At 37.9% G+C, this 576,716-nt stretch overlaps 7 protein-coding genes and 2 pseudogenes across 11 annotated transcripts; 5 read left to right on the top strand and 4 right to left on the bottom strand.

The window, feature by feature from the left end:
• Positions 1-79,686: 79,686 nt before the first annotated feature.
• LOC309974956 (signal transducer CD24-like) lies at positions 79,687-80,355 on the bottom strand (the record flags this gene model as incomplete). Its single annotated transcript, XM_082859800.1, has 1 exon — positions 79,687-80,355. One exon carries the CDS (start codon positions 80,353-80,355, stop codon positions 80,119-80,121), a length of 237 nt encoding a protein of 78 aa, XP_082715926.1. The 3' UTR covers positions 79,687-80,118.
• Positions 80,356-96,373: 16,018 nt separating this feature from the next.
• Positions 96,374-112,278, bottom strand: MZT1 (mitotic spindle organizing protein 1). The gene is made up of 3 exons (XM_082859763.1): positions 112,190-112,278; positions 103,276-103,421; positions 96,374-99,264 (listed from the first exon to the last, which is right to left on the bottom strand). The coding sequence occupies exons 1-3, from the start codon at positions 112,254-112,256 to the stop codon at positions 99,241-99,243; spliced, it is 237 nt and encodes a 78-aa protein (XP_082715889.1). The 5' UTR covers positions 112,257-112,278; the 3' UTR covers positions 96,374-99,240.
• A 315-nt stretch (positions 112,279-112,593) lies between these two features.
• On the top strand, positions 112,594-136,256 carry BORA (BORA aurora kinase A activator; the record flags this gene model as incomplete). The annotated part of the gene is made up of 12 exons (XM_082859762.1): positions 112,594-112,665; positions 113,583-113,750; positions 115,449-115,555; positions 118,631-118,676; positions 121,471-121,552; positions 125,673-125,738; positions 126,502-126,558; positions 126,971-127,197; positions 128,106-128,238; positions 130,087-130,697; positions 134,771-134,902; positions 136,191-136,256. Exons 2-12 carry the CDS (start codon positions 113,598-113,600, stop codon positions 136,254-136,256), a joined length of 1,680 nt encoding a protein of 559 aa, XP_082715888.1. The 5' UTR covers positions 112,594-112,665; positions 113,583-113,597.
• A 2,189-nt stretch (positions 136,257-138,445) lies between these two features.
• Positions 138,446-166,690, bottom strand: DIS3 (DIS3 homolog, exosome endoribonuclease and 3'-5' exoribonuclease). 2 transcript variants are annotated; one of them, XM_082859324.1, is made up of 21 exons: positions 166,445-166,690; positions 165,679-165,836; positions 162,887-163,080; positions 162,397-162,470; positions 155,314-155,481; positions 154,397-154,561; positions 153,115-153,228; positions 152,846-152,983; positions 152,118-152,264; positions 151,629-151,745; positions 151,264-151,365; positions 150,248-150,312; positions 150,077-150,161; positions 148,484-148,611; positions 145,553-145,639; positions 143,272-143,428; positions 141,762-141,976; positions 141,485-141,653; positions 141,199-141,357; positions 140,376-140,498; positions 138,446-139,728 (listed from the first exon to the last, which is right to left on the bottom strand). In XM_082859324.1, the coding sequence occupies exons 1-21, from the start codon at positions 166,670-166,672 to the stop codon at positions 139,645-139,647; spliced, it is 2,877 nt and encodes a 958-aa protein (XP_082715450.1). In that variant the 5' UTR covers positions 166,673-166,690; the 3' UTR covers positions 138,446-139,644. The 2 variants fall into 2 exon arrangements, with proteins under 2 accessions (XP_082715450.1, XP_082715451.1); XM_082859325.1 differs by lacking the exons at positions 165,679-165,836; positions 166,445-166,690 and adding an exon at positions 165,458-165,634.
• Positions 166,691-167,065: 375 nt separating this feature from the next.
• On the top strand, positions 167,066-386,384 carry PIBF1 (progesterone immunomodulatory binding factor 1). 2 transcript variants are annotated; one of them, XM_082859326.1, is made up of 18 exons: positions 167,066-167,323; positions 168,352-168,651; positions 183,100-183,200; positions 186,020-186,218; positions 188,919-189,038; positions 211,365-211,498; positions 216,505-216,613; positions 216,885-217,066; positions 218,393-218,518; positions 246,904-247,002; positions 301,386-301,551; positions 306,561-306,711; positions 313,145-313,235; positions 320,442-320,544; positions 351,311-351,441; positions 357,609-357,693; positions 374,396-374,569; positions 386,097-386,384. In XM_082859326.1, exons 2-18 carry the CDS (start codon positions 168,400-168,402, stop codon positions 386,145-386,147), a joined length of 2,274 nt encoding a protein of 757 aa, XP_082715452.1. In that variant the 5' UTR covers positions 167,066-167,323; positions 168,352-168,399; the 3' UTR covers positions 386,148-386,384. The 2 variants fall into 2 exon arrangements, with proteins under 2 accessions (XP_082715452.1, XP_082715453.1); XM_082859327.1 differs by lacking the exons at positions 357,609-357,693; positions 374,396-374,569; positions 386,097-386,384 and adding an exon at positions 353,646-353,802.
• Positions 262,679-265,812, top strand: LOC309974928 (rab GDP dissociation inhibitor beta-like; annotated as a pseudogene). The gene is made up of 3 exons: positions 262,679-262,723; positions 264,114-265,005; positions 265,345-265,812. The product of its transcript is annotated as a rab GDP dissociation inhibitor beta-like (transcript).
• Positions 331,203-342,885, bottom strand: LOC309974929 (small ubiquitin-related modifier 4-like; annotated as a pseudogene). The gene is made up of 3 exons: positions 342,832-342,885; positions 331,335-331,581; positions 331,203-331,265 (listed from the first exon to the last, which is right to left on the bottom strand). The product of its transcript is annotated as a small ubiquitin-related modifier 4-like (transcript).
• A 31,155-nt stretch (positions 386,385-417,539) lies between the features above and the next one.
• KLF5 (KLF transcription factor 5) lies at positions 417,540-435,047 on the top strand. The gene is made up of 4 exons (XM_082859580.1): positions 417,540-418,008; positions 420,372-421,245; positions 422,232-422,291; positions 433,233-435,047. Exons 1-4 carry the CDS (start codon positions 417,757-417,759, stop codon positions 433,409-433,411), a joined length of 1,365 nt encoding a protein of 454 aa, XP_082715706.1. The 5' UTR covers positions 417,540-417,756; the 3' UTR covers positions 433,412-435,047.
• A 12,495-nt stretch (positions 435,048-447,542) lies between these two features.
• On the top strand, positions 447,543-448,341 carry LOC309974671 (peptidyl-prolyl cis-trans isomerase A-like). The gene has a single exon (XM_082859354.1). The coding sequence runs from the start codon at positions 447,579-447,581 to the stop codon at positions 448,071-448,073; it is 495 nt and encodes a 164-aa protein (XP_082715480.1). The 5' UTR covers positions 447,543-447,578; the 3' UTR covers positions 448,074-448,341.
• Positions 448,342-576,716: the final 128,375 nt, after the last annotated feature.

Here is a 576,716-nt window from a genome sequence, read left to right on the forward strand (position 1 = left end):
CAAACACTGTCCCTGAGTTAAATATCTATATTTTGGACCATCTACCTCCTCAGCCTGCTGAGATGCTTCTCACTGTAATAGACAAGCCCCACAGCCTTAAGACCACAGACTCTGCAGCCAGACCCTTGTGCCTTTGAATCCCACCTCTGCTGCTCACCAGCTGTGTGACCTTGGGGAAGTTTATGACCTCTCTGCCCTGTGCCTGGATTTCCTCGTCTATAAAATACAGACAATAATCATATCTATCTCCTAGGGTTGATATGAGAATTAAATGAGTTAATATTTGTTAAGTTCTTGCAAAGAGTCAGGCACACAGAGAATGGCACTGTATTTATTAAATATGCAATATATTTATATTATTAATGAAGAAAATATATTAACACATATTTTAAATATACTTATTAAATAAAGTAAAATGTTCATTCTACCAGCTTCCTTGATTTACATGATAGGAGAACTAAAGGTAAATTCAAACCCTACCTCTTTCTCCAGCTCTATGCTTTTCACCTCCCCCTTTACCCAGCTCATTAGCCTTTTAATCATGATAAGAGAACTTTTTCTTAACAATAAAAGTTAACATTTAGTAACCACTCTACATGTACTAGGTTGCTTACCTCATTCAGTCCTCATAAAAACCAATGAAATGAGTCTTATTATTATCCCCACTTAACAGATGAAGGAATGAAGGCATTGAAAGATAAGTAAATTATCCAGGATAACACAGTTAGGGTGCAACAGAGCCAGGATTAGAACTCAGACAGCATTGAAGTTTGCTTCATATAAAGAAAATGTATCACACCAGAAAAAATTTCCTATTGAACTGACCTCTTATAAAATTAATCATCATTCAAAAATCCCTCTTACCTGTAGTCACTCTATCCCAGCTAATACCCAGACAACCTGCAAATACATGAGAATGAGTGATTGCTGTTTTAAGCCACTGAGTTTGGGCTTAACCTTACTGATAAGGCCTTTGTATGCTTTTGATAAATGGAAACAAAACTCAATTTGAAAATGCTTTAAAACTATGAAACAAAGATACGTTGAAAGCCTGTATGTTTTCTTATACAGTATACACACACACACACACACACACACACACACACACACACACACTCACACAGATTTTAGGCTGATTGTTTAAATACAACATAAATAAAGCCCCTCCTAGAAAAGTAATCCTTTTTCCCAAAACACTAATGTCTATACCCATATTTCAGGTTAACATGCTTTTGTAAACAACAACCAAATAAAATTGCAAATCTTACCAAACATCCAGGATTTCATGAGGTCAAGGAAAATGCTATCCTAAGACTGTTCAGAGCACATGCAAATCCAGTGACAAAGCAACTGGAAAGAGTTAAATCAGTCAACAATCGAAGAAGAGAAATTTCAACAAGTATGATGACACAATGTGTTTCCAAAGAGATGGATTCTAATGTCAAAGAATTAAGGGATGCCTATGCAAACACTGATAAAGTCCTTGAATAACTTTACAAAAATTATTCTTTTACAAAAAGATTTCTTTTATGAGTATACTATGCAAATAAGCCAAGACAGCAACTCTTCCTTCAGGAGACAGAACTGAACCAACAGAACACAAACTGGATTCTGCCAAAAAAACCCAAAACTTGATTCATTTTTTGGTACACCATTCAAAATATAATAAAATCTAAATTTGGTTAAAATATAAGAGTAATTGAACATATTTTTTTATAACTCTTAATTTTATTTTTCAAGATAAAGCCCACTCAAACCTTTTTTTCCTGATCACATTTTGGCCAGTATTTTTAAGTGGATTCACTTCAAGAAGGCTTTTCTCTCCATTACCAATTGTCCTCAGATAAAAGTAAAGAGGACTTCCTCTCCCACATTACTCTATCAAAGAATCTCCAAAAAATAAACATATCTATAATCATAAAAAGATTATAACAAGAGTAATTCTGCTATCTGGTGGCAAAACACATAAACAACCAGCGCGAGTGACAGGATTGTAAGTACCAAAAAAGGGTCTAAATTTTTATTACATTTCCCGAAAAATGATAGATTTTCTAATCTGAACTAAAAACAAAATACTTAAATTTTGCCAAGGAATCATTAACATTAGGAATAAAGAAAAGAAAGGGAAAGGATAGAATATTATTGAGTACTGGGTGTTAGGTACTGTTAGAAACTTAGCATTCAATTTCCAAGAAAATATCACTAAGACCTTCTTTCATTAATAAAGAACAACTCTCCAAAGCGATACAACTGCCACAAAGATAAACTGGTCAATTGCCACTGTGGTGTAAATGCCTTCTCTGACTTAGAATCATACAAAATGAATTTTAGAGCAGGAAGAGATCTTAAACATCACGTAGACTGACAGTTTCATCTTACAGATGAGAAGACAGAATCCAGGAGATTAAGTGACTTGTCTAAGATCACACAACTGGTTAAAGTCAATGCAGGGTCTAGAATCTATCTCTCAACTTGAGGACCAACATTATTTTTCCCTTTCTCTTCACCAATAAATGGTAGCAATTATGAAGGAGAATTTCAACGAAACCCTATTTCACTCCACATGTTTTCCTCATGGAGTCTATTTCCCCCATTTGAAAAGGGGTAGTGGGTTATATCAACAGTGAGTTTAACATCATTTTCTGTACTTAAGCATAACAGAATCTTAAACCAAAATGGGGCTGCAGGGGTTCTTTGGTGTGACTTCCAGCCAAGACAGCCTATGGATTTCATCCTCCACACACTGCCCCATGGCCAGGCACCCTACTGCAGAACGCAGCCTGCACAATAGTTCTGAGAGTGTGGTCACCAGACCCACACAGCATCAACATCAACTGAGACTGCCTTAGAAATGCATATTCTTGAGTCCAATCCCAGACGTACTGGTTCAGAAACTCTGAGAGTGGGACCCAAAACAATGTGTTTAACAAGGCTTCAAGTGTTTCTGACACACACTAAGGTTTGAGGACCACTGATCTACACAACCAAAACAATGGCTACCTTAATAGAATCTGATGTGTTCCACCTGAGAGGCAGGTCTTTATCATGTATAGAAATGCCAACTCATTTGAGAATGTGTTTTGCTACCTAAATTTTGAAGCATTGGCACAAAACTTTCCTGACAGCAATTGTTTCCATTTGCCAGTGGAATCCCGTTCCCAGCTTTATTCAAGATTTGGGGAGTTAAGAACGAAATAATGCCATTTGCAGCAACATGGATGGATCCAGGGATTATCATACTAAATGAAGTAAGTCAGACAGAGAAAGACAAATACCATATGATCTCACTTATACGTGGAATCTAAAATATGATACAAATGAATTTATCTACGAAACAGAAACAGACTCACAGACATAGAGAAGAGACTTTGGTTGTCAAGGGGAAGGGGGTGCTGGGGAGGGTTGGATTGGGAGTTTGGGATTAGCAGATGCAGACTATTATACGTAAAATAGATAAACAGCAGGTCCTACTGTATAGCACAGGGAACTATATTCAATATCCTGTAATAAACCATGATGGAAAAGAATATGAAAAAGAATGTATATGTAGTATAACTGAATCACTTTGTTGTACAGCAGAAATAAACACAAAATTGTAAATCAACTATACTTCAATAAAATAAATCTTTAAAAAAAGCCTTGGGGGGGGGTTGTTTTGTTTTGCCTTATTCCCCAAAGATAATGTGTTCCTATCAAAGCAGAAATGAGAGAGGGGAGGAAGGGTTTTAAGAGCACAGAGACGAGGACAAAGACATTGCCACTTTCTCTTCTCTTCCTTTTCATTTATTTATATATTTTAAAATTTTTGGCTGGGTCTTCGTTGCTGCACGCGGGCTTTCTCTAGTTGTGGAGAGCAGGGGCTACTCTTCATTACGATGCACAGGCTTCTCATTGCGGTGGCTTCTCTTGTGGTGGAGCACAGGCTCTAGGCGCGCGGGCTCAGTAGTTGTGGCACACGGATTTAGTTGCTCCCCGGCAGGTGGGATCTTCCCAGACCAGGGCTCGAACCCATATTCCCCGCATTGGCAGGTGGATTCTTAACCACCGTGCCACCAGGGACGTCCCCTTCCTCTTCCTTTTCTACTTCCTCCACCCACTTCTCCATCTCAGCCTGCTCAGCTACATCCATCTCTTCAACCACTATTGGCCCTTGTCTTATTGGCCCTGTCCCTTCAGCTCCCATAACTGCCACCTCTGTCCCTCTCCCTCCACTGGTTAACTGCCATGACTTCCATTTGACTGCCCAGTCCTTAGGTTCAGAAGATCAAGAAATCTCAGTACTTACAAGACACGTAACGTCTAGTCAGGTCCATCTAATACAGAGGAGAAAAAACTCAGGTCTTGGAAAATTAAGTAAATTATTCACTGCTATACAGCTCTTTCAATTCAATAAATAAGATCATATCTTTTTTCTATTGTGCTTTAGCTTTCTTGCTTGAGTTCAGCGTTTTAGACCCTCAAAAATCAAGTTAAAGTTGGTTTTGTCATTGTATAACAATTCTTCCTCGCTTAGGTGTATCAAAAGTTTTCCTAAGCCTGCCTTTGATCTTTTCAACAGCCATTGGTGAGAATCATCAGAGCTATAAAGTACTTAGTGCGTCCAAGACCTTCCTTGAGATTGTCTTTAGGACATTGATCTTTCAATCCGAATAACAGTATTATCATTCAGTTTGTATTTCAATATCTTTGCAGAGATATTTCTGCCGTCAGCACCTAGTATGTAGCATGGACTGTCCTAGATACTGAGAATACAGCAGCTAAGAGAACAGGACTGGGGGAGGTGGGGAGAACCTTTCTTCATGTAGCTTACATTCTACAGGAAAGCACAAAATAAGTAATAAAATAGTGCATTAGTTAGCTAGTGGGAAGCAGCAGCTTAGCACAGGGAGATCAGCTCGGTGCTTTGTGACCACCTACAGGGGTGGGATAGGGAGGGTGGGAGGGAGGCTTAAGAGGAGGGAGGGTATATGAAGACTTACGTATGCATATGGCTGATTCACTTTGGTGTACAACAGAAACTAACACAGTATTGTGAAGCAATTATACTCCAGTAAAGGTCTATTTAAAAAAAATAAAAAAACAATAGCATATTAGATGACAGAAAATGCTACGGAGAAAAACAAAGCAAGGGTGGGGAATACAAAAAGTTAACAAATGTTACAGTTCTAAGAAGGGTGATCAATAAAGGCTCATTAAGGCAGGAATATTTGAATATCTTAGGAGACTCTCACATGTTTTTTTAAAACATTTGTTTGACGTAACTAACTCTTAGATAGTCTTGTTGAGTTCTAAGAATTACCAAAAACCATTTGTTTTGTGATTACTCAAAAACCATTTGTTTAGCCATACATTCTGGAATTTTCTAGGAGTTAACATCAACCTTATGAATTTTCCCTGTTTTTTTCCCAGAATCAGTAATTTCAGAGATAACCATAAGAAAACACCAAATACTGGCATATATAAAAATAGAAAATGCAAGGCCACGTTGCAACTACACAACTATTTGTTTTCCAATATGGAAAAATATCATGAAAGTTGTTATTTAAAAAACAGGTTTTGGGCTTCCCTGGTGGTGCAGTGGTTGAGAGTCCGCCTGCCGATGCAGGGGACACGGGTTCGTGCCCTGGTCCGGGAAGATCCCACATGCCGCGGAGCAGCTGGGCCCGTGAGCCATGGCCGCTGAGCCTGCGTGTCCGGAGCCTGTGCTCCGCAACGGGAGAGGCCACAACAGTGAGAGGCCCGCGTACCGCAAAAAATAAAAATAAAAAACAGGTTTTTCCCTTCTGCACTTTTATCTACTGAACAAACATATCCATGTTTATTGTTATTATTATTATAGCCAGCTACCCAAGCTCCTAAGAACTCAGCAATAAACTGTGAAGTGGCCACCTGGGTAGATGAGAAAAATTGTGGGAGAAAAAACAGAATGAACCTTTAAAACACCTTTTTGCAGAGAACTGTATTTCACCTTTTTGTCTCAGCCTGAACTAATAAAGACATAATTTATTTATCCTCAAGCACCTCAAGTCAAATATAGAGTCTTCGGGGCCCGGTGAATGTCTTTTTATGCCACTTTACACTTGGTTCACAGAAAAACAATGAGTTCAAGTAATTTGGCCAAGGTTACATGCAATTGAGTTTCTGGCTTTGTCTGTTTTAAAACTGGAAAGCTTAATGGTTTCCCCTTCTTATTGTACTCAGCAGAATTCATTGTCTCTTTCTTCACTTCTCTGCCCAGTTCTTCAGAAAACATTTAAAATCTTTAACTGCTTTGGTCATTTTAGTTCTTCCAAATTGGTCAATTACACAACTGCTTCATGTCCAGTATAATTAGTTACTGTAAAATGTCCAGAAAAAAATGGGACATCGTTAGGAAAAAATGGGGGGACTGGGTAAAACAAAATGAAATGAAAGCAAAATCAAACAAAAGAACTTTATACAGAATAAATAATATCTTTGAATCAGACTTCCCAGGGTCATGCACAAGACCTGATGATTTATTCAGCTTTGTTTGGGCAAGGCATCCAATGATGAGTCAGAAAATTAAGCTATCACCTCTTCTCAATAAGCTATACTAAAGAATTCATAGGCTGCTTATTAAGCTTCAAGCTATACTGGCCTTTGTATAATAGGAAATCTTTATTTTTTGCTTTCTTTCTATTTAGCAAATTTTCAAGATGATTAATTGTCTTACTACAGCAAATTAGAACTCATCTTCTAGAATTTCTTTTCTCCATGCCTGAATTCTCTTTATTTTTTCCTGGGTTTTGGAATCAGTCCTAGATTCAGGTCCTGTGTCTTTCAGTTGTGTTCCGAATGCTGTGTGTGACGTGGGCTTGTTATTTACCTCTCTGAAATTCATTTTATGCTTAAATGGCAACAAATAGTACCAAATTCTTCCAAAGGTTATTTCGAGAACTAGATAAATAATAAATATGATAGTACTCACAGTTATTGTTTAAATCAATGTTCGTTTCATTTCCTCCTCACCAGAAATTTTCCTTGTTCGCTTAAAACAAGATTTCTTATTACAAAAGTTTTACAGGATAATTGTCAAACATCTAGAAAACAGACACAACTAAAATGAAGAAAATTGAAATTATTCCTATTCCTCATAATTAAAGCTAATCAGATTAACATTTTATATATATCTTAATACTCTTTCCTTCTGTAGGTACATAGAATATTTTTTTTAGTTGTAGCACTAACTTAACTCATTATTAAAGTATAACATACATACCAAAAATTGCATAAATTGATGAATTTTCACCAAGTGAACACACCTGATATCACTACTTGCGATGTGCTTTTGGACTTAACGATGCATCAGGACCACAACAGCATAGGAGCCAGGCTCTGAGGCCAGGTTTCCTGAGGTTAAGTTCTGCTCTGCAGTTTCCTGGTGATGTGACCTGGGATGAGCTATTTAACCTTTTAAGGGCAGTTATCTGTTAAATGGGAATAGTTTCTCCAATTACGAAGATTAGATGAGTTAATGTAAATAACTTGCTTAGAACAACATGAGACATATAGCATGTACCCAACAAGGTAAGCTATTATTATTATTCACTATCTGGAGAACCACAGTAATTACACATTCCCTGTGTGCATAAGAGTCATTTTTCTCTTGAAGAATTTGGTTAGCTCTCTAAAAGTCTTTTCTGATTTCCTCATATGCAATTAACCAAATGGAAAGTAATCACCATTCTCACAATAAACTGCATGTTTCCATTTGAGATCAGATTCCCTCAGCTGGTACCAACACTGCAAAACGCCCCCAAACACACCCTAACCTATCTTTCCAAACATAAATCTTTTTATTCCCTTCTATAAACACTCCTATCAGGCAACTCATTCTCCTTTAAACACGTCTCACTCTTTTCTGCCTCTGGCTTTGGGTTTACATCTCCCTGCCCTCTTGAAACGCCTTTTACTATCAAGCTTTCAAAATTTCCCACACTCCTCTGGGAAGAGCTTCATCTCCCTCTGAACTCAATGTCACCCTCACCTGGCAGTCGTCATATACTGTCTTCATCACAACAAAGCAGTTCACAAGTATATATGGCACTTCCCAGCTCACAAAATGCTTTCACAGACAGTCTCTTTTGATCCTCACAGCAATCCAATGAGACAATAAAACTGTGATCATTATCCGCATTTTACCCTGAAAACACAACTAGCCCCTGCCCAGTATGAAAGCTCCTCCAGACCAAAGAGGTCACACTTCTTTTAGTTTTCTTGCCCACAAGACATATTTACTCTAGAATTGATCTACTGACTAAATCATTGTTATCCATAAAAATAGAAAACACTTTTGGGTTTGCTATTGTACATCTCTCTGGCCTAAATACATACAGTTATTATTTATCTAACAGTGTACTGAATGTCTGCCATGTGCCGGCACTGTGCTCCATCTTGGGACCCTTTGCTAGGAATCTGTTTCTCTGTCTGTATTGAGATTATGTGAAAGAGCATTGGGGTACCTGCTGGAACACCTAGGGTCGAGTACTGCTTCCCCTAACATACATATAGGGTTATCGTGTGCGTTTCTGGACCTGAGTTTCCTTATCTACAATATGGAGGTGATAATTGCTGATCTGACCCCCTCATAAGATTATTACGAAGATCAAAGATGATATGCAAGTACTTTGTATGCTTTATGAAAATATGAAAGTATCAATGTTGTGCAATTATTAAGAGATGTTTCTTGCCCTTGCCTTCCCACAGTCCAGTTGAGAAGATAAGAACTATACATAAGATAAATTCTAATATAAAATGACATATGATGCTCAGTAACAGAATGTACAAATGTATGATAACCTAGAGAGAACGTGAAAAATTAACACTGAGCTTTTATTTATTTTTAATAAATTTATTTTATTTATTTTTGGCTGTGTTGGGTCTTCGTTGCTGCACGCAGGCTCTCTCTAGTTGCGGTGAGCAGGGGCTGCTCTTCATTGCAGTGCAGGGGTTTCTCATTGCGGTGGCTTCTCTTGTTGTGGAGTTCAGGCTCTAGGCGCACAAGCTTCAGTAGTTGTGACACACGGGCTTAGTTGCTCTGCGGCACGTGGGATCTTCCTGGACCAGGGCTTGAACCTGTGTCCCCTGCACTGGCAGGCAGATTCTTGACCACTGCACCACCAGGGAAGTCCTACACTGAGCTTTTAAATTCAGAAGATTAAAACATTATTCCAAATCTTAGTTTGTCCTATAATTTATTAATGTGAAAATATTAATTCTTCTTGTGGGAATTGACTTTCCATCAGAAATTGGATTACTCATTTGGGATCTTTAAATGTTTTTAACGCCCTGGATTACTGTGGCAGTACCTTACCCAGGTTCATTTTGTTCTTTTACACCAGTTCCAATGAAATTACAAGAGTTATTGCCCCCTGATTTCTGAGGGAGAAAGAATAGGAGAAAATGTAAGGAAGCTGCTCTTTGATCTCTGTGCACATCAATTACAGGTAATAAATCTCCCTGCAGTTGGAACTAAGACAGGATCTCAAAAGCGCATGGACTTTTCCTATTAGAAAATATAAACCAAATAGTGACCATTTGTTGTTTAGATTTATTTTTGTTAGTAATGTAACTGAAAAAACAGCCCAGCATTGAAGGATGTGTCATTTTTTAATCTCAGCACTTTTAGCTACTGCCAACAACAGATAGAGTATCTTATTGCAATAATTCAAGGATTTCTCTATTAGTTTCTCTAAGCCCTTAAAGCAAATGAAGCTCTTAGGATATAAAACACCTTCTTTCTCTATTTTTTTTCTCAGCTCTCAAGCCTAAATGCATTTCAGGGTAGAATTTTAAATGAACTAGATAAATGAAATTCTATCTAACTGTATTAATTTTTGACACACTTTTTATGATTCTTTTAAAAAGAACATAGAGACAAATTGCAGCCCTGGCTGCCATACAGTCATGATGAATAGCATGCTACAAATAATTTTTTTTTTCAAACTTTTGAAAGAACAATTTAGATGTTTAATCTCTTAGGTGGCTTTACAAACACCCTCCATTGATAATTGACCAAGGAGCTAGGAATGAGGTTTCTTAAACAAAGAAAACGACTCGTATATTAAAGGAAGCATTTTCATACTTTTTCTCCCTGTTGTTTAACCTTTTGTTCCCATCACAAATATCTACCCGTAGTTCTTATCTCTGACCTTGGGGGACTGTATAGTTTTATCGAGACTTCCTTTTAGCTCACAGATGACCTTCAGCGGATGTCATTGAGCTCTGACCCGCCTCAGTGATCGGCTCACACAAAATACATATGCTGAACAGTGCTGGTGTGTGCAGTAGGGGTAAGTGAATTATTTACAAAAATTTGAGTTGACACCTTTTATCAAATGTGGAAAGATGAAGACAAAACAGCTGCTATTGCTGTCGTAAGCAATCTGCTGGTGATTGAATAAAAGTGTCAAGAAAATGGCTGCTTGATGGCCTTTTGTTCTCCCTCATCCAGCTTGATGTTTGTTTGAGCTGTCAGTTAGGAATCACGGCGGTGTGATTTATCAATAGACTGAGTGACCTTCTCTTTCATCTTGAGGTAGAACTAGAAGACAGTGCCCTCTACTGTGAATACACAGCACTTCCTCAGTGTGCCATTCGTCTGAGAGATTAGTTTGCATTTGCTAGAAGCAACTCACCCTTACAACACTTATGGCTTTTTAAATTTTGTCCTGTTTCCATTGCCTCCATACGTTTATTTAAAATTAGAAAAAAAAAATTTTAAAAGCCTTCAAGCATATTTCTATACCTTCCAGCAAACTAATTTAGAAAATCATTATTTCATATTAAAATGCTTCCTCCTTGCTAATTAGACTGCAGAATAAGGAAACATTATGTTTGATAGCAAACTGAATCTTTAAATAGTGTTTGGATTATATTGTTATTAATAACGCATTAGCATTAACTCGAATTATCTTGTAGTCTCTATAAAAAGATGGATTTAGACTTATTTTTCTGTCATACCATCATGGTCTCCTCAGGAAAAGATATTATTATCAATCAGCTTTATGGATTTTTGAGTGGTATGAAACCATAGTGGAACAGGACCTTACAAATGAATATTCCCACTGCCGTTGTGTAGATATATGCATTTTTTTTAAAGTAGGACTTTCTAATTTAATGGAGTCTTTATATATAAAACCCAAATAAGATAAAAGTAAATTATAAGAATAAGGTTATTCTAGCGGTTGTTGAAAAGGAAATCGTGAATCTATTTAAAAGAATTAAAATAGCATTATCTGATTTCCAAAAACACATAATCTTTTAAGATTAATCAGGTCTAATTTGCTACAATAGGCAGCAAGTTTTTTTTCTTTTAAAAACTGTTAGATATACACTATTTCAAATACATTTATTTTCCCCCTAAGGTATTTCATAATACTTTTTTATGTTAACTTCTTATTTTGTATTTTTATGTCAGACATGAAAAATCATTGTGTAAGTAAGTATTATTTTGTTGGCTGAATTACAGACTTAACTCCTTAAAGATACTTTTCCAGGGCTGTCTTTCCTCAACCTCTCTTAGATGTTTTCATCGCACCACAGATTAGAGAAGACCAGGTGAGGTTCAGAAAAAGATGTGCTTCCCCAATTCACAAAATTTCCACTTTGTACTCCGTGCCGTTTCCTCCCTGATTTAATTTTGAATGACCGTTAGGTGGTTACCTCACTCTCACTTAAATTCACAGAAGCACCACAAACAGACCAAGCTTGGGGTTCAGACTTCAATTCCTGGCACGAGCTTTGACTTTTTCCTCTCCATCCTGATATAATACACACCATGACTTGTTCATAAAAGATCTGCAGCAAAGTTGAATAATATGTAAATTTTATGTTGTAATGAATTAGGTCCTAAGATCTTTAAAGGTCAGACACCTGGTATAATATATCACATGCTTTAATATCAACTGCAAAATAACTGTAATAAATTTTTCCAACACCACATCCTCACACACTGTTACCCACAAGGAAGCACCAAAGGAAATGTGTCATTTGTCAAAACATGCAGAAAAACTGGCATGTGTACAAGTCACTTTAAAAGTAATGATCCGATTCGAAATATCTTTCCAAATGAATATTTTGTGGTTGAACAAAGAAAAACACATTAATGATTGACTGAAATCATCTCCTGATATGTAAAAAGAAGAAGGAGGAACAAACAACTAACATTCTAGGATATACGATCAAATCATTTTAATTAGTTACAAGATAAATGTATAATTTATAGGCAAAGAGCCTTATTTGATTATCTTTAAGGAAAAACTCAACAAGCATGGAAATTTAAGTATGGATGAGTGAGTGGTCTATTATAATGATGTATAGCTTTCTGAGTTATAGAAATTTTATAATTGCTATTAAAATTAAAATATTTATTTCTTTTATAATGCTATTTGCAAGCTTCAATTACAAGTCTCTATTATAAGAACATATCTATTAGCAAGGGAAGAAAAAGAGATTTGCTCACGAAAAGAGCAGGCTTTAGAGATATTTTTTTAAAAAGTGCAAACCCACGTAAATATCTGCTCTCATTCTCACCCACCCCATGTCCCTCTACTCAAATAGTGTATTTTATTAACTTAAGTGAAATGCACATATAAGCGGAAATGTTCATCTTTAGAATTTCTAGTGTCTCTGACATGTATTTGTAATGCTATTGAAGGTATGCCCTTAAAAATATACATTGGAAGCAGTTATTTTATATACCACCCACCACCCACCTATTTGACCATGAATTTTCAGGAGGGATTGAGACTGTATTTGAGAAATAATTGAATGGTTTATCAATTTAAATAGGATTCATGTTTTAAACTTGAATATGTTTAAAGACTGTGATCACCTAAACAACCACGCTTATTTTTTTCCAAGCTATTCTAGAATGGTCCTGTTCGTATGTATATATGACATCAGTCAATAGTCAAAAAATGAAGTGGAAATTTTGTCTAGATCATTAAGAGGTACCCTATGAGTAAAAAAAAAAGAATTGAATCCAGTGTAGTTTTAGTATTTGAAAGTTCTGGAAAATTGCCCAAATCCCACCATTTTTAATACATATACATAAAGTTAATCAGAATATTCATAACCTTTATAGCCGTATCTAAAATGGACTTTCTAAGCTGGGAAGGATGACCTCCACGCCCTCACAAGCAGCTGAACACCTGTGTTCCTGCTCCCAACAAATCCAATGTAGAGCTGATTAGACAAACTGAAGGGAGTAAGGAGCTCTAGAATGAAACTTTCTGGGTTTCAATTAATTTGTTCAAGATGGGCAGAGGATGTAAAGAAACAATTTAAAGAAAAGCAATGCACAGTAATCAAAGAAAAGCAATTTACAGTAAAATGACCAAAATAAAATTTTAGACCATTACACATAACATTCATGCAGGTGTTGGAAGAAGTACACGTTCATCCTCTGCTGGTAGAAGTGTAAATTTCTTTAGCTTTCTAGAAAATAATTCCAGATAGTAAGGATTTGGTAAACAATTTGGTAATATGACCCATTCATTCTACAAATGTTTACTGAATGCTTAGTTTGTGCCTGACAGTACACAAAGAGACAAAAATCCCTGTTTTCTTGGAGCTGTATTCTGGTGGGGGTAGATAGACAATAAGCAAGCAAATGATTAAATAACATGTCAGATGTTGGTAAGAGCGATGGAGAAATTGTTTTAATTGGCAGGGAAGGGAGCAGAGGTGTATGGTTGTTTTAAGTAGAATGGTCAAGGGTCGCTTCCATGGAAGAGAGGGTTATGGCAGGTAGGAGCCACAGCCACGGGTGATCTCAGAATCCTACCTAGACCAAGCTCCATGCCATCAGATTGGTTTACTGCCAGTCACAAGGGTGGGGGAAACGCCCACCTAACCACATGCTCTCTGCTGTGGTGACCAAGTGGCAGACCCACCGCCTGAATATCCCTGTACTGGAGAACCCACCCATCTCAGCCAGTGATACCCAGGCCCTTGGGAACCAACTTCAGAGCTGACAAGCAGCTGAGCTCTGGTGCTGGAAAGGGCAGCAGGACAGGACAAAGCCCCTTGCAAGCCTCTGAGCAAGGGGGAGTTGGGGGGACAGCCCACTAAGCCCACTATGACATCCCCATAAGCACTCATCCTGGCTCTCCCCTTCCTGTCCTGGCTCCGAGTTTTCTCTGAAAAAACTCACATTGGCACATTTCATTTATCCTAGGGAATTAAGCAGAAGGCAAAACCAAATATATGCTTAAAGTTCTTCGTCAGTTATTTACAATAGAAATATTCAGTGAAAGGCAGGACTGCAACTTATATTTACAATGATTTAAACATAGATATGCATAGCAGAATTACAGAAAACAAATTCACTAATGTGTCAGGTTATAATTTATAACCTGTTGTAAAGTAGGTTAACAATCTATGGCCCAAGGTGCCAAATCTTACCCAAAGCTTGTTTTCTTTTTAAGTTTTTTGGAACACAGCTGTGCCCATTCATGTAGCTGCCTTTGCAATACGACAGCAGAGCTGAGTGGTCGCCACAGAGACCACATGGCCTACAAACCTAAAATATCAACCACCTGACCCTTGACAGAAACGTTTGCTAGTCCTTGATCTGCAGAGTTCAGTTTTAGATGTTTTAATTTCTTCCTTGTGTCTCTGTATTTCTATCTTCTCTACAGATAAAAATATATGATGGTTATAGTCAGAAAAGAAAGATAAACAAACAATTTTGTTTTTTTCTACAGTCATGGGAATATACCATAAAATGATGGATCGCTATCAACAGATCCATCTTGGTCCTCAGCCATAGCTAAATAGCTTATAATGGGAGCTATACAATCACTATTTATGCCACCATCGTTTGTTGCTCGCACTTACCACATTTCAGGCATTGGCTCTAAGTGCTTTGCAACTATTACCTCCTAATCCTCATAATAATTCTATGAGACAGGAATTATTTTTTCCCCTTTTACAGATGAGGAAACCAAAAAACAAAAGAGTTAAATAATTCATCCAAGCACACATTTGTACACAGGAGACAGGATTCGAATCCAAGCAGTCTACAGCCAAGGTCTGTACTCTAAGTCCTGTACTGTGCTGCCTCCTTGTGACTATTTAATTCTTGTACTATCTTCTTACAAGAAAAATGTACTTTGTTCAGGGTAAAAGTTAGTTGTCTCAAGTTAATACTTGAAGTCCAAAAACTTTTGCAGAGGCTGAAAGGGGAAAGAGGTGGGTGGGAGAGAGGAAAGAAGGAATAGATGTGGGAGGTTGAATTTTCATAGTCCCAACTGGTTTAAAAAAGTGGGTCATGGAAAGGAGTCTGGTGTATTAGTCAAGGTTCTCCAGAGAAAGAGAACCAATAGAATGTGTGTGTTTATATAGAGAGATTTATTTTAAGGAACTGGCTTACAGAAGTGTGGAAACTGGCAAGTCCAAATTCTATGGGGCAGGTCAGCAGGCTGGAGACCCAGGGAAGAGGTAATATTGCCGCTCGAGTCTGAAGTCCATCTGGAGGCAGAATTCCTTCTTTCTTGGAGGACTTCGTTCTTTTTCTCTTAAGGTCTTCAACTGATTGGATGAGGCCCACCCACATTATGGAGGGTAATCTGCTTTACTCAAAGTCTACTGATTTAAATGTTACTCTCATCAAAAAAAATACCTTCACAGCAATATCTAGACTGGTGTTTGACCAAATATCTGGGTACCACGACCAATGCAAGTTGACACATAAAATTAACCATCACATCTGAGTAAATCAGTGAGAAAAAGGGAAAGACTAGAAAGAGGAGCAGAGTAAGGGACACAGTTACAGTATGGAGAGGAGCAGAGACTTCTCTTCCCTCAAGGAGTTTCCAATCTATCAAGAGACAAGCCAATAGAAAAGTCATGGTTGTAGATGGGCTGGTGCTTTGACTCCAAACAAGGATTTGGACCCATCTAAGCATGGGTGGTCAGTGGGTGGACAAGCAGCCTGGGAAAGTGGCTTTAGGGTTTAGCTTGGAGGGGCAGGGAAGCTTGGTCAAGAGGGATTGTGGGTGGGATAGGAGTTGGAAAGTACAGCAAGGAGCTTAATATCTTATCCTACATCCTATGCTGCAGGTAAAAGCAGAAAGACTTGTCTTCATTAGACCTTCTGTGACCCTCAGGACATCAGCCATGCTGCTTTGGTCAACAGGAGGCCATGCGTTGAGAGTGGGGCAGGGCAGCCTGGCTTCAGCTTCCATGTGATGAGGGCTCCAAGGACCCTCTTCACCACTTTCACCCATTCAGGGTTTACAGCTTGAGTAGGTCCAGGGAACAACACTCTGCATCTCCAAGTGGTGTGGTAAGACCACAAGCAAGTATCGAAAGAATTGTGGAGCAACAGATATGGGTGAGGCTGGATGGGAGGTAACTGCATGTAGCAGATGTCAGACAGACCCAGAGAATCTTCAGGATACTGGGGAGGTTGTCCTTGGGTTACCGGAGATTTAGAGTTGAAATAATGCTACTCTTACTTAACGAGGGTTAGTGCCCATAGGCTGAGGAGACTGGTGGCAGTACTGTATGATGCTTGTTTTCATGGATGTAAGCACAATGTGACACAGAGCAGAGAGGCTCAAGAGATCCTTGGAGTTCTGGCTGTTGTGCATAATTACGTGTAACTTGAACATGGAATATATGTGGAGGTGAGGGTCAAGGGGGAGTTACAGCTTCTCTGACTTCAGAGACTTTTTCAGATTGAAACTTCTTCAGATTAAATCATTGAGCCACAATGATTCTTCCTTCCATTTCCTTCCACCCATTACCCCGCCACCCCACTCTCCCTCCCTTCACCACAAATTCATCTTCCTTATTGTGCATCCTCCCTCTGGCAAAAATCTCCGTATTCATTTGGAGACCAATAATTACCAAATTTGTTTGAATGGAAACAAAAGCATAATGTAAGCTCTATCAAGGCAAGAGTTTCGTTTCTGTTGTTCACTATTTTATCCCTGGTGCTTGAAAGAGAGTCAACAGACAAGATATATTGCTAAGAAAAAGAAAGTCAACTCAGTTTCCTTATATTTGGGAGATCATAACAATTTGTGATACCAAAGGGAAGCCCAGGAATAGGTCAGATTGCTTAGCAGCGTGCCTGCCACATAGTTAGTGGTCAGCGAATGTCAGCTGTTATTATTTACATAATGAAAAATAAAAGGGACAAAAATTGATTTTCCAGAAAACAAAATATTAAGTAGCTAGGCATATAGGGTCCAGGTTATGAAAAGCCTCTGTGCCATATTGAGATGTTCAAATTTTATTTAAAGGCAAGGTGAAACTTCAGAGAATTTTAAGCAAAGGAATAAATGGTAGGGGTTCCATTTTAGAGAGACTTCTTTTGTGGCACTGTGAAGACCAAAATGGGATGGAATTTTGAAAAAAGCAGAATAGAAAGCAGGTGAGAGATTGCAAAGGTATCTGGGAGGCAAAATTGGCAGGACTTGTTAAACAATTCAAGAAAAAGAAAAATAAAGGTGAGTAAGAGAAAATGCAGCATGAATACTTTGGGCTCAAGGGAGAATTTCTTGCAAATATGTTTATAATTGGATTACCGAGAAAGATCATACAATCTCCTTTTCTGGGGGTCTTTAAAAATGAGGTGGAGTCATCTGTGTTTGGTAGCTGAAGGCTTGGGCTTGGTTGGAAGTTGGCCCACCCTTTTGATGCTACAATTTCAACAGAAAGCCAAAAAACAGTCACTTCAGTGTATAGAAATAATATATAGTATTTGTAATGTTCTAATCATATGTTTTACCTTCACATCTTCTTGTATTGTTTTTATTTACGTACAGAATTTTTCCCACTCACCTTTAAATATGCTGTCATTCTCTGCCCATGATTTTTTTCCAATCATGTTCTCATTATGTCCCATCACTTTATGACAATGACATTGCTGCCTAGTGACTTCATTACTGTAAAGAAACAATATGAGTTTACAGCTGACAAAAGCATAATTAAAAGCATAAATTATGGCTGCTGTCAGGACAACAGACATTAACACTGAAACTTAGAACATAATACAGAAATAGCTTAGGTTTATGCTACCTGAAATCACTGTGAACCTTGAGTGTTTTCTCTACAAATAATCCACCCAAAAGTTATGACTTTTTTTAAAACAAGGAAACTAGGTGAATCACCATTTATTGCCTCTTTTTCAGGTCTTTTTTTTCTTGATACATGCCGTGCTGTTATTAAAAGGTGTTACGAGACTGTATTAAAGGCTGCTGAAAAAGATATTAGTATAAAGTGGATGTCATAAAAAGCCAAAGAAGTTATGAATATAGGCACTAACAGAAATCTTTAATCTTGAACAGAGTTCAAGGAAACTTAGCCAACATCTAAGAAATATGATGTTCAACTACCATCTGCTAACTAAAATCACAACAGTGTCGGTTCTTTCTTATTCTGAGATGGAGCGGCACCCCTGCTTTCACTTACACATCGTCTTCTGAAACTAGCCTAATGTTGAGGTTCAGAAAACGATCACCCCATTGCCAGTGTGCTTTCAGACTTCAAAGTGGAGACCAAAATTTCAATATAAGCATTCAAGAACACTGCTTAGAGAAGAGAAGCATGGTAGAATTTTAGTCCTGGGAATATTTACCAGACATGCTTTTGCCTGGAATGATAGACCTCATAAATGGAGATCCACAGTGAAAGCCTGTGTACAACTAGAGGGTACTTGGGTACTTTATTTGGGGTGTTGCAGTGGAAATACCTGATTATGTTGAGGTGCTAGAATAGATGAGGTCTAATATCAACTACCACTCAGATTTCAAATCTATAGACACACACACACACCCTGAAAACTTTGGCACTCCAAAATAACAAACAACCTCCCCTAAAAACTTCAATGTTTTCCTTTGTGTGTGTGTGTGTGTGTGTGTGTGTGTGTGTGTGTGTGTATCTATATATCTATATGTATGTAGATATAGGTATAGATACATGTATATATCTATATGATTTTTAGATTCTTGAGTATTTTATTTTATATATCTATATGTATAAATAGGTATATAAATATATAAAATAAAATTATGCACACTGATTCATGAATGCATTTGAGCCTTTATATACACATGATCCTATAGAAATAATAAAATGGTATGTCTTATGACAAAAAAGAATAATAACAATAAATAAGAAGATAGGAGAAAACTTTTGGATATGATGAATAAGTTTATGGTATAGATTGTGCTGATGGCTTCATGGGTATATACTTATCCTCAAACACATCAAGTGTATTTATTAAATATATACAGATTTTTGTATGTCAAAAAAATTTATTTTAGAGAAACAGGTGTTGTTTCATATGCTACATTAGCAAAGGTTTAAGTGAAAATCTCTAATTTTGGTCAAAATATTTTTAAACTAGTATCTGATACAATGAGGGGAGCAATTTAAATTTGTTCAAACCTCCTGAAAAGTAATTTGGCAATGTATTTTACAAGATTAAAAATATGTTCATGCAATTTGATCCAGTAAAATTATTAATAGTAATATCCTAAGGCAAAAATAAAATATAAGAAAAACACATAGATGTGAATATTTTCTTTACAGTATTATTTACAAAATAGAAAAGGAGGCAACTATAGAACTGTATGAAATATTATGCAGCCGTTATAAAATTAATATAAAAACCCAGAAAATAATACAAAGAAAATGTACCTAACAGTGTGAATTCCCAAACGTATTAGAAAATCCTAGTCTTATCTGCTCTCTGGCCTCTGAGAACTGCAAATAGGACAATGCCCCAATGTGGTTATAATATAAGTAAATACCAGCTTATATATTATCAGAAATATTTTCCATTTTTAAAATTTTTATTTGTACATAGTAAACTCTTACATATACCATAATTATTGAAGAGTTTTGCAGACAGGTAGCTAAGAGGATTATTCCTACCATAAACAAAGACATATTTTCCTAATGGTGAATAGCAGATTATTTATCCCTAAAATTCATTATTTCCCCACTAAAGAATCTTCCTTTGTGATAAACAAGTAGATTTCCTTAGGAGTGATTGTCCTGTTTACCAAAATGTGAGGTCTAATTTCTGTTAAAATATTTTTCAATATTTTTAATGAATTTTAATAAAGGTTTATCAGGCACTTGTTATGGTGCAGTACTTTTATTAAATTCTGTGATCCATAAACATTTTTTTGAATGACACATAGTTTAGTTTTTCATTTAGAGGCTATAAAATTGTTCACAAAAGTTATGTTGAAAAAAAAGTGATTGAAAGTACTAAAACACTGTACAGAATATAAAACCCTTTCATAGACTTTTTATGACACATGAAACATGAGTCTTAAAGGTTTAATGTTACTGACTTTTATACAAGCCTTTTTAATTCTTGATTCCAGTTATGGTTCTGCAAATGAACTGTGACATTAAAAGGAATCAGGGTGGAACTGCCGGGGCTAACTTTCTGGATGAGTTCCCACTGACCAGAAGAGTTTCATTCTAGGACCCACCCCGCCCACAGCTGATTAACACTCACTTGCTTTCCAGGAACAGAGGAGGGAGCCTGCTTGACAGTTTCCCTCCTACCTGAATTCAGTATGAATGTTGGGGAGGGCGGTCAGATAACTATTAGTAAACATGAAATGTGAAGGGTGACTATGGCTTCATCCTTGTTTCCTTAATGTCCTACACCATTTACTATAACTGCAGTGTTGCCTTAGCTGATCTACAGAACCAGTATTGCTGTCTGTCCGATTTAAGTCATGGATAGACTTTCAGCAGAAACTCTGTAAACCAGAAGGGAATGGCAGGACATATATAAAGTGATGAAAGGGAAAAACCTACAACCAAGATTACTCTACCCAGGAAGGATCTCATTCAGATTCTATTGAGATATTAAAACCTTCACAGGTAAGCAAAAGTTAAGAGAATTCAGCACCACCAAACCAGCTTTACAACAAATGTTAAAGGAACTTCTCTAGGCAGGAAACACAAGAGAAAGAAAAGACCAATAATAACAAACCCAAAACAATTAGGAAAATGATAATAGGAACATACATATAATTACCTTAAAGGTAAATGGATTAAATATCCAACCAAAAGACATAGACTGGCTGAATGGATACAAAAAAAAAAGACCCGTATATATGCTGTCTATGAGAGACCCACTTCAGACCTAGGAACACATACAGACTGAAAGGGAGGGGATAGAAAAAGATATTCCATGAAAATGGAAATCAAAAAAAAGCTGGAGTACCAATACTCATATCAGACAAAGTAGACTTTAAAATAAAGACTATTACAAGAGACAAAGAAGGACACTACCTAATGATCAAAGGATCAATCCAAGAAGACATAACAATTGTAAACATTTATGCACCTAACATAGAAGCACCTCAATACATAAGGCAAATGCTGACAGCCATAAAAGGGGAAATTGACACTAACAAAATAATAGTAGGGGAATTTAACATCCCACTTTCACCAATGGACAGATCATCCAAAATGAAAATAAATAAGGAAACACAAGCTTTAAATGACATATTAGACAAGATGTACTTAATTGATATTTATAGGACATTCCATCCAAAAACAACAGAATACACTTTCTTCTCAAGTGCTCATGGAACATTCTCCAAGATAGATCATATCTTGGGTCACAAATCAAACCTTGGTAAATTTAAGAAAATTGAAATCATATCAAGTGTCTTTTCTGACCACAACGATATGAGACTAGATATCAATTACAGGAAAAAAATCTGTAAAAAATACAAACATATGGAGGCTAAACAATATGATACTAAATAACCAAGAGATCACTGAAGAAATCAAAGAGGAAATCAATAAAAACCTAGAAACAAATGACAATGAAAACACAACAACCCAAAACCTGTGGGATGCAGCAAAAGAAGTTCTAAGAGGGAAGTTCATAGCAATACAATCTTACCTCAAGAAACAAGAATAATTTCAAATAAACAACCTACACCCAAAAGCAATTAGAGAAAAAGGACAAAAACAACCCAAAGTTAGCAAGAGGAAAAAAATCATAAAGATCAGATCAGAAATAAATGAAAAAGAAATGAAGGAAATGATAGTAAAGATCAATAAAACTAAAAGCAGGTTCTCTGAGAAGATAAGCAAAATTGATAAACCATTAGCCAGACTCATCAAGAAAAATCGGAGAAGACTCAAATCAACAGAATTAGAAATGAAAAAGGAGAAATAACAAGTGACAGTGCAGAAATACAGAGGATCATGAGAGATTACTACAAGCAACCATATGACAAAAAAATGGACAACCTGGAAGAAATAGACAAATTCTTAGAAAAGTATAAACTTCCAAGACTGAAGCAGGAAGAAACAGAAAATATGAACAGATAAATCACAAGCACTGAAATTGATGCTGTGATTAAAAATCTTCCAGCAAACAAAACCCAGGACCAGATGGCTTCACAGGTGAGTTCTATCAAACATTTAGAGAAGAGTTAGCACCCATCCTTCTCAAACTCTTCCAAAATATAGCAGAGAGAGGAACACTCGCAAACTCATTCTACGAGGCCACCATCACCCTGATAGCAAAACCAGACAAAGATGCCACAAAAAAAGAAAACTACAGGCCAATATCACTGATGAATATAGATGCAAAGATTCTCAACAAAATACTAGCAAACAGAATCCAACAGCACAATAAAAGGATCACACACCATGATCAAGTGGGGTTTATCCCAGGAATGCAAGAATTCTTCAATATATGCAAATCAATCAATGTGATACACCATGTTAACAAATTGAAGAATAAAAACCATATGATCATCTCAATTGATGCAGAAAAAGCTTTCGACAAAATTCAACACTGATTTATGATAAAAACTCTCCAGAAAGTGGGCATAGAGGGAATCTACCTCAACATAATAAAGGTCATATATGACAAAACCACAGCCAACATCATTCTCAATGGTGAAAAACTGAAAACATTTCCTCTAAGATCAGGAACAAGATAAGGTTGCCCACTCTCACCATTATTATTCAACATAGTTTTGGAAGTTTAGCCATGGCAATTAGAGAAGAAAAAGAAATAAAAGAAATCCAAATTGGAAAAGAAGTAAAACTGTCACTGTTTGCAGATGACATGATACTATATACAGAGAATCCTAAAGTTGCTACCAGAGAGCTATGAGTGCTAATCAATGAATCTGGTAATGTAGCAGGATACAAAATTAATACACAGAAATCTCTTGCATTCCTATACACTAATGATGAAAAATCTGAAAGTGAAATCAAGAAAACACTCCCATTTACCATTGCAACAAAAAGAATAAAATACCTAGGAATAAACCTACCTAAGGAGACAAAAGACCTGTATGCAGAAAACTATAAGACACTGATGAAAGAAATTAAATATGATACATACAGATGGAGAGATATACCATGTTCTTGGATTGGAAGAATCAATATTGTGAAAATGACTATACTACCCAAAGCAATCCACAGATTCAATGCAATCCCTATCAAACTACCAATGACATTTTTCACAAAACTAGAACAAAAAATTTCACAATTTGTATGGAAACGCAAAAGGCCCCGAATAGCCAAAGAAATCTAGAGAAAGAAAAACGGAGCTGGAGGAATCAGCCTCCCTGACTTCAGACTACAAAGCTACAGTAATCAAGACAGTATGGTACCGGCACAAAAACTGAAATATAGATCAATGGAACAGGATAGAAAGCCCAGAGATAAACCCACACACATATGGTCACCTTATCTTTGATAAAGGAGGCAAGAATATACAAAGGAAAAAAGACAGCTTTTTCAATAAGTGGTGCTGGGAAAACTGAACAGCTACAGGTAAAAGAATGAAATTAGAATACTCCCTAACACCATATACAAAAATAAACTCAAAATGGATTAGAGACCTAAAAGTAAAGCCAGACACTATAAAACTCTTAGAGGAAAACATAGGCAGAACACTCTATGACATAAATCACAGGAAGATCCTTTTAGATCCATCTGCTAGAGAAATGGAAATAAAAACAAAAATAAACAAATGGGACCTAATGAAACTTAAAAGCTCTTGCACAGCAAAGGAAACCATAAACAGGATGAAAAGACAACGTTCAGAATGGGAGAAAATATTTGAAATGACGCAACTGACAAAGGATTAATCTCCAAAATATACAAGGAGCTCATGCAGCTCAATATCAGAAAAACAAACAACCCAATCCAAAAATGGGCAGAAGACCTTAATAGACATTTCTCCAAAGAATACATACAGATTGCCAACAAACACATGAAAGGATGCTCAACATTACTAATTATTAGAGAAATGCAAATCAAAACTACAATGAGATATCATCTCACACCAGTCAGAATCGTCATCATCAAAAAATTTAGAAATAATAAATGCTGGAGAGGGTGTGGAGAAAAGGGAACCCTCTTGCACTCTTGGTGGGAATGTAAATTGATACAGCCACTATGGAGAACAATATGGAGGATCCTTAAAAATCTAAATGTAAAACTACCATATGATGCAGCAATCCCACTACTGGGCAAATACCCTGAGAAAACCATAATTCAACAAGAGACATGTGAGGCAAATCCATAGAGACAGAAGGGAGCCTGGCAGTTTCCTAGGGCTAGGAGTTGAGAGGAAGAGGGTGGGGGTGGTCAGGAGGCAGAGGGATTTTTTTGGGGTAATGAAAATGATCTAAAATTGATCATGGTGATGAATGTACAGCTCTGTGAATATACTAAAGCCACTGAATTATACATTTTAAATGAGGAAAAATAAGGAGACATATACCACAACGTTCATTGCAGTTCCATTTACAATAGCCAGGACATAGAAGCAACTTAAGTGTCCATCGACAGATGAATGGATAAAGAAGATGTGGCACATATATACAATGGAATATTACTCAGCCATAAAAAGAAATGATATTGAGTTATTTGTAGTGAGGTGGATGAACCTACAGTCTGTCATACAGAGTGAAGTAAGTCAGAAAGAGAAAAACAAATACCGTATGCTAACACATATATATCGAATGTAAAAAAAGAAAAGTGGTTCTGAAGAAACTAGGGGCAGGACAGGAATAAAGACGCATATGTAGAGAATGGACTTGAGGACACGGGAAGGGGAAGGGTAAGCTGGGATGAAGTGAGAGAGTGGCATGGACATATATACACTACCAAATGTAAAATAGATAACGAGTGGGAAGCAGCCACATAGCACAGGGAGATCAGTTCAGTGCTTTGTGACCACCTAGAGGGGTGGGATAAGGAGGGTGAGAGGGAGACGCAAGGGGGAGGAGATATGGGGATATATGTATACATATGGCTGATACACTTTGTTGTACAGCAGAAACTAACACAACATTGTAAAGCAATTATACTCCAATAAAGATGTTTTAAAACAGCAGTATTGTAACAAATTCAATAAAGACTTTAAAAAATAAAAAATAAATCATGGATAGAAATTCCCTTTGACTCTACTTTTGAAGAATTTTGAGTCAAGGTGCAGACCTGACTCCAGTACAGAAGACAAATTCACTCTTTTTTGTTAATTTCTAGTATTTGGAGTCAACCATACAAAGTTGCTATTTTGGTAACTTAAACATTGAAACCTTCGAATTCTTATGGCTCATCATAATTTTCCAAGAATGTCCTAAAACTAGTTTAAAAGCCACAGTGGTTGTTTGGGATAAAGAGGAGAACAGAGTAATATCTGATGAATCAGGTCAGTATACGAGGCTAATTTGAGTCATTCAGATTAGACTTCAGAGCGATATGCTCAGCTTAAATTATCTTGAGTAGGGCCTCAACATTGCACATTATTTTGCAAGTGTAGACATTGTTCTTGTTGGTTAATTTCCTGGAGGAAATCAAACAAAATTCCAGTTTCCATTTATTAATACTGTGCTCTGAAAATCACTTACAAAAATGATTGTGTTTATAGAAGAGAATGAAAAAAGTGTACTGCTGAATAGCTATTCCACACATCCTTGTGCTGCATTAAGAATCATCAATGGTACATTCCAAAAGGCTGAAATAAAATACCTGTGCCATATATGATATTCATGATTCATCTGTTTGTTTTAATAAAAAATATCTTCCTTTTTCAAAAGTATTTTAATATGAAAGGGACTAGACATTGGATTTCTCAAAATTAGTCATAACTTAATATCCTGAATGTAACCAAAAGAATGATCAAATATAGTAAAAATGTCTGCTTCGTTGTAACCTTGATGTTTCTAACTCGAAACATGTGATTCTAATTTAACAAAAATTATAAAATAACTTCTTTATACATCTCAGCACTACATATTTTAAACCAAAGTCTCACAAATTTTATAATAATTTTAGTGTACTTTAGAAATTATTGAAAGACATATTTTTGATATATTACTATATAGTGCATTAAAGACATTGCAAATTGTAATTTTTTCTTTAACTTCCATGATTCATGTATTATCCATTTGTAGCTTAGATATTAAGACTGTAAGATATTAAAACTGCATTTTGGCTAGAATATTCTGTGTGAAGACTAATCATTAAGACAGATTTGCTTTTCTCTCATGTATCCTAAATTAATGAACTTTTACTAAATTGCCAGATGATTTCTGTACTTTCTGATCTTTGAAAATTACTTACCTATCTATTACTCTAGAGATGAACAATACAAAATTCAAAATACTTAGCCACTAAAGCCAAGAGCTAACAAGCAAAAATCCTGCCTGACACTCAGGAATCCATGAGAGATTTTTCTGAAGGGAGAGAGGCTTCTGAGGTACATCGATAGAAATCTGAGTAAGCCAGGGGGAGTGGAAAAAGCCATTACAAGTTTTATCAATATTAAAGACATTTTTAGAGCTATCACACATTGCTAATTTAGAAAGGAGAGAGAGTAAGTTAAGGAAGTATAAACAAATCTAACTTTTTGAAAAACAAACTTTCCAAAGAGGTAATATTTTCTAAAAATCATATTTTAATTTTTCAATAGTTATTACATATATTTGTTTTTTAGGACATTTTTATATGTCTCTTGCTTGTTGTGTCACTGGATTTTAAAATTGTAAGCATGATAGAATGAAGCACATGTATTACTTCCACTTGGAGGCACTACAATCAAGTGTGAGACCCCCAAGATATCACTTTAGAAGCCACAGTTGAGATGGCAGAGCCACAGAATAGAAGAACCCTGTATCCTTGGGTCACAACACTGAGAGGAGGCACTCTGGAACACCACCTGGCCTGCTTTGTAATTTGCAAGAGGAAGAACTAAACCTTGTTGTGTTCAGTCACTAATATTTAAGGTTTTATTTGTCACTGCAGCAAAGCCTAGCCTATCTTGAGAGCACTGTGTCTTATAAGCCAGAGAACTCAAAGCCATCCTCAATTTCTCCCTCATATCTCCTCACCACCTCAAATCAGTCCACACATGTATTTAGCCTCTCTAATTACTGTTCTATTACTACTCTAGCAAGTTCTACTCTGTTCTGAGAGCCAAGAATACAAAACTAAGTAAGATAGAAGCTTACATTTTTGTGCACGAGACATAAAAATTGACAAATTATTTGAACCCAGTGAGATTGGGTGCAGTAACAGAAGTTGGTACCGCAGTGGCACAAAACGAGAGCTCTTTCTTACCACGAATCTGATGAGGCTCCCCAGAGCAGAAAATGTTTAAGTGGTTGTCCAAAATGATGACTAAAAAACTCCTCCTCCCCACTGTCCCTGCTTAGCCAAGCCTTATCTTAATCTTAGACTGTTAGAATAGCCTCCTAATTGGTCTCCCTGCCTTCAGCTTTCTCCTACCTTAAACATCAATCCTCCCAAATGCCAGCTAGGTTATCTTTCTAAAGCTCAAAATTAAGCAGGCGGGCTTCCCTGGTGGCGCAGTGGTTGAGAGTCCGCCTGCCGATGCAGGGGACACGGGTTCGTGCCCCGGTCTGGGAAGATCGCACATGCCGTGGAGCGGCTGGGCCCGTGAGCCATAGCCGCTGAGCCTGTGTGTCTGGAGCCTGTGCTCCGCAACGGGAGAGGCCACAACAGTGAGAGGCCCACGTACCGCAAAAAAAAAAAAAAAAAAAAAAAAAAAAATTAAACAGGCCACTCACTTGCTTGAAAGCATTCCACTGCTGACCTTTCCGTCTCATTTCCTACCGCACCTCCCTTTGTGCTCACCACAGAAAACTGATCTTCCCTTGAACACCCCCAACTTTTCACGCCCCGTTGCTGAGTGTCCTTTGCTCCCTCTGACTTGATGGCCAAACCTTTTTCCCTTTCTCTGCTTTGGCAAATTCCTATGATAAAGCACTTCTGGCACAAATCTGGTAGAAAGAACCACGCCTTTTGCTTGTGCTCTGCAAATCTATCACCTATAATAATAATAATAACTAATATTTATTGAGAACTTCCTTTTTGTCAGGCACTTAAGCACTTTCTACATAGATTGCTCCATTCAGTTCTCACAAAAGACCTATGAGGTTGCCTTATTATTGTGTCCCTTTTACAAATGAGGAAACTAAGGCTTGGGTTAGGTAGCCAGCCCACGTTTATATACAGCCAGTAAGGGAAAGAACCAGCATAAGAACCTATCATAGTTGGACAGTTGGATTCCTGACTTGTACACTTCACCACTATGCTTTTTGATTCCCATTCAAGTTAAAAATCCCTTGGTCTGCATCCTGCCTTAACCTCTCACTTCTTTTCCTATTTTTTCCACATATATTCAATAACCCAGCTATTATTAGGCCCACACATACTTAGCATGTTATTCCCTCATCTTGAAAGACTCTTTCTCATTGTATTTGTCCAGTTCACTCCTGCTTGTCTTCACATGTCAGCCTTGGCATCCTCTCTTCTTATGTTACCATGTTGAATGCTTATGCCATACCTTAACCACTGGTTATTCTCTCTCTCTTGATCTCATTCCCAAAGAGCTGTTTGAGAGTCAACATTACTCTTAGCCTCTAACCCCAGAACCTAGCTAAGTGTCTGGCATACAGTAAATGCTCAACAAATGTTTTTGAGAGAATGAATGAATGATGTAGGTTTTGTTCTTCACATGTTACCACTATTAAAATTTGGTCCCCCAAATCATTAACTTTTTATTTTTGAATGAAGGACATTTTGTCCCTTCTTAATAACTTCCTAATGAAAGATTCAATTTGTGAGTTATGTGATCCCATTCATATTATATTTCCTAATTCATTATTTATTTCTCTCATATATGTATGAGCAGATATATATTACAGAAAATTAAAGCTCTGAAGTGAAAGTGAAAGTGATATTTTCTCCTAAACTTTTCATTTCAAAACTTAAATTTTCAGACTTAATCTTAAAATGTGATGTTTCCAATCTTTCCTTTTTCTCTTGCAGTTTCCTAAAGGGTTCAAAAGTCACCTGAGCAAACAATAATAATAATGGTTAAAAAGTATTAAGCTCATAATACGTGACAATCTCTGTTTTCATGTTTTACATAAAGTAGCTCATGTATTCCTCACATCAACCCTCTGAGGTTGATATTAGTATTATCCCCATTTGATGGATGAGGAAACTGAGGGCCTTTGAGATGAAGTAACTTATTTAAGGTCACACAGCTAGTGAAAACAGAACATGAAGACAGCTTTCAAACTCAAAGTCATCTTATATCAGAGTATTTTAAAGGAGATGATATTTTACATATTGATACCTATATTTCCAAACAAATTAATAAGAATGAGAGGAATAAAAGTAGCCTACATTGGGGATATGACAGTATTATTGGGAGATGAGTTCTCACATGTTGCATTAGACCCTAATTGCGTATCCCTATGATACCTTGGCAAAGTGTAGTATTTTTCAATCTGGGTGTGAAAAGCTAGATTTTTAAAGTGATTCCTTTTTTATTCCTGCATCAATATTCATTTTGCTTAAGCCTCTCACTAACTGACAGACTTGATAGTTTGTATAGAGAGGTTCAGGAGGACTAAGACCTCACAATCAATTTCATTATTTTGTTTATCACTTAAATCTACGGCAGTTCACTGATCACACATATACCAGTACTGCCTCTGATCTCATCTTCAACAACCTTATGATCCACCTGGAGAAATAAATGCTAGGATGCGAGACAGAAGAACAGACATACCATAAAAGAGATACAGATAATAGCTAGGTGCAACTGGAAGAGGCAGGCAGTATTCCTACTCAAAGTAGAATTTGAGTTGGAACTTGAAATAGGAGAAGAATTTCAACAAGTGTTGATAAAGTAAATGCCAATCTGGCCAAGGACAAAAGAGTGGAGGAGAGAAACATGAGGCCCAGTGAGGAAACAGAAAGCAGTTCAGATGGGCTGGTGAATGGAGTGTCTGCTGAGGAGGACTGGAAAGCCAGAGGAGATTTTCTTTGAAACCCATTACATAAGGTCTTGAATAATAAGCTAAGGTGTGGAATAGAATTCTTTAGGATTTGAGAAGTCAATGAAGGCTTCAGGAAGAACTTTCTGGCAAAAGTGTCTAATAGAAGGGAGAAGCCTAGCCCAGACATTTTGAGGCTATTGCAATACTCAAATTGATACATAATAAGGACTTAAAAGGAAGAGGGTCAAAGGGACTAATTCAGGAGATCATATGGAAACAGAAGCTATAGGACTTATAACTCATGATATTGTGAGAGAACACTCAAGGTTTCACCTATTGATCTTGGGACTATTGATGGCTTTATTCAAAGTAGGAAACATAACAGCAGAATAAATCTCAAGGAGAAGGATGACGGTCACATGTGGACATGTTTCACTCTATGAGGTAGGGACTGTCCAGGGGAGATGCCAAATGGGTAGGACTGGAGTTTAGAAGAGTTGACACTTGGACATATGTATTTCTCAATCACTCAGAAAGGAGTGCCTTGAAACCATGAGATGTGAACAGATGTCTGAAAGAGAAAAGATGTTTGATAGAATGTGGACATAAAAAAAGGCAAAAAAAAAATGTATGAAGAATAAAGCTAAAGAGTAAGCAGGAAAGAGAAGACCACCCTGGGGAGAGCAGGGTTATGAAAATCAAAAAGATAGAAAGTACAGACAGGAGTGTCAAATGTTGCAAAAATATCTCTGAGAATTACAATTAAGATGAGAATGAAGTGAGGTGTTGACTGATGGGACACAAGGAGAAGACATAATCTGGGACTGTGGTCACCTTAATTATAATTAAAGAAGTAACTGGTGAATTTCAAGAGATTTTCTATTCAACAAAATCAAGTGAGATATTTCATAGCAGAGCCAGTTACCTAGATTCTATCACAGTGTTCTTTCCCATTATACATCCCTGAAAGAAGACAAACATACAAAAATGGGAGAAGATTACATAAAGACTAAGAAATTGGCATGAAGTATTTTTTAAAAAAGAAAAAAATTTGTTTCTTCAGCAAGTATTTATTGAGCAATTAGTGTAGGTAAGACTGTAGATGAAAGAAATTAATATAAAAATTTATTCCTATGTATTTTATTCCCTTTGAAGCCATTGTTAATGGGATTTTCTTGATTTCCTTTTTGGATAGTTCATTTTTAATGCTTAGAAATGCAACTGAGGAGATTGGTTCAAGATGGTGGAATAGAAGGACATGCTCTCACTCCCTCCTGTGAGAACACCAAAATCACAACTAATTGCTGAACAATCATCAACGGGAAGACACTGGAACTCACCAAAAAAGATACCCCACATCCAAACACAAAGGAGAAGCCACAATGAGATGGTAGGAGGGGCACAATAAAATCAAATTCCATAACTGCTGGGTGGGTGACTCACAAACTGGAGAACACTTATACCACAGAAGTCCACCCACTGGAGAGAAGGTTCTGAGCCCCACATCAGGCTTCCCAACTTGGGGGTCCAGCAAAGAGAGGAGGAGATTCCAAGAGAATCAGACTTTGAAGACTAGCGGGATTTGATTGCAGGACTTTGACAGGAATGGGGGAAACAGGACTCCACTCTTGGAGGGTACACACAAAGTAGTGGGCACATTGGGACCCAGGGGAAAGAGCAGTGACCCCATAGGAGACTGAACCAGATCTACTTGCTAGTGTTGGAGGGTATCCTGCAGAGGTGGGGGGTGGCTCTTTCTCACCGTGAGGACAAGGACACTGGAAGCAGAAGTTCAGGGAAGTACTCTTTGGCATGAGTTGTCCAAAGTCACCTATTGCACCACCAAAGAGCCCGGTAGGCTCCAGTGTTTGGTGACCTCAGGCCAAACAACGAACAGGGAGGGAACCCAGCCCCACTCATCAGCAGTCAAGTGGATTAACGTTTTACTGAACTCTGCCCACCACAGCAACAGCCAGCTTTACCCACCACCATTCGCTCCCATCAGGAAACTTGCACAAGTCTTGTAGATAGCCTCATCCACCAGAGGGCAGAGAGCAGAAGCAAGAAGAACTACAATCCTGCAGCCTGTGGAACAAAATCCACATTCACAGAAACATAGACAAGATGAAAAGGCAAAGGACTATGTACCAGATGAAGGAACAAGATAAAACCCCAGAAAAACAACTAAATGAAGTGGAGATAGGAAAACTTCCAGAAAAAGAATTCAGAATAATGATAGTGAAGATGATCCAGGACCTCGGAAAAATAATGGAGGCAAAGATCGCGAAGATGTAAGAAATGTTTAACAAAGACCTAGAAGAATTAAAGAACAAACAAACAGAGATGAACAATACAATAACTGAAATGAAAAATACACTAGAAGGAACCAATAGCAGAATAACTGAGGCAGAAAAAGGGATAAGTGACCTGGAAGACAGAATGGTGGAATTCACTGCTTCAGAACAGAATAAAGAAAAAACAATGAAAAGAAATTAAGGCAGCCTAAGAGACCTCTAGGACGACATTGAAATGCAAAAACATTCATATTATAGGGGTCCCAGAAGGAGAAGAGAGAGAGAAAGGACCAGAGAAAATCTTTGAAGAAATTGTAGTCAAAAACTTCCCTAACATGGGAAAGGAACTACCCACCCAAGTCCAGGAAGCACAGAGAGTCACATACAGGATAAACCAAAGGAGAAACATGCCGAGACATAGTAATCAAGTTGGAAAAAATTAAAGACAAAGAAAAATTATTGAAAGCAGCAAGAGAAAAATGACAAATAACATACAACGGAACTCCCATAAGATTAACAGCTGATTTCTCAGCAGAAACTCTACAAGCCAGAGGGGAGTGGCAAGACATATTTAAAGTGATGAAAGGGAAGAACCTAAAATCAAGATGACTCTACCCAGCAAGGATCTCATTCAGATTCGATGCAGAAATCAAAAGCTTTACAGAAAAGCAAAAGCTAAGAGAATTCAGCACCACCAAATCGGCTCTACAACAACTGCCTAAGGAACTTCTCTAAGTGGGAAACACAAGAGAAGAAAAGGACCTACAAAAACAACCCCAAAACAATTAAGAAAATGGAAATAGGAACATACATATCAAAAATTACCTTAAACGTGAATGGATTAAATGCTCCAACCAAAAGACACAGGCTTGCTGAATGCATACAAAAACAAGACCCATATACATGCTGTCTACAGGAGACCCACTTCAGACCGAGGGACACATAAAGACTGAAAGGGAGGGGATGGAAAAATATATTCCATGCAAATGGAAATCAAAAGAAAGCTGGAGTAGCTATACTCATATCAGATAAAATAGACTTGAAAATAAAGAATGTTAAAAGAGACAAGGAAGGACACTACGTAATGATCAAGGGAACAATCCAAGAAGAAGATATAACAATTATAAATATATATGCAGCCAACATAGTAACACCTCAATACATAAGGCAACTGCTAACTGCTATAAAAGAGGAAATCGACAGTAACACAGTAATAGTGGGGCACTTTAACACCTCACTTACATCAATGGACAGATCATCCAAAATGAAAATAAATAAGGAAACAGAAGCTTTAAATGACACAATAGACCAGAGAGACTTAATTAATATTTATAGGACATTCCATCCAAAAACAGCAGATTACACTTTCTTCTCAAGTATGCATGGAACATTCTCCAGGGTAGATCACATCTTGGGTCACAAATCAAGCCTCAGTAAATTTAAGAAAATTGAAATCATATCAAGCATCTTTTCTGACCACAAAGCTATGAGATTAGAAATGAATCACAGGGGAGAAAACGTAAAAAACACAAACACATGGAGGCTAAAAATACATTGCTAAATAACCAAGAGATCACTGAAAAAATCAAAGAGGAAATCAAAAAATACCTAGAGATAAATGGCAATGAAAATACGACAATCCAAAACCTATAGGATGCAGCAAAAGCAGTTCTTAGAGGGAAGATTATAGCCATACAAGCCTAACTCAACAAACAAAAAAAATCTCAAATAAATAACCCAACCTTACACCTAAAGGAATTAGAGAAAGAAGAACAAACAAAACCCAAAGTTAGCAGAAGGAAAGAAATTATAAAGAGCAGAGCAGAAATAAATGAAGTAGAAACAAAGAAAACAATAGCACAGTTCAATAAAACTAAAAGCTGGTTCTTTGAGAAGATAAAGAAAATTGGTGAACCATTAGCCAGACTCATCAAGAAAAAGAGGGAGAGGACTCAACTCAATAAAGTTAGAAATGAAAAAGGAGACGTTACAACAGACATCGCAGAAATACAAAGCATCCTAAGAGACTACTACAAGCAACTCTATGCCAATAAAATGCATAACCTGGAAGAAATGGACAAATTCTTAAAAAGGTATAACCTTCCAAGACTGAAGCAGGAAGAAACAGAAAATATGAACAGAACAATCACAAGTAATGAAATTGAAACTGTGATTGAAACTGAAATGAAATTGAAACTGTGATTAAAATCTTCCAAAAAACAAAATCCATCACCAGACAGCTTCACAGGTGAATTATATCAAACATTTAGAGAAGAGCTAACACCAATCCTTCACAAACTCTTCCAAAAAACTGCAGAGGAAGGAACACTCCCAAACTCATTCGACAATGCCACCATCACCCTGATACCAAAACCAGACAAAGATACTACAAAAAAAAGAAAATTACAGACTAATATCACTGATGAATATAGGTGCAAAAATCCTCAACAAAATAGTAGCAAACAGAATCCAACAACATATTAAAAGGTTCATACACCATGATCAAGTGAGATTTATCACAGGGATTCAAGGATTCTTCAATATATGCAAATCAAACAATGTGATACACCATATTAACAAAGTGAAGAATATAAACCATATGAACATCTCAATAGATGCAGAAAAAGCTTTTGACGAAATTCAACACCGATTTATGATAAAAAAAAAAACTCTCCAGAAAGTGGGCATACAGCGAACCTACCTCAATATAATAAAGGCCATATACAACAAACCCACAGCAAACATTCTCAGTAGTGAAGAGCTGAAAGCATTTCCTCTAAGATCAGGAACAAGACAAGGATGTCCACTCTCACCACTATTATTCAACCTAGTTTTGGAAGTCCTAGCCAAGGCAATCAGAGAAGAAAAAGAAATAAAGGAATACAAATTGGAAACAAAGAAGTAAAACTGTCACTGTTTGCAGATGACATGATACTATACATAGAGAATCCTAAAAATGCCAGCAGAAAACTACTAGAGCTAATCAATGAATTTGGTAAAGTTGCAAGATACAAAATTAATGCACAGAAATCTCTTGCATTCCTATACACTAATGATGAAACATCTGAAAGAGAAATTAGGGAAACACTCTCATTTACCATTGCAACAAAAAGAATAAAATACCTAGGAATAAAACTACCTAGGGAGACAAAAAACCTGTATGCAGAAAACTATAAGACACTGATGAAAGAAATTAAAGATGATACAAACAGATGGAGAGATACAGCTTGTTCTTGAAGAATCAAGAATCAATATTGTGAAAATGACTATACTACCCAGAGCAGTCTACAGATTTAATGCAATCCCTATCAAATTACTAATGACATTTTTTACAGAACGAAAACAAAAAATCTTAAAATTTGTATGGAGACACAAAAGACCCTGAATAGCCAAAGCAGTCTTGAGGGAAAAAAACGGAGCTGGAGGAATCAGACTCCCTGACCTCAGACTATACTACAAAGCTACAGTCATCAAGACAATATGGTACTGGCACAAAAACAGAAATATAGATCAATGGAACAACATAGAATGCCCAGAGATAAACCCACACACCTATGGTCAACTAGTCTATGACAAAGGAGGCAAGGATATACAATGGAGAAAAGACAGTCTCTTCAATAAGTGGTGTTGGGAAAACTGGACAGCTACATCTAAAAGAATGTAATTAGAACACTCTCTAACACCATACACAAAAATAAACTCAAAATGGGTTAGAGGCCTAAATGTAAGACCAGACATTCTAAAACTCTTAGAGGAAAACATAGGAAGAACACTGTTTGACATAAATCACAGCAAGATCTTTTTTGATCCACCTCTTAGAGTGATGGAAATAAAAACAAAAATAAACAAATGGAACCTAATGAAACTCAAAGCTTTGCACAGCAAGGGAAACCATAAACAAAATGAAAAGACAACCTTCAGAATGTGAGAAAATATTTGCAAATGAATCAAGAGACAAAGGATTAATCTCCAAAATATATAAACAGCTCATGCAGCTCAATATTAAAGAAACAAACAACCCAATCCAAAAATGGGCAGAAGACCTAAATAGACATTTCTCCAAAGAAGATATACAGACTGCCAACAAACACATGAAAGAATGCTCAACATCACTAATCATTAGAGAAATGCAAATCAAAACTACACTGAGATACCATCTCACACCAGTAAGAATGGCCATCATCAAAAAACCTAGAAACAATAAATGCTGGAGAGGGTGTGGAGAAAAGGGAACACTCTTGCACTGTTGATGGGAATGTAAATTGATACAGCCACTGTGGAGAACAGTATGGAGGTTCCTTAAAAAACTAAGAATAGAACTACTATATGACCCAGCAATCCCACTACTGGACATATACCCTGAGAAAGCCATAATTCAGAAATAGTCATGTACCAAAATGTTCATTGCAGCTCTATTTACAATAGCCCAGAGATGGAAACAACCTAAGTGTCCATCATCAGATGAATGGATAAAGAAGATGTGGCACATATATACAATGGACTATTACTCAGCCATAAAAAGAAATGATATTGAGCTATTTGTAATGAGGTGGATAGACTAGAGTCTGTCATACAGAGTGAAGTAAGTCAGAAAGAGAAAGACAAATACCGTATGCTAACACATATATATGGAATTTAAGAAAAAATGTCATGAAGAACCTAGGGTTAAAACAGGAATAAAGACACAGACCTACTAGAGAATGGACTTGAGGATATGGGGAGGGGGAAGGGTAAGCTGTAACAAAGCGAGAGAGAGGCATGGATATATATACACTACGAAACATAAGGTACATAGCTAGTGGGAAGCAGCCACATAGCACAGGGAGATCAGCTCGGTGCTTTGTGACCGCCTGGAGGGGTGGGATAGGGAGGGCAGGACGGAGGGAGACGTAAGAGGGAAGAGATATGGGAACATATGTATATGTATAACTGATTCATTTTGTTGTACAGCAGAAACTAACACAACATTGTAAAGCAATTATACTCCAATAAAGATGTTAAAAAAAATTTTTAAAAAGAAACAAACAACCCAATCCAAGCATGGGCAGAAGACCTAAATAAGCATTTCTCCAAAGAAGACATACTGATGGCCAAGAAGCACATGAAAAGCTGCTCAACATCACTAGTTATTAGAGAAATGCAAATCAAAACTACAATGAGGTCTCACCTCTCACCAGTTAGAATGGGCAACATCAGAAAATCTAGAAACAACAAATGCTGGAGAGGGTGTGGAGAAAAGGGAACCCTCTTGCACTGTTGGTGGGAATGTAAATTCATACAGCCACTATGGAGAACAGCATGGAGGTTCCTTAAAATCTAAAATTAGAACTACCCTACAGCCCAGCAATCCCACTACTGGGCATATACCCTGAGAAAACCATAATTCAAAAAGACACATGCACCCCAATGTTCATTGCAGCACTATTTACAGTAGCCAGGTCTTGGAAGCAACCTAAATGCCCATCGACAGATGAATGGATAAAGATGTTGTGGTACATATATACAATGAAATATTACTCAGCCATATAAAGGAATGAAATTGGGTCATTTGTAGAGATGTGGATGGATCTAGAGACTGTCATACAGAGTGAAGTAAGTCAGAAAGAGAAAAACAAATATCGTATATTGATACATATATGTGGAACCTAGAAAAATGGTTCAGATGAACTGGTTTGCAGGACCAAAATTGAGACACAGATGTAGAGAACAAATGTATGGACACCAAGGGGGGAAAGCGACAGGAGGTGGGGTTGGGGGTGTGATGAATTGGGAGATTGGGATTGACATGTATACACTGATATGTATAAAATGTATAAAATGTATTAAGAACCTGCTATATAAAAAAATAAATAAAATAAAATTAAAAAAAAAGAAATGCAACTGAGTTTTGCATGTTGATCTTGTATCTTGCAGCTTTACCGAATTCTTTTATCAGTTCTAATCATGTTTTTGTGGAGTCTTTAGGGTTTCCTACATATAAGATCATGCCATCTGCAAAAAAGAGATAATTTTACTTATCCATTTCCAATTTGGATGATTTTACTTCTTTTCCTTGCCTACATTGCTCATGCTAAGATATCCAGTACTATGTTAAAATAGAAGTAGCAAGAGTGTGCATTCTTACATTGTTCTGGATTTTAGAGGAACACTTTCAATTTTCACTACTGAGTATGAAATTAGTTGAAGGGCTTTTCATATTGAGCTTTATTATATCAAGGTAAATTTCTTCTATACCTAATTTATTGAGAATTATTATCATGAAAGGTTGTTGAACTTTGTCAAATGCTTTTTCTGCATCAATTAAGATGATCATGTGATTTTTATCCTTTATTCTATTAATGTGGTGTATCACATTGATTTTTGTGTGTTGAACCATCCAAGTATCCCAGGAATAAATCCCACTTCGACACGGTGTATGATCCTTTAATATGCTGTTGAATTCTGTTTGCTAATATTTTGTTAAGGATTTGGCATCTATGTTCATCAGGGATATTGGCCTATAGCTTTCTTTTCTTATGGTGTCTTTGTCTGACTTTTGCCAACGATGTAAAAGACTTGTACACTGCAAACTATAAAACAGTAATGAAAAAAATTTGTAAAGACACAATTAAATGGAAAAACTTCTCATGTTCATGAATTGGAAGAATTAATAATTGTTCAAATGTTCATACTACCCAAAGGAATCTACAGATTCAGTGTAATCTTTATCAAAATCCAATGGCATGTATTATGGAAATAGAAAAAAAAATTCTAAAATTCATATAGAACCACAAAAGATGCTGAATAGCTAAGGCAATTTTGAGCAAGAAGAACAAAGCTGGAGGCATCAAACTTCCTGATTTCAAAATACATTACAGGGAGAGGGGGAAGATGGCGGAGGAGTAGGATGTGGAGATCACCTTCCTCCCCACAGATACATCAGAAATATATCTACACGTGGAACAACTCCTACAGAACACATACTGAACGCTGGCAGAAGGTCTCAGACCTCCCAAAAGGCAAGAAACTCCCCACGTACCTGGGTAGGGTAAAAGAAAACAGAATAAACAGAGACAAAAGAATAGGGACGGGACCTGCACCAGTGAGAGGGAGCTGTGAAGGAGGAAAGGTTTCCACACACTAGAAGCCCCTTCACGGTTGGAGACTGTAGGTGGAGGAGTGGGGAAGCTTCGGAGTCACGGAGGAGAACGCAGCAACAGGGGTGCGGAGAGAAAAGTGGAGAGATTCCCACACAGAGGATCGGTGCCGACCAGCACTCACCAGCCTGAGAGGCTTCTCTGCTCACCCACCGGGGCAGGCAGGGCTGGGAGCTGAGGCTCGGGCTTCGGTCAGAGCGCAGGGAGAGGACTGGGGTTGGCGGAGTGAACACAGCCTGCAGGGGGTTAGTCCGCCAGGGCTAGCCGGGAGGGAGTCCGGGGAAAAGTCTGCACCTGCCGAAGAGGCAAGAGACTTTTTCTTCCCTAATGTTTCCTGGTGCGCAAGGAGAGGGGATTAAGAGCACCGCTTAAAGGAGCTCCAGAGATGGGCGCGAGCAGCTGCTAACAGTGCGGACTCCAGAGACGGGCATGAGACGCTAAGGCTGCCGCTGCTGCCACCAAGAAGCCTGTGTGCGAGCACAGGTCACTCTCCACACCTTCACTCCTGGGAGCCTGTGCAGCCCGCCACGGCCAGGGTCCCAGGATCCAGGGACAACTCCCCCGGGAGAACGCACGGTGCACCTCAGGCTGGTGAAATGTCACACAGGCCTCTGCAGCAGCAGGCTCAGCCCGCAGCCGTACCCCTCCCTCCCCCCGGCCTGAGTGAGCCAGAGCCCCCGAGTCAGCTGCTCCTTTAAACTCGTCCTGTCTGAGCGGAGAACAGATGCTCTCCAGCGACCTACACGCAGAGGCGGGGCCAAATCCAAAGCTGAGCCCCGGGAGCTGTGAGAACAAAGAAGAGAAAGGGAAATCTCTCCCAGCAGCCTCAGGAGCAGCGGATTAAATCTCCACAATCAACTTGATGTACCCTGCATCTGTGGAATACATGAATAGACAACGAATCATCCCAAATTGAGGAGGTGGACTTTGAGAGCAAGATTTATTATTTTTTCCCCTTTTCCTCTTTTTGTGAGTGTGTATGTTTTTGTGTGATATTTTGTCTGTATAGCTTTGCTTTCACCATTTGTCCTAGGGTTCTATCCGTCTGTTTTTTTTTTTATTTATTTATTTTTTTTACTTTGAAAAAAAGTTTTTTTCTTAATAATTATTTTAATAAGTTTATTTTATGTTCCTTTATTTTATTTTATCTTCTTTCTTTCTCTCTTTCTTTCTTTCTTTCTTTCTTTTTCTCTTTTTTCTACTTTTTCTCCCTTTTATTCTGAGCCATGTGGATGAAAGGCTCTTGGTCTGCTCCCACAGCCAGGAGTCAGTGCTGTACCTCTGAGGTGGGAGAGCCAACTTCAGGACACTGGTCCATGAGAGACCTCCCAACTCAACATAATATCAAACGGCAAAAATCTCCCAGAGATCTCCATCTCAACACCAACACCCAGGTTCACTCAACGACCAGCAAGCTACAGTGCTGGACATCCTATGACAAACAACTAGTAAGACAGGAACACAACCCCACCCATTAGCAGAGAGGCTGCCTAAAATCATAATAAGTCCACAGACACCCAAAAACACACCACCAGATGTGGACCTGCCCACCAGAAAGACAAGATCCAGCCCCATCCAACAAAACACAGGCACTAGTCCCCTCCACCAGGAAGCCTACACAACCCACTGAACCGACATTAGCCACTGAGGACACACACCAAAAACAATGGGAACTACGAACCTGCAGACTGCAAGAAGGAGACCCCAAACACAGTAAGATAAGCAAAATGAGAAGACAGAAAAACACACAGCAGATGAAGGAGCAAGATAAAAACCCACCAGACCTAACAAATGAAGAGGAACTAGGCAGTCTACCTGAAAAAGAATTCAGAATAATGATAGTAAACATGATCCAAAATCTTAGAAATAGAATAGAAAAAATGTAAGAAACATTTAACAAGGACCTAGAAGAACTAAATATGAAACAAGCAATGATGAACAACACAATAAATGAAATTAAATATACTCTAGAAGGGTTCAATAGCAGAATAACTGAGGCAGAAGAAAGGATAAGTGACCTGGAAGATAAAACAGTGGAAATAACTACTGCAGAGCAGAATAAAGAAAAAAGAATGAAAAGAACTGAGGACAGTCTCAGAGACCTCTGGGACAACATTTAATGCACCAACATTCGAATTATAGGGGTTCCAGAAGAAGAAGAGAAAAAGAAATGGACTGAGAAAATATTTGAAGAGATTATAGTTGAAAACTTCCCTAATATGGGGAAGGAAATAGTTAATCAAGTCCAGGAAGCACAGAGAGTCCCATACAGGATAAAATCAAGGAGAAACATGCCAAGACACATATTAATCAAACTGTCAAAAATTAAATACAAAGAAATCATATTAAAAGCAGCAAGGGAAAAACAACAAATTACACACAAGGGAATCCCCATAAGGTTAACAGCTGATCTTTCAGCAGAAACTCTGCAAGCCAGAAGGGACTGGCAGGACATATTTAAAGTGGTGAATGAGAAAAACCTGCAACCAAGATTACTCTACCCACCAAGGATGTCATTCAGATTTGATGGGTAAATTAAAACCTTTACAAACAAGCAAAAGCTGAGAGAGTTCAGCACCACCAAACCAGCTTTACAACAAATGCTAAAGGAACTTCTCTACGCAAGAAACACAAGAGAAGGAAAACACCTACAATAATAAACACAAAATAATTAAGAAAATGGGAATAGGAACATACATATTGATAATTCCCTTAAATGTAAATGGATTAAATACTCCCACCAAAAGACATAGACTGGCTGAATGGATACAAAAACAAGACCCATATATATGCTGTCTACAAGAGACCCACTTCAGACCTTGGGACACATACAGACTAAAAGTGAAGGGATGGAAAAAGATATTCCATGTAAAATGAAATCAAAAGAAAGCTGGAGTAGCAATTCTCATATCAGACAAAATAGACTTTAAATTAAAGACTATTAGAAGAGTCAAAGAAGGACACTACACAATGATCAAGGGATTGATCCAAGAAGAAGATAAAACAATTGTAAATATTTATGCACCCAACATAGGAGCACCTCAATACATAAGGCAAATACTAACAGCCATAAAAGGGGAAATTGACAGTAACACATTCATAGTAGGGGACTTTAACACCCCACTTTTGCCAGTGGACAGATCTTCCAAAATGAAAATAAATAAGGAAACACAAGCTTTAAATGATACATTAAACAAGATGGGCTTAATTGATATTTATAGGACATTCCACCGAAAAACAACAGAATACACATTTTTCTCAAGTGCTCATGGAACATTCTCCAGGATAGATCATATCTTGGGTCACAAGTCAAGTCTTGGTAAATTTAAGAAAATTGAAATCATATCAAGTATCTTTTCTGACCACAACGCTATGAGACTAGATATCAATTACAGGAAAAGATCTGTAAACAGTACAAACACATGAAGGCTAAACAATACACTACTTAATAACGAAGTGATCACTGAAGAAATCAAAGAAGAAATCAAAAAATACCTAGAAATAAATGACAATGGAGAAACGATGACCCAAAACCTATGGGATGCAGCAAAAGCAGTTCTAAGAGGGAAGTTTATAGCAATACAATCCTACCTTAAGAAACAGGAAACATCTCAAATAAACAACCTAACCTTGCAACTAAAGCAATTAGTGAAAGAAGAACAAAAAAATACACAAAGTTAGCAGAAGGAAAGAAATCATAAAGATCAAATCAGAAATAAATGAAAGAGAAATGAAGGAAATGATAGCAAATATCAATAAAACTAAAAGCTGGTTCTTTGAGAAGATAAACTAAATTGATAAAACATTAGCCAGACTCATTAAGAAAAAATGGGAGAAGACTCAAATCAATAGAATTAGAAATGAAAACGGAGAAGTAACAGCTGACACTGCAGAAATACAAAAGATCATAAGAGATTACTACAAGCAACTCTATGCCAATAAAATGGACAACCTGGAAGAAATGGACAAATTCTTAGAAATGCACAACCTGCCAAGACTGAATCAGGAAGAAATAGAAAATAAGAACAGACCAATCACAAGCACTGAAATTGTAACTGTGATTAAAAATCTTCCAACAAACAAAAACCCAGGACCAGATGGCTTCACAGGCAAATTCTATCAAACATTTAGAGAAGAGCTAACACCTATCCTTCTCAAAGTCTTCCAAAATATAGCAGAGGGAGGAACACACCCAAACTCATTCTACGAGGCCACCATCACCCTGATACCAAAACCAGACAAGGATATCACAAAGAAAGAAAACTACAGGCCAATATCACTGATGAACATAGATGCAAAAATCCTCAACAAAATACTAGCAAACAGAATCCAACAGCACATTAAAAGGATCATACACGATGATCAAGTGGGGTTTATTCCAGGAATGCAAGGATTCTTCAATATACACAAATCAATCAACATGATACACCATATTAACAAATTGAAGGAGAAAAACCATAGGATCATCTCAATAGATGCAGAGAAAGCTTTTGACAAAATTCAGCACCCATTTTGATAAAATTCCTGCAGAAAGTAGGCATAGAGGGAATTTCCTCAACATAATAAAGGCCATATATGACAAACACACAGCCAACATCATCCTCAATGGTGAAAACCTGAAAGCATTTCCACTAAGATCAGGAATAAGACAAGGTTGCCCACTCTCACCACTCATAGTTTTGGAAGTTTAAGCCACAGCAATCAGAGAAGAAAAGGAAATAAAAGGTATACATAGAGAATCCTAAAGATGCTACCAGAAAACTACTAGAGCTAATCAATGAATTTGGTAAAGTAGCAGGATACAGAATTAATGCACTGAAGTCTCTGGCATTCCTATATACTAATGATGAAAAATCTGAAAGTGAAATCAAGAAAACACTCCCATTTACCATTGCAACAAAAAGAATAAAATATCTAGGAATAAACCTACCTAAGGAGACAAAAGACCTATATGCAGAGAATTATAAGCGACTGATGAAAGAAATTAAAGATGATACAAATAGATGGAGAGATATACCATGTTCTTGGATTGGAAGAATCAACATTGTGAAAATGACTCTACTACCCAAAGCAAACTACAGATGCAATGCAATCCCTATCAAACTACCACTGGCATTTTTCACCGAACTAGGGAAAAAAAATTCACAATTTCTTTGGAAACACATAAGACCCCGAATAGCCAAAGCAATCTTGAGAACAAAAAACGGAGCTTGAGGAATCAGAGTCCCTGACTTCAGACTATACTACAAAGCTACAGTAATCAAGACAGTATGGTACTGGCACAAAAAACTGAAATATAGATCAATGGAACAGGATAGAAAGCCCAGCGATAAACCCAAGCACATATGGTCACCTTATCTTTGATAAAGGAGGGAGGAATGTACAGTGCTGAAAGGACAGCCCCTTCAATAAATGGTGCTGGGAAAACTGGACAGGTACATGTAAAAGTATGAGATTATATCACTCCCTAACACCATACACAAAAATAAGCTCAAAATGGATTAAAGACCTAAATGTAAGGCCAGAAACTATCAAACTCTTAGAGGAAAACATAGGCAGAACACTCTATGACATAAATCACAGCAAGATCCTTTTTGACCCACCTCCTAGAGAAATGGAAATTAAAAAAAAAATAAACAAATGGGACCTAATGAAACTTCAAAGCTTTTGCACAGCAAAGGAAACCATAAACAAGGCCAAAAGACAACCCTCAGAATGGGAGAAAATATTTGCAAATGAAGCAACTAACAAAGGATTAATCTCCAAAATTTACAAGCAGCTCATGCAGCTCAATAACAAAAAACAAACAACCCAATCCAAAAACGGGCAGAAGACCTAAATAGACATTTCTCCATGGAAGATATACAGATTGCCAACAAACACATGAAAGAATGTTCAACATCATTAATCATTAGAGAAATGCAAATCAAAACTACAATGAGATATCATCTCACACCAGTCAGAATGGCCATCATCAAAAAACCTAGAAACAATAAATGCTGGAGAGGGTGTGGAGAAAAGGGAACACTCTTGCACTGCTGATGGGAATGTGAATTGGTACAGCCACTATGGAGAACAGTATGGAGGTTCCTTAAAAAACTACAAATAGAACTACCATATGACCCTGCAATCCCACTACTGGGCATATGCCCTGAGGAAACTATAATTCAGAAATAGTCATGTACCAAAATGTTCATTGCAGCTCTATTTACAATAGCCAGGAGATGGAAACAACCTAAGTGTCCATCATCAGATGAATGGATAAAGAAGATGTGGCACATATATACAATGGAATATTACTCAGCCATAAAAAGAAACGAAATTGAGCTATTTGTAATGAGGTGGATCGACCTAGAGTCTGTCATACAGAGTGAAATAAGTCAGAAAGAGAAAGACAAATACCGTATGCTAACACATATATATGGAATCTAAGAAAAAAAATGTCATGAAGAACCTAGGGGTAAGAAGGGAATAAAGACACAGACCTACTAAAGAATGGACTTGGGGATATGGGGAGGGGGAGGGGTGAGCTGTGATGGGGTGAGAGAGAGGCATGGACATGTATACACTACCAAACGTAAAACAGATAGCTAGTGGGAAGAAGCTGCATAGCACAGGGAGATCAGCTCCGTGCTTTGTGACCACCTAGAGGGGTGGGAGGGAAGGAGATACAAGAGGGAAGAGATATGGGGACATATGTATATGTATAACTGATTCACTTTGTTATAAAGCAGAAACTAACACACCCTTGTAAAGCAATTATACTCCAATAAAGATGTTAAAAAAGAAGATATATAACAAGAGCATTGCCATGCTCATTGTTGCATTATTCACAATAGCCAAGACACATGGAAGCAACCTAAATGTTCATTGTGAATGAATGGATAGAGAAACTATGTTATTTACATATAATGGAATATTAACATGTACATATAATGGAACAATATTATAATGACAGAAGGAAATCTTGTCATTTGCAGAAACACAGATGAATCTGTAGGATATTATCCTAAGTGAATAAGCCAGACACAGGACAAATACTACAAGAGTTCACTTATATGAGGCATCTGAACTAGTCACACTCATAAAAGCAGAGAGTAGAATGGTGGTTACCAAGGGCTGGGGGAGTGGGAGGAGTGGGGAGGTATCTGTCAAAAGGTACAAGTTTTGGAAGGTGAGCAATTTCCAGAGATCTATGTACACCATAGTGCCTGGAGTTAACAATACTGTACTGGATACTTAAAACATTTGCTTAGAAGGTAGATATTAAGTTAACTGTTTTTAACCACAAAAGTAAAGATGGTAGAAAGAAACCATTGGAGGTGATAGATATGTTTATGTCATTGATTGTGGTGATGGTTTCATGCGTGTATACATACCTCCAAACACGTCAAGCTATATTCATTAAATATGTACAGGTTTTTGTATGTCAATCATACCTCAATGAAGTGGGGTTTTTTTTAATTAGAATAAAAAGTGGTCTCTGCCCTTGGGGAACTTATCATGTTATTAAGGAAAGAATGTGTTAAACCAAGCTCATAGATACAGAGAATAGATTGGCAGTTGGTAGAGGCGGGATGGGGGTGAGTAAATGGGGAGGGTGAGTAAATGGGTGAAAGGAGTCAAAACTTACAAACTTCCAGTTATAGAATACATAGTCATGGGGATGTAGTGTCACAGTGTGGTGACAATAGGTAGTAAACTGTGTTGCATACTTGAAAGCTGCTAAGAGAGTAGGAACCTTAGAAGTTCTCATCACAAGAAAAAAAAGTTCTGTAACTATGTGTGGTGACGAATGTTAACTAGGCTTATTGTGGTGATTTTTTTGCAATATATACAATATCAAATCATTATGTTTTACACCTGAAACTAATATAGTGTATGTCAATCATACTTCAGTAAAAACGTATTTATAATTAGAAATGTGAGAGACCTTTAAATAAGATTAAGAAACTTTGAATTGATAGAGAAACTGAATCAAAAAGAAAAGATATTTTTTAAATATTATCATCAAGCAGAATTAAAGAACACATTTGAGATAAAGATGAGAGTAGGCCCCTTAAAAGAGAAAATGGTTACTTAAGCCAGATAAGACACACAAAGGGATTTTAAAGAATGTATATGCTACATTAGCTTGAGTTAACATGTTCTCATATTTTCATCATTAACAGCAAAAATAGTATCATGAGCACTTACTCTTGTGAGAACACTTGATATCTGTGACATAGGAACTAATTAATTAATTGAACATTGAGTTGCATAGAGTCATTAAACCCAAAATATGATTTGGGAATGTTAGGATCTCTTTATTTAAAGTACAATCCTCTGCCAATGATTTAAATACCCTAAAAGGTAGCAATGATGGTTCATATCACACAACTGACCAGCTTTTAGAATGTATCAATTAGTCTCACAGATCCACTGAAGGTAAAATGTAAAAACCGCTAAACTGCTAGGAATCCCTAATGAAAAAAATTTTGGTGATATTAAATTGAGTCAGCAAAAATGCTTCACGTTCTCCAGACTTATTTTGGGAATGGGTGAGCAAATGAATTAAGTGGTGGGTAAATACATCTGGGATACAAAGTAGCAAAGCAGATAAGAATCCATTTTTTATAATTAAAGCTTAGCTAAACTATCATTTGGCCACAATGAAAATTTTGTGTAGAACTATCAATAACAACAAGAGATTTGTAGAGAAAAATTGCCTCGCAGCATTTCTGGAAAAATTAATGCATATCCAATATTGATCTTGATTGGGGCACGTTAAACTTTTCCTCCTTGAGTAAAACATTCTTGAAGAAGTCAATAATATGCCATAATCTCATATGATGCTAATAAAATAACGCAAATGACAATTCATTTTTGTTTAGTTGTCTGTGAGTTAATGGATGGATAAATTTTGTTAAAAGAGGAAGCAAGAATTTGGTGCATAGTAGGCATATTTATAAAACAATTGTGATTGATTTTTTATGGTCACTTTTCTAAGAGAGAAAGTGAAACAATCAATCTCTTGGAATTCTTTCCTGAAAAGTGTTTTTATAGCTGTTGATATGTTATGAATTTCAGAAGACCAAAGCCATGTATATCAGGAAGTTTGTTTTGTTCACTAAGATGTAATGGAGTAAAAAAAAAGTCCAAGGAAGCTAAAAATATGGGAAACAGCGGAATTAGAATGACTTTATATGTAACACTACTAATTTTATTACTCAAAATTCTTGAAATCAGTAACACTGAAGTTGTCTTCTTGTACTCAAGGGACACTAGTAAGGGAAAAGAAGAACTGAGCAGTGAGATAGGCAGCTAAAGTCTTAGATTCAAGGACAAATACAGAGCAAGTAAGAACTATTTTCCATTCAATCCAATTTTGCTGTGTATCCATTATGAGAAGGCAATGAACTAAAGACTTGTGTTTGCACAGTACCTCAATGAAATTTGCAGGGGAAAATACAAACAGTGTATCTTAAGAAAATAAATCTAAGCCTGATTCTCCCTGGTTATTTCCTAGCCATCATTAAAACTCTTAGAAGGGCACTTTAACTCTTTCAAGGCGCTTGTAATCCATTTAGACAAAGGCAGAAAGTTTACAGTAAGAGTTAAGGTACTACTTAAATCCAAAACTTTACAGCCCAGGAGTGCCATGGGCAATGAGAATTCCTCTGAGGCATGCTTTCTTTGGAGAATATATTGTTTGACCACAGTGTGAGTTTGGTCATGATGTATACAGAACTGAAATATTAAACAAAATGGTAACTTAGGTAAACTGTCAGTTATTGAGAAACATTGTTAAAACTAGCTCGACTATGTAACAATAGGGCTTAAAAATAAAAGGAAGGTCCTGCCCCTTCTTGCTTTACTGGTCTCACAGACAAAAGAGAAAATTCATATTAGTAAATTAGTTGTCAAAATTAGAAAATCTTTTCATCATCATATAAAAAGTGTTACTCAAAATGGATCATAGACCTAAATATGAAAACTAAAACTATAAAACTTCCAAAAGAAAATTTAGGAAAAGAAATCGTTGTGACTTTGGGTTAGGTAAAGATTTCTTAGATATGGCACCCAAAGCATGATTTATAGAAGAAAAAATTGATAAATTGGACTTTATCAGAATTAAAATCTTCTGCTCTTTGAAAGACACTGTTAAGTGAAGGAAAAGATAAATCATAGATCTGGAGAAAATATTTGCAAAGTATATATTTGATAAAGACTTGCATATCTAGAATATATAAAGAACTCTTAAAACAATAATAAGAAAACAATTCAATTTTTTAAATGGCATAAGATTTGAACAGACATTTCACCAGAGAAGATATACTGAATGCAAATAAGCTCCTGAAAAGATGCTAAACATTATTGGTCATTACAGAAATGCAAACTAAAGCTACAATGAGATACTACTACATACCTGTTAGAATGAGTAAAATTTAAAAGCTAACCGTACTAAGCATTGACAAGAATATGGGGTAACTGGAATCTCATATACTGTTGATGGGAATGTAAGTTGGTACAGTCACTTTGGAAAACAGTTTGGCAGTTTCTTAAAATGTTAGACACTTGCCATATGATCCAGCCTTTCTACTCCTAGATATTTACCCAAGAGAAATGAAAAGCATATGTCTATACAAAAACTTATACCTGAGTGCTCATAGCAACTTTGTTTGTAATAGTCAAAAATCAAAACTACCCAAAAAGCCCCTCAACAAATGGTTGTATGAAATGGAATACTAATCAGCAAACAAAGGATATACTACTAATACACAGAACAACATAGATGATTCTCAAAATCATTTTGCAGAGTAAAAGAAGCCAGACAAAAACTGTAGTGTGTACAATTCCATTATATCAAACTCTAGAAAATGCAAACTAATATGTAGTGACAGAAGGCAGATCAGTGGGTGCCTGGGACAGGGGTGGGGGGCAGTGCGGGAGTCTGAGAGGGAAGGTGTAAGGAGAAATTACCAAGGAGGATGAGGAAATGTTTGGGCATGACTGGTACATTCAGCATTTTGAGTGTGGTGATGGTTTCATGGGTAAAAAATTTTCACACAGTACCCTTTAAATATTTGTAGTTTTTGTATACCTTAATAAAGTCATTTTTAAAAATGAAGGTGTAATCCTTTTTGGTTTTACTGGAATGTTCTAGGCAAAGGAAAATATAAATAAGTAAAAAAAAAAACATCTTTTCCATATAAACTATGAATTTAGTCTGTTAATGGGTCCTGAGTTCTCGATATCTTACTTTCCAACTTTTGTTGTGGATGGGACATTTCCATTACTGATCCACATCTCCAAGTGAATTATGTCATTGTCGTTTGTGCATCTAGGAACTGTAGCAGGCTAATCTTTGCGATGTGTGAACTACATACCAAGCACACTCCAAATGCTCAACATGTACTATTCCACTTAATTCTCACAATAATACTTTAAGATAGATTATTCTCATTTTTCAACAGAGGAAACTAAGGTTCAGAGGGGTTAAATTGTTCAAGGTCACACAGCCAGTTAGTAGTAGAGTCAGGATTTGAACTTAAACAGTCAGAGACTGGAGTACATGTGCCTCAACATATGCTATATTGCTTCACTGTAGAATAACAATGTATGGTCCTGTGATAATTTATCTGCCACCGGGAAAAAGTGAAGAGGATGTATATTAGCTTCTTAGGGCTGCCATTAACAGAGTATCAAAAATTAGGTAGCTTAATAGCCAAGACATGGAAACAACCTAAATGTCCATTGACAAATGAATGGATAAAGAAGATGTATGTATATATATATATACACACATACACACAATGGAATATTACTCAGCCATTAAAAAGAACGAAATAATGCCATTTGCAGCAACATGGATGGACCTAGAGATTATCATACTAAGCAAAGTAAATCAGAAAGAGAAAAACAGACACCATATGATCTAACTTATATGTGGAATCTAAAATATGACACAAGGGCTTCCCTGGTGGCGCAGTAGTTGAGAGTCCACCTGCCGATGCAGGGGACACGGGTTTGTGCCCCAATCCGGGAAGATCCCACATGTCCCGGAGCGGCTGGGCCCATGAGCCATGGCCGCTGAGCCTGCACATCCGGAGCCTGTGCTCTGCAATGGGAGAGGCCGCAACAGTGAGAGGCCTGCGTACCACACACACACAAAAAAAAGACACAAATGAACATATCTACAAAACAGAAACAGACTCACAAACGTAGAGAACAGACTTGGGGTTGCCAAGGGGGAACGGATACGGGGGTGGGAAGGATTTGGGAGTTTGGGTATAGCAGATGCAAACTGTTATATATAGGATGGATAAACAAGGTCCTACTGTATAGCACAGGGAACTATATTCAATATCCTGTGATAAACCATGATAGAAAAGGATATGAAAAAGAATATATATATGTGTAACACTGAGTCACTTGGCTACCCAGCAGAAATTAACACAACATTGCAAATTCACTCTACTTCAATAAATTTTTTTTAATTACGTAGCCTAAAACAACAGAAATTTATTGTCTCACATTTCTGGATGCTATAAATCCAAAATTAAGGTATTGGTGGGGCCACATTCTCTCTGATGGCTCTAAGGAAGTCCTTCATTGCCTCCTCTGTTTTCTGGTGTTTACCAGCAATCCTTGGTGTTCCTCAGCTTGGAGATGCATTACTCCAGTCGTGAGGATGTCGTCTTGTGTCACTTCACATCATCTTTCCTCTATGCAATGTATCTTTCTGTGTACAAATTCCCTCTTTATATAAGGATACCAGTCATACTGGATAAAGCCCACCCTAATGACCTCATTTTAACTTTATTACCTCTGTAAAGACCCTATTTCCAAATAAGGTCACTTTCTGAGGTACTGGGAGGTTAGGACTTCAACATTCCTACTTGGGGGAAAATAATTCAACCAATAACAGGAGGTGACAGATTGTAGAGCTAAAAGATGTGGGAAAACTGTAAGATTTGCCTTAGAACAATGAGCAAATTCCTTATCTTAAACACTGGTAGAATCTCTTAAAGATCCACAAAACTGTAAGTATGGCCTTGCAATCAGTCAGCTCTATGGGAATTCTTAGGAAAAGAATACATCATGTGCAGGTTTCCTTGCTTAAATCAAAGCCCTAGTTCTCTTTACAATTTTCTGACTTTCACAAGTTATAAATTACTATTTGAATATATATTCTTTTTATTTATTTATTTATTCTATAAATACTAGTTGAGCTCTGTATTACATGTCAGGGATAGTGTCGGCTACTGGGAATCACAGTCTGGAAGAAAGGCAATGTCTTTCAAGTATAATAAGGTGAAAAGGGCTTAATAGAGGTTTACATGGAGTGCTACTAGGTCCAGAAGAAAACAAGTTACTCAGGAAAGGGGGTAATGATCAAGGAAAGCCTGAGATCATTCTTAAAATACAAATAATGTCTTGCCAGACAACAAAAATTAGAAAGAGCATTTCAGGATGTGCAAAACTGAACTCAGAACATCCAAAACAGAACCCCGGTTCTTTTTCAAAATCTGCTCCACCAGGAGCTGTCCCTGTGTCAATCAATAACAACTCCATCTTTCCAGTTGCTCAGAACAGAAAATTTAGAGTCATTCTTTTCTTTCTTTTTTTTTTTTTTTTTTTTTGCGGTAAGCGGCCCTCTCACTGTCGTGGCCTCTCCCATTGCGGAGCACAGGCTCCGAACGTGCAGGTTCAGCGGCCATGGCTCACAGGCCCAGCCGCTCTGCGGCATGTGGGATCTTCCCAAACCGGGGCACGAACCCGCATCCCCTGCATCGGCAGGCGGACTCTCAACCACTGCGCCACCAGGGAAGCCCCTAGAGTCATTCTTGACTCCTCTCGTTCTCTCATATCTCTATCCAGCCCACCAGGAAAGGCTGTTGTCTCTACTTTCCAAATATATCCACAATCTATGGACGTTTCACTACCTCTGCCACCATCGTCTCTCACCTGCAATAGATTCCTACCTGTCCCTAGTCTTGCTGTTTCTAATTTTGCCACCCTCTATGGTCTATTCTCAACACAGCATCCAGCATTATCATTTTAAAATGTAAGTAAGATGACAGTAGTCCTCTGCAATGGCATCCCACTCCATTTACAGTAAAAGCTAAAATCTTACCCTGGTATAAAAGGCCTTCACAACTCAGCTCCTCAATCTCTCTCACTCCCTTTCTCAGCACCGTTCTCTCTCTGACTTCTCACCTCTACTCACTCTTCTCCAGCCTCACTACTCTCCTTGCTGCTCCTAGAACAGGACAGGCAGATTTTCATATTAGGGTTTTTGCACCGGCTGTTCCCTCTGCTGGAACTCTTTTCTTCCAGATCTCCATATGGCTAATTCCCCTGCCTTCTGCAAGTATTACTCAAAGGTGACCTACTTCAAACCCTCGGTATGAAACTGCACCTCACCTTTCCTCCCAAACTACTACCTCACATTCTCAATTCCCCTTATCTTGCTCTAACCTTTCCCCATAATACTTATCGACTTCTAACATACAATACTTATCTATGATGCTCATTCCTAGTTAGTCTTTCTGCACTAGGACGTAAGCTCCATGTTCTCTTAATTGGTGTATCCCTAGATATGGAGCCTATTACATAATAAATGTTCCAAAACAAAATTTTTTTTTGTCCAATGAATGAAAGGCTCATCAAAATGAGAAGAAAAAAAGAAGTCATTCCAATGACTGCAAATAATCAGTGTCAATGGAGCATTAAGAGCACACGGGATAAATGCAGAAGGTAAAATTCGAGTTGTAAAATGTCCTTCCACGCCCTGGAAAGAGTGCCGGCAAGTGGGGAACCACTGACAAGATTTACACGTGGAATTCACATTATTATATTACCATATTAGATCACTCTTGCAATCACTCTTGCACTCTTCTGAATCCGCCATCTCCAATTTTCAATGATCACCAAAATAAAATTTTACAATAGTTTTTTTTTTTAATGTTGTAATAAGCCTGACCCTTCCTGAGTGCAATAGAAGCATAATTGTTAGAACACGGACTCTGGAACAGACTGCCTGAGTTTAAATCCCATTTCAACCAAAAGCTCTAGGATTTAGCAAATTAATCAGCCTCTCTTTGCCCTATCTGTAAAATAAATAAATAAATAATTTAAAAAGGGTTGTGGGGTTTAAAGAGTTTGAATAAATAAGACACAAGATGAAAAGACAACCCTCAGAATGGGAGAAAATTTTTGCAAAGGAAGAAACTGACAAAGGATTAATCTCCAAAATATACAAGAAGCTCATGCAGCTCAATATCAGAAAAACAAACACCTCAATCCAAAAATGGACAGAAGACCTAAAAAGACATTTCGCCAATGAAGATACACAGACTACCAACAAACACATGAAAGAATGCTCAACATCACTAATCATTAGAGAAATGCAAATCAAAACTACGATGAGGTATCATTTCACACCAGTCAGAATGGCCATCATTAAAAAATCTACAAACTGTAAATGCTGTTTGAGACGGTGTGGAGACGGTGTGGAGAAAAGGGAACCCTCTTGCACTGTTGGTGGGGATGAATATTGATAGAGCCACTATGGAGAACAGTATGGAGGTTCCTTAAGAAACTACAAATAGAACTACCACATGACCCAACAATGCCACTACTGGGCCTATACCCAGAGAAAACCATAATTCAAAAAGAATCATGTACCACAATGTTCATTGCAGTTCCATTTACAATAGCCAGGACATGGAAGCAACTTAAGTGTCCATCGACAGATGAATGGATTAAGAAGATGTGGCACATATATACAGTGGAATATTACTCAGCCATAAAAAAGAAACAAAATTGAGTTATTTGTAGTGAGGTGGATGGACCTAGAGTCTGTCATACAGACTGAAGTAAGTCAGAAAGAGAAAAACGAATACCGTATGCTAACACATATTTACGGAATCTAAAAAAAAAAAATGGTCATGAATAACATAGGGGCAGGACAGGAATAAAGACACAGACCTACTAGAGAATGGACTTGAGGACACGGGGAGGGGGAAGGGTAAACTGGGACAAAGTGAGAGAGTGGCATGGACATATATACACTACCAAGTGTAAAATAGATAGCTAGTGAGAAGTAGCCGCACAGCACAGGGAGATTAGCTCGGTGCTTTGTGACCACCTAGAGGGGTGGGATAGGGAGGGTGGGAGGGAAGGAGATGCAAGAGGGAAGAGATATGAGGATATATGTATAAAAATAGCTGATACACTTTGTTATAAAGCAGCAACTAACACACCATTGTAAAGCAATTATATTCCAATAAAGGTGTTAAAAAAATAAAAGAGACTTAGAACAGTGCCTGGACATGGTAAGCACTATGTATGTGTTTTAATACTTTCAATACTAAAAGAAAAAACACACTTCATAGATGCTTTATTAAATTGCAAGCTATTTTTTCATTTTCCTCCAATAGTTTTGCATTTTCTAAATTGAGCAAGACTTTCATACATAAATATTGGTGGTATTTTCATATATTCTAAATTAGTAAAACTTAAAGATGTGATCATTGAAACTAACACTTCAAAGAATGTGTTCTGTTGTGTTTTGACTTTAAATGACTCCTATCTCTGACTTCCACAAATTCCAATCTAGATGAGCAATATTCATTAAAATACCCACCGTTTGTTTTATTATTTATAGTTTAGATGTCTTTCCATTTAAACAAAGAGACAGATTGTCTTCTAGCTGAGACACCTGGAAGGTGCTTGAAGTACAAAGGCCATGATTCAAAAGTCTGCAGTGCAGTCAACAAGCAATTACTTTTGCATGTGATAGGAGACTGTCAGCTTCAAACACAGGACATTCTTTGGGAAGATTAGTCCAAATTACATTTTATTACATTGGCCTACTTGAATAGCCTAAACTTCATATACTTCTTATTCTAATGGAATTCCAACTGGGGCATTAATATATTGTTTATGACATGTTTGGAGTTCTTGTGTTATCAGCATGCATTCATGAGAGAAGCTTCAAACAGTATCAGATAACAGAGCTGGATGTTGGCTCTTGTACAGCATAGGGGATTTTATCATCTTGTTGAACCAGTGGCAGTGATTAAATTAAACTGTCTGAACAAAGCTTTTGCATGTCATACTGTTGAATGGCAAAATGAAAGAGTGACACACTTCAAAGATCAGAGGAAGGGAGACAGGGCTAGAAAAACACAGTTATATAACTGTTTATTTGCAACATTCAGAGACAAAATCAACAGTTAAAAACTGTTTCCATTTTACTTCATCTTTAAACATTTCGGTATCACTTTGTTTGATTTCTAAGCACATTTCCCCATATTCTTTTCCACATAACATACTTAACTTAGAATGCTGACTGAATGATGAGGTTGTTTGGGGAGGTTTTTTTTTGTTGCTGTTCTGTTTCTTTGTGCAAGGATGGTTTTTAATTTGGTTTAATTTCTTATTTTTCTCTTATTATTTCTAAATGAGATATTTTAGGGAAAAAATCCAGGAGACTAAGATGTTTCCATAATTTACGAGCACAATTTTTATTTGGGGAGACAAACACATGGGCTTTTATTTTTCCACTTTAAGAAACAAATGAAAATTTTGAAGGAAAAGTTTAATAGAGTAGAACTAGACTAAAATTATTTTTATAAGCTGAAATATTGTAACATATGAACTCACTGAAGGAGTTTATTAGTAAAAAAGTTTTAAGGATATAAATGTATCTGAGATACAAAGTAAGCTTTATAGGAATCCACATGTTTTCTATCCAATGAAATTTGTAAATCAACAAACTGTTCTGACATTTATTTATAATTATTTTTGTTAGCAAAAAAAAAATGGTTTTGTTAGTCTTAAGAAAATGTTATTTCCTCTTACACAAAATAAAACTGGGAAAAAATCCAGAGAAAGCAAACTGAGCTTTAGTGCTGTTTCCATTACAAAGTCTAATAGTTTTAGATTACTGCTTAGGTTGGTGATTTTCTTTTTATTTAAAGACTCTAAGTCAACTATATGGAAATATTTAAGAAACTTCAGTGTGTCAAGGTAGTTACAGAAGACAGGTGTTAGATGATATTAACCTTTGTAAATACATCAGTTTCTTCCATTTTGATTTACACAATTTCCAGAATTATAAGATAATGTTCATTTTGAAGTAAATGCTCGTTCTTAATAATGCATCTTCACATTTAGTTTTTCATTTTCATTTATCATAAAAGGAGATGGCCTTTGACAGAGATTCAGTGCTCAGTGACATCCACTAACATTTTAAAGTACAAAACACTTTAAATCCAATTCCACTTTAGATACTTAGCGACAGGGAAAAAAATCATAGAAAATATTAAAACAAAGTCAACCTGTCCTTTTAGAATATTCCACTGCAAAAAACCACATGAGTATGCACTCTTTACAAGTGTATTCTTTCTCTAACCCACACCAAATATCCAGGACACGCTGAGTATAGTGAAATATAAGGAAACCAACAGAGGAGAATCAGGATTGTCTACAGATATAAGAAAAGATAAATTTTGACTTAGTTATGTGGTATACTTTTTGAATTGGGTTAGAAACAGTCTCACTTAGAAATCTGTAAAGAAGCAAAACAATTCTTAAATTCATAGATTTCAAAGTCCTGAAATCTCTATGATTATAAACTTGTTCAGAGTTTCATTTATAAATTGTATTTTCAAAGTATGTATTTTTGATTCAAATATAATTAGGAAGAAGTTACTTTGGGCATTTTCTATTACACAGAATGCTAACGTTTATGTTTATTCAAAGTATTTTTTAATTTTCTATTAATTCAAAGCCTTCTATGATCTAAAAAAAGCACAAGTAGAGAATTTAAATAATGTAAGTAACGAGTTATTATATAACCCATATAATACAGTATGTTGATTATCTTCAATAAAAAGTTACTATATAACCTCAATATTTATACCCTAAAAACAAAAAATAAACTTTTCCATTTCTCCCTGCAATTTACAAAAATTATTCATGAATTAAACAATGAAGTAGGGCTTCCCTGGTGGCGCAGTGGTTGAGAGTCCGCCTGACGATGCAGGGGACATGGGTTCATGCCCTGGTCCGGGAAGATCCCACATGCTGCGGAGTGGCTGGACCCGTGAGCCATGGCCACTGAGCCTGCACGTCCGGAGCCTGTGCTCCACAACGGGAGAGGCCACAACAGTGAGAGGACCGCGTACTGCAAAAAAAAAACAAACCAAAACAAACAAACAAAAAATAATGAAGTAAATCTCTGTGAAGTCATAACAGCAGGAAAATGTTCATATATATATTACCTGGTAAAAATACAATAAAAAATTAGAAATGAATAGCAAATTTTATGTAAACACTCTATATGTAGGAAATACTAAAACACTCCCTAAGTAAATCCTGCCTCAAATAAGAAATTATAATGAGAACATCATGAGTCAAAACTCATGAGATATCTTCAAAGCAGATTTTCAAAAGAAAGTCATACTCCTGGACGTTTATATCATCCAAGAAAGAAAAAAAAAAGACCATAAATTAAATGAGCACTCAGCTAAAGAAGTTAGAAGAAAAGCAAAAATACCTTTAAATACATAAAAAGGAATTAATGGACCTCAGTTTAGAAATTAATAAATGAAAGAAAAAAACTTTGGACTTGATAATTTCATCTATAAACTGATATTTGGAAAAGATAAATAGACAATCCCTTAACAAGTCTATTCAAGAAAAAACAAGGAAAAAAGCAGATACAATGTTAAAAATCAGAAAGGATCTATAATTATAGATTAAGTTTTCAAATTATAAGGGAATACTATTAACACAAGACCCAGAAGCCAAAAGAAGGGAAAGAATTGTTAATTTTACTACATAAAAACATTAACCTTTTGTTTGGCAAAAGACATCCTCAACAAATGTATAAGACAGATTACAAAATTACAGTCTGGGAGAAATGTCTGCTATCTATATGAAAGATAAAATAGGTGAAATAAGAATAAACGCATCTCAGGAGAAATAAATATTGTTACAAAGCTCTAAAAACATGACTCCTTTTTGACCTAGCAGTTCTGTTTTCAGTAATTTATCCTGTAAAAAGTGTTTCAAAAGATACAGTCAGATGTCCATTGCAGTTGATTTAAAATATAGAAAAATGAGAAACAACTATGTTGGTTTAAAAAAAAATCACAATACAAACATACAAGGAAATAATATGCAGTCATTAAAAGAGTTCAGAAGCAGATAAATAGAAACATCTCCAAAGCCTATTGTTTAATGAGGACTACGGGGGAAGCAGATTACAGAACAGTATGCAGAGCATAGTCAAAATTATGGTTTTAAAAAAATGAGGTAGGAGAAGGGTTACATATGTGTAAAAAGGCCTGGAAGACTACACACCAATCTAGTAACTATGGTTATCTCTAGGAATTGGCATTATGATTATGCAGGTCCAGTTTCCTTCTGTCTAGATCAGTCTCCCTTTGTTTCCACGACATTGGTTGAAGAGATCCGAGCCATTTGTCGTTTAGAATATCCCTCCTCAAGCAGCCACATAGCACAGGGAGATCAGTTCAGTGCTTTGTGACCACCTAGAGGGGTGGGATAGGGAGGGTGGGAGAGAGATGCAAGAGGGAGGAGATATGGGGATATATGTATATATATAGTTGATTCACTTTGTTATAAAGCAGGAACTAACACACCACTGTAAAGCAATTATACTCCAATAAAGATGTTAAAAAAAAAAAAAAGAATGTCCCACCTCTGTATCATTCAACTTGTTGTTATACAACTGATCCATCTGTCCCCTGTTTTCTGTAACTGGAAGCTAAGGATGAAATCTTGATCAAAAATTTAGATTAGGGCTTCCCTGGTGGTGCAGTGGTTGAGAGTCCGCCTGCCGATGAAGGGGACACGGGTTCGTGCCCCGGTCCGAGAGGATCCCACGTGCCGCGGAGCGGCTGGGCCCGTGAGCCATGGCTGCTGAGCCTGCACGTCCGGAGCCTGTGCTCCGCAACGGGAGAGGCCGCAGCAGTGAGAGGCCCAAGTACAGCAAAAAAAAAAAAAAAAAAAAAAATTTAGAATAGACATTTTTGGCAAAATATAAGCAGTTCACTCTGGGCACTAGGATTACAGTGAAGGTACAGGAGAATATAGTGATATTTACTTTCTGTGATACATATTTCAATATTATTTGGGCTTTTGCAGTAAACAAGTACATGAGCAATTTTTTTTAAAAATAGAGATATTTGCACTGACACAGAAGAGACTCAGTAGTATACCAAACATATATTTAAGGGGAAAAAGCAAGGTACAAAGTAAGATCTTTCTCTTATAAAAAAGAAAGGAGTGTGTGTGTGTGTGTGTGTGTGTGTGTGTGTGTGTGTGTACATACATGTGTCCACATAGACATTTATCAAGAAAGATGTAAAAAAATGTTAACAAAGGTTACTTTTGATGGTGGGATTATTGATTTTCCATAGTGCCTTATTTTACGCTTTTGCTTAATTCCTTTTTCTTCCATAAGTACATAATGGTTTTGTGAAGGGGTGAAATTTGCAATTATTTAATGAAACTAATTATTTTAGATGTTGAAAATAGCAACTTCTAACAATGAGGAAGAAGAAAGACCAAACGGAAGAAGTATACACAAGAACTCAAAAACAGCAATGTTTGAAACAATGGCCTGGTTTTCCAAGGAAATACCAAATTATATTCAACATAAGAGATACTTACTTTCCAAAGCTGTGCATTCCCAGAAAATGAATTCCTAAATATGTCTTCACAAAGCAGGCCATATTTCATAATATCTTCATTGCAATTGTGTTTGGAGACAGCAGCAGCCAGGGCAATATATTTGTTCTACAGAACTCTGCTGAACAAATTATAAATATGACCATATTTCGTTAGAATCATAGCAATAACCATGACCTGTTATAATAATTTAAAATATAAAATTATATTCCAAATAGTAAAAAAAAATAAATAAAAAAGAAAGAAAACGAACAGGAATATGGTGCTTATTAGCTTACAAGAGCCTTGGATGAAGATAAATTAACACATAAATATGTATTAAGTTATAAATTTGACATTTTAACCTTTATTTTGTAATTTTTTGTTATGAAAATTTTCATAAACATCTTTCTATATCAAGGAGAGGTGTTCAAATCATTCTGACTTAAGCAGGTCTTGGCATTGAGACCATTCATGTAAGTAAGTAGGCATTGCAATGGAGTCTTGTAAGTCCTCTTTTAAAATTTGAAGATATGAGGTCTTGGAAAAAATGAATAAGTAAATCTTTTTTTCTTTTTCTTCTTTTCTTGATCCTTCCTACACTTAACAATACTGCAAGCTTAAATAGGAAAGTAAATCTTCAAAAGGAATTCTAATTTTGTAAGAAACAAATTGTATGTGTGGATATGTACACATATAGACATATTTAACTATCACATATAATAGACAAAAAGATAGAATGACAAGCACTTGGTTGTGATATTGATTACCTCTGGGCATTGAAATTGGAAAGTACATTACTTATCTATTACTATAAACAAATTATCTCAAGACACTAGCTGAAAACAACAAACACTTATTATCTCACAGTTTCTGTGGATTAGAAATCATGGAGCATCTGATCTGGGTGATTCTAGCACAGTTTCTCACAGGGTGTAACCAAAGGGTTGCCTGGGTCACCTCAAGGCTCAGCTGGGGAAGGACCCACTGTTGGTTGGCTTCAGAAGCGCCACTTACAAGCTCCCTCATCCCCTGAACTGCTTCAGTTCTTCTTCCTCATCTTCCAGGAACTCTCTTTCCCAGAGGACTCTCCAGAAAGATAGCTAGAATGTCTTCACATTGGGCCTAAACTCTGAGAGTCACAGCTACCAAGCAAGAGAGAGTACATCCAAGAAAGTGCTAGAGAGGATCCAAGATGGAAGCCACAGTATTTTTATAACCCAATCTCAGTGGTGACATCCCGGTATTTCTGCCATTTACTACTCATTAGAATAGAGCCCATACTCAAGAGGAGGGGATTACACATGGACATGAATACCAGAAGGCGTCACTGGGGGCCACCTTGGAGGTTACCTACCACCGAGATAGAGTTTTTACGTTTACACTTCTGTATTGTTTGAAATATTTCGCAACGACTAAATCCAACCTTTATAGTGTTAAAAAAAAAAAGTAGTGATTTTTTTAAAACCCGGAATTAATGTAAGAATAACAGCTAATTTCTACGTTTTAATTCTCATTTCTTAAGGTTTCACATCAGCAAACCATTTTCTGCTTGTCCACTGTTCTTGTTCTTTCTCTAGTTATTTTTTTTGCAAAGTTTTGAACCAATTTCCTAGAGGCAATAAAAGTTTTCAAATTTAAATGATTTTTGTTAGAAAGGAACTACTTCCTGGTAAATGGCACTATGCCATGCTTTAGTTGACATCACAATTTCAACTGATCCATTAAAATTCATCAGAACTGAACCTACCAACTTCTTCTGATGACTCACTTATCTGTCCCCAGGATTGTTGGCTCAGCCTGCAGTTGCACCTTAGAACTTGCCACTTGTGTTGCAAAAACACAAGTGCTGCAGAGACAGTCCAGCACTGAAGGGGAGTGTTGTTGTTGTTTTAATTTCCACACAAGTGTCACTATCTTCTTCAGAGCCAAACATTTCACTAGTTATGCAAGATAACTCGTGTGAAAAGCTGAATTAACTGGTACCACACTTCTGATTTCTTCAAGAGATATGGTAGTAATCTTTAAAGATTGGTACCCCAGGCAGCTACCCAACAAGCTCACCACTTAGCCCATTCTCAGTGTATGAGAGCAGGAAAGTGCAGAGAGACCAGAAAAAATGCAGCAAGCAGAAGTCTGAGATAGTACTCACTATGCATAAGAAACCCTGAGATGGAGAAAAGAGCCAGCCAGCTGATTAATTAGCTGTTGTGAAAGTGAGGCAGAGTGTTGATGCCTCACCAAAATGGTGAACCCTAGAGTAAGACGCAAGATGAACTCATTGCCCAGGGAAGAGCCACTAGGTAGATGGGTCATGGAGTCATCAGGGCTGCTGCTGGATGATCAGGACCACTGCTGGGTCCTAAATGACATTTCAATATCCGTGAGGTTGTTTTCCTCCTTCTCCACATATCTTTACAACAAAAGCCTAAAACCTGGTGTAACTTAAACATGTCTCTATTGCTTACATCTGTAAGAAAGTCAACTTATGCAAAAGTTTTAGATATTGTTAGCTATTGAAAATTATGAATGTATTTTCACTTCAGCTGAGCTTGAGGGAGGTTAGTATTTTCAAATATCAAAAACAAAGACAATTTTTCAAATATAGGACTAAGATAAGCCAGCATTGAATAATGCTTTATGGTTTATAAACCACTTCCATGCTCCCACTGCCATGTAACCTTCACAAAGTAATAATGTAGTCATTATTAACTCCACTTTACAGATGAAGAAACAAGCACAGTTATGTATACCATCATGTATATTGGGGGGAAAATGCAAGTGGTGGGCAACTAGTATTGTATACTTTATACAGGATTTTTAAAAATTCTATGCCAATTGAAATATATCTTATACAAACATTTTGTGTAATTCCCAAATAGTTAGATTGATAATATTTTTAGTAAGAAGTTTCCATTACTCCAGGGCAAATTGAGATGAATGAACATCTAGTAAGTAATGAGTGATATATATGCATAAATCAATTCAGGAGAGACTTCTTAATCATTTTAACTACAGCAAGAAATTTACAATATTATTAGTGATTATTATTAGGGCCATAATAACACATAGACAGAAGTTTTCATCTTTCTGGGAATTTAGAAACATTTAATATCTAATCCTCCCTGTGTCTGTTGGAGGTTACTCTTTTACTTGGTGTTCTTATCAATATAGTATTTTATCAAGATACTATTCTTTAAAATTGTCTTTAATGGCCTTTCTGGAAAGGAGGTTCAGTATGGTGCTTAAGAGCATAGACTCTGATCCTGGGTTCCAGTCCCAACCCAGGCAATTACCTTAGGCAAATTATTTTAACTCTCTGTGTCAGTTTTTTCTTTCATAACACTGGTGTGATTAAAAGAATAGCATATATCCTCGTAAGATTTTCATAAGGATTAAATGACTTAACACTCACAAAACTCTTAGAATAATACTTTGCATATAGTAGTCCCTCAATATTTGTCAGGCATTATTAGTATAGTTATTCTTTACATCTAACTTATGAGGAAGGTTAGCATAAACAGATTTAACTTGAGAGCAGAGCAGTTTTCCAAAAGTTTGTGTACAACTTAGAATGTATTGTTTCAACTAAACAGTATTGCCAGTGGTGAATGGCAGTTCCCCTAACTGGGAAAGAGCTGACACTCTGTTATAGTAACCTCTGGGAAAGAGCTGACACCCAGTTATAGTAACCTCTGCCTTCTGTATCTTTAAGGAATGCAAACTTAGAACGAGGCAGATGAATGTGGGATCATGGAAGGGGTTTACAAACCATAAAACCTTATTCCAGGGAAAACCACAAATGTCCCTTTCGCCAATGATGTGGTTGAGATTGTACAGTTTTTTCAACCCCTGCACTCTCTGAGCCCCTCTAAGTTCTGGGGAGTAAGTTACAAAGTATGGTAAGAATTGTGGGTGTCACCAGACACATCAGGGAACACCAAGGGGTCATGGAGAAGATGGAAGTGCGGGCTGTGAGGGCAACATGTCTCCAACAAAGGATGTGGGAGGACTCTTCCGATGCGTGAAGAAGACTCAAGACCCAAGCCTCCAAGGGTGTCATTTGCAAGGAAAGATTCCAGATTGCCAGTGTAGGAACATATTCAATGATTTTTAGATGTAATTTACTAGACTGTGTGTTGCTAGCATTATAATTTTCAAGACGACAAAAGTAAGTACCAAAAGGTCCATGCAGAATTATTTTCCATTCTGGTTAAAAGGTGGGTCTGGGGCTTCCCTGGTGGCGCAGTGGTTGAGAATCTGCCTGCCAATGCAGGGGACACGGGTTCGAGCCCTGGTCTGGGAAGATCCCACATACCGTGGAGCAACTAGGCCCGTGAGCCACAACTACTGAGCCTGCGCGTCTGGAGCCTGTGCTCCGCAACAAGAGAGGCCGCGATAGTGAGAGGCCCACGCACCGCGATGAGGAGTGGCCCCCACTTGCCGCAACTGGAGAAAGCCTCGCACAGAAACGAAGAGCCGACACAGCCATAAATAAATAAATAAATAAAATTTAAAAAAAAAAAAAGGTGGGTCTGCATGAGTAATGGTGGGAGGAGCATGTTTTCCCTTGGCAACAAGTCTTGAAACAGTGTTATGAATGGAAGCAAAAGGAGGGCAAATCCTATAAGCTTCTAGGTTTGGCACTCTGCCTCTTTACGTCACAAGCTGATGTGTCCTGGGCATAGTACCCATTGGTCATGTTTTTGTCTCCTCCATTTCTCTCTAACTTTTTAAGGAAAGAACCTGGACAGACTAGGACATACAGTGCAGCATGGAAATAAAAAGGGTATAAGCTTTTGCACTTGCTCGTTCCTCTTCCTGGATGGATTTTTCAAATCAAACCTCTATATATATGGCCAACTTGGGCTTCAGGTCTTATTTAGAAATCCCTGGTTCCAGAAAACAACTTTCCAGATCCCTCCAAACTAGACATGTTTCGTCCATTATGACAGTTGCACACTGAATTGGAATGTCTTGTTTGTTAGTCTTTACAAATTTGTAAGTTCCTTGAGAACAGCGAAAGTGTCCTACTCATCTTTTTATCTTCAGTGCCATGTGTCACAACTTTCACATAGGAGGTACTCAATAAATACTGGTTATCTGAGTGAAGGAACAAAAGTGGGGATTTCAGGGAGGTGGAAAGACGAATTCTTCAGTCCCTTTTTGTTTTCCTTGTTTTGTCTTGAGTTGGAACTGAGTGCCCCCAGATCCTTTTCCCCTGTAAAGTGGAGCTAATAGGAGGTCCAGAGAGAAAGCATGCAAGAGACTGGCTGCTAAGGGCCAGTTCTGGTCCAGGCTGTAAAGAGAAGGGATGAAGGGAGCATCGTGGTTTCTATGTTGTCTAGGCAAGTTGACTACAGCAAGAAATCGGAAGTATCAGAGCAAAACCCCTAACTGGGAAAGAGCTGACACCCAGTTATAGTAACCTCTGCCTTCTGTGTCTTTAAGGAATGCAAGCTTAGAACCAGGCAGATGAACAGATATTGATCAAATAGAGGAATGAAGACCCCAACTGTGGGCACTCAAAGCTCACTTCTACAGAGGGCAGATCTGTCCTCTGCTGAAACACTGCTATGTGTGCATTGGCACTAAGAACAGAGAGAGCCTATTTACAGAAAGAAAGCTGGGTGCTCTGGCGAATCCTCTCCTCACCTGCTAACTGGACCATGTGTGAGGCCTGCTTGTGGAAATATGCAAGTTACTCTTCTTATTTTTGCTAAAATAGCTTTAGGTTATCAGCATATTAATGGAAGGAGTTGGTCTCAGAATTAGAGATAAGCAAATACCACTATATTCCACTTATGGAAATCAGAGCTGAGAAGTTAAATGCCACTCAAAGAGACAATTTTCCAGCTCAGTAGAACTAAGGAATTCTTAGCTTTTAAACTCGGTTTTATCGGATGGAAGGAAGTATTACTGGAGAACTGGGAGATTAAATGTCAAGACTAAAGCTATATGTACGGGGCTTCCCTGGTGGCGCAGTGGTTGAGAGTCCGCCTGCTGATGCAGGGGACACGGGTTCGTGCCCCGGTCCGGGAAAATCCCACATGCATTAGAGTGGCTAGGCCCGTGAGCCAGGGCCGCTGAGCCTGCGTGTCCAGAGCCTGTGCTCCGCAACGGGAGAGGCCACAACAGTGAGAGGCCCGCGTACAGCCAAAAAAAAAAAAAAAAAAGCTATATGTACGTGTAATAATCACATCAGCCAAAGTGGAGTGAACCCAGTATACTTTGTTGTCTCCATGATGAAACTGTGCAGTGATCAACCATGTCAACTGTGGTGTGATCTAACTCAGTCTGCTAGAAATAACCCAATCAGCTCTGAGCAATCTAGTGACTTTGGTTATAATTTTAAATTGAGAGTCTCTGGTATTCCTTTAAACCCACATAGAGAAAGAATTTAGTTAAAATGGTCAAATCTTCTCTCAAATATTAAAAATATATATATATTTAGGGACTTCCCTGGCGGTCCACTGGTTAAGACTTCACTTTCCAACGCATGGGGTGTGGGTTTGATCGCTGGTCGCAGAGCTAGGATCCCACAGGCCTCGGGGCCAAAAAACCAAAACATAAAGCAGAAGCAATATTGTGGCAAATTCAATAAAGACTTTAAAAATGGTCCACATCAAAAAATAATTTTTTTAATGTAGGATTTCTGCAAACCACACATGCATTCTAGAAATGACTGATTACTTAAACATATTCATTACGGTTCATGTTTTTTGTTTTAATTACTGACATTTTACTGTGTTATATATTTTTCTTCAAATATACAGATCATGTTTGCCAAATTGCCTAATGAGCAAGATGTTGAGTTTTGGCTACATTTTGTCTATCATTTTACATAGTGGGTTGTACATACTGTTCTCACACACAGCATAACAGTAGAAACAAATGTCCAACAGCAAAACAATAACATGGGTGACCATAATTGTGAACTGACCATTTAGATAAACACAAACTATCCTCTCCCTATACCTTTTTTTTTTTTTTTTTTTTTTTGCGTTACGCGGGCTTCTCACTGTTGTGGCCTCTCCCGTTGTGGAGCACAGGCTCCGGACGCGCAGACCCAGCGGCCATGGCTCACGGGCCCAGCCGCTCCGTGGCATGTGAAATCTTCCCGGACCGGGGCACGAACCCGTGTCCCCTGCATCGGCAGGCAGACTCTCAACCACTGTGCCACCAGGGAAGCCCTATCCAAAATATTTTAAACACAGTGTTAAACCAGAGACTTTTTTAAGGGGGCAGGGGTTTCTGTTTTTAACACACAGGTTAAATCAAGTAACCATTCTCTGAACGTTACAGCTTATTGATGTTTTACTGCAGTGTTTTTTGTTTGTTTGTTTGTTTGTTTGCGGTACGCGGGCCTCTCACTGCTGTGGCCTCTCCCGTTGTGGAACACCGGCTCCGGACCCGCAGGCTCAGCGGCGGCTCACGGGCCCAGCTGCTGCGCGGCATGTGGGATCTTCCCGGCCCAGGGAACGAACCCGTGTCCCCTGCATCGGCAGGCGGACTCTCAACCACTGCGCCACCAGGGAAGCCCCTTAATTTCTTCTCTAGTCCTCATCACCTTGCTTTTGCCACTTTCTTACTTCTCTGTGCACATTCAAAGGAAATTAATAATAAGAGCTAACATTTGTTGAATGCTCTTTTTGTTCTAGAAACTGTGTCATTTTCTTTATAGACTATATTTTTCCCCAGTAACCCTATTATTATCATCTCTATATAAGACATGAGAACACTGGGACTGATTGAGATTAAGCTATTTATTCAACTACAGTTAGAGGGTCTTTAAATTATAGTTCAGCAAATAATCTCTCCCCTTCCCACTCTGTGAAGAGTAGACTGCCCTGTATTTCTGATATTGGACTTGCTGGGTCCATGAAATGTTAACAGACATGATGTGAGCAGAGGTCTTAAATGTGCTTCATGGGTTTGGCTTGCTTCTGGCATTCTGGCCATCTGCCATGGGAAAACATGATCCAGATGGATGCTGCCCTTCAGCCTGGGCCGCATAATGAAATACACAGGGCCTAACCCCTGCTCCAGGAAGCTGTTAATCCTGGAGATATCAAGACATGTAGTGTAAGTCTGAGTTAAACCTGTAGCCTGCGGCCCGGAACCTAGCTGAGCCACTGACTTGCAGACCTGTGAGCCAGAGAATCAGTTGCTGTTTTATGTCACTAAGTTTGAGGGTACTTTGTTGCTATGGACTGAATGTTTGTGTCCCCCACTCCAAATTCATATGTTGAAATCTAATTCTTAATGTGATGTTATTTGGAGGTGAGGCCTTTGGGAGGCAATTAGGTCATGAGGGTGAAGCCCTTGTGAATGCAATTACTGGCCTTATAAGCAGAGACACGAGAGAGATGATCTCCCTCCCTCTGCCATGTGAGGATACAGTAATTAGGCATCTACCTACAGTCCAGAAAAAGGACCTTTACCAGGAGCTGACTTATCTTGTAGTTCTCAGTGCTCAAAACTGTGAGAATTTTGTTATAGCAGCACAAGCTGACTAAGACATTTTTTGTGCAGCATTATTGAGACAATGTAGATGGTAAGTTGTAGAAGTAGGATTCAAATCCATATCTATCAGGTATCAACACAGAAGAACTCACTTCTTACTCAACACTGCCTGTCTGTGAAATGGTTGAATAGGAAATTGAACACAAGATATATGGCTCCAAAGTCTGAGGATTATAGGCTAAAGGATTTAAAAAGGCAACAGGAAGGGAAGCTAAGACAATGAATAAGGAAGCTGTGGGCCTTAAAAGTACTTAGAGGGAGGAGATAATCTATGTGACCCAAGCCCTCTTCCTCCTTGTGTTCAGTCCTCAAACCCACATCTCCTCTTTTACCCTCCTGTCCCAATTCTCACCTCTGGATAGCGCAGAGAAGATAGAGCAAATATGTGTGCCAGTCCAAAGAAAGCAAACTGCTCTAGAAAAATCCTGAAGTGTCTGTTTTACATATATTTTCCTCATCTTTCATTTTAAAAGATTAAAGAATACTTCTGCCCATATTTCCACTGATTGCAAGGATCCAGAAAACCACTTATGAGTCAGTATTTCACAAATGTTCAAATATAAGAGGATTTTTTTTGATAGCAATATCATTTTCTGATGAGATGGAGACACAGAAATTCACAATAGTGGTTTTCATTAAAGAGCATCCTTGGCACTTTTTATGGCAAAAATTATTAGCAGTTGTCTTTTGGCAAATTCCAAGCCATGCAATTATGTTATACCTGTTCATACTCCTCCCATGATTTCAAATATCATTCTTCTTGCTTTCTTCCTTGAAATAATGTGATATTACTGTGAAGGTCTAATTCAATTCCAGAAGTCAGTGAGCCATGGTTTCTCTTTTCTTAATATCAGGGCTTTTAACGTTTTAATTAACTAATTGTTATAAAGCAATTGTATGAAAGAAAATATGGTATTTATAATATTGATATCAACTGGTTTTATAATACTTAAAGCCAATAAGACCGTTAAGAGAGATAAATTAGAAAACCTCCTAGATTTCTTTCACTCCCAAAACCTATGATACTTTAGGTCATTCTTGCCAGAATTGAGGCCCCTCTAGCAATACTTACCACTGAATCCATATTTCAGGTTCACTTGATAAAAGGTAGAACCACTTTAGAGCAAGTATAAGGGAGCCTAGATTTTATTTTACTTTGAGATTCTAAATCTATTAATATTACCCTTGAACCTGAGGTTTATTACAATGCCTCAAATCACGCCCTCCCACCGGTTGAAAATTCTTCTCTAACTCATTGCATTATTTAGGGTTCTCCAGAGAAAAAAACACCTATAGAATGTATGTGTATAAACACGCATACACATTTTACATTGATAACATTTATTTTGTACTCATTTTGAAACTTATTTCAGTTGCATATTCAGCTTATATATAACTTAACAGACACATTACAGTCTTATAGGATATGTGTGTGTGTGTGTGTGTGTGTGTGTGTGTGTGTATACACACACACACAGAAAGAAAGAGAGAGAGAGAGAGAGAGGACAGATTGATTGATTTTAAGTGCTTGGCTCACACGATTGAGGAAGTTGGGAAGTCTGAAATCCTCAGGGCAGGCCAGCAGGCTGGAAATTCCAGCAGGAGTTGATGCTGGAGTCTTGAGTCCAAAGAAAATCTGGAGGTAGAATTCTTTCCCCTTCAGGGGACCTCAGTCTTTTCTCTTAAGACCTTCAACTGATTGATTGGATGAGACTCATTTACATTATGCAGGGTAATCTGCCTTACTCAAAGTCCACTGATTTAAATGTTAATCACATCTAAAAAATACCTTTTCAGCAATATCTAGACTGATGTTTGACCAAATAACTGGATACAATTAACCTGGCTAAGCTGACACATAAAATTAACCATAATACTCATTGATCACCAAAGTGGGATGACGGTACTCCAGAAGCTGCTCTAGAAAATCAAGTGGTGTGTGGGAATAAAAAGTAGAACTTCTTTTTGTATTTATTTTGATCTGAAAAAATTTATCTTTGCCAGTATTTTATGCACAGATTGACAGCAGCACCCCTCTCAGGCCATATGAGAGATGTCACGTGCCATGACTGGCATTTAAGGTGTCCCGAGAGTAGGAGAAGGAGATCTGGGGTATGGAGCATTGACAAGGATCCCTCATAGCACAGGCTACATTCTCAAATTTACCTGAGCCACTGTGGTAGATGGAATAATAGCCACCCGAATATATCCACATCCTTATCCCTAGAACCTGTGAATATGTCACCTTACAACACAAAAGAATTTTGCAGGAGTGAACAAGTTAAGCATCTGAGATGGAGAGTTTATCCTGGCTTACCCAAGTGGGCCCAATGTAATCACAATTCCTTGTAAGAGAGACACAGGAGGAGCCAGAATCAGAGAAAAGGTGATGTGACAACAGAAGCAGAGACTGGGGTGATGCCCTTTGAAGCTGGAGGAAGAGGCTATAAGCCCTAGGAAGACAAGTGGTCTCTAGAAGCTTGAAAGGGCAAGGAAGCAGATTCTCTCCTAGAGTTTTCAGAAGGGATGCAACATTGCCAGTACCTTGATTTTGGTCCAGTGAGACCAGTGTTTTCAGAAACAATGTATCAACAGCAGAAAAGGTGGAAATTTCTTGCTAAATTTCAATGAAAACCTCTGCATCACTTTTGAATGGGATTTTAAAACGTGTATTATGATTTTTAATTACTGCTGCACTTCTGCAAGTATGAGCTGGTATCTTTATAAGTTATTTCAACTCTAGCAGTCATTAAACTATGTATCCAAAAAATCCTTAGAATCAGACCTTCAAATTATTTAATCACAAAGGGGTAAATCGAGATTTGAAAACTGATGTTACATGTTCATTCACATCGAGAGCCCGAGACACCACCAAACCATTGCTGATGACTGTGGCTTGACACCACCACACCAGCCAACTGAAAAAGAGAAAAGAGGAAAAAGTAAACCAACACTCTCAGCACCCCTCCTGTAAGGCCACACATTTGTTGAGACCATCTCCTCTCTCCTTAGGGATTTCTCACTGTTAGCTGGTAATTTAGCTGGTAGTTTGGTGTTTGTTCCTAGAAACCATGTTTCCTCTCTAGCTTCTATAGTTTCTCCAGGGTTGATTGTGGAGGAGAAACCCGGAAACACGGGCTAATTTTCTACCAATGCCTTTAGTGACTTACTCACCTCATCTAGTGCCCTCATATTCCCACCTCTAAACCCTTTACCAGTTTACTTCAATATCCAGAACATCAGCTTGAATTCCTTCGACTTCTCTGCCTTCCATCCCAATATGTTTTCCTTCTTCTGAAACAAGAGGAAGAAAGAAGTGTTCCTTGTCTTTTTGAAGGCTAGCCCTTCCTTCTTTTCCCTTGACCTTGTTCTACCCACCATCCCTTCTCTTTCTTCCAGATCTGTTGTCTCCTTTCCATTGGGTCCTCTACTTTCTCAAGTGCAATTAGGTCCCACTCACTCTTTTTTTTTTTTTAATGTCTGAAACATTTATATTAACATATTTCCATAAAAATAACCCAAAGAAACTTTAGCATAAGTTTTTTTGTTTGTTTGTTTTTCTTTTTTTATATATACATGTTCTTATTAGTCATCAATTTTATACACATCAGTGTATACATGTCAATCCCAATCACCCAATTCAGCACACCACCATCCCCACCCCCCCGTGGTGTTCCCCCCTTGGTGTCCATACATTTGTTCTCTCCATCTGTGTCTCAACTTCTGGCCTGCAAACTGGATCTTCTGTAACATTTTTCTAGGTTCCACATACATGCGTTAATATACGATATTTGTTCTTCTCTTTCTGACTTACTTCACTCTGTATGACACTCTCTAGATCCATCCACATCTCAACAAATGACTCAATTTCGTTCCTTTTTATGTCTGAGTAATATTCCATTGTATATAGGTACCACAACTTCTTTATCCATTCGTCTGTCAATGGGCATTTAGGTTGCTTCCATGACCTGGCTACTGTAAATAGTGCTGCAATGAACATTGGGGTGCATGTGTCTTTTTGAATCAAGGTTTTCTCTGTGTATATGCCAAGTAGTGGGATTGCTAGATCATATGGTAACTCTATTTTTAGGTTTTTAAGGAACCTCCATACTGTTCTCCATAGTGGCTGTATCAATTCACATTCCCACCAGCAGTGCAAGAGTGTTCCCTTTTCTCCACACCCTCTCCAGCATTTATTGTTTGTAGATTTTTTGAAGATGGCTATTCTGACCAGTGTGAGATGATATCTCATTGTAGTTTTGATTTGCATTTCTCTAATGATTAACGATGTTGAGCATTCTTTCATGTATTTGTTAGCAATCTGTATATCTTCTTTGGAGAAATGTCTATTTAGGTCTTCTGCCCATTTTTGGATTGGGTCGTTTGTTTCTTTAATATTGAGCTGCATGAGCTGTTTATATATTTTGGAAATTAATCCTTTGTCCGTTGATTAATTGTGAATATTTTCTCCCATACTGAGGGTTGTCTTTTTGTTCTGTTTATGGTTTCCTTTGCTGTGCAAAAGCTTTTAAGTTTCACTAGGTCCCATTTGTTTATTTTTGTTTTTATTTCCATTACTCTAGGAGGTGGATCAAAAAATATCTTGCTGTGATTTATGTCAAAGAGTGTTCTTCCAATGTTATCCTCTAAGAGTTTTATAATGTCAGGTCTTACATTTAGGTCTCGAGTCCATTTTGAGTTTATTTTTGTGTATGGTGTTAGGGAGTGTTCTAACTTCATTCTTTTACATGTGGCTGTCCAGTTTTCCCAGCACCACTTATTGAAGAGACTGTCTTTTCTCCATTGTATATCTTTGCCTCCTTTGTCATAGATTAGTTGACCATATGTGTGTGGGTTTATCTCTGGGCTTTCTATCTTGTTCCATTGATCTATGTTTCTGTTTTTGTGCCAGCACCATATTGTCTTGATGACTGTAGCTTTGTTGTATAGTCTGAAGTCAGGGACTCTGATTCCTCCAGCTCCGTTTTTTTCCCTCAAGACTGCTTTGGCTATTTGGGGTCTTTTGTGTCTCCATACAAATTTTAAGATTATTTGTTGTAGTTCTGTAAAAAATGCCATTGGTAATTTGATAGAGATTACATTGAATTGATAGATTCTTTTGGGTGGTATAGTCATTTTTTTTTTTTTTTTTTTTTTTTTTGCGGTACGTGGGCCTCTCACTGTTGTGGCCTCTCCCGTTGCGGAGCACAGGCTCCGGATGCGCAGGCTCAGTGGCCATGGCTCACGGGCCCAGCCGCTCCGCGGCATGTGGTATCTTCCCGGACGGGGGCATGAACCCGTGTCCCCTGTATCGGCAGGCGGACTCTCAACCACTGCGCCACCAGGGAAGCCCGGTATAGTCATTTTTAACAATATTGAATTTTCCAATCAAAGAACATGGTATATCTCTCCATGTGTTGATATCATCTTTAATTTCTTTCATCAGTGTCTTATAGTTTTCTGCATACAGGTCTTTTGTCTCCCTAGGTAGGTTTATTCCTAGGTATTTTATTCTTTTTGTTGCAATGGTAAATGGGAGTGTTTCCTTAATTTCTCTTTCAGATGTTTCATCATTAGTGTACAGCAATGCAAGGGATTTCTGTGCATTAATTTTGTATCCTGCAACTTTACCAAATTCATTGATTAACTCTAGTAGTTTTCTGGTGGCATTTTTAGGATTCTCTAAGTATAGTATCATGTCATCTGCAAACAGGGACAGTTTTACTTCTTCTTTTCCAGTTAGGATTCCTTTTATCTCTTTTTCAGTTAGGATTCCTTTTATCTCTGATTGCCGTGGCTAGGACTTCCAAAACTAGGTTGAATAATAGTGGTGAGAGTGGACATCCTCGTCTCATTCCTGATTTTAGAGGAGATGCTTTCAGTTTTTCACCATTGAGAATGATGTTTGCTGTGGGTTTGTTGTATATGACCTTTATTATGTTGAGGTAGGTTCCCTCTATGCCCACTCTCTGGAGAGTCTTTATCATAAATGGGTGTTGTCTCAGTGTCTTTCTCTTTGGGTTTATCCTGTATGGGCCTCGCTGCGCCTCCTGGATTGGGTGGCTATTTCTTTTCCCATGTTAGGGAAATTTTCAACTATAATCTCTTCAAATATTTTCTCTGGTCCTTTCTCTCTCTCTTCTCCTTTGGGACCCCTATAATGCAAATGTTGTTGAGTTTAATGTTGTCTCAGAGATCTCTTAGGCTGTCTTCATGTCTTTTCATTCTTTTTTCTTTATTCTGTTCCAAAGTAGTGAATTCCACCATTCTGTCTTCCAGGCCACTTATTCGTTCTTCTGCCTCAGTTATTCTGCTATTGATTCCTTCTAGTATAGTTTTCATTTCAGTTATTATATTGTTCATCTCTGTTTGTTTGTTCTTTAATTCTTCTAGGTCTTTGTTAAACATTTCTTGCATCTTCTCGATCTTTGCCTCCATTATTTTTCCGAGGTCCTGGATCATCTTCACTATCATTATTCTGAATTCTTTTTCTGGAAGGTTTCCTATCTCCACTTCATTCAGTTGTTTTTCTGGGGTTTTATCTTGTTCCTTCATCTGGTCCATAGCCCTCTGCCTTTTCATCTTGTCTATCTTTCCCCACTCAGTCTTAAATACAAGTCACACCCTTAATTCTGTTACAGCCACAAGCCAACATTTTCTCTTATTCTTTCTTCTGCTGTCAAATTTCAGGAAAGTGATGTCTTCAATTATCTCCACTTTCTCTCTACCCCTTCAATCCTTCACCCTAGTGGAGATGGAAGGTCTTTGATTGTTTCCTAATATAATACAAACCAAAAGCCTCTTTCCATTTCTCCTATGTTCCAGTTGAAGATTTGATACCCGATCCTCATGCGTTCCTTCTTCCTTAACGATACCAGCAAGATTTACTTGATACCTTTTAACCATCTTGGTTTTTTTCTCGTCATCCTTCATGCTCTGAAGCAGGGTCTTAAACTTTAACGTTTATTAGATAAATGTTAACAACTTGTTAAAAATATAGAGTCCTTAATGTTATCTCCTAATTCTGGTTAAGTAAGAATGAATGGGGTCTAGGAAACTGTATTTTCAATAAGCCCTTTCCCACTGTGATCCTCTGGCCTCCACTCCCACTCAGGGGAAATACTCTGTAATCTTACCTATGCCCCTGGCCTCAGCTTGTTTTAGGATGAATCCTAATTCTATATCTCTTGGTTTATATTTTCATTAGAGGTCTGAACTTGCATTTCTAACCAGATGTTAACCTCTCTTTCTCTAATTTCAAAGCAGATACCTTACACTTATGTAGTTTCAGAAACAAACCCATCAGCTCCCCCCCAAATCCACTTCTGCTCCCATCTTCCTTAACTTTACTAACCACCATTTTTCCAATTATGTGGGCTCTGAAACCTCAGAAAACCTCAGTCATTGTCAAGCACTTATTGATCCAAGAGAATGTTTATGATCATCCTCTCCTTGGAGTTCCCAGGTGAGGATGACACCACCTTTCACCTGATCTTGTCAGCATCCAACTGGTCTTTACTCTCCAAACGACCTGACCTGCTGCTGCCAGATTAATCTTCCTTAGGAACAGTTCCATTTCTAGAAAACTTTGCTACCTTTTTCTTTTCAATCAAATTTAATTCAAACACTTTAACTTGCAATCAGCTTCTTCCTCTGAGGCTCTGAAACTCCTGTCCTAAGGTTTCACATGTATATATCCTCCCCCCCGAGTTGCCTAGATGCAGGATGCTAATCCTTGTCAACCGAAGGTGTGGCAATTATTTTTCCTCTGTTTTGTTGCCTGTGGATTTTTATGGTATTTTTGTGTTTGTCTGAAAGTTTGAACTTTTATACCATCAAATTTTTCCCACCTTTACTTTTTCTTAGTTTGCTTCAAGCATTTTTTTTTTGTTCAAGGGTTTTGCTGGTCTCTAGGATGAACTCTATCTTGTTTTATGTTACTCTTGTATCTGTCTTCTCTTAGACTGCAAATTTGTTATCTTCTTTATAGATGTAATGAACATATTAATGAACACTTACTATGAGCTATTATTATCTTTAGCCCCTCACAAATATGAATTCATTTAATCCTCATTTCAACCCTATGAGGTAGGTACTACTATTGGGCCTTTTATACAGACGTGGAAACTTATGTAACTTGTCCTAGGTCACACAACTGTCACATAACAAGGTCACACAGCTAGTAATCCTGGTGGAGCCAGGCTTAGAATCTAGAAGCTTTGACTCCAGAAACTGTGCTTGGAACCACTACCTTATACCGCCTTCTCATATGTGGAAAAATAATAAGTATTCTACAAGTACTTGTTTTGTTTTGTTTGTTTGTTTTTAATTTTTGGCGGAGTTGGGTCTTCTTTTCTGCATCCGGGCTTTCTCTAGTAGTGGTGAGCCGGGACTTCTCTTTGTTATGGTGCTTGGGCTTCTCATTGCGGTGGTTTCTCTTGTTGCAGAGCACAAGGGCTTCAGTAGTTGCAGCACGTGGGCTCAGTAGTTGTGGCACACAGGCTTAGTTGCTCCGCAGCGTGTGGGATCTTCTCGAACTAGGGATCGAACCTGTGTCCCCTGCTTTGGCAGACTGATTCCTAACCACTGTACCACCAGGGAAGTCCTACAAGTACTTGTTGAATGAATGAAATTTAATATATAGGCTGAGTGGGTATTTCTTTTTTTTTTTTTTATTTACAGTTTGTGTTTAATGCAAATCAATTCCATAACAAGAGAAGTTACTATGAATCAAAGCATAAATACACAAACACAATATACAATCCAAAATAGATGTACAGCATTCAGGCATGAAACAAAAGAGAATGTTCATTCACACACACAGTAGCTTGAGATCTGTTGGATATGGTTGTTCCAGTGTAGATTTCTAAAGATGGAAAAAAAATGACTGGTTATCAAGACTACTGTGGCCATATTAGATTTCGGAACATCTAAGCATCAGTGTGCGATCATGCGAACAAAAGACTTTAGGGAGTGTCTATTTTTAAAAAGGTTTCTGTGCATCAAGGCAGTTGTGAAAAGATTTACTTTCCAAAATCAAGCCCATTTTAGGCTTAGGACCAGGTTCTAACTATCTAAAAATATTGAATGATAACATAAAGTGTTCCAAATGTGGCTATTCTGATTCAGTTTAAAAAGAAGTATTTACAGAAAAGAGTACAAAAGTTTTTCTGAATTTAACGTAAGTAAGCTTCCAGTCTTCCCTTGCCAAATATATTTGATTTATAGTTTAGCTCCTTCACATATTTGCCTTTTTAATTTCAAGATTTGTCAATCTTACCTTCAAAACAGATCATTTTTTAAACTGTAAAAAGTATCCGACATATGCAGAAATAAAAAGCATTTTGAATTAGTTGAGATCAATGTAATTCTACTCTTTGTTATCTGTTTAGCTAAATGAATCTACTGCTCTTTTTGAATAAGAATAGTTGATAAATATATAAGCAAAATGTACTCATTATGCTTGGATTTGGGGTAGATTCCAATCCATCATTGCCCTGGTACATATCAATGACTATATAAAAATTCAAATGCAATGTCAAACCCAAACCCCAAGGGAAAGAAAGAGTTCAGTTCCCAAGAGAACAGCAATAGCTTAACATAAAATTTTCTCTAGAGTACATCAGCATTAAATTAGTACTGCTGAAACAACACATTGAAGATTTACAGTAACACCTGGAAGTTCCTTCTAATGAATCACAGAAGCTTTGTTTTACCTCATTGTTTTATGGCCTTATAAATTTAATGAACAAATGAAAACTGAATCTCTGTTCCACATCCCATTCTTTATCTCTAGGTAAGATAAAATCTATTCTCACTTTCAAGGTAGAGTTTTATGTGTCCATACTTCTTAAGCCACATTTAAGGAAATCATCTCTTAACTAATTTTGGATGTTGTCTCTCTTCATCTTGTACAGGAAACTCCAGCAGATTTAATATTGGCATTCGTCATCTAGTCAAACCCTTCACATGCTCTTCAAACCAATCAAATTTGGGATCCTCAACAGTTTCTGTCCATAAAATAAGGTGTGGAACCAGCAGATTCATTCAATGAAGACCTGTTCTTTTTTCCCTTGTCACACTGGATGTCTGGATGCCATCTGAATTGGGTTTAGAGGATGGGAAGTACAGATGTTTCTTGGCCTGAGTCTCTTAACAGTAGAGATGTAGAAGGGAGAGTGAGATCACCAAGAGACCGGCTGTTGACTGCAGAGTACCGGCACTTGCCTTGGTGGTGGCATTCGCTGGATTGGGGGCAGCTGAGGTATGCTGGGAGGAATTACTTGAAGGCGTTACAACAGTTGTTTGATTTGAATAAATCTGCGTAGGTAAGAGCAGTGCCAGAAGCAGCAGCCCCAGTCCAAGCCTGGCCACCATCGCTTTGCCCATGTCCGCTCCGTCGGTGCGCAGCGCGTCTCACTGGATGTGGGGTACGTGAAGGACCGCTGGCTCCGGGCGGGAGCAGGCAAGGTGGGCCTGAGTGGGTATTTCTGGGCTTTGCACAGTCTTTTAGAAGACCTCGTGAAAGCTTGAGTGGTCGTGAAAAATGGTTGAGTAACCATAATATGAAATGCCAAAGGACTCAGAATGAGACTCCAAGTTATGAGGCTTTTAGAGCACCAATCTTCACACACTCAGTTAGCTAAGAGGGAAATCTCGGAGGATGAACAGGAGGGAGCACAAAAAATGTGGAATCCAATGCAATGGGCAGTTTTCCACATCATTATAGCAGTATTTTGTAACAATTTCTTTGGCAACTGACAGCAGGCGTTTAAATCAGCTATTTCCTCCTCAGAATTCCTCTCCAAAGAATAATAATGACCTCTGCAACTCTGAAGGAAATGTAGCCCCTACTCGGATACAATCTTATCTGGGAAATTGCCATGGTATTCATCACAGCTGTCATTGAGTGGAGCCCATTAGAGATGTGCTGAGTGTAGATCTACAGGGTTGTAAGCTCTGAGCTCTCCCACTCCACAATCTCCCCTGGTTTCATCAGGAAAACAAAAACCACTCAGTGTTTTGGGGACAGAGTCTCCTCAGAGCGGGCTCAGCAAGAGAGAGCCATTCATACAGCCCCAAGCCCATAGAAGTTATTCTACGGCTTGGGTTGTAGATTTATAAGGACGTTTGCAGTGATACCATTGGGAAGGGCAGAACACAGAGTTTATAGAGAAAGCCCAGATTTCTATTTCTTTAATTGGAGAGCACGAGGGGAGCTAACGACCTAAAAAGCTGGGCTAGTTGTGGTAGGAGGTTGGCACTGGGACCTTGGACCAGAATTCTTTTTGGTTTGTTTCAATGAAACAGTGAGCTGTTACAGCTCCTTTTGTTTTCATGCAGAGTGTTAGAGCTGAAAGTCTAATGCTGAATGATATATAATTTAAGAAACTGGAGTCCAGATTTCTGTCAAGTGACTGGGCAGAGGCCCACATGCAGGAGGTGGCAGGACCCAGGATGCCTGGATTTGGACCAGTGGGACTTACTAAAATTTGGTTCTGTGAGGGAATACTCCTGAAAATCTAATGTAAGTTTTCTTCATTAATAACTAAGTACCCCAAATCCAATTCCCTTTTATTTTCAAATAAATTTTGTTTTTAACCTACAGTTGCCTTTACGAAGAAACAGACATAAAAATAGTCTTCTACGCAATAGGATTTAGAAACAATTTATTTTAAAATTACAAGAGAGTTCCCTGGTGGCGTTGTGGTTAGGATTCTGGGCTTTCACTGCCGTGGCCTTGGGTTCAATCCCTGATTGGGGAACTGAGATCCTGCAAGCCATGCAGCGTGGTCAAAACAAATTTTTTTTAATTAAAAAATCCAACTGGTCTTTACTCTCCAAACGACCTGACCTGCTGCTGCCAGATTAACTTTCCTTAGGAAAAATTCTGTTTCTGGAAAACTTTGCCACCTCTTTCTTTTCAATCAAATTTAATTCAAACACTTTAACTTGCAATCAGAATCTTCCTCTGAGGCTCTGAAAATCTTTTAAAAATAAAATAAAATTTCATTGTCCTAGAAACTAACTTACTGCACGATGCGAGTTGCTTATTCCCAGAAAGTTGTTTACCCACCTTGACTCAAAACAAAATCTTTGCCCACACACAGCACATCACAGGGTTTTCTAAACTAGAGACTCTAAAACTGGGTATCGCTTACTCTGCACAGATAACATTGCAGATGTTGTTGCTACCTCCACTCCCCTCGTGCCACCAGAAGACCATCCCTAGGTTCCTGAAGATGGTGGGCATTACCAGCATGCCCCAGAGTTTCCCTTTTGCTGTTTTTTTGGTTTGTTTTAATTTTTATTTATTTATTTTATTTTATTTTTTATCTTTGGCTGTGTTGGGTCTCCGTTGCTGTGTGCGGGCTTTCTCTAGTTGCGGTGAGCCGGGGCTACTCTTTGTTGTGGTGTGCAGGCTTCTCATTGTCTTGGCTTCTCTTGTTGCAGAGCACGGGCTCTAGGTGCACGGACTTCAGTAGTTGTGGCTTGCAGGCTCTAGAGCTCAGGCTCAGTAGTTGTGGAGCATGGGCTTAGTTGCTCCATGGCATGTGGGATCTTCCCTGTCCAGGGCTCGAACCCATGTCCCTTGCATTGGCAGGTGGATTTTTAACGACTGTGCCACTAGGGAAGGCCCTCCCTTTTGTTTTTGTTTGGTTGGGGAAGAGGCAGTCAGCAAAGGCTGGGAGAGAGAGCTGGGGTAATTCAACAACACCATGGTAACTGTTATGTAATCTCATCAATTCTTTTATTTCTTCCCATTTGCTCAGCTAACATCTCCCCTCCTCTCTCTATTACTTGCTCTCATTTTGAAAGAAGAAGCCATGTTTCCATCCCCACCCCAGCGCCTGACCGAGAACAAGATGCTCGTGGACCACACCAGTGATTGGACTTCACTCCTTTCCATCACCTCCCATTTTCCTTTCTTGTTTTCTGCTCTTTTTTGACGGTCCAGTCTTCAACTTTTTGAAAGCCAGTTGTAAGGAAAACAGTGGTGAAAACAATGACTGAAATAGGGACAAAAGTTTCTTTGAACTAGTTTGTATTTTATAATATGATATTACATTATCAAATTATGTCTGTGTTTCCCAACACATTCTCTTTTGTGTAACTCACTTATTTTTCCTCTTTGTAGGTCCATAAAATAATTTTCTCTTTGACGGTAAATGAACCAGAGCAAGGGTACAACTGTTTGTGAAGCTATTCTCAAGTGCCTAGTAAAGTGCTCTAATGACAAATACCCCTAAAGAATTATTGTTGATAAATGGTAACATGACACACGAAATCAGGGTAAAAAAATAGAAGCCTTGTTAAAATTATTAGCATAGAAAGAAAACGATATACCATGTTTAACTTTTGAACTGTATTTACATAGCTAACATAGTTTTTATTCTCTTTCTTTGTTAAAAAAAGTATTTTGAATTTATAACCATGAATGTATCATCCATCTTTGTAATAATATTATTATTATCTTCAATATATCATAACTAAGTATAGTTCAGTTGTACACATAATTACATCCATGTGTAACATTTTTAAAGTTTCTGTATAAATTTAAAAGTGTATTTAAATACTACCTTTTATTTTTAAATTTGTATTAAAAGAGAGCATGGCAGTATTCTAAAGTCAATGAAATTCCATCACGTATATATCAATTGAGATGGGTGCATATATAGGTACATATATAAACATAAACTAATTCAAAGTTTTCTCCTTAATTTTAAGCTTAATATGATTAAATTAGTTATTAAATAATCAGTTGTCTTATAATCAGATTCTACTGTTCAAACTAAAATGAAATATACCTCCCTTTATTAAAAAAAAAGTCTGGGGAACTGATTAAAGAGATGACATGGTAATTTCCATTACAAGTGCTTTTTCTGCCATCTAGTGGAAAAATGAAATCTATAAGTATTCGTAATTTACATTTTTAATTCTATAGTCTCAAATTACTTAGCAAGGGCTTATTTGAAATATCAAGAAAAGAAAACAAATAATGTGTTCTCTCCCTGGTTCTGGTTTGATCTGCAGGTGCACCAAATGGGGGTAATCCTGAACATTCCCCATGTTGCCAAAGGGACTACAAACAGAATAATGCAGGGGATGCTTCGGGCTTTCTATAATAATCACAGAGGCCATCGACTCCAAACAAGGTACTAGCACCCACTGTTTTATGTAACGACAGTGATCGTCGTTCACTGTCAAAGTGATGAAAGATGCCTCTTTTCCCTACATCCCTTTTTGTTCCTGTCTCACTGCTCCAATCCTATAAACTGGAGGAGAGGGTTTAGACTAGAGAGATGTTTTGTTGAGCACTGTCTAGATCAATGGCTTTCAAACTTTTTAAACTGCAACTCACACTAAGACGTGTATTTGACATTGTGACCCAGTGTATGTACATAAAACAGAAGACAAATTTCCACAAGTAGTAACCTTTATATAAGTGATCACTACAATATTTCACATTCTGTTCTGCTTTATTCTATTTCACTTTTTGGTATTATTTTAAAACTTTTTAAATTGATTTCATGATCCACTAATAGTCCTGAAGATTGAAAAATCACTGGTAAGAGTTTCCTGAGAAGTCCTAAGTGTTTACCTCCTCTGCTTTAAAAATAAAAACGACAAAAAGTTAAATGAAAAAAGATGATAGAGATTGGTTAATTTGTACAAAGACCTTTGAGATCTTCTCAAAGATATTTTATTTGGTGAATGTTCACTATGATATATCACTAACATCATCCTCTCTGTCGCCAAGAATAGAAGGCTTGGATTCATCTTCATAGCCACCTCTCTCATTGAATCAATCATAAAATTCTGTGGATTCTATCATCACAACATGTCTCATATCTTTGTTACTCTTTTCATCTGGTTTAGACCCTTCCCATTTCTCCCTGGATGGTCACAGAAGCTTCCACACTGCTCTCCCCATCTCCATCTTTCAACCCTCTGGTCCAACCTTCACACAGCTGCCAAGACTTTCTCTCCTCCTCACAGGTCAATGACATCATTCACTGCATCCCGTGACTAATGAAGAACACCCAAGCACCTTAGGGTGGCATTCAAAACCCTAACAAACCCTCAGTGTTTGTTGGCATTTAATAGTTTAGATTACATTATTGCTCTCCCCACTAGATTGTGAACTAGGACTATACCTTTGTCTTTCTTTGAGCATATTATATTTGCCCCAGCAGATGCTTAATATGTGTCTGTAAAAGTCACTGAACAAAAAGCAAAACAAAAGAACCAAAAAAAGAAAGTATCAAAAAAAAGGCACTGAACAAAATTTCCTTTCTGACTTTCAGTTTTCTCTATAGTCCTGTGTACACTCTCCATTCCAGTTGCTATCTTACGAACAATTCCCTGAATTCATGTTTATTAGTTAGTTTTTCTAATTTAATTTTCTTTTTTTAATTGAAGTATAGTTGATGTATAGTATTATGTTATATGTGCACAATATAGTGATTCACAATCTTTAAAGGTTATACTCCATTTATAGTTATTATAAAATATTGGCTATAGTCCCCGTGTTGTACTATATACCTTTGTAGCTTATTTTATACATAATAGTTTGTACCTCTTAACTCCCTACCGCAATATCGCCCCTCCCCCTTCCCTCTCCCCACTGGTAACCAGTAGTTTGTTCTGTATATCTGTAAGTCTACTTTTTTGTAATATTCACTAGTTTGTTGTAATTTTTAGATTCCACATATAAGTGATATCATACAGCATTTGTCTTTCTCTGTCTGACTTCTTTAATTTAGCATAATGTCCTCTAAGTCCATCCATGTTGCTTCAAATGGCAAAATTTCATTCTTTTTTATGACTGCGTATGTAGTATACCACATCTTCTTTTCTTTTTATTGATGTATAGTTGATTTACAATGTTTCAGATGTACAGCAAAGTGATTCTGTTATATATATATATATATATATACATATATATATATGACTGAATATATATATTTTTTCAGATTCTTTTCCATTATAGGTTATTACAAGATATTGAATATAGTTCCCTGTACTATACAGTAGGTCTTTGTTGTTTGCCTATTTTAGATATAGGAGTATGTAACTGTTAATCCCAAATTCCCAATTCATCCCTCCCCACTTTCCCCTTTGGTAACCATATGTTTGTTTTCTATGTCTGTGAGTCTATTTCTGTTTTCTAAGTAAGTTCATTTGTATCATTTTTTTAGATTCCACATATAAGTAATATCATGATATTTATCTTTGTCTGACCTCCTTCACTTAGTATGATAATTTCTACATCCATCCATCTTGCTGCAAATGGCTTTATTTCATTCTTTTTTATGGCTGAGTAGTATTCCATTGTGTATACGTACCACATCTTCTTTATCCATTCATCTGGCAATGGACATTTAGGTTGCTTCCATGTCTTGGTTATTGTAAATAGTGCTGCTATGAACATTAGGGTGCATGTATCTTTTCAACTTAGAGTTTTCAACTTTTCTGGATATATGCCCGGGAGTGGAATTTGCTGGATCATATGGTAACTCTATTTTTAGTTTTTAAGGAACCTCTATACTATTCTCCATAGTGGCCACACCAATTTACATTCCTACCAACAGTGTAGGAGGGTTTCATTTTCTCCACACCCTCTCCAGCATTTATTACTTGTAGACTTTTTGATGTTGTTTATTTTAAAGAATGTGCCTATGCTCAAGTTTTTTCCTGGCTGCCTTACTTTCTGTTCCCTGCCTGTGGAAATCCTTTTCCCCTTTAAATTCCAGGTCAGATGCTATCCCTTGCAAGAAACTCCCTTGGTCCCCAGCAGACTGAATCCCCACAGTGTAATAGTAACTTCAGTATCTATTCAGTGCTTACGCTATTGTGCCCAGTTTAAGATCATGTTTCTCTGTGTCTGTCTCTCTTGATTGTGACCATCTCGAGGGCAGGGAACATGCCTTGTGCATTTTTCTAGCCTTTGGGGCTATTCCAGGTGTTGAATATATGTTCATTTACTTGAACACACTGGTTACATGTATCTTTTTAAATACATAATGATGTATTATCATCTGATAATGATGTTATCAGATGTGTAGGCCAGCCACATCTTAGATGAGCTATTTTAAGTTTAAGTTTCAGAGCAGGTATTTGACCAAGATTTCCAGTTTGAATTATCAGTCCACACTCCAAAAATTTATTTTAGTATTTCTCAAGCACTATATCCTTCTGAAAATACCAGAAAGTAGAAAAGCTATCAACCAACAGCCCATTGGATTGCCCCTTGCCATGTTCCCATAATGATCTGTACTTTCCTCTGTCACTGAACTTCCTCCTTGTACTGCACGATCTGGTTCCATGAGATCCTTGAAGGTAGGGAGTCTCTCATTCATTTGTATACTCAGCAACGAACATACCACCTGCACCTAGAAGATGGTCAATAAATGTTTGTTGAATGAGAGAACGAGAGACACAGAGAATTATAAGGGATAAAAAAGAAGTATTAGATATTATGTCCATCTTCAAGGAGATTATGCACCAGTTAGGAAAATAATTACCTAAATATTCTGACCGTCATGTCCTACACTTAATAGACATTCAGTCCATTTTAATGAATTACTATTAATGAAATGAGAGCCAATTTCTATGTGCAGGAAAAATGCTAAACACTCATCAAGAAGTGCAAGTGCTGTCTCTGTCCTCTAGGAGAGCAAGATCAAGTGTGAGATAATAAAAAATGTTCACAACACATTACTCAGCAGGTTGGTTTCCTGCCAAATGTGTTTTGGAGATATCACTGTAAGCTGTAATGGTTAGATAAGACTTCCCAAAGAAAGAAGATCTTTGTCAAGAACTGTGGAAAGTTTGAGATTTTACGCTATTTACAAGCTGAAAAGTTAGTCTGCCGCATTTTCATAGATGCTGGCAGAGGCCACAAAACTCCTGGCTCCGAAGCAACAGACTCTATTGCTCCGAGAACAGCAGGCAGCAGGAGCTTTGTGTCCACATTGGTCCCCTTTGTCCTCCACAGCCCACGGGGGCAATAAAGGAGGATGCAGCACACTCTGTGGGTTTGCATCACAGCTGAGGGACACTGAGCTAAGGAAACCCCAATCCTCTGAAGAGGTGGCTAGCAAACCTGTCCAATTTTTGTCCTGGAGGGAGACATTACCCTTATTATCCTGGTCAGAAAACAAATCTGTTCTCTCCCAAAGGGAGATCCTGTCTGCGTTCCAAGGCTTTTTGCTGTACAAACATCCTTGACAAAATGGCCCAAAACGAACGCTGTCAAGGCCTTTCCTCAGAAGATAGACAGAAACACAAGAGACCCATGGAGGACGTTTTTTCAACATTTTTAACTTGGTTCTTGAAGGTCGGGTGTGATTTGATCACGTAATAGGAAGAGAACGAGTACTCTAGGAGAAAGAATTTCGTGTGCACATATTTATTTGATGACAGACCTCTCCAAGCCTCAGTTTCTTTACCTCTGTGATTGAAATAATACCTATTTCACAAGGTTGCTGTGAAAAATGACATAAGGTAATGTATGTATGGCATCCAGCCTGGTTTTTTGACACATAGGAGGTGCCAAACTGTTAGTTCTTTTCCCCAGAATGTATAGATTGAGACTCTGTAGACTGCCCTGAGATTAAGAAAGGGAGAAAGAAAAGGCCTTTAGCAGTAAATTTGCAAAAATTTTTATTGAGCATCTACTATGTTTCAGGCACCAGGCTAGACACAGTGCCTGTCCTCTTTTTTTTTTTAAAGAATGTTTTCTGCTGTTGTAGGGTGTGGTATTTTTAATTTAATTTATTATTATTTTAAATTTATTTATTTTTGGCCGTATTGGGTCTTCATTGCTGTGTGCAGCCTTTCTCTAGTTGTGGTGAGCGGGGGCTACTCTTCGTTGCAGTGCGTGGGCTTCTCATTGCAGTGGCTTCTCTTGTTGAGGAGCACGGGCTCTAGGTGCGTGGGCTTCAGTAGTTGTGGCTCGCGGGCTCAATAGTTGTGGCACATGGGATTAGTTGCTCCACGGCATGTGGGTCTTCCCAGACCAGGGCTCGAACCCGTGTCCCCTGCATTGGCAGCCAGATTCTTAATCACTGCACCACCAGGGAAGCCCCCATGCCTGTCCTCTTAAAGCTTACATTCTGCTTCATGGGGAAACTAGAGGAGAATAGAATTATATTGCTTCCATCAACTAAACTTGTTGAAGGTATACTTTCAACAAGGTTTTATGGCAATGCCATCTGACCAGGAAGCCAGGGAATTATTGAGACAGAGATGGAGCATAAAACCTAAAATAAGAACAGAGAAATGTCAGAGTTCAGTGACAGCATACACCAGTCAACAATGGCTTTTCAGGATTATGTTGAAAGAAGGATACTAATAATCACAGAAGGAAGATTTCATGTGAATTTTATCAACAACTACATATGATTGTTAAATCATTAATTTGATAAATATTTATTGAACATTCACTCCATGTTATGTTTTGTAATAGGTGCTAGAATTCCAGGACCAAGAGTAGCAATTCCACTGAGGGTGAGATGGCCCCCAGGAAACAAGGGATTAATTTTTCACAAGCTGGTATCAATGTTCATCTACATATGGATGGAGAGAGAAGTGTGAGAATCTTGGAGATACTATGATAACGTATTTAATGCAAGGATGATTAGATGATTGAATCATTGGACAATCTTAAATTAGAACTTGAATTAGGAGAAAAGGGAGCTGTTAACATTTCTGTCTTTATCTATGGAAAGGGCAAAAAATTATTTGTCATATCATAGACCATATTTATGCCTGAAATATTTATTAGTAATAAAACAATAACTTTTGAGAGAAAAAAGAGTGTTATAAAGACCATCCCTATTTGGGGGTGGAATGGGTCTTGATAACTTAACCACTATGTTAAGCCTGCTTGATGCATTAGAATAGTATATGAAAAATCATCTCCAGTTGGTTTTTCTGGAAGAATAATGTTAACAGTACTTTTTTCCTATCTTGCTTCCAGTGCAATGCAGACTAGATTTCAGTCTGCATTTGTCAAGAAGCTACCCAAGGGGCTAGATTGTGAGAAATGGCACATGATGTTTGACAGCTGAGTGATGGGGGCTAACTAGGAGAAGTGAATTACATTTGAAATGAGAAGCTGAGGACAAGGCTATGCAAGCAAAGCCAGAGGGAGCAGCCCTCCATCTTTAGCTTCTGTTACTCATGGATCATGAGGTGGGCTTCAGCTGATGCTGAGCTGGTCTTCCATTGGATGGCTTCAGGTAGCGTTGTGTCCAGCAGTCAAATGATTCGAAAGACCTTGAAAACTCTCCACCCTCCAATCTCATCCCCTCCCCTACTGCCCTGTGCTTCTAGCTGGCTGCATTCCTTCAAGTGGAATGGTTCTTCTAGGACTTGGCTTTCCCCCGAAAGGGGTGATGCATTATCAGTAAATCCTCGTTTGGATTCCTTTGCTCCGATCTGACTTTGTGAGGAAAAACAAGAAATCTTGGCACAAAATGCTGAAAGGGAGAACAGAAGGGAGCTGAGAAATCCCAGGTGTGAAAGCATCTTCTCTCTTCCACACGTCATTTTCCCTAGGGGCTCCCTTGTTAACCAGATTTACGGCTACATCCCAACATACATTCCAAAACCTGTCCTAACTGATGAAAGTGACAGTGCAGGAGTCATAATAATCCATCACAACGGCTCTCTTCCTTTCTAAGTCATGCTAGTGACTTGCTACCTTGAAAGGTCAAGTCCACAACAGTTTTTCCTAAGACCACAGGGCTCCCAAGGCCTTTGTGCAGTAGCATTTCAATGTAAGAACAGCTCAGGATACAGAGTGCCATTTCTGTGAAATTGAAGCACTTCTGTCTTTGTTCCACACAAAATGCTTTTGTGTCTTTCCTTCTCTCTGAACTTGGCCCTTTACATTTCTATTAGGTAAAGATGGGTAAAAGCAGGAACGGTGTTTATCCAGGGCTAAAATGAAATCTTGCAGATCTCTTTCTCCCAGGCTACCCCTTCTCTCCCCTAATTTTCTATTAGTAGATTTCCAAGGAAGCTCCTGTTTAGCCAGCTATTTTCTCCTATTTTACATGATGATTTTCAGTGTTCAACAGGAGCAAAGATCACTGATATTCCCACTGGGCTTATCAGAAGCAACTGAACAACAAGCTCTTTTATGTTGAAAATAGAGATTAACATTATTCATAATCCTTACTTTTCCCAACACATGCTCATCCTCATGGGCTCCTTTCACTAATTAGCTATGCAAGTCTTTACATTAAAATTTAGCTACATATTAATCTTTTGGTTTTATTGCTAGGATGTCTTGATTTTCCTTGCTATACAAACACAGTATATGCTTACATTTAAAAACGTTTTGTCTATATTTCCAGAAAGAGTATATAAAAGCAGGAGTTTATGAAAACATCAGGTCTGATTCCACTGGTGAGAAAAGATTGTATTTTGAATTTGTGTAATCAGAACCACTGAACCACTCTGTAATACGGAGGAACAAATCTGACTCCATATTAGATCCGTTTCTTTTACTTTAACCTTTGCATTCTATTGCTTTTATTTTTTCTTTTTGCGGTACGCGGGCCTCTCACTGTTGTGGCCTCTCCCGTTGCGGAGCACAGACTCCGGACACGCAGGCTCAGCGGCCACGGCTCACGGGCGCAGCCGCTCTGCGGCATGTGGGATCCTCCGGGACACGAACCCGTGGGGGCACGAACCCGTGTCCCCTACCTCGGCAGCCGAATTCTCAACCACTGCGCCACCAGGGAAACCCTGTAGTCTATTGCTTTTGATTCGAGTTATGAATGTTGCCTGTAGCCTGAAATATACAGGATAGCCCATTTTCAAGGTTCTGACCTTTAAGTGTATAACACTTTTCTATTCATATAGAGTTAAAAAGTTGCAGAACAGAGAATAACATGTGTCTTGTTGCAGGTTTACAGGGACATCATGACCTCAGACCAAGAAGTTTGCAACAAACAGCCACACCCCCTTCGAGTATAAAAGAACCCTAAATTCTACCTCGCGGTAAGATGGTTCTCTAGGACCTTAGTCCACCATCTTCTCAATCTGCTGACTTTTTGAATAAAGTCACTATTCCTTCCCCCAATATCTCATTTCTCGATTTATTGGCCTGACGTGTGGCAAGTAGGACTCGGTAACAGCTCCTGAAATTAGGCTGCTAGATAAGTCCAATGAATGTAAAATATAAAATGAAAATTAATATTTATGAAGCCTCTACTATGTGCCAGGTGGTAAGCTATGGATTTTACATATCTCCACTTAATCTTCGTAACACTGTGAACTATATATTATTATCCTCATCCTACAGATAAAGAAACTGAGGCTTGGATAGGGCATATGGAATCCATGCCTGTCTGACCCCAAAACTTGAGCTTTCTGCTAAACTATATGATTAGAGCCAAAATGAATCTTGGGGATTACCTAGGGTAGTGGCTTTCCAAAATGTAGGATGAGTGTCAAAGGGGGTGGTACATGGGACAGTACATTTCAAATGCAATAAATGCCATAGTGAAGAAGTTCATTTTTTTCAACTCTTTTCATCTTTTTGATAACTCAATTCTGTCTCTAAAACTTGTTCATCTTCTTTTCTATCACAGAAAGAGCCAGTCTCAGTATCACAGCTTCTGAAGACAATACCTAACTAAGATGTAAGTCTATGTTTATTTTTCATTGTAATTATTTTTATAGCTACTTTCTAGCTGGGGAAAATGATGCTGGTTTTCCTTTTTAGTAGTCATGCAAATTTTTATTTTAAAAATCAACATATTTAGATTATTTTAAGCTGGCCTATTTAAAGAAAAATGGTTATAAATAATAGTTCAGTGGTATACACACGTGGTAAAAATCATGAAGACGCCCTAAGAAATCTAGACTTTGGGGGCAAGGCGTTGGAGAGTCTAGGCTAAAACTCATATGAAACAATTGAAGAAGCTCACATGATACAATTGAAGAAATTCAGGAGGCCTAGAGAGATGTAATTAAGTGTCCATGACATAAATTTTACTGAAATGCTAAAACATGATCATTTACTTTTTTTTTTTAAATTGAAGTATAGTTGATTTACAATGTTTCGGGAACAGCAAAGTGGTTCAGTTACATATATATATTTTTTCACATTCGTTTCCATTATAGGTTATTACAAGATATTGAATATAGTTCCCTGTGCTATACAGTTGGTCCTTGTTGGATCACTTACCTTTTAAAACATACAATGATCTCCCCACAAGCAGGTCAGGTTCCACTGCTGTTTTCCTGGCGGGGCCTCAGACATCTCTTGACTACACATACAAACTAGAATGAGAGAAAACAAAAATTCTGTCTCCTTCTGGAGCAGTCACATAGTTTCAGTTTTCTCCAGTGCTAAAAGGTGTGAAACTGAAGTGGGTGGTATGTTAGATTAGTTTGATAGACTGGGACTTTCAGCTTAAGTCAGAAGTAGATATTTTATATTTGTTTTTATAAAATTTACATTATTTAGATATTTCAACATATAGCAATAAGCACATTCAAGTATAAGCTGTAGCTGTTACAGTAAAAAGACCCTTTACTTGTAGGAGAGCAGGTAGACTGTCTAAAAAATTTAACATGTGACATAGTTTTCCAAAATTACCTTTTGAAAGTAAAATTATCAGAACCACCTCTTCAAAGGCTTTTGATGTAACGTTTCAAGTGTGCATCTGGCAATCTACTGCTTTCAGTAGCTAGAGGTGAAAATGTGGACTGCTTCTGATATAACATGCCTGCATTTCCATTCAGCTCCTGGGGACCCACAAGATACCCCGGTATTCTGCTCTATTCTAATGGGCAAAGAAGCATCATCACTTAAGAGGTAGACTTCCTGAGGCTGCTATTTAGGGCTGTCAGATGTACCACCTTTTTTTTTACAACACTTAAAATACCTGGTCTATATGAGCTCAATAGTGAATTTCATAAAACAAGAGATTTTTGTTGTTGTTGTTAAAACTGGGCTCTCCAAGTACAGTACTTCTGAAGAATGAATGGTTTTAACCTGTTATTAAAATGCAATAATATAGATCCACAGAGATGCCACAAGCCCACCAACATCAGCAATAGCATTCTGGTTAGGAAAAGAACCCTGGAGAAGCTAAGCATCTATCATTAGTCTTTTGTTATATTCTCAGCTTCTGCTTCCAGTTTCAGCTACTACAGTTGGGAATCTGATTCCCAGTCTCTTTCAGCCCCTCCCATCTTGCCTCTTCACCCCATGAGATGGTGACATAAAGTGAGTGGTACATGATGTGTGTGGGCTCTAGAGTCAGTTCACCCGGGTTGGAATCCTGGCTCTGCCACTTTCCTGATTAAGCCATTTCTTTACCACTCTGTGCCTCAGTTTAAAGCACCAAACAATGCCTTGCATGGAACAAGTTCTCAATATGTGTTAGTTATTATTTTTCAACTGCATGGTGGATATTGTTTCTTGGGTGCTGAGTTTACCCATGCTTTCAGCTAACACATATTTATTGAGCACTTATTACATGCCAGTTCAACATGCTTGAGACACACCAATGAACAAAACCCCCCAGAATCCCTGCCCTTGTGGAGCTTCTTCAGGTAGAAGGAGACAGACAATAGTCAGTAAATATCACAACTAAGTAAACTGTATTAGAGAGTGATAAATGCTACAAGAAAAAAGAACAGATTTGGGTAAGGGGACTGGGGAGGTAGGCAAGGGTGAGATTTCATATATATGTTCAATATGATATTCCTAAAATGCATTTTTCCAGAAAAATTAGATTCCCTTCTTGATTTCCATTTACTGATAAATCATTCTCTTTGCTACCCAGGTTAAAAACTCAAGTCACTTTAGTTTTTCTATTTTCCCCCTAACGTGCCATTAAATCTCATGCGTTTTTCTTCTTTATTTTTCCTTGAATCTACCGATTTGAACCTTAGGTCTGCGTTACCGTCTTCTGTCACAGCCTCCTAACCAGTCCCTGCTTCTGGTCTCATCCTGCACTGCACTTGCAAAGCAAATTCCATAACAGAGTTTACCCCATCTCTTCCTTTCTCTGATGCCTGTGAAATGAAGGTCGAACTTGTTCAGCGATGTTGATAATCTGGCTTCATCCTGTCTTTTCAACCCTCTCGTACCTCCCCCTAAATATAACTTTCCATTTCAGCCAGAATAATCTACTTCTATGGATCCTCCCTCTGTGCCTACACACCACACTAGGTTCTTTTCTAACACTCTATTGCTTAGTGTTTGCTTTCCCTTTGCACAAGTGTTAGAAATTTCATTAAATATTCCATATGGAATTTTGTATAATTTGACTTTAATTAAAGTATCCCAGGTAACACATCCTCATGAGGGAAGTGGTGTGGACCTGATCTCAGCAAGGTGGACGTGCTGATGGAAGGGCTCACTGTTTTCTGGAGAATTCACAAACATCTAAAACTGTTTTGATGCCTTTACTCAGCTTACTCAAGGACAGATTACCAGCTAACTAGTTTACTGCCAAAAATGTGCAAACAAGATCTACTTTTTCTAGACTGTTTGCCTTCTCCCCTAACATGTAAATCCTGTTCTCTCCTATTATCTCAATGATTTCCCTCTGAGAGCAATTTCTGTAAAAATAACTTCATATCTGCTTTTAGAAATAGACATAGAAACATTTGTTGTTTACATTTAAAAATGTTTCAATGATTCAAGTGATTCAGTCTTTAGAAAAGCAAACCCATCTTCTATTTTTGTTATGTAAAAAACTCCAACCGTTCATTTAATGTAGTTTGTGTAAAAACACCCTTGCCACTGGTGAGTATCAAAGCACTTTTATATTAAGCTGCTTTCTTCTGTGACGTCCTAATCCACAGTGGGCTACCATCTTGATTTCTCAGCAATACCGTCCACTTGAGACTCTTCAGGCTGCTTGCATGTAAGTGATTCAACCGATTTCTATTTTATATAGGTTTCAATACTAGTGAAATACACATTTCTGCCACATAAAATGCAGACTTTCCCAAAGATTCTTTTCAATTTAAATGGTAACCTTCAATTGTGCCAGTCTTCAAAACTACAGGGAGCATGTACCTCGAAAATAAGAAATCTATTATTTCAGAACTATCACCAGCCAAAATTATTCTTATTTCAGATTCAGGTTTCCCAAGTGGCTGGCTGGTCTCTGGGCTATTTTCAGCTGAGTTGTTAAGTAGGACTAAACACAGGGTGCTTCTTCACCAACATGGGGTAAGGCAGCCATCAAGGTTGTGTTACAAGAAAAGCCTATTTCATCTTCCCAATTTGTTTAGCTTTTGCTTACTATCCCGGGTAGACCGACTACAATGGTTTGTTGATAATAGGCACTTTATAAATATTTGTTCCTTTATTAGTTTGTTACAGTTGCCATCACAAACTACAGACTGGGTGGCTTAAACAACAGACATTTATTTTCTCACAGTTCTGGAGGCTGAAGTCCCAGACCAGGTTCCTGGGCAGCTTGTTTTCTTCTGAAGCCCCTTTCCTTGGGTTGTAGATGGCCGTCTTCTTGATGTGTCCTCACATGGTTTCTTCTGGGCGCATGCACCCCCGTTGTGTCTCTCTGTGTGTCCAAATTTCCTGTTCTTGTAAGGGTTGTAGTCAACTTGGATTAGTTCTCACCCTAAAGACCTATTTTTAACTTAATCACCTCTTTAAAGGCCTTACCTCCAAATACGTCACACTCTGAAGTATGGAGGTTAGGGTTTCAATGTACAGATTTGGGGAAACACAATTCACCCCGAAGTTTCCTAACAGAGATCCCAACTGTCACTTAAACCATGTCTAAAAAGATTTTGGCTCTATTGTTGAGGAAGGTGTTAAAGTGAATGTTCTTAATGTCACTGAACTGTACAATTTACAATGGTCAAAATGGAAAAATTTATGTTGTGTATATTGTACTACAATAAAAAATGTGGTTAGTGTGAGAAACTAAACTTTTAATTTTAATTAATTTAAATATAAGTTTAAAAATATATAGCATGTTTGAAACATGTATGTAAATTTCATAATGTCCACTATGTAAAGTTCTTATTTGAAATATAGAAAAATATAATCTCACGTATTTGAAATGCCAACTTTGTTTTCAAGCCTGGGGAAATGTTATAGCTATACGCTTTCATTACCAGGGGAAAAGTACTCCATTTTACCATCTCAAGACTAATTTGAAATTGTAAATTATAAAGCTTACCTTTAAACAGTCTTCAATCACACATAACAAATAAGCATCTAAATATTTACCAAATACCTATAGAAACACAAGTTGAATTCATAGAAGCGTATTTTAAATCAGAAGTACATGCCGATACCACCAAAATGGTTTTATTTTTGACACTGCCAACATGCACAACAATGCATTACTTTGGTTTCCTTAAACATTACTTAAGTACGCATTAGAAATATATGTTTACATTTAAGAAATGTAACACATTAAGAAAGTCTTCTATAAACTTAACTCCTTCTCAATATATTTTCCTGCTTTGTTTCACACATAAATAACATAATCTACAAAGTCATAAATAAAACTATTAACTCTTATGACCTAAAAGTATATACAAATTTTGGAATTTGACAAGAATGTCCTTTTTCTGATTGTATATAAATAACAACATGCAGTATTGGCAATGCTTTTTAATTAAATGAATGACTTACAATCAAAACTTTTATTGTCTCCCAACCAGTTCTCCCTATGATAGACCTTCAGTGCACTTGGTAAAGATGTCATGTATTTAAAAAGTCAAAGTGGTCAAAAGACTAGATTTTTAAAATAGAACAGAAGGTTGCCATTAAATATTATTAAGCCTTATTAAAATCACTTTGGTTTGCCTGAAGAACAAAACATGCTACCAAAGAGTATATGCTTGTACTATCAGTTTTTAAAAAAATTTTGGCTGCACCCCGCACCATGTGGGATCTTAGTTCCCTGACCAGAGATCAAACTTGCACCCCCTACATTGGAAGGTGGAGTCTTAACCACTGGACGGGATTTCCAGGGAAGACCCTATACTATCATTTAAATGGAAGCTAACAAAGTCTTAAAAAATCAGATTAAATTTGTATTAGTCTTGGGAAAAATATTCCACTGAGATTCTGTTATAGGAACAGAATCCATGCTATCCTAAGTTTTCTAAAATTTATTTTGAACCATCACTTCAATTAGTTAAAACTTTCAGGGTAAAAATAATGACACATAAAAATGATCTTAGAAAGGCATATTTAGAATTCCTGATACAGAACCCTTGATTATTTGGTTTTTGTTTAATGACTGGAAACCTTTATTCCTTCAGAAAATAATTAACATTATTTGTTGAGTGACGCCATCTATTTAGTGATTAACTAGATAACCACTCAAGGTATATTAAGTAAGCACTCAAATTATTTTTATGTAACAAAAGTAAAAAAGACTTTTCATGTTGGAATTGTTTCATTATGCCTTATTATTTTTAAGGCCGTGATTTACAGAGTATAAAAATTAGAAAGAAAAATATTTATTTATTAATAAGAATTAATATTCTCTATTAATATTCTCACTAAATTTAAATGATTCAAATGATAAATAATAGTAAACTAAGCACTGTCATTACTTTTAAAATCTAAGTTTCTAAGTTTCATTTTTCAATCAATACAAATATGATCTGCTTCACAATATTAACTGCCAGTCAAACTTTATGTTTTAAAAAACTAAATATTCTTTGTTAAAGAGCAGTTTACAACAAATGTTTTTCCACGCTCTTATAAAAAACAAGATTCTGATATGCATAATGAATCTAAGTCAAAATCCACAACTGGTAGCCGAAATTGTCAACTTCCAGCCTAATACAACATAAATCCATAGTTGTTTTGCATAAACAATTCAAAATTAAAGTTTATAATGGAAATGTCAACAAGTCATAACTACAACATTACTACTGAAGGGTTCCACTATACTTCAACCAGGCACAGCAGATGTGCACATCTGATAGACAGACTGCTTAGAAAATTAAAGCTATCCGAGCTATAAATAAGGAACACATAAATATGAACACAGCAGTGCCAAAGCATTAGAACTGTTAAAAAAAAAAAAAGATGTGGTGTAAACACAACTGATAGTTTTCTCCATAAGCCACTTTCACTGATTTATAAAGCTATGGTTTTATAATTCTTTTAAAAAGGACAATGTTTCCACATTGCTACATGCAGTGATTTCATTGTACATTCTTAACTACAATGCCATCTTCAGTCCTCTTGCAGAGCTTGACATATCTCACCAGGATTTCTTCAGAAAGTCAGCTTGTCATATTTTCAGCAGCCTAGAACAAGAAAGTATGATTCATTATAATAAAACCATGGAAAAAGAGACACCATGGAAATAAATTTGTCAATACTGCACTGTTATTAACAAACAACTCCTCCCCCACATATACCAAAGAACTTTTATCAGGATAATGCATTGGTTTTCACTTTTTGCAGTACATTCTTTGAACTACTTTTTGAACTGATTGCTAGGCTAACAGTAGCATTCAAATTGCATTACATACAAAAATCTCTTCCTATGCTGCTTCCTTATTCTCTTTCAAACTCCAGCATAGGTGAACAAAAATTCTTATAGTTGTGGAAGATGTATATTAAATAAGTCCTCTTCCACTGGAATTTCAGAAATGTACTGATGAAAGGCTATGATACCTTTTATTTTTATCAACAGGGCTATGAGACAACACTAAGCCAGGGAATGTTCCCGGGCTATAGTCCACTGACCCAGTTCTAATCACCATTTTCATCCTTTCTTAAATAGCAGGCTCAGATATTTTTTAGAACTTACTGTAGGTAGAAACTTAAGAGTTATCAACTCTGATGTCAGAGGGTCTGAGTTCAACTCCCAACTCAACCACTTGTAAGTCCTGAGAGAAGTAAGTTAGTCACCATAGCTTCAGGTTCCTTAGCGGTAAACTACTACTAGCTGTAATACACATCCCTGTTGTGATTATAGAGGAAACAATGCAAGGAAAGCCTTTAGTGCACTGAGTTTGGCAAAAGGAAAAGTACTCATAAATATTAGCTATTCTTATTGTATTATTCAGTTATTCTTCTGTCATATGAAAGCAACAGTCGTGAGTTAAAATACAGAAAATCTGAAGTTTTTATAATTATTTAAAATTTTTGATTAAAAAAATCATGTATATCTTACATGTATATCTGACAAAAGGTTTATTTCAAAAATATTTAAAGAAAGACTACCCACAAAGAAAAGGACAGACAACCCAGGAAAATGGGCAAGCTACACGAAAAAATATCTCACAAAAGAAAATGGCCAAAAAACATGTGAAAACGCATTCAATCTCACTGGTACTCAGAGAAATGCCAATAAAATGACAAATTCATAAACACCTACCAGAACAACTAAAATTAAAAAGACTCACAATAATAAGTGTTGGCAAAGATGTGAAGCAAGGGAAATTCATATGCTGCTGGTGGGGATATAAATTCATACAACTACTTTAGTAAAGTCTGACATTACCTCTTCAAGAGAAGATACACATAAGCTATGATCCAGCAATTTTACTTCTAGATACCCACCCAACAGAAATGCTCACATACATGCAACAGGAGACATGGAGAACTAAGCTAACAGCAGCACATTTGTAATGGCTCCCGACTGGAAGCAACCTAATATCCATTCAGAGTAGGAAGGATAAATAAGTTAGAGTATATTTGTACAAAGAAACATGGTTATTACAGTGAAAGGGAATGCACTCCAGCTATACTCAACAGAAATGAACCTCATAAACATAATGTCAAACGAAATAACCCAGTAAAAAAACTGTGCTGGCATTGTTCATAATAGCCAAAAAGTGGGAACAACCCAAATGGCAATCAACTGATGAATGGATAAAATGTGGTATATCCATACAATGGAATATTATTTGACAATAAAAAGAAATAAAGTACTGATACATGCTATGACATGGAGGGATCTTGAAAACATTATGCTAAGTGAGAGAAGCCAGAGACAAAAGGTCACAAGTTATATGAAATGTGTGGAATAGACAAAGCCATAGAGACAAAGTGGATTAATGCTTCCTAGGGGCTGAGAGAAAGGGAGAATGGAGAATGACTGCTAATGGGTGTAAGGTTTCTTTTGGGGGTGATTAAAATGTTCTACAGTTAATTGTGATGGCTGTACAACTCTGTGAATATACTAAAATCTATATAAATTTTACACTTAAAAAAAGAACTGTGCTGCAAGATTCCATTTATATCAAGTTCAAAAATTTTACAAAATGAAACTGGTGTTTAGAGATCCATGCTTAGTCAGTAAAATTGTTAAAAGAAAGTATCTACCATAAAAATCAGGACAGTAGTTACTGAGTGGGTAGTGGGAAAGAGAGGTTAGTGATGGGGGAGCATAAGGGAACTTTTAGGGTGCTGGCAATGAGAATTGTATAGGTATTCTCTTTATGATAAATTTTTGCTCTGTAAATGTGTCTTGTTTACCTTTTTGTGCCAGATTTAATAATGAAAAAGTTTTAAAAAGCACAAAACCAATGACCCAAATTATTGGAACTTATTGAAGAGTAACTTAATCTGAGATGGGTAAGCTACAGGTTTTATATGCCTACATCCTCAAAGGAAAGAAGGGTAGAAAGAAGCCATTTTGTCCTTGGACAAGGTTTAAGAGGGACTGACTTGAAGTTTCAGTATTCATGGTGAGTGAGTGCTACATAAACATGGAAATAAAAATCGTGAGATTTTAAAATCATAGTGTGTGCAAGCAAGAGAGGGAACACAATGCTTTTCCTGTTTCCAGTCTCAGCAATTAAAAGGTGGTGAATGTGGGGCTTCCCTGGTGGCGCAGTGGTTGAGAGTCTGCCTGCCGATGCAGGGGACACGGGTTCGTGCCCCGGTCCGGGAAGATCCCACATGTCACGGAGCAGCTGGGCCCATGAGCCATGGCTGCTGAGCCTGCGCGTGCGGAGCCTGTGCTCTGCAACGGGAGAGGCCACAACAGTGAGAGGTCCGCATAACACAAAAAAAAAAAAAAAAAAAGTAAAAAAAGGTGGTGAATGTGAATTTGAAAAACAGTGGTCCTCTGGGTCCATGTTGGCAGTCCAGCCCACTGGCCTCAGCAGTTCCTGGCCTCTGAGCCACTCTCTCCTCTTTTTTTTTTTTTTGCGGTACACAGGCCTCCATACTTTGGAAATTTCCCCAGCAAACATCCAAGTTATTGCTTACAAGTTTTGTTTTCCTTTCAACAGCAGAACATAATTCAGCCAAGTGCTCTTTATACCGAGGATGGCCTTCCCCTCCAGTGTCCAATAACTAATGTTCCTCATTTCCATCTGAGACCTCACCAGAAGCACCTTTCATGTTCATATTCTAGCAAGATTCTGTTCATAGTGATATATGTATTCTCTGAGATGACTGAAGTTCTTCTCTCTTCTTTCTGAGCTCTCACCAGAATTACCTATAACACCTACAGTCACCTACAACAGTGTCTTCAAGGCAATCTACGCTTTTTCTATCATGCATCTTAAAACTTGCCAATCTCTATCCATTACCCAATTCCAAAGCCACTTCCACATTTTTAGCTATTTCTTACAGCAGCACCCCACTCCCCAGTAGTGAATCTGTATTAGATTTTTAGGGCTGCCGTAACAAAGTACCACCAACTGGGTGGCTTAAAACAACAGAAAAGTATTCTCTCGTAGTTCTGGAGGCAGAAGTCCAAAATCAAGGTGTCAGCACGGCCATTCTCTCTCTGAAGGCTCCAGCAGAGCACCCTTCCTTGCCTCTTAGCTTCTGGTGGCTGCCAACAATCCTTGGCCTTCTTTGGCTTGTAGACGCCATCACTCCAATCTCTGCCTCTGTTATCACCTGGCATTCTCCCCTGTGTCTGTGTCTTCACATGGTGTACGCTTTGTATATATGTGTCCAAATTTCCCTTGTCTTTATAAGAACATTGGTCTTTAATCCATTATGATTTCATCTCAATTTGATTATACCTACAGATACACTGTTTCCAAATAAGGTCATAGTCACAGGTGGTGGACTTAAGCATATCTTTTTGGGGGTAGACACTATTACCCACAATACAAGGAGAATTCTAAACACAACTGGAAACTTCTAAGAAAATGCAACATGGTCCAGATAGCTGCAAATTTTGTGATCTGAACATATGCTACAAAGCTCCTGGCCGTCAGAATTTCTCCTGATGATGATAGATGCTAGCTTAATCATGTTTAGAATCTTTCACATAACTTCATCATTAATCATTTTCTAAACAAAAGCATCTTTACTTAGAGAGTTAATATACAAATCTCTACCTTTAATGCTTCAGCGGCCTTGCGAAGTTCCTTAATAACTGATGATAAAGCTTCTGGGTTAATTCCTTGCTCACAGAGCCGTACACATATAGACAGAGTTTCCATATCTAATCCAGTATTCAAAATTCTTGAAATCTCAAGCAGAACTGTAAAAAGACAGAAAATTTTAAAAACAAAATCTTATAATATTTTAAAACATGCACATTAATACTTCTGTTTTTAATTCATGTAATACTGCATAATACCAGAGAACTAGCATAGCATCCCTAGATTTGGAAACTGGCATGTAATACTGTCTTCCCCTTACCTAGCTCTAGAAACTTAAAAATAAATTTACATCCTCCCTCCACAAAACTGCTTTCTACATCTTGGTTTACATTCTACCACTCATTTAATATCTATCTAAAATTCATATATCATAATCAAGATTATTCTGAACATTTGTCCACTTTTTAGTATTCTTTTACAATGTAATTTAATTAGTCATGTTACATTCCATTTTATGGAAACATTATACATTACTTAACCACTCTGCTATTTTGTTAGATGGTCTCATGTTTCCCCCATTAAAATAATATTGTAATAAGTATCTGCACATAGTAACTTAATTTTATCAGAATAAATTCCTAGAAGTGGAACTGCTCAGTCAGTAAAATACCATTTAGATTCTGATTTGAATTGTATGAAAACACATTATTTTGGGATGAATGAACACGTTAATAATATTAAGCCATTCATTAACTTAAGTCTAAGTCCTTCTGAAAACTTTTACAATATTCATGATGTTCATGATACGGGCCATTCCCACTTTTTCATACCTTACATTCATTTTCATCTCTAGTTCAATTTGAGTCTTTTAAAAAACCTTTATCTTCCATTCCTCTACTTAACTTTTTGAACACATGGAGTACCGTTCTAATGTCTTCATCTGCTAATCCTAACATCTGTGTCAACTGTGGGTCTGTTTCAACAGATTAAAATTTCCTCCTCATCATGGGTCATATTCTTCTGTTTTGTACACCTAATAATTTTTGATTGGATGCCAGACATTGTGAATTTTACATTGGTGGGTGCTGGATATTTCTGTATTTCTATACATATTCTCAAGCTTTGTAATGAGATACGGTTATAAACAGTTTGATCCTTTGGGATCCTCTAAGATTCATTAGTCAGGACCAGAGTCCCATTTAGCATAGGGCTAATTAATACCACACAATGTCTTGTGAATTATGAAGTTTTCCACTCTGGTTGGTAGACACAGGCTCTATTCCCAGTTCTGTGGAGCATAATGTACTGTTCCCTTTAATCCTTTCAAATGGCTCTTTCCCCAGCTTTCTGGGTACTTTCCTTGCACATGTGATCAATGCTATGCTGAATACTTGGGGAGACCCCTCTGCGGATCTCCAGAATTCTCTCTGGGCGCAGGATCTTTCCTCTCAGGTACTCTGTCCTGAAAACTCTACCTGCCTTGGTCTCCCTGGACCCTAAGCTGCTGCTCAACTCAGGGTGCCCCCTGGGTTCTGCCTGAGTTACTCCCCTCCCCCCACTGCACTGTGGCCTGAAAACTCTGAAGGTAGGAAGCTGGGGCAGCTATCTGGCTCACTTTGTTTGTCTCCTGCCTCTCAGGAATCACTGTCCTTCCTTGCCTGATGTCCAGTGTCTTGAAAACCATTGTTCTGCATGTCTTGCCGGGATTCTGTTGGTTGTTTCAGGTAGGAAGGTAAATCCAGTCCCTGTTACTCTATCTTGGCTGGAAGCTGACAGCCCTTTCCGTTTTCATTTCTTCAGTTTTGATATTCCAACATACTTTGCTTTTCAGTTGTATTCAGGCTGTTATTCATGTTATCTGCTGAATTTATTTCAATAACTCTATTTTAAGATTTCTAATTTCCCCCCATAATCACATGTTCTGGTTTCACAGCTAAACGCTTATTTATAACCACTCCTTATTTTGTGGCTGTTGTTTCTGCCTTTACCTACTGGAGGCTATATGTTTTTATCTTTAGCCATTTTTGAGATTTCTGTTTTCTGCTTCACACAGAAACAAGCAGCAAAAGAGAGTGGTTAAGAGTGTGCTCTCCAGAGGCAGACAACCTGGGTTCATTTTCCACTTTCATTACTTACTAGGCAAGATAACTGCTCTGTGCCTTTCTTTCATTATTCTAGAAAATGGGGATAACGATAGTACTTACTTTATAGGACGGCTGTGAGGATTGAAGGACGCACATATGTTTGGCATATGACAGTGCTCAATAAAAGGGTCAGCTGTTACTACTACTTTCTCTCACTTTCCCCTTTTTTTCATTTTCATGTTAGTTGTTTATTTTTGTTTTTCATCTACCTTAGGTGCTCTGTGACTTTTGGTGGAAAGCTCATCTTCCACAGGAGCTTTTTCTTGGACATTCTTGGCTGTTCTTGGATGGGTGGTCTCACACTGGCTTCAGCCCTCTGGAAGCATCCTGACTCCAGACCCACAAGACACATGGATGATGCTTCTCAATCCCTGGCCTGGCAGATGGCACAATTTGGGCCCCCGGCTTCACTCAGGCAGGGCAGCATCCTTCCCCCGGTTTCATTCCCAACCCCCTGCTATGGTTCCCATCTGCTCCGTTCTTTGGGGGGAACCTCTCTCTTTCTAATCAATGGAGACTTCCTTTTCTCGTTTTTGAACATGGTTATGCTGACCATTGTATTTCAATGTTATTTCCTGTCATTTTTATATGCTTGGAGCAGAAAGTTGCAGCAAGTGCTCAATCATCATTGATTTTGATAGTGAATGATCAATTTCCTTAATTTTTTGTTTGGATTGTTTTCATAAATGGATTTCCACCTCACTCATGCATATTCTGAGTGGTTAGTGCCAATACTCTAGGACATTACTTATTTTTATTTTGTAGCCAGCCACCTTAACAAATCTAATGAAGCTTCTAACAGTTTTTCTGTTGATTCTCTTTTGTTTGCTACGCAGATAATCATTTGACCTACAAATAACAGTTTCATGTCCTGTTTGTTTGTTTGTTTGTTTGCAGTACATGGGCCTTTCACTGTTGTGGCCTCTCCCATTGCGGAGCACAGGCTCCGGATGCGCAGGCTCAGCGGCCATGGCTCACAGGCCCAGCCGCTCCGCGGCATGTGGGATCTTCCCGGACCGGGGTACGAACCTGTGTCCCCTACATTGGCAGGCGGACTCTCAACCACTGCGCCACCAGGGAAGCCCTCATGTCCTTTTTGATAGTCTTTTTTCCCCTATCCTGTGCTATTCGCAAATTTTCATATCAATATTTTAAAAAGGTACTGAAAGCAGGTATTTTCAATTTTATTTAAAATGCACGTAACATTAATGTTAAGGATGGTGCTGGTTTCGTGCAGCTACATTTTATCATGTTAAAAATGTACAGTGTTCTTTGGCTAAGACTTTAAAATCAGAAAAAAAAAATTTTGAGTCTTATTGATAACTTTTCATCAAACACTGAAATGACCAGGCAGCTTTTCTCCTCTGACCTTGTGAGGGAATACATTATTATTGACAGACCAGATTCACAGCTGAAGAACACTGAGCTTGGGGAATCCCAACTTTTACAATAAGCCCGCAGCAAGTCTGCTTTTTATCTGGAGGTAGATGTTACTTCATCCCTCATTGCTACTCACTGTCAACACAACCGGAGAAACAGCAGGAGGAGAGTGCAGTCAGGGCCTTGCATTCCCGGCAAACAGAGCTCAGGGCTCATGGAAGACGGCATTCCCTAGAGTGGCACTGCACGACTTCAGAGGCTGGGTTAAAAAGGCAACAGAGCTCTCTCCAGGCTCTCTCGAGACACTCCTCCTTGGAACCAGCCTCCAAGTGTGAAGAAACCCACATGTTCCAGACAGCAACCCCTGCTGAGGGCCCAGCTAACAGGAGCATCAACCAGCAGGTATGTGAGTAAGCTCTGAGATGACTCCAGACTCAGCACTGTCTGATGGCAATGCACAAGACACTCTCGGGGAGAACTACCTAGAGCAGCGGTCCTGAACCTAACCTTTCTGGCACCAGGGGCCGGTTTTGTGGAAGACGATTTTTCCACTGGGGGGTGGGGGGATGGTCAGGCGTTAAAGGAGAGATGGGGAGCAGCAGGTGGAGCTTCACTTGCTCGCCCGCTGCTCCCCTCCTGCTGTGCGGCCCGGTTCCTAACAGGCCACGGACGGGGAGCGGTCCACGGCCCGGGGGTTGGGGACCCCTGATCTAGATGAGCTTGGGCAACACCCAGGACTGTGAGAGAAAAGTAACTGTTGTGGTTTTAGGCCCCCGAGTTTGGGGTGGTTTGTTACAGGGCAACAGACAACTACAACCCACATTCTGACTCTCTTCCAACTGTGTCATCATCTCTCCAGTTCTCTCTCAAATTCTCCTCTCTCTCCAGTTTTCTCCTCACGGTAGACCCTCATCTATAAATGCTATAGTTATTTATATTTTTATAAATATTTTATACTTTATTTATATTTTTATTACTCCTGACTTCATGCCTTTGTTCATGCTTTTCTCTTCCCTGCATACAACTCCACATTGTCTTTCAGGGCCATCTCAGTACTAGTATTTCTTCCGTTAAGCTTTCTTTTAAAAGTCACTTTGATCATTACATCCTAACGTCACATACTGTCTATCATCAGTCAATAAATATTTCTGTAGTGTCTTCTGTATAATTGGTACCTGTATGTATTTTGTGCCTACTATGCTACTGCTGGAAATGTAGTTGTGGACAAAACAGATATGGTCCCAGTTCTCATGGACAGTACAGTCTAAAAGAGCCATACATTAAAACAACAACTGATTCCAGTTATGACAAGTAAAATGACGGAAAAGGACAGCATACTTCCAAAACAAATTACAAGGCATCTTACTTAGCTGTGAAGGACACAACTTAGGAAAGACTTGTCTGAAGAAGTTACAAGTAAGCTTAGACTTCAAGGATGACTAGAAATCAACCTGACTAATGCAGAGGCAGGAGGACGGGCAAAGACTGGGAGCCAAGAAAACAGACTGTGCACGAGGTCTTACGCTGGGGAGACCTTGGTAAATTCACAGATTGAAAGGCTCATGTGAAGGCTGTGTAATTAAGGGGGCTGAATACGTGTAAAATACAAGATGAGGCAGACATGAAAATCCACTAAGGCCCTATTAAAGGTTTGAGAACTTTGGGAGGCTATTAGAAGACATAAAACAGGAGTGTGACAAGATGAGATTTTCATTTTTTAAAGATTTTGGCTGCAAAACATAGAATGGATCCTGGAAGGGGGTAGAACACGTGTGGAGAGGGAGTCCAGCTAAGATATTGCAATTATGGAGAAAAGACTGGTGGGCGGCATGGATGGGAGAGTTTAAGACAAGTGGTCAAATCTAAGATAAGTGAAGAATTGAAAATGATTAGTGAAGAGGCGGAGGAAGGGGAGGTCCCACATGAGCAACGGGATTGATGGTGGAAGCATGGGCTATACGTTTGCTTCACTGACACTGCCCTGTACACCATGGACTCTCTTCACTCCTTTTGCTAGTTTACTATCTGCTACATAAAGTAGAACAGATGGCCTTCCGTATCCATGGGTTCCACACTGCATTCAAGCAACTGTGGATTGAAAATATTTGGGGAAAAATATTCCAGAAAGTTCCCAAAAGCAAACCTTGAATTTGCCATGAATGTGCAGGCAACTGTTTTCATAGCATTCACATTCATTAGGAATTATAAATAACTGAGAGAGGATTTAAAGTATACAAGAGGATGTACGGAGGTTATATTCAAATATTCTTCCATTTTATATGATGGACTTGAGCATCCACAGACTATGGTATTAGGTGGGTGTGTGGGGTCCTGGAACAAATTCCCCTGAAAATACTGAGGAACAATTGTATTACATCGAAGCCTCTAGCAGGGAAGAGGTACATCTGAGTCACAGTTGCCAAAAAACGTAATTACTAGTAGTAAAAAATTAGAGGCATGAGGAAAACTCTAGAACTTTAAGAAAATAAGAATTAGTATGAAGCTATCAACAGAATATCTAAAATTTCAAAACGCTGAAAAGCAAAAGGGGCAATTAAGTACATTGGAGGAGGGAGAAAGGTAATTGAAAGAGTCTGCTATTTTAAAAAGAAAATGCAGGAAGAGAATGTTGAGGATCTAAGAGAGAGTGGAGGCCCTTATGCAATAGACCCTATACTAAATCAGGGCCAGGATCAATCAGCTTCCTTTCAGAGTGATCTGTGCAGATAAATAAAGTCCACCGCTCTCCTGTCTAAAGTACCTTTATCAAACTCCTTTCATTTCACAATAAAATTACAAATATTCATAGCCGAATTCTACAACCCCTGCAAATCATCTGACATCAATTAAAATATTAAATCACTTAGCTGGCTCTAATACTGATGGGAGGCAGGTAGAAGAGGATGAGGAGAAATATACTAGATCTTGAAGGAGGGCAGTCAGACCCAAAAAGTTTTGAACACTTCAGATTGGCTCTCACAGATAGATTTGAATACAGGTGAAACCCCACATTAACAGAATTTCAAATAATAATGGTTTTTGAGTAGGTCAGCCCAGTCCCTTGGGCAATTTAAAGTTCTATGTCTGAGAACAAGAGTGGAGGAAGGTGGGTTTATGAAATGACTGCATTTAGGACTTTTTCAGTTCAGTGTATGGTCAATTATTAATAGCACGTGCACTATGTTTCCCACTGTGCCTCAATCGTTACAGGCAGCATGGAAAATATTTTCATTAACTTTGCAATAATTAAACTTCACATTTTTATGTGAAATGATTGCTTTGGACCCAATTATGGCATGACAGCAGTGATTTTCTGTAAGTCTGGAGTTCCAATGGACACGACAGGATCTAACTGCCACATTTAACAGATGTGAGCCACTGCCAACCTGGGGCCTTTCTTTTTTACCTTCTGGTTTGTGGGCAAACTGCATGTAGAGAAGCAGTGTTCTTTAATTCACATTCTCTCCGTCAATGTTGGTTTAAAAAAAAAAACCTGGTCTTTCTTCACTTTTTCATGTTCTTACACTCTCTATAATCTTCATTTTACACAAAGTTCTCTCAGTGAAAATCTTGATGATGTAACCAATACAAATGATCAGTTCTCATTTCTATAACAGGAGTTCCACCAGAGAGAAAATGAGAGTTTTCTATTCAAATGGAATCCCGTGGCCATATAATTAAGTACCTATGCACAGCTAACATAAGAAAATTGACTAGAAATCTGGCCATACATGCTCCTTCCTGTTCAGAAACCACACTGGCTTCCAAGCAAAGATAAAAGACAATAATGTTGTACACATATAGTTTCTATGTACCTATATCCACTTACAAAATAAAACTAATAAGCTGTGATACATCTAGAAGGATGGGAAAACAGGCTGAATATGATATTAACAAAATTCTATTTTTCATAAAAAGGGCAAAGCAGATACTTGGTAAGTAAAATATTAGACGCAAAGGCTCTAATAATAAAAATAATTCTTTGAAAAGGCTTTTTTCCAGGGCAGAAAAAGCCAGAAGCTTTATCAGAAGTCCCCATAAGGGGACTTCCCTGGTGGTCCAGTGGTTAAGAATCCGTCTTGCAATGCAGGGAACGCAGGTTTGATCCCTGTTTGAGGAACTAACATCCCACATGCTGCACGGCAACTACTGAGCCTGCGCGCTCTGGAGCCCGTGAACCACAGCTAGAGAAACCTGGGCGCTGCAACGAAAGACCGGACACAGCCAAAAATAAATTAATTCAAGTCCATAAGGAGGGGCTCTAAAAGGAAGTGGAGCCTACGGTGGAGACAAAGACACGACATGAAGGCTGACACTGCTTAGTGAGAATTCCATGTTTTGACACAGATAGAGGTCGATGTGTGTATCCCCTGGAAAGTGCAAACACCAATGTTTACCATCTATCAAACACTCATATAGAGGTGGATGCAAATAAAATGGGGACAACGAAAGCGTCTGCAAGTGGGATGACGTCTTATACACAAAAATAACACAAGAAGTATCTTTTAATGGTCACCTTCGAGATGTTTTTACCTGGTTATCTTATTTAAATATTTACAACCTTGGGAGGTAGTAAACGTGTTTTACATAATAAAAAGAAGCGAGCTCAAAGACGTTTAAGTAGCTTGTCCAAGCCCACCACCAGGCGTATAAAGTGGCAGGGCCGGCATAAGAGAGGAGAAAGAGAGAGGATAACTCCAAGACGCTTTTTTTCCCCTACTACTTGCGGGTACGCCTTACCCGCGTGCTCCAACCTCCGAAACGGATAAACACGCCCACAGCCCCCCGGACACCAGCATCACCTGCTCCAAGACGAAACTGGGCAATTTTGATGAAGGGACAATTTGCTCCTCCACCGGGTATTTGAAACGCGTCTGCTTAAGTGCAAGAGACAAAGGCCGTGGCGGTGACCAAACACTCGAGGCCACTGTCCGCAAAGGGACTGCAGTCTGGGGCGCTTTCGAGGCGCCCAGGGCACTGGCTGCGGCGCGGGGTGGCGGGCAGCGCGAGGCCGATACCAAAGGGGGGACGCGGGGACCCTGCGCGGGAGGGGGGCGTGGAATGAGCGCGCTGGAGGAAGGACGCGGGGAGGTGGGCGTACAGCGGGGAGAGGGCGCGGGATGTGCGCGGCGCACGGGGTTTGCCGCGGGAGGGGCGGAGCGCTCGCGGGGCTGACGTGGGTCCGCAACGACATACTCGCGACGAACTACACAGGAGCGAAGAGACGACTCTCAAAGGATGGGGCCATCAGCCCTGCAGCCCTGGCGGGTCCCTTGGGAGGCTCTCCAAAGATGCCGATCTAGGCAAGAGGTGGATCAGAAGTCCTTGTGGGCCCACCCCCGCCCGAGGGCCTGGGCTCTGGGGAACCGAGGCAAGGTAAAGGGGGCGATACGGGCACTCACCGTCCATGGTTTCCCTCACCGCATTCAGATTCGCCGCCGCCGCCCCGGCGCCGCTGCTACTCGCCATGGCGGAGGCCTAGCGGGGGGAGCGAAGGGCCTGACCCGGAAGTGGAGCGCCTTCCTTTCTCCTGGGCAATCACACTGCGCGTCCCCAGCTCACGCCGGGCAGGCTCCGCCCCTGGCTCTCCTCGCCAGCGCGAGGCTGCGTTGATTTGAATTTGGAGCCTGGTTACTCCGGGAGGAATGCGAAGCGGGGAGTTGTCATTCGAATTTACTACGCGGCCTCGATGCGATTGGCTGGTTCGCGGACAGCGGTGAGACGCGATTGGCCAGTCGAGCGCAAGGCTCGTGCTCTGGTTGGCCTAAGCGCGGAAACGGGGAGTTAAAGAGTCTGTGCCTGTCGTGGGAGCTGGACTGGCACCTCGGAAGCGCCCTGGCGTCGCTTTGGGGGGCTTCCTATTTGTACACATCACTAGGTATGTTCTTTGTAGTTCCTGGCCTTTCCTCCTGTCTCGAATTGGAGAGCTCACGTAGCCCGGCTCCGGACCGGCCTGCACGCTCGCCTCGGGATGAGTGGAAGCTGCCAGGGAGTAGGTGCGGAAGAGGGGGCGCCAAGAAAGAGTGATCGAGTAAGATTGGGGATGACACCGGCGTGAGTGTCCTCTTCTGTTCTTCACCCGAGGAGGCCAGCTGCAACGTCAGCCATCCAAGGAGTGGGTTCTTTTTCTCTAGTTGTAGCCCCCCTTGACGGGAAATAATGCAGTCTCGCCTTCTATCCTGGGGGTCTTAGCCTTTCGCTAAGGGTGTTTGAGAAGAGGCAACCCAAAGCGGTTAATTTCCTAGCCCTAATCAGTCATTCTTTGCTGACGGGGGCTAATGTGCAAGAAAGGCACCCGTGCACAGAGAGACCAGAGACTTCCTGGTCTCTTGTTTGCTCGCTATTCATAATTGTTTAGTAACTGCAGTTTGTTAGGGAATTGCTGGGCTATCCGAATTATGTTCAAAGTGTGTAGAGACTTGAGATAATGAATTAAAAACTGTAGGTATAAATTCTTTAGTGGAAAAAGGTTTTGTGCCTATTGGAACATTTAGTTGTCTCGAAGACGGACCTGAACTCATTCACCTTTGGTGGACTGCAGCTTACAAGACACTTAACTTCTCTGAACTTGTTAATTCTCCTGCAAAATTATATCACTAATACTTTCCCTCTCTAGCTTTCCAGGTTATTCAGAGGATCACATTTGTGTAAGCTTATAAAAAAAAACCCAGGAGGCTTAGGTTTTGAGTTAATTCTTTTTGTGAAATGTATGTTTGTTGAATACATTTTAGTTGTCAAAATGAATGTCTAGGGAATTTTGTACTTTTATTATACATACTTCTGATTTCTTTTTAGTTTTCTCTCTGTACTATGGGAGATGTCAGAGAATCAAAAATGCAAATAACACCTGAAACTCCAGGAAGAATTCCTGTTTTAAATCCTTTTGAAAGTCCTGGTGATTACTCTAATCTCCACGAACAAACTGTCTCCAGTCCTTCTGTTTTTAAATCGACAAAATTACCAGTAAGTTATTCTTGACTAGTGTTTCCAAACAACTTTAAATGTAATTATCTTTCTTTACAAGACAAGTGGGAAATTTATCATGGAACATACATATCTGGAATGTTCTTTTTAATTGTAATGTTCATTATAATGTAGTGGTTGGGCTAAAAATAACTTAGCCGGATTTTTTTTTTTTAGTTAGCATTTCTTTTTATTTTATTCAATAGATAGCATGTTAGCTTCCTACAGCTGTGAGTGGTGCTAGTTACTATGGTTGATGATATGTGTACTAATCCATGATAAAGAAGAAACTACGTCATCTAATTATTCTCCGGTATTCAACAAACATTATTTGAGTGCTATTTGTCAGGTACAGTTCTTAGCTATAGAGGTTATACCTTGAACAAGTCAGGGTCATAAAACACAAATTCTCAAAGAGCTTATACTCTCATCCAGGGGTCAGCAAACTTTTTCTGTCAAGGGCCAGATAGTAAATATTTCAGGCTTTGCAACTCATCAGGTTGCTGTTACAACTAGTCACCTCTGCCTTATATTGTAGAAGTGGCCATTGGTAGTATGTAAACAATAAATATGACTGTGTTCCAATAAAGCTTTATTTATGGACAGTGAAATTTGAATTTCATTTAATTTTCACATGTCGTAAATTACTAATATTCTTTTGGATTTTTGTCACCCATTCATTCTTAGCTTGCAGATTGTTTAAAAAGAAGTCAACCTCTAATGGGATAGACACACTAAACTGGCAACTTCAAGAGAATATGTTATGTGCTATAACACAAGGATGATATGGAAGAGAACGTGCTCTTTAGGAGATTAGGGAAGGCTTCATCTCTTTAGCTTATTTTTACTGTTATTGGCTACAGTGGAGAAGTTCTTTTGAAGTCTGATCTTTTAACTTAGTAAATTATCTAGGAAACTGTAAACTGGGTGGCTGTTGATGCTAGCTACACATTCATATCAGCATGAAGCTAGTTATGCACTAGAGGAAAGTTTTACAGTGATACACTTTATATTGAGTCATTATCTGACTTCATGATTTTAAATTGAATAGTATTAGTTAGTCTTAATAAAACTAACAGAATGACTGCAACTTAATCCTCAAAGCAAGAATGCATGACATCTTGGGGTTTTAGGCCTGATTTTTCAAAAATATATTCTGAATTTACAGATTAGGATTTGGATAAGTTTTTTGGTTTATTGGGTAGTTGAATATAGAAAAGCAGCACTGCTTACCACTCATAATTATTTTGAGGATCACCTATTTTATGAGCTTTTGCAGGCACTTCTGTAGTTAGGACTTTGTTTAATTTCAGTTCATTCTTGGTGAAAATAAAGACTTGATAACTCTAAGAGATTTTTAGTTTTACTTGGTCATGTTGCATCACTGATGAGTGTTAATTGTGCAATTTCTATACCTTTAATACGCTGTGATTTTTCTATTATTATGTAATTTAAACAATCACCCAGAGGGAAGACTTGGATATTTTAAAGAGATACAGTCAAGTCAGTTGATTTAGTGTGATTTGGTTACCATTTGCCATTTAATTTAGTAGTAAAGTCAAATTTTAAAATATGAGCTATAAGATATTTTTATATTATAACCATTCACATTAATTTTTGAAGCTGACATTTGAAGTCAGCATTTTGATGAACTATTTTAGTATACTTTTACTCATAAGATCGCTTTCTTTTGTTAAGACTCCAGGGGAATTTAGATGGTCTATTGATCAACTAGCCGTAATAAATCCTGTAGAAATAGACCCAGAAGACATTCATCGTCAAGCTTTCTACTTAAGTCGTTCTCGGTAAGTTTTCCTTTTTCGCACCTAAGTGTAATAACATACTTTCAAGTGAAGAGAGATAGGAAATTCCAAGGTTGAACATTTTTATTTGTAAAGAAATCAGGGAGGAAAAATTATGATACAGATTTATCTTATCTAAATAAACAGTGAGCTCAAAGAACTACATCCAGCAAGACCCCCTTGCTAACAGTTCCAGATCTGGGTAGGAGTCCTTTTCTTTTAGAGACAGTTTCCTCCCTCTGCTACTTATGGGACACCTTTGCTTCCCCAGCACGTGGTAGAAGGAAGGTCATTTTGAAATCTGTATCTTTGTACATGATTATGACTTCTGCCATTGAATTTTTATTTTGTTTTCCTTTTTGGTGATATGGGATAGAGTAAAATGCTGTTTTATTACCACCTACATTTAGGGAAGCTGAAAGTCCCTTTACCAAGTTAAGACACATTGAATGGAAGAGTATCCATTATCAACAGAGAGAGCTTTTCTAGACATCATCCAGCTTTGACACTTGGGGATCTGATTTACATTATCAGCCTAGTAGTCAGAGCAGCCCTAACTAATGTTTTTGTTGATGTGTTGTATAGATTTACAAGTACTAGTGTGTCTTAGACTCCTGTTACTTAATGATGCCTAATGTAGTGAGACCATACACTTCTTTGGGGGAACATGCATACTTTTTGATTACCAACTGCAGTCATCTGTAATTACAAATTACAGATAGCAGTAGTCAGTAATAGTTTGAGGGACTCTTTTGTTGATGTCAGTTTTATAGTTTGATTTTTTTTTTATATTTGAAATAATCAAATCCTGATATGATCAGCTTTTAATTTTTGGTACTAAGGTACATGTGTTATTGGTATAAGATAATGAATAATTCTTTTCCCTTTAACTAGAATTTAATCACACAAAGATGTACACGTATTGAGATGCTCTTGCAAATATTTATCTGGCTTTTCTACCCCTTCCTCTTTTGGCTTGGTAGCTTGATGACCATCCCCTCATAATTAATTAATGCACATCCAAAGTGCTATAGCAAGGGACTAGAATGGGGATAGAGCATGAAAGATTTTAACTTAACACTAGATAATACCTTTGAGAGAATAGGTGAAAAGAATATCTGAAAGCAAATGTGTCACGAATGAGACAAATTTTTTGTTTCACACAAACTGTGTGCTATACTTCGCCTCCTCTCTTCAGTATATTGAACCATGGACCGTCAAGAGAGATGCGTTGAACACTGTGAGGCACTGAAGCAGTACAGGAGGTTCTTCCTGCCCTGTAGTCAACAAAGTTGTGACACAGCATTTCTTTACTTACTAGTAAATCCTGTATTGTTTGAGCAGGTTTGTGAAAAGAACCTTGGTGTATTTCAGTAGATAGACCTGTAACGTAGAAGAGGGGGAAAGACGCTGATTTAATTTAACTTCCTCATGTAATTCAGTGAATGGTTATGGCTTCTACCGAGGATAGTGAGTATACTCTTAAAACATGTTGATTCCTTCTTAGAAATAAGCAAAGGCTTCCAGTGTCTCTTCCTCTCTAACCCAAGTTCCCTATTTCAGTGCTTTCCACCTTTTTCATGCCATGCTACACATAAAAATGAGAACTGCAAATCATCCTGGTGTAAACAAATGAGTCTGTCCATACAGGAGGTGAACAGTCCTGAAAGCTCCTCTCTGCCTTGGCCACCAAGGGTCCGTTCAGGGCATACCTGTAATACTGGACCCTGCATGCATCATGCTGGTCAGGATACCCTGCCCTATATGACTCCTTAGAACCTTCCATGATCAGGCTCTCCAGTATTTGGCCAAACTGATTTTCATTGCTTCTAGCCATCACTTGAACATTTCAGGTTGTTAAAGCCCTCTGATGAAACAGCAGAAAGTTTCTGAATGAGGTATTGCTAGATCAGAGCTTACTAATACTGTACGCTGTTATTGTTATGCCCTGTCATTTTGACCTGTTTATGTCCACAATAAGATGGAGAGAACTGAGTTAGTACTCTCAGAATGGCTGTTCAAGCTGAGATATGTGGATTATCATTGTAGTCTATTTTCTCACAATTCCCTTATTTGAGAGATCCACTTGATTTTAATTTCTAATACACGTACATTATTATAAGCTTTGTTAAGCTGCAAGTTATACATGAAAAAATTTGGAGAGAAAAAAGTGTCTTACCAACTTATTGATGGTAAGCAAGTATTCTTTCTGGGAACAGATTAAAGAAGTGGGCCCTGGGAATTCCCTGGTGGTCCAGTGGTTAGTACTCCGTGCTTTCACTGCTGAGGGCCCAGGTTCAATCCCTGGTCAGGGAACTAAGATCCCACAAACTGCACGGCAGCTTGGCCAAAAAAAAAAAAAAAGAAGTGGTCCTACAAGGCTAACTGCTGAGTCCTTGGCAAGTATATGCCTTGTGCTTGAGACCCGACAATTTATATTAAAACTTACAGCTGATAAATTTGGGGTGCTATAATTGCATAATGTATCAAAGTGGGAAAAAAAGTATTTGTTTGGACAAAGTTTTATATGTTATATTTCAAATTTTATATTGTTGATATTTCATTTCAGAATTAATAATTTTGCCTGTTTATTTAGAACTGTAAGGATGATAGTTTTTTTTCCTTTTATTTCAGAGTAAGAGTTGATTCTAAAATTACGACTATGATAAACTTGCTATAATTGAAGAAAAAGAATTTGGACAATTTTTAGATTTCTTTGGAGTGACATACTTCTTAATTTGTGGTGATTAAAGGGCAAAGTTTATTCAAATTACTTTCTTTACATTGTTAATAGTAATTTAAAAATTGTATCAATGTAAGCCTTTTAAAAGAAAATATTATTCCGTTCCAACTGTGAATGGAAAGGGGGGAGGTAGGCCTAACAGCACAAGGCTGAATGAATATCTAAATACTGTCATTTATGAAATGTGATAAGGTCCCAATTTTTCTTTTAAAATGAGCTTAACATTTGCCAGTTTCCAACGGGGAAAGAAACGATTTCTTTGAAAGGTTATTATTTTAAATGTTCAATCTGCTGAAGTAATGGCATGGTTATTTTTCTTCTTTATCTCTGTATAGAATAGATAAAGATGTGGAAGACAAAAGACAAAAAGCCATTGAAGAGGTAACTTAAAACTGTTACTGATCACGAAGCTAGTTAAGCATCGATTCTGCGTGCACAGCACCTCTAAGAGAGGAAGACTTCCTTCAGATCCTTTCCTGTCCCAACTCCCACACCAGCCTACCCGTCCCCAGTCCCTCTCAGAGCTCCCCTAAGACCAGTGTTTTTGAGCTGTTCCAGCGCCTCTCGTTGTAATGACAGGTTGAGTGCTTTTCTCCCCCAGACTGAATTCTTATTTGGCCATTATTGTGCTTGTTCATCTTTTCATTCTCACGGCCTTCCTTGTGCCTTGGATGAGCACAAACCATTGTTTCAAGTTGGAGTTTATATAGAGCAAGTTGAATATTTTCAAGCCTTGGAAGTCTAGATTGGCCTCAGTAACGGTTTTATCTTTTGTTCTTGTTAGTTCTTCGAATTTTTAAGACATAGAATATATTTCATGAAATATAATGTACTGATAAATAGAAAAAGTATATCCCAAAGGTACGTTGTTTTTTTTTTAATAAAACTAATGAACTTAGTTTTTCACTTCTTGCTTTCTTTGTTTGCTGAACTCTTAGAGTATAAACGATGTCTATCTAGATATTTGCTCAAAAGTCTTCATGTCATGGTAGCATTTTTTGTTTTTCCTTTTTCTCTCACTAGCCCCCTCTATTCCTTAGCTGCACTTGGATCTTCTGCACCCCAAAAGACTTCAGCTATGGCATGTTCAGAGATCCAGTGATGTGCTGGCCCCCATATTTCAGATATAGCCTATTTCTTAGGAAATCGTTTCATATGCTTTACTCCTGACAAATGTTATCTACTTCTTAATCTATCTGATAACTTCAAAATTTTAATTCTAATCCAGTCACTTGATTCCTCCCCAGTTGAATATTCTCAGACTCTTTCCCATTTCCCAACATTTTGGGAAGTATGCTTTCTCTTTTGAATTCTCGACTTAATTTTAAAGGGAAATTCAGGAGAAAACTTAAGAAAATGAATTCAGAGTGAAGATTAGGGCCAATGTAGCAGAAGTTAATGTATCAGCAACAAATTAAATTCATACGTATGCATGTGAAATACAATAGATATATGCACATAATAAAAACAAAAACAAACTGCAAAGAAAAAATATAAATGAAAATGAAGAGCCTTTTGTTCCCTGTCTCACTCCTTAAAAGTAATTACTGTAAAATTTCTTGAGTACACTTTCAGATTCGTGTGATCACATGTGTGATAATAGCGCATGTCCTTTAAATATTTGCACATAAGTAGGATCATCATTTTTATACTGTTTTGCCTCTTACTTTTTTGCTTAATAATTTCTTAGAATTTTTTTTTGATTATCAGCATGTACCAGTTATTAGTAAATAGCATACATAGTATTCCATTGTATGAATGTATCATAGCCTAATCCAGCCCCTATTGACAGATGTGTAGGTTGTGTTCAGTGTTTTTTCTATCACAAGTAATGCTGCAGTGAACACACTTGTACGTATATCTTTGTGAACTTGCTAAGTCAGAGGGTTTGAGTTTTCAGCTTTTGGTAGATTTTGCCATATTGTTTTCCCAAAAGGTTGTACCAATTTATTCTCCCGGCAACATTATGATACTGCCTGTTTTCTCATATCTGCAATATTGGCTATTATCAAACTTCTAATTTGTGCTAATCTTATTACTTTAAAAATTCATCTTGTTATTCGGATTTGTATCTCTTTCATTCTCAGTGAACTTATACTTTGCTTCATGAGTTTGTGGGTCTTTTATATTCCTTTTTTTCTGGGAATTGTCTGTATCATCTCTGTTCCCCCTCCCGCCCTCCTTTTTTCAACATCTTTTCTTCATGTTTTCATAGGTAGTTTAGTCAAGGAAGTTAGTTCTTTGTCATAGGTATAGCAAAATATGAAGAAAATGTTCTGAGTTACCTCCAAAACATGGAGACGGGAGGGGAAAATACTGTATTACGTACTGTATTAGGCTTGATTAATTTTATGTCCAGAATGAAAGAGGAAACACATTTATCCAAATGCTGTATCTCCATTTGAGTGTACTGGCCAGTGGTGTGCTGGTAAATTAACAACAGGCCCTCTGACTGTAGGAGGAGTATGAGTTTTAGTGATTGCTGCTGTCCATAGTGTAAATACTCCAACCACGGCCAATTTCAAGTTAGTGATGTGACATCGCTGAATGGGGAAAGAAATGTAGCAGTACACCATTATATGTAGGCATTCTAACACACAGACACAAAAGACATAATTAACCTCAAGAGCATAGATGTTGGTAAATGTAGTAAAACAATTAGCAAATGATGATTTTGAGTTTTTATTACCTTTATTTTTAATATAGTTTATTTAAGTTTACATAATTTTAATATTGGCTTTGTTTGATAACTGATACACAGAATTCCTGAAATTTTAATTATTAGATCTTGAGAGTCAGGACAAGCCAGCTCCAGCACACTATTGATACCAGCTTACACGTATACATTTATCTCCATTTATTCCTTCCCTCTTCATCCGCCCTTTTGTCAGCCTCCCCCCGTGTCCAAAAAAATTGGGGGAGAAATGAAAAATATTTCCTTTATGATTAATAACCTTAGCTTAATTTGCAAATTTAAGTGGTTGATTTGAAGTATTAACATTTTTCTTTATATATACTTTAAATTTCTTCCATTTTACCTTTGCTCATTTGTGCTTTTAAGTATGAAATTTTAAAATATAACTATAAAGTCAGTATGTAACATGTTTGATGGTTATTTAACACAGCTGCCTTTTCATATTTCATATGCCTAATTTTATGACTTTAATTTTCCTAGTTTTTCACTAAGGATGTCATCGTACCCTCTCCTTGGACTGATCATGAAGGGAAGCAGCTTTCAGAATATGATTCCAGTAAATGTGAGTGTGTTAAAAATTGTCTGAATAAAAATCATAAAAATAAAAAGCAATGAATGTAAAACAACATATAGTGAGTGTCAGTTTATCTGCTTTGGTAGGAAGCTTGCTATAAATTAAATTTCTGGATACCAGAGGATTTAACTATTTAAGAGTTAGGATTCAAAACTTGACTAAAATTTACTAAATTCTTTTTTTTCTTGGCCATTCTATTTTGAATTTAACTTTTTCTTCATAACCATTGTGAATATCAGTTATAATGATGGTTATAGAGGATCTGTAGATGCAGAAATAGTTGGTATTGAATATAGAGCTGAATTGTTAATTTTTGCAGTGATTTTGAAGGTTAATTTTTTTTAATGAAATCCTTAAATTGCTTTTGCTTTTTGCTAATTTCCTGGTTTCTTATAATAGTAGAGGAAGGATGGGCATTTATAGGACCTCTGGGACAGTGTAATACAGCTGATTATCTGCAAAATTAAAAAGGAAGTTGAAGAGCAAGCCAGTAATCTTTCAAGTATTTTTCTACCTCTAGGAAGTGGTTATCTTATATTTGCTCTCACTGCCCTTTGAGCTGTGAGCAATGTTCAAGTATTACTTGTTTATATGCATCCCTCATTTCAGTGGAATTGCCCGCTCTTCTGTATAGCATACATTAATTATGCTCTCAGTATAACAGGGAATATTTGTTCCATTCTTTATCAAAAACACAATACAGAAAAAATGGATTGAGCACTTTTCATGTGTCCAGACAAGTGCTTTCAGTATTCCTTACAACAGCTCATATGAAGTGGGTGCTATTATTGGTCTCATTTTATAAGTGAGAAAATCTAGTTTTAGAAAGGTTAGAGCACTTGTCCCAGGTTACAGATATGATAAGGTGGCAGAACCTGGATTTAAAAGTAAGCATTTCTCAGTTCAGATTCTGAATCGTTGCAAACTAAAGGTGGCATGCAGTAGTGGATGGGGACCTGGGTTGTAGACCTTCTGTATTATAAACCAGAAGGGGTGACCTTGATCAACTTTTTCAATCTCTTTAGGCCTCAGTTTTTCACTTGTAAAATCAAGGGGTTAAACTAGATGGTTGTGTGATAACATGCCTCCCAGCTCTAAAATTCTGTATCCAAGGTGATGTATTCATAGATGGTAGGTTTCTTCCCCCCAGTGTTTTAATGCTGGATTTTTGAACAGGTGAATCAACCTTGTTATGTGATCTTTTTTATAACATCATTTTATATTCGAGGTAACCTGTTTTAGTTAAAGTGAGGCAGATCAGGAAGATGCTAAAAATACTACATACAGCCTCTTTGGTGTGCTCATCAAGCCCGTGATGACAGAGTGCAGTGGTTAATTGGCGGGGGTGGGAGGGGGTGCGCAGGCCTGTGCTGTCTACAGTGGTGTTGGGAGATAGTTCAGTTCTCTGTGGGTCTCGCATTTCTATACATCTCATGAAGAGCGCCACGGACAGGTTTTGATCCAGGCTGTTTTTTCAAGGATGTTTGTATTGTGAACATCCTTGGAAAACAGAGATGGAGTATCCCTCTGGAGCAGAGGGTAGGTTTGTTTGGCTGTCTAGTGCAGTAATGGTAACGTCTCCCTCTGGGGCAGGTTTGCTTGCAGCTTATAAAGAATGGGATTTCCCGTGCTTAGGGTTCCTCAGCTGGGGCACAGACCCTCTGTGTGTGCTGTATCCACCTGGGCTCTTTCATGTCCCTTCCTTGGGACTGAGGGGGCAAAGGGAGCTGACGTGAACATGAAGCTCATGTTGCCTCCTGTGCTGAGAATAATGAAGTCCCTTTGTCTGTGACCCGAAGCCTCCTTTCTTCAGCCAGCATCTATGCAACGTTGACACACTAACCTGTCAGACCCTTTACAGTTCTTGACATATGGTAGCCACTAGCCACATGTGGCTATTTACATTTAAATAAATTAAAAGTGAAATTTTAGTTTCCTGCTCATACATGCACATTTCAGGTGCTCAGTAGCCGCACGTAGTGGTGACCATATTGTCCCACACAGATATGGAACATTTCCATCATCACAGAAAAAGTTCTGGAAAACACTACCTTAGAGTAGAGATTGGCAACCTCTATCTGTAAAGGACCAAATATTAAATATTTTAGGCTTTGCAGACCATACAGTTTCTGTTGCAACCAGTCAACTCTACTGCTTTACCATGAAAGTGTATCCCTGATGATACATAATGAATGAGTGTGGGTGTGTTCCAGTAAAACTTTATTTACAAAAATAGGCAACCAGCCCGATTTGTCTCATGAGCTATCATTTGCTGACCCTCACTCTAGAGTAATGCCGTCTGGGTTTGAGTCATGCCCAGTTTAGCTTAGTAGCTGTGTGAACTACTTAGCTTTCCTGTGCCTCACTCTCCTTCCCTATGAAATGATGAAATGAGATAATACTTCGAAGATCATGTACCTAGCACATGGTAAGTGCTCAGTGTTATTTACCCGAAGAATAACAAAGACAATGGTGAGTCGGGGGAACAATGATTTTGTTTGTACACATTAGCTTATGCTGTCAATTTTTATGCAGCAATTTATGCAGCAAGGTGCTTCAATGACTGTACTACCCATTGCATTTTTATTTATGGGCTTGAAGGAGAATTTCTCTGGGAACTATACATAGGCTGAGGATTTCTGAGTTATAGGCTACATGTTTTCTGATTTGACTGTGCGGCGCCAGGCTGCTCGCCAGAACGACTGTACAGTCTGCACAGCCACCCGCAGTGCCTAGGGTTCCCATATCCCCACATCCCTGCCAGTACGTGGCTTTCACATTTTTGCCTTTCTCATGGGTTGTTTGACATTCTAAATGATGGTTTTAATTTTCATTTCTCATATATTAACAGCCTTTTTATTTCCTCTCTTGTAAAATGCCTATTTCTAATTCCTTCCTATTGGAGTTGTTGTCTCTTTTTTTTTCCTTTGAATTTCTAAGATACCTTGTAGTTACATTTGTAGTTATCTTAGTTCTAAACATTTCACATGTCATCTCCAGTCACATATGTGCTACTTTTGTTTTGATGTCTTTGGTTACCTAGAAATTCTTATTTTGGTGTAATCAAATCCATCCATTTTTCCTCATTTGATTGTGGTCTTAAAGTTATCTATGAAGTCCTTTTAGAGGAAACAACCAAGAAAACACTTGTAATACAGTTGAAAAGTGGTGTGAGAATAATCCTGTCTAGATGGAAGACACAGTTTAAGCTGAGACTTGAGTTAGCCGGACTCGGGGAATAGGGCAGAAAAGTCAGAGAGGAAAGAATATTAGAAATACCTAGAGGTGAGAGAGAGAACCTGTTTGTTTTTTAAGGTATTCAGATAATGTTTGGTTGGAGGACAGCTGTGCTAGAGACAGAGACAAGGTTTTGGAAGGGCTTTATTTACACCATTAAGGTGTTTGGACTCCAGCCTAAAGACCAAGGCCATTACAGGGTTTTCGCAGCAGAGTGCCTTGGTTGCATTTGCCTTCTAGAAGGTCACACTGCCTACAGCAGAGAAGGCATTTGAATCTAGAATTCTATTTTTTCACCCATTTATTTACTACCTGGTGCTTTTTCAAGTTAAGAAGCTTAATATTAGTCATTAACTTCAGATTTTTAAAAAAATTATTTGGACACATATTTTTGACTCCTCTCGGCGAAAAAAAGAAAACTGAGCACGGTTTTATTGATCAAATTTCAGTTTCTTTCAGAATGGCCTGGTGCTTTAATTCCGACAATTTATCTATTTCCATTTTGGAAAAGCATCAAGCAACAGAGGATCTGTTTGAGGACATTGACGTTGACTAACGTGTGTCCCCAACCTTTAAAGGTTGACGTCATGTAGAGCACCGCTGCTTTCCCTAAAAAGTATCTCTTGGTGCCGCCTTACTTGCTGTGGTAATCCTTAAGTCTTATCCTTATGCTTCCTCGAAGTTGACAATCAATCAATCAATAAAAAAACAAACAAACTTAGCAGAAACATGCCAAGTTATATACTTACATATGCAGACATTTATTTTTTAAATGTAAAAGTTTCCACACTTCATTTTTTTACTCTGGAAAAAGTAACCCTAAAGTAAATGAACAGAAAATGTAAGATTTTTCACTTAGAATGTTTTACAGGTATTAACGTCAATAATGAATCTCCAATTGGAAGAAAGCTGACCATACATTCTGAGACAAGCAATGGTGAGTATGAATGTAAATTGGAAAAGAAGTATGTTCCATATTAAGCGACATTTGATGTTAATTTCAGTACATGTGATAACACTTCACTCTGGAATTGAAGCTGTTTACTTTTTATGAATAAGCTATATGAAAGCTGACCTTGAGAAACAGAATAGATATATCCATCCATGTTTGAGAAGTGTCAATAGTGTGTTATTTTGTGATTCAAATCATGTGAATCGAATTTTGGTTTTGGAAGGCATTCTTTTGAAAATTTGTTAATATTGGGAAATCTATCCCCAAATATATATAGGCTGGCTTCTTTTTTTTTTTTTTTTGCGGTATGCGGGCCTCTCACTGTTGTGGCCTCTCCCGTTGTGGAGCACAGGCTCCGGACGCGCAGGCTTAGCGGCCATGGCTCACGGGCCCAGCCGCTCTGTGGCATGTGGGATCTTCCCGGACCGGGGCACGAACCTGTGTCCCCTGCATCGGCAGGCGGACTCTCAACCACTGTGTCACCAGGGAAACCCAGGCTGGCTTCTTTTCTGATACAAGTGCCAGCAGCACAACCAGAAGTTATCTTTTACCATTAACAGGTTTACATCAGTGCTGGAAAGTGTGGGAAACAGGAAGGTGGCATGTTATGGAATGGGATGCGTAAAGTAGATAATTCAGTTTGTCTGGAGCATCATGGGGAGATGGTTGATGGGGAAGCACATGCTAAACTGCATGGGATACACTTGCATTGATTTAACCATGTTTGTGTTTATCTGCTTGCTTCCAGCTGCTTGCCAGACATTGCTGTCTCTTCCTGTGGATTTTAATTTAGAAAAGGTATTAGGTAAGTATTGTATTTGTTTAAACCTTTAATAACTTAAATAAAAGGTTTTGTTTTAATGGCTTTTGTAAGTGGGAATCTGTGGCAATGCCTCCTCTAAAGAAGTGGGGAAGCCTGAAATTTCTCATTTTTCTTTAATATGGCCTGAATTAGCCTTTTTATCATAGTGAACTTAACTATAGACATAAACTATTCATGAACACATCTTATTGGCACTACCCATACTAATAATGAGGCACTAAAAAAAGAAGGAATCGTTTCAGATTTCAAGCAGCACCTGTGCAGTTAAACTTTGCCCTCTTTTTGGAAAACAGTTCAAACATAGAGACTGGTTTTTAAAACATCAGACAACTGAAATATAATTGCTCTTCCAAATGACTAGCTCTGCCTTTTATTCTGTTAATATTAAATATAGGTGACTATTTTAGAGCTGATGAATTTGCAGATCAATCTCCCGGAAACCTCAGTTCTTCATCCCTCAGAAGAAAGCTATTTTTAGATGGCAACGGAAGTATCTCTGACTCCTTACCTCCAGCTTCTCCCAGAAGTCCTCGTAGTGGTGTTCAAGCATCACTTGAGGTTTTTTATTCAATAGATCTATCTCCTGTGCAGTGTAGGAGCCCTGTGCAGACCCCGAGTTCGGTAAGAAGTGGGCCAAGTGGCTGGTTGGTTGGCTATAGGCATCTTGGACCTAGATGCTCCTATTGCTGTCAAGAGGAATGATTGTCTTTTGGGTTTTATATTTCATGCGGATTAGCCTAGTTCACATTTTGTCATTAGGTATAGGAATGCTTTTTGTCAGACTCTCCAATTTTGTATTTAGAGGTAAATGAGTCTCGAGGAATTTCAGGGTAAGGTACTTACTGAATTACGGAAGAGTTTCAGTATAACACAACTAGATTGGTGTTAGTGGACTAACTTAAAATTTTTCATAAACTGCTACTTGGTTTGTGTAAATACGGTGCATTTATATTTTATCTTCTCTAGTATATTCTATTTCAGAATTTTTGGAACAGTCTTCTTAACTATCCTTGTTACAAGATGCCTTGTCTTTTAGCGTGTTTTTTTTTTGTTGTTGTTGTTTTACCTTTTTTTTCTTATTATAGTATAGTTGACTTACAGTGTTTTATTAGTTTCAAGTGTACAGCAAAGCGATTCAGTTATACATCCGTATATATGTTTTTTTCAGATTCTTATCCCTTATAGGTTATTACAAAATACTGAGTAGAGTTCCCTGTGCTATACAGTAGATCCTTGTTGATTATCTATTTTATATGTAGTAGTGTGTATATGTTAATCTCAAACTCCTAATTTATCCCTCCCCACCTTCCCCTTTGGTAACCATAAGTTTTTTTCGTGTGTCTGTGGGCCTGCCTTTTGGTGTCTTGCCTTTTGCCACAAAGCAAAGGTGGCATCTTGCTTTCTGGTGAATAACCAAAGTTATACAACCTAGTTTATGAATGTGTTTCAAAAATAAAGATAAATAGCACTTGGTGTAACAGAGCTAAGGAAGAGAACCGTTTAATTTTATTTATTTATTTTTATCACAGGGGCAGTTTTCTTCTAGCCCTATTCAGGGTAGTGCAAAAAAATACAGTTTGGGAAGCATAACCAGTCCTTCACCTATTTCTTCACCCACTTTCTCACCAATTGCATTTCAAATAGGAAAGACACCACTCTCAGGTATGTCTTGTAATACAACCCCCAATTAAAATTTTATATGGTCAATATTTGTTATTAAAGAGTCTCTTTTTAGCTTGTTCTAACTACAGAGCTCCAAATGACCACTCACCCTTTTAAAATTTAGAAACTTGGATTTTTTTTTTTTTTTTTACAAAAGGAACAATTTACTTTTTTTGTTTTTTTTTTTTTTTACTTTTTTTTTTTAACAAAAGGAACAATTTACTTTCAAAGACTGAAATTCTCAGCAAAGTTCTGCTCTCATGTCAGATACAGGTAATTTGACTAGCAGTATTTATACCAAACATCTTACAAGCAGAATCAAAGAAAGATGGCTGTCGTAGAGATAAGTTGGTTTCGGTATGCCTTCCAGTGTGTAGGTTCAGACTTTGGTAATCAGATATTCATATTGATATTGTGTAAAGATATACTTGTTTGAGTAAAGTTTTTAGGTAGTGTGTGAGAATTTACATATTTTTCTTTGCAATATGTCAGTTTTTCCTTGAAAAAAATTATAGCACTTCTTGAAAATTATTCATAGTTTACAAAACCTATTCATAGTAAATAAAATTGGAAAACTGAAAACTATTTTTGTTAGTCTTCCTTTTATATATGTACATGTGTATGTGTGTATATACCTTCATACATATATGAACACACACACACACACACACACACATAGTTCTATATCCTGCTTTTTTCACAAAGCATTCTATTAGGAGTATTTTCGTAGGTCATTCAAGTCATTTATTATTGTTTGAAACCATGATTTTGAATCACTATATGATATTCCATTTCACAGATGTATCTTTTGTTTTCAATCATTGATAAACATTTAAATTATTTCTTTTTTTTATTGTATGTACAGTGTATTGTACATATTTATTTCTTTAGGTTAAATTCTCAGAAGTGGAATTATTTGGTGAAAGGGGATGACTGTTTTTAAGGCTCTTGAGGAATTTTATCAAATTTTCTTCATAAGAAGTTGTACCAATTGAAATTTTCATCAGTGGTGTGTGAAAAGTCATCTTTTTCCCCATCTAGCAACACTGGTCTTACCATCCTTTTTGATGTTTGTTAATTTGGTACATTACAAAAAGGTCTCTTACTGCTTTAATTTTCTTGTCTTTGGTTATTACAATGTTGAACTTTTTCCAAATGTTTATGGGTCATTTGTTTGGGGGGATTATTAGTTCAGACTTCAGTGTTTTTGTTGAACAAATGGTCTCTCATTGCTTTAATTTCCATATTTTTTATTATTTTTGTGACCAAACACTTCATATGTTCATTTACCATTGGGAGGATTGTTTATATCCTTTTGCCCATTTTTTTAAACTTTTGTTTTTATTAAGCTAACGAAGCTATAAAAATTATTAACTTTTAAGGCATTTTGATCATTTTGTTAACCATTGTTAAGCTCTTTATTGTTGGAAATATTATTTTGCAGTTTTTTGTTTGCCTTTTAATGTTGCTTATAGTATTTTACATAAACAGAAATAGATTATTACATATTTCATTTACCAGGTACAGCTGTTAATTTGCAGCTATCAGCTGGTTTGTTCTATTATCTTGGATGTGAACAACATTGTTATAGTAGCAATATGCTTGAGGATATTTGCCAGAGGAATTATATTTTGAAGAGCCTCACTCTGTTTATGGATACACATTCATTTGTGCTATTATTTTTAACACCAAAATTTCACTTCAGGAAACACCACCACTGTTAGAGAAATCCAGTTTTTCTGGCATGAAACATGATGATGACCATTTAGTAATGGCTTTCCCATGTCCATGTTTTCATGATGTGATTTTTCCTTCCCAATCTTTTTTTTTCCACTCCCAATCTTTTAGAGCAAAGGAAGTTAACTTTCCATTCTCCTGATGCTTCGTCTGGAACAAATTCTAATGGAATTACCAATCCGTGTATCAGAAGTCCTTATATAGATGGCTGCTCACCAATTAAAAATTGGTCTCCTATGAGACTTGAGATGTGTACAGGGGGTGCTAAGTATCGGCCCTCACTGATTCGGGTACCTTTTACTCTCGAGGCTCACAGCGAAGATGAAGGAGACAAGGCAGATGTTCCTTCCACAGACGCCTCCTCCCTAGCCATGGGCACGGCTGGAGTCCACCTGCCGCAGTTGGATGGTGACACTTGTCCACATGGCGCACACTTGGTAGTGACCGCCATGTCTATTACCCAGAACCAGTCCGGTGCTTCTGAGAAAGAATTGGCACTGCTTCAGGATGTGGAAAGTGAGAAGGAGAATAACACTGTGGATATGGTCGATCCCATAGAGATAGCAGATGAGACCACTTGGATTAAGGAGCCCGTTGATAATAGGAGTTTACCCATGACTGACTTTGTGAGTGGGATCGCCTTCAGTATTGAAAACTCTCACATGTGCATGTCACCTCTCGCAGAAAGCAGTGTCATTCCTTGTGAAAGCAGTAACATTCAGGTAAGGTATTTGAATATTCTAGAGTCCTTTCCTTGGTCCCTTGTTCTTCGTCCTTTCTTTTGTAAGATTATAGTGAGAAAGAAAATGGGTTGTATGTGAGACTTAACAGCATTACATATGTATTTTTAATCAGTACTAAGTGATATCAAGAGGGTTAGTTCTTTTAACTTGGACTGATGATGCATATATTTAATATTCACATTCACTGATATTTATTTGGAGTAGGAAAATAAGAGAGCAGAAAAGAAATCAAGCTGCTCTGTTTTTACAAACTGCTAGAATCCGGCAACTTCTCAGGGTTCACCTCTCTTTCCTGTGGAGCTAGTTCCCAAAGAATTCAGTTTTTGGTTAGTGTTTGTATTCTAAAAATACAGTAGTTTTGGTTTTTCCTTTATATAATTTAGGAAAAGCAGTTTAGAGCACTTTTATGTATATTTCTTTTGGACTTTAAAAAAAATGTGATTTGTAACCACCATTTTTCATGTAATCATACATTTCCAATTTTGCAACATCTGGCAACAGGAAAGCATGATTCATTTGACAAATACACTTCACAGCTAGCACTTACTTTCAGAAAGACATTTGTTCCACTAACTGTCATATTCTTTGAGTTGAGAGTTTTGAAAGAACTTTAAACTAGAAAGGCAATTCTACCTGCCGTTTCATAGTAACAATATCTAACACTTATGTAGCTCTTACAATATGTCAGGCATTATTCCAAGTACTTTACACATGTTAATTTGTTTAATCTTCACAACGGTCCTGTGAAATAGGTATACCATCATCCATATTTTACAGATGAGGAAACCGAGAGTCAGAGAGGTTCGGTCAATTGCCTGTATAGCTAGCAAGTGGTGGAGTCAAAAGATTCAAATCCTGGCAGTCTGGATTCCATGTTCTTTAATCCAAGTTTATACTGACCCATAGTAATAGTTAACACTACACAGTCTTCCAATGTGCCAGACACTCTTCTAACCTCTTTATAGATACTAATTCATCTAATTCTCACAACAACTCTATAATGCTTTAGTGCTCTCAGTTTTGACATGCTAAAGTGTAAAACTCATGGAGGGATTTTAAATGATCCCAAATTACATATAATCTTTTGCTCATATTTTATGCCTATGCTGCCTATCCTGACTTCTAGGATTGTTGCTCAAAAAAATACACTAGAATCGCTTTCATATTCCAGCTTCTAAATTTGGTTCCTAAGTAAAGAAGCGCATCCAGTCAAACTTAGCCTTAAAGGTATTGTTAACTTTTTTGCTCTCCTTTTTTCTTACTCCCTCTTTTTTTCAGAGCATCTGTAGCAGCATTATAGAATACTTAGATGGAAATACACATTAATCATCCAGTCCACCTACCCCTTGGAAGCCTGTCTCATTATAAGTTGCCATCACTCCCTGCCTGAGTACCTGCAGGGGTATCCCAGCCCATCTTAGAGGACTTCTCTCACCATTTACAAGCCTCTTCCCTAGCGAGCTGAACTATGGTTCTGTCTGTGGTATCTATCAGTCAGTTTCAGTTTTATCCTTTGGGTCATATCATAATAATGTGTACTGTTTGCAGAACATTTTGTAGTTTAAAAATGTTTTCTATACATTCTTTCCTACCACAGGGGTAGCTCCAAACATTCAAAGACAGTCACATTTTCCCAGGGCCTTTTGACTTGCTTTACTGTGACGGGTTGGCCTCCAAGCATTGTACACAGCTGTATTCCTGGAATATCCCTTCATCATCCTGAGAATTCCCTTAACCTCTCGCATGTTCTGTACCCTGTTCTTCTGTTTCCTGGTTTACTTCTCACTTGACTGGAACACATTTTCTAGTAGCTTTCTGAGAAAGAGTACCTTTTTCAAGATACTGCACGTCTGATCACATGTTCTTTATTCTCTCACATTTGAGTTTGGAAATAATTTTCCTTCAGACTTTGTTTCGTTGATTCTGTTTTCAGTGTTGCTGGTGAGAGATCTGAAACCATTTTAATATTAATCTTTTGCATATGGTCTCTTTTTATCCCTTTCTGGAGTAAAGGATCCTGAAATTTCAGTGATTATTTGGTATGGGTTCCTTTTCATCAGTTGTACTGGGCACTCAGAGGGCCCTTATGATCTGTAAACTCATGCCCTTCACTTCTTGGGTCTTTTCTTGAATAATATCTTAGATTTCTCCTCTCGTTTTCACCATTCTTTGAACTCCTTTTGATTCTCCAATTTAAAAGCTTTTCACAGTTTTTTTTAACTCCCTTTTGTTCTAATTTTTGGGAAATTTGGTCAACTTCATACAATAACCCTTCCATTGAGTTTTTATTTCTGCATCTTAAATTTGTAACTCTTTTGTTTGTTTTGCTTTTGGTGTTAATTTAAAAATCTGTAGAGTGGCTGGCAAAGCATTGCATGGTCTGGCCTTTCCCTTACTCTCCAGCCTCATTTTGATTCCCTTCCTTCTCTGTTTCAGTCACATTGGCTTTCCAGAGTTTGGAATACCATGTTGTCTCCCTTGACGCCTGTGGCGGTTAACGAGATGACCTGTGTTGTCTGGTTGGCACACAGTAGGCACTGACATTAGTAGTGGTCTGGATGGGAGCCAGTGTGGTAAGCCACCATGTTATGTTAGGGGCACCATGATCCTTCTCTTCCTAGAGAGTGGGACAGACTCCCTGTGTACCGTACTCCCTGCACCACAAGGGTTTTGTTCAAATGGAACGTCACGCCCAGGAGTAAACAAATATGCATCCATTCCCGAAAACTGGAAACATTTTTCTTAAGATGATGATAGAATGCACTTTCTAGGCTATTCTTATGTTTGTGTTGGGGGCAAATGTAGTCTTTCCTTCGCTGATCATAATTTGCATAAAAGGGCGTAAGTGCAAGATGACTGCATTGTGGGTTGTGTTGTTTGGTGTTCGTCACTGTGCACGTTAAGTGTGGAGTGTGCAGTGAGTGGACAGGGGCAGTGGGGCCTCAGCTCTTCGTCATCTCATTCCGACACTGTGAAAGTTACCCTTTCTGAACCTTAGCCTCATTTGTGAAGTTAATAGGGTGCTGCAAGGAGAAAATAAGTATATTACATGGAGCGCCATACAGGGCTGGTGCTTTTTTTAGGCCCTCATGAAATAAATATTTGTCATATTTGTACCAAAACTGAAGTTTGCTAGTCCCTTTTTTTCTTTTGCTCTTTTGGGCTGTAACAGTGTGTTGTAGAATGCTGTAATTTTAATTAAAATGAAAAGCTGAGCTAACATCTAGAGCCATTATGTACGTGGTATTATTATGAAGGTAAGATTTTTATTTCAGCGATGGGTATGAGTATAATGTAAGCCACCTTTTAAAAAATGTGTATTGTTTTGAATCCTCTTAAAGGTAGCTTGCCATTTAGGTAAATTTTATTTAGAGATGCAAGTAAGCCATTTAAGACAAGCTTGGTAAATGAGTTGGAAGAAGTTGATTGTAATCTTCATTTTCATCTACTGGGTGTGAGCACAAAGTAACAGGGAAGTATGTTCTTAGTGGTTTGTACACTGACTTTCAAGAAAATTACAGGGACTTCCCTGGTGGTCCAGTGGTTAAGACTCTGCGCTTCCACTGCAGGGGGCGTGGGTTTGATCCCTGGTCAGGGAACTAAGCTCCCATATGCTGCGTGGCGCAGCCAAAAAATAAATAAAATAAAATAAAATAACCTAGAATTTAAAAAAAATAAAGAAAATTACAAGATATGTTTTATTAGAAGGAATTGTAGTAACTACTTTGAAGAACAAGCAATTTTATGTTTATTACTTTTTAAATTCATTCAATATGATCAATATTAAATTGTATTAATACAATATTAAATTGTATCATTCAGTTGTGAATAATAGTATATAGTGATTCATTTAAATATTTTAAAATATTGTCTTTATATATAATTACATAAGCCAAATCTTACATATATATATTTTATATAAATATTTTAAAATAAGTTTACTTATTTAAACATAAAAGTTCCTCAAAATAAATTTTGTGGTCAAGTGAATTACACTTTGCAATGTTACCTGTGGTGGTTTTTTTTCTCTCTCTCCCTCTCATTCCGGTCAGATGGATAGTGGCTATAATACACAGAATTGTGGAAGCAATATCATGGATACGGTTGGAGCAGAAAGTTACTGCAAAGAAAGTGATGCACAAACCTTGGAAGTCGAGAATAAATCTCAAGTTTTTAATATAAAGGTATGGAAAAAACAGAGAAAGCTTGATATGGTTGTAGTTTTTTAAGTATTTACTAAATGTGACTGTTTTCAGCCTATTTTTTTCCCGTTTTGTGTAAAATCTCGTTAATTGCTATCTGTTGATGCCTCATCCTGTCTTCAGTTCATTTAATAGCAGGAGAAAGTGCTTCAAAACTTTATTTTCCTACCTCTTCTGCTATGAGGGAGCATAAGAGAAGAGGTGGGGGAAGGAGAGCTAGCGCTGCTCTGGAAATGGGGCTTGAAATCAGTTCCTTTAAGCGAAAAGGGGAACAGGAGAGGGTGCCCAATAGGAGGGAGGTGGAGGGTTTTGCCTCTAATATTGGCTCAAAGCTAAACTAAAAAAAGCATCTTGATTACTAGAGAGGGAAATAGTACAACTGAGAGATTTTACACATCAGTTACGAGCACTCAAAGGTAAGGGTTCTTTTCTTAAAATCCAAGCCTTTAGAGATAACACATGTGTATCTAAAAAACTGAGTATTTATACAAAAGTATACTGTTGAAGTGAACACTTCCTGAACCTCCAGATAGGATGGATATGTCTGTATATGGTTGGCAAGTTCCACATCCATGGATTCAACCAACCTCAGATCAAAAATATTCAGGGCAAAAAAAACCCCAAAATCCAGAGTTCCAAAAGCAAAACTTGAATTTGCCATGTGCCAGCAACTATTTACATAGAACTTACGTTGTATTTGCAACTATTTACATAGTATTTACACTGTATTGGGTATTATAAGTAATCTAGAGATGATTTAAAATATATGTAAATACTATGGCATTTCATATAAGGGACTTGAGTATCCATGGATTTGGGTATCCTTGGGGGTCCTGGAACCAATCCCCCATGGATACTGAAGGACAACTGTATTCAGATTTGAAGAATCCCATCATAATTTTAGGCACTGATCAGGAGAATTTTTGATTTTTATGTGCCAGTTTATTAATAAACAATAAATATCAAGTGTGCAACTAAACATAACTCTCCAAATGAATATTCAAATTTAATACGGAGGCCACGTTATTTTACCTTTCCTCCGTTTTGTCATGAGGTGGGATTGTAGTTGTCCATTTAAAAGCAAGCAAGCATTAAGATACAGGAAGTACTTTTATGATACAGAATACTGATTTGTAACAAAATGTATCTTCACTGTCCCTTTAGAGTGCATAAGGAAGTTTGCATCTCAGTTTTAAAAACAGTTCACATAGTTGTTGTATCCTTGAATGGTCCTATTTAAACTGAAAATAAGGTATTTTCTTTTTCACAGCAAGACCACTCAATGCAAAGGTGTTGGATGAAAATTGCAAATCGGCCTCAATGCAGCAGCCCGTAGAGCACCTCTCTCAGAACCAAAGCCTCTAACTGGACAGCTCCTCACATATTTTCCATGCATGGGATCCATAATGTGATCGTGATGGGGAAGAAACTGCTTCAACTAACATGCTGAGCTTTTTTTCTTTCCCTCCTTAATGTGAAAAACCAAGGGCTTAATTTAGTGACAACAGAAAAGCTCCTGGAACTTTCAAAGAAGTTACTGAAGTACAAGTTCAGCTTTTAGCAATAAATATTTTTGTACTGACCTTGAGTGATATGTTTGTTTAACAAAAAACTTGAGTGATAACTTTACTCCTGCCCTACAGGGTCACTTTACTGACAGCACTGAATTTAGCAGAAGTTCTGGGAACATGTGGAACTGTGAAGGTGCTATGTTTTATTTTACTTAAAAGTATGTGAATATACAGATGAATTCAAATTTATAACCTTGGTGAAAGAAATAAATGTGAGTTAGAAAGGAAACTTAATCGAAGAAGTAGAAAGGAGGTTAAGCAGGTTTCCAACACTTTTCATACTTGAGCTGTTTGTTCATTTCAGTGTAGAAATTCTTAGTTCCAGTGATAACTGGTCTAAAAAGTGTAGATCTTCATGTGTTATTATTAGTGGGGTTAATGTGGGATGCCCAGAATGTATCTCCATCCCTAGGGTAGGGAACATCCTTTGTATGGAGAGGAGTTAGTTAAGAACACAGGAGAACCAGGAAAAACTGGGTGGGGGGGTTGGGTTTCCCATAGAGTTTTAGGCTTATGAAGCTAGGGTTGGACAGACATGTAACTAAATTTTTAAAATTAAACAAACATATTCATGTTGGGAGTAGAATGGGTATATAATTTGGAGGGAAAATATTCTTTACCTTGGGAGAATGTATACTCATATTTTACAAATTACCTTTTAAAAACTGTCTCATTCAGGAGGGAATAATTCATACGTAGCCCTAGGAAATAAAGACATACTATCATTGTGTCACGTCCTTCCTTACTTTTCTGCAACTTGTAAACTTCCTGCCAACCTGCAAGACTTGTTTCTTGCTACGTACCTGGCTCATCCTCTCCCCTCTGTACACTAAACATTAAAGCCATTAGCCCCTAGGGCCATTGCTAAAGATTAGTGCATTAGGAGGCTGAGTCCTTAACCACAGGCTTTAGAATTAATAGGAGCTTAAAACAATTGTACATAAGAGGAATTCTAGATCCTAAGGGTAGGTGCTTCCCTGGCTGTGTTTTTTTTTAATAGCAAAACTCAAGAAACAACAAAGTTGTGATTGTAACTTGGATTCAAATCCTCCTCTGTCACTTATGACCCAAAATAGGCCATAAACCATCAATCTCCCACGGGTTAAATGGGGATAATAGTCCTTACCAAACAGGGTTTTTTTTTTTTTTTTCGGTATGCAGGCCTCTCACTGTTGTGGCCTCTCCCATTGCGAAGCACAGGCTCTGGACGCGCAGGCTTCGCAGCATGTGGGATCTTCCCGGACCGGGGCACGAACCCGTGTGCCCTGCATCGGCAGGCGGACTCTCAACCACTGCGTCACCAGGGAAGCCCAAACAGTGCTTTTTAAATGAACTATTTCATGTCAGCTGTGTAGCATAAGTAGTGGCATTCAAAGCATTTTAGATTAGCAAGGAGGAGGCTTCAGGGTGAAAATAAGGTTTCTGGTCGTCTTGAACTACTCAACAGGGACTAGAGCCTGAAGCAGGCCTTCTTCATAGCAGAAGAAAACAAACCTGGAAAGACAGATGTGAGGTCAGCATAGCCTTGTTTTACCCAGAAGCCTTCCTTTTCCTCGACTGCAGGTAAACTATGGCCCATGAGCAAAGAATTTTTAAATGGCTGGGGGGAAAGGTGCAGCATGGAAATTGAATTTAGTAGTGTTTTGTTAAACACACGAAAATTAGGAAATTATTTCAATTTCCCTGCCCGTAAACAAGGTCTTGTTGGAACGTAGCCATGCTCGGTTGTTTACATATAGTCCGTGGCTGCTTTCATTCTGTAAGAGCAGAGGAGTGAGTGGAGAGCTATGGTTGTGACAGAAACCACCCGGCTGGCACAGCCTGACTTGTCCGGCCTTCACAGAAAAGGCTTGCCCACCGCTTTAGGCGTTAGTCCCCTCAAGGCTCTCCTCCGAATGAAACAAGTTCTGCCTCAATGTATGGATGTTTTCCTCAGTAACAGGAAATGGGAACAATCATTTTAATTACTGAAGTGCCTGAATGTACACATTGGAACTATTCTCACTTACTACACCTGCTGATGTGTTCGCCAGTCACTTCTCACTGTACTGCAAGCTCCTTCACGGCAGAGATCGTTTACTTGACTGGTGAGGAACCTGGTACAGTGTCGGTACTTCAGAAATTGAATGAGCCAAGTAAAATGTTTTAAGGTAACTCTATCTCGAAATATTCTTGAAGACACCTATTTTATCATTAATAATCTTTGTGGTTGACAAGGAAGTAGGCACGGGCACACCAAGTAGCAGTACTTCAATCTGTTCCCTTTAATGTCCTCATGCAACCCCTCCTTTCCTCCATAATCTGATATATATGCAATTTAAAAGCCATTATTAATTGCCTCCTTATTTTATAAGTAACACGATGTGATGTTTAAAGGGCCATCTCTATTCTTTCTTTGAACCCTAATGCCTTATTTTCGGGGAAATATTTGAGCTGAAGGTCAAGGATGATGATCACACTTATTATCTGGTATTAAAAAAACAACTATTTTTCCAGTTAGATCAAAATATTCTACTTCACCTTCCTTCAACACCCAATTCCCAAACATTAACAGCTGTTCAAGAACCACTAATAAAATGCAGGAGGCTTTTTAACAGTACAGGAACACTTAGTATAAGTCAGGTAAATTAAAGGTGGCAAAGGAGATTAAATGCTGAAGTCCCTGACAGCTCCTGACTTCACTGTCTTGAAATCTAAAAACTGCCATACCACACACTGACAGCTTTCAAGACTCAGAAAGAATAGACTGTTCCTTCTAAAAATGTTATATTTTCTCCATAGGAAAATTACAGTTTTTTTCTATCAATAGTAGATAATCAAATTACTTATGCAAAATTCATCTCCTCTTCAGTGAGCAGATGAGTGCTCCCTTTAAATGATCTTTACAGATCCCTCAAGTTGTTATCCTGTCACTATTTAAGTGATGGTTATTCAATCGAATTTTTCTGCATAAATAGTTCTGTTCAATCCAGAAAGGAAGTAGTATGATGGGACAGACACAGTCAACAGTTCAATAAAAATGCAAATTTTAAAAATTATTAAAATGTGCTTAGAAGTAACAAACTATCACACTTCTTAGGTTTACAAGTGTTCCCTCAAGATTTTTTTTTTTAAGGAAACCGATCTTTGAAGCTTTTTTTTTCTTGACTGTAGCTATTTTTGAAGCTTCTTCTTCTTTGTCTCTGGTTCACTAATGTCCATGTTTGAAGTATCAGTAGGAACGCTTATTCCTGGTATCTAAAGTAACGCAAATGGGAAAAATAGATGAGTAAAAGCGTAAAATAAGGAATAAATCTTTCTCATCTTCCCCTTCCCCACTGACGCTTTTAAGTTCAAAAAGATGCAGGGGTGGTAGTGGGAAGAAGGAGCAGATTTTCCACAGGATGTATGTGTTGGTATGTATTTCACACACAAAGGAACAGTGGTTCAGAATGTAAAAGGCAGACATGATCTCAGCAGGTAGAAGCATGTCACTTGGGAAGGGTGGGTTTAACCAAAACGTTCAATTTATCCTAGCTGTGAGCCACTCTGTCAGGATCAGAGGCCTCAGGTGTGTCGGGGGCAGAGCCAAGGTTAAGAACCAATGTCTTAGGTGGAAACACACTTTAACTTGATCTTCAAAAGTGCGGATTTCAGAAAGAACTAGGCAGATCTCAGAACTCCACTTTTGGCCCCAAGGACCTCAGAAGAAGCCCAGATGCCTGGGTTCCCATGGCCTAAGGAAATCAGTGAGAAAATAGGATTTCCTATGCAGATATTTGTCTTCCACAATACTTACAGGATTCTATCCTTAAACAGGAATAACTTATGACTATATCACTCTCTTTCACAAAATACATACTGTTTATTCCACCACAACATGGATGCTCTAAGTTTGGTCTTACCTGTGGTTCTACCAGGGACATTCGGATTTTCTGATGCTGAAGATTAGATGAGTCTAACATGATTTTCACTTTAACTTTATCAAATATATGAAACACTGTATCTTCTATTTTAAGTGATGGTATCTAAACAAAACACATTTTACTATTTTTAATTGCTTTCTTACACTTGAGGCTTGGTTCTAATTCTTTATAATTTATCTTCCATATTAATTTAAAAGTTTAAATTCTAAAATAACTTCAATATTTATTCAGTATCTAGGTGTTCAACATAACAAAAACCACTAATCTAACAAACTTACATACATATGACCTAATTATGTGCAAACCTCCCCCTTTCATTAATGTGGTCCCAATATATATTCATTAACTGTAGGATTCTCACCCCTTTAATTAGCAAATTGTTGGTGTTATACAGGAGCACAAAGGTAATGTGGGCAGAATTTACTGTTCTGTAGTTCTACTAAGATTAGGGAAGTAGGGAGTGTGTCAGGTAAGAGACACTTGGAATTGGTTGAAAAAATTCCCTTCTTGGAGCTATAAACAGCCATTTATTCCTTTACTTTAATCCATTTGTCCACTAGGGACAAAGCATAATTCAAGTTTTCCTTAGAGGGGAAAACTTTTCATGGTATAAAAGAAAGAAATCAAGAACAAATTTTGTATATGGCAAGAAACACTGAGCTGAGAAATAGTGAGTAAAACGATAAGCTTAGCTAGCATAAAGTTCTGTAGGGTACAAAAATAATTTTACCCTTTATAGGTACCATTTGCAACTGTCCCCCCTCCAAAAAAAGCCAAAATAAAAACATGAGAAATACTGTACCTCATCATCGTAAGTAAGCCGTGGATTTGGTTTGTCCTTTTCTTCAAAAAACACTGTACCTTCTAATCCATACTTTGGAATTAACACCACAAGAGCATTCTTTCTCACAAATAGAATATAAGCTTCTTCACTTACTATTCCTTTGCTTTTGAAAAATAACTGTAAAAAAGCATACAACCTTATCAAGGATTGTCTTAAGATATTTTGAAGTTAACAAAAAAAAAAAATTCTGCAATTAAAAGTGAACGAAACTTCATTTCTAACATTAGTGATAGAAGGCAAATACCTGGGTATGAAAAGCCACAGATGCACGCTGAGCGTACTGTGCCATTTTGTGCCGAAAATTGAGATTTTTACATAATTCTGCAAGCTTGTGTTTGTCTGTCAACTCTGGGTAAGTGCAGTCAGCCCCGACAGCCACAGCCAATAACCGATGAACGATGATGTCTGCGTATCTAGATATATGAAGGAGAAATAAGAATCATGCTATGTTAGCATTAAAATGTCCTTTTAAAATTTGAAATCAACTGTTTTCTATCTCTAATTTCATAAGGAAAAAGTACCTTCGGATGGGTGAAGTAAAATGTGTGTATATTGGGGACGCTAAGCCATAGTGATGAAAATCAGTATCCATTCCAGAGCAGAAGTACACAGCTTGCATCATGCAGCGAGTTGCCAATATTCTTAACAGGGTGTTTAGATATGGGAAGGTAAGTGAATCAGCCCGGTCCAAAGAGTCAGCCAAAGCCTTGGCTGTATCAGTTTTAATTTCCAAATTCTGTGGATAAAAAAGAGGGGAAAACTCATCATATTAAACATTTTAAAATCACTACCAGCATGTCTTCAAAATATAACCAATCAGACTGAACAAATATGGTGGTTTTTGACCACATATTAAGTGTTTATATCTTTTATCCTAAACCTAGGAGGACTAAAAATAAAGTCATAAAAAGTAATGGCTGTTTTTTGCAACATTAAACCTTAAATTTTTCTGAACGCATTTGAAGGTACTACAGTATCAACATTCTTAAGAAATTTCAAGGGGAAGAGAATATTGGGAGCAGTAGTGCTATCTCTCAAAGTCCAATCTGTACTTGCCTTATCTCTGTTGGGGCAGAAAAAAATCAAAGTAGATCTGGATATTTTTCAGCATATCTGGATTTTCTCTGCAGAGTTTCCCTCCATTCAAAGTAGAAGATCAGAGGTAAAATAAAACTGTATTGGTTACTACAGCTCAACGTGCTGATACAGCAATTGGCTGCTTGTTTTACTTTGGGAGATGAGGCAAAAATACTTTTATCTTCCTTCCTCTACCCAGGTCATAGAAAGAAATAGGACAGTAAGAGAAAATTCTCCAATTTACAGTACAATCCTTAGAGCAGAGGAGAAGCTGATTCTGTTCTGATGGATATGATAGGAGCAGGCCCACCATAAAGGTCTGAAAAATCAGAAATCAACGTCATCCTGTTAGAATAATCCCCTGAAATCCAAGCCACAGTCACCCCAAGTGTAGGGATAATCATGCCTAAATAAGTCTACTAACCAGAGGCAGGGAGCATAAGGGGCTGAGGAAACGGGTGCCCTTTCTATGTTTTTCCTTTTTTCCACATATGCAAAAATGGACTTCTTTCTTAGGGACATGACATAAAGAGGACTTAAGTGAGTTGAAGATAAAGAGAAAAAAAAAACTATCTGTTAAGTCTCTAAAGGTAGACAGTTTGGAGGAGGCATGAAATAATACAGGCATAAAAAACATGTGTAAAGGCACAGAGATATGGAAGAGCTTAATATGTTCAGGATATTATAAATAACTTAGTCTGGAATACCTGGCTTTAGTATAGGGCTCTCTTTATTTAAAGACATTAAAGGATTTTATTAAACAAATGATTTCAAGGTGCGAAGAGATGACCACACCCAAGTTAGATGACTTCTTTTTTTAATTGAAAGAACTACGGGCATATTTTTGCATCAGGAGACAAGAAAATTTTTATGGAAATGTAAATATAGATTATTCAGTGCAATGGCTGGATCACTACACAAATACAGATGCTTTTTCAAACTATGTGACCTTACCTTGGATTTAGCTGCCTTAACAAGAATTTCGTAATTTGATGGAGGAGGGGCAGGATGTTTTCGAAGCAGAGCATGCTCAGGAAATTCTTCGTGAATTTTTTTTGCAACAGAGATGTTGGCAAGTAACATAAATTCTTCCACCATGGAATTTGTTTCTCTGCCAATGGCAAAATCGTTAAATAAGGAAAAAGAATGAGACTTCTATATATCGTTCACAGGTTACCTTCTCTACCAAGAGATAATGAAAATTCCTATGTAAACATTCATGTGTGTATGCACATGTGTTTTTTTAAGAACTTAGTATCCCTTTCATTTCTCAGCTACTGTGCTAACGATCTCTTACTAGGCATCTACTCCATGAGTAAATCTCACGCTAGAAGAGACTTTACAAATGGCAATAAAAAACAGAAGCTTTGGGCTTCCCTGGTGGCGCAGTGGTTGAGAGTCCGCCTGCCGGTGCAGGGGACTACGGGTTCGTGCCCCGCACCGGGAAGATCCCACATGCCGCGGAGCGGCTGGGCCCATAAGCCATGGCCGCTGAGCCTGCGCGTCCGGAGCCTGTGCTCCGCAACGGGAGAGGCCACAACAGTGAGAGGCCCGCGTACCGAAAAAAAAAAAAAAAAAACCAGAAGCTTTAGTAACTCTAGTAATATATAAAATCTAAATCATAAGCATTTTCACCTCTTTATACTGAGTACAAAGAGATTTTTATTCAATTATAAGTCCACAGAAATAAAGTTTTCTAAGAATTAAAAGCTATTTAGGTCATATCAATTTTGGCTTTAAAAAAATGAAAACTTTCACTAATAAACTTTCACCCCAAAACGAAGAGATATTTAAAATAGCTATTTTGGGTGCGTATTATGGCCCAGGCATTGTGCTATAAGTGCTATATACATTGCGATATGTGTGTGTGTATACATACACATATACAATACATATACACACATATGTATATATATATATATATATATATATGGATATAGATATTAGTCCTGTTTTGCAGGTGAGAAAACTAAAGATGTGTAACATTATTCTCTTGCTCAAGATTAGAATTATCAGTAGAAACAGGATCTGAGCCCATATAATCTGACTTCAAAGCTCTTAACCAATGTGATATTGTTTTTCATTCTACATAGCCTATGTCCACTTAAAATTTAGTTTAGTAAATGATCTGTGTTGTTTAATAGTGCTTTCTTTCTCCCAAGTTACTGAACATGCATTATTAATCTGTCATTCATGTTTCCATTTTTAACAACATCTTATAACTTCTTGACAAGATTCCTAAAATATATTAATTTTTTTTTTTTAATATTAGGAAGACCTCTAATTGTACCTTTAAAACTATGGGACAATCTCTTAGAAATGTGGTTTTTCTTCTTGGTAAGAAGAAATGGGTGATGTTCTGCTTTGGCAAAACTAGATTCAAGATCTTCCTCAAAAAAGCCCTTGGTATTGGGTTCACTGTTCCTATTAACATTAGACTTATTTGCACAGAAATTCACCCAAAGGTATTTTTAAATTTTAGCTCTAATGCTATAACGCACACACTGGTCCTAACTAACAAACTTGAGAATATTCCCATTTTTAATCCTTGGTCATCTACTAGAAAAGTGTAAATGCATGATTAATTTCAGATCACCTTACATAACAGGCATGGAAAAGAGGCCTAACTCTGATTTAATCCAAAACAACCTTGCTCCCTAAATCTTAGCCCAAATCAATAAAACTGTAACAACAATACCTAACCTCTGACTATTCTTCGCAACACCCTATGAGGTAGGTACCATTACCAATCCTATTTTACTGACAAATAAATCGAGTCATAGAGAGGTCAAATAACTTGACCGGAGTCACTGGCAGAAGTGGGATCCAAATCTAGGCAGTCTGGCTTCAAAGCCCAGTGTTTGGCCACTATTCTACCCTATCACAGTATATTCTCTATTAAATACATAAGAAATTAATGAGGGTAATCTTCCTTTACTTACCATAGCTATTACTAGTCAAGTTCTAATATACCACACATTAAGACAAACCAAACTGGCAGTTTTCCTTTTATAATATTTATCTTATAAATAAGATACATAGGTTTTATATAAAAAAGACTAGAAAGTGAAATCATTTACTTTTCTCTATATTTCATAAGTAAAAAAAACTCTGTAGAAATCATAACCCTACTAAAAATAGATATTTGGGGTACAAATATGTTTTATTAATATATATACTAGATATTACCTTAAAATCAAAATCTTATCTACTACCCATCAAAAAAATTGCATACCTAAGTTCCTTGGTCTGCAGATCTATAGGATCATGAGTTTCACTGTCCATGTGGAATCGAACTTCTGGAGAAGAAAGAGTCAAAGCCCTAAATAAGATAAAGAGGTGAATCAGTCATGTGAGCAGTAACAGATATAATTCTGGAAGTGATTCTTTTAAAAGAGAAAATGATTAGAGCAAGTGCATAACAGTTTTTCTTATGAAAGCTTTATGACCATCTGCTAAGTTTTATGTTCCATTTTCACGGACAGCCTAATATTTTACAGCTCTAAAATGCATTTAAAAAGGGAGGACAGTAGCAACACAACAAAATGAGTCCTTGTGTTTCTCAGGATTTGAATGACTTCTGTACTGAAACTGAGTTTTTACTTAGCTACAAGAGTTTGTAATCAGTTTTATAAATAAAGAAGGTAATCAATAGTATTTTATTTACTATAGGAAACAATGTATTAGGGTGAGGGATGGTGGAGAGAGGCAAAAGGGAAGCTGCCATGGGTAGATCAGTAACATCAGAAGATCCCCAGTTCGAAAGTATCTTCCACATACACTCAACCAAGGAGAGGAGACAAACTACAACTAATGTCACAAACACTAATGGCTATTAATATCTGAGTGCTGTGGGTCAGAGAGTGCACTAGGCTAAGTGCTTTACATGCACAGTTCATTTAATGATTTGGCAAGTTCTCCTTTGAAAAGTAAATTCCCACAAGGCAAGGCAAGTATAATGTTTCTACACACCTTGATGCTATTTTCATCAGGTCAGCTCCAAATCAACCTAAAACTAAGAATTTTAATGAGGCTGGGTAACTTTGGACAATCACAAAGAAGGGAAAAAGATGATTTGGGGCAAGTTAAGTGGGATTCCAAGTCCTTTTTTCCCTTGACTCTTCACCTTTATTAGAAGAACTACAGAAGAAATACTAGAGAGGGAATCCCGACAAATATTCCTTTCTTTCCATGCATAATTTACAATAAGGTTCTAAACCACAATTAATCTGTGTTAATCTATACATCTTGACCTAAAGAGCAAGGTATACTAATCACATTTTGATCACTTTTTCTTCACAGAACATTTAAAACATGACATTTATTCTTTAACATAGACATATGATAAATATAATTTAAGACACAACACATCCTTTAAGAAGATGAAAGACACCAATTTTTTTTTACTGATTCCTTTCTCTATTCATCCTAAGACTGAGAAGACTCGATGATATGTTTTACCAGTAGATGACTATCTATCAATACTTACAAAACTAGAAGTACAGTGTTCAAGTTAACAAAATATCTTTCCTGTCCTAATTAGCGGAAGCTGTTACAGATGCAAATTTACATCTCTTACTTTAAAACTGCCAAAATAAATACAGTTTCAATTTGTTTTATTCACTTTGCTTTTACAACAAACTTTCTTCTGATGCCTGGCATACTGAAAACCTTCAATAAACGAATACTTGATGAAAAATGTGTTGTTTTGTATTACAAAAGAAATCTAACTATACTCCTCTTATTTACATCTTAAGGACAAACTTGAGCAATAATTTCATTGGGTTTTACTACATCCAAATTATCCTTGTATAGTTCCAAGTTTCAGGAGAAAATTCCCAGAAAACTGAAGTGTGAGTAGAGATAGGGTTGGCTCAGCATAAATGCCTAGAACAACACTGTCCAATGGAACTTTCTGCAGGGATGGAAATGTTCTCAATCCACCTTGTCCAACATGGTAGCCACTAGCCAAATGTGGCTACTGAGGACTTGAAATATGGCTAGTGTGACTCAGGAACTGAATTTTTTATTTTATTTTTAATGAATTTTAATTTAAATAGGCACATCTTATGAAAACAGCACAGATCTAGAGTTTGCACTCCCCAACAAAAACACTTTTAGTAACTACTTGTGACCCTACCCTAGATGGGCACAGGAACCCAGAGACCAACATAGGAAAGGCTCAAGAACCTGCTTTACTCTGACAGTTGATGTTTTTCAAGAATCAAATTTTTTCTAACTATTTCAACAAGTTTGGGTACTTGGATACTCCTTAAAACTCCTCTGCAGTTTGGCAAATGCCATGATATAACAGCTAAAAGTTGTAAACCTGCCGCTAGCAATCAGATCTTTGGTAAGACTGCTTCTAGGTAACTCTTAATCATTTAAAAAATAAAGGTGTTGGGGGCTTCCCTGGTGGCACAGTGGTTGAGAATCTGCCTGCCAATGCAGGGGACACGGGTTCGAGCCCTGGTCTGGGAAGATCCCACATGCCGCGGAGCAACTAGACCCGTGAACCACAACTACTGAGCCTGCGCGTCTGGAGCCTGTGCTCCGCAACGAGAGAGGCCGCGACAGTGAGAGGCCTGCGCACCGCGATGAAGAGTGGCCCCCACTCGCCGCAACTAGAGAAAGCCCTTGCACAGAAACAAAGACCCAACACAGCCAAAAATAATAAATAAATACATAAATAAAAATTAAAAAAAAAAAACTTTAAAAAAAAAAATGAAGGTGTTGGATTAAACAACCTCTAAAATCTCTTCCAACTCTAAGTGCAAGAAGGACTTCATCTATATTTATTTTAATATCTGAAAACCAATGTTCAATCTTGAAACTCATTTCTAATTAAAATCAGGAACGATCCAAATAGAACAGTCTTAAGACAATCTTGCCTTCCTAGAATTTCTTCAAGATCTTTAACTCAAACATATCAAGATCTTTGACACAACAGAACTCTTGAACAAACCAGAATCAAGTCCAGAATCAAGCTGCTAATATTTAAAAAGGTATCTAGAAGAAACGGAATGTTTCTACTTAAGAGCCCCTATTCAGCCTATTAAATAATTCATCACTGTCCATGATAAAACACTTTAAAGAGTTCACAAGTTAGCTTAATGCCAGGATAGGTGAATTAAGACAAATCTTAATAACTATTTTTGAAATGTACCCATTTTCAATTCTTCCTTTTTTCAAAATTTTAGCTAGTTTATTTAGTCCACGGAGACTAGTAGTAATACTATCATTCATGGTTGCTGAATCAATTCTCATCTGAGCTTCAGCATATGTAAGGGAAGCCTAAAAAAGAAACCATATGTTAATACAATGCTTATAAAAACTGGCTTACTATGTTCTCATATTTCCACTATATAAAATCCATGATTTCAGAAAACCTAAAATCAATAACAAAAGAAGAGATTCATATCTATAATATTTATACTCCACACCTATGATTTCTGGTTCATTTACTCTTATCTGATGCATTACACAACATAAGCGAACTTATGTTAAAACAAAATAAAATGGTAGAATGGTTAGTAAATAGTTTAAACTATTTACTCATAGTTCAGTTAATGTATAAATACTTAGGTAATGTTAAAATAAAATAAAAGGAAGGTTAGATTCTCTGATAATGACTGTAAAGTGAAATCCTTTCCGGAGAACCAATACTGCCTTACTCACAGCAAATAATTAATAAAATTGTAATAGTCTAGACATTGTGTTTTATAGGAAATCTACTAAATACCCCAAATTAGGTATTTAACCTAAGAATCGGAAAAATCATAGTAGAAAACGTTAATTTCCAATTACAATACAAATAGTACCTCTGTTCCTATTTCCCTCCTTATGTAAAACACCATTTTTTAGCTTTTTTTTTTCTAAGCAGCTTTTTGAGTAAAAATCAGGAATAGTACAAGAGAGTTAGGTGATGCAGACCAGGTCAGATTCTTGGGAGAACCAACTTATCTATTAGGGGATAAGAGTTCCCCAACTAAAAATGTTTTCTGTTATATGCTTACTAATTTTTTTTTCATATAATTTTGTTACACTGACCAAGTCTAGGAGAATTATAAACTCATCCTATTTAAAAATACTAATCTAGGAAAATTTAAATCATTCCCACATTACTATCTGTCAGTTTAACATTGCTTTCTTTCCAATCACTAGCTGATTAGAAAAGAATGATGTCAAAGGGAAAGAAAAAGCCGGCAAACTTGGAAAACAGATCATTGGAAGAAAAGTGGTTTGGCAAACATCAGAGGTAGATTCAGGGCAAAATGAGAACACAAGGGAATCTGGGGAAAAGTATTAAAAAAAGGAGAAGAATGAGAAACATAATCTGGCTCCGTTCTGTGTGAACATCGAGCTCAGGCTAGTCCTACTGGAATTCAACCATGATTTATCACATTATTTCAGTGAGAAAGTGTGAGGAACAAGGAGACGGTGTACATGCCATCTTTTAAAATACTAACCAGTTATAAACTGGGACAACTTCAAACACTGGAGTTCCTGAGTTAGGGCTAAAAGAAACCTACTCGGTTTCCTCAAGTATATAGGCTTGGTAAGTTTCTGAATACAGGAATAAACTCATTTCTAAATAACAGCAAAAATTAAGCAAATAACTGAAAACAACTAGAGTTTGCTGCAACACTGGGGAAAAACTTCTTCTTATTATTAATAAGCCTAACTTTTTCAAAACAATCTAGAACATTGTTAAAAGCACCAAAGATGTTAAACATGAAGTAGTAACCATGAAACCAACCTTTGAATTAATGACACTTTTGGTAAACCTTGTTTTTAAGATTTCTGCATTGTGATTCATTTCCCAAATACATGAAAATGCCAACCTATGAGGAAAAATAGATGGTATCTGTTAATGGGAATCAGTTAAAGAAGTAAATACTATGTTTTTATGAAGAAATGTGATAAGTACCTGTCAACGTTAGATCTTAGGGAACATAAGTTAGAGCTAAGCAACTCTGGAACCATGTCAATCCTCTGGAACAAATAAAATAGAGTTGTGGATTACCGAGCTGTCTCCACATGTTTTTTGAGGTTCTACTCTCAAATATCAATAGCATTGAACTTACAAGGGGAAAAAAAAGGCCTTTGTGAAAAGAAGTGAGAAAATGTGAAATAAAAAGTCTATTTCTAGAAAAGTAGTTACACACAATTTTTACAAAAGGGAAGCAATGAAAGAAAACTGGATTTCATGTCAGTCGGTCTAAGTTTAAGTTCTCTACACTACCCACCTAGCTGTGCTCTGAAACTTTGAAATCTCTGGTCTGTACAATACGTTTGTACCAGATAACAGACACAGGCCCTAATAGCTCTACGACTGGACCTTCCTCCAATACTTCACACAAACTACATGGTGTTTTCAACATTCTAAAAAAAGAGAAACACTAAAATTTTATGGAAAAAAGCTACACAGAAGAACTTTGACAATGAATTTACCACAGACTAAGCTTAACTTTCCCTTCTACTTTCACAATTTTTCTCTGTAAGTTTATGGGAGCATACTTAATGAAGAATAAATGGTAAATTGTGACAGAACAGACTCGACTTAACTATATATAAGAAACAGAAAATATATTAATTACCCACCAATAATAAGTTAAATGCTACACAACAATTTATATCAACTACGTCTACTTGTTATTTGGGTCACTCAATAACAAAACACATTGCAATATTTTCACTGATTTAAGGCCATCTTATTCTATGTATGTCTTTTAGCTAATTCATGTACTATTCCAGACTGTTCAAGAATCCAAAAGTGCCCATGATTTTGACAAACTGCACAATTAACAAAGTAGTATTTCATATTTCACTATATACTGAGGCTGTCCTCTTCTCAGGAAATACCTCAGATGGTTTTATTATTAAGAATAAAACAGATGATGGAAATGATGTATCAAAATTCCACTCTAAATTTAATATATTTACCTTTTCACAAAGATACACAGTTGTTCCCCTTCTAGCTGATTCTTGATCCAATGCATTTCCTGGTCTAATAAAATAGCTAACATCAGCAATATGAACACCAACCTTAAAAAGATAAAAAGGATGTCAACATGCTTAATTGGATAAATGTACTAATGGAGTTCTAATGAGAAGAAATACGGCCAAAAGGAAAAAGGACCTTAGTCACAGTTACCATTTCAATTTTTTACATGCCCATTAGTCTCTGCAGCTACAACTGACTCTACTTGACATAAATAACTCACAAACAAATTCTACAATAGGTCAAAAGAAAATTAACTCAAGACCAGAACTATATTTGGATAGAACGTCATTATAATTATGAATACCTCCAAATTTCCATTTTCAAGTTCTCTACAATGGAGAGCATCATCTATATCAGTACATCCTGGGGGGTCCACACTACAAACACACAGATGTCTCAGGTCTTCTCTGTTTTTCATGTCCTAGAAGATGCCACATTATTAAGAAAGAAAAAACTATTTTGGTGGTACAGATGTAACACAAGCTCTTATGCAATCAACAATATCTATAAATTAAAAAAAAACAGCTTTATTTCTTAATTATAACTGCACATCATGATTTATAACTTGTGAACTCTTCATCTTAGGAAAATTTGACATAAGCTAATGTCTGTCCCCTAGAAAAGTCTTTCAGTAAAGCAAATGATTTCCATGATACCTAAGAGTTCTGTACCAAACTAAATGCAGGGGAGGAGGGAACTACGGTTTCTACATATTTTAAAAAAACACATACAGAAATCAAACAAAATTAGTAGCTTAGATACAGTGATTCACTAAGAATTCTTTTCAACATACCTTCTCAGTGATGCTCCAGGGCATCTTTGGTAGAAGGCTAAGAACAGCCTGTGAGAAAGGCTGATGGGGAACATCATGCTCAAGTAACAAAACTTCCGTTTCAGTCTCTTTGTCTCCGACTTCACCTAAATTTTTTACAAAGTGCCCCTAAAACCAAAAGATACTATTAGAAAGGTGTATTTTACAGCTTTTTGTTTGGCAATTTATATTTTACTATCACATTAAATCCCTGAACATTTACATATCACTTTAGTATTTCTAAATGTTCTCCACACTTCTTAAAAATGACAACTAGGTAAATTAAAGCTAAAAATGACAAAGACTTCTCAAGTGATTTATGGGGGAGACTTCCCAAGGGCCTGGTTCTCATATAAAAAGGTGTCTGTTTATTTTCTATTATTTTTCAAGTTTAAAATGTGCTTCAAATATCCTATCTTCCAAATTTGTTTATTTACAATCTACTTAGGTCTCAAATGCTGTTTTTGTAGTAGCTGTCACCAAAAGTTATTTGTTAGGAAGTCTGAGTAAAAGTCACCAAATGATTCACATTGGAATTTCCTAAAATTAATTTTCAGCTTGGACGTACACTTACCAGGTAACTGTGAAATACTTCTAGATCTCAGTATGTATTTTATACAAAAGCAGATTCTATTTTCAGTAAAAGAAGCAACTTTATTCCCAAAGTTTTAATTAAATATTCTAAAATAAAATGATTAATTCAAGCTTACATTTGGATATCTGGAATTTCTGGGCCAACCATCAATAGCAACAATAATTCTCTGCCCTTCTAATGTAGAGGCCTGTCTGGTTTCTATCCGAATTCTAGGGATTCTCTTATCAGCAGGAGTAAAGAGATGTCTTCTTGACTAGAGAAAATTAGGAAAAAAGATTTTACACATACAAAAAAGGCTGGGGATGGGGGCAAGGTGAGTGAGGGCTGTAAGTTCTATTCAATGTATTTCATTTTCTATTACATAGCAACATGCTCTTTACTCACCTCTTTAATATCAGACTTGGAAAGCATGCCACAATATGGTCTCCAGTTCCTTCTTATTATTCCAACAACTCTACCTGTAGGCTTTAACATTTTTTCACTTACAGCAGTCTTAAGCTGAGATGTAAAAATAAAAGTAAAAATCTTCAGTTATGTTTCCGTAAGGATAATGAGACAATTTCCCTTCAAAATTAGAACACAGGTACTTTCTCAGGCAGTAAATTATGACATAAAACTAAGGAATTTTGATGCTTCAAAATTCTAGGCAAGAGCATGCCAAACAAAACTACAAAAACAGTTCCATAGTAAAGCACTACAAAAAAACAAAAGTAACTGAATAAATATGTCAGAACTGGACTCTGCAGTTTTAATATGAAGATTTACTGACTTGCATACATGTGCGTGCACACACACACACACACATGCACAGGTCTGGTAATTAAAAGACTAGGATTTTAGTACTAGTTTTCAATAATTAGCTGAGTGGCATTCATTAATTCATTAAAAAAGAGATGTACCTTTAAAGGTTCGTCCTTATCCAAAATATAAACCCAAACAAATAATAGTTTTTATTAGAAATAGCAGAAGAACCTTATGGTATTTCACCTCTAACACTCTCTTATGGCCTGGACTCTGCAAAGATAATGTTATAGTAAGACTCCAGAGTAGTGAATATAATTCATATAAAGAGAACTACTACTAATGTTGTGTGAATTCCAACTAATTGTATTATTGTTGTAATTCTAAAATGGGACAATAAATAGGTCATATCAGGTAGACTTTAGGTCAAAAGAAACATCTGAAAGTACTCTCTTCATAATAAATATGGTAATAGAGAAGGAATTATTAAACAGACCCATTTGTAAGGGCCCAGAAGTACATCTCTTATGCTGAGGGAACTTTAACATTACAAAAGGCATTTCAGAAAATTTTAAATTTTTATTTACTTAAACCTCACTAATTCAGCCAGACCGTACACCTGAATGTCAGAATTCAAGTTTCATACTCAAGTCTTTTTGTATTTAAACCTTTGTTTTATTTGAGCAAAAGAAGACATTAATTTAAAAGCAGACTACTTAGAGGAAAAGAAATCAACTATGTGTATGACATATATTATTAAACTGACAGAACTATAATTTTATTCATTATACCTAGCGAATAAAATAAATATTAATAAAATAAATCTGAAAGCAATGAAACTTGTTTAATTTTTTCCAAAGACAATACATTAACAACTTATTCAAAGCTACACAGACAAAAGAATAAAACTTTCTTGGTTTCATACAATGCATTCTCTCTCCTCTTCTTTCTCCATATCATCTTCATTTTGACCTTCGTCAAGTAAAACCACAGAAGATGGTGCTACCCACTGATTCTTCGGAAGAAGCTCCACAGCCACAATATCTTCATGAATAGCTCGGTTTAAATTTTTAAGTCCTTGTAAGATTATCTGTGTGAAACAGCAAATGACACGTGCCCAGATATTTTCAAAGGCAATATAATAATGGGAAGGTTGCCTACAGAAGTTTAGATATATTCTGATGTCTCTATGTTTCTATTTCCCCTCCTTTATATATTTTCTTCCTTTATAGTGGGGCCCTTTACTCTGCCCTCTTAATTTCTCAATAGCAAATAGAAAAAACATGGTCAGAAAATATGGGTTGTGTTCGTGGCTCTACCATAACTCTTACATTAGTACCACAATTTCTTAATCTCTCTAAATCTCAGGGTCCTGATTGGTAAAACAAAAAAGAGAGTACCTACTCTTACAGGCAGAGTTGAAAATATATGAAATGCAGCATTCAAAGCAATGAGATGAGTACCTGCCCAATAGTGAGCACCCCAAAGCAACTGCTATTTGCTTTAAAGTGTGTGAAGCTCTCCAGAGCAATTATACATTATGTAAATAGTATTTCCCACAATAGATCATAATACAGAAAATAAAGGTACCATAGTGGGGTTTTTTATTGATTAGATTTTTATTCTCTTAGAAGTGGGTTAATAGTTCTTTTCCTCAATAAGCAGTTTTTTGAAAAAGTGATTAATTCTACTAGTATCTACGACCTTTCACATAACTTTCTTCAAGCTGATAAATTGGGAGGATAAAGCAAATTTAACTTCTTGTACAAAAATGTTAAACACTTGTGGAAAAAAAAGAACAGAAAACATTTTAGTGTAAAAGGAATTTATGTACACACTTGCCTCTTTATTGTCTTCAGTGTCACCATGAACCCATACTGTAGCTTCTAAGTAATTTTCCCTGCTAGCTCTAAATGTCCCTTGAAGGTATGCACCAGATTTTATGCCTTGTTGTAGCTTACTTAATGGAAGATGCTCTGAAAATACTATTTTTCCACTATCTATTTCATTCTGTGAAATAAACAAACCAAGAGATATAGTTAGTAGTGAGTCTTTTGTATGCTCCATATACAACTATTAACACCATCAGGTATTTTTTAAAACAACCATCACATTATGGTATATACCACTGTATGAATTTGAATGAACATAGCACAGTAAGAAAAAAAAGCTTTCTATTCTTAGAAATACACAAACATTTCCATTTCATTATATTTAGGTGTCACTACAGATGCAGAACACTAAGAAACTCTGTGTACCCCCCTACCCCTACCCAGGCCTCCTGGAATGAAGGTGTGTAGTTAGGTGATCAAGTGAGCGGGTAGGTATGTAAAGGGTAATGGAAAGCCTCAACTGCATGAAAAGACTGTGGTTCCTGAAAGCACAAGAAAAGCTATTTTTATTTGGATTATTTTAAACAGCTACGGGTGTTAGATAGAGGTAGGCTGGCGTCTACTGTAGATCCACCACAACACCTTCCAGGATTCTCTAAGACCTCAACATCCACAATCCTGACTGCTTGGCTCCTTTAGTTTTCTTCATTTCCTAAATTCCCTACCTTCTGAGGAGATCACTTTACACCTTCTTTTTTCCTGCTTAACTCTCCAAGTTCCTTGTCTTCCTTCCTCACTCTCAGATGAAGGACCTCAATCTCCACACTGAGAATCAGAAGCAGTCACTCGAGACCTACTTCACCTCCCTACCACTGAATCTGCTCACCTATGTGAGCATCTCCTCTCCTCTATTCAACAACTTCGTCCTATAATTACCTTCTCTCTCTGGAATCAAATTTCCCCCCTCTCTACTATAACATCCTCACCATCATATAAACTAATATAACCTATTTTTAAAAAATATGGACCTATTAAATACTATGATCCATTAAATAAATTAATGATATGGTCTATTAAAATACATTAATTAACTGATTAATTATTTCCTCATAGCCCCAATCTATCACCAAGTCCTAAAATCAACAAAATATTTGTATCAACAAAATATACCCAATATCTGATCTACTTCTCACCACCTTAACTGCTGCTACCGTGATCCAATTTTCTGTCTTGTCTCCCAGGGGTACTAAAATATCCTCCTAACTGGAGGACCTTGCTTCTAATCTATTCTCCTTAGAGCAGCCAAAATGGATATTACTACTCTCCTGCTCAACAGCTGTCTAGCACTCATGGGCTAAAATTCAGTTTGTTTTCCATGACTCACTACACCCTAAATGATCTGGTCTCCACCTACATTTCTGACTTCATCCCTAACATTTTCTCCCTTGCTCACTCCATCCAGCCACACTTTCAGCTATTTCTTGATCTTGCCAACTTATTCTAACCTCAGAGACTTTGAACTTACTGTTCCTTCTGCATGAAATGCTCTTCCCCTAGTTAATGTTAATACATGGTTAACTCCCTTACATAAAGTAGCTAAAATGTCTCTGTTTCAAAGCAATTTGCTTTGTTAACATCCCTCCTAGCTCAGCTTAGACATTACTTCTATCAGGAAGCCTTGACATCCCAAATCGGGGTTAGATGCCCTTGCTAAGTTCAGTCAATTCTCCTATAATGTTTGTTTTGAAAACACAAATGTGTTCCAATGCAATTGATATATTAAAAAATACCAGGTGACAACATAGGAGCACCTCAATACATGAGGCAAATGATAACATCCATAAAAGAGGAAATCGACAGTAACACAACCATAATAGGTGACTTTAACACCCCACTTTCACCAGTGGACAGATCTTCCAAAATGAAAATAAATAAGGAAACACAAGCTTTGAATGATACATTCAACAAGATGGACTTAATTGATATTTATAGGACATTCCATCCAAAAACAACAAAATACACTTTCTTCTGAAATGTTCATGGATCATTCTCCAGGATAGACCATATCATGGGTCACAACTCAAGCCTTGGTAAACTTAAGAAAATTGAAATCGTATCAAGTATCTTTTCCAACAACAACACTATGAGACTAGATATCAATTACAGGAAAAAATCTGTCAAAACTACAAACACATGGAGGCTAAACAATATGCTACTAAATAACCAAGAGATCACTGAAGAAATCAAAGAGGAAATCAAAAATACCTAGAAACAAATGACAATGAAAACACGACAACCCAAAACCTATGGGATGAGCAAAAGCAATTCTAAGACAGAAGTTTATAGCAATACAATCCTACCTCAAGAAACAAGAAAAATCTCAAATAAAAAACCTTATCTTACACCTAAAGGAATTAGAGGAAAAGAACAAAAACAACCCAAAGTTAGCAGAAGGAAAGAAATCATAAAGATTAGATCAGAAATAAATGAAAAAGAAATGAAGGAAACAGTAGCAAAGATCAATAAAACTAAAAGCTGGTTCTTTGAGAAGATAAACAAAATTGATAAACCATTAGCCAGACTCATCAAGAAAAAAAAGAAGACTCAAATCAATAGAATTAGAAATGAAAAAGGAGAAGCAACAACTGACACTGCAGAAATACAAAGGATCATGAGAGATTACAACAAGTAACTATATGCCAATAAAGTACACAACCTGGAAGAAATGGACAAATTCTTAGAAAAGCACAACCTTCCAAGACTGACCAGGAAATAGAAAACACAAACAGACCAATCACAAGCACTGAAATTGAGACTGTGATTAAAAACCTTCCAACAAACAAAACCCAGGACCAGATGGCTTCACAGGCAAACTCTATCAAACATTTAGAGAAGAGCTAACACCTATCCTTCTCAAACTGTTCCAAAATATAGCAGAGGGAGGAACACTCCCAAACTCATTCTATGAAGCCACCATCACCCTGATACCAAAATCAGACAAAGACGTCACAAAGAAAGAAAACTACAGGCCAATATCACTGGTGAACATAGATGCAAAAATCCTCAACAAAACACTAGCAAACAGAATCCAACAACATATTAAAAGGATCATACACCATGATCAAGTGGGGATTACCCCAGGAATGCAAGGATTCACTGTTGGCAGATGACATGATACTATACTTAGAGAATCCTAAAGATGCTACCAGAAAACTACTAGAGCTAATCAATGAATTTGGTAAAGTAGCTGGATACAAAATTAATGCACAGAAATCTCTTGCATTCCTATACACTAATGATGAAAAATCTGAAAGAGATTTTAAGGAAACACTCCCTTTTACCACTGCAACAAAAAGAATAAAATACCTAGGAATAAACCTACCTAAGGAGACAAAGACCTGTATGCAGAAAACTACAACACACTGATGAAAGAAATTAAAGATGATACAAATAGATGGAGAGATACACCATGTTCTTGGATTGGAAGAGTCAACATTGTGAAAGTGACTATACTACCCAAAGCAATCTACAGATTCAATGCAATCCCTATAAAACTACCAATGGCATTTTTCACAGAACTAGAACAAAAAATTTCACAATTTGTATAGAAACACAAAGGACCACCAAAAGCCAAAGCAATCTTGAGAAAGAAAAACGGAGCTGGAGGAATCAGGTTCCCTGACTTCAGACTATACTACAAAGCTACAGTAATCAAGACAGTATGGTACTGGAACAAAACCAGAAATATAGATCAGTGGAACTGGATAGAAAGCCCAGAGATAAACCCATGCACATGTGTTCACCTTATTTTTTTTATTTTTATTTTTTTTGTGGTACACGGGCCTCTCACTGTTGTGGCCTCTCCCGTTGCGGAGCAGAGGCTCCGGACGCGCAGGCTCAGCGGCCATGGCTCACGGGCCTAGCCGCTCCGTGGCATGTGGGATCTTCCTGGACTGGGGCACGAACCTGTGTCCCCTGCATCGGCAGGCGGACTCTTCAACCACTGCGCCACCAGGGAAGCCCGTGGTCACCTTATTTTTGATTTAGGAGGCAAGAATATACTATGGAGAAAAGACAGCCTCTACAATAAGTGATGTTGGAAAAACTGGACAGCTACATGTAAAAGAATGAAATTAGAACACTCCCTAACACCATACACAAAAATAACCTCAAAATGGATTAAAGACCTAAATGTAAGGCCAGAAACTATCAAACTCTTAGAAGAAAACATAAGCAGAACACTCTATGACATGAATCACAGCAAGATCCTTTTTGACCCACCTCCTAGAGAAATGGAAAGAAAAATAAATAAACGGGACCTAATTAAACTTAAAAGCTTTTGCACAGCAAAGGAAACCGTAAAGAAGACGAAAAGACAACCCTCAGAATGAGAGAAAATATTTGCAAATGAAGCAAGTGACAAAGGATTAATCTCCAAAATTTACAAGCAGCTCAATATCAAAAAAACAAACAATGCAATCCAAACATGGGCAGAAGACCTAAAAAGACATTTCTCCAAAGAAGCTGTACAGATTGCCAATGAACACATGAAAGAATGCTCAACACCAGTAATTATTAGAGAAATGCAAATCAAGACTACAATGAGGTATCACCTCACACCGGTCAGAATGGCCATCATCAAAAAATCTACAAACAATAAATGCTGGAGAGGGTGTGGAGAAAAGGGAACTCTCTTGCACTGTTGATGGGAATGTAAATTGATACAGCCACTATGGAGAACGGTATGGAGGTTCCTTAAGAAACTAAAAATAGAACTCCCATACGACCCAGCAATCCCACTACTGGGCATATACCCTGAGAAAACCATAATTCAAAAAGAGTCATGTACCACAATGTTCACTGCAGCTCTATTTACAATAGCCAGGACATGGAAGCAACCTAAGTGTCCATCGACAGATGAATGGATAAAGAAGATGTGGCACATATATACAATGGAATATTACTCAGCCATAAAAGGAAACGAAATTGAGTTATTTGTAGTGAGGTGGTTGTACCTAGAGTCTGTCATACAGAGTGAAGTAAGTCAGAAAGAAAAACAAATACCGTATGCTAACACATATATATGCAATCTAAAAAAGAAAAAATAGTTATCAAGAACCTAGGGGCAGGACAGGAATAAAGATGCAGATGTAGAGAATGGACTTGAGGACACAGGGAGGGGGAAGGGTAAACTGGGATGAAGTGAGAGAGTAGCAGTGACATATATACACTACCAAATGTAAAATAGATAGTGGGAAGTAGCTGCAGAGCACAGAGAGATCAGCTCAGTGCTCTGTGACCACCTAGAGGGGTGGGCTAGGGAGGGTGAGAGGGAGACGCAAGAGGGAGGAGATATGGGGATATATGTATATGTATTGCTGATTCACTTTGTTATAAAGCAGAAACTAACACACCATTGTTAAGCAATTATACTTCAATAAAGATGTTAAAAAAAAAATACCAGGTGATTGCAGAAAACTGCACCTAGCTGAACCAAGCTGAATCCACACGCGCACACACAAACACAGTCTCAAACATCTATCAGTTACTTCAGATCACTGTGTTTTACGAGCCACAGCACTTCATCTGGTGTAACAACTTTCTGTTCAAATTTAGATAACCCTCTTTTCACCGCTTCATGAAGTTTCTGAGAGTTTCCCTAACCACATTTTCCCTAAGCTCTGTGGGTTTCATTATATAATTTTGCATGGCACAGTGACTTTGAGGAACACACATGTGTTACAATAGAATCAACTGTAATTTCACCATATCCTACACTAACCCTACCACAGTGCATAATCAAATACTGTGAATCACCAATGTTGGATTACTCCTTGTTTCTTCTTCTAGACCAAAACAACTATGTGATAAAGGGAGTGTTCTTTTTGTGATCTCCAGTATGGTAGTCACTAGGCACAAGTAGCTCCTGGTTGCTTGAAAGTTGACTAGTACAACTGAGAAACTGAAGTTTTAACCTGAATTAAATTTAAACAGCCACATGCAACTAGTGGCTACTTATTAGACAGGATAATCCTAAATCTGTATTCTAAAAATCAAGCCCAGCTTTTATTTTCTCACTTCCATTTAGTTTTGTAAAGTAGCTGGTTGAAGACAAGCAGGGATGGAGAAAATGCTGTAAAGACTGGATGTACGTATAATGTTATATTACATAAAACCTATTTTTATATCAATAGTATCTACCATTTACATTTACCATAGCTGTTTGCCAGGCACTGAGATAAGAATTTTATTAACACAACTGTTATCACCTCATTCAACCCTAATAACAACACTATGAAGTCATTATTGCTAAGCACACTTTACATACAAGGAAATATTGGCTCACAAAGTTTAATGGTTCCCTCTCAAGTCCACTATGGCAGTGATCCCTTTTCTCATCCCTCTGCATCTAATCTTGCCCTTGATACAATGCAGCATCTTACAAATCGAAATTGGAGTAGTCTCCCAAATAAGTAACAATTCTGGTCCTTCTCCTCTGTTCCTCCTAGACACACTCTCATCCACCTTTAATGTCTTTTAGCCTGACAATATAAGGTAGGGAACCCAGAATCCTATCTGCTAACTTCTCTTCATAGCAGCCTTTTAGGGAGACCTTTATAAGACAGTTTAAAAATTACTAACAGAATAAATTGTTAAGTCCACACTATCTGGCCCCTTGCCTTCCTGTTCTACCTCTTATGACTCCCTCCCTCCTCCTATGGAATTGATGCTACAACTGTATGCTCTCTCTGCAGTGCCCACCACTTCTTTGTCAAATACCTACTCATCACAAGCCAGCCATGAATTCCTTCATTTATTAATCAAACAGATAGTGCCACCTTGTGCCAGGCCCTACTCGGGTTGCTGAGGATATATCAGTAAAGAGTGCTATTTGAGAAAGTCAAGTCTTTAGGACATTTTGATAAGAAGTCTATTAGAGCCACTCTTGTTTATAACCCAACTCCTATTCCAATTCCAGCTTACCCACTGATATTCCAATTTTTAAATTTGGTAACTATGAGCCTAACATCCGGAAGTGGATACATTAATAATTTCACTTTTCAAAAACAAAATAAGACAAACTCAAACATACCCCTTCTTCAGACAAACAAGCAAGACGATCTATGAGTTCGGGGTTAGCAGTTAGGCTTTTTACATATTCTTCACCTGAAAAATAAGTTTTTTGTTCTTGATAAATTCAAATGTGTTTTTTTTTTCCTCCTTAGATATGTTTTTTTCCCCTTCTTTTGTTTGTGACAGTACATATGTCAATTTTTTTTGGTGGGGGGGAAGCCCTCTGCTGAGGTGGTCACGCCCAAAAGGCAGTGGGTCAAGTATATCTATAAGCTTTCATTGCTAAGCCAATTCCAAGTCTTGATAGGGAAATTAATAGCCACTGGTGGCACAACTCACTTAACTTAGAAATGCTGAGAAATAAAAAAAAACACAAAAATATCACATTAAGTTATATAGGACTACGAAAATACCAAATGGTCAAATGAACATCTGATTATGGGCCTGATGATAGTTTTTATATGCATTTGCAAACATGAACTAACAGTCCGGTCTCCATGGAGACTTACAAGTGAAAGCTGGTATCCCTTCTTCTATGGCTTTCTCTTTGTTTTTCCTGTCATTGGTTATGAAGATAACTCGCAGCTGATTCTCTGCCGACATTTTCTTCAAATGTTCATTGTACCACTTTGCTGCTATTCGAATGGCTCTATCATTCCTGTCATTAGAAGTTTCTCCCTGTAATTGTTCTACATAAGTTTCTCTAAGTGTAATAGAAAGGGAAAAAAAAGAAACAAATGGAAAACAACAGAATCAAGCACATGTAAAAAGTCTTAGGACATAAATGCCTAATAATTACTAAACTTAAAGTCAATGGTACATCTTTTTCTCTTGAATGTATTCACATTTATACCTCAGAGTGGAAACAAATAAGATCCCTCTAGTCACGTTTTTAAGACAACAACTTACTTGGAAAAGAAGAAAATCACATTAATGGAGCAATAAAAAAGACTAAAATAAATTTTTTTCACCAAAAGAAAAATTCAAGATCAGAATTTCTACTTGAGGTTGGGACATTAAAAAAGTAATAGTCTGTTGGAAAAAGACTATACTAAAACTTTGCAGGTCTGATAATGAGATTTCATTCAAACTGTAGATTAACAGGAATTCCTAAAAGCTATTGATTGTATGATTAGATGATCTGTGATGATATGATTAATGTATAGTTATTAAATACATAATGCACATAAATTATCCATGGTAAACCCTGAATAAATGACAAACACCATCTAGGGACTGAAAGACCAGATACAGATATGATTGTATACTCCTTCTCAGTCTATCCACTCTGAGCTATCAAATGTCAGCATACTTATTTCTTTAAATCTGTTCTTGAAAGCTAAATTTAAGTACAATAACAAAATTCAGCACAACAACTTCTACCTACTTCTTAAAAATTATAGGCTCAATTTTAGAATTCTGTACTTATTTATATGGTTTTCAGAATTATTTTATTATTCACCATTAAATAAACCTGATAATGCTTTTAAGCTTATCAAAGACACTCATAAATTTTTGAATTGGTTTTAGCATGACTGAGCAACAACCTGACATGAGATTTGCTCGAGTGTCTTAATTCTTCCTGTCAACCCCAGTATTGCTAAGCTCTATTCACTGCACTTAAGCTAACAAAATTGCTAACCTTGGATTAAAAATCCAATGATCATGCTCCACAGAAACTAGGTCTTTGAGCGCTGAAAAACAGTGAAGTTTCTGTTTCTGGATTTCGAGAGGAGACAGAAATAAGAAGTCTACAGGTGCTTTACTGATGTTCTTTATAACAACAGTATTTAAGTGTGGGATATAAGAATAAAGAAGAGAGGGCTTCCCTGGTGGCACAGTGGTTGAGAGTCCGCCTGCCGATGCAGGGGACACGGGTTCGTGCCCCGGTCTGGGAAGATGCCACATGCCGCGTAACGGCTGGGCCCGTGAGCCATAGCCGCTGAGCCTGCGTGTCCGGAGCCTGTGCTCCGCAACAGGAGCGGCCACAACAGTGAGAGGCCCGCGTACCACACACACAAAAAAAAGAATAAAGAAGAGAAATTTGAGAAATTAAATATTTTTAATTTGCATATTCCAGTGGGATTTCATTATTACATCTACTGTCTAATCTAGCAGTTCTCAGCCAGGGAGTGATTTTCCCCGCCAGGGGACATTTCACAATGTCTGGAGACATTCTAGGTTGTTACAGCTCGGTGGATCGGTGGGGAAGGGGAGGTCTGTTACTGGCATCTAGTGCATATAGGCCAGGGATGCGGCTAAACATCCTACAATTCCTAAGACAGCCTTCCCATAACAAAGAATTATCCAGTCCAATATGTCAATAGTGCCAACATTGAGAAACTCTGATCTAATGAAAGTAAACTAGGGACGTCCCTGGTGGCGCAGTGGTTAAGAATCCGCTTGCCAAGGCTGGGGACACGGGTTCGAGCCCTGGTCCAGGAAGATCCCACATGCCGCAGAGCAGCTAAGCCTGTGTGCCACAACTACTGAGCCTGCGCTCTGGAGCCCACGTGACACAACTACTGAAGCCCTTGTGCCTAGAGCCTGTGCTCCTCAACAAGAGAAGCCACCGCAATGAGAAGCCCGCGCACCACAATGAAGAGTAGCCCCTGCTCACCGCAACTAGAGAAAGCCCGTGCGCAGCAATGAAGACCCAATGCAGCAAAAAATAAATAAATAAAATAACTTTATAAGGAAAAAAAAGTAAGCTAGGACTCATCATAAATTATTTCTGTAACATAAGGAACAGGCAATATCATATTTTCTAAGATCACACATTAAGTTCAAACAAAGGTCTTGAATCTGAAACATAAAGAATTCTATTTCTTAACCTTATTGTCGTCAATATGATCTGTTATAAGGTATTAGTTTAACTGTTAAGAGCCCATTAAGAATATATCTGCTTTATTTTTTAAAGCTTTCCTTCACAAACTCCTATATTTTATTAACCTTTGTTGGTTATTCGCTTAATATGGTATACCAGGAACCTAGGCAAATCTCATCTTCCAAAATCCTATTGCTCGACTCATGCTAAAACCAATTCAAAATGAAAACATTTTGGAAATTAAAGTACCTACCATAGCCGAGGAGCCAGGAGGCTTTGGTTCTGGGTTTGACCCAATCAATGCCTATGTGACCTTAGCAAGGTTTGTAAACTCTGTAAGAACCAAATATTACTCTCAGAAGTATGAAACCTATGGTGTATCTTCTGACGATGTCACAGATTACCGCCAGGAACTCTCCCCCCAGTTTAGCTAATTCTATAGTTTCCTGATAATTGACATAATTTCCCCCCTACCTATGGTGCTCGTTAGTAAATGTATAGAAATGCTTCTCCTGGTTATTAGTCACATCTCGGATTCGTTTATATACCGGAGCACTCCGATTTCTTACTTCTTGGAGAACTGTTTGTAGCACAATGACATTCCTGATGGCAGGGTCCTCAAGGACATCAATCTTTTAAATAAATAAACAAATAAATAAATAAACGAAGAGTTAATTTTTCCTCTGTTCATTCATAAATTGCTTCTGTTGAACGTGAAACTCTGCCGGTTAAAAAAAAACACTAACCGTACATTAAATAAGGAGCTATTTTGCAAAAGAAAACCCTTCAGGTCCATTAAAAAAGTACACATGTAAATAGGCTAATTACAAAACTTTGTAGAATTAACTTCATTAATAAAGTAATACGTTGGCCCACATAGCTTTCGTTCGTAGGCACTTACAAGCTGCCTGGGGGTCGCAGGCTGGAGGCCACAGAAGCCCAGGTCCCCGACCTCCAGACATTAAAATCTAAGGCAGAAGAGACACCAGGAGTTAGAAAATTGACGTATTTAAAATTCCTATAACTCCAAGAACTCAAAAAAAGAAACCCAAAACAAAACAGTACATGGAAAAGAACTTCGGCCTGGGGCGGGGGGCAGGAGGCATAGGTCCTGACGGGGTTTGCCTCTCCCTAAGTACGTGATGTTGCCCAAGACGCTCCTCCTTGGGCATCAGTCTCCCTATCTCCCTTTCTCCCGGTGGCGCCGCTGTGCCCGCGGTTCGCCCGCCTACCGGCGCACCTGGTGGAGCAGCACGTTGGTGTCAGGCAGCAAGTAGTGCGGCTGCGGGCAGAGGCTGCTAACCCGATCCAGGGGCTGCGGCTCGAGGACCGGCCCCTCGTGCGCACTTCCGCACGCCGCGCATCCAGACGCACCGCAGCCTATGTCGTCTCGCAAGTAGTGCTCGCGCACGATCTTCATCACGCCGCCCGCCCGCGTCTTTTTTAAGAAAGTCCTGGACTTGAGCATCTTGGCTCGCGGCTTGGAATCCCGACCTCAACAGTTCTCTTCCGGCGGAAAATGTCAAGCTTGGAGCCCTGTCGCACAACTACACTTTACCCAGAGGTTTGCTGCTTCCCCCTCCAGGATATTAGTAAACCCCTCTCGCGGGGAAACCTCGAGACAGCCGTTGGTTGGCTCTCTGAGGGCTGCGAGGATTGGGCGAAAGCGGGTAGATGGGAGGAGCCCGGAGCCATTTCCGCCCGTGAATTGAGCGGGGCCGCCTCCGGACTCCATCTCCCAGCATGCTTTGCTTCCCGCGCCTGGGTGGACGCGGGAGGGCTGAGTTCCGGTAGCGTGGGCATCTGCCTGCTGCAGCTTCCTCCCTGTGCGGAAATGGTTGTTTTGGTTACGGGTGCCAACGGTCACCGACTTGTGATTTCTTGTTAAGAGACTGCAACCCGAGCTGCTGTCTGGAGACACCTTCACCTCACCTAAAGTAGCAGCGGTGGCGGCTTCTCTAGCCTGCGACGTGGAGTAATTGAAGCGTTCCAGGTAGCTCACGGCTCGCCCCTTCCTTTTGTGCCTGGGACAAGGAATCTTCTGATGCTGCCAAATTCGGGTTTTATTCTTCACGCCGCACGTGTGGGCAGTGCCAGTCCCGGACCCTTTGTATCCCAGGTGATGTTGCCTGTCTTTGATTTCGCCTTTCCTTATCCCTTTCCCTTTAAAAACGAGGGAAGCCGATCCAGTCAGAGTTCTTAGGTTTCCCTTCCACACACCTTTTTTCTAATCGTTCAGTTTAGAAAAACTGATATCTACAAAACCGTAAGTAATTTATTATATCGTGTAGTATTAAAACGAGGGAGTTGCTGAAATTTTTGTGAAAGGGTAAGGAGTTCGAGGAATTTGTCTTTTACTCTTGTTTTCATTTTGCTATCTGCAAGTTTATAAAAAAGTTTTATCTCACTATTTCCCTTTTAAAAAAAACTTAACTGATGCCTCATTGCCTGTAGAATAAATTTCGAACATACTGAAACATTCAAGGTCCTCCACAGTCTTGATTATGTATAAGGGACAACCCTTTTGTGTGTTTGTGTTTGGAGTCACTACTCAGATTCACATGGGCTTGGACCAGGCTGACTACTACTATGTCCCTCTGTTGTTTTACACTTTCATCACTTCTATACCAACCTTAAAATGTGAATGATTTTCCCTTTTTATTACTCCTTTCCAAATCCTTCAAGATTCTAAGTCCTACCTCTGTATAACCTTCCCCTGACCAACTCAGAAGAAACTTCTCTATCTTCATGTGCTGCTTTTATTAGTAGTATTCCTGGGTACTAGCGATTTAGGGCTTTATTGTTTATCTCATACATTTCTTTGTTTACTCCAAGTAAGAGTCCTGCCCCCAGGAACTGGGTTTTCTATTCATAAAAAGTATGGGTTCAAAAAAAAAAAAAAGCATTGTAAAGCAACTATACACCAAGAAAAATTAATTTTAAAAAAAGTATGTTTTAGAATAAGACTTAATGAGTTTGATTTAATATGTTTGATTTGAGCAGTAACTTAACCAATCTGCCCTAGATTTGGGGTCCTCCAGTTTGCCTAATATTTACTTAGGGAACCCTTAGTATCTCTTTGATATACTTTATGCTTTCCATAGAGAATGTTTGAGTACGTTTAAATCAATATTTTTTAATCTACAGAAAATTGAAATAGAATTGGAGAAGAAAAGTGTCCCATAATAATTAAAAATGTCTCAAAAAGTTGCCAAGCCATCAAAAACACTGAACATCTCTAGCTCTCTGGAATCTGAAGATATTAGTCTAGAAACAACAGTTCCTACAGATGATATTTCCTCATCAGAAGAGAGAGACGGTAAAGTCAAAATCACCAAGCAGCTAATTGAACGGAAAGAACTGCTTCATAATATTCAGTTACTGAAAATAGAGCTATCACAGAAAAATATGATGATCGACAATTTGAAGGTTGATTATCTTACAAAGGTAAGATCATGTGTAAATTTGCTATCTGTGTGCTTTATTGTCTTGAAACTGCAGATGTATAAGAATTAAGTTTATGTAATCTGAACTTAAAATGATAAATTTAAAATATCAAGAAAAGAATTATATTTTCTTGCATAGTTTAAAAAAGCTGTTTTTAAAAAGAGAAGGGGGGCTTCCCCGGTGGACAGTGGTTAAGAATCCACCTGCCAATGCAGGGGACACGGGTTCAAGACCTGGTCCGGGAAGATCCCACATACCGCAGAGCAGCTAAGCCTGTGCGCCACAACTACTGAGCCTGTGCTCTAGAGCCCATGAGCCACAACTACTGAAGCCCACGTGCCACAACTACTGAAGCCCGTGTACCTAGAGCCCGCACTCCACAACGAGAAGCCACCGCAACAAGAAGCCCGCGCACCGCAACTAGAGAAAAACCACCCACAGCAGTGAAGACCCAAAGCAAAAATAAAATAAATAAATAAATTTATTAAATACATAAGTAAAATAAAAGGAGAAGGGAAGTGAATAATAGTTCTGTGTACCAAATAAAAAGTCTTGAAAGAAGGGGTGACTTAAAGGTGGGCAGGGATGAATTCCTTTTGTAGGCTCAGTTGTTTTTTTTTTTTCTTTTTTGGCGATACGCGGGCCTCTCACTGTTGTGGCCTCTCCCATTGCGGAGCACAGACTCCGGACGCACAGGCTCAGCGGCCATGGCTCACGGGCCCAGCCGCTCCACGGCATGTGGGATCTTCCCAGACCGGGGCACGAACCCGTGTCCCCTGCATCGGCAGGCGGACTCTCAACCACTGCGCCACCAGGGAAGCCCCTAGGCTCAGTTTTTTTAATGTATTATGTGTGAGGTATATTTTCTCCAGTGTTTTTTTCTGGCCAAGTTTTTTCTGCTTCATTGAGAATTAGCCCTGATGTGACTAGTTGGATAGGGAGAATCAAGATCATTATTACATTACTGAATCTGTTTAGTCCTCTAGCATGGAGATTTGGTTTCTTTATATCTTGCTCTTTGATAGTTACTGTGTCATAGTACCAAGTGTAACAAATTCACTTACCCTATTCTTTAACAAGTGGTATCTGCCAAGTAACAAGGGATGCCCTAGTCCTTGTTTTTCTGCCTTGTGTGTTTATTTACAGTTACGGAGTGTTTTATGTAAGGCCTGGTAAAGTTGTCGCTAGTTATAAAAAATTTACAGTGATTTCAGAAAGACAGGATAAACATTGTAACTCTTACTACTTCTGTCTTCTGAGAAAGTCTTTTCTTTCCAGTAGTAAACCCTCCATCTTTGCTCTTGATCCCACCTCTTCCTATCTCCTCCCCTCCCCATTTTGTTTCAGTTATATTTACCTTCTCTCTTGTTAAGTCAGTCTTGGTTAGTTCTTGCCTATGTATAAGTATCATGCTGCTAGAAAAATTTCTTGACCATGCCTCTCTAGGAAAATGAAATGTCCTAAATCCCAAGGTCTTGATGATGTAAAGAAATCATTTAGGTACATTTAAATATATATATTAGTAGCTAACATTTATTGAGTGCTTATTCTGTTCCAGACCCTGTTCTGTGAGCTTTTTCATGTATTATCTCATTTAAGCCATACAGCTCTTTGAGGTGTAGGAGCTTTTAGGGGGATCTTCTCTGACCTCTCATATTAAATGAATCAATAGCATAAGTTAGACTGATATTTAGTAAGCACACAATAAGTATTAGTCATTGTTGCTGTTATTAACTAAAGTAATATTCTCATTTTTTTCACTCTGCTTATTTTCTGTGCCTTACATCTATGCTCATAGGACTACCTGCCTTGTTTGTTGGGTATTTGTCTCTCTTAATAAAGTGTAAGGATCCTGAGGACAGGGACTTCTTTGTAGTCCCTGTGTATCTCCAGCACTTAGAACTGTCCCTGGCACCTAGTAAGTGCTCAGCTGTTTCTTAACTGAGTGACTTAACCTCATTTTGCTGTTGAAAAAAACAGAACCATAACTGGTTAATAGCTTACCAAGGCCATTCAGATGGAAGTGATGGAGCCAGGTGGGATTAACACCAAGAAGTCTAATGCCTATGCTCCATCCAAGTAAACCTCCTAAGACTTCCTTTTAGGTTCTTTATGAAGTCACCTACCTAGACTAGGTCACTTGGTATTTTATCAGTGTATCCTGTGGTTTCCCATTCTTTTCCCTTAGTCATATTGTTTTTACTCTTCAAATGGACTGCCACAGTGTTACTGGCTCATGTATCTCTATCCTTAAGACCTCCTTCAATGGAAGTCATTGAAGAAGCCTGAGGTAGTATCCCACTTGTTAATCTACCCACTCAGTCAACAAATATTCTATTAAGTGCCAACTGTATACCACATTGAAAATTACATTTTGTTTGGCCACTTTTTAAATTATTTGTTTTCAGCTTGCATTGTGCTTGGTTATAAATAGCTTCTCTCCTTTTTAAAGTGTAACGTTTACATTATTGGCATGGTGGTTTATTCATGAGAGGCTTTCTGGTATAACAGATCAGAGCTGCAGTTCCAGACACACACAGTTTGAGTTTGAATCCCAGCCCTTATAGTTACCTTGAGCAAATTCCTTAAGTTTTTATTCCCTGATTTCCTGTAAAATAAGAATAATCATAGTTTTTACTTCATGGAGTTGTTGGAGGATTAAATTAATCAAGGCACATAAGCTCTTAGATGCCTGGTATATAATAAATAATAGTAGTTATATTTATTCAGCACTGTGTATTATTATTATTGTATCCCATGGTGCTTAGTATAGTTTTTTACTTTTGTGGTTTTCTGGTTGGGCTGAAAATGTAGAAGATTAAGTTAGTCATATTCCTGAGCTTATGACACACAGTCATCATTGATCCTTGCAAGATCACTTCTTATTTTGTACATTTATTCTTTTTATTCCCATAATTCATTTCTCTTCCTCCCTTTCTCTATGTTTGTTTTTTCCTTTTAACATTTATTCTTTAAAAAAAATTATTGAGGTACAGTCAATTTACAGTATTATATAAGTTTCAAGTGTACAACATAGTGATTCACAATTTTTAAAGGTTATACTCAACTTATGGTTGTTATAAACATTTATCTTGAACACGAGTATTTTTCTTATTTTTTACCTTTACATAAATCTGAATTGCATGTTTTGTTTTAGATTTTATTTCTTTTATAGTTTTTCTTTCAACTCAGTGCAGTTTTTAAGATCCTTCATGTTACCACGTGCAAGTCTAGTCCTTTGCTTCCAGCAGCTACACAGTTCAGGTGTGTGTCTACCCATCCGTCCACCCATTCCCGCAGCGATAGGCACCCAGGGTGCCTCTAGCTCCTTGCCACCACATGCAGCATGGCCTTCTTTAGACATTCCTCTTCTGGACCTGGTGTGAACATTTCTTTGACATATATACTAAAGAGTGGAATTTCTGGCTCACAGGGTATATGTCTACTTAATTTAAGTGTACTTCCAAATTGCTCTCCAGAGTAGCTGCCTGCTCTACATTCCTGTGTTTTTTGTCTATGAGCACTAGGGTTGTCCTGCTTAGAGACCCCTTGGGGTAATATATTTGCTGTCAAATATGGGAGGAAGTATTATATGGTAGAAGAATTACTCTTCCTTAATTCATCAAATCCAAGCCACCTGGATTGGAAGACGGACCACTATGTGTATTGCTAGGGTTAAACACTGCCAAGTTAAACTGTTAGTGCTGTAGTTTGTAAGATGCATTCCAGCTTCAGAGATGAAAAATGTGGAAAAGTGTCAGTCTGGGATTGATGAAGAAACAGTATTTTTAGCCACTCATTCATTCTCCAAAGCTTACCAGTACATTGAACATCAGGGATACGAAGATGAAAATGTCACATTCTAGCATTACAAAAATAAATTTCCCGGGGGCTCCCCTGGTGGCGCAGTGGTTGAGAGTCCGCCTGCCGATGCAGGGGACATGGGTTCGTGCCCCGGTCCAGGAAGTTCCCCCGTGCCGCGGAGCGGCTAGGCCCGTGAGCCATGGCCTCTGAGCCTGCGCGTCTGGAGCCTGTGCTCCGCAATGGGAGAGGCCACAACAGTGAGAGGCCCGCACAACGCAAAAAAAAAATAAAAATAAAAAAAAATAAATTTCCCTCCCAAGACTATAGCTCCATGATAATGGTTGGAGTGGGAAGCTGGGAAGTGTAAGTCTTTAACTGGACAGATTGTTGTCTCTAATAAAAACCAGAGTTACCTGAGAAAGAGGGGAAAACTTGATGTTGGGAGACAAGTAACAGTTTTTTCCATTCATCAAGGTCTTTTTTAGTTCGGAAATATGTGAATCTATATAATATAACTTCTCTCCACACCAGTATGGCAAGGGTACAATGCTTATGTTTATTACAGCTTATTACTGGTGGTACAGTTTATTACTAAGAATGTCTCGACCCATGTTGATTTGACAGAAGCAGGTTGGTCCCAGGAAACTTAAAAAGCATGGATTCCCCCTCCCCACTCAGCTGCTTGCTGACTGAGAGCACTGGGAAGGCGAGCCGCTCAGGCCAAACTTCCTAATCTTAGAGGATTGTTAGCTTTGCACTTTTATCCCCACTTATTGCTACCTAAATCGCTTTCCTTATTCCCCTCCTTACTCCTTTCTTCCTCATTCTTCTTGCTTGTCAATTTTTAAATGCCAAAATTTCTCTTGGTTTATTTCTCATTGGAGATCTGTGGGTTCTTTATTGCTTGGAAATGGAGGAGTGAATCTCCCTAGCTTGACCGTCTCTGAGTTGAGGGACTTAATCTAAAAGTCAGTTAAAATTGTAGAAGTTCTAACCCTGGAAAAAACGGAAGTTTCTCCTTGTGGTAACAGTTTTCTTGATTTGCAAAATAGTAATTATGAGGAATGTGGTTATCTTTTGTTGATTTAAGACATTTATTGAGACATGTTGCCAGGAATATAGCAGTAAATATGACAGAGTCCCTTTTTTATGGAGATCACATTCAAGTGAGAGACATGATCAAACAACAATTAAACAAGATAGCTTCAAGATATGTGACGTGACATTGCTCAGCAGTGCGAGTTTTCTGCTTTGGATAGGGAGTCAGCAAACTTTCTCTGTAAAGGCCTGGGCCAGACAGTAAATATTTTATGCTTTGCAGGCCACATATGGTCTATCACATATTCTTCCTTTTTTTTTTTTTTCTTTTAGCAACTTTATAAATGTAAAACCTATTCTTAGCTCATGGATAATCAGGAACAGGACATGGGCTGGATTTGGCCCATCACCATGGTATATTAACCCTTGCTTTAGATTATGTAACAGAGAAGTCATTTGCAGATTTTAGGCGCCTGGAGTGACATGTCCTGATTTTTATTTTCAAAATGTCGGTGAAGTAATAGACTAAGAGCAGATAAGGTAGAAGAGGAAGACAGTATTAGGCTATTGCCTTACGTAAGACTCCTAACTTTTTGGCTTCATCACCTGGAGCCATTTATTGAGAAATAGAAGGCTGGGAGAAAACTGATATAGGAGATAAAGTTTAAGTTCTGTTTTGAATATGTTAAACTTTAAATGTCCACCCATTAGACTCATAAATAGAATTGTCGCTCTGACTTTAGAGGACAATCCATGACCAGGGAGTTTGGGGGGGGGGCGCACACACGTAATATACATCAGCATGTAGGTGCCACTTAAAGCTATGGGATTTGGTGGCATTACGTGGGGAGAGTAGAGGGCCCCAAACCAAGTCAATGAGTAGTCAAATATTAGAAATGGGTTAAAAGAAGAAAATCCAGCAAAGGAACCTGAGAACCTTGAGAGGGTCCAGTGAGTTAAGCAGGAAAACCAGGAGGAGTATCACATAAGGTGAAAGAGGATAGAGTGGTCAGCTCTGCCAAATCATGTTGTCAAGTAAGATAAATACGCAGAAATAACCATTGGACTGGGCATTATGGATGGGATTCATAACTTTAACGAGAATTGTTACTGGAATAGTGTGGGACAAAAACCATATGGAAGTTTTGCTCTGATGATGAGCAGAGAAAATGGTACTGTGGCAGAGGAAGTGGTGGGATCAAGGGAGTGTGGTTTGTTGGGTTTTTTAATGGGAGACAAAAACATGTTTGTTTAATGACAGGAATAGTTCAGTAGAGAAGGAGAATTTGATGACACAAAAGGAATTCACTTGAATGTATTAAGGACTGACTGTTAAATTAATCTGCATATTTTAAAAGGTGAACAAGAACTGCCTGGGTTGAAAGGGAAAGAGTAAAGAATTTTTTAAATAGTCTAAGAGTGAACTCGGGTGCATGGAGGCTTAAGAGGGAGCACAGCATATTGGGGAAATGGCAAGCACTTACTTTTGCTGGAACAGAGTTTGCTTTTAAGCTAGGGATGAGAGACATGGTAGGTAAAGGCCAGATCAAGAAAGATTAGTATAGTATGCCATTAGGTTTGGAATTTATTCTGAAGACAGTGAGGACCCTCTGAAGGATTTAAAACTGGGGAAATAAATTTTTGATAGCATTTTTAAAAGATAAGATGAAGATAGTTTTGGAGATTGGCAAAACTGAAAGCAGGGAAACCAGTTAGGAAACCATTATAATAATCCAGGTGAGAGATGACAGGGGTCTAACTGAAGACTTGTCACTGGGTATTAAAGAGGATGGTATAGTTTTGACAGCTTTTTACGGAATAAGCTCAACAATAAAAACAATGATGTCAGAAGAGGGGGAAGATGGCGGAAGAGTAAGACGCGGAGATCACCTTCCTCCCCACAGATACACCAGAAATACATCTACACATGGAACAACTCCTACAGAACACCTACTGAACGCTGGCAGAAGACCTCAGACCTCCCAAAAGGCAAGAAACTCCCCCATGTACCTGGGTAGGGCAAAAGAAAAAAGAATAAACAGAGACAAAAGAATAAGGACAGGACCTGCACCAGTGACAGGGAGCTGTGAAGGAGGAAAGGTTTCCACACACTAGAAGCCCCTTCGCAGGCGGAGCCTGTGGGTGGCAGAGGGGGGAAGCTTCAGAGCCGCGTAGGAGAGCGCAGCCACAGGGGTGCGTAGGGCAAAGTGGAGAGGTTTCCACACAGAGGATCAGTGCCGACCAGCACTCACCAGCCCGAGAGGCTTGTCTGCTTACCCACTGGGGCAGGCGGGGCTGGGAGCTGAAGCTGGGGCTTTGGTTGGATCACACGGAGAGGACTGGGGTTGGCTGCGTGAACACAGCCTGAAGCGGTTAGTGCACCATGGCTAGCCAGGAGGGAGGCCAGGAAAAAGCCTGGAGCTGCTGGAGAGACAAGAGACTTTTTCTTCCCTTTTTGTTTCCTGGTGCACGAGGAGAGGGGATTAAGAGCGCTGCTTAAAGGAGCTCCAGAGACGGGCACGAGCTGCGGCTAACAACGCGGACACCAGAGATGGACATGAGACACTAAGGCTGCCGCCACGAAGAAGCCTGTGTGCGAGCACAGGTCACTCTCCACACCTCCGTTCTGGGGAGCCTGTGCAGCCCGCCACTGCCAGGGTCCCGGGATCCAGGGACAACTTCCCTGGGAGAATGCATGGCACACCTCAGGCTGCTGCAACGTCACACCGGCCTCTGGTGCCGCAGGCTTGCCCCACACTCTGTACCCCTCCATCCCCCCGGACTGAGTGAGCCGGAGCCCCCGAATCAGTGGCTTCTTTAACCCCGTCCTGTCTGAGCAAAGAACAGATGCCCTCCAACGACCTACATGCAGAGGCAGGGCCAAATCCAAAGCTGAACCCCGGGAGCTGTGAGAACAAAGAAGAGAAAGGGAAATCTCTCCCAGCAGCCTCAGGAGCAGCAGATTAAATCTCCACGATCAACTTGATGTACCCCGCATCTGTGGAATACATGAATAGACAACGAACCATCCCAAATTGAGGAGGTGGACTTTGAGAGTGAGATTTATTATTTTTTCCCCTTTTCCACTTTTTCTGAGTTTGTATGTGTACGCCTCTGTGTGAGATTTTGTCTGTATAGCTTTGCTTTCACCATTTGTCCTAGGGTTCTATCCGTCCATATTTTTTTTCTTTTTTTACGTTAAAAAAAATTTTTTTTAATAATTATTTTTCTATTTTAATAACTTTTTTGTTTTACCTTACTTTATTTTATTTTCTTTTATCCTCTTTCTTTCTTTCTTTCTTTCTTTCTACTTTTTCTCCCTTTTATTCTGAGCCATGTGGATGAAAGGCTCTGGTGCTGTAGCCAGGAGTCAGTGCTGTGCCTCTGAGATGGGAGAGCCAACTTCAGGACACTGGTCCACAAGGGACCTCCCAGCTCCACATAATATCAAATGGCAAAATTTCTCCCAGAGATCTCCATCTCAACACCAACACCCAGGTTCACTCAAGGACCAGCAAGCTACAGTGCTGGACACCCTATGCCAAACAACTAGCAAGACAGGAACACAACCCCGCCCATTAGCAGAGAGGCTGCCTAAAATTATAATAAGTCCACAGACACCCAAAAACACACCACCAGACGTGAACCTGCCCACCAGAAAGAAAAGATCTGGCCGCATCCACCAGAACACAGGCACTAGTCCCCTCCACCAGGAAGCCTACACAACCCACTGAATCAACTTTAGCCACTGGGGACAGACACCAAAAACAATGGGAACTACGAACCTGCAGCCTGTGAAAAGGAGACCCCGAACACAGTAAGATAAGCAAAATGAGAAGACAGAAAAACACACAGCAGATGAAGGAGCAAGATAAAAACCCACCAGACCTAACAAATGAGAGGAAATAGGCAGTCTACCTGAAAAAGAATTCAGAATAATGATAGTAAAGATGATGCAAAATCTTGGAAATAGAATAGAGAAAATGTAAGAAACATTTAACAAGGACCTAGAAGAACTAAATATGAAACAAGCAATGATGAACAACACAATAAATGAACTTAAGAATACTCTAGAAGGGATCAATAGCAGAATAACTGAGGCAGAAGAACGGATAAGTGACCTAGAAGATAAAGTAGTGGAAATAACTACTGCAGAGCAGAATAAAGAGAAAAGACTGAAAAGAACTGAGGACAGTCTCAGAGACCTCTGGGACAACATTAAATGCACCAACATTCGAATTTAGGGGTTCTAGAAGAAAAAGAGAAAATGAAATGGACTGAGAAAATATTTGAAGAGATTATAGTTGAAAACTTCCCTAATATGGGAAAGGAAATAGTTAAGTCCAGGAAGCCCAGAGAGTCCCATACAAGAAAAATCCAAGGAGAAACACGCCAAGACACATATTAATCAAACTGTCAAAAATTAAATACAAAGAAAACATATTAAAAGCAGCAAGGGAAAAACAACAAATTACACACAAGGGAATCCCCATAAGGTTAACAGCTGATCTTTCAGCAGAAACTCTGCAAGCCAGAAGGGACTGGCAGGACATATTTAAAGTGATGAAGGAGCAAAACCTACAACCAAGATTACTCTACCCAAAACGATCTCATTCAGATTTGATGGAGAAATTAAAACCTTTACAGAAAAGCAAAAGCTGAGAGAGTTCAGCACCACCAAACCAGCTTTACAACAAATGCTAAAGGATCTTCTCTAGGCAAGAAACACAAGAGAAGGAAAAGACCTATAATAACAAACCCAAAACAATAAAGAAAATGGGAAGAGGAACATACATATCGATAATTACCTTAAATGTAAATGGATTAAGTGCCCCCACCAAAAGACACAGACTGGCTGAATGGATAGAAAAACAAGACCCATATATATGCTGTCTACAAGAGACCCACTTCAGACCTAAGTGAGGGGATGGAAAAAGATATTCCATGCAAATGGAAACCAAAAGAAAGCTAGAGTAGCAATTCTCATATCAGACAAAATAGACTTTAAAATAAAGACTATTAGAAGAGACAAAGAAAGACACTACATAATAATCAAGGGATCGATCCAAGAAGAAGACATAACAATTGTAAATATTTATGCACCTAACATAGGAGTACCTCGATACATAAGGCACATACTAACAGCCATAAAAGGGGAAATCAACAGTAACACGTTCATAGTAGGAGACTTTAACACCCCACTTTCACCAATGGACAGATCATCCAAAATGAAAATAAATAAGGAAACACAAGCTTTAAATGATACATTAAACAAGATCAACTTAATTGACATAGGACATTCCACCGAAAAACAACAGAATACACATTTTTCTCAAGTGCTTATGGAACATTCTCCAGGATAGATCATATCTTGGGTCACAAATCAAGCCTTGGTAAATTTAAGGAAATTGAAATTGTATCAAGTATCTTTTCCGACCACAACGCTATGAGACTAGATATCAATTACAGGAAAAATCTGTAAAAAATACAAACACATGGAGGCTAAACAATGCACTACTTAATAACGAAGTGATCACTGAAGAAATCAAAGAGGAAATAAAAAACTACCTAGAAACAAATGACAATGGAGACACGACGACCCAAAACCTATGGTATGCAGCAAGAGCAGTTCTAAGAGGGAAATTTATACCAATACAATCCTACCTTAAGAAACAGGAAACACCTCGAATAAACAACCTAACCTTGCACCTAAAGCAATTAGAGAAAGAGGAACAAAAAAACCCCAATGTTAGCAGAAGTAAAGAAATCATAAAGATCAGATCAGAAATAAATGAAAAAGAAATGAAGGAAATGATAGCAAAGTTAAATAAAACTAAAAGCTGGTTCTTTGAGAAGATAAACAAAATTGATAAAACATTAGCCAGACTCATCAAGAAAAACAGGGAGAAGACTCAAATCAATAGAATTACAAATGAAAAAGGAGAAGTAACAACTGACAGTGCAGTAATACAAAAGATCATGAGAGATTACTACAAGCAACTCTATGCCAATAAAATGGACAACCCAGAAGAAATTGACAAATTCTTAGAAATGCACAACCTGCCAAGAATGAATCAGGAAGAAATAGAAAATATGAACAGACCAATCACAAGCACTGAAATTGTAACTGTGATTAAAAATCTTCCAACAAACAAAAGCCCATGACCAGACAGCTTCACAGGCAAATTCCATCAAACATTTAGAGAAGAGCTAACACCTATCCTTCTCAAACTCTTCCAAAATATAGCAGAGGGAGGAGCACTCCGAAATTCATTCTACAAGGCCACTATCGCCCTGATACCAAAACCAGACAAGGATGTCACAAAGAAAGAAAACTACAGGCCAATATCACTGATGAACATAGATGCAAAAATCCTCAACAAAATACTAGCAAACAGAATCCAACAGCACATTAAAAGGATCATACACCATGATCAAGTGGGGTTTATTACAGGAATGCAAGAATTCTTCAGTATACGCAAATCAATCAATGTGATACACCATATTAACAAACTGAAGGAGAAAAAAAATATGGCCATCTCAATCGATGCAGAGAAAGCTTTCGACAAAATTCAACACCCATTTATGATAAACCCCTTGCAGAAAGTAGGCATAGAGGTAACTCTCCTCAACATAATAAAGGCCATATATGACAAACCTACAGCCAACATCGTTCTCAATGGTGAAAAACTGAAACCATTTCAACTAAGATCATGAACAAGACAAGGTTGCCCACTCTCACCACTCTTACTCAACATAGTTTTGGAAGTTTTAGCCACAGCAATCAGAGAAGAAAAGGAAATAAAAGGAATCCAAATCGGAAAAGAAGAAGTAAAGCTGTCACTGTTTGCAGATGACATGATACTATAGATAGAGAATCCTAAAGGTGCTACCAGAAAACTACTAGAGCTAATCAATGAATTTGGTAAAGTAGCAGGATACAAAATTAATGCACAGAAATCTCTTGCATTCCAGTACACTAATGATGAAAAATCTGAAAGTGAAATCAAGAAAACACTCCCATTTACCATTGCAACAAAAAGAATAAAATATCTAGGAATAAACCTACCTAAGGAGACAAAAGACCTGTATGCAGAAAATTATAAGACACTGATGAAAGATGATACAAATAGATGGAGAGATATACCGTGTTCTTGGATTGGAAGAATCAACATTGTGAAAATGACTCTACTACCCAAAGCAATCTACAGATTCAATGCAATCCCTATCAAACTACCACTGGCATTTTTCACAGAACTAGAACAAAAAATTTAACGATTTGTTTGGAAACACAAAAGACCCCGAATAGCCAAAGCAATCTTGAGAATGAAAAACGGAGCTGGAGGAATCAGGCTCCCTGACTTCAGACTATACTACAAAGCTACAGTAATCAAGACAGTATGGTCCTGGGACAAAAACAGAAAGACCGATCAATGGAACAGGATAGAACACCCAGAGATAAATCCACGCACGTATGGTCACCTTATCTTTGATAAAGGAGGCAGGAATGTACAATGGAGAAAGGACAGCCTCTTCAATAAGTGGTGCTGGGAAAACTGGACAGGTACATGTAAAAGTATGAGATTAGATCACTCAAAATTAAGCTCAAAATGGATTAAAGACCTAAATGTAAGGCCATAAACTATCGAACTCTTAGAGGAAAACATAGGCAAAGCACTCTGACATAAATCACAGCAAGATACTTTTTGATCCACCTCCTAGAGAAATGGAAATAACAACAAAAATAAACAAATGGGACCTAAGGAAACTGCAAAGCTTTTGCACAGCAAAGGAAACCATAAACAAGACCAAAAGAGAACCCTCAGAATGGGAGAAAATATTTGCAAATGAAGCAACTGACAAAGGATTAATTTCCAAAATTTACAAGCAGCTCATGCAGCTCAATAACAAAAAAACAAACAACCCAATCCAAAAATGGGCAGAAGACCTAAATAGACATTTCTCCAAAGAAGATATACAGACTGCCAACAAACACATGAAAGAATGCTCAACATCATTAATCATTAGAGAAATGCAAGTCAAAACTACAATGAGATATCATCTCACACCAGTCAGAATGGCCATCATCAAAAAATCTAGAAACAATAAAAGCTGGAGAGGGTGTGGAGAAAAGGGAACACTCTTGCACTGCTGGTGGGAATGTGAATTGGTTCGGCCACTATGGAGAACAGTATGGAGGTTCCTTAAAAAACTACAAATAGAACTACCATATGACCCAGCAATCCCACTACTGGGCATATACCCTGAGAAAACCATAATTGAAAAAGAGTCATGTACCGCAATGTTCATTGCAGCTCTATTTACAATAGCCAGGAGATGGAAACAACCTAAGTGTCCATCATCGGATGAATGGATAAAGAAGATGTGGCACATATATACAATGGAATATTACTCAGCCATAAAAAGACGAAATTGAGCTATTTGTAATGAGGTGGATAGACCTAGAGTCTGTCATACAGAGTGAAGTAAGTCAGAAAGAGAGAGACAAATACCATATGCTAACACATATATATGGAATTTAAGAAAAAAAATGTCATGAAAAACCTAGGGGTGAAACAGGAACAAAGACACAGACTTACTAGAGAATGGACTTGAGGCAATGGGGAGGGGGAAGGGTAAACGGTGACAAAGCGATAAAGAGGCATGGACATATATACACTACCAAACGTAAGGTAGATAGCTAGTGGGAAGCAGCCGCATAGCACAGGGAGATCAGCTTGGTGCTTTGTGACCACCTAGAGGGGTGGGATAAGGAGGGTTGGAGGGAGGGAGACGCAAGAGGGAAGAGATATGGGAACATATGTATATGTATTACTGATTCACTTTGTTATAAAGCGGAAACTAACACACCATTGTAAAGCAATTATACTCCAATAAAGATGGAAAAAAAATAAAAATAAAAATGATGTCAGATAAGAATAAGCAATGGAGGAGATATATCAAATATGCGTGACTCAGATTTTTTTGCTTTGGAGACCAGGGAGATGTAAGGAATATAAGATAAGTGAGGGTGATGACTAGGTTCATTTTGGACATTTATTGCAACACCCATGTAATCAATTGAAGATGTATAGTAGGCAGAGATTATAGATGGATCTGAGGTATATATTCAGGGTCTGGCCAGGAAATAATTAGCTGGGCAAGGCACCAGCATAAAAATTCCAGTTGTCAAAGGGTTTTTCACTTAGATTAGATTAACGGGAAAAAATGATCTTAATGACAGCCTGGCAAAAAAACATTCATAAGGCAGCAGATTCAAAGCATAGTTTTTTTGTTTTTTGTTTGTTTGTTGCGGTACGCGGGCCTCTCACTGTTGAGGCCTCTCCCGTTGTGGAGCGCAGGCTCTGGACGCGCAGGCTCAGCAGCCATGGCTCACGGGCCCAGCTGCTCCGCAGCATGTGGGATCTTCCCAGACTGGGGCACAAACCCATGTCCCCTGCATCGGCAGGCGGACTCTCAACCACTGCGCCACCAGGGAAGCCCCAAAGCATAGTTTAACAACCATTTTTATGAACAAACAGAAGGTTTTATTAAACGATAAATTTGCGAACTGACCGTATAATTTATCTTTTTCTCTTTTTTAAGATTGAAGAATTGGAAGAGAAGCTTAATGATGCACTTCACCAGAAGCAGCTACTAACATTGAGATTAGAAAACCAGTTGACTTTTCAACAAAAGGATGCCAGGTAAAAGTTTTAAAAAGCAGCAATACCGGGCTTCCCTGGTGGTGCAGTGATTGAGAGTCCACCTGCCGATGCAGGGGACACGGGTTTGTGCCTCGGTCCAGGAAAATCCCACATGCCACTGAACGGTAGGCCCGTGAGCCATGGCCGCTGAGCCTGCTCGTCCGGAGCCTGTGCTCCGCGACGGGAGAGGCCACAACAGTGAGAGGCCCACGTACCGCAAATATATAAATAAATAAATAAGTAGCAATACCTGTCTAGCAGTTAGTAATGTCATTACGTATTCATGCATGTGATCGTAAGCTAAAATAGAGAAATCTTCAATCAAAGATGGTAATAATTTTTACATCCAGACTGACAAAAAAAACTACTTGATACGTACACAAAATTCAAAAAGCCAGAATTCAACATTCATTCAACAAATATTGCCAGTGTCAGTGAACCATAAATGACAATGGAAGCTCTCTAAACTCACCACCACTTAACTGGCTGTCTGGATTAAATTTTTCATTTGCTCTGTAGAACATACTGTTATATTCTTATGGCCCATTGAATTCTTCTGGGTTAATGTACCTTTTGTTTGCCTACATACTTCCTCCAGCTCAGTTGTGTGTTTATCCAGAGTCTGTTGTGTTTACTCTCAAATATGCCTATGCCAATCATACTTATTATACTTATATAATCATACTTACACTTAATTAAAATTATATTTTAAAATGAGTACAAAAACATGTCATTTATTTGCAAACTATAATGAATTCTTTGGAAAGATTCAATTAAAGCAAGTGACTAAAAATCATCAAATTAAGTGTAAGCAAGAGGTGTTTAGAGATTAGGGGCAAAAATCAAATCCATAAAAAGTATCCTCAGATTTCCCGAGTGTCTTTTCAAAAGGTCTCCTGCCATTGTAAAGAAATCAGATTTGGAAATCATGAAAAATGATTTACAGAAAAACAAAGCATATCTCCATATTACAAAAAATCTGTACCCTATGTAAAAAATGTTGCCAGTGAATGTTTATGTCTATATTTTAATTAGCTGTAAATGTGTAAAGTAGGTGTCTTTTCCCTTTATAAGATCTTACTCTTTAACTGATATTTTAAAAAATTATCAGACCAATTATCAGCTACTATCTCATTAGATAAGTGGTTCTCAAATTTTAGCATGCATCAGAACCACCTGCCGGGCTGAAAAAAGATTGTTGGGTCCCACCCTCAGATTCTGATTTGAGTTGGGCCCTGAGAATTTGCATTTTTACCAAGTTCCCAGATGATGCTAATGCTGCTACTGGTTTGGGGATAACACTTTGAAAACCACTGCATTGGATAATAGGACTTCTACTCTATTTCTTTAGGCACTGATCAAATTAAATGAGTGGAGAGGGCAGTAGGAGACTATTGCAGTAATTCTCTTGATAGCTGATAGTGGTAAAAAGTGGTTGGATTCTGAATATATTTTGAAGGTAGAGTTGATAGGATGTCCTAATGGATTAGATGTGGGGTTTAGGAGAGAAAGAGGAATCAAGGATTGTACCAACATTTTTGGCCTGAATAAATGAAGGGATGAAATTGCTGTCAACTAAAGATGGTTGGGGGTGGTGGTGGGATGAATTGGGAGATTGGGATTGACATACATACACTAATATGTATAAAATAGATAACTAATAAGAACCTGCTGTATAAAAAATAAATAAATAAAATAAAATTCAAAACTAAAGATGCTGAAACCATAGCGGAATAGGTTTGTGAGAGAAGAGCAGGAGTTCAATTTGGAACATGTTAAGGTAGAGTTGTCGTATTAGAAATCCATGTGGAGGTATATGAGAAGTCTGATCTAGAGATATAAATCTGGGTCATTAGGATATAGATGGTATTTAAGTCACGAGACTGGATGAATTCCCCAAGGGAGTGAACACAGACAGAGGAGGGGACTGAGTACTCCAACACTAAGGCAAACTAGATAATAAGACCGAGAAAGTGCCACCAAGAAAATAGGATAAAAATGAAGAGGAAAAAAATAGGGTGTCTGGGAAGCCAGATGAAGAAAGGAGGGAGAGATCAGATGTCTCAAGTGCTATTGATAGGGATGGAAAGAACTGAGAATTGATCATTAGCAATCTGAATGTTACCAGACCTGATTGGCCTGGGTTTAAGAGGAAAGGCATTGAAGAGAGCACATACAGAATACTTTAGAGAAACAAAAGGGGCAGTGAAAGGGGGTCAAAAATTGTGGGAGCTTGTTTGTTCATTTAAGACAGGACGAATAACAGCATGTTTGTATGTTGATGGGAGTGATACAGTAGGAGGGGGAAAAATCAGAGGGTGCCTTCCTGCTCAAAATTTTTGGGTGGGCAACTAACAATGTGTACTACATGGATTCCTTGAGAAAGGTGTGTGGATTACTGATTTCATTACCTCATTGGTTGAATGAATACATTATGGTGGTTCAGTGTTGCCATCTTAAAGAGGTATACCTTGAAGTACCTGGATAAAGACAAATGAAAATTACTTTAATGAGTAGGGTCCAAAGCAGGTATATAAGATTTACACCTTAAGGAGAAGACATGTATAATTTTATAATTTGAATTTTAAACGTTATTAAGAACATTAATTTTCTATTTAATAATTTATGTGGCTACACATTCAGTAATTAGTGTAGCATTGTCATTTCGTGTTTAACTGGTTAAGTCAGCATTTAGTTGGAGCCAAAAATACTATTAAGCTTCTCATTTCTTAATTTTATGTTACTATAAAAAAGGAACTTTGAGAAAATTAGATCTCAGTGCTTTTTTTAAGCTTGCTATACATTCTCTCCTAATGTAGAAAATATCAAGAACTAATGAAACAAGAAATGGAAACTATTTTATTGAGACAGAAGCAACTAGAAGAGACAAACCTTCAGCTAAGAGAGAAAGCTGGAGATATTCGTCGAAACCTGCGTGACTTTGAGTTGACAGAAGACCAATATATGAACCTAAAAGGTCTTCCAGAAGATCAGCTTTCTATTCCTGAATATGTGTCTGTAAGTGTCTTGTATCATTAAAAAAAAAAAAAAGAATGCATATATTTCCAGACTAAAATTTGCCATTTCTATAGTAGCCATAACTTTTTTTTTTTGCCATAACTTTTGAAGTACCTAATTGATAAATTATTTTATGACTCTGATCTGAAGTGAGTGAATGGTGTTCAGATCACCAAATTTTAAAGGGTCTTGGCCATTGACCTCCAAAGTCAAGCAATAAATAGGGCTCTAAAGTTAATGGCTGGATAATCCATAGAAATGAATTATTTTATCATAAACTGTGGCAGTTTATAATGTTCTCAAATGAAAAATTATAGAGATAACAGATTAGTGTTTGCCAGGGGTTAGGGACATTAAAGAAGAGGGGAGTGGTGTGATTATAAAGGGACAGCATGAGGGCGATCGTTACGGATCTAGGTCAGGATCTCAACTGCAGTGTTGGTTACACAAGTCTGTATGTAGGATTGATCTATGGCAGTGTTCTCAAATCTTTCTGATATCAGCATCCATTTACACTCTAAAAATTATTGAAGACCCCAAAGAGATTTTGCTTATATAGACTATATCTGTTAATATTTACCATATTTGAAATTAAAACTGAGAAATTTTTACAATACAGGAATACACAAGTACACACTTCATTAGCCTTAAGGGCGATGATATCATCACACATCATGTAGCCACCGGCAGACACTTAATGGGCATAAGATTAAGAGTAAAAGAGGCAAAAAATCTTAGTATTACTAGGAAAATAGTTTTGGTCCCATGGATTTCCTGAAATGGTCTCAGAGTGGCAGGGTGGGACCAGGGCTCTCAAGAGCACACATCTCACACAAACTGCAAGTTTGTGATATACAGAGGTCATTTCACCCTAAGAGGCTTGATTTTTTTCATCTGTAAAAGGGTTAATAATAATAACAGTGCCTTTTATTCAATAGCTTGTCATAATCTATGATGAAAAAGAATCTGAAAAAGAATATTTATATGTATAACTGAATCACCTTGCTGTATAGTGGAAACTAACACAGCATTGTAAATCCACTATGCTTCAATTAAAAAAGAATAATAATAACAGCAACTTTCTGTTGAGGTAATTGTGAAGATTACCTATGAATTTGTATGTAAAAAGCTTAACACAGTGCTTAGAACATAGTAAACACATAATAAATATTATCAGTTCTTTTTGCTGTAGTGGTTGCTACTCTTGGTTCTCATTTGGATAAGGCTTCCAGATTAATGATTTCCTACACAACGGAGTACTGTTTTTTGTCCAGCTTTTTATTTAACATAGCTTGAACATAATCGTTTTGCCCAAAGTACTGTCCAAAACCAATTAAATATCTCAAGTGCTGTCATTGAGGCTTTAGCCATTGTAGATGGAAAGTATCCCATTAGTGGCAGGCATACATATTTTTGTTCTCTGATCTGTTAATGTTCCTTGTCTTATCTTTTGTTTTCAGACAGTACCATCCTAACTAGTTAATTATACACAGGTTCATTGTGTCAAGTACTAGCCTTAGGACTTGCCTCTTACCAAATATGGTACTCCTGCAATACAGCAATACATTAAGGAGTTTCAGACTGTATGCCTATACAATAAATAGTCCCTAATTGTCCTCTCCTAATTTGCTGATAGCTTAGTTTTGTAGGAGCTTGTTAGTTGGAACACTTTACTAAGTTAAGGCAGGCAAATTCCCCTGAGAGAATTATGAGTGGGAAGAGAGGTCTGAACTGAATGGAACAGTGACATGAAAATACCTCCTGATTCATCCTGATTATCCCTTCCACAGCGGTGGTAGTAAGTAGATTTCACCAAGAGCCTGGGGTGTAGGCTTTTCCTATATTTAGGCATGGGAGACAGAGCAGTGCACAAACCAGACAAAAATTCCTGTCCTCACAGAGCTTACATTCCAATGGAGCAACACACACAACAAATTAAGATATGTAGAACGTTTGTCCTAAATGCTATGGAGAAAAGAGCAGGAATGAAGAGTGAGGATGCTATTTTAAATCAGCGTAGGGGAGGGAGTTCCCTGGCGGTCGAGTGGTTAGGACTCCGTGCTCTCACTGCCAAGGGACCGGGTTCGATCCCTGGTCGGGGAACTAAGATCCCACAGGTGGCGCGGCCCCCAGAAGAATCTGATTAGGGAAGTCAGGGAGGGTTTTACTGATAGGGTGATGTCTGGTCAGAGACCAGAAGGGAGTGAAAGCATGAGCCGTACATTTATATGTGAGAAGAGCTTTTCCATCAGAGGAAAGAGCAAGAGCAAAACTCTGGAACACTTGATGTGTTGAGGAAATAACAAGTGGATAGTGTGGAGTGAGCAGTAGTGGGAGGTAAGGAGTAAGGAGAACATGGAGGACTGATAGAAGAGAGGAAAGAGAGACCGTGTCACAGGTGGGGAGTTACAGATAATCTGGGCCTTGAGGGGACTTAATTGAACATTAAGACTTAATGAAGTATTAGTGGTCAGGGACAATTAAAGACCGTCTTGTATCATTTTTGTACAAACAAAACTTTATATATAATAAATATAATTTATATAATCTGAATATATAATCTGAAACTCCTTAACACTTTCCTTTATTATCTTAATACTTTTCCTTGTAGTACTGATAATTGAGAGTGCTGTTAATTAGCAAATTTTAATTGTAATTTGGGTCTCGAGACTGCTTATTAATTTGATTTTTTTTTCAAAGATTCGGTTCCATGAACTAGTGAATCCATTAAGAAAGGAAATCTCTGAACTACAAGTGAAAAAGAAAGACCTGGCCGAAGAATTAAGTGAAAACAAGGGTCAACTGAAACAACTGACTGAGGTTTGTATAATTTTGATCCCTGGTGTGAAGAAGCTCCAAGAGGTCCTTAAGATTTGTGATAGGGAATATAAAAATCAGTGAAAGAAAAATGGAACTCGGGGATGCTGACTGCTGTGATTCTTCTTAAGTAGTGGGAAGGAGGTGAGACTGGAAATAGCCATCTTATTTTGGCAGGGTACGTCCATGATATTGGCCGTAATCCCCGGCTGAGTGTTTTGTTGTTGTATCTCATTTCATTCTCAGTTCTTCATTACAGATCTGCCCTGTTGGTGATAAGAAAGGGAGCCCTTGTCCATTTATAAGTCATTTTGCCTCTTCATCCAATACAGTTAGCTCTCCTAATACATATTCAGAGCACATGCACTAATGTTAGCATCCACCCCACTGATGCCTTGTGCTGTGCTAGGTGCTGGCAGCAGTGAGTACAAGAGAGACAGTGCCTGCCCTTCCAGAGTTCAAATTCTAGTAGGTTGGAGTTATACCTTAGATGATATCTTGACACTCATTCTTTGTGTGACCTTGAACAAGTCATTCAATGTTTCCTGCTCTGTCAAATGAAGAAAATAATACTATTTGTCCCATTTACTTCATTGAATTGCTCACAATTCTGTTTCAAAGTAAAAATGTGATTTTTAGCAAGGTTGCCTATAAACTATTTTGTGTCCTATTTCGAGGGCAACTTTTACCAAAGATCTGTTATCCAGAAATAAACAATTATGATTTAATTTATATTTTGATGCTCTGATTTGCTGCACTGTTAGTGCTGGATGGAATCTACTTCAGTCATTATAGAGCCAATATTACAGGCAAATGAAGGCTCAGCTTCCATCTGCTCATAGGAGCATTGAAGTCATCAGGAGTGATGCCAGAGAGGCCGATGTGCTGATGTGAACCCTACCACAGGGGTCTATTATGGTGGTTTTTTTCTGCTGCTAACCTGCCACATTGTGCAGGTAAACTGTTTTGCACATTTAGAAAAATAGCTCTTAACTTTTAAAAAATTTGCATCTAAAGTCAAAATAATAAAGGACAAAGAAGACCTCAATTTGGCTACTAACTAATTTTGCAACCTCGGGCAAATCATTTAATCTCCATTGTCTCTGTAGAATGCCCAGGATGGTGATGGTGGTGGCAGCAGCGGTGGCGGTGTGCCACATGGTTCGTTAGAGACAAGGCAGATAAGTTTTCAGGCTTAGTTCTGCAGCACCTTATGGTACGTCAGTGTCCCTCAGGGACTTCTTATTTTTTAGAGGGAGGACTGGAGGAGCTTTCTATCCTTGTTTCTATCAAACCACCTCTATTTTTTTTTTTTTTTTTTTTTTTGCGGTACGCAGGCCTCTCACTGTTTTGGCCTCTCCTGTTGCGGAGCACAAGCTCCGGATGCGCAGGTTCAGCAGCCATGGCTCACGGGCCCAGCCGCTCCACGGCATGTGGGATCCTCCCGGACCGGGGCACGAACCCGTGTCCCCTGCATCGGCAGGCGGACTCTCAACCACTGCGCCACCAGGGAAGCCCAAACCACCTCTACTTTAATCTCTTTTGACATTTGGGGATTCTAAGAGTACCTTCTCCTGAACAAAGGATTCTTTGGACCCAAAAAAAAGAAGGCTTGGATCTCTAAAATTATCATTAGTATGTGACATATTTTTACTGTGTGGTAAAGCAAGTCTTTCTACTCTCAAGGGTCAGTAATGGCATTGTATCCCAGATTTTAGTTTGTTTCAACCTTCCTAATACCTTTAGTATTTTATTGACATGAAAGCATAGAAAATTAACACTGGTTTCACTCATAGAGTTCCTTAGTGGTTTTAGTGCATGAATACCTCTTGAACACAGAAGCAGTTTTGTTTGTGAGCTTGTGTTAGGGTTCTCCAGAGAAACAAAGCTAACAGGATATGTAAATATATATGGAGAGACGTATATTTTAGGAAATTGGTTCTTGTGATTGTGGAAGCTTGGCGAATCCAAAATCTAATGGGGTAGGCTGGCAGGCTTGGAGATTCAAGGGAGGGTTGCAGTTTGAATCCAAAGGCAGTCTGCTGACAGAATTCGTTCTTGCTCAGGGGAGGTCAGTCTTAGTTCTAGTGAGGCCTCAGCTGATTGGATGAGGCCCACCACGTTATGGAAGGTAAACTGCTTTACTCAGAGTCTACTGATTTAAACGTTAATCTCATCTAAAAAATGCCTTCACAGAAACATGTAAAATAACGTTTGACTGAATATTTGGGTACCGTAGCCTAGCCAAATTGACATAAAAAATTAGCCATCATAGAACCTTTCCATGTGCAAGTTTGCTTCTTAAAGGTTTACCACCTCTCAGCTGAAAATATAATCTTCTGTCTTAAACCTTTTCCTGAACTTAATATAAAGAGGGAACTGAATCACATTCAGGAAAAAAGAAAAGTAATGCCTTATCTCCATAATAAAAGGTCTTAGAAACTCAGAGAATATGATTTAGACATAATAGAATTACTTTTGTATTAAAGCCACCCTTAAAGTTAGATTCTTCTGCTCTGTCAAGGGCCTAGTACAGGTCAACTTGCCCAACACTCAGAAAATATAGACTGAAAAGTTTTAAATGAAAAGTCACCAGCTAGGACCTTTTTATAAGGATATAGTGAGTGAATGTTAATATCTAATATTAAAAGAAATTTTTTTAGCAATATATTGTGGGGGGTTATTTTTTGAAATGATTTGTTAAATTATTTACTGCTCTGGTATCTGGGGAATTCAGAGATACTAGTTTGAGTTTCATCTCTGCAACTCGACGATGGTGTGATGATCTTGGATAAAAAACTTAGTCTTTACTGCCCCTCCCTGCAGTTCCCATCTGTAAAATAGGGATGAGAATATGTAACATCTGCCTCACTCACATGGCCATTATTATGAGAATAAAATTTATTCAATAAATAATTCACTATACCTTGATTATGTGGCAAGCATTGTTCTAGGTGCATGGAATACCTCAGTGAACAAAACAGAGATCTCTGGCCTCATGGAATTTATGTTTTAAAAGGAGTGCAGGGAGCTTCCCTGGTGGCGCAGTGGTTGAGAATCCGCCTGCCAGTGAAGGGGACACAAGTTCGATCCCTGGTCTGGGAAGGTCCCACATGCCGCGGAGCAACTAAGCCCGTGCACCACAACTACTGAGCCTACGTGCCACAACTACTGAAGCCCGTGCGCCTAGAGCCCATGCTCCACAACGAGAAGAAGCCACCGCAATGAGAAGCCCGTGCACCGCGACGAAGAGTAGCCCCCGCTCACCACAACTAGAGAAAGCCTGTGTGCAGCAACAAACACCCAACACAGCCAAAAATAAATAAATAAAATAAATAAATTTATAAAAAAAAAAAAGGAGCGCAGGGAGGGACTTCCCTGGTGGTCCAGTGGCTAAGACTCCATACTCGCAATGCAGGGGGCCCAGGTTCGATCCCTGGTCAGGAAACTAGATCCCACATGCTGCAACGAAGAGCCCACATGCTGCAACTAAAGATCCTGCATGCCACAACTAAGACCCGATGCAGCCAAATAAATATTTTAAAAATAATAAAATTAAATTTTAAAAAAAGGAGTACAGGGGAACAAACAGTAAACATTATATTGGAAAGGAAGCACAAAGTAAAATCTCGAGTTTGCAGATAGCAAAGTTTTTCTGAGTGTTAGAGTACTACGCTAGTAAGGCAAATTGGAGGAAGATCTCAGAAGATTAGCAGACTGATTATAACCTGTGTGTTTTCTTTTATGTAACCTCTCAGTTTATGATCCCCAAATCAGCATATTCAAAATTGGTCACCAACCCTAGAGACTATATTTTTTTTCTATTTTATTATGAAAGTTTTTGAGCATAGGTAACTAGAAAAAATTTTACAATGAACACCAGTATACCCGTCACCTAATTTCTGCCATTAGCATATCACTATACTTATATTAATCACATACCTGTCCATCTATCCATCCACTGGTAATATTTAATTTATGAGAAATTGCCAGACTGTTTTCTTTGTAATGTATCAGTAGTTCCTTTTTATTTTTGGGTAATATTTAATTGTATGGATATATTCATCCTCCAGTTGATGGGCATGTGAGTTATTTCCACTTTGGAGACGTTATAAATGAAGCTGCTACAAACATTTGAACATTGGCTTTTGTGTGGACATACTTTTTTGTTTTTCTTGTGTAAAATTTAATAGTCAGATTTTTCACTTCTAGATTTCCATTTGGTTATTATAGTTTTTATTTCTCTGCTATTTGTGTATTCATTATAAGCACATTTTCCTTTACACCACTGAGAATAGTTAAAATCTCTGCTTTAAAATCCTTGTCTGCTAATTCCAAAATCTGAGTCACCTCAGAGATTGTCTCTATTGATTGTCTTTTCTTTTAAGGATGGGTCACATTTTCCTGTTTCTTCAAAGGTTGAGTAACTTTAAATTGAGAATTTAAATCTGAGTAAATTTAGATCTTAACATTGCAACTGTTAGGTTGTGGAGACTGCATTTTGACAGTGCTGATGCTTTTGTTTTAGCAGGAATTTAACTGGTTTGTACTCAGATAGCATGCTCTGTCTCTTGGGCAGCAGCTCAAATTTCAGTTAGGCTTTTCTGGCCTCAGTAGGACTGCTTGGGTCTGTCCTACACATGTGTTGTTCAGAGGTCAGCCAGAGATCTGGCAGAGATTATCTGCGGAACTCAGAGTACCCCTTTTCTGGCTGTCTCTAGAATTCCCTCCTCACTTTAGAGCAGCTGAGTTGCCCAAAACTCTTGTTTTCTGGTTCTTCAAGCTAGAAAGATGAAGGATATTCTGTTGTACCTTTATCATCCAACTTGGCACATAGTAGGCCTGCCTTCCAGCTAAAAGGCATTTTAAAAAGACAGAGAGAGACCAGGAAATTTACCCAATGCTGTTCCCTTCTTCCTCTCGTAGAAGACATCCCTCCAGAATCTGCCTGATTTTGGTCACTTTCCTGTGCCTTCAGATGGTTGTTTTATATTTCGTCCAGAATTTGAAGTTGTATCTGCAGTAGGGTTGGTCAGATGGGAACTTGGAACCATCACCAGAAGTGGAATCACCTTACAATTTTGTTTTAAACACAGGTGAAGGAAGAGAAAAGCCAGTCTGTGCATGTAAAATATTTAGCTTTGAAATCCTGTTTTCTCTAAAAAGAATCTTAGCTTCATTGGAGAATCTTTTTTCTCAACATGTTTAACTTTGTACTGATATGGGTGATGACTCGTTAGGCATTATGAAGAAAAATATTAAAAGCAAAATAAAATGCATCACTAGACCTTGAACAAAATGTACAGCTTTGAACATTGTAATTTTGGTTGTTTGCACTACTTACCTATTAATGATTATTGAATTCCTGATATAGCCATAAATTTCAGAGTTTGGAAAGTAAGATCTGGTATTTGGGCAGCTGAGTTTACTATCTGAGGACATACAAAGATTAGTATGTGTCAGATGAACACCAACAGCTGGGGAAAATGTGATTGAAGTTCATAGAATCACAAAATCATAAAATCACATAAGGTGAGGATTGACTTGCAAGGGGATAAACTCAGGACAAATACAAGATGGTACTACTATTTTATAGAACAAGTAGTAAATTAATAGGAAACTTAAAAAGAGGAGGCAAGAGCCAACAAATATAAATGCCCCAAAAATGGCAGCATCATGGCAATTCCATGTGGGTTACTAAGAGAAACTAAGATATTTTTTAGTTATGTCTCTGAGTTTTAAAACTGGGAGTTGGGAAAACAAACTTTCCGGTTTACTAAGACTGTTGGATTGAGTTTTGTCTTTTCCAAAAATGAACTGAATTTTTTTTTTTTTTTACCACATGGTGGCAGCATATATCCATTTATTTCTGTAACCGGTTTTGGGCTACTCAAAACATCTTGTCATTTTTGACCTAGAGGCCAAAGTGTTACATTGTTACCTTATTTTCATTTATATTCCTTATTTCATATCCATTGCCTTAAATCAATCAAATACTATGTTTTTTAAATAAAATTTAGTAGATCTATAACTGGGAGATAGAATTTTTAAAAATTGAAACTTTTCTGGCAAAACATGTAGTCTTCAGATTAAAGGTGTCTCAGTTATTGCACTGATTTTCATAATTACACCTAACAAAAGCATTCAGAGATGTTAAAGCCCCACAAGTACACAGTTAATTGTGCCTTTATTCATATAAGCTGCTAGTTCATGGCAGATATGAAGTGAAAAACTGATTTGTTCAATATCTATTACGTGAAATGTAATAAAATGTGATTTTTGACCTTTAAAAAAGAAGTCGCTCTTCCTGAAGTGCCAATTTTAGTAGATTTCTGGAATTTTCTTTCATTATTTTTTTCCACATCTTTAGTTATTTGGAAATAATATTTGGATACTAACCCTGGAAAATAGGGCTCATCTTTTACTTCAAGTTGAGAGGTTTTTTATAAGCATCAGTAACATAGTCTAATTATAGCATATTTTGAGCTGTATTTCATACATGAGCTTGTGTATGGTACTTAGTGTTTTCATAAGTGTTATACGTTTATTTCCTATTTATGAAATCTCTCTGTAACAGGTCAGAATTTTGGTCCAGTACATGTAGCTAAGCTATGTGCAGCTGTTGTGCTATTGTAGAGTTATTTCAGAAGAAAGAAAAGTTTTCAAAAGAAAGAAAAGTTAACAATATTATATAGGGCATTAATGAGTCTGTACTTAGAGCCATTAAGTTTCATGAGGAAATGGTGAAATACTTTTCTCTTATGAGAACTTTGGTAACTAGGAAGCAAGAAGAGTGTTTTGCTTAAGAGAACTTCCTTGTTTAGGAAACATAGTTACATTTATTGAGAAAAATTCTGCAAAATTACCTTGAGCCTCATCTTAAGTATTCATACATGAATAATCCTGTTAATTTTATTTGAATGAAAATGAAGTATTTCATTAATGATACATACTTGTTAGTCGGGTTTTTTAATTTCAGGGCATTATTAACTATTTGTTTTCTGAAGTTTCTTTTTTATCCTGCCCAACTGATGAATTTAAAATTCCTTTATAAGATACATGTTATGATGATACTCATCAGTTGTAATTATTTTTGGGTATCTGACAAATTCATTAGTAAACAATAATAGTTTTGCCTCTCTGTATTACATTTAAGTTGAATAAGCTCTGCTTAAAACTTAGATTCCTGGATACTTTCATAGGTTCTGGTTTTGGTTTGAGACGGATCTAAGAATCTCAATTTTAATAAATAACCTAGGATTCTAATGTGGCAGGTTCATGGACCATGAACACAAATCTCCTTTGTTGTTGTTTACTTATTGAGGTACAAAAACACTTTATATTCTTAATTAAATTTCATATTTTATATATTATAATAATAATTAATAATAATTAATATTTTAATGTATTTATAACATCCACGAATATAATAATTAGAATAACACTAGCTGTAGTATTACTACTTGGAGGTTCTAAAACCCATTTCTTACATATACATCTAAAACCTGTTGCTTCTTTATAAACTTGTATTTTTACAAATTATGTAAATGACTTAAAGATAAAACTTCATGAGGAGGGAACAGTTCATGGGAAAGCTATAATGAAGGCAGTTTAAAATAGGATGTTATCGGGGAGAAGCCTCCTTTAGCTGATTGTTTTATACATGGCTGTAAGAGGAAAAAATTTTTAAAGAGTAATGTGGCCTTTTTTTTCCCCATCTGCCACTGTATTTATAATCTTAAAGAAATCCAGTGACATTGTTAATTTATTTCAGGGACAGATTTTGAGGGGATTATTAGGTCTTGAGATGAAATTTTGAACCTAGGGGCCAGGATGGTATATCATCATATTTTGGGAAGGGAAAACAACTCATGAGGGACCTTACCAAGTACTGTAGCTTCAATCTGGGTACACTATGAACACTTTGTTCTCTTGCTATACACATCTCAATCCAGATTGTACAGACATAATTTGGAGTGTCTAAGAGGGTTTTTTTTAATCATTTTAACTTTATGATTTAATTTCTTTATCGATATAAAAAAGTAATTAATAGCTGTATATGCTGGATCATCTGAATAAATAATTTATACTGGAGTATTATCCCCATGACGTTCATGCCTATGTCTGCATTTAATTTTGTCATGGCATTAGCAGCACAAAAAATAATTTTAAAAACAGCCATCAACTTGATATGTAAAATAGGCATTTCAGCCAAATAATGGCCAGATGTTACCATGGGTCACTGTATGAATAAAGGTTTCACAACTCAAATAGAGAAAAATAGTGTCAAAATTGAGTCATCATACTACTGGGTATAGCCATGCCAAACTCAAACCTCAATAAACTCCCACTTATTGTAACACTTTGAAGTTACATGAGCTAGTCAACGTAAACTACGGAAAGAATAAGCCTTGCTATTGAGGCATATTTGAAAGAGATGACACCCTAAATGCATTTCATTTTTCCTTTTTTTTCAATTCCAATGATCTGCCTCTTCTTAGCCAAGCTCACATTAGGGTTAGGAGGTGGCTAGACCTGACTGAAGTCTGGGGCTTTGGGAAAGCTAATGTTCCAGTTATGTATTGCTGCATAACAAACCACACTAAAAACTTCGTGACTTAATTTTTATCTGTCACAGCTCTGAATATTGATAGGCTCAGCTGGATATTTCTTACCTGTCTGAGGCTGGAGTCATCGGAAGTCTTCATTCACATGTTTGGGGCCAGATCACTCTCCAGCTGGCTTCTCCATGTGACTAGTTTAGGCATCCTTCAACGTGGCAGCCTCAGGACCTAGCAGTTGGTCTCCAGAGTAAGTGTTCAAGCATAAAGAAACCCAGGCCAAAGCTGAAAGTCTTCTTAGGACTTTAAAGTCCCACCAACATCATCATGTTCTCTTAGTCAAGCAGAGCATTAAAAGGAATAGTCTTCAGTCAGGGAATATCTTGCCATATACAAGGGAAGAAATTGATAGAGGCCATCTTAGAAACAGGCTACCATGTTTGGGGTTTTTCTCTCCTGGCCTGAGTGAAAGCCTGGACACAGTATGAGAAAGCCCTAAGCAAGACCAGAACAGATTGTTGACAGAGCTTAACCTGTAAAAATCTGTAGGACTCCCTGCCCCTCCCACTCCAGATAAGGTGGATAAAGTCTCCTTTGCCTCCAGAAGCTGAAAAATAAAGTATTCCACTTAAAGAGACTGCCATATTGACTGTAAAACCACACTCATTTCTATTTATCTATAAGGAATATGCTTAATGCATATTGATAAAGATTGAAAATTAAAGGGATGGACTAACAGTTACGAAAAAAGAACAAGAATGTAATAGTAATATAAGATTAGAACCACAAAACGGTAACAGAAAACAATAATGAAAGGTGATTTTAGAGACATAAACTTCTACGTATCAAGGAACATAGTAATTATAAAGAAAAGGGTTTTAGAAAAACAAGGAGAACTTAATGAAAGTGTAATGATGGGGGGAAAGTTTATAATGTACTTTCTACAGAACTGGATAGACTTAATAGACATAAAAATAAGTCAGGGCTAGAAGAATAGATTCAATCAATAATTTTGATTTAGTTGCTATGTATAGAGCTTAACATTCCTTGACCAGGGAATAACTTTTTTTTTAAATGTCAATGAAGGGAATTCCCTGGCGGTCCCATGGTTAGGACTCTGTGCTTTCACTGCCATGGGCCCTGGTTCAATCCCTGGTTGGTGAACTAAGATCCCACCAGCCGCACAGGGTGGCCAAAAAATAAATAAATGAATAAATAAAATGTCAGTGAAAAGTTGACAGAACTATCATGTATACACTTGACCACATAGTAAAATTAATAAATTTTTAAGTAAAGATTTTGTAGTCCCTATTTTTATCCTAATTTAGTAGTGATAATTAAAAGGTGAGCAGAAAATTTAGAAATTAGGAAACATTTTTTAGATCAAAGAAGAAACAAAAAACAAACAAGAGAAACATATCTTTTAGATCATAGAGGAAGTGAAAACAAGAAAGCAATTAAAATGAGAACATTCTATATCAAAATCTTTTAGACACATTTAAAGCTGGGCCAGAGGAAGACCTATCGCCTTAAAGTGCCTTTATTATTAAAGAGAAAGATGAAAAATAAAGACATTTAGTAGTCATCTTAGGAAAGAAAACAGCACAGTCAAAATAAGGAGTTTGGAATTATTGGACATTAATATTGCATGTGGCTCTGTGAAAAGCTTGAAAACTGAAAAAAATGTCCCAACGAAATATAGATTACTAAAATTAGCAGAAGTGGAGAACTTGAATAGAACGATTACCATAGAGGTATTACAGAGTGAGTAAAGATGTACTGTTGATGAAGTTACCAGGTTCACAGATGGATTACCCTGATAGGTTTACAGTGGATTTCTATAAGCACAGCTGATTCCAGTTAAATAAACTATACGAAACTAGTATTGAAAAAGATGGAAAGCTCTGAGAAGGATAGTACAAAAGCAAAACAAAACAAATCTATCAGCTAATTTTACTTATTGCTAAAGATGCAAAAACTAAATGTTCAAAAATGAATTCTAGCATTGTATCAAAAGAATAATACTTTACGACTAAGTAAAGTATATTCTAGGACAGAAAGGATTATCCATTATATCAGCAAGTTTAAGGTGAATAACCATGTGATTGTATCATTAAATGATAAAGGATGTTAAAATTCAGTGACCATTCCAAATAAAGAGACTTTAAAATATTTACTTAAAAAAAGCCCGCAAAAACTTCATCCTAAATGGCAAAACAGTAAAACCTTTTTCTGTAAAAATCAGGAACCAGACACAGACCGAGTTGCTCATTATTACCTAACATGGTCTTAGAGGGACCTAGCAGATGCACTAAGAAGAAAAAAACTATCCATGTAAAAATTTGAAAGGAGATTAAAATTTTTTTTTCTGTTAGTTTAAAAACCAGCTAAAATTAATGTAGAAATCTGATATTGTGACTGAATGCAGGATAAATGTGTAATTGACCAATAGCATTTCTCTAGGTTTAGAGTAATAACTGCTAGAGATGGACTTGGGGGAAAATACTTAATTCATGGGGAAAGTAATGGACTTATATGAAGAAAATGATTAAATCTTATTGTTGTACCTGGAAGCACTATATCTCAGAAAGGAGACAAAGTCATAAAAATAGCAATTTTTCCACTGTTAATATATTAATTAAATGCAATTATTTATATTCTGAATAAATAATATATAATAAAAGCAGTCATTTATATTATCTATATTATTATTAATATATTAGTATATACTGTCATATACAATAATATATTAATATATGTTATTAATATATGATACATATTAATATATACTAAATATATATTGTTATGTGTGTTCATATGTTAATATTAATATATACTGGTAATATATTGATTAAATGCGGTTATTTATATATTTATATTATAAATAAAATATATAATAAATGCACTTATTTATATTATTTATATTATAAGTTAAATTATAAGTTAAATTATATCCCAATAATTTTGTTATTTTCTATGTTTGATATTTTGGTGGAGGAGAGAAATGCCATACAAGGATTGGGATTGGATAAATGATTTTAGTTTATGTGAATAAAACAAATGTTCTGAAATTGCCAAGAAAAATGTGGGGGGAAGAAACGTGAAAGGTGGGGAAAACTGAGATGCTGGGCCTACCAAGATCCCAGTATATACTTCAAAACTACTGAGGTCAACTAAATGTGATATTGGCAGAGAAACAAACATCAGTAGAACAAAGTATAGAAACAGGTCTAATTATATACCACAATAGTGGTTGTTCAAGTCAGTTGAAAAAGAGTGTTTTTTGTTTGTTTGGTTTGGGGTTTTTTTTAAATTAAATTTATTTATTTATATTTTTGGCTGCGCATGGGCTTTCTCTAGTTGCAGTGAGCGGGGGCTACTCTTCGTTTCGGTGCACGAGTTTCTCATTGCGGTGGCTTCTCCCGTTGCGGAGCACGGGCTCCAGGCACGCAGGCCTCAGTAGTTGTGGCACATGGGTTCAGTAGTTGTGGCTCACGGACTCTAGAGCTCAGGCTCAGTAGTTGTAGCGCACGGGCTTCATTGCTCTGTGGCATGTGGGATCCCCCCGGACCAGGGCTCAAACCAGTGTCCCCTGCATTGGCAGGTGGACTCTTAACCACTGAGCCACCAGGGAAGTCCCAAGAGTGTTTTTTTAGTATAAGGGTCCTAGCACAACTGGATGTTATTCATCCGTTAAAAAAAAAAGTTGGTCCTCACATTCCATACCATATACACATATTAATTCCAGTTGGATTAAAATTTTTAGAAGGAAATCTAGGCCATTACTTCAGTAATCATGCAGATTCTTAACTCAGGGTCCACGAGCCTCCAGGTGGAATGGGGAAAACATTATTTTCATTTCTTACTGAAATTTAGCATTTCCTTCAATTACAGGTAAATACAAAAACCACAGTAGGACTGTCACTGCCGATGACTCTGTCAGCATTAGAATTCAGGTATTTCCATATCACAGTGTAGTTATTGCAGGTATCTTTAGAGAGTATGCTCATCACTACTTCAACTTCAGTGTAGTTGAAGATCCCTCACTGGATCTGATCTTTAGTGCATTAATAAAAAAGGACATGTATAACTTTAAAAAATATTTCAGTAGTTTTATTGCAGTATACAATTAACCCCTGAACAACATGGGGTGCCGACCCTCTGCGCAGTTGAAAAAATCTGCATATAACTTGTAGTCAGCCCTCCCTATCAGCAACTGTGCATCTGTGGATTCAACCAACCATGGATCGTTTACTACTGTAGTATTTATTATTGAAAAACATCTGCATGTAAGTGGACCTGCACGGTTCAAACCTGTTGTTCAAGGGTCAGCTGTAATTTGTTTCCTTTGCCATTCTGTGTATTTTAATTTTTGATTTTAGAGACTTCAGTCTCAGAAGGGGTTCACAAGTATTACCAGATTGCCAGTGGGGTCCATGGCCCAAAGAAGTTTTGAGACTTCCTAATTTAGATGATTATTAGCAGTGCTTCTCAAACTTTAATGTAAATACGAGTCACCTGGGGATCTTGTTAAGATGAAAACTGACACAGTAGTTCTGGGATGGGGCCTGAGACTGTTCACTGTTGGCACACCTCCCAGACTGTATTAGTGCTCCTGGCCTGAGCCAGTTCATGGACTACACTGTGAGTAGCTAAGTTCTGGACTGAGTTGTCCAATATAGTGGCCACGTGTTTACATTTAAATTAATTAAAATTCCGTTCCTCAGTCTTACTAGCCATACAGGTAGTTAGTGACTACTATATTGGATGGTACAGATATAGAACATTTTCACCATTGTGGAAAGTTCTATTGGACAGTGCTGTTCTAGAGGTTGGGGTAATCTTAGCCAAGACAGAGAAACAAAAAGCTTTAAAAGAAAAAGACAAAAAGGAAACCACAGGCAAAGTTTTATATTTAAAGTACCCATTTGGGACAAAAATTGGAATGCAGATGATCAAAAGTTAGTATCAGCACTATTTCTAGCTCTTAGAAATTAACAAGAAATAGACAACCCAATGGAAAAATGGGCAAAGACTATAATAGGCATTTCACAAAAAGTGCAAATCCAAATGTCCAGGTGCTCAAACTAGCTAGCATTTTGGGAAATACAATTAAAGTAACAGTGAGAACTCAGGTTGGCAAAAATGGAAAAGGTCTGATATCTGTGTAGATATAAGGAAAAAGATACAAATGTTACTGATGGAAAAGTGAACTGCCATAGCCTTTTGGAAAGACATCTGACAACATCAGTTAAAATGGAAAATAAGCGTTCTTCAACACAGCAACCCCAGTGCTGGGACTCTGTCCCATAGAGTAAAATACTAGTATGTAACCGTAAATGCCTGTCAACACAACAAGGAAACGTTTGCATAAACCACGTACAGTGTACACCCTGGAATATTGTGCAATCATTGACAAGAATGAATTAGAGCATATCAGTTGATTTAGGATTTACACCAGGTATCCATCCTCCCATTTGTGTTGTGTGTGTTCATGAGTATATGAACATGGAGAAGAATAGGGAAAGATACATGTTACTTAACATGAGTTACCTGGGGATGTGGATGGGAGTCAAAGAGGAAGAGAGGGAAGAAAGAGATAAAAAAATATGAAATTCTTGCTCTTAAACTTACCAGTATGTAATGATAATTCCATTATATATATCTTTTCATTTATAAAACTTATAAAAATTTATAAAATTGTTTGTGTATGTTTAAACTGTTGAAGTATTTTAAATAATTACAGTAATTTACTTGTAAAACAAAAATGACTTTCTTTTGCCATGAATGAGTCACCTGTTGTTGCACCATACATCCTCATTTGCTTCAAGAGCTAAAAAAGGGCTTCCCTGGTGGCGCAGTGGTTGAGAATCCGCCTGCCAATTCAGGGGTCGCGGGTTCGTGCCCCCGTCCGGGAGGATCCCACATGCCGCGGAGCGGCTGGGCCCGTGAGCCATGGCCGCTGAGCCTGCGCGTCCGGAGCCTGTGCTCCGCAACAGGAGAGGCCACGGCAGTGGCCACGGCAGTGAGAGGCCCGCGTACCGCAAAAAAAAGGAGCTAAAAAAAAATTATTTGAACCTGACCGTAAACTGGTGAATCAACTTAATTTTTTATTCTTTCTACCCACACTTATTAATACTTTTAATGCTTATCTAAATCACTTAAAAGGCATGGGAAACCATACCTTTTTGCATTGATATACTTAACTTCTTTGAATTGTAAGGGAGATTTTAAAGATAATTTAGCCACTTGGTCTATTTTAAAATGTTAAGATTTAAATATTTTTGGTTCAGTCATATTTGGGTCAATACCTGTTGAAAGGCCAGTACTTCAAATTTGTTCTTGTAGTTTGCCGAATAAAATGTTGGCTATAAAAGTTGCCTCTCAACAGATCAACATATGGTTTAGCAATGGAGGGTTCTGCTAGATCCATGAGCTAGTTATGAATAATAGTCATACAATGTTTAGTACAATAGTAGGCACATAAAATGAGTTGGTGAATTAGTGTCCTCACTTTGCAGAGGCAGCAGTTAAGATCCAGAGACCTTGGGAATTCCCTGGCGGTCCAGTGGTTAGGGCTTGATGCTTTCACTGTCTTGGGCCCGGGTTCAATCCATGGTTGGGGAACTAAGATCCCACAAGCCACCCAGTGTGGCCAAAAAAAGAGAAGGTCCGGAGACCTTGGCTTGCTGGGGCAGTTAGTAGCAGAGACAGATTTGACCCCATGTCTCTATCTTAATCTGATGTCCACAACGCTTGATGAAAGTTACCTTTCTTCATCTCTCATCTCTTTCTTCATTATTGTTTAAAATTTTTCCTTTTAGAAAAGCTTCAACTTTTATGTTTGAGTTCACATTTATTGAAAAGATATTGAAGATTATCATGTAATATAAAATATTTAAATGTTCATGTTTTCTTTTTAACCCAGAGTAGACTTTCAGTTCTTCAGTTTTGTCTTTTTTTCCTTAAGACCTTAGAAGAAGTCCAGAATTTTTTCTTAAATAATACATTTCTTGAGGATCTTAACAACAAAAAAGTAGTCTCTGGGAGCAAACAGACTGTTGTTTCTTAAAGAAACAGTCTTTAACAATCAAAGATTAATTAGGTTTCTTGTTCTTTTCAGTATTTAGTTGCTTGGAGTAGATTATAGGCAATGTGAAACTTGTAAGAGTTCTGAGGAGTGAATTCTCATTTTCTCAGAATAGCTAATCAAGACATTTCTTCTCATTCACTAAACTGCTATCCAACGTAAACTGCTTCTGATCTGAACCATTGACCATAAGATAAATGACACTATTTCCCATTTCTAATTTTCTTAGCTGCTCTGTCTCTCCCCAGGCAGGAGATCACTTCATTTATTAAAGATTTATTTTGAAACATAGGTTACCACTCTCTTCTCAGTTACATGGTGTGAGAGACAGATGATTTAAATGATGCTTAGAAATTGTATCTAAAGTAATTGCTTTTGGGTTTATACAGCAGCTGTTTAAAATGTGCCTATTGAATCTTTGAATACATTTTTACTTTTTGTAGAAAACATTTAGGTTCGATGTTATTTTGTCAAATTATTTTTTAAATACATATTTAAGGAATAATTGTAGTAATTGTTTTAAAGGAGGGGAGTCCAAATTTAAATATGAATTATGCATGTGCCATATTTGAACCTGTAAAATTTGCAATAAGTTTTTTTAACACTCTGGATTTGAGCAGTAAATAATATTAACTTCCAATCAGTGGTTTTATAGGTTGCATGGAATAGAATCTTTAAAAAACAGAAACTTGAAATTAAGAAAGGAATGAACTATTTATGAGTTCAAGAACCTAAATTCTAGCTCTATCTCTGCTAGTTCTGGAATCCAGAGGTTTATGTGAGTGTGGAAGTGCCACACTTAAGGACAAATCACTTAACCCCCCTAGGCCTTAATGTTCTTGTCATGGAAATAAGAAGTTAGTAATAGATTATCTCCAGTCTATCTTTCATCTCTGAAATTCTGTAACTGTGAAACGCTCAGCTGGTGGTGTTTGGAAATAAGAGCCTTGCAGGGGGATGGGGGAGAGAAGACATCTCATTTTAAATATAAAAGGCCTAATAGTTGATAACTTTGCCAAAACACTGTATAATATAATTTTTTCAGTTTTTATATCAAACAGTAGAGAAATATATAGAGTAAAAAACTGAGTGTCTCTTTATTACCCCCTTCCATCCTGCTCAGCCCTTTCCCCCTTCAGTGTGACCCTTGCATGTCCCCCTTTCCATTCCTAAGACCAGGATCCCTGCAGAACTTCTCCCCAGTTAGCGTTTTCCTGGTTGAAGCCTCTTGTCTTACTTTTTTAAAACGTTTGTGTTGTAAAGAAATTTTAATTGACTTTTCACAAAGTGAACACACCCATTTAACCACCACCCAGACTGAGAAATAGAAGCCCCTTTCAAGCTGCTTTTCTCAAAATCTTTGAGAAAATTCTGCGTATATGTTGCATTGATATCATTGTTTCAACTGAGGTGTTTTATTTGCAGATTTATGATAATATTCTTTAATTTCAGTTGGAAAACTGATGATTTATTAATCCTTAATTTTTAAAGTCACTTTTGCTACATCTTGAGCTGGTTATTTTAAATGCTAGTGCTGTATAGTCCCTTTATATTTCAACATTAGTTGACACCACAAACATTTCCAGCGTTTACTATGTGAGGGTTACTGGCTGTAACCAGAGATAAGGCAGGTCTCCAAGGAGCTTCAGGGTGCGTATCAGGAAAACCGAGGATTACAGACAAGACAAGAAAACTTGCAACTACAATAACAGATTTACTTTTTTCAGGCTAGAGATAGCCTTCTATTATTTCCTCTTATGAATAATTTAGGAGATGGAAAAGATGACATTAACTCTGGCAATCAAAGTCAGTTCCATTCTAGATGTGTAGAAAACTGGCAAACAGTTGAAATCTCAGTGACTTAATTGTCATTATCCCTATGCAGTTTTTTTTCTTTATTCAAAAAGGACATTGAGACTTGCTGTTAACCAAACCTATTTACTTCTTATGTAGAAATTTTCTGTTAGAAATGGCTGGTGATTGGAAATTTTGTGTTCTCTTTCTTTATGTTTGAAAAGATTAAGCTTTTTCCTTCTTTGGTTTCAGTCTATTTAATATCCTCTTTTGCTCCTTCTTTTCCAGAAACATTAATTATATACTTTCTATGTTATAGGCAGAGTACTAGGTACTAGAATTATAGAAAATTTCCTTTAGTTTTTCCTTTGATGTGAGAGGCAAGTAATGGCTGCTCACAGCACATGTGATGTGTTTTCTGATGAGGTAAGAACCAGGTGCTGTGGAAAAATGTAAGACAGACATCTAACTCAGATTTGGGGCTTGGAGTCTTCCCACAGAAGGTATTGCTGAGTTTGGGTCAGGAAGAATACATAGGAGTAATACGAAGTAGTCTTCTCTACCATCTTTAGCCTTAGCCTTAAAGTTCTACACAGTCATGGGTTTGATTCATTTTTTATTTTTTATTTTTTTTCCAAAGCTATGCCTTAATGTATTTTATTTGCTAATAGTAAGTGAAGCAGATTATTTTTTTCAAAATATAAGGGTAATCATTTTATTTAAGGGGAAGTTTTTCAGTTGAAAAGTCTTAGAAGATTTGGTAGGATATGTACATTCCTGTATTGAACTTCTGCTTATACTTGGTCATATAATGTTTATATTTAAAGAATGAATATATATATATATATATATATTCACACCCACACATATATACTATGTTACAGACATATGCATGTACAATATAATAAATACACACATACGCATATCTCCTATGGAATTGCTCTCTGCTCCAGAAGTTTATACCCTGTATATTTCAGGGCAAGGTATTGATGTCCTCTCTAGATCTTAGATTTTGGCACTTCCACACTCACATAAACCCCTACCTTTGAGGGGGCATTCATTTCATCTAGATGCCCTACTCTATAACCTTCTTCATTTGCAGACCACTGGGACTTTGTTTTTTACTCAGTGGAACCCGCGGTCTAGATTTAGTCTTCCTTTCTACCTTAGCTGCTGCCTGGGTTACTTCTTGAGATTCATCCACGACCTTGGCCTTGCACGTCATTGATCTTCTCATTCTGAATGATTACCTCTTCTTTTCTTTAGCACTCAGGTTCATGGCCCACGTTCTGTTCCTTGTCTCCCAGAACTGATTTACTTCTGAAGTTATCAATTCAGGCTGACCACTGAACATACTACTTCCTGTATTTCCACGTTTTTCAATCAACTGCTTTCAACCTATCTTTAGCAGAATTGCCAATCCATATAATTTTCTTTTTATCCATATCTTCCTAAATGTCTTTTCTTCCCTCTTCATCATGTTATCAGTCTTAAACCTTTCTCTTGTCAGTGTTGTCGAATTCCTCCCTGTCTTTTTATCGAACCTGCCTGACAGAATCTCAACTCTTTATTTTTCTACATGAGCGCTACTGGAGAAAATCACAGAGGCAGTAACAAGGCTGTAAGTTTATTGTTACCGACTTCGAACGGGCCCACACAATTGTGCTGTAATTCTATTTTTTCTAGTTCTCTCATTTTTCACAGCAGTTATTTTAGGCATTCACCACTCTCCTCACATCTCCAGCTTTCCACTTTCCTTCTCCCTCTCAGCAAATGACTTGGTATTTCATTGCACAGAGAAAATGGAAATCCTCAGATGAGAACTCCCACAGTTTCTTGCCATAAGCATATTTACATCTGCACTCGTTCGGTTTTGTTTGTTTGTTCTTACTGTTTATAGTGGGAAGAGCCTTTCAAGGAGTGGAAAGTCATATGCCTTTAGAAACCAAGTGATAGTAGAAAATAGGTGAAGCAGTAGGGTAAGGAGTATTCTGTGACTTGTAGGGCATTGATAAGAGCTACCTGAGGACATCCAAATTCAAGTTTTTAACACTGTATCAGCTGGAGAAAAGCCTGCCATGATATGAGCATGGCTGCTGGTCTAAGACAAGTCTTCACAGTGAAGATGGAACCCACACCCTGAGCCTTCTTAGGGGCTTTACTGCTCTGCCCCCCGACCATGCCCATTTTCTCCAGCATCAGTACCTCTTTTGCTGTTCTTTCCCATCGATATTTTAACATGTCCAAGCTTGTTCCATCTTTTGAAACCTTCATTTATCTCTATTTTCTTCTCTAGCTACTTCACTTTCTCCACTCTTAAACTAAGGAGAGAATTGCCTACAGTTCGGGTGTTTGACAAATTTAGATTGGAGTCCTTACCACACTGTTCATGAGCTCTGAGACTTTTATCCTCTCCAAGCCTAGTTTCCTCAACTGTAAAAATGAGGATAATACTTTGCTCCATCATAAAGTTAAGTATTAAGCAAGAGAATGCATGTATCATAACACGAAAAAGGACATATTGTATATTCAGATATATTTGCTTTAGCCCCTGGCAGTCTACTTTCTGTCCCCATCCCTGAAGAGTTAATGGATTTGTTTATGGGTCTCTTCTCAGTAGTAATTAGTACCCCTGACAGTCTTGTCTCCTCAAAGTAGCTCTTCTACGGTTGTCCCTGCCACACACCCCTGGTTCACCCTCTGTTTCTGTGAATACTCCCTCGGGTTCCTAGGGCTCTTTGTCCTTTCCTCACCCTTTAAATGTTTATATTCCTCAGGAGTCTGTCCCAGTCTTTGTGCAATTATTAAGGTCGAGCTATCAATTTGGCTATAATCTCCCTAGGAGCCAAAGCAAAGGAAAAGCATTGTGATGATATTAATTTATAGTTCATGATCATTTACTATGTGCTAAGCATTTTTATAAGCACTTTTCATGTATTACTTGATATAATCTTCACAACAACTCTACAGGGTAGATGACGTAGATGAGGACAATCAAGTGCTGAGATGTAAACCTGCTCGAAGTGTTACTGCAGGTAATTCAGTTCCGGACAGTTGAATTCTGGAGCTTTCCATCCTAACTATAACACTATACACTCTCCCAAAACAGTTACATGATTAGTAGTGTTTAGAAGGGTAAAAGCATTCTTCAGGGGAACTAAAGCATCTTCTGGGACTTAGGTCAGAAATGACGTGTGTGATGATTCTTTGGGGAGATGATAGAGTATCCTCAGCTATGATCCTCTAATAAATACCACATAGTAGCATTTCATTCTCATGGAGAACATCAGTGCAGAAGAACATAGTATGTACCAAAGCAAAGCACAGCCAGTATAGTTTTTCCATTATTACATTTTTCAAACAGCCCTTTGATAGAAATGTGGGAGCTAACATTTCAAAGTCATGTCTAATAGTTTAAAGGGGACAAAAACAGTCTTACTTATCTTTGTATCTACAGTGTCTAGCCCAGGACCTGTCACTTAGAAATAGTTCGGTCAGTATTTGTGGACTGAATCTGACCACACTGAGCTCATCAGCTCCTTAAAAAAGAATGACTTGGGACAGGATGTATTTCCCGTGACAGGTTCTGGGGGTGGAGTTGATGACTGCTTGCAAGATCTGATGAGCTCAAAGTGGGAGAAGAAGTGGGAACTCCGTCTCTGTGTCCTGCTTCTCCTCCCCATTCCCATATTCCTGCATTTCTTCATTGATTTATTGAAAAGTATTTCATTCTTACTCTATACCAAGTCCTGTGTAAAGTGATGGAGATCCAATGGTGAGCAAGACAAAGTCCATGCCCTTGAGATGTTTACACTCTGATGTAAAAAAACGAATTTGATGATACACTAAGATCAATACTCTAAAGGAGTATTGATAGTATTCAGCTATTCAGGCAGTGCGAACAGATTAGAGCAGGGGTCCCCAACCTACGGGCCACGGACCGCTACCAGGCCACGGACCGCTACCGGGCCACGGCTTGTTAGGAACTGGGCCGCACAGCTGGAGGTGAGCAGCACGTGAGCAGGTGAGCAGGCGAAGTTTCATCTGCCACTCGCCATCGCTCCCCATCACTCGCTTTACTGCCTGAACCAACTGCCCCCCCATCCCCCACCCCCGCAGCCCCAATCCATGGAAGAATTGTCTTCCACGAAACTGGTCCCTGCTGCCAAAAAGGTTGGGGACCGCTGGGTTAGAGGAAGTGTAGTGTGTTCAGAGAACCTCAGATCTTTATTAGGGTTGGAGGTGAAGTATGATTATGAGAAATGGCGAAAAACGAGGCTTGTAGTAAGCAGGGCCAGGTGTGCTTTTAAGGTTTTCACTTCTACCCCCTTCCACATCTCTGCAGTCCCTTTCTACCAGTCTGATGAGTACAAGGAAGATCAATGTAGAAATAGGTTCCAAGTGCCACAAAACTCCTTTTTTTCTGAATACCACAACTGAAAATGCATGGTTAATCTCTTCAGTAACTATTTTTCATTGTGAATGTTTGATGTTCATGTGGCTCTTTGTCTCTCGTTGTAAACTCCTCAAGAGCAGGGTCAGTGTTTTATTCATTTCTGTGTCCTTAGCATCTGATAGTAACTCAGTAAATGTTGAAAACATCCTTAACATTAGTAGTCATTTTATGTATTATTCTATTAACCAAAGCATAGTTGACCTATTTTTTCTTTAAAAAACAGAGCTCAAGTTTTAAACAAATGAATTTACAGACTTCTCAGTGAGTTTAAGATTACCTGTCTTTGAGTAGGGAAACATTACTAAATAGAAAAATTGAGGATTTTTTAAAATTACAAAGATATGCACAGCTTAACAGAAGAATTCAGTACAGAATTTGGTCAAGTACGTTTGGTACTTGAAATGCCTTATTATTGTTTTTATTTATAGACTTATGAGGAAGATCGCAGAAACTACTCTGAGCTTCAAATTAGATGTCAACGTTTGGCCTTAGAATTAGCAGACACAAAACAGTTAATTCAGCAAGGAGACTACCGTCAAGAGAACTATGGTAAAGTCAAGAGGTAAGTAGTTAAGATGGCTACAGTTGTTCTCATTTTTAGCATGCATCAGAGTCACTTGAATTCTTACCATCAATGTCGTTAATTCTACTTTGTATCTTATTTTTTTTCTGTCTCCATGGTTTTGCCTTTTCTAGAATGTCATATAGTTGGAATCATACCATATGGAACCTTTGCAGATTGGCTTCTTTGACTTAGAAATATACACTTAAGGTTCCTCCATGTCTTTTCATGGCTTGATAGCTCATTTGAATAATGAATAGTATTCTTTTGAATAATATTCATTGGATAATAATGTGCTATTGAATAATGAATAATATTCCATTGTCAAGATGTACCATAATTTATCCATTCACCTATTGAAGGACATCTTGGTTGCTTCCAAGTTTTGGCAGTTAGGAATAAGGCTGCTATAAATATTCATGTGCCAGTTTTTTGTATGGACATAAATTTTCAACTCCTCTGGGTAAATACCAAGGAGCATGAGCATACTTGTATTGTAAGAATATGTTGAGTTTTGTGAGATACCACCAAACTGTCTGTTCCAAAGTGTCTGTACCATTTTGCATTTCCACCAGCAATGAATGAGAGTTCCCATTGCTCCACTCCCTTGCCAGTATTTGTTATCATTGTTCTGGATTTTGGCCATTCTAATAGGTGTGTAGTCATATCTCGTTGTTTTAATTTGCATTTCCCTGATGACATGATACAGAACATTTTTTCATGTACTTATTTGCCATCTGTATATCTTCTTTGGTGAGGTGTCTGTTAAAGTCTTTGGCTCATTTTTTAATTGGGTTGTTTGTTTTCTTACCGTTGAGTTTTAATAGTTTTTTATACATTTTGGATAATAGTCCTTTATCAGATATGTCTTTGGCAAATATTTTCTTCCAGCCTGTGGCTTGTCTTCTTATTCTCTTGACATATACCTTATGTCTTCTTATTCTCTTGACATATACCTTAGTCTTCATTGCGCAGAAACATGCAGTTTTGGCAGTTTGTTGGATTTAGATTGTATTTTTATGTCAGTTGTTTTTATTTTATTTAGAAGCTGCTTTTGTCTTTTAAAATGTGATGCCTTAGAAGATAGGAACCCAGTGAAATCCTATGTGTGTAAATATTTTTGAAATCTTACTTGATTATTTTTATTTTATGGCATCAATTTAAATAGTTTGCAGTTTTATCTAAAGTTTTTTCAGCTATTCCTTTTTGACAAAAGGCACACATACTTTCAAAAAATAATACTTTCTGAGGATATGTTTCATATTGTGCTGCTGCTAAGGCAAAGAATTTTCTTTTTGCTGGAATGTACTAATGAACCACCACTTTAGCTGTATGTCCCTAGGAAATCTTAACATTCTAAGCCAAAGTTTTGTCATCTCTCAGATGGTGCTAATACAATAACTGCACTATATAAATTAAGAAGATCAAATAAAGTAATATTTATGAAAGTATATATATGTATGCATATATATAGAGAGATGATCCTAATTGTTCACTGCTACATCTACCTGCACCTAAAATAATTCTTGAACTAAAGCAGTCACTCAATGAGTGTTTGTTAATTGAATGGATGCTTTATAAATTGTAAAACACCATAAGTAAATTTGCCAGGATCTGGGGGATATAACATTGGTGCTCCTACTCCCAGCATGACTGACATGCATTATGTATTATTATGTATGCACTGTTATGTCAAAATATAGTGATTGTTGGAGCTTGAAATCCATGACAGCTATACTATTGGGCTTTCAAAGAAAGCTAGATTTCAAAAGAATCATTTCAAAATGAAGTAGGTTGTGATGGTAATATGATACTTTGAGTTGGTGTTTTGATGTCCTGTCTGCTGCTATAAATCTATAGCAATAATAAGTGAAATATGAAAGGAGAAAACTAAAAGGCATAGTCATCAGAATAATCCAGGGTGGCCATGAATGAAGGGTAAACAAACCAAGATGAGTCCTGAGTTGATAATTCTTGCAGGTGAGTGATGAAAGTGGGGGTGGGGAGGTGTCTCACTTTAGCATCTCTCTTTATGTGTGTTTTATTTTCTATAATGAAAACCTAAGAAATAAAAACATAATAGGCATCATCATGTGCTAGAAATGGAACAGAAAAACAACCAAGCAAGAGTGGCTCAAACTGTGAATCCTGTGGTTCACTCAATAGAAAGAATGGATTTTTAAAAAATGGTCTGGTCACAAACATATAAGATAAACTGGGGGAAAAAAAATCACTTTTATGTCCTTGATAAGTTCTCACAAAGGTGCAAAAGAAAACAGATATATGGATGTTAGCTGCATCATTATTAGAAAGAATTCAAATGCTTTTCAACAGCAGCATGGAAAATAGATTGTGATTTATTTTTATAATGTAATTCTACGTAACAATTAAAATCATTAAATTAGATCTGAATGTATATATGGATAAGTCAAACACATAATATTAAATTTTAAAAAGCAAAATGCATGTGCCCATCTTTCTTTCTTTCTTTCTTCCTCACCCTCCCACCCCCAAAGCAAGCAGTTCCTAAACTTTCTGGCATAACAGAAAGTTCTCAGGTTTATTTTGTGACTTCGTTGCCTCAGCCCTTTCTTTAAGGAGTCTTGGTTCCTTTTAGTGGAGAATGCTATTCAGAAATTAAGATTTGGGTCCTGGTCATTGCTACATTGAACGTTATTTCTAGGCCCTTTCAGTAGGCAGAGGCGCAATGAAGAGGCAAGTGAAAGGATGGCTTAACATACTATGGATAAGATCATACTGATATTTCTAATTCCAGTTCAACACCACGATAGCTAGTTTGAAGGGGATCCAACTGGCCAAATAGGTACAACTTGAATATCAAGATGAATATTAACGATAATGAGTTACAATCCATTGAACAGAATAAGAGTCCTTGAGTGTGTGCTAGTAAATAAAGAGGATCTTCACAGTAGAATGCCAACCAATAAATACATATGCTTATTGGAATTACTATTTTGTAACCTCATAATACTGTTTGATTTAGAGTCATCATTGGAAGCTAAAGCCACTGGGTAAAAGTATATTAGAGAGCAGAATGTTAAAATATATCCTATAGCAAATTTGGGTGAATATCTCTTCCTTTCAGATGTCACTGAAAGTGTGTAGAATCAATTATCCAGTTATTTTATAGGACTCAGTAAACTGTGAAGCGTTGTAAAAGAAAAAAATTCCCACAGATTACCTATTAATTGCAAAGGGCAAAAAGATACCTTTATAGTTGAGAACTTCGGCAGATACCACCTTAAGCAAATGATCAAAGTTATTGTCACCAATAATGAGATTAAGTGACATCATCTCAATATATCTTTATTTGATGTATTGAGGACACATTATCACTTCTGTAATATTCCTGCCCAAAATGCTTGATCTAAATCTAGTCATAGAAAAACATCAGACAAATGACAGTTGAGCAACATTCTATAAAGTTGGCCTGTGCGCTACAAAAGGTCAATGTCGTGAAAGACAAAGGAAGGGAGAATTTTAACCACTGGACCACCAGGGAAGTCCCGATGATTATATTCTGATTACATAAGAGAATATCTTTAACCTTTGGATTCACACCAAATTATTTAGGGATAAAAGGACCTAATGTCTGCGTATGACAAATAGTTGAGGGGGAAAAAAATGCACATGTAGAATTGTGTGCGTGTGTGTAGACGTGTATACCTGTATATGCGTATGTATTTTTATATATGTAAATTCACATATGTATATTTATTCACATATATGAACAACAGAGAGGGAGAGAATAAATATGACAAAGTAATATTTAGTAAATATTACAAAGTAAATATGACAAAATATTAACAATTGGTGAGTAAAAGTATGTAAAAAAACATATGATATGGAAATTTATCATTGTATTTAGGGGATGATACTGGAAAAGTGAGAAAATATAGGGAACTTCAGCTTTACTCATAGTGTTCTATCTTTTTAAAATACAGAACAAAACTTTAATGCAAATATAGACAAATGTAACTGTCATCAGCTGTGGATAGCAAGTTCATGAGTATTTTGCTGTATCATGCTTTATAATCTACTTTTTACATTAAAAAATCATAGCAAAAGTCCTTACTTTGTGAGAATAAAAACATTTGTATGTAAAGGCATAAAATACTTAAAGTAATATTACCAAAATATTAATAGTCATCTTTAATTAGTGGGTTTATGGGTGATTGTTATTTTTCAATTTGTGCTTTGCTCAAGTATAATTATAATACTTTGTTAAGCAGAAGAAATCTTAGAAGTCATCTTTCTAAATGAGTTATTGAAAATCTAATGAAAAGAAAAACAGTTCTTAATAACTCTCTCCATGGAAGCACCAGGGGAGTAAATGAAATCAAGTGCAAAGGAACTGATTCTCACTGCAGAGAGCAAGTTAAGAATTAGCAAATCTATTTCTCTGCTCATTTTTTAAGATACCTGTTTGTAGGGTTGGTCCAGTTCTTGGTTTTGCTGTGTTGGGGAAAGAGCTGGTCTGAAAATGGAAATAAGAATCTCTGGATAATCATAAACAATTTGTGAATGAAATAACCACAAGAATGCCTGCCTGTGTATCATCTATGCAATCTGAGTGATGATTTAAGGCCTTTTTAGCCTAACAACTGAAAGCCTAGAGCCATGTTTTAAATTCTTTAAAAGTTTTGGCTTCAAGATTAGACTGAAGATGATTAATGAAAAGATACCAGAGTGTACCTTAGAAAGTTTTATTATTTACTTTGCTGATTAGTGTAGCTTACATATTTATTTTTTGAAGATAATAAATTCATGTTTATGTATCTGAACAAGGTCTTGAACAGAGTCCCTTCTAAATTTGAAAAGCAGATACTTTATCGTTCATGGAATGACACTGAAATATCTCTGTTCAGTTTCCTGAAACATAATTGACGCTTTTAAAATGTTCGTTATAAAAAGAGACATAGAATTTACATATGTGTTTGAGTTTTATTTTAGTAAAAATAAATAAATGTATTTGAATTTTATAGTGAGCGTGATGCACTTGAACAGGAAGTAACTGACTTAAGGAGAAAACATGAAACACTTGAAGCCTCTCACATAATTCAAGCTAAAGAAGGAAGTGAATTATCAAAAGAGGTAAGCTTATAGAGTCACTTGTATTTTATTGTACCGTGATTGTGGACACAGCTCAGGGCAGAATTGTGAGAGGGACATTTTTCTTCCTTTCTGATGTAATCGCTGGAAAGAAGGGATTTTTTAGTAGCTGTGTTTATATGAAAATTTTCATGGTAAGGATTAGCCCTCTTTATATGTTGAACAAAAGCACAAATGAAAGAAAATAACTCAGTAAGCCTTGAAAAGTAAGAGGACATTGCTCTGGACACTGTCTGTCTCTGCGTGTGTGTAGGTAGCCACCTTACAGCATACTGTTACTTTACTGCAAAAAGATAAAGAATATCTCAACCGCCAAAATATGGAGCTTAGTGTTCGCTGTGCCCATGAAGAGGATCGTCTTGAAAGACTTCAAACTCAACTTGAAGAAACCAAAAAGGCTAGAGAAGAGATGTATGAAAAGTACGTAACATCAAGGTAAGATTTACATTATTTTCCATATCAATAGATATAAATTAACACCAGCTTCTTTGAGGGAACTCATGGCTTTGGGGAAGAATAGTGATTTTTTTGTAAGGTCTATAGGATGATATTACAATAATCGTTCATTTTGTTTCCTCATAAGTTACTCATATTCTAATTGATTTTTTTCTTAAGATATTTTGTTTTTTCCAACAACCAAGAGCCTATTTCTTTTAGGTAGCGATATATACACTATGATTATTTTTATTTATTTTTTCTTATGATATAACCTTTTTTTTTCTTTTCGGTACGCAGGCCTCTCACTGTTGTGGCCTCTCCCGTTGCGGAGCACAGGCTTCAGACGCTTAGGCTCAGTGGCCATGGCTCACGGGCCCAGCCGCCCCGCGGCATGTGGGATCTTCCCAGACCGGGGCATGAACCCGTGTCCCCTGCATTGGCAGGCGGACTCTCAACCTCTGCACCACCCGGGAAGCCCGATATAACCTTTTTAATTCCCAGTGACTAAGATCTCTACATAAATGTTTTATGGAAGTATATAAATATCTTTATAGAAGTATATTTTTGAAGAAAATGTAATTGTGTGGAGCCTGACTAAGCTGACCTTTTCTTGACTGTGTGAAACATAAAAGAATAAGGAGAGACAGCATTGAGTACTGGTTTAAGATACAGGCTCTGGAATCAGACTCCTGCATTTCAATCCTGTCTTCTCTCTTCAAGTAGATGAATAAGCTATTCCTTTATACCAATAGCCTTTATAATCCTTGAATTATTTATTCTTAATAACTTTTTTCCCAGCTTGTGGTATTTTTCATCAGTTTGTGCTTCTGCTAATACCCTGTGTAACGCTTTGTGACTTTGCTAAGAGATCACAGTGGCTATGATTGTTGTGCTTAGAAGGAAAGGTTTTGTAAAGAGTACATTCGGGTCATTTTTTTTAAGATTAATTGTCTTCCAGTATGCACCACATCAGATCATTGTTTCTAAATGAATGACCTTCCATAATGCATTAGTTTTCAAGTCTTTTGCCATATGCGTTAAATTAGTAAAATATTTTTGAAGATGAATAATTATTCAACATGAATGAACATTTTCTATAGTAATTAAGCCTTTAGGGTAATATGTTTAAAAGAAAATCTCAGATGGAACTAGTTTGGAATGGTATTTTTAAGAATTTTAAAGCTTTATATCTAAACTGTGTTTTTCAAGTAACATTGTATGTAGAGCATATTTGACATAAGATATTAAAATATTACATGAAGGGCAAAGACCTATTTCTTTTACAAACAAAAAAAAAAGGATATTCCTTTTGACTCTTTGCAGAGACCATTATAAAACAGAATATGAAAATAAACTACGTGATGAACTGGAACAAATCAGATTGAAAACTAATCAAGAAATTGATCAACTTCGAAGTGCCTCCAGGGAAATGTATGAACGGGAAAACAGGTAAAAAAAAAAAAAACCAAGAAGTTTATGTGATATTTTATTGCTCTTTGTTTGAAGCTTATAGGTTTTTTTTTTCTTTTTAAGTATTTATTTATTTATTTATTTATTTATTTATGGCTGTGTTGGGTCTTTGTTTCTGTGCGGCGGCTTTCTCTAGTTGTGGCAAGCGGAGGCCACTCTTCATCGCGGTGTGTGGGCCTCTCACTATCACGGCCTCTCTTGTTGCGGAACACAGGTTCCAGACGCGCATGCTCAGTAATTGTGGCTTATGGGCCCAGCTGCTCTGCGGCACATGGGATCTTCCGAGACCAGGGCTCAAACCTGTGTCCCCTGCATTGGCAGGCAGATTCTTAACCACTGCACCACCAGGGAAGCCCGAAGCTTATAGTTTTATCAAAGTTAAACTTTAGTTCATGACATAATGTCTTTTTTAATACATTAAAGAAAATTTGTCATAAATCTAAGTATAATGGAATATTAAAGTTCTAAGGTCTTTGATAACTAGCTTAGAACAGGGTTTATCAGATGTTAGGCCTGTTTATTTTGGTATTCCTATTATCTTTTTATCACCCTGTTAGCTTTTCCTTTTGCCTTTACCTTAGTTCAGATGAAGGACAGAAATGAAAAGGAAATTAGAGAGTACTAAGAGATACCAGTAGTTCTTCCTATAATATGCCAGTGATTTCTCCAGGAAATTTTTAGAAGCTGGAATTATAATATGAAGTATTGCTTATGCCTCATATAGCTGCTGGTCCTAAAGACATGTTAGATAATCTTTAAGAAGGATCAGTTTTATTCATGCAGTTACTTTTAGAACAGCATATATTAGGTTTTTTAGAGATTGGCAGCATTAAGGGAAAAATAAATGCTACTTATTTCAATAGCAGTTATTTTTATATACCATCATTATGGTTCATATGGCTTTTCAAAATTGATGTTTTAGAGGGAAACATTTTTGAAATGGACTTAATTGTCATACTAGTTTATCAGAACCGACTTGAGTGTATGCTATTATCTTTGTCAACAAGCAAGACTTTAAATCAGACTAAGGTTGATATTAGAGAAGGCTACATTTGAGCTCTAAGAACAATAAATTTACTTATTTAGCAAATATTTATTAAGGTCCACCATGTTCTAGATATATGTCAGATGCCATAGATAACAGTGGTGACCTCTGCCTTTGCAAAGCTGGTAGTCTAATGGAGAAATAGAGAAACCATGATCAAAAGTATGATGATAATGAAGCAAATGGCAAGATACACAGGGTGAGACCACATAGACTCAAGGTATATCTAACTCAGCCCTGGGAGGAATCAGGGAAGATTACGTGGAGGGAGAAGTACCCATGCAACACCTGCATGATGACTAAGAGTAAGACTGTCAGTTATGGGAGGGAAGGGAATTAGGGGAATTAATGCACACCCTGGAGGCAAGACAAAATGAAGTTTTTTGAACAAATAGAATAATTCAGAGTGGTTAGACCATAGACCAAGAGGCAGTGAGTTGTAAGGGATGAAACAGAAGAGGGAAACAGGTCCAAATCATGCATTTGAGCCATTGTCTAAGACCATGAACAATTGAAAGATTTGGGGAATATGCGTGATATGATCTAATTTTATATAAAAAGACCATTCTGTGATGTGGAGGATAGACTGGAAGAGCATGAGGCTATAGACAAAGAGGCCACTTTTAGAGGTTGTTTCCCTTATCAAGACGGGTAGTGAAGATGGAACTGGATTAGTAGCAGTAGAGACGGGGAGAAGTGGGCCAGATTGGAAGAGTGCTCAGGAGATGGAACTAACCTAACTGAACAGTCAGGAGGATTCATTGGCTAGATTGGATTGGGGAGTGAGAAGTTACGGATGTCACCAGGTTCTTGATTGGGCAGCTGCGGGGATAGTGATGCAGTTTTTAAAGCATTAGAAAAAGACACGGCTTTAATTGGGAAACATGACAAATTTAGTTTAGTTTCATTAAGTCTGTGTGACATATGCAAGTAGAAGTTGATTATATAAGGTCTGAATCTCAGGAGAAAGATCTAGATGTGAGCTAGACCTGTGGCATAGGTGATACTACTATTTTGTTTTACAAATAAGTACTTATAGTCCTGTGGCTCAATTCTGTTATGGATTTTATAATAAAGGCTTTTATTGGCCAACTTAATAACCTTAAAATTTATGGGATTGTTTCTATGGTAACATGTGATTACTTCCAAACAATTCACATAACCACATAAACCTTGGTATGTAATCATTTTGAGAATGCACTGATTTTTTAGTTTTTGTTGTTGCCGTTGTTGTTTTACTTTTTAAAGACTCCTTTAAAATGCATCCCCTGGTAACATAAATTGATGTAAACTAGCGCCTGTTCTCTAAGATGATTGGTAGAGGTAGGTTGAGAAACAGTCGACAGAACCATTTCTGGAAGCAGGGAAGCTGAAGACAGGTTTCCTTTCCCCCTGTGTTGTTCTGACTCCATAGCCACGTCAAAGTGGATACCACCTAGTCAGGGAATTCCTGGGACTGGGGCTACTGCCCTAGAAACCCCAGTCAGCCACCAGATCCAGAATGACCCCATGGATATTGAAGCTAGGGTGGATGGTTGCCACCAGGTGGTGCCAAACTGCATCCCAGGCCTAAAGACATTTGAATTGCACAGGACTTCTAGCCAGCTGTATGTAGTATAGACTCACCTTTATCATTGTATTAACCTCACAATAATCCAACCCTGTGTTTTGTGTGGCTGAATCTTTTTTAATCCCAGTTTCTTCATTCTGGCAGGATTTAACTATAGTTGGAGCTTACGTTCCACTGGTCTTTCACAAGGTAAAAATAAATTGCAACTTATTTCTTTTTAAATCTTACAACTTAAAATAATTAAGGAACGGATTTTAGTATTCCTTGTTACGAAACATGAGATTCAGAAAACACAAGTGTACACATTTAGATATCTTTGTGTCTGAGCAAATTAATCATGTGCTTTGGACTTACACGTTTAATTGTGTCAGTTTTATTTTAGCAAAGTATGCTGTTACAATATGAATTAAAATGGATAAAGTACTTACACTGGCATATTGGTACTTAGTCTCCTTGCCTCTTGGCCAATAAACACATTTAGGAGAAAGTTAAATAATAAGATTAGAGAAATATATTTTGCCTTTGGTTTGCTTTCTATACATTGGGGGATATTAAGAGAGTACCTTTTTAAAGACTTAAATATACGATATGACACCATAAAACTCCTAGAAGAGAACATAGGCATAACATTCTCTGACATAAATCATAGCAATGTTTTCTTAGGTCAGTTTCCCAAGTCAGTAGACATAAAAGCAAAACTAAACAAATGGGACCTAATCAAACTTACAAGCTTTTGCACAACAAAGGAAACCATAAACAAAATGAAAAAACAATGTATGGAATGGGAGAAAATATTTGCATGCGATACAAGGCTTCATTTCCAAAATATACACGCAGCGCATACAACTCAATAACAGAAAAGCAAACAACCCAATCAAGAAATTGGCAGAAGACCTAAATAGACATTTCTCCAAAGAAGACATACAGATGGCTAATAGACACATGAAAAGATGCTCAACATTGCTAATTATTAGAGAAATGCAAATCAAAACTTTAGTGAGGTATCACCTCACACCGGTCAGAATGGCCATCATTAAAAAGTCTACAAATAACAAGTGACAGAGAGGGTGTGGAGAAAAAGAAACCCTCCTACACTATTGGTGGGAATGTAAATTGGTGTAGCTACTATGGAAAACAGAATGGAGGTTCCTTAAAAAACTAAAAATGGAGTTGCCATACGATCCAGCAATCCCACTCCTGGGCATATATCTGGAGAAAACTCTAATTCAAAAAGATATATGCACCCAAATGTTCATAGCAACTCTATTTACAATAGCCAAGACATGGAAGCAATCTAAATGCCCATAGACAGATAAATGGATAAAGAAGATGTGGTATATGTATACAGTGAAATACTACTCAGCCATAAAAAAGAATGAAATAATGCCATTTCAACATGGATGACCTAGAGATTATCACACTAAGTGAAGTAAGCCAGAAAGAGAAAGACAGATAACATATGATATCACTTATATGTAGACTCTAAAATATGATACAAATGAACTTATTTACAAAACAGAAGTAGACTCACAAACATAGAAAACAAACTTATGGTTACCAAAGGGGAAAGGGAGTGGGGGAGGGATAAATTGGGAGTTTGGGATTAGCATATACAAACTACTGTTACATAAAATAGATAAACAACAAGGTCCTACTGTATATCACAGGGAACTATATTCAATATCCTGTAATAAACCATAGTGGAAAAGAAAAAAAAAAGATATGTACTCAAGGGTTGAGATTTAATGAAGTAATTTTACTGCTTTAAGAAAAGAGAGAGAGAGTGCCTTTTATTTTCTCCTCTTAGATGTGGAAAAGAAAGATGGAACTCATGCCATGCAATCTTGGTATCTGCCCCTGCAGTCAGTCATACCAGTAGTTTGTGAAGTTAAGGGGTTGAGAGGGAAGAGGAAGAGAAGAGATAAAGACCTAAGAAAAGGCAGAGATAAGCAAAGAAAGAACTTGGGTATTTGGGTACATCCAAAATACTATAGTTGGGATTATAATGTGTATGTATGCTTTGGCTCAGTCTATGAGTTAGGTTTCTTGTCTTTTTCTGTACTTTATATATAGTTGCTTTAAAATGATATTTTGGAGCTGTGGGAAATAATGAGTGAAACTCACTATGGTGGTGAGATTTATTGTATAAAAAACTTCTTACATAGTAGGACCGTCTTGCACATTTGGAAGAAAAGCATTATTCCCTGAACAGGGAGTATATTATGAAAGAGATTTGGAATGAGACTAAACTTAAATCTTGGCTCTGCCACTTACTAGCTGAGTGAATATGTCACTTAATATCGCTGAAGTTTAATTTTCTCTTTTATAAAATGAGCTCATAATACTCTTTCACAGGGTGATCTGTAAGGTCTAAATGAGATAATATGTGTAAAAAGTACAGTATAAATTATAAATCTGTATGTAAATGGTAGTTATTTAGATACCTTTTGCTTATGAGAAATACTTTAAAAAATTATTTTATCCATTGTGTTGACAACTTAAGTAAAATGAGCATTATATGAAAGAAAACTGGTAACGTTATGGAATTGTTTATCGTCACTGAAAGGCACTATTACAAAATATATAATTATTCTTAAGTATTGATCTCCGTGGCATTTAACCACTTTTGTTGAATGAGACAATATAGACAGAGAGTCTGCATGCCATTTGTTTCAGTCCAAATTTTTGCATAAGATGGCAAACTTATTTGTTCCTGATTAATACTGTGAGATAATGAAATAAGAGGAGATAAATTCAGCTGATTGTTTTCTCAGAAAGTAAAACTACCTTTACCTAAGAAAGGCTCATTATTATAAATAGTCTCATTATTATAAACACAGAAAGAGCTAGCCTCATAGTAATGCTGTAAAAAGGGTAAGGATGAGTTTGTTAGAGATATTCATTATACTCTTTATACTGCACAGAATATGGAGATTCAAATTGCTCTACAGTTATTTGAAAGGGGGAAGGCAGTAGGGAAAAGGGATCAAAAATATGTTTTTAAATGTAACAATTAGTATTGCTTTAGTGATTTTATTTTCCCACTGTATGAAGAAAAGCTATCTTGACCACAGTTTATCATCCTCCAAAAGTACTCAAGAAGAAACTTAATGACGTAAACTTAAAATATGCATAGAATCTCAGAGTGATAGTAAACACTTTTGAATCTTGAATCTAAGTTTATTTACAAAGGTTAGTTGAGTATACCTAATGCATTACAATAGGTGAATTGGAACTAGTGTACAGAGGTTCCATTCATGATTTAAGAAATATATGTCCTCATTAGTGCTTAAACAAACTTCTTTCATTCATATCCTACCAGATATCTGTATAATTTTTAAAGTTCTTTTATGAAAAAACTTAAGAATATTCTACTTTATCTTTTCAGCTAGACTATTCTGAAAGTATATGGCTTTACAGATAAAGCCATAACTCAGTATCTTAACTTCTCAAATAATTGTAAATGAAATTTTATTGTTAGCTGTCTTTTATTGTCAACTATATTCTTTATGCCTATAGGTGATTACACATGCGTTCACTTTTTAATTAATAATATTTAAGAATTTCAAGGTGTATAGGGTGTTCCAGGTATGATGCAAGGACAGTTCGGGTTATGCAAAAACTTAGATTTTCCTTCATTGTATCATTCATAGGGTGGTAAGGGAGGCTGGTAAAGGGAAGGGTCAGATTTTAAAATGTCCTGTTGTCAGTTTATGTGGGGAGGTTTTACAGTAAAAGGGTGGCATGATATATTCATTTTTTGTAACCATGGTTGCAGTGTGAGGTGGATTATGGTTGAAAAGGACATGTGGGCAGAAAGATTGGTTGGGAGACAGTTGCAAAGTTTAAGTGAAGATGAGAAGTGGAATAAGAGCTGAATTTAAAGATTATTTAGGTAGTAGAATTGACAAGACCTGGTTATTGACAGGAAGTGGACCAGAATAACTCCATCTCTTCTGCTTTCCTGGTCTCAGAGAGATGGATTGTTAGGCACGGCCATTAACTCAAGGTTGTAGACAAGATTGAGAAAGGAAGATAACACTTAATTCCTGATGTTTTACAGATATGGCATCTCTGATCAAGCCCCAAAGTACTTCTCTAAGATCACATGGTTTATTTGTTTGTCTATTATTCATTAAGAAATTTTAAATTTTATTATTACTTATTTTATTATTATTTATGAGGTAACATTGATTTATAACATTAAATAAGTTTCATGTGTACAGCATTGTATTTCTACTTCTGTATACCCTACAACATGCTCATCACCAAAATTTTATTTTTCACCTGTAATCATACAGTTAATCACCTTTACCCATTTTGCCTTCCCCTTCCCCTTCCCACCACCACTCCGTTCTCTGTATCTACGTGTTGTTTGGTTTGTTCATTATTTTGTTTTTATTTATTTATCAGTTTTTCATATTCCACATATGAGTTAGATCTTACGATATTTGTCTTCCTCCATCTGACATATTTCACTTAGCATAATACCCTCAAGGTCCATCCATGTTGTCACACATGGCAGATTTCATCTTTCTTTATTGCTGAGTAGTATTCCATTGTTTGTGTGTGTGTGTGTGTGTGTGTGCGTGATATATATATATATATATATGCCACACCTTCTTTATCCATTCATCTGTTGATAGGCTTAGATTGTTTCCATATCTTGGCTATTGTAAATAATGCCACAGTGAACATAGGGGTGTGGATATCTTTTCAGATTAGTGTTTTCTTGTTCTTGGACTATATACCCAAAAGTGGGGTAGCTGGATCATATGGTAGTTCTATTCTTAATTTTTTGAGGAATCTCCGTACTGTGTTATAGTGGCTGCACCAATTTACATTCCCACCAGTAGTGTATAAGGGTTCCCTTTTCTCTAGATCCTCTTCAACACATGTTATTTCTTGCCTTTTTGTTAATAGCCATTCTGTCAGGTGAAGGTGATAGCTCACTGTGGTTTTGATTTGCATTTCCTTATTAACTGGTGGGTTTGAACATCTTTTCATGTGCCTGTTGGGCATCTGTTTGTCTTCCTTAAAAAATGTCTGTTAATCTCCTCTGCCCATTTTTTAATCAGGTCGCTTTTGTTGTTGAGCTGTATGGGTTCTTTATGTATTTTGGATATAAACCCCTTATTGCATATATCATTTACAGACATCTTCTCTCATTCATTAGGGTCATTGTTGAGTTATTAATGGTTTCCTTTGCTGTGCAGAAGCTTTTTAATTTGATGTAATTCATTTGTTTCTTTTTGCCTTTGTTTCCCTTGCCTGAGAAGACATATCTAGAAAAATATTGTTAAAATTGATGTCAAAGAGCATACTGGCTATGTTTTTTTCTAAGAGTTTTATGGTTTCGGGTCTTACATTCAAGTCTTTAACCCATTTTGAGTAAATTTTGTGTATGGTGTGGGATAGTTGTCTAGTTTCATGTTTTTGCATGTGGCTGTCCAGTTTTCCCAACACGATTTATTGGAGAGATTATCCTTTCTCCACTGTATGTTCTTTGCTCCTTTGTCGTAAATTAATTGTCCATATGTGTGGGTTTATTTCTGGGCTCTCTATTCTGTTCCATTGATCTATGTCTCTGTTTCTCTGCCAGTACCATGCTGTTTTGATTACTTTTGCTTTGTACTATAGTTTGAAACCAGGGAGTGTGATGCCTGCAGCTTTGTTCCTTTTTCTCACAATTGCTTTGGTTATTCAGGGCATTTTGTGGTTCCATGTAAATTTTAGAAAGTTTTGTTCTATTTCTGTGAAAAGTATCTTGAGATTTTGATAGAGATTACATTGAACCTGTAGATTGCTTTAGATAATAAGGACATTTTGACAATGTTAATTCTTTCAATCCATGAGCACGGAACATTTCTCCATTTATTTGTGTCTTTTTCAATTTCTTTCAACAGTAAGATCACATAGTTTATAACTAGAAAATTTTCTCTACTGTGCCCTAGATACAACTCCCCTCACTTCTCAGGTAAGGCCCTGAGGCAAGAAGGGACCTTAAGGTGATGAAGCTTCTCCAGCAGTTTTCTCTGTTTTCCCCATGGTACTCTTAGAAATATTATAATTTTCTTTATATACAATAAAAAATCTTGGGAAACATTGCCCTAATTATCATTCTCTAAGTGAATACCTTCATATTTTTAATTTAGATTTTCATATTTTAAAAATTTTGTATTGAAGTATAGTTGATTCACAATATTATATTAGTTTCAGGTGTGTAGCATAGTGATTCAGTATTTTTATGGATTATACGCCATTTAAAGTTATTACAAAATCATGACTATAATTCCCTGTGCTGTACAATATGTCCTTATGACTTATTTATTTTACACATAGTAGTTTGTGTCTTTTAATCCCATACTCCTATCTCACCCCTCCCCTAGATTTTCATATTTAGATAACATACTAACAATAGCTACTATTTATTGAGTATACATAAATAGATGTATCACATACGTTATAGAGAGAATTAAATGGGACAGTTTATGAGGTTGTAGGTATTAGTATCCCCATTTTACAAATGTGGAAGCTGAGACCCTGAGAGGCTGTGATTTGTCTATGATCATAGACTTTTTAACTGGTGAAACTAGGTAGCTCTGACTCTGCAGTGTAATGCAGACTCCCATCTTACTGAGCAAGGCTATGAAAATTGACAAAAGATTTCTTATTGAAACTCTAATTTTGGACTTCCCTGGTGGCGCAGTGGTTAGAATCCACCTGCCAATGCAGGGGACACGGGTTTGAGCCCTGGTCCGGGAAGATCCCACGTGCTGCAGAGCAACTAAGCCCGTGTGCCACAACGACTGAGCCTGTGCTCTAGAGCCCGCGAGCCACAACTACTGAGCCTGTGTGCCACAACTACTGAAACCCGCACGCCTAGCGCCCATGCTCTGCAACAAGAGAAGCCACCGCAGTGAGAAGCCTGCGCACTGCAACAAAGAGTAGCCCCCACTCACCACAACTAGAGAAAGCCCGCATGCAGCAACGAAGACCCAACACAGCCAAAAATAAATGAATAAGATAAATAAATTTATTTTTTTTAAAAAAGAAAGAAACTCTAATTTTAGTGGTAATGTTTTTAGAAAAGAAGCTCGGTCTTTTAAGAGAGTTTGCAAACCCTGCTTCACACTTGAGGGCTGAGTGCAGATTATTAGAACTTTATAAAAGCAGTAAAAGCATTCGTAATTTTGAAAATTAGGGAAGAGGCCTTTATTTTTCTATAAAATGGTATAATTTTTTGACAAGGTCTGCCTCTCAGACACTACTCTGCACTTATAACTAGAGCCCATCCCCTCTTGCTATATAAGGACACACTCCAGAAATTCTCCTCTATGTCTCCTATATTGACAGTTTTCCCCTCTCTGCCATGTATAAACATATTATTTCTCCCCTTTTTAAAAAGCCTCTTTTATCTCCACTTCCCCCTCCAGCCACCACCCCGTTTCTTTGCTCCCCTTTGTGACCAGATTCCTGCAGAGTTTATATACTCATTCCTTACCCTCATTTTTAAAATTCCACTACCAAACTTTGACCCCATACCAGTCCAAAAAAGCTGTTCTTATCACAGCCCCCAGAGACCATGTTCCCAGAAAGTCTAGTGGTCAGGTTCTCTTCTTACCTTGCTTGACCACAGCGATATTGAATATAGTTGATCACTCCCTACTCCTGGAAACACACTCTCTTTAATGGCTTCCAGGATCCCACACTTTGACTGTTCCCCTTCCTCACTGGCATCTTAACTGGTCTTTCCTGTCTCCTTGACGTCTTTTGCAGCTGCCTCCGTGACATTTCCACTTGGTTATCTAATAAATGTCTTAAATTTAACATGTCCACATGCAAACTTCTGTCCCTCCAACCTTGCTCAGCCTCAGTCTGACCCAGTGCGATTAAGGACAACTCTAGTCTTCTTGCTCAGGCCAAAAACCTTGAGGTCATCTTCAACATCTTTTTCATATTCCATATGTTATTCATTAGCAGATCCTTTTGATTGTGTCTTCAGAATTTATTGATCTTTTATCATCAATAAATACTACCTTGGTCCAAGTTATCATTATCTCTTTTTTTTTTTTTTTGAGGTTGAGTTTATTTTATTTTATTTTTTTTATTTTTTTTATTTTTTTTTAACATCTTTATTGGAGTATAATTGCTTTACAATGGATTGTTACTTTCAGCTTCACAACAAATTGAATCAGTTATATATATACATATATTCCCATATCTCTTCCCGCTTGCGTCTCCCTCCCTCCCACCCTCCCTATCCCACCCCTCCAGGCGGTCACAAAGCACCGAGCTGATCTCCCTGTGCTATGCGGCTGCTTCCCACTAGCTATCTACCTTACGTTTGGTAGTGTATATATGTCCATGCCTCTTTATCGCTTTGTCACCGTTTACCCTTCCCCCTCCCCATAGCCTCAAGTCCATTCTCTAGTAAGTCTGTGTCTTTGTTCCTGTTTCACCCCTAGGTTTTTCATGACATTTTTTTTTCTTAAATTCCATATATATGTGTTAGCATATGGTATTTGTCTCTCTCTTTCTGACTTACTTCACTCTGTATGACAGACTCTAGGTCTATCCACCTCATTACAAATAGCTCAATTTCGTCTCTTTTTATGGCTGAGTAATATTCCATTGTATATATGTGCCACATCTTCTTTATCCATTCATCCGATGATGGACACTTAGGTTGTTTTCATCTCTGGGCTATTGTAAATAGAGCTGCAATGAACATTTTGGTACATGACTCGTTTTGAATTATGGTTTTCTCAGGGTATATGCCCAGTAGTGGGATTGCTGGGTCATATGGTAGTTCTATTTGTAGCTTCTTAAGGAACCTCCATACTGTTCTCCACAGTGGCTGTATCAATTTACATTCCCACCAACAGTGTAAGAGGGTTCCCTTTTCTCCACACCCTCTCCAGCATTTATTGTTTCTAGATTTTTTGATGATGGCCATTCTGACTGGTGTGAGATGATATCTCATTGTAGTTTTGATTTGCATTTCTCTAATGATTAGTGATGTTGAGCATTCTTTCATGTGTTTGTTGGCACTCTGTATATCTTCTTTGGAGAAATGTCTATTTAGGTCTTCTGCCCATTTTTGGATTGGGTTGTTTGTTTTTTTGTTATTAAGCTGCATGAGCTGCTTATAAATTTTGGAGATTAATCCTTTGTCAGTTGCTTCATTTGCAAATATTTTCTCCCATTCTGAGGGTTGTCTTTTGGTCTTCTTTATGGTTTCCTTTGCTGCGCAAAAGCTTTTAAGTTTCATTAGGTCCCATTTGTTTACTTTTGTTTTTATTTCCATTTCTCTAGGAGGTGGGTCAAAAAGGACCTTGCTGTGATTTATGTCATAGAGTGTTCTGCCTATGTTTTCCTCTAAGAGTTTGATAGTTTCTGGCCTTACATTTAGGTCTTTAATCCATTTTGAGCTTATTTTTGTGTATGGTGTTAGGGAGTGATCTAATCTCATACTTTTACATGTAGCTGTCCAGTTTTCCCAGCACCACTTATTGAAGAGGCTGTCCTTTCTCCACTGTATATTTCTGCCTCCTTTGTCAAAGATAAGGTGACCATAGGTGCGTGGGTTTATCTCTGGGCTTTCTATCCTGTTCCATTGATCTATATTTCTGTTTTTGTGCCAGTACCATACTGTCTTGATTACTGTAGCTTTGTAGTATATTCTGAAGTCAGGAAGCCTGATTCCTCCAGCTCCATTTTTCGTTCTCAAGATTGCTTTGGCTATTCGGGGTCTTTTGTGTTTCCATACAAATTGTGAAAGTTTTTGTTCTAGTTCTGTGAAAAATGCCAGTGGTAGTTTCATAGGGATTGCATTGAATCTGTAGATTGCTTTGGGTAGTAGAGTCATTTTCACAATGTTGATTCTTCCAATCCAAGAACACGGTATATCTCTCCATCTATTTGTATCATCTTTAATTTCTTTCATCAGTGTCTTATAATTTTCTGCATACAGGTCTTTTGTCTCCTTAGGTAGGTTTATTCCTAGGTATTTTATTCTTTTTGTTGCAATGGTAAATGGGAGTGTTTTCTTGATTTCACTTTCAGATTTTTCATCCTTAGTGTATAGGAATGCCAGAGATTTCTGTGCATTAATTTTGTATCCTGCTACTTTACCAAATTCATTGATTAGCTCTAGTAGTTTTCTGGTAGCATCTTTAGGATTCTCTACGTATAGTATCATGTCATCTGCAAACAGTGACAGCTTTACTTCTTCTTTTCCGATTTGGATTCCTTTTATTTCCTTTTCTTCTCTGATTGCTGTGGCTAAAACTTCCAAAACTATGTTGAATAAAAGTGGTGAGAGTGGGCAACTTTGTCTTGATCCTGATCTTAGTGGAAATGCTTTCAGTTTTTCACCATTGAGGACGATGTTGGCTGTGGGTTTGTCATATATGGCCTTTATTATGTTGAGGAAAGTTCCCTCTATGCCTACTTTCTGCAGGGTTTTTATCATAAATTGGTGTTGAATTTTGTCAAAAGCTTTCTCTGCATCTATTGAGATGATCATATGGTTTTTCTCCTTCAATTTGTTAATATGGTGTATCACGTTGATTGATTTGCGTATATTGAAGAATCCTTGCATTCCTGGAATAAACCCCACTTGATCATGGTGTATGATCCGTTTAATGTGCTGTTGGATTCTGTTTGCTAGTATTTTGTTGAGGATCTTTGCATCTATGTTCATCAGTGATATTGGCCTGTAGTTTTCTTTCTTTGTGACATCCTTGTCTGGTTTTGGTATCAGGGTGATGGTGGCCTCGTAGAATGAGTTGGGGAGTGTTCCTCCCTCTGCTATATTTTGGAAGAGTCTGAGAAGGATAGGTGATAGCTCTTCTCTAAATGTTTGATAGAATTCGCCTGTGAAGCCATCTGGTCCTGGGCTTTTGCTTGTTGGAAGATTTTTAATCACAGTTTCAATTTCAGTGCTTGTGATTGGTCTGTTCATATTTTCTATTTCTTCCTGATTCAGTCTTGGCAGGTTGTGCCTTTCTAAGAGTTTGTCCATTTCTTCCAGGTTGTCCATTTTATTGGCATAGAGTTGCTTGTAGTAATCTCTCATGATCTTTTGTATTTCTGCAGTGTCAGTTGTTACTTCTCCTTTTTCATTTCTAATTCTATTGATTTGAGTCTTCTCCCTTTTTTTCTTGATGAGTCTGGCTAATGGTTTATCAATTTTGTTTATCCTTTCAAAGAACCAGCTTTTAGTTTTATTGATCTTTGCTATCGTTTCCTTCATTTCTTTTTCATTTATTTCTGATCTGATTTTTATGATTTCTTTCCTCCTGCTAACTTTGGGGTTTTTTTGTTCTTCTTTCTCTAATTGCTTTAGGTGCAAGGTTAGGTTGTTTATTCGAGATGTTTCCTGTTTCTTAAGGTAAGATTGTATTGCTATAAACTTCCCTCTTAATACTGCTTTTGCTGCATCCCATAGATTTTGAGTCGTCGTGTCTCCATTGTCATTTGTTTCTAGGTATTTTTTGATTTCCTCTTTGATTTCTTCAGTGATCACTTCGTTATTAAGTAGTGTATTGTTTAGCCTCCATGTGTTTGTATTTTTTACAGATCTTCTCCTGTAATTGATATCGAGTCTCATAGCGTTGTGGTCGGAAAAGATACTTGATACAATTTCAATTTTCTTAAATTTACCAAGGCTTGATTTGTGACCCAAGATATGATCTATCCTGGAGAATGTTCCATGAGCACTTGAGAAAAATGTGTATTCTGTTGTTTTTGGATGGAATGTCCTATAAATATCAATTAACTCCATCTCGTTTAATGTATCATTTAAAGCTTGTGTTTCCTTATTTATTTTCATTTTGGATGATCTGTCCATTGGTGAAAGTGGGGTGTTAAAGTCCCCTACTATGAATGTGTTACTGTCGATTTCGCCTTTTATGGTTGTCAGTATTTGCCTTATGTATTGAGGTGCACCTATGTTGGGTGCCTAAATATTTACAATTGTTATATCTTCCTCTTGGATCGATCCCTTGATCATTATGTAGTGTCCTTCTTTGTCTCTTCTAATAGTCTTTGTTTTAAAGTCTATTTTGTCTGATATGAGAATTGCTACTCCAGCTTTCTTTTGGTTTCCATTTGCATGAAATACCTTTTTCCATCCCCTTACTTTCAGTCTGTATGTGTCTCTAGGTCTGAAGTGGGTCTCTTGTAGACAGCAAATATATGGGTCTTGTTTTTGTATCCATCCTGCCAATCTGTGTCTTTTGGTGGGAGCATTTAGTCCATTTACATTTAAGGTAATTATCGATATGTGTGTTCCTATTCCCATTTTCTTAATTGTTTTGGGTTCGTTATTGTAGGTCTTTTCCTTCTTTTGTGTTTCTTGCCTAGAGAAGTTCCTTTAGCAGTGTTGTAGACCTGGTTTGGTGGTGCTGAACTCTCTCAGCTTTTGCTTGTCTGTAAAGGTTTTAATTTCTCCATCAAATCTGAATGAGATCCTTGCTGGGTACAGTAATCTTGGTTGCAGGTTTTTCTCCTTCAACACTTGCAATATGTCCTGCCACTCCCTTCTGGCTTGCAGAGTTTCTGCTGAAAGATCAGCTGTTAACCTTATGGGGATTCCCTTGTGTGTTATTTGTTGTTTTTCCCTTGCTGCTTTTAATATGTTTTCTTTGTATTTAATTTTTGACAGTTTGATTAATATGTGTCTTGGCGTATTTCTACTTGGATTTATCCTGTATGGGACTCTCTGTGCTTCTTGGACTTGATTAACTATTTCCTTTCCCATATTAGGGAAGTTTTCAACTATAATCTCTTCAAATATTTTCTCAGTCCCTTTCTTTTTCTCTTCTTCTTCTGGAACCCCTATAATTCGAATGTTGGTGCGTTTAATGTTGTCCCAGAGGTCTCTGAGACTGTCCTCAGTTCTTTTCATCTTTTTTTCTTTATTCTGCTCTGCAGTAGTTATTTCCACTATTTTATCTTCCAGGTCACTTATCCATTCTTCTGCCTCAGTTATTCTGCTATTGATCCCATCTAGAGTACTTTTAATTTCATTTATTGTGTTGTTCATCGTTGCTTGTTTCATCTTTAGTTCTTCTAGGTCCTTGTTAACTGATTCTTGCATTTTGTCCATTCTATTGTCCATTCTATCTCCAAGATTTCGGATCAACCTTACTATCATTATTCTGAATTCTTTTTCAGGTAGACTGCCTATTTCCTCTTCATTTGTTAGGTCTGGTGGGTTTTTATCTTGCTCCTTCATCTGCTGTGTGTTTTTCTGTCTTTTCATTTTGCTTATCTTACTGTGTTTGGGGTCTTCTTTTTTGCAGCCTGAAGGTTCGTAGTTCCTGTTGTTTTTTGTGTCTGTCCCCAGTGGCTAAGGTTGGTTCAGTGGGTTGTGTAGGCTTCCTGGTGGAGGGTACTAGTGCCTGTGTTCTGGTGGATGAGGCTGGATCTTGTCTTTCTGGTGGGCAGGTCCACGTCTGGTGGTGTGTTTTGGGGTGTCTGTAGACTTATTATGATTTTGGGCAGCCTCTCTGCTAATGGGTGGGGTTGTGTTCCTGTCTTGCTAGTTGTTTGGGATAGGATGTCCGGCACTGTAGCTTGCTGGTCGTTGAGTGAAGCTGGATGCTGGCGTGGAGATGGAGATCTCTCGGAGATTTGTGCTGTTTGATATTATGTGCAGCTGGGAGGCCTCTTGTGGACCAGTGTCCTGAAGTTGGCTCTCCCACCTCAGAGGCACAGCACTGACTCCTGGCTGCAGCACCAAGAGCCTTTCATCCACAGGGCTCCTTAATTTGGGATGATTCGTTGTCTATTCAGGTATTCCACAGATGCAGGGTATATCAAGTTGATTGTGGAGCTTTAATCCGCTGCTTCTGAGGCTGCTGGGAGAGATTTCCCTTTCTCTTCTTTGTTCTCACAGCTCCCAGGGGCTCAGCTTTGGATTTGGCCCCGCCTGTGCGTGTAGGTCGCCGGAGGGCGTCTGTTCTTTGCTCAGACAGGACGGGGTTAAAGGAGCCGGTGATTGGAGGCTCTGGCTCACTCAGGCCGGGGGGTAGGGAGGGTCACGGAGTGTGGGGTGGGCCTGCAGCGGCAGAGGCCGGCGTGACGTTGCAGCCTGAGGCGCACCGTGCGTTCTCCCGGGGGAGTTGTCCCTGGATCCCGGGACCCTGGCAGTGGCGGGCTGCACAGGCTCCTCGGAAGGGCGTGTGGCTAGTGACCTGTGTTCGCATACAGGCCTCCTGGTGGCGGCAGCAGCGGCCTTAGCGTCTCATGTCTGTCTCTGGGCTCCGCACTTTTAGCCGCGGCTCGCGCCCGTCCCTGGAGCTCTCTCAAGCAGCATTCTTAATCCCCTCTCCTCGTGCACCAGAAACCAAAGAGGGACGTAAAAGTCTCTTGCCTCTTCGGCAGGTCCAGACTTTTCCCCGGACTCTCTCCCGGCTAGCCGCGGTGCACTAACGCCCTGCAGGCTGTGTTCACGCCGCCAACCTCAGTCCTCTCCCGGGGCTCCGACAAAAGCCGGAGCCTCAGCTCCCAGTCCCGCCCGCCCCGGCGGGCGAGCAGACAAGCCTCTCGGCTGGTGAGTGCCGGTCGGCCCGATCCTCTGCGCTGGAATCTGTCCGCTTTGCCCTCCGCACCCCTGTTGCTGTGCTCTCCTCCGCGGCTCCCAAGCTCCCCCACTCCGCCTCCCGAAGTCTCCACCCGCGAAGGGGCTTCCTAGTGTGTGGACACTTTTCCTCCTTCACAGCTCTCTCCCGCTGGTGTAGGACCCGTCCCTATCCTTTTGTCTCTGTTTAGTTTTTTCTTTTGCTCTAACCAGGTACATGGGGGTTCCTTGCCTTTTGGGAGGTCTGAGGTCTTCTGCCAGCGTTCAGTAGGTGCTCCGTAGGAGTTGTTCCACGCGTAGATGTATTTCTGGTGTATCTGTGGGGAGGAAGGTGATCTCCGCGTCTTACTCTTCCGCCATCTTCCCGGAAGTCTCTATCATTATCTCTTGATTGATCTTTTATCATCAGTAAATACTACCTTGGTCTAAGTTATCATTATCTCTTGCTCTGATTACAAGAGCCACTTAAGTGGTCCCCCAGCTTCCTTCTGTGTTCCTGTTAAACAGTAGGTCAAATTGGATCACTCCTCTGCTCAGATAAAAAGGCACTCCATCTCACTCTGTCAAAGTTTAAGTGATTAAAATGGCCTGTGATGCTACCTCATCTTACCCTCATTTTACTACTCTGTTCTACATTCCCACCCTCATTTTACTACTCTGTTCTACTCACTCACTCAATCACACTGCCTCCTGTTCCTTTAACAGTGGCGTGTTTCCCACCTCAGGTCTTTTGTATTTACAGTTCCCACAGCTTAACCACCATTTCTGGATACCCTGCAGCCCTGTCTCCTCTCTTTCTCCACATCTTCAGATGTCATCTGCTCTCTCCCATCTTTCTTGACCACCCTGTTTAAAATTGTGAAGGACCCCCACTCCTCCCACACCTACTAGCCCACACCCGTTAGCCCCTTCTCTGCTTCACTTTTCTCCAGAGCACTTAGGACCTACGGACATGCATTTGGTTTCTTTCCTACTAGAATGCAATATCCACGTGAGTACGGATTTTCCTCTGTTGTTCACGGTTGGATTCCCAGGTACCACTGTCTGGTCTGTTGTAAGTGCTCAATAAATATTTGTTGAATGGAAGAATGAATTGCTCCTACTTTTGAGAAATCAGACTGTTGCTTTAGATGAAATGAAAAGCTGCACAAAATTTATAATGAGATGGATTTGATCAGAACCAAGCATGGTGACTGACATTTCTAGTACCTCAATTAACCATCCACCAGAGTCACCTAGTTTCATTTCAATATATTACATTTTATTCCATCAGCTACTTGTTAAACCTCAACACATTAATGGATTTCAAAGTGTTTTGCATTTTGGTGCTTACCTTCTTTTTATAATTAAAAAAATCATTTATCTACTTTTGGCTGAAGTTTTCATATCTATAAAATGAAAAAAAAAATGTGCTTGAGCACCAACTAAAGTAAAAGGATAGGAAAATGTAGCTTCTCCATTTAACAGTAATCTCAAAAAGTTTCCACTCTTAAAATGTGTAACTTCCCCCAAGAAATTGTTACATAAAATTTATACTTTGTTGTTTTTTTCATGTCCTATTCATTCACTTTTCAACTATGTTAAAGGAAAAATTATCAGTCATTGATTATATAATGAAAGATAATCCACTTGGAATTCTTTTATTTCATGCCACCTTTTTTTTTTCTAAATCTTCATTGGAGTATAATTGCTTTACAATGGTGTGTTAGTTTCTGCTTTATAACAAAGTGAATCAGTTATACATGTACATATGTTCCCATATCTCTTCCCTCTTGCATCTCCCTCCCTCCCACCCTCTAGGTGGTCACAAAGCACCGAGCTGATCTCCCTGTGCTATGCAGCTGCTTCCCACTAGCTATCTATTTTACGTTTGGTAGTGTATATGTGTCCATGCCACTCCTTCACTTTGTCACAGCTTACCCTTCCCCCTCCCCATATCCTCAAGTCCATTCTCTAGTCGGTCTGTGTCTTTATTCCCATCTTGCCCCTAGGTTCTTCATGACCTTTTTTTTTTTCTTAGATTCCATATATATCTGTTAGCATACGGTATTTGTTTTTCTCTTTCTGACTTACTTCACTCTGTATGACAGACTCTAGGTCCATCCATCTCACTACAAATAACTCAATTTCATTTCTTTTCATGGCTGAGTAATATTCCATTGTATATATGTGCCACATCTTCTTTATCCAGTCACCTGTTGATGGATACTTAGGTTGCTTCCATGTCCTGGCTATTGTAAATAGAGCTGCAATGAACATTTTGGTACATGACTCTTTTTGAATTATGGTTTTCTCAGGGTACATGCCCAGTAGTGGGATTGCTGGGTTGTATGGTAGTTCTATTTGTAGTTTTTTAAGGAACCTCCATACTGTTCTCCATAGTGGCTGTATCAATTTACATTTCTACCAACAGTGCAAGAGGGTTCCCTTTTCTCCACACCCTCTCCAGCATTTATTGTTTCTAGATTTTTTGATGATGGCCATTCTGACCGGTGTGAGATGTTCTCTCATTGTAGTTTTTTAATTTTTTTAACATCTTTATTGGGGTATAATTGCTTTACAATGGTGTATTACTTTCTGCTTTATAACAAAGTGAATCAGTTATACATATACATATGTTCCCATATCTCTTCCCTCTTGCATCTCCCTCCCTTCCCCCCTCCGTATTCCACCCCTCCAGGCGGTCACAAAGCACCAAGCCGATATCCCTGTGCCATGCGGCTGCTTCCCAGTAGCTATCTACCTTACGTTTGGTAGTGTATATATGTCCATGCCTCTCTCTCGCCGTCACAGCTCACCCTTCCCCCTCCCCATATCCTCAAGTCTGTTCTCCAGTAGGTCTGTGTCTTTATTCCTGTCTTACCCCTAGGTTCTTCATGACATTTTTTTTCTTATATTCCATATATGTGTGTTAGCATATGGTATTTGTCTTTCTCTTTCTGACTTACTTCACTCTGTATGACAGACTCTAGGTCTATCCACCTCATTACAAATAGCTAAATTTCGTTTCTTTTTATGGCTGAGTAATATTCCATTGTATATATGTGCCACATCTTCTTTATCCATTCATCCGATGATGGACACTTAGGTTGTTTCCATCTCCTGGCTATTGTAAATAGAGCTGCAATGAACATTGCGGTACATGACTCTTTTTCAATTATGGTTTTCTCAGGGTATATGCCCAGTAGTGGGATTGCTGGGTCATATGGTAGTTCTATTTGTAGTTTTTTAAGGAACCTCCATACTGTTCTCCATAGTGGCTGAACCAATTCACATTCCCACCAGCAGTGCAAGAGTGTTCCCTTTTCTCCACACCCTCTCCAGCTTTTATTGTTTCTAGATTTTTTGATGATGGCCATTCTGACTGGTGTGAGATGATATCTCATTGTAGTTTTGACTTGCATTTCTCTAATGATTAATGATGTTGAGCATTCTTTCATGTGTTTGTTGGCAGTCTGTATATCTTTTTTGGAGAAATGTCTATTTAGGTCTTCTGCCCATTTTTGGATTGGGTTGTTTGTTTTTTTGTTATTGAGCTGCATGTGCTGCTTGTAAATTTTGGAAATTAATCCTTTGTCAGTTGCTTCATTTGCAAATATTTTCTCCCATTCTGAGGGTTGTCTATTGGTCTTGTTTATGGTTTCCTTTGCTGTGCAAAAGCTTTGAAGTTTCATTAGGTCCCATTTGTTTATTTTTGTTTTTATTTCCATTTCTCTAGGAGGTGGGTCAAAAAGGATCTTGCTGTGATTTATGTCATAGAGTGTTCTGCCTATATTTTCCTCTAACAGTTTGATAGTTTCTGGCCTTACATTTAGGTCTTTAATCCATTTTGAGCTTATTTTTGTGTATGGTGTTAGGGAGTGATCTAATCTCATACTTTTACATGTACCTGTCCAGTTTTCCCAGCACCACTTATTGAAGAGGCTGTCCTTTCTCCACTGTACATTCCTGCCTCCTTTATCAAAGATAAGGTGACCATATGTGCATGGGTTTATCTCTGGGCTTTCTATCCTGTTCCATTGATCTTTCTGTTTTTGTACCGGTACCATACTGTCTTGATTACTGTAGCTTTGTAGTATAGTCTGAAGTCAGGGAGCCTGATTCCTCCAGCTCCGTTTTTCTTTCTCAAGATTGCTTTGGCTATTCGGGGTCTTTTGCATTTCCATACAAATTGTGAAATTTTTTGTTCTAGTTCTGTGAAAAATGCCAGTGATAGTTTTATAGGGATTGCATTAAATCTGTAGATTGCTTTGTGTAGTAGAGTCATTTTCACAATGTTGATTCTTCCAATCCAAGAACATGGTATATCTCTCCATCTATTTGTATCATCTTTAATTTCTTTCATCAGGGTGTTATAATTTTCTGCATACAGGTCTTTTGTCTCCTTAGGTAGGTTTATTCCTAGATATTTTATTCTTTTTGTTGCAATGGTAAATGGGAGTGTTTTCTTGATTTCACTTTCAGATTTTTCATCATTAGTGTATAGGAATGCCAGAGATTTGTGTGCATTAATTTTGTATCCTGCTACTTTACCGGATTCATTGATTAGCTCTAGTAGTTTTCTGGTAGCATCTTTAGGATTCTCTATATATAGTATCATGTCATCTGCAAACAGTGACAGCTTTACTTCTTCTTTTCCGATTTGGATTCCTTTTATTTCCTTTTCTTCTCTGATTGCTGTGTCTAAAACTTCCAAAACTATGTTGAATAATAGTGGTGAGAGTGGGCAACCTGTCTTGTTCCTGATCTTAGTGGAAATGCTTTCAGTTTTTCACCATTGAGGACGATGTTGGCTGTGGGTTTGTCATATATGGCCTTTATTATGTTGAGGAAAGTTCCCTCTATGCCTACTTTCTGCAGGGTTTTTATCATAAATGGGTATTGAATTTTGTTGAAAGCTTTCTCTGCATCGATTGATATGATCATATGGTTTTTCTCCTTCAATTTGTTAATATGGTGTATCATGTTGATTGATTTGCATATATTGAAGAATCCTTGCATTCCTGGGATAAACCCCACTTGATTGTGTTGTATGATCCATCCTTTTAATGTGCTGTTGGATTCTGTTTGCTAGTATTTTGTTGAGGATTTTTGCATCTTTGTTCATTAGTGATATTGGCCTGTAGTTTTCTTTCTTTGTGACATCTTTGTCTGGTTTTGGTATCAGGGTGATGGTGGCCTCGTAGAATGCGTTTGGGAGCATTCCTCCCTCTGCTATGTTTTGGAAGAGTTTGAGAAGGATAGGTGTTAGCTCTTCTCTAAGTGTTTGGTAGAATTCTCCTGTGAAGCCATCTGGTCCTGGGCTTTTGTCATGACATCTTTTTTTTGTTGTTTTTTTGCGGTACGCGGGCCTATCACTGTTGTGGCCTCTCCTGTTGCAGAGCACAGGTCCAGACGCACAGGCTCAGCGGCCACGGCTTACGGGCCCAGCCGCTCCGTGGTATGTGGGATCCTCCCAGACCAGGGCACGAACCCGTGTCCCCTGCATTGGCAGGCGGAGTCTCAACCACTGTGCCACCATGGAAGCCCTGTCATGCCGTCTTAAAATCAAATGCAAATGGACAGTTTTATGTTTTGTCCGGGAGGAAGAATCTGAAGGTAGAAGAGATTAATTCAGATGCTTTTCCTGTATGTAAGGTTGCCATATAAACAGCCTGTGTAAGTCCCTTTTTGTTCCAACTGGAAAAAATATGTTCACTTTTATTGACCAAAAATATTTTTACATGGGGGCAGAAGGAGGAGAATGGGTTGCTTAGTTGTACTTGCTAAGCTCTGCTGACAACCCTGTTTTTTCACTGTTTATCTTTAGTAAATTTCAGGTTCTGAGGCATTTGTGATGCATTGCCAAATTCTGATTTGTTCCTGTTAGAATTTTAAGGGTTCCTGAAGTTTTTCTCATTTTTCTCACATTTTCCTTCCACTTTTCAAGGATCTATTTTGATTTGACTTATTGGTACCATGAAATTGGTCTTCTAGTAGGAAGAAAATATATTCCTTCCTGTACAGAAATCTGATGATATTGTATGTTTTGTACTGGGGTTTTCAGTAAATCCTTTTATTGGAGAAATCATCAAGACCTTAACTCTTTAAGTTTCTTGTTTGAATGTGATAATTTAAGTGATATCTCCCAGTTGTTTTTCCACAAAAGTTCTGGTTTATGCCTATTTCTGTAGCGTGATTATTAATAGCACCCCTTTCACTCTAAGACGTGCCTAAGTTAAAAAATATATTATTTGGACACTAGTGATAATACTACGAAACTCACTTTTCTTTTGCATTTTACGTAGGATTGATAAGGTTTCTTTTCCTTTTTCTGCCATCTTTCCTCTCAATCCACCCCACACACACACATATAGGATAGATGGGGAGAGATCAATGTGTGTTATGGAGATGGAGTTAGTAAGAAACAACATGAAAGAATTATGAAAAACTTTTGGGAATCAAATGTTAGCTTTCTTTTTTTTTTTTTTTTTTTTTTTTTGTGGTACCCGGGCTTCTCACTGTTGTGGCTTCTCCCGTTGTGGAGCACAGGCTCCGGACACGCAGGCTCAGCAGCCATGGCTCACGGGCCTAGCCGCTCCACGGCATGTGGGATCTTCCCGGACCAGGGCACGAACCCGTGTCCCCTGCATCGGCAGGTGGACTCTTCAGCCACTGCGCCACCAGGGAAGCCCAAAATGTTAGCTTTCTAAAAAGCATTTCTAGGGATTAGATATTTGAATTTTTATATTTTAAAACATTTGTTATAATGTTGGCCAACTCCCAGCATCTTTCTCTGTTATGATTACATTTGATTATATACTCGGTTTGGACTTTTAAAAGTTTAGCTCCATTAGCTTGTTCATGCTGTCAATTTTTATAGTTTGTCTTTTGAAGAACATTTGAATTCCTGCTATTTGTTCTGTAATTGTATTTCTGTTACATTTTCTAATGCATTTAATATTTTTAAATGGATAGTTTATTAGTTATATGGCAGTTATGGTTTTATCTGTGACAGGAATCAATCCATCTAGTGTTTTATCAAACCAGTCTGAGTTTCAAAGAGCATGGGCCAGAAAAACAAGTGTATAATATATTCACGATTCTTCCAAGAATTGTTTTTGATTTAACATCTATTTGTGTTAGGAGATAATCATGTAATATAAATCTCATAATGACAGAATTTCCCAAGGAGAAGATTTCTGTGAAACAAGGGGACTCTTCAGAGAGGCAGCCTAGTATGATGGAGAGCATAGACTCTAGCACCATATGGTTTTGGTTCAAATTTGGGCTCCATAGCTTACTTGCCACGTGACTGTTGTAGGCAAATACTTAACTTCTCTGTGTTTCAGTCTTCTTCGTAAAATGGAGATAATGATACAACCTACACTTTTTGCAGTTGTCATGAAGATTAAATGAGTTATTATATGGGCTTCCCTGGTGGTGCAGTGGTTGAGAGTCTGCCTGCTGATGCAGGGGACACGGGTTCGTGCCCCGGTCCGGGAAGATCCCACATGCCGCGGAGCTGCTGGGCCCGTGAGCCATGGCCTCTGAGCCTGCGCGTCCGGAGCCTGTGCTCCTCAACGGGAGAGGCCACAACAGTGAGAGGCCCGTGTACTGCAAAAAAAAAAAAAAAAAAGAGTTATTATGTGTATACTGCCTAGCAAAGTTCCTAGCACAGGGTGAGTACTCTGTGTTTGCTATTACTGTTATTGTCAGGGGAAGAATCGCTCAGTTTCTCTTTCTCAAACTTAATTTGAAACATTAAAAGTCAATTAATAATATTAAAGGAAGTATTTCTAATCTTTATGTTAAAAGGAATTGTGCTGCTTCTTACTGAAGTATGCAGGTTGTGACAGGATGTGGAAGACATGTTACCTGATAAGAACCGTTTACAGGGACTTCCCCAGTGGCACAGTGGCTAAGAATCCGCCTGCCAGCGCAGGGCACACGGGTTCGAGCCCTGGTCCAGGAAAATCCCACATGCTGCGGAGCAACTAAGCTCATGCGCCACAACTACTGAGCCTGAGCTCTAGAACCCGCAAGCCACAGCTACTAAAGCCCACGCACCTAGAGCCCGTGCTCCTCAACAAGAGAAGCTACTGCAATGAGAAGCCCGCACACCTCAACGAAGACCCAACGCAGCCAAAAATAAATGAACAAATAAATACATTTATATAAAAAAAAGAACAGTTTACACGGAAATCTTACCAGCAAGCACCTATGAGAGGATCTACTGGTAGAAACTTCAGCTTCTAGCATTTTCTCCCATTCATTTCAGTTTTTCTCTTTTTGAATTACCTTTATTTATTGGTCCTTCAAGCCCCAACTTACACGTCTTCCCATCATTCAGTCATCTGTTCCTCCAGTTAAAAATAATCAACTCCTCTTCTTTGTGGCCATAGAATTTTGTTCATGCCTAAATATAGCACTAATTATAGTTAACTGGCTGGTGTAGATTGTAGCATGGTGAATGCCCTGGTATCTTCTAATGACACCTCCTTTCATAAGCCCTAATGTTTGTTTATTCTGGGTTTTATTTCTTTCTCTGTTTCTTCCTTTCTTTCTTCCCTCCCTCCCTCCCTTCTTTCTTTCTTTCTTTTTCTTCTTTCTTCCTTTCTTTCCTCCTTTCCCCCTTCCTTCCATCCTTCTTTTCTTTTTCTTTCTCTTCCAGTTTTGAAATACAATTGACACATAGCACTGTATAGTTTCAGGCATCCAGCATAATGATTTGACTTACATACATCATGAAGTGATGACCACAAGAAGTTTAGCAAACATCCATCATCTCACAGAATTACAAAATTAAAGAAATAGAAAAATTTTTGCCTCACAATGAGAACTTTTAAGATTTACTCTCTTAACACCTTTCATATGTAACATACAACAGTGTGCATTGTTTTCATCATGTTGTGCGTGACATCCCTAGTACTTATTTACCTTATAACTGGAAGTGTGTACCTTTTGACCCCCTTCATCCAATTCCCCCTCCCCCCATCCCCATCTCTGGTAACCACAGATCTGATCTTTATTTCTGAGTTTGTTTGTTTCTGAGGTATAATGACCTACAATACTATGTTAGTTCCTGTTCCACAGCATAGTGATTCCATAGTTCTATACATTTCAAAATGATCACCATGGTAAGTCTAATTACCATATTTGCTTTTATTTCTGTTGCCCATTTTTGCAGTAAAGAAAATATATATAGTTAGGGACTGAAGCTTTGCCATCTGCCAGCTAAGCATTCATGATTAATTAGTACTGTAAATGTATCTACTTGGAATTTTGCAACTGAAATAACTTATAGAATAATAAGGCTATAGTATTTGAGAAATGAAAGTTGTGACCAATTTTGGATGGTTTACTGACTAAAATATATAGATCCTCTAGGGATGAAAAATATATAAATGTTTAATATACTTTGAGAATTTCATTCTATCTATAAAATTAAAAATTTCATGTTTCAGTTAATTTGAGAATAGTAGAATATTTCTGAAGGTCTTTGCAGTCAGGATGATATCAGAAAATAATGACTTGCTATTTTGTGATATCTAATTTAAAATGTACCTGCACTTAGATAATAGTGTACAAAAGTTATTTTCTTTTTAATAAGAGTTATCTATATTCCAGTTTTTTTTAATTATTTTATTTCTGGCTCATAAGCTATTTTACTGATGAATCTCTATTGGCTGACATATTCTAAGTTTTAAAATTGTTGTTAGCATCACCATACAAAAGATGACTTTGAGCACTGCCACAGCAAGTATGACCACTAAATATTTCTACCTAATAGTTATTAGATAGATTTACTCAAACTGTGTGGATTTTCATGGCTCCCTACTGACATTCTCCATCAGTAATAAAAACCAAATCTAATATCCGATCCAGTTCTTTATGGGAGATAGGTTGATGTGATGTAAAAAACACTTACATTGGAGTAAGACATAGCTGGGCTCAAATTATGGCTTTAACACTTCGGCTGTGTGACTTGGGCCTAGAGATTTAAGCCCTGTAAACTCCAGTTTATTCAGCTCTAAAGCAGCTTAGAAAGTATAACATCAAGGATTTGTAGGGATTAAGTGAGCACAATCATTTATGTTATATTCCAAATTTATTTATGTTATAACTGTTAGAGAAGAGGATTTTCAAAACAAATTAAGTGACTCTCTGAAAGAAGAGTTACTGTTGGTATTTTTCTTGATTCAAACTTCCACTTTGATTAAAAAAGAAACAGGATTTGATCTTTGAGGGCCCATATCTGTCTGTATCACTCCTAATTACTCACTATTGTTACCTTCCACCTTTTGGACATTCCCCTTAACTGTCACTCAATGTATCGTTCTGTCAATTTCAGTTCCTGCTGTCATCAGCACTGTAAGTGGATGACTCATAGTCTGACCTCATACTTCCTTGAGCCCTGCATGAGTATTGACCTTCATCTCAGCTCTTTCATATAGCTACTCTAATGTCACACCTTGCATCTTATGAACTAAAATTCCAGGGCTGAAGACACTACTCTGCCTCTGAATCACTGTTCTCTGACAGCAATCTCTAGTTTTCCATCTTGCCTGTACAACCACTTCCACTTAATCTGTTAGTTATCTTATCAGGACTTCAGGTCCTTTGTCCCTTACTTTCTCCTAATCTCAGTCCTTTTGTGTTCCCTTCTCTTTCCTTCCTCTCCATGTGAGACCCAGGGTCTATCAGTTTAGCTGTTCTCCTGCTTTTGTCCCAAACTTCATTTCCATTTGGATTCCTGTGATCTCTATATCCCTCATTATAACATTTTATATTGCATTTATTAACTTCTCAAAACCTCAGCTCTCTTGTGGATAATATGTTGGTAATTATACCTACCTCATTAGATTATGGTAAGAATTAAATGAGTTGCTATAAATACAGACTGTTTACCCTACCTTCCCTTCGACCCTTGTGGAGAATAATTGTGGAGAAAGGTAATATGACATTTAGAGAGTAGACCATGTTTGTACTGCTGTGTGCTGCTAGAGAAACTCACCAAGCCAGGCACATTTGTATAATATACACTGTGGGACACCAACCCTTAGGGTGTCCCTGAGATTATCAGTTAGTCCAATTCCAAGCAAGCCCATTTATGAGTCTTTAAAAGATGGATACTTGTGTAGTCGGAATAACTGAAGTGTACATTTACACTTTAGAAACCTCCGAGAAGCAAGGGATAATGCTGTGGCTGAAAAGGACCGAGCAGTGATGGCTGAAAAGAATGCTCTAGAAAAACATGATCAGCTCTTAGACAGGTAAGCATCCTGAAAATAGAAATGTTAAGACTCTTCGATTTTTGTTCCTGTTACTCTTTCTTTTAGAATATATTTTTTTAATAGAAGTTTAATTTTCATTTTAGTTGAAGTGTAATTTACATGTGATAATTTACATATGTAATAATTGCATATATTGAAACAAGATAGAGAGAGTTTCCTTATACCCCTTTGGTCAGTCTGAACTACCACCCATCAAGAGGCAAACACTTTGTGATTTCTCTCACCATAGCTTAGCTTGTTCTTCATGGACTAAAAATAAATGGAATTGTACAGTATGTACCCTTTTGTGTCTAGCTTCTTTCACTCAACATTATATGTTTTCATCCATTTTATGTTGTATCAGAAGTTCATTTCTTACTGTTGCTGGGCATAAATATACCACGGTTTGTTTATTCATTCACTTGTCAATGGACGTTTAGTTTGTTTTCAGTTTGGCGCTATCATGAATAAAGCTGCTATGAAAATTTTTATACAAGTCTTTTTGTGGGTATATGTTTCTGTTTCTCTTGGATAAATACCTAGGAGTGGAACTGCTAATCATCGAGTAGATGAATGTTTTACTTTAAAAGAACCTGCCAGACAACTCCAAGGTGATTGTACCATTGTATACTCCCCAGTTTATTTTTCAAAAACCTATATTTTCTGGTTCATGTCTGTTGGAGGGAGGGGAAGAGAGAGAGTAATTTGTCTTTAATTAATCAATAGAAAATATATTTAATAACCTAGTTAAAAGGAAAATCACTGATGAGTATTAAAGTAAATATCGTTACCTCATCAAACAATGTATTTTAGTGGTTCAACTACATGCAGAGTAAACAGAGTGGTTACCTTTTTTTTTTAACTTTTTATTTTGAAATACTTTCAGACAGAAAAGTTGCTAAAATAGTACAGAAAAGTTTTCATGTACCTTTCACATACTGGTAAACTTTGAAAATAAACTTTGAAGATAATCTCAGTGGGTCTTTTAATTGTTAAATGAAGATTAATTTGTGGTTTAAGCAATACATGGAACTAATAATTCAAGCAAGTTTTCACGTAATTAAACTATTGCTAATCCTCTAGAATGTCAAAATCTTTTAGAATGGTCCAAATGGTTATACTTCTGAATTCACATCAACCTTATAAACTTGACTCATGGTGAAATTCTAATAAATGTAATAATGAAGAAATCTTTTCTATAATGTGAAAGTATGTCTAATTCTAAAGATCTTAATATAAAATTAAACATTTATAAACCAGCTGCTTTTATTAGCGTGCTGTTGCACCCTATCTTAAAATTATCTTTTATTATGTATAATCCTTCTGTTTATAAATCTATATCATGTCCACTAAAGATTTACTTAGCTCCTTGTTGTTGTTTTTGAATGTGATATATTTAGTAATGGCTCTAGAATAATATTTATGGACCAACTAACAAGCTTTAAAAGAAAGAGTAAGTAAACCAGAACTTATATTCACGCAAAATTTCATAACTTGCTAACTTGGTATGTGGTTGTGAGTTTGGAGAGAGAAGAATAGTAAATGTGGCCTTAAAATTGGCTGCTTATACTAAGCTCTGTAATGTCCTACACTCTGAATCTAAAATCCTTCTCATCCTACTTGTTCACACACTAGCAACTGGGTATTTATCCTGAAAGCCATGTGATACTTTAATATCTTCTGAATTACAGAGAATTCAATCATTTAATGTTTGTAAAGCACATTAGAACAGTGTCTTGCACATAGTAGTTCTACAGAAATTATTGGTATTATAGAAAAATTTGCTGAGTTAATTCTGCTTTAACTAATGGAATTTTTGCTCTTAATTCCTTGAAGTGGTAGTAAAACTTGTCTTATTTGGAGCCTAATTTTCATCCAACCTTAAAAAATTAGGACAGTTTTAAAATCAGGACAAAGAAGGAAAAAAAAGAAAATGTTTCTAGACACACTAGAAATAACCTATGAGCAGCAAATAGTGTTAGTGCTCAGAACTTTAAAGCACATTATAGGACCAAGGATTTATTGAAAAAGTGAGAATAATGTCTGGAATCTAAAACTCAAAATAAGCTTGGACTTTAATAAAATGCCTAAAACAGCTAAATGTACTTATCTGTTTTTTGAGCTACAATATTAAAGTAAAGGGGAAAATCCCCATGCTTAGGGTTATAATGTTGCTAGATGATTTCAAAAAAGTAAGATTCTAGATATCCCCACAATTTAATTTTTCCTTAATTACTCTATAAACTTATTACAATTCATGTCAATAATTTCAAAAGACTTTTAGTGAAACTTGACCAACTGACTCTAAGATTCTTTTTCAGAATTGCTGTGGCTATGCTTGTGCCTACTCTTGTACGTTTACTCTTCCACATGAATTTTTATAGTTATATTTTTCATGTTAATACCTTTCATCCGTCCAGAGTTCATTTGGGGGTATGGTGTAGATAGAGAACAAATTTTATTTTATCTTGCTCACTATTAAGTTAACTGTACATTTAATGGCATCCAAATAAAAATACCAGCAAGATTTTTTTCTGCTTAATCTACACTCTAACTTTCTCTTGTGTTGGGTGGTATGGGAGTAGCACAGGCCTTTTGGGATCCTGGAAAGGGTAAGTGAGTTAGGGATGTATTTGGATTAAGTGGTTTGCAGTCACTTCTGTTTACAGTTAAATTATTGCTAGCCATTTCTGAGTATCAGTGGCTTCCAGGAATATTCTTATTACCCACTGTGCAACATAGGCTGTGAGAGATAGGAATGTGTCTCGGGTACCCATTACTGGAACCAGGGATTATTGACCTTCTTTCTTGGTGGAGGGATAAGCAAGATGCAATCATTTATCCTTTATTTGGAGGGGAAGCCCTGGCAGTCCTCTGACCAGTGGATACTTAAACTTCTTACTGATGTGGTAGCTTCTCGAATCTTCATAGGGTTTTTTTTCCCCAGCTTTATTAAGGTGTAATTGACAAATTAAATTGTAAGGTATTGAAAGTGTACAATGTGATGATTTGATATACACATACATTGTGAAAGGGTTCTCCCCTCATGGAGTTAATTGACACATCCACCACCTCACATATTTACCTTTTTTTTTTTTTTTGGTGGGAACATTTATGGATTTAAGGTCTCTCATAACAAATTTCAATTATACGCTACAGTGTTATCAACTGTTGTCACTGTGTTATACATTAGATCCTCAAACATGATTCATCTTACAGCAGGATTTTTTTTAACCAGACGTATCAAATCTATGGTTCATATGAAAAAATTAAAGATATTTCTTAAATAATAAGACTTGAAAGTCGAAATTACTCCTTGATCCATGGGCTGCAGAATCGATGTGTTAGCAGGCATGAAAACAACATTCATCTCATTGTACATCTATCCTCAGAGCTGTTGGTTAACTAAACACATTGTCATTGAGCAGTAATATTTTGAAAGGAATCTTTTTTGTTTTTTGAGCAGTAGGTCTCAACAGTGGGCTTAAAGTATTCAGTAAAACCATGTTGTAAACAGATGTGCTGTCATCCAGGCTTTGTTGTTCCACTTATAGAACACAAGTAGAGTAGATTTAGCACAATTCTTAGGGCCCTAGGATTTTCAGAATGGTAAATGAACATTGGCATCAACTTAAAGTTACCAGCTTCATTAGCCCCTAACGAGAGTCAGACTGTCCTTTGAAGATTTGAAACCAGGCATTGACTTCTCCTGTCTAGCTATAAAAGTCCTAGATGGCATCTTCTTCCAATAGAAGGCTGTTCCATCTACATTGATAACTTGTTTACTGTAGGCATCTTCATTAATTATCTTACCTAGATCTTGTGGATAACTTGTTACAGCTTCTACATCATCACTTGCTGCTTCACCTTGTGTTTAAGTTTTATGTTATGGAGATGACTTCTTTCCTTAAATTTCATGATCCCATGAACCAGCCTCTTCAAGGTTCAAACTTCTCTTCTGCAGCTTCCTTACCTCTCTTAGCTTTCAAAAAATTGAAGAGACTTAGGGCCTTTCTCTGGATTAGGCCTGGCTTCAGTGAGCGTTGTGGCTGGTTTGGTCTTCTATCCAGACCACTAAAACTTGCTTCATATCAGCAGTAAGGCTGTTTTGCTTTCTTCATTCCTGTGTTCACTGGAGTAGCACTTTTAATTTCCTTCAAGAACTTTTCCTTTGCATCCACAACTTGGCTAACTGTTAAGCACAAGAGGCCTAACTTTCAGGCTATATTGACTTTCAACATGCCTTCCTCGCTAAGCTTAATCATTTCTAGCTTTTGATTTAAAATGAGAAATGTGTGACACTTCTTTTCACTTAAACACTTTGGAGGCCATTGTAGGGGTACCGATTGGCCTAATTTCAGTATTGTTGTGTCTCAGGGAATAGGGAGGCCCAAGGAGAGAGAGAGAGCCTGGGAAGATAGGCAGGGAATCTGTACATGACCTTAAATGCTAAGCTATGCAGTCTGGATGCCATTCTGTTGAATGACATGATCAGAGTTCTCAGTTTTAGAACAATTACCCCAGAAGAATGAGGAATGAAAGTAATACTAAACTGATAACAGGAAGATAGTTCAGAGAACATTATAAATAGTTTGCTATCTTATATAGGCATGGTTCATGGCGCCCCCAAACAATTACATTAGTAACATCAAAAATCACTGATCCCAGATCACCATAATAAATATAATAATAATGAAGAAGTTTGAAATATTGTGAGAATTGCCAAAATATGACACAGATACTAAGTGAGCAAATGTTGGGAAAATGGCACTGATAGACTTGCTTGATGCCACAAAAAATGCAGCATGTGCGAAGTTCAATAAAGCAAAAGCACAATAAAAGGAGGTATGTCTGTATAGGCTTGGAAGATTTTAATGTGGAGATACTATTCTACAGTAGTGGAAGTTATATCTAGAATGTGATTTGTGATTATCTTATTTATAGAATCATGCTGGGTCTGGGCACCAAAGCTCTAAACCAAAGGTCTTAAGAGGAAAATGACCAAACATATTCAAAAGATTAGAAAATGTCCTACAGTGTCAGATTATAACTGTCTACAAATATTTGAAGTGTACTTTTCTCATGTGGTCAGGCCTAAAGTAGTAGAATTGGGACCACTGAGTATACCTTACAAAAAAGGGTAAAGATAAACTTTCTAATAGGGATTTTCAAAATGCCTTGGCATCAAGTATATTCTTCATCATTAGAAGTGTGCAGGCATCAACTGGCCAGGCATTCAGTAGGATTGTGTTTGTAAGCATCGAAGTATCAAGTGGGTAGCTTGATGAGTCTAAAGTCCCTTTTGATTCTGAAATTATCTGTAACAACAGCTCAAAAGAGTTGATACACTGGTTAAGTTACCATGTAAAGGGAATGGTGAACCCAAGCTGTTTTTGAGTGTATTTTTTTAATCTCTGCAGTTCACTTTTCCTGTTTTTTGTTTGTTTCAAAATAAAAATCTAGTATTTAGGACTATTATTTGAAAAAGACACTACATATTTTTTAAATATCCACTGGATTTTTAAAAAAATATTTATTTATTTGGCTGCATCGGGTCTTAGTTGCGGCACATGGGACCTTTTAGTTGCAGCATGCGGAATCTTTAGTTGCGGCATTTGGGGTCTTTAGTTGCAGCATGTGGGATCTAGTTCCCCAACCAGGGATCGAACCCAGGCCCACGGCATTGGGAGTACATTGGGAGTGCAGAGTCCTAGCCACTGGACCACCAGGGAAGTCCCTCCACTGAATTTTTTTTGGGTATAGATTGCCTAAGAATATTTTGGGCATATCATGTATATTTTTTGTATATACTGAAACCCAAGGAAAAGTATTGTATTTTTCAGAGGTTGAGTTTTTAATACTCAGGTGTGTGATTCTGGTTTCCTTTGTGTCAAAATCAGAATAAACAGATGTATTTCAATCTTTACATGCATTGTGATTTCTGTGAATCATGCTTAAGTAAAGTCCAAGACGTGTCTATACACAATTTTCTAGTCAGGTATAACTTTTTCATTTTGTTGAAAGTTTTACTTTATCAAATGCTTCATTTAATGATCAAACAACCTGTGTTATTATAAAGAGAAATGTAAGGAAGTAGTATGCCGCTTTCAAACATGAATGAAAAAGGCTTTTTGCTGAAGGACTTTAATTTTCTACAAAAAATGGACTTTTCTCAGGCATATAAAAGACCTGTGTATGTCCCAATTCAAGTCCAACAATTCATTTAATAGTAAGTAACAAATACCCAGCTTTCATGAACAGGAACAGTTATTACCTCTTATTCTGTTGCTTTCAATCTCTGTAAGCACTCTGAGGATTCTTTCTGCCACAAAGGGGAAATTTTTAAACTCAATCAGTGTGACTAGAATAAATTTGAATACACTGTTACATCTGTGGGATCCTACAGAAGAGACCTATGTTTGAATCTAAAGTGTTAGTTTGTAATCCAGAATTAATTTTAATAGCTTTTTTTTTTCAGTTATAGTTGTTTTAATTTTTTTTAAAACTATGGTTTGATGTATTTGGAATAGTTTTTTCAGTTTGTTAAGTATTTTTAAATGAATATTACTTAAATTATGCTTTCATAATTATTTAAATTATGTTTTCAATCCCTACAACTTCTCTGGTAATAATAGAATTTTGTCCTCATTTTTTCTCTTAGAAGACCAAAGTAAGGGGGAATAGATCTAGTGAGTAGATTGAGTTTATGTTATACTGGGCTAGTTTAAAGCTTGATATAGCAGCCAGCTGTCCTAAATTTCCATTCAGTGCTTTATCCCCAAGAGTAGAACAGTTCTGACATGCTTTTATTCTACCTTTTGTCATATTTTTATACTGTTTTATCTTTGTTTATCCGGGTTTTTAATCTTGCCTTGCTTCTCCAGCAGGCAAGTAAATGTTTGTGTCATTTTCAATATAAACTTAATGGGATAAAGGATGTTGAGATTTGAAATAAAAGCTATAGTATTGTACTTAAACTTTGTTTACTTAATAAATTCTGTGATAATTTTATTCATATTATTCTGTTTTCATGGTTACGTAAAGTAATTCACATCATAATTGTTATTTGAATGCAGAAATTCTTGATTCTCAGTCCTATATTAAGTTATTCTTTTGACATACCTCTTTATGAAAAAAAAATACCATAAATTCGTGCTTCTTAAATAATTTTTAGTATTTGATTTTTTTCTTTGAAAATTTGCAAAATACTCTAATTATAAGCTACTCTAATGATTTTTCAGCGTTTATAAAATTATCTTTTGTTACTTGATTTCTCTTATTCTTTAAAATGTTCTATTGGTTTGTTTCATTTATATTGAAATAGTCTAGCCCCATGTTCTCAAATTTCTCTTGGCTTTTAAGCCACTGTTCCATCTGACATATATTTGTCCACTTATATAGGATATCTCAAGCTGGTCTCATTACATCCTAAGTTACCACAATTGACTCTATTCCTTTCCTAATAAAGGCTTTGGAAATAGTAGTACATAATGTAGTGTACATGAGAGCATTAAGAAATTTATTGCTGAGGTGAAAAATATCTGTTCCTTCTCAGTCTAGACACAAACCTTTGAAAGGAACCGATAAGAAACACCCATATTCGGATCACAACGTATGGATTTTGTTTTATCCACCTCTCGTCTATCTTCCTTTTTCTTTATTAGGTATTGGTCTGATCTGACATTCCTTGCCCCACAAGAAACAATGGCCCAGGGTGTCCTTTAACCATTCATGGATAATTTGTTGCTTATAATTGGGCTTAAATGGCACTGCTAGTTCTGAAGTGATACACCTATTCTCCTTCACTTCAAAAGAATGTATCTTTTTTTTTTTGCCACATCTTATTTAATTATGAATAAATTCAGAGATGTGTGTTGTATTTATAATTGAACCATTCTGCATTCACGTTCTCAAACATAATATAAACTTAAGTTTCTAATATTCCCATTATTTTCCAGATGGGAAAGAAAAACCTCATGAAACTTGGAAAATAAATTTTTTGCAAAAGAATGTATCTTGAATATTTTTGTGCAGCGAGTCAAAATACACACATACACAAAGCAATTAGATATTGTTTTCTGTCAGTCTTTTTTTCTCAAAGAAGGACTGGTGGCTTCTGTGGCCAAAAAGGATATTTACTCTATATCAGGAGAATTAATGATGGATGCCAATATTGTTAGCCTGCAAGTCCATGGGGTAGAACATCTTTATACAGTAATAGACTAGAGTTATCAGCATATTTTGTTGTTTAGGTGGAACAATTGAGGTAGAGAAGGCTGTTTTCATACCTACCGATTTAAACCTCTTCTCTCCTCAATCCTGAATAACTCTCAATGGCCGTCACTCTCAGGAGATCAATTCACTGTTGATCTTATAAAATCAAAGCTGTGCTCCAGCATTCTATCTTGGTCCTTACTCTTTTTTAACTTCTTATTTCAAATTTCAGGTGTGCACAGAAGCTACAAGAATGATGCAAAGAATTCCTTTATATCTTTTATTTAAATTCACCCCTTTTTTTTAACTTTTTTTTTAAAATTCACCCCTTTTTAAAATTTTGCTACATTTGTTTTATCATTTTTATTCTCTCTCTCTTTCTCTTTCTCTCCCCTCACCCTACACATTATTTTTTTTCTGAATAGTTTAGTAGACTGAATGCATCATATACTCTTGCCTCTTCAAGGTTTATTTTCTAGGAATAAGAATATTCTCTTATATAACCACAGTACACTTATCAAATTCAGGACAACATTGATAATAATACTTTTATCCATTTTTGTCAGTTGTCTGAATGATATCTTTTTATAACAGTTTTTTTTCTGGCACAGCATCCCGTCCAGAATTATGTTCTGCTTTTAGTTATCACGCCTCTTCAGTCTCTTTTAATCTGAAACAGTTCTTCAGTTTTTCTTTTCTATTTTGTTTTCATGACATTTGATTCTTTTTATGTTGGATCATATACACATATATGTCTCTTCCTTCTGGGATCTCTCCTACTCAGCTTTAACTGTCACTTTAGGGAATGATCAACAGTGTTTTTAAACTCAAACCATACCTTTCCTTGTGTTTTGTAAACTTCTATTTCCAGCTATGTGATTGGCATTTTTATCTCAGTGTTTTTCTGGGACTTTAAACTCAGTATTTGTGAAACAAACTCAGCTTCCTCTCACATTTACCCTTCCCAAGACAGAACGTGGCTTCAGCTGACTTCAAGTCAGTAAACTATACTGCCATTTTTAAGTCATTTCCGTTTGAACTTTCATAATAATAATCCTTTCCCCTTGCTCCTGTGTGTAGGTTTGTCAAATTTCATAGCTTCTCCCCCTATAGTATCTCTAAAATCCTCTGCACTCCTGCTGGCAGTCATCCTGGGTCAGCTTCTCGTTACTTCTTGACTGGGGTTGTGCTGTAATTGTGTACGATAACCTCTCAATTCGTTGCTCCATCTTTCCCCCTCGCTTAATCCTCTTGCTCAGACCTTTTCTTCCTGCCATAGTTTTGCATCCTAACATCATCATTTGCCAAGACACTTGAACAAGAAAGCTGGTGGTTCACAACTACTTTTTTTTCCTCACTCTCCTTCCCATTTATTCAACCAACAGGTTGTTTATTGATAACTGCCGTGTGCCATTTGCTGTGCTAGATGTTGATGTACATAAATAAATCAATAAATGGGAGGTTGCCCCTGCTGAGAGTCAATTGAGGTAAATGGAAAATAAGCAAACAGATTCATAATTGTTATAATTATGTGTTTTGATGATTGCTATGAACTAGATTGTGTGAGGAGGAATAATGGCTCCAGCAGGGTATATCATGATAGGATAGTCCAGAAAGGCCTCTCTGAACACTTAAACTAAACAAATATCATGTTTTTTCTAATTCCTAAATATATCTAATCTTTTCCCACCTCTTAATCCCAGGTGCCACTGCTTTAGTCAAGTCTTTCTTTTCTCTTGCCTGAACTATTTATAATAGTCTCTGAACTATCTCGCCGCTTTCAGTTTAGTCCTATTTTCATCACTTATTCTTCCAGGGTAATTGTTCTAAAACTCAGAACCCTAATTATGTCATTCAGCAGAATGGCGTCCATACAGCACACAGCTTAGCTCTTAGGGTCATTCACAGACTTCTGGCCTATCTTCCCAGTTGCAGATATTTCTTTTGATTCTCCCCCATTTACTCAAGACAAACGGATCTCTTCAAGTTCTGTAAGTGTTTATATGGGTTCTTTGCTAGGAATGACCTTTTCTCTTCCCTTGCTCATGTATCTTACCATTCATCTACTAGGTAGATACCCATTCATTTGGTAAGAATGAAATCCATGATCATGTCTTCTATGCATACCTTAACTTCCTGTCAGAAATGCTGAAGTCTCTTCTCTCTGTTTTCTAGCATTATATTATAATTGTGTGTTTGTTTACAAGTCTTTCCTCTGAGGTATTGGGGTTTTTTTTGAGGTCAGAGATTTCCTCTTCCCCATTTTTGCTTCTCTAGTAAGGTAAGGCCTCTACTCAGTGTCTTTGATGTAAGTAATTCTCAACAAATATCAATTTCAGTTGATTAGAGCTTACCATGTTCATTTTGACTTACAACTTTCCATTATGAAGGCAGTTCAAGTGCTGAAAAGAGTGCCCAGGACTCGTCTTCATTTTACTGTGTCAGTGGTTCCCAAATCTAGATGAATTTCAGTCACCTGGAGAGATTTTTTTTTTTTTGGAAGACGTATTTTTGTGCCTCCCTCTACTCCTAGTATCTAGTGTACTTCCTACAAAACCCCCCAAATAATCCTAAACTATCCATTCATCGAATATGTGTTTGAGAAACACGACAACAGCTTTTGAAAACACTTGTAAGCTATAAGTTCTAAAGAAATGCTAGTTATTACTGTCTATCACTGTGCCCTTCTTGGTGCCTTAACCAGTAATCTCAAAGAAGATGTAAGCTTCTTCTCGAAGGCTAATGCCCTAAGTACCCTAAGATTTGAAAGAACTTGAGCAACTGTTGGTTATCTTATTAAAACATTGTTATCAGACCAAGGCCAGAAGACAGGAAGTAAACAAATGTCCCTATGCTCTGAAACACTGAAGAGGAAAGATTCTAGAACTATATACATCAGTAAACTTGAATGTAGCCCACTATGAACATTCTAAAACAGATCATTAAACAGATAGTGAGCATTTAGAAATGGAAATGGTGAAAACCAGAAGTCACCATTAGTTAACTATTAAGTCTTGACAAACTACTTTTACTTCTTTTTTTTTTTTTGAGGTATTTACTAGAATTTCTAGAGAAGAGTGCCAGTGATAGAAGGTATCTCAATTTCAGCAAAACATTTTATTAAGATTATCTTTGTAGAGACATGGGAATTGTGAAATTAATAACACTGTAAATAAGTAATGAATTGAAAGCAGTTTAAATATCAGTTTCAAAGAATGTTGATTAGTAGATCAACCTGGAGGGACATTACTGATGAAATGTTTACAGGCTTTTTACTTAATTCTTAACCTGCCATTGGTTAAATCATATTGGTTAAACCTAGATTTCTCAGTGAGCCCAGTGCGTAATTCTCTTCAAATTTCACACTTTAGACAGACTTTCATTCAGTAAATAAATTTAGTGAATTGTGCACCTTGTACCTGTCACATACCCCATTTTGATATCCCTCTTTCCATTCTCAGTGATTAACAGGGAAGTAACTATAAGTTAGCCAGTATTGCATAAAATCATAGGCTAGGAAACTCTGACCTATGATTTAAAGAAAAAATTTGTTTTTAAGGGAACTCTGAAATGTTAAGTTGATGGAGGACTTCTAAAAATGAAGATTTTGTAAGAGGATTTTTAGGATTTTCTCTGTTTGAATATTATATGGATGAAAATAAAATGAAGAAGATACTCTCATCTCCACTGGAAACTAAGGGAAGCCTCAATATGGTGTCATAAATTTCAAAGAATTTTGGTCAGAAACAGTGTAACCAGAACACTCTACAATTTAGCAGGTAGAGTACAGTGAGGTGGATAGTATACAGAGGAAATTCTGTGCAGCTCCTGGAACTCTGCAGTAGAACTTTCTGTAATAATGGAGATATTCTTTATCTGCCCTATCCCATACAGTAGCCACCAGCCACGTTGGGCACTTGAAGTTTAGCTAGTGTAGCTGAGAAACTGAATATGTTTTATTTTAATTAACTTAAATTTAAATAGCTACTTGTGGCTTCAGGCTCTTATTATATTAGACAGCTTAGCCCTAAAGTGAAGGGGTAAAAGCTGGAAATTTCAACCTCTTTCTCCATCATATATCTGCAGGAATGCCAGGCTAGAGGAGAGCCTGTTTAGTTGTGCTGTATCTTTTTTCCTTTGGTGTGATTTAGATTCTCAACCAAGAGTGATGGGGTTTGTATTAAAGCAAACCAAATAGATGTAAAACAGATAAATTGCAGAGAAGAATGCTTGCTGTTCCATAGTTTGAATGGGGGTTATGTAAAATCTGAGGGGTTATGATGAAATTTGTAGTCTAAACTGACTTTTTACCAATATGACTAACTCTCCCAGAAAGAGAGAAATAAATACAAAATATGAGAGACAAGGCTTAGAACTATAAACTTCCAATCCCATAAACTTGACCATGGGTAAAAGTATTTGGAGAAAATACAAACATAAGCTTCCAGACTTGGAACCTCAGCTTTCTCCCCACCTTTAAGCAAGGAAATTGCTGACCAGATAATATTTTCCTAGTCCTCCAGTTCATTGGATAATGGAACAATCCAAACAATGTTTTGTTAAACAGGAAAGAGGCAAAATGAAGGCTTGGCTAGAACTGCCTTCATTCAAAGATTATTAAGTGATGGGGTGGGGGGCGGTTCAGGGAAGACAAGTATGAGATATATGTAAATATTTTTTAAGTGGAAGGAGACAGCAGGAGTCCTATAAAAGCTGCAGAAGATAAAGAGAACATTTTAAAAGATCTATGCTAGGAATCTAGAAAGATTTTATAGATTATAACCTATTCACAACTAAAAGAATTTAAGAAAGCACAGAACTCTTTGAAACCAAAGACTTTGCAAAAGAATAAGATGGAAGGTGACTGGCAAAGTTAAAGAAAAAGATTACATAGAAAAATGACATACAAAACTTACAAAGGAATTAAAGAGAAAAAGGGGGGAGTAGGGAGATACAGAAAACTGAATTAAGGGGGGGTTTATAAAGCAGAAACAAATCAAAAAAAGAAAAGAAAAAGCAACAAAGAAGTGATGCAAATGGTTAGAGAGGAGGTATTAGACATGGAGAACAGACAACACATATCCACATTCAGAAAATTAGTGTGTCAATGGAAGAAAACAAAATGAAAGAGGAAAAAAATATTTAGAGATACAATAAAAGAAAATTCTTTCTGAAATTTATCAGAACTCACCACATTCTGGGTGGTGTGAAGAGGATGGGAAATAGCAATGTAGTAAATCCAATTGAAGTTATTGAATATGAACATTAAAGGAACATTATTAGAAGCATCTGGGCTGGATAAGTAAGTCATTTGCTAAGGAAAAATTGCAGGTTGAGCTTAAGTTTCTCCTCCATAACTTTATACTTTATTTATTCATTTAGCAGTATTTATGAACATCCTGCTTTAAGCAAGCACTTTAACACTGGGATTGAAGGTTTAACAGTGGTCTCTGTCTCAGTGGAATTTACGTTCCTATGATGTAAATCAACACATATAAATAAACGACAAAATAAAGAAGATAATTTTAGAAAGTAACAATTATTTGAGAGAAATAAAACAAGAGTGTGATTCAGGTAAGTGAGACTATGTGAGGGGTGACATTTTTAAATCTCAGTAACTATTGTCATTCTGCTATCAAAACACATTGTAATCATAATTGTTATGGGGAAATTACAACATAAAAATAATAATTTAACATAAGTAGAGGCAAAAATAGCAACTTGCAACTAAAATTAGAGAATTGATGGTAAGAGGAAATAATGTGTATATAATATACTTAATATTGTATAATTATAATTTCCTCAAACTTCATAAGAATTAGTGGTTTTATCAAGAAATATCTATTTAAACATATTAGTCAGGAAACAAAACATTAGTTAAACTGTAAACAGATGATATCCTTTGTATATTGCCAGAGGAGAGGGAAGAAAAAAGAAAGCACAGACCTTATAACAAAAGATAGATAACAAAGCAAACAACAAAGAAGCAAAACACAGAAAATATAAATTCTTAAGACGGCAGATGACCAATTGTGTCTTTTCTGACAACAGTTGTAAATGTGATGAACTCACTATTATACAAGAAAAGAAATACAGTTTGGGTCAAAAACTATATTCTTTTCACAATAAGTGACTCTGGATATATAAAGATGAAAAAATGAAAAATAACACAGGATCTAAATCTCTTCTGCAATAAATGTTTATTAAAATTTGTTTTAATAATTCAGGATCTTGAGACTCCCTTTGTCATGACTATATATACACAACGAAATGCTCCAGAGCATTTATGCGTCGAATTTGCCACAGGGAAAGTGCTGATTGTCCCACTTACAGCCCACACCCAGACTGCTCGCTGTTGCCAGGGATCATTTAAAACATGGTTTGAGGGTAGGGATAGTTTCTAGATAAAATTCCTAGATAAAGGGGGGTGCCAACAGTTACTATAATGAACTGTTTACTACACTTCCTGATCAATAAATAATTGATGAAATAGGAAATAAAGCTCAGAAAATTTAAACAAACTGGAATCATGTTGTTAATTCATAAGCACTTTTTCACTGAATTCAGCTTAAGGGTCACATTAAAGTTATGATCAAAGATACAGTTCAGTATGTGGCTTATTAATTAGCTTAGAGAGAATGTGTGGTAGTGAGATCAAGGTTTCAGGTCCATTCACCTTGCAGACCTTTTTTTTTCTTTTTTTTTTTTTTTTTGCAAATGTGGGTGGAGGGGGATGAGTGGGGTCTATGATCTTTTCTAAATCTAGCCAGCTGCGTCAGAAATGTGTAATTTTGGGTCACAAGCAGAGAGAGTAGATAGAATCAGTACAAATATCTAAGTATTACTAGAAAAAGAACTCAAGTACATGTCCTCCTTGTGACTGATCAATAACGTTGTGTTTGTAAATGAAAGAAAACACTTTATTATATATCTGCACATTTTTTAAGATGCTTTCTTAGAAATCCAGAGTCATAGGTGGTCAGTCATTATGCATATGAATTGAATCACAGAGTGTGTGTGTGTGTGTGTGTGTGTGTGTGTTTGTACAGCTTTCTTTATAGGCTGCTGCTCTGTTGCTGAGGGGGAAATTTTCATAGATTTACATTTGGTAAATATATCCACGTCCAAAAAAAGATGTGTAAAATATTGGAATGCCAGCTGACTAAATCAACTCATAAAAACTTCAGTTAAAAGTAAGATATTTTCCACGATTATTTTAAAATATGATGTTTACTGGAAGGAAAGTCCAGAGAATTACCACAGTTGAAGTGTGAGTGTATTTCTCCCACTTGTAAATGAGCTCTTATTTCCTACAGTGTATATTCTGGTCCACAATGAGTCATTTTCAACATGTTTCAATTTAACTCCTAATACATTTTTAAACTTGGCAGGCATATTTAGATGAACGTTACTTCCAGTTTTAGAGACTGCTTCTAAATTATACTTCAGTACTGCAGTCATTATGAAAAGTTCTTTCAGTAAAAAGGAAACAGGATTGATTGGAAGTGTATGTTTTGAGGAATAAAAAAATGGTTGCCATGAATAAAAATCAGATAGTTAAGCTTTTAAAAATTTTGTTACTACATAAACCCTCTTAATATTATATTAAAAAGTTGTAGTATAAGGTTCTTTTTATTGATAGAAGATACTTAAGAAAAAATAAGATTTATTCTAGATAATAAAGTTAATATTTATTGATCTCTTACTATGCCTAGCACTTTCGTGTGTTAACTTTTTTAATACCCATATAATAGGTAGTAGTTTAGTTTCTATAAACCATTCAGGCTTTTTTTCTATTATAGTGCATGGAGCCTAATACACTTCTGGACATATAACTGGTGCTACATGAATGTTTGTAAAAGCTAATACTTTATAGAGAATTTTACATATTGCCAACTCTTAATAAGTATTTAATAATTACCTTTTATAAATTTATGCAATCCTGTAAATCTTACGAATCTTCTGGCAGATTTCAGTTGACCAAGCTGTCCATTGTTAACGATTTTAATATCTTAATTTTTATCATAATGATGTTTACACTGTGCCTTACTCTTTTTAACACTTTATTTTGTATTTAATTTAATTTATTGTTTTTGGCTGCGTTGGGTCTTCGTTGCTGCGCGCGGGCTTTCTCTAGTTGTGGTGGGCAGGGGCTACTCTTCGTTGCAGTGCATGGACTTCTCATTGCGGTGGCTTCTTGTTGTGGAGCACGGCCTCTAGGCACATGGGCTTCAGTAGTTGCAGCACACGGGCTCAGTAGTTGCGGCACGTGGGCTCAGTAGTTGTGGCACACAGGCTTAGTTGCTCCGCGGCATATGGGATCTTCCCAGACCAGGGATCGAACCCATGTCCCCTGCATTGGCAGGGAGATTCTTAACCACTGCACCACCAGGGAAGTCCGTAACACTTTAAAGATTCCCAAAAGTTTAGAGTTGGGAAAAACTTAGAGGTTATTGAAAACAGTCCACCCATTTAGCAGATGAGGAAACAAAATCCAAAGAGGTTATCTGACTTGTCCTGAGTTACACTTACTAGGAGCAGGGCTAGAAGTAGATACACGTTCTCTTTGTTCCCATCCAAGTTGTTCGTTCTGCCACACAATTGTGTCCTTCCATCAGTAAACAGTAAACAGCATATGAAGCACAATATGTATGATGTTAAACAACATCAATAGGTACATCTTTTGCTCTCCAGTATGCATATTAAAAACAACAGGCTCTTCTCTTCCCGTCTGAGGTGGCAGCTGGCTCCCTCTTCACCAGCTCCGTTTTCCCTCTGCTCCTGCTTCACTTTTCCCTCGGGCTGGCCCAGCCTGAGCGCTCCGCCCGCCTCCTCAGGGTGGTCGCCTAGCCCCCGACCCCTGGAGTGCTACACCTTCTCCTTTCTCTGGGCTTCAGTCTGCACCCAGCCCCTCCGTGAATGAGGAGTACATGATCATGCTGGGCACCGGCCTGATGGAATGTATCCTGTCAGGTATAATGTCAGTGAATGGAAAGAAAGTTCTTCACATGGATAGAAACCCATATTAGGGAGGAGAGAGTGCATCATCTGTAACACCACTGGAAGATTTATACAAAAGATTTAAAATACCCGGAGCACCACCGGCATCAATGGGGAGAGGAAGAGACTGGAATGTTGACTTCATTCCCAAGTTCCTTATGGCAAATGGTCAGCTGGTTAAGATGCTGCTTTTTACACAGGTCATTCGCTATCTGGATTTCCAAGTGACTGAAGGGAGCTTTGTTTGTAAAGGAGGAAAGATCTACAAGGCTCCTTCCACTGAAGCAGAAGCTCTGGCATCTAGCCTAATGGGGCGTTTGAAAAACGTCGATTCAGAAAATTCCTGGTGTATGTTGCCAACTTTGATGGGAACTATCCTAGAACTTTTGAGGGCGTTGATCCTAGGAAGATGGCAATGAGAGAGGTGTATAAGAAATCTGACTTGGGCCAAGATGTTATAGGTTTTACTGGTCATGCGCTGGCACTTTACAGAACTGATGACTGTTTATATCAACCATGTGGTGAAACCATTAACAGGATTAAACTTTACAGTGAGTCTTTGGCAAGATATGGCAAAAGCCCATACCTTCATCCACTCTACAGCCTTGGGTAACTGCCACAGGATTTTCACAGCTAAGTGCTATTTACGGAGGTACATACGTGCTGAATAAACCAATTGAAGAAATCATTATGCAAAATGGAAAAGTGATTGGTGTAAAATCTGAAGGAGAGATTGCTCGCTGTAAGAAGCTCACCTGTGATCCCAGCTACTCCATCATCTTTGATCGAGTAGAGAAAGCGGGCCAGAGACTTCCCTGGTGGTCCAGTGGTCAAGAATTCACCTTCCAATACAGGGGATGCGAGTTCGATCCCTGGTCGGGGAACTAGGATCCCACATGATGTGGGGCAACTAAGCCTGCGCGCCGCAACTACTGAGCCTGAGCCTACGCTCTCTGGAGCCCGAACGCCACAACTAGAGAACCCGAGCACCACAATTACTGAGCCCATGTGCCACAACTAGAGAGAAGCCCATGCACTGCAGCAAAGGATCCTGCATGCCACAAAGAAGATCCCGCGTGCCACAGCTAAGACCCAACACAGCCAAATAAATAACTATTAAAAAAAAAGAAAAGAAAATTGGGCCAGGTGATCAGAGTCATCTGGATTCTCAGCCACCCCATCAAGAACACCAACAACGCCAGCTCCTGCCAGATCATTATTCCACAGAACGAAGTCAACCAGAAGTCAGATATCTATGTCTGCATGACCTCCTCCGCACACAATGTGGCAGCACAGGGCAGGTACATTGCCATCGCTAGCACAACAGTGGAGACCAAGGAACCCGAGAAAGAAATCAGACCAGCTCTGGAGCTCTTGGAACCAACTGAACAGAAATTCGTTAGCATCAGTGACTTCGTTGTACCAAAAGATTTGGGAACAGAGAGCCAGATCTTTATAACCCGTACATATGATGCAACAACTCACTTTGAGATGACCTGTGATGACATTAAGGGCATCTATAAGAGGATGATGGGATCTGAGTTTGACTTTGAGGAAATGAAGCAGAAGAAAAATGACATGTGTGGGGAAGACTGACAGTAGTACATGTTGCCAACTAATTAGGACATACTTAAAATTTGGCAAATGATGCATATTGTATGAAATCAATATTGTAAGGCCTGCTTTTGTAATCAAAACTGAGAGATTGCAGAGCACCATACCAGTAAATATTCCTCCCCTTTCTAATATCATGTATTAACTTGTTTTCATGGAGTGACTCTTCAGAATTGGCAGGTTCCCACATTTTGTTCAATTTAACCGATACCAGCTTATTTTTTCTAGTGAAGAATCAGTTTTAAAACGTCATACTGATAAAGAGAACTTGATATAGTATTTGTATCTTTTAATCAGTGTAACCTTTACAGTTATGAGCTTCTGCTGCTCAAGAGCTGGGTCAGTACAGTTTGCGTGCCATCTGTCCTCTGGGCATTAAGGAGATTCAGAATCGAATGTTCCATAATCAGGGATAGCATCCCTCATTCCTCCCCACCCCTTTTCATTTACATCACGTGTTATAACAGTGCCTAGGCAGCACAGCCACAAGCTTGGTTTATGTGGGCCTCCAATTCTAACCAAACTCCAGACTTTGAGAGTCATTTTGGAGGAAGCCTCTGTGCAGTGTTTTAACCTAATAAAATTGATGAGAGCAGAGGGAAGAGAAACCTATCATAAAGCAGGTAAATGTAGAGCTTCTTTTGTGTCCCAGGTGTGACTTCTTCAATGGACCAAACTGCAACGCAGTATTTATTTGACAGAGCCTCTGCTTCAACGATGTCTGTCTCACAGTGGCTCCGAATGATTTCTGTACTGCAAAATGAAGCCGAACTCTGGAAACCAAAACAAAACAACAACAAAATTCACAATGATACTATATTAATTTCCTGTGGTTGCCATAATAAATTACCACAAACTTGGTGACTTAAAACAACAGAAATTTATTCTCTCATAGTCTGGACGCCAGAAGTCTGAAACCAAGGTGTCTGTAGGGCCATGCTCCCTCCACAAGCTCTAGGGGCAATCTGTTCTTTGCTTCTTCTGTCTTCTGGGGCTCCAGGCATTCCTTGCTTTCCTTGGCTTATGGCCACATCACCTCCAGTCTCTGCCCCCGTCTTCACGTCACCTTCTCCCATGTATGTGTTTTATAAGGATATATGTGATTGCATTCAGGACCCACCCAAATAACCCAGGACAGGCTCTTCTTCTCAAGATATTTAATTTAATCACATCTGCAAAAAACCTTTTTCCGTGTAAGGTAATATTTACAGGTCCTAGGGATTAGAACATGGACATATATTTTGGGGAGGGACCACCATTCAACCCACTCCATATGCCTTTTAAGTCATTTGAATTAGTATTTATTCAGATCCTCCAATCGGAATATGATTTTATTTTTAAGTTATCCAACCAGAACTTTTTAAGGTATCAGCGAATTTTAGGAGTTATTAAAATTCTATAAAGTTAGATTATCTTTTCAACCTACTAACTTGACATTTAGCAAATTACTTGCTGTTGAGCAAATGGCACCTTAAAGATTCTAGACTCTGTACCATATGATGTTGTGGCATATTTATTATGAATTAAAAGACATCCTACATGACTTTTAGTAACATTTTTTAAGAACATCATGGCAATGACATTAAGGGTTAAAGAAATAGAGTTGGACGTTTTCAACAGAAACAGTGTAAAAATCTAGCTTTAAGCTAAGCTATATTAACTTCGTTTAGACCGTATAATTGCTTTCTTCTATATAGCGATTGAATTTTGCTTTACTCTATTTAAGATTCAGTAAGTAAGATCTTGAATGCTTTAATAATATAATGACTTTCACGTTTTATTTTTGTTCTACTTATTTTTTTCAGTCAGCAAACTTTTAGCCCTTCCTGGTTTTAACAAATGTTATGTGTAACCTGTTTATTTCTATGGCATATGCCAGATATGTGATCATTTAGTTTCTCCTTCTGTAGAAATCATTGTTACTAGATATGAAGAAATTCCAGAAATCATTGTTACCAGATGTGAGAATATTCTCAATTCCTTTTATCCATTAAAGTGTCTTACTTGTAAATGAAAGAAGAAAACGTAACTGATATTTTACATAATTCTGTGCATCACAAAACTAAATGATATTTATTATACAGTTTTAAGTTCTCAGTAAATGTTAACTATTATTATTTGTTCTCATCATCCAGTTAGTTGACTTTTAAAGTTCAGTTGTGTCTGTTCTCTATTCAGTACGATAAAGATAAAGGGTTAGGAGCAGTCTCTGACACAATCTAGTAAAACTATTTCATGCAGATGGATAACTGGACTTGTTACACGGCTCTCTGAAGAAGGGGATCCCTTTCCTCAACTTAGTTTATTTTAATTATTAGTAATTTACTGTTGGGATTTCCCTTGCATTGTTGTGAGTTTTAAAATATATATCCATGTATTTTTTAAATGGATTTTTTAGCTTAAAGGCAATGTGTTTTTATTTTACAAATGAAAAGTCTAATCTGTATATTTGTTAAAAGTAGGAAATGAGTTAATGGGTCTTCAAACAGTGAAACTTAACTGACATCCACATACTATTATTAGAATTCAGATGTTTCCTCCTAATTCACTGGGACCCCAAATATGAACTTCTATTAGCTAGAATATTCATAGATACTCCAAATGTGATGATGCCTACCATTTCTAAAATTCCTTTTGTCCAAAATCACAGATGGAAAATGCCCAAAAGAATGCATCTCCCAGCCTCCAGGCAAGGGTGCACCCAGATCATTCTAGTCAGATAGACTGTCCATATGTAAACCTGTAAAGGAACTCATATACCTGTAAATGACAATGAAATGTTAGCTTTGAAATTGTTTTTTAAAGTAGTTTACAGGAAAATCAAGGTATGGTTAATAGCCTGTCATTTATGAGAATGGAATGTTCTGTATGTTGCTACCACAGGACATGTCTGTTCTTACTCACTTCTCAACTTTTGCCATTGGTTAAACTGTGCATTGATCCAGAAATAAGTCAACATGTTTAAATGGGAAATGTGTTATTAAATTCAATCATTTGTATATAGTAAACATTTTTTTTTGGACCCCAAATAGCACTTGTAAAATATAAATCAGGTTGTTTAACTGAAGTGCTGGTCTCTAATTTTTGAAAATTAAAACTATGAACTGAATGCTTCTAAAGGAAAACAATTTTTTAGCCAGTTTTCCATGTTGCTAGCTACTCTACATTTATATGTGTTATCCATTATAGTAAATAATGCCTCTTTTCATTATAGAAACCACCCCTTGCCCACCGCTATCAATAGCTCCCTTAGATATTAAGCATTACACTTATAAGAAATTGTAAGCTCTAACAACCTTTCTGCAGGCTTATGTACCAGTTCTCATCCCACAAATTTTAAGCACTACATTTACAAATTAAGGTATACTAAGACATAGCTAAAGTTTATGACTTCTTAAACCATACATATGTCTTTGATGATAGAGAGCACTAGAGAAATGTTGAACTAATGGCTCAAACTTTTTATAAGCTTTCAATAGAAAGAACAGCAATAGTAATTCTTGGGGTTCGTTTGAATAGAACTATGAAAAAGGTATCTAACTTTTTGCTTTTTATGAATTTTATTTATAAAAATTATGATAGGGCTTCCCTGGTGGTGCAGTGGTTGAGAAGTCCGCCTGCCGAAGCAGGGGACACGGGTTCGTGCCCCGGTCCGGGAGGATCCCACATGCCGCGGAGCGGCTGGGCCCGTGAGCCATGGCCACTGAGCCTGCGTGTCCAGAGCCTGTGCTCCGCAACGGGAGAGGCCACAACAGTGAGAGGCCCGCGTACCGCAAAAAAAAAAATATGATATAATTTTATAAACACTTCTAAGAATTTTTAGTTGCCAATACTATCTGATAGGTGTTACAAATTTATACCTACATAATTGTACCTAAAGTAAAATTCCATACAGCTAAACTCATTTTCCTTGACCATTTTAAAATAGAACCTAATGGAAATTAATTGCCGTGACTGCCTCTTCCCTGTGAGAATTTGAGTATCCATTGCACAATTCTATGAAATGTTCTCTGCCTCCCTCGTTTCTTTAATATGCGGATGAACTTAAGGCTTCCTTCCTGTCAATTCCAAATGTTTAACACTGCTTGCCTTATTTCCTTTTATTTTAAATGGGAGCCAACATCATGAACTCCGTACTTTACAATGAACCTCAGAAAGCAGAAGAGAAACATATCTCTCCCCATAGTTTCAGAGGAGAGTGTGGAGAAAAATACGTTATGCTGTGCTCAGATTTCTCTTTGGTGGAGTGTGAACTATGATAACAGTAATAGGAAGGTAAAATCTCTCTCTGAATTTTTCTTATGCTGGGCTAGAAAGTATTCAACTCAATATTCATTGAACCTTTGTGCATAACACTGTAGAAGAAAAAAAACTTAAAATATGATTTTTGTTTCCAAAGAGCAGAAAGAATAAATGTATATATATATTTATATTTTAAAGCAAAATGTTCTCTATCTTAAGGAGTCAATACTGGTCTATGAATGTCCCTATCTATTTAAAGGAGTATCGGGAATGACCTTTTAGAGGAGGTGGTCTATGAAACAAGCATCTGAAGTATGAATTGTGATATGCATATCTGAGAGAAGGGCAGTCCCAAAACTTTATAAACCTTCCTAAATGTAGGAGAAAAAAAAAAGAGTAAAGGATTGTCAGGAAACAACAGATAATTCAGTCAACTGATTTGGAGTGTACAGTTAGGTAGAGAATATAAATAATTTCATATTCTGGTAGGCCTGAAATGTCAGAATAAAGAGCTTATATTTCTTCAGTGAGCAATGAGGGGTGTTGTGATAAAAATCATTTTAGAGAATTAACTTGGCAGTAATATATCTATATAGACATATTTTATATATATATATATTATATATACTTCTATATATATATATATTCAGAGTAATTCAAGATACCATGAATAGGAGCACCTGAAGCTCAGGTGACATGTAACCATGGCCTCAGCTGGTGTGATGGCATAGCGAATAGATGGGAAAATTGGTTTTAGAAATACAGCTGGGGGATGGTGACTTATGGAGATTTTTCTACCCTGCTCTCTACTCACCACACTCCCTTTCCTAGAGAAAAGAAATTTCTACTATGTTTGGATCCTATTCCAAGACATTGTTCGGGCCATGTTTCTAGTTGGGTAGTCTCTAGCAAAAAGGTCAAACTCATGAGGACAGCTTGCTCTTCCGCTTCCTCTTTTCCTGTGACTAGAAAAACAGGGTTGGAGATCACTTGCAATTTTCAGCCTTTGGCAGTATATATGCGCTGATGTATATAGTCTTCAGAAGCTAGCCCGTGTTAAGATGGGACTGGGGCTTAATGGCCTCTCTTAAACCTATCTCATTCTCCATCCACATCTACCAGAGACCTCTGAATTGGGGTTTTCACTATGAGCCCAGCAAATAACAGTCATAATTTTATTTCCCATTTGCTCCTGGCCTCTTTGCACCTGTCTTTTTCAAGAACATCATGCTGAGGGTGCATTAATGCATTTAATGGAGCATTAAATATTTCTTGGATTTCCCCAAATATTCTCTGATAGTACCCAATCCCACTATTTTCACAAGCAAGTGGATCCTACGGTCTGCACACGTTAGAGGCAATATAATTTATGTTTCAGATTACTGTTTCTGGACGTAGATTGCCTAGCTTATGATACTGGCTCTATTGTTACTGGGTGCATGCTTTAGGAAAGATATTTAACCTCTGTGTCTCAGTTTCCTCATCTATAAAATGAAGACAGTAATAGTAACTTAACTCATAGAATTGTTGTGAAGACTAAATTAGTGTTTGGCATAGAGTTTGTCACATAATCAACATTAAACAGTAGCTATCGTGGTTATTAAGGACTCAGTAACTGACTAGATTTGAAAGTATGTTTGGGGCAGTTATCAGTGATTCCTACAAAAGTTTGGATAGTGGAGTTGACAATGATTTCATTCAGAAATAAGACTTTCTGAAAGCAGAGGTGATTCATGGATGAATGAAGGTTATGATATTGATTTAGGACTTGTACCTGAAGTTCTAACACACCATTGACATAATAAAAATATGGTAAATAAATGGGACTAAGGAACTCAAGCCTGGGAGAAAGGTCAGGCCTATAAGATAAAAATTTTGGACACGTCAACATTGCTGAAACTTGTACTAAGAACTGTGAAGTTTGGGAAGAGATTTAATAAGTGCTAAATACTTTCTGTGGGTTAGATACTGTGCCAAATGCTTTGAGAGTTTTTTTCCTTCCTTGATTAATTTTTTTCTCAATTTCTGTTATTTCTCACAAATGCTAATCTTTTTAAGTGAGGAAATTAAGGCTGAAGGAGGTTGTTTTCTTAAAATGTCATAGCTGAAATCTACAAGCAAGCAATTAAACTAATGTAACTTTAGCAAGATTACAGAATACAGGGTCATCATGAAAAAGGTCAATTGTATTTCTGTATACTAGCAATAGGCAGTTGAAATTTTTGAAAATTAAAAGTTTTTTAATACTATCTGTAATAGCATCAAAAATACTAAGTATTTAAGGATTAAATTAACAAAATATGAAGCAAGTACACAACACTGAAAACTAGTAAATATTGCTGAGAAAAAGTAAGGTAGACCTAAATAAGTAGAGAGACACATCACGTTCATAGATTGGAACACTGAATATTGGTAAAGTGTCAGTTGTCACCAAAGTGAATAGATTCAGTGCAATCATGATGAAAAACTCAGCAGGTATTTTGTAGAAAATGAGAAAGTAACCTAAAATTTATATGGAAATGTACAGGACCCAGAATATCCAAATTTTTTTTTTTTTTTTTTTTTTTTTTTTGTGGTACGCGGGCCTCTCACTGTTGTGGCCTCTCCCGTTGCGGAGGACAGGCTCCAGACGCGCAGGCTCAGCAGCCATGGCTCACGGGCCCAGCCGCTCCACGGCATGTGGGATCTTCCCGGACCGGGGCACGAACCCATGTCCCCTGCATCGGCAGGCAGACTCTCAACCACTGCGCCACAGGGAAGCCCTATCCAAAATAATTTTTAAGAGATGAAAGTACCAGGATAATTCAATAAGGAATTACATAGTCTTTTCAACAACATGCTAGAATGTTTTGATATCCATACGCAAAAATACTACACCTCAACCCTTACCTCAAACAAAATATAAAAATTAATTTATAATCATTCATAGATCTAAATATAAGAACAAAAACTAGAAAAAAAACATAAGAGAAAAATCTTATTAACCTTGGGTTTATCAAAGAGTACATAAATAGGACACAGAGTGAAGCATGAAGAAAACACTTGTTAAATTGGACTTCCTCAAAAAAGAAATTTTTGCGCTTCTGATAAAAAAGGAAAAGGCAAGACACAGACTTGGGGAAAATATTTGCCAAAAATGTATCTAATAAAGGACTTGTATCCAGAATGCTTACAACTTAAGATAAGCATTCCAATTAAAAAAAAAAAGGCGGGGTGGGGGGGGCAGTGTCCAAGGTTTGAATAGACATTTCATGAAAGAAAAAATGCAAATAACCAATAAGCAAAAGAAGAGATGCTCAACATCATCTGTCATCAGGAAAATGAAAACGAAAACCACAATTAAATACCATGACAACCAGAATTCTACAGTCTAGAATGGCTAGGTTTTAAAACACTATTGTTACCAGATGTTGACAAGACTGTGGATTAGCTGGAGTATCCATACATTGCTGGTACAAATGCAGAACGGTACAGTCACTTTGGAAAACAGTTTGGCAGTTTTTTATAAAGTTAAATATTAACTTACTATGTGATTCAGCAGTCCTGCTTCTGGTTATTTACCCAAGAGAAATAAAAACATGTGTCCACACAGGACCTGTCTGTAAATGTTTATAGCAGCCTTATCATAATGGTCCAAAACTGAAAACAACCCAAATACTCATCAGATAGTGAATGAATGAACAAATTTTGGTATATTCATACTGTGTAAAACTACTCAGCAAGAAAAAGAAACCAACTACTCAACATACAATAACATGGGTGAATCTTTTAAAACGCATTATGTTGAATGAAAGAAGGCAGTTACAAAAGGCTACATACTGTTTGATTTCATTTTTGTGACAGTCTAGAAAAGACAAAACTAATGACAGATGGTCAGTCACCAAGAGCCAGAGGTAGCTAGGTTAAAAATATTGACTTCAAAGTAGCACAGAGAATTTGGGGGTTTGATGGAAATGTTCTGTATCATGGTCGTGGCCATGGTTATATGACTATAAACATTTGTTGAAACTCATAGACTTATATGCTCAAAACTGGTGAACCTTATGTATGTAAATTACATCCCAATAAAGCTGGGTTTCTTTGAGTGATTAAAAAAGGTATAGCCAATGGGTGGTTGTGCCAGTATTCAAATTTATTTCTCTACTTTATGGCCGGGGTGGGAGCGTCAGACAAAAAATAATTGAAAGTTGGGAAGCAGAAGAAACCTTTGCTGGATAGATAACTGATCTTAGTAAAGAGGAAGTCGTCAAAGGAGAGTGAAGAGGGCTCTGAATGTCTTAATAAAAGACAGCAATTTTTGGAACACCCAGTGCAGAGAATATAATAGTCTAATAGATATGAATAAGTTTATTCCAAGCAGCAGTAAGAGCCAGGTCATGGACTTGGTTAGCATGTTGTCAGTAATGTTCCAGAGCTTCTAATCAGAGGTTGACAATTCAAATCAGAGCCAAACCAAATCTAGCCTGCCATCTGTTTTAGCACAGCCTGCAAGCTAAAAATGGTTTTTATGTTCTTTAATTATTAGAAAAAAATCAGAATATGTCATGACATTTGAAAATTATGAAATTCAAATGTTAGTGTCCATAAATAAAGTGTTATTGGAACACAGTACACACATTCGCTTATGGATCATCTATGCCTCCTTTCATGCTACAACTGCACAAAGCCTAAAATTTTTGCTTCTGGACCTTTACAGAAGAAGTTTGCTGATTCCTCATCTAAAGCATTTATGTCAGCTTTTCAGGAGCTTCCACAAGTAGCAGTGGTCATTATCCACCTCCTTCTCTGTGGCCATTCCCAGGTCTGAGTAGGCGGGTCACCGTTTGTGGACTGCTTCCTGGATATCAGCATGCTTTTCCCAGTGCATCTCTTTAGCTGGGCAAATGAAAAATTATTTGACTTTGAAGACATAGTTCTGTGTCTTGGTAAGGATAACATTCTACTAACTGAAAAAAAAAAATCAAGTTCTATGCTTCCAAAATTTCTATATTTCAAGTAATTAGAACATCCTATGGTTCATATGAAACATGATGAGACATGTAGGCCAGATTGAAAAATGGAACTGCTTGGCCAGGAAAGCATGTAAGGTCACCTATCGTTTTACCCATGGCAGCCCTTTTTTTAAAAATTTTTATAAAAAGTGTCTGGCAATCTTGAGTATTTAATTTCATTCAATAAATACTTAGTGTTTACTGTACCAGCAGTTTTAAGCATTTTACTAATATTAGTTCATTTAATCCTCATAACATGATGATATTACTATAATTATTCACATTTTATAGCTATGGAAACTGAGACATAGGTAGAAAGGGGAAGGTGTGGACCCACACAGTCTGGCTTTAGAATCCTTGCTTGATTTAGTTATATGTAAATATTTAAAATTACATTATGTAAAAGAATGCTTCAGTCTCATTACATGAATCTTCAATATCACTTGAGGCACTTTTTTAATTAAAACAATTAAAATAGTTTTCCAAAACAAGTCATCTTCACTGCTTTTTTTTTTTATACAGCAGGTTCTTATTAGTCATCAATTTTATACACATCAGTGTATACATGTCAATCCCAATTCATCCCACCACCACCCCCACCACCCTGCTGCTTTCCCCCCTTGGTGTCCATACGTTTGTTCCCTACATCTGTGTCTCTATCTCTGCCCTGCAGACTGGCTCATTGTACCATTTTTCTAAGTTCCACATATATGCGATAATATACGATATTTGTTTTTCTCTTTCTGACTTACTTCACTCTGTATGACAGAATCTAGATCCATTCAGGTCTCTACAAATGACCCAATTTCATTCCTTTTTATGACAAATATTCCATTGTATATATGTACCACATCTTCTTTATCCATTTGTCTGTCGATGGGCATTTAGGTTGCTTCTGTGACCTGGCTATTGTAAATAGTGCTGCAATGAACATTGAGGTGCATGTGTCTTTCTGACTTATGGTTTTCTCTGGGTATATGCCCGGTACTGGGATTGCTGGGTCATATGGTAATTCTATTTTTAGTTTTTTAAGAAACCTCCGTACTGTTCTCCATAGTGGCTGTATCAATTTACATTCCCACCAACAGTGCAAGAGGATTCCCTTTTCTCCATACCGCCTCCAGCATTTGTTGTTTGTAGATTTTCTGATGATGCCCATTCTCACTGGTGTGAGGTGATACCTCATTGTAGTTTTGATTTGCATTTCTCTAATAATTAGAGATGTTGAGCAGCTTTTCATGTGCTTCTTGGCCATCTGTATGTCTTCTTTGGAGAAATGTGTATTTAGGTCTTCTGTCCATTTTTGGATTGGGTTGTTTGTTTTTTTAATATGGAGCTTCATGAGCTGTTTATATATTTTTGAGATTAATCCTTTGTCCGTTGATTCGTTTGCAAATATTTTCTCCCATTCTGAGGGCTGTCTTTTCGTCTTGTTTGTAGTTTCCTTTGCTTTGCAGTCTTTTAAGTTTCATTAGGTCCCATTTGTTTATTTTTGTTTTTATTTCCATTACTCTAGGAGGTGGATCAAAAAAAATCTTGCTGTGATTTATGTCAGAGTTTCTTCCTATGTGTTCCTCTAAGAATTTTATAGTGTCCAGCCTTACATTTAGGTCTCTAATCCATTTTGAGTTTATTTTTGTGTATGGTGTTCGGGAGTGTTCTAATTTCATTCTTCTACATGTACCTGTTCAGTTTTCCCAGCACCACTTACTGAAGCTGCTGTCTTTTCTGCATTGTATATCCTTGCCTCCTTTGTCATAGATTAGTTGACCATAGGTTTGTGGGTTTATCTCTGGGCTTTCTATCCTGTTCCATTGATCTATGTTTCTGTTTTTGTGCCAGTACTGTATTGTCTTGATTACTGTAGCTTTGTAGTGTAGTCTGAAGTCAGGGAGTCTGATTCCTCCAGCTCGGTTTTTTTCCCTCAAGACTGCTTTGGCTATTTGGGGTCTTTTGTGTCTCCATACAAATTTTAATATTTTTTGTTCTAGTTCTGTAAAAAATGCCACTGGTAATTTGATAGGAATTGCATTCAATCTGTAGATTACTTTGAGTAGTATACACATTTTCCCAATGTTGATTCTTCCAATCCAAGAACATGGTATATCTCTCCATCTGTTTGTGTCATCTTTGATTTCTTTCATCAGTGTCTTATAGTTTTCTGAGTACAGGTCTTTTACCTGCTTAGGTAGATTTATTCCTAGGTATTTTATTCTTCTCATTGCAGTGGTGAATGGGATTGTTTCCTTAATTTCTCTTTCTGATCTTTCATTGTTAGTGTATAGGAATGCAAGAGATTTCTGTGCATTAATTTTTTTTTAATTTATTTTTGACTGCATGGAGTCTTTGTTGCTGTGTGCGGGCTTTCTCTAGTTGCGGTGAGCAGGGGCTACTCTTCATTGCAGTGCAGGGTCTTCTCATTGCAGTGGCTTCTCTTGTTGCAGAGCATGGGCTCTAGGCACACGGGCTTCAGTAGTTGTGGCTCAGGGGCTCTAGAACGCAGGTTCAGTAGTTGTGGCACACGGGCTTTGATACTCTGCGGCATATGGCATCTTCTTGGACCAGGGCTTGAACCCATGTCCTCTGCACTGGCAGGTGGATTCTTAACCATTGTGCCACCAGGGAAGCCCCGTGCATTAATTTTGTATCCTGCAACTTTACCAAATTCATTGATTAGCTCTAGTAGTTTTCTGGTGGCACCTTTAGGATTCTCTATGTATAGTATCATGTCATCTGCAAACAGTGACAGTTTTACTTCTTCTTTTGCAATTTGTATTCCTTTTATTTCTTTTTCTTCTCTGATTGCCATGGCTAGGACCTCCAAAACTATGTTGAATAATAGTGGTGACAGTGGACATCCTTGTCTTGTTTCTGATCTTAGAGGAAGTGGTTTCAGTTCTTCACCATTGAGAATGATGTTGGCTGTGGGTTTGTCATATATGGCCTTTATTATGTTGGGGTAGGTTCCCTCTGTGCCCACTTTCTGGAGGGTTTTTATCATAAATGGCATTGAATTTTGTCAAAAGCTTTTTCTGCATCTATTGAGATGATCATATGGTTTTTCTTCTTCAATTTGTTGATGTGGTGTATCACATTGATTGATTTGCATATATTGAAGAATCCTTGCATCCCTGGGATAAATCCCTCTTGATCATGGTGTATGATCCTTTTAATGTGTTGTTGGATTCTGTTTGCTAGTATTTTGTTGAGGGTTTTTGCATCTATATTCATCAGTGATATTGGTCTGTAATTTTCTTTTTTTTGTAGTATCTTTGTCTGGTTTTGGTAGCAGGGTGATGGTGGCCTCATAGAATGAGTTTGGGAGTGTTCCTTCCTCTGCAATTTTTTGGAAGAGTTTGAGAAGGATGGGTGTTAGCGCCTCTCTAAATGATTGATAGAATTCATCAGTGAAGCCATCTGGTCCTGGACTTTTGTTTGTTGGAAGATTTTTAATCACAGCGTCAATTTCGTTACTTGTGATTGGTCTGTCCATTTCTTGCAGGTAGTCCCTTTTATTAGCATAGAGTTGCTTGTAGTAGTCTCTTATGATGCTTTGTATTTCTGCAATGTCTGTTGTAACTCCTTTTTCATTTCTAATTTTATTGATTTGAGTACTCTCCCTCTTTTTCTTGATGAGACTGGCTAAAGGTTTATCTACTTTGTCTATCTTCTCAAAGAACCAGCTTTTAGTTTTATTGACCTTTGCTATTGTTTTCTTTGTTTCTATTTCACTTATTTCTGCTCTGATCTTTATTATTTCTTTCCTTCTGTTAACTTTGGGGTTTTTTTGTTTTTTTTTTCTAATGTTAGATTGTTTATTTGAGATTTTTCTTGTTTCTTGAGGTAGACTTGTATTGCTATAAACTTCCCTCTTAGAACTGCCTTTGCTGCATCCCATAGGCTTTGGATCATCCTGTTTTCATTGTCGTTTTTCTCTAGGTATTTTTTTGATTTCTTCAGTGATCTTTTGCTTATATAGTAACACATTGTTTAGCCTACACGTGTTTGTGTTTTTTACGGTTATTTCCCTGTAATTGATTTCTAATCTCATAGTGTTGTGGTAGGAAAAGATGCTTGATACGATTTCAGTTTTCCTAAATTTACTGAGGCTTGATTTTGTGATTCAAGATGTGGTCTATCCTGAAGAATGTTCTGTGTACACTTGAGACGAAAGTGTAATCTGCTGTTTTTGGATGGAATGTCCTATAAAAATCAATTAAATCTATTGGGCCTATTGTGTCATTTAAAGCTTGTGTTTCCTTATTAATTTTCTGTCTGGATGATCTGTCCATTGGTGCAAGTGAGGTGTTAAAGTTCCCCACTATTATTGAGTTACTGTCGATTTCCTCTTTTATAGCTGTTAGCAGTTGCCTTATGTATTGAGGTGCTCCTATGTTGGGTGCATATATATTTATAATTGTTATATCTTCTCCTTGGATTGATTCCTTGATCATTATGTAGTGTCCTTCCTTGTCTCTTGTAACATTCTTTATTTTCAAGTCTATTTTATCTGATATGAGTATTGCTACTCCAGCTTTCTTTTGATTTCCATTTGCATGGAATATCTTTTTCCATCCCCTCACTTTCAGTCTGTATATGTCCCTAGGTCTCAAGTGGGTCTCCTGTAGACAGCATATATATGGGTCTTCTTTTTGAATCCATTCAATGAGCCTGTGTCTTTTGGTTGGAGCATTTAATTCATTCACATTTAAGGTAATTATTGATATGTATGTTCCTGTTACCATTTTCTCAATTGTTATGGGTATATATTTTTTTCATATTTAGCACCATTTCATTAGAATACAAATGTCATACTGAGAACTAACATATCACTGATGAAAACATTTTAAATTACATTAGCATTGAAATTTAACCAATTTGTAAGTTTCAACATTAGTGACTATTAATCTCAATCAAAATAAATTTGTTTGATAGTGCCACTTAAGCAGGTCAATGATAGTGTTTTGGGTTTATTTGGTTTTTTTTTTTTTACATCTTTATTGGAGTATAATTGTTTTACAATGGTGTGTTAGTTTCTGCTTTATAACAAAGTGAATCAGTTATACATATACATATGTTCCCATATCTCTTCCCTCTTGCGTCTCCCACCCTCCCACCGTCCCTATCCCACCCCTCCAGGCGGTCACAAAGCACCAAGCTGATCTCCCGGTGCTTTGCAGCTGCTTCCCATTAGCTGTCTACCTTATGTTTGGTAGTGTATATATGTCCACGCCTCTCTCGCTTTTCCAGCTTACCCTTCCCCCTCCCCATATCCTCAAGTCCATTCTCTAGTAGGTCTGTGTCTTTATTCCTGTCTTACCCCTAGGTTCTTCATGACATTTTTTTTTCTTAAATTTCATATATATGTGTTAGCATATGGTATTTGTCTTTCTCTTTCTGACTTACTTCACTCTGTATGACAGACTCTAGGTCTATCCACCTCATTACAAAGAGCTCGATTTTGTTTCTTTTTATGGCTGAGTAATATTCCATTGTATATATGTGCCACATCTTCTTTATCCATTCATCCGATGATGGACACTTAGGTTGTTTCCATCTTCTGGCTATTGTAAATAGAGCTGCAATGAACATTTTGGTACATGACTCGTTTTGAATTATGGTTTTCTCAGGGTATATGCCCAGTAGTGGGATTGCTGGGTCATATGGTAGTTCTATTTGTAGTTTTTTAAGGAACCTCCATACTGTTCTCCATAGTGGCTGAACCAATTCACATTCCCACCAGCAGTGCAAGAGTGTTCCCTTTTCTCCACACCCTCTCCAGCATTTATTGTTTCTAGATTTTTTGATGATGGCCATTCTGACTGGTGTGAGATGATATCTCATTGTAGTTTTGATTTGCATTTCTCTAATGATTAATGATGTTGAGCTTTCTTTCATGTGTTTGTTGGCAGTCTGTATATCTTCTTTGGAGAAATGTCTATTTAGGTCTTCTGCCCATTTTTGGATTGGATTGTTTGTTTTTTTGTTATTGAGCTGCATGAGCTGCTTATAAATTTTGGAGATTAATCCTTTGTCAGTTGCTTCATTTGCAAATATTTTCTCCCATTCTGAGGGTTGTCTTTTGGTCTTGTTTATGGTTTCCTTTGCTGTGCAAAAGCTTTGCAGTTTCCTTAGGTCCCATTTGTTTATTTTTGTTGTTATTTCCATTTCTCTAGGAGGTGGGTCAAAAAGGATCTTGCTGTGATTTATGTCATACAGTGTTCTGCCTATGTTTTCCTCTAACAGTTTGACAGTTTCTGGCCTTACATTTAGGTCTTTAATCCATTTTGAGCTTATTTTTGTGTATGGTGTTAGGGAGTGATCTAATCTCATACTTTTACATGTACCTGTCCAGTTTTTCCAGCACCAATTATTGAAGAGGCTGTCCTATCTCCATTGTACATTTCTACCTCCTTTATCAAAGATAAGGTGACCATAGGTGCGTGGGTTTATCTCTGGGCTTTCTATCCTGTTCCATTGATCTATCTTTCTGTTTTTGTTCCAGTACCATACTGTCTTGATTACTGTAGCTTTGTAGTATAGTCTGAAGTCAGGGAGCCTGATTCCTCCAGCTCCGTTTTTCGTTCTTAAGATTGCTTTGGCTATCCGGGGTCTTTTGTGTTTACATACAAATTGTGAAATATTTTGTTCTAGTTCGGTGAAAAATGCCAGTGGTAGTTTCATAGGGATTGCATTGAATCTGTAGATTGCTTTAGGTAGTAGAGTCATTTTCCCAATGTTGATTCTTCCAATCCAAGAACATGGTATATCTCTCCATCTATTTGTATCATCTTTAATTTCTTTCATCAGTGTCTTATAATTTTCTGCATAGAGGTCTTTTGTCTCTTTAGGTAGGTTTATTCCTAGATATTTTATTCTTTTTGTTGCAATGGTAAATGGGAGTGTTTCCTTAATTTCACTTTCAGATTGTTCATCATTAATGTATAGGAATGCAAGAGATTTGTGTGCATTAATTTTGTATCCTGCTACTTTACCAAATTCTTTGATTAGCTCTAGTAGTTTTCTGGTAGCATCTTTAGGGTTCTTTATGTATAGTATCACGTCATCCGCAAACAGTGACAGCTTTACTTCTTCTTTTCCAATTTCGATTCCTTTTGTTTTCTTTTCTCCTCTGATGCTGTGGATAAAACTTCTCAAACTATGTTGAGTAAGAGTGGTGAGAGTGGGCAACCTTGTCTTGTTCCTGATCTTAGTGGAAATGGTTTCAGTTTTTCACCATTGAGGATGATGTTGGCTGTGGGTTTGTCATATATGGTCTTTATTATGTCGAGGAAAGTTCCCTCTATGCCTACTTTCTGCAGGGTTTTTATTATAAATGGGTGTTGAATTTTGTCAAAAGCTTTCTCTGCATCTATTGAGATGATCATATGGTTTTTCTCCTTCAATTTGTTAATATGGTTTATCACATTGATTGATTTGCATACATTGAAGAATCCTTGCATCCCTGGAATAAACCCCACTTGATCATGGTGTATGATCCTTTTAATGTGCTGTTGGATTCTGTTTGCTAGTCTTTTGTTGAGGATTTTTGCATCTATGTTCATCAGTGATATTGGCCTGTAGTTTTCTTTCTTTGTGACATCCTTGTCTGGTTTTGTTATCAGGGTGATGGTGGCCTCGTAGAATGAGTTTAGGCGTGTTCCTCCCTCTGCTATATTTTGGAAGAGTTTCAGAAGGGTAGGTGTTAGCTCTTCTCTAAATATTTGATAGAATTCTCCTGTGAAGCCATCTGGGCCTGGGCTTTTGTTTGTTGGAAGATTTTTAATCACAGTTTCAATTTCAGTGCTTGTGATTGGTCTGTTCATATTTTCTATTTCTTCCTGATTCATTCTTGGCAGGTTGTGCCTTTCTAAGAATTTGTCCATTTCTTCCAGATTGTCCATTTTGTTGGCATAGAGTTGCTTGCAGTAATCTCTCATGATCTTTTGTATTTCTGCAGTGTCAGTTGTTACTTCTCCTTTTTCATTTGTAATTCTATTGATTTGAGTCTTCTCCCTTTTTTTCTTGATGAGTCTGGCTAATGCTTTATCAATTTTGTTTATCTTCTCAAAGAACCAGCTTTTAGTTTTATTGATCCTTGCTATCATTTCCTTCATTTCTTTTTCATTTATTTCTGATCTGATTTTTATGATACCTTTCCTTCTGCTAACTTTGGGAGTTTTTTGTTCTTTCTCTAATCGCTTTAAGTGCAAGGTTAGATTGTTTATTCAAGATGTTTCCTGTTTCTTAAGGTAGGATTGTATTGCTATAAACTTCCCTCTTAGAACTGCTCTTGCTGCATCCCATAGGTTTTGGGTCATCGTGTCTCCATTGTCATTTGTTTCTAGGTAGTTTTTGATTTCCTTTTTGATTTCTTCAGTGATCACTTGGTTATTAAGTAGTGTATTGTTTAGCCTCCATGTGTTTGTACTTTTTACAGATCTTTTCCTGTAATTGGTATCTAGTCTCATAGTGTCATGGGCTGAAAAGATACTTGATACAATTTCAGTTTTCTTAAATTTACCAAGGCTTGATTTGTGACCAAGATATGATCTATCCCGGACAATGTTCCATGAGCACTTGAGAAAAATGTGTGTTCTTTTGTTTTTGGATGAAATGTCCTATAAATATCAATTAACTCCATCTCGTTTAATGTATCATTTAAAGCTTGTGTTTCCTTATTTATTTTCATTTTGGATGATCTGTCCATTGGTGAAAGTGGGGTATTAAAGTCCCCTACTATGAATGTGTTACTGTTGATTTCCCCTTTTATGACTGTTAGTATTTGCCTTATGTATTGAGGTACTCCTATGTTGGGTGCATAAATATTTACAATTGTTATATCTTCTTCTTGGATCGATCCCTTGATCATTATGTAGTGTCCTTCTTTGTCTCTTCTAGTAGTCTTTATTTTAAAGTCTATTTTGTCTGATATGAGACTTGCTACTCCAGCTTTCTTTTGGTTTCCATTTGCATGAAATATCTTTTTCCATCCCCTTACTTTCAGTCTGTATGTGTCTCTAGGTCTGAAGTGGGTCTCTTGTAGACAGCATATATATGGGTCTTGTTTTTCTATCCATTCAGCCAATCTTTGTCTTTTGGTGGGAGCATTTATTCCATTTACATTTAAGGTAATTATCGATATGTGTGTTCCTATTCCCATTTTCTTAATTGTTTTGGGTTCGTTATTCTAGGTCTTTTCCTTCTCTTGTGTTTCTTGTGTAGAGAAGTTCCTTTAGCATTTGTTGTAAAGCTGGTTTGGTGGTGCTGAACTCTCTCAGCTTTTGCTTGTCTGTAAAGGTTTTAATTTCTCCATCAAATCTGAATAAGATCCTTGCTGGGTACAGTAATCTTGGTTGCAGGTTTTTCTCCTTCATCACTTTAAATATGTCCTGCCAGTCCCTTCTGGCTTGCAGAGTTTCTGCTGAAAGATCAGCTGTTAACCTTATGGGGATTCCCTTGTGTGTTATTTGTTGTTTTTCCCTTGCTGCTTTTAATATGTTTTCTTTGTATTTAATTTTTGACAGTTTGATTAATATGTGTCTTGGCGTATTTCTACTTGGATTTATCCTGTATGGGACTCTCTGTGCTTCTTGGACTTGATTAAATATTTCCTTTCCCATATTAGGGAAGTTTTCAACTATAATCTCTTCAAATATTTTCTCAGTCCCTTTCTTTTTCTCTTCTTCTTCTGGAACCCCTATAATTCGAATGTTGGTGTGTTTAATGTTGTCCCAGAGGTCTCTGAGACTGTCCTCAGTTCTTTTCATTCTTTTTTCTTTATTCTGCTCTGCAGTAGTTATTTCCACTATTTTATCTTCCAGGTCACTTATCCTTTCTTCTGCCTCAGTTATTCTGCTATTGATCCCATCTAGAGTATTTTTAATTTCATTTATTGCATTGTTCATCATTGCTTGTTTCCTCTTTAGTTCTTCTAGGTCCTTGTTAAACGTTTCTTGCATTTTGTCTATTCTATTTCCAAGATTTGGGGTCATCTTTACTGTCATTATTCTGAATTCTTTTTCAGGTAGACTGCCTATTTCCTCTTCATTTGTTAGGTCTGGTGGGTTTTTATCTTGCTCCTTCATCTGCTGTGTGTTTTTGTCTTCTTATTTTGCTTATCTTACTGTGTTTGGGGTCTCCTTTTTTGCAGGCTGCTGGTTCATAGTTCCTGTTGTTTTTTGTGTCTGTCCCCAGTGGCTAAGGTTGGTTCAGTGGGTTGTGTAGGCTTCCTGGTGGAGGGGACTAGGCCTGTGTTGTGGTGGATGAGGCTGGATCTTGTCTTTCTGGTGGGCAAGTCCACATCTTTTGCTGTGTTTTGGGGTGTCTGTGGAGTTATTATGATTTTAGGCAGCCTCTCTGCTAATGGGTGGGGTTGTGTTCCTGTCGTGCCAGTTGTTTGGCATAGGGTGTCCAGCACTGTAGCTTGCTGGTCGTTGAGTGAAGCTGGGTGCTGGTGTTGAGATGGAGATCTCTGGGAGATTTTCGCCGTTTGATATTATGTGGAGCTGTGAGGTCTCTTGTGGACCAGTGTCCTGAAGTTGGCTTTCCCACCTCAGAGGCACAGCACTGACTCCTCTCTGCAGCACCAAGAGCCTTTCTCCCACACGGCTCAGAATAAAAGGGATAAAAAGTAGAAAGAAAGAATTAGTAGAAGAAAAAGAAAGAAAGAAAGAAAGGAGGGAGGGATGGACGGAGGGAGGGAAGGAGGGAGGGAGGAAGGAGGGAAGGAAAGAAAGAAGATAAAGTAAAATAAAATAAAGTAAGATAAAATATAATAAAGTTATTAAAATGAAAAATAATTATTAAGAGAAAAAAAATTAAAAAAAAACGGACGGATAGAACCTTAGGACAAATGGTGGAAGCAAAGCTATACAGAGAAAATCTCACACAGAAGCATACACATACACATACACACAAAAAGAGGAAAAGGGGAAAAAATCATAAATCTTGCTCTCAAAGTCCACCTCCTCAATTTGGGATGATTCGTTGTCTAAAGGAGAGAAGGAAGGAAAGAAAGAAAGAAGGAAAGAAGATAAAGTAAAATAAAGTCATTACAATAAAAAATATTTACTAAGAAAAAAAATTTAAAGAAAAAAACACAGACAGATAGAACCCTAGGACAAATGGTGGAAGCAAAGCTATACAGACAAAATCTCACACAGAAGCATACACACTCACAAAAAGAGGGAAAGCGGAAAGAATCATAAATCTTGCTCTCAAAGTCCACCTCCTCGATTTGGGATGATTCATTGTCTATTCATGTATTCCACAGATGCAGGATACATCAAGTTGATGGTGGAGCTTTAATCCGCTGCTTCTGAGGCTGCTGGGAGAGATTTCCCTTTCTCTTCTTTGTTCTCACAGCTCCCAGGGGCTCAGCTTTGGCCCCACCTCTGCATGTTGGTCAGCCGGAGGGCGTCTGTTCTTTGCTCAGACAGGACGGGGTTAAAGGAGCAGCTGCTTCAGGGACTCTGGCTCACTCAGGCCGGGGGAAGGGGGCCGGGGGGGGGGGGAGAGGGAGGGACACTGAGTTCGGGGCAGGCCTGCAGCTGCAGAGGCCGGCATGATGTTGCACCAGCCCGAGGCGCACCGTGCATTCTCCTGGGGAAGTTGTCCCTGGATCCCGTGACCCTGGCAGTGGCGGGCTGCACAGGCTCCCCAGAAGGGGGGTGTGGATAGTGACCTGTGCTCACACACAGGCTTCTTGGTGGCAGCAGCAGCAGCCTTAGCATCTCATGCACGTCTCTGGGGTCCGCACTTTTAGCCGCAGCTCGTGCCTGTCTCTGGAGCTCGTATAAGCAGCGCTCTTAATCCCCTCTCCTCGCGCACCAGGAAACAAACAGGGAAGAAAAAGTCTCTTGCCTCTTTGGCAGGTCCAGACTCGATAGTGCTCTTTTATTAATAGTGTAGGATATTTTTTTCCTTTGGGCTTAGTCTGGCTTCGCTTGCTCAGAGGGTGGCGCGTGCAGAGGCTTCACACCCATCCTTTCAGACCAGATTTCCTGGTGTGAAATGTTATGGATTTATTTTTGTAGCTCCTTTTCTTCTCTTGTGTTTCCCACTTAGAGAAGTCGTTTAGCATTTGTTGTAGAACTGGTTTGGTGGTGCTGAATTCTCTTAGCTTTTGCTTGTCTGTAAAGCTTTTGATTTCTCTTGTCAAGTCTGAATGAGATCCTTACTGGGTAGAGTAATCTTGGTTGTAGGTTCTTCCCTTTCATCACTTTATTTTTTTAATTAATTTATTTTTATTTATTTATTTTTTGGCCGCATTGGGTCTTCGTTGCTGTGTGCAGGCTTTCTCTAGTTGCGGCGAGCAGGGGCTACTCTTTGTTGCGGTGTGCGGGCTTCTCATTGCAGTGGCTTCTCTTTTTGCAGAGCACAGGCTCTAGGCACGCGGGCTTCAGTAGTTGCGGCATGCGGGCTCAGTAGTTGTGGCTTGCGGGCTCTAGAGCACAGGCTTAGTAGTTGTGGCGCACGGGCTTTGTTTCTCCGCTGCATGTGGGATCTTCCTGGACCAGGGCTTGAACCCGTGTCCTCTGCATTGTCAGGTGGATTCTTAACCACTGTGCCACCAGGGAAGCCCATCATCACTTTAAATATATCATGCCACTCCCTTCTGGCTTGTAGAGTTTCTGCTGAGAAATCAGCTGTTAACCTTATGGGAGTTCCCTTGCATGTTATTTGTCATTTTTCCCTTGTTGCTTTCAATAATTTTTCTTTGTCTTCAATTTTTGCCAGTTTGATTACTGTGTGTCTCAGCATGTTTCTCCTTGGGTTTATCCTGCCTGGGACTCTCTACGCTTCCTGGACTTGGGTGGCTATTTCATTTCCCACATTAGGGAAGTTTTCATCTGTAATATCTTTAAATATTTTCTCGGGCGCTTTCTCTCCCTCTTCTCCTTCTGGGACCCCTGTAATGTGAATGTTGTTGCTTAATGTTGTCCCAGAGGTCTCTTAAGCTGTCTTCATTTATTTTCATTCTTTTTTCTTTATTCTGTTTTGTGGCAGTGAATTCCACCATTCTGTCTTCCAGGTCACTTAGCCGTTCTTTTGCCTCAGTTTTTCTGCTATTGATTCCTTCTTGTGTATTTTTCATTTCAGTTACTGTATTGTTCACCTCCGTTTGTTTGTTCTTTAATTCTTGTCAGTGTTTTTTCTCTAATTCTTCTAGGTCTTTGTTAAACATTTCTTGCATTTTCTCAATCTTTGCCTCCATTCTTTTTCCGAGGTCCTGCATCATCTTCATTATCATTATTCTGAATTCCTTTTCTGGAAGGTTGCCTATCTCCACTTCATTTAGTTGTTTTTCTGGGGTTTTGTTTTGTTCCTTCATCTGGTACGAAATCCTCTGCCTTTTTATTTTATCTTATCTTTCTGTGAATGTGATTTTCCTTCCACAGGCTGCAGAATTGTAGTCCTTGCTTCTGCTGTCTGCCCTCTTTCTGGAGACAAAATCAGTGACATCATCTGCCTTCCAGTGGAAAGAGTACTTTGTGATGTACCAGTGTTAGCCTGTCTGATATAATAGGTCATACAATACGGGGAAGGAAGTTCACTGCTTTTTATATTTTTTCACTGTTGGAATCCCTAGATGGTACTGTTGTCAGATTTTCATCTTTTGCCACAGTATCCATTCAAAAACAATTTTTTTCCATTTGTTTTTTTGGTGTGTTTGTGATCTTCACAGTGTGATTGACTATGTTTCTTTTTTTAAGATAATCTTTAACACCTGCTTGTGGTGTAGTTGTGAGGCTGCATCCCAGAAATAATTATTATATGTGTTAAGTATCTTTGCTTCTATATTTATTGATTCTTTTAAGAGAACAATATTAGCATCAAAATTTGCATTGATTATGGTCTTTGCAAGCCAATGTGTCCTCCCTACACAGTGTCTTATATTTCCAAATAAAGCTATTGAGAGAATACTCAATGGGAAGGATTTTATGAAAACTCAAAGAAAAAGTGACACCCTTTTTGCCTTCCGAATGATTTGAGGGAAAGGCCTCATCTTATATTCACACCCGTACTGTAGGTATTGGTGGGGCACAGAGCCAACTTTGTCCAAAGCAACAGGAATAACTTTTCCCTCTAGATTTCTTTCTAGGACATCTATAACACCTTTAATGATTTGAACCTCCTTAAACCCCACACCTAAACCCAGGTTTACTCTCCCCATGGGGAGTCATTGTGTGTTTGATTCTTTTCGTAGACAGCCCTGGACTGTTTCATCTTCTTTTTTCACCTTTCAGTCATGCCCTTTGCCTCTGCTGTCTTCCTTCTTTAGTTGTGTCTGTCCTCACTTAGCTGCCAACAGGGTATTGCTGGAGTTTGTGTATGTCTTTTTGGTACATACTTTATTTTTATTTAAAATTTTTTTTCTCTCTTGGATACAGGTTGTTATAGGGTAAGAGCCCAGAAATTTGAGGCAGGCCTGGGTGCAAATTCCAGCTTTGTTACTTACTTGGGCAAGTTACTAACCTTTCTAAGTCTCAGTTTCTTTATCTCTGAAAAGAGAATAATCTGAAGCTCTGTTAAAATTTTAGAGATGATTAAGTGAAAAGCATATATATACATGAATAGCAAATATAAACATAAGGCACTAAAACGTTGGGCTCCTTTCCTTTGTATTGTTTTGTACACATGCTGACAGGAGTCGTGCCAGTTCAAGTTTCCTCGTAGTAAAATCCTATAGAGTTCATCTCTGACTTTTGATCACAAACCTCTCTCTCACTTGCTATTCTAACCGAGACCCAAAGCCTCCTACTGCTTTGGGTCTCGGTTAGAATAGCAAGTGAGAGAAAAGGAAGAGGCGGCAGGCCGTAATCGGTGGGCGCTAATAAAAGCGCCAACTTTCCCCCAGCCTAGGGAGGAGGAGCACGAGAAGCAACCAACAGTTGCTGGGATGGAAGGGTATATATAGGAAAAGTATAGGGAGACAGGTGAGGCTCCGGAAAATATTTAAGGGGAGAAAGCATTTCTTCAAAGTACTAATGTGAGATTTTTTTAATGTTTAATTTTTTTATGTTTAATTTGTTTCATTCAATTAATACTTATCTTTGATTATATGAGATACTTTATTATTTCATTTTTATCCTGATGCATTTGTAGCCATAAATAGACAGTTAAATAAATACCTAGGTATGCAGACATTTTCTGAAATTTTATAAGCTTTCTCATTTGACAAATGGCTGTAGAAAATAAAAAGTATGATAACATGATATGTTAACTGTGCTAACATAATATTGTCTTATCTATCTAGTTGTTTGAAAATCCCAAGGTAGTGTTGTATAGAAAAACTAATAAGCAGTTATTTAGTCCATTAAGTCTAATGAGAGAAATTTAGAGACGAGGCAGTAGACCTAACAGAATGATTTAGTTCTTCTCATTATTATGTTATGTTTTTCTTCTTCATTTCTGTTTTACATGCCTTCATGAGAGACATTCATGCTAGTGAGTTGCACTTATATTTTTTAAATTGTGTGTACATTTTGCAACAACTTTAACTCTTTACAGAATTTAGATATATCATGCTATCATGTCACACTAACTTTGCTCCTTGTTTGTATGTCTGTTTTTTAAATGTTTTTTGAATGTGGTCACATCTCCATCCTACCACCTTAGCCATTAGGTAAACTACATTTTTAGAAACTTTAATCTTTCTTGTAGCTCATTCATACCTATCCCATCATTTTGGTTTCTTTTTCCTTCATTCCCTGTGATTTGTTTTCATCTTACACTGACACCCAAACCTGGAAATAATCATCTTAATTCACTAGTTTTGTCACACTTCAGAAAAGACTGTCCCTCATCAGATTAGTTTATGATACTTTAGTGTTTTCTACCCTGGCTTGAACCGACTTAGTAATTTCAGTTTTATAACACCCAAAATGGTTAATATGACTCCATTTATTCATTCAGTAAAGAGTCATTAAGTTTCTTATATACCAGGTGATACACTAGATCCTAAGAATCCAGAGATACATTAAACAAGATTCTTGTACTTGAGTAACTTTTAATTGTACAAGGCACTGTTGTGAGCATTTCACTTATATTTGCTCATTTAGTCAACTAGAACTCAGTATTCCCAAGTCTATCCTTAGAGATTTTGATGCAGTAGGTCTAAGGTGGAACCATGGCATCTAGAATTCTTACAAGTACCACAGATGGTTCTGAGGTCATTCCTGATTGGGTAGATGGAATCAAGCTTAGGAGTCATCCTCACCCTTAGAAAATAAAAAAGTCTTCCTAGTGATCCAGCTCTACTATCAAATTCTATGATTTTGAAGACCCAGGACTCTGCTTTCTAGATCCCTATTCAGGAATTTTCTGAGAGTTCGCGTGGAATTCTTTAGCCTGTTTTCAAAACACATTTATATAAGTTAAGGTTTGTAGTTTTTGCCTGTTAATAGGAAGTTAGTCTAAATGACCTTTATATTCCTTTTTGCCTTATACAGTACTTTGTGTGTTAGCTGTAGTAAGTTGATATCCTTTCTTTGCACTATGTCTTCTGGAAAAATAGGACAAAACCATGATTAGCTTATATTCTGCTACTGTTCATACCTGACACTATTCTTCATAAAAGCATCCCCCCAAAGTGTATTTTCTTATGAATTTTTTTTTAAGACTTCATTTTTTTAGAGCAGTTTTGGGCTCACAACAAAGTTGAGAGGAAAGTACATACAGCAAACTTAATGACTTTTTTTAGATTCAGCTTTATAATATTCTGATCTTTTTCTTTAATGTAGCCTAACGCTCTAGGGTCTGTATTGAAAGCAGCATGAAATAGTTTTGAGTACTCTGATGCACTGATATAATAAATACTCTTGGTTCAGAGGATGATTCAAATTGAATTTTTAGGATTGTCAAGTTGCCACCAAAGAGAAAACAGCTCCCCATTCAAACACTGTTATAAAATATTTTACTCTAATTTTATCTCATGCATGCTTTGATTTATTTTAAGGCTACATTCCTTTCATTATATTTGTTTCACTTAAGTACTTACTTTTATCTTCACATACCTGGTATCAATTTTTTGCCTTTATAGACAGCCAAATATTACTACATATTGTTTATTAATGACATTACATATTTTATTTGATCATGATATGATAGATGCATTGAATTACTCTAAATGCATGCTTGAAATTCTTATAAATCCATGGTACAGTTGTTAAACATACTCAGCATTTTTAACTCAGCAAAAAAAAGATCTCTCACATTCATTTAAGAATTAGCTTGTAAGCCAAAAATGACAGATGTAGTATTACAGCTGAGCAGTGGACTTGTTGAAGAAATCATCTAAATGGCAGAAGCATTTGGACAGATACCCAAACGCCTTTTAAATTCCTTCCTCATGTCCTGTAGTAATCATTGTTGCAACACTGATGGTCGTTTTATAAGTTTTTTCTGCCTGCTTTTTCAGTTTTGAAAATTTCACACTTGAAATGGAAAGACCAGAGTTACTAGAATTCTGTTTCTCTGTAATGTTATATATATATATATATATATCTTTAAACTGCAGTCATTGCTCTTCTAATTTTCACTGAAAATAGTTTGGATTCAGTATCTAAGTATATATTTTAAAATATTGTAATATCGAGATGACAAAAATAAAAGAACAGTTGGTAGAACACTAGGTAGCAATAATGTATAAAAGTAAAATCTTTAAAATAACACTTTCCATTTCAATGTCAATGAAAAGAAAGCAATTTCAGCTATATTCTCTAATATATATTAATTGTTTTAAACATGTTTTCTACCTTCAAAGCTTTCACATGGGCAACGTGGTCCTATCAGTAAATTTCTCTCATTACATACAGCAATTCTCGATTAGAAAACAAACACTTCCCAGTGGGAGGGCATATTAACAGGATAGTAAATTAGTATGTAATCCGAATAATAGGAGATTCTGACCTACTCCCCTTTCCAACTGATATATAAATTCATAAATTGAAGAATATAACTATATATTTAAATATTAAAGATATAATGATATGAAAAGTTATTTTTAAAGAAATACCTATAGAAATTTTCACAAATCCTCCTTTCAAAATTCAATTGTAAGTTCTGGTATTAATTTGTATAAATGTAAATGTGTATATAAATGTGCATTAATTTGAAATATGTAAAACTACATAAAATTGTGGTTTTTTAATTTGGGGTTTTGTTTTGTTTTGTTTGCTTTTTTAAAGTAATGGATTAGAAATTGTAGATTAGGTCTAGTAGAGCAGGAGTACTTATTTCTGGCTTCAGAGATCTTTCAGGTGTTTTCAGGATATTAAAAAACTTAACCAACCAAAGATTTAACTTTACTAGACAGTGATGAGGTAGTGATAAGTACTTCATCCCTTACTTGGCTAATAAATACTTTTATTTTGAGAAGTAAAATGTATGTCAGCCAAAATTATTTAAATGGAAAGTGCTTAAGTTTACATTTTTTAATTGCCCATATCAAAAATTTTTGAGTTGCCTTTAGCAAAATTAATTTTAAGTCAAACCACATAATGTAAAAAGAGTAACTTTATTTCCACCCTCCCATCTCCCAGATACCTTTACCTACAGTAATATCATTTCTCCCAAATGTACACTTTTCTTTTTAGATATCTGTAAATGTCCTTATGTGATTTTAGATATATCCGTGATACATGTATAAATATGTGCATACGTTATGAGTCAAGTTTATATTTTTTTAAAGAAACACATCAGGATATATGGATCCAAACAATAATATCCTCCACAAAGTAGACACATTTGGGCCTCATATACTTTTCGCAACTATCCTGGCATTGCTCAGTATGGTTACTTTATAGCACAGCCTTTGATTGTAAGAGCCTTCTTCCTTCAAAGATGTATTTTGTTTCTGGAAATTCATACTTTGCTCAGAGTAAAGAATAAACTGGGTACGACTATTTGGTATGAACAATGAAGTAAGAAATTGGGGAGATGCTAAATGTCTGACAATAGAGGAATAATAAAGAATGGAAAATTATGTGGCCAATAAAAATAATATTTATAAAAGGGGTTTAATAGCATAGGAAGATTTTTAAGTTATATCGGGGGGAAGGGATAGCGAATTCTATATGAAGATATGATTTACATATATAATGTGCATAACAAACATGTTTATATATGATAATATCAAATATTGGTGAGGAAGTAGAGGAACCATATTTCATATACTTCTGGTACCATTTTTAATTGATATTGCCACTTGGGAGGGAAATTGGGCAGTATCTCTTAAAATTTTACATCTTTTGATTCAACAATTCTACTTCATGATGATCTTTCTTAGAGAAACATTCACTCGTGAAGTGGAGGCATTATTTATGGTGGCCTTTGAAGCACTGTGTATAATTAAAAATTGGAAACAATCTAAATGTTCATCAGTTTAGGATAAAATAAATAAATTATAGAATTAAATGATTATGTCCACGTTGTGATCTACTGTGTAGCAAATGGAAAGAATGAAGTAGAAACATGGATGGATCCCAAAACATATTCTTAGGTGAAAAAAATTTACAGACTGTATGTGACATGAGCCACTTTTTAAAAAATGAAAAAGGAGACTGATACATCTTTCTGTGTATAATACACATGTATTGTTTAAAAAAAAGAAAAGAGGGCTTCTCTGGTGGCGCGGTGGTTGAGAGTCCAACTGCCGATGCAGGGGACACGGGTTCGTGCCCCGGTCCGGGAAGATCCCACATGCCGCGGAGCGGCTGGGCCCGGGAGCCATGGCCGCTGAGCCTGCGCATCCGGAGCCTGTGCTCCGCAACGGGAGAGGCCACAACAGTGAGAGGCCCGCATATGGCCAAAAAAAAAAAAAAAAAGAAAGAAAGAAAAGAAAAACCACAATGAGGATGCACAGAAAAGTGATAAATAGGAGGTCTTTAATCTTTACTTGTAATATTTGAAGTTTTTTCCCCTAAGAATGGATGTGATAAATTACAGAATTAAAAATAAAAACTTGAAAATATTTACTTGTGCAGAGAAGGAGATATATAAAAACATAAACAGCAATTATCATTATGAGCTTACAGTTGACATTTTCTTCTATTTTCTGTATTTTCTAAAATTCTATAATAAATGTATTATTTGTATAATCAAGACAAAAATTGTAAAGCTATTTTCAAAAAGACACACTATAAATGATGAAAGGACATTTCTTATGTGGCTTATGAATTACTTCAGAATAAAAATGAATTCAAAGCATTTCTTAAGTTGATCAAATTGTTTGTTCAAATAAGTGTCTATTTCCCAGTCCTGTAAAATAGTAGCATTCATCCTGATGTCACCAATGCATTTGTTAAAAATTCAGTCCTCTTTGTTCTAGTTACAATTCATATAGATTAGACTCTCTAGTAAATCCATTAGTATAGTTTGGGTAGGTAATTTTAACTACTGGTTTAAGATACCAAGTTTGAAATCAGTGTGAAGGACTCCTATTGCCTTCATATTTTTAACATTGTATCTCTTTAAAATGAAAAAGTCTTTATTATATAAATCTTATATAATACATATAATCTTTACATGGCCAGTAACTATTTTTTTATTAATCACTTATTTTAGTTCTAAAATATAGATTTTATTAAATCCTTTGCTCAAATATCACCTTTTAACAGAGCGATGCCTTCCCTGCCCAACGTCTTTAACATAACACCACCACTAATATCTCTATCATTCTCTCTACCCTCACCCTATTATTATTATTAGAATTTATTAGCTTATCACCTTACGTTTGTTTGCCTTTTCATCATTACAATGTGAGATCCTTAAAGAGTAGTGATGCTATTTGTGGTTCTCTGGCATCTAATAGTACCTGGCACATTTAGGTACACAATAAATATTTTTTAATGAATTAGATGTTGAGGAATGAAATATTCTGGTTGGGACTTCCCTGGTGTTCCAGTGGTTAAGACTTCACGCTTCCATTGCAGGGGGTATGGATTCGATCCCTGGTGGAGGAACTAAGATCCCTCATGCTGTGCAGCATGGCCACAAAAAAAAAAAGAAAAGAAAAACAAGAAAAAAAAAGAAAGAAAGATTCTGGTTAATGGAAAGTTAGTCCTATATAAAATAGCAGATATGAAAGAGGAAATAAAAAGTGTAGTTTTGTAAAAAGTATTAAGTGTCTTGTACTTCATACTCATTATGCTTTAAATATGTAGTTGATAGAATACCAGTTAATATAAGATTAGATATGGGTCTATAAATATAGATATACAGATAGATACTATTGAGAGCAAAAAAAATCTTTAGGGATAATTGAAAAATCAGTGGTTTAGTATCTTTAACCTAAGATGATTAGCTTTTCCTCAGTTCATAGAAGCAGAAAATCCAAACAAACAGGTTTTTGTGTCCTGGTTTTTTTTCCCCCCTCAATTCTTAATTGGCATAAGTGGATCTTAGGGTTTGGTTAACTATCACTCAGTGACTCATCCAGAAGCATTTTCAGCATGTGGTACAGGGCTAGTAATACATGTAGAACAGGTTCAGAAACACAACCGAAATTCTCTGTAAATAGAATGGAGATGAGTTTTATCCCCTGAGAATTACAAATAGCAGGGACAAAGAGTAGTTAAGGTGTGGATTAGGTAAAATGAATAATTCAAAGGGAATTGAACATCAACTCGATGAAACCTTATTAAAAGAATAAGGAGAGGGCTTCCCTGGTGGCGCAGTGGTTGAGAGTCCGCCTGCTGATGCAGGGGACACGGGTTCGTGACCCGGTCCGGGAGGATCCCACATGCCGCGGAGCGGCTGGGCCCCTGAGCCATGGCCACTGAGCCTGCGCGTCCGGAGCCTGTGCTCCACAACGGGAGAGGCCACAACAGTGAAAGGCCCGTGTACTGCAAAAAATAAAATAAAATAAGGAGAAAGAGGAGCCTGAAACACCAGAATAAAATGGGATCAATGTCCCACTCAGGTAAGCAAGATTGATTCTCAGTTGCATAGAGATGGCAGCTTCTGCCCTTGTCAACTCCAGTTTCCCTCAGCGAAATCCCTATCTGGAGTCTCAGGCCCATCTCTGTTTAAAAGCAATTTTTTTTTTTTAATACACGTAGAAAGTTTATCAGCAGCGTATGCCCCAGTTGCTTGTCGAATTTAGAATTAAATTATCCTCCCCAACACAAAGGATTTAGTGGTCCAGCCATGACTACCTGCTCCCATGTATTCTTTTAAACCCCACAAGTATTTTCTCTATATTGACCCAGAGTCCCTTTCAAAACTTAATCTAACTGATGCCTAACTACTAAAATCCTTCCCTGAACCCTTTCCTGTAACTGGAAATACTGTTACTTTGCTTAACTTCTTTTACCAATCTTCCTTGTGCAGGTGTTATTTCCTGTGCTCTTTATCTATCTATAGTTGTTCTCCTGAACATAGACAAATGCCTTGCCTCAGCTGCTTCACTGCCTTACTTCTAAACTGGGCCAGCTCTCAGAAAATCTTAATGGAAGGACCACTTACTGGTCCTGGTGATTATAGGAACCTTACCACTTATATAATATTTGGGGGTATTTTGCCTTAGAAAGTCTATCTAGGAAATGAGATTAGATAATTGGGTTCAGAATAAATATCCAGTTTTATTTTTTATTTATTTTTTTTAATTTTATTTATTTATTTTGGCCATGCCACGCGGCATGCAGGATGCAGGATCTTAGTTCCCTGACCAGGGATCGAACCCGTGACCCCTACAGCGGAAGCGTGGAGTCTTAACCACTGGACTGCCAGGGAAGTCCTATATCCAGTTTTAATATTGGAGAAGCCATGAACCTTTTGTGGATAAAATTCAAAGATCAGTTGTTGTTTCTCATTGCAATAAAAACTAAAATGAATAATTATAGGAGTCTTTGACTTTCGTACCAGTGACAATCTTGTTGCTAGAGATTGGAATAAACAAGCATTGCTTGGCTTAATACATCAGAGTGTAATGAGCAAACTTTTCACCATCATATATATGTAAAGACTGCTGATGTAAATATTGTTATGAAAACCTGTTGTTATTTAGTGTTTTATCTGGTGCTTTTGTTCAAGTGAGCTCTCCCATTTCTGAGAACAGAACTCCATGTTGATGTCTCTCCTGCAGTTATTTCTCAGCACTGCAGAATATGCCATGCTGCTTGGAGTTTAATTCACCATAGCTGAGAGCATTTCTCATGGGTTAACGTCTCTGTTGTTTCCTGTCTAATTGCTGATTTTCACCTTTTAACAGGTAAAATTCTCCTTGTTTGTCCAGCCCAAAGTACATTGCAGTGAATATTCCTTGAGAGCAAAAACAGTTCATTCTAGGTCCTTATATTACTATTTTTAAAGTAGTATGTGATTTATGAGAAAGTCGTATGAAAACTAAAAACCCAGCTAGCATAAAGACTCATCTAGTCACCTTGGGGGCCTGGGCTAACAATAGTTGGAGATTCTGATTATACTTTAACTTCGTAAGAAATGTGACCTCTTAAGGTTACTATGCTGAGTTAGGATATCAAACATAAACTTGTTAACATGTGAATAATATTGACTTAGTTCAAGTAAGATGTTCACATTAAGAGGATAAAATGAGAAGTCTGAGTCAACAAAGTAAAATGTGACAGGTTATATTAGAAAAACAAGTAGGAGGAAGTTACCTGAGATTGTCAGCCTGTACCCTTGTCATCTGTTCCTCACTCTGGAACTGCGTTTGCAGCTCTAATGTTTCCTCAGCATTTTCACAGTTCAACTTAAATTAGAAGAGTAACTATTATTACAAAGTCAGAATGATTTGAGGCAGATTTTCTTTTACTGTGTAAGCAACATGAGAATAGATGAGTCTTTAGAATTATCATTTGAGGGGGGGTGGTGGTGGTATGAATTGGGAGATTGGGATTGATGTATATACACTAATATGTATAAAATAGATAACTAATAAGAACCTGCTGTATAAAAAAATAAAAAATAAGTTATCTGGTTAAAAAGAATTATCATTTGGTTCATAGAAGTGTCATTTTAGTAAACTTAGTATCCTCAAATTTCTAGGAGATAACTACTTAACTGTTCAGTATAGGGGAAGAATAATAGTGCTAAAAGTAACTTTCAAGTGTCATATAATGAATAAGAAGAGCAGGTGAAATCTAAAAGCTAAGTCTTTCATTTCCTGTTTGGAGTTAGCATTGACCTCAGAATTAACCACAATGTCCTGAATCCAGAAAAAGGCAAACTTTGCTGTTTAATTTTTTCGAAACAAATTCTTTTAAAGATAAATAGCACATTCCAAATGACTTATCAAGAATATATTTCAGTAATGAAGTCTAGTGTGTCTCACAGTTTAACATACAAATAGGTATGGATTTCACATATGTTTTATGCATTTATAAGACAATTTACCCCAGGGAGTACAGGGCATTTTCATGTCAGTAAATTGTTGAATTAATAAATTTTTGAGAAAAATAATTTTTTACTACTTCACATCCATGATGATGGCTATCATCAAAGAGACAATGGTAAGTTTTGATAAGGATGTGGAGAACTTACCACCCTCGTAATTGCTGGTGAGAATGTGCAACCACATTGAAAAGCAGTTTGGCAGTTCCTCAAAAAGTTAAAACTGGAGTGACCGTATGACCTAGCTGTTCTTTTATACATACATAAAATTAATGCCTGGACTTTCCAGAAAGTTAAAGACACAAGCTGCATTCACCTTAAAGCCATTAAATAATGTGTAGCAATATGCTTGAATGGAACTTCCACCAATCTGATTGTGAGATGCTTTTACTAAAGATAAGAGTACCAAGAGTGAAGTAGCCTGTAGCAAGTATCTAAATGCCTATTTTCTCTGGTTATACTTTGAATGTTATTGTCACTTACAAGAGTGAAATGACCTTTAAAACACATTTGAAAGTTTATCTGAACTCAGAAATGTCAGTTAAGAGTACTGTGTAATAGTGGAAAGATCATTCCTGTAGACTCAAACATAGCTGAATTTGAGACCCCATCTGAAATTTACCAGCACCTTCTTCCTGTTTAAAGAAATTAATCTCTGAACCTCTGGTTTTTCATCTGCAAAATACCTAATAGAGCTGTTGTAAGGATTAAATGAGATACTGTGAATAAAACAGACTATGCTCTCTGCTTCCCGCCCTGCACATACTCTTGTTTCTACTTCCGAGAGTACTTTCCACCCTGTACCTCCGCCTGCTGCACACACACAAACACACACCTGCACAAACTGAGTTAAATCTTCTTCCTGTAGGTTCCCATCGAACCTAGGGATTACCTTATTGAAGCACTTACCATATTCTATTGAATTTTCCTCTCTTCCCCAGAAAACTAAGTTCTTTTTTTTTTTTTTTTTTTTTGCCACACCACGCAGCTTGTGGGATCTCAGTTCCTGGAACAGGGACTGAACCCTGGGCCACAGCATTGAAAGCGCCAATCCTAACCACTAGACCACCAGGGAACTCCCAAAAACTAAGTTCTTTAAGGGGGAAGAAAAAAAAGAAAACCTATTTTGTCTTCCATTGTATACATATTTGCCTAGCATGGTGTCTAGCTCAATAAATATTTGAAAAAATGAATTTTAGGAACATCTAGCATTATACTGGGTTCATAATAGCTCCCTGAAAAGGTGTAATATGTCTTTGTTTGCTTTCTGTTAGAACACAGTCAACTTGAAGCATTTTCAAATCTATAATATGCAGTGATTTATATGTTAAATGGAAATGTTTTCATTACTAACTATACCTATGGAATGAAGAGAATGTTTCTTATCTGTGTTGTAATAGACTGCTTATCGTTTTATATTTATCTTTGTACTTTGTACATTGTGTTTTCTTGTAATATTCAGATATATATATTTACTGACTTAAAAATTTATTTTACAAATATCTCAAGAAGATGCAGGTTAATGTGCATATTTCATGCCATTCTCCATCTGATATTATTTAGACTTAGATGAAATAGCAAGTTTGGAAACAATGCTATAGATTTAAGAAGGCCTATGAAATATATGGAAATTAAGTCATTTTAAGCAATATAACTGAAATTCGTTCTTACCATTTTTTATTTTAAATGTCTTACAAAATAATCATAGAGAGGTAATAACTATTTTTGGATGGAAGGAATGAAAAGAAGGGAGGAGTAGAGGAAGTTTAATTGGTATGTTTTGTTTCCTGGACTTAGCATATTTCCATACATATGCCTCTCTAAATTATTTACAAAAGCTTTGCTGAATAAATAAAACTTATTAACTGCATAATAATATGGGGATATAGAAAAAAGTAGAAGTAATGTTTATGTTTCTATAAATCGAGATTTCTTTAGTGTTTCATAATTTTCTTCTTTCAGGTACAGAGAACTACAACTTAGTACAGAAAGCAAAGTAACAGAATTTCTCCATCAAAGTAAAATAAAATCTTTTGAAAGTGAGCGTGCTCAGCTTCTACAAGAGGAGACTGCAAGAAATCTCACACAATGTCAGTTGGAATGTGAAAAATATCAGAAAAAATTGGAGGTACATATATAAGCTTTTCTTTTAAAATTAACACAGACTGTAAGCTCCATAAGTACAAGATCTGTATCATATTGAGCTTTATAAATAATATTTGTGTTATGTATGAGAACAAGCCTGTGTCCTTAAGTTTTAAAGATCTCTTATCAAGAGGACATATCTTCCTCTTTTAGATAAAGAGGTGGAAAGAAGGAAAGGACCATTTCTAAGAAAAGGAATGCAAATTGCCATAGGTCTGTTTGTTGTTTTTAAAATACTGGCAAAAGTACCCTTAAATCGGAAATCTCATTTAACTAGAAAGTGGAGGGCTTCCCTAGTGGTGCAGTGGTTAAGAATCCACCTGCCAATGCAGGGGAGGGGTTCGAGCCCTGGTCCAGGAAGATCCCACATGCCGCAGAGCAACTAAGCCCGCGAGCCACAACTACTGAGTCCATGTGTCACAACTACTGAAGCCCGCGTGCCTAGAGCCCGTGCTCCACAACAAGAGAAGCCACTGCAATGAGAAGCTTGTGCACAGCAATGAAGAGTAGCCCCGCTCCCTGCAACTAGAAAAAGCCCGCGTGCAGCAACGAAGACCCAATTCAGCCAAAAATAAATAAATTTATTTAAAAAATAATAAAAAATTAAAAAAATAAAAACACTGAATGAGGGACTTCCCTCGTGGTCCATGCTAAGACTCCATGCTTCCAATGCAGGGGACCCAGGTTCGATCCCTGGTCAGGGAACTAGGTCCCACATGCCGCAACTGAAGATCCCACATGCTGCAACTAAGCATGGGACTTCCCTGGCGTTCCAGTGGTTAAGGCTTCACCTTCCAATGCACTGGGTGTGGGTTCCATCCCTGGTTGGGGAGCTAAGATCCCATCTGCCTCATGGCCAAAAAACCAAAATGTAAAACAGAAGCAATATTGTAACAAATTCAATAAAGACTTTAAAAATGGTCCACATCAATAAAATCTTTAAAAAATAAATAAATAAAATAATAATAAAAATTAAAAGCATGGAATGAAAGGTGCAGTAATACCATTAACAATAAAAAACATGGAAATGTCATTAACATGATTAATTAGCTAACGATGTAAGTATTCATTACAACAATCTTTCAGAAATTTCATTTCTGAAGAGTACTCTGTTAAGTAAAACTAACAAAATAGAGTCTCAGAAAATAAAGCCTTAGGGGAAAACATAAAAACAATGTTAAATAATACATATTTAAAGAAACGTAAGTAAAAATTGTAGATGATGCTTACTTCTAAACAAAGCAGTGTTCAGCATTTAAAACTTCTTCAGGTACCTTCTTTGGGAAATTGCTGCAGTCATAATCTGCTACTGCCGACTCTCCCACACATTTTAGATTAGATTAGCTCTGATTTTGTATTCATCTCTTGCAAATTTTTCATGGTTTAATTTTATAATTCCTAGCAATTTCTTTTTCTTTTCACATTGGATGGCTGTGCTTAAGGATGTGTTTGGGATGGGGGGGGGGTTATATTTAGGAAGGTAAAGAAGCACTTCCCCTCTCTCTGTACTGAAACAAACATTTCACTAACCAGTACTTCACAACATACAGTGCTGATATTTTCTAAACCATTCTATTCTATTATTTTTAGCTGGTTGTAATTTAAATTGATTTCACGACCTCCTAAAGGTTGTGACTTCAGGTCTATGGGAAAGTGGTATGAAAACCACTTTCCCATAGACCTACCCACTTGGTCTGTGGATGCAGGTGACTAATAATTATTGTGTTCTCTTGTGTAAAGGTCTTACATGGAAAAACAACTTTGTAAAAAATATTATGATTCTAAAAACTTTGGTTGATGAAACTGAAGCTGTAGGGGAGTTTCTTTACAGCTTCTCCTTTGTTAAACTAGGATCTTTGAGAGGACAAGGACCGTTTACTTATTACTGTGTCACCAATGCCTAACACAGCGCCTCACTCATGGTGGATGTTCAATAAGTATTTAATGAGTGAGTGACTGGTTTGATGAAAGCTAATATAATACCATTGTTTGAATCCATTTTTCTGATAGCAGAAGGTATCTTAGACAATTGTTATTTATAATGAATTTAGAGAGAAATAATTTTGTGAAAGGTAGAGATTGCTATAATTATGTACTTTTCAGTGGCTTTTACCTAGTATTCTCATTGATTTATAACTTGGGAACAATTTGTTTTATTTTTTCATAGTTATCAATTGCCAAAAGCTTTCAAAACACTGGCTTTATATTTTTCTCTCTTTTTAAAGCAATTATTGACCTGTAATTTTGTATTTTCATTCATTTTATATATGTGTTATCTATATAATTTTATATAATTTTGTATTATCATTATTAAAAGGAAGGAGATATCCACTGTGAAAGCTTGATATTTAATGGATTCCTAAAAGCAGTTGACCTATTTTTTGCATTCGTGTTTAAACTCAAATGTTCATAGACTGGTTTTTTCCTAAAGAATCTTTAATGTAATAGCCTTCCATGGGTCCAAGAATCAAGTTCTTCAATGGCTTTTCAGAAACTGTAATAAATTTTTTCATAGCAGCCACTCAGACAAATCCATAATAAAGGAGAATTCACTACAATGGGGTACTGAGGTATTGGAAGGTACCCCAAATCAAAAGTTTCTGACAATCTCTTCTCTATGTTATGAATGAGAATTTTAAATTGTACCTCTCAATTTAATACTACTTTTAAAGTCTCTTCTTAAAATAGTATTTTATGAAATATCTCATCGTCAACATTTTGATTCTTTATCTCTTTAGATATCCATTTCTGCATTTTTTCTTTGTGTGGTATTTTTATTGGAGAAAGTGGGGTACAGATGAAAGGTATCAGCTGTGCTGTAGGAATTGCCATTTAACACTATCCTTACTGATCCTCTGTTTGACAAGGAATTCAGCCACCAGATTCTTAATTACATCGCAATGTAGTGAACTCTCTGAAAGCTCCAGATTGTTAAACTGTGCGGTGATTTTGTTATAATAAATTCTCTAGAAAACATTTCCAGCCAGCAAGAATGAATAATGCTAAAACAGGAATTTTCTTTTTCTGACCCAATCAGGGACACTAGAAATCATACTACAGATATTATTCCCATGTTATTCTTTCTCCGCCCTTCAAAGGAATGTATTTGGAGGGTGGGAATGATGTTTAGTTTATCTAGGGTTGGGGGAGGGGGTGTTAATTAATTTATTTATTTGTTTGGCCGCACCGTGCAGCATGCGGGAGCTTAGTTCCCCAACCAGGGATCAAATCCATGCCCTCTGCACTGGGAGCACGGAGTCTTAACCACTGGACCACCAGGGAAGTCCCTCGGGGGGGGAGTTCTGATGGAAATAATTGAAGAAATGAGATGGAATAGATTAAAAGAATATTAAATCAAAATTTCTGCTTGTTAAAAACTGTAAATAGATCTTCCACATCTTCTTTCTCGCCATCACAGGAAGCACACAATCACATACATTTGTTAAGGTGAACTTTGTCATTAGAGAAACTAATAGAAAATTCAGAATAATTAAAGCAGTACATCTCATTTTTACAAACCATTTAATACAAAGTTCTCATAGTTGTATTTCCTGCAATGGTAATAATATTTTTCAGCACTTTTACTATGTTCTAGGTACTCTGCTAAGCACTGTGAGTTTATCCTCTCACGTAATCCTTCCAGCAATATTCTGAGGTAGGCATAGAAAGAATAATTACCTAAGATCACAACGAATAAGTGTCAGAGCCAAAACTGAAATCCAAATCTTTCTGGCTCCAAACCATATTCTTACCATAATATTCTATTGCTTCTCAGGAAATACTACATTACTTATGTTGTGTTAGGAAGTAAGTGTAATACCACCTCATAATTTAGTCTGTACTAGTAAGTAAACTTTCTAGATAGTTGGAATTTAATGTAAGCATTAGAACATTCCTTTGTTACTAGAAATGTCTCCTGTTTTAGTGAATTCATTATTGTCACCCTAGTGATTCCTTCAATGAGTTACCATAGGAAAATTCAGGATTTTTTGTTCTTACATAAAATAACTCCGATTTCCATGTCTTTTATATCTCTTTTTAATAATTTTTTAGCCTTTCTTTCTATACAAAGGCATTTTCTGATACTGCCCCGAGTAGCACTTCACATTTACATTTTGATTTGCTGCTTTGAATTTTTGATTGTTCAGCAAACCAAAAATCTTATTAAAACCATGGTAAGAGTAAATGAAATAGGACTTCCCTGGTGGCGCAGTGGTTAAGAATCCGCCTGCCAAAAAAAAAAAAAAAAAAAAGAATCCGCCTGCCAATGCAGGGGACACAGGTTCGAGCCCTGGTCCGGGAAGATCCCATATGCCACGGAGCAACTAAGCCTGTGTGCCACAACTACTGAGCCTGCGCTCTAAAGCCCGCAAGCTACAACTACTGAGCCCATGTGCCACAACTACTGAAGACTGCACACCTAAAGCCCATGCTCCGCAACAAGAGAAGCCACTGCAATGAGAAGCCCACACACCGCAGCGAAGAGTAGCCCCTTCTCACTGCAACTAGAGAAAGCCTGCACACAGCAGCGAAGACCCAATGCAGACATAAATAAATAAATAAATTTTAAAAAAGACTAAATGAAATAATCTCTGGTGAAAAACTGAAGGACTCATTATGAGTGTATAATTTTTACATACAGCTCTGTAAGCCTTTCTCAAATACCTGTAGTCACCAGATAAATAACCTCCACCTAGGTGAGGAGTATAGAATTATTGAATTTTTTGAATTCTAATAAGCAAATGCTAATGTTACTCCTATAACTATTACTAAGTTTTAATTTTTTTTCAATTTATATAATAAAGTGCTTCATAATTTTCATTTAAAAACAAATTATTTTCCTCAGAAATAAATGTATTTTACCTCCTCAATCATCTTAATTGAGCTACTTCATGTCTAAATCATTAAAAAAAAATTTTGTATCATTTTTTTTTGTCTTAACTGTCAACCTATTTAATTCTGCTTTTGCAATTTTTTTTCTTCCACTCTTAGGTTTTAACTAAAGAATTTTATAGTCTCCAAGCCTCTTCTGAAAAACGTATTACCGAACTTCAAGCACAGAACTCTGAACATCAGGCAAGGCTAGACATTTATGAGAAACTGGAAAAAGAGCTTGATGAAATAATAATGCAAACTGCAGAAAGTAAGTCTCCCACCACTCCACACACAGCTTTTTTTTCTGGCAGCACAAGGAACCTGATATTGTTTGTAAAACTGCTTTGCTATATTTCTTTGAAATATAACTTGTAACTTTTTGTTTGAAAGAATACTTGACATTTTAAAAATTAGTTAACTTTGGACTTCCCTGGTGGCGCAGTGGCTTAGAGTCTGCCTGCCAGTGCAGGGGACACAGGTCCAAGCCCTGGTCTGGGAAGATCCCACATGCCACAGAGCAGCTAAGTCTGTGCACCACAACTACTGAGCCTGCACTCTAGAGCCCACGAGCCACAACTACTGAAGCCCATGCTCCTAGAGCCCGTGTTCCGCAACAAGAGAAGCCACTGCAATGAGAAACCTGTGCACCGTAACAAATAATAGCCTCACTCACCGCAACTAGAGAAAGCCTGTGCGCAGCAACGAAGACCCAAAACAGCCTAATTAATTAATTAATTTTTAAAAATTAGTTAACTTTAATTCTAGTAGTTGAGATCAAACAAAATATAACTATGATCGATTTTATCTTTTCACTTATTTACCTCACTCATTCAGCAATAAAGTGATTACATATGCCAAGGTTTTATCTTTTCATTTGTTTAGCTCATTCATTAAACAATTATTAAGTGAATACATATGCCAGGATCTGAGGATATGGAGTTCATGCAATAATTCTTGCTTATAGGTATTCCTAGTCTAGTCTGCTGGGAGAGACAAACATATTAACAGACAATTAAAGTGCTATTAGCAAGAGAGAGGCAGTTCTTGGTGTAAGTACAGAAGAGATCTTGAGTTAATTCCATGTTGGAGGTGAGGAATCCCTGAGAGGGGAGATGACATTTGAATGAGGGACAGATAGAAATTGAGGGACAGATAGAAATTGAAGGACAGATAGAAATTCATTGCATACACTGTGTTATAGACTTTGACTTTAATTTCTACTTCTTTTTTTTCCTCTTATTGTCTGTCTTCCAGTGTTGTCCCTGACTCCAAGGGAATATTCTAAATTAACATTTCACCATTGACTGTGATGTTTGCTACAGTGTATTATTTCTGTTCAGAAGTTAGAAATAATAGTGGCATTCTTATAAAAATGGGTTTAAAAACTTCAATTGAAGTTGAGGTTGACTTTATATGGGGCACCTTTTCTCGTAAAGACTGTATTGTGTTGATAGCCCAGTTTAAGAAAAACTTGTTTTATTCCTATCATTGCCTTTTTTTTTTTAATTTCCAAGGCCAGTGTCTGATAATTACAATAGTTTCCAAATTTATCTTCAGTTTCTTCATGGAGTCTGAGTAATCTTTATAAAATACAGATTTGATCATACCATGCACCTGCTTTAATTCCCCTATCAACTTTAAACAGCCTAAAGTCAAATTCCTTAGCATGTCTTTTTATGATTAGACTTATTTATCTTTGTACTTTTTTATGCCTTGCCATTCCCTATCATATTGCATTATTTTGAAAGTTCCGTACTTCTGTTTCTCTATAGTTTTGCAGATATCCCTCTGTCTAAACAAATTAGGAGTAGAAGAGAACTTCCTCAATCTGATAAAAGATATCTACAAAAAACGTACAGCTAATATTATACCTAATGATGAAATATCAAATGCTTTCCCTTTAAAGGAGAGAACCAGGCAAGGATTTCTATTTTCATAACTTACATTAAACATTGTTTTTGAACTCCTAGCCCGTGAACTAAGGCAAGAAAGGAAAAATAAGTATAAAGATCGGAAAGGAATAGGAAGACTGTATTTTCAGATTACAAAGCAATCACTAACACTGATAAGTAAATTTAACAGGCTATAATAATTACACAGAAATATACTAGAAGCTCAGACTTCCCTGGTGGTGCCGTGGTTAAGAATCCACCTGCCCGTGCAGGGGACATGGGTTCGATCCCTGGTCGGGGAACTGAGATCCCACATGCTGCAGAGCAACTAAGCCTGTGCGCCACAACTACTGAGCCTGCGCTCTAGAGCCCGCGAGCCATGACTGCTGAGCCCGTGCACCACAACTACTGAAGCCTGCATGCCCTAGAGGCCACACACTGAAACTACTGAGCCCATGCACCGCAACTACTGAAGCCTGCATGCTTTAGGGCCTGCGTGTCCCAACTACTGAGCCCACATGCTACAACTACTGAAGCCCACGCACATGGAGCCCATGCTCCTCAACAAGAGAAGCCACCGCAATGAGAAGCCTGCGCACTGCAACAAAGAGTAGCCCCCGCTTGCTGCAACTAGAGAAAGCCCCTGCTCAGCTACAAAGACCCAATGCAGCCAAAAATAAATAAAATTAAAAAAAATATATATATATATACACACACACAGACACACTAGAAGCAAACAATTGGAAAAAGAAATTTAAAAAGCAATTTCATTTACAATAGTATCAAAAAACATAAAATGTGTAGGAATAGATTGAACAACATGAAATACAAACCATTGCTAAGAAAAATTAAAGAAGACTTCCTAAAACATCAATAGATACATCATGAATTCTATAAATTCAATATCGTCCTAATCATAATTCCTTTGTCTTCTTAACATTTCTGTATTCCATTTATGTGGAAATTCAAAGGACTTATTAAAAGGTCTACTTTTAATAATACCAGGGCACACCTACCAGAATGGCTGAAATTAGCAAGACTGGTTATACCAGACGTTGGTGAGACTGTGGAAGAACTGACACTTTGTTATAAAACCAAACAGCCTATCCAGTGATCCAGCAATTTCATTCCTAGTTATCTGCCTAAAGGCAAAGAAAACATATGCATACTAGAATAACCAAAATAATTTTGAAAAAAAAAGAACAAGATTGGAAGAGTTACACTTCAAGACTTAATATAAAGCTACAGCATCAAGCTAGTATACTACTGACATAAAGAAAGACAAATACAACAACAAAATGGAATAGAGAACTAAGAAAGAGACCCACACTTGTCTGATTATTTGATTTTTAATAAAGGAAGCATACCATTCAGCTAGAGAAAGGAAAGTTTGTTCAATAAATGGTGCTTGGGCTTCCCTGGTGGCGCAGTGGTTGAGAGTCCCCCTGCCGATGCAGGGGCCACGGGTTCGTGCCCCGGTCCGGGAAGATCCCACATGCCGTGGAGCAGCTAGGCCCGTGAGCCATGGCCGCTGAGCCTGCGTGTCCAGAGCCTGTACTCCGTAACACGAGAGGCCACAACAGCGAGAGGCCCGCGTACCGCCAAAAAAAAAAAAAAAAATTCATGTTTGAGTGGACCCAAGCAGTTCAAACCCTGTTGTTCAAGGGTCAACTATTTATATTTCTCAAAATTCATTGAATGATAGACTTAAGATTTGTACCTTTCACCATATGTAAATTTTATTTTTAGAAAAGAACTATAAGTAATATTCAACTATAGTTGATGATTTACATGTTGAACTGTTTGGAGGTGAAGGCACAGGTCTGCAACTTAATTTGAAATGCATCAAAAAAATAAGATGGATTCATGAATAGATACAGTGTTAGATAAATGTGTGAGAAATAAATATAGTACGATGTTTAATTTTGAATTCAGATGTTGGATATATGAGTGTACACTTCTCTCAGCTTTTCCATGAGTGTAAATATTTTCTAAACAAAATCTTTAGAAAAGATACATAAATTAATTTTTTGCTATGATATTTTATAAACCATCTTAAAAGTATCTTAAAATAAAATACATTTGCTTGTACTTGGAAGATTAGTAAACTAGGTTCTTTTCTATCTGTTGACATTGGAAATTAGAATATTCCTATCCTTGTTTAACGAATACTTACTGATTAAACAAAATTTGTAAGATGTAAGTGCAAAACATTCTTTTTTAGTACTATAGTGTGTACAATATTCAAAGGATTATCATCTAATTCAGCTGAGATGAAGATGGTTAGACTTCATTTGTTAAGGTGTAACCATGGCAAATTACAGTATCCTGTTTACACTTGAATTGCTTTTTGTAATCAAATAAGTTTAATATTTGTATATTTGAGGAGTTTCGTTTTCAAAGATCGTCATCAGATTGTTAAAAGTACAGGTATTGTCTAGAAGCTAAATAAATTTTTTTAAAATATCAGATTTCTAATTGTCAAATTGAGGGACCTACTCTCCAACCTCATCCTACTTGTAACCTCTGCTGGGCATTTGTCACATTTCTCAAAACTCTTCTCTTGCTTAAGTCACCTGCCTTTGATTGTTTCTTCTCCGTCGCTTTTGTTGTCTCTTCTTTTATCTAACTCTTTCTGGTTCCCAGGGGTTTTTTTTTCCCCTCATCCTCTTCAATTCTTACTTACCTACTTTCTGGATAATTTTATCCCTTTCCACAATTTCAGTTACTGGCCACAGGCTAGTGATTCCACAGGTCTGTATGGAATTCTTGCAGTCATTGAAGATGTAACATTATTTATATTTTCCCTTCCTTCCCTAAGACGTATTAATTTTCTTGTATTCTCGATCTGTTAGTAAGGTTAAAGTCTGTCTAATTACCCAACTAGCTTTTGTCAACCTTGATTCCTCCCTCATCCTATCTAGTGCCTCATCTCACCTCCATACCTACTCATTTGTCTAAAATCCAGGTTCGTTTCTCCATCCTCCATTGCTATTATGGACCAAGTCACAACTGGATTATTACTATAACCTGTAAGGAGTTCTCTGTGCTACCAATCTAGGTCACCCTTTTCCCATTATTGGAATTTTTTTTCCTATAATATCAGCATCAACAACAAAAATTTATTGGTCATGTCACTTACCTGTACTAATCTCTTAATTTCTTGTTGTCTCTAGAATAAAATCCAGACTCTTTAGCCTAGCAAACAAGACTTTAGTCCCATTCACAGTTGGAACTTGGCCTCCCTTTCTACTACTATTGTTTTCCAGACTAACTTCAGCCACTTTTCTCACAATTACTGAAACTTCACAGCTCTGTGCCTTTACACATTGCAGTTCCTTCCTGCACGTTCTCTGTGAATGTCATTCTCCCCATACCTTCCTAATGCCTCTAGCATGGGAAAAATAGTGGTACTAAGGCACATTCATATCTCTTTAGTACCATTTGCCATTTTGTGTAGGACATTGTTTCTGTAATTAAATCACCACTAGAATAGTTAGCCCATGAGTTATTAATCCAGTAAGTATTAAACTCAAATTTAAGTTGTCCATCAATATCTGATGGGTTTTTGAGATGTTAGCTAAATTTACCCCTCTTTCTTCTGACCTTAGAACTATTTAAGAGAAACAAGCGTCAGATAGGTATCTAAATGCCTGCTCTAGTTCTGATAGAGCTGGATTGGAGAAGCCAACTTGGATCTGAGCAATGATAGATGTTACTATCAGCAATGGCACATAGGATCTCTTGCTTACACTTGTCCCTCATAACTACTAATCCTACCTCTGAAAACTGATCTTGGTTCACTGTGAATAGGGTCAAAATTGAAGAAAAAAAGAACACTTATGAATATTCCTGAAATGTTTACTACAGAAGGATCAAACAACAAATAAGTGCATATTACAGTGATAGGCCTGCAAATAGCTTCACTTACTAATGTAAAATATTTGGCTTTATTTTAAACCTGAAACATTTCTGAAAGTAGGTTTCTCTTTTTGACATTAAAATACTGGTTATTGATGAATAATGTTATAAAAATTGTTATATGTCATGAACTGCTTTAAATTTAAATTTTAAACCTTTTTTAAAGGTTTAAAAAACCTTTAGCTTTTATAGCCTTTGATTAAATATTTTTTCATCTCAACTTACAGTAAATTGTCATCGCATTTAAACGTTTTACCCATAAAACATTAACCTGTTAGTTAAAATTCCTTTGGGGGAGTGGTGTGACAATAGCAAAATTTAGAAGTAAATGGTGTTACTGTGTTTTCTGTAATTTTTTTTTAAATGCCATCAGTAGATTCTTAGGACTGTACATTTTCCTCACAGAGTAGCCTACTTAAATGCATAATTTCATTATTGCAAGTTAGGATAAAGTTGTTCTTCTGATAAAATAATGAACATCTTTCCTAATTAAAAATAATCATTTCTCTTATCAAGAAAAGAAGTAATGAAATTGAGTTTATCATTACTTTTTCAGAAGTACATAACATACATTTCATGCAGAAAGCCTTTGAACCTCAGAGTAAATAACATCTGTATTATTATGCTTTATAACAAGAAAACTTAATGTGTCATATGATGCAGTCCCTTACTAAACCTTTTAAAAATAGGTGGAACAAATCCAAGCAAGCATATACTTTACGAAATAACTGTGCTGCTGCTTACAAATGGTCTGCTTGAGGTTATGCATTAGCCCTTTTAAATGTTCTTATGCTCCTTAATTCATTATTATGACCTCTTTTATTTTCACTTCTGCCATACTTTTTAAGAAAAAAAATATTTCACGTTGTACACTTCAATATTTTCCAGTTGAAAATGAAGATGAGGCTGAAAGGATTCTTTTTTCTTATGGCTATGGTGCTAATGTTCCCACAACAGCCAAAAGACGACTAAAGCAAAGGTAAAATCAATATATATTCATTTCACTTATCCATTCAAGCTAAATGTAATTACATTGTGCTTTATGATGAGGTACTGAGTGGAGTGACAAAATAAAGTTACTTTATTCTTAGTATGCATAAATATTAAATTGCTCACAAACACAGTAAGTAATAATCATGCATTTCATGTATTTTTAAGTGAGTTTAATGTTGGGTAGAATGTAAGTGTACATTAGAATTTTCCTAGAATTGGATTCAGTGATAATGACACCATTTTAAATTTATTTTCATCATAATTTCAGGTGAGTTACAAATGCTTTTTTGTACCAACAATTTTCAGGTTAAAATTAATGAATTATGCTTCCCTTTTTTTTCACTTGTTTTTTATTCACCTGTCTACATTCCTTGATGTATACTTGAGAGAGAGAAAAAGAAAGAGATTGGGAGAGAGAGATAGAGCTAGCATATATACTGTGATTGAAAGTATAAAACACTTTGTGAAGACCAAGAAAATTTTTAGAAGATCCACTAGTTATTTGTTGAGATACTATTTAAAGTATACTAAGAGAAGATTGTACCTATGTTAATTGGTTTTCTAGTGACCTAACTCCTAACTCCTTTCTCCCACCTGAATTCATCCTGCTTTGCAGAAAGAGCCCTGCTTGCTACCATAACAAATCTAAATGTTTCTGTCAGACTTCTAAGCCCTTCCATGTGGCCCTACCTCTCCAGCCTTATTTACCTCTCTACCCCAGATGAGGGTAGTATATCTGTCTGCCTATAATGTCTATTTTCCACATACCATACAACAGAGCATTTGTCTTATCTCACTAGCTCTCATTTTCCATATTGTTTCCCCAGCTAGATGGAAAGTTCCTCAAGGTCAGCAACTACATCTTATTCTTGTTTATTCTCCATTGTCCCTACCTAGCATGGTGTAAGATACCTAGTAGAAATGTCTCTTCATCTGAGTATTTGAGGATTCAGAGCTGCTATCTGTTATTTTTACATGAATAGGTTTAAACGTTTAGAGACATTACACACTAAGTAAGAAAAACAATTCATCTTAATTCTAATACTTTTGTAGAAACTTTGGCTCAGAGGGTAACGGCTCTTTACAGCTATCTAAAGTGATGTAAGATATAGACCATTTTATGAGAAGTAACAACAGGATGCTTAGAATTTAAGTTTCTTACTGGTTACACTGAACAGATCAAGGGTAGAAGACTACCAGATATCAAATTGTAGTTGGAATGGTTAATTCTGTTTAGTGATGATGCAAGTATTTCTAAATTATGTATTACTTGAAAAAATCGGTTATAGTCCCATTCCATTCCCATTCTCCCCTGAGTCCCTCCTGAGGGTGACCTAGGATAATTTGTGATTTTCAGCATATCTCTGTTTTTGAGCATTATGTTGTCAAGGGAGGAATAGAAATGTAGTTTTGTGGGCAAGCGACTTTTTTATCAGTGGCAAATGATTGGTGAAATGCTAAAAACGGAAATTTGAAGGAGGAAGTCCATTCTCTTCTCTATTTTATCATCTGATTCCTTCAAAAGAATCTTGGTCACAAGAAGAAAAAAGAATTTTTCTGTTGTAAGCTTTCTTTCTTTAGCCCCCAAATGCTGAGTTCTTCTAAAATTGAAAGCAATTATTACTATTATCTTACTATTTTTTTAAGAATTTCCAAAACAGATGTTGATTTCTTAATATTGAGATTGAAGATTTAAGGAACCACAACTGATTTATATTCTGAATAATCTTAACTGTCCAAATATTTCTAAAGATTTTATCACTGAGCTATCTATGTGCCTTGAACAAGTGCCTAATGGGCATGCTATTAATATCTCCTACCAGCTGGTGCCAGGCATTCTTCTCATGATGAACCAGAGGGTTATTTTGAGGAAGTGCTTCTGAGGTCATCTAAACTGAGTGAAGGGAAAGTAAGTCTAGATAGCCAAAGAGGACATTTATGCATTCCTTTGCACATTCATTCAACAACTTTTATTGAGTGCCTACTGTATGCACAAAATCGACCAATGGCAAAGAAGATCCCTGTTTAGGGTCTGATGCATTTCTGAAGTTTGCAAAGTCCATATTTGATTTCTTAATGGATATTTGTAAAGAAGTCAATGGCTTTGTGCTCTAAGTTTAATTTATTTAAGATGAAAGCAATATAACCTTCAAGAGAATCTATATTTAATTTGTCACATTTGAAATTAAAGCAATGGAAGCTTAAGGTGAATTATAAAATAACTCAGTCATAATGGCAAATGAAATATTTGCATAAAAAAGTTTTCATTATACATCAGCACATTTCAAAATATATTAAAATTTCAAAGGAACTTATTTCTCATCTGCTACACAATATATCCCATTCATACTAAATTTGATTTAAAATTTCATATATTCAACAACCAGAATTAAATATTTTAGGGTAACACTTAATTGGAGGGGATTTCTGATTATAAAAATAATATATATTTATTTTAGAATATTAGGAATACCAGTAATCCTACTGTCCAAAGATAGCCATTCAAAAATGTATACAGATACATATATTTTCTTATGTATTTAGGGTATTATTGTATATAACTTAGAAATTTAATTTTTTATCTTATAATTTCACCCTGAACATTTTCTTATATCATTGAATATTCTTCAAAAAGGTAATTTTTAATGGTTATACACAACTTTAATTTTTAGGCCTTCTGTTTTTGAGTGCCATATTGCTGTTAGTAAATTGGATAGCCACTGAAAATTTTCACTAGTTACCTATTGCCACCCAATGTATATTATGAAATTAAAATGAGAAAATGGATGCAAAGAAGTTCACCACACAGTGAGTGCCTGGCGTAGAGTAGGTGTCCAATAAAAGTTTGTTATGTCAGCTAATGTTTCTTAACATAAATAGATCACACAGTTGATTTTCGAGGTAAAGCCAATGTTCCAGAAACTTTAATGAGGCACAAGGTGAGTTTTCATTTAAAACAATTTTGTTTTAAAATTTTAATGAGACCTCTTGAAATAATTAGTGGAAACAACTCCTGGACATGAAACTAGTTTTGAGATTCACTTTCTTTGATATTAATCAGTTTCTTAAGACATAGACCATAATGCTAGTTTCCAATAAAGAAGTAGCAAAACTAATTTTTCAAAATTAGTTTGAAAAATAACTTCCAAAAGTGTATCTTAAACACATTATAATTGTTAAAGAAGGTTACTCACATTTTGAATTTTCAGTAGAGATATGAACAGTAACTAAATATTGCATTAAGCTTTCTGGGACAAAGTTGTGGAAAGTTAAAAGGGCATATACAATTAAAGTCGCTTAAAATAAAAAAGGCTCTTCTTGACTAAACTTGAAAATCTGAAGTAATGTTTTTGTTTTGGTAGTGATTGTTTTGAAAATAGCAAACAAGATTTTCTAGTTGCATGTTTTGGTTATACTCTTTAACCTGTAAACACTAAATGGGTAACACCCAGGCACTAATGTGGCCTTAGTGTGTGCTTCTCTGTTTGTTTTGGCATATCTGAATGTGGAGACTTTTCTGAAGGTTTTTAAACCTTTCAAATTGCAAGATTTACTGCATACTATTGATCTTTGTTTTAGTTTCTGTCTAGTTTTATAAAGAGCTTTAAGTTGAAACTTTCACAGTAGACTAATCTTTATAATAAAGGAAAAAATAAAGCAGAGGAAGCTTTTATCTTCCTAGCAAACTTTTGTGCATAATGAAATTTTGTTTTCATCTCCTTTATTCTCACATGTGTGAGTTCTCATTTTCCTCCTTAGAGAAAGTTTTGCTTATTTCATTTGGGTTGGTTTTAGAAACCTTTAAAAAGTTATTGCTAATCTACTCATGATCAACTTGAAAGTTTAAACCTACAGAAAAACTAGAAAAAAACTCATATAACTATAGGTAATCATAATGCACCACTATTTAGTCCTCAGTAACTGCCAAGAAAGCAGTCAGTGCAGGGAGCAACCTTATGCTTTCTGAAGCTGAAATCGTTCTGGCCCATGTGCCCTTTTTTTGAACCATTTTTCCATGCCATGCTAATTGAGACAGGACTCTGACCTGTTAAAACTGAAAAAGAGCAAAAAACCAAATGTTATTTCAGACCAAGTAACTAATTAGCAGGTAACTAAGTACCTACACTTATTTATTTGGAGTTTTGGTAATACTAAGAGAACCATCCAATATTGAAGGACTCAGGACAGAGCATCAGTCCTCCACTGTGCTCTGATATCTCAGATATAAATGGAGGTCGGCCATGTTCACACTGCCTGGGCTAGGCTACTATGAAACTATATGTGATAATCAGAAGTACTGACTGCCATTGACAAATCCAAGAGGATAACTTATTTTGAGTCAAGAGGTGCTGAGAGAGCTAAGAGGTAACCCTTGGGGAAGTAATTTTACCAGATAAGAGGTGAAGTTTTAGTTTAAAATTCAAATACAAAACTATACTCTTGTGGTATTGGTTTCTAGTTGATGTAAAACTTAATGTTGGTGTAGGTAAAAATCACATGGCAGTTATATAATTACAAAGAAGTGTTGTATGCTGTACCTACCTACGTGTCCCAACAGAGAGCCTGTAAAAGCAGTGCTTTCTTAAGGAATTCAGTACTAAATAAATAAATAAATAACCAAACAAACAAACAAACTTTAGCAGGAGTCATTTCCCCTAACTGTATCCATGGTTACTCATTATAAAAAAACTCATTAAAGATTTGTTTTCATAGTATGTACATTGTCGTTAAGGAGACATAAACTCAGCTAGTTGAGCAATTCTTCTTTTGTCTTGCTTTGAATTTCAGTTAAACTAAACTCCCCTCCTGTCTTCTGACTTCTAATATCCCAGATTTCTAAACAGAATCCACCTATAGCACCAAATCACTCAGCACAACAATGTGCCACATTTAAAAGTTTAGGAGGTTGAAATATGGAAGCGGTGAATTGGTATCTGTGACATTTGCCTTCTTCCCTTATAAACTTTATGCTCTTTTTTATTACTAGTTCAATGCTTAGATGCTGAGCATTAGTTGTACTTTAGTATTGAGACTCTGCAACCTTGGAATATGGTTTGTAGCAATTTGAGCAAAATTCTAGCATTTGAGCAAAATTTACTTAAAATCAGTCAGGAAGGATTTAGTAAGTGCCCCCTCTGTTCAGCACACACCACAGAGGGTAAGTCTTCATTTAAATTGTATCTGTTGGGGGAGAAAAGATGAACACCTGAAAGACTATCAAGAAATATCTAAAACCATATAATTTAGCACTGTATTCTGTGCCAGCCTATGTCAGTCAGAGGAATAGAGATCAGTGAAGGCTGGCCTGGTCAGAAATGGAGGAAGTGGACCTCGGAGAGAGCCTTCCAGAAAAAGCTGGGCTCCCAATCAGTGGAATAACCTATCTTCTCCAGACTGGAGGACCAACAGAGGTACAGTGGAAGGAATATACAAAACATGTTTATGGGACATTAAGCAGAGTAGACATTAATGGAAAATAGGTTGGTTCTGTTGAGATTTTGGGAGGCCGTGATATTTTTAGGTAATTTAGATGTAGAATAGAGTTAACCACGTAGGTAAGATTTGAAGTGAATGGTAAAAGGACATAAACATCAATTTATTAAATAAGAAATACAAATGTCTGACAAATGTAGAGATGTTTAACCTCACAAATTTAATTTAAAATAAGATTCTATTGTTTATATGTAAAGTTAGCAAAACTTTTAAAGATTGATATTGCCCAGTGTTGGCTAGGGCATAAAGAAACAGGAGGTCTTGTATAACAAGTTCATTCACTGAACAGTTTATTACTGAACAGATTATTATTGTACCAGGTATTCTCCAAGGCACTTAGAATACGTTAGAAAACAAATTTTAAAAAAATTTCTGTCATTGGAGAACTTTCATTCTAGTTCATAGGAGCTAGATATATCAATCTAGTTCCAATCTAGTTCATAGGAACTGAGCTTAGATGCGTACCGCAAAAAAAAAAAAAAAAAAAATGACTGACAGAAAACGGGACTGTGTCTTTTCCATCTCTGACTCCAACTGATTATTAAGGCAAAATCTTATGCCAGTTGAAAGGATAGGAATTTAGATATGAGCATATCTAAATAAGCTACCCAATTCACTGTATAACAAAAGAACTCATCTTTTTCATTTGGAATAACAAGTTCTTAGAAATAGATGTATAGGGTGATATTTAGCATTTTTTTTTCAGAGTTTTGTATGAATTCCTTTATCTGATGTTAGGAAATATTTGAAATACAATGGAATTATTTCTGTCCTATAATTTATTTTAGAACAAAAATATTTTACTTCTTGTCATTGTAAAACATCTGTCTTCTCAGTTTCTACAGATTTTGCAATTCAGAGATTAATGGGTTAAGTCACATAGAATATGAAAATGTGATAAATATTAAATTTTTAAGTTTCTGGAATTACAGAGAGGGGCTTTGGAGCAACATCTGTTCTCAACATTATTAGCAGATTTTTTAAAGAATTATGCCCCAGTGGTTAGTAGGGATGATTTTATGATTCTTATAGCTAAACCTTTTTTTCTTAATTATGTCTTAAAAGTAGAATTGGGACATTTTACATTTAATGTGACTTAAAATACTAAAGATGACACTCAATACAATAAGTTGTGATCATCTTGTGATGATCACAGTGTGATCTTTTAGTGGTTTCTTTTAATACAGAATTGTTGCCTTTACTGTTAGACATCTGTCTCCACTTTTCAGACATCTTTTCCATCTCTTTTTTCAATAGAAAATCTATTCAGTTGTGTTTTGTATTATAAAATGCATTATGTTGTCTGAGGAAAACACTGATGCTGTTAGTTACTGTTTCAACTAATTGCCTTATTTGTTTGTAAATGGTAAATTTTTATAAAAATGAAGAAAAGCTGTGAATTGCTTTCTTGCGGTCTTTTCAAGCAAGTATCATAATGTAACTTTCCACTTTTATAGCAAGGGCTAGAAACTATTACTGTGATAATCAATATATCACAGTTACATTGTTATGCAGATTTTTAATGGGATATTGTTCTTCCACTGTTGACACCTGGAAATATATTCGACTCCATATTTTTCCTGTTAATATTTAAGTATTATTAGGAAATGGTTAGTTTTCAAGCACACAAACACATTTTGAGTATTTGAGATAGTATTCCTCTTTTGTAAGCATTAATTTTCTTATTCCATTCTCCTAGTGTCCATTTGGCAAGAAGAGTGCTTCAGTTAGAAAAACGAAACTCGATGGTTCTAAAAGACCTGGAACATCAAAAGAACCAAGTAACACAGCTTTCACAAGAGGTAAATAACCTAAATAAAAGAAACACATATAAAGAACCACAGTGTTCATTTTAATTCCTTGTTACTCCTTTATGTATTTTCTGAGCAGTTTTAAAATAAGCTGTTTGCTAGTATAAGATGATTTTACAAGCTATGAAACTAACTTAATGGTAAAGCCTTATAAAACAACTTAAAGTGTATGGCAAAACCTAAGATCAAAAGAGAGATTAAATGCCCGGACTAAATATAAATGCAGACTAGACAGACAAAGCTTTGATTTCTGCAAATATCAACTGGCAAAACAAGTTTGGCAAATTTTGGTAGCATTTTAAGTTTTTAACTAAAACCTCATTTTTAAAATAGATTTCTTTTTGCCTTCTTTGATAAAAAATCACTTATCTATTAAACACACTTGACTTGGTATACACTTAAGCTCTCACAGTCTTTGGTATATGATAGTTCCCAAATTATACTTATTCTTTAAAAATCAGATTCATAATTATTTTTCTTAGCATTCTGTTGTATCATTTAAAGAATATATATACATTTTATATAGTATTTCCAATCTTCTTATTTAATCACTATCTAATTACACTTTATATGCTTCTAAAATTCAAGTAATGAAACAATTCAAACCAAAGATGCTACCTCCCTAGGGTTCTTTATTTCCTGAGCTTCAGCATAACAAGTTTCTCTGTGTTAATATTTTGGATCTTATAATAAAGGAACTTTAAAGGCATATATTAAAAATTATTAATACATACCATGTATTCTGCATTTGTTTTCCTACAGACCTATTCACATTTGTCTATTTGGTGCCTTCTATTTAATGTGCTTTTAATACTGTAACATTAGAAGGATCGTTATGCTCAAATTTCAAAAGACAAGAAATATATCATGTGACTCCAGTACCTGACTCAGCGTTAATGCTCAAGGTGGAAGCAGTGTTGTGCTGGCCACTGTTAACAACAGGCTGTCCAGGCAGGGGTGTGAGGGATGGTTCTAATTTGTAGCATTTGCTTATATCTGTGGCATAAATATTCCCACCATGACTAACTTCAGGCCTCCAACATAACATTACTAAACACGGAGTAGAGAAAAGATGCTCAGTAGCAAACATGATGTTTCCACCACACAGATATTGTACAATAGACATGTAAACTGAAGAGCATAGATAATAGTAAAATTAAAATTGTTGCGTTTTTGAGTATTTGGGGTTTTTTAATAAAATTTGTTTTATTAAAAATCTAAATAATTTTTAATAATAGTGATGTTTAACAACCAGCTCACAAAATTCCAAAAACTTTACCAGCCATCTCTCACAAACTGCTACAAGCCAGCTCTACTACTGGCTTGGAACTGGGTGGAACCATGGAAGGATATATAAATAAGTGAATTACTAAAGAAACAAATGAACCTCTGTTTGTTAATATATTCTAGATCCCTCGTGTTTGTTTTAATTTCAGAATAACCTATCAAAAATATTTCTCTTAAAAATATTAACATTCCTATAAACTTATACATATGTCTTTATATTGCTTTTCTTAAAAACCATCTTCCTGAGCACTTCAGTTAATGAAACAAGAATTTCTAAATGGGACACACCCCTATACAAATTGTAGGGGAGAAGCATAAGAAATTAAATTAAGTGTTCTGGTAATGAAGTATAATTAACTTTGTGTGAGGCAATTTTTTAGAAAGCTGTTGGCATATTAGAAAAAGATGTAAATATTGAAATATCTGTGATATGAAATGGTATGATACCTGGAATTTGCTTTAAAATGTTCCGTAAAAAGATGAGGGGAGCTCAATAGATAAAACAAGAATCTCAAAATGTTGATAATGATTGAAGCTTGGTGACAGGTACATATAGATTCATTATTCAGTTCTGTACTTTTGTGTATGTTTGAAATTTTTTCGTAAGACATATGGAGAATCAGTACCCTAAATTAAAAGGTCTGTGCTGACTGTAGCATATAATTTTTCCCTTGAGATTGAAAGAAAAAGCGTTATAATTTGAAATATTCCATGGATTTTACTTTTGTCTGCCTCACAAAAATTCCTTGCTTAAATTGAAAAACAATGACATAAACTAATTAGCTAAAAGATGGTACTATTAGATTGCTTCTATACCAATGGACTATTCATGATAGATGGTGAAAAAAACAGAGAAGGAAAGTTTTTCAGAATCTGTATTTTTTTGAGCAGATTGTATATTTAAACTAGCTTGGAGTTTTTGAGAATAATATGGAGATGAAACTCAAATGACTGATATTAGAATTAACAATAATTGATATGCTATTCAAAATATGTCTGAGATTATACATAAATGAATTGCCAAAATCAAAGTGCTAAAAAATATTCAAAATGAAAACAAATACTCCTTTTATAGCAGCTTTATTGAGTCATAATTGATATAACCTAAATTGCACAAATTTAAGCTGTACAATATAACTTTCGACACATATAACCATGAAACGATCACCAAAATGAAGGTAATGAACGCATGCGTCACCGCCAAAGAGCCCCTTAGGAATCTCTCTCTCCCAGCCCTCTCTACCCCCAACCTTGTCCCCAAGCAACCACTGATTTGCATTCTGTCACTGTAGATTAGTTTGCATTTCTTAGACTTTTATATAAATGGAATCAATATATACGTTATGTACATACATATACACACACACACGCACACACTACTTTTTTTAAGTCTTCTTTCATTCTGCAGAATTATTTCAAGATTTGTCCATAGTTCATTCCTTTTCATTGCTGAGTAACATTCCATTGTATGAATTTACAACAACTGTTCATCCATTCACCTGTTGGTAGATATTTTGGATTATTTCCAGTTTTTATCTATTATAAATAAAGCTGATATGAACATCCATGTACAGGTCTTTATATGAACATATGCTTCTGTTTCTCTGGGGTAAATACCTGGGAGTGAAATAGCTGGATCATATAGTAGGTATCTAATGTTTTAAGAAACTGCCAAACTGTTTTCCAAATGTTCGTATTATTTACTCTTTCCACCAACAGCCTATGAAAGTTCTAGTTCCTCTACATCCTTGCAAAGACTTGATATGGTCAGTCTTTTTAAGTTCAGCCATTCTAATGGGTGTGTAGTGGTATCTCATTGTAGTTTTAATTTGCATTTCCCTAATGATTCATAATTGTTGAACATCTTTTCATGTGCTTCTTTGCCCTTTGTTGTTTCTTATTGGGAGAAGTGTTCAAATTTTTTGCTCATTATATCAGATTGTTTTCTTATTGAGTTTTGAGAATTATTTGTATATTCTAGATACAAGTCTCTTATCAGCTATATGATTTGCAAATATTTTCTCCCCCTCCATGGCCTGTCTTCCCATTTCTTTAACAGTGTTTTTTGAAGAGCAGAAGTTTTTATCTTGTCCATTTTTTCAGTTCATTCTTTTTTGGACTGTGTATTGGGTGTTGTATCTAAAATATCTTTACCTAACTCAGGGTCACAGTGTTTTTATATGTGTTTTTCTTTTTTTTTTTTTTGCGGTATGCGGGCCTCTCACTGTTGTGACCTCTCCCGTTGCGGAGCACAGGCTCCAGACGCGCAGGCTCAGCGGCCATGGCTCACGGGCCCAGCCGCTCCACGGCATGTGGGATCTTACCAGACGGGGGCACGAACCCGTGTCCCCTGCATCGGCAGGCAGACTCTCAGCCACTGTGCCACCAGGGAAGCCCTGTGATCCATTTTTAACGTTTGTAAAGTGTGTAAGATATAGATTGAACTTCATTTATTTGCATATTAAAACCAAATTGTTCTAATATCATTTGTTGAAAAAAGACCCTTGTTGAAAATCAGTTTAAAAATCTGTGTGAGTCTGTTTCTGGACTCTCTGTCTGTTCCAATTATCTCTTTGTCTTTCTTTATGACAGTACCACACCATCTTGATTACTGTAGCTTTATAATGTCTTGAAATTAGGTGGCACTGGTCCTCCAACTCTGTTCAGGTTCAAAGGTTTTTGGCTATTCTGTGTCCTTTTCATTTCCATATGAATTCTATAATCATTTTTACAAAAAAAAAAAGCTCTCTGTGATTTTGATTGGGATTGCATTGAGTCTGTGGACGAAATGAGGAAAATTGGCATCTTAATAATATGAATATTATGACCATGAACCCATTATATCTTTCCATTTATTTAGATCTTCTTTAATTTCTCTTAGTGGTGTTATTTTTTAGTTTTTATTTTAAAGTTTCACATCTTTTGACTAGTGTTAACAGGATATGTGTTTTTCCATCCTTTAACTTGTTTATGTCTTACAGTTGTCTTATAGGCAACATATATAATTGTATCTTGCTTTTTTATCCAGTCTGACAAAATACAACTTTTAACTGGAGTTTGGAGAACGTTTACATTTAATGTGTTTATTGTTATGGTTATTTTTAAGTCTGTTATCTTGCTATTTGTTTTTTATTTGTCCTAGCTATCCTTCCCCCCTCCCTTTTATTTCCTTGCCCTCTTTTGGATTAACTGAATATTTTTTATCACTTTATCTCACTTTATCTCATTGTTGGCTGATTGACAGTAGCTCTTTGTTATTATAGTGGTTGCTTGAGATTATACTATATACATCTTTAACTTATCACCACCCAGTTTCATGTCATACTTTACTACCCCATGCATAGATTAAAAACTGTACCATAATACGTACTTTCCTATGTCCCCACCCAGCCTTGTGCACCCATTGTCACATATTCTATTTATACATGTATAAGCCTCACATTAAATTGCTATCATTTTTACTTTATCTTTTAAAGAAGTATAATAATATGAAGAAAATGTATTACATTTAACCAAATAGTTACCATGACCTGTGTTCTTTATTCCTTTGTGTAAATCCAAATTTCTACCTGGCATCACATTGCTTCTGATTCATCTACTTCTTTTAACAATACTTATAGAGCAGGTCTGCTGGTGATGAGTTCTTTTCACTTCTGTATGTTACAAAAAGTTATTTTACCTTTTTGTTGTTTTGTTGTTTGGTTTTTTCTCTTTTTTTTTTTTTTTTTTTTACATTTCTATCTATTCTTAACAAAAGTAAAGATTAAAACATATTCCTCTTGTTATGCTACTATGGCCAAATAGACTGAAAGGGTTCACTCTTTTTTATTGGAGTAAAATTCACCATTTTAACCATTTTAAATTGTACAATTCAGTGGCTTTTGTTGTGTTTGTAATGTACAACCATCATCACTATTTAGTTAGAGAACATTCCCATCACTCAGAAGGAAACCCTGTACACACTAAGCACTCACTCCCCAGTCTTCTCTCCCTCCAGCCCCTAGAAACCACTAATGTGCTTTCTGTCTCTATGGATTTGCCTGTTCTACATACTTCATATAAATGGAATCATACAATATGTGACCTTTTGTGTCTGGCTTCTCCCATTTAGTGTAATGTTTTCAAGGTTCATTCATGTTGCACCATCTGTCAGTACTTTATCCCTTTTTATGACTGAATAATATTCCATTGTACAAATGTATCACATTTTGTTCATCAGTTAATGGACATTTATTGTTTCCATCATTTGATTACTATACATAGTGCTACTATGAGCATTCATGTACAATTTTTTTGTTTGTTTGAACCTGTGTTTTCAGTTCTTATGGGTGTATACCTAAGTAGTGGAATTGTTGGATCACACAATAATTCTGTTTAACTTTTTGAGGAACCACGAAACTTTTTCACAGCAACTGCACCATTTTACATTCCCATCAGCAATGTCCAGGGTTCCAATTTCTCACATCCTCGCCAATGCTCATTTTTCATTTTTTTGTGTTTTTCTAAATTCTAGCCATCCTAGTGGCTGTGAAGTGGTGTCTTGTAGTGATTTCTATTTGCATTAACCTTATAACTAATGATGTTAAGCATTGTCTTGTGTTTTTATTGGCCATTTGTATATCTTCTTTGGAGAAATGTCTGCTGAAGTTCTTTGCCTATTTTTAAATTGAGTTGTTTGTCTTTTTGTTGTTGAGTCATAAGAGTTCATTATATATTCTGGATATTAAATCCTTTTAGCTATATGATTTTCAGATATTTTCTCTCGTTCTGTGAGCTGTCTTTTACTTTCTTGTTAGTTCATTCAATCACAAAAGTTTTTAATTTTGATGAAGTTGAAGTTATCTGTCTTTTCTTAAGTTTCGTGGCCTTCACCTTTGGGAGTTTTTGTTTGTTTTGCAACTTGAATTTTTATTTTTGCTTTTTTCATTTTACTTTTTAATTATTTTTAATAAAAATTGTATATGTTTAAGGTGTTCAAGATGATGATATATATATATAATGATTACGACAGTCAAGCTAATTAACATACCTATCTCTTCACATACTTACCTTGTGTGTGTGGGTGTGGGTGTGGGTGTGGGTGTGGTGGTGTGAGCATCTCACTATAATGTACTATACATAATACTGTATAATACTGTGTATAATGTATAATACTATACGTGAGGTAGTAAAATATGACATGAAACTGGATGGTGATAAGTTAAAGATATATGTAGTATAATCTCAAGCACCTGAAGTCTACTCTTGTAGCAGATTTCCAGATATATCACATTTTGTTTATCCGTTCATCCCTTGATGGCCATTTGGGTCATTTCCATCTTTTGGCTGTGAATAGTGCTGCTATGAACATTTGAGGACAACCACCCTATACTTAACTACCTATTTTAATTTTTTTTTGAGTATACACCTAAGAATTGCTGGGTTCATCTTTGTTTTGTTTGTTTGTTTGTTTTTGTCTTTGTTTTTGAGAGATATTTTTCCTAGGTAAAGAATTCAAGGTTGACTTTTTTTCCCTCTCTCTCTCTTTTTCAGTACTTGAAAGATGTTGCTCCACTCTCGTCTAGTTTACATTGTTTTTACCAAGAAATATGCTGTCATCTGTACCTTTGTTCCTCTCTAGGTAATGTGTCTTATTTTTCTAGCTGCTTTAAGATTTTCTTTTTTTCACTAGCTTTAAGCAATTTGATTAAGATGTGGCTTGCTGTTGTTTTCTTCATGTTTCTTGTGCTTGAGATTTGTCAAACTTCTTTTCTCCGTAAGATCATCAAATTTGGAAATTTTTCAGCCGTTCTTTCTTCAAATGTTTTTTCTGTCCTACCCTCTCTCATCCCTTTGGAGACTCCATTACACATATATTTGGCTGCTTGAAGTTGTCCTACAATAGAACAAATGATGTTCTTTTCAATTTTTGCAGCCTTTTTTTTTTTTGCCTTTCCTTTTGAATAGTTTCTCTTACTAAGTCTTCAATTCCACTAAGTTTTTCTTCTCCAATATGTAATCTACTGTTAATCCAGTCCACTATGTTTTTCATCTCAGATATTATAGTTTTCATTTCTAGGAGTTCAATTTGGATCTCTTTTGTATCTTCCAGGTTTCTATTTAACCTTTTCAAACTTTATTTCTTGAGCATATGAAATACAGTTTCAATAACTGTTTTGTTATCCTTATCTAGTAATTCTGTTATTGTGTCATTTCTTGATTGGTTTCAATTATATTGATTTATCTCATTATATAGCATATTGCCCTGCTTCTTTGCATGCCTATAAGTTTTTATAAGCTTTTTTCTCAGACATGATTAAGTTTCTTGGAAAACTTTTTGTCCTTTCAAGTCTTGCTTTTATAAACAAAGAAGTGTTCATCTTAAGGCTAATTGTTTTCCCTACTGCTGAGACCAAAGTCTTTTAGTTACTATACCCCATGTCCTGTGAATTAGTAGGTTTCTTACTTTGGCTGGTGGGAACAGTACAATTCCTGGCCTGTGTGATCTTCAGAGATTGTTCCTCCTAATCTTTTCAGTGGTTCTGTCTCAGTCTCTCGTAGCTTCTTTACACATATGCACTGTTCAGTGCCCATGTGAATACTCAAATTTTAGTGTTCTTTCTCTGTGCAGCTCTTTTATTCAGCACTCTGCCATGTGAACTGTAGCCACCTTAAGTTCTTCTTCTAACAGCAGCTCCTTAATTCAAGGAGTTTGGCAGGCTCTGCCTTGATTCTCCCTCCCTGCACCATGGCCTGGAAACTCTCTCCATGCAGTAAACTGGAGCAGTTGTGGGGCTGGGCTCACTTTGTTTCCCGTGTCTCAGGGGTCACTGTCCTTCAATGCTTGATGTCCAGTGTCTTCAGACCATTGCTTCATTATTTGGCCCAGTGTAAAAGAGAAGAAAGTTAATTGGCTTCCTTTTTTGTGTGTATGTATATGTCCACATAATTCTCAAGAAACCACCAAGTTAGTTAAGAGTGTCGATGTGGAGTTTATTAAACAGTAGAAAATCTAGGCTAAATCATAAATTATGCCACATTACTACCAACAGGTAGTAATGTGAATTGGTCTTCCTTCACCTCCTTACTCCAGATTTCTTGCTCTTTCTCTTTCTAGTCATTCAGTAAATATTTATCAAACTCCCACTATATTCAACCACTGATAAACAAAGGAGGCATGGTCTTGCCCTCTTAGGGTATACACCCTTTTTCACAAAGGCCTTGTCCTCTAGTGTAAGCAGTTACAGATTTATCTGTTATAGCTAACTTAATTTTAGAAAACTTATTTAGAAAAGGACATGCACAATCTCAAGTGACCAAATGGATTGAGTTGCCTGGAGTTTTGTACTTAGGAGGCACTTAATGCAATCCAGGTAATTTGTTACAAAAGTTTAGATTGCTAGATTTTTTTTTTTTTTTTTTGGTGGGGTGTGCAGGCCTCTCACTGTTGTGGCCTCTCCCATTGCGCAGCACAGGCTCTGGACGCACAGGCTCAGCGGCCATGGCTCACGGGCGCAGCTGCTCCATGGCATGTGGGATCTTTCCAGACCGGGGCACGAACCCGTGTCCCCTGCATCGGCAGGTGGACTCTCAACCACTGCGCCACCAGAGAAGCCCTAGATTTTTTTTTAATAGATCTTTATTGGAGTATAATTGCTTCACAATACTGTGTTAGTTTCTGTTGCACAACAAAGCAAATCAGCCATATGCATACACGTCCCTCTTGAGCCTCCCTCCCATCTTCTCTATCCCACCCCTCTAGGTCATCACAAAGCACCGAGCCGATCTCCCTGTGCTGTGCTGCTGCTTCCCACCAGCCAACTATTTTACATTCGGTAGTGTATATATGTCGATGCTACTCTCACTTAGCCCCAGCTTCATCCTCCCACCCCATGTCCTCAAGTCCATTCTCTATGTCTATCTCTTTATTCCTGCCCTGCAACTAGGTTCAGCAGTACCATTTTTTTTTTTTAGATTCCACATATATGCGTTAGCATACAGTATTTTGTTTTTCTCTTTCTGACTTACTTCACTCTGTATGATAGATTCTAGGTCCATCCACCTCACTACAAATAACTCAGTTTCATTTCTTTTTATGGCTGAGTAATATTCCATCGTATATATGTGCCACATCTTCTTTATCCACTCATCTGTCGATGGACATTTAGGTTGGTTCCATGTCCTGGCTATTGTAAACAGTGCTGCAGTGAACATTTTGGTACATGACTCTTTTTGAATTATGGTTTTCTCAGGGTATATACCCTGTAGTGGGATTGCTGGGTCATATGGTAGTTCTATTTTTAGTTTTTTAAGGAACCTCAATACTGTTTTCCATAGTGGTTGTATCAATTTACATTCCCACCAAGAGTGCAGGAGGGTTCCCTTTTCACCACACCCTTTCAAGTAATTATTGTTTCTAGATTTTTTTTAAAAAAACAAGTTTATTTAAACAAACAGACGCTTGACTTGAAGGGAAGACTATCTAGGATTCATTTATTTTAGAGTAATTTATCCCTACTTAAAGACAGATTGCCCTGCATGTAACAGCTACGTACAAAAAAGTTATAAAATTGTCCTTGGTTTTACAATGATAAATGAAAGACATTCAAATTCTCCAATCGAACAACGTATGCAAGAATTTTTATGTTCTTTTTTTTGTTAAACAGTGAGAGCAAAATATCTTACTGGAATATTAAGATAAGAGCAGGGCTTCCCTGGTGGCGTAGTGGTTAAGAATCCACCTGCCAATGCAGGGGACACAGGTTCGAGCCCTGGTCCGGGAAGATCCCACATGCTGTGGAGCTACTAAGCCCGTGCGCCACAACTACTGAGCCTGCTCTCTAGAGCCCGTGAGCCACAACTACTGAGCCCATGTGCCAGAACTACTGAGCCTGTGCTCTAGAGCCTGTGCTCTGCAACAAGAAGCCACCACAATGAGAAGCCCATGCACTGCAATGAAGAGTAGCCCCTGCTCTCCGCAACTAGAGAAAGCCCACGCACAGCAACGAAGACCCAATGCAGCCAAAAATAAATAAATAAATATTTTTTTAAAAAGAAAGTTAAGAGCAGATGAGCATGCCACTAATGGAGAAAAGGGGGTATCTTCACAGAACCAGTATTTTTCCCCATTCCATCTCCATTTGATGTCAATCAAAACATACCGTTGGCCATTTAGTTAAAAAAAAAAAAGCAATATGCTTGTGCACATATACCACTTACTTTATGTATAAAAATAAAGGAATGGGGAAGGGGAAAAATGAAAGAATAGAGAAACTATACTGTAGTAGCCAGGATGTGGTGGAACCAAATTGCTGTTTTCTAATTGAGAATGTCTTCTTGGTCTGGAGGAACAAAACTCTGGAGTAAAGTAGCAGGTTCCCTTTTTAGTAGACACCTCCTGTCTGCTGCTGGAGCACATCAATTGTATCTTCAGCCTCCATTTCCAGCTACAGGTGTGTCTGTTTCATTGATTGGCTGCCCGTCAAATTGGAATCTGATCTGACTCATTGACAAACCCTATCATTCACAATAGGCTTTCATTAGTTTACTAAGTGGTGTATGCCTCTTAATCTTCAACTGCGCCACGGAACCATCCTGCCCCGTCACCTTCAAATTAATACGATCGTTGTTCTCAGTCTTGACTCCTTCCTTGGACTTTTCATCGGCCACGGCGAGCGCCGGAGCCTCCTCCGCTGCCGCTTCCCAAAAGAGGTACCAGGTCCGCACCGAACGAGCACACAAGCAGCACCAAGAGGGCTGTTTCTAGATTTTTTGATGATGGCCATTCTGACCAGCGTGAGGTGATACCTAGTTGTAGTTTTGATTTGCATTTCTCTAATAATTAGTGACGTTGAGCATCTTTTCATGTGCCTTTTGGCCATCTGTATGTCTTCCTTGGTGAAATGTATACTTAGATCTTCTGCCCGTTTTTTAACTGGATTGTTTGTTTTTTTGATATTGAGCTCCGTGAGCTGTTTGTATATTTTGGAGATCAGTCCTTTGTTGTTTCATTTGCAAATATTGTCTCCCATTGTGAGGGTTATCTTTTTGTCTTGTTTATGGTTTCCTTTAGATTGCTAGATTTAAGAGAGACTTCAAGATGCATAGGTAGAATAAAGTAGATCTATGTACTAACTTTAAAGAACATTCATACTATCTTGATAAATTTTTTTAAAAGTAAGATTGCAGAATAATATTGTGTTCCTCCATCTGGGTTTTAATGTGTGTGTGTGTATGTGAGTGTGTGTGTAGGGGGTAGGGTTGTGTTTCTGTTAAAACGTAGAGAAAGGGCTTCCCTGGTGGCACAGTGGTTGAGAGTCCGCCTGCCGATGCAGGGGACACGGGTTCGTGCCCCGGTCCGAGAGGATCCCACATGCCGCGGAGCGGCTGGGCCCATGAGCCATGGCCGCTGAGCCTGCGTGCCCGGAGCCTGTGCTCCGCAACGGGAGAGGCCACAACAGTGAGAGGCCCGCGTACCACAAAAAAAAAAAAAAAAAAAAAAAAAACGTAGAGAAAAAGTTTAGAAAACATACAACTGTCATGCCAGGGGCTTACAAGTACCACTATTCACGCATTATGAATATAAAATCAGCTTTATTTGATAAACTTACAATCAAAGAATTAACAGAGCATACACCATCACCCAAGTTATCTTCCCACAGATAGGTGTGCTTAGGCGTAGCAGAGAAGGTCTGGATGCACCACATAAAGGGATCTGATAGAGATCCCCAAACACTGTGCACATTTAAAGTGAAAGAGGGTAGGGAGCATCTAGGTGACTGTGTAACAGTGGAAGAGGGAACCTCTAGAACTTACCACCTATCAGCCTATTCTAGTAGTAGGAAGTGAGCCTCCAGGACCATCCATGTCTGTCTCTCTGACATCAAGCAGTGGTACCAGTGGGATTGGGAGTAGAAGCGAGGAACTAATTTTCACCGTATGTTTTTTTGTTTTGTTTTGTTTTGTTTTGTTTTTTGCGGTACACAGGCCTCTCACTGTTGTGGCCTCTCCCATTGCGGAGCACAGGCTCTGGACGCGCAGGCTCAGCGGCCATGGCTCACAGGCCCAGCCACTCCGCGGCACGTAGGATCTTCCCGGACCAGGGCACAAACCTGTATCCCCTGCATCGGCAGGCGGACTCTCAACCACTGCGCCACCAGGGAAGCCCCTGTATTTTTTAATTGTTGGGATTTATTCCAACTCACATAAGATTTTTCAAAGGCATAGATTTGGCAACCAACGCATTATCAAATTCATAATAGGTATAAAATAAATGTTGATTCATTAGCTCGATCATTGACCTAACCCATCCACCAAACATAGGTAGATTTATAAAGATTATGAAAATAAGTGGTAAAATTTTTTCTAATGTATCTGTAAACAAGGATTACATTCCAACAATATTGTTTGTACCCAAAATCTAACTGCCAAGTAAGTATATACATACATATACTTGGAGACCCATACATACACACCTAAATGTGCTTATGATGTATGCATGGAAATACTTGGAGTGATGCACTCCAAAAGAAATCATTGATGTTGGTTATTATTGGAGAGGAGGTATTGAGGTTCTAGGATGGATGGAAGAGATCCTTTCAGTTAATATTCCTCCTCTGTAGTTTGAATTAGTTACTGCGTGCATGTTGTATTCCCTCTCTCTCTCCCTTTCTTCCTCACCTTCTCTATTCATTATCAAGAGCAAGTATATTAAAGGAATATGGAAATGTTACAGCATCCCAGTAAAGGGATTTACTATAGGAAAAATCCAGAAGCATCTAAAAACATAACATGTGATTTGAAAGCTTCAAGACTGAGAAAAGGAGATAGCAAGGGTATCTAATGTATGCTCAGACAAGGAAAAATTATGTGGCAGAAGGAGTTCGTGCTTTATGGAGTCTTTGTAATACTTGCCTGTGTGTTCTAGTATCTACTAGTGACCTTGGGAAACATGATTTCCACAAACATAGTAAACATAAGTATCTAGATGAGTAAAACATTTGCCTCTGTCCTTTGAGTTACCTGACGCTAGTAATTGCAGGGAGTGTTCTGCCAGCATCCTCAGTGAGCCCAGTCCCTTGGAAGGAGTCTATAGTACACACGACTCCTACAGCCCCGCCTCAGCGTTTTAAAGGAGGATATTCACGTGCCAACCCCAGCCCTAAAACTTCAAGGTCAGCCTTTCCCACCATATTTCTAGCATTCCATTGGCACAATAAAAAACTCCACTATTTTATGTACTAAAGAGTAAAAGCGGGGATGCTGCCAGTTAAACTGTGATGCAATGCTTTATTATCACTTTAATGTTAATTTTAGGCAAACATTCCTTTAGTCTTTAGGCAGTGATTTTTATCATACATTACACAACTTTTTCTCTATGCTTTTCTTCTAACACAAACTTTGTTTCAATGCCAAATCACGTTGTAATCTTTATGAAGACACTTGAAATGGTGGCTAAACGCAACCTATGAAGGATTATCCATACTCAGAACTCAATTGAAATCACAGTATAAACAGCTACGACCAAATTTCTTCATGTGCAAGCATGTGCAAGCATGACCTTTCCTATGAAAACCTTTCCATTTTCATTTCATAGGAAAGGTGAAAAATAGTGTGATTTATTGGGTCCCATTGCCTCCCAAGGTGTTTTCCTGAAAACTTGTTGATACATAAAATTCCTTTAATAAAGAACAGTGCTTTTATTTCACCATTAGAAATACAAGGCTTAAAAAGTAAACACTTGGATGAGGTACTGTGTTGCCTACAATTTTTTAAATTTAGCAAATGCAGTTTAATTCATCAGTCCATCAAAAGTCTTTCTTCCAACCAGAACTGTCCTCCCTACTGTAGATCATGATTTCCTATTTTAAAATGTCCATTGCCTCCCAATGTCCAGATTCTTTAGCATGGCATAGAAGACCAATTTGACCCTAACCTACTTGTCGTCCTCATTTTCTGTTACCCTCCCTTCCCCAGGCCCTTGCTTGCAGCCTCCTTCTCCGCCAGGTAATGTGTCTTTTGCTCCTGCCCCACCACTTTATTATCCTGCTACTTCTCAGTCTCCTTCGTTTCCTTTTGTTCCTCTATTCCATAACTGTCAGCGTGCCCCCGAGTTCTGTCCTGGCACTGTTTTCTTCTTACTAAGATGCACGTCTTACCTCATCTTGTTCTGTGGCTTCAGCTACCACCCGCAATAAATCTTTTTTTTTTAACCTTTTTTTACTAAGTCAGTTGTGTATGGGCTAAGTATAGATAATCATAATTCAAAGAGTACAGAAGGAGTATTCAGCAAATACCAAGTCCTCCCCGCTCTTTTCACATCATCTCTGAGCGTCTCTCTACTCAACCTCCTGCGTTAGTGGTACTGACTGGGTACAACCTCTTACACCATCTCTCATCTGAATTATTTTAGTAACCATCTGTTCGGCCTTACTCTATTCTTTAAGCCCTCCACCTTGTTGCCAGAGTGCTGTTTCTAAATATAAATCTGATTTTGTTTCTCCCACAGTCAGAGTTGTTTGTTTCCTAAGAATAATGATATATAAGACCGTCCATTATCCAGCCCCTGCCCACCTACCCAGTTTCATCTTACATCACACACACACACACACACACACACACACACACACACACACACACACACTCACTCACTACACCATGCTCCCTCCATACGTAACTACTTGTCCTTTACTTGTAATTCTCCAAGCACTCTATGCTATTTTGTGTCTCCATGCTTTTGCACATTCTGGTGTCTGCCCAGCACACGCTTGTCTAAATCACAGATACTTGTCTTTCAAGATCAATTTCAAGTAATCACCTACTCTTTTAAGCCTTTTCTGAACCCCAGGTAAAAATGACTTATGTATCCCCATGATACCAAATATACCTATACACACACACACACACACACACACACACACACACACACACATAATTGTTGACATGGCTGTCTATAAGCTTTATAAGGGGAGGGACTCTGTTTTTATTGGTCTGGGTATTTCTCCCATTTAGTACATTTCTTGTTTCTGGTAGGTAGTAAATAGACATTTGTTGAAGGATTAGTTTTGGGTTTTTATGGGACAAAGTATATTAAAGTATTGAGGTATACTAGAATGAACTTGAAGCAGAGTGGAGATCCCAACCAAGAAGGCCAAAGAATGACAGTGAAATCAGAGCTGCTAATCAGAGAAAAAAAGAAAACCTTATAGTATCACAGACTCTACCACATGCTTTCTGTTATATATGGAACCAGAAGTCAGTATATATCATCTCTACCCACCACCACCATGAAGAAAAATACTCCAATTGCATGGGATCCGTAGAATCATCAACCTTTATTAAAAACACTGGGGAGTTTTTTCTTTTGCTTTGTTTTGTTTTAGGGTGAAAGGGAAATAAAACCAATAGCTAAGATGAGTAATAAAAAGATATAATAAAGGTTAAGAACGTCTTACATGTCTGTAGCGCTTAAATGTTGCTATATTCACTTACCATTGGATTATGAAAGCCTTGGGCTTTCAAGTAAGGCAGACTGGCTTACATGACTCTAGGCAAGTTATTTATCCTCTGTAAGCCTCAATTTTTCAACCTGTAAGGTGGGAATAGTAATACTGTATATATGTTTGCCCCAAGAATTAGAGATAACCCAATCTAAGATAAGCATTTAGCACGCTGACATGTTAATCACTCAGTAAATGCTGACAGTTTTGTTGTTTGTTTGGTTTTTGTCCTATATGTCATTATATTTCACCTGGCCATGGTATTGATGAAATAAGTATTTTATTAATAAAGGTGGCATTTTTTAAAAGAAATAGTAGTTCCAGAATTGGAGTAACTTATGCTTATTTTGCCTATATGGAAATATTCAGAGTGAACTATTCGAATGAATTTTAACACAATATAGTAAGATTTGTTAATGATAATTAATTTCTATGAAGACGTACATGGTATTAAAACTGCAATTCTGAAGAGTAATCAGTTGCTCTTCTCAAATGAAAAAGTATATATATATATATATATATATATATATATTTTTTTTTTTTTTTTTTTTATGGTACGCGGGCCTCTCACTGTTGTGGCCTCTCCCGTTGCGGAGCACAGGCTCCAGACGTGCAGGCTCAGTGGCCATGGCTCACGGGCCCAGCCGCTCCGCGGCATGTGGGATCTTCCCGGACCAGGGCACGAACCCGTGTCCCCTGCATCGGCAGGCGGACTCTCAACCACTGCGCCACCAGAGAAGCCCGAAAAAGTATATTTAATTGCATACAAACTTAGCATTTTAGGAGAAGTGTGCAAAACTGCATATTTTAAAACTAATAAAAACTTCAAATTAACCAGAATTGTTCAGTTTAAATTAGAGAACATGAATTACTGATAAAATTCAACTAATTTGTTGAATCATTATATAGAAAAGCAAGAGTTAAGCAATAATAATATGTAATAAAATAATTAAGATAAACATTATTTAACAGCACTGATAACATAGTCTTCATTACAAATATTTAAGTAAATACTTTATTAAAATCAAATTATGTGAATAGATAATAATAATAAAGGCTAGCAATTTTGAGTGCTTACTTAATACTAGTGGTACTATGGTGTGAAACCATAGAAATGTTCCTTGGGCTAACTGAAATCTTCAGAGTGTGAGACCCATGAGTTTACCAGCCTGCCAGGCTTCCTGAGGCCTGAAAGAAGTTCTTGTGACTGAGTGGACTTCATTAGATTGCCAAGTGTATCAGAGAAGAATCAGAGAATCAGAAAAGTGACTCAAATGCAAAGTCTATTCAGTTCATTCAGATTCCTGATGGATATGCTGTTGGCCTAGTTAGCATATTGAGTACTGTAACACATGGTCCCTTCACTCTTCAGATCTAAAATTTTCACTTAGTGATCAAGCCCTCAGAAAACTGGCTACAAAGTTGACCTGAGACTGATTTGGATTTGGACTGATTTGAATATAAATCTGGTCCTTTATAATTAAAGATGTAACTACCACCTGGACAAATATCTTTCATATTTTTTTGACCATGACCTGTAGTAAGAAATGCATATTACATAGCAACCCAGTACATATGTATGTATGTGTATTTGCTTGTGTGTGTGTGTGTGTATATATGTATATAGGTATGTGTGTGTATCTGAAATGATTTTCCCATCACAGTGAATACCCTTACCACGTGTAGCACCTTCTATTCATCGCTATTCTGTTCTGTTTCTTTTTTGTTTTTTTTAATACGGCTTGCAACCCACAAAGTGCAAACACTCATCTGGACAGATATGTAACACATTTTTTTCTCCTTATGGAAGCCTTCTTGAGAAATCAGTTTAGGGGTTGAAAAGAGAAGAAAGGTGAAAAAGTAAGAATGAGTAAAGCATGTTAGAGAGATAGGGAGTCATCTGGTGTGACTGTCATATAAAAACCTGTAATGCTTCCCAGTTGTATGTATCCACCATCTCCAGGAGCAATGCTAATCTGATCTCTCATTTTGAATTAATAGTGTCATGGTGAAGCAATTGTTAATATGTTTCCATATTTTTGTCCTGCCCCTTTTCAATCTGTTTTTTCAGTTTGTTCAAGACTGCCCCTTGAACAATCTTGAACAAATTTACTGTGGTTTCTCCCGTTGGTTGGAATTAGTACCATTTACAAATATGAATAATTTCAGTCTGTAACTCTCCTCCAAATTGTTTATAATTCATATGTATGACCATGACTCAGAGAACCCCACTATTTTCCTTCTTTATCTAGGGAAATAGTCAGGCTTCATCTTCACAAAAAGGCAACCCTCTCATTCCATGGTGGTTCCCTTATTAAAATAAATCTTGTTTTACACTTTACTGAGTTTTTTTGAAGGCCTTATATCCATGTTTTAACATTTTTATCACTAAATCACAGACATTATTCTTGACAAACTCCAATAAATAGCAGGATTTTCCATTATAGAAACGATGTTACTTTTCCCCCAAATAAATTTGTATCCCTATGGCTCTTCACACAAGAAAGGACTGTGTAGGAAAAATTTATGAAGGTAATGTTATTGTAAAATGTCTTAGTCTATTCCATGTCATTTAACACAGCCTAAGAAATAAACTATTTAGGGACTTCCTAAATAGTGCAGTGGTTAAGAATCCGCCTGCCAACGCAGGGAACATGGGTTCTAGCCCTGGTCCAGGAAGATCCCAAATGCCACCGACCAGCTAAGCCCGTGCGCCACAACTACTGAGCCTGCGTGCCACAACTGCTGAAGCCCGCGTGCCTAGAGCCCATGCTCCGCAGCAAGAGAAGCCACCACAATGAAGAGTAGCCGCTGGGCTTCCCTAGTGGCACAGTGGTTGAGAGTCCGCCTGCCGATGCAGGGGACACGGGTTCGTGCCCCAGTCCGGGAAGATCCAACATGCCGCAGAGCAGCTGGGCGCATGAGCCATGGCCGCTGAGCCTGCACGTCCGGAGCCTGTGCTCCGCAACGGGAGAGGCCACAACAGTGAGAGGCCCGCGTACCGCAAAAAAAAAAAAAAAAAAAAAGTAGCCCCTGCTCCCCACGACTAGAGAAAGCCCGCGCTCAGCAATGAAGACCCAACACAGCCAAAAATAAATAAATTAATAAATTAATTTTTTTAAAAATTAAAAAGGAAAAGAAGAAATAAACTAAGTAAGTGACTTTGTCAAATGTTAGGTAGTATTTATATGAAATTCAGTCTTACAGTAAATATTTATTGAACACCTACTATGTGCTGGGCACTGTTCTAAGCCCTGGGAATAATCAGTGGATAAAACAGACAAAAATTCCTGCCCTTTGGAGCTTATGTTCTACTGGGAGGAGAAACAAGGATTTGTTCCAAGTAAAATATATTCTCAATTAGAACTTAAGTTGTATGAAGAAAATAAAGCAGGAAAGAGGATAGCGACTGTTGCTGCCTATAGTTCTAGCCAAATGGGCACAAGAAAGACATAAAATGAATGCCATGGTTCTTGTATATCTTCTGAAAGTGACCAAAGCAGCAAGGAAAGTGGCTCTAGCTTGAAAGTCCCACATGAACAGAGGTGCCCGGGTACAAGCAATCAGATATTTTTAGCATGGAAGAATGGCTATGAAGCATATTTCTTTGTGGTAAATTGGCCACATTTCTTTACTGTTTGTCTGTGTGCATATACATGCAAGCTTTTAGTCCACGTTCTTTATTTTGGGAATAAAGGGTAAGGGAAAGGAATTCTTATCTCTTCACATTTTGGGCTAGTCTTACATAATACTGCTTTCTTTTCTGTTATCGAGAGGCAATGATGAATATTGGCGAAGCACGTGATACTGGAGCCAGACCCACTGGGTTAAAATCTCATTTTTGGTAACTTACAAGTTGTAAAAGTTGGGTAAGTTGTTTAACCCCTCTGTGCCTCATTTTCCTCATTTGTAAAATATTAAGTTCCAAATAAAATGTTCTATTGAAATTTGATCAAATGAGTGGATTACTTTTAGTTTTGAAGACAGATTGTTTTGTAACATTTAATACAGAAAAAAAAAAACAAAAGCAAGGCAGAAGGAGAAAAAGTAACTTTTAAAAACAGACAAAGACATTCTGAAAAGACTACTTACTGTATGGTTCCAACTAAATGACATTCTGGAAAAGGCGAAACTTATGGAGACAGTAACAAGATCAGTGGTTGACAGGAAATAATAGACAGAGCTACAGGGGATTTTTAGGGCTGTGAAAATATTCTTTATGATATAAACAGTGGATACATGGGATTACGGTTGGTCCTCCATATCCACAGATTCCACATTCACGGATTCAACCAACTGCAGGTCAAAAATATTCAGGAAAATGTCTGGAAAGTTCTAAGAAGCAAAATTTGAATTTGCTCACACCAGCAACTATTTACATAGTATTTACATTGTCTTTGCAACTATTCACATAGTATTTGCAATTATTTACATAGCATTTACATTGTATTAGGTATTCTAAGTAATCTAGAGATGATTTAAAGTATATGGGAGGATATGTGTTGGTTATATGCAAATACTATGCCATCATATATATTTTTTTAATTTATTTATTTTATTTATTTATTTTTGGCTGTGTTGGGTCTTCATTGCAGCACGCGGGCTCTCTCTAGTTGCGGTGAGCGGGTGCTACTCTTCGTGGCAGTGTACGGGCCTCTCACTGCAGTGGCCTCTCCCATTGCGGAGCACGGGCTCCAGGCACGCAGGCTTCTGTAGTTATGGCACACGGGCTCAGTAGTTGTGGCTCGCAGGCTCTAGAGTGCAGGCTTAGTAGTTGTGGTGCACAGGCTTAGTTGCTCCATGGCATATGGGATCCTCCCAGACCAGGGCTTGAACCCATGTCCCCTGCATTGGCAGGCGGACTCCCAACCACTGCGCCATCCAGGAAACCCAACCATCATATTTTATATAAGGGACTTGAGCATCCTCGGATATTAGTATCCATGGGGGGTCCTGGAGCCAATCCCCTGTGGATACCAAGGGACGAGTGTACATTTGTCAAAACTCATAGAATATACAGCACCAAGAGTGAACGCTAATGTAAACTGTGGACTTCTGGTGATAATGGTGTGTCAGTGTAGGTTCATTAATTGTAACAAATGGTGATGACTGTGGGGTTGTGGGAAGGCAGAGAATATGTGGGGCTCTCTGTACTTTTGCTCAATTTTGCTGTGAACCTCAAACTGCTCTAACAAAAGAAAAAAACAGAGACATGAAAGAGAATGAAATCTGAGAACCACAGAGAAAAGATAGGAGGAAAGGAAAGGAAGGAGTGAGGAAGATGTCAGTGACTCACTTTTCTGTGAAGGTAACTGTGGCCACCTTTTGTCACTTGTGCGATTTGGCAGTCCTTAAAGCTATTTTTGTTGGTAGCAGGAAGATACCCCCGGGAAAGTAACATTGTCTAGAGAAAAATTAACTTCTTGACATAGACAACAGAACTTACTTTTTTGTAATGTTAAGGAATTTGGGAGAGACTTCCTTTTCTCTGTGTGTCTGTGTATTTCATGTGGTACATCACTCCTTGTGAAGTTAGTGTTACATATTTTATGGATGCACACTATGTAATGTGACTGGACATGAGGAATAATTAAATTGTTGATGGGTGATAGTTTCATAAAGATTTAAAGTGAAGAGGCTGTTGGAACAAACAGTATTCATAGGTAATATGTGACATAATCAAAACACAATACCAGAAATTGCCCTTAACGTGTATAAATTTTCATTAATTATTGTCATTCTGTCTCTTATTTTTTGAGGTTCTGATGTAGAATTATATAGAAATTAACCTTTTTATTTTAGTAATGATGAACATATATTTACCATACAAAGGTCTGATTCATTACATGGACAAAACATTAACTTTAATTGTAGTAACAGCTCTGTGTCTAACCTTGCCAAGTGCTTAAACCAAGATGTCTTTGTTATAGTTCATTCTGGAAAAAAATTCAATTACATGGATCCAGGACAATATACTAGAATTTATTCTTTAAGCCATCTTTTTAAAGGTTCACATACCAGGTCATATGAATGTGTGTGTGTGCGCGTGTGTGCACCAAATGCCAGCCAGCACTGAAGAAAAACAATGACTTATTTATAAATTATATTCTGTTTACACATCAAACAAATAATATAATTGTTTAAACTTTTTCCCTTACTGGTGTGCCTTGATAATTCATAAATGACTATAATTTTTTTCTTTCAAGAGCTATTACAAATCACACTATAAATCCCTCCTTCCCCATCAGCATTGTTGTACAAGTGAACCACATTAAAATGAATTTCTCAGGGGCAACTTTGAGGGGGAAAGAAATTTAAAGCACTTGATCTTGAAAATTCCATTCTCTGACGCTAATCACCGGTCCTTCCAGCTCTCCCAGTCCTTCCAGCTCTACCAGTCCTTTCATTCCCAGTAAATCTGTGCTTTATTTGTGCTCATTAGGAGTCCCAGACTCATAAACTCTTCGCATTTCCAATCTGTCAAGCCCCTCCTGGCTCCACTTTGCCTCCTAACCCAGCCTTGGACCTTATCAACCATCTGAGCACTACATTCATGAGCACTCGCCATTGCTTCGTTGCCAGATTCATCCATCAGGCTTTTCTTGACAATCCCACCTTTAGCCTAGTATCTTACAATCAGGTAGTTACTCTATCAACATTTAATAAAAGGGAGGAGAGGAGAGAAAATTCTTTGATTCTGTGTTAACGTACTGAAAATTTCTTGTGGAAATTTGTTACTTTTGCTGCTTGGAAGCATAACAGATTCATGTTGTTGAACATCAACAAGGCCCTCATTCCTGTTGCCCGGTATTTTTATTTTTCTGTATCTATCCTATTTCCCATTATCTTTATTGCAGGTCACTTCCACTTCCCCAAACCATCAATTCCATCATATATCTTTTCATTATTACAATTAAATCATCTAAATTTATTTTCCTTGAGTCTTTTTCACCCAGGGATTTTTTAGTCTCTTCCCTTACTTTTTTTCCCCTGTGGTCCCTCTTCAACAAATGAGCACGAGTGCGCATGTTCGTGTGCGTGTTAACATACATAACTTTCAAAACTTAACCGTTCTCTCTGTTCTTAATTCCTTCTGCTCTCTCCCCTCTTCCTTCAGCTATGCCCTTCCTCAGTGATCACCAATGACTTCCTAATTGTCAGTATTCTCGTCTCAGTCCCCTGATCTATCTGTGGCATGACATTATAGATATTATAGGTATTCTAGAAATTTTGTCCTCTCTTTGCTTTGCAACACCGTTCTCCCTCATATGGCTCTTTAGTCTTCTTAGCTGATATAGTCATCTTCTTCTAGACCTGGAATGTAGGTGTCCCTCATTGTCTGCCCTTTGCTCTGTTCTTACACCTCAGTGGTGGTTCTCAAATGTTAGTGAGTGTAAGAATCATCTAAGATTTTTGTTGAAAATGCAGGTTTCTAAATCCTGCCCTCAGAGATTGTGATTAAGTAGGTCCAGAATGAAGCCCAGGAATCTGCATTTTTAACAGGCTATTCTTGTGACTCTAATAAAAGTGATACAGAAAAGAAATAATCCTCTGCCGTCCTATGTACTCCTATGACTTCAGTCATCACTTCCACGCTGATTACTTTCAAATATTTTAACATCCTCCTGTCATGAATTTCTCCTTATTATCTGGACCATACTCAGGACCAGCGCAGGGTTGACAATCAATGAGTATGTGCTTGCTTTTGGTTATTAAAATAATAGAATATTTGCACAAACACTTGTAAAACAGATGTTGCCCTCAGCCCACAAGTGTCATTCTGCCACCACTATCCTGTCTGTCCTGGTCCCTCTCCTAAGATCTTCTAGACCTCCCCATCTTCTGGCAACAAAAAAGTAACACCTAGAACCACAGAGTTTCTTCAGGATCCTGCCCCAGTGCAAAGGCTGACATCCTAATTTGTTGACTTGTATCCATTAAATATTACCCCTGTTGAAGATGATGATGTCATTAACCATATAGGGACCTAGGAGAAGAAGCCAGTGTTAATGGGGAGGATGGCAAATTCAGCATGTGAGATGGTTTATGTGCAGTACTTTTAAACCTACTAGAATAGTTGAATGGAGTGGCCTATAACAAGTCCAAGACCACAAGAGCTGTGCCTTCCAAATTGGACTGATCATCAGAATCTAAGGCCCAACCCTGAGAAATTTTGATTCACTGGGACTGGGGCAGAGCCCAGAAATCCACTTTTTAACATTTCCCCCAGTGCTTCTGATGATTGGCTGGGTTTGAGAACTACTGCTGTGGACTGAGAACACAGAAAAGTAGTACCAAAGTATTGCCCCCTACTGGACCTCAAATAGGCATTTTCCATTCCATGGCACAGTCAGAAAGATCAGGCAACAGGATATGTGGGTTTTTCAGCATAACTAATTACCACTACTAGAAGGTGTCACTTGTATATATTTTATACACGGAAAGCAACTCAATGTTAAATTCCATTCAACAGAATGTGTTTTGTCCCTGGTAAGGAAGAGTACCATTTCTAGGAGTTTCTTTGAAAATAAACTCCACAAGAAAAAAAATCCCACTTTTAGGAAAAACACAACAAATTGTAGTCACCTTCATATGTCTTTTAACTTTAAGAGAACATATGTATTATAATCAGGTGTTGCTTTTCTCTGAATCATGTGTACAGTTTACTGAAACAAAGGAGAAATAACGATTCTATAAAATGTTATATCATGGGTTTGGTCCTGCATCATTCATTACGTATATGATTCCTGAGTCACTAATTACTAGGGCTTTATAAGGAAAAGATTACTAACAATAGGCAAAGTGAGCGATTGTGAAACTTTTTTTAATACTAATGATTATAGTTACAGAAAGATTTTTTAACCATATTGGAGGAATTAAATTCTGTTAAGTTACACTGATTTCAAAAATAGATATTAGCATCACTTTTCACTGAAAAATATACGTGTACTTTTCCCTGAGTTATTAAATTAAATTTGGGGGATTTAGACGCTCACAAGTTTATAAAGAAACATTCTTAAAATTGACAGCACTATAGAAGTTTTATTATCTAGAGAGTGAGAAGTTTGTAGGTTGTATAGTAGAAATACATTCTGAAAGTAAGGCTTTTGACCCTTAATTTTGTAATAATACTAAAACCTAATATATGTAATTGCAGTAATGAGAAAAAAACGAACTAAAATAATTAAGACTAATGCCTGCTGTTATATTTTTTATGTAACTGAAGTCAGATTTGATAAGTTTAAACATGGCTCATTCTAGACTACAGCTGACTACAATTTGAAAATGCCCTTAGTTCTTTCCTACACCACCCAATCCCCCCACATGCACCCCGGGCTATTCTGCACTTCGAAACACAAAACAACTTGCCAGTTCAGTTTATTCAGTTAGGGTCAGTTCTGTAAAAACAAAGTCAAGGCAATTGTTTGATTTAATTAACTAGTGAAACTGGTTGTACAGGTAAGTAGGACTTAGTTTTATTTTTGTCCAGCTGCATATTTGAATGTTCATAAAGTAACTTAGTAGAGTAATAAGATTCCAGTGACATTGTAATAGATTTTAAAGAATGATTACCAAAGCAAGGAAAAAGGACACTAAAACCCAAACTATAGAAAATATTTATGGTATTTTTTTCTTTATGGCTCTCCTTTCACTGCAATGAAGTGTGTCCAAAAAAAGTCTTCTTTCCTTTCACTATTCATTTCTTATTCTTTGAGGAATTTTTTCCTGGGCTATACTTAATGCAGCCATAACAAAAATGTCTAGTATAATTTAGATGAATAGTTTACATAGCTTTTATAAAGTGGTCCTCAAACTGTGTGCAGATATCCTCTAACAGTTGGTCAGCCACCTCTTGGCTTCACTTTCCTCCTCACCTACCTGGACCTCATGGTTGATCATTTTCACAATGAATGTTTCTGCCTTTGATTCTTTCTGCCTTCCTCTCTACCTTCCACTATACCCATCCTGCCCTTCTCTCCACCTTCAGCTTCGAGGCTGCTAGTAACTCATTATTTTTTTTCCCCTGTGAGAGGGAGACCAAAAAACTTGCAGTGCTACGGACTTCCCTGGTGGTGCAGTGGTTAAGAATCCACCTGCCAATGCAGGGGACACAGGTTCGAGCCCTGGCCCGGGAAGATCCCACATGCTGCAGAGCAACTAAGCCCATGTGCCACGGCTACTGAGCCTGAGCTCTAGAGCCCATGAGCCACAACTACTGAGCCCATGTGCCACAGCTCCTGAAGCCTGCGCGCCTAGAGCCCGTGCTCCGCAACAAGAGAAGACACGACAATGAGAAGCCCACGCACCACAACGAAGCATAGCTCCCGCTGACTGCAACTAGAGAAAGCCTGCACGCAGCAACAAGGACCCAACACAGCCACAAATGAATTAACTAATTAATTTGTAAAAAAAAAAATTGCAGTGCTAAAATAAATATGTTTAGATCTTAATTTGAAAAAATAATGTATAGAACTTGTAAATGTAGTTTATTTGAGAAGGAAATAGAAATCATTTCTTGTCCTAGAAAAACAGCAAATCTTTAGCCTCAAACTCGTTAGGGGTTGTAAAGGAAAGAGGAAAAAAATCTTTTTCATATAAAAAGCTAGAAATTTTTTGTCAAAGAACATTTAAGTTCATAAATCAGGAATTTTATAATTTATTATTCTGCATAATAAAATACTCCCTTCCCCACCCCCTCATCCTTATAATAATAGATATCCACCACTTTTGTTCTTATTGTTCAGTTTTTGCATATCCAACTTTAGAATACCTTTTTTGAGAACTTACTATATACCGAAGTAGGGGCCTCCTGATACTGACGGTGCTGTGTTTAGTCCTGTTCTAGCATACATTTCATATTTGCTTAGGAGAAAAAGAGTAAACACAAAGAAACAAAAAGAAAACTAAGGTTGGGACTTCCCTGGTGGCCCAGAGGTTGGGAGTCTGCCTGCCAATGCAGGGGACACGGGTTTGAGCCCTGGTCAGGGAAGATCCCACATGCCGCGGAGCAACGGAACCCGTGCACCACAACGAAGAGTAGCCCCCGCTCGCCGCAACTAGAGAAAGCCCACATGCAGCAACGAAGACCCAAAGCAGCCAAAAATTAATTAATTAATTAAAAAAAAAAACACTTAAGGTTGGTTGAGTATACAAAATGATAAAATCCTTTAGAAAGAACTTTGGTCTTATGTGTCAAGAGTATTACATAGTTATACCCCTTTAACCTTAGTGCATTTTCTGTTCTGAAAAAATGTAACAAACAAAATATTAAGAAAAAACGTCTAGGGACTTCCCTGGGGGTGCAGTGGATAGAACTCTGAGCTCCCAATGCAGGGGGCCTGGGTTCAATACCTGATCAGGGAACTAGATCCCTCATGCATGACGCAACTAAGAGTTCACATGCCACAGCTAAGGAGCCAGCGAGCCACAACTAAGGATCCCACGTGCTGCAACTAAGGAGCCCTTCTGCCACAACTAAGGAGCCCGCCTGGCACAACCAAATAAATATGAGAAAAAGATAAAACATCTACAATACAAAACTAGTTTGTTTTAGCATTATTTATACTAGTCAAAAATTGATAGCATCCTAAATGTTTACTAGTATAAACAATGTAATTAAACTCTAGCACATTGGCTTACTAGACAGTTTTGTTACCATTAAAAATACAAAAATATAAATGAAGGTATTCTAACAGCCTGGAAGAATGATTATGATATGAGGTAAAGTAAAAAAGAATAATATAAAGTTGTACATAGTATACAACATAGTATATATACAACTATATACATAGTATACAACTGTACTAAGTTGTACATAGTATATTAACATTGAACAATCCAGAAAGGAACTAAAACAATTTCATTTATAAAATAAAATAGAAATAAATTTGATCAAAGGGGAGAAAGACTTGTACATTGAAAACTACAAAACATTCCTGAAAGAAATTAAAGAAGACCTAATAAATGGAAAGACATCCCAGGCTAATGGATTAGAAGACTTAAGATTGTTTTCTGGTTGGTTGGTTGGTTTGGGGGTTATTTTCTTTAATTTTTTAAATTGAGGTATCATTGATTTACAACATTGTATAAGTTTGAGGTATACAACATAGTGATTCACAATTTTTAAAGATTATACTCCATTTATATTTATTATAAACTATTGGCTATATTTCTTGTGGTGTACAATATATTCTTGTAGCTTTTTTTTTTTTTTTTTTTTTGGCCACTCAGCTTGTGAGATCTTAGTTCCCCAACCAGGGATTAAACCCGGGCCCTCAGCAGTGAGAGCATGGACTCCTAACCACTGGATTGCCAGGGAGTTCCCACTTATTTATTTTATACCTACTAGTTTGTACTTCCCCTACCCCTCTCTTCCCCCTCCCTCTTTTCCCTCTTTCCACTGATAACCACTAGTTTCTTTTCTATATCTGAGAGTCCTTTTCTTTTTTGTTATATTCACTAGTTTGTTGTATTCTTTAGATTCCACAGATAAATAACATTATAGTATTTGTCTTTCTCTGTCTGACTTATTTCACTAAGCATAATACCCTCCAAGTCCATCCATGGTGTTGCCAATGGCAAAAATTCATTCTTTTTTATGGCTGAGTAGTATTCCATTGTGTGTGTGTGTGTGTGTGTGTGTGTGTGTGTGTGTGTGTGTGTGTGTATGTGTGTATATATATATATATATATATACCACATCTTCTTTATCCATTCATCTGTTGATGGACACTTAGGTTGCTTCCATGTCTTGCCTATTGTAAGTAATGCTACTGTGAGTATTGGGGTGTGTGTATCTTTTCAAATTAGAGTTTTCATCTTTTCTGGATATATGCCCAGGAATAGGATTGCTGGATCATATGGTAGTTCTATTTTTAGTTTTTAAAGGAAACTTCAGACCGTTCTCCATAATGGCTGTATCAATTTACATTCCCACCAACAGTGCACGAGGGTTCCCTTTTCTCCACATCCTCTCCAACATTTGTTATTTGTGGTCTTTTTGGTGATAGCTGTTCTGACAGGTGTGAGGTGGTATCTTACTGTGATTTTGATTTGCATTTCTCAGATGATTAGCAATGTTGAACATCTTTTCATGTGCCTGTTAGCCATCTGTATATAGAAGACTTAATATTGTTAAGATAGATAACAGTACCACCCAAAACAGCTTACAGATTCAGTGCAGTCTGTATCAGAATCCCAAAGGCATGTTTTTGCAGCAATAGAAAAACCCATTCTAAAATTCATGTGGAATTTCAGGTGACCCCAAATAGCCAGAACAATCTTAAAAAACAAAAGTTGAAAAACTCAGATTTTAAAATTTACTGTGAAGTTACAGTAATCACAACAGTGTTGTGCTGGCTTAAGGATAGACATATAAGACTGATGGAATAGAATAGAGAGCCCAGAAGTAAATCTCACATATATGGTTAATGGTTTTTCCAGTAAGGTTGCCAAGACCACTCAATGGAGAAAAGACAGTCTTTTCAACAAATGGTGCTGGTAAAATTGGATATCTATGTGTAAAAGATTGAAATTAGACCCATGTCTTACACTATATACAAAAATTAACTCAAAATGGATCAAAGTCCTAAATTTCAAAAAGAAAGGTATAAAACTCATAGAAGAAAACATAGGAGAATATCTTTATGACCTTGGATTTGGCAGTGGTTTCTTTAAAATGACACCAAAAGTATGGACAACAAAAGAAAAGTAGGTAAGTTGGATTTCATCAAAATTAAAAACTTTTGTGATCCAAAGGGCAGTATCGAGATAGTGAAAAGACAACCCACAGAATAGGAGACAATATTTGCAAATCATACAGCTAATAAGGGCTTAATATCCATAATATATAAAGAACTCCTACAATTCAACAGCAAAAAAAAGAAAAAAAAAGACAGCCTAACTAAAATATGGGCAAAAGACCTGAACAGACATTTCTCCAAAGAGGATATACAAATGGCCAATAGGCACATAAAATAACTTTGTCGGCGAGGATGTGGAGAAATTGGAACCAAGTGCATTTCTGGTAGGAATGTAAGATGATGCAGCCACTATGAAAAACAGCTGGCAGTTCCTCAAAAAGTTAAATATAGAATTATCATATGACCTAGCAATTCCACTCCACTCCTAGGTAGATACCCAAAGGAATTGAAAACAGGGACTCAAAACAGATATTTATACACCACAACATTGGTCACAATAGCCAAAAAGTGGAAACAACACAAGTATCCACCAACAGATGAATGAATAAACAAAATATACTATAAACATACATTGGAATATTATTTAGCCATAAAAAGGAATGAAGTTCTGATACATGGTACAACCTGGGTGAACCTTGAAAACATTACAATAAGTAAATTAAGCAGACAAAAAATGACAAATATCATATGATTCCACTTACATGAGTTATCTGGAATAGGCAAGTACATACAGACAGAGAGAATAGGGGTTTCCAGGAAATGGGGGATAAGAGGAGTGTTTTTGCTTAATGGGTATAGAGTTTCTGTTTGGGTTGATGAAAATGTTCTGGAAATAGATACTAGTGATGGTTACACATCAAGAATGTACTTAATGCCCCTGAATTGTACACTGTAAATTGGATAAAATGGTAAATTTTATGTTGTTTATATTTTAAACATAATTGTTTAAAATTTTAATTTTACATAGTGATTTAGGTACGTAAATTATACATAGTGGTTTAGGTACATAAGTAAAGATGGAAGGGAATATGAAGACATGAAAAATTACTAAATTATCCTGTGATTATATTATTTTGAGTAGAAATAGAGTTCAAATAAAAGTTTCATTTTTAGCTAAAGAATAGTTATGTTGATTAATAATTTTTAAAACCTTCGAATTATACAGGAAGAGCTTTTCAGAGTAATTCATATAAGGGAGAGTTGGTGTACTGTATCTGTGCTAGAACATTTTGAACAATTTTAGGTTCATATAAAATTGTCTAGATTTTAATGAAATCTGTTTTTCTTTAGCTTGACAGGGCCAATTCTCTGTTAAACCAGACTCAACAACCTTACAGGTATCTCATTGAATCAGTGCGTCAGAGAGATTCTAAGATTGATTCACTGAAGGAGTGTATTACCCAACTTGAGAAAGACGTCAGGTAAACCATCTACAAATCTTTTATTTGAGTAATAAAGGCATTGTAAGCACAATACTGCTATAGACGAATTCAGGTTGGAAATTGTGAAGAAAATATTGAAATAACGAAGGGGGTCTTAAATGTAATGAGTTCAATTTCTCTTAGAAAAACTAAGTCACATCACATTAAGGTGTTCACAAACAGATAAAATGTACAAATTTACTTAGATTCATGTTGACTTTACCAAGGAATTTTTAGGCGTTTCTTCCACTGACCCTTTACATGAAGTAAACCATGAATTACCTCAATGTAAATAAATTCCTTTCACTTCCTTAGATTGAAATTGTTTTCTTACATGACACCATATCCAAAAGACTTGCTCCACTGAATAATCATTCAAATTCTTTACCTGTTCATCTATATGATCATTTTAGTCTTTTTAAATAACAGTAGAAGAATGATTCTATATAAAGAGGTTTTAATTCATGGATGCTTAGTTAGTTGGCTTGTTATTAGATTTTAAGATTATTTAGAATAAGTAAGTAGATAAATTATCAACCAATTTATAAAGGTAGAAGCAAAGAATTAGATGGGAGAGAAAATTCTTAAATTAAGGAATTAGAAAAGGTAGTTTATTGAAAAATATAGTTATTGGAAAAGATAGCTATTAAATTCAGGTTTCCTAAGATATATAACCAAAAATATAAAACTGCTGGTAATTAACTCCAAACTGTGAGTGTTCTTTTTGATAAATCAGAGTAGTTATCTTTTCCTCTCGTTTCTACCCCACCAAAATAATTGGTCCAAAACTTTATTCCTGATCAGAATTTTTTGACAATATAATGAAGTAATTTTAAATCACATTTATGTTTTAAATGTCAACATGAGTAACAATTTATTTGTAGATTAATTTTAAAGTTAAAATTAATATTTAGAATATTCATAACCGGCATTAATAAATCAATTCAGTGAATTAATTAAATAGTTCTATAAATAGCTGTTGGGAGCAATAGAAATTATGTCTCATCATTCACTGGAGACTTGCTTATCTTAAGGAAATTGAGGAAAGAACCCCAAAGAGAACCTTTTCTTTCCATATTATATATTTGATATATTTAAAATTTTGTATAGTGTTTTGTCTTACCTTTGTAATCTTGGAGCAAGGATATATAAAAGGCCTGTGGAAAAAATTACCTCTTTCACAGTTACCTTCAAGTAAGTTTATTTAAATAGTTATTTTACTAAGAACTAGGAAAGCTGAAAATGTTTAATATAAAGAAAAATAATAGCCAGCTACAGGAGAAAATTGTAATGATGAACAAATTCAGCCCTAGAGAAATTTAGCAACTTGTCATCTAAAAACATATTAGTTTTGTGATAGGGCCAAAATTTGAATCCAGATCTGTCTGCTTTCTAATTCCATACTCCTAACCATTATGTTATACTGCCTCCCTATGTTCTAATCTGAATAAGGGATAATTTTTCTTTAACTAATGTAATTAACGAAGAGAAGCAAAAAAAAAAAAGTGTAGAATAGTGGTTAAAAGGAAGGCTTTTAATGAGTTGATAATTGTTGAGGCTGGGTGACAGATACATTGTTATAGTTTCTCTCTTGAAATATTTCATAATAAAAAAAAAAATTCCCTATCTGCATTGTCCAGTATGGTAGCTGCTAGCTACATGTGGCTATTGGGCATCTGAAATATGGTTAGTGTTACTGAGGAACTAAAATTTTAATTTTATTTGAATTTAATTAATATTAATTTTCATTACCACTTGTGGCTAGCTAATAGCTATGGTATTCGACCCTATAGCCAATTTTCTCATCTGTGAAATGAGAGTGGCACCAACAGCACCTAATTCACATGGTTATTCAGAGGATTAAATGATATAACCTTTGTAATATATATAGCACTATTCCTATACATTGTTAAAAATGCTTTTTAAATGTTTGCTATTACTAGTATTGTCTTATATTTAACACATTTTTATGTTGAAAATTATCTTTGAAGTGAGAAATAACATTTCTCAAAATATGCTGAATTTTGACAAAAATTAGGACTCCCTTAATTACAGCAACAGTAATCACAAGAACTATGCCAATTATGGAATTAAACAAAAAAAAAAATATTTTGTGTGCTAAACATCTGAAGGCTTTAAAGCTGTCTGTGTCTCATATATTTATTGTATACTATTTTAGTAGATTCTGAACTAATATTTCACAGGATATGAAGTCTTGCTCTTCATTGAAGCAACTATCTTCTAATGTGAAAAGTTAAGGTGCTTTCCGAATTTTAATTATGGCTTGTGAGATGCTGTAGCTGTACCCTGATGACGTGAATGAAAGGATGTGATGCCATACAATACCATCAACAAGTCAGATACAACAGGTTAGATCACATTTCTATCTACCATCACCCTGACTCTGAGCCAACGGCATTTCAAATAGAGTAGAATTATCCTGGGCTTTGACTACACGTCAGCCTGATTTCTCTTCTCATGGTAAATGTGTCTGTAAAATGTAGATATTAATGTGAACATCAAGGGGTAGTTGTGAAAATTAAATGAAGTAACATATATAAAAAGCTTCTGGCACACAGGAGGAGCTCAGTAAATGTTACCTCCCTTCCTTTTGTCCTTCATTAATTCGAAATTTAAACATTCGATGATCCATCCAAAAAGATGACTAAGTGATTATGTTCCTTGATCATTCCTGTTACTTTTTGCTGGGTGTGGATTTTAATTGTAAAGAATACTTACATTAACTGGTTAATTTGTAAATGTTTCTTTAGCTTATACAATAAAAGCTCTTTAAAGAACTGAATATAAATTTTATCATTTTCTTACAAAATAAAACAATATCACATCCACAACTTGCCAATTTAGCCATCGATACAATTTATTCAATGCCTAGAAAGATTAGCGCAAACATGCACTATAATGAAATCGTGATAAACATGTTAAAAGCTAACATTTGAGATATCACTACTAACTGTCATTAAAGTAATACTCTGTTCTAAAAGTAGTACTTTTAACTCTCCTCCATCAATCCATAAGAGACAATCTGGGTTATAGTGTTTGATCTATAGTTCAGGACCAAAGGAAGCACGGAAAGAGAATAATTAGCATAAGTTTTCTTTCTCTGTTTTCAATTCTCCATTTATCGTTAACTAGTCATTTAGGAAGAAAAGACTACTTAGGCACTTATAAGGCTAGGCCAGAGTATATTGATCCAGGAAGTTAAAGAACAATATATCAGGAATATGTTTTCATATAGCAGGTGAAACAGAGCCATAAACATGAATTTCTGAGTAATAATTAACAGTGAATTGAACAATTATGGGTGTAATATACCATTCACGGTAGACGTGCTCATAAGGAGATTTGTTTTGTAGTTGCTTTATGAGTCACGCATAGAAGCTTTGTATTTTTAAAGGTAAGTTTCCACTGTTATGAAATGTCTTATGGAGACTAAACTTCTATTGAGTAATTACTGTGTGTGGAAGAACACAGAGTATAATCATCATCGTATTCAGTTTTAGAGACCCACGTGTTGAAGGTAGTCTCCCTTGTAATTTAAGAAAGAGAAGGCTAAGACTTTGAAAATATATATCCAAGTATTGTCTGTGGAGCCAACGTCTTGCAAATAGAACTGAGTTGCTTTGTCAACCAGTTTATCCACTTACCTTTTATTCCATGTTATATATTTAGTTTTGTTATTTAAATATGGAATACTTACTTTATTCTGAAAAAATTAAACACTACATAGAAAGCATTTCTAATGAATTATTCAGTCAAAATTCTTTAATTACATCAACATTCCGTTCCTATTACACTACACTTTATTTAATGGGTCTGTTGGTGTTTGAGAGCCTACGTGTGTGTGTCTGTGTGTCTGTGTATGTGTTTGTGCGAGTGCACCCATGTATGTACTGCATGTAAGTGCATGTTTACATTCTGTGTGTATGTGGGTACATGTATACGAACATGTATATGTGCATGTATATGAACACATCTGTTCCTTGAATATTCCTATTCGTATTTACTGAACATTTATTTTCACTTTGAAAAATATTTTGGGGACTTCCCTGGTGGCTCAGTGGTTAAGAATCCACCCACCAGTGCAGGGGACACAGGTTCGAGCCCTGGTCCGGGAAGATCCCAGATGGCACAGAGCAGCTAAGCCCGCACACCGCAACTACTGAGCCCACGTGCTGCAACTACTGAGCCCACGCGCCGCAACTACTGAAGCCTGCACATTCTAGAGCCTGTGCTCTGCAACAAGAGAAGCCACTGCAGTGAGAAGCCTGTGCACTGCAATGAAGAGTAGCCCCTGCCCGCCGCAACTAGAGAAAGCCCACATGCAGCAACGAAGACCAAACACAGCCAAAAAATAATAGAAAAATAAAAGAAAGAAAAAGAGAAAGAAAAATATTTTGTCTTCAGTGTGACCCTAGCTAAAGAGAGAATTTTAAAGTTACAGAAACACCTGATCTTTACCATGCTTTGGGGGACTCAAGCAGAACACAGCACTCAGTTTCCTTTTTATCATCTAGTTCTTTTCAACTCCTCGGCTCAGTAGGATCTCTGACGCCTAACTCCAAAAGTCAGTTTGTTTTTATGCTGAGCTGCTTACCTTTATTGACATTTAATTACTGTTTTCCTCTGATGACTGTTTCTCATCTAAATTAGTAAAACGATATAGCATTTTGTAGAGTTTTATGTAATCATTCATTAGATAATTCACATGTCCCTTTGACATACATGAGTATTATTTTCCACTTTTACGGATGTGAAAACAGGTTCAGTGGGGTGGTATGTGTCGTGCTTTACACCACACACAGTTGAGTCAGTGGCACAGTTGGAAACAGAAGTCAGAGTTGCATCTAGTCTTTCTTCTCAGAGGACAAACTCTGATGCTTCCTTGGGGAAGTTCTCAATTAGTAGGAAGGAGGAAAATGTACATTTTTTTTTACTCTTAAGTCCTTGGAATTACCAGTGCTTTCAGAATACTACTACTATTCACTGAGTTTAAAAAAACTCCTCCCTAATATTTTGAAAATTGGTGGCATTCTATTTTCTTAAAATATAACTTAAAACATCTTACCTGTTCAGCAAAACAATTCTCATTAATTTTACCTTTACAGATTTTGTTTTGACATTCAAGGAATTACGTTGCTTCAGTTCAGTGTTGCTTTTCTTAATCCTTGTAGTGCTGTCTGGGTAGACTCATCCCAGTGACTTTCAAAGAATATTTTATTTAATGGTTCTAAATATTTTTATATGTTGAATAATCAAACTCCGGACAGTATAAGACAGGCCTCAAATATTTATGTTTTAAAATATTAACATGTCCTTACAATTAGGCTTCTCACCCTTTCCTATCAGAAGATAGGTCATTTCAAAGAGAAATTCACAATGCGGACTTAGAAGTTGAAGATTGAACTAAGAATTTGGAGACAAAAATTGTTTCCCCGAGGGCTTCCCTGGTGGCGCAGTGGTTGAGAGTCCGCCTGCCGATGCAGGGGACACGGGTTTGTGCCTCGGTCCGGGAAGATCCCACATGCCATGGAGCAGCTGGGCCCGTGAGCCATGGCCACTGAGCCTGTGCTCCGCAACGGGAGAGGCCACAGCAGTGAGAGGCCCGTGTACCGCAAAAAAAAAAAAATTGTTTCCCCGAGTTTACTGTAGATCAAATATCTGGTTCATTTATCTCACTCAGTTATATACCTGGTAATTTAGTATGTGATAAATTATAAGATACTACTTTCAGTTTTAAGGATAAATGTTGTAATTTGACTTTCAGTGTCTCAAATTTTAATATGGTGCCCATACGTACTTTCTTTTTACCTTTTATATAAGTCCCACTTCATCTTTTTACATTTCAGGCGTAACCAGTCATCTTTAAAACACCAATTTTATGCCCCTACTAGGCAGGAAAGTATTCTCAGAAAGCATCTCAGTTGCATTGTCAAATAGTTGTGAAAAGAAAAAGTATTCTTATAAAATAGCCAGGCCAATGATTGAATCAAACATTGTAGTCACTGATCTGATATCTTTATGAACTATAAATTTAATTTTTCTTTAATTCAAACCATCAGATTTAGTCTTTTGCTATTTATTATTTGTTAATTAAATTTATATTAGTATGACAACTTTTAAAAACTTGGTGGGTTTTTTTTTTCCAGCAATTTAAATAAAGAAAAGTCAGCTTTACAGCACATGAAGAATCAAATGGCATTAGATTTGGAACAACTTCTGAATCATCGTGAGGTACTTTTTCCATTTTGTCATAATTTTTACCACCTTAGGCTTTTTCAAAATCGTATTGGGTTAAGATTATTGGATCCCAGTAGTCTGTGTTCATTATGAGTTAATTCTTATTCCTGGAATGCTCCTTCTTGATGGCCCCTATTGCCTTGTTCATAGCTCTGTCATTGAATTTCCATGTTATTTAATAATTATCTGTCTTATCCCTTTCTCCCTCTAGACAGTAAATTTCTTTTTTTTTTTTTAATATTTACTGGGCTGCGTCGGGTCTTAGTTGTGGCATGCAGTATCTTTAGTTGTGGTATGCGGGATATTTTAGTTGTGGCATGTGGGCTCTTAGTTGCAGGATGTGGGATCTAGTTCCGTGACCAGTGGTCAGACCCAGGCTCCTTGCATTGAGAGTGCTGAGTCTTTGCCCCTGGACCACCAGGGAAGTCCCTAGACAGTACATTTCTTTAGTGTACCTCTGTCTTATTCATCATTGTATGGCCAGTGCCTGGTGTACAATATTTGTATTGAACTTCAAAATTCATAAGTTTTCTTTTAATTTGTTCCTCACAAAAAATATTTTAAAGGTAACAGAATCCCTATTTTATGAAAGAAGAAAATCAGGTTTTGGTGGCTTCCCCAGAGCCAGGTGGTAACTAAGAGATAACCCCAGTTTTTTTTCCTCATTTTTTTTAAGTCAGATTTATTGAGATATGATATACAATAAAATTTACCCTTTCCAGCATACGTTTCTATGATTTTTGACTAATGCGTACAGTTGTGTAACCATCACCATAATCAATATATAAAATTGTTCCATCACCCCAGAAAATTCCCTCTTGACCCCTTTGTAGTGACCCTTTTCCCTAACTCCAGTTGATCTGTTTTCTATCCCTATAGTTTTGCCTTTTTTTTTTTTTTTTTTTTTTGCGGTATGCAGGCCTCTCACTGTTGTGGCCTCTCCCACCGTGGAGCACAGGCTCCAGACGCTCAGGCCCAGCGGCCATGGCCCACGGGCCCAGCCGCTCCGCGGCATGTGGGATCTTCCCGGACCGGTGCACGAACCCGTGTCCCCTGCATCGGCAGGTGGACTCTCAACCACTGCGCCACCAGGGAAGCCCTATTAGTCTTTTTAGTCTCGGTTTTTTCACTTACCATAAAACAGATCAATCTATGTTGTTGTAAATATTAGTAATTTGTCCTAATTTTTATTGCTGAGTAGTATTCCATTGTATGGATATACCACAGTTTGTTAATCCATTCACCAGCTGATGGACATTTGAGCTGTTTTCATTTGGGAGTGCCTATAAATAAAGCTGCTGTACACAATTGTGTACGTATTTTTGTGTAAATATAAGTTTCCATTTCTCTTGGTAAATACAAGGAGCAGGACTGCTGGGTCATATGGAAAGTGTTTCATGTTGTAAGAAACTGCCAGACTATTTTCCAAAGTGACTGTATCTTTTGCATTCCCACCAGCAGTGAATGAGAGTTCCAGTTGCTCTGCATCCTTGCCAGCAGTTGGTACCGTTAAGCCTAGTTTTTTAATCCATGAATTTTTTCCACTGTACTATCACTGCCTTGTCTTAGCCATGTTTTTACCGTTTTACTGTCCTAACAGAGAAAAAATGCTCAAAACAGATCATTGGTTTATGAGTATCCTGAAGACATTGTTTCCTAGTCTGGGAAAGATATATCAGGTATTTGGGAAGAAATTATTGGAAGGAAATTATTGAGAGAGATGAACTAGCGAATATTCCTGGAAGCAGCTCAAAGATGCATATCATCTAGAAATGGTGTCAGGGGAATTGGGTGAAGTGCCCAGAATAGCCAATAGATAACAGTTGAATAAGAATAACTTGGATAAATAAAATTTTTTGCAAGTTAAAATCAGGGCTGAGACTAAAGTGAGGGCAGCCAGGCACTGAAGGCACAGAATAGAGGAGGTGCCCCCTCTCAGAGGCATGCACAGTGCAGCGCTGGCACCTGAGACCTTGCCTCACCCTAGTCAGGACCCTGTGAAAATGATCTAGTATGAATCATTGCTTCAATCAGCTAAATTTTCTCAGTTTAAATTAGTGACTCATAAAGAGACCAAATGAACATTTAAAGTGTTTCATTTTCTTTTTGCACTGGGCAGCTCTTGCTCTAACTTTTTAAGTGGTGTCACTTAGTTCTGGTAAGACTGTTTATGGTAATATGAAATGAGATCCCCACCTCATTTACATAGTTATCCAATATGTGTTACATGAAAAAAGAAAATGAGTGGGATAGTTCTAGGTTGACACTGCTAGGATAGTTGAGGCATGGCCACAGAAGATTTATTTTCTATTCGTGTTAGCTCAAAACTGTTAGCTTAAAACTTCTCTCACGTTGGGAGTTCAATTGTGGTCTTAAGGGTTTCCAGGAATGATAAAATCCATAGTGGCCTCTTATTCTGTAAACTTCTAGCATTTATACATTCAAAAATGGTTGTGTGGGGCTTCCCTGGTGGCGCAGTGGTTGAGAGTCCGCCTGCCGATGTCGGGAGCACCGGTTCGTGCCCCCGTACGGGAGGATCCCGCATGCCGCGGGGCGGCTGGGCCCGTGAGCCATGGCCGCTGAGCCTGCGCGTCCGGAGCCTGTGCTCTGCAACGGGTGAGGCCACGACGGTGAGAGGCCCGCCTACCGCAAAAAAAAAAAAAATGGTGGTGTGTATTTGGAAAGTGTATTAGGTGATTTTTATTCTCTTCTTTAGAGAAAATGTATTAACCTAATAATAAAAAAAAGTGAAGAGAGGGTGAGTATGGAGAAAAATAGCCTTTTTTAGTTTGCCTTTTCAGACTACAAAGCTCAGCTGAGATGAGTAAATGTATTAGGTTAAAGGATCTGCACAAAAAATACTAACTGAAAGATGTGATCATAAATTGAATTGCGATCTCATATCTGTCCACGTCCGTCTATTCTGAATTCTCCAGGTTCTGTCCCTGTATTCAGTGAAACCTTCGGAAAGCAGAGAGCAGGGGAAAGGGGCAAAATATCTCTCCTAACAAAATTCCTCCCATTAAGGCACAATTGAATGTCATGACCTCTGCCTTTATAGAAGATCGGAATAAAATCTGGTGTCATTTCTCTTTGTTTCATGAAACTATTTAAGGCAATCTACTAAGTACTTCCATTTATATTACATAATTTAGTCTTTGCTACAGTACCCTGAGATAAATATCATTGTCCCTACTTTTACAGACGAAACTGATGCTGATAAGAGTTAAGCAACTCAACCGTACTTACTGTCGAAACTTTTTTCTTTTTTTTTCTGAAACAAAAGCTTATGATCTTTCTCCTTAGTCCCATTTAGACAAAAATCTCAGGATGAATTACTGCTTGTGTGAGTTCCAGGAAAATTTGTGCCTCTGTAGATGAAGTTATATCCTTCTGTCTTTTTTACAGAAAATGAAAACTATGTAATTTAATGTGCTTCCTTTTCGTCTTAGTTGCCAGAAAAGTCAGAGCTGAATATCTTATCCAGGTGTTGTAATCTTTTTTTCTTTTCTTTCACTTTTGATGCTTCAGAATAACTTTTTCTTTGTCTTTCAAGTGGAATGTAATCTTTTTTACCCTTAAATGTCTTCATTTATGCTAAGAGCTTTTAGGTATAAAAATATAAAATATAAATCTTAAATAATTAGGTTTTACAAAAGGTAAAGGAAAAGATTGATAGGATCTCACTCTTAGTTAACATTGTCAGGGCTTCAAATTAAACATTCAGTTTTGAGTATACGAAATGTGATTCCTTAGAATGGCTTCTCTCTCGTTGAGCATACCTCTCGAGTCTTCTTTAATGGCCTTCATTTTTCATTCATATTTATCCACTCATATTTGCCTTAATGAAACAAGATTTGCTGAACACCTTTGGAAATTTTAATTCTGCTTTTATTTGTATATATTTCATCATGTGTCCTTAGAATCTAAGCTTTCAAAAGTAGGAGAAGTATCTTTAATCAGCCATGTATCTAATAGAATACTGAGCATAATTTTAAGAAACTGATATAAAAGCCTTTTTCTGATTTCTTTTGCAGCTGTATTAGGGGGAGTGGTAAGAGCCCCACTTAGGAAGCTATTTCAGTATTTCATTGAGCAATAGGTGGTATCGTGAACTAAACTGGTGATGATGGTGTCCAACAAGCAGGGACCAATTTGAAAACTATTTAGAAAGCAGAGTCACTGGGCTTGGTGACTGACTGAATTTAGAGAATGATGAAGAGAGGAGGAATGAGAATTGATCCCCAGGGTTTTGGCTTGTATCCTGGGTTTATGGTGGTGCTACAAAGAACATAGGAGGAATAGGTTTGGGAAAGAAGAACTCAAGAAAATATCTAAGTGGATATATTAAGTAGAGAGTTAAAAATGTAGGTTCTGGAGCCCAAGAAAGAGAAGTTATCTGGAGGTAGAGATTTGAGAGTCAACAGCATAAAGATGGTGCTTTACATGGAAGTAGATTAAATGAACTAGTAAGGGTATATAGCGTGAGAACAGAAAAAGGCCTAGGACAGATTCTTGATGAGCACTAATATTTAAGGGCTGGGCAGAGCAAAAAATGCTTACTCAAAGAAGAGTGAGGAGTGACCAGAGAAATGGCAGGTGCCTCAGGAAAAGAGTAGACCCACGCGAAGCCAGAAGCATTCAGAAGGGAAGAAGTTGTCAGCAGTGGCTTAGGCTGCCAAGGGGCCAAGTCGAACAAAGATGAAAAAGAAAATGGTATTTGGATTTAACAAGATGTTTAAAAAAAGCAGTTTCAGTGACACTAAAGGCAGATTGCAGTGAACTGATAAATAAGTAGAAGTTGAAAAATAGTAAAAGGAAAACTAGGCAACCCTTTGAATAAGATAATATAAGGTGATCAGGGAGGGAGCATGAGATCAAGGGCCTTTACCTCCCAGAGTTGGAGAGTGTCTGGCTTAAATGGGGATAGGAAGGAACCAAACAGAGAGAGACATTGAAAGTACAGAAGAGAGAGGATGATCAATTGAGCAAAAGTGTTGGGAAAGGAGCAGATCCAAGGGCGAAGTGATGGGATTTAACTTTAGACAGGTGGGGCACATTTTGCAGGGGAGAAATCAAAATTACGTTAAAAGTAATAAGTTAGTAGGTTTGGTGGTAAGAATTTAGGGAGTTCCCATCTAATGGTTGTTTTCTCATGGGCAAGACACATGATAAGATCAGAGTTTTGAGGAAAATAGAAGTTTGAAATAGCTATGTAATAAATGAGTGATGTACATTACAGAAACAAATAATTGCCAAGATGAAATGTCATATATTTGTAGTAGTGCCATTCTGTGTCATTTTTCTCTAGCAGCTTACACTCAGCATGCTAGGTGTAACCATGGAGAAGGTGGACAGCTGGATTAACCCAGAATTACATATCTACTTGTTCAGCTCTCTTCTTAAATTCTAAGGCTGGAATTACTCTTATATTCCTTACATCACCTATATTTTGAAATACTGTGGGAAATGCCAGCAGTCAGACAGGCAAGATGGCTCTGCTACTTAATAGCTATGGATTCTTTTTTTTTTTTTTTTTTTGGAAGACAATTTTTTAGAGCAGTTTAAAGTTCACAGCAAGATTGAGAGGAGGGTACAGAGATTTCCCATATACCCCCTGCCACTGCCCCCGATGCACAGCCTCCCCAGAGTGTGGACATTTGGTACAAATGATGAACCTACACCAACATGTCATAATCACTTAAAGCCCACAGTTTAATAGCTATGGATTCTTGAGACAATAATTTAACCCCTCTAAACTCAATTTTCTCATGTATAAATAAAGGTAATATCTACTTTACAGGGTTATATGAGAATTAAACAATATAGTACATTCCTGGCATGTGACAGTAACTCAGTGAATGTAGGACCCTTCCCTCTTTTCCTTCCTTTTCAAGAGTCAGTTCAAATGTTATCTATTCTTTGAAGCCCTTCATAACTCAATAAAGAAAAACTTATCTTTTTTTTTTACTTCTTTCCCATAACTTTAAAAATACTTGTATTAATATTCCTATCACTATATATCACAATTACGCATCTGTCTTGCCAATAGAGTGCCTAGTTTTCCTTTGTGTATTAGCCTTTAACACAGTATTTGGTAAGTATTCAATTGAATGTTTGTTAAACTAACTATGATCTTTTCCAACCTTCAATAATAATTGCACTAGAAGCTGTCAAATTAGAAACCAGCCTTTAATATATTCACATTCTCTGTCCTCAAAAGTAAATATTTGTGGAATATAAGAAATCTGTTTCTCAAACCTGAGATTCTTCTACCCTTTCACTCACTACTTCTGCCAATAATCTCTCTCAAGGTCCACAAGCATTTCAGTTAGTATTTAACCAGCATTTAACCAACCACTTCTTACTAAGTGCCTAGCGTGTGCAAGGCCTCACACTTACCTGATTGGACTAACTCCCATGGTTCCAGATAACTTGCCTTTTATTGCAGTGAATGTCACTTAACAAAAAGAAAACAAACCCTGCAGTTAGCCAGGTTTCTGAAAAGTGAAGTCACAGTATAATTACCATTCTTTTATGGTATGTTTATGTTCCAGGACTCTAACTCCTGTGTTCTTTGTGATTTCTCGGAAAGTTTCAGGGACATTTCAGCATCACAAGTGCCCCTTAGGCAATCCACTTCATAAAGGGTTCAAACAAATTACATATTTCTATATGTGTGTCATTCTTTTTGGTTCATACTTAACTGTTTTGAAATTTTCTTAAGAATACCTTTTTACACGATTTTCGTATACACATATGTACTTAAATTTTACAGTCAGAACAGTCAGTATGACTAAAAAAAACAAAAAGTGTGTGGGTAAGTTAATTTTTCTTTAAATGAAGATGTAATTATTTCTCAGATTCATACATTTCTCATCGTAGTGGTGCTCTTCAAGTTCAAGTTTGTTTTTGATTTCCTAGATGTAAATGTATATTTTAAAGACAGTTATTATAGTGGAAACCTAAAACACGTACAGTATGTCATATTTTCCCTATAAAGTTTTAGAATGTTTATTTTTTCCATATAAAGGTATGTGAATTTAGGTCTGAGGAAATTCAGGGAGTAAACTATTGCAAAAAATACTCATTTGTGAATGTTGAATTTAAATATACTTTAAGTATGACAAAACTAAACCTACTGTATAAAAGTAATAATAATATCTTGAGTTTTTATAACTTCTTCCTACCAAAATGTTTTAAATTTTTCAGCCCAATTATGTTATACTAAAGTGTCCCAAGAGCTCTGTGATGGTCTTATACCCATTTGACAGACGCAGCAACTGAATGTTCCCTCTCCTCAATTTTGAATTGCATAAAAGATACAAATTTTTTTAGATTGTACTCTGTGGACCTCTATGTTTATGTGGACTTATACAAAACTTAGTAGAACTAGGTCAGATTATTTTGATTTTATAAGTATTTTGGCTTCATTTTTCATCTTTTCATCATCAGCTTTAAAATTACAAATATCTCTGTTGTGTCCTGCAAGTAAAATTCTGTCTTGTGTGAAACATTCTATCTCATCATAAAAATACTTTATCTGTGTATATATGCTCTTTTAACTTTTTTCACATCACACTTTCACATCTATTATGTATCATATGGACCTGTCATTTTCTAGTTTTTGTTTTTGCTTTTTTTTTTAAAGAATGAAATGTGTATTTTTCCCACTACATTTTAGAAGTTTGGTATGTTTTTTTTTAAATAGTAAGTACACTTCTCTGACCCTTTTTTATCAGTAAGGAACAAGTAAATGACCTCTTGCTATCATTTCTAACCCTGTGTTTTTATGACTTCTAGAATAGCAGCAGTTTATAACAAACCAAACAATTCTAGGGTATAAGGAAACACGCAAAACAAACTGCAAAGCTATTAAAGTAAGTCTCTGGAAATATGTTGGCCAGGAGAGATTATTAACAATGAAATGAAATGATTATGGTCTTATTTGGCAGTATTTTAATTTAAACTTAACAAATCTATATCCCATATGAAGGAGCTGACACTGAGGGAAGGCAGGGAATACAACACGGAGAAGGTACAGGCACTGGAGTGAGTCACGCTCTGGACACCAGGGCTCAAAATGGAGGATAGAGTCTGGAGTCTGAAATTGATGATGGAAATCAACAAGAACATGCGTCAAAAACTATCCGATTATACTGAAGTAGTAAAGGCCAGACAGCAACTAGATGAATACTGGTATAGAAGGGAAAGCCGGGCACCAAGAGGACGTGAATACCAGAAGGCAAAGCAGTTAGAAGTCCAAGGTACTATTCAGTAATCAGATGAGTGAAAGGGTCTGCGCAAACCAATCAGAACAGAATCAAGGTGCCCACACTTGTGTTTTAAGTCAACAGTCGCAGCAGATTTCAGTTCAGAGGGGCCTACTTCAGTGTGTTACTGCTAGCTTCCTCTACCTTCCGCTGTTGAAGATGACCTTAAGATTATATCCAAATTTAGGAAAGAATGTTGTAGGTGATTAGTTACATCCCCTAGGCTATGACAGCACAGTTGTGTCTCATTCACCAAACACTTGAGCTCTCACTAAGCTTTCAGTGGTAGATAGGGTATGACTCCAAAAATGTTTGTCATCTGAAATGCATTAGAATAAGGAGTAGATAAGCCTAACTTCCCTCTGCTCTGGTCAAGACTCCTTTCTTTATTCTGTCCTAGGCCCAAAACTTTGAATACTAGGAGATAATCAGAGGAAAATAATCAAGATGATAAAAGAATTCTTTTCAGTCATAAGAGAGATTAATGGATTGGGGGTGTTTAGAGAAGAAAAGACTTAGAGAGATACAAGAAATTCAAAGTAGGCAGAAATAGACTTGCGATACATCTCTGCAAAGGCTGAAATTAAAACCTAAGGGTAGATATTATAAGGAGACATGTTTTGTTTGCTTTGTTCAGGTGTTATTGTTGTTGTTCTGCTTTGTTTTGTATAGAGGTTAAATAACTTGAAGGTCCCTTCCAAACCTGAAATTGCGGCTATCAAAGGCCTTGACAGAAGGCATCCGCATTACTGTGTACATAACGTCTAAATAATGACAGCTTTGAACCCATTTGAATCCTGATTTCATTTCTTAATAGCTAATGAATCTGGCTTTTTTTTTTAAATTTTTGGCCGCATTGCATCTTCATTGCTGCACGCGGGCTTTCTCTAGTTGCGGCGAGCCAGGGCTGCTCTTCATTGCGGTGCATGGGCTTCTCATTGCAGTGGCTTCTCTTGTTGCAGAGCACAGGCTCTAGGTATGCAGGCTTCAGTAGTTGTGGCACGTGGGCTCAGTAGTTGTGGCACATGGACTTAGTTGCTCCACGACATGTGGGATCTTCCTGGACCAGGGCTCAAACCCATGTCCCCTGCATTGGCAGGCGGATTCTTAACCACTGCGCCTCCAGGGAAGTCCTTGGCTATATTTCTTAAAATCTCCTAAACCTCAGTTTCCTTATCTTGAAAACTGAAGTCATATCTACCTCTTGGTATTTGGGAGAGGATTAAATTTTTATGTAAAATACTTAGTGCAAAGCCTGGCACATAGTAAATACTACATGAATGTTAATTTGCCATACAAAGTCTGTTTTGTGTATTGTTTAGAATATAGTGCCATTGACATTCAAGGTGTATTTTTACTTCTTCAAAAATCATACATTGAACTATGTTAAAAATTTGTTTTGATAATATTAATAATTTAAAATTCTCATTGAGCACTTAGAGTATTGATAGATGACTTTGAAATAAATTTACATTTTCTTTTAAACTATAGTGTTAGATATGATAATGATATTGTGGGGTTGGGTTTTTTTAATCTTTATCTGTTAAAAATCTCTACTGAAGTATTTACAAGTGAAATGATCTGAGGTCTGAAATCTGCTCTAAAATATTTCAAAATAACTAGAAAGGAAGTAGATAAAACAGTGTTGACAGAACATTATGGCAGTTCCTCAGATGATTAAGCATAGAGTTACCATATGGCCTAGCAATTCCACAACTAGGTTTATACTCAAGAGAAATGAAAACATGTCTACACAAAAACTTGTACATGAATGTTAGATGTTAGCAGCATTATTCACAACAACCCAAATGTTCACCAGCTGATGAATGGGTAAACAAAATGTGGTATAGCCATACAATGGAATATTACTTAGTCATAAAAAGAAATGAAGTACTGATAGATTTACAACATCGATGAACCTTGAAAACACTATGCTAGGTAAAAGAAGCTGGTCACAAAAGACCACATATTATATGATTCCACTTATTTGAAATGTCTAGAACAGAGAAATCAACAGAAACAGAAAGTCGATTAGTGGTTGCTTAAGGTTGGGAAGTTGAGGACCAGATGGGATAGAGGAGAGGAGTGATTCCTAGAGGACTTGGTGTTTCTTTCTGAGGTGATAAAAAAAAGTTTTAAAATTGTATACTTTAAATGGATAACAATATGGTATGTGAATTGTATCTCAATAAAGCTGTTTGAAAAAAATGATACTGACAAAATGTTGATAATGATTAAAGTTGGGCAATAGACACTGGGGACTCACTATGCCATGCTCTCTTCTCTTTGGATCTTTGAAAATTTCCATAATAAAATGTTGTTTAAATACTCTTTTAGATGAAGTTTAAACCTCCAAAATATGAATATACTTGGTTTAAAACAAGGTTGGTTTCTACCTTGCATTAGCTCAGGTAGGAAAGATGCACAGAATTCTGACTTGACTGCCAGATACATTGTTACTCCTCTAGAAAAGCACTTACATTTAACCTCCAGTGGAGCACATAGTTTGCATTATACTTGTCAGAGCTATTTTCATCAAGAAATGCCATCTATGTGTCCCCTTGCCAACATCTTTGCAGAGTTTACAACTTTCAGCAATTTATTGGCATCAACTATGCAATACTCTTAAGCAGCTGCTCTGCAGTTGAGCTGTTTTAATATGCCACCCTCTATGCAAATAGTTTATATTAAATGGCCAAGATACGTGCTTTCGGATTCAAGAGAGCAATTTATCTCTTTTATAGAGATTGTATAGTAACAGTCATCATCTTCATCATCATCATCATCTGGAATTTTCATAAGAATGTCCTTAACTCTTCCATTTTGAAGAGTACTGTACTGCAATGTGCTTTTTATTGTTTTGTTTTAAGTTTCAATTGTGTAATCAGATGCGGTTCTACATTTGTTCGTTTTAATGAAAGTTTCCTTCATTCTTGAAGTTACTGTAATTGTCTTATGTATTTGATATACTGAATTATAAGATATATACTATTAGGTTTTTGAAAATCACTATAAAAGCATATCAGAATTAATGAATATTATTATAAATCAAACTGTTACAGAAGAGTGTTTAAAGGTCTCATACAAGTGGTAAAAGGAAAGAATTTGAGGCATGGCACTTTTGCTGTATTTGAATTTTATAATGAACAAGTAATGCTTCTATAATTTTAAAAAGCAGGAATTTAAAAAGATATTTTGACAAATGGCTTTCTAAATTAATGGAACATTTGCCAGGAATAGACTAAGACTGCCAAAACGAAGGGGCCACATATAAGGACACTCCACATTTTGTCATTTTGGACAAGAGAGCCTACTTTCCACCTGAGGACCCTAGAGTGGAGCCTGCTTGACAGATTTTCTTATCCACATATCCAGAGATTGTACTCAACTGTCTCATTCAGATGCATGGCCCATAGCAGCAGAAAGAAAACATTTAATCTGTTCCTTCATTCATAAATTGGAACACACAACCAAAGACCGTCAGAAACTGGAAGAAAATTAATAGCACAAAAGGGAAAAATCACAATAAACAGAGAAACTGACTCCCTTCTCCAGAGAAAACAAAAATTTCTGTAACAGAAAAGAACTCACAAAGTATTGTAATTAATTTCTTCAGAAAGATTTGAGGAAGTAGTATTTACAGAAAATAAGCATTATACAGAAAAAGTTTCTGGTGTTTTCAAAAATTGCTAAAATCAAAATCATGAAGTTATTATAAGTAAGTAAAAATGCCAGTAGAAGGATGTCAGGAAAAGCCACTGAACTCTCCTAAAGCTTAGAAAAAGGTAAGAAGACAGAAATTAACAGGGAAAAGCTAAACAATATCAACAATTCCAGAGAGAAATAAAATACCTGCAAAGAAATAAAGATCAGCTTGGCCTCATAGTTCCTAGAAATTTGACTTTAGAAGATAGAGATGTAACACCGTCAAAGTTCTGAAGGGAAGCACAGTACTTTACCACAGTACCCTCTCTCATGAAATTACTAGATTGTTTGCCATCAAACGACAGAAAGAGAGCAATGCAAGAAATAATGGAACATGCCAAGATGTGCAATAAAAAGAAATTTCAGAATAACAACTGTGCAGCTGTCTTAAAAGAAGTCAGTACAAAATTGATCCCAGCAAACAGTATGATTAAGCTAGATAATCTTAGGTAATATGGAAAAAGACAAATACTAGTTCCATCAATGAGGAAAAAAAAGGCAAGAACTCTTAAGAAGCGGGGGAAAAGTCTCTATGAGAAAGTCAGGGCCCAAGTAGGAATCTAAGTAAATGGCATGATTTTGAGTGATAGATGCAATGTAAGAAAAAGAATCCAGTTGAACTTGATACCTGAAACATTTTCCTTTGAACATCACAGGTTCCTTTTCTGTGGACCTAATCACACTCTCTGCTCTGCAGTGAACAGTATTTATAAATCATTAAACAGTAGTACAAATAACCCTGCTGACCAATCACAGAAGGACAGTTAGAGAACAGAGAAAAGCAGAACCAAAAGCTAGAGAAATGACATGTGAAAGTCAAGTCCAAACAATAAGAGCAGACTCTTAATAGGAGGCGGAGCCAGCAATCAGGAGGCAGACAAGAGAACGTGGCAAGGACCAAGCCAGATTTCAAGATGACTTAATCCTAACAAAGGATCCCATTTTGTAGTGACAAGTTTTTCTGGTTCTTGTATGTTATGTTGGTTTATTTTTGTTTGCTTTGTCAATATGCAAATTGGGATTTTGTGAATCACAAACATTTCATTGTAATAGTAACATCAACTAGGGAAGGACAATTTATGCCAAAAATGTAGGTAAAAGAAATATTAAAATATTTTCATGGTAAGGAAGATTCAGTATCATAAAAGCCAGTTCTAAGTTGTTGTTTTTTTAATTCAACATAAACCCACCCATATCCCTAAGAACATAGCCCAAAAAAACCCTCAATCATTAAACGTTAAAACGGTGTGACATGGGTGCATGAATAGACAATTGGAATAGAATTTAAAAGTCCAGAAATAAATCATACACTTATGGAAATTCAGTATATGATAAAGATAACATCTCAAATCAGAGGAAAAAATTGTCTCTTTAGTACATGATGTTGTTATTACAGAATAGCCAAGGGGGGAAAAATGCTGAATCCACACCTTTCACCATAAGCCAGGATAAACTTCAAACAGATCAAAGATCTAAATGTTTGAAAGAGAAAAGAAAAAGAAACCATAAAGTAACTTGAGGAAAATGGAAGAAGGAAACATGGGAAGACCATAAAATTAAGGATTGCCATGTTCAGCTACATCACAACCAGAAAGTTCTGCACAGGAAAAAAACAAAAGAAAATAAAAAGCATAAACAAAGTCAAAAAGAAGATTAAAAGGGAAGAAAAACTGCCGTTCATATTACAGATAAGAGCTAATGTTTCTAACATGTAAAGAGCGCCTTGAAATGTAAAAGAAAATGACCGGTCACCCAGTAGAAAACTGAGCCAAGGATATCAACAAAAAAGGAAATACCCTTAAACAACTGAAAAGCTGCCCACCCTTACAGCAGGAGAAATGCAAAATAGACATACCCAAACACTTATCAGACTGGCAAAAATCCAAAAAGGTAACACAGACATACATTTTATCAATTAGGAAACTGAAGCTCGTTCAATCAGAGTAGATTGCTTAAGTTTACACAGTTAATAACAGAGTCAGGAATAGATGTGTCTTTGACTTCTAACCTCATACTAAAATATCTCCACTACCTATGCTTGGCTTTCTGTGTGCTCAGTCTGTGGTGGTATCGTGGATACTATTTGATGTTAAAGTGGAATTTTCTTTGTTCAAATTTACAATTGATATAAAAGAGATCATCTATATGACCAAACATAATAAAACTGAACAGAATTGTTCTGCATGTTATTTTGGTGTCCATTGTAGCTGTGTATTATCCTAATAGGAATTTTACAGAATTCTGTTGCTTTTTCAGTGTTCTTTACTTAGATTTCAAAAACCCATGCTAAACTAACATTGTATAATACTATCAGATGAACAAAAGTGGTACTGTGACAGCATGCTAAGTTGGGGTGATCCTAGTCTAAATAAAGCAAACCTGTGAATTTCCCTTCTGTCTCCTGACCAGCATCAGGGGTGATCTGCTTCCTGTAACTGTTCCTATACGAACAGCAGGTGAAGCCAGAGAACAAAACTGTGGCCTCCTCTTGGGCATTCAGGAGCCAAAGCCCTCTGCCTGGTACCCCACCAACTCCTTCCTTTTCTTCCTCCTCAGCCTTGCTCTCCCTCCCTTCCCTTCTGCCAGGAGGTATGATCCCCTTGACCTTATTTATCTGTAATAGAGTGGTAGGTTGTGATAGAGGAAATTTTTGCCTATTATTTTATTTTCTCTTCATGCCAAGGCACAAAAGTTACGGCTAGTAAAAAGAGGTTCTTTCAGATAAAAAGTGTTTTTTTGATAGGCTGAGAGACCGTCATCTCCCCTCTCCCCTCTACTTATCGTGTGGTAAGTAAAGAAGGAGCTGAAATCTACCATAACACAAGACATGTTTAACATTAAATCAGTGGTATATACTTCACTAAAGGGAAGCATGTAAATGAAGTAACGATCTCAAAAGCAATGAGTCCTCAAAAGGGTCAAATAAAAGTGTATCAGATTGGCAGTTTCTGAAGGTAGACACATCCTCATGTGCATTGGCCAAGCCAGCCTCAGTCCTGCAGAAATGAGAAAGTGGATTCTGGCACCATTTCTTCCAGCTCCTCTCTCGGCCCTGAGGTTTATTAAGACTCTGTGGCTTAAACTCAACAGCTCTGTTTTAAAATACCCACTCAAGCTAGATGGTTCTAAATAGAACTAATGACAGCCAGAAAAAAAAAAAGGCCTGTAGGAACTTGCTCTGACACAGAGCTGATGTCTATAAACAGATTAGTAGAAGGGAGCAGAACATCTTTCTGTCGCCCTAACTTTTGTGTCTTGGCATGAAGATGCAATAAAATAATAGGAAAAAATTACCACCAACACAGCCTACCACTGTTGTACAGATAATAAGGTAAAGGAGAGTTCAGTCCGCCCTCTCTCCATATTCTTGTGTTTGATTGAATCAATTTAGTAATTAAGCATAAATATCCACTAGTTAGTGTTTGGTGCTAAAGGTTTGACTATGGGGGAAAATAAAAGACAAAAAAGACTTGGAAGAGGGAATGAGTGGAAATTTTGATCCGGGTTCTTCAAGAAGTTCAGCGTAATGAATTCTTAGTTCAAACAACGACTGATAAAGCTAACTCAGGTTTTCATTTGTAAAAGAAGAGGGAATAATATGTTTTGTTTTGTTTTTACTGAAGTCTAGTTGATTTTCAATGTTTCAGGTGTAGAGCAAAGTGATTCAGTTTTATATATATATATTCTTTTTCAGACTCTTTTCCCTTACAGTTTATTACAAGATACTAAAGACAGTTCCCTGTGGTATACAGTCGGTCCTTGTTGTTAATCTATTTTATATATAGTAGTCTGTATCTGTTAAGCCCAAATTCCCAATTTATCCCTCCCCGCCTCCTTTCCCTTTTGGTAACCTTAAGTTTGTTTTCCATGTCTGTGAGTCTGGGAATAACATGGTTAAAGAAATCCTGAAGCTATGTTAAACTTACTGTTTGAACTGCTGATTAATAGGCAAGAGAAAAATTTTTGGACTCTTTTTCACTTGCATCTTCAAAAGGAAATAGAATAGTTTAAGAGGCAGAAGAGAAGTTAAGTGCCTAAATAATGTGCTTATCAAGCATGTGTAGAGAAACTATGAGGGAAAGTAGCTATGCCAGTGGTTCCCAAATTTGTTAGAATCACCTGGGGATCTTTAAAAAATTTCAGAGCCGAGGCCACACCCCAGCCCAATTATCTCACAGTCTCTGGGGGTGGGACACAGGCATCAGTTGTTTTAGAAGCTCCACAGGTGATTACAATGTGCAGAAAAATTGGGGAACCACTAGGCTACAGAATAATACTTTTTTTAATTGAAGTATAGTTGACAATACCATGTTAGTTTCAAGTGTACAGCAAAGTGAGTCATTTATACATATGTTTTTTCAGATTATTTTCCAAGATGATGAATATATTTCTTTATTCTGTTCAGTAAATCCTTGTGCTTATCTCTTTTATGTATAATAGTATATGTCTGTTAAACCCATGCTCCTAATTTATCCCTACCCCCTTTCCCCTTTGGAATGGTATATTGATCATTTAATGGTATTAATGACTATGAGATTCATGTGCATAATTATTGAATATTAATATGTTGTTTTTTCACAACTTTCCTCATTTATATAATATAGTAATTGCTTCAAATGTTTTTTCTACTTCAAGAATAAAAATAAATATTTTAACATCAACATTATGAGTCTGCTTGTTAAAATCATACTTCCATCTTCTATTTTCATACACAACAGGAATTGGCAGCAATGAAACAGATTATCATTAATATGCATAGTAAGCGTTCTGAGGACAACTTGCTTTTTACTAAAATGGAATCCAAAACTGTGACAGGAAATCAGAAATCAAAGACTTTGAATGTGCCTAGAGAACATGAAGACAATATATTTATACCCAAACCAACACTCTTTGTAAGTACAATAAAAATTAACTTAGAATGTTAGTGTCTCTTATTTTTACTAAATATATTTTACTTAAATTTCTTTCCTCTCATAGTGGTTTCAAACTAACTTTAAAAGGTCTATATTTATCCTTTTTCTGAATGTATATGTTACCTATCTTAACAGTTGATAGTTGGGGTTTATATTTCTAGTTAACATATCAGACTTGCCTAGGAATTAGCATTACTCTAGCACTGTCCTCCTCCAGTCTCCAGGGACGACTTATAAATGAATCAGAAAGACAGCCTTGATTTGACTGGTTTACAGCACGATCTCTCAGTTTTCAGTAGGATGTAGGTGACTGAGGTCATACCTCGTTTGAAAATTTTTCTCTTGTATATAAAAGAAAGTTTACTGTAGAAAAAGAAGAAAAATACAGATAAGCATAAAGAAGTTTGTTTGTTTGTTGTTGTTTTGCCGTGCCTTGTGGCTTGCAGGATCTTAGTCCCAGCACAGGGATTGCACCCTGGGCCCTCGGCAGTGAAAATCCCAACCAGAATTGCCTGTTTTTGTCATTTTAAATTTGCATAAGAATAAAAGGGATGCAAAATATCACCCACCTCCTCTTATTTGTAAAATAATATATTTTGCTTTGAGTTTTCTTATAAAGTATAAAACCAATCGTATTAACATAGACTGAAAAACTGAAATGCATTATTAGGTAAAAATGTATGTGCCCGGAAATTAGTCGAAGAACAAGAAATTAGAAAAATTTGGATTAAAATAGAAAATAATTTAGGAAATATTGAAAATGATGTTTTAACAAGTAATAAGAATCCAAAGGCAACAGAATCGAAATAGGAGTAACCTCATTAAATAGTTCACTTTACTTCAACATGGTTTCCCCTCCATACCTAATTTCTCAGAAGAAACATTTCTACCATCTGAACATAGAGACTCAAAACCAGAAAGATTTTCTGTACGATATTCTGATTCAGTGAGTCCCCAGAATCTTAATTTTTTTTTAACTCCCTAGATGATTATAATAATCAGTCAAGTATGGGAACTTCTGATCTAAGCTATTTCATTATACATTCAGAACATGCTACTCAAGATCAATGGGATGTGAGAGCTTGCTTTGTGATTACATAGTTCAACCTCCTTTTTTAAAAAAAATGACAGAGTTACAGTCTAAATGAAATAAGGGATAATTATCATAAGGATCCTCGTAGCAATACAGGCTGAGCTAACAGGGTGGAGAACACAGGAAATCGAGATTGACCAGCCTGGGTACAAGGCAGCTCTATGGATTTCCACAGCTGAGTGCATAGGTCTTTTCCTCTAGTGGTACTTCAGCTTCCCTATGTTTCTCTCCTGGTGTCTGCTTACTCATGTTTTCCAGTTCCTCATCAACTTGCTCACAGCCCCTTGTCTTGAGATGTATTTCTATGCATCCTTTCCCTAATCTCCTCTCTTATAACCTAGTTCTTCCTGTATTTTCCAAAAGCAAGTTTAATTGGCCCAGCTTCTCCTTGTTGGCAGATACCCCTTGTGGCAAGACTAGTTAAGGTTATTAGCCAGCCTACTGAATGGCTGCCCTTACCTGTGACCAGGGGGTCACAGGGTACCAAAGAAAGTTGCCTAGGGCTATTTATTCAGAAGGGCCATGGCTAGGCAAGTTTCCCTCAGAAAGTCGGATAAGATTGTGACAGACAGTGTGATGTGTCTATTATTATATTATAATCTACAAGAAGAGAGCAGACTGAATACATAGATGCTAATGGAAAACGTAGGATTGGTGGAAAACCGCAAGATACAGCCACATACTTAAAGCCTATCACACTCCCTGATCTGCTTTTCTGACCCTTCTCTGTTTCAAGCAATGAACTATTCCTTCTGACCCTGACCTCCTACATTTCTGACTTTAGCTTGGTAACCTGATTCTGATATTCTGAAATCCTGTAACCAGTACATAAGCAACAGATTTCTCCAGTATCTCGAGATAAGGTTCTGCAATGAAAAGAAAATGAAGATTTGAAATATGAAGTATTAATTGGGTAGTTTTTATTTCCTTCTTTATGCTTACCTGTATTTTCTTTTTTTTCTATAATAAACTATCTTTTGTATACAAGAGAAAATTTTACAAAAAGGTATGATCTCAGCTACATCCTAATGAAAACTCAGATATCGTGCTGTAAACCAGTCAGATCAAGACTGTGTGCTAATACTGCAGAATTAGGAATGGGAACCGACTAGGTCACCTGGGGCAAGTCATTTAAATGCCCTGAACTGGGTCTTATCTATAAAATTAGGAGGGAGATTACATGAAATGAGGGCTGGACTTCTTTTATACTAACATCCATGATTCTCTTAAGGCATCCTAATTTTTACGGTTATTATTTTCAGTATTTTCAATTTTCCATAATAGTGCTTTTCTTACGTTTTTCTCTCATCTTGTCAATAAGGAATTTATGGTGCAAATATTTGAAAGTAAGATCTAATCATTACATAATCTTATGGTTTTATAGCTAAAATGGAAACATTTCTAATTTACTTCCAGATCCTTTGGCTGATATTATCTGCTGTTGGTATTTTTCCCTGATATTCAATTCAATGATAGAGAGATGGATCGATGGATGTGTGTTTATATGTGCACTGAAAATATGAGGAAGACACACAAAGCCCCTGTTAAATGGGCAGTGGGGTGAACGTAGAGCTGTGTTATGTTACAGAGGAGGAAGGGGAGAAATAAAAGCTTGAGACATTTTTCTTTACATATTTGTATAATCATGTGAACGTTTTGCAGTGCTCATGTGATATTTACATAAGAAAACCCCAAAAGGTGTATTTTATAGAAAAGCTCTGACTGTTGAAATCACAGATGTGGGAGAATTGTTTTTCAGGCATTCAATGCACCAACAAAGACTAAATTGAACCACAGAATGTAAGTGCTTTGAGGATAGAAGCTGTGTTCCCATTGCCTTACATAGCACATGATCAAAGCAGGTACTCAATAAATATCTGGTAACACAGCATTAAAAAAAACAACAACAGTTATTTGCCTCCCCAGTTTAGTTATCTTCTTAGCCATTAAAACTCTAAACTGTGTGGGGAACTTTAGTGTTGAACTAAATAAACTCCAGGGAGAGTGAAAGCAGCAACTTCCAAGACCATGGTCTTGGAAGGAAATACAAACTACTTTAAAGGAAATATAAACTGCTATGGAAATTCAAAGAAAGAAGAGATAATGTGATGTTGATGGACTCCAGGAAAAGAAAGTATTTGAGGTTGACCTTGAAGAATGTCTAGGATTTGACAAGGACAATAAGGGTTAAAGAGTGAGAAATTCCAAGGGCAGAGAGTATAATATTCACAAAACATTTTCTAATTTGTGTTCCTTTTTATTATTCAAAACTAGGATGTTTAATAATCTAGACTTTATTCCTCTCTTACTACATTCTTATGCCTGACTTCAGTCATTTCACCACTGAACACTTTTCCTTAGGAGAAAAGGAAAATACAGTGGATAGGATATACCTGGAGTAGTCAGATTCAAAGAGGTGGGAATTAGGATGGTGGTTACCAGGGACCAGGGGGAATGAGGAGTTATTATCTAATGTGTGCAGAGTTTCAGTTATACAAGATGAAAAGACTTCTATGGATGGATGGTGGTGATGGTAGCATAGCAATGTGAACATACCCTATGCCACTGAACTGTACACTTAGAAATGGTTAAGATGGTAAATTTTATGTTATGTGTACTTTACCAAAAAAATTTTTTAATTTAAATTGATAGGTTATAAAAAGCAGTGTTTCTCATTATTCATAAAGAAAAGTTTATAACTTCATTAAAATGGAATTTAGCAGTTATTTGTAATATACTTAATATAATGAATACAACTCATTGGATGTCTTAAGACACAGGGTGCCGCCCTGGGATAGCATTACCACAGAGCATGTCCTAACTCTGTGCCACCCCACATTTTTCACATTATAACACACATAGAAAAGTATAGCATTTGTATGGCACACCGGGTAAATGAACTTTGCTGGTAGATTGAAGGGGCTCCAGCCATGTCTAGGAGCTGAGGGAAGCAATTGCTCTTCATACCTCTAATGCTTTGTCACATTTGTTTTGAAGCTCTGGTCTCACATTCTCTTTTCTTCTTCTTCTTTTTTTTTTTTTGAATATTTATTTATTTATTTGACTGCATCGGGTCTTAGTTGCGACACGCGGGCTCTTCGTTGCAACGCCCGGGCTTCTCTCTAGTTGTGGCGCGCGGGCTCCAGAGCATGCAGGTTTAGTTGCCCCACGGCATGTGGAATCTTAGTTCCCCGACCAGGGATCAAACCCACATCCCCTACATTGGAAGACAGATTCTTAATCACTGGACCACCAAGGAAGTCCCTGGTCTCACTTTTTCATGTTGAATCTAGATTTATCTGACCAGAACATGCTCAGACCTCAAGATAGCTAGCTATGTACATTTACATTTTTAAAAATAATTTTTCAATTTCGAGTCTCAGGAATACTAATTGCAGCTTCTTCCCGGTGTAATATAGCTCTAAGCTAAATTAGAAATAAGGAATTTTTTTGTGAGCGTGGAAGTAGAGCCGTGAGGGCTGAATGATCTGGGGCAGTTTCTCTTTTTGTCACTTTGTTGGTAGGAAAGCTGGGTCAGCTCTCTTAGACACATTTTAGTTGGGCCCTGCCTCTGAGGAATCATAAATATTTATTTCCTCAATTCCTAGCTTATATCGTTTTTTTTAAAAAACAAGTAATTATATCTACTAGACATAGTATTTCTTTTCTTTAGAGAAGTGGCGCTGGTTGAACACTAATAGATTCTTAATTTCTAGCTCTTTTTCTAGATTCCAGGAATAATCCACCAGGCTTATTATGTCTGCATTTATCAGTCAGCATTCTTTCTCAATATGTTATAATCCCCAAGTTATAGATTAATGTTTCAGTTGCCTGCTTATGGATGACACAGAAGTACCCATCTTATCAGTTATTTATCTCCCAAATCACACTGGAACAGTAAATTACTTCTGGTTGCTTTACAGTTAATCCTGTCATTTGTTTTTATCACAGCCCTCTGAGCTCTTTCCTACATCTGGAATACAATTTACTTCAGGGCCTGTTAACACCACTAATTTGTGCTGTTTCTTTATACAATTACAAATATAATTAATCTAAACCAGCACATAAAAATTAAAGCAATGTTCCCAATATAAACGCTCACTTTTAAGTAATTTGTATGTCTAACATCACGTCATATGTGTGTGTGTGTGTGTGTGTGTGTGTGTGTGTGTATGAAAAATATATTATGAAAAGGGTTTCATACCATGGAACCTATGAAAGTCTTAAATTCAAAAAAAAAAAAAACAGAAGTGTGAAATAGTCAGAAAATAGGGCCCTCTTCAGTTAAAATATTAACTCTGTTAATAACTGCATAGACATAGGACTTCCTTGTTGGTCCAGTGGTTAAGACTCCACGCTCCCAATACAGTGGGCATGGGTTTGACCCCCTGGTCGGGGAGCTAAGATCCCACATGCCATACAGCATGGCCAAAAAAAAAAACTAAATAGGCACAACAAAATTTGTTACCCAAAGCACCATCTTATGGGTAGAAAGGGTAAATAACTTTAAGATAGTAACATAAAAGAAACACTACTGTTTAAATAGGTAAAGAAGTGGAATTACCAAAATAAAAAGCAGTTAACTGTTAATCTGAATTTTTGTGCCCACTTTATTTAACAGTCATCTATCAGGAGATGGCAAATTTTTCCTTAAAGGGCAAGACAGTAAATATTCTAGGCTTTATGAGGCACATACCATCTTAATGCATATTTTGTTTGGTTTTACCTTTCTTTAAAAATGTTAAATCCATTCTTAGCAGGCAATCCATACAAAAACAGACCATGGATCATAGTTTGCCATTCTGTGCCCTATCTTAATGCTAGTTGCTCAGTACTAATCAGGAGTTGGTAAAGGCTTAGAAACTTCCAGTGGCTGGAACTTCGGGCCGTCACTAATGGATAGTACCTTACTGACAAAATATCTAGAAATGAAGAATGTATGTCTCACGAGAATCAGAAATCAACTTTCCAGAATCATTATTATCTCCATGAAATTTGTTTGAATTTTGGTAGTGTTTAGACATAGATACTGATGTAGATGAGAAGTTGGCCTATTCTATCCTAATGTACTTGCAGGTAACCTGAGTTTCAGATCGTAATGTGACTGAGAACAGAACTTTACCAATAGAAAGATTGAACATATCTTGAGTTCATACAACAGAATATGCTATTTTCATATCTTATTGCTTATTTTCATTTCCACTCAATAGTTGCAGTGTTACTTAGAATCATAAATACTGCCCACTATGCTTATAAAGGGCAGTGTTACCTGATTAGTTGGAGCCATATTATTACATTACTGTAGTGGCGTTTTCTTTCACATTACATAGGGGCAACTCTTGAATATAGACTCTCATGAGGCTTTATGTCCAGATTTAAATTGAACTGAGAGGCATCTGTAATAGTAAACCCAAACAACATTCATTCATTCATTTAAAAAGGTTATTGGGGGGCTTCCCTGGTGGCACAGTGGTTGAGAGTCTGCCTGCCGATGCAGGGGACGTGGGTTTGTGCCCCCGTCTGGGAAGATCCCACATGCCGCGGAGCGGCTGGGCCCGTGAGCCATGGCCGCTGAGCCTGCGCGTCCGGAGCCTGTGCTCCGCAACGGGAGAGGCCACAGCAGTGAGAGGCCCGCGTAAGTTTATTGGGAGTTCCCTGGCAGTCCAGTGGTTAGGTGTGCTAGGTTCAATCCCTAGTTGGGGAACTAAGATCCTGCAAGCCGCATGGCATGGCCACCAAAAAAACAAAAAAACGAAATGTTTATTGAGCACCTCCTTTGTGCCAAGCACTGTTAGAGGCAATAAAGGCATAAAACTTCCTGCCTCCATGAAACTTACATTCTTTTTTGGAGATTAGACTGTAAAGCAACAAACAAACCAAAAAATAAATTGTAGAGAAAGTGAAAAAATGACAAATGCTATGGAGAAAAAATAAAACAGGGCAGTCGATGGGTGAAGAATAGGGAGGGATGGCCTCTCTGCGAAGACGGCACTTAAATAAAGGCCCAAAAGAAGTAAAACCAAATGCTCAAGGTTTTTGAGCAGCTGAATTTTGCTAGACCTCATCATTATCTTAAAACTAAGGAAATTTTAAATGGCAGTATACCCAGGTAAAAATAGATTCCGATGGAAACTTGCTTTGCTATTAAATATGTAGGAAATGAGGTCCTACTACTCTCTTTGTTTTTTCTATTTTAGAATGTAAAATATCTAATAAAATATGTAACTTTCTTTAACAGCGAAGTCCAGGTAGCTCACATTGGAAACAATACACTTTTTCAGTGTTGCTGCATTTTTTCAAAACATTTTTTTAAAAAGCTCTTGGTATTTTTGTTTGTTTTTTATTGTGATAGAAACATACACAGTTTACCATTTTACCCATTTTTAAGTGTACAGTTTAGTAGTATTAAGTGTATTCATATTGTTGTGAGACAGGTCTTCAGAACTTTTTCATCTTGCAAACTGGAACTCTGTATCCATCGAGCAATGCCTCCCTTCTTCCCCACCCCCACCTCTGTAGCCCCTGGCAACCCACCACTCTACTTTGAATTGCTATGAAATTGACTGTTTTGTATACCTCATAGGTGGCATCATACCATATTTGTCTTTTTGTGACTGGCTTATTTCACTTAGCATAACATCCTCAAGGTTCTTCCACGCTATATCTCAAAGCATTTTGCAGTACCTCTTATGGAATTGTCTTTTGAGTCTGTGGCACATTCTTTTGAAGCTATTCATTTATTCAAGCCTTATTCCATGCCCAGGGCCCCTGCCCTAGAGTGCCTCAGAGTCTGATCATGGAAACCGTGTGTCATATAACATGTGTGATAAATACCAAATAGGAAGCAAGTAAAAAATACTGTGAGGGTCACGTTTGTATTTTCAGACCTGGACAGCAACAGTGAAAGATGAACTAGAGGAATGGAAAGAAAGAGCCAACAGACTTTGATATCAATTCAGACAGAAATTAAGAAGGTAGCAAAGGTGGTGGTGGAGGAGAAAGACGAGGCAGATGGAGGGATAAATTGGAGGGAGTGAGAAACACCTCTATAGGAGAAACAAGGAGGTAGAAACCAACAGGCGATAATGAACATTTTAGGCTTAGTAACTATGCAAAGTTATAAACACTCCTAGGTCTCAAGGGGCAAGGAGAGGAATTAGAGCCTTCGTAGGAAACTTTGGTCTTCCATAGAAGAATTTACTACTACCAAACTATGGCCAGGCAAAGAAGGAGCTGAAGAATAGATATCCCAACTTCTTTCTCCTCTGACCTACAAGCCCACTTTGCAGCTCATTAACTGAACCTAATCAGAAACCATAAGCCACCACTGACAGCATCCTGAGGCAGAGCAGGTCTGAGGGTACCCAGAATATCCATCACCGTTATTTTTTATTCTCCTCATATTATTGTGAAGTACCTGGTCATCAACTTGCCCGAGTTTACAAATAAATGGCTGGAGCCTGTTTTATTCCAGAGCTTGTACTTTAACCCATTATTCTGTACTGTGCTCCAGCTACAAAAAAAAAAAAAAAAAAAATCAACAACAAAAGAAGCATGTCATTGATCACCTACTGCATGCCAGACACTTTTCCTGTGTGCAGAAAATACAACATGAAACAAATGCTATAACTTACTTAAGGATTAGGGTCAGTGTCTAGGAATTACGTTCCACTGCTAGTTCAGTGACTTAAGTAGATTGTTCTGATTCTCAGATAAAAGCCTGAAGATAAGCTTTTCAGGGCTAGTGTGTGGCCCTTGGAAGTCATCAAGGACCTAGGTTTCTTCTGCCTTTCTCTTCAAACCATCCTTGGTGTGTGGCCTCTGTCCTCAGAATCACAATATAGCTGCTGTAGCCTAAGCCATCACATCTGCATTCCAAGCAGGAAGCAAGAGAAATGGGGGGAAATACCATCTCCTATTCTAAAGGCATTTTTCTATAAGTTCTACCCAACATCTTCTATTTGTATTCCATTGGTCAGAATTTAGTCACTCGTCCACACCTAGCAGCAAGGGAGGCTGATAAATGTAGTTTTTCACTGGATGAGCCCATTACTCTCATAATGACATCAGAGTTCTGTTATTGAAAGGGGAAAAATAGATGTAATCTAGGCAACCACCAGGCTCTGTCATAGGGTCTTACTCATTTTTATAGCCGTACAACCTAACACAAAGACCTGGTACATAGTAGGTGTTCAATAAATTACTATAAAACTAATCTCAACAACAAGTAATTTAGTTCATGTAGTAGAGTGTCAAGAGATAGGGTTAGAGAAGTAGGCCTGGACCAGATCCTACAGGGCCCTATCTTCTAAATTAAATGTAGCTTGGACATGGCAATGATAGTGAAGTTCCCCCCAAATAACCTAGGAATAAGGAATATACATTAGACCTATGGGACAAGCTGTGAAACTAATTTTAAATGGCTATGACCAAAAAATTGAAAAGTCAATTTATGAAGTGAGAAAGCAGTTAATCCCTAGGACAGAGGTGCACTCGACTGTGGCAAAGCTACTTCATTAATACATCTAAAGAAAGAAGTTACTGGGAGGAGGGGATGGAGGGCGGATGGTCTGCAATGGACCAGACACAGATTGAAGTAGTCAGGAAGGACAGTCTACCATTAAAATGCTTGTACTGTCCTTTATGAGTCTTAAGATTCCCTTTTAATATCAAAAGTTTTATTTACCTTCTACTATACATACATACATACATACATACATACATAGTAGTAAAAGAACTTTTAGTATCAGTTGATTGAGAAAATGCAGATATACAAATTCTGTGCCTTTTGCTTGATCTGTAGAAGTTGCTTTCATATTTTTTTGTCCACGAGCCACAGTTAAGAAAACCAGTTTACATTATGACCTAGTGAAGATCACAGTTTCTCAAAATGGAACTTACCCCTCCCCTGGCAGATCAGCTAGCATTCTGGTTTGTACTCTGGTTTCTTTTGGATTTGGTTAGGCCCTGTCACCTTTGAATTCTCTTGGAAGACAGCACCTGGCTTTTCCCTATGATTTCCTTATTTTACCCTGGAAGCTTCTTTCACCTTTAATACTAATAACTTTGGACTTTCTATTAAAGAAAAACTACTAAAGTGTTTTAATGCAGATTTGCATTTTAGAAAGATAAGCTTGGAGGGATTGTGGGTGATGAACATAATAGAAGAAGAAGCCAAATCAGAATTAGGAAATTCTTGTGGGAGTGAAGCCCAGAAATGATGAGGGCCCAAGGTAAGCCTTTTGGGGTCAAGACAGAAGCAGAATAAGGAGTTTAAAAGATATTTCTACAAATGTTAGGGACTGTTTAGAATGAACGTAGCAAGTGGAAAAAAAAAAGGAGAACTCTAAGATGAAGAGGAATCAATCATTTCTGGTTTAGATGACTGAACAAAATACGGTACCATTCACCAAGACAGAGAATATGGCGATTGGGGGAGTTCATTTTGACATACTGAATTTTACTTGCCTTTAGGCATCATGTAAAAGTATTTGTATCTCAAGTTAGAGCTATGGTTATACAGATGGGGCTGGAGGAAGGAGGTGGAGGGTCTGCTGGTGTATTTGGTGTATTAGCCCAAGGGCATGGCTAAGGGCAAGAGGAGCTGACCATTGATGTCACTTCTAACATTTTGTGCATCAGCTATGGCATATGAAAAAGATAAAATTGTCATAACTTATCTTACTTATCTATATGCCAATGTATATATATTTAGGAATGTGGTTCTTCATAGTTTTAAGGAGATATAAGTGGGAAAGGAGTAATTGCATGTTTGATTTATTATATTATATAAAATAAGATGTTTTGATTGGCATCAGTATCTTATATAGGGAGTTCTAAGTGCTCTATCACAGACCACCTTCCCTGCTCTTTTGTTACTACTCTGTATAGCCAGGCTCTTTTACATTGAAATGATTGAGCAGTAAACCCAAGAAGTACTCTGGTAAATACTTAGCAATGCAGAATACCCAAAGCACAATGATTTGGATCTAGAAATTCTTTACTAAATATCTATTGAGTGAATGAGTATCTGTATGTAGATAGATAAGACAACCAAAAAGAAGCTGTGCCCTTGATTTTTTTATAATTTTATTTGAAAATAGAATCAATTCATAAAATATTCGCCTCTGTAGAATATATTAAATATCGGATTTAAGCCAGAAAACACAGCTGTGTATTTATTTTAATCGACATACCAGGTGGGAGATTATTTCTGACAAAAGACAAAATCTTTGCCCTTAAGTCTCTTTCTGAATTACAAAAAGCAATTATTTACTATAATTTTACATAAAAATCCCCAATGTATATAGGTACTTAGTTCTTTGAATTGTTTCTCTTCTCCTCCTTATAAGCATTTTACTTAATTTTCTTTTCTTCTTCTTCTTTTTTTTTTTTTTTTCCTTTTTTTTACAGACCAAAAAAGAAGCACCTGAGTGGTCTAAGACACAAAAAATGAAGATGTAGTGTTTTGGACAGATTTGCTCTATCATTATTTACTCCTGAAGGTCTTTTTCTGATGAACAAAATTTATCTTAATCACGTACTTGACATTTTTTAAATAGCTAATTTAAAGTTTATTTTAACTGAATGTTAAATTAACAAATTGTCATAATAATTACATAAAGTGCAAATATTTGGTTTTATCTATTTTGTTACAAAATAAATATTGTATACTCTATTACGATTTAAATATTGGAGCTTTCGTAATTCTTTAAGGCATTTTAAACATGTGGCTTATAAATATTTTGATTAGTTATATTGGTGAGTATTTTTCTAACTATATAAATTTTGAATTTAAATGTCATAACACAAATACCAAGACACCTTACAATTTTTAAATTAATAGTCATCTGTGAAGTCTACTAGAAGGCATTTTATATGCCCAATAATGGTGGTCAGATATCATGTAAGTGGATATGAATTGCTGATTCTTTCTTTGGGCTCTGTTTTTTCTTATATTTCATATTATTATTAACCAATACAATCTGGTACAAAGTCCGTTATTCCATTGGTCAAGTAAAAATTTGGTGGAAACTGTCTTGTTACTTTGGTCAAAACAGATGCAGTATGGACCAAATATCTAGTCTGTAAGAAAAAATCAGTAGCATTTTCTCTTTTTCTTGGCATAAAATATGCTCCATTTGTCATTCAAGAGTTACAATTTAAAAGAAAGAAGAGGGGTGGAAGAGAAAGAAAAGAAAAAGAAAGAAGTATGTTTTCATGTATCAGATTTTCTCAACCACTGTTGACATAGAGGCTGGACAATTCTTTATTCAGGACAGGAGTGGGGCAGTTCTTTGCCTTGTGGGATGTTTGTCAGCATCTCTGGCCTCTACCACTAGATGACAGTAGCACCCGCACCCCCAGCCTGAGTTGTGACAGTCAGAACCCTCTCTGTCCCTCAGGGTCGCACATCACCCCCGCCTCCTAGTGAAGCACCACTGATGCGCAAATCACTGATTATCCTGGTAGATATGAAAAAAGAATCTATCTAATCACTGTGTTCTTTGAAAGTTTACAGTATCATAGGCTATTAGTTGAGTGTGAGAGAACAGAAAAAGCCTCTGATAATAATATGCACTTGTAAATCTACTGTTGGCCTAAAAACCCTAATCTCATCCTTCCCTTTTATTTCGTTTGGATACATCTAAAATACGACTTTCTGCAACAAAGATTTGTGAAAACGGCCTTTCTCAGGCACGCATCCGAAATCCAGATGCGCTTATAATTCATTAAAACTAAATTTGTAGCGTAATTTGTTTCCTTCCAAAATGCTAGAAGAGAATGTCTGTTTTATTTTCACCTCTAGTTATTAATCGAAAAGCATTTTATAGTTTAGTTCAGTCAATGCTGTTTGTTATATGTACATATTTTAATATAAAGGAATACTGATTGATTATCCAAGTTAAAGTTATGGTGTGGACAAAGGCACAGAAGCAGGAAAATTTGGAGCTAATTTTAAAAATAGAAAATGCAGTGATGAGGAAATTGAGGAAGTCTTCCTCCCTCCAAATCCCTATTTTTTTCCCTCTTCCTTTCCTTTTCTTTCTAGATATGAATTACTCCTTTAAAAAAACATAGTTCTTTCTATCATATCCCACCATTAATAAAGCTCAGGATTAGACTGTGGTATGAAATCTTTTTAGATGACATTTGTGAATTTTCTAATTCAGATGCCACTCCTTCCAGAAAGTTCTATCTGTTCTACCATAGTAATTTATGTACTCTGTACTCTATATCTCTAATTCTGCTTACCATATTTTATAATAATTGCTTACTTGTCCATTTCCTTGAAGGCAAGAACTATTTCTTAAGCTTTTTTTGGTCCTCAGTATTTAGCACTGTGCCTTGAATTTAAGCTCTAAATGTTTATTTGATGAATTTGGGCACAGATGAGATACAGTGATGTAACTATTTTTTAATATATTAAAAATCAGTGGGTTTTTTGTTTTTTTTTTTTTTTTTTTTGCTTTTTAGTATCACGGAATCTATTCTAGCTCATTTTTGTTTGGGGGGGTTTTTTTTGAATTTTTGAATTTTATTTTAATTTTTTATACAGCAGGTTCTTATTAGTCATCCATTTTATACACATCAGTGTATACATGTCAATCCCAATCTCCCAATTCATCACAGCACCACCCCCCGCCTCTGCTTTCCCCCCTTGGTGTCCATACGTTTGTTCTCTACATCTGTGTCTCTATTTCTGCCCTGCAAAGTGGTTCATCTGTACCATTTTTCTAGGTTCCACATATATGCGTTAATATATTATATTTGTTTTTCTCTTTCTGACTTACTTCACTCTGTATGACAGTCTCTAGATCCATCCACGCCTCTACAAATGACCCAATTTCGTTCCTTTTTATGGCTGAGCAATATTCCATTGTATATATGTACCACATCTTCTTTATCCATTCGTTTGTCGACGGGCATTTAGGTTGCTTCCATGACCTGGTTATTGTAAATAGTGCTGCAATGAACATTGGGGTGCATGTGTCTTTTTGAATTATGGTTTTCTCTGGGTATATGCCCAGTAGTAGGATTCCTAGGTCTTATAGTAATTCTATTTTTAGTTTTTTAAGGAACCTGCATACTGTTCTCCATAGTGTCTAGCTCAGTTCTTAATACCACTACAACCCTTGCCTTTTCTTTAAATTTCCAGACCTTCATTTTCTCTTTCTAATTTTTTAAAATAAATTTGTTTATTTATTTTTGGCTGCGTTGGGTCTTTGTTGCTGTGCGTGGGCTTTCTCTAGTTATGGCGAGCGGGGTCTACTCTTCGTTGCGGTGCACGGGCTTCTCATTGCAGTGGGTTCTCTTGCTGCAGAGCATGGGCTCTAGGCGCACGGGCTTCAGTATTTGTGGGTCTCGGGCTCTAGAGGGCAGGCTCAGTAGTTGTGTCTCACGGGCTTAGTTGCTCTGCGGCATGTGGGATTTTCCCGAACCAGGGCTCGAACCCGTATCCCCTGCATTGGCAGGTGGATTCTTAACCACTGTGTCGCCAGGGAAGCCCTCTTTTTTTTTTTTAATATTTATTTATTTTTATTTAGTCACGCTGGGTCTTAGTTGCGGCGGGCGGGCTCCTTATTTGTGGCATGCGTGTGGGATCTAGTTCCTGACCAGGGATCGAACCCGGGCCCCCTGCATGAGGAGCACAGAATCTTAACCACTGTGCTACCAGCAAAGTCCCTCTGCTTACTTTTTTATTTGTTTTTTTGTGTTTTTGTTTTTGTTTTTTGCGGTACGCAGGCCTCTCCCTTTGCGGAGCACAGGCTCCAGACGCACAGGCTCAGCGGCTGTGGCTCACGGGCCTACCGCTCCGCGACATGTGGGATCTTCCCGGACCGGGGCACGAACCCGAGTCCCCTGCATCGGCAGGCGGACTCTCAACCACTGCGCCACCAGGGAAGCCCTGCTTACTTTTTTTTTTAATTGTGGTAAAAAACACATAACATAGACTTTACCATCTACTCATTTTTAAGTGTAGGGTTCAATATGTTGAGTTTATTCACATTGTTGTACAACAGGTCTCTCAGACTTTTTCATCTTTCAAATCTGGAACTCTATACTCATTAAACAACTGCCCTTTTCCCCTCTCTCTCATCCTATCACACGGTGACCCAGAGTCACTATGTTGTACAGGCAGTGGTTGGATAATCACCAGGAAGTTTAAGGCCAGATTCCCACCTTTAGGGGAGGTTGAAGTTGTTAATGAGCCAGTTTCCCTTTTATTTTACGATCCTGAGAGACTAATGATAGACAAAACAAAAGAGTTTGTCTTAAATATTACTCCTTTAAAAAAGTAATTAGTACTGTAAATGCTTCAAAGAAAGACTTCCTGAGGCTTGGAGGTCACCAGGCAAAACTCGCCAGCCAAACAGCTATCTAGAGTCCTCCAAGGTAATGTTTACTTTCGTTGATTTACAGAGCCCATGGTCTAGTTCTCAGCCTTACAGGACTCAGAAACTTAATTATGTTAATGAACTAAAGATGACACATCTTTCAGGAGTATGCCCACACTTACTGGTTATAAATCGTAATGTATCAGTTATGAGCGAAAAGTAAAACTATTATACAGAATGCGACTTACTGGGATAAGCACAAATGATGTGTTCTTGCCTTATTTTCCCTTGGCTTCTGCAATACTGTACTCTCATTTTCCCCCTTGCTCCTCTTCTAGCTGATCATAAAACATTAGAGTTTTTCAAAGTGTCTTTTCCCCCTTGAGTCTTTGTTCTGTTCTGTACTTATTCTCTTGATAATTTCTGCTCCCTGGCTTCAGTTACTATATGCCAACATTCCCAAGTTTATATCCCTAGTCCAAACTGTTACCTTTTAATATAGGACCTGCCTACTTGACATCTCTACTTGAATGTCTCATTGTAACCTTAAAGTTAACATGTGCAAAACTAAATACACCAAGTTTCTTCTCCAGTGTTCCCAGTTTCAATAAATGGCTCATAGCAGTGGCTATTCAATGGCTTGTATTACAAACCTATGAGTCATTCCAGACCCTTTTCTCATTAGGCCTCAAGCTTCAGTCACCACGCCCAGATGATCTAGCTCTTAAATAGTTCCCTTTTTTTAAACTTTCGATTATGAAAATTTCCAAATATATAAAAGGGCAAAATAAATCTTGGGGTGATGGATATGTTCACTATCTTGATTATGGTGATGGTTTCATGGGGGTGTATATGTATAAAAATGCTTATCAAATTCTACTTTTTTAAATGTACAGTTTATTGTATGTCAGTTGTACCTCAATTAAGATGTTTTAAAAAAGAAAGTTAAGAGTTAGGAAATCACCATTTAGTAACCCCTGATGAAATGATTCAGGCATCAATCACCAATGAATGCTAAAGCAGTTAGAGGATATCGCAGAACTTTATATCAGGTCATAACCACCAAAATGCTCTAATCAACCTTAGATTATGTTGATTTATGTGACTCTTGATGTGATGTAACGTGAAGTATAAAACAACACCTAGGGCTTCCCTGGTGGCTCAGTGGTTAATAATCTGCCTGCCAATGCAGGGGACATGGGTTCGAGCCCTGGTCCAGGAAGATCCCACATGCTGCGGAGCAACTAAGCCCGTGCACCACACTACTGAGCCTGCGCTCTAGAGCCTGCAAGCCACAACTACTGAAGCCCGCGCGCCTAGGTGCTGTGCTTCGCAGCAAGAGAAACCACCGCAATGAGAAGCCTGCACACCGCAACGAAGAGCAGCCCCCGCTCGACGCAACTAGAGAAAGCCCGCGCACAGCAATGAAGACCCAACACAGCCAAAAATAAATTAAGTAAATAAATTAATCAAATAAAACACCTATGCAGTATCCTTGGAAAAAAATAAATAAATAACCTGAATCAGATCAAGTCTTTAGACCTAACTTCCAGTCTGTAGGCAAAACAAGAAATACACCAAGCCTAATGATACCATGAAGAATGAATGAGTCATTCTGGGCACTGGGAATGTTCATTGTTTCTAGGCCCTCAATGTTTCTAGGCTTTTTCAGTAGACAGAGTTATGAAATAAGTGTTTTTAAATAGAGAGGGGAAAATCATGAGTTCCTACCAGTATATCCAATTCTAATTTAAGATTTTTTTAAAGATTTCAACTTCTTTAATTTTATACTTTGTATTTCATTTCCTATTTGTGAATTTCTATCACCACCTTAGCTCAAATCCTCATGTCCTCTTCCCTAGATTACGTCAGTCTCCTAACCAGTCTTCCTAAATCTACTCATGCCTCTCTCCAAACCATTCTCCACAGAGAATAATGATCTTTTTCCTTTTTTAGACACTACAATTTTTTATTTAGAGCTTAATCTACAGTTTATACAAGGTATTATAAGATATGAACTTAGAAAATGGAACAAATTGCAATTGAGGTACAAGCTGAGAGCATAGTATATCATGTTTCAGTAAATTTAATTGAAAAATTTTAAATGAGGACTTCCCTGGTGGTGCAGTGGTTAAGAATCCGTCTGCCAGTGCAGGGAACACGAATTCGATCCCTGGTCCGGGAAGATCCCACATGCCACAGAGCAACTAAGCCTGTGAGCCACGACTACTGAGCCTGCGCATCACAACTACTGAAGCCTTTGCGCCTAGAGCCCGTGCTCCGCAACAAGAGAAGCCACCACAATGAGAAGCCCTTGCATGGCAACGAAGAGTAGCCCGCACTTACCGAAACTAGAGAAAGCCCCTGCACAACAACGAAGACCCAACGCAGCCAAAAATAAATAAATTAAATAAATTTATTTTTTAAAAAAAAGACTTCTGGCATTATCAGGATAAATGCTTCTAAATAGATGGATTAAAGCATATTTTATTACCCCCAGTTAGAAGCCAGTTCTTTTAGTTCTTGTACTAGACGTATGTTGTGTTTCCTTTATATTCAAAGAGAGTACCTACAGTTTAGAAAAATCTTCATAAATTTCTTTTAAATGAAGCTAACTTTTCATACATTATTTCTACTTTTCAGGGGGGTTTTCCCCTTATTTTATAGTTGGGCACTTTCTAATTCAAAAGCCTAACGCTACCTAATACACTTAATTCTGTGACCTAATGAAACAGGCTCTCAACTGTATTTAGCAGTTTAGAATCTAACATATTGCCTCCAAATAGAGTGGGATGGAATAGAGTAAAAATGACTGTCCTCTTAACCCAGATGCAATATAAAATAGTTCTCTTTTCTTCTAATAATAGAAATGCTTATGTATTACTTATGAGGAAAAAAAAGTTTTAAGCTTTAAAGATTTAAGCTATTCAATTCCACAGCATATAATACAGCAGTTATGTCCTTTATTGCTGCCAGCTTCATAAAACTAATCTGTAGTTTCAAACACAGAAAAAGCTATAATACAAGTACAATTTTTCTTTAATTTTCTAAAATTCCTCAGCATGTGGACTAAATGGATTAAGAACAGAGGAAAAAAAAATGTTTCAATTGCAATTTCTTCTTCTTCTTTTTTTTTTTTTTTTTTTATTTTGCGGTACGCGGGCCTGTCACTGTTGTGGCCTCTCCCGGAGCACAGGCTCCGGACGCGCAGGCTCAGCGGCCATGGCTCACGGGCCCAGCCGCTCCACGGCATGTGGGATCTTCCCGACCGGGGGCACGAACCCGTGTCCCCTGCATCGGCAGGCGGACTCTCAACCACTGCGCCACCAGGGAAGCCCAATTTCTTCTTTCAAAAAATCAAAACATAAGCCTAATAAATCAGAAGAAATGTTAGAAGCTGATCCAAAAACTTGAGTAACAGCTTTGCCATTTCAGGGAAATGCATTGAACACTTTTTGGTTAGTTTATGGTTATAGTTGCCTTCCAAGTAAAGCCAAGCATGAAGGGGGTGGGGGGGATTGCCATGACTTCTAAATATTTGTGAAACATTTTTGTAATATTTTTACTATATCACCCTGGAATTAGCATGTTGATTCTCAAAACCGCCAGATCTTTGACAATCTTTTAAATTATAGTAAAAAAAAAAAAAAAAAAAATTGTGTCCCTCACACAGTATCAAGGGGTGTGCTCGTAAGTGTTCACCAGCCGGCTCTCAGGAGAAAGGATCCAGATTCGGTGGGACCCAGATTTCAGCGGTGAGATGGGATAAAGACCCCCAAACCACCCAGCTGGCGCTGGACAGGGATGCGCACCCTCTGCTCTGAGGTGCCAGCCAGCTCCCCACGCTGCCACGGCCTACGGGGTACATCCGTACCTGCTTTTCAAGCTCCTTTTGAGCTACTCTTTACATAACTCAGTGGCCTTTTTGCAGTTCCTTAAACTCTTCCAGCCCCTTTTTTCCTCAGGATCTTCACCACGGCTGTTTCCTCTGCCGAGAATACTGCGTCCTTCCTCCTCTAGTTCTTAAAAAAGCTTTAAAACCACTGTCCTAGGGCTTCCCTGGTGGCGCAGTGGTTGAGAGTCCGCCTGCTGATGCAGGGGACACGGGTTCGTGCCCCGGGTCGGGAAGATCCCACATGCCGCGGAGCGGCTGGGCCCGTGAGCCATGGCCGCTGAGCCTGCGCGTCCGGAGCCTGTGCTCCGCAACGGGAGAGGCCACAACAGTGAGAGGCCCGCGTACTGCAAAAAAAACAAAAAAACACCACTACCCTAGACAATACTGGAATGGGCAATGCCATCCAGACTCTTTATTTTATAGGTTTTAGATTAACAGTCCTGACCTCACCCTGCCATTACCACATTGCCTATATCTCTGTAATTTACATTCTAGTCACTTTCTAGTCCTTCTTCTGGGAGCCTATGAACCTGCGTTCTAGGTGACTGTGCTCATGTCTGCTCTAATCCAGTAAACTGGTGATTTTATTTTCACTCCGGAGGACTGCTTGATCCTTATGTGCCACAATACCTTTGTGCTCCATGCCAGCTTCACAAGTTGTATTTCATTTGTTTCTGCTAGTGATTTCATCACTGCTACTGTCATGTGATTTTGAAGTCATTGTTCAGACTTCTGTTTTAACATCCCTCTTTAAAAAGGAGATTGTACCTCATATCTTACCTAAGTCATTTAAATACAATTGAAATGCAAAAGTCGCTTTAATCACCTTATAAACATTGTCTTTAAATAATAGGATTTATTTATACCACTGCTGTATATTTCCAATGACATCATTTTCAGGAAGGTACTATGAAATTCTCCATGGCCCTATACTTATTAAGTCTTCCTTTCTCTTCCCTTTCCCCCCTCACTCCCTCTCCCTCTTTGCTTTTCTTTTTTTTTTTTGAAAAGCTTTCCTTTTTATTTCCTTTAATTAGTAAATTGTTCTCTGAATCAGAATAATGAACTTGTTTTTGTACCTTCTTTGATCTGATACTTTGTATCAGTTATTTACTTAATCTATTTTTTTATATTTATTTATTTACTTATTTATTTGGTTGAGCTGGGTCCTAGTTGCTGCAGGCGGGCTCCTTAGTTGCAGCTCACTGGCTCCTTAGTTGTGGCATGCGAACTCTTAGTTGCGACACGCATGTGGGATCTAGTTCCCTGACCAGGGATTGAACCCGGGCCCCCTGCACTGGGAGCACAGAGTCTTATCCACTGCACCACCAAGGAAGTCCCCCCCTCTGTTTTCTATATCTAATCATGTTTTATCCTCTCTTTAATAGCTGTAGAACAATTAAAACATTTACTGAGAATCTAAAATTAAATTTCTATCCCCTAAACCTTCAAAGTTCATAGCATATGTAATTCCCTGAATGCCATCCGTTATTGCTTTATTAAGCAAGTTGTTAAATGTAGCAGAAATGTCACTAACATTCAAAACTGTGCTCTAAAATATGTGTAGACATTCTAAACTGCTGAGGACTTCTCTCTCATTACTCTGCTCACTTATTTGTAATACCGCAATCAGAGTCATAAATCTGCCTCTTCTACTTTCACTTCCTTCCATTTATTTTTGGTATGATCATCTTGATTTACTATTATTAGCAAGATTGGCTCATTATCATTACTGGTTACTAACACAGTTCCAGGAACACACCACCTATTCTATAAAATGTTACCTCACTTTTATTTTCTTACTTCTGGGATCTTCTAAACATATCTATCTATTTAAAATACTTTCACCAGGAGCTAGAACAAAGCTATGACCCTAGGGACCTAGAACAAATAAGGAAAACACTTGTTTAATTCCTATTACCTTTGGTAACTAAAGGATAAAACACGATGGCCACTAAGGCCAACTTTAGGAGGACAAAGAACTTTGGGAGGGCATATCCTCCCCCTGGTGTCCTCAGAGCTTAGAATAATGCCTTGCACACAGTGAATACTCAATATAGGATGGTTGAATCAATGAATCTGTGGGCAAGCAGAGACAATAGCCATGTCTTATGTGGCACTGAATGCCCACAAATACATATGTGTATTCGTTAATTGTAGAATTAACTGGTATGTACGTCCAGTTGATCAAAATTAATTATATGGTCAAATATAATCACAACATGTTTGTCCATGTGGGGTGTTCAGTAACAGATTCTTTAGGTACCTTTGTTTCAGTAAAGGTGAAATAAAATTTAGCATGTGATTGTTCCAGCAAATATTCATGCAGACAAATGAATTGTTTTTGCTTTTGTTTTTTCTAAAAAAAAGATACTTATTTGTTTTCGCTTTATAGAATCAGGAGTAAATGGTTTTGGCAGAAGTATACAGATGTTGATATGATTTTCTTTGGCTTCATAGTTTTGAATTTATTTTTTTAATAACTTATTCAATATTTAGATACATAATTCCTTAAATTCCCATTTCAAGGTTTAGGGTTCAGCCCCTTCCTCCTCACACATACTACCCAGGCCACACACCTGCCCCTCTACATTCCATTTGCTTTATTTTCTTTAGAGCAACATCTGAAATTCTTATTTTCTTATTTGTTCATTGCCTGTCCCTCCTAATAGAATATACGTTCCGGGAAAGCAGAAAATCTTATCTGACACTACTGTACCCACAGCACCTAGCACAGTGCCTGGTACAGAAAAATTGTCCTTCAAAATTTTGTTGAATGGTAGGAAGAAAGGAAGGAGAAAAGCAATGATATTTGCTTCCTGATTTTTTTTTTACATTGACTTTTTGCTGGAAAATGTCTCAGTCCATTCGGGCTACTATAACAAAATATCATAGACTGGATGGCTTACAAAGACCAGAAATTTATTTCTCAATTCTGGAAGCTAGGAAGTCCAAGATCAAGGTGTCAGCAGACTCGGTGTCTGGTGAGGGCCCATTTCCTGGTTCATGGGCAGCTGTATCTTGTTGCTGTGCAAAGAAGAAGTTTGGGAGCTCTTGGGGTCTCTTATAAAGGCACTAATCCAATTCATGAAGGTTCCACCCTCGTGACCTAATCACCTCCCAAGGACCCCCCCTCCCCACCTCCAAATACCAGCACATTGGGGAATACGATTCGACATATCATTCTGGGGTGAAACAAGCATTCAGTAGAGCAGAAAAAAAAAACGTTAACTAATTCGATGACACTTTCTCCCATGTTACCCAGAAAAACAAGATCATTTTCCATCTCTATCTTAACCTCTTTTTTTCCCTGTTCTTAAAAGAAGAGGTTTGGGCTTCCCTGGTGGCACAGTGGTTAAGAATCCGCCTGCCAATGCAGGGGACACGGGTTCAAGCCCTGGTCCAGGAAGATCCCACATGCCGCGGAGCAACTAAGCCTGTATGCCACAACTACTGAGCCTGCGGTCTAGAGCCCGTGAGCCACAACTACTGAGCCTGCGCACCACAGCTAATGAAGCCCGCGTGCCTAGAGTCCGTGCTCCGCAACAAGAGAAACTACCACAATGAGAAGCCCGCGCACTGCAATGAAGAGTAGCCCCCGCTCGCCGCAACTAGAGAAAGCCAGCGCACCGCAATGAAGACCCAACGCAGCCAAAAACAAATAAATTAATAAATTTAAAAAAAAAAAAAAAAGAAGAGGCTTTTCTCCCTTCCAAGGTTAACCCTGTTATACTTGTACTGTTTACCTTAGATTAACATCCGTGGGTGAGCAGATGATCCAGGAAGAGTGAGGAGTGAGGAATGCAGAGGGCCCAAGGCAAAATTCGAACATTTGAGGAAAAGACAAAAGAAAGGGGAAAAAAAAAAAAAAAGGAGAATGTCTCATTTACACCTTGCAATCTGGTTTCTGCCCGAATCACCAAATTGAAACCATTGTCCCCGAAGGCACTTGCTACACCTCCTGTTACTGAATTTCTAAGTCTGTGTCTCTCACCATGTCCTGTCTAAATGTCCTTCTCTCTCTAATCCCTTGGATAAAGTCATTCCTCAATGCTCAGTTGTGAGCCCCATGTTTTGTTTTGTTTTCCTCCATTCTCCTTTGAGCATAAAAAGTATCAGCGGGAAATAAATGTATCCTGTGGTCATCTTCCCGCCCACACTCCATGTTTTCCATGAGGAGTTTTCCCAGATGCTTCTGCCTCTGCACCTCATGACTATCTGATTGGTACATTTTGTTTAAGGAACTGGGCTTGTATAGTTTTTCCTCTTTCTGGTTTTTTTTGTGGTTGGTTTTTTTGTTTGTTTGTTTTGGTTTTTTCTACAAAGGAACCACCTTTTCTATCCCTGGGACCAGTGCCCTGCTTTTCTTGTTCTAAGTCATAGTGGGGGGAGACTAAGGCCCACTTGACCTTCACTTTCAACTATTGATATGTCCTCCGATATAACATTTATTAGTAAGAAAGAGGGTAGGGCTTCCCTGGTGGCGCAGTGGTTGACAGTCTGCCTACCGATGCAGGGTATACGGGTTCGTGCCCCGGGCCGGGAAGATCCCATGTGCCGTGGAGCGGCTGGGCCCGTGAGCCATGGCCGCTAAGCCTGAGCGTCCGGAGCCTGTGCTCTGCAATGGGAGAGGCCACAACAGTGAGAGGCCCGCGTACCGCAAAAAAAAAAAAAAAAAAAAAAAGAGGGTATAATCTCTATCCATTGCTTTTGTCTTCCTCATCTAGACCCTGCCTGGGAAGAAACATTCTAGTTATTGAGCTCCTCACATGTCCACAGTAGTAAAGCTTTTTTTAAAATGAGATCTGTGTACTCATCTTGAATACATATAAAATGTCTTTTTTGCCCTTTTCTCTTCCTGATATACCTTTCTGGTGTCCAAACATACAGAACTTGTTCCTCCCGAAAGAGTCACTGCAGACTAATTTATTTGAGCATTTATTTTTTCATCACTTTGCAAATAAAGGTGTCAGTAGTTCTAATAGTTAGTACAATTGTATTTTTTTTTAAGTCCTAAATGATGAAAAGTATCTTTCTGAGTGAATGAAAGGAATGAATCAGTTACTCTCATCTGTTCTCACATATGACTTTCAAATCTTCCTCTGTACCCCCCTGGAGTCTTTTCTACTTCCAGTCCTATGTTACCAATTGTCTACAGAATATTTCCCCTTTGATTTTATTTTATCCCATGCCCTACCTGTGTTTCAATTCTTTGAAACTTTTTATTTTGACATAATTGCAGGCTTACAGAGAAGTTGCAAGAATATTGCAAATAATTTTATCCTTTACCCAAATTTTCCAAACGTTAACATTTTATCACATTTGCTTTGTCCTTTTCTCTAGTCTCTCTTTTGTTGTCGGTCTAAACCTTTTGAGAGTACTTTGAAGATATGATTTCCCTCTATTGCCAAATGGTTCAGTGAGCATTTCCTAAGAACAAGGACATTCTTTTACATAAGAAAAAGACAATGATCAAAATCAGGAAATTAACATTGATACAGTACTGTTATCTAATCTAAAGACCTTATTCAGATTTCACCAATTGTCCCAATAATGCCTTTTATGCCAAGGAAAATCTCCAATCATTCATTGCATTCAGTTGTAGTATCTCCTAAATCTCCTTTAATCTCGAATAGTTCCTCAATCTTTCTTTGTCTCTTAGAACGTGGATATTTTTGAAGAGTACATGTCAGTTATTTTGTTGGCTGTCCATCAGTTAAATATTCCTTTGACTCCAACCATCCACATTAATTTGCCCTTGGAACAACAATGAATAAATGTAATCCATTTTCCACGTGCATATTCCAGTTTCATATTTCATCACCTCTCAGTAGGTGTGTGATCACTTAACCTCTCTGTGTCTTAGTTCCTCATCTTTAAAACTGGAATAATTACACCTTCCTAATGAGTTATAGAGAGGCTTAAAGGAACTGATATGTTTAAAAGGAATTTACCCTACAAACTCATCAAGTTGTATACATTAAATATACACAGCTTTTTGTATGTTAATCATACCTCAATAAAGTAGTTTTGTTGTGTTTTTTAAAAGGATTTACCCAATGCATGTCACAAAGTCATTTGCTTTTCATGTAATTTGATTTCTCAACTGTCCACCATTTTGCCACTCTTACATAAATGCATTCTAGTTTGCCCATGTGTCTCTAAAAAGGGGCTTCTAGAACTACTCACCAAAATAATTGTCAGCCTCATCTGACTACTTTTTTAATTTATTGATTGGTTGAGTGATTGATTGATTTTTGGCTGTGTTGGGTCTTCATTGCTGCACACAGGCTTTCTCTAGTTGCAGCGAGCGGGGGCTACTCCTCGTTGCAGTGTGCAGGCTTCTCATTGCGGTGGCTTCTCTTGCTGCGGCGCATGGGCTGAAGGCGCGCAGGCTTCAGTAGTTGTGGCACGCGGGTTCAGTTGTTGTGGTGCATGGGCTTAGCTGCTCCTCGGGATGTGGGATCTTCCTGGATCAGGGCTCAAACCTGTGTCCCCTGCATTGGCAGGCAGATTCTTAACCACTGCACCACCAGGGAAGCCCCTCAGACTATTTAATATTGAACCTGTAGTCAGTTAAAACCCCTACAACTTTTTCTGCATAACCTTTTTTGGTATTAGTATCATTACTACAACTAATACTAGCACCAGTACTTCTTGACCTAATTATATGTGCCAAGATCTGCATAGAACACCTCTTTGGATGGCCCTTTATGTTATGTACTTCTCCCAATTCCATGCAGTAGTTATTATCTGCATTTTTGAGATGAGGAAACAGATTCAAAGCAGTTAAGTCACAGGATTTGTATAAGTGAGAGAGCTGGAATTTAGTCCCAGGCTTATTGGAACCCTTAAGATTCCTGATTTTGCCAACCAACATATTAGCTTTTTCTTCCCAGTTTGCATCTTGTATAACTCTCATGTCTTCCTCCAGGTCATTGATGAAAATATTATTTGAGAGAGACCCCTGTGATAAATGCTGAACGTTTTCTTCTACATTGAAATCAATCACTCTCTGGGTACAGTTTTTACAAATAGTATAAGTAAACCTTGCTAGATTGTAGGCTAATTCACCTATAACCATCTTATCCACAAGAACAACTTAAGATTTTGTTTTCATGCCTCTGGCATCCCCCCTGGCTACTAATCTAATAGCACCACTGGGGGAAAAATATTTGTCTTAGTTTAGCCCAGCTTGTTTGTATTGGAATAATATTGGTCCCTAGTGGTTATTCCTTTTCTTCTTACAAATTTTCCCTTTAGTAATCTATTCTAGAATTTTGATAGGGGTGAATTCAAACAATAGTAGTTTCCAAAATTCTGGTCCCTTTCTAACAATGTCACTGAGTTGCTATGTGACCTAGAAAAGGTCACTCTTTTGACCTAGACATTTCTGAATGAATGAGAAAATTAAATCCACCATTTATTAAGCTCAGTGTACAAATTACGTTTATTTGATTTTGGCCACAACTTACCCAGCAAATATTATCTCTGTTTCACAGATGAGAATGCTGAGAGTTGGAGAGATTTGGAAACTTACCTAAAGTCACTCAAGTTATAAGTGGTAGAGCTGTTAGATATATTGAGTCAAAAAAATTAATAAATAAATAAGTGGCACATTTTTGCAAACTCTTTATGCTGTAAATCATGTCAGGACACTCTGCTGCCATTAATTGTTCAGTTGTACGAAATGGTATAGACTAAAAAGTAGATTTGCTTGAGCATCTAAGTGTTTCCTACCCAATCAAATCAATAATGTATCAGAAGGCAACAATCCTCAAAGTGTTTTCAAAGGAGCACTGCAGTAGCCTCAGGCCAAAGCAGTTCTGTCAAATGTTTGACATAAGTTTCATTCTATTGAGATTCTCTTGGAGATTCAAAGCTTTCTGAGGAGCCCTTTAGAAAAGAAACCCATTTAACATTCGTGAGCCACAGAGCTAGAGTTTCCCTAATCACTTTTGACACAAGCTGTTATAGGTGTTAAAGTAGTTTTTCTTTTTTCGTCGTTTCTACTCCTTGGCACTCCAAGGATGTTTCTCCGGGGGTACAATGAGGTTTAAAAACATATTTTTATTTATATGAACATACCTCTTATTTGACCGTGCTCCCTCATGTACTGAGGTTGAACCTGGCCTTCACAACCTCCTAAACCTCCTAGTTTAGGGATGTGCTGCTATCCCTTTTTTTTCTTTTCTTTTCTTTTTTTTTTTTTGGCTGCGCCCATGCATCTTGCCGGATCTCAGTTCCTCCACGAGGGATTGAACCCGGGCCTCGGCAGTGACCACTGTACCGCCAGGGAATTCCCAACTGTTATCCCGATTTTACATTTGCAGAAAAAGTTCTAGAGTTTCTAAGGAATTTGCTCAGGCCTGACAGCAAGAGAAGGGCCAAACCGAGACTCAGATTCACATTTTTCTCAAACCCAATTCAGCACTCTTTCACTTGACTCATGTCTTTGTTTTTCTGCCTGTGATCATTTAAAAAGCTTGCTGACGTTTCCGAAAACAAGCAACTTTGGAAAATGGACCAGGTTATGTTAAAAATGGTCGATGACCTTTACATTATGACTGTTTAAATACTAAAACTGATACTTGGAATTTTCCCCCTTTTGAAAAGTTCTTATTCCTCCCTCAGCATCAGCAGTTGGGGCTGGGAATGGAAACGGGGTAGACCATACTAAGTTTGAGCCATGTGGGAAAACGATGGGATCCTGAAAACAGCAAATTAGCCCACAGCTATACCTGTTTACATAGTCAATGTGTGTTTGTTCTGTTTGAAGATACTTCAAAAATAACAACTGTAAAAGAGATTACTGCTTTGATCAGAGAATCTGAATCTCCTTTGTTTGACCATGAATAATTGGTCTTTGTAATGTTAATGCTTCTTTTAAGGAATATCAGATCTGTAAATGCACCTTAATTACAGGCAAGCCGTTTTGGAGGGAATTCAGGACAGCATTTTATTGAAGGTCTTTTCTAGTTCCCCTTCAAATCTAATTACAGTAGAAAGATTATTTTACGCCAAGCAGCAAAAAGCTATAATTATTAGTGTTTTCATTCATGTTCACATAGGTGAAAAGAGTTATCTTATTGAAGAATAAGATTGAAATCTTAAAAATGTCCTAGTTTTCCTATTAAGCACAGAAGGAGGTAAAGCCTTAACTGAGTTATACTTGCTAACCTGTTAACCATAATCCAGCCGGCAGCTCTGAAGTCTGTTTTCCCCAGACTTTACACTTGGAAGCACCACTTGGAAATCCGCAACTTAAGCAATGATTGATTCCTAAATCTTGTTTTTAAATTTGAAACCAATTAAACAATCCACTCAGAGTAAGAGAGTAGAAAATATCTTTTAAAAAGCCTTCCTATTGTAATTTTGTGGTATTCAGCTTAGTTATTTTTGTTGTAAGAAAATAGATGTCAATATAGAAGGTTAGATGTTGCTGAAGATGTGAGGAAATGGGATTGCTAAACTGCAGATCGGGTGATTTAGTTAGATATGAGGAAGAATGTCTCAACAGCAGAGTGAAATCTCCTTACGTGGAGGTGGCTTGAAAGTTGCATATTTTATGAAACGGTATGGGGCAAAGCTTGTGAGCCAAGCAGGGCCTGCTCAAAGAGGGGAAACTTTCCATAGACTGCATTTGCTGTCTTACTTTGTATTCAATCCCAAAATGGAATTTTCTCCTCCTCTGGCCAGAAGGCTAACGACCCTTAAGCACTTATACCTTGCACCCACCAGCTTCCACCTTCCAACCTGAGAGCATTTTTTGCAATATCGTGTTAACATTTAAACTTATCATTTTAAAACTATGAATAGAGCCCATCACACCTGTATAGGAGGGGAAATGTCTCTGAGGTTTAAACCACACTGAGTTAGCACATTCCCAGTCATTTGGGGTGTGGTTTTTTTCCTAATTATAGCAGCAATTAGCTTTGCAGCATTGCATTCATTCCGAACAGCAGGGATGGAGAACAATAATCTTGTTTACCTGAAGCTGGAGAGAGTGTACCTAGCTTTGTTCCCTCCGCAGCCTAATCTAAATGCTTTGCTAGGTGCCATCCTGCACAATGGAGTGTGACTGGGCCCCTCAAAGAGCCTCCCTCACCTGGTTAATTCAGTTGTCACTGAAAACCTCCACAAGGTCAACGAAAAACAGGTAACACGCCGTTTCAGACTTAATAAAGGTGGCATCTTTTATTTACATTGATTTCAAAGACAGAGCCCTCAGGTATAGTGATACCTTTTTTTTTTTTAATCGTTTAATCTGTTAAAATTATCCCAGGGAAAACAATGGAGCTCCTTTAGAGTGTTCTTGACAGTGAATGAAATAGGAAGATGGCTGTGGTCAAAGGCTCTTTTGCAGTCATGGGGAAGAGCAAATTATTAAATGGACAAGTTATTTACATTTGAAAATGAACTGCATTACAATGGGAACGTGTCATTAGTTTTCATTTTCCACAACAAAGATTTTAGGGTAATTTCCTTTCATGAGAGTTGTTTCTCTTCTATGTACATTACCCTTCAAAACCACTGTTGTCACCATCAGAGGGTCTTCGGTTTGGCTCTGGGTTTTTTCCTTAAGGTGTAAGAGGAATAGCCTTGATTATTCTAAATACCTAAATGTTAGGGCAAAAGTTTGATTGCAGCCAGCAAGAACTGAAATGGTGGGTGGGTACAGTACAAATGGGTCATAGCCCTTGTACAGTGCCAAACGATAATACTCTGAGGGTATACTACAGCGTTTGACATATTTTAGTGTTTTACAGTGTACACAGTTTATTTCTCTACTGTCAAATGTAGGCTACTACAGAGGAAGAACAGTAATCAGTTATACATTAACCATGAAAGGTCATTTCCTGTGGCAAATGCAAGGTCTATTGATCAAGTAATATTTGTTGGTAGAAATGAGTCTCATTACTGAATGAAGCTTGTGAAGGAAAACATTATCTAGTGGGACATGATGATGTGTGCAAATCATCCATTTGCTCAAGGTGGTTTGAATATCATCAAATGTTTATCTGCACTTCTTAAATGTAATTTACTGACTTTTCAGCTAATCAATCCCCAAAGCTGCGTTCTTTTGTCGACTTACTAGGCTGCACATTCAAACAATGATTAATTGCCTCATGTTAACTATGAGATAAAAAAAATGAAAAGAAAATGAATGACGTATTCATTTGGGTTACAAAATGGGCTATAAACTAGTTTCCCAGCATGAGCTGTGGTTTACTTTCAAACTTAAATAACTTGTCTATGTAACCTTATCTTCCGGGCACTTCCTGCAAACTTCATATATTATGCAATGACGCCCATAAATATAGGTAGAAGTTAACTTGAATGGCTGAAACAGAGTTAACCACACACATGTAGTTAAAGCTTTATCACCATTTCTGTCATAAACCTCTCCCTTTTCTTTAAGAGATTTACCAAGCTATCATAAAAAAGTATTATGGCTGTATCTTTGCAAAAAAAGAACGCTTGAGAAGTGGCTTACCTCCTTAAACATACTGGACTTCGGCTTACCATCCCATAGTCATGAACCATGAGTGCTGCCACATGTCAGGAAGGCCACTTTGTTTGCGTGTCCAACGTCACAGGGTTGAGGTGGCACCGGCATTTATTATTCCCTTATTTTTCATAAATTCCTAAAAAATTTAACACAATATAACTCCAATGATGACATATTACTAGAGGTATACGATTTAAACACATGTAGCCAAGTCACCAAATAAACAAGGAAAAGTGTAAAATAGAATGCTTTATGGGGAAAAAAGTGATTATACATAATGAAATATCTGTAATGAGAGGGATAGAAATTTTCCAGGCATATAATCAGCCTTAAATAACTTGGGCAGGAAAATTGAAAGGATCAGATCCCCTACATTGACTTGGTAAATGGCTATAGCAAGCATCCTGATGATTCTGCTGACTTCTTTTCAAGAGCTAACACCAGTGGCATTATATCTTGCAGTATATATGTAGCATCTTGAGAAATTTTGCGGTACACGGCCTCTCACTGTTGTGGCCTCTCCCGTTGTGGAGCACAGGCTCCGGATGCGCAGGCTCAGTGGCCATGGCTCACGAGCCTTAGCCGCTCCGCGGCATGTGGGATCTTCCCGGATCGGGGCACGAACCCGTGTCCCCTGCATCGACAGGCGGACTCTCAACCACTGCGCCACCAGGGAAGCCCATCTAATATATACTTTTTAATGGGTAGACACAAGCCCTCTCTTTCTAGGAATGATTTCTCTCCAGAAATATGAGATTATCTTTAATTACCTCTTACTTTCTATGTTAATTACCTCTTACTTCTATCAGAGAAGTCTGAGGATCATGGAGTGGAAGATTACTGGACTTGAGTAAAAAAACTGAATTCAAATTCTTCAAGGCCCTTCTCCAAGATCTCTTTCTCCAGGAAGCCTTCCTTGACTGTCTGACACAGATAATGCTTTATCTTTTAGGTTTTCAAAGTATTTGATGTTTAATCTTTAATAACACTTTTGGTCCCCTTTGAGTCACCAGTGCTCTTTAGCACAGTTCATGTCCCATAGTAGGTGCTCAGTAAATGCTTGTTGAATAATAGGTTTCTAAAATTGAGAGGGTTCTATTAGGTGAGATGAATCCTTTGGTTCTTTTTAGACCAACCACATTCCATGAATCCTAGCTCATCTTCCTAGTAATAGGCATTTATGGAGATAGGCTATTTTTTGCATGGAATCGCCAATGCTTAGCTGGGACATAGCTAGCAACCTCTCTCCCTGCCTGCCATCCACAACCCCCAATCTCTCTCCTCTCTCCAGAGGTAAACTGATAACAGTTGTGTGTTAGCCATTTTAGACAAGGTATATTTCACATACATCACTTACATAAATGACACCATGAAATATGTATTAACCAGTGACATTTTTTTTTCACTTATTGTGCCTTTAGAGACATTTCATGTCAGTATAGATATAGCTACTTCATTCTGTTAAAATTTCTGGGTAATATGTGGATAGAGTAGAATTTACTCACTCATTTACTTGACCATTACTTATTGTTGGATATTTAGATAATTGTCAGTCTTTCATTATTACAAACAATGCTGCAATAAACATTCTGCTACATCTATCTACTTTTGTGCACACTTAAGGGATTTTGAGGAATGAATTTCTAAAAGTAGAATTTCAAAGTGTGTGAAAATTTTACCTTTTGATAGATGCTTTAGAGTGCCCTGTGCAGAGAGCCGTTTTACCAAGACCCTACAAAGTTTTATTTTTACTAACATTATGAGACTTCCAGTTTCCCCACACCCTCTCTGAATCACTTTCATTTCTGTACATCTGGTGAGCAAAAATGGTTATCCCATTGCTGTTCGTTTTGCATTTCCCTGAGAGTGGTGAGGTTGAGAAACTTTTCATACATTTATCGGCCCCTTGTACATCTTCTTTGTGAATTGCCTATTTACCACCATTGCCTAATTTTCCTTGGGTTCTCTCTGTCTTACAGATTTTTTTTTTAAAGATCTCTTTTATGATTGTGAATATGAATCCTTTGTTGCAAATGTTTTCTCCCAGATAGTCACTTACTATTTAGGGGTTTGGGGTAAAGGGGTCATTTGTCTTTTACCTTCACGGTCACACTGATACACAAGACTCTCCATTAGGTTAGACTTTCTCTTGGACTTTATTATATAAATTCTTTATATAGCATGTAGAAATTAGGTTTGATCTATCCATGGGCCAACTGTTCTCACCAGTTTACCCAGTTTGTGATTTACCCCAAGCACTATGTCTGTTCTTACCCAGAATTCCCTCCTCTCTCCTCCTATCTGCTCTTTTGCAGAAACTTGTGTTTTCTTTAAGGTCAATTCAAGAATCAAAGTCCACAGCAGATCTCTCTTCCTTGTTCACTATCCACTGGCACAAAGTTATTTTGTCATTTTATGTGCACATATACTGTAACTTCAACGAGATGGGAAGCTATCCAACTGAAGGTCCCTTGCTTTTGCCATAACTCCCACTGTCTAACACATAGTGGGACTCTAATAAATAATTGTTGGTTGTTTTAAAAATTCTTTTTTATAGGAAAATACTTAATCTATCCTTTCTCCCCCAGACATGTACACCATCCCTGTGCATTTCTTCAATCATCTTTTTTGTGTAATTTGTCTTTTGTTCCATTTGTTGTTAGGTCACACCTGCTTATAATGTCTGAGGTTCTAAACCTCAGCAATAAATTGAGAGCAATGTTAAGGATCTGATTTTCTGAAAATTCTCTGGTGACACAAAGAAGAATCTAATATTTTTCAAATTTGAAAGACGCATCTCTAAAGTCTAACTTATTCCCTGGGATAGGTTTTTATTTCATGCTACCTGAGACCTGTCTTCTTTTTTTGGTTTATTTGTTTGTTTTTTAAAATTAAAAGTCAAAAACCTAATCTACACTACATTAAAATACAATTTATATTTCATTGATTGGTCAAGTTGTTCTTCTTATTACTACTGCTTCTACTGTGCTTTCCTTAAAAAAGTTTTTTTTATATAATAGAATGTTTCAAAAAGATACAAAAATAGTGAGAATGAACCCTTCATGTACTCATCACCCAGCTTCAACCATTATTAACTCGTGGTCAATCTTTTTCATTCATACCTTCATTCAGTGTTTATCCTCTCTGGGTTATTTTGAAGCAAATCCCCAAATGTCAAATCATTTTGTACTTAAATATAAAATTTAAGTCCAAAAATGTAGTTCAAAGCTCTGGAGGCCCTTGTGTTTTGTGTGTGTACGTGTGCGTTCTTCATTCAGACATGCATTTTCATATAGTACTCTACACGGCAGAGCCATGGTTGGCTGAAGAAACAAAGATGAATGTAATATGTAATATAATAAAAATAAATTTGATAAGTGCAGTGATAGTGGTGGTACTCAGTACATAGGGCCATCATGACAAAAATGATAGTTCCATAAGGTCTGTATGTTTTAGCTGAGGTGGGATTGCTTTTATGGGTTTGTGATAGGTTCTCCTCAATTTAACTTCAAGTCTCCTACAAAAACAAATCTGTGAAGACCAGTACTAGAAAGCAGGATCTCATCTCTTGAAATAAAACAAATAGTTCTCAAACCTTTATTCTTTTTTTTCCTTTTAATTTCAAAACGATTTCAAACTTAAAGAAAAAGTTACAAGAATAAACAAAAAAATCCCATATTCATTTTACCCAGATTCATCACTAACATTTTGCCACATCTGCTTTCTCTGTCTCACGCTTTCTCTCTCTGTCCCTCTGTTTCTGCCTCTCTCTCTCTGTATACACACACACACACACACACACACACACACACACACACACACATACACACACACACACACTGTTTTTGGCCTTGATTAATTCAACCATTAGTTGCAAACATCATGACCCTTTATCCATAAATATTTAGAGAGTATATTCTAAGAACAAGGGTATTCTCTTATATAACCAGTTATACTATTGAGTTTGGAAATGTAGCATTGTCCACACTCAAATTTTGCTAATACCCAATAATGTTCATTGCAAATGATGCTGTAATAAACATTCTGGCACGTCTATCTTTGTGAACATTTAAGAGATTTTGAGGAATGAATACCTAAAAGTGGAATTTCAAAGTGTTTGAAAATTTTATTTACGGTTCATACTCAAATTTTACTAATTAGTCCAATTATGTTTATTGTGACAATTCCCTCCGGCCTCCCCCCATGTAGTTCAAACCAGGATTATTTATTCCTTTAAAAAGAAACAGTAGCTGAAACTTTGTCTTTCATGACTCTTTCATCATATATATGTATATTTTAAATTTATTTTTGGCTGCGTTGGGTCTTTGTTGCTGCGCCCAGGATTCCTCTAGTTGCAGCGAGCGGGGTCTACTTTTTGTTGAGGTGCGCGGGCTTCTCATTTCAGTGGCTTCTCTTGTCATGGAGCACGGGCTCTAGTCACGTGTGCTTAGTAGGCACGTGTGCTCAGTAGCATGGGCTCTAGAGCGCAGTCTCAGTAGTTGCGGCACACGGGCTTAGTTGCTCCGCGGCATGTGGGATCTTCCCAGACCAGGAATTGAACCCGTGTCCCCTGCATTGGCAGGTGGATTCTTAACCACTGTGCCACCAGGGAAGTCCCTCTTTCATGATATTTATTGTACATTTTTGAAGAGTGAAGCCAGTGGTTTGTAGAAAGTTCCTCAATTTGAGTTTGTCTGACTTTCCTCATGGTTAGATTCAGGTGATTTTTTTTTTTTTCGTTACGCGAGCCTCTCACTGCTGTGGCCTCTCCCTTGAGGAGCACAGGCTCCGGACGCGCAGGCTCAGCGGCCATGGCTTATGGGCCTTAGCCGCTCCGCGGCATGTGGGATCTTCCCGGACCGGGGCACGAACCTGCGTCCCCTGCATCGGCAGGCGGACTCTCAACCACTGCGCCACCAGGGAAGCCCTCAGGTGATGTATTTTTTTTTTTTTTAAAGAAGATGTTGGGGGTAGGAGTTTATTAATTTATTTAATTTATTTTTGCTGTATTGGGTCTTCGTTTCCGTGCTCGGGTTTTCTCTAGTTGTGGCAAGCGGGGACCACTCTTCGTCGCGGTGCGCGGGCCTCTCACTATCGCGGCCTCTCGTTGCAGAGCACAGGCTCCAGACGCGCAGGCTCAGTACTTGTGGCTCACGGGCCTCGTTGCTCCGCGGCATGTGGGATCCTCCCAGACCAGGGCTGGAACCCGTGTCTCCCGCACTAGCAGGCAGACTCTCAACCACTGCGCCACCAGGGAAGCCCTCAGGTGATGTATTTTTATGTACAGTACAATACAACACAAGATAAACAACACTGCATCCTTCTCAGTTCATCACATCAAAAAAAACCCATGATATCAGTTTGTCCCATTAATGATGATGTGAATTTTGATCATCTGCTTAAGGTAGTGTCTGCCAAGTTTTTCCATTGGTAGGTTACTATTTTTCCCATTGTAATTAATACCTTATTTGTGGGGAAATACTTTGAGACTATGTAAAATATCCTATTTCTCATCAGAATGGTACCCAATCATTTTAGCTTCCATTAATTCTTGCCTTAATCAATTAATACTACAATGGTTGTTAAGAGGGTGATATTTCTAACTCATTTCTTCTACATTTTAAGATGGCATTCTATGAAACTTTTATTCTTAATTTTACCTTTTATGTTTATAAGAATAAAATTGAGTTCACCAAACATCAGTGGCCTCTTTGGTGTGGGACACTGTGCTCAGAGACATCATGATGGACACAAAGACAAGACCATTCGTGTCCTGCAGGGGCATGAGATTTTGTAGGGGGAGATGGATTCAAGGCAGATGGTTAGGAATGCTTTACTGGGGATACAAAGCTAATGGGAAGGAGAAGAAACCAAAAGAGTATAAATTTTACTGGGGTATACGGAGTGACCTTGGGAGAGGGGTGGGATTTTAGCTGGGCTTGTGATTTATGGTATATGTAGTCAAAGACAGACATTGGAGGGAACAGCAGTGGCATTTGGGAAATGACAAATAATCCCTATGCTTAGAGCCTAAGGCTCCTGGGAGAAGAGGCAGGGTGGTGTAGGGAGATTCCAGGCTGGAAAGATCGGCTGGGGTTGGCTCAACATCCCGAACTGAAGAGTTTGGACTCCAATTTACTGAGAAGCAAGAAACATATTTGAGGTGGGGGTGGGGGGAGTTACCTGTCAGATAATGCTTAGGGCAGGGACTGTATCCTACCCATCTTTGTATTTTCAAGGCCTACAGCAGTGCTCAGCACACTAAGGGTGTTCAATAAATGTTTTCAGGCACCAGTGATGTGCTGGATGATTTAGAATAGGGGTGTGTGTGTGTGTGTGTGTGTGTGTGTGTGTGTGTGTGTATGTGTGTATGTTTTACTTGTGGGTTGAGGTCATGATGGGAGGGTGGAGAAGGGGCATGTGGGCCCTTAACTCTGAAAGCAGCTCTCTATTGACTTGTTTATAGAAAAGTGTTTAAAATATTAAGTTCCTAGACCACCACCAATATGCTCCGCTGACTTTAATTTTCAATTCCCAGAAAGCAAGTTTGGGAATTACTTTAAACAACTTTAGGTGCCAGTAAGGAGAACAAGGCTCTCAGAGAGAAGATAGTAAACACATCCCATTAGAAACCATTTCACTCTATATCGTCTTTATGAATATTTTAGAATTTAAAAAACTCCAAAAATGGGAATTCCCTGGCTGTCCAGTGGTTAGGACTCGTCGCTTTCAATGCGGTGGCCCTGGGATTGGTCGGGGAACTGAGATCCCACAAACCCTGAGGCGTGACGGGGCGGGGGGGGGGGGGGGGGGCGGGAACCACAAAAAGCACAAACAGCTCTTAAGAGATGCATATGAACTTTTAAGAGTCTATGCATTTTGTCAAAACACTGTAAATAACCTAGTTCATTTAATAGGGGAAAACAAAGCAAGAAAGTAAAATGAGATACCCAAAATAACTTTGAGTATAAATCATTGCAGAAGTCTTGTTGATCACTTAGGAAATAAATTAAAGCATATTTATATTTAAAACATTCCCAGGTTATCCCTTTCCAAACTTCAAACCTTGTAATCTCTCTTCAGCTTGTTTATTCTGCAGTAAATGCTGAAAATCTACTGGCTTGGTTAAGAAGGTTTACATATTTTCGCAGCACAGGGTGCCGGCAAGTTGTGGCTGTATTTGGTGATTTCAAATGGAAAATCATTTGATCTTCACCTACAGTTCCAATAAACCCTTAATTGTATAGAGGTAACATTTATGTATGTTTTTTAATTGAAAACATTTATTCTGGTTACAAATGAAATATGTGGCAATTGTGAAAAATTTAGAAACTATTCAAAAGTATAAAGCAATGTAAAACCACCCATCATTTGACCATCCAATGAGAGCCACCAAAATACATACGTGTTTTGTATTTTCTTTTCATCTTTGGGTCTGTGTTTATAAAAACCTCTTTACTTTGTTTTACTTAACATGTCATGAGTATTTTCCCATGTGACTAAATATCCTTTAATAATATGAATATGGTAGTAGATTCAGTGGCTGCTATTGAACTACTTTCCTATTGTTGGATACCTGGGTTCTTTTCAGTGTATAATGTAATATTTTTCCTAGAGGGAGAATTATCTATTGTTTTAAACGTTGTTTACATTTTAGCCTTCTTCTGCTTATTGTCAAACTGTCCTCTTCAAAATTTACACAAGTTTACACAACCATCACCAGTGGATAGACACAAAGGCATGAAGAGCCAGCATTGGGCTTAGCACTATCCTTACACATTTCATTCACAAATTAACCTCCAAAGGCGTATTTTCTTGTGCCCCGTGCACAGTTCACTTGAGCATTCAGTAGGAGTGCCTCACAGCCTAGGACCATTAGTGCTTTTGTCATCACATGAACAGCAATTGGCTCAAAACACTGCTCATTGTGATGCTGGTGATGAGGCCTCCTTAGTGTTCTAAAAGATTGTTTGGTGTAACTACTTCAGTTCAGGATTTTTCTCTTGACCTTTCCTAACATGTTGAGAGTCAGAATTCAAATACTGTACAGTTTAAGCTACAGTATGCCTGGCCTGTAACTTGGTTCAAGGCATTTATAGTTGTCTGCTTATCAAACTAACAAGGTGGAAAAAGCAATCCCAGTACCCCCAAAAGGTAAAATACTGTTTGTTGTATATTACTAGAGTTTTAAAAATAGGATAAATTATAGTACATTTAGGAATAAGTGCACATTGAGAGTTTTATGAGATATTTCAGGAAGAACACATTTAACTCCAAACTTAAATATAAAATTTAATTCCTTAAGAACTGAGGTTGAGATAGTAAAAAAATAGAATATGAAGCTTTTTTCTTGACATCCCTTTAATTTATACAAAAAGAAGTCTATAATCCTATTTAAATTACATACTGTTTCATCACAAAAGGAAAGGACATCTTTTCTCGTGTGTCTTAATTTTTTGAGTCAAAATGGTTTGAATTTTGACTAATCTCATTTGAAGCTTCTGTTTATTGTGTTCTTTTCTCAATGGCATTTTTTCCTTTTTATATGGGGGTACAAGCAGTTGCCATTAATGAATAGAAAAGATTAAAAGTGTGAAATAAAGGACAATAATTCTGTCTTACGTTCCTACTGATACAGATTCTGACACTAGGTGGATAATCAATGATTATCAAAAAAGTCACTTTAAATTGAACAATCTTACCCTAGAGGAGAATTTACTCCCTTATTAAAAAAAAAAAGAAAAAGATTTTTATTCTTTGTCGTGCTTTTTCTATGGCCCAATATCACTCGGAAATTTGACTTTGATTTTACCGAGTTGCAATATTCCATGAATAGTTTCCAAAGTCAATAAAATGTTGTCAAAGATACTCTAGATCCCTTAATTTCAAGCTCTCCGTGACGTGTCGGCCAAACAACTGAACACAGATATTTCTTTTGCCGTGTCTTCCTGTGAACGTTGCCCTAGTGATAGCTTCATATTTCTCTCATCTCATCATTCAGAAGCTATTTATCCATTTTTTTCCACTGCCTCCTTCAAACCTCCCCTTCCCCATCGTTGAATGCCTATTCAGCCTCCACACATTCAGGCGTATTTATTCCCGTAAAGATAGTGACACTTAGGGTTTATTCTAAGACTAAATCTGTGTTGCCCAGTGACTAAGGACTTAAGCATGCACACTGCTTCTGTGCTTACCCTCCTACCTAACTTGACTACTCAACTTTTCTTCTTTCTTTCCCTCCGAATTCTCTGTTTTGGCACAGTTCAGTTAACACACCACTGCCAGGCCACTAATTGATTTTTGAAACCTGACATTTGTTTTTTGTTTTCTCCTATCTTCCCTCATGGTACAGCACTACTAAGCAGGAAGGAATGCAAAGAACTAGAAAGTTCAAAGTAATTGAGTATCTGTCCATTCACACTGTCTGGCTTCACGCCAATGCAGAACCTGGAACATTTGAAAAATATTTATCAAGTTTTAACCCTTTTGGCTAAGTCAGTGAAGCAGGTTTGCAGCTGGAGCATTTGTGTTCACAGCAACAGCAAGTAAGCTTGGTTGAACATGTCTTTTATATGTTCAGAACCGCATGGCAAATGTCTCAGAAAAGGATTTCTTTCCAATTTCTGTACTATTGTACAGTGCTAAGCTAATTATTTTCTGTGAGATTGCAGACCTGGGTATTTCAGAGAAACTATTACTTAAAAGTGGCAGCCCTATTTCATGAACCCTTATGTCAGGAATGAAATTTAAATAAATGCTACTGTATTTGAGCAAAAAAGATTGTATTCAGCTTTTCTGCTGTAAATATGTTTCGAGCCCAACCATAGGTATGTTCATATCTGCATTCATTAAGAAAAGTGGAAATATGAAAAAAAATTTAAAGGACTGTAAAAATATTTTATTAAAAGTTTATCAAATAGCTTTTTTTTTTTTGCATTGGAAACGCTTTTGTAAATGAAAGCATGTTAAAAAATGGTGTGAAATGTAGAAATATTTCCAGTAAAATAACTGGATTTTATTGCAGCAAAAGCTTAGGTTGAAATAACAGGCCATCAACGCTCTGGTTAAAAAAAAAAAAAGAGAGAGACAAAAGGAAAGGTCTAGATAGGTTTAAAAGCAAATTAAAATATAAATAGATACCAACTTGTATTAAATCTAAGTTAGATTTAAAGTTAAAAAGAATACAAAATTCTATTGAGTTATCTATATCACACAGGTTTGATCATGTTATCAGCATTAAGTACTAAAAATCTTGCAAGGTTCAATTTTTTTTTAAAGTTACATTAAATCCCATACCAATTCTATAATCTGTTTCTAAATTATTTAATTATATAATTGGGTTCAATATCAGAGAAAATCAGGGCGGCTTTTTAAAGGTGAAGGTGGATGGTGTGAGATTGCTTAGAAAAAAATTTGCCAAAACACATTAAATAATACTTTGGTAACATGAAAGTAGTCGTCAACCATTCTCTGAAATCAGTGATCACAGCTCTAAAAATGAATCATTAACAAGAACAGAATGAAAAGGAGAAAAAATATTTTTTACAGCATAATTTTATGTTTTCTAATAATAAACACCTGTAACACTTTGTGTATATAAACTTTTTTAATCTACACACTGAAACGAGATCCCTATCTTTGTTAGATTCACTTCTTGAGGAGACCATTTTCCTAAGAACTCTTTTTTGTAAAAGCTGCCTTACTGTGAAGTGATGTTGTATATGCAAAAATGTCTAATGGTATAGTGTTCTGTCACCATATATACACATATGTAGTAATATTCCAGGCATTTTTATTTCAGTGTATTGTTAACGGCTTCCCAATAAGCCAGATAAAAATCTTGTACAAGAACATTAAAGATTAAGGAAAGTGCTTTCCTTAGGTGATTGCTGGCAAAAATTCACCTTCCCATTATAACACAGTCAATGGACAATGATGTATTTTGGCTATTACTTTCCTACAAATTTGGATTCCCAGTTTTCAGAGCTGCTGCCTGTCTAACGTTTGTGGCTTCTTTGGTTGCCTTTTCGTAGGAGTAGGTGCCATGGTGAAAGGTAAATGTGCTACGTTTCTGTTTTGTAAATACTAAACTCCACTTTTTGAACACACAGTGGTAGCAAAAATAAGTCAAAGATGTAATGTCTATTTAAATACGTTTCATCTAGTCGTCAGTGCTTAAATTAGATTGCATGCTTTGGCTAGAATCAACAGTGTAAATATTAAAAACTTCAAAATTCATATGACCCATCCCCCTCCTCTCCATACACGGATACGAAGTTGAAGTGTGTGTGAAAACTACTCCTACCCATTTAAATACTGTAGGGAAAAAAAAAAGCTTTTATGTAAGGACTTAAAAAAATACTTGCCATTAAAACTTTTATTCAGGACATTCCAAATTTGCTTTGCTAAATGGATATATTCACTGCTAAAGATACACAGAGACAAGAGCTGTTTTTAAATTTATCACACCGCCCCTAGTTCTGCGCTAAAGAAAGTACATTTTGTATATTTAAAAATACACGCTCATTAAACAAAACTCTTCAAAACCCTAGCGCCCGCACCTAGCTGCCTTCTAGGTTTCAGCTTGTGAGTTTCAGGTCCTTGCACAACACCTAAGACCTGCAAAACTCTTTTTTCTCTCTAATCCTGGCAGAGAACAGTCCGTAGAGATCCCCCTCCACGTCTCCACCCGAATTCCCTCTCTTCCCCAGATTCCACCCGCTTCTTTCCTTCCTCCGCCCCCAGCTCCGCCAGCCCAATCTGTCAGAGAAGTTGTGTACAAACTGCGCGGCCGCTCTGCGCGCGAAGCTCGTGGCCCGAGAGGGGTGCGGTCCGCCCGGCGGAGGCGGAGCTCTGGGCAAGCTTCTCCTTTCTCATAGGCTAGTCGCTCCGGCCCGGCCGGCCTCGGGGCCTCGGGATTCGCCGGAGCGCTGCCAGTCTCGCCGCTGGGCCCCGCCCCCCAAGAGTTGGGTAAAATAGAGGCGGGCGTCAAGTGTCAGTAGTCGCGGGGCAGGTACGCGCGCTAGCAGCTCGCTCGGGGACACCGGCTGTGGCGGGAGCGGGCTCCGGGGGACCGAGGGAGCGTGGCGGGGCGGGAGAAAGTGGTCGCCGGGAGGACATCGGCGTTCACGCGAGGCGGAGCGGAAGAGTTTGGGTTTTCGTGCGCGCCTTCAAAAACCGCGCCTGGTGTGAGCTGAGGGGTCCACCCGGAGCCTACCCTCCTCCGCCCGCCGCCCCGCGCCGAGCTCGCCGGTCCGAGTCAGCGTGGGCGACGTGGGAAGCTCGCTCAACCCGCACCCCGCGCCCGGAGCCGACCCCCGAGTTCCCATGGCTACGCGGGTGCTGACCATGAGCGCCCGCCTGGGACCTATGCCCCAGCCGCCGCCCCCGCAGGACGAGCCCGTGTTCGCTCAGCTCAAGCCCGTGCTGGGCGCAGCGAACCCGGCCCGCGACGCGGCGCTCTTCCCCGGCGACGAGCTGAAGCATTCGCATCACCACCCGCAGGCGCAGCCCGCGCCGCCACAGCCGGCGCCGCCGCCCGCCGCCGGCCCGAGACTGCCAGCCGAGGAGCTGGTCCAGGTAGGAAGAGCTGCTCCCTCCCTCCGCCTCCCTCCCGGGACTCGGGCGTGTCCCGCCGCTGCGACGCGCGGGCGACAGGGGCCGCTCCAGGCTGGGGCGCGCGTCGGGGCGCACCGCGGCCCGGGTCTGGGGGGCAGCCCCGCCCTGCCCTCCTGGCCGGGCACTTGCTTTTCGCCGGGGGAAGGTGGGGGTACCTGAAGGGGAGGGTCCAAGGGGAATCTGCCCTGGCGGCTCTGTCCGGGAAAGGGTAAGGAGGGAACTGGTGCTCACACGCACCTTAGTTTTTCTTCCACTCGGGGGATGAAACCTCGTACCTCACGCCCTACTTCGCTTCGATTCCGCGTGTCCTCTTAATCCCGCCTCCTGCCGCTGCCCCGGCCTTGGACTCTCCCCCTACCCACCCCTGTCCCACGCCGTCCCGGGTTCAGTGGAAACGCAAATCAGGGTGCTGTAGGGAGGCCCCTCGGGGTGCTAGTTTCATATCCCTTGGTGCAACCTGCTTTAGACGCTATCGTAGGGCTGCCTTTGGGAAACGGGAGTTGGGAAAGCTAAGGTGGTGTTGGAGCGCTTATTTTTCCTTAAAAAGAAAGACAAAGAAAGATCGGGGGTTGTTGGTTTCTTCATGTGCGTGTAAATTTCCTCTTGGAGCCTCGATGAAAGCTGGCAGTTGGCTTTTACACTTGCCCGGCAGCCGAATTAGAGCAACCGCCTGTTTCTTTCGCCCACGCAGGGAGTCATATAGCCCAGAAAAAACTTCCCGGGACTTTTAGCCTGTCCCAAGGAAAAAAAAAAAAAAAATTGGAAACATACCCACATGCAAACAGCTGGAAGAGCTAAAATCAGAAACCACTAACCACCATGGGAGTGAAGTGCACGAAAGGGTTTAGTTCGGTTTATTTCAAGACGCCTCATTTAATAGCCCCTTGGTACACTGTGTATTTGCTACCCAGCTTCTGCTCCGGGAGGTCTGCGAGTGTCGCAGTGCTGTGAAAGGGCAGTGGCATTTGTCAGAGAAGTGACTCACAAGACCAGAGCGTTAATTTTTATTTTTAAATCGTGTCTATGCGGGAGACACGGTCTGTATCCACACCGAATGATTCGGGGTCTGATTTGAAACACTTGAAATTAAGTAGTAGCAGAAAATGACTGTATTATTCACTGGTTAGGATACCGTGGTTGATCGTTCTATGAGCATCTAGTTTGGGGTGTTTTGTGTGTGTTTGTGTTTTTTTTTCTGTTGAAATTTCCTTTCAGTGTAAAAAATTGTAGAAGTTTATGTTATACCAGGAAAAACGATAGCTGGAAAAGACGGAGGAGACCAGTTACAAGCTGGGTTGTGTCCTAAAAAAAAAAAAAATCACCATTTTAAAATGATTTGGTTATTTGTCAGTTTGCTGCTTAGAAGACACAAGAGGATAAGGTTGAGCTTTTTACAGAGTGAGGGGGAATGTAGCATTGGCCCACTGAGGAGCACACGATAAATCTTTGGCTGATGACTGTGCTGGCGACAGGCAGCCTATCCCCACCCACGGGCCCCTTAGCACCACTCTACCAAGGGAATGGTTTTCCCCTAGGTAATTAAAGATCTGTTTTAGATAGGGATATGAATAGGAACATTTCATTATCATATTAACCAATTACAGAATCTGCTGATTAAAATCAACGTTTAGATCAAATGGTGAAGGGTGAAGTTGGTTTGTTCTTTTCAGTGGATACTATGTTTTGCTCAAGACATTGTATTTAAGTTTCCACTGAACTATAAAATGGAAAAGGCACTGAAATAGCCAAGGAATATGTTTTATATTAAATATTTTAGCAATATCTACCCAAGCAAAAAAAAAAAAGAGAGAGAAAGAAATGTTTCAATAGTATAGTTAAGGTTTGCTGGGGTTTTTTTTTTCTTTCTGTTTTAAACACTGAATTTACCTGTATGACATAAACAGAATCAAGGTAATTTGGCCATATTACAATACAGTATTTCAGCTGCAAACTTAAATGTAATGGGGCAGGGAACCCTGCTTGTACGTGAGTGATGATAAAGTATATTTTATTATTGCATCAGAAAGGAATATTTTTTCTGTTTGCTTCCTTTTTCTTCTTGGTTTGTCTCTTTCACTTTTTATCTGGGGTTGATTGGGGGCTATTTTACCAAATACTTGTTAAACACAGTTTCGTAAGTTTTTGGTGAACCATTTTGTTACACAATTGACAAATAAACCAGATATGTTTATAAGCAACACTTAGGAGTTTGCCTTAGTACTTTTCATAAGGATTGTTGGGGGGAATTTTTAGTAAGCACAGTTTGTCCTTCCTGAGATGATGAATTGGGTGGATTATACATGTTTGTATCTCTTCTTTTTTAGACAAGATGTGAAATGGAGAAGTATCTGACACCTCAACTTCCTCCAGTTTCTATAATTCCAGAGCATAAAAAGTATAGACGAGACAGTGCCTCAGTCGTAGACCAGTTCTTCACTGACAGTGAAGGGTTACCTTACAGTATCAACATGAACGTCTTCCTCCCCGACATCACTCACCTGAGAACTGGCCTCTACAAATCCCAGAGACCGTGCGTAACACACATCAAGACAGAACCTGTTACCATTTTCAGCCACCAGAGTGAAACGACAGCCCCTCCTCCGGCCCCGACCCAGGCCCTCCCTGAGTTCACCAGTATATTCAGCTCCCACCAGACCGCAGCTCCAGAGGTGAACAATATTTTCATCAAACAAGAACTTCCTACACCAGACCTTCATCTTTCTGTCCCTCCCCAGCAGGGCCACCTGTACCAGCTCCTGAATACACCGGATCTAGATATGCCCAGTTCTACAAACCAGACAGCAGTGATGGACAGTCTTAATGTTTCAGTGTCGGCCGCCATGGCGGGTCTTAACACTCACACCTCTGCCGTCCCGCAGACTGCCATGAAGCAATTCCAGAGCATGCCCCCTTGCACATACCCCATGCCAAGTCAGTTTCTTTCCCAGCAGGCCACTTACTTCCCCCCGTCACCACCAAGCTCAGAGCCTGGAAGTCCAGATAGACAAGCAGAGATGCTCCAGAATTTAACCCCACCTCCATCCTATGCTGCTACAATTGCTTCTAAACTGGCAATTCATAATCCAAATTTACCTGCCACCCTGCCAGTTACTTCGCAAAACATCCAGCCTGTCAGATACAATAGAAGGAGTAACCCCGATTTGGAGAAACGACGCATCCACTACTGTGATTATCCGGGTATGTGATCCTACCTGGTTGAAGCATCGATATGTGTATTTAGTGTGTGTTTGTGCCTTTTTACACGGGAGAGTAGTGCTTGACAATAAAAAAAAAAATTCACCTACTCTGTTCTTGTCCCATCCCAGTCTCTGTGCCTTACCCAAGTTTGTAACCATTTAGTTACCTAGTGTTTATGTGATGTGTTAAAAAGTCTGGAATAGTTGGAAAAAAAGATTACTTTGGACTTTTTTCTCTTTAATATTATATACCTTAGAGTCTTGCTACATTTTCTTTGTTTACTGTAGCAATCTAAATTGGAGTTCTTAATTCTACATTAAGTACTCTGAAAAGGGATTACTTAAGTAAGGTAGGGGAAAATAAGGGGTGGGAATGAAGAGTAGGTTGCTACAAGACAGAACTATCTACAGAATAGATTTCAAGGTTGGTTCTGATAGCATGTGAACATACGCTCATTCTTGAATGAGATACGTGGCCCAAAATATAAACTGATGACGGTTATGAATATATAAGTTGCTGGCATAAGCTAGTTTATGATTAATACAGGGTTTAATTTATTATACATGATATGGCATGACATACTAAATGAAAAAACAAGAAATGTGGGAGTACAGAAAATTGTGGTCATCTTGGATAATGGTTTAACATTGTCAGCTCTAGAGCCATTAAAATTTTTTAAATCACTGAAGTATGTGTTACTAGTTAGTATAAAGCACCTACTGGTATAAGCACACATTTCCCATTTGTAGCTTGGCTTGATTGCCTGCTCTCTTTCTGCTAAAGTGATACATAAAGCAAATCACATTATACCTTTAATCAGGTAGTAGGGGAGTATGCTTTAAGACATCTCTTAAAATTGAAGTTTCAAATACCTCCTTGTGTGAGAGATTTCTTCTTTAAAGCCAGATTTTAAACACCGAGTCATCAAATGTAAAGATTGCAAAAGGATCTCCAGAATGACACGCTGTTCTTCTCCTTTATTTTAGGCTGCACAAAAGTTTATACAAAATCTTCTCATTTAAAAGCTCATCTGAGGACTCATACTGGTATGTTAATTTTCTTGTTAATTCTGTGAGTTTTGTAAACAGTGTTAAGTGGTATTCATCCTTTAAAAGCCAACACGTGGTTTGATCTCTTCTTTCTTCTTTCAACTTTTACTTTTTTAATGGCCTACCTTTTCAGCACTGGCCTGGCTCAAAATTCAGTTCAGTGAAAAAGTTTGGTTCCAGGAAGGCTGACGTTCCCTCACTAAGGCCTTGCCCTGTCACCTCACGTAGAATTAATTGCTCGCAAACATAAACAACGAAGTTTACTAATGGATTTTAAAACTTTAATGGCACTGCTATTCCTATCTTGAAGGAAAAAATGTAACTCATTTTCTCCCTCCGCAGCAAATCAGTTGGCTTCTATAAAACTATATCAAACACTAAAACCTTTTCTATTTAGCATGTAAAGCATAACTGCTGAATACATTATCTTTAGTTTCACCTTAACCTAAAATATCTGCGTTCAGCATGTTTTCCGTGCTTGGTGAAAGGTAGGGTCGAAATTGCAGAGTATTAAAATCAGGCAAAACTGGGGTCATGGTTTAAAAGTTACTCTACATCCTACCCCAGCCCGTATTTTATACATCGGAGAGACTATCTTTATTCTAGCTTATATCTCATCCGTGTTTAACATGTTCAGCCCCTATAATTTTGTGAATACATATCTTGTCAGATCTATACAATCATTTAAAAATGCTTTTTCATTTTAAAACTTTACATCAGAACTCATTTGAGGACGAAACCAGGTGGCAAGCTGTAAAAGCCTCCAAGTACCCAAAGTATTTGCAAATATATAGGTGGTTATTGTTCGTGATTTTCTTAAAAGAATAGCCCTAAAGGGAGGAACCTATACAAAGTGATGTTTTGTTTTTTTTCTCTCAGTAAATGCAGCTTTAACCTAAAGTTCAGAGAATAAGTTTGCTAATAAAAGCAATGACCTAGCAAAATGTTTTATTCCATCATTGCTATGGAAACCAAAGTATTCAACAGTTCCTTTGAATGGGTTGTTGGATTAGTCTGAGGACTTGAATCTCCCCAGGCTGGATGTTACTATGGAAATTGAGTTTTGATAAATGAAACAGTTATCTCTTAACTGCTGCATTAAAAAGTAAAAGCCTTTGAACAAAGGTCAGTGCTGAGATCGAGCTCTAAGAGGAATATGGCTGCAGACATTTTGTATGCACGTTAGGAAGTATTACTTGATATCGCAGTGATAAACACTACTTCTTCAAACCTGAATAGTGTTGGCGACAACGTGGTAGGTTCCAGGGTTTTCTGAGCAATTGCTTTTAAAGAAACGACATCTCATGTATTTATCAGTGAAACCAATGGGTTAATCCAGCCCAAAGTTTTTAGATAGAGACAGATTGATTATGTAAAAGGAAAGATCCTACCTCAGCAGCCCAAAGTAGAAGTTATATTTATAGTTAAACAAACAGCCATTAAGCATATAAACTCAACCTGAAGTTTTCAGAATACATATGACAAGGCCATGAAAACATTCCCTATAGAAATACTAAACTATCCTTTATGTGTTATATATTAAGGAAACATTGAAAATGGGTTTTTACTTGAATTTTGATTAAGGAGAAGAGGAAATAACTTCAAAACTTCTGAACGATTGTTTTATTTTCCTTTGAAAGTCCTTGAAACAGGAGATAGAAAGGAGAGAACACGTTTCTCCTGAGGTTAAAGTCTCCTAATAAAAGAGGAGGGCGATACTATATAACGATGTAATCAACTGCTTATTGCAGGGATGTAGTCAGAGCATATCTAAGTGGCCTTGCAACCCCTGTCAGGGTTTAGTGCTCTGAATGCTTATACCTAGGATTCTGGAACTTGACCTGCTGGCAGAGAAATTTAATAGTGGGTTGTCTTAACAATGCTCGTACTTAAAAAAAAAACAAAAAACAACTAAAAAGAAGATGTAGGCCTAGTTTGGGTCCCATGCATCGACTTTTTCACCAGATCATAAATGTGTGGCCATCGACATCTGATGAGTGAGACCCTGTAATCCAGTTTAATAAAGTTTTGTTTGATAGCCTTTCAGATGCCTTGGGGAGGGTTTGTAGCAGACTTGTTCATCTGGCTAAACCCGTTCTTGGGTAATCATAGAGCATTGAGGTTGTTTTCTCCTCATTTCTAGTTTCTAGACAATGCCTTTGAAAATTACCTGTGCTCTCTCATTGCATCCTCCCCTCCCTGCCTGTTGTTTTTTAATGAATGTATCTGAAGCCAGCGAAGTCTTTTTTTTTCTTCTTCCTTTAAAGGCCCAGGTATTTCTAAGTAACTGCTCTCATGTATTAGATTTTTGTTTTCTTTCTGTCTCCCGCCCACCCCCTGCCCACCTCCCCTGACAATTTGTTAGGGGACTTTAAAAACAATTTATATGGGAAGGTCGATCTTGTTTTTGATATCAAAAATAAAAAATGACTTTTGAAATGATTGCCATTTGGCAGGCAGAATGTGAAGGACCCTAGGATTTCTTTGGAATATAATTGTGATTGCTTTAAAATGTCAAGTTACCTTATGTTTTAAAAACGATTTAAGCAATTAAAACAGCCTATGCCTGAGTTCTATTTAATTGCATATTCTGGATTTTTAGATTGCAAATGCTTCTTGACTTAAAAATTGAACCTAAGGAAATAGTCCTTCCAAAACAAGACCTTTTTAAAAATATTTGGGATGAAAGAGTAGAAAATAATCAGTTTCTTGAACCAGAAGTCTCATAGCGTTCAAGTTTTTCTAAGTTTATACACTTCGATTTCTTTATTCAGAAAGAATATGCAAATAATAAAAAGTTCTATATATGGGTAGACAGATACCTGAAACGGATGTTTCCTCTTTTCTAGGGAAAAAACTATTTCACTTAAAAACATGCTACATCTTTATATACATGTGGTACCATACTTGTAAGCCTATACAGGTACCCTTAAACGTGTGTAGGGGTGCTTGTGTGTTATTTGTAGTGTGTGTATATACATGTCATGCCTCTGGTTAGAAATAATTATGGCTGCTTCTAGGCAACAGTGTCAAGAAGTGTATATTTCCAAATAAAATTATTTGCACTCTTAACAGCATTTAAATTCGAACATTCTACTGAAATTTGTGTAAGCCTCATGATGTGTACAAGGGGCTTTACCCATTGCCATCATTTGAAAGCTGCTCCCAAGCACCTTTTTAAAAAGAGATTCACATACCATTCTGCCCTTACAAATCAAGGTGACTGTTAAACTGATTCATAAATCAAAAAGAATATTCTGCTGCAACCAGCAGTATAGTTGTTTCTGCTCATACATCTTACTGTCTTTAATTTCGTAGTGAAGATTTTAAAAACTTCTGAGCACAGGCTTGGGGCCAAAATATAGGAAAAAGTTAAGACTATATATAACAAAGAAAAATTTGCAAGAAATTGAAAACATTTCTCATCATCTGATACTGGTTTCATGACTGTGGAAATTTCTTTGAAAATTGTGTTTACACATTAGTAAAAAGTACTTACTTTCCAAAGAAAGAGTTCTGAAGAAGTAAATAGTGAACTCTGAATACAGATGTTTGAAATCTGAGTAGTTTTAGTCACATGTATGGCTGTGCACTTAACCCTAGAGTATATACTAAAGCAGTTGGGAAAAGCGGGTATGGTAACATTTTAAGGTCCTTTGTCAGCTGTCTGGAGCCGGGCAGAAAACGAGCATCTGTGCAGAATCTGAGCAGCACACGCACTGGGCTCCAGTATCCCTAAGACCCAGACTCTGCACGGGCTGCCACGTGGGGACTAAATGACCCCAGAACGCCCTGCCATGGGTTGACAAGAAAAGGACCATTGGAAACACCCCACAGAAGAAAATGGAAACATAAATAACATAACAACACAAAATGGACTGTGGGTGAAGCACTATCCTGTTAGAATCTCACAGTGAGCTGTATTTGGGATTCCTTGTTTAAGAAAGAATTTCACAGTAAGCCTTGCAAAGATTTTGAGCCCAAGCCTACTTGTAAAGAGACTAAATTCCTACGTTCTGCCTTACTTGCTCTCTAGAACACTTTCTTTTCTAATGACATTTATATTAAAATGTTACCATGTATACTTTAAAATACAGAATCTCTGCTAGAGATTTATTGCTAAGCATTGATTTTAGTTTCAGTTTGGGTACTAAAAAATCCTTAGGTATAAATTCCTGTCTAGTTCCTTGCTCTACACTTATTATCCATTAAATATATTAGGTATGGATTTTTATTTTAAAATACTGACCATGTTAATAATAAAGGTATTTTGATTTGTAACACTTCCCCACAAATAGAAAACATTCATAATGTTCTGAGCATGAGTTACTTCTTTTGTGGAACTGTGGGAAGTGGTAAAACACTTAAAAAATATAGGAAGGACTTCATTTCCTTAAAAGGTGATTTAGAGCTAAAATCAGCGTATGATTGTATATATGGCCTTAGTGGAGATCATGCAGTTTGGATCTAGAGATCAATATTGGTTAAATGTGTAACCTGTGTTATCTGTAGAGGCGAAGAAGTTTTGCAGCATGAAATTATTTAGTGCTCAGTGATTTTTTTGAGTCTATATTTGAAAACTATGCAGGAAAAAGTATCACATTTAGCCTGTTATATGTTACTAGTTAAACATTCTTAAATTATTTTTGTTTGCAGCTTTGAAATTTATTTTCTATATTGACAATTTCAAGTTAATGTAAACAAAAAAAATAGTGGCTTAAAGAGATTCTCTGGTTCAGACCCCTGGAAAGGTATTTATGAGCGTGAAAGCTTAGAAACAATTTCTTTTTAATGACTCACTGGGAAGATTAAACTTTGCTTTTGGGACTTGTTCTTTCATCCGAAAAACATTTACATAGGAAATTGATTAAACGTTATTTTGAGATGATAAAGCTTATGGAAGGTTAAGAAGTATAATTTGATTAAGTAAACGTTTTTGACTGATCTTGTGGAGGATCCAAAGAGAATCTCTTCTTCCTTCTGTTTTTATAAATTAGTGGGAGAAGGTGGTTCATAGATGGATTAAATAGAATTGCTGAAGTTGAGACAGAAACAGTTAGCTGTGAAGGTAGTGAGAATGTAGTTTTTTTTTAAAGTAATGGTTTAATCACCAAAGGTTTTTACTTTGGCAGATATTTTTAGCTCTATAGAAAGTAGTAGTTGTTGACTTGATGAGCTACGTCTTTTCAGGTGAAAGATTAGAAACAAAGTAATGTCCTACTTCAGTAAGTGTCTCTGTAGCAGCATTCCTATTCTGTCAGCCTGTATTATTTATATTCAAGGATCTTTAACAACTCTGATTAAGGGTGAGTTACTGTTTTAGAAGTACACCATAGGTAGCTTTCATAAAAAAACATCGGGGCAAAAGAAAATACTTTTGACTACTTTATAAATATAAACCTTTAAGAGTTGGGAAGAATCTGCAGGTCAAGGTAACCACGTTAAGTGCAAATTAAAGGAAAGGATATCTAGTACTCACTCAGTGCTAGAAAAATGAAAACAGAATTTTTCTGGTTTGGTTAAAAAGGAGAAGGTAAAATATTTCACCAAGACTTTGCTTTTTTTTAAAAAAAATTTGGTTTGGGCTCTTATTACAAGAAGGTGAATCTGAATGTTGTCTTTTTGTCAGGAGACTCAGGAATTGGTATTTCATTAACACTATCAATGATAGAGGATGTTTTTGTCCAGAACCCCTAGGAGAAGTAGCAGAGAGGAGCTTAGGTGCCTAGAGATTGGTCCTGCTGGGGTAGAGATATCCTGTCACCCAGGATATCACACCCACCCCTGTCCCCTTCAGGTGTGGCAGTTCCCTGGCTGCCTTTGGCCAGCACTAGGGGCTCCACAACTGCTTGGTTTTCACCAAATCCAGTCCAGTTCTGGAAAAGAAGGCTCATTTACATAGTTGATTTATCCTTGGACAACTTCAGGATGGATAATCAACTGATTCTGAACATGTCCTTCTGAAGAGGCTAAAAAGTACGGTTCTCGCCTAAATGTACCTTTAATCAGATTACACTCAGTGGTCCTCAGCAAAACAGAACCAGGCAAAGCCCTGCTGCCGGTGGGTTCGTAGAAAAAAAAGACACAATATGGTGGCCTCACACTAGATGCTTCCCTGTCTCTTATACCTTCCCTCCTTTTCGTGAATGAAAATTCCCAAGTTGGTCAGCCTTGGGCCAAACGTGATTAACCAAAGGTGCATGAGGAGAAGTGAGGCAATAGAAGACAGTCTCTGCCTTTGAGGAACTTTCATGGCTAGTTAAGGAGGCAAAATACAGCTATTTGAAGCCTTCATTCAGCAATATCTGTGCCAGTGTAAATCAGTCATTTAAATCACATTTAAGTGATGATGGGGATATAGAGAAGTGGAATGATTTCTCTTGGACTGTTCAGAGGTTTTCTAGAAGGAATCAGGTGAGTCCGATTTTAAAGATACACAGGGAGAAAGAAGGGAATTTCTTAATATATCCTTTTAATTAGCCTCCTTAAAGTGAGTACGTTATTGACAGGGATACTATATCTAGTAAACATTAGGTGCATTTTGCAAATACTGGCAATACAGATCTTTGAAATGAACTGCCTACCCTTCTGTTGCCAGGTGTAGAAGATGTTCTGCAATGACCTTGAATAAAAAGATTTTTAATGGAAAATTACTGACATAGATATATAGAAATATGAATTAATGAGCCCAAATCATCTTGCTTTATCTGTTTTTTAAGATACCTAACATTTCCCTATGAGTTTATTTAATCTTGGATTAAAGCTTCTTTTTTTATCCTTTTATTAGAATGTATACTGTTTCAGCTCTAAATTCCTTAAGTCGCTAATGATGGGAAAGATCTAATTATTCTTGAATTGCATGAAAATATTTTCCTCCTGAAATAAGAGCCCATTTTGAGCATCAAGGACTCAAATTCTAAGAATTAAGCTTAAGTATTGACTATTGAAATAATTTTATTCCACTTTAACAGTCAGAATAGAATATGGATGTTAAGCTCTTTGAGGCCAGAGACCAAGTCTTATTCGTTGTGTTTTGCAAGTCGCTTGGTACAGGTTACACTCATCAGTACAGGTTATACTCTCCTTTACTAAACATTGACTTGAATTTTGATGATTTTGGGCCTCTGTCAAACGTAATTGATTGGATTTATTTTTTAGCCATCAGGAAGGAAACCAGGTACACAAATTTGCTGTAACAAAAACGTTACCTAAAATAACTATTGTAAGATAAATATTGCCATCTGTGATATTTTTCTTTTGTTAGAAGAATCTGTGTAGAACATTCTAGGGAAAGGCCTTGGTGTGAGTCTATTGAGTATGTTCAGCAGAGCAGAGAAACTTTTCCCATTCTATTGTGGTAGATTCAAAAGTCATTTCTTAATCTATTCAGCAGAAGAAAAAACATCGCTAAAGACTTTTCAAATACTTTACAGACATGTTCTGCTAACCCACTGAAGTTCCTTTAGCCTGGGGTAAAAGAGAGCCATCATTAGGTGATATTTGGGGATTGTCAGTCCCAGCATAGAACAGCTCTCAGGACTCCATAGGTCCTGAAAAGCAGGTCTCCGCCCAGCCAGGGATGGCTCAGTCGGAGTGTGTCCTGTGCTTCAGACCGTCTGTGATTTCAGGCCTGCTCTCAGTCCATTAAGCTAGTCATTAACTGACCTTCACAAGTGGCTTCAGAATCTTTAAATAGAGGTGAACAATATCTTTGTGTTCCTTAAGCCATTCATATAGAGCGTGTATTAGTGTTTGCTAATGGAGGATGTAGGCAGGACATTGAGGAAAAGTGGCAGGCCAGGCTTCTGAACGTGGAGCTCATCATTTTGCTTCTGACTCCTGGAGGTGTTGTGAGGATAAATGAGATACAAGTACCTGAGTTGGGAGTATGTGCTCAGTGTCTGCTTCTGCCTACTCCCTTCTTCTACTGGTAATGTTTTTGCTTAACATTAATTGACTTAATCAGTATGGACCCATATGTATGTGTAACTTAACAATTTTTTAAAAGATCAGGGATTTCTAGTAAAATAGTCCTAGTAATTTTAAAAGAGAATGAGAAAGTACATACTTTATTTGAGATTAATTGAAGCTTGTTTTACATGCTGTACAAATTTGTCACTTTTTTTTTCTTTTTGCCTTTGGAAAGTTTCACATTAACAGCATGAGAACTTAAAAATACAGTTGATGTTGAAAGAGCTTAACTAAATATTTTAAATTGGTGGTATTGGAAAGAGATTCTGTAAAAATCCAATTAAACTTTTGAAAGCTCTATCTTGTTGAAATAACTTAAAGGAAGTTAGTTTGGTTTCCCAGAAGTACTATGCATAGTGTTTCTGGCTGAGGAAGAAAGGCCTGAATCTGCTATTTGGCCAAAAATTGGGTACCAGTTTCCTCTACAATGTTTTACTTGAGCCGTGTTGACACTTGAACAAATCCCGTAGAAACTGCCTCAAGTGGGGAATAGTTGTCCTTGCTTTTATGGTGAAGCCCTGGCCCCGTAACTAACGTCCAGACAGTGGTAGTATTCTTGGCTGAATAATCTATAGATACATATAAATTGAGAGCAAAACCCCAAATGTTTTAGGAATTTTCATGGCTACCGTTTTTCAACCAATCAGTAAAGTAAACTTTTAAAAATACTGATGCAGTTTATTGCTTCCTAGCCAGTAAAAATAGTGAACAAAAAGAGTCTAGTGTCCCTTGTTTCTTAAATAAACTTTGAAAATTCAGTTCTCTTGCCATTTAATTATTCAATTCAAAAGACTAGAATGACTTCTTTTAAAATTGGGGCACTTTAGGAATTTTTTTCCTTGCCTCAGACATCAGAAATAACTTTCTCTTCCCATTAAATGACAGTAAAGTATTTAACCAACATGTTTGTTTTTGTGATTTATTTTTCACGGGGAACAAAAACAAACGTGTGCAAAAGGTTAATTTTTTCTGTTTGATTTACATCGACAAGAGTGATAGCTACATTTACAACTGGCATTAAGACGTTTCTATGTATTAAACAGATTACATGTGAATATAAGTGAAAGAAAAGTGGTTTATTTCTTGTTACTCAAAAGGTTTAAGTATATTAGCTTAAATTCTTTGAATTTACTCTGAGGGGGAAAAAAAACATTTCAGGTATTGAGGTGTGCATTTTTTTTAAATGGAGCAGTAGGAACCTAAAAGGGACTTAAAAAAACAAAAAATATCTGTGTCTTGGCTCAGAGGCAGAGGAGAGGAGAGGCAAAGGGTGGCTAAGGGGTGCACACCACAGGAGTTGAAAGGAAATCTCCTGGGAAGTAACTGGTGCAAGATTCAGAGGGCTGCTCTGGCCCTTCCATCTTTGTCCTTAATGGGATTTTGTTCAGGTGTCAAGAGTGGTTATCAGGACAGCAAAAATACATTAACCACGAGCTGTGGAAATCTCAGTTGATGTGAACAATGTCTTTTAAAATTTGGACTCAGTTGAGTAATCTTACAACTTCCTGAATATGATCCTGCTAAATCAGGCAGAAAGGTAGTTGGATTTCATTGTGGTACTGAGTAACCAGTGTTCAAAGCACCTCTTCCCTTGCAGAAGAAAACGTTTTAAGGAATTTAGGAGTTTGGCTACTCAGAGTTTTAAAATGCTATCCATATAAAGCTCAGCAGTAAGCCAGCAGTACTTTAATGTGCAGATTGACTTCACAAGCTCTCATCTTAAACAAACTCATGGAAAATCATAACAAAATAAAGCAAAAATATAGGAACTACAAGTGAATGCTCAGTGAGAAGTTCTTAGGTTTGGGGATTTATTTAGAGGAATACATGATCTTAATTAAATAGAACTAATCAATTCTAAAACTGGGAGTTACGACTGCCTTATAAATAGCAAGTCGTTTTTTTTCCCAAAAGTGACATTAATTTTATTTGTATATCAAAAATATGCAATGATGCAGGGTAATTGCATGAAGTCAGAAGCTGGTCTGGAGTGAAGGGTAGCAAAGGCCTTTGCCAGACCATCCGGGAGTTTCTTTGGGTGCCACTATAGGCAGAATCCTTTTGGGCTGCCAATATTGAGTAGTTTTGAAAGATTAGCAACCAGCAAACTTTAGACAACATTAAGAAAAATACAGATTGCAAGGGATAGGGCAGCGGCTCAGATATCAATTCACCATTTAAGTGAAGAGAGCTGTGAAAGAACAGGAAGATTGAATTAGAGGCTTTTCTATGTTACACATACAAGCTCCATGAGGTCAGGCATTTTTGTTTTATCCTAAGCATTCAGGACGGTGCCTAGCATATAATATGCATTTGGCACGTCGTTGATGGAGTGAATTTTGCTTTTTGGCTCAATGCATTGCAGAGGAAAATTAAATGCATTTATCAGCAAATGTTAGAATTGTTGTGGCTGTTTCATGACCCTTCACCAAAGTGAAGTTATTGGTACCAGACTTTCTGATCTGGTTGAGGAATTATTAAATAGCAAATGCATAAAGCTTTAGCACCATTCAACTTTACTGCTTTTCCAGCTTTGGTTTGCTTCAGTCTGAAAAATGGGAAGGTGTGTACGTATGTGTACTGGAGTGAATTTCAAAGAGCCAGTGCCCAGTAGTCCATGTTGGAAAGCCATGTGTTCAAGCAAACTGGCTCACGTGCTGGACGTTCCAGTGTGGCTAATTCAGAAACTTTTTAGCACCACTTTGTTGAAGTAAAGGATCTCAGTTGTGGTCCATTAAGTTTATAGTATTGATGGACAGAATACTTTTTCTCTCTGTAATTAAGTGCTCTTCTGCAAAACAGTGACTCTCTGTGCTAGATGACTCGAGGGGTTTTTAGTTCATCAAGGAATTCGCACACTTCCCTCCTCGGAGCATGAGTTTGAGAGAAACGCCTTAGCAGGCAGTACTGCCTGTGTCCGTGTTCCGAGTCATCCCTTCACCTCCTCCTCTTGGTCCCTTGGCGCAGGTGAGAAGCCGTACAAGTGCACCTGGGAAGGCTGCGACTGGAGGTTCGCGCGCTCGGACGAGCTGACCCGACACTACCGCAAGCACACGGGGGCCAAGCCCTTCCAGTGCGGTGTGTGCAACCGCAGCTTCTCCCGCTCGGACCACCTGGCCCTGCACATGAAGAGGCACCAGAACTGAGCTGCCGCTGCCGCCACCCGCGTATCGCCTGCCGCCGCTTCTCCGCTCGCTTGGCAAAATTCTAAACTACAAACTTAACTATATAGAGAAAGATGAAAACGAAAACAAAAGACTGGAAATGTATATTTTGTATATTTGAGAAAACAGGGAATACATTGTATTAATACCAAAGTGTTTGGTCCTTTTCAGAATCTGGAATGCTTGCTGTAACCTGGCTTCACCCAGGCAGATGCCAATCATCTCAGACAGGCAGCCTCATCTCAGTGCGGATCGGGCGTGCAGGGTGTGTTTGCAGTGTTCTTCCCAAAGCACCACCGTTTAATGTGACAGTGTTTAGTAAACAAGTCAGTTGGCAGGCACAGGAAGTCGGCTGGATTGTGTGTCAAGATTTTACTTGACATCAGAGGAGTTTTTTTCAATACTAGGTAATTCTCTAGAGGTGCGCAGCATACCTGGCAATTCCAAATAGCCATTGAACAAACGTTGTTTTTTTTTTTTTTTTTAAAATATGAGTTGCCTATATTTGCTCTTTGAAATTTTGTAAATATGCAAATCAGCTTTATAGGTTTATTACACGTTTTCTAAGATTCTTTTGGGGAAAAATCATAAATAATTCTTTTGAAAATAACCATGAATACATTGACAGTTAGAACCTGTGGTAAGATACCTTTTAAAACCTTAACAAATTCATTTCTCTAGGGGGAAGAGATAATAATCATTCAAATGAACTTCAAAAGCAGATTTCATGCACTGATTAAAATCAGATTGTTTATTTTAAATATGAGCGACATTTTGTATGAATTGTGAACTTGAGCTAAAAGACAGTTAACAATATTCAAAAATTAAACCTCTTACAACAAGCTGAACAGTATCATTTTTTAAAAAGACGGACTTACGTAGTTTTCACATGGCAATGTTGAGTTTATGATGTAGTTTTTCATATATGGAAACATGGAATTTATGATGCAGGTTTCATATATCAAGATGTTTGCTCGTGCAGTACAGTTGGTTAAATGCCAGTTTATGTCGACTTTGCATGTAATATACAGTGAGACACAGTAATTTTACCTAAATTACAGTGCAGTTTAGTTAATCTATTGTTAATACTGACTCAGTGTCTGCCTTTAATTATAAATGACATGTTGAAAACTTAAGGAAGTTAAGTGCTACACATATGCAATATAAAATAGTAATGTGACACTGATGCTGTCAACCAAAGGGCAGAATGAATAAGCAAAATGCCAAAAGCGGTCTTAATTGAAATGAAAATTTAATTTTGTTTTTAAAATATTGTTTATCTTTATTTATTTTGTGGTAATATAGTAAATTTTTTAGAAAATTTTCATAACTTGATAAATTATAGTTTTGTTTGTTAGAAAAGTTGCTCTTAAAAACGTGTAAATAGATGACAAACGGTGTAAATATTTTGTAAGAGGCTTCAAAATGTTTATACGTGGAAACATACCTACATGGAAAGCATAAGTTGGTTGCTGTTTTGCTTCTTTTTCCCTCTTATTTTTGTATTGTGGTCATTTCCTATGCAAATAATGGAGCAAACAGCTGTATAGTTGTAGAATTTTTTGAGAGAATGAGATGTTTATATATATAAATGACAAATTTTTTTGGAAAATAAAAAGTGCCTAAAAGATTCATGTTGTGCCTTCCTTCTTCCCCTACCATAGCAAAAACAATGAACAAATTCCTTTCTCATAGCTATATAAAAGGGTCTCTTTTATGTGGGCAGTTAATAAGAAAACAGTTCCCACTTTGAACCAGTATCTACTTTTGTTTAAGATAAAAGAGAGGAATTTGTTTTTACAATATCGGAGGTATAAAGGGAGGCATACTTCATGAATGCTGATTTCTTTAGCCCCCCCTCTCATCATTACACAGACACGTATTGACTTTACTTTTTCAAGATCATTAGTTGAAGACACTGTGGAGCTAACTTGTATATAGCCTAGTTTTGTCAGAGGTAAACAAAACAAGAATTGGGGTTTTAACTTTTTTTTCCTTTTTAAAAGAGAAAGGGAATTTCCAGGTGGTCCAGTGGTTAGGACTCCACCCTTCCACTGCAGGGGCCCCAGTTGGGGCCTGGGTTCGATCGCTGGTTGGGAAACTAAGATCCCGCAAACCGAGTGGTATGGCCAAACAAACAAAAAAAAACACTGAGATGATTTTAACCACTAGCAACAGTACACCTTGGTTTCTAATGCCATCTCCAATAAAAAGAGCCAAGAGTTGCTCCTCGGAGAAATGACTGATTCTGGGACTAGGGTAGGAAGCATACAAGGATGCCTGGAGCATCTTACAGCAATGAGAAGTAAGCAATTAAAAAAAAATTCCAGGACTTCTCTGGTGGTCCAGTGGGTGAGACTCTGCGCTCCCAGTGCAGGGGGCCTGGGTTTGATCCCTGGTCAGGGAAGGAGATCCCCCGTGCTGCAACTAAGAGTCCACATGCTGCAACTAAGACCTGGCACAGCCTAAATAAATGTTAAAAAAAAAATTCCTACAGTGATGCTGGAATGTCAGAGCAACAATATAAAATAGGATTGGATTATAACCCAAAGTATAAAATACCCGTGAGTCCATGCTAATATAAATGAGTGAAAATATAGGAAAGAGGTCTGCAGAAGAATTCCAAACAGTTTTTGTAGATCCTCCACCCTCAGAGATAGAACATAAGTCCCCGCTCACTTTAAGTGCAGGTTGCACAAAGTGACTTTATTCCTAAGAGTACAATATGGCCAGGAGGGGAGGTAGGATCACTTTACACTTAGAGAATCCTGCCACACACCCTCAGCAGGTGATCAAGGTCTTCGTCAACAGCATAAGTCATGTTCATAGTGTATACTCTTGGTTTGATGTTATGAAAATGGAACTTTGCCTTGTGGTCTTCCTCCTAAAAACACATAAGCCCAGTCTAATGGTGAGAAAGACATTGGACATCCCAGTTGAGGGACATCATACAAAATATCCAACCAGTAGTCAAAACTCCAGGTTATGAGAAACAAAAATGTGAGAAGCTGTCACAGCCAAGAGAAGCCTAAGGAGATGTGACCAAGTGTAATGTAAACGAAATAGGATTCTGGAACAGAGAAAGGACGTTAGGGGAAAACTGAGGCAATCTGAATAAAGTATGGAATAGAGGAAACGGGGGGTGGGGTATACGGGAACTCTGTATTATCTTTGTAGTAGTAGTTTGATAAATCTAAAGTTTAGAGCATCTTTATTCCTGTCCTGCCCCTAGCAATTATACTCCAATAAAGACATTAAAATAGATAAAGTTTAGAGCAGAAGTTAGAGTGAAAGTTTAAAGTTTAGAGTGAAGGAAAAGAATCAGTATCACTATTATATATTTTCAATAAGTGGGAAAATCCCTGATGGGAAAATAAAGTGAAATTGCAGTTAATAATTTGGCATCGTAAGTTTATTCAGCCTCTCTCATTATTGGACCCCTCATTCTTCCCTGTCATTCAAGTAACAGCTAGCTCAAGAATACCACACATCCGTTCCCTAGGCAGAACCTCATTTTTCCATGGGTGAAAAACAGAATTTCTTTGCCTTAAATTTATTTCTAGACATTGAGATAGAAAGTGAGGCTACCAGGTTTCTGAAGCAAAGACAACTCTATGTCTAATGACAAGTAAGAGGTGGGTCAGTATTCAGCTGATAATTGTAAGAATTAAGTTTTCTTGTGCGTAGAAACCTTCACTCTTGCTTTGGTTCCCGGCACTTAATTGTATTCAGCTCCCTAACACTTCAATCCCATTTTACTCCAGATTACAGAGCACAGCTGTTTCTAGTCTGTCTCCCTTTCTTTATTCTCCTTTCCTCCCTTTTGTAGGCTGCCCTTTCTCCTCTCTTGCCAGCTACCTGTTCACGTCCTTGTCTGCCACAGCTCAGTTCAGATCCTCAGTGGAACTTCTTTTGCATTTGGAGACATTATGACACTTCAGCATTTGAATATTTTCCAACTTCTATCATATATGTTTTTCCTCCTCAGATTGTCAGCTCCTTGGAAGAAACACCACTTCTCAGATTGCCCTTGTATTTCTGCTCTTTTTGATTGATAAAGCAGATGTCAAAAATAACTTTACGGTGCTGTGTGAATTGGCTTAAACCCTCAGGGGTTGAATCCGTCTGATGTTCACCAAATTTCCTCTTCATGTTGCCCTGTTGATACAGCATTGGTGCTGGATTCTTGATAAGGTGTGTGACTGAAACTGTGATTATAAGGTGAGCAAGCAGATAATACCTTGTGAATTTTCAAACATTGTGAGTGAACTTTCAAAGGGAAAGTTATTTTACACCATGGTGCCTAACACTTTCAAAGCTGCAAGCAGTTTATTTACTGATCATTAGCATATCCATTAAATAAATATCTGGAGTCAAACATAGTCTGACCAGTCTTTTGGTAAACAAGCTACCCCGTCGAGACAAAAATTGATGACACCAGCTTCCAATTAGCCAGAACACAATGATGTGATTTGATGTTAAGTTAGTAATGCTCTGAGTTTTAACTATCTTCAGTTAGTTTTCTTTTCTCTCTTCTACTCCTTGCCCAAGTTATCTTATTTTCTGTTTTGCTTCATTTTGTTGTTTCATTCTTACGTTGCAGCTTGTGTTAAGTGCATCACTTCATGGCATCCAATTAGAGAATCCTTAGATAAGCATGACTTGGCCTGCCTACATAAAAATGTTCTTTAAAATCTAGCTAGATTCCTTTTCCTATCTGCAACTAAGCCCACCAGAGCTCTTTGGATTAACTCATGGGCCATAACATAACAAAACAGGGCTTTATTCCTCATCACTAAATCTGGTCTCTACTTTGAAGTTAACCAAATTCCATCTTTGGTTAGATTCTTTACTGCAGTCTTAAACTAATCAATAGGAGACCACCACCCCACCCCCCTTTTTTTTTTACTCATACCAGAGTTATCGGTGACAAAACCTGGCAATTATTTAATACTTATTTTACAATGACTATTAAGAAAAAAAAGCATAATAAATCACATGAGAGCTATGTGTGATTAGAAGAGTTTGCTACATGAAAACTCAGAATTTCCCTTTTTCTTTGTAAACCAGCAATCTTTATTTCACCCATCACTCTCAGTGCCTCCCACCCCCATGAAAGCATTTGGGGATATAGAAATGGTAATATCCTTGAACATGAATGTAAAAGCTTAATGCTATTTGGCAACCAAAGACATTTGAATGATGATATATATGAAAGGAATTGAGTGGGAAACTAAGAAGCTCATACAGACGTCTAGGGAAAAACTGGTAGATTACATGCGTCTAATTTTGCAGCCTCCTAAAGCCCCACTAAAATGAAGAGCCTTTTCCCTTCAAGGCATAAAGCTATGAGGCGAAAAGGAAACTAGAAGTACCAACAAGCTTGTGGGAACCGGGAAAAGCTAGATGGAAGGAGCAACAAGCTGGGCAGAACTGAAAAAGCTAAATCTGAAAGTAGTCGTGGGGAAAACTAGGAACAAACCTAATTCTGATCCCCACGAAAATCCCAAAAGATCTCAGGAATTTGTAGACTCAAGGACTTCTAAAAGTAGAGCCAAAATACAATTGTTAACAGTTTGTCTAAGAAGTTGTTAATTACCTAGTCCACCCCCCTCCCCCCTCCCCTGCCAATCCCGCAACTGCCCCCAAGCCGCCACCCACTCCATCATCAACACCCTGAACAGGGCATAAACAGCTAGTCCCCTCCCCAGCAGAAGAATGGAGGTTTATCTGCTTCTTCTCTGGAGAGGGTAAAGACAAAGAGGGCCTCTAAATTAGTAGACTACAGGCCCAGTTGCGGGGAGGAGTGCCAAACAGAAAACAGGAGAATTAAATAAATGTGCATGTTGGTTGTTGAACCAGTTCCTCTTCTCTTCTTTATTTGGTTCCCAGAATACTGGAACCAAGACTTTATCCTCCAGGCAGGAGGCTGGAAAATTCTTCAGAATGGACCAGCCCAAGAGGAAAGATCTAAATGTACTGAAAATCCCAAGTTCTCCAATAATATGGCCCAGCCAGATCACTCACAGAGAAACCCACAGATGGTTAGCCTCACACATATACTCAGAGCTTCCAGTTTTTGGTCCCTCACTATTAAATATTAATAAACAACCAAGAATTACCAGATATCTGCGGAAACGATTTAACATGAAAGAGAGAAAACAAAGAAGAGCACCCTGGAGAAGAAAAAACTATGTGAGATAGGTAAAATATAAAAACAAAACAAAACTATTATTAATAGCCTCAGAGATATAAGAAAGATATCACAACTATGAAACCAACAGGATGCTCTGAACATGCAGAGCAAAAAATTAAAATTTGAAATATGAGAGCAGAAATGAAAGAATCAAAAGTAAACAGAAAAATGCAAAAAAGAGTTCCAGTCTGAAAGAAGATAAGTAGAGTTCTATCATCTAACAATAAGTCCCAGAGAGAGAGACTAGAAAAACTGGGGGTAGGGAGAGACATTAAGAAAATAATTCAGGAAAATTCCTTAAAATCAAAAGACATGAATTTCAAGAGTAAAAGGCTTTGATGTCCTAACACACCAGTGTGAATAGATACACATCTGTATGAACTTTCAAACCCTGGGACCAAAAATAAGTTCCTAAAACTTCCAGAGAGAAAATAAGTCATATATAAAAGAAGCTGAAATGCTTCAGGCTTTTCATCGGTGACATTGGAATCTAGAAGATAGTGGAGAAATGCCTTTTGAATTCTGAAGAAAAATGATTTTTAATCTAGAATTTTATAACCAGCCATACTATCAGTCAAGTACAAGGGAAGAGTAAGGTATTTTTTGGACATGCAAGTTCTCAAATTTTTTCCTCTTTTACCTTTCAGAAAGCTGCTGAAGTCTACACTTCACCAAAATGAGGGAGTAAACAAAGAAAGAGAAAGATATGGAATACTGAAAATTATCTGTGCATGGGACCCTGTGCAGATGAGAAGTGAAGGGGATCCTCTGGATAAGGTGAGAGAACAGGTAACCAGGCCAGACTGGAACCAATTAAAAATCTCTGAGAGATTCTTCTCCAAGATATGAAATGGATGGAATATTGGATACATCTGAGAGTCTTTCAAGGAGATTTAGGCCAGAGGTTGACAAAACACAGCCTGAAGTCCAAATCTAACCTAAGGCCTAATTTTTTTCCTGCCTGTAAGCTACAGAGGTTTTCTTTCTTCCTTTTTTTTTTTTAAATTATTATTTATTTTGGTTGTGCCGGGTCTTAGTTGCGTCATGCAGACTTCTTAGTTGCAGCATGCGGCTTCTTAATTGCAGCATGTGGACTCTTAGTTGCAGCATGCATGCAGGATCTAGTTCCCTGACCAGGGATCAAACCTGGGCCCCCTTCATTGGGAGCGCAGAACCTTATGCACTGGACCACCAGGGAAGTCCCTACAAAGGGTTATTTACATTTTTAAAGGGTTGGATCAAAAAAAATGTAGCAAACTGTATGTGAACCAGAAAACCTAAAATATATACTGTCTATCTCTTTCATAGAAAATGTTTGCTGACCCCTGATTTAGACATCTGGTGAAAATTTGAGGGGTTTAATTAGAGATCTGTGTATAGAAAGCCAAACAAACAGAAATTTACACACACACACACACAATTGTTGATTTCACATAAAAGAAAAAATTGTGCAACTGAAGATGGTAAAGCAAACCTGTTATGTAGAAATAGGAAGGAGAACATTGAGTACTGGGCTAAAATAGTTGAATGTGGGTGTCTCTATGGGGTAATGGCAGAAGGAGGGAAGGTGGGATTATTGATTTTTCATTAAAAAAGCCTTGTAGGGCTTCCCTGGTGGTGCAGTGGTTGAGAGTCCGCCTGCCGATGCAGGGGACACGGGTTCGTGCTCTGGTCCAGGAAGATCCCACATGCCACAGAGCGGTTGGACCTGTGAGCCGTTGCCGCTGAGCCTGCGTGTCCGGAGCCTGTGCCCCGCGACGGGAGAGGCCACAACTGAGAGGGCTGCGTACCACCAAAAAAAAAAAAAAAAAAAAGCCTTGTAGAAGTATTTAACTTTTAAACAATTTAGCTTTTAATTTGATAAAAATTAACAGGACCAGAAGGAGGAAGGGGAGGTAAGGGGGACAGTAAGCACATAAGAAAGCATGAAATGTGTACCCCATTGTTCCTTTGGAAACTGCTGGATAATTCTGAATGGTTGACTCTGTCCCTCCCCTGGCATCGAGCCCACCTTTGGTAGTTTGATGAGAGGAGGCTCAGTTTCTCACATGAAGGTCTGCATAAAAGACAAAAGAAAACTGAAGAAGTGTAGGTTTAGAAGGAGGTAGGTATAATAATATTTGGAGGTTCTTTATTATACAAAATGGTTGAAAGTAATTTGCATTGAGGTACTAATACTGGGGTGTATTGTTTGTAAAGTACAGAGATGTACAAGAAGATACTGTTATCTTGAAAAAAACGGCACAGGGAAAAATAATTTTTTCCATTTCTGAATTTTCCACACTGGGATTGGGACAAGGTCAATGCTCAATAAATGCACGTTGACTAAATAAAAGAATCTGTAAAAATACCTCATAAAGATGGAAGAAATCTTAGGTACATTAGACCAAGAAAATTAGGGTGATTTAAATCTGAGTAAAAGTGGTCATGAATTCTCACCAGAAATTAATAAAAAGCTATTGTTCTGTATTACAGTCACAACTGTCTTGAAAAATTCTATTACTACATAATAAGATTCAAGGCTATGTCTGAAATATTTGGGACTTAAATGAACTTGCCTTGCTGAGTACATTAATTTCTTTTTTTTTTTAATTGAATTATAGTTTTGTTTTGTTTTGTTTTTTGCCACTCTGCACAGCTTGCAGGATCTTAGTTCCCTGACCAGGGATTGAACCTGGGCCCCAGCAGTGAAAGCACTGAGTCCTAACCACTGGATTGCCAGGGAGTTCCCAAACTATAGTTGATTTACAATGTTTCAGGTATATAGCAAAGTGATTCAGTTATATAGACATATAGATAGATATATATAGATAGATAGATAGATGTATAGATCTACCTATATATATTCCTTTTCAGATTCTTTTCCATTTTAAGTCATTACAAGATATTGAATATAGTTCCCTGTGCCATACAGTAGGTCCTTGTTGTTTATCTATTTTATATACAGTGGTGTGTATCTGTTAATCCCAAATTACCAATTTATCCCTCCCCCCCTTCCCCCTTTGGTAACCGTAAGTTTGTTTTATATGTCTGTGAGTTTTGTACATCTTTTTAGATTTCACATACAAGTGATATCATATGATATTTGTCTTTGTCTGGCTTACTTCACTTAGTGTGATAATCTCTAGGTCCATCCATGTTGCTGCAAAAGGCGTTATTTCATTCTTTTATATGGCTGAGTAATATTCCATTGTGTGTGTGTCTGTGTGTGTATGTATATCTGTATATCTATAGATATAGATATACCACATCATCTTTATACATTCATCTGTCAATGGACATTTAGGCTGCTTCAGTACATTAATTTCTTTTTTTTTGAATTTTAGAATTTTATTTATTTTTTTATACAGCAGGTTCTTATTAGTTATCTATTTTATATGTATTAGTGTATACATGTCACTCCCAATCTCCCAATTCATCCCACCACCACGCCCTGCCACTTTCCCCCTTTGGTGTCCACTTGGGCGGCCAGCATCTTTGTCTCAGGTCTCCCTGGACAGAGAACTAACCAACAGGAGAGTGGTATTGCCTTCCTTTTTTGAAAAAGCACCTGTTTGTTTTCCATAACCACATCTCTATAAGTACTTTATGAGGTGCGGCCACCATGCCGTGATTATCGGCAACAGAGAGTCAAAGAGAACACGATAAAACAGTGACCAGGAAAACAGAGTATTGTTGAAACAGGGAGGGGTCAATTCTTGGAAAGGGGTGGTCCAGATGAACCTGGTGTCAGGTGATCAGGCCTAATCTTATACGTCTGGTGGTCACAGCCGAAGAGTGTGATGAAGGCCAGGCAGTGTATCAGATATAACCAACACATACTGTGTGCCAGGGTACTGTCCTGGGTCTTTTTTTACACACACTACCTACCTTACTGTAATCCTATAATGGGCTTATTATTACACCAATCTGTAATAATAAGATGAGGAAAATAATGCTCAGGAAGAGTAAGTGGTTTATTTTTCCTCATGGAAACAGCTGGTAAGAGACAGAGCTGGGTGTTCTGACTTCAACTCCTTGACTCTGAAATAACAAACCCATCTCAAGAGTCACGAGACTCACCTTAAGTCTAGGGCAGCCCATCAGAGTCAAGGAACTAGGGAAACTGGACTTGAGGTAACTTCAGTTCATCTAGAGGGCTTCCCAGTCTCCCTTTGGGGCAGGAGTCGCTCCAGGGTGCAGCGTGCCTGGGCCTGTCAAGAGTAGTAGTTGAGTCCTGATAAGACAAAGCAAGTGGATTAATCTGCTTAGAGAGAAGCGCAGATTCTGACTGTGTCTTGAGGAGGAGTAGTGGAGAATCCGAGCTGCCATGTATAGGAACAGACCCCAGAGCTTGGATGGGCCTTTAGGGAGTGTTTTGTCCACTGACTTGAGAAAATTATCCAAGCCAAATAACACCAGCCACTGTCGAAGCAGAATGACAAGTACATTCCTTGAGATTATACCTAAAGGGAAGACAAGAAGAAAGGAAAGTGGGGATGTTCCCAGGCCTTTGATCTTGTCTACCTGACACAGGCCTCTCGTCCCCCACCCACAGACTTCCTGAGGCAGAAAGTGGTGACATGGCCCTGGGTTTGTCAGCCCTCTCCTGCTCTGAGTCATCAGGATTGCTGGCATAGTTCTCCAGGAGATCTCCAAGGAGATAATTCACTCCCCTTTTAGGGGCTTGGCATCGTGCTGAGTGGCAAATCACTCGTGAACTGCCAGACTTCCATCCAGTGTGAGATTTCCTCCTTGGAACGTCTCTCAGGTTCCTTATAAGCAGTATCTTCTGACTTCTATTAACATTATCCTATAGTAACTAACTCTAAGTGGGGGGGGGGGGGGGGCTGTTGGTTATCAAAATAGACAGTGGAATGAATTACAGTGAATTTTAACCATTCCCCCGTTGTGGAATGTGAATATGGTTTCCAATATATGTTATTCTAAACAATGTTAAAGAGAACATCTTTCTACATAAATGTGTGCCTGTGGATGAGTTTCTGTAGGATAGATCTCTAGATGTGGAACTGAGGGGTCATTTAATTTATTTTATTTATTAATTTTTTAATTAGTTAATTTATTTATTTTTGGCTGCGTTGGGTCTTCATTGCTGTGCGGGGGCTACTCTTCACTGCAGTGCGGGGGCTACTCTTCACTGCAGTGCGTGGGCTTCTCATTGCGGTGGCTTCTCTTGTTGTGGAGCACAGCACCTAGGCTCATGGGCTTCAATAGTTGTGGCACGTGGGCTCAGTAGTTGTGGCTCACGGGCTCTAGAGCTCAGGCTCAGTAGTTGTGGCGCATGGGCTTAGTTGCTCTGCGGCATGTGGGATCTTCTCGGACTAGAGCTCAAACCGTGTCCCCTGCATTGGTAGGCGGATTCTTAACCACTGTGCCACCGGGAAAGCCCAGGGTTCATTTAATTTACATAGAGGAAAAAATAACATAAATATAAGTATTTATGTTGTTTTAATTTACCCTATTTAAAGCCTTTTTATTATGGAGATTTACAAACAAATATAAAATTAGAACGGTAGAATGAATGCCCACTACCCCTTTATGAACTCACAGCCACCCTTAATTTACCTTTTCCCCTGCCTCCCCTCCCCTTGATTATTTTGAAGCAAATCTCAGACATTGTATCATTTCATTTGTAACTATTTCAGTGTGTGTCACTTCAAGATGATTCTTTAAAAAAAACATAACCACAACACTATCTTTGTACCTCAAAAATGAATATAATCCAGATATGTCAAATATTTAAGATCTGAATAGGTTCTCAAAAACTGTCCTTAAAAAAAAAAAAGAATATTTACCCTTCCACCAACAGTACTGCAGAATTCTGGAGGGAAAGACAGTGTACAAGGGAAGGAACTTGCATTAGCCAATGTTGAAATGTGAAGAGCGACACCAAGAAATGGCAATGTAGCAAGAGTGGAAGCTGAACCCACCAGTGGTCTCTGAGCTCTCCTTGAAGCTGAACCCACCAGTGGTCTCTGAGCTCTCCTCATACATTTCACGCCCCTCCCAAAGAACAGTCTTGAATAGCAGACGACATCAAAAGGCAGCTGTGCTTTTCTCAGAATAAAACAGCTGAGTTAAACAATCAAAACCAAACAGCTGTACTGCCTTTGGATTTAGTGTTACATTAAAATTAGATGTTTTCTTCCCCCCCCCCACCGCCCTTTCTTTTCTTTTCTTTTTTTTTTGCCGAAAGAAACAATTGAAGAGGTTTATTTTAGACATAAATGTTATGTTCAAATCACGTGCACACAGCCCACAGTAAAATGTTAGTTATTATGGAAATTTGGCTGATAGCATTGTCACACATAAGTCTATGGGGTCTAGACCCCATAAGTCTAGACCCTCTCTCTATTGTTTTCATTATTCAATACTACTTAATTATTTAGAATTTGCCTGTGTACAGTGAACACTATTTATGATCCAGAAGTGGAAGTTCACATGCAAATTTTTCAGATATTTTATTTGTAAAAAATATGAAAATATTCCATGGAATTAAAACAACTTAAACTTGATTTTTAAACAAGGATTATTTCTTTCCTTTATAGAAAAGTTAATTATTATCTTAAAATCTAAACTAAATGGAAAAATACAAGCAAAAAAACAAAACACAGTCTTGATTCTTCCTTAAAATAAGCCTATAACCTTCCAAAGAATAAAGGTAATACTATTCGTTAAAATTTACATTACAAAAATATGACTTGATTGTAGAAATATAGTTAAACTGAAAGAAGAAAATAAAGATTCCTATGGTTCTACCATTTATTCTTCATATATAACCTGGTATACATGCTAGACACCAGTCAGAGGTAACTACCGGCCATTCATAAATCCATTTTGCAAACTTAAGCGTTACACTGTTCATTTTCGTCTGTAGTCTGCTTTGTTTTCTACCTAGGTCATGATAATTTTTCCGTGTCATTAAATATTTTTCATGACATAATTAACATAGTCCCACAAAAGTGTTTTTAACTTCTTTCTCTCCATGAGTACATTCTGGGAGTCAGACTCTCTAAAAGCAGAAAAGAGGAGACCGACTTGAAACCAGCGCTTTTCAAATTATGTGTGATGAAGGACAGTTTTAAAAATTTCCAATCTTGGGAATTCCCTGGCAGTCCAGCGCTTTCACTGCTGGGACCTGGGTTCAGTTCCTAGTCAGAGAACTAAGATCCCACAAGCCGAGCTGTGTGGCCAAAAATAAATAAATAAAAAGTAAAATTTCCAATCTATTATGGACTGAGATTTTAAAAAATATGATAAAAATAAGAGAAATGAAACATTAATTTCAGAAACAATTTTCAAGAAAATATTTGATAGAAAAATAGAATAAATGTATACCAAGTACCAGCCCAAACTTTTAATTTTATTTATTTATTTAGTTGCAGGATCTTAGTTCCCCAACCAGAGATTGAACCCACGCCCCCGGCAGTGAAAGCACAGGCGTCCTAACCACAGGACTGCCAGGGAATTCCCACAAACCTTTTAATATTAGATGTGATAGATATCAAATTACTCTGTGAAATGGTTGTATAAATTTCAGAGTGTTTATTGTCAGTATTTTTTATTGATATTATCACAGGCCAGTGGCAGTTACATGGACTGTACTTTGATTACATTACTTTAGACCTTCCCAAGAACATTAAGTAAATACTTGTCTTCGTAAACAGTCAGGGATGGAAAGTTTAAATAATAATTTTAATTTGCTATTTGAGAGTTGAGCCAAGAACCTTCAACTCTCCTTCACTTTCCCCACACGGGCAGGCCCAGCAGGGTCCTCAGGATGTCTTGGTGGATGGTCACAGGAGTGTCATTCCTTGGGCTTTCCTTACCATTCCTGAAAAAAGGTGTGTGCAAGAAACCTATCTTTCTATCTCTCCTCTACCGCAAGCTCCTTTAAGAATGATCCCAGCTTTGCAGACGCCGTCACCCCAGAACTTCCTGCGCTGCCCAACCATGGTCAACCCTACCGTGTTCTTTGACATCGCCATCGATGGCGAGCCCTTGGGCTGCGTCTCCTTCGAGCTGTTTGCAGACAAAGTTCCAAAGACAGCAGAAAACTTTTGTGCTCTGAGCACTGGGGAGAAAGGCTTTGGTTATAAAGGTTCCTGCTTTCACAGAATAATTCCGGGATTTATGTGGCAGGGTGGTGACTTCACACGCCATAATGGCACTGGTGGCAAGTCCATCTATGGGGAGAAATTTGATGATGAGAATTTCCTCCTGAAGCATACGGGTCCTGGCATCTTTTCCATGGTAAATGCTGGCCCCAACACAAATGGTTCCCAGTTTTTCATCTGCACTGCCAAGACTGAGTGCTTGGATGGCAAGCATGTGGTCTTTGGCAAGGTGAAAAAGGGCATGAATATTGTGGAAGCCATGGAGCGCTTTGGGTCCAGGAATGGCAAGACCAGCAAGAAGATCACCATTGCTGACTGTGGACAAATCTAATAATAAATTTGACTTGTGTTTTATCTTAACCATCAGACCATTCCTTCTGTTGCTCAGGAGAGCACCCCTTCATCCCCATCTGCTTGAAATATCCTATAACCTTTGTGCTCTCATTGCACTTCTTTGGGTTCCATATTTTCCTTATTCCTCTCCAAGTTTAGCTGAATTGCAAAGTTAAGTTTATGGTTATGAAATAAAAACTAAACAACCAAAAAAAAAAAAAAAAAGCGATGATCCCAGACTGCTCTCTGAGTGAGCCAACCAAAAAAGTGGCCCACGTAGCTCTTGCTTTTATTATGATTGATTCCTTTTTTTTTTTTTTTTTTTTTTGCGGTACGCAGGCCTCTCACTGCTGTGGCCTCTCCCGCTGTGGAGCACAGGCTCCGGATGCACAGGCTCAGCGGCCATGGCTCATGGGCCCAGCCGCTCCGTGGCATGTGGGATCTTCCCGGACCGGGGCACGAGCCCGTGTCCCCTGCATCGGCAGGCGGACTCCCAACCACTGCGCCACCAGGGAAGCCCTGATTGATTCTTTTAAGCAGCTTTATTGAGGTGTAATTGATATACAGTGAACTGCACATATTTAAAGCGTACAATTTGATGTGTTGACATATATATACCATATATATATATATATATATATACACACACACACCTGTGAAACCATCTCCACAATCAAGATAGTGAACATATTCATCACCCTAAAGTCTCTTCATGCCCCATTAACATTCTTTCCTCTGCCACTCCTGCCCCCTCCCCTCTTCCAGGCAAACACAGATCTGCTTTCTGTCAGTATTATCTACTTTGCATATAAATAAAACATAAATTTATTTATTTATATTTTTGGCTGCGTTGGGTCTTCATTGCTGCACGCAGGCTTTCTCTAGTTGCGGCGAGCGGGGGCTACTCTTCGTTGTGGTGCGCAGGCTTCTCATTGTGGTGGCTTCTCTTGTTGTGGAGCACAGGCTCTAGGCACGTGGGCTTCAGTAGTTGTGGTGCGCAGCTTCAGGAGTTGTGGCTCACAGGCTCTAGAGCACAGGCTCAGTAGTTGTGGCGCACGGGCTTAGTTGCTCTGCAGCATGTGGGATCTTCCTGGACTAGGGCTCGAACCCGTGTCGCCTGCATTGGCAGGTGGATTCTTAACCAGTGTGCCACCAGGGAAGTCCCTACTTTGCATTTTTAAGAGTTTTATATAAATGAAACCATACTGTATGTACTCATTTTTGTCTAGCTTCTTTGAATTATTTTGAATATATATATTACATAATTATTTTGAGATTCATTCCTGTTGTGTGTATGAACATTTCATTCCTTTTATTGCCAAGTAGTATCCCATTGTGTGGATAGAGCATGGTTTGTTTATCCACTCACCTGTTGAAAGATATTTGGTTGGTTCCAGTGGTGTATGTCAGTTGTATCTCAATAAAACTGGAAGAAAACAATTATTTTTTTTCTTATTATTGTGTTGAGGTCTTTAAAAAAAAATTAATTAATTAATTAACTAGGTTGCATCAGGGCTTAGTTGCAGCAGGCGGGCTCCTTTGTTGTGGCATGTGAACTCTTAGTTGCGGCATGCATGTGAGATCTAGTTCCCTGACCAGGGATCGAACAGGCCCCCTGCATTGGGAGCGTGGAGTTGTATCCACTGTGCCACCAGGGAGGTACCTACTGAGGTCTTAATATAGTCTAATGCAAGTCCTTTCTCAGATATATGCTTTGCAAGTTTTTCTCTCAGTCAGCACCTGCTCTAGTCACAAAGTCTCCCCTCTGTGTATGTGTTTTTCCTAATCTTATAAGGACACCAGTCATGTTGAATTTGGGGTCACCCTAATGACTTCAGTTAACCTTGATTACATCTTTAAAGACCCTATCTCCAAGTACAGTCCCATTCTGAGGTACTGAGAGTTAGGAATTCAATATGTGAATTTTGGAGGGATACAATTTATCCCATAACAGCCACCTAACTGAAGGGCGAAACTATTCAGAATTCAGAAGGACTATATTTCTAATCCATTCAACACTGGTAACTCAATGGAAGATTCTTCAAGTGAATCTCAAGTAATGATGTCATATTATTTGTGGAACATGAATTCTCTCTAGCGGTTGGGAGGAACTAAAAGTTCCTAAAAAAAAGTTCCTCCAACTAAAAGTTGGGAGGAACTGCCACATTCCCTGACATGGCCCTGGTCTTCACACATGCTGGTTTGCTTTTTCCTTACTTATCCTCCTGGAAAATTCTACTTTCATTCTTTGGTTTCAGCTCTTAAAAAAATGTCTTCCTTGAAGCCTTTCCAGATTCACCTCCACCCCCTCCCCCGAAACTTGGCTCATCTTTTTAAGCACCCACTACATTTGGCGTGTGATCATCCGATGATTATTTTATTATGATGATTATGTTACTCATATATTCTTCCATTTTTTACCTTTTTGAAGGCAAAAGCTGTCTTACTTTCTCTTTTGCATTCTCAAGCCTCAATAGGTAGCAAGAGTACAATGAATACTCCTTGAATAAATGAATGAATGAATACATGAATAAATACCGGGACTATATTAGCAAGGAATATTGAGGTTATATCTTTGGGGATCTAGATGGTAAGTGTAAGTGATTCAGTTCTTTTATTCGTTTTATTTTGTTCTGCACAGGGAGCCAGGGACCATTTTTGAACAAGGGTGATTAATCATGGGTTAGTGTGTAAAGCTATAGGAAAGGCCAGAGTCAGGGAGACCAGGAGGCTATTATAGACATGTGGGAATTGGGGTAGTATTAGAAAATATTTCACTTTACTTTTTTTTTTTTTTTTTTTTGGCGGTACGCAGTTCTCTCACTGTTGTGGCCTCTCCCGTTGCGGAGCACAGGCTCCAGACGCACAGGCTCAGCGGCCACGGCTCACGGGCCCAGCCGCTCCGCAGCATGTGGGATCTTCCCGGACCGGGGCACGAACCCATGTGCCCTGCATTGGCAGGCGGACTCTCAACCACTGCGCCACCAGGGAAGCCCCACTTTACCTCTTTGACCAAAGAAAATGTTACTGGGAAATGAAGTGAACTTTTCAGTTAGTAAACTTTTTCTCAAAATCCCAGAGCCTAAGTAAGAAATACTTATCTGCTCCATTACCATGTTCTTCTGCAAAATGAGGTTGCAATGGATGAGTGTTAACTCCTTGTGGCTGATATCAGAGGTTCTCACTTTGTTGTGCTCCTTCAGGGCAGGGACCGCGCATGGAGATCCTTGAACCCCCGGCACCTTGAACAGAACTTGGCAAATGGGTGCTCAATACCTATTTGTTGGAAAAATAAAAAAGCGCCTTCCAGTGTTGTCATGTTCAAGTTAATGGCTCATGTTCTTAAACCCTCTCTGGTCCTCTCCATTCAGACAAAAATACCTCTTTCTGATGCTTATCCTTTGATAGTGTCGTTTCTTCAGCCTCTGCGGGCCTCTTTGTCTCACCAAATCCAAATCGTATTTATATTCTTTAAACCAAGAAAACTCATTAGCTTTTCCCAGCAGAGTTCAACCCCCTATCTTCTTCCACTAGCTTCTGACTGCGCTACTGAAAACCACTCTGATTCAGTGGCCAAGAGTTAAATGAGGCTCTCGAAATGTGCTCACTGGCTGGCTGTGGGTCCCTAGAGGAGGTAAAGTCTTGGTTTTTTTAGTGAATCTAGCCCTAGTTCCCTGGTTCCTATATCTGGCTGAATGTCATGATCAGGGAAACTAGTTAAACATCTACATTCCTGATGCAATTCCAATGTCACTGACTCAGAATTTGAGGTGGCTGGGGGCTGAGGACCACAGGAGGCCCAGGAATCTGAATCTGAAGTGTCCAGGCGATTCTGACATTCAGACGGGTAGTCGAAACCCTTGGTGTAAATCTCTTCCCAGGTAAGCAAAAGGGCCAGGGAAAAGGATATGGTGGCGACTGGGGGAGGGAAAGAAAGACCCACAGTCTAGGTCTGACTCTGCTCTTTAGGGTTATCTATGCATTTTAAATTTTATGTTTATAGTCTATGTTTTCTTTCATGCTTTTCAAGGTTAACAGCTAGACGGAATCTGGAGGCCCTAGGACTTGCTACTACATCTATTACAAGCAGGAATTTCCAAGAAGACTAACAGAACTGAATTCTTTTATCTCGCAATCCTAGAATTGCTAGGAATCTTAAAGGTCATTGAGTGGGACATGTACATTTTGAAGACTGCCTTAGCTATCCAAAGGACAGGCAATGACATCAAGATTAGTGATGCGCATAATTCTGGTGAGCAACCCTAGTCAGGCTTTACCGGAGGCTTCCTGCCCCCAGGCATTGCTAGCCGAGAGAACAGGAGACCCAGAGGAAAGGCTGACGGGGGAGAGACCTGGATGGTTGCCTACAGGAAAATGAAGGGAGATAGGATTGTATAGAAGCGGAGTGGGTGGAACGGTATGGGTAGGAGCAATGGTTCAGTGTCTTCCAACAGAAAGGAATTTATTTACTCACTCCCCAAACGTTTATTAGTAATCTACTTGGAGGCTGATCTGACACTAGCCAGAGCTCCTGCCCTCAAAGGGCTCTCAATCTAGTGGGATAGACAGATACATATCACAATGGAGCGTGATAAGTGCAACAATGGCGGCAGATACTAGGAGTGATGTAAGAATCTGCTAAAATACTACAGCCCACATTCCTCTTTCCTGCTCTTTTTTTTTTTTTTTTAACAATTTATTTATTTTTGGCTGCGTTGGGTCTTCATTGCTGCGCGTGGGCTTTCTCTAGTTGTGTCAACGGGCTTCTCACTGCAGTGGCTTCTCTTGTTGTGGAGCACGGGCTCTAGGGCACAGGCTTAGTAGTTGTGGCGCACAGGCTTAGTTGCTCCACGGCATGTGGGATCTTCCTGGAGCAGGGCTCAAACCCGTGTCCCCTGCATTGGCAGGTGGATTCTTAACCACTGTGCCACCAGGGAAGCCCATTCCTGCTCCTTTTTAAACCACCAACTTTCTTTTGTGTTTCTTTAAAAACGTAAATATTTTTCTCTAGGAATGATGTGACAAATGAATATACTTCTCCTCATTTACCCCCTTCCTGTAATTACAAAGCTTTTGTTGGGTGCTATGGACCAAAGGTAATTTATTGGTGTGATATAAAATGGCAACTGTGTGGACGTAGATTTTAAGATGTTAGGGATGAGTTGGCTAGAAGCAAAAAATGAAGAAGCAGATTGAAGGTGCCCCAGATTGATATGAAGGCAGGGAGGTGCAGGAAAAGGAAGAGGAATTAAATTGGAGCCTGAGAAAGGAAAAAAAAATTCAAACATAGAAATGGCTGCAATTAGAAAATATCAGGCAGTATAGTTTAAACCTGTATCTTGGAAGATAACCATTCAAAGTGTATTATTTTACTAAGTAGTAAAGGGGGAAATGTATCCTAACCTTTTAATAAAGAACCACATGAATCAGAAGTGCTGCAGGAGATTTCAAGGATACCAGGGAAGATATTACAATAATCTACTGTTAAAATAGTTAGCTTAATTGAAAATTGATAATCAAATTGATATAGTCAGTAGTAAAGTTACCCTGAATGATATCCAGTGCTTAAAATTACTTAAAATTACTGGATAAAATGATATCCAGTGCTTATATTACTATAATTCAGCCAGTTAATGCCAACTTCAAACACAATTTAAATAATAAACTGTTTCAAAGAAAATTGAAACAATGGTGCTAAAGTTTTTCCTGCAATGGAATCCTAAATTGTTTTATGTAGCTTTTCATTTTTAACAACTAGGTTGCATCTGTGTTACACAGATTTAGTTATTAATAGATATCTTATAATTTCAGGCCTCTCCACGGAAGTCAGTATTTCCTTTTTATTTCTGTCTGCTCCTGCTGCAAGACAAGCACCCACTAGGCGTTCAGAAAATATTTGTTTATTGATGAAAACCTTGAGTAGAAATGCATAGACTCAGAGTTCATAATTTTGATCTGTTGTGAAATAGAATAAGCAAAATGTGGATTCCATAGTCTATAGTCATTTAAACCCATAATATTTTTTTCTAAGGATCAGGAAAGTACCTGTACTTTCTGGACAGATTTCTTCCAATAAAATTGAGATCTAAATTCAGTCTGCTTATTCAGAGCTCAGTTCCAATACTTAGATTATTGGAAGGTCGGTCTCGAATTCAGTATTCACTCCAAGTGGACTTTCAGCCTGATGAGCTGAATAATGGCCTCAATTTTTCTACCCCTTTCAGTGTTGCAGGAATCAGTCACCTGGACTCTGCAGTGTGGCCTGGTTGCCATGGGGAGACTTGTGAGCTGGGACTGTTTTGCATACAAAGGAGAGCACCTGTGACGGTACATATTGAAAATTCAATTGCAGGTGTATTTGCAAATTGGATTTTGAGGGGGAAGTTTAAGCAAATCCTTTTGAAAGCGAATCCCTCCAAGGTGTGAGTAATGAAGAAATAAAAGAAAAGTGACAATCAAAAACCTATTAAAGTCTAGTTTCCAGAGAAGACTCTGACTGTCTAATGACATTTATGCTTTCATAGCTAGACATTTAACAGTCTTTTTGTGTCAGTTGCTTCCTTTATAAATGCCACGTGACAGATTTTTCAGTTCTCTCTGTTTCTAAGACCCTAATCCCCACCACTCTTAGATGCTTGAAATGAGCTGGTGACGCTGAGAGATGAGGTTCTCTGTGCCTCTGGATTTCTCTACAGGAACCAATAATGATGCCTCAAGCACCAATATGTGAAATCAATCACTTGTCCAATCCACTCATCCCGTTGATATTTTCCTCTTTATTCAGTCCTCAAAATCTATTATTATGAAAAAAAAAACAAACAAAAACTAAACAAACCAGCTGCTTAAAAACTTTAGATTTGGGGGGTAGCAATGGAGTCATGTGTCTAAACTAGAGGAAGAAATTATTCTCACCTGATGATACTTTTCATTTGCATTCTTGTCTGCCTCCCCAATGTTTTGCTTTTATTAAAAAGCCATTGCGCTCCCCCCTTCCAAGATTTTTAGCCTAACTGTTTAATTTTGCACCTGAACTCTATTTGCTACTGCTGCCATCCCCCTCAAAATGGTTGAGAAGGAAGGAGTGGAGATGAGGAATCAGAAGCAATAGAAACCTATATCTGACATTTTGGTCATATTGTAAGTTGTGATAAGAACAATGGATGATGAGATTTTCACTGTGACCCTTTCACTCTCTAATTGACATTGGTTATTTGGGAGGGCGGCTGCAGGAATGGCTGGATCAGGAACCAAATCTCTCCCTTTCCCTGCATGGAAAATATAATTCTAATTAGGAAAAGAAGATGGAATTATCAAGTTTTATTACATCGACTGCTTTTTTTTTTAACTTTTTATTTTATATTGGGGTATAGCTGATTATCAATGTTGTGATAGTTTCATGTGCACAGCAAAGCGACTCAGCCGTACATATACATGTATCTATTCTCTCCCAAACTACATCAGCTGCTTTATAAGATAATCTTGGATGGGTTGAGTACGAATGTATTTAAGGTAAAGCAGCATTCACATTTTATTTGATCTCTGTTAGATTCTATGAATTGTGGCCCTGGAACCTGTTAAACATAAATTCCATACAGAGAAATGTTTTCTGAAAGCAAAACTTGATGTTTGCAAAACTTACAGGCTCATGGGTTTCTGATTGGGAGAGTGCACACAGACCCCTCCAAAGTAAATACATACATTCTAAATTTACCTGAGTGCTTTGAGCAGCTCTTAACATCATATGACAAGGAGAACATTTGTTAATCAGAAAAATTACAACCTATTCATACTTATTGTTTGATTATTTCTTTGCTGACCTCTGAGGTCCCATTGTTGATTGAATTAGGTATAGTAACTCATATTTATTTTAGCAACTAGCTATTATGAATGCAAACTCTTCTTATCACCAGATGATTGATAGGCACATTAAGAAGTTGTTCAACAGGTTGCTTGGTTTGAAGAAATGCTTGAATCCTGATAGGTCACATATTTTTTTTTTTTTTTTAATCAGGGAAGAGTGGGAATTAGCACAGATAAGCCCATGGTAACAACAATTTTATTTTCAAAGTGGAATGTTCTTATTTTTAAAAATTTAATTCTTTTAAGCAGTAGATGCCATCAGTCCCTTTTACAGATTTAAATGTATGAGATGTTGGTAGGCTGAAAACATTCGGAAATAAATGGTTTTTCTAATGTTTGGCTGGAGAGGGTGTGCTATGAGGAAAATTGTCAAGTGATGAATTGTCAAGCGGTGGTGAAGTATCTGTTGATACTAATCATCTGGCTTATTTTCCTTTTTTTAAAAAAAGGATTATTCTTTCTGTTTTGTTTAGTCATTGCATAAAGGCTTCATTTTGTAGAGAATTTCAGGCACTTAAAATAAGGGAGGATCACAAATGCCTAACATTTTGTGCTGTTGGTATTGTTTTGATTGTAAGTATTGTTTGGTTTTGTTTTTGATGGTATTGTTTTGATTGTAAGTATTGTTTTGATTCTCCTTTAAACGGAAACATAAGCACAACGGAGTCAGGTCAATTGCTCTTGGCTATCTGATAGGTAGTAATGAGGTTCAAGTTTGTAGGTATTCATCTTTAATCTAGTCTTTCTTTGGTGAACAGTATGATTTCTCAATCATACTGGCTGTCATTTTGTCTCCTTATAATATCTCTTCCTGAGGACACAGGCACTGTGCTGGTAAGCACCAGAGAAAGGCCTAAGTATGAGCATAATGGGTGAGTCAAAATAAAAGGCTGAATATTTCTTCTTGAATGGAAGATGAACGATGTTGCTAGAAAATTCTGTTGTGTGATGCCTCAACTTCGAAAAAGTGACCTAAATTTCTAATGGTGGATATAGAATTAGTTGGATTACTGTACCATTTTATACCAATTTTATGGGGGCAGATACTAGGAAATACAATGCTATGTACAATTATATGAAGGGCAATTTTGAAATAAAAAATTACCAAAGGAATATGAAGATTGGTGACATGGAGTTTCTGAAGTGGAAACTGGCCTGGTGTCATCTGCAGGATTTGCTGGCTCTCAGATGGGGGTCTCTGGTCTAGGACACTGTGAGCATTTTATCTATTGGCATATTCAGGGGTGATGTGGAGAGTGGCAAAACAGCAGAGTGTCTCATTATTAAACAAATCACAGGTTCAAATCTCCCTCTCCCTCTTCCACGCGTTTCCTTGGAGACACTGTTGCTTGTCAATTTCCTGAATCGCATTAATATTAAACTATGACTTTGAATCAGGAAGAATGTGAGGTATCTGAAGAGTAGTATTTATATCTTCCATGTGACATTTGCATCACATTGATAAATGTTGAAAACCTTCTTGAGAACACTGAAGAAATAAGGAAATAGAGTTCAAAATAAAGTATAGAACTTGTTAGACTAGTTTCTGTTTAAAACTTGGTGGATTATACCTCTTTGTTTTAAACCATTAGAACAGCAATGATTAAATATCAGATTCCTTAAAGAGTTGCTCGCTCCCTTTGGAAAGTTTTGATTAAAGCCATGTATTTATTAAAGTGTTCTACCCACACATCTTTCCTTCAAGATGTTTTTCCCACGTCTGCTGTTTTATTACATGATGGTTATTGAAAGGTTAGATGTCACTTACTTTCCCAAGGTTTATTTTTATATCATAAATCGTACTTTAAAAAATTTTTAATACATCATGAGAAGCAGCGTGGGGTGTTCAAACTGGATGTCAGGAGACCTGGGTTCTACTCTCCATGTGACTTTGGGTAAGTCAACAAATTTAGACATGTCTCAGTCTCTCTGGCTGCATAATGGGGATAATAATATTTCCCTTCTACCTCTTTCACAGGTTTTTTTTTTTTTCCCTTGGATTAATTAGTTAATGTTTGCAAGCCACTCTGAGCTCCTTTGATAAAATACAAAGCACCATTATTTATGACAATAATAATAGTGTCTTGGACCTGCAGGCTTCCTTTCATCCGAGGATCCCAAAGTACTTTACCTCTGGGATTGTAACTTTACAGAGGGTTACTGTGTGGTGGCTGACTCTCCTTGAAGAAACAGATGGTAACAAGCCGTCTGGGTTTTCACTAGAGAGTAATTAAGTCTCCCACCAACTCCTGCGTCATTTGCATAAACTTCCCAAGACAGAAAAGCAGCTCCCAAAGAGAGCGGAGTCTGACTCTTCATCCCTTGTCACTATTTTTTTTTTTGCGGTACGCAGGCCTCTCACTGTTGTGGCCTCTCCCGTTCTGGAGCACAGGCTCCGGACGCGCAGGCTCAGCGGCCATGGCTCACGGGCCCAGCCGCTCCGCGACATGTGGGATCTTCCCGGGCAGGGGCACGAACCCGTGTCCCCTGCATCGGCAGGCGGACTCTCAACCACTGCGCCACCAGGGAAGCCCCCTTGTCACTATTTATAAACAAGTCACAGGGGATTTGGAATTTGGAATCTCAACTCCTACATCTATACTTTGAGAATTTGGTAAAGCATGGGAATATTTAGGCAGCAGGTAAATTCCGTTCAACGAAAATATAAATGTAGTAAGTGTGGGTTACCTGAAGGTCTTTCAGGTTGTGTGTAACAATTATGGACGAGTCCTGTGATCCCTCCTTGGCAGTCTGGTTAGGCTAACTTCAGTTAGTTGGCACAGATGAATGAGGTCCTAACTCTTGTGCATGTCTGGGGTTATTAAGAAGAAGTGTACGATGTGGTCCCTGCCCTCAAGTTGTTTACAACTTGTTTGCAAAGATGAAACTAAGAAGCAGGAAACAATTAGTGGACCATGGAAGACAGCATATAATTAAAGGCTAAATTGTGTGGAGCAGACCACAGGAAGTAGAGAGAAGGGAGCCATCAATATGGACCAGTGTAGTTCAGGGAAGATTTACCAAGAGGTGAATTTAAAGGAGCGTGTTTTCCCAAGAACCAGTATCACAGAAGCAGTGTATGTAATGTGTGTATGGACGGCAGGTGCCTGTGTTAGGAGACAGGGCAGATGGAGGACAGTCTTCACTTTTCCCAGGGAACCCAGGGCTTTGGTGGCAAGCAGCGGGGAGGGAAGCTCCCAGGGTACGGGGAACTTTCAAAGGCAGGCAGAGGAGTTTGGACGTAATTTAATTCACATTAAAAAAAAAAAAGACTTCAGAACACAGGGAACTGATAAAAGCAGTACTTTAGAATAATTTTTTGGCAACAGCCTTCAGGAATCACTGGAGCAGGAAAGAGACTTAAAGCTGGGAGGCTAGCTGGAATCAAATATAGTAATGGGGTGGGCATTATTTAGAAAGAAGTAATTTAAAATAGAGCTTTTAATGAGAGCTTAGCATGTGCTGGGAATGCATCTCATTCTCACAAAAACCCAAGGTGATACTAATATTAATTCGTGGTAGCACTGATTTCCTGATATGGAAACCGTGGCTGAGAGGGGCTAGGGAACTTGCCCAGAGTCACAGACTTAGAATGTGCTGGAGCCAAGGTTTGAACCCAGTATGAATCCTAACGCGCTATTTAGGCTTAGGAGATTAAAATGGGAGAGGTAGGCATTTTGATGAAAGAATAGCTGTCCAGTCTAGATAGGAAAATGCTGCGTTAAACAAAGTTAAAACGGGTCATTTCCCCCACCCTATTCCTGCAGGACATCTTAGAACCTCTATTGTGCTGCTTACTGCACATTGTGAATCTGAGGGAGAATTTAGTCTAAGGAGCATGTCCCTACCCTGGCACAGTGCAGAAAACACTTGGAAAATGCTGGCTTGGAATCTTCCTTCATAGCCACGGCAAGCTCCAGGACCTGGAAGGCTAGGGAGCCGTCAAGATGTGAGTGTTGGGGATTGCAGTCACTAACAGAGACAGCCACAAGTTAGGATCTGGGTTAAGAAAAGCAGGAAGTAAGAAGAGGGGCAGACCCAGAGGCCACCATCAGGATGCCCAACTAGGTTTAGGGACCTGGGAATTCAAAGCAGGAAGGTTCAGATCACAGGCAAATTAGTTATAAGGGGAACCGCACATTGGGAGGTCAATGCCCACTGTGCCTGAGGCTGTATCCTCCCTTGCTTCACCAGGTCACACTCTGCCAGTATAACCCGTCTCCACTTCGCAGTCTCTGGGCAGCTGGCACTCTTGGTGTGGGGCTGAAGAGAGGTGAATAGGTTTTCCTGGTGGGAAAAGATGTTCAGTTGCCGGCAGGAGAGGATTTGGTTGCTATCTTGGAAGCTGAGGATTATAAAATTTGACTTTGACTCCAGATGAAACTAAGAATAACTCTAATGAGAAAAGATGGTTCTTGGCAAAGAGGAATCTTGCTGATCATTTCTGAGGTGTTGAAAGGGGAAAAGGTTAAAACAAAACTACAGCTGAGTTTGAAACCCCAAGAAACCTTAAACATTAGCTGGCTTTAAAATTCTATTGCAAATGATCAGAGCGTTAGCCATTATTTCTAAAGCTTGCAATTTGACTTAGGAATATACTGATTACATTTTGATACATTTGGCAGCCAAAGTAGAGCAGGAAATCATTACTGGATAAAAAGGGCCACACAGGAGGAAGTTTTTATTGGCAAATACCAGCTTGTATATTTACAGAATCCTATCATCTTAGTCCGAGAAGGAGTCTTTCCCCGGTTTCAAAATAGGTCCAAAGAGATAACAAATCTTTCCTCTTTTTATGACCTCCCCCTCCTGCCCCACTAGCTCCCACCAGCTTCCAACTCTCTGAAATGGATTCCAGCTTCCAATATTGCCACCATCAGGTACGGCCAAAATCAGTTTAAATCCTCTTTTTTGGGGGGTGGGGTGCAGGGGTGATCTCTTCTGTGAACATGGAAAACAGTTATCATCTTTTCTTTCAAAACCCTTCATATTCTAGAAGGCTATAATTACGTTTCCCTCAATTTTCTCAGCTTTACATGGAATACTAGACGTACCTCTGACATTTGTTGTTTTTTTAAAATTTTTATTTTAGAACTGTTTCTGACATTTGTTGACTCCTTGAGATGTGCAGGGCATCAAGCAAGTCACTTAAATGACCTCATTTACTTCCTACAAAATCCTGTGAATCAGGTATTTTTATCCCCATTTGAAAGATAATGAAATTGACACTTGAGGTCCAGAGGTCAGTAATACCTTTCAAATAGTTGGTAAATAGAAGAACCAGGATTGAAAATTCGCCACTCTTAATGGGAACTCATGGACTAAATTTTCCAACCCTTTGAGTCAGCTCTCCTTCCTTTTTTTTTTTTTTTTTTTTTGCGGTACGCGGGTCTCTCACTGTTGTGGCCTCTCCCGTTGTGGAGCACAGGCTCCGGACGCGCAGGCTCAGCGGCCATGGCTCACGGGCCCAGCCACTCCGCGGCATGTGGGATCTTCCTGGACCAGGGCACGAACCCGTGTCCCCTGCATCGGCAGGCGGACTCTCAACCACTGTTCCACCAGGGAAGCTCTCCTTCCTTTTTTCCTTTGATTTCTTTACTTTTCTTCAAGGCTTGGTTGTCCTTGAACCCCTTTCCTTTCCTCCATGCTTTCTTATTTGACTATTTGAGGTCTCACTGTTCCTCTTTTTAGCTACCATTTAAAAAATTGTATTACACATATACATTCTTTACATATTTTAAAATATTTATACGTTATTTAGTTTTTTCCCCTCATTCCATCGGAAATAGGAACTCCTTGCAAGTTGGAACCATACCTTGCAATTCATTGATTTCTTAGCCAAAATATTGTTCTTTGAGTGGTAATTGTCTTATCATGGAATAGAGAAAAAATGAGATCAAATTGAGAGGAAAATAGACTTTTAATGAGGCCAGACCATTCCTCCTTCCTCTGTGCTCTGAAAGCATTTTGCATAAATACAAGTAAACCAAAAAAGAAGGCGGGTGCTGTGGTCAGAGGACTTGGGTTGAAATCCTAACCCTAAAATCTTCTACCTGTGTGACTTTGGGAAAGTTACTATAACTTCCTAAGGACCCATTTTCTCCTTGTAAAGTGGGGATGATATGATAATACTAATCTTACTGGGTTGTTGTGAAGATTAGAGGATGCAGTTAGGTAGGCTCTTTGTAAAGCTAGGTACATGGTAGCTGTTACAACTACAGCTTTTATAATTAGACTACGTGCTATTCTTGTGTCTCTCTCACAGAAATTACTCTCTTACTAGATCGTAAATTCCTCAAGGGCAAAAACTGCTCTTCATTTTTATTATCTGCCCCACCAAGTTCCGTGCCTGTCATAAAGTAGTAGCGTTCAACGATTTTTTCAGTGACTGTATGAGAAGGAACTCTAGTGAAGAGTCCAGGTTGGAAGACTTTATAAAAGATTCTTTAAAGCTGAGCACAAGTTTTGTCAACTGAACTTTGACCCCAGCATGGGGCCCTACACACAAAAAAGGTACCTGAGTTAAGTAGCCTTTAATTACTGGAATTTATCCCAGTGACTATATTTTCTTTGCTAGTATTTCTTACAGCTCATTTTCAAATATGGATTTTTTTTTCCATAATGTCCTGTCCTCAACCTTATGGAATCTATTTTTTCTTTAGCTCTTTACACACTTAAAGTTCCTTTCAGATTGTTCTATTTCTCCTAGTTACTGTACTGTAAATTCTTTTTTAAAAATTGAAGTATAGTTGATTTACAATGTTTCAAGTGTACAGCAAAGTGATTCAGTTAAATATATATATGTATTTTAATATATATATATTCTTTTTCAGATTCTTTTCCATTACAGGTTATTATAAGATATTGAATATAGTTCCGTGTGATATACAGTAGGTCCTTGTTGTTTATTTAATTTGATTAAATTAAATTAAATTAATTAATTTTTTGGCCACATGAGGATTGAGGGATCTTAGTTTCCCCGACCAGGAATTGAACCCAGGCCACGGCAGTGTAAGTGCTGAGTCCTAACCACTGGACTGCCAGGGAACTCCCTCTGTTTTATATATAGTAGTTGTAATTCTTTCTTTCATGGTGCATCTCTTTCATAGCAGCTGGTTTTCTCTTGTGTTATAATTTTTGACAGTGAACTCATCTTCAGTGGGAGCTGTCCAAAGGGTCCAACCATGCCGTAGATTGTGACAGTATCCAGTGAGATGGGTTCCCATTCGTTTCTTTTATCCGAAAGGAGGTAAACAGACCCAGCACAGTTTCTATTGCTAACAAGGCCTAGAGTGTAGGCCCAAGGGAGAGGCCTACAGATCACTTCTTCCATGCCTTCCTACCCGACTTTGACAGCCAGCATGTATTGATACCTATACTTTCTAAGATATTGATAAAGGCCCTGTAAAAGACCATCTTCCTCTTATTTTTCCAGAACTGTCACTCTGATGGGGAAACCAGATGATCCTGACAGGATTCTGGTTATTATTCAGTACCAAGTTTTCTTAAGGTGTTTACTAAATTGGTTGAGTGGTGTTTTTTTTCCCCCTTGAGTACAGAAGTGAAGCTGATGGGTGGATATATTTCTAGAGTCTTTTTTTGGGGGTGGTGATTACCGACAGTTTATTTTCTTCATACTTTTTTTTTTTTTTGGTGGTACGCGGGCCTCTCACTGTTGTGGCCTCTCCCGTTGAGGAGCACAGGCTCTGGATGCGCAGGCTCAGCGGCCATGGCTCACGGGCCCAGCTGCTCCGCGGCATGTGGGATCTTCCCGGACCAGGGCACGAACCCGTGTCCCCTGCATCGGCAGGTGGACTCTCAACCACTGCGTGACCAAGGAAGCCCCTATACATTTTTATATTTTCCAAATTTTCTACAATAAATACTTTCGATAAAAACGTAATTTTAAACACCTCTTTTCAGTTCCAGTTTTCTTAGATTTCTCAAATCATCAGTCTACTTTTCAACTTCCTCAAGATTTCCCAAACGCAGTTACTAGGCTTTCTTCTTCATGGGTCATACTATCTGTCCAATTTCCCACTAAGATTTCACAGACTTAGGAAACAATATATGTCAAAGATTCCAAGAGAATCTGGTTTCACTCTCATACTTGTAAAATCAATATTTAATTCAGAAAGTGTGGTTGGTTACTGTACATATAAGGTTTTTCAGCTTCTCCATAGGCCACCCTCCCTCCCAATTTTCTCTGCATTTTCTTTCTAGAGTCTTATTATTTAATAGCTTGAAGAAAGTTTTACAGTTTTTATTTCACAGAAATAATAAATATGTTTAGTGTTATGTTCACACACAGAGTATACTGTGCTGTTTTTTCCAACACATAAGCACCTCCTCAGACTTTGTGGAACTCCTGGAAAATGATGGTATGTAGTCCTTTGATAGCGATAGCGGATTCTTATACTAGATGTAGATCAAAGAGATGGGACTTGCTGGTGTTTCAAGAATGAATAAGACATTGATTTTCCCATCAAGGAGTTTATAATCTAGAAGAGATATATACACTAAGGCAATGTCAAGGGAACAAAGTACTATAGAACAAAGTACTGTCTTGGAAGTAGGTATAAAGAGCTATGGGAATAAAAATGCAAGAGTAATTAATTCTGCCAAATGGAAAAGAATAAGGGAAAACTAGAGAAAGAAGGCAACCTGGCTGCTCTTAGATGAGGATTTCACTAGGCAGGTGAGGTAGGAGGGCATTTGTGCAGAATAGCTTGAACAAAGACAGATGTGACTACCACAATATTTGGTTGCAAGAAATAATACATCTATTTATTTTTTCTAAATAAAATGAAATTGGGTTCAGGATCCTCACACCCTCTTTGTCAAGAAGTACAGTGTGTTGGAGCTTCCCTGGTGGTGCAGTGGTTGAGAGTCCGCCTGCCGATTCAGGGGACATGGGTTCGTGCCCCGGTCCGGGAAGATCCCACATGCCGCAGAGCGGCTGGGCACGTGAGCCATGGCCACTGAGCCTGCGCGTCCGGAGCCTGTGCTCCGCAACGGGAGAGGCCACAACAGTGAGAGGCCCGCGTACTGCAAAAAAAAAAAAAAAAAAAAAGAGGTACAGTGTGTCATTTTTTTTAGGTGGGGACACCAGTGGGTAATGTACACAGTATAAACACTTTGGGCATGGGCCTCTAGTCTTGGGGCATCACAGTGGCCACTGCGATATTCATGGTTCAAGCTTCCTAAGTCCATATGAAGGGTACTCACAATGCCTGCTGCTCTCCAGTGCTTACTTCCAAGAGAGTAGGGCTCTTCACGGGGGTTTGCAGATATTCTGGGAGCTGGACTGGGCTCACATGGCTTTGTATGCAGTTTTATTTAATGCCCTATTTTCCATTCGGCACCTCATCTCTACCTTACACCATGCCTACAGCCTGAAGAGCAGACATCACAAGCCTGGTTCAGTGACAGAGAATAAAGCTTTTGCATCTTTTGAGGGTGGGGAGGGGTAGTTCCCTGACCGTAGAGGGTAGGGTAGGGGTCTAGGGTCCAAATGCTCTTTGTGCAGACTTTCAGTCAAGTCTTCTCTTTTCAGCAACTCCCTCTTTCTCCATCTTTAGTGCCTGATGCTTCCAGTGCATGAGCCTGAAGGTCAGAGTAGCAGGGTTCTGGTCAATATCCCCCTCTGAATGTTCTTAGATTTCACCTTCCCCCACTCGGTAAACTAGTTTCTGCCTCTCCACCCACTTTCTGTCTTCATGTTTCGCCGTTCAGGGCAACTAGTACCACTGATGAGAAATTTTTTATTGCCTCTTGTTCTTGTTGGTTCTGGATAATATCTGAGGAGAATTCTACTCCACCACCTTTGAAGTATGCATTCTTCAAATTAAAAAAAATTTTTGGGAATTCCCTGGCAGTTCAGTGGTTAGGACTCAGCACTATTACTTCCAGGGCCTGGGTTCTGTCCCTGGTCGGGGAACTAAGATCCTGCAAACTGCATGATGCGGCCAAAAGAATTAATTAATTAATTAGAAAAAAATTTCCCCTTTCTGACACTTTCCAATTTATGATAATTTTCTTCCCCCTTAGGCCGTTAGACTTTCATTTACTCTTCCTTGTGTTGAAAATGAGGAATCACCTTAATATTCTCTAATTTTAAAATTTAATTTTTATTTTATCAGTTATTAATGCATATAATTTAAAGAATGCAATAGTCCTGTAAGGGTCATTATGAAAATTAGCTGTACCTACTTTCCTCTGCCCTCTGTCTTCCATTTTCCAACTCTCTAGAAGCGTCCTCTGTCAAACTTGTGTCTGTTACTTTTGATGCTTGCATCCATATCACTAAACAGCTTGCAAATAGTGCTACATCTTGATTTTTCAGTATTGTTTATTCACTTCCTGCTGTGGAAGATGAGAATTTAGCAACCTTACCCACTATTCTCAAATATGCATACCACCTCCTCATTCACCCTATATAGATGTCATAATTTGTTTAAATTAGTCTTCAGCATTTATAAGATTTGTAACTATTCATAAGATTATGACTTTAGGACTATGTGACTGTTATTTACACATGAGCTATGTGGTATTCTATGATTGTTTTTCCTTTCTTGTACCATTTTGAAAAATTTCAATGAAGTATATAACTGTCCTGTTCTTTTTTTTTTTTTTTTTTTGCGGTCCGCCGGCCTCTCACTGTTGTGGCCTCTTCCGCTGTGGAGCACAGGCTCCGGACGCACAGGCTCAGTGGCCATGGCTCACGGGCCCAGCCGCTTCGCGGCATGTGGGATCTTCCTGGACCAGGGCACGAACCCGTGTCCCCTGCATCGGCAGGTGGACTCTCAACCACTGCGCCACCAGGGAAGCCCTGTCCTGTTCTTTTTCTTTAAATTTATTTTTATTAAAAAGATTTTTTTTGATGTGGACCATTTTTAAAGTCTTTATTGAATTTGTTACAATATTGCTTCTGTTTTATATTTTGATTTTTTGGCTGTGAAGCATGTGGGATCTTAGTTCCCTCACCAGTGATTGAACCCACACCCCCTGCATTGGAAGGCAAAGTCTCAACCACTGGACCACCAGGGAAGTCCCTAACTCTCCCATTCTTCAGTTTGCCTTTCTTTCTGTTTCTTTCCCCCTCAATCATTTCTAAACTCCCTTCTGATTGTATTCAAGCCCAGCAGGTGTTTTATCAATTTCATCCTCCTGGATCCACCTCTCTTAAAAGCCTTTTGACCTCGAGTCTGAACTGTGTCCTTTTTCTCCGGTGTACATCTCCATCCTGAACTTCTCCTTCACCAGTATTCTGGGACACCCTTTGCCTCTCTCTTGAGTTTGTTCCCCTGATTTTTAGATCCCATGTCTTCCTCTTTCTTTGTTTCCCCCTTGTTATTGTGGAGCACCTCTTCTAGTAGCTTCCTGAGTAAGGGTGCATAGGAGATAAACTTGATAAACATGTCTGGAAATCTTTAAGTGCCCTCACACTTAATTCATATTTTGGCTAAGTGAATATTCTAAATTGGAAATAGTTTCCCTCAGACTTTTGAAGGCATTGTTCCATTATTTTCTAATTCTAATCTTGGAGGTTGACAAATCTGGAAATATTTTGACGCTTGCCTCACTGTATATATATTTTTTCTCTCAAAGCTTCTAGAATCTTTTCTTTACACCAGTTTTCTGAAATTTCATGAGGACCACCCCTAATGTTCTTGCTATAGTTCTGTTTTTTTTTTGTGGTACGCGGGCCTCTCACTGCTGTGGCCTCTCCCTTTGTGGAGCACAGGCTCCGGACACGCAGGCCCAGCGGCCATGGCTCACGGGCCCAGCCACTCCGCGACATGCGGGATCCTCCCGGACTGGGGCACGAACCCGTGTCCCCTGCATCGGCAGGTGGACTCCCAACCGCTGCGCCACCAGGGAATCCCCTATAGCTCTGTTTTTATATAGTGTGTTAGGCACTCAATTGGTCTTTCCCATTTGGAAACTCATTTCTTTGGGAATTTTATTGAATTACTGTTTGATTTTTTTTTTTTCTATTTTTTTTTCTGTCTTTCTTGAATGTCTATTATTTGGATGTAGAACAATCTGTATTGATGTCCTACTTTCACAATTGAAAAAAATTTCTATTTTTCTTCTTTTAGTCTTTTGCCCTACTTCTTTGGGGGATCTTTTTTCAACTTTATTTTCTAACTCTTCTTGAGTTTTTCTCTCTTTTTTTTTTTTTTGCTGTTATATTTGATTTCTATAGACTCTCTTCTGTTTATTTTTTGAAAAATGTTATTCTGTTCTTGTTTCATCGATATAGTATATTATCCTATTTCTTTGAGGATATTGATAATAGGTTGTTTTTGTTTTTTTTCCTGTACAGTCTTTGTTTCTTCTGATTATTTGCATGTTTTTTCTCACAGTAGAGATATTTCTCACATCCTTGGTGATCCTATTTAACATTGGACACTAAAAAGCTGACTGGAAACACTGCACTTATGGGTGAGCTTTTTGATTGTGGGCTTCATCATAGAGGGTCTGCTTGGGTATTTTTTTGGAGGGGGGTGTTTAATATCCCTGATGTCTGTATCATTAGATTTTTCCTCCAAGGTTTCCAAAGCAAAGAGTCCAATCCCCTGTCAGAGCAGTTCTGCTCAGACTTCAATGTATACGGGTCACCCAAGGAGTTGTTGAAATGCAGATTCTGTTTCAGTAGGCCTGGGGTGGGACTGAGATGCTGCGTCTAGTCTCTAACCATTGCTGTGGTCCATGGACGCATCTTGATTAACGTGGAAAGAAGGCTTATGATCCTGGCTGCTAACTCTGGGAGTCATTTTGGAGAAATGGCCTGGGAGGTCACAACATCTGGTGTGTGATGCTTGCCTCCTTTGCACTTAATCCTCTGGCTTTCAGCACAGTGGTGGCCCGGCCCACGTGCCCCGTGCCTCACCCGCTCCAGAGCAGGAAGGGCTCCCGGCTCCGCTGGGGAAGGGGGAAGGAGGGGAGGGGCAGTTGCTTGGTCAAAGGGAGAATGCTAGGCTCCCTCAGCTGCTGATTTTAGGATTCTGCTTTCTTGGACTCCTTACTTTATTTTACTCTCATTTGTTCTTCCTCTTTCCAACCCCTACTTTGAAAGTTATTATTATTTTTTGCTAGTATGTCTCCCATTCTCTTTGCCCTTGGGAGCAGTGTGCTTAACAAAACCCTCTCTACTGTAGTTCTGGGGAGTTTCAGGAGAGAGAATAAACGTATGTGTTCAATCCACTATCTTTAACTACAAACCCTCCCTAACTGATCTTTTACTTTATGCTTCTGACTTTTGTCCCCGCCTGGAAAATACAGTTCACAGTACACAATTTATGGGACTTTGTTTCCCAGCTGAGATTGACTTGCTTGCCTTTCCAAGTTTGAGTAACCTGGGCTCGTAAATTTCGACATATCACCTTAAAGTCTCTCTACGCAAATGAGACAAATATTATTATTTTATTGATGAATTTCCAATATTATCTCTGGTCTGGGGCTCATAAGGACCATTATTTTTTCTGCACATCTGGGAGCAACTATAAGGGCATCATTTCATTAATACGAGGCTCCTACTTGCCTTAGAACTGATTTGTTTATAGCTGAAGAGAAAGCTGATTTTTTATTACCATATGGAACTCCAGCTTAGTTCTACATTTTTTTTTCCCTCTCTTTCCAGACAAGTGTACAGATAAAGGGGATATCACAAAGAGATGTTCTGTGATTATCTAGATTTCTTTTCTCCTTTTTCTCCCCTGCTAAACTTCCCAACAAGGAGCTGAAACTAGATATTTACTAGAAATAATATTTGTCATGTTGAGGGAATTGAAATTTGGAATAAGGGTGACCACTCTGAGATTCCATGACTCTGCGGCAACTTGCACGTTGACGGTGCGTCCCTGAGTGAGTGTTTTTCTTTTGCTGAACCTGATGGTATGAGGAAGTATAGTGGCCAAGCACATACACATAGCCTTTGGAGTCGCACAGACTTGAGTTCGCTCCACTTACTAATGGGATTGACTTGCACAAAATGCTTAATCTTTATAAGCTCCTGTTTCCTCACCTGTAGAGGAGGAAAATTAATACCTGTTCTACAGGTTATTCTAAAGATTAAATGTGATAGTGTACGTAAAACATTTAAGACGGTGACTGACCCTTAGGACGCACTTACTGTTCGTGGTTGTTACGGGGGTGTTACTGATGTCTCTCTTTCCCTCTTCCAATACAGAGAATCTAGCATCTTCTGCAATTCCAAGAGTTCAAGTCTTCTCGATCTGTTTGTGTTAGATAACAGAAGACCTTTGAGTCACACCCCTAATGATATATTTGGCAGCCCTTTAGAAGTTATTTATGACAGAGACTTAAAAAAATCTCCCAAAAGAAAAAAAAATTTATTTCAGAATCTCCTGATCCTTAAAAAAATCAAATAGTTAAAAAAAAAATTCTAGCTACTTTGGCTCTATGAAACCCATTAAGATAAAAGCGTAGAATTAGGGGGTTTTTTGAATAAAAAATCTTAGTGCAGAGTGTGAGACCAATTCTGAAGGGTATACCGTTATGCTGTAACTCCTCAGGTGACTTTTAGTATTCAAATTATTTATATATTTATATATTTATTTTTATGAGATATTACATGATAAAACATTGAACAAGTGCCAGAATGGATGTAAAGAAACAAGCTGACTTTGCGTTCTTCAAGATAGAAAAATGATTGGTATGATTCCATTACTTTGTTTCTCCTTTCAGTCTCTTTTTCTCTACTTTCTTTTTTTTTTTTTTTTTTTTGCGGTACACGGGCCTCTCACTGTTGTGGCCTCTCCCGTTGCGGAGCACGGGCTCCGGACGCGCAGGCTCAGCAGCCATGGCTCACGTGCCCAGCCGCTCCGCAGCATGTGGGATCTTCCCAGACTGGGGCACGAACCTGTGTCCCCTACATTGGCAGGCGGACTCTCAACCACTGCGCCAACAGGGAAGCCCTTGTTTGTTTTTTTAGTTGCAGCATGCAGGCTCTTAGGTGTGGCATGTGGGATCTAGTTCCCCGACCAGGGATCGAACCCTGGTCCCCTGCATTGTGAGCGTGGAGTCTTAACCGCTGGACCACCAGGGAAGTCCCTCTTTTTTCTTTTTCTAAGGTGGAGACGAGATGGAAGGTTGTAAGGGCTGAATTAGACAGGACGGAAATACTCTGCTGGCCTAGTTTGCTATAACTTCCCTCTATGACTACCCAGTGCAGCTAGGACCTAGAAATACCTGTCCTGTTACTAAACTGTCATTTAAGACAGCCCCAAATGGTTTAGTGTGATTTAATCACACACTCTCTCTCTTTCTTTCCCAACAGCTTAGTGTAGAGTCCCTATCATAGCTTCTTATCAATATGGGACACGAATGAATGCCTTTGAATTCTTAGTGTTTTTGGAAACTCTTGGCATTGCATCCAGTAGTGCCCTGAATGCCCAGCCTGTGTTCTTTTTACACATTTCCTTCAGGTAGCACTGTCTCAGTGGTCTAGCCTAACTCCAACTTGCAAGTGATGTTTCCACCATCAGTCTTTGGTTGTATGAACCTTTAGCTCCAGCAGATGCACTCATCTGAGCAGGGAAAGAGATGCAATGAAGATGAGGCCAACCTTACAACAGCCCAGGGCTCTACGTGGGAGGCACAATCTGGGAGTAAAATTCCCCTCCGCCCTACAAGGCTCTCTCCTGGCACTAAGAGGAACCATAGGAAGGAAAGACTGGCCAGCCTAAGATGGGACCTGACTTTGATCTTGGCCCTGCTATGTCAAATTTCTCCCATGACATTAGTTTTTAGATTAACCTGGGGCAAATGGTATGATTTACTAAAAGCTTAAAAATTAGAAGAAAAAGGCCAAAAATATGTTTCTACTTTTTGTCTTTGATTGACAGAGGAGAAGACACTAGTATTTAGTATTAGGTATATTCACAGCTTAAAAAAAAAAAACCCTGCTTTTGAAGAGCAAAACAATTTATTTTCAAAAAGCCACTTTTCATTTTTTCCCAAACTGGATCATCGCAGTATTCTATCTTCCTAATTGTAATGTTTTCCTGGAGTGTTGTTTATGTAGAAAGTAGTTTCTCAGATTTAAAAAAATCACATGATTTAACATTTCAAAATTTCTTGGTCTGATTGCCTTAAAATCTTTCTCCTGATTATCAATGAAAGCCCTCAGGAGCCTGGGGACCTAGCCTTTTCTCTTTCAAGTGGGCTCAGAATCAGCAGGCTCCTACATTTCAGAATATGATTTTAGGGCTGTCAGGAAAATTCAGCATCCCAGATTTGAAATTTGATGCCAACGTCCAGCCACTGTCCATCTTTTCTTCTTTTCTTCCTCACTCCTGTATCTCCATGCACTGAACTCTCCCAGGACATCAAAAGGAGCCCTGCTTTGAGGGGGCAAAAATCACACTCAAAGGACATTCCGTTTCAGTGTTTAAAATTTAAATTGTGATTCTACTTTATAAGGACCATGTTTTCTTTTCTATTTTTTTCTTAGAACCCAACCCATTATGGAATTATAACACATGGGAAAAAAATGCTGAGAAGAAATTAGTTAAAAATTGTATTGGAAAATACTCAGTAAAGACTGAAAGATTGCTATGATTATGGTCCCTGCTTTCTTTAAAGTCACTGTATTGTTTTAATAGCGTTGCTTACTTTTACTTTTATTTTTTTTAACGTAGGACTTAAATGGAATACAGATAATCAATCAACCCTAAATCACTGGGCTTCATTTAAGAATTAATGTTACTTTTTTAGAGAACAGACTTGTGGTTGCTAAGGGGAAGGGGGGAGGGGGAAGGGACGGATTGGGAGTTTGGGGTTAGCGGCTGCAAACTCTTACGTATAGAATGGATAAACAACAAGGTCTTGCTGTCTAACACAGCGAACTATATTCAATATCCTGTGATAAACCATAATGGAAAAGAATATGAAAAAGAACATGTAACTGAATCACTTTGCCATACAGCAGAAATTAACACAACATTGTAAATCAACTATACTTGAATAAAATAAATTAAAAAAAAATAATGTTACATTTTACTTCTACATTAAAAGAAACGGGTCTTAGATTCATAATTAAAAAAACCCCATCAAAGAGAAATTTAGATAAATTCTGCCTAAACTCATAGGCAGATGTTAGAAAGAGAAGACATGAATGATAGTCCTTTCAGATATATAAGTAGTGGGAAAGGCACTGCATTTTGGACAATGAAGGAGAAGAACTGTGGGAGATTTGGAGGGTGTGAGTGTGTGTGTGTGTGGGGGGGGTGGTGGTGACTGATCCCTTCTCTATTTTTTAACCCCTTACCTACATCTTGGTATGGCAGCCAGTGGAAATATGGAGAATTGAGCTCTGGTCCTGTTCATGTTCCCAACAAGTTATGTATCTCTGGTCAGGAGACTACTTTGCCCTTGTAGGCCTCAGATTTTTCATCCCTTAAATAAGGGGCAAATTTCCTGCATATCTGGCTCTTCTTGGGTCACCTCTTCATGCTAATCTTTGGAAGTATTACAAGGAAAGTATCTTAGCATTAATTTTGGCCCATGTTTTTTTGTTCCTGTTCTTGGACCATCGCTTGGTTTCTTTGGAGACAGTTTCTGACTGTTATGCCAATTGTTACCCAGTTGTGAATATCAAATTACAACCTATAGTTAATATTCAGCATTATTAGAATATTTTAAAGCAAAATCCACAAAATATAGAGCTTATAGAAAGAATATATGACGTTGCCATTCTTCCTATAGTTCTTCAACAAAATCTGTTTTTATGGAGCTAAAATTTAAAGGGTTCATAATCAGGGATGCCATTTTGTATTGCAGTAATTGCCATGAGAAGGAGAATTCCCTGGTATTAAAAATTGAGAATTTAAACTTGCATGATAAGTGAATAAATATAAGAAATATACTTCAAGAGTAATAAAGATGATATGAATGCCATCCAGTTTGTAATAGCAACAGTGCAAAACTCAGAACCACTTTATAAAGAACTCTTATAGACTGAATGGGCTTATCATCTGAATTTTGTATTTAAAAAATTGAGCTTGGCTCTGTCTGACCTTATGGAACAAGCATATTCTGTATTTTCCTTTAAATATGATGCTGTAGTACGATCAGAAAGCTGTTTGCTTATATCTTACTAAACATTTTTGTGGGTGTATTAAGAATTTATTGGGGAAAATGTTTAAAATGAAAAAAATATACCCTTCTATTTAGTTTCTAATAAAAATAAAACAAATATTTGACTTATTTCTTTGTAGAAGTAACTAAAAATTGAAAATAAAAGCTATCCGGTATTAAGATAGGAGACTTGATTTTCTTGGATAATATTTGTCAGTTTTCAAAGTTTGGAAATTCCTAAAGGACAGAGGTCTTATTTATTCTGTTTACTGCTGTGTGACCAGTTTTGTATGTGGCATACGCTTTATACATGTTTAACTGTTGACTAGGTACATATTTTTCCACTGAAAGTCTTTCTTTATATTCTTTTGTACAAAGATTGTAGATCATTATGTACCAAAATTATTTGATTCACATCTTCTGGGCTTTATGCCTTATTTTGACTAAGATATTATTCACAAGCCTGACCTGACCATAGGTAAACTATTCTTACGTAGGTTTTCACTCTCCTGGCCATTTTTCTTGCTTTTCTCAGTGATTAAAAAATATCACCAAATTGAGTGAAGACTGCCTGCCTGCAGTCTGCCATACATGGTGGGATGTCACTACAGGACCTGGCTTCAGACGTGTAAGATCCCCTGTCCAATAAACCATTGATGTCTCAGAAAGAATATCTCCATATTTAGGGTCAGATTAGATGCACCTGTTACTCTGTTCCAGACTCCAAATGATTTAGACCTATATTTACATTTGGACACATGTTGAATTGTCCACCTCAGGTACCAGGGGAGTTTTCTCTCTGTGAGAAGGTGACATCTGATAGCTTGTTAAATTAACTGTGTGGAAAACATATAACATTGCCCTTTGGAACTAGGAACAGATAACTAATCAATGTACAAGGGTCGATTATTTGGTAAACTATTGATAGCCTGTGGCTAAAGGGCATTATTGTACTAAATTATATGTGTTTTTAGATATGTTAGATTTGAAATCATAACTATAGTTTCAGAGAAATCGAAAGGTCTTTTTGACAATATATTTATAAAATGGTTGTATGTTTACATAGAAGGTATGCAAATTCTTTATCTAAACATTGGATTCTCAGTGTTTCATTTCTCTATGAGCCTCTTGGTCTCCCCAGTCAGCCTCAGAATGTATATTTCATAAATGCAAATGTGCTCATATGGGGATCTTCATGAAACAGCAGCCAGCTTTATTCGAGTAGCCTTACAATTTGAAAATAAATGATGCCAAATTTAACCAGATGGTGAGTATGGAGTTACTTATAGATAAATTTAACTTGATGCCAATGGTTTTACACACATCCAACAGCTAATTAATTTTAAAATGCTCCAAAAAAATAGCGTACAAAACTGTATCCATTCGGCATTAATAATGTGAGATAGAGACATTAAAAATGATCAGTTTTGTGGTCTTTCCTTTCCCCTGTTTAAGGGAGAATAATATGCCGGTGGGTAAAAATTGAGTTCTTGCTTTGCAACTGCCTTACTTTTCTGCAAGTACTTATTTTTTCATTGAACATGCAAAAGAAAATTATCCTTGTAAAAATTTAACTTACATAAAAGTGTACAATATGTATGAATTGCACTTTCCTAAAATGTTCTTCCCTGCCCTCAATACCATATCCCACTTCCCTCCCAGAAGTAACCACGGTTGAGACTTTGTTGTATATTCTTCTTGACCTTTCTTCTCTGCATGAATATAAACAGTCCTATCTGTTTTGAATTTCATATGTGAGATCCTATCACACATATTGTTCCATAATTTAATGTTTTGACTTTGATTTTTTCATATCAGTACATAGAAATCCAGCTCATTCTTTTCAAATGCTGCAGAGTAAGTAGTTAATAGAATACTACTCAATGCACTTTTTTTTGGTTTTACCGTTTCTCTATTAATAGATCATTTATGTTTTTCCCCAATATTTCTGTCACAAAAAATGTTGCCATGAACTTTCTTGTACATGTGTTTTTTTCTTCAAATGCTTTCTTCTTCTTCTTCTTCTTCTTCCTCATCATATTCTTCTTCTTCTTCTTCTTCCTCTTCTTCTTCTTCCCCTTCTTCTTCTTCTTCTTCTTCTTCTTCTTCTTCCTCTTCCTCTTCCTCTTCCTCTTCCGCTGCTGCTTCTTCTTCTTCTTCTTCTTCTTCTTCTTCTTCTTCTCCTTCTTCTTCTTCCTCTTTCTCCTCCCTCTCCCTCTCCCTTTCCCTCTCCTTGTCCTTCTTTTTCTTCTTCTGATGAATTGCTTTAGTAGCTTCATTCTGCATTTTTGGGTCCTGTATGTCTAATGTAAAATTTGGAATGTGAAATGCTGAGGTGCTACTTTTGGTGTAAATATATATATATATATATACCCACACTCTTTTTTTTCCAGATTCTTTTCCCTTATAGGTTATTACAAAATATTGAGTATAATTCCATGAGGTGCTACTTTTGACTTTTCTGAAGTTTTACAGCTGAACTTGGGGGGAGGGGAGAACATGGTATGGCAAGAAACTTGGAGAGCCACCTGTTGACTCATTCACTAAGTAGCTCTCAATCTTCAAAGTAAACAAACAAAACTTGCCTCAACACTACGTTCCTCTATAATTATGACTTCTCATTGCAGGCAAACTTCACTACAGAAGAATCTCTGCTTTTTCTCTCTGAGTGCTCACTTCCATTCTGGTCTCCCCCCACTGCAGTCTGGGCTCTGCCCCATCACAGCTACCACCACCAAAACTGCTCCCTTCAACACACTCTGGTTACCAAATTCTTTGGATGCATTTTAGGCCCTTCATCACTGGCCTCTCGGTACCACTCGATACTCTTGATCACTTCTGGGCTGAAGTTCTCACCTCCTTTGGTTTCTGTGCCACAACTATACCCGTTAGTTCTGTTTCAGAAGAAAGGAACAGAAAACTCAACCCAAATTGGTTTAAGCAATAAGGAACTTCATAGATCCTATGAACAGAAGTCTAGAGGCAGAGCAAGGGTCAGGGTTGGCTCCAGCTCCATACCTCTGTGATCTCCTGGCTTGGTTGGCTTCCTTCAGTTGATGTCCTTCTCAGATTGGTAGGGAGAGTGGCTGCAGCAAGTGTGAGCTTCAAAGCCCATATGGAGGAAGAGAAGGCATTACTTTAGAAAGTTCTTCTAAGAGAATAATGAAGAATTCATCTGGAGTCCCATGAAACTCTGTTTCTAATATATTTTTTCTAGTTTTATTAAAATATAATTGACATATAACATTGTGTAAGTTTAATGTGTATAACATAATAATTTGATACTTGAATATATTGCAAAATGATTACCACAATAAGTTTACTTAACACCCATCACCTCACTTAGTTATAATTGTTTTTTTCTTGTGATGAGAAACTTCACATCTAGTCTCTTAGCAACTTTCAAATATACAGTACAATATTGTTAACTATAGTCACCATCCTGTACATTACATCCCCAGGACTTATTTATCTTATAGTTGGAAATTTGTATCTTTTGATCACCTTCACCCACTTCATCAAACTTTTCCTGAATCTCACTGGGCTCCTTATCCCTCACAGTCCTCAGCAAAGCAGGTGGGATATTTTTAGACTGGTTGGCTCAACCCTTGGAACGAGAGACATTCAGCCTCCAGAGGCCCAGAGACTTCATGGGGGAGGAATTATGTAAAGGAGAGCAGGCAGTTGATACTTCTTAGGAAACCAACAATGTCCACCACAACTATGGTCCCCTGGTTTTTCTCTTTGTTTTTTTTTTTTAATCTCTGGTTGCTATTCTAGATTCCCTAATGATTTCCTCTTCCTCTGCCTAACCCTTCCATATGGACAGTCCCCAGACTCTCACTCTTGCTTTCTTCTCAGTGTTCTATTATCCCTGAAACTATTCGTTCACTTTTGAGGCTATACATGCTGATAACTCCCAAATCTACAACTCCAGTTCTTGGAGTTCTTCTGAACTGTAGACACTGGTATATAGTTGCATATTGGACATATCCACTTAGATCCAGATGCATCTCAAACTCAGCATGTCCCAAACTGACATTAATCGACAGCCCAAAGATCAGCACATCCTTCTGTATTCCCGATCTCAATGAGTGGCTTCATCAAGCACTATTCCCTAAGTCCTTGTAGACCCCTTTCAGTTCCTCACATTGAAGTAATCACAAAGCCCTGATCTAGCTACCAAAATTTAACAGGGTCACACACTATAAGAAATCTTTTCTTTATTACCCTTTCTCTCCAGTCTGTGTTGTGCTCTTGTCTTTGGTGATCCTATGGCATTTTGTATAAAACTGTATAAGAGCACTTCTGTTGTTCACCATCCTCTTGACTGCAGGTACCATATCTTACTAGTTTTTAATATCCCTGTTCTCAACAAAGCAACTTGAACAATGTAGGTGTTCAGGAAATATTAGATGATTATTGAATGACTTTAGTCTTTTTTAAAAAAATAAATTTATTTATTTTTGGCTGTGTTGGGTCTTCGTTTCTGTGCGTGGGTTTTCTCTAGTTGTGGCGAGCAGGGGCCACTCTTCATCGCGGTGCGTGGGCCTCTCACTATCGCGGCCTCTCTTGTTGCGGAGCACAGGCTCCAGACGCGCAGGCTCAGTAGTTGTGGCTCACGGGCTTATTTGCTCCACGACATGTGGGATCTTCCCAGACCAGGGCTCAAACCCGTGTCCCCTGCACTGGCAGGCAGATTCTCAACCACTGCACCACCAGGGAAGCCCATGACTTTAGTCTTTAAACACTTATTGGGCCACTGTGATTTCCAGACATTCTCCCAAGCTCTGAATGTTTGATGTTCTTCCTTCACAGACTTGGTCCTGCCCTGGAGTGGGTGGAGTCAGTGGGAAAATGCCAGAAGCTGTGTCCTAAGGCTGTGAGTGCCAGGTCATGGCCAGTATAAACAATTTGAAACCAGGTCAGAGATCCAAATAGGGCTGGATGAATCTAGGAAGTTAAGGCATGAAGCCAATTGGGTTGGTGTCTGGATTTTGAAGAGGCTGGTGGGAAGAAAATCTTAAGAATTAATCCCAGGTCCATGAGAGACAGCTATGGCAGCTTTTCATGAAGTTTAAGATGCTCCGAGTGTCGGCATCCCTGGAATACAAAGATGAATAGAAAATGATCCCTAATCTAGTAGGAACTCATGGTGAGGTGGGAAAATAGATATGCAACAAAAGCTTACACTTCAATGTAAGAAGTGATGTAGCAAAACATGTTTACAACATTAAGGAAGGAGCTAATGCCTGTGCTTAGGAGAAATTGTGATGACCTTGAGGGGATCCTTGTTAAGAAAGGTTTCTTTCTTTCTCTCCCTCCCTCCCTCCCTCCCTCCCTCCCTCCCTTCCTTCCTTCCTTCCTTCCTTCCTTCCTTTTTAAGATAACATCTCAGATTTGGCACTTAACTCCATAGATGTCCTCAGGACAAACCACTTCATTTAATACATAGGCAAAAGTTGGTTTGTTCCACTGAATCTATATGTCACAATTTTTTTCCAGGACTCATAGGGACTGTCTCCTGGTGGAAATTTTTTCAGTAGCTTGGCATTCAAGCTATAAATATGAGAGCAATTTTTAAGGGTGGTTTTATGCAGAGAAGAGATTATTCAGAGTTTACTTTAAGTATATAAAAATTAATATTCAGTATATTAAAATTAAATTTATCTACTCTACATTTAAATGATAAATGCTTGGTTCTTCCATAAACATTTAAGTTTAACTTGTAAATATTGTTCTAATTAAAAGTCTAGCAAATTTTAACATTACTTTTATGAGAACTTAAAAATGTTTGTAAAATAAACACCCTTAAACCTTTAAAACTGTATTTATATGTTTAACACACATGATTTTCCTACTAAATAGTACAGCTGTATGAGTAATAAAGAAAATTCTTCCCAAGTTCTTAACTCTTCTAAATCTAATGGAACATAAATGTGGATAAACTTAAATATTCTAATATTATGTATAAAGTTAGATTTCAACTAGTCTAAACACCTTATACAATTATACATTTAAAATTTACAAGGTTGACTTTTTACTCCAGTAGGTCAAATTTTCTTTGACATTATGAATACTTAAAGTAACCAGGTATGCTCAGATTTTTAAATGTAGAAATATTAATTGTAGCAACTGACATTGCTTCAACACTATTGTCTAGACTTACAGACCTAATGGGAATTTCATCAGTTTATATACACTTGTGTATATATATGTGTGTGTGTATGTGCACGTGTGTGGCTTTATGAAATTTTATCCCATGTATAAGTTCATGTAACAGCTACAATCAAGGTACAGAACAGTTCCATTACTACAAAGACACTTCTCCCTTTAGGAGGGCTAGCCTATTTTATTCACTTTTGTCCTGCCAGTGCCCTGCATAATGTCAGGTACGTGACAGACACCAATAAAATATTTGTTAAATATACCAGTACATGACTAAATAGTACTGGGGGAATTTGCCCAATTTATTTGGATAAAGAAGTATTCATCTGTTTACCAGACTTCAGTTACTTCATCAAACTCCATCCCATTATGACTGATTTGCAAAGAACACAAAAATCCTCAGCTACCAAATCTCATAGAAGTGTTGCATCACTAATCTGAGTCTTATAATCAAGCCTTTGCCAGGAATTCCCTGGCGGTCCAGTGGTTAGGACTCTGCACTTCCACTGCAGGGGGCACGGGTTAGATCCCTAGTTGGGGAACTAAGATCTCGCATGCTGTGTGGCGCGGCTGAAAGGAAAAAAAAAAAAAGGCTTCGCCAACCTGAAAAGCTTACAAGTCTTGAGAGGAGGCCTCAATAGAAACCATATAACAATACGTACATATAGCTACGTGTTTCCCATAAATTACATGAAATACACATAGGTACGTGTGATAAATTACATGAAATGTCACTTGGACACCCTGTGGAATCCAGACTAGAGAATGAAGGCAGCCTGACCCGGAGGGCAGGGCTCCAGAGCTGAGGCCTTGCTTCCTCCTGGTTCCAATTACTAATACTGTCCCAGAGCAAATAGAAATATGATCTTCCATTAACTTGCCTTAGACTGACTACAATAAAATTTCCCCTAATGGTACTAGGGGGAAATCGACTACTTCTGAAAGATATTTGCACATTGTTGGCATTTCTTGACCTTAAGATATCTTTTTGGAAGCATTTAAAGAACTAAGGAAAGAAATTGCCCTTTAAGTCGACCTTGTGACAGAAGGAGGTGGGAAAATAATTACACTGCATACCAGACCTTACCTTTGCACAGAATAACTACATGACAAATGCTAAAGCAAACATGCTAGAAGAATACCGTAATATTCATTCACCTCTTTTCTGATAAGAAAGGTTTATGCATTTTTATATCTTTAAAAGCTTTGTTTTGCAGGGTTTGCTTTAGTCTGTTGCCTCTTACTCATAGTGTATGGAGGTTGAATCACTTTGGAATCCATTTTTCTTGAGTTACTTGTGGTGTAGCATGTAGTGCATTTTGTGTTAGAAACCACAGGTAAGACCTGTTTCTGTAAATGATTGATTTCCATGGATCTGTTCCTTTAATTGATTTGATATTTACTTAAGAAAGTTCTTTCTTTGCTTGCCCTGTCAGCCCTCTCTGGGAGCTTTTGTAAAGTATGTCGCCATCATAAATAGGCTGGTTCCTTCCCAGACCAGTTGTTTCTCTGAGGTTTATAAACCTCTAAATGGATTCTGGGCACCATCTCATAAGGGTTTTTTCTTGAAGTTCTCTTTTGGGATTAAACCTGTGGCTTGGGAAGCCTTAACCTGTACCTCAGTCAGCTCTGTAATCACCCCCTCTATAGTAATCAGAACAATAACAACAGTCATAATAATTACTAATATGGACTACCGATGTATCCTTGATTGTACATAGATTTTATTTTATTTTTAATATCATTTTAAATTGAAGTATAGTTGATTTACAACGATTCAGGTGTACAGCAAAGTGATTCAGTTATACATATATACATGTATATATATATATTCTTTTCCAGATTTTTTTCCATTATAGCTTATTACAAGATATTGAATATAGTTTCCTTTGTTATACAGTAGATCCTTTTTGTTTATCTATTTTATATACAGTAGCGTGTATCTGTTATTACCCAATTCTCAATTTATCCCTCCCTACCCCCTTCCCTTTGGCAACCATAAGTTTGTTTTCTATGTCTGTGAGTCTGTTTCTGTTCTCACATGGATTTTATTTTATTTTATTAATTAATTATTTAAAATATTTATTTATTTATTTTGACTGCACTGGGTCTTAGTTGTGGCACGTGGGATCCTTCAGTTGCGACATGCAGGCTCGTAGCCACAGCACGCAGGTTTCTTAGTTGCGGCATGCATGGAGGATCTAGTTCCCCCATCAGGGATCGAACCCAGGCCTCCTGCATTGGGAGCATGGAGTCTTACCCACTGGACCACCAGGGAAGTCCCTACATGGATTTGAACTAAAAGCATCTTTAGAAAGACTTTTGCTAGTTTTACTGATTCTAAAATTCAACCTAAATAAAAACAAGGTGATTGCTATGAAAATTCAGCTGTAAGGCAAGTTCTGTGTTGGTCCTGCCAACCACATTGCCCTCTGGGTAACAGTGATTCTAAGGTCTTAAAATAATTTGTGTGTGTTTAGTCTCTGTCCCAGGTCACACTCTGGTAGTAAGGCATGTATGGGGTGTGCTCTTTGAGGCGAATTTTTCAGCTCCGTGGAGCTGGCTGGTGGAGTTCAGGCCCAGGGAATAGGGCCTGGAGAAGGGACCTCTCCATTCTGCACCTTACTTCTCTTCTTCACCAGCAGCCAGAAGCTGTTCAGTCCCTTTTCACCACCTTTTCTCTTCATGTAAATAGAAAAGTGCTGATACGTCTGCAAAATAATATTCCAAGAAGCGCCTGTGCTGTTTGTCTTAAGCTCACTTAAAAGGAGAGCGGTCTTTATATGGAGTTACCAAGGCCAAGATCACCAGACCAAAAGAGAGCTGAGAAAGAAAACTGCCTTCCAAAGCTTCCAGCTATTCCCAGCCACTGGATCCTATTAGTATCTAGAGCTTATGGTGCAAGCGACTCCAACCCAGACCCCCTGGCTGCAGTCTTCCAATTGGCCCCAAGAACTGGAGGGAATCACTGAATTTCAAATTTGCTTAGAGAAGTCACGATGCAAGGGAAACCCTGGTCAGCCTTCCAGGGAGCTGCCAGAGCTCTGGACTGGGGGCCGCACGACTTGGGCAATTAGACGTGCTTTCCAGATGGCTGTGCTTCCTTTGCCCTTATCAACATGAGTATTTGCCCAGAGGTGGCTTTCTGCTTCACCCTTGCCTCTGAGGAGGAAACTATTATTAATGGAGAGGGTAGACCAAGGGCACTGAATTGCTCATTTTTCTTCATCATGGAAAATAGAGGATGTGCTGGAAACATATCCTTTAAACTGGCTTAATCCTTTTAGTGAGGCTCATTTCAATGAGCTCATTGTGTTCGGTCCTTACTTGAACACGATAAAAATAGAACACTTAGAAGACTATGTCTCTAGAACCAGAGTGAAATAGAGAGTTGAGGTAATTGTCCAGATAATCCAAGCAAAACCAAAACGAAACAAAATAAAACCCACCACGGTTGAGAAAAAAAAAAAGGCAAGTTTAGCAGCCTGAACGATCCAGTCTGTTTCTCTACATTGTTCAAATTCACCAGCTCTGCATCTGTATTTACTTTTTCTACACAGACTGAGCCTAAGTTATGTTGAAGAGATTTTTCCCCCAATATTATCTCAAGTACTACCTCCAAAAATGCTTTTGCTTCAAAGTATCCCTCTTTGCCTTATTTCCCAATAAGAAAGAAAGTAGATCTCACAATAGTTTTATACATGTTTTTATATGACAGCAGTATAAAAAAATCGATGGCTCTGGGGTTTGGGAAGACTTCTTTTTCATTTGTTTCTGTGATGTCCCCTTAGCTAAAGGCTAGAGATAGTTTATCTACACCCTCCCATGTTTTAAACCTGTTGCTTTATGCTTGGCTAACTGCCTGTCATGTGTGTTGGTTGCCAGCACAACAGCTTGGCTCATTTGGAAAATCAAGAAATCCAATTTCCTCCAAGATACCAGCTGGTAATATTCCACTGGATGCAAGTGAGACACTACCCGACTTGGAGGTGTCGGCTTGGCCAGAGTTCTCTGTAGACTGGCTTCCCATGTTGGGATTGTTACTGGTCTCTCAGATTACACTCCTTGACCCTGTTGTTTTAAAGGCACTGCTTCTCTCATCATCCCTCTCTCACGAACTTAAACCTTTTCATTCATTCATCTGACTTTTCCTTCAGCCTCTTTCCCAACATAACTGGTCACTGAGTCCTGTGGATTCTTCTTTCCCCAAAGTTTCCCTTATGCTAACCTTTTATTTTATTCCCATTCCGTGAGTTTAGGTTCCTATTTTCTTCTTCTTTTTTTTTTTTTTTTTTTTTTTGTGGTACGCGGGCCTCTCACTGCTGTGGCCTGTCCCGTTGCGGAGCACAGGCTCTGGACGCGCAGGCTCAGCGGCCATGGCTCACGGGCCCAGCCGCTCCGCGGCATGTGGGATCTTCCCGGACCGGGGCACGAACCCGTGTCTGCTGCATCGGCAGGCAGACTCTGAACCACTGCGCCACCAGGGAAGCCCTATCCCTCCTAATAATCCTCTGCTTCTTTCAATCTCACCCATTTCTAATCTGTCCTAAGTAAATGCCACAACAACCTTCCTTGATGCTTTTCTTAATTGAATTGTATTTTCTTGCACAAACATCTTCCATAGCTCCTTGTTGCCTAAAAGATTTTGCTCAAATCCCTTACCCTGGTGTTGAAAGCTTTTGTCAGCTTGGTTCTGATGACTTTGGAGCCTCATGGGAGCAGTCAGCTCCAGCAAGTTGGGTCTATTGTCTTTCCACGTGAAATGCTTTTCCCCCTCGTGCTCACCCATCACAATCCTAACCGTCTCCCAAGGCTAGATTGGACATCCCAATTATTCCAGGAAGACTTTTCTGCCACCCTGGAAGGAAGTGACCATCTTTGAGCTGGAGTCACAAAATCTTTGAGTTTGAAGGCGACTTGGAGAATGCTGAGTCCCACTTTTCACCCTGTAACACACCCTTTGACCTTTGCTTGAACATGTCCAAGACGGGAAACACACATGGCAGCTCATTGCATTTTTAGGCCACTATTATTAGTGGGAATTTCTTTCTCTCTCTCTGGGATAAGTTCTGCCTCCCTGTACTTTACTTGTTTGTGGTCTGTCCTTGGGAGCAATACAAAAAGAAATATCATCCTTCCTTGATACCAGTGCCTCTCAAATATTTGATGAAAGCTATCATAGCTCTCTTGACTAATCCAAATACAGCCCCAATTCTTCGGTTATTTCTGTATTAAAGTGGTTTCTAAATCATTCTTCATTTTTGCTATTTTATCTGGAGGTGCGCTGGGGTGTTAACAATAATCTTAAAATATAGATTCCAGGAAAAACACAACTTTCCTGATCCATGGTATTCATTCTAGAAAAGTCGATATGTTTGTGCCACTCATTTGGCTCGTTACATACTGTAGCATTTACAGGGTTTTTTGTCTGCAGAGAAAGGAGGAACTATTTCCAGTGCCTTTGTTTCTCAACTAGATGGTCAGCCCCGGGGAAAGCAGCAACTTGGACCTGCAAATTTTCTACGTCCTTTAAAGAAGGCCCTGCATCTTGTAGACATTCAATAATCTGATTGTGAGAAACTAACTCAATTGATGAACATTGCTAAATATAGTGCTCACTTCTCAGCTCTTAGATTGTTTGATCCCTTGGCAGCACTGACACTGTGGTTTTTGTTGTTGTTGTTTTTTGGCTGCGCAGTGCAGCTTGCGGGATCTTAGTTCCCCGACAAGGGATCGAACCCTTGACCTCTGTAGTGGAAGTGCGGTGTTCTAACCACTGCACCAGCAGGGAAGTCCCAGCATCGACACTGTTAACCACCTTTCTCTTTCTGGAAATTCTTCCCTGTTTCCTTTGGTTTTCTACTCTGTGGGGTTTCTCCCTAACTCTCTCATTTCTCATTCTGTTTTACAATTTCTCTTCCTCATTGGTTTTCTTCAGGGCTCTTCCAAGTGCCATTTTCCCCTTCGACTTCTTCATCTTCACTGTCCCTTCCCTTCGCTGGTGGCCATCTTCTCAGGCACAGATTATTGTCGTCATCTCCTAGAGCCAGATTTTGGAACTTGGGGGATGCATAAAAGTGGTTCAGCTTTACAGTCTTTTCCTAAGGGGGGAAACAGTGGGAAGAAGACAAAGGAAAAGATTTGAGAGTTATTTGGGAGGTAGAATTGAGTGAATTGATGATTTACTGGATTCTATGATGAGGCAGTGAGAGGAAGAGTGAGGGGTGATGGGTAATGCGAACTTTCTTGACTCCAGGTGGTAGGTGTGTATGGGAACTTGGGAAGAAGAGTATTGGGTTATCCCACTGTGCACACCACAGTCCCCATCAGAGGACTCGCCACACTGTGTCGTAGTCACGTGTTTACCTGTATAATCCCTGCAGCAGACACTGCAGGTTCTGGGAGGGCAAGGACCGAGCACGAGTCTATGGTGTCCATGGCTGGATCGTCTTTCCTTGCACAGGGCTTGGGATTCTCTAAGTGTCTAATATATAATTGCTCTAAAATAGATAAACAACAAGGTTCTACTGTGGAGCATAGGGAACTATATTCAATATCTTGTAATATCCTGTAATGGAAAAGAATCTGAAAAAGAATATGTATACTCTGATATATATGTATAACTGAATCACTTTGCTGTACACCAGAAACTAACACAACATTGTAAATCAACTATACTTCAATAAAAAAAATAACGAATATATAGATGTCTAATGAATGAATTAGTTCTTGTAGTTTAATATCACAGACTGTGATATGTTTAAAAATATCATTTTTAGAAAGAGGTTTAATGGGGGCAGTTTAAGATGGATCAGGATAGAACCTGCTATTATATCTTGCTGCATATAACTGGAGTTACAAAATAAAAGAAAAACAAAGACAAAAAAAAATGGAACTTTAAAAGGTACTGAACATCAGGAAATGACATGACACATTGGACCCCATGAGTGAAGTGATATTTACTGTCTATTATGGGTAAGTCTCTTTGTCAGGGTCAGTGAATAGTGATCAAATGTCTGTGTTTGCTCAGGAGAGGCCTGATTTATGCCCATTTTGCCAAATGAATTATTAAAAATACTCTCTGCACTCTAATGTGTTCCTATCAGGACAATATGTTAACTGATCACACTATCCCTAGGAGGTACAAAACATTCCAACTCAAATTAAGAAAGAAGATTGTAATTAATATTGGGTTAGATGGGATTCAGAGCATCAGCAGAGAGGCACACAGGGATTTAGGGCTGTCAAGGGAAAATTCACCCAAGAAAATTGCTGGGAGAAAGAAACAAACCAACCTCAGACTCCAGAAAGAGTCAAGAAATCTCTACAAGGAAGATTGGGAGGTTGATCTAGACAGGAGTCTAAAATGGCATCATCTTCAAGATATTGCCATCTCTTCTTTCCTTGGTTTGAAATTTCTACCGAAAGAGTCATCCCTTGGGTTTCTACAAAAAAGAGGTGGGGAAGGGAAGGGTCTTGCTTTCAGAATGCTACTATTTTTTTAAAAATTATTTTTATTGAAGTATAGTTGATTTACAATGTTGTGTTAATTTCTGCTGTACAGCAAAGTGATTCAGTTATATATATCTGAATATATATATATTCATATATATATATATATACATTCTTTTTTCATACTCTTTTCCATTATGGTTTATTACAGGATGTTGAATATAGTTCCCTGTGCTATACAGTAGGACCTTGTTGTTTATCTATTCTATGTGTAATACTTTGCATCTGCTAACCCCAAACTCCTAACCCATCCGTCCCCTACCCCTCTCCTCCCCTTGGCAACAACAAGTCTGTCCTCTATGCCTGTAAGTTTGTTTCTGTTTTGTAGATAAATTGATTTATGTCACATTTAAATTCCACATATAAGTGATATCATATGGTATTTTTCTTTCTCTTTCTGACTGACTTCACTTAGTATGATAATCTCTAGGTCCATGCATGTTCTGCAAATGGTATTGTTTCATTCTTTTTTATGGCTGAGTAATATTCCATTGTATGTGTGTGTGTGTGTGTGTGTGTGTGTGTGTGTGTGTGTGTATTCCGCATCTTCTTTATCTCAGAATGCTACTATTAAAGAAAGAGTGATGTGGACAGAGAAGGGCTGAGACCTTCTTTCCCAGCTTTTTCTCATTGGCTGTTGACGAATAATATAAAGTTTGGAGCCTGCTTGACAGGGGACAGAGAAGATAAGAAGGTATATATGGATCCTGGGGAATCTTGATAAAAATTGACAGTAGGCTGGATCCAGTATGAACCTAGAAAGGGTTGGTGAGCCCTATATATCTGGAAGAGCTGAGAAATTGTAACTGGAAAGAGGTGGCCTTGAGAGAGGCGCCAAAATGAAATCAAGTGTAGAGACGTGGAGGACCTTTTCTCATGAGAATTCTAAAGGGGCTGCCTCTCATGATCAAAATAGAGAGAGACACACACTGATGAACAGGAGGATGAACATCCCAGGAGCGGGTGGCCCCAGAGGAGTGCTGGAACAGTGTGGAGACAGGGAGAGAACTTTCCCAAGTGTTTTGACAGGGAAATCGGGGAATGGGGAGCAGGGTGTCCAAAGAGGATTTTTAGGAAATTTTAGGAATTTCTGGGAGTTGCATAGGTTTTACCAGCTTCACCCAATAGCATGGACACTGGCAAGGATCTGGGGACCTCTGTGTATGCCAAGCACATAATTTGTATTGTTATTTTTCAACAGAATTGTGGATTGTACTGTAATTAATAAAATCGAAAGCATTACTGAAGTCACATAACTTCTTGCTCTCTCTCTCTCTATATATATATACATATATATTTACCCATTAATAGATAATAGAAGAGCTATTATTTATTTATTTATTTATGGCTGTGTTGGGTCTTCGTTTCTGTGCGAGGGCTTTCTCTGGTTGTGGCAAGCGGGGGCCACTCTTCATCGCGGCGCGCGGGCCTCTCACTATCGCGGCCTCTCTTGCTGCGGAGCACAGGCTCCAGACGCACGGGCTCAGTAGTTGTCGCGCATGCGCCCAGTTGCTCCGCGGCATGTGGGATCTTCCCGGACCAGGGCGCAAACCCGCGTCCCCTGAATTGGCAGGCAGACTCCCAACCACTGCGCCACCAGGGAAGCCCTAGAAGGGTGACAAACACAGGTTGGGGCATCCTCAATTCCTTATTAATCTCCCTGTGTCTTTCCTACTTCATATATCATTGTATAGTGTTGAACTTTCCTGTAGAAATGGCACACAGTTTTTGCTTTTATAAAAACCCGGAGACTCTTTCTCACATAGGAATTTGATGTCTTCCACGCATTTTCTCTGGGAAGATGAGAAAAAAAGGAGGCAGATGCATGCTCAGGGCATGTCTTGGAGGTTTTTGTTGACTCTGATAATGTTAAAAATATTGATGGGCAAAAGAAAATTGACTTACCTCTCACTGGACTCTGGGTTTATATCTGGGGCGATTAGCTAATCATGCTACGTAATTCTAGTAATGTAATAATGTGCTACGTAATCATGCTACGTAATTATGCTACGTAATTATAATCATGCTACGTAATTCTCTACGTAATTCTAGTGTCCTCCTCAGAGCATGCTTCTTTCCTCTGCTCTCTGGCTCAGCAGGGTTAGATGCTTTGCTCATTACTCCTGCAATACTTTCTATTCCTTGTTAGCATTTAAGGGTTGTAACGTGTGTATGTGTGTGTGTATTTATATTCTGGCTTCTTTCACTGAACAGGTTGTTAATTTCCCCACATCATTCAAATTTTCATTTAAAGTGACTGTTTTCCTAGATTCCCATAGGTATATTCTATCATTCATTACACTCGTTTGTGGGTAATTTCTAAGTTTTTACCATTAGAAATAATGTTGTGGTCTACAGGGTTGTGGTAGTGTATTGTCCTCCCCCCCACCCCCCCGAATTATTCTTCTGATCGTAGTAGTCTGATGCACTCCAGGGCACCACGTTCTCACACTCTCCACCCAAGAACTCAGGAGGGGTCTCGGGAGTTGAGCAGGTGGTCTGATCACCAGATTCCCTTGCCCACAGGGATTGATGGCTCAGCAAAGGGCTTGTGAGCCGACTAAGGCCAGTTAGAGGCAGTGATTCCCTGGCTGAGACTTCTGAGAGGCTCACGCTCTTTCCTCCCAGGATTTACAATGAGAAGCCAGGAAAGTGATACTGCTGACAACGTCTCGCCACCACGGGGAGCCTCAGAACTACACCCCTGAGGAAGGTAGAGAGGAACTAAAAGACAGAAACGATGGAAAACAACAAAAATAAACAAACAAAACCTGAGTTTGGACAAGGTCATTTGACCTCTGACTTTAGCCTCTTAGGCACCTTGACTTTTCATTTATTGAACTGAAAAATCCTGCACCTACTCCCCTGCTGCCTAACACACACACACACACACAGACACACACACACACACACACACACCCCTTATTTTTTAAGTCTGTCTGCATTGAGAGCCCTGTTGCAACTTCTTTGTTCACATATCTTTTTTTTTTGAGGTTTTCATTGATTTTTTTCCCCTTTATTTATTTTTTAATCCAAGTATAGTTGATTTACAATGTTGTGTTAGTTTCAGGTGTACAGCAAAGTGATTCAGTTATACATATATGTTACATATATATAACATATATATAAGTCTATTCTTTTTCAGATTGTTCACATATCTTTGACTTCACAGCGAAAAAGAGCTGACATGTGCTGAGTGCTCACCTTGTGTCTGGAGTCACGTGAAACACTTTCCATTCATGATCACATTAACCCTTCCAGTAATCATTGTAAGTAGCTATTATTACAGTCCTCACTTTACACATAAGAAAATTGAGGCTCAGAGTAAAGACAAGAACAAAACACGAGTGCAGAGTCACAAGCTAACAAATAGCAGAGCCAGGGTTCAATCCTAGGTCTGTTTCCAGAGCCAGAGCTTCGTCAAATCTGCCTTTCTGTTACTCCTAACTTCCTTTATTCATTCCCTAAGAACAAAATGAACTTTGTGTGGAATCAGAAAGACCTGAGCATGTAAAGCCTCTTTGAAGAACAGTGTAAAAAGTTAAAGTTTTGATCCTAGAGGAGGATACAAGAAAATGAAAGGCTAGATTTTAGAAGGAGCAAAAGAAGAGGGTCTGAGCAAAGTCCCAGAGGTGGGACTGAGGCTGGTGTGTGTGTGTGTGTGTGTGTGTGTGTGTGTGTGTGTGTGTGTGTGTGTGTGCAATGGGTGAACTTTGGGATTCTTTTCAATCCCAGAGTCTAGGATTCTAAAAAGCCTAGTCTGTCCAGAGCTGAGAGCTCATGTGGAAATGTGAGTGATGAGATTGGATCAGATTTTGAATCCTACTTTAACAAGTCGAATTGTGATGTTAGGGGTGATGAGAGCCCTCAATTCCTTCAGAAGCTGTGGTGGACTCTTGCTTGGTGGCCCCCCACGAACCACGTATATTCATGTCCTTGTGGGCTTCCCTCCATGTTGATTTCAGTTGACTCTTTAAGTAGCTTTGGACAAAATGACATTAGCAGACATCATGTAAGTGGAAGCTTGATGGGCATTTACACATCTAGGTTTATTCTGCTGGAAGTCTCTTTCTTAGAACCCAGCTGCCAACTGTGAAGAAGCTCAAGCAACCACAGGGGAAGGTCCATGGAGTCCGCATCGGCAGGTGGACCCTCAACCGCTGAGCCACCAGGGAAGCCCGGCTGTGCATCTTTCTGAGCTTCGGACTTCCATTTCCCAGCTGGTTATCAATTTTTCCAAAGCAGAATTCATTTTCTTCCACTTTGTAACTCCCCTCTTCCTCCTTCCTTTGTGTTGGTCATTGATACTGCCAGGTACCCAGTTGGCCAAGGTAGAAATCTCAGCTTCCTTTTGACCCTCCCTTCACTGTCGCTTCCCATGTTCACTTACAAGAGCATTGCTGCCAGCCTGCACTGCTGCAGATTCAGGCTACATCGGAGAGGGGAGGGCCTGGATGCCATCAGATCCCATACAACCACTGTCATAGAGGCCATAGCCACTGGAAGTGTTGCAGCTGCAGCACTGATTTGTTCTAGAAAAGAGTGGGTAGATAGGCCTCTAGCCAAGGTGGAAAAATTTAGCTTCTGGCAATTTTACCTCCAGAGCCAATGGGTATAGGTTCCTGTCTCCTCTCCAGGCTCAGTTGCAGTCAAGGCGGGATAGACACAAAGGAGACTGCACCTCCTTATGATTTTATAAGATGTATCCTGGCATCCTCCTTTGTACAAGACCTAGACCAATGGCACACATTTTCCAAAAAGCTTTTACAAAACTCCAAAACTGGGCTTCCCTGGTGGCGCAGTGGTTGAGAGTCCGCCTGCCGATGCAGGGGACACGGGTTCGTGCCCCGGTCTGGGAGGATCCCACATGCCGTGGAGCGGCTGGGCTGGTGAGCCATGGCCGCTGAGCCTGCGTGTCCAGAGCCTGTGCTCCGCAACGGGAGAGGCCAGAACAGTGAGAGGCCCGCGTACCACACACACACAAAAAAATCCCAAACATATTTAATTAATATAAAGTTGAATCATTTGTGCTACATTTAGAGTGTGTTCGATTATGAGCAGGATGAAGTATCCTAGCACTTTTGTAGCCAGGCAATCTGGTTGCATTGCCTTCTTCTGGATACACGATAATGCCACAGGAATGGGAAGCCAGGTATCATTTTTGCTTTTCCTTTTTCCATATTCCAAAGACAACTTATCTTTCCCATTCAGCCCTAGAAGAGGAGTCAAGAGACCCAGGCCCAGAGCTGCTGCTCGTCTATGTGACATCTCAGTGCAAGTTAGAAGGTGTCCCCTCTGGGTGGCAACAGCCCTGTGGGCAGATGATGCCCCTTCTACTGGGTGGATGCTACTCCCCTCCCAGAGTAGACAGCTTGGCCGAGAGAGTGCAGTGCGGATTTTAGTTACCACTTGCCTCCTTGGCCTTTGTACAGTGCAGAAAATGGACACGCACGTGTTCTTGTATCTCTCCTGGGGCTCTGATGCAGCACTGCCATGAGCAAGTTGTGTGACTTTATGTCTGTGGGTCTGGGTTTCCTCAAGGCTGATAAAGCACTGGATCTGGGGCCAGGAGACCTGTGGGGGGAGTCTTTCTGCCTCCTCTTGGTCACAACATGACCTCGATTAAGTCCTTGGTCTCAGGAGGCTCTGATTTTCTGGTTTAGGAAATGGAGGCGAGTAAATTAGAGAATTTCTAATAATCTCGTTCTGGATTCGAAAATCCTGGATACTAATATGCTGCAGAAACCTAGGCATGTATGCAGAATCTTCAAGTTTCCTTATAGGACTTGCTTTTTAACGGTCTGCTACCGTCTTCCTCCCCTTATTGTCACTCAGTCAATTAGTCGATTTTTCTGCATTTTAGTTTTGCTCTATTTGTCAAATGAAGATATAAGGGATGCCTCCGAGGGGGTCAGGGAGGATAAACTAATTAATGGTCGTAAAGTCCTAGTGGCCGTGTGCCTGCTCAGTGGTCATGATTCTAAACAGAACTTTGTAGTTCCTTGGCTGTCCACTGCCTGTGTCAGACAGCCCACTTTATAACATGATGTTGTTTTTTTGTCAAAGCAGACACACCAAAGCATTGGGAGGAAGGATCTCAGAAGTAAAGGCCAGGATGCTGGCTTGGATGGGATGGAGGAGGGTAGGAGGTGGGAGCTGGAGGAAGAAAGAATCTTTGAAGGGAAGGAGTTGCTGTTACAGTTGAGATTTGCTGTCTGTCACTGGTAGGATTAGGTAATGGCAGAAGGGATGGCGCCGGGATTGGCCGAAGTACATTCTGGCTCTGTATCCGCTGTTGGTGTTCCTGGCTGTGGGTTCCAGATCCTCGCTCCTTACTTACCTTGGTTATGCGGTGTGGGGAAGCTAGAGGGCAGCCATAAGGAAGGCAGAATCTACTTCCTTCAGAGAATCGTTTTTTTTTTTTTTTTTTTGCGGTACGCGGGCCTCTCACTGTTGTGGCCTCTCCCGTTGCGGAGCACAGGCTCCGGACGCGCAGGCTCAGTGGCCACGGCTCACGGGCCCAGCCGCTCCGCGGCATGTGGGATCTTCCCGGACCGGGGCATGAACCCGCGTCCCCTGCATCGGCAGGCGGACTCTCAACCACTGCGCCACCAGGGAAGCCCGAGAATCTTTTTTTTTAATTTAAAATTTTTATTTTTATTTTGGCCACTCCACTCGGCTTGCGGGATCTCAGTTCCCCGACCAGGTTTTGAACTTGGGTCCCGGCAGTGAAAGCGCCAAGTCCTAACCCCTAAACCAAGGGAACTACCAAGAGAATCTTGCTCAGGCACTGAAGATCTTAGCCAACTCATTCAAAACACCAGTATAGTAGATTGCTTGTTGATCTAAGTTATGTTCTAGACAGTTTGACAATTCAGAAACTCGAGAACATATTTCAGAACAGAATATAAACACGAGCCATTGTCTATGTCAAGTTTTAAATTCTTCCTTGAAGCCTTTTCAGTTGAAATTAATTCCTTCTTCCTAACATTTCCCGGTTGCTTTTTGGACTGCCATATATTTGAGGTATTGATATAACTACCATGATAAATTGTAAGCTCCTGGACAGCAGAGAACATGTTGTTCATCTGTGAGTTCCTTATAGTGTCTGGCAAACCACTTTCAACATAAAACATCTTCCATAGCTACTGATTCAGCTGAACTGTGTTACGTTATATGAGGAAAGAATATGGAGAATTGAATAACAGGATTTTAGAATTTGGGGATTTCTGATTTTCTTGGATTTATCACTCAAGTAAATGCTATCATTTTTTGCCCTTGATTTGACTTTCTCTGTGAGGCTAGAATTCTCCTTTTGATGTAATAACGCAAAATTAGTTTACTTGGTAATCTAATCATACCACCTTGGAAAGCAGAGGGCAGTGACCTAAGGGGAAAAAATGAGATGAAATTAATTTTGTTTGGGGCAAGGGATGAGTGGATGGAAGAGGATGGGTCAACATGGCAAAAGTAGCAAAGGAAAATTTCAATCAGTTTATGAGATGGCCTTTGGGCAGATTTGATTTTAATTATGTAACCTCTCACTTAAGTGGGTCACCTCTGCAAGTGCCTTGATATGGAGCAACTGAAGTCCTTGGTTGCTTTGTCACCAAACCCATTAAATGAAGTAACCATTCATTCTGTCTTATAATTAGGTTGTGCTTTTGATAATGATGTATACTGTCAGCAGATCCTTCTGCCATAATTCTTACCACATAATTTGCTGAAGAATATTTACCTTTGTACTCAATGTACCTAGAAAGTAGAGGTCTGAGGTTGTAATTCCATGCTCTTTGTAGACAAAAGGAAAGTTTACTGATCCTTAAGTCATATGTTTTCACCATGAGTGGGAAAATATATAGAATCAAAGAATGAAAGTGTTCTAGATTTACCTTTGCTTGAAGAATTATCTGGTCCCTTCTCTTATTTCACAAATGAGGCTTCTGAGACCCTGAGAGCTTAAATGATATGCCCAAGACTGGAATCAGAACCCAGGTTTCTGGTTCTGTGTGCTAGATATTATTGCTACTTTTTTTCCCCTATGATGATACTGTTTGGCTTGACTTCACAGAAGTGACCATTTTTGTTTGAACTTCTATTTCGCTTTATTCTGGGTATCATATACAATTCAACAGATTGCCCTCTGTGTGGGCTGCTTACCAGGATTTGCCCTCCCATGGCACTGGAGTCTTTAGAGTAAGGATGTTAGGTTCCTCCTAGCCCATTTCTAGAGGGTTTAGTTTAACTTAGTATATTTAGAAGCTAACAAAGCATTTATAGGAAATGACTGAATCCATAATATGTAATGCAAACCATTTATTGTTACTATTGTATCAGTAAGGAATGCTTTATGCTACAAGTATGCTGACTTGCAGGCTTAAGCAATAAAGATGCTTAATTATGTTTAATAAGTGGGTGAGCTGAGGTTCAACAATGTTTTCAAAATCCAGGAGTGTTTCTAACTTTCTGCTCCACCATCCTCTGTATTGTCCTGCTGACTCATTGTCTCAAGATAGCTGCATTGTCTCTAGGCATCACATCTATATTCCAGGCAGCAAGGAGAGGAACGGGTCAGTACTGGTGATCTTATTTCCTTTTATTGAAGAAAATAAATGTTTTTTAGAAACTTGTTCACCCTGACCTGTAAACTTCCTACTTCTCATTGGTCAGAACTGTGTCAAATGTTAACTCTTGTCTGAAAAGGGACTGGGAAAGAGTTATATAGTTTTTGTTTGTTTGTTCGTTTGTTTATCTCTATAGTGGATGTGGGCAAGAGAAATATATTAGACATCTGTTGAACTAGCCAAGCTTCAGTTTAATGTAGCCCAGGAATATATACAACACTGTAATATTCTATACCAACTTCTAATTCTGTTTCATTGTCTGGTCCATCTTCCCTGATGGAGAAGTCAGAAGGTACATTTCTTTGTCTTGTTAGATTCAAGAGAATTTAGTAGATGTGCCACATGTGCCCAAACCAAGGGACATGCAAAATTAAAGTGTCAGCAGGCAGGCTGGGATCAAGATGTGAGTACACATGGGTCATCCAAAGGAGAGAAAGTAGATCAAAGTGGTTAAAGTTAAGGGCTCTGGAGCCAGATTGTTCTAGATATAAATTCTGGCTCTGCCATTTCCTAACTATGTGACGTCACTATGTTACATAAACTTTCGAAGCCTCAGTTTCCTCATGAGGTGAATGAGGATAATAATAATGTCTTATTCATTGAGCTGTTGTAAGGAGGTGTACTTATAAGCCCTGAGCACAGTCTCTGGCTCATAGTAAATGTTCAATATCATCACCATCATCATTATCATCATCATCATCAAAACAGGAGTTGTTTGAAGTGTAGATATTAGGAATTGGTATCTAGAATGAAGAACTCTCAGAGCCTGAGGTATGAGAGGAGGTTAAGTGCAAAAGCAGAATGAAATCAGACAATACGTGCTCCCTGCAGAGAGGTGGGCTGCCTCCTTTAAAAGGATTCCCTGATGCAAGATAGAATGACTGACTCATCCATGGGGGGATATCTTTTATCTTGTAGCTTAAACATATCTCCTGGAAGGTGGTATACTGTATAGGATTCCAGAGTATAGAAATGGGATGGTGGAGGGGAGAAATGCTGGCGATAGAGCTCCAAGGAGAGTGGGGTGGGAATCTTCTGGTCATGGATCTTCTGCCGATAAGACCTATGAGAACCATCATGATAGAAGCCATAGACAGCTTCTCCCTTTGATCTTTCTTGCCCTCCTCTGATTGACTGATGCGTGTGTATGTGTGTTTTATGAGTCACTAGGAATGCCCATCAGCAGTGCTGACTTATACAAAAGTAGCTCTAGGTAGGGTGGACATTTGGGCTCATTGGAAGATAGCTCGGCTCACAGACCTATGTGATGTGTTTAAGTCCATCACTGGCTAGGATCTAAAGTGGGGTGGAGCTGCAAGACAAAAGTTTACGTGTTTTCCACTCTCTTCTTGCCTGGACAACATCTGACCACCAAACAGAAGGATGTTCATCTTTATCAACAGTTGTGAGTTGTCAGTTACATGGCTTCCTCCCCTTTCAGAAAAGACCTGATATAGATGATAGTGTTAAACACATACGCTAGACACTGTTATCTATATTAACTAACTTAATCTGTGAAACAACCCTGTGAGGTAGGTATAATGATTACCCAGATTTTTACAGGTGAGAGAACTGAGGTCATGTAACTTACAAAGACCATAAAAGTGTCTGTTGCATTGAAAAAGATATAACTATGTCTAAGCTTGTGTCTAGATTTAGGCTAAGACCCATGACTTCAGAAAGACTAAGAAAATTGGTCCGTGATCCTTCAATTTTTTTTTGGCTGTGCTGCATGGTTTGTGGGATATTTCCCCAACCAGGGATTGAACCTGTGCCCCCTGCAGTGGAAGCACAGAGTCCTAACCACTGAACCACCAGGGAATTCCCTGTGATTATTCTTATAGATTGTTTTATTCTAACTTTTGCATGAAGAGTGGAGTTTAGTGAAGCATTGATCCAAACTGTTTGTGCTAAGATGGAGATAGTGAAAAAAGAAAAGCCCATGTCTTGGCTTTTCCTAACATATGTTAGCCAATGACAAGTGCAAGGCTCTTTGCCCACATCACGAGATGACTGACAGATGGGAAGAGATGCCCTACAGTTTCCAGTGTGGCAGTTTTTAGGAATCCAGCGTTATGGATAGGTTTGAAGTAAGGAGAGGTTGCCAAGGAAAAGGTAATGAAGATTGAGCTGGATCTTGTGAAAGATGAATAGAAGGTGGTTGCGCAGGAAATTCCCGGCATGGGCAAAGATAGGGAAGGAGAAAAAAAAATGCAGGGCTTAAAAAAGAGCAATTCATTTTGACTGGAATATAGGGCACATGAAGGGGGATATTTGAAGTAAGAAGGATGGGAGATAGACCATGGAAGACTTTATTTTGTTTTATTTTATTTAAATTTTTATTTATTTATTTATTTATTTATTTATATTTTTGGCTGTGTTGGGTCATCATTGCTATGAGCAGGCTTTCTCTAGTTGCAGCGAGCGGGGGCTACTCTTCGTTGCGGTGCGCAGGCTTCTCATTGCGGTGGCTTCTCTTGTTGCGGAGCATGGGCTCTGGGCACGCGGGCTTCAGTAGTTGTGGCATGTGGGCTCAGTAGTTGCGGCTTGCGGGCTCTTGAGCGCAGGCTCAGTAGTTGTGGTGCGCGGGCTTAGTTGCTCCACGGCATGTGGGATCTTCCCGGGCCAGGGCTTGAACCTGTATCCCTTGCATTGGCAGGCAGATTCTTAATCACTGTGCCACCAGGGAAGCCCCAATCATGAAAGACTTTAAATGCCAGGCCAAGGAGTATGAATTCTACTTAATAGATAATGCGGGATCTATTAAATAAAATCTAAGTAAAAATTGGGGCTCTGGAGGAAGGACAACTTTTATTTCACTTATACCTACATGTAAACCCAGCCTGGGCTAGTATAGTCACTGTCTGATTGTGACTGTAGATTGAAGGCTATGGCAGGGTACTTCTTGTTTTGTTTGTTCTTTTTTTAACCATTAAAAAAATATTGAAGTATAGTTAAGTTATGATGTTGTGTTATTTTCAGGTGTACAGCAAAGCAGTTTAGTTATACATATATATATGCACACATTCTTTTTCAGATTCTTTTCCATTATACGTTATTATAAGATATTGAATATAGTTCCCTGTGCTATATAGTAGGTCCTTGTTGTTTATCTATTTTCTATATAGTAGTGTGTATCTGTTAATCCCAAACTCCTAATTTCCCCCCCGATCCCCTTTGATAACTGTAACTTTATTTTCTATGTCTGTGAGTCTATTTCTGTTTTGTAAGTAAGTTCATTCGTATCGTTTTTTTAGATTCCACATATAAGTGATATCATATGATATTTGTCTTTCTGTGTCTGACTTAATTCACTTAGTATGATAACCTCTAGGTCCATCCATGTTGCTGCAAATAGCATTATTTCATTCTTTTTTATGGCTGAGTAATATTCCATTGTATAAGCCACATCTTCTTTATCCATTCCTCTGTTGATGGACACTGAGGTTGCTTCCCTGTCTTGGCTATTGTAAATAGAGCAGCTTGTGGCAAGCTATTTCAATGCCCATTATTGTCTCTCTGACCATCGCAGGTGTCTGAAGGTAAGCTTGGTGCAAAGCACTGTTACCAAAAAAATGGTAAATAAGTGGAACTAGGATTTATGTTTTCTGACTCTTAGATCAGTTTGTTCATTTAACAAATATTTCTGAGCATCGTTTTAGGTATGGTATACTACCATGAGATACTACCATGAGTGAACATGGTTTTAGGGAAAACTATCATCCCTAAACTTAATCTACTGCCTGTCTCATTGGCTCCATCTTTACATTCTTGGATTTGAGCACTTTGTACTGCTCTTGTGGAACACCCAGTTCTGAGCTGCCATTATCTCTTGCCCCACTCCTTTCATAGCCTCTTAACTGGGCTCATGGCTTTTATTCTTGAGCTTCTAAACACGCACGGAAACCAGAGTAATATCACGAAATCACAATACTCTTCAATGGCTCTCATGATTAAAATCAAAACATCTCTCCACATCTCACAAGGCTTTGTATGAACACCCCTCCCTCCACCAAGACCTCTGATCTTACCTCCTTCCTTTCTCTCCCTTGTTCTCTATGCTCCATCCCCACTGGCTTCTTGCTGTTCTTTGAACTGTCATGGTGTATTCCTGCCTCAAAACCTTTACGCTTGCTGTTCCCTCTTTTTGAAATGTTCTTCTTCTAGATTCCAGCATGGCTGCACACCCCCTCCCCTGAATGCCATTCAGATTTCTATTTAAATGTCAGTTCTTCAGAGAATCATTCACTGACTAGCTATCTAGCTATTTTCATGGCACTTAGCGTGACATGAAATTATACTTTTAATTGTTTGTTAATTACATGTGTGACTTATTAGAACATAAGCTCTGTGTAGAGAGGACTTTGTTTACTGGTTCATCGGGGTATCCTCAGCACCTAGAACAGGACTTGACCCACGAGCACACAAATACCGTTGCATGAATGATTATTGGGACTTCTTTCGCAGCTTAGAAGAAAAGTTGTTTCATGCCTCAAAAAACTTAACATCTACTTGTATATGTTTTCCTTACTTAACACAGTTTCAAATTTGCCCTTCTTGACTTTTGCAACTCCTGAATAAACGGCGTCCATTTGAGGCCTATTACTGGCAGTCTGCAAATAGTAGAGTGCATTTCTGATTTTAATTCTTTTGGCCGCTGTGAATAGTTTTTCTCTTGTTGTTAGTAATTAAAACAAACAAGCAGAGAGACTCATATTATTCTATCTCATTGCCAAATTGGATATTGCTCAACTCAAAATTAAACGTATACACACCCATAAAACTAGCCAAACTGGCTATTACAATTACATAAATTTCCTTGTGTTCATTAGCAGTGTTGCCTTTCATGGTTTATCCTGTTTGGCATATACATCAAAGTAACAGTCATAAAGACTTCTATAAAATTTGGAGCATGTAGATGTGGAAAATTTTTAAAGATTTTTTTTTCCTTTCCAGCTAAATTTCAACAAAAGCATAACCTTGTTGTTGCAATATAAACCTTCCGGCACAGAATGGAGAAATTTGGTATTTTGCCAAAACTTGGTACTTTCAGCCCAGCAGTCAGAGTCACCTAAAAACGGCAGATATGATTCAGCTTTGTACTCTGCATCTTGGGAATTAGTGTCAGAATACCAGCCCTGATCTCTTTAGTGAATGATTCATTTGCTAACATGATTAACAATTCTGGGAGCTGGCAATGTTGGCCACTAGTATCAGATTTTTAGAAGCTGCCTGTTTTAATGGCATTGCACATGTGTTTGTTTGTACTTCGTGGGGAGGGAGGTCTTGAATCTGCTGTTGTGATTTTTACTGTTTTTATCTGAACCAGGAGAATGAGCTTCTTAGGATTTCTGTAGCTTTCCATTTTCTACGGGTAATACCCATGCATGAGAAAACCGAAACAATAACAGGTAGTTCCCCTAACAGATAGGGGAATAAAGAATAAAAAAGAGTGATGAAGCGTCATCAATGAAACCTTGTAGATCAAGTTCATAGAAATTTGACGAGCATGTTGAGTAAAAAATATTTAGCTTCAGTTCATTGTTTGAGTCAACCTTTTTGAATACAAAGAATTCAGAAAAACTGGGGCAGGTGGTCAGATTGAGGTTATCGTTATCTTATGATTAGTTCACATGTCTGTCTCTCTTGGGGTGGTCTGTGAGCTCCTTGAAGTTAAAACCTTATTCATTGGGGACTTCCCTGGTGGCGCAATGGTTAAGAATCCGCCTGCCAATGCAGGGGACAGGGTTCGAGCCCTGGTCCGGAAAGATCCCACATGCCGCGGAGCAGCTAAGCCCGTGCGCCACAACTGCTGAGCCTGCGCTCTAGAGCAGGCAAGCCACAATTACTGAGCCTACAAGCCACAACTACTGAGCCCATGAGCCACAATTACTGAAGCCCGCGGGCCCTAGAGCCCATGCTCGGCAACAAGAGAAGCCACCGCAATGAGAAACCTGTGCACTGCAACGAAGAGTAGCCCCCTCTCGCTGCAACTAGAGAAAGCCCGCGTGCAGCAATGAAGACCGAACAACGAAGACCTAACACAGCCAAAATTAAAAACAAACAGATAAAAAAAAACCCAAAAAAACCTTATTCATTATTTCCCATTGCTTGGCATGGCACTTTGTGTAGCTTAATAACAAGGATGATTTGATGATGCTGGTCATGGCTAACATTACTCAGCTTACCATATGCCAGGTACTATGCTAATTACTTTGTATACATTACCACATTTAATTCTTTTTTAAAAAAAATTTTAATTTTTTACAATTCTTTTTAAAATTTTTATTGAAATACAGTTGATTTACAATGTTGTGTTACTATCAGGTGTACAGCAAAGTGATTTAGTTATACATATATCTATATCTATTCTTTTTTTACATTCTCTTCCATTATAGGTTATTAAAATATATTGAGTATAGTTCCCTGTGCTATACAGTAGGTCCTTGTTGGTTACCTATTTTATATATAGTGGTGTGTATATTTTAATCCCAAATTCCTAATTTATCCCTCTCCCCCACCTTTGGTAACCAGAAGTTTGTCTTCTATGTCTGTGGGTCTATTTTGTAGATAAGTTCATTTGTATCATTTTTTTAGGTTCCACATATAAGTGATATCATATGATGTTTGTCTTTCTCTGTCTGGTTTGCTTCACTTGGTATGATCATCTCTAGGTCCATACCATAGTTATTTATTTATTTATTTTTGGCTGCACCACGTGGCTTGTGGGATCTTAGTTTCCCAACCAGGGACTGAACTCGGGTCCTTGGCAGTGAGAGTGCAGAGTACTAACCATTGGGCTGCCCGGGACTTCTCCCATATGTAATTCTTACAACAATATATTCTGTCCATGTCTGGGGAAGAAACGGAGGCTTAGAGATGTTCATCAACTTGTCCACGGTCACACAGCTAATGAAGTGTTGGACCTGGGATTTCAAACCACTTCTAATCTTCATTGTAAGTCCATATTGTTAGTTAAGACACCGTATGCTTGTTGCCTGAATGAATGAGTGTAGGACCCCTTCTCCACACAGTCCCCATGACTCAGCCAAGAGTTAAAATGTGACAAACAGAACTAGACAGTGGTCATGGCCTAGAACTAACCTCATCAACCAGTAAGAGAAGAGCAACCTTCAGTGTGGGTAGTCAGAGATGAAAGAATTACCTGTGTCACTGATTACCTTCAAATGTGAGGAGGACAGTAGACTTAAGAAAAAGGGGAGGGAAGAAAGTGCCGAAAAAGGGAAACCTAAGCAAAGAGAAAAGTGGGAATTTTTTAAGGAGAAGGTAGATTTTCATCCCTGGAAGCTTCCGTAGTGATGCGTTTAAACCCTCATCTTGTTCAGATTCCTGCGGGTATGCATGGGGCAGGAGAAAAGAAAGCCAGTGGAAAGGTTTGAGCATTCCTCTGTACACCGAGCTGCCCTTCCTCCTTACCCGGAGTCATCTATGCTTTGGAAGCAAGTGGGTGGAAAGTTTTGCCCACTTTGGCTCCTTTAGCTTTTGCTCATGGGTGTAGGTTTGTGTGCCCTGCTCTCCCATGGGGAGTTCAGGTTGCTTTACTTGCTCTTGGGTCTAACAGGGTGAGACATGTACCTGTGTTTGCAGGCCTATTCCAGGAAAACTTGTCATACTGGCCATGGAAATCGTTAAAGCAAAGTGGGAGGCCAGGTTGTCTTATTTTCATGCCGATACTTGGGTTGCTTTCCTCCTGTCCAGCCAGAGCATAGCCCCGATGGAGCGAGGAGGACCAAGAGGAAACCATTTGCATGTAGTGCTCACCTGGCAATTCTGAGGACGTTAGCTAAGTGACATGTTCACAGACAACAGGCATTCGAAAGGAATGTCCCCATCAAAAAACTAAAAAAAAGAAATCATGGTTTTTTCCAGCACTTGTTATCTCTTACATTGCTTCAGTGCTCTGGATCCTACAATCCTGATGGCTCTCAAGCTTTTCAAACTGATTCTTTTCAGGTTCTGATTCTTCCCTCCTTTAGTCCTTGAGTCTCTGTCAGGCCTATCCTCTGGCCTCTATTTGCCCAGTGGTTTTCAGAGGACTGATTGAAGCCTCAGTATGAGCTTACTGCAGACCTGCTATAGGAAAAACTAACTCTCTTTCCTAAAGGCAGCATCATCAACCACTGATGGAAGGTGTTCTTCTCCCAAGGTGATTATGTAAGAATTAATGATGGGTAAACATCCATGTGAAGAGATTTATTTTGGATAAACATTATAAACTGGTCTGCTTAATAGGAATTTATCTGACCTTTACTGTTTTTTTCTTTCTTTTCTCTGTTCTGCAAATTTTCAAGAACAGGTACGAACATCATTAATCATTAGAGAAATGCAAATCAAAACTACAATGAGATAACATCTCACACTGGTCAGAATGGCCATCATCAAAAAAATCTACAAACAATAAATGCTGGAGAGGGTGTGGAGAAAAGGGAACACTCTTGCACTGTTGATGGGAATGCAAATTGATACAGCCACTATGGAGAAGAGTATGGAGGTTCCTTAAAAAACTAAAAATAGAATTACCATATGACCCAGCAATCCCACTACTGGGCATATATCTTGAGAAAACCATAATTCAAAAAGAGTCATGTACCAAAATGTTCATTGCTGCTCTATTTACAATAGCCAGGACATGGAAGCAACCTAGGTGTCCATTGACAGATGAATGGATAAAGAAGATGTGGCACATATATACAATGGAATATTACTCAGCCATAAAAAGAAACGAAATTGAGTTATTTGTAGTGAGGTGGATGGACCTAGAGTCTGTTATCCAGAGTGAAGTAAGTCAGAAAGAGAAAAACAAATACCATATGCTAACGTATATATATGGAATCTAAGGGGAAAAAAAAGGTCCTGAAGAACCTAGGGGCAAGATGGGAATTAAGATACAGACCTTCTAGAGAATGGACTTGAGGATACGGGGAGGGGGAAGGGTAAGCTGGGACAAAGCGAGAGAGTGGCATGGACATATATACACTACCAAGCGTAAAATAGATAGCTAGTAGGAAGCAGCCGCATAGCACAGGGAGATCAGCTCAGTGGTTTGTGACCACCTAGAGGGGTGGGATAGGGAGGGTGGGAGGGAGGGAGATGCAAGAGGGAAGAGATATGGGAACATATGTATATGTATAACTGATTCACTTTGTTATAAAGCAGAAACTAACACACCATTGTAAAGCAATTATACTCCAATAAAGATATTAAAAAAAAAAAAAGAACAGGTACAGTGTGATATTCTCCCTACTTCCCAGTCCAGGGTGGAGAGGAACTTTGTGAGACCTGACATTCCTGTGATACTTTGATAACTTCCACTTCAGGGGAAACAAAGGAGGGTACAGATGCATGCAAATGCAAAACCGAACAAGATACCAGCATAACTGACTCAACCGTCCCCTCCTTCCCGGAAAGGTTCTAGTGAGAAGAAACCATACTTTGGAGGAGTTCAGGTATTTTCTGCATCTTGGTTTACTCTTTCCTAGCAGGTAGCATTGGATCTGTGAGAGCTTTTTGCTTTTGAGAGCTCCTACCCAGAGGATAGAAAGCCTTATCTGTCCTCCAGCCCCTTCTCCCAGCTCTCAGGTCTCTCTGAACCCATCTTTGATTTCCTGAAATGTACAGAGGCCCCAAATGGTCCATATCTGATGCAGAGCTAATTTATATACATCATTGTCAAAGAGGATGAAATAGTCATTGTTTCCTGTCTCCCAATGTGATTTAAAAAATTTGATGGCAGAACCTAATTTCTCTCATCTTTTCATGTTTATTGATTGGCAGTCTACTGTTCTACACTTGATTCGTGCCTTGTATGCTGCTTCTATTAAAAGGCTCATCAGGTTGAACCATATGCAGACAGAGCAAATGGGACTTTTGGAGAAAAGGAAAGTTTTTGATGGAAGCTCTTATTCTTTGTTTGATAACTGGAGAAAATACTTTTTAAAGATTATTTTCCCCGTTGGAACAATTGGAAGAACAGTTACATTCACTTTATAGTTTCTGCATGAGGTACTAATTTTATCCAAAAAAGAAAGAATAAAAATGCCACTCTCCAGGAATCCATCTTTTGTTACATTTCACGAGAACAAAATGCACAGAAAAATATGGCTAAACACACTGCATTCACATTTTCTCCACCTTTGGACTGTTACCAGTCATAAAACTCCATCTCGTATAGACAATCTGTTAAAATAAGTTACTAAGAAACCCAAACAGGTGTAAAGGTCATTCTTAGTATGAGTGGGCTCTCTTTTTGCCGTGGTTATAGCCAAACCAAAACTCAACCTTGAGATGGTGTTTTATAGTTGATATTTTAAACTGTAAACCACATTATATGATTGTACAACCGCACCCAGCAGAGTCAACTTTCCTGTTTCGAACTCTTCTGCGATTCAGCGCGTAATTCATGTTCCTTTGTCATGTTTTCACTTTGTTCAGACCTCAGAGTTTATGAGCAGGTTGCTCCACTGCATTTTAAACATGTTGTCTGTCCCAAGGGGTATTTTAAGAAATATATGGGCAATGAAAAGGAAGCCAAATGTATTCTTCGTAGGAGAGACAGAGGATCTTTAACAAACTAGAAGGAATTCTATTTCTGGAGATACCATACACTATCTCACTAAATCCTTGATAAGCTTCTGAGAAATATTAAGGATGCAGGTTAAGAAAGGTGAATGGGGCTTCCCTGGTGGCGCAGTGGTTGAGAGTCCAACTGCCGACGCAGGGGACACGGGTTCGTGCCCCGGTCCGGGAAGATCCCACATGCCGCGGAGCGGCTGGACCCGTGAGCCATGGCCGCTGAGCCTGCGCGTCCGGAGCCTGTGCTCCGCAACGGGAGAGGCCACAGCAGTGAGAGGCCCGCGTACCGCAAAAAAAAAAAAAAAAAAGAAAAAAAAAAGAAAGGTGAATGACTTGCTCAAGTTCAATTAGCTGATGTACGTTTAGCTGGAATTGTACACTTGGCTGGATGCCTAGTTCCAGCCTAGTGTGGTTTAGCTCCAACTCAGTCTGCATCCCAAGGCCACCTCATTGACTAAACGTTCCCTGTGGTGGTCTCCAACACTTATGCTCCCAAGAGCTTTAAACTTGCAAGGGCAGAAGAATAGAAGTGTCTTTGTGGATTTGGCCTGGCTTTTCAATGATAAGATAATGAATGGTTGGTCATCATGCTGAAAACTTAGATGTTCTTGGTTGGCTCAGCCAAATTGAAGAGCTTCTATGTGCATCTGGATAAAGGAAATAATGTGTGACAGACTTAGCTTGCTTTTCTCTAAGTGTGAGCACTGCTGAGCCATTGCTTTTAGTAAAGTCAGAGCAGGTTTTTTCCCCTCTCCATGCAGAAAAATCTATTGATTTCTACAACTCACTCCTACCTTAAATAAGTCTGTTAAAATGTATATTTTATTTTATTTTTTTAAAAAAATAATTTATTTTATTTTTATTTATTTTTGGCTGTGTTGGCTTTTCATTGCTGTGCGCAGGCTTTCTCTAGTTGCAGCGAGCGGGGGCTACTCTTCGTTGCGGTGCACGGGCTTCACTGTGGTGGCTTCTTTTGTTGCGGAGCATGGGCTTTAGGCACGCGGGCTCAGTAGTTGTGGTTCACAGGCTCTAGAGCACAGGCTCAGTAGTTGTGGCACACGGGTTTAGTTCCTCCACGGCATGTGGGATCGTCCCAGACCAGGGCTTGAACCTGTGTCCCCTGCATTGGCAGGCGGATTCTTAACCACTGCACCGCCAGGGAAGCCCTAAAATGTACATTTTAAATAAAACTTTTCAAACTCCTTTACCTACCAGCTTAGAAGCAGGAACGTGTCTTTTCTCCTTCAGTCTAGCTTAAGGAAAAAGGACTCTTTTGGAACCTGATATGTGAAGTTGCCTTGGCTGACTTTGGAGCTTTCTAGACCAATGTTCTTTTTTCTCCAAAGATGACACATTTACGGCATTAATTATTCTGAAATGTAGTATCACTTTCCTCCATTCATCTGTGCTATAAAATTGTATAACTTTCAGTCAGATGAGATTTAAAAAACCCTCATATTCTTTCTAATTGGAAATTGGATCTCAAGGAACTTATGATTTAGTTGGGGAGTCACTTTGGTTACCATGATATGGATGGAGTACCATGGGATGGGTGGAATGTGTTTCGGTGGGGGTAGGCTGGAGGTGTCGTTCATCACTGCTGCTTGGAGTAGCTGGAAGAAATGAATGAATTAGCATTTGAACTAGGGCTTGAGGGAGCAGCTGAATTTGGTTAGGTGAAGAGCAGGAAGAAGAAATTGCCGTGCAGTAGGTGGAACATGAGAGAAAACTCAAAGACAGGGATGAATACTGAATATGGGGGGTGGGGATGACAGAAAATGTTGGGACAAATGAAAGATATGTGTTTGCCACACAATTATTGGACCAGATTTTTTGCTTTCTTTTGTAGGAGTTTTCTAGATCTGGTTAGAGAAGAAAATGAACCCTGGCAAGACCTCCAGCTGGCTAAAGCAAGATATGGGAGAAAAATATATCCATTCTTTTGTCCTACTTTCCACATCTTAATGACAGGCACAAACATTTTTAGTGCTGTTGTTGCTAAGCCAATAAATGGATAAATAAAGGAAGATATAAGACCAAAATGGCCCAGCTGAAGACCGTCTGTAGTAGGTTTCTCAGTCTCAGCACTATTGACATTTTGAACTGAATAATTATTTTTGTTTTGGGAAATGGGCACTGTCCTACGCAACATAAAATGAATGTCTGGCAGCATCCCTGATGCTACCCACTAGATGCCAATAGCAACCCTGACCCACTGCCCCAGGTGGGAAAACCAAAAATTTCCTCCGACATTGCCAAATATACTTTCGGGGGCAAAATCATCTCCAGTGGAGATTTATGCTTTATGGTAGATAGAATGACCTGGTAACAGGAATGGTTTCTTTATGCCTGCAAACTTGCTGAGCCAGGTTGAAGATTTATGACCTGAGAAAAGGCAACCACAGCAGGTGTGGAGCTTTAGAAAGAGTAGTGTCTCTGCCCTGGAAGGACCTCAGGGTCAAGAATATGTCCTGTTCATCTTTGAATGCTCTTCCTAGAGCCTAGCACAGTTCCCGCAACCTAGAAAATGGTCAGTAAGTGTTGAATAAATGGGATGTTTGCTTAGAATCTCAGTGAAGGAATCATAGGGACAAACAGATGTTTACTTGAAACTATATCCATTTTTTGCCTTGTTGTGTTCTATTGAGGGTCTCTTGAATATTGCAGAAGTGACCAAGGTTACCAGTATGATCATGGGCAGCAAACATATGGGAAAATGAATAGAGTGACAAACATCACAAGGCCGGATTATCAGTTCTGTGGCCAGAAAGTGTAGGGTTTGGAGAGAGACTATGTAGAAGAAGCAGGGCGAGAGCTTCCCTTATATTGAAAGATTATTTACAGTTCTCACTGTAGCAAGTTATTAGTTTGATATCTCTTGCATTCGAACTTTGCATCTTGTCTTAACTAAGGATTTATGTATCTTCCTCCCAAGGGAGCAGGATGGGGTGTCTTGAGTCCTAAGCTGTGGAACCTCAGCTTCTTCAGTGAAAGACTTGGCTAGTGGGGAGTGAAGGGAGACGTGGTGAGAGTCCAGGGATGGGAGATGAGTTCCATGTGGCAAAGATGTGTGTGTCCATCCTTCTGACCAAGTGGTGACAAAGTAAAGGAGGAAAACAGGCAGCTCACTTTTCCTCCTCTCAGGACTCTTCTTGGCCCTGCTTCACTCACATCTTTCATTTCTGAGTAACACGTTATTTTGTGTTTGACATATTCCTCATTACTAATGACTAATCTCAACAATTCCAGGGTTAGGATTTGAGGGAACTTCTGTTTGGAAGTTCAGATTGGCTGGCCTCTATTTGGAAGATCTTTCTGTGAAAATTTCAGGTTAAGCGTCCTCTAATGCAGGCAGCTTTCTATCTGTTCCTGGATACTGCATCAATAGGGGCATCTTTTAAATTCCAGACTCATGGACTCGAGTGTCTAGTTGCTATCTCCACTTGGATAGCTTGCAGATACCTCCAACATTACATGCCTCAAAATGAATGGTTTCCCGTCTCCCCTCCCAACCTGCTCCTGCATCCTTACCCATCTCATTCAAAGGCAATTCCATCTTTCCAGCAGCTTAGGTCAAAACCCTTGGAGTCAGCCTCCTCTCCCCACTGTGTCTCACACCGTCATCACACACCAACAAAACTTGTTGGCTTTACTTTCAAAGTATATCTAAGATCTGAACATTTCTCACCATCTGCATTGCTGCCATTATGGTCTGAGCTACCAAAAACTCAAGATAGTGGCCAGGATGACATTTTAAAATTGTAATTTTAAAAAATTAATTTTTATTGGAGTATAGTTGCTTTACAATAAAAAACTTTAAAAAAATTAGACGTTAGATCTTTTCACGCTTTTACTCAAAACCTTTCGATGTCTCCCTATCTCAGAGTAAAAACCAAATTCTTTATGTGGTTCTACAATTCCCTCCTAACCCTTTTTCCTTCACAACTCATCTCCTGCTACCCTCTGCTCACTCACTCACCAGCTCTCCTTCCACTTGATTTCTTAAGCATAGAAGACATGCCCTAAGTGTTCCTTCAGCCTGGAACCCTCTCCTCCCAGATATCAACATGGCTACATTTGGCACCTTCAAATCTTTGCATAAGTATCACCTTTCAATGAGACTTACACTGACTCTGCTATTTAAAACTATAACCTGTTTTGTACTCCCCCCAGCATCTGACCTCTTACCCTTCAGTCCCTTTTTTCCCCTAGTATTTCTTTAAAAAAAATTTTTTTCAAGTATAGTTGATTTACAATGTTGTGCTTTCAGTCTTTTTTTTTAAAAAGTAGCATTTATCAACTCCTAATATACTCTATAATTTATTTATTCACTACATTTATTTTTTTGTCTCCCATGGGAGAACAGAAGCCTCACAAGGGCAAGGATCTTTGTTTAACCAAACGACCTAAAACAATGTCTTGCACATAGTGGTGCTCGTAAATATTGGGAGTTGAATAAATATCTCTTTCAGCATATATTAGCTGTTTCACTGCCCAGACTATGGACTCTTTTTTTTTTGTATTTTATTTTATTATTATTATTTTTTAATTGAGGTATAGTTGATTTACAATATTATATGTTTCAGGTGTACAACATAGTGATTCACAGTTTTTAAAGGTTATACTCCATTTATAGTTATTATAAAATATTGGCTATATTCTCTGTGCTGTACAATATGTCTTTGTAGCTTATTTATTTTATACATACTAGTTTGTACCTCTTAATCCCTTCCTCCTACCCTGTCTCTCCACCCTCCCCTCTCCCCAGTGGTCACCATTAGTTTGTTCTCTATATCTGTGAATCTGCTTCTTTTTTGTTATATTCACTAGTTTGTTTTATTCTTTAGATTCCACATATGTGATATCATACAGTATTTGTCTTTCTCTGTTGTCTGACTTATACCCTAAGCATAATACCCTCCAAGTCTATCCATGTTGTTGCAAATGGCAACATTTCATTCTTTTATATGGCTGAGTAATATTCCATTGTGTGTGTGTGTGTGTGTGTGTGTGTGTGTGTATACTTACCACATCTTTTTTATCCATTCATCTGTTGATGGACAACTAGGTTGCTCCCAGATCTTGACTATTGTAAATAATGTTGGTATGAACATTGAGATGCATTTATCTTTTTGAATTAGTGTTTTCATCTTCTTCCAATATCAGACTGTGGACTCTTTTGGGGAAAATGATCCATAGAGGACACTAATAGCAGTGGTTAATAGTATTTTCCTTAAAGTGTGTTCTTCAAATTGTGTAAGCTTCAGGGCCCATGAAACCTGGCCTGCTCCTGACCAACTTCCTAGTGTTAGTATGAGAATTAAAAAGATAATACAGAGGGAATTCCCTGGCAGCCCAGTGGTTAGGGCTCTGTGCTTTCACTGTCGAGGGCCTGGGTTCAATCCCTGGTCAGGGAACTAAGATCCCACAAGCCACACAGCACGGCCAAACAAAACAAAACAAAAACCTCCAAAATTAAAAAAACAAACCAACAACAACAACAAGAAAATGCATGTATGGAACTTAGAAAAGAGCCTGGCACATTGAGCTTAAAGACTGTATTATGTTTTGAACTGCCTCCTGCCCCCATTGTGATTAGCTCAGTTGATGGAACAGAGTAGGGGGTGAAAAAATAAATAAACAAATCAATTGAATGAATGGATATTTTGATATGATAGTTCAACCATCTTTCTAGGTTTTTACTGCTAAGTGCTACCGGCCTTCCTTTTATTATTTTTTAAGACTTTTTTGGGGAGCAGTTTTAGGTTCACAGTAAAGTTGAGAGGAAAGGACAGAGATTTTCCATAAACCTCCTGCCCTCATACAGCATAGCCTCCTGCATTATCAACATCGCTCACCAGAGTGGAACATTTGTTACCACTGATGGACCCACACTGACACATCATCATCACCTAGAGTCCCTAGTTTACATTAGGGTTCACTCTTAGTGTTGTATAGTCTATGGGTTTGGACAAATGTAAAACAACATGTATCCACCATCATAGTATCATGCGATGTACTTTCACTGCCCTAAAAAACTCTGTGCTCTGTCTATTCATCCCTCCCTCCACTAACTCTTAGTGACCTCTGATCTTTGAATTTTCTCCATAGCCTTTTCCAGCATGTCATACGATTGGAGTCATGCAGTATGTAGCCTTTCCAGATTGCTTCTTCGATGTAGTAATGTCCATTTAAGGTTCCTTCACATCTTCCCATGGCTTGATAGCTCATATCTTTTCATTGCTGAATCATATTCCATTGTCTGGATGCACCAGAGTTTTTTTATACCGTCCTCCTCCTTTTTTTTAGAGTTAGGTTTCTGTGCTCAGGGATTTGTCAAAAGATTCACATAAAAATGTCCATGTGTAGATTTGCTTGTATTTTATCAGGTACCTATCAAGACAGCATCTGAATGACATGGTCTTCCATGATAATATCTCTAATCTGTGAATAAGACTGAAGGTCAGAATCATTTATTTTCTCAACAGGCCTTAACATAATGTGGTTCCAAATCATATAGTGAGCGTAAACACATGATAAATGGTAATGAGGTTAAAATGAGACTTGTTTTTAAACAGCCCCTTTCTTATTTTATGTGCCTATGTTAATATTATTTCATTTTTCCTAAGGTTCCTACCCTCAGTCTCACCTTTTCCATCATATTGATTTTTTGTACCTGCCATATTTTTAGTTAACCCACTAGCTAGATAAATAAATTTTATTTTGTTTATTTTTTTAAACTTTTTTTTGACTGCCCTGTGCAGCTTGTGGGATCTTAGTTCCCCGACCAGGGATTGAACCCGAGCCCCGGCAATGAAAGAGCCTAGTCCTAGCCACTGGATGGCCAGGGAATTCCCCAGATAAATATATTTTAAATATAAGCCTGTAATGACTGTTCCTATAGAGTAAGGCAAACTTTCTGACTTAAATCTCATAGAAAAAAAAAAAACCCAACTGAGACAGGATTTAGATGTGACTACTGAATTACTTTTACTTTCTTTCCTCCAGTTTACCTCTCAGTGCAGTATAATCTGGCTTTATTATACCATCTACTGAAGCTACTTTATCATCTACTGAAGTTGCTTTTTCAGTGGTCAACAGTGAGCTGCTAACTGCCAAAGCCTTCGAGTGAGCACTCCTTCTACCTGGTGTCTGCAGCATTCTGTGATGTTCAATCTCTTCTTGAAACAGCCTCTGAACTTGGATCCTGTGGCAAGATTTTTTCTCTTCTTCTTTCTCTGGCTATTCTTAGTATCCTGCCTGAGCTCTTCACTGTTTTCTAAAGAGCTGTCTTTGGCCACCTTCTTGCTTAGTCAACTTTTGCCAGAGGTTAAGTTCATACTTAACCTATATTTGGGTGGCTCCAAAGTCTGTATGTCCAGATTTATCGTGAACTTCAGACCCAAATTTTCATCAGCCTCTTGGAACTGTCTGCAAGAATATCTTTCAGGTGTCTCGAACTCAACATGTCCCAAAGTATAACATATTGTTTTCTACCTTTAGCACTAATTTCCTTCCCTCTGTGTTCTCTGTCTCAGCTAATGGCAATACTATGCATGGACCAGGTTTCTGAAGCTAGAAACACTGGAATCATCTTCAAGTTCCTTCTCTTGACATTTCTCCTTTCCAACACACCCCCTCCACAGTTTACCTCTCTAAAGCATTACCTCTAAAACACCAGAATGGTCTCCTGTTAAAAAAAACATCTCCACTGTCTTTCCATTCAAAAGGACATTTTATAAACACCTTGGAAGTGTTTGGTGGTGAAAAAGTTCTGGCAGAAAAATAACTGAAGGGAAGGCAAAACGGCACGAGAAAACGTTTCCAAAGGTAGCAAAATAAGAGCTTCTGAATATGGAGCAATGAGATATAGAAACATATCTCTAGCATCTTGTATTTATTCTCTGAGAACAAATATAACTCTTTCTAAATTTTGGCCTTATAGCCTAGAGTTTTTTCAGCATTCTTCCTCATATTTTCTCAATTATGTGCAGGAAGATTTGAAACAAAGAATGCTTCTAAACACTGTGAGTTTGTGTGTGTGTGTGTGTGTGTGTGTGTGTGTTATTTTTACTTCAGTCCAATATATGAACACCTGTTGGTCTTCTATCGGCTATATCTAGATTAGTATTTGCCAAATAAAGTTGGTCTGCAGTTCAGTGAACACTTAAATTCTCCACTTTAGAGCTCAGGAGGGAGGAAGAGGAGAAGGGTTTGGAAAGGGAGGAGCTGGACAGGCATCACCCCACTGAGGAAGGGGCAGTGGGAGAACAAGGAGAAGGGTGGTACAGTGCAGCTTTGCTGGTCCACGTCGCGTGTCACGGCCCTAAAGTAAAAGGTGAGAGATCCAGTCCATCACCAGAGTAATACTGAGTTTCCATTTATTTGGTAACTTCTGACATTGTGTGAAGCAAATCTCAGAATTTTCCTACATTACACATGCTGTGTAGAAATGACCTCATTCCTTGTAATACTGTTCTAGGTCACTTCACACGGAGTGACTTAGCATAGACAGAATGCAATCTCTTCCAAAATTCATGCACCACTGAAGAAAGAATCTTCTACATCAGTCAGTCACTCAGTGTGCTGTGGGTTTTCTCATTCACACATTGACAAGTGAGAAACTAAAAAGAAAGTTAGGCGCATGTCTTTTTCCACCTGTGGGGTTAGCTTTTAAAGCCTCACACTATAGAAAGGCTGTTTGATCACTCAGGAATTTATGACTTGTTAATGTCATTCCTGATTCACATTTTGCTACCAAATGGCATTAGTTATTCCTCTCATTCTGTCCTTAAATATTAAATCTCCCCACCCTCTATTCTCCACAAATCTTAGCCCTCTAAAAAGGTAAAACAAAAGACATGCACAAGTTTTAGATTTCCCTAAGAAGTAAGAGAATGTCTCTATATCATTTTTTTTGAATTGTATTTAATTTATTTTTTTTATACAGCAGGTTCTTATTAGTCATCCATTTTATACACATCAGTGTGTACGTGTCAATCCCAATCTCCCAATTCATCACAGCACCACTCCCCACTGCTGCTTTCCCCCCTTGGTGTCCATACGTTTGTCCTCTACATCTGTGTCTCTATTTCTGCCCTGCAAACCGGTTCATCTGTACCATCTTTCTAGGTCCCACATATATGCGTTAATATACGATATTTGTTTTTCTCTTTCTGACTTACTTCACTCTGTATGACAGTCTCTAGATCCAACCACATCTCAACAAATGACCCAATTTCGTTCCTTTTTATGGCTGAGTAATATGCCATTATATAATATGGATATACAATATATGGATATACAATATACATATGTACCACAACTTCTTTATCAATTTGTCTGTCGATGGGCATTTAGGTTGCTTCCATGACCTGGCTATTGTAAATAGTGCTGCAATAAACATTGGGGTGCATGTGTCTTTTTGAATTATGGTTTTCTCTGGGTATATGCCCAGTAGTAGGATTGCTGGATCATATGGTAATTCTATTTATAGTTTCTTAAGGAAACTTTTATAGGTTCCTTAAGTTAAGGTTCCTTAACAGTTAAGGTTTCTTAACTGTTCTCCATATTGGCTGTAACAATCTACATTCCCACCAACAGTGCAAGAGGGTCCCCCTTTTCTCCACACTGTCTCCAGCATTTGTTGTTTGTAGATTTTCTGATGATGCCTATTCTAACAGGGGTGAAGTGATACCTCATTGTAGTTTTGATTTGCATTTCTCTAATAATTAGTGATGTTGAGCAGCTTTTCAGGTGCTTTTTGGCCATCTGTATGTCTTTTTTGGAGAAATGTCTATTTAGGTCTTCTGCCCATTTTTGGATTGGGTTGTTTGTTTCTTTAATATTGAGCTGCATGAGCTGTTTATATATTTTGCAGATTAATCCTTTGTCCGTTATTCATTTGCAAATATTTTCTCCCATTCTGAGGGTTGCCTTTTCGTCTTGTTTATGGTTTCCTTTGCTGTGCAAAAACTTTGAAGTTTCATTAGTTCACATTTGTTTATTTTTATTTCCATTACTCTAGGAGGTGGATCAAAAAAGATCTTGCTGTGATTTATGTCAAAGAGTGTTCTTCCTATGTTTTCCTCTAAGAGTTTTATAGTGTATGGTCTTACATTTAGGTCTCTAATCCATTTTGAGTTTATTTTTGTGTATGGTGTTAGGGACTGTTCTAATTTCATTCTTTTACATGTAGCTGTCCAGTTTTCCCAGCACCAATTATTGAAGGCACTGTCTTTTCTGCATTGTATATCCTTGCCTCCTTTGTCATAGATTAGTTGACCATAGGTGCGTGGGTTTATCTCTGGGCTTTCTATCTTGTTCCATTGATCTATGTTTCTGTTTTTGTACCAGTACCATATTGTCTTGATTACTGTAGCTTTGCAGTATAGTCTGAAGTCAGGGAGTCTGATTTCTCCAGCTCGGTTTTTCCTCTCAAGACTGCTTTGGCTATTTGGGGTCTTTAGTGTCTCCATACAAATTTTAAGATATTTTGCTCTAGTTCCATAAAAAACGCCATTGGTAATTTGATAAGGATTACGTTGAATCTGTAGATTGCATTGGGTAGTATAGTCATTTTCACACTATTGATTCTTCCAATCCAAGAACATGGTATATCACTCCATCTGTTGATATCATCTTTAATTTCTTTCATCAGTGTCTTATAGTTTTCTGCATACAGGTCTTTTGTCTCCCTAAGTAGGTTTATTCCTAGGTATTTTATTCTTCTTGCTGCAATGGTAACTGGGAGTGTTTTCTTAATTTCTCTTTCAGGTGTTTCATCATTAGTGTATAGGAATGCAAGAGATTTCTGTGCATTAATTTTGTACCCTGCAATTTTCTCAAATTCATTGATTAACTCTAGTAGTTTTCTGATGGCATCTTTAGGATTCTTTATGTATAGTATCATGTCATCTGCAAACAGTGACAGTTTTACTTCTTTTCCAATTTGTATTCCTTTTATTTCTTTTTCTTCTCTGATTGCCGTGGCTAGGACTTCCAAAGCTATGTTGAATAATAGTGGTGAGAGTGGACATCCTTGTCTTGTTCCTGATCTTAGAGGAAATGCTTTCAGTTTTTCACCATTGAGAATGATGTTTGCTGTGGGTTTGTCGTATATAGCCTTTATTACGTTGAGGTAGTTTCCCTCTATGCCCACTTTCTGGAGAGTTTTTATCATAAATGGGTGTTGAATTTTGTTAAAAGCTTTTTGTGCGTCTATTGAGATGATCATATGGTTTTTATTCTTCAGTTTGTTAATATGGTGTATCACATTGATTGATTTGCATATATTGAAGAATCCTTGCATCCCTGGGATAAATCCCACTTGATCATGGTGTATCATCCTTTTAATGTGTTGTTGGATTCTGTTTGCTAGTCTTTTGTTGAGGATTTTTGCATCTATATTCATCAGTGATATTGGTCGATAATTTACTTTTTTTGTAGTATCTTTGTCTGGTTTTGGTCTCAGGGTGATGGTGGCCTCATAGAATGAGTTTGGGAGTGTTCATTCCTCTGCAAATTTTTGGAAGAGTTTAAAAAGGATTGGGTGTTAGCTCCTCTCTAAATGTTTGATAGAATTCGGCTGTGAAGCTATCTGGTCCTCGGCTTTTGTTTGGTGGAAGATTTTTAATCATAGTTTCAATTTCATTACTTGTGATTGGTCTATTCATATTTTCTATTTCTTCCTGGTTCAGTCTTGGAAGGTTATACCTTTCTAAGAATTTGTCCATTTCTTCCAGGTTGTCCATTTTATTGGCATAGAGTTGCTTGTAGTAGTCTCTTAGGATGCTTTGTATTTCTGTAGTGTCTGTTGTAACTTCTCCTTTTTCATTTCTAATTTTATTGATTTTATTGCTCTCCCTCTTTTCTTGATGAGTCTGGTTAATGGTTTATCAATTTTGTTTACCTTCTCAGAGAACCAGCTTTTTGTTTTATTGATCTTCGTTATTGTTTTCTTTGTTTCTATTTCATTTATTTCTGCTCTGATCTTTATGATTTCTTTCCTTCTGCTAACTTTGGGTTTTGTTTGTGCTTCTTTCTCTAGTTCCTTTAGGTGTAAGGTTAGATTGTTTATTTGAGATTTTTCTTGTTTCTTGAGGTACGCTTGTATAGCTATAAATTTCCCTCTTAGAACTGCTTTCCTGCATCCTATAGGTTTTGGATCATCATGTTTTCATTGTCATTTGTCTCTAGGTATTTTCTGATTTCCTCTTTGATTTCTTCAGTGGCTTCTTTGTTATTTAGTAATGTATTGTTTACCCTCCATGTGTTTGTGTTTTTTACATTTTTTTCCCTGTAATTCATTTCTAATCTCATAACATTGTGGTCATAAAAGATGCTTGATATGATTTCAATTTTCTTAAATTTATTGAGGCTTGATTTGTGACCCAAGATGTGATGTATCCTGGAGAATGTTCTGTACACACTTGAGAAGAAAGTGTAATCTGCTGTTTTTGGTTGGAATGTCCCATAAATATCAATTAAATATCTGGTCCATTGTGTCATTTAAAGCTTCTGTTTCCTTATTTATTTTCATATTGAATGATCTGTCCATTGGTGTAAGTCAGGTGTTAAAGTCCTCCACTATTATTGTGTTACTGTCGATTTCCTCTTTTATAGCAGTTAGCAGTTGCCTTATGTATTGAGTGTTCCTATGTTCAGTGCATGTATATTTAGAATTGTTATATCTTCTTCTTGGGTTGATCCCTTGATCATTATGTAGTGTCCTTCTTTGTCTCTTGTAATAGAATTTGTTTTACAGTCTATTTTGTCTGATATGAGAATTGCTACTCCAGCTTTCTTTTGATTTCCATTTGCATGGAATATCTTTTTCCATCCCCTCACTTTCAGTCTGTATGTGTTCCTAGGTCTGAAGTGGGTCTCTTGTAGACAGCATATATATGGGTCTTGTTTTTGTATCCATTCAGCAAGTCTGTGTCTTTTGGTTGGAGCATTTAATCCATTCATGTTTAAGGTAATTATCAATATGTATGTTTCCATGACCATTTTCTTAATTGTTTTGGGTTTGTTTTTGTAGGTCCTTTTCTTCTCTTGTGTTTCCCACTTAGAGAAGTTCCTTTAGCATTTGTTGTATAGCTGATTTGGTGGTGCTGAATTCTCTTAGCTTTTTCTCCATGGAATCTGAATGAGATCCCTGCTGGGTAGAGTAATCTTGGTTGTAGGTTCTTCCCTTTCATCACTTTAAGTATATCATGCCACTCCCTTTTGGCTTGTAGAGTTTCTGCTGAGAAATCAGCTGTTCACCTTATTGGAGTTCCCTTGTATGTTGTTTTTCCCTTGCTGCTTTCAATAATTTTTCTTTGCCTTTAATTTTTGCTAATTTGATTATTATGTGTCTCGGTGTGTTTCTCCTTGGGTTTACCCTGTATGGGACTTGCTGTGCCTCCTGGACTTGGGTGGCTATTTCCTTTCCCATGTTAAGGAAGTTTTTGCCTATAATCTCTTCAAATATTTTCTCTGGTCCTTTCTCTCTCTCTTCTCTTCTGGGACCCCTATAATGTGAATGTTGTTGTGTATAATGTTGTCCCAGAGGTCTCCTAGGCTGTCTTCATTTTTTTTCATTCTTTTTTCTTTATTCTGTTCTGCAGCAGTGAATTCCACCATTCTGTCTTCCAGGTCACTTATCTGTTCTTCTGCCTCAGCTATTCTGCTATTGATTCCTTCTAGTGTATTTTTCATTTCAGTTATTGTATTGTTCATCTCTGTTTGTTTGTTCTTTAATTCTTCTAGGTCTTTGTTAAACATTTCCTGCATCTTCTCGATCTTTACCTCCATTCTTTTTCTGATGTCCTGGATCATCTTCACTGTCATTATTCTGAATTCATTTTCTGGAACATTGCCTATTTCCACTTCATTTAGTTGTTTTTCTGCAGTTTTATCTTGCTCCTTCATCTGGTACATAGCCCTCTGTCTTTTCATCTTGTCTATCTTTCTGTGAATGTGGTTTTTGTTCCACAGGCTGCAGGATTGTGGTTCTTCTCCATTTCATTTAAGAGTGTATATTAGAACCAAAAGTCAAATGCAGGTTGGCTGGCATATGTTTATGAAGTTACCTGATATCTTTTCTGGAGCAAGGCCATTATACACACATAAGTAGGCATCAGAGAAAGAAATGTGACAATCCTTGACAGGTAGTCTTATTCGTACATCTACTGTGATGGATAACGATGTGTTAGCTTATGCTCTGGTACCCAAGAGTTAGTGAAATAGATGTTTATAGTGAAAACCAGGTCCCTTCTGTGATTTGGAAGGTTGAATATTTTATGTACTTATGCCATTCAGACATTATTATCCAATGTTAAGTACTAATTACTTTAATAAAGGTCAAATATCCATTAAGTTTCAAAAAAAGATTAAACCATGCTTATTGTGTATAGGGCAATATTCTCCATGCTGGCTATAGATCTGTAAACAAAACAGAAAAACTCTGCCTTCACTGGGGATGGTTAATGCATAGATTGCTTACTATCTGTCAGGCACTGATTTGAGTCTTTTACATGTATGAACTTTAAAAATCTTCAATTAACGCTCTGAAATACTATTATTATCTCATTTCATAAATGAGGAAACTGAGGCTTGGAGATGTTAAAAACATTACCCAGGGTCCATATGGGTAGTTAATGGGAGACCCATGTTTCATACCCAAGTGGTCTGTCAAGGGAATGGAAACAAAATCAATGAATGACTGAATTAATGACTTTGACAAATATTTTCCCTAGAATATCAGTTCATGGGTGGTTTCCAGCTATAACCTATATCCCAAGTTGCCACTGATTTTGAAGAAAACTTAAATCCTTGGAGTTACAATAAGCACTGATTTTAGTCTATGGCACTTGTTGATCAGCTCTGCTGCAAATATCAAAATAATGAATGAAGTTTATCAGATACTCTTGATCTTAGACACACCTCTTATTTTAGATTAGGAAAATAGGATAAAGTCTCTAGAAAACATCTTCAAGGGTAATGATAGTGTTTACATCCAGCCTATAATGAACATGTTATTTTGTCACCATATTAAGTAGAAAAGGCCCATACTCTCTGGATAAGTTCTATCAAAGTAAAGCAAAATATGTCACAGCCTGACTGAACTTGACTGACCAGCATGTAGAAACCTAGCGACCTGACTTACCACTAGGGAATGCTTCAAAAAACAACTCTTGATAATAATGTTCACACCAATGTGCTTTGAAGGAAATATGTCACCTGCTCTATACACCGAAAGTGCTTTCAAATGAGAATGAATTTCACATGTAACCTTAAGGAGAACACAACCTAATCCAGGCCTGAATAACTTAGGCATTGAGAGCATGGAACAGATTAGGTCACCTACAGGCCAGTCAGCTCTACCTTATTCCATGACCCAAGACCACACCCCTGAGCAGCCAACCAGGACAGCACGCAGGGGATCCGTGGAAATCCAGCACACTAGGAAATGACACAAATACCAGCCTTAGTAGTAAGTCAATCTTCATCTTTAAACATGGAAGATTGTTCCAGAAAGCTTAGAAGTCTTTATGTATGTTTATGTAGTTTGTAAAAAAAAAGGAAAAATGTCTTCTTGATGTATTTTCAAGTAGCTTCCTTGGCTTAGTTATACCAAGGTCAGGCAGGTAGATTTAATGGATTGTAACTATAGGCATAAAGAATTTCTATAAAATGTCACAGGTGTTATTCTTAAACTGCAGATTACTACACTAGCATGATATACTTAATATTGATGAACTATGGTTAAAATATTTCTAAAATTACTTTTTCCCTCATTCTAGGCCTAACTGGTCAGTCTTCCAGGTAGAGGCCAAAATGTGTATGTGTGTGTACGAGTGTGTATGTGTTTGTGTGTATGTGTTTGTGTGTATGTGTATTGTATGTGTATGTATGTGTGTATGTATATGTGTGTATGTGTACTGTGTGTGTATGTGTGGGTCCTACAGTCTCTCATCAATAGTTTTAGTAAACAGAGAATATATGAATTGTATGCAGTAAAGAATGTTATGGTTTGATGATATATTATAGTATTCTTATGGGTTGAATTGTGTTTCCTCAAAAGATATGTTCAAGTCCTAAACGCTGGTACCTGTGAATATGGTCTTATTTGGAAATAAGGTCTTTGCAGATATAATCAAGTTAAGATGAGGTCATAATGGACTAGGGTGGGGGCCTTAAATTCAATATGACTGATGTCCTTATAAGAAGAGGGAAAGAGGGACACACGGAGAAGAGAATGCTGTATAAAGACATACACACACACACAAACAAGGAGGAAGGTCATATGGCGATGGATGCAGAGATTGGAGTGATGCAGTTGTAAGCCAAGGAACACCGAAGACAGCTGGCCATGAGCAGAAGCTAAGAATATGCAAGGAAGGCTCCTCCCCTAGAGCCTTCAGAGAGAGCATGGCCCTGCAGACAACTTGGTTTTAGACTTTCAGCCTGCAGAACTGTGAGAGAATAAATTTATTGTTTCAAGCCACCCAGACACTTTGTTATGGCAGCCCTTAGAAACAAATGCAAGTATTATGTTCCAGGTCAGTGTTGTGGGTCAAAATAGGAAAACGAGAAGCTCTCTGGATGAATCCTGAAACGTCCACTCAAGTTAATATTTTAAGCACTCTGAGATTGCTGGGATAGTGTGGGTCTATCAAAGGGGGGCTTTCCAGGCCCTCCCCTACGTGCAACCAGTTTTGAATTTCTCTGCATTTGCATGACGGATGTGCCTAACACACTCTTACACACCTCTTGAAGGGGAAGGTTGATCACCCTGACCACCGTGCTGGTCCATCACTCTCCCAGTGGACCAGTTTTGCATGTGATTCTATTAGGTCAGTGGTGGGGGTGAGAGTACTTGTGGGCTGGGGAATTGCTGCAAAGGTTTTGGCCATATAGGTGGAGTTGGGAGTGATAAAAATTTATATTATGCTGGGAATTGACTGAAGAGAGAAGGCTCGCTGGTTGATGATCTCTGTAAGCTGAAGAGATCCTTTCACTTTTGGCAGGGATGAGCCATATATATTAGAAAGAGAGCCAAATGATCTCTTGCATTTAGATGAATGCTTTTTTTTTTTTTTTTTCCTGGAGCTTAGAACTAATTGCCGTGCTCATCATGCATGATGATGTATTTTGATGAGCTGGTGTTGCATCTTGGGGTTTCTGGAAACAGACTGCAAGGTGAAGGTGAGAGTGCAAGATGTTTATTAGGAATTAATACTTGAGAAAGGGAAGTAGAGAAGGCAGGAATGGGCAGAGGAAGAGATCAAGCTGTAACAGATACCCAGTTAAGGCTTGGCCAACCCAGCGGAGAGCTGTGGAGTAAATCAGAGTTGTCCCATGGTGGGCACAAATGACTGCATCTTTATATCCCTACCTTTCTTAGTCAGCATGTGTGGGCTTCCCTGAGAAGGGCCTGACCTCCATCAAGGGCATTCTCTACAGGAGGAGTTTACAGCTATAGTCTGTCTGCTGGTCATGCCCCCTAGAGCTGGGCAGCAAGTCCTTCCTTGAAAGGAGATTGGGTAATGCAGCTCTGTGTCTACCACAGGTGATAGTAGATTGACTTGATTGACTTGGGCTCCTAAGATCCTGGAAGGATGTTGAGGTGTCCGTGATGTTGGAAGCTATGGGGAAGTTATAAGGGAGTGTTCCAGGTGAAGAATAAGATCAGTTTGTAGGTAGACTGACTATGCTGTATCTAGGAGATGTAAATACAGAGTTTTTCTTCTAGACTTTTTTGATGTGCACCATCTGATTATCTTGGAATATAGATAGTGGACAGATGGAGGAAGGACTAAACAGCCCCTTCAGCAGTCAGCATATAAATTGGGGGATCTGATTAGTAACCAGGTGACTAAATGTGTAGAGGCAGAAGGTCTCTCTGCAAAACAAGGTAATAGAGAGGTGTGGATAGGTAAACAATCTAGAGGAAGAGATGTCCATTGTAGGATGGTATTATGGTCCAAAGAAAAGAGGATGTCATTCATTCATTTATTCAAAAGAGAGCATTGAAGAGTGAGTGCTGATTAGCTAGGTAAAGAGGAAAAAGAGGAGAATTCTATACAGAGGGCCCAGTGGCACAGGACCCTGCATCCCCTGTGATCCAGGTCTTCCATTTTCTTTCCCTTTGCTGAAGAGAGCAACAGAAATCTCCCTAGAAGATGAAGGGCAAAGCTGAGTACATAGACCATGATGGGATGGAAGGACTAAAAGAAGTTGGTGCACAGAGCCTGAAGGCACATGTGCTATGCGGGGAGGCCTAGGGCCCAGGCAGGGTCTAGATGGTGGAGGGCCTTATACACCACTTCAAGGGGTGTAGATGCCTCCTAAGGGGGAAGGGACATCTTTGAAGGGCTTAGCAGGAGAGTAACATGAGCAAATTCATGTTTTAGAATGGTCTCTGATAGTGGAGGGAAGAATGAATTGGAAAGAGGCAAGCCTTGAGGTGGGGAGACCAACTAGGAATATTTTGAAGTGGTTTAGCAGAGAAGAGTTAAGTGGGCAGAACTGAAGACTGAATAAGCAACAATGGTTGATAGATTGGATTTAGAGGGTTAAGAACAGAGGGGTCAAGGACGGACATGATTTCTGGTAGAGAAACCTGGATAAAATAAGCTCATCAAGCATGTGCAAACTTTACACTTTGTTCCATTCTCTTCATCCATGACTATAGGGTTCTAAAAGGGATGATGATAATCATAATTATAGAAAAGAGGCTTACATTGTTCCTTCTGAAAGGAAGCAAGTGTAGAAGTACGAATAGAAGTCAGCAGATCAGGATGACATGAGTAGGTTAATTGCGTTTGAGTCTCGGTTTCCCATTTGGTAAAATGGGGATAATACTACCTGTATCTCTGTACTGTTGTGAGGGTAAATGGAAATAATTATTAATGTACTAATGTATATGAAAGCTTGTAGACAGTGCCCAATATAGAGCTGAACACTTAGATCTCCATTCCTTCATTTGTTTAACAACACAGTGTTTTTAAATATATTGTTAATATTTATTTATTTATTTTGTTTCGCCGGGTCTTAGTTGCGGTGCGTGAGATATTTAGTTGCCAAGTGCGGGATCTAGTTCCCTGATCAGGGATCGAACCCAGGCCCCCTGCACTGGGAGCACAGAGTCTTAGCCACTGGACCACAGGGAAGTCCCTAAAATATATTGTTAATTTTAATATTATATCACAAACCGACATTTATTGAAAGCCTACAATCTTCAAGGCACCAAGGAGGATAAATAAATGTAACACATTGTTTCTGTTCTTAAGGATTTTGTAGTCTGTTTAGGAAAACAAAACTCATACACGTGAGAAGCATAAAACCAGTAAAATATTTAAATCTTTTTTTAATATTCAGGCAACAATAGGGAAAATGAGGCAAGCTAATAATGACAATTGCCAGTTGGATTAATTAGACATACTTACTTAGAGGAAGAAGATGGCTCTTTAATCTGGGGTCCTTAAAGAAGGCTCTGAGGAAGAGGTTGGATTTGAGCTGCATTTTAAAGATAGATTGGGACAACGGGGGCAAGGATAAATTAGGAGATTGGGATTAACAGATATGCACTACTATATATACAATAGATAACCAACAAGGACCTACTGTATAGCACAGGGAACTATACTCAATATCTTGTAATAACCTATAAGGGGACTTCCCTGGTGGCACAGTGGTTAATCATCCGCCTGCCAATGTAGGGGACATGGATTCGAGCCCTTGCCCGGGAAGTTCCCACATGCCTCAGAGCAACTAAGCCCATGCACCACAACTACCGAGCCTTTGCTGTAGAGCCTGCGAGCCACAACTGCTGAGCCCACATGCCACAACTACTGAAGCCCACACGCCTAGAGCCCATGCTCTGCAACAAGAGAAGCCACTGCAATGAGAAGCCCTCACACTGCAACAAAGAGTAGCCCCTGCTCACCTCAACTAGAGAAAGCCTGCGTGCAGCAATGAAGACCCAACACAGACAAAAAATAAATTAAAAAAATAAAAACCTATAAGGGAAAAGAATATATATATATTTATATATATACATACATATATATGTAAGTGAACAATTTTGCTGTACACCTGAAACTAACATGACATTGTAAATCAACTATTCTTCAATAAAAAAAAGGTAGATTGGATTTTGCAGTGTGGCTCAGTGTTTGGCAATTGACTGCCTTGCCCGCTGCCTATTTTAGGATGGACGTGTGACTAAGAAAGATGTTTAAATGGTTGAAAAAAATTGTAAAAGAATAGCATGTTTTGACACATGAAAATCATATGAGGTTTAAATTTTAATATTCATATATAAAGTTTTATTGGAACAGAGTCACACCCTCTCCTTTACATACTGTCTGCGCTGCTTTTGAGATAGATACCATGGAATTGAGTACTACTGTGGCTGATACTCTATGGCCCGCAAATCTAGAATATTCACCATCTGGCCCTTTACAGAAAGTTTGCTGAGCCCTGGTGTAGAGGATGGAGGGAAACATTCTGGGTATGTGGAATGCCAAGAGTGAGAATGATTCTATTGAAAAAAAAAAGAGAAAACGAGTCACGAGGCGAGTGGGAATACACGGGAGCCTCATGGAAGCCAAGGGAGGGAAGAGGGACTATCTCAAGAAGTAGGGGGTGTCAACACTGTCAAGTGGTGCCAAGAACAGACAGAAATGCAACGGAACAGCGACATGGGCTCTGCATGTTTTACATCACCTGTGAGTTTTGAATCCTGTGGAAGGTGAGGAGAAGAAGGAGAGTAGGAGGTGAGGGAGTAGGAGGTGAGGGAGTAGAGGCTTAAGAAATGGGGTGGGGCTTCCCTGGTGGCGCAGTGGTTGAGAGTCCGCCTGCCGATGCGGGGGACACGGGTTCGTGCCCCGGTCCGGGAGAATCCCACGTGCCTGGAGCGGCTGGGCCCGTGAGCCATGGCCGCTGAGCCTGCACGTCCGGAGCCTGTGCTCCGCGACGGGGGAGGCCACGACAGTGAGAGGCCCGTGTACCACAAAAAAAAAAAAAAAAAAAAAAAGAAATAAATGGGGTGGAAGCAGGAAGGTTTAGTAGAGAAACACCTGTGTAGTTTAGCATAGACTAGAGACCTGTGCATATTTGTATGGGGCAGGGGATGGGCAGGCAATTCGAGAGGGACCTTTTGAAGAGCCTCCGTAGAGAAAGGCTATTTGAAGCAGTGAGGCTGAGGAAACATCAAGCCAACAGTTTTTTAATTTTTTTTTTTTTTTTTTTTTTGCGGTACGCGGGCCTCTCACTGTTGTCGCCTCTCCCGTTGCGGAGCGCAGGCTCCGGACGCGCAGGCTCAGTGGCCATGGCTCACGGGCCTAGCCGCTCCGCGGCATGTGGGATCTTCCCGGACCGGGGCATGAACCCATGTCCCCTGCATCGGCAGGCAGACTCTCAACCACTGCGCCACCAGGGAAGCTCAAGCCAACATTTTTATAGACAAACTTTTATGTCATCTCGTTACAGAAAAGTACCATCAAATAACCTCCTCCAGAGTCCTTTCAGCTACACGGTCCTGAACTCTGAGTTAAGTGATGCATGAAGTATTGGGAATCAACAGACACGAGTTTGCATCTGTCCCAACTTATTAGCACTTGGCCTTGAGAAAGTTGCTTAACTTCTTTGCTCCATTTGCTTATCTGGGAACAGTGGATGATAATACATTCATCAGATGATTATTGTGAAAAATAGTGAGATGATTCTGTTTGGAAAATTTCAAAAGCATGGGGTCTAGCAATTAGTTAGGTTCTCAATAACAAGTCAATATTAATATTATCTAAGGTAAAAAATTATAGCTAACAAGGAAAGTATCACTATGTTAAGGGACATTTGCTTTTCATCCCAGAGATGGCACATATAATGTGTGTGTCACCACTGCCTGTTCCTGTGACTGTGGCACATTGTCAGTGGATCATAGCACTCTATCATGGAAACCAGATGTGTTCTCAGAATTTTTGCAACACAGTATTCTAGAAATTACTAACAATTAGAGTTGGCACAAAACTTGAAACATTTTATATTCTGACCTAATGCCTATTTAGCTATCTATAACATATGCATGGAATTCTTCCTGGAATTTTGCCATTGGGATCAATAGATCTGGACTCATAGTTTGGAAGTGAAAAAGTCAATCTATGTACACGTCTAATGGCCAGTAATGTCCTTTATTTTAGAAAATAAGGACAAGTATGTTGTCATACTTGCCCTTGAGGTAAGTTTTTTTTTTAATATTGTCTTTTAAAAGTATCAGTAACTTTGAAATTTCAGAATGAAATTAGCATAAAAAGTAGCCTAAAATGATACTTTTCTATTTCCTCTGAACCTCAGGGAACATTTACACCTCCTTGCTAAAGACTTAAAACTAAACCTTGGTTAAAGTTATCGACCAAGTTTTGCTCTCCCTTGAATATATTCAACATTTATTGAAATCAAATAAATGTATATGACTGAGGGGAGACGTTTATATTCTCTAAAGCTCTTGATAAAAGATTTACTCACAAAGCAGACTGCAATTCCTTGCTGTTCAAATTTTTGTGTCTGTTATGAAAGATTTTTTCTTGTACTGTGTATGAGGAAAATATACACTATTTGAAGTGCGATGATAAGATCATGTTTCTATGGTATCATTTTTTTCCTAGTATTTTGGTATTTTAAGATGTTATCTTTTTAGTTTTCATGGCATGCTACGAAGAAGGGAGGACATGTTGTTCTCACCTCATAGCGAAATTGAGGTAAGCAGTTACTCACTCTCTTGCATAAGTCACTGATTGAGCTGGAGATGTGATAGCAAACAGCCTTCTTCTATTCACTTATCCATTGTGACCCTGCAGCATTTCTGGTCAATCCATTAATCCCATTTTCTTTTTCTTAGTTAATGACTACACGGTTGACTCTTGCTTATCGGCGTTGAGGGTAAAAGGAAGAACAGGACATAATCTCAAATGGTAGATGATACAAAAGTAACTTGGATTTGGTGATGAAATATGTTTTCGTACTTGCACTAGATCCTGGGAGTGTCTGGTGTTCTGGAAATTTATAACATTCCAATCCAAGTGGAGAAACTATGTGAGGAGACCCAGGGTGGGGATAGTCACAAGGGCACCTCGTTTGTCTCTCTTGATTCCCAGCCCACCTGCTCTACCCACTTTGGCCTGCTGAGGTCAGACAGCCTCATCTCTCAACTGAACCAGCCTAAGTAAATGTCTTGTCTTTCTCTCTAAATCCCATTATAGACATTTGTCTCTTCCTTTCCCTGGACGTGGAGAAATAGTATCTTGGATTAGAAATTGTTAATCATTTCTTAAAGTTTTTTTTTCTTTTTTTTTAATACAAAGGCACTATAATGTACAAAGGAAATTTAAAGTAAGGTTTCTGGACTATGTAATAATAAGAAGAATGTAAGCGAGAAATGGAAAGCAGTATGGGTGCCAGATGATGACAAGTGAATGACAGACCTTATAAGAAAGTGAAAGTATCTTTTTACTCTAAGTTCTGTCAGTGATGAGAACAAATTCCTTTACAGCATTTATTCACATGCTCATTCAAAGAAACAAACATTGCTTAATATCTGCTCTATGCCAGGAACAATTAGTGACTGAACTGATGATAGGAATTTGCACAGAAACAAATACAAGAAGTTGAAAGTTAAAAGACCTTGGTGGTATTTCTGTAACATTATTTTTTGATTCATTATTTATTTATCCTTAAATTTAATCGATTCATTTATTGATTGAATCTTTAATGAATTCACTTATATTTAATATTAATATTTATCTTCAATTGATTGATTTATTTAACCATAAAAATATCTAAGTACCTACTTAAATACCTACGGAGTGTTAATAATTTTCCTCTCAGTTTATTTCATTAACTAGGAGTAATCTAAAATAACATTGCTCAGTCATCAAAAAGAATGAAATAATGCCATTTGCAGCAACATGGATGGACCTAGAGATTATCATACTAAGCGAAGTAAGTCAGAAAAAAGACAAATACCATATGATATCACTTATATGTGGAATCTAAAATATGACACAACTCAACATATCTACAAAGAAAAACCAGATTCACAGATAGAGAGAACAGACTTGTGGTTGCTAAGAGGGAGAGGAGGTAGGGGAGGGAAGGATTGGGAGTTTGGGATTAACAGAGGCAAACTAGTATATACAGGATGGGTAAACAACAAGGTCCTACAGTATAGCGCAGGGAACTATGTTCAATATCCTGTGATAAACCATAATGGAAAAGAAAAAAATTAAAAATAAAATAACGTTGCTCAAAATGACTTTTAATTTAGTGTTTATGTTTAACAACATTATAGATGCACATAACTCAAAACAGTCAAATTGTGTTATACGATTTGTTTGAAAACCTTCATTCTTCTTTTTTCATCCCCTCCCTCTCCCCCTCCCCTGCCTCTGTCCTCCTCCAATACTTTTTATTTCCCTTTCTACACAGACAACTACGCTTAACTCTACTAAATGATTTGTAGGGCCTGGTATTTACCTCCTTGTCTCTAAATAACATGTTTATATTCTTCTTCTCTCTCTCTCTCTTTCTTTCCTCCCAATTTTAGGAATCATCTTTTGATTTTAACTACAGAAGGTGAGAATTTAGTTTTTCACACACACTTTCCACCCCCTGCTATATTCACCCATATTTCCCATCTTTCTCTCTTTTAAATAGAGTTATATTGTTATTTTGGTCAGATTAAAGTTCTTTCTTTATGTAATACAATTACATAAGGTATAATGTACTGTACATAATAAAATATATTCCATACAAGTTATATGGAACTAACCAGATAGTATATTATTCGTACTTTTTCTTTCCTGTGTAAGTTTTGTTTCCCTTTGCCATCCTTTTGGTATTTCTTGTATTCTTTTTCTGTAGATACCAGTTTTTATTTGTACTCGGTTTATTTCCTCATTTGGACAAAGCATTTCTTCCATTTGCTCTCTGTACATGGATGCAAGGCAGACAAATAGTCTGACACTTTGAATGTCTGAATATGTCTTTATGTTACCCCCAAATTTAGTAAATGTTTTTCTTGTGAATGGATTTCCATGATGGGAATTGGTTTTTCTCTGCAGAACTTTTAATGTATTAATTTATTATTTTCCCCAATGTTTTTGCTAGGAAGTCCAGTGTCATTCTGATCCTTGGTCCGTGATATTTGTTTTTTCCTCTCTGGAAACTTGTAGGATCATCTTTTTCTTCCAGGCCCAATGTTCTATAATTGCACCATGATGTACCTGGGTGTACAGCTATTTTTGTCCATTGGACTGGGTACTCAGAGGGCCATTCAATCAGGAAACTCATGCTTTTTAGTTCTGGACAATTTTCTTAAATTATTTTATTGCTAACTTAATCTCATCCAGTTTCTTTATTCTTTCATTCTGGAACTTTTATTATTTGGAACGAACTCTTTAATTTGGACCTAATGTCCCAATTTTCCATCACCATCTTTTCACTTTTCTTTTGGGATATTTTCTCAACATGACCTTTCTGTTTTCTAATAAGCTTTTCCTTTCTGCTATATATATTTTTTAAAATTTCCAAAGCCCCTTTATTATCCTTTTTTGTTGTTGTCATCTTTGTTACTTTGCCTCTGAGGATGTTAATGATACCCTTTGGTAAGTTTTCTCTGTGTAATGTGTTTCCTTTGTACTGTTTCTTTCCCACATTTTGTTTTACATTAGATGCCTTCTTAACTGTCTGGTGATCCTTGGTTGTCTGTTCATATTTAAGAGTAGGGCCCTAAAAAAAGCTGTTTGGAGTCTCTTGGCATGAGGTTTGCCTTGCCAACTGTCTGCTTCACCAGAAGTTTTATTGGAGAATCCATAGAGTTAGCAACTTCAATATTTTTTTACCTGAGCCTGGCTACACTCTCCCAGAGAAGGCAGCACTGAACTCTTTTCTGAGAAGTATAATTCTGGCTGTCAGCACTTTGGGAGCTGGGGGAAGAAGGCTTAAGTTCTCAACATTCATTTTGTATACTTTCACATAATCTCTTTATCTTCAGAATGGTCCCAATGCCTTTGACTTAGCTTGGTGTCTTCTCATCCATAGATCTTCTCCTCAGCCTGTCCAGAGAGGAAGCCCTCAGTTTTCTCCTAGAGTAGGCTAGGATATGGGAATTTTAATTGCTTTTTAATCATACTTCTAAACAGTCCTCTTGGATTTTAGCTCTACTTTCATCCCTGATTTAAGATTACTCAATATTGCCAATTTCCAAGGTTTTGAGAGTTCTGTGGTGCAATCTGATTAATTCTTGGCTTTCCCCACTGTTTGCTTTCTGAAATCTGCTAAGTCATTAAGCACTAATCTTTCTGCTCTTCAGTTTCTAAAATTTAGTAGCTGTATTCATATCTCCTACTTTCTTTGTGTTTTTGAGTTTATGCCTTACCAAATCCCTTTACTATTATTTTGGTGGAGTTTGCAAGGTAATGGAGGCTTAGCTCTACCTCTAAATGGATATTTAAAATTATTAACAGCTTTTATTAAACACCCATCTATATCATGTGGTCCTTCTTTAGGCACTCTATAATGAAAATTTTATTTGGAGAGTCTCAAAGGAATATATGCTTACTCTAACAGTAAAAGAATGCAGAGATGTGGCAGTGAAGTTATTAACTGAGGTTATCCATATTCAGGCTATCCTAGTCAAACTGGTCCCCGTGGGCTAGGTTTAGTAGGTATAGTCTGGCCTACATAGCACTGAATATTTTTTAAAAGACCCTTATTTTATAAATATGTTTTTATATTTATTTATTTTATAAATCTACACTTCTAGCTTCTTTTCAGAATCAGGTGATCTGTCAATATTGGGTCTACATTTCCATATGCAACAATTGGCTGGCACAGAGAAGGTAAGGTGTGCCTTTTATTATTTTTTTTATTTTTTATATTTTTGCGGTACGCGTGTTTCTCACCATTGTGGCCTCTCCCGTTAGCGGAGCACAGGCTCTGGACGTGCAGGCTCAGCGGCCATGGCTCACGGGCCCAGCTGCTCCACGGCACGTGGGATCCTCCTGGACCGGGGCACGAACCTGTGTCCCCAGCATCGCCAGGCGGACTCTCAACCACTGCGCCACCAGGGAAGCCCAAGGTGTGCCTTTTATATTTCAACAAGTCCACTCCACTCCTCCTGTCTCCCCCTAGCCTGCTTCTTATTTATATTACCTGCTTGGCCCTTGTAGGAAATCCAGCCTTAGAGGATAGGAATACTGGACATCATCTTCCTTGGGGCAAGAGCCAAAGGAATGGGACAACATTAAAAACCAGCTGCAACATAGAGAATGGACTTGAGGACACAGGAACGGGGAAGGGTAAGCTGGGACAAAGTGAGAGAGTGGCATGGACATACATACACTACCAAATGTAAAATAGCTAGTGGGAAGCAGCTGCATAGCACAGGGAGATCAGCTCGGTGCTTTCTGTCCACCTAGAGGGGTGGGATAGGGAGGGTGGTAGGGAGATGCAAGAGGGAGGGGATATGGGGATATACGTATACATATAGCTGATTCACTTTGTTATACAGCAGAAACCAACACACCATTGTAAAGCAATTATACTCCAATAAAGACGTTAAAGAAAAACCAGCTGCAAAGGCAGCAGCAGAAGGGATCCCAGACTTGTTAGCCTCCACTTAATATCGACTAGAGAAATTGTCCAATGGACCATATCAAGAGGTACTTTGGTGAACATGGATGGACTCAGAGCAAGGGAGTTGTTCATGTGAGACAAAAGAATAGGGGACTCCCTGAAAGCAGTTCAGATGTGTTTATCTTCTAAGAGGACTCCATATTATATTGTCTTGCCAGAGATCAGCCACAGTATAGCTCTCTGATTAAATCCCCTGCTGATCAATATAGTATTTCTTTAGATATATTAATACCTCGGCCTATGTTCAAGTCTTGTTCTGGCCTGAAAGTAATTTTATTCTGTTAGATCATGACACTAATGATAACAATAATAACAACTGCAACAACAAATCTTTACTGGATATTTATTTGTGCCATCAACTTGCATTTACATTGTACCAAATAATCTCCACAAAATATGCAAAATAAGTGTTACTTCTCATTTGAAACTTAAGGAAGCTGAGGGTTAAGCAGTTTATCCAAGGTCACATGATAATGAGTAAAAGAGTCAGAATTTAAATCCAGTCTGTCTGACTTTAAAGCCCTTGATTATTACCAGGATTCTGAATTGGTGTATCTTTGCTGTCATCCTGAATTGCCAAGACTCCAGGCTGCACTGGTAGAAGCCCACTTCAGCTTAAACAACAAAAGGAAATGTACTGAAATATATAACCAAATTGAAAGGGCAAGGGTCTTACCTACCTTAAGCAATGAGTAAGACTGGAGACCTGGATGGTGTCAGGGCTCACTATTTATCTGCTTTGTCTCTGCTTCCCTCTGAAGCCAGCTCTATGCTCTTGCATGGGAACCTGGCTTCTCTCCATGGTGGAGGGGCTTGGGGAGAGGTTGACTTGACTACAGGCTCTCTTTGTTTAGTGACTTGAGAAACAAGTGATTCTTCATTTGGTATCCCCAGCAAAGAAATCCTGGGAAGACTCTCCATAGTTCTGTTTGGCTCATGTGCCCATCCCTGGACCCATTGCTCTGTCCAGGAAGACTACAAACTGAGTTCCATAAAACCCTTTGTAAAGTCAATAGAATCTGTTAATATAAGAAGAAGGAAAAAGAGTGATCGATAGACAAAAAGCTTCTATGCCTCTATTTGTGTTGATTCTTAAATATAGAATTCAGTTTTACAAGAAATTTATACTTTTTTCAGAAAGAAGTAAAAAAAAAGCAAGACAAAAGATATCTAGTATTCACAGGATAATCTTAATGTTCTTGTTCAAAATTCTTGGAGAGCACTTCACTGCTGCCTCCATGTACCATTTTAAAGCCTATAAAACAGCTAACAGACTGGGTTCACTAGGTCACAAATTACCAACATCAGTTACATAACTTGCACCTGGACAGGAAGTAGTCTTGATTTAGATATTTCCAAGTAAGCCAAGTCTTACACAAGGTAAAGGATATGTGGACTTAGTGGACTGATGTGTGAAGAGGGAACTACTGTGGAGGAACAATTACTGGGGGGAATCTTATCTTTTTGATGGGTGGCAGGAAGATTCCCAGAAGATTTAAGATTGATAGTCTTGTTGAAAATTTGAGAGAGAAGGAGTCTGTGAGTGAGAACCACACTCCAGGGAGGTTTGAGCTACTTGAAAGAGACTTAAAAACAGAAGAAATGATTGTACTTTCCATTGGCAAGTTTAAGTCCTTCCCACTCTGTTCTGCTACTCTGTGAGATGAGGACCCATGAAGAAAATGAAAGAAAATAAAGAAGCTACATTTTGTTTCCATGTGTGCATGGGTTAAATTGCAATATTTCTACTATCAGATCAGATTTACTTTTTAAAAGATTATTCAAACTATGGTTTTAAGAATGTATTGGGGAGCATTGGGGTGAATGGCAAGAAGACAGATTAGGAGTCCTGTGATGACCCAGACAAGATCTGGTGGCCTGGACCAGGGAAAAATAGAAAGTAGTAGAGAAGTGGGTAGGTGTGAGAAATAATAGAGGAATATTGGGACTTGATTGGAGATAGGAGTGAGAAAAAAGAAGAGTGAAGGATTGGCACCATCATCCATCTAGGTTTCTGGTTTGGGCATCTGCATGGATGAAGATACCATTTAATGAGAGGAAAAAAACCAGAAGGAAGATCAGGTTTGGGTGAGGGGAGATTCCAAGCTCAGGTCTGAACATGTTGAGATTGGAGGTATTTATAGTTATATTTATATATACATCCAAGAGCTTTCTCAAATTAGTCAACAACAAATCCTGTTGATGTGTTGTTTGATTTTTTTTTCCATAGCTGTTCTTTATTTTTTATCTTTTTCTTCTCCCACCGTAATTTAGATTCTCATCACCTCACATCTGGAAAGTTGAATAATCTTCTATCCTCTGCTTCTCCTAATACTTATTCTGTACAGGGTTGCAGTATTAATCTACTCAAAAGCTGGTTTTGCTGTGTCATCCTCTATCTCACAGCATTTCGATGCTTTCCTATTGCCAACATAATACTTCCAAAATTGCTTACCAATCAACTCCTAACTACTCCAACCTTATCCCACTCTTCCCTAAGAGTTTGCCCAGCTTGGTCAAACTAGAATTTCAAATACAATATACTCTTTTCTAACTTTGTAACTGTGCTCATGTCATAGCCTTTTGTGTGGCCTGAGCTTGCTAATTCTCTCTACCCATCTGACCCTTTGAACTCAGCCCTCAAGGCCCACAACTTACCTGGAGACCATCAGTTCACTCCATTCCAGCTCCACCTGAGTCCTTCATTCCCCAAAAGTCTACCAGTTGCCACCTGTGCCCCTTCCATCGGCACTTATTCCCATATGGCATTGTCATGCAATTTTGTGTTCATTTAATCTTTCTACGTAAGATTGAAAGTGGAGATCAGATTTCATACTACTTTGGTATTCTTCAGAGCACCTAGCATAATTCTATGTACAAAATAGGCACTCAGTAAGTATCTGTCAACTTAAAATACTGAGGTCCATTTTTTTGCTTCCTGTTAGTCTTATCTCTGCCTGAGTAAATGAGGTTGATATGTGAAAGCAGTTGAGATTAAGCACGTAGAGTGGAAGTATAAACAGGAGACAGAAGAGATTTTAATGAAACTTCATGAAGAAAAAAATCATTATTAAATCTATTTTTTAAGATTTTATAATATTTAGGTTCCTCCCTCATCCTCGTAGCAATTTGTTGTATATTTAAGTAGTGAAAGGCACACAGGCGCTAAAAATATAGGACAAGAATTTTTTTAAAAATTGACAACAAAAATAAACTTGTTTTAATAAAAAAGTTTTTTGATTTTTTTCAAATGACTTCATAGCAAAAGACAATAAATCTTAACGTGGATCACTTATTTTGACTCCAAATTGGCTTTGAAAAAAATCTCTTTTCTTTAAAAAAAATCAATGATAAATAAAGCATTTAGAGCAAGTTTGTTGGTGCAGATAGTAATAGATTTGGTTCGGAATCTAGGCCTTCAATAAATATCTAAGTTGGGAGTTTGAAATTACCAAAATATGCACTAATAAAAAAATGAAAAGGAAAAAGCACTCAAACTATGGTTCAATGCAAACGTTTTCCATGAAATAAGCTCTGCTATTTTTATTACAGAATTAGAGAAGTTAAAGCACATTTAAGTCAACAGAAACTGTTCTAGGTAAATGAATTTAATCTTCATGGTCACTGACACACAATATAATCTTGTTTCTCTCAGGATTTTAGTCTTTAAGTAACTAAGTGACTCATAAGCTCAGAAAATATTTTCTGGTACAGGTAAGTCTGAGCTTAGCATGAAATATTCTGAATATTTCTTCTCCTCTTCAGATGAGTATTTCAAAAATAACAGCTCCTTCCTGGAAGGTGTAATTGGCTTTTGGTTAGGAATGTCTAAAAATGTTTGTCCTTTTGTGGAATGCATTTTAGGACAAACTAGAATATACTTTTTCCTTTCTCCATCCATCAAAATCCTACCAACACTTTAGGGTGTAGTTCATATGCCACCTCTTTTACACAACTTTGCTTTATTTGGGGGCAGAATTAATCACCCACTACACCTTTTTTTTGGGGGGAGGGGTAACATTTCTTACAATATTTACTTCAGTTTACAAAGAAGTTCCATAGTTGGTGTGTATATTTGGTTTCACCCCATGGAAACCATAAATTATTCAACTTTGTATCTCACTTTATACCTTAACATAGTACTTTACATGTGGTAAGTGATAAGCGAATACATTTTATTTTTAAATATTAAAACAATTTAATCTAAATAATACATAATTATGGTTAAAAATACTATAAAAGGGTTTATAAGCAGAAAAAAATCATCCCCTTTCCTCACTTATCTCCACTGTTAATCTTGATTACCAGAGGCAACTACATTTAATTTTTAACCTTTTTTGATTTAAGTTCTTCTGATCGTTACCTTCATTTCACTAAATAGTATACTTAGCTCTTTATTTCTTTTTTATTTTAGATTTTCAATTGATTTTCTGTTATGGGAAATGACTATTATGGGAGATGAGGACTTTTTAAACTCACATCTTTATCCACCTTTCTCTCATGCTTAAGTTGCGTTTCTTTCTCAAAAGTTGTATCCAGTTCCTGGAATAAAGGGAATGTTCTTGGATACCTTCTCTGTCCTCTCATTGCAATCAGCATGGTTGTTCTTCACAAACCTGGTTCACAGCTACAATTTTGAGACTTCTTTCTTTTTGTTCTACTTGGTTGAATTTTCTGCTTTCCAAATATATTTTCTTTCTTCTTGGTTTTCCAACTACATTTTGTGGGAGCACATCCTTAGGAAACTCTTTAAAGAGGGACATATGGGAGGGAAATTTTCTTAGTCCTCTTTGAGTTTTATTTGATTTATAGTTTGATTATATAAAGGATTCTGTATTGAAATCATTTTCCCTCCAAGCACTGAAAGCACTGTCTTCTGGTGTCCAGTGCTGCCAATGAGATGTCCAACACCAGAGTGAGTCTCATTCCTCTGTAGATGAGAATCTATATGATTTTAGAATCTTCACTTTGTTCTTGGATTTTGGAAATTTCCCAATGACATATTTAAGTGAGGGTGTTTTTTGGTTATTCAGCTCTAGGATATTTTCTTGATTATTTGCTTGATGATTTTAATCTCTCTATATCTTTATATTTGTTGAGATACAATTCACATACTATACTATTCATCCATTAAAATGTACAATAATTCAATGGCTTTTAGTACATTCACAGAATTGTTAACTATCACAACTATGGACTTTTAAAATTTAGAATATTTACATCACCACAAAAAGAAACCCTCTCCATTTCCCCAGCTCCTGGCACACATTAATTTGCTTTTTCTCTATGGATTTGCATATTCTGTATATTTCATATAAATGGAATCATACAATATGAGGCATTTTTTTTCTTCTTCTTTTTGTGGTACACGGGCCTCTCACTGTTGTGGCCTCTCCTGTTGCGGAGCACAGGCTCTGGATGCACAGGCTCAGCGGCCATGGCTCATGGGCTCAGCGGCCATGGCTCACGGGCCCAGCTGCTCCATGGCATGTGGCATGAACCCGTGTCCCCTGCATCGACAGGAGGACTCTCAACCACTGCACCACCAGGGAAGCCCCAATATGAGGCTTTTTGCATCTGGCTTCTTTCACCTAGCATAATGCTTTTAAGGCTCAGCTGTGTTGTAGCATGTGTCAGTACTTCATTTATATTTATGGTTGAATAATATTCTGTTGTATGGACATAACACATTTTGTTTATCCATTCATCAGTTGATGGACATTTGGGGGTTTTTTTCCACTATTTTTTATAAAAATAATACTGCTATGAACTTTCAAGTGGAAATTTTAGTGTGAACGTATGTTTTCATTTTTCTTGGATATATATCTATGAGTGGAATTACTGGATCATATGTTTGATGATTATATTTTAATTCTTATATCTTTGTCATATTTTCTTAGTTTTCACTTTCCATAGTATCCTGGTCTTACTTTATGATTTTAATACTCTGACAAAACCAATTGGCTTCATCAGTTATCACTGCTACACCCGCTTTCTGTCTCCCAGAAATTTGTTAAATCTCCTATTCACTGATGTTTCCCCCATCTTCAGGCCTCCCCATCTCCTTGTTATTTTAAGCTAAAATCTATACTTATGTTTAGCAATATTTTACTGGTGTATTGTCAATCCACTGTCTTGAATTCAATCAATAAATATTTGTTAAAAGGTTATCCAACTGCCCCATTAAATGCCTATAAAGTGGAGGTAAGTAGATCCTTTACATATTGTCTATCTGCTTACCTTCGTGTGATAACCATGCTGCACTTTACAAAAATCTGAACTATGGAAAACTGACCTTACAGAGAAACAACCATTACAGCAATACGTTCAACCCTAAAGTCTAAGAGATTATGACCATGCTTTGACTTTCTTGTACACCAAAAAGAGTAGAATGGTAAACTTACTGATACTTTTTAAAGTTGCACAGAGTTTGCTATTGATTCACATTATGACCAAAGACAAGTCACTTTGTTTTTTGTCCTCATCTACTAAGTAGAGTTTATAATCTCTCCAGATTGTTGTGGTATGAACGCACTGACTACTGAGAAGTATTAAATAAAACAAGTTTCCTATGTTCAAGCAAATCATCTAAAATAATATCAGGTAGACTTCATTTACATATAGAGTAGGATGCCAGTCTGTCCCTGGTCATGCTCCCTACCCTTTCCTCTCCTGGCAGAATGTGTAACTCTGGGAAACAGTGATAATTCATACTGGTCGCCATGAAGGGAAGGAACTGCTTTACTCTCAGGTTTTTCCCATTCATTCTTTTTTTCTTTCAATAGTTTTTTAAAATAAATAAATAATTAATTATTGGCTGTGTTGGGTCTTCATTGTTGCGCACAGGCTTTCTCTAGTTGCGGCGAGCGGGGGCTACTCTTCGTTGCAGTGCGCAGGATTCTCATTGCTGTGGTTTCTCTTGTTGCAGAGCACAGGGTCTAGACACGTGGGCTTCAGTTGTTGTGGCTCACAGGCTCTAAAGTGCGGGCTCAGTACTTGTGGCTCACGGGCTTAGTTGCTCCATGGCATGTGGGATATTCCCGGACCAGGGCTCGAACCCGTGACGCCTGCATTGGCAGGCAGATTCTTAACCACTGCGCCACTTTTACAAGGAGTTTGACGTGGAGATATGAGTCAGAAGCACTGGTACTCTGTACTCAGTAACTCCCCAACTCTTCCATTTTTTGAGAGGTTTCCATATGAGTAGGTAGGGCCAGGTTACTTAATGAATGAATGACCATTGCTTGGTGGGATGTGATTACTATTTTGCAATGAATGGGTAAATGGGCCTGATGAATGCAGGGTGACTTCTTCCTTTACAAGACTGAGCTCAGTTTCTGAAGGGAAACTACATGTTTCTATGTATGGTCTTGAGAAAGCTTTCATTATTCATCTTGATTTCCTCATTGGTAAAGAGGGATACCTATAGTAGTTTGATCAAATAGCCACTGTGGCCTGGTCAAACAAGGAACCTCAGAAATGAATGCTCCATATGGCGTCATTTGTCAATACTATTATATTCATGGGTGGGACAAACACACAACACACCACACAACACACACACACACACTGATTTACTAGTGTGAGGTTTCGTTCCTTTGCCAGTGTTAGCATCTATCATAGCGTTCCAGATCCTATATGATTTAAATTGATAATGAGTTACAGGCTTAAAATTATATGCTCTGGGATGACTCATTATGCATAGGCATACTTCTATCCTCCAAATGTGCTTCTTTTAATTAAGGGACAGGGAGGCTTTTAGAGTGTGGATCTGTTAGTCTAAATCATGGGAGAATAATCCTTTCCTGGGTGAGCCCCGAGCTGTGTTGCCCATAGTGTCACTTGTGGTTTTAGCCAATAAATCTCATTTCCTTTTTTCTGGTTTCTAATTGGTATTGGTTTGATGCTGCTGGTATTTAAGACTAAAACAATCTTAAGTTTTAAGCTACATTAACTTTCCAGGAGGGCACATCTGAGCCAGGATTTCCACAAGTGCAATTCCATCCAGGAGTTTGGAGAGAAATCAAACTTGGGTGTGCTATCTCAAGCCTCAAGTGTGTCCTAGAGACTAAATTCCTTGGCATTCCTCCTTCTTTGATTTTTTCTTCTATTTCTTCCACAGTCGTCTTTCTTCTCTTTCAAACTGCTGCCATGGTGGCTTTTCAATGAATTTAAACCTCAAGAAATAAAGGCACTTTGTAGTTTCTAGGGCTAATGTCCTGTCAGTGAATTGAGACCAGGTCATCTCTGCTTTCAAACCTGTCTGGCTTTCCATGGTAAAGGTATTCTGTGTTGAATAAAGGGTCCCACTGCAGGATATCTAAGAACCACTGCATCTTAGGAGTCCTGGGCTTGTGAAAAATGAAGTGATTCATCATATGAACTGGCCAGGAAAAAAAGATAACAAGAGTCTTAAATTATGTATTTGTTCATGAAAATGCTTAAGGGCTCTGAGCCAGGTTCGGCCCCTTAATTCCACACATACACCTTTCATTGAAGTTAACAGCTACCATGGTATCTTGACTGAAGTCTTTGGAGAACATACAGAATGTGTTGATAGTTCACATTATATCACACTGTAACTTAGGTGCTTGCCAGGGAAGCATAGTTCTCTCTTTAGAAAAAAAATTAATATTTGCTTGATTCCCTGATAAAAGGAATACTACAAAAGAATATTGCAAAACCTTGAAGGTTTGGCAGGGTTTTCCATGTGGGTGGAAAAATGTTGTTCTGAAGCCAAAGTGGAATTGCTCATGAAAATATAAAAAATACGTTAAAAAAAAACCTTAATCACGGGAAAAAATAAATATATAAATGTACAAAACAACAAAGTTTATGGACTTACCAACATGTATTATATAAACATGATGATATAATCATGATGTTAGAGATAACTGGAATCTCTTTCTTATGCTGATTTTAACACTTATCAGATTCCCACTGTGTTTGGATCTATAACTATTGGGTGTTGATACATATATATTTGCTCCTACTCTCAATCTACCTCTACCTTTGTTATAGAGTGTAGCACTCTTGCTTCTCAGAAAGGAAAGCTACTTAAAATTGGAAGACCTGTTAGGCTTTTCTTTATTCTTAGCTGAGCTTGTAAAAAATTTAAGCGTTGGGATGTCCCAAGTCTAGAGGTAAAATCTCTCCCCTAATTCCAGCTTCACTCTTTGAACTCTTACTTTAACTGATTTCCACATGTCCCCCTTTTACCCAACCATAACCTCTTACATAAGCTTCAGCACAGTAATGCGTTTCCCCTTATGCCACTTGAAAAATATGTTGGACAAGGGAGGGTGAACGGGGCTGTAAAAGACTAGTTGGTTGAACAAAAGAATTTGGCGTTTTCAATTAATGATTTATTTTTGGTTTTGTTTGTTTTTTAGTTGAGGGGGGCATATATTGAAGTGTTTTTCCTAAGCATTATTCCATAGATATCGATCAGTCTTCCCGCCTATGACTATCTGTTCTTTCCATAGAGCACAGCAAATGTAAGGAGTGTGGCTTCAGGAATTCCCTGTGAAGGAAAGATGGTTAATGTAAATTGACATTTTTATCCTATCTCAAATATCCTGAGCCTGCGTCTTAATGGTGCTTCTTTGTTAGATGGCATATCGTCAATTTCCCCTAAATTAGAGAAGCTATTTCTTGCTATATAAGGAATGGAAAGAGAAGACTTCACAGAGCAGGTTGCGGATGGTTCCAAACAAAGGGTATACTATGGCTTAGCAGAAAGAGAAACAGGTGATTAACTTTCCGGAGCAGTAGTTAATGAGTAATCAATGAAGCATTTCTTCAGTCCTTCCTAGATTCCCAAAAGTGAAGCAGACAGCATGAGAATCAATGATGTCTCTGACATGATATTTAGCCTTAAAAGAACGTAGGCTCTAGTTAGGTAATACCTATTTTACATATCAAATGAAAGCACTACATTCTTTAGAACTCTGAATGCATAAAGAGTTCAGAGAAGGGAGATGTGAGTGATCCATAGAGAAGTTAGAATAAGATGAAAGACGGTCAATGGAGAATTTAGGTAGAGATGAGACTACTGGTCTGAGAAATGAGAGGCCACATTTGAAATTTCTTGAGGAAACATGCATGATGTGTAGTGGCATTTATGGAAAATTAGTTTGGGGACCCTGATCATTGAAGGCAGATGAGTTTAACCTTGATGGAAAGGGAAACCGTAGTGTGTTCCTAATGAAAGTGGTGTTCCAGGAAGATGAAACTGTCAGCAAGGGATCAGAATAGAATGGAATAGGCAGATATTGGAGGCTGATGGACTTGCTAGAAGAGTTTATTTAAAAAAAAAATTTATTGAGGTGAAATTCATATAGCATAACATAAACCATCTAAAAAGGAACAATTCGGTGGCATTTAGTGCATTCACAGTGTTATACAGCCATCATCTCTATCTAGCTCCAAAACATTTTTTTTTTTTTGGTCCACTCCATGCGGCTTGTGGGGTCTTAGTTCCCCGACAAAGGATTGAACCCGGGCCTTCTGCAGTGAAGACGCAGAGTCCTGACCACTGGACCTGCTGGGGAATTCCCTGGGAAAGGTGAATTTTTGAAAAGAAAAGAGAATATAAAGACAGATTTATTTGTTTATTTGTTCGTATTCATTTATTTATTTTACTTTGTCTTGGTTTTTTTTAAAATTTTATTTATTTTATTTATTTATTTTTGGCTGCATTGGGTCTTCGTTTCTGCGTGCGGGCTTTCTCTAGTTGTGTGGACGGGCTTCTCATTGTGGTGGCTTCTCTTGTTGTGGAGCACGGGATCCAAGAGTGCAGGCTTCAGTAGTTGTGGTGCATGGGCTCAGTAGCTGTGGCTTACGGGCCCTAGAGCACAGGCTCAGTAGTTGTAGCAGCCAGGCCTAGCTGCTCTGCAGCATGTGGGATCTTTCCAGATCAGGGCTCAAACCCGTGTCCCCTGCATTGGCAGGTGGATTCTTAACTGCTGCGCCACCAGGGAAGCCCTGTCTTGTTTTTAAAAGGATGTATGAAGATAGTTTGCCAAGATGTATCTCATAAAAGAGTACTTTCCAAGGATAGTTTATGAAGGCACATATATCGTAAGATCAAAATAAGTAAAAATTAGATTTAAGAAAACTGAGACGGGAAAATAAGACAATAGATCAGAGAAGAAGCCTCAGGTGGGTTTAGAATAGAAGTCTATTGCTGTGAATTTTATACCTTTGCTCGAGACAGGCTGTAAGTTTAGCTTGAAATTTCAGATATTGTTGTTGCATTTGATATAGAGGCATTTAAGGGGAAATATCCTGCTGGTCAAATGCTGAGAGAGGGAAGTGCGTGAGGAGGCTGACACGGTAGTTAACTGCAGATATCAAATAGTTTTCTTCTGATGGATAATCCACATTATTGATGCAAGCACATCCTACTGTCCGTCTCAGCAGCTTGTGTAAAACTTGGCTTAATTTTTTTTTCAGGGGCAAGTTTAAATAGTTACTGTAAAGATTTTGTGAACCTTTCATGCAGTTCCTCTATTACTTTGCACCTCACTGAGTGGCTTTTTTGGGAACCCACATGTTGAAGCCATCTGAGGGAGTACAGGAGAAAAGGTAAGTGTCCTTGGTGGTGAAGGACAGTTCCCAGGATAGACTGGTTTACAGAGAGAAGCTGAGCAGGGGTCAGAAAGAGAAGACTGGACATCTTAGCACCTTCTGTATTGGATCTTCAGTTTGGCATCAGTATTTTTTTTTAAAAATAAATTTATTTATTTATTTATTTTTGGCTGTGTTGGGTCTTCGTTTCTGTGCAAGGGCTTTCTCTAGTTGCGGCGAGTGGGGGCCACCGTTCATCACGGTGTGTGGGCCCCTCACTGTCACGGCCTCTCCCAGGCTCTAGACGCGCAGGCTCAGTAGTTGTGGCGCACGGGCTCAGTTGCTCCGCGGCATGTGGGATCCTCCCAGACCAGGGCTTGAACCCACGTCCCCTGCATTGGCAGGCAGATTCCCAACCACTGCGCCACCAGGGAAGCCCCGGCATCAGTATTTTGTTTGAACTAAATTGCCAGAATATTAGACACATCCATATTTAAATGTAAACATGCTTCAATAATACATTTCTAAGCCAAGTATACATAATGTTTTGATTATCTGATCTTGTCAGTCACCCATATGTTAGTTCTATTCCTGTTAGCAGTAAATGAAAGCCAGTGTTTAACTTGAAAGATCGCATGCCCTATGTCTGTGCAGCTTTAAATACTTTAAAGAATTTTGGGGTACCTGCTGTGGTCTGAATGTGCCTGCCCCAAATTCATGTATTGAAATCTAACCCCTAAGGTGATAGTACACGGAGGTGGGGACTTTGGGAAATGATTAGGTCATGAGGATGGAGCAAATGGAGTGGGATTAGTGCCCTTATAAAAGAGACCTGAGAGAGCTCCCTTGCCCCTTCCTTCCCATGTGAGGGATACAACGAGAAGTCTGTGGCCCAGAGGGCCCTCACCGGACCATATTGGTACCCAGATCCCGGACTTCCAGTCTCCCAAACTGTGAGAAATGAATTTCTGTTGTTTATCAGCCACTCTGTCTGGTATTTTGTTTTAGTAGCTTCAACAGACTAAGCACCCATACTCCACATTTGTGATTCTCACAAAATCACTCTGAACAAGGCACAGTTGGCATTACTATTATTCTTATTTCATGAATGAAGAAGCAACTTCAGAGTGTTTAACTTAGTCCTAAGCTCATATTTCTGGGATGTGGCAAAGGTAGAGTGAAATCTTTTCACTCTGCTTTTGCCACGAGAAATAGGGAAAGTTATGGGATCCTGGTACAGAAAAGAAAAAAAGGATGTTAGTCTAAAACTTGGTGAAATCTGAATAAAATCTGTAGTTTAGTTCATAGAGATGTACCTATCTCGGTTCTTGGTTTTGACAGTCTAGAATTCTTTTTTACTTTTTTTAATTTTTACAAGAGATAAATAAACTGACACCAAGCATTGTAAATGGATGACCACAACAAAAGCAACAGTGACTGCAATTACCAAACATGAAACACTCTCATACTAGAATTGTTAAATGAATCTAGAAATAATGGTCATGAATCTAGAAACAGAGGGGTACAATCTGAACAATGGCTATTTTAGGAATACCTGGGTTCTACAAGAGGCATAATGAGAATTTTAGAAAAAGATACTGAATAAGTGGTCTGAGACTTGTGGGAAAAAAAAATAGAAAGAATGTCTTCTAAAAACATAGGGTTAAAAAGAAATGAAGAAAAATCAATAGTGTCAGATGCGACATCCCACTGCCTGCACGTCTATAACTAAAGTCAGTCCTTACTCACCAAACCTGCTGTTCCTTTGGGGTTCCCTCGTTCTATGAATGGCATTACCACCATGAGTTGCTAGGACAGAAACCAGAGGCTCTCCCCTTCTCTTGAGCCCCATATCCAATCAGTCACCATGGCCTCTGGACTCCATTTACTGAGTATCTCTTCCATCTTTTCACTGCCAAGTTCAAGCCTCCAGAATCTCTCTCACCTGAACTGTTTCCTGCAATAGTCTCTTATCTGATCCTCTGCTTCCCATCTTCTCCTCCTCCTTCTTATTTTATAGGATCATTTTTTTTTAATTTTCCTCTTCCTTTTTTAACTTTTGGCATTTTTAAAGATAGAGAAAAATCCAAGAGAAGAGAATAACCATCATCCATATTCTAATCACTCAGAATTAATCACTGCTGACATATTATTTGTTTGCTGCCAGTTTTTCTTTTGAAAGAAAAATCACTCTTTTGTTTTTCAAAAATAAAATGACCTGCATTCCATATAAAGCATTGAAACAAGATGAAAGAATTACAGAGATGAAAGTTCAGAAATCACCTCAAGTCTCACATTGCAGAAAGCATTATCACTAAATTAGAAACCAACACTCTAGTTCTCGCTCAATGTCCAGAGCCAGGTTTCTAAATGAAAATGGAATTCGTCACGTTCTTATTCTTAAAATCTTGTAACGTTTCAATCTAATCATGAGAAAAACTTCAGGCAAACCAAATTGAGAGACAGTCTACAAAACATCAGAGCAGTACTCCTCAAAACTGTCAAGGTCATGAAAAACAAGAAAAGATTGGAAAAGTGCTTTCACCAAGAGGTGCCTAAGGACACGTGATTATGAAAATATAATGTGGTACCCTGGATGAGACTGTGGCACAGGAAAAGGACATTAGTGCAAAAACAGGTGAAACCTGAATAAAATCTGGAGTTTAGTGGGTAGTCAAGTGTAAATGTTGGTTTCTTAGTTTTGACAAATGTGCTATGATTATGTAAGATGTTAACATTAGGGGAAACTGGATGAGGAGTATACGAGGACTCTCTGTATTATCTTTGTAACTTTTCTGTAAATCTAAAACTATTCCAAAGTTTTAAAAAATTGTATAAAAAGGCAAGCTATACAGAAAGAAAACCTTTAGTGGCATCTCTTAGCTTTCAGGAGGAACTTCATACTCCTTAGCTTAACAGATAAGGTCTTTCATGGATTGGGACCTGCCTTCTCTCTCTTCCCATCTCCTATAAACCTACCTATGCCATCACACCCCCTTCACTGGAGTCATATAGAACCAGGTGGTCATGACATGCTCTTCATTGAAAACCTGTTTCTGCTCCTGTGTTTCCTTTTTCAGGGTCACCTCCTAATTTTTTTTACCTCCTATATATTTTTTCAAATCTGTCTACTCCCTTTCTATGCCACCACGCTGATGGAAGCCAGCATCTCATCTTATTGGAATTACTAAAATAGCTTTCCAGCTATAGTTGATCCTTGAACAACATGGGTTTGAACTTCCTGGGTCCACTTACATGCAGGTTTTTTTCAATAGTAAATATTACATTAGTACACGATCCCAGGTTGTTTGAATCTAAGGGCACAGAACTGCAGATACAGAGTAACTGCATTTATAGTGGGCTAACTATAAGTTATACTTGAATTTTCCACTGTGCAGAGGGTCAGAACCCTTACTTAACCCCCGTGTTCTTCAAAAGCCAGTTGTAGTTTTCTCGTACCCACTCTGTCCCCATCCAATGTATTCTGTATTCAACAGCTATAATAATCTCTTCAAAGTATAAATTTAATTCTGTTTTTCTGAAGAGTTTTCTTTGGGCTCTCTTTGTTCTTAGAATAAAAGCCAAAATGCTCTGCAGCCTCATTTCTATAAGAGTTCAGGGTTGCACTTCTATAATAGACTCCGTGGTGGATGCAGAGTTCAGAGAAGGAGTTTACCCACCAGAGCTGTACTTTCACCAGCATACATTTGCCCCTTCTCCTTATCTGGCTAAACCCTACCAATTATTTAATAAAAACTTTCCCTGATCTACCCACCACCCTCCCCCCAGCACCTCGAGCACACACCTCTGGTTCCTATCTGGTATGAGAGGAGAGGCCACCATCTTTTCATGGTTAAGAGTCAGTCGGCTTGAATTGGAACTGGTTCTATTCTTTAACAGGTATGTGGTCACAGGCAAGCAACTTGGCCTCTCTGAGTCTGTTTCCTCATCTGTTTTTCTGAGAATTAAGTAGTTATATTAAGTAAAGTGCTTAGAACATCACCTGGCACAGAATGGTATTCAGAAGTAGCTGTTGCTATGCTATAATCTGTTCTTTGCCTTCGTAGCCCTGGACACCAATATTTTTCATGCATTATATTGGCACCTCTGGGTTTCTAGTGTCTAACAAAAATATTTGTTGAGTAACTGTTGTCTCCTTTGTCTGGAATGCACTTTCATTCTTTCTCCTCCCCCTTCTCCATGCAGTCAATCAGTGCATGCTCCTGTTCCCACCTCAGCTTGGGTCCAGTGCCACCCAAAGCCTCCATGCTCGTGACACTGTTCCCTGAAATAGAGATTCCTCCTCGGGTTCCTAAAGCTCCTGTTGTTCCCATTTTGTTAGAACTGCTGGTCTCTCATTAGGCTCTCAGCCCTGTGAACATTATGAGCTCAGAAAAAAAGCTCCTGAAGGTGTCAAATAAATGAATAAATAAAAAATTGCATTAGTATCCCTAGGAACACTGTACTGTTGTGATGATCAAATGGTAAGATCTCAGTAATTTTCCTACCTAAAAAGTCAACCTGAAGTGTCTCAAGAATAGTGAAAGAGTCAAGAGCCTCTGATATAATACTGGCAGTTAGTAAAGACTTGGAACTCAGTGATAATAGGGCTTTTGGGCAAAGGAAAACAGAAAGGTGTTTGACAACTTTTAGGTGAGAGGTCGACAGCTGATAAGGCTGGGGAAATTTAAGAGGCGTGTACTCTTGTTGTGTGTATACGTGTAAAATTGTCCCCGAAACAGGTAGAGTAAGTTTCTCAAAGACTTTCTCTTTTTCAATACCTCAAGACACCTTGTATGTTGTTTGTACACAATGAATGCTTAGTAAATGCCTGGTAGATTACATGAACTCACATCATAGAAGAATAGAAATAGGAAGAATCTTAGATGCATCTGGTCCACCTTCACAATGAACAAAACAACAGTTCTTAGAAGGCTTCAAAATGAAAGATAAAAATTTGCATGTTTCAGGGATATTATTAAAAATAACTAGGATGAGGAGACCATCAAGATGGTGGAGGAGTAAGATGTGGAGATCACTGTCCTCTCCACAAATACATCAGAAATACATCTACCTGTGGAACAAATCCTACAGAACACCTACTGAATGCTGGCAGAAGACCTCAGACTTCCCAAAAGATGCCCTCAGGCGACCTACACAAAGAGGCAGGGTCAAATCCAAAGCTGAACCCCAGGAGCTGTGCAAACAAAGAAGAGAAAGGGAAATTTCTCCCAGCAGCCTCAGGACCAGTGGATTAAATCTCCACAATCAACTTGATGTACCCTGTATCTGTGGAATACCTGAATAGACAAAGAATCATCCCAAAGTCGAGGAGGTGGACATTGGGAGCAAACGTAGACTTGGGGTTTGCTTTCTGCATTTACTTTGTTTCTGGTTTTATGTTTATCTTAGTTTAGTATTTAAAGTTTATTATAACTGGTAGATTTGTTTATTGACTTGGTTGCTCTCTTCCTTTCTTTTATACATAGATAAATATATTTTTTTCTTTTCCTTTTTATGTGAGTGTGTATGTGTATGCTTCTTTGTGTGATTTTCTCTGTATAGTTTTTTTTTTACCATTTGTCCTAGGGTTCTCTCTGTCCATTTTTTCTTTTTTTTTTTGCAGTATACGGGCCTCTCACTGTTGTGGCCTCTCCCATTGCAGAGCACAGGCTCTGGACGTGCAGGCTCAACGGTCATGGCTCATGGGCCCAGCCGCTCCGCTGCATGTGGGATCCTCCTGGACCGGGGCACGAACCCATGTCCCCTGCATCGGCAGGAGGACTCTCAACCACTGTGCCACCAGGGAAGCCCAATTTTTAATATATTTTTTATTTTTTATGTTAATTATTTTATTTTACTTTTATTTCTTTCTTTCTCACTTTTCTTCTGAGCCATGTGGCTGACAGGATCTTGGTGCTCCAGCCAGGTGTCCAGCCTGTGCCTCTGAGGTGGAGGAGATGAGTTCAGGACATTGGTCCACCAGAGACATCCTGGCTCCAATTAACATCGAATGATGAAAGGTCTCCCAGAGATCTCCATCTCAATGCTAAGACCCAGCTCCACTCAAAGACCAGCAAGCTACAGTGTGGGACACCTATGCCAAACAACTAGCAAGACAGAAACACAACCCCACCCATTAGCAGAGAGGCTGCCTAAAATCATAATAAGGTCACAGTCTCCCCAAAACACACCACTGGAGGCAGTCCTGCCCACCAGAAAGACAAGATCCAGCCTCACCCAACAGAACACAGGCACTAGTCCCCTCCACCAGGAAGCCTACACAACCCACTGAACCAACCTTAGCCACTGGAGGCAGACACCAAAAACAATGGGAACTACAAACCTGCAGCCTGTGAAAAGGAGACCCCAAACACAGTAAGTAAAGCAAAATGAGAAGACAGAGAAACACACAGCAGATGAAGGAGCAAGGTAAAAACTCACCAGATCTAACAAATGAAGAGGAAATAGGCAGTCTACCTGAAAAGAATTCAGAGTAATGATAGTAAAGATGATCCAAAATCTTGGATATAGGAGAGAGAAAATACAAGAAATGTTTAACAAGGATCTAGAAGAACTAAAGAGCAAACAAACAATCATGAACAACACAATAAATGAAATTAAAAATTCTCTAGAAGGAATCAATAGCAGAATAACTGAGTCAGAAGAATGGATAAGTGACATGGAAGATAAAATAGTGGAAATAACTACCACAGAGGAGAATAAAGAAAAAAGAATGAAAAGAATTGAGGACAGTCTCAGAGACCTCTGGGACAACATTAAATGCACCAAGATTTGAATTATAGGGGTTCCAGAAGAAGAAGAGAAAAAGAAAGGGACTGAGAAAATATTTGAAGAGATTATATTTAAAAACTTGCCTAATATGGTAAAGGAAATAATCAAGTCCAGGAAGCACAGAGTTCCATACAGAATAAATTCAAGGAGAAACACAGCAAGACACATATTAAGTGAACAATCAAAAATTAAATACAAAGAAAATATATTAAAAGCAGCAAGGGAAAAACAACAAATAACATACAAGGGAATCCCCATAAAGTTAACAGCTGATCTTTCAGCAGAAACTCTGCAAGCCAGCAGGGAGTGGCAGGACATATTTAAAGTGATGAAAGGGAAAAACCTACAACCAAGATTACTCTACCCAGAAAGGATCTCATCCAGATTCGAGAGAGAAATTAAAACCTTTACAGACAAGGAAAAGCTAAGAGAATTCAGCACCACCAAACCAGCTTTACAACAAATGCTACAGGAAATTCTTTAGGCAGGAAACACAGGAGAAGGAAAAGGCCGACAATAACAAATCCAAAACAATTAAGAAAATGGTAATAAGAACATACATATCTATAATTACCTTAAATGTAAATGGATTAAAAGCTTCAACCGAAAGACATAGACTGGCTGAACGATACAAAAACAAGACCCATATATTTGCTATCTACAGGAGACCCACTTCAGACCTAGGGACACATACAGCCTGAAAGTGAGGACATGGAAAAAGATATTCCATGCAAATGGAAACCAAAAGAAAGGTGGAGTAGCAATTCTCATATCAGACAAAATAGACTTTAAAATAAAGACTTTTACAAGAGACAAAGAAGGACACTACATAATGATCAAGAGATCAATCCAAGCAGAAGATATAACAATTGTAATATCTATGCACCCAACATAGGAACACCTCAATACATAAGGTAAATGCTAACAGCCATAAAAGGGGAAATTAACAGTAACACAATCATAGTAGGGGACTTTAGCACCCCACTTTTACCAATGGACAGATCATCCAAAATGAAATTAAATAAGGAAACACAAGCTTTAAATGATACATTAAACAAGGTAGACTTAATTGATATTTATAGGACATCCATCCAAAAACAACAGAATACACTTTCTTCTCAAGTACTCTAGGAACATTCTCTAGGATAGGTCATACCTTGGGTACAAAACAAGCCTTGGTAAATTTAAGAAAATTGAAATTGTATCAAGTATCCTTTCTGACAACAACTTTATGAGACTAGATATCAATTACAGGAAAAAATATGTAAAAAATACAAACACACAGAGGCTAAACAATACACTATTAAATAACCAAGAGATCACTGAAGAACTCAAAGAGGAAATCAAAAAATACCTAGAAACAAATGACAATGAAAACACGACAACCCAAAACCTATGGGATGCAGCAAAAAAAGTTCTAAGAGGGAAGTTTACAGCAGTACAATCCTACCTCAGGAAACAAGAAATATCTCAAATAAACAACCTAACCTTACACCTGAAGCAATTAGAGAAATAAGAACAAAGAAACCTCAAAGTTAGCAGAAGGAAAGAAATCATAAATATCAGATCAGAAATAAATGAAAAAGAAATGAAGGAAACAGTAGCGAAGATCAATAAAACTAAAAGCTGGTTCTTTGAGAAGATAAACAAAACTGATAAAACATTAGCCAGACTCATCAAGAAAAAAAGGGAGAATACTCAAATCAATAGAATTAGAAATGAAAAAAGGAGAAGTAACAATTGACCCTGCAGAAATACAAAGGATCATGAGAGATTACTACAAGCAACTCTATGCCAATAAAATGGACAACCTGGAAGAAATGGACAAATTCTTAAAAAAGCACAACCTTCCGAGGCTGAACCAGGAAAGAATAGAATATATAAACAGACCAATCACAAGCACTGAAATTGAGACTGTGATTAAAAATCTTCCAACAAACAAAAGCCCAGGACCAGATGGCTTCACAGGCAAATTCTATCAAACATTTAGAGAAGAGCTAACACCTATCCTTCTCAAACTCTTCCAATATATAGCAGAGGAAGAAACACTCCCAAACTCATTCTATGAGGTCACCATCTCCCTGAGACCAAATCCAGACAAAGATGTCACAAAGAAAGAAAACTACAGGCCAATATCACTGATGAACATAGATGCAAAAATACTCAACAAAATACTAGCAAACAGAATCCAACAGCACATTAAAGAGATCATACACCATGATCAAATGGGGTTTATCCCAGGAAGGCAAGGATTCTTCAATATATGCAAATCAATTAATGTGATACACCATATTAACAAATTGAAGGAGAAAATCCATATGGTCATCTCAATAGATGCACAAAGGCGTCTGAAAATTCAACACCCATTTATGACAAAAACTCTCCAGAATGTAGGCATAGAGGGAACTTATCTCAACATAATAAAGGCCATATATGACAAACCCACCGCCAACACCGTTTTCAATGGTGAAAAACTGAAACCATTTCCTCTAAGATCAGGAACAAGACAAGGTTGTCCACTCTCACCACTATTATTCAACATAGTTTTGGAAGTTTTAGCCATGGCAATCAGAGAAGAAAAAGAAAGAAAAGGAATCCAAATTGGAAAAGAAGAAGTAAAGCTGTCACTGTTTGCAGTGACATGACACTATACATAGAGAATCCTAAAGATGTTACCAGAAAAATACTAGAGTTAATCAATGAATTTGGTAAAGTAGCAGGATACAAAATTAATGCACAGAAATCTCTTGCATTCCTATACACTAATGATGAAAAATCTGAAAGAGAAATTAAGGAAGCACTCCCATATACCACTGCAACAAAACGAATTAAATACCTAGGAATAAACCTACCTAAGGAGACAAAAGACCTGTATGCAGAAATCTATAAGACACTGATGAAAGAAATTAAAGGTGATACAAACTGATGGAGAGATATACCATGTTGTTGGATTGGAAGAATCAGCAATGTGAAAATGACTATACTACCCAAAACAATCTACAGATTCAATGCAATCCCTATCAAACTACCACTGGCATTTTTCACAGAACCAGAACAAAAAATTTCACAATTTATATGGAAACACAAAGGACCCCGAATAGCCAAAGCAATCTTGAGAAAGAAAAACAGAGCTGGAGGAATCAGCCTCCCAGACTTCAGACTATTCTACTAAGCTACAGTAATCAAGACAGTATGTTACTGGCACAAAAACAGAAATATAGATCAATGGAACAGGATAGAAAGCCCAGAGATAAACCCACGCACCTATGGTCACCTTATCTTTGATAAAGGATGCAAGAATATACAATGGAGAAAAGATAGCTTGTTCAATAAGTGGTGCTGGGAAAACTGGACAGCTACTTATTAAAGAATGAAATTAGAACACTCCCTAACACCATACACAAAAATAAACTCAAAATGCATTAAAGACCTAAATGTAAGCCCAGACACTATCAAACTCTTACAGGAAAACAAAGGGAGAACATTCTATGACAAAAATTACAGCAAGATCCTTTTTGACCCACCTCCTAGAGAAATGGAAACAAAAACAAAAATAAACAAATGGGACCTGAGGGAATTGAAAAGCTTTTGCACAGCAAAGGAAAACATAAACAAGGCCAAAAGACAACCCTAAGAATGGGAGAAAATATTTGCAAATGAAGCAACTGACAAAGGATTAATCTCCTAAATATACAAGCAGCTTATGCAGCTCAATAACAAAAAAACAAATAACCCAATCCACAAATGGGCAGAAGACCTAAATAGACATTTCTCCACAGAAGAGATACACATTGCCAACAAACACATGAAAGGATGGTCAACATCACTAATCATTAGAGAAATGCAAATCAAAACTACAGTGAGGTATCACCTCACACCAGTCAGAATGGCCATCATCAAAAAATCTACAGACAGTAAATGCTGGAGAAAGTGTGGAGAAAAGGGAACCCTCTTGCACTGTTGGTGGGAATGTAAGTTGATACAGCTAGTATGGAGAACAGTATGGAGGTTCCTTAAAAAACTAAAAATAGAACTGCCATACGACCCAGCAATCCCCCTACTGGGCATACACCCTGAGAAAACCATAATTCAAAAAGAATCATGTACCACAATGTTCATTGCAGCTCTATTTACAATAGCCAGGACACGGAAGCAACTTCAGTGTCCATCGACAGATGAATGGATAAAGAAGATGTGGCACATACAGACAATGGAATATTACTCATCCATAAACAGAAACCAAATTGAATTATTTGCAGTGAGCTGGTTGGACCTAGAGTGTGTCATACAGAGTGAAGTAAGTCAGAAAGAGAAAAACAAAATACCATATACTAACACATATATATGGAATCTAAAAAAAAAAAAAGGTTCTGAAGAACCTAGGGGCAGGACAGGAATAAAGACACAGTTGTAGAGAATGGAATTGAGGACATGGGAAAGGGGAAGGGTAAGCTGGGACGAAGTGAGAGAGTGGCATGGACATATGTACACTACCAAATGTAAAATAGATAACTAGTGGGAAGCAGCCGCAGAGCACAGAGAGATCAGCTCTGTGCTTTGTGATCACCTAGAGGGGTGGGATAGGGAGGGTGGGAGGGACACGCAAGAGGGAAGGGATATGGGGATATATGTATATGTACAGCTGATTCACTTTGTTATAAAGCAGAAACTAACACACCATTGTAAAGCAATTATACTCCAAGAAAGTTGTTTAAAAGAAAAGAAGTAGGACTTCTCTGGACCATGATTAAGGATCATTTTCTAATCTGAGTCATAACCTTAATGATAGAGAAAAAGTCAGTTTCTGGGTTTTCTGCATAAATGGAGGATGGTATTTTTATATTCCAAGGACCTCATCCCTTGAATTTCTGAATTGCTCTGAAATAGCCAGCTGGTCTTCGATCATAACAGGAAATTCAGCTCACATATTTCCCAGTTGTGGCAAATTCTCAGCATCCTTTGGGGAAGTCTTTAAACATGGTATAGTTGGGATTTCTCCAGAGTGACCCTTCCTTCGTGTGAGGAAGTTTTGGAGTGACTTGTGATTCACTTGCATTTTTGTTTTCACTCAAGAGTAGAGAATAAGATTCAAGGCGTATGACCATATAAGGTCCAACCAATTTAGAAACATTTTAATTTGGTGGCTACTTCTAGTATAGAAAGTATACATTTAGAAAAAACAACAAACAGAGAAACCAACAACACTTTTGGCTCTGGTAGACCAAAGGAAGATTAAAAGAATAACTAGCTTATTTATTTATTAGTAATATGAATTTGTGTTTTATAACTAAATCACTTGTAAGTAAAAACTTCTGAGGAAATTAAAAAAAATTCAATATTAAAAAATCTGTCTCAAATAGGAATCAAATATTCAGTACTGAAACTCCTCTTTAGAAAGGAGAAAACGGTTGATTGGAATTTTGGTTAACTTCAAATTTGCGTTGTGAGCAATAATGTTTATATCACAAATGCCAACTCAAAATGGTGTTGCTCATCCATTTGTGTACCGAACACATGAGCTAAAGGGGATGCATTGAGGAGAAGAAGAGTTAAGGTGTTGTGATGGCTGTTTTGGCCCCAGCAGGCAGTATCAGCCAAGTTATAGAGAACTTTCTTCCAAAGTGAGATCAGTCTAGTCACAAAAAGATTCTATTACTCTGAGATTTTAAAATACCGTGCATGAAAAGAGACTGGGAAATTGAAATCTGAGAGTGCCACCTCTCCCAGCAGGACAAGCAGGAGGCCATATTGAAGCTTAATTTTCTTTTGAGTACTTTAAATGAGAATTCGGATTTACCTGAGAGATTTAAACCTGATTGACAAGGCCCTTGAGGTGATCTCCTTGGCTGCAGAAACAAGAAGAGTTAATTGGGTAAGATAATGAAGTCAATTTTGTTAATTCTTCGTGTAGTTCAGTTTCTTTTCTTTTTCAGTCAGTTTGGGGGATAATTATAAAAGCAAGAAAAAATCAGATTTACCACTACAGATCTTTTCAAGTGATTTAAGTATGTACTTTTAAGTGTTGATTGAGCAGCTTAATGGAGCCCAAGATTTAGAGCTACAGTAGACTTGAAAAATGCCTAAATTTTCTTACAGATTTCTAGTAAAAAATGTTTACAAGTTAAATTTTGCACAGGATTTAATATGTATGTGCTATCCTTGAGAAGGACAAGGAATCATTTGATGAATTCTCAATTGTCACTGTGGAATTTTGGACACTAGGTAAATAGAAAGTTGATGTATCTTTCATTTTGATAGATAGAGTCCTATTTCATTCATCTTAGGTATTAATAGGAGATTTTATAAAAGGCAGGTAGGGGGGAAAATGACAAATCTAGAAAAGCAACCAAAAAACCCCCAACATTATTGGACTTCATATACCAAAGAAAAATGAAAAGGATAACTATATTACTAATTAGGTAGCTATCAAAATTCAAAACCTGCATCCCTCTTGACCCTACAGAAATATTTGCATAAATACACAAGGGTATGAGAAGAAAGTTTTTTGCTTCTGTGTGGTTTATAATAACACAAAATGGCAACGCCCCCTCCATTTGTCCATCAGTAGGGAATTAATAAGCTACATTATTTCCATCTATACAATTAAATAACTAGATCCATAGCATAGATATAAAAAGTGCCTATCATGTATTCATTAGTTCATTCAAAATATTTTCTTGAGTGTTAATTGAATACTAGTCAATATGTTAGGGATAAAAGCTGTGAGGGATCAGTAGAGTCAAGGCAATTTCTCACTGAGCTAGCGTGTGGAAGGAGAAAAGATGAAATAAGTCAGATTATTTCAAATAGTTATGCTATCAAGAAATACAACCAGGTGATACGGTAATAGAGAGTGATTGGAGAGGCCATTTTCATCAAGAAAGGCCCACAAAGTGGCATGTGACCTGGACCTGGAGACCTATGGTCTAGGTAAACAGAAGAGCATACGCAAAGGCTCTCAGGTGGAATGACCTTGGTGTCTCCTGAACAGAGAGGGTCTGTGCATCTGGCACCACCTGCAGTCAAAGAGGTCTTTGGGAGATGGATCACGGAGGGCTTTGCAGGCCACCGTGAGGAATTTAGATTAATCCTACACACAGTGAGAAGGAAGCCAGTGAAGGGTTCCAAGCATGGAAGTGACATGATCTGATAAATAATATAAAAAGATCACACTGGCAGTACCTGCTAGAAGGGGAAGAAGGAGGCAGAGAGAAGCATCTAGTCAGAACCACAAGAGACTAAGTAAAAGAGGACAACGATTTGGCCATAACACGGGCCGTGAAGATGGCGAAAAGTGAATGCATTTGAATTCTCTTTTGGAGGATGGCATTGTTGAGACCTCATGGTATATAAGTCACTGCTTCAAGCCTCTTGACTTGGAACTAGATTTGGGTTCTTACAAGGGTTCTCCCTAAAGTCTCATTTTCCTCTTCCAAATATGGGAAGAATGAATGAATGAATGAGTATTCCCAGGTCTGCGCTATCTCTTTCCGGGAGCCATTGCTAAGATTAAATAAGATAAAACTCGTGAAAGCATTTGGTAAACTGTCAAAGTGTTATGTAAGCATCAGGTATTAGTATTATTAATTCAGAGAGATTCCAGATGGAAAGCATCACTGCAGCTGGGCTCTGGTTTGCCTTCTTCCCGAGGGTCACAGGGATAACAGTGAACACTTTACAAAATCTTCTAGAACACAGCTTCCCTATGTAAAGTGGATAAACTGCATCTTATAACCTCGATAGAGGGAGAGCAGTGAGATGAAGCTGAGGCAGAACAAACTAATTAGTAATTATAAAATAACTGGCTGCTATATAAGTGATAAAAATCATAAAATATTTTCCAAAGCATTTCTGGTATGCCGGAGCAATTTCATTAAGCCAAGTTTCTCCCAAGGCTTCAACTCTTTCTTCTTGTGACTTTAGTCCCTTTGGAGGCTACTCTTTCTGTCAGGTACTAGAGGAAAGTTCAGGAAGTTCTGGTGGCCCAGATTTTTAGTAACTTCTAAGTTTCTTCATTGATATACGGAAAATGGCTAGAACCTTAAAGGAAGGTAATTCATTCCCTTCACACTTTAAGAACTACAACTTCAGGGAAGGAAGGAAAGCTTCAGCCTTAGGTGAAATTGCTCGTGATGGTAAACATATGGTATGAAATATGGGCATTAATGGAGACATTTTGTCAATTCACTTAATATATTTTTTCAACGGCCTTCAAGCACATGATGTTGAAGGACATTTGGTTCATGTTTTACAACCAGTATAGAGAGTACCTGAAAGCATCTTCTCCCCCACCCCCTTATTTTTTGGAGAGGAGAGCAACTCCAGGTTACCCAGGAAAGGGTAACTTTTATATAAAGGGCCAGATAGAAGGGGAAGGAAGACCTGTAGGATCAATATGATTTATTAATCCTGAAGCCACTTGCTACAGTCATTTCTTCAAAAGTCTAATTGACATCAGTGGCTTTGAACATTCATGCTCATGGCATTTGAGTTCAATCTTATCTTGTTCATCATACCACCCACCACCTCCCTCTGCCTTCAAACAATGGCCCCATCAAGCCAGTTCTGAGCATGCCCCAGGCTCGTTTTCCTCGGGGAAAATTGGGCATTACCTCACTTCCTGAAAATGTGTCCAACAGAAACAAAACACTTCTCTCTATGAAAAGCAGACAGCAATATTAACGTTTGCCAATTTGGTTGGTGACTCGCTCACTTCAAGAACCACAGAATGTTTGTAGTAGCTAAATGTGTGCCAGTGTAGCCTTTAGGAGGCTTTTTCTTTTTTTCTTTTTTCTCTTGAATATATATTTTTTGCAAGTGAGAAATAGTTTTCTTCCATTATAAAACAAATATGTGGTTTGCACAAAATTAACATGATCTGGTGTTCACAAGGCAAAATGAAAGTTGTGAGTGATGTAATACTTCAACTCAAAGGTATTTTATGGAATATTAACATACCAAGTTAGAAGAATGTTCTTTGTAATCCAAAATATTGATTCATTAAAAAAAAAGACTTGGTGGAATAGAATTTTTCATAAGTTATTATTGCTGTTCCCATAAAAATATTTTCTGTTTAAATTCATAACAAACGTTCTGAGGAGGAGAAATGTCTTTTCTATATCCCATTTAACAGTACAATAACTTTGTTTTCAGAATCTCATTTTATTCCAGCTGGAAGATATATGATCTTGTTATACAAAACAACCACTTCATCTCTACAGAAACTTATTATTGGAATTTATGATTATAATGTTCTACAGAGGGTGTAAGACATGACTTTTATCAAGTTTAAACTGCATGCTGTGCCTCTGAAACCTCATCTTTGGGAGGATTAGATAGAAATTACTTCAATAAAGTTCTAAACACAGTTTAATGTTAAGACATTCACAGTTATTTGATATAAATGTGATCATTGTATTGTCCTGTAATGAGACTATTAAATAATGTTATTAATAATTATGATCCATCCTTATTGCATCTGTTTAATAAAGAAATGAAAAAAGATAGAATGTGGGATAAAATTGTGGGTGTGTGGAAAGTGTCATTGAAGTGCAAATGTTGAAACTTGGATGTGTGACCTTGACAAGGTCATGTGACAGGTGATTCCATGGAGGCATTCCCTAGACAGACTGCTGATATTATCACACAAGAACATTCCTGACCCAAGATCTTCCTGCCTCTAGGTCTTTGAGATACGCTTCTCTCTAAGATTTTTTTTTCCTCCCTTTCCTCTGCCTTCCTCTGGCCAAAATCCTAGTCATAGTTCAAGTCTGGCTTTAGACAGCCCTTGCTCCGAGGGCTGCCCTGAGTACCCCATGTCATTGACCCCTGCTGACGAGGTTGGGTTCCCTGCTTTGAACCTGCATTTCACCCTGAGCTTCTTCATTTGTATTACCTCACATGAAATTTATTACTGTTTATATTTTCCAAACAAGGACAAGGACCTGGCTGTCATGCCAACATTCTATACCCAGCTCCAAGCATAGAACCTGGGGTAGAGTGTATGTTCAGTATATGTTTTATGTATTGAATGAACAGATCTTCATTTTGCATAGAATTAATCATAGTTCCACCATCACCAGGCCATTAGATGTGAACTCAACCCTTGTTCAGTTGGAAGATAGATAGTTCAAAGAAGAAAAAAATACACTTCTCAGTTTTCCTAATTGCAGCCCCTTAAACTTTCGTTTGGTGAATATACTAATAAAGATTCTAAGTAAGTCTAAGTAACAACAACAAAATATCTTAAAATTAAGATTTTTTTGCCCCACTTAACTGGGAGGTTCAAAGAGTAAACTCACTTTGGGAATGAATGCGTCTAGGAGTTCTTATCATGCAATTACAAGGCCATCTTTCTCCTCTTTTATCACTGCTTTCTCTGCATTGACTTAGGATCTCCCTGCCTAGGGCCCAAGTTGGCCACAGGCAGCTTACATTGTTTGTATAGACCAATAACTTCAACAACCATTAACAGCCCTGATGGGCACATTTTGGGTCACACATCCATCCCAGTGTCCACTGTGCAACCACAGCAGGTGTGGAACTTTGGCCATTTTGAGGAGAGGCTCACATAGTGTGGGAGATGAAAGAGTCACAATAAAGAAGAGTTTGTTACCATAAAAATGGGAAGAGCGTTTAGTGGACAGACAAAAACCTTTGCTACCATGGTTCTCTGCCAAATAAGTATGGGATATCCTGGAAACTCATCACCATTGGCTCAGATCAGGCATCCTAGATTTTACTCGATTGGGATGGAGGTGGATAGGAGGACACTTTAATCTTTTGCTTCCTTACATATATTGACTCATTCTACAAAATATTTGTACCAAGGCCTAGGGATACAAGAATGAGCAGGACAGACAATGGTCCTTGCCCTGATGGAACTTACATTCCAAGCAAAGAAGCAAGTCAGATAGTTAAAAATTGTAGTAAAGGGCTTCCCTGGTGGCGCAGTGGTTGAGGGTCCGCCTGCTGATGCAGGGGACGTGGGTTCGAGCCCCGGTCTGGGAAGATCTCACATGCTGCGGAGCGGCTGGTCCCGTGAGCCATGGCCGCTGAGCCTGCGCATCCGGAGCCTGTGCTCTGCAACGGGAGAGACCACAACAGTGAGAGGCCTGCGTACTGCAAAAAAAAAAGAAAACGAGATGTAGAGGTCAGATCATCTGAGGCCCTGTAGCCCATGGTAAGGAGTTCAGATTTTTATTTTAGTGTGATGGAAAGTCATTGAATAGTTTTAAAGTAAGGGAGCACAAAATTTGAATTACATTATTATTTAGTATTTCTTGAAAATGTCCAGAGTTATTTTCCTTGTCCAAGCAAGCTTCACCTCTCCCCTGAATTACATTTAATGGGTTTTTCCCCATCTACCTGTGTTCAATCCTCTCAATCCTTTCCCCACACAGCAGTTCTGGCGCTCAAATCGGAAGTCATTCTTCTGCTGAACCTGGAATGGCTTCCCATTATCTCCAAGACAAAAACCCAAGGCTTCTCGAACCCTACAAGGCCCTGACCATCTGCCTCTCCCTCTCTTCCCTTGCTCCCAACTTCCTCTCTCTTGCTCAGTTCTTCACAGCCACATGGACCTTGGTGTAATTCCTAGAACACATCAAGCTACTCCTTCTTAGAGCCTGTCCACAGGTCCCTCCCCTGCCCGCTCCACACCTGGTTACTGTCTTTTCATGCTTCTGGTTTGTCCCTCACTTCCCCAGGGAGCTCACCCCACTACCTGTTACTCTGGCTACATGCTCTCATTGCATCTTGTACTTTTCCTCGATAACATTCGATACATACTTGGATGATTATTTTTAAATGTGTCTTTCTCTCAAGACTATAAGCCCCATGAGGACTGGGTTGATGTTTATCACAGAACCTGATTGTAGGAGCTAGTGTGTATTTACTGACTGATGTAATGAAGTAAATGGAATAGCTTAATCAGAACACAATTAGACTTGCCTTTTAGTTAATTCATTATTCATGTATAGGACTTTTATAATCACATCACACCCATTCAATCTCATTCTTTCTGCTGTTTTCCTTAACAACTTTTAGTTTACTGTACTTTTTCAGCCTCGTGTAGCAGCCTTCCTCCAGCCATTTTCTTCCACAATGATAAAGTAATGTCCTATGTTGGGGTTCTCAGGACCCCCTCTGTCCATAAGAGGTGACAGTGCTGTCATTTCTGCTTCCTGCCTGCTTTGGGAGCAGGGTCATCCACTGGGTCTGGGCCATTTCTCTGTGTACGACTACATGGTGCTTATTTCAGAATAGACTGACAGCTTTTCAATGGTAAGGAAAGTTAACTCCCTCTGGAATTCATTGTTTTTTGTTTTTGTTTTTCGTTTTTGTTATCTCTTATCTTTTTTTTTAGTGAAGTTGATATACAATATTATATAAATTATAGGTGTACAATAGAGTGATTCATAGTTTTTAAAGGTTATATTCCATTTATAGTTATTATAAAATATTGGCTGTATTTCCTGTGTTGTACAATATATCCCTGTAGCTTATTAAAAATTTTTTTTTAATTTATTTATTTTTCTTTTTTATTGAAGTACCATTGATTTAAAATGTTTCAGGTATTCAGCAAAGTGGTCCAGATGTGTGTGTGTGTATACATACATACATATATATATATATATGTATACACACACACACATATATACACATATATATGTTCTTTTTCAGATTCTTTTCCATTATAGGTTATTACAAGATATTGAATATAGTTCCCTGTGATATACAGTAGGTCCTTGTTGTTTATCTATTTTATATATAGTAGTGTGTATCTGTTAATCCCAAATTGCTAATTTCTCCCTCTACCCACCCCCTGGAATTCTTGTTTTCTTAATAAATATCTCCCCACCCTGCAATTAAGGAGAAACTTGACAGTAGAAGGACACAGTGTGACTGTAGGGCTACTCACTGGGATGGTTCAGGCAGAAGTGGAGTCTTTGAGAGGCTGTGAATCCCTCTTTAGTGAAAAAACGAGGCCAGGAAAAAGGTGAGTGCAGTGTAGCATGATAAGGCCAGGGTTATATTTCTTAAGGAAAAAAGTCAGTCATTTTTAGCAGGAGGAGTAAGTTTTCCTCATGGAAACAAGATTGGAAGTGGCTTTAGCTTTAGCCCCTGCCCCGCAGTGAACAGGTGTTGAACTCACCAGCCTCCTTCCTCTTTAGTGGGACCTTGACCTGCATGTTCCCTCAGAAGAGTTGGTAGGAAGTCCCCTGGCACCCTGCTGAGGTAAAGGAATTGGCTAAAGGAAAGGGGGCCAGGACTGTGGAGGAGTGACAGGTCCTTCAGCAGGGGCTGGGAGGGCTGGTAGAGAGGGCTGTAGGGGACACAGAGGTTGGACAAGGAGTCGGCCTTGTGCGGCTTAGTCGACTTAGTTACATGAGGCTCAGCCATCAGCTGAGAGACTTGGATTCATGATCACGCCAATGGGGTGAGGCCCATAATATAGTTCTAGTATAGTATATTATGGGGCCTCATAATAGAGTTCTATGTGATTCTCCCATTACCCACAGAGCACAGTTAAACATGAGCCTGTGTGGCAGAAAGGGCCAGCCCTTGTTTTCAGGGAAGAACTTTTTAATAAAGCCATAAACGGGGTGAATCATAGTCTTTCTCAGCTTCTCTTTTCTTTTCTGTATGTAATTTTTTTTTTTTTCAGTATGTGGGCCTCTCACTACTGTGGCCTCTCCCGTTGTGGAGCACAGGCTCTGGACGCGCAGGCTCAGCAGCCATGGCTCACGGGCCCAGCCGCTCCGTGGCATGTGGGATCTTCCCGGACCGGGGCTCGAACCCATGTCCCCTGCATCGGCAGGCAGACCCTCAACCACTGCGCCACCAGGGAAGCCCCCTTATGTAATTTTAATTCTCTTGTTTGTTTCTGAGCTAATGTCCTCATTTTTATCTATTTGTCCGAATTAACCCAAACCCCTTAAAAATATCGTTAGTTTTTATTACTATTTAGTACTTCCTGTCAGGTTTCTGCATTGGATGCCTGCATGTCACAAACAACAGCAACAACATGGCAGAGTGTGTGAGACATCGGAAGGCCTGTGGGTCGTGTTCCCAGGAGATCAGTGCGTGGTTCTTCTGTTCTAGCAGCTCCACTGTCACATTGGAATTTTTGAATAGAAACATTGTCTGTGAGAAGGTGGTTATAGAAAGAAACCCTTAAGAAAGAAATATTTAATATCATTAAATATTTCAACTGAAATATTTTTACTGATCTGAAAAACTGAAGAAAGGACTGGAGTTCACAGTTTAGGAGAAAAAATTGGATAGAACTGTGACCAGTAAAATGCTCTAATCCACTTACTTATCTAAGTTGTTTGTTTACTTACTTACTTACAGCGTTGTAGGGAGTAGATGATTACTTGAAAACATCTTCAGTATAAGTGACTTTTATTTACCGAAGTGTTACATTTGAGCACATGTTTTGAAACCTGGTTTGTGGTTGAAAGGGGCATTTCCCCCTTGTGTTATTTGACATGGTGGTATTTGGACAAAAAAGTGAAATTTTATATTTTATTCCATTAGATGACTAAGCAAGTTGACTAACTCTCCTTATTTGGAGAACAGGAAGTGGTCTAGGACTGAGATCCAAAAAAAAAATCAAATTTGTTTGATGTTACCAGTAGGGACATGCCTTAATGCGGCTTCTTCAGATTTAACTGGAACTGAAAATTGTGACATCCAGAAGTGGTGGGAGAGTCTGAGGAACATTAGTCAGAACCTGTTACCTGAAGTTGCATCCTCTGAAGTTACTGTTCCCAGGGTAAATGTCTGATCTTACAGAACCTCACAATTCTGCTTATCTGAGAAAGACACAATTCTGCTTGTCTGAGAAGACAAAGAATTAATTAAAATAACATTTTGAGGATTCCTTCGAAGCCATTCATATTTCTTTATTTGGTCTCTGTAGCTACCTCAACTCATTTCTAGTCTTTCTACTTCTTGACTGAAGAAAAGAAACACAATTTGTGGTTCCCTGATGCCTGCAACAAGATTATCTGATGTTCCTTAAGATATAAGTCCTAAATCCCACACTGACTAGTTGAATCCAAGTTTTGGAAGCTGTATTTTTACCAAGTTCCGTTAGTGATTCTTGGGCATCCTAAAATTTGGTAGCCAATAGCCACACACATAATGAATGCTTTAGTTGATACTGATGTTATTAGGTGAATTAGTTTTAATGAAAACTAAAGCTGATTATTTAAGACATTGTTACTGCCTGTTTCTCCTTATTTAAATCATTCATTTTTCCTTTTTTTTAAAATTGAAGTATAGTTGACATACAATGTTGTGTTAGTTTCAGGTGTACAGCAAAGTGATTCAGTTATATATATATGTATACAGTATATATATATTCTTTTTTAGATTCTTTTCTATTGTAGGTTATTACAAGATATCGTATGTAGTTCCCTGTGCTATACAATAAGACCCTGTTTATCTATTTTACATATAGTAGTGTGTAACTGCTAATCCCAAGCTCCTAATTTATCCCTCCCCCACTTTCCCCTTTGATAACCATAAGTTTGTTTTCTATGAGTTTGTTTCTGTTTTGTAAATTAGTTCATTTGTATCATTTTTTTAGATTCTACAAATAAGCGATATCATATGATCTTTATCTTTCTCTGTCTGACTTACTTCACTTAGTATGATAATCTCTAGTTCCAAATAATTCCTTATAAAGAATATGACCTCTCAGAATAAAAGGGAAAAATATCATTTATTTTAGCCTCCTCCTTTCTTGAACTTAGAATATTCTAGACCAGTGGTTCTCAAACTTAGCAGTGCATCAGAATCACCCAGAGATTCTGAATCTGTTAAAACACAGATTGCTGGCCCTCATCCCCAGAGTTTCTGATTCTGTAGGTCTAGGGTGGGCCCTAAGAATTTTCATTTCTTACAAGTTTCCATATGTATTAGTCTGCTAGGTTTGCTGTAGCAAAATGCCACAGACTGTGTGGCTTAAACAAAAAATGTTTTCTCACAGTTCTTAAAGCTAGACGTCTCAGATCAAGGTGCTGTCAGGTTTGACTTCTCTGAGGCCCCTCATTGGCTTGCAGATGGCTGCCTTCTTGCTGACTCTTCACATGATCCTTCCTCTGTGCCTATGCATCCCTGGTGTCTCTTTGTGTGTTCAGATTTCCTTTTCTTATAAGGACACCAGTCAGATTGGATTAGGGGCCACCCTAATGGCTTCATTTTAAATCAATCTTCTCTTTAAAGGCTCCATCTCCAAATACAGTCACATCCTGAGATACTGGGAGTTAGCGTTTTCACGTACAAATTTTGGGAAGACACAATTCAGCCCGCATATAATGCTGAGGCTGTAGGTCCAGAGACCACAGTTTGAGAACCACTGTCTGAACTTGACTGGTAAGATAGGAAAATGACTTTTGGTAAGACATTTTTCAATCAGGTAAGGCAATTCTTGGCTTTCTACTCTTTCTACCAACTAACTTTCTCTCAATGATCTTTTCTTTTTCTCTGTTTTACTTATTATCCTGAGCAGAGAATTTTCAGGTTTATAGTCTATCTCTCTCTGCCCTCACTGACTCCAAGTCTGTGTGAGGTACTGTCACCCATGCTATGCAACCCAGCCCCAGGCACAGAAACTGTCTTTAACCATACAGGCTAGTTGTGTTTTATCAACAGGATGCCTCTAAGGCAAAACTAGTCTGAACTGGCTAGACCTAAGATGGCCGGAAAAGTAGGATAAAGGTCACCACTTATCTCATTATATGCTCATTATAATGTATTACCATGCTAAGATATCCTCTTTATGGGTGCCATGACCCGATGGTGCAGACCATATAAAGACAGAAAGAAGGTGTGGACCTGATTCCTAGAATTCCCCACCTTTTTCTGAGAAATGAGATGTTGTCAGACTCCACCTCAATCCCTCCCCTTGGACCTTTCATTACAAAAGCTTTCCCTGATCTTTGCTTGGGGAGAAGATGCTTTTAGATCATGAGCTCCCCTTTCCCATTCTCTGCTATTGAATAAAAGCCTGTCTTACTTGCACCAAACTCAGTTTCCTTATTGGCAGTGAGAACCCAAGGTGGGAAAGAACTCCCTGACCGAGCCAGGGGGGCTTTGGTTCAGCTAGGACCCCAAGAGGGGGACCCCACATCTAATTCGGTAACAATACCAATGTGGGTATCTTGCCAGCAATGCACATTTATGTACTCAGACCAGAGCTTATCTTCTTTGTTAAAGCTCTGCTCTTTCTTCTGCTTTCTGTGTTTCAGTTCCTGGTATGACCATTTCCTCGACACTAAGATGGGACCGTGGAGTCATATCTAACATTTTCCTTTGCTCTACTACCCATGCCTCATCATCAAACTGAACAGCTACCTTTGCATTTCTTTGTCCCCATCTCTTCTTTTATTTCGCTTCCATCCAGCTTTATTTAGGTTTCATTAATTCTTCCTTGACTATTTCAGTAGACTTCCAGCCAAAATCCCTTCTTTCAGTTTTTCTATCCTTTAATGAATACTATCTACTGTTGCTAGATAAATCTTCCCAAAGCATAATTCTAATTAAAAAATTGAGTGTTTTCCCACCGTCTGTTCAATAGGCAACATGCCTACCTAAATAAAATTCAGGGTTCTGTTACAAAAAGAAGGGGTGAGTAGGAAATTATCAGTCTCTGCTAATCTGCTCCACTGACTCCCCAGATATGCAGGCACACCTTTCCTCTCTTCCCCAATGGAGACACCCCAAAATGCAATGCAGTTACAGCCTCCAGCTCAAGGTTAAGGACCTCTGCCTGTGTAGTCAGCTCCCTCAGATGCCAGAGGGGATCATCATGGCCTGGCAAAAAGTTACTGCCCATCCATCATGCCCAATATTCAACAGTAGAGTAGAAACATAATGACCACAGCATAACCTCCATGCAGAAAATAGGAAAATCAGAGACTCTGGGCCATAGCAATTTTTAAATCATGTTGGGTGAGAATAGTGAAGACTCTAGCCCAGGCAGTGGAGTGACTTCCATGGCCATTGTCCTCAGTGCCATGGGCTTTCTCTCTGGGATGCTCTGCCTGGTCCCCTCTTCTCTATGGTCTCTCCAAGGTGGGCATAAGAGAGTAGACTTTTCTTGGGGCTGCATTCCTAACCCACCTCTTTTGGGGGATAAGTTTGAGGACTCAGGGATTGTTTTAGAGATTGGAATCCTGATGCTGCTGGCTAGCCTAGGGTTTCATGGGCAATACAAATCTTACAAACCCTAGGGGGCTTCTAATTTACTTGCTGCTATTTCAGTCTATGTGTGGGTAACCAGAATCTGATACCTTGTCTTGATAAGGTTGTTGAGCCTGAAGACTCTGTTTTATTATATACAACCCTCTGTGCTTTGTTAACTTCCCCTCCCAAACTGAGACTATTTGAAAAAATAGATGTGGAGGGTTTTGCTAATTAACTGCTTCCACGTTTGACAGAAAACTCCTAAAGGAAGTACACTGTACCTGAAAAAGGCAAAAGGCCATGGGTTTATCTCTTTTGAAGGCTGCTTTTGCTCCTGCCTCTGGCCATGGCTTACAATAGCTTCGCTTTGAAGTAAGAAGTAGTCAGCTTGTTCAGTCTGAAAAGGCTCCAAGTTAGACTTAGTCTGCCAGCTATAGACTCTTAACAAAGCTGTATTCCCTCCTACCCTGCTGGCAGATTGGCTAGCTCTAATCTGGGTAGAATATTCTGTAGAATATTATTGACAGTGTCAAGAATTAGCCAACACACACCAACAATAAAAATTTCCTATTATTTTCATTAACATCACTGCCCTTTGTTTGTACCTTCCCAGGTTCTGCTAAGCTACTGTTTTACCAGGATTGCCAACTTTCCAGTCTGTAATAGTTTTGTCATTGCTGATGCCATCCAACCATGTCCTTTAAACTAATCCTACATTTTAGCTAATGCAGTAGTCCCCTTTTGGTATCAAAATCTATATTAGTTAGAATTAAGTTTGGGTGCATGTGTCATTGCTTAAATGATGCATAAATTTATTTCTCTCCCTTGTAAAAGAGTTCTGAGGGAAGCAGTCTAGAGCTGATATAAATGCTTCACAGTATCATTAGCGTTTCACGATCTTCTAGCTTTCCTCTTCACCTGCCCAGAATGAGATCATTGACTATGTGGTTCAAAATGGCTGCTGGAATTCCAGACATCACATCCATTTTCCATACACAAAGATATAGGAAGAGGGAGAAGAAGGGTGTACCCTTGCTCTTTCCTTGAGATTTTCCGAGAATTCTAGATTACATTGTATATTCTATACTACATTATAACTCATCAAAAGCTTCAAGAGAGACTGAGACATATAGTCTTTTAGCTGGGTGGATGTATCCTGCTATTTATCAAGGTTCTGTTACTAAAGTGAAGGGAAGGTGGATATTGAGGTAGGAAACTAACAGCCTCTGTCACAGATAAATGTTTAAGTAATTATAAATCAAGGTAAACGGTTTTATGTGCCTTAAAGGAGCTTCAGGTAGATTTCAGTGAGAATTCAGGCGGGGAGAGGTAGCCTCCAGCTGGATGGACCAGGGAAGGCTTTCAAAAGGAGGTAGCACATGAGCTCATTCTTTGAGTAAGAGTGAAGTAGGACATTCAAGCTGGAGAGCTTGAGGCATGAGAGCAGAAGTTTTGTGCCCTAGGTGCCTCGCTGACCTAACGCTAATCCCAGCCCTGGACTAGAATAGAAAGTACATTAAGAAGACAGACCACAAACAAGGGTGGGATGTCAACTTTACCAAATTCAAGTAAAGAAACAGAAGGGTGCTCCCACACTCGTCAAGAAGAAAGCTTAGCATGGCAGGCCAGTTCCACATGACAGTCTGGCAATCCTTCAACCAAAGGAAGAATTTTGCTGTTAACTAGCAGAGTAATTTCTTGTAGACTATACACCAAATACAGATTGCATTCAATTTGCCATGGATATCCTGCAATTCTAAGTAGTGTTTTACTCATTTTATGATGAGACCTATATCAGATCTTGAGTGAGGAAACATTCAGGATATCTGCTAGGATGTTAACATAGCTGATACCTGCTGTAAAGCCACACAAATCGAGGATGGGGTGGGGGAGGGCGGATGGGACAGCACGCTCCCTGGGTGGGCTTCAGAGCGTGTGCTCACATGAGTCAGTGGGAGGGAGCGCTTCCTCGTTTGCGGTGTAACATTGGCGGGAAGATGCAGGGGGGCGTGTCATGTTCTCAGTTACGCTACTCTGAGAGTAGCTTGGTCACCTGCACTGAGGATGAAGATAAATGGTTACGAAAGCCTTTAATAAAAAAGGTAAGCTGGGAAATGCGAGAAGTTGGTTATACTGCATGGTTACAATGTCATGAAAGCACTAAAGCACCACGTCACCTCTTTCCTAACCTCTGCAATTAAGAAACTGGAGTTCTGATTAGTCTTGGTGGATAGGGGTTAAGTGACTGGAAGGGGCATTAGAGGAGTCTTCTGGGCTCGTGGTCATGTTCCGTATTTTGACTTGGATGCTGGTTACAAACTGTGTTCACTTGATGAAATTTGTTTAACTGTAAAAAAAAAAAAAAAAGAAACTGGAGTTCTAGGTTTATAATTTCTATAACCACATGTTTTAGATCCTGAGTCTCCTTCCAGTAATAGTTAAAGATGCTGGAAACTCCATTCATTTGTTGGTCTGCCTGCAGCTCTCTGGTAGACGGAGTGGAGAGTTGGTTATAAAAAAACAAATGAAAAATAATGGATGCAATTTATTGAGGTACTTTCTAGATGCCAACCTCTTGCCATTCATTATCTCATAAAGCTCTTTGTTCTTACCTCTAATTATAGGTAGAAGAAATGGAGGTTTGTAGAGATATTAAATTTTGTGTTCAGTGGTCATCTTGCTTATGTTGGAGAACGTTCTCAGATGGTAACCCACTTCCTCTTGAGAAGAACATCTTTGGGCAACTTCAAGCATAGGAAAGTTATTTTTTATGTTTAATCCAAAAGTTAATTCCTTATAACTTCTGCCTACTGATTCTAATTCTATCCTTAAATATGCAAAAATAACTATCATGTTTGCAGGTTTATCTTGTCTCCTGATTAAAAATTCAAATGCCTCATGTGGTCTGATTTCATACTTCTTCCTTACTGGGCTTTCTATTCTTTGAATATGTTCTAGTTTGTCTATAAGCTTTAAAAAAGTGAACAAACTAATCCACCTTTGAGTTTCTAAATGCATATTCAAAAGGGGACTGTCACCTCCCTTATTCTAGATTTTACACTTTATTAATGGAACCTAGAATTTCATTACATTTTTTAGGGTGTCAGAGAAAGGCCATTAATATTTTATAGTTGATGTCCATTGAAGATACTGCTGACAAAATCTGTAATTCTTTTTCTTTCTTCACATTTGCTTTGCTATAATTTGTTACCTCTATACTCTATTTCTGCAGTTAGTTTTTTTGGATGCAAGCACGGATCTTACATTTGTCACAGTTAAACAACATTTTATGAAATTCAACCCATTGCTTCAGGTGCTGAAGATATTTTCGAAGATTGATCTTGCCATCCACTGTACTAATTTGAAAGCCTGCCCTCTATATCTTCTAATCAAGTACAACTAATAAGATGGGGCAGAGATTTGACCAGTATTTGGCACTCCCCTTCCAGTTGACATTGATCCATCACAAGGAGACCAGTACCCAGCACCTGTCAGTTGGCAGTCTGTCCTTCTTGTGCTGTTTTTGGCATTCAGATCCTTGTTTAGAATGTTTACCCTTTAGCAATGGCCTAAAGTCTTTCATCACTTAATGTTTCAAGGTCTGCACATTTTCAAGGTCTAACTCAAAGCCCACACCCTACATGAAGTTTGCTCTGACCAACTGTGATTCTTTCATCTCAGAATTCCCTTTGCACAGATTCTTTTTATTTTTATTATTATTTGTTGTTGAAATATAGTTGATTTACAATATTATACTAGTTTCAGGTGTACAGTATAGTAATTTAGCATTTTTGCAGATTATACTTTATTATAGGTTGTTATAAGATAATGGCTATAATTTCCTGTGCTATACAGTATATCATTGTTGCTTGTCTATTTCATACATAGTAGTTTGTACCTGTTAATCCCATACCCCTAATTTGTCCCTCCCCCCTTCCTTCTTTTGCATAGACTTTCAATTCTCAACCCCCAATGATTTTCTATGAATGTAAACTGCATCTGTACCTCTAGTCTCACGAAGGCAAGAACATGTTAATTATTAGCCTCTAGCCTCTGGTTACTATAACGCCAGGCTGTGAGTAGTGCTCCATTGTTACTTGTCTTTGATTAGGCCAGCAGTTCTCAATGGCAGATGATTTTGTCTGCCTCCTCTTCCCTTCCCAGGGAACGTTCGGGAATGTCTGGAGACATTCTCGGTTGTCCCAACTAGGGACGATGCTACTGGCATCTAGTGGGTGGAGCTAGGGATGCTGCTGAACATCCTAAAATGCACTGGACAGCCCCCTACGTGAGAGGATTATCTAAAATGTAGGTAGTGCTGTTAATTAACCCTGTGTTAGACAATGCAGGTGTGTTCTGATTGACTTTTTTTTTTTTGGCGGTACGGAGGCCTCTCACTGTTGTGGCCTCTCCCGTTGCGGAACACAGGCTCCGGACGCGCAGGCTCAGCGGCCATGGCTCACGAGCCCAGCCGCTCCGCGGCATGTGGGATCTTCCCGGACCGGGGCATGAACCCGTGTCCCCTGCATCGGCAGGCGGACTCTCAACCACTGTGCCACCAGGGTAGCCCATGATTGACTTTTTAAAGGGCTGCTCCATCTGCCTGTTTATAGGTACATTTTGGTGGCAGGTAATGTGTCTGGTGACCCTTCCTAGAATGGATGCTGCGTCTATGCAGTCATGTCTGGCATTCAGGCAGTTAGTCCTGGATAAATTACTGAAAATGTGATTGTGAGGGAGTTAGCAGGTATCACTACAGATGTAATTAAGTTGATTCCACAAGCTACATCCCCAAATTAGTTTTATTAGTTTCCGACCATGCTCTGTTTAAATATCTAGGTTTTTGCCTACTCCGTTTATTTGTATGTTAGAATGAGATAATAATAGCCTTCTTCCAGCTATTTTATAAGGATATTTTTGAGAAAAAGGAAATAGTGTAGATGAAGAGTTTCCTTTGCTGGGGAAATGACTATTAAAACATTATAATGGTAGGGACATCCCTGGTGGCGCAGTGGTTAAGAATCCGACTGCCAATGCAGGGGACACGGGTTCAATTCCTGGTCCAGGAGGATCCCACATGCCACGGAGCAGCTAATCCCATGCACCACAACTACTGAGCCTGCGCTCTAGAGCCCGCGAGCCACAACTACTGAGCCCACGTGCCACGACTACTGAGCCTGCGTGCCTCTAGCCTGTGCTCCACAACAAGAGAAGCCACCGCAATGAGAAGCTCACGCACCACAATGAAGAGTAGCCCCCGCTCGCAGCAACTAGAGAAAGCCCATGTGCAGCAACGAAGACCCAACTCAGCCAAAAATAAATAAATAAATAAATTTATTAAAAAACAAAAAACAAAAACATTATAATGATAATTAGTAGTGGTGATCTGGGGTAAGGAAGAACAAAGGAGTTTATATACAGTGTGTTATCCTCCAAAGACAAGGGCTAATTAAGGCAAACATGTTGTTCAGGTTCTAACTCTTATTTCTGTGGCCAGGGTTGGTCCCTTAAACTAGAAATAT

Source organism: Leucopleurus acutus (assembly GCF_964270905.1).
Source record: "Leucopleurus acutus genome assembly, chromosome: 18".
Classification (NCBI taxonomy): Eukaryota; Metazoa; Chordata; class Mammalia; order Artiodactyla; family Delphinidae; genus Leucopleurus; species Leucopleurus acutus.

Excerpts from the sequence above, each read along its gene's own strand:
- MZT1 (XM_082859763.1), bottom strand. The coding sequence starts at position 112,256 with ATGGCGAGTAGCAGCGGCGCCGGGGCGGCGGCGGCGAATCTGAATGCG. Across the intron at positions 103,422-112,189 it reads GGTGAGGGAAACCATGGACG|TTCTGCTTGAGATTTCAAGA; the intron begins GTGAGTGCCCGT and ends GTCTTTTTACAG. Across the intron at positions 99,265-103,275 it reads AGGCCGCTGAAGCATTAAAG|GCTGCTGAAAATATGACAAG; the intron begins GTAGAGATTTGT and ends TTCTTGTTCTAG.
- PIBF1 (XM_082859326.1), top strand. The coding sequence starts at position 168,400 with ATGTCTCAAAAAGTTGCCAAGCCATCAAAAACACTGAACATCTCTAGC. Across the intron at positions 189,039-211,364 it reads AACTGAAACAACTGACTGAG|ACTTATGAGGAAGATCGCAG; the intron begins GTTTGTATAATT and ends TTTTATTTATAG. Across the intron at positions 217,067-218,392 it reads GAAAAGTACGTAACATCAAG|AGACCATTATAAAACAGAAT; the intron begins GTAAGATTTACA and ends GACTCTTTGCAG.
- LOC309974671 (XM_082859354.1), top strand. The coding sequence starts at position 447,579 with ATGGTCAACCCTACCGTGTTCTTTGACATCGCCATCGATGGCGAGCCC.
- DIS3 (XM_082859324.1), bottom strand. The coding sequence starts at position 166,672 with ATGCTCAAGTCCAGGACTTTCTTAAAAAAGACGCGGGCGGGCGGCGTG. Across the intron at positions 152,265-152,845 it reads GAAATTCCAGATATCCAAAT|GGGCACTTTGTAAAAAATTT; the intron begins GTAAGCTTGAAT and ends TTTTGGTTTTAG. Across the intron at positions 139,729-140,375 it reads TGTCCCTGGTAGAACCACAG|ATACCAGGAATAAGCGTTCC; the intron begins GTAAGACCAAAC and ends GCGTTACTTTAG.
- KLF5 (XM_082859580.1), top strand. The coding sequence starts at position 417,757 with ATGGCTACGCGGGTGCTGACCATGAGCGCCCGCCTGGGACCTATGCCC. Across the intron at positions 418,009-420,371 it reads CAGCCGAGGAGCTGGTCCAG|ACAAGATGTGAAATGGAGAA; the intron begins GTAGGAAGAGCT and ends CTTCTTTTTTAG. Across the intron at positions 422,292-433,232 it reads TCATCTGAGGACTCATACTG|GTGAGAAGCCGTACAAGTGC; the intron begins GTATGTTAATTT and ends CCCTTGGCGCAG.